This window comes from Lichenostomus cassidix, chromosome 1, assembly GCF_008360975.1.
Source record: "Lichenostomus cassidix isolate B80296 chromosome 1, HeHo_3.0, whole genome shotgun sequence".
Classification (NCBI taxonomy): Eukaryota; Metazoa; Chordata; class Aves; order Passeriformes; family Meliphagidae; genus Lichenostomus; species Lichenostomus cassidix.
The window spans coordinates 26,068,262-26,523,934 of NC_139479.1; the positions used below are offsets into that span (position 1 = coordinate 26,068,262).

At 41.5% G+C, this 455,673-nt stretch overlaps 5 protein-coding genes across 17 annotated transcripts; 2 read left to right on the forward strand and 3 right to left on the reverse strand.

Moving 5' to 3' along the window:
* Positions 1-25,317: 25,317 nt before the first annotated feature.
* On the reverse strand, positions 25,318-30,202 carry SOWAHC (sosondowah ankyrin repeat domain family member C). The gene has a single exon (XM_085053674.1). It carries the CDS (start codon positions 30,200-30,202, stop codon positions 28,691-28,693), a length of 1,512 nt encoding a protein of 503 aa, XP_084909800.1. The 3' UTR covers positions 25,318-28,690.
* Positions 30,203-30,332: 130 nt separating this feature from the next.
* On the forward strand, positions 30,333-51,792 carry SEPTIN10 (septin 10). 3 transcript variants are annotated; one of them, XM_085053698.1, is made up of 9 exons: positions 30,422-30,570; positions 34,227-34,344; positions 35,017-35,212; positions 36,647-36,833; positions 40,221-40,382; positions 41,863-41,959; positions 42,506-42,662; positions 48,874-49,447; positions 51,243-51,792. In XM_085053698.1, exons 1-8 carry the CDS (start codon positions 30,541-30,543, stop codon positions 49,040-49,042), a joined length of 1,116 nt encoding a protein of 371 aa, XP_084909824.1. In that variant the 5' UTR covers positions 30,422-30,540; the 3' UTR covers positions 49,043-49,447; positions 51,243-51,792. The 3 variants fall into 3 exon arrangements, with proteins under 3 accessions (XP_084909816.1, XP_084909832.1, XP_084909824.1); XM_085053690.1 differs by lacking the exon at positions 34,227-34,344 and having other exon boundaries at positions 30,333-30,570; XM_085053706.1 differs by lacking the exons at positions 34,227-34,344; positions 48,874-49,447 and having other exon boundaries at positions 30,333-30,570.
* An 18,686-nt stretch (positions 51,793-70,478) lies between these two features.
* On the reverse strand, positions 70,479-314,989 carry SH3RF3 (SH3 domain containing ring finger 3). 2 transcript variants are annotated; one of them, XM_085053719.1, is made up of 10 exons: positions 314,483-314,986; positions 162,318-162,593; positions 155,685-155,780; positions 132,771-133,139; positions 118,488-118,588; positions 114,274-114,444; positions 110,769-111,019; positions 106,356-106,657; positions 83,409-83,746; positions 70,479-73,738 (listed from the first exon to the last, which is right to left on the reverse strand). In XM_085053719.1, exons 1-10 carry the CDS (start codon positions 314,876-314,878, stop codon positions 73,570-73,572), a joined length of 2,469 nt encoding a protein of 822 aa, XP_084909845.1. In that variant the 5' UTR covers positions 314,879-314,986; the 3' UTR covers positions 70,479-73,569. The 2 variants fall into 2 exon arrangements, with proteins under 2 accessions (XP_084909845.1, XP_084909853.1); XM_085053727.1 differs by lacking the exon at positions 83,409-83,746 and having other exon boundaries at positions 314,483-314,989.
* A 29,862-nt stretch (positions 314,990-344,851) lies between these two features.
* On the forward strand, positions 344,852-418,209 carry EDAR (ectodysplasin A receptor). Of its 3 annotated transcripts, none has more exons than XM_085053752.1 (12): positions 344,852-345,146; positions 391,158-391,226; positions 391,897-392,019; positions 393,099-393,280; positions 397,879-397,964; positions 408,561-408,647; positions 409,768-409,896; positions 409,985-410,059; positions 410,370-410,442; positions 411,142-411,301; positions 414,253-414,313; positions 415,683-418,209. In XM_085053752.1, the coding sequence occupies exons 2-12, from the start codon at positions 391,176-391,178 to the stop codon at positions 416,000-416,002; spliced, it is 1,347 nt and encodes a 448-aa protein (XP_084909878.1). In that variant the 5' UTR covers positions 344,852-345,146; positions 391,158-391,175; the 3' UTR covers positions 416,003-418,209. The 3 variants fall into 3 exon arrangements, with proteins under 3 accessions (XP_084909878.1, XP_084909863.1, XP_084909870.1); XM_085053737.1 differs by lacking the exon at positions 344,852-345,146 and adding an exon at positions 345,268-345,390; XM_085053744.1 differs by lacking the exon at positions 344,852-345,146 and adding an exon at positions 345,268-345,390 and having other exon boundaries at positions 409,771-409,896.
* Positions 418,210-424,486: 6,277 nt separating this feature from the next.
* Positions 424,487-454,946, reverse strand: CCDC138 (coiled-coil domain containing 138). Of its 8 annotated transcripts, XR_014850315.1 has the most exons (16): positions 453,096-454,291; positions 452,699-452,759; positions 451,933-452,068; positions 451,086-451,201; positions 450,263-450,447; positions 449,080-449,238; positions 447,776-447,895; positions 446,297-446,374; positions 446,110-446,220; positions 443,795-443,959; positions 442,942-443,058; positions 442,266-442,461; positions 439,801-439,977; positions 436,532-436,602; positions 436,357-436,396; positions 425,884-426,005 (listed from the first exon to the last, which is right to left on the reverse strand). XR_014850315.1 is itself a non-coding variant. In XM_085053806.1 (15 exons), exons 1-15 carry the CDS (start codon positions 454,920-454,922, stop codon positions 425,124-425,126), a joined length of 1,962 nt encoding a protein of 653 aa, XP_084909932.1. In that variant the 5' UTR covers positions 454,923-454,946; the 3' UTR covers positions 424,487-425,123. The 8 variants fall into 8 exon arrangements, 6 of the variants coding, with proteins under 6 accessions (XP_084909932.1, XP_084909921.1, XP_084909902.1 ...); XM_085053806.1 differs by lacking the exons at positions 436,357-436,396; positions 436,532-436,602; positions 453,096-454,291 and adding exons at positions 424,487-425,295; positions 454,836-454,946 and having other exon boundaries at positions 425,867-426,005; positions 451,933-452,011; XM_085053795.1 differs by lacking the exons at positions 436,357-436,396; positions 436,532-436,602; positions 453,096-454,291 and adding exons at positions 424,487-425,295; positions 454,836-454,946 and having other exon boundaries at positions 425,867-426,005.
* Between the last annotated feature and the right edge of the window lie 727 nt (positions 454,947-455,673).

The window sequence follows — 455,673 nt, forward strand, 5'->3', positions numbered from 1 at the left end:
TCGCTGCTTTGGGGATTTACAGTACTGGGATGTGAACAAAACCTTTTTCTTGAATTCATTTCTGCACAGGCTCTGTTGAAAATAGCAGTAAAGTGGTGCTTTTTTTCTGAACATCAGATCAAGCCCGTATTCCTGGGAGGGCCCAATTCTTCCCCCATCAAACAGGTTGGTGCTTTTGTGAAATGATAGTCACAGAGAATGAAAATTTAGGTAGAATGAAATACCAGCTTACCCAGGCAGGAGACATGTGCTCCCCTGGCCACATGAATCATAGGTATTTTTGTGGATCCTGTTTTCTTCTTGTGTTTTTGCTCACACAACAAACAATGTATTTACTCATAAAGCTGACAGCTTTCTTTTACAATGCATCTCCCTGGCAGATTTTCGATAGATCTTTACACTGAATTCCAGCTATTGCAGCACAATTGGTACTAAATAGCTAGTTTTGTTGCTTTTAATGTTTTGGGGTTTGGTTTGGGTGTTTTTTTCTTTGTTCTGTTTTGTTTAGGTTGGGGGTTTTTTTGTGTTGGGATGAGCACTTGTACCTCTTCACTAATAAACAGAGGCTTCTTCCCCACTGCAGTGGTGGGCACTGGAGTCACTGGGGATTTGTCACAGCCCTTAGACAGGAGAATAGCAAGGGTCTGTAACCTCTGCAAGGTGCCTGGTTCTCTTGTAACCATCACTGTTCCACCACTGGGACAGTCAGACCAGCTCCTGCTGCAGAGGAGACAGAAACAGGTAAGGGAGCACACCTGAGCAGTGCTGTACATGAGGCTGACACTTCCTAAGGCCATAACTTAAAAATACCAAAGCAAATGGTACTTAGATACTTTGAAAATTTTATCACCACTTGCTAGTCCAATATTGTGGATACCAGGCCAAAATCTCAGTTCCCTTGGATTTTTTTTTTTTTTTTGGCATTGTTTGGCACTTCCTCAAATCAAATCCAGTAACCCAAGGCAAGCCAGGTGGGAAGGCTTAATTATCAAATTCTTTCTGGGACTGAATGCATAGAAGGGAAAGGCTTCCCAGTCTCAGCTCCTCTGTCTACCCCCAGAACAATCAAGAGAGTAGAGGAACTTCATTTGAAGACAAGGGCCTGGGAAACTCTAAATTTGACCATGTTTTCAGAAAATAAACATAAAAGTTGTTACCATGTCTCTACTGAGCATATGCAACACATATTTTTCAGACATTTGTAACCTGGAAATAGGAAAAAGCACATTTCATGCCAAACTGCAACTCTTTCCTCACTAGGATGGTGATACTGCAACCTTTACATAATTTTTTAATGTGAAAAACCCTACTTTTGTGTTATTCTGTAGTGCTTTATCTTCCACAGCTGACATGGAAAGAAACAAGGCTCCCCCTGCCCAAAGCCCTTGATTAAATCAAACTGAAGTCAGAGAATGGAAAATTTCAGACCATATGTTCAAAGTTACAAACAATTGAAACCAACTTATTTTTCTGGCCAGAACTATCAACTATATCTACAATGATTAGTTTTAGTTATGTTTCTTTAAACCATGTTCCTTTTTATCCACATGCAAATACATTTGTGATCTAGAGCTCCAAATACACTGGAAAAGGCAAAGCAAACAAACACAAAAATCCTCTTCCGGTGAAGATGAACAGAAAGAAAATACAGTTTGAGTCAGAAACAAGGGTAATGTTCACAGGAAAAATAAAAAAGAGAAGGCATATATGCATCTGCTGACAGAAATTACTTACACTCAGATGGCATGTGGGTTTGTTGCCACCCTTGGCAGAAAATTACTTTCATCCCCTATCCACAGCTCTTTGACATGACCATGCATGGCTTTATCATGGTTGCAGATGAGTTAACAGCACACAGTCTTCAAAGTTTCCTAAGGGGATAAAAAAAGGCTTGCATTTTTAATCTTTTGCGTTTTTGACATTTTTGGCATATTTGTGGCTATTGCTGCATAGCAGGTAACCTGCAGAGGAGTATGTACATTTAAATGCTTCTGTGACTACCTACTCAGCAGCTTCACCCTCAGCAGTCAGCAAACCTCAAAACCCATTTCCATTTGAGAAAATCTGCCAGGGTGAGGATGATTCCCTAATTAGCCACATCCTCTGTGTTTCACCATTAGATAACACAAGGAAATGTGTTCACAGCTTGCTGCTTCATCAAGCTGCTGTAGTGATTCATTCCACATCAACTGGCACTGGGAGAGCAGAAAAGCCCAGGCTGACAGCAGGGATGTGAAGGAGAGCACCATTCCTCTGTGACTTCATACAGTGTCTCTTCCATTGTTTTTCCACAGATGAGAGTTTGACCTGTGCTGCCCCAAGGACTTTGCTCTCCATTTACCTCCCAGAGCAGGAAGTGGTTTTGGTTGGGTCAGTTGGTTCAAAATGTTTGTTTCTCAAATGTGTGTTTCTTCTCATAGGGGGATCAGCTGGATGCTAGTGTCTCTCTGGAGCAATGAAATACTCAGTTCCCATGAAAAGTTACTCATTCTTTGTGGGATTCCCCCATTCAGCTCTGGCTGTCTGAGCTCTGGTGCATCCTCCCAGTGCAGAGCCTGGAGTCCTTCTGTGGCCAGGGAACAACAGCCACATATATGCATCTCCAGCAGGTATTTCATCTGTCTTGTTTCAGACACTCACAGCTGTACAGGAAACCTAAGCAACCATTTTTTGATCAAGCTCTTAGAATGCTGTACTTCAGAAAGATGCATGCAGCCCTCTATGTTCAGTAATAAGCATCTTTGCATTTTCTCTTGATTCCATCTGTCCCAGCACCATTCCTTGTCACACACATGTAACCTGCCTATGCTTATGACTGAATACTCAGTGTGTGTGTAAACTCCAGGTCTCTCATCAGCCTGTTAAGAAATGTGATGTGTGCAGGAATTACTGGCTGTACAGCCTGGTGCTCTGAGTTATTTCAGGGCCTCAGAATTATTTTGAAAGTATTTTATATTACATGTCTGCAACATTGTTCCTTACAACTGCAGAAAGTCATTAGCTTTTATTCCACAGAATAGGCTCTTCCAGGTGTCTTTGCTGGGCCTGTCATCTCTGCAAGCACATTCCCTAAAGAGGTGAAGCAATGCTCAAATGTATCCTGAACTCAATGACTTACTCTCCCAGGAGCTATGCCAGTCTTAAGGATTAGACTCAGTTCGTGGAGCACTGCTGGGAGTTTCCCTCAGGAAGAAAACAGTCTGTTTTTTTCAGTGAGGGTTAGACTTCATCCCAGCAAGAAATAGAGTTTATTTAGGTTTAGCCCTGGTAGCAGCACCCCAGTTAAGTTCATGTTAAAACATGGCTCTGTTCTTTGTCAGTAGTTTGTGGCCAGATGGCAAGGCCTTATGCTGACCTGCATCAAGGGAAATACTGTGCTTTGATCTCCAGTGCTGGCTAGCCCAGGCTCCTGCTAAGCTCCTCATCCCCAGCCTCTTTACCTACCACTGAGCAGGCTGACCAGCTGGGCATTTGAATTCTCAGTCCTGCTTTGTCTGTCCCCATTCACTCTGCTGGAAGGGTGTCTAAATGGTGTCTCCTCTCATGCACTGGCATTGCAGCCCAATCTCCTCCAGAAACATGCCTGAAGATGACTGATATGAGTCAAGCAAACAAAACGTTTAATGTTATTCTAAGTGCTTCGATATTAACCATGTGTACAATGTAGGGAAGGTGGGTTTTGGTTGTAATTCTTGTCCCACCAAAGAAATTCTGGGTTCTTGCTCTTACCTGCTAGACATCCTGTTTTCCTGCAGCATTTATTTTATTCATTTAGGCTCTGCTGAGGACACAGACAAGGGTGAGAAACTAAGGTGTGGCTAAAAGGAAAACATATCCTTAACATATCCTTAACACCATCAACTGTTACCTCCATCAAATGGGAAATATCTATTACTTCTCATTAAAAGTCTTCACCTTCGCTGAAAGTGGGGTTTTGCCTTTACACATGTTGGAATCTCTACCGTGTACACAGCACTTAAAAAGGAAGGGAGGTATTTTCTCATCATGTCTGGTTGGTAATATTAAGATATGGTTATATTTGTAGCTTTGAGATGTTGTGGAAGTTCCTTATCTTGCATCAGTTTCACAAGCAGGGCATTTGTTCAGTGTCAAAGTAGTCTAGCATGCCAGCCTGACTTTCAAGAAGACAATTACTATTAATTGCATCTCCCTTGGGATAGCCTTTCTTCTTTGCTTATGAATAAGATAAATCTATTAAACAATGTTCATTATCAAACTTTTCATGCTTAGGAAAGGAGGGGCCTTTTTTCTCTTTAAGGGTGTTTGTTCTATTTTCTACTTCTGAGGATTACTCATTTCCAGCACACTGGTAGGTAGCATAGCAGGGTTTAGCAACAGCTTTTCTATACCTGAGTCACAGGATGTACTATGGAAAGAATAAAACGTTATTTAGAGGGAATTACTGTCTCCAGTGTAGGGCATACACAATGTAAAAACTAGCAAAGTAAAAAAGTGGCAATGTCTCACCATTTTCTTCCCTCAGAAAATGTGGCCAAACCCACACAAATCTTTTAAGAAAACATATGAAGCCTCTAACACGTTTCATTACATCTTCTTTTTGCACTGATAATGATCTGTCTTGAAACAGTACCCCACAATTTCTGTAATCTTAATCCTGTTCTTTTAATGCAGGGCAATAAATAACCTGAGATGTAGTTCCCAGCTGCACAATTACATGGAACAGAAAACAACAGCGAGCAGGGATCAGTTTGAACCACCATTGCCTAAACACCTTTCTGGGTAAAAAGCCTGTCTCTTCTGCAAAGATTTCTGTCTTGGCCTGTTGCTAAGCCACTTGCTTGGGGAAGTGCCCACTCCTTGGCGGCTGTTGGATCAAGCAGAACTACTCAGAATGCATCATCTTCCTGCTCTTCACCCTCTCCTTGCTCTGTTCCTGTTGGCAGCAGCCCAGGCTGGCTGCCAGCTGCTCGTGCTCATACCTGGGTAACATCTCAACAGCTATTTGAAGTACAGTTGATTTGAAGCACACTTGATCACACTTTCAGGCACAAAGATAGGTTAAATTGGCATTCCACAGTCTGTCATCAGCTCCATGAAACAGTGGAAGGTGATCCAGGAAAAGGCTGCAGAATTATATTTGTAATCAATTGCCCACACAGTGGGTAAGAGTGAAGAACAACAAAAACAAGCAGTGGTGAGAGACAAACCTTTGGACTTTGGCCCTTTTCCATGGTTGTAAGTGTGAACCTCTGTGACACTGCTGTACAAATGAGTTCAAGTCCTTCTTTGACAAAAAATGTTGAGGACCACTGGAATCAACACCTCTCAGTTTCTGATTTTCTCGCATGCAAAGGGTAATTTAAACAGCATTTCAAAAAGCAGTTGTGTCTCTTCTGCACTGCAAATATGACTTCCTTTAGTAGAAAAGAATGTAATGAGCAAGCCAGGGTGGCTGAAGCCCCTGCCTGAGTAGCCTTGTTCATGAAGCACCTTGAAGAGGAGCACCAAGACTTTCCCATGTTACTGAAATAACCATCCACCACAGGCATTATTGAAGTGATCCCCTAATCCTCCTTACAACCCCTCCTTAAAATCCTTCTTTGACATTCCACCAAACCTCAGAGAAACCCACCAGCAAGCAGTGGGCCAAGAACACTCTTACAAATTTCATGACCTCACTTTGCCTCAGCACTTGGTCAGTATCTTGTCTTGTACTGCAATCAAACTGCACAAGTCTGGGGTGATGACGGTCTCCTTCTTTTTTCTGGCCCACTTAGCTGAACAGGATCTGGCTCATGATAAGGATATTGAGGAGCTAAAGCAAAAGAACTAAAAAAAAAAAAAAGCAAATAATTAAAATAATGAAGAGTTTAAAAAAGGAAGTAATAAGTGCCCATATTTAGTATGTTATACATGTTTTTAAACAGTTAGTAATGGAAAAGATCCCCACAGGAATAATAATTGTTACTATTTTTGCCTTGTGTAGATCTTTTAATTGATGACTCTCTGAGCATGCTAATTAAAGACTTTACACATATCCAAGTACAAATAATTCCCATCTGGAAGAGATGGGATGTGAGAGTGAAGCAATTTCATGCCAACAATATCCTCATCTGACATTATCACTGCAGACCTGGGGTTGAATTTCCATTTTTAATTAGCTAGCAATCTTAGTAAGACATAGATGGATTAAGTACATCCTCATCTACTGTTGGATACATGGCCCAGGATTCACCATCAGGTTGTGGATGTTTGCAATGGGCAGGTAGCAGCCAATCTGTGACCCCTGAAGTGACTCAGTTATTGGCCAGAAACACTTGTGTGCCAGTCTGCAGCAGTAAAACTGGGACTCAGTTTCAGACCTGAAGGTGGCAACTTCCTTCTCATTTTACCACTTATTATGTGTGGTAGGATAATTCCTTCCTCCCATTTCTTACTGATGGCATTAAGATTTCAGCTTTTCCTTTGTGGGATGGCAACCACCTCTTTTCTGCAGTAAACAGCAGAGGTGTTAGTATCAACCACAGACTTTTTCCTTGGAGCCAGGCAGCCACAGCCCCAGAAGACAGTCTGCTCAGTAGAAAGCAGCAAGCTTTTAAACTTTCACCACACATTGATTCATTAAAACTTCTACAGGTGGTTAAATGACTTTTCACTTTGCTCTGTGCTTGCAGGGAGGGATAAAGGCAATCACTTTCTCACCTAGCTGTCCTGTTTGACACCAGGGTGAATGATTCCCATCTGTTTCAGAGGTCAGCTACCCCTTTGCAAGACTTGCAGGGTCTGACTCTCTTCCCTATTCACAAACTAACAAATCCCCAGTATTTCTTGGAGCAGCTCTGAGTCAGGTTTGGGTGTGTGCCATGAACCTGTCACAAGGAGCCAGGCAGCCAAGTAGGCAAAAGGCACCACAGTCACATCTAGCTGTATCCTTCAGTAGCTGTTTCAGTTGTAATTCCTCTTTTGTTCAGCCTGGAGCAGATGGTCAATCAGGGCACATTTGGGCAGGTGGAAAATCTTCCAGCAGCAGCGTCTGGAGCACTGAACTCAGCTCCTTGCATATCCTCCCTCCTGCCTGGCTGTGCTGGCCCAGGGTGCTGTGTCTGCTCAGATGGCTCCAGACAGACAAGAGGGTTGGGGAAGAAAAGTGGCAGATGGCAGCTGAAGCTGGATCAATACAGGATGCCTCACCTCCATACAACAAGCACTGATAGGAGCTGGATTTTTTTCCAGCTGTGTTTTGGGTGGCTATATTTAAAAAGTGCCCCTTTGAAGAGGACTTGAAGGATTTTGATTTTACAAGTCCACAACTTTTTGCTGTTTTTCCCATCTCACCCTGCCTGTGGGCATGAAGGGACAGATCCAGACCTAAATTAAATTATCTGTAAGTGTGAAGCTCAGGTGGCAGGACCCCTGGGCCTTCTGTTGACCTGATGTAATGCTTCAGCTATGGGGAATTTTTTCAAGGGGTGATCCATCTTTGTTGCCATGTTTGCTGTGTGAACATGTCTCTGCAAGATGTGTAATAAAAGCAAGGCAGCTTTTCCTATTGCCTTCCTGAACTAACAGAAAGCTGGCAAAGCTTTCACAGCCCTTCCCAGGTGCCCTTCTTGTGACAATGCCAACATGTTTTGCAAAAAGTGAATTGGCCAAAATAGCTGCTTTCATGTAAGCTAAAATTCGTCCATATAAAGTGCTGGGGGGGATGAGTAAGAGTGGTGTGGAGGCCTGTAGGAACTGGTATATGCCTGTGCAGTGCTGTTCTCCATGCAGCTCAGGATATAATAAAGCTCTTGTGCAAGTCTGGGGGTATTTAGCAGAGGTGCTTGTTACCTGCTGCCAGCTCTCACTCTTTCTTTTTGCTTCTCCTGCTTTGACAAAGAAAAAGGGATGGATTGTGCCACCAGGATGATGCCAAGTCCTTGAATAAAGCAAGTATCAGACATTTATAATTTAATTTTACAACCTCACAATACAGAAAAGCTAAAGAAGGATGAATACATGATAGGACTTGCTAGCAGGAGAATAAAATGTGCCAGAGGTATCAGGACAGCTCTAAGACTTGGGCCTTCACTATTTACATTGATTAGGCAGTGCTGCTGAGATCCATAAGCCTGTGTGTTGCTCCACCAGAAGTGCTGGTGCCAGTAACTGTAGTCCTGCCATAGGACTGAAGTGTCCCAGTCACTCTGCCATGAGATCCCTGCTGCAAAAGAGATCTAGCTATGAAGTTTGCCAGGCTGGGGGAACTGAAACCCAAGCCAATCTGAGTCATGGAATGACAGAACAATTTAAACAGGAAAAGACCCTGGAGGTCATCGAGTCCAGCGTTAGTCCAGCGCTGCCAAGTCCACCACTAAACCTCATCCTCAAGTGCCACATCTACATGTCTTTTAAATACCCCTAGGGATGGTGACTCATCACTTCCCTGGGCAGCCTGATCCAGTGCTTGACAACCCTTCAGTGAAGAAATGTTTCCTAGTATCCAATCTAAACCTCCCCTGGCATACTTTGAGGCCATTAATTATGTTAATAGGAGATAGGGGACAATCTGTTTCTCCTGGCTTTCATCCTGATGAGTAGGACAACTTCAAGCATTTCCTATCTTTTCAATCTATTTTTATCTGGAGGAGGTTTCACAGAACCTGCAGTATCTCAAGGAGAGCAACACTCAAGTAAATGGAACTGTGTGACGTATTCCAAGCCGGAAGGGATCTTGATAAGCTTTCCTAGCTCTCTGTTTGCAGCTTCAAAAGAAGTTTTCCAGCCTAGGAGCCACGTTGTTACATGACCTAGGAGATGTGCTGGCAAAGGTCCCTGGTCCATCAGCAGGAGGCTGGGCCAGAACAACTGGACTCTACTTGCAAGTTTTGTCCTGCAGCACTATGTGGTTGGTAAATCATTATCCTCTGTGCCTTTTTTTTTGAGCTGGGGCTCCATCCCATCATCACCTGTAGATGGAAGGAGTTACAGGGAGCCCCAAGGCCTGTCTGATTGCATGGGGTGTGACCTGCTTCCTTGGAGGTAACTCTGCACTGCATCAAGTACCCTTTAAAATAAGCTCAAGGAACAGTGCTTCGGTCTGTTTTAATGTCTGCGCTAATTACTTCTGTCATTTCACAGGCATGAGGTGAAATGACAAGGATGTCCCCAGAAATTGTGGGGCATTGTCATGTCTGTAACTGAAAAGGAAGACATCTGGGCTTCTCAAGGCAGTTTTGCAGAAAAAAAGTCAGGGGTCTTCCAAAAGTTTGCTGAAATTTAAAATATTAACTAAGCCTTGGAGAAAAGTTTGAGGTGGTATTTCCCCAGCTGCAGTTTTGAGTGAAGACCAGGGAGGAGGGCAACACCCCCTCGGGACAGATTCCTTGCAGAGGGGAAGGGGCAGGGGAAGAGGACCTACTTTCATCCAAAACAGAATTGGCAGGGGGTCAGTCTGCAGCACCCAGCCCTGGTGTGTTGGTGAAGGAGCCCATGGACTCTATGGCTGAGTGAGTACTAAAGATAACACTCTTTCAAAGTACCTCTGGAAAACCTGGCAGTGTCCAAAGGACTTACTGTAGTTCTGACGGGCAATTGTGATGTTTGCCTTTTTGTCAGGGTATCAAAGTAGCTGTCAGATTCTCCACCTTATTTGCAGAAATGGAAGAGCCAGAAATAATGTGAAAAAAAAGCTGTCTCCCAGCATGTAGATCTACAGTATAGGCTCTTGCATCACCATGGAAATTAGAAATCTCTGACAGCTTAAATCTCACTGAGAAGGAAATAAAATAGTAAAATGGCAGGATGAAATCTGTTCTTCCTGGACACCTAGTGAGATAAACAGCTCTGGACCAGGGTCAGACCAAGCAACTGAAGTCCTGTCAGAGGGCTCCACTGGTAGAAAGAAATAACATTTTGAGTGGCCACAGTGCATTGAAAATTTCTATCCTGCCCCTTGGAAAAACATGCTAGTTAAACATTAATGTGGTTCCTTTGCCAGTGGCACAGGTCACAGAACACGGACAAGCACAGAAAAAATGACCAGAAATTTGTTTCTCTCACCTTTCACAGATCCAGTGTTACATCATGGTTTTGGGCTTCATAGGTCATACTTACCTTATAGTTCTGACATAGTGATTTTAAGAAATAGTATTGCTGGTGGGGCATGGGAAAAGCCTGGTTAGGCAGCACAGACTAAAGTCTGCCAAGGAAGGTGCTGCTGTGCCAGTGCCACCACTGCCTTCTTTCTCAGCCTTTCAAATATTTGCTACTGCCATGCTGTTTGGTTGGACACTGGTGCTTCTGTGACCCTTCTCTGAGCGAAGTTACTTCATTAAGATGGCAGAAAACTAAGAAAAACTGAATCTCTGCTGGGTCTGTAGCAGGGAACTAGTTCCCTTGACTAAAGGATCAGATAGCTGGCAAGGAATGATTTATATATTGGGGAAGATCAGGGATTAGGAAAGCAAGAGGCAGGTCTCCCTCCTTTGGAAACAAGGAGCTGTTGGAGCAGGTAGGTGGGTTTGTCTAATGGCCCATATTGCTCATGGTTTTCTGCCAAACCCTGGCAGCAGGGCCAGCCTTGGCCCCTGCTCCATCCTCCAGCAAGCAGGGCAGGTGAGACAGGACAGGATGCAGGAGCCACTGCAAGATGGGTTTCGCTGGGTCTCTGACTGGGGTGAAGTTATATGGCAGTCTAGGACAGCAGAGATATGAAAATATGGCCAAGGGAAAGGGAAACAGAGAAGGAGGCTTTCCCTGGCTCCGGTTGCTGTAGTCCCACATCCTGTTTTGGTTACTGCATTCTCTCCCCTGTGCTGATTTGCTCCAAAACCTTCTGGGGAAGTGAAAGAATAACCAGAACAGCACATTTGCTCCTGAAAGGCACTCAGGCTTGAGCTGTACACATGCAGCAGAAAACAGGGTGTCAGAATCTGGCATTGAACACGACAGGCTAGAGGTAATGTGGATCAGGCAAGGACACAAGGTCCCAGCCCCATGGGGTCAGGAAGTGAGTGACACAGGATTTGTGCTGTCCCTAGGCTGGCTGCAGGAGATGATGGGTGATCCAGCATAAAGCTTGAGCAGCACAGATAGATGATACTAAAGCTCCTGTAAAAAAACCCCCAACCCTGCCAGCACAACAGATTAGCTGTGAAAACTTGACTCAGCAGCAAGAGTTTGGTGTAAGTCAGCACTTTACATTGTGTGGCTGCAGTGATTTTGACCTTGGAGCCCTAATGCTGCGTTTATTGCACTGTGAAATCATGGACACAGGAGGGGCAAATGACCAAATGAGGCCAAAGCACCCTCAGGGACAGCAGCTGGTAGGACTAAGCCTGCAGAAAACTAGATCTGCTGGGTCTGGAAGTGTTCAGAGCTCCCAGCTCTATTGTAAGCACTCATCAGAGCAGATTAACAGCCTGCCAAGTTCAGTGTCTACATGAAAAGTTGGGAAGAAGGAATATGATGAATCTTATGATATCTTTCCATATCCTGATTGTATCTAATTTGGTAGCTGACCATCTGTCTACTTTTTTTTTTTTTAGCATCTTTTTAGGTCTGTGATGTGTGCTTGTTTTCAAAATCGCTTCCAGACATAAAATTCTTTCAGATAACAATCCCTTTTTAATTCTTTCACATTAGATGTTTGGGTGTAATGCATATTGGTGAAAAGGTTTTTTTACCTTTACCTTATTAATAAAATCTTCTTTTTTAAAGTGTGCCTATTCCACAATAAGAATGCTGTGCCAGTGTTTCACGTAAGTAGCCCTAGCACCTACAATATCCACACTGACATCCAAAGTTGCAGTTCTACAAACTCCTCTGCGCAAAATAAAGGTCCCTTAAACTAGCAGAGAACAGACCCAGCTCCTGGGGTATTGTGCTTGAAGTGGGTCTATAGGAAGGAACTTTATGAGAGAAAGGAACCATGTGAGGAAGATATCAGTGTTGTCTCTGATTACCAGGGTTTTTTTTCTTTTTTTAATAGCTGGAAGGACTGGAGTGTCAGACTTGCACAGTAACAAGAACTAGTAAAAGAATAGTAAAAGAATAGTAAAAATTAAATAAGCTAAACATTAAATCAACATGGAATGCCATGAATTTGAATAAACAAACAAATAAATAAACAAGTAAATAAACAAATAATATTTGTTATTATTTAAATAAACAAATAATAAACAAATAAAATTTGTCTCCTAAGGATTTCTGGATGACAAATTCCAATACTCTTTAACAGACGGTGAAAATGCTCTGAAGCCAGATCTGAAATGAATGCATTTCTAAAGATGCCTCATCTCCTCTCACGCCCTTTTACTTTCTGGCTCAGCTTCAGATAACATGTAGGAACCACAGTTTCTACAGAACTTATCACAGGCAGTATCTTCTGGCTACTGGCATTCATATTATTATTCAGATGAGGGATCTCAAATATTTCCATTTCTTTTATGAGAAGGTTAAGAATTTCTGCATAGAATTACCAGTAAGGAAAATATCTTCTCTGAAACCAGGTCCTGGCTATTCCTGTTACCTGGAAATATCATAATGAAGATAATGGATATTTTCAATCACAGGTATTTCAGAAAAAAATAAAAAGGAAAAATAATTCTGATTTGCATTAAAACAGAAACCTTTCAGAAATGTCTGGTGAAATTAAAAGGTTTGAGAAAAATAGTTTCACCATAAATGAAATACTTGGTTTGACTAAAATGCATTATTCTTTCTGCTTTGAGCATTGTCATACATATGATACATAGTAGAAGGCAAATTTCAAGGAACTAACAAGTCAGAAAGCTCAAAAGAAATTAATTTCTTTTGAAAAAAGCAGAAGTGAAACAAACAACTTTCTTAAAAAGAATTTTAGTTTTTTTTCTTAATAGAGAGTTATAGCCCAGCATCAAATCACAAAAGCTTGCAGCATTACAGAAGCTTCTCTGAGAAATAATCCCACATGTAAATTGCTTTCCAGATGGGAAGAGGAGAGAGCAGGAGGGACATTCAAATAGCCATAAGGAGACAGGAGCTGCAGGCCCTGCTGCCCATCTCCTCTGGTGAGTGTCCTGAGGGGCCCCAGTCCTGGTTTGCTGGCAGGACTCAGACAAAATTAATCTGCCTGGGACTCCCAGCCTACATTGTGCACAGATGGAGATGTCTTGAGCCAATGGAAGAAAATCAAAACCTCTTGTTCTGAAATGACTTTAATCTGGTGAGGGAGGGACCTCCATATGGATGTTAAAATAAACAGAAATTCTTACTGACAGCGTAACCCAATTAGATTTCCTGTATATATGGATTTAAGAATAGCCCCTAGAGCACTGATTTTTGTGACCCCCTTCCCTGTTTGTGCATGGCACCTGAAATGCAGCCCTGACACAGAGGAAATTCCAGAGGGAGGACCCCTCCTCTCTCCTTCTGTCTGGGTCAGCTGTTGATGCACCAGCCTCTCACCACTAAGAGCAGAGGGACTGAGTACCTTGAGTCCATGCTTTAAGTGATTCTGCTGAGGAAACATGAGTATTGCCTTGGTATTGGTAGCCCAGGTGCAGCTCCATTGCTTACCCTTCAATTTCATCCCAAATTTTCAAGCTGCTTTCTGTTTGATTCTCATTCTGTGCTTCAGCTTGCATCTCCTCTTTGATCTTCCTAAAAGTCATATTTGCTATATTTGCAAAGACATTATCAGACAGCTATTTGCTGCTGCTAATACAGAGAAGGGAAAAAACATTTCTGCCAAAAACATGAGAGACATTCCCACTCCGAAGGGCAGGATGTCTCAGCTCTAAAACCTTATCTGCACATGAACTGTACTACCTTGTAATGAGTTAACCATCTTGATGTGGAAGTGCTTTATTTCAAGGAAGAAAAATCCATCTGCAGAGGTATCTTTATACTAATCTGATGGAAGATGTGGATGTAAGGTGTATGAGGTGTAAGTGAACCTGCAAGGATAAAGCTTCATCTTCATATACAGTTCAATGGAAACTTTCCAATTGGAGTATTTTGGCAGTATATCATTATTTGACAGGGCATATTACTATAGTGTAGTGTTTGTTTGCTTGCTGCATATACTATGTACTTTGTGGCTTAAAAAAAAAAGTATTTTGGCATAGGACAAAGCAAAGACACAATAACTATAAAACACAGCACAGAAACTCTGATGGCAATCACCCCACGCAGTAGGGGGCTCGTATTCAGCTAAACCAGTCTTCTGGTACAGCAGGTTCTGGCTACTGAGACTCCATTGTCATTTGCAAGAAAGCATATTTAAATGGTTAGAATATCTTCATTCCATTTTGTTCTGATTTGGCTGATCTCCTCGTACTCATTCTTTCTGAGCACACTTAGGGGACCAAACCCTTCATTTACATATTCAGTTACACAATAATTTTTTCATCAGGTCACTCTTCTGTGAGTTGCCGTTTGCCAAGTACTGCATTTGGAAGCTTTTCCTGGTCTCAGGAGAGGCAATGCTTCACTTGTCTTAGGAAGAAGAAGACAGAAGTCCACACATGCAGGAAAAGCTGGGCTAGATGAAAAATGCATCAGCATAAGTAAGATAAAAATTTAAGGCACATAAATTGGAATTGCAACATACATCTGTGAGAATTCTGGCATTAAGGGAACCCTGGAAACCACAAAGAAAATAACTGCCATTAGCTTGGGAATGACAGTAAAACAGGTTTAAAGTAAACTACATTACGTGGTGTTTAGGATGCATCGAGGGCATGTGTAATCATTGGGATATAATTGTACAGCACATCTGAGTGTCACCAGCAGTTTGCCACTGCCAGAAGGGGCAGCCCAGCCATTCTCCACTGGATTTAGCTTTTCCCCATCTCTGTCTCTCAGACAAGAATCTGTGAGCCAATTCTCACCTGGCAGAAACTGCTCACCTCTTATTTTTGGCAGGGTTATTTTTCATACAGAAGCACAGAATCACAGAATCACCAGGTTGGAAGAGACCGTCATCATCAAGTCCAACCTATGGCCCAACACCTCAACTAAACTAAACCATGGCACTGAGTGCCACATCCAATCCCTTTTTAAACACGTCCAGGGATGGTGATTCCACCACCTCCCCGGGCAGACCATTCCAATATTTTATCACTCTTTCTGTAAAAAACCTTTTTCTAATATCCAACCCATATTTTCCTTGGCGCAACTTAAGACTGTGTCCTCTTGTTCTGTCAGTTGTTGCCCGGAAAAAGAGACCAACCCCCACCTCATTACAACCACCTTTCAAGAAGTTGTAGAGAGTGATAAGGTTGCCTCTGAGTCTCCTTTTCTCCAGGCTAAACAACCCCAGTTCCCTCAGACATTCCTCACAGGGCTTGTGTTCCAACCCCTCACCAGCCTTGTTGCCCTCCTCTGGACATGCTCAAGTGTCTCCACATCCTTCCTGAACTGAGGAGCCCAGAACTGGACACAGTACACAAGGTGCAGCCTCACCAGTGCTGAGTACAGGGGAAGAATGACTTCCCTGGTCCTGCTGGCCACACTATTTCTCATACAGGCCAGGATGCCATTGGCCTTTTTGGCCACCTGGGCACACTGCTGGCTCATGTTGAGTCGGCTGTCGACCAGTACCCCCAAGTCTCTTTCTGCCTGGGCACTCTCCAGCCACTCTGTCCCCAGCCTATAGCACTGCAGGGGGTTATTGTGGCCAAAATGCAGGACTCGGCACTTGGACAAGCAGAATAAAGCTGGTGCTTCTTTCCAGCAGACAAGCACCAGAGCCAGTGCTTGGAAGAGATCAAGGTCTCTCACCCAGTGTGAGCAGGGCTAGCAGAGGACTGGGAGCTCCTCACTCAGCAGCAAGGAGCACGTAGTTTCACAGAGCTATGTTTGCAGCACCTGGGAGCTCAGGTATTTTAACTATACTCTGGTTGTGTAATTCTAAGGAGTCTGTTCCTGGGCTATAAGAATCCATCCTTTTTTTCTGCAGGATTTATAATGCTGTGTTGTCTTTTTCTCTGTGTAGAGCTTCTGAGTTTAGATGAAAAACCAGTTTGTTTTGGGGGCATGGAGTATATACCCCCGTACACTAAGAAGCACAGGCCTTGAGTAGTTGGTAGGCATGTTCTAAATAGTGTCAGAGAAAGCTATGGATTTGGACTGAGGATTGCTCAAAGTTTGTCTTTTTTCTCCCCTCCCAGTTCCTGTGAATTTACAAGATCATTGTTCCTCATCTTGTCAACAAACCAGCCTCAAATACCCAGGCTTTGTCCCCACCAAGAAAGTCCAAAAAGATAAATAATGTGAAGACAGCTGAAATGGTTGTTCAGATGTAACCACATCAGTATGGGTTACTGGTGCATAATTCATTTTTTTTTCTGTGTAAGTGCTGCTGGTTTTGAGTTGGTTTCAGTACACAGCCTATTTCTAAGAACACTACAACACTAGTTGCAGTTCCTGCCTGTTGTGCTGCTACCCCAACTTGACAGTCACTGCTGCTAAACAGCAGCAGAACTGAAATGCTGAGGAATGTGGATGGGAAGGGATTTTCTGGAGTTCAAGCAAAGCTTGTAAGGAGGACAGCTTAAACTGTAAATGTATTTGGGAGGTCAAGATTCTGTAGAGAAGATTAATTTGAGACTTTCAGGACAGGAAAGGAGATTTAGCCACACATCTTTCATTAAATAGTATGAGGAAATCCCCATGTCCAGCTTGGAAAATTTTGATATAAATTATTTAATTGCAGAATGACAGAGTCTTCCTGTGCAGTCCTAGCTCCAGCTAGTACACCCTTTATAAGTACCAAATTTAGAGCATATAATGGTAGAAAACAAACAAAGAATAACTGTTACACATACAAGAATACTGAAAAAATTGAATACTTTCCATTGTGATTAAAAAAATAAAACCCAATCAAGTTCTTAAATTCAAGCTGGCATTTAGGGGCTACAACAATGTAGAAACCTTGGCAGGATAAGGAGCATCGTCTGAAGGTTATTGTTATTATTCTTTTTCTGGTAAAGCAGGAGCCAGTTGTGCTAGAGTTTATCCCAATAATTTTAAAGGGAGCTGTTATTCTGTTGTTCTCTTAAACTTCTGACTACTTCTGGTTTCTTTTTTTTTTTTTTTTGTCAAACCCACAAAAATTTGTTAAGGGGGACTTGGTTAGTTCAGTACAAATTTTTGTTGCTTGCTTTCTGACCATTGTTTCTTTTAAATCTTACATGAGCAGAGGTACCTTGATAGGCTTGGAGCTTCAGTTCCATTCTTTGACAATCCAAGTACAGGAGAACTGCAGTTTGATATAACACTCAGAGTGAAAACTAGGTAGGTGTTAGGTTTCTTCTTAAAGTCATCTCTTCTGTTATTCAGTGTTCCTTTTCTGGCCCCCCCATTAATGACTGCTGAATAGTTTGAAAAGAATGCTGTAGACTACCAGTCTTGTGTGCTGCTAAGTGTTATATTCCTCTGCCCCTGGAAGCTCCTCTGTGTGCACACCATTGTCTATTTGTGCAGAGAGCCTAACAGGTTACACAGCAATATGAAGTGAGGAAACAAATCTGTAGAATTCTTAGAAGAGGAAAAAGGAATAGATCTGAAAAGGGATCCAGTGAGAATTACTGCAGAATAACATTGAAAATTACTTTAATTTGGCAAGTCATACAAGATTCATCTGCCTGTCGCCCCCCCCAAAAGAACAGACTCTATACCCTCACCTGTGACCTTCCCAATACTTTTTGAGGAAATAAGTGAGAAACAAGCCCCTTTGAGAAAACAAGGAAATACCAACTTCCTTCTTAGCTTTTGGTTTTCAAATATTTCCCACTGTCTAAGTCAAAAAGTTCTTTCATAAATCTTTGTTCATCTGGTTTTGACCCTGAGGCAGAACTAAACTCCCCAAGCACCCAACTCCTCAGAGAGACCATAATTCATTTTGAAGGCAATGGCAGCTCAGCTTTCAGTTGGGTTTGCAGGCTAAAGGACCCCACCCTCCATGGTCCCATACAAGAGGCTGTGGGTGCACATATTTGGGAGTGGGAATGGGATGGAACAGGGGGAATCAATGTCTTTCACATGTAAGTCCAGTTCGGCCTGCATTGGTATAACATCAAACCACAGTATAGGATCAAGAATCGTGCATAAAGTCACCTCCAGGCGCAGGTTTGCTACTCCAGAGCTTTGCTAAAGGCCAGGGTTCCAAAACACCAAACTTTCTTCTTAACTGTTTTAGTGCTTCCTAAACAAGGAAACACTTCGTACCCCAGAGCAGCAGTTCTTAAGCTTTGAAGCATGGAGCACTCTGTGGCAGAGCTCAGAGAAGCAGCTGGTTATTCACACAATAACAGGGCTTGTACATTAATATGGCTATTTTGAAGCTAATTAACAGAACATAACAAAAGAAATAAAAGTTACATTGAGTAACTTCTTGAAGGTACTCTGTAATCTGTGGACTAACAACTGGTCTGCAATGCCTTAATTTGCTGTGACATAGTTTGTGGTATGCAAATAATGGAGAACTCTGGCTCTCCATTGAATAATTACCATAACAATTTACGTTGGCTTAAAAGTACTTATCCTCAGAATGTCCTTGTTCCCTCCTTTGACTTCAGAAAGATTAAAAAGAGTAACTGATACAATAATTTAACTTCTTGATGACCATATTAGTCTTGTAGAACCCGCTCAATCAAGATGCTGATACTGCTGCTGAAAAAATACAAGTTGTCTGACACACACCTCCACCAAATTTATTTCTGCACTTGACATAAACAAAGTGTAGCTAAGGTCAAACATGAGGAAGCTCTAGTTAATCATAGTTCTGGAGTGAAGTAGAAGCAATGGACATAAATTAGTGTAATACAGACCAATTCTCAGAAAAAAAAAACCCTGAGATTTTATTATTATCTCCCTGTGAGACTGCAATTTGCAATTTGCGCTGTAATTCCATCAGCTGTTTTTTCTGCTGCTGTGCATAATCAGATATAACATCACATGTCATTAAAGAAACAATTATTCTAACAACAGACTAATAAATGGCTTCTGTTAGATGCAGGATTTAGCCAGAAAACATAAATAGACCTTTTACATCAATACCAGTGAGGATTAACAGTGACATTTTTATGTCACCCACTCATTTGTGAATTGCCACATTGTCACTCCAAGCCACACGGTGGAGGGGAAAAAAAAAGGAGACAACCAGCAAATGCAAAGTTATCATTCGTGGGAGTGAAAAAACGGACTATTTAAAGATGTTAGTCAAAAACTCTAAAATTAGCACATATTTGAATCCCACATGAATTCCATATTTAAGATTGTAGGATTGAATATTTCATGAGAATTTGGTTGAACAGATTTTTTTTGGGGGGTGTGTACAGTACTTCCTACTTATTCACAGTCTTCCCGTGTTAACTTGTACAACTCATACAGTATTTGTGTGCCTCTTATTTCCTCAGGTTTATAATTTTTGGGATATATTTTAAGCCGTATTTCCCATTCTTTTATGTGGATTAGAAGCAGTTTAGTGGTGTCTGCAGAGAATCTACAGATGCTCTGTATGGGTAGAGAAATTCTGCTGTTCTGATGAAATGTGGGAATCTGAAGATCCTACAATAACAATTAATCTCTTTTTCTTCACAATCCACAAATTGAAAAAAAATATTATTGGGAGCAGCAGGGACAATTTGATTCCCAATTGATTGATAGTTAAAGTTATACTGCAAAATTAGAAAAAAATTCAAATGCCAATTTTTCAACAGAGGTTTTTTTTCAGCAATTATTTTCTTAGATGCACATAAAAAGCTTTCTGTAGCACTCATCATTATGGTAGCTAGCTATCCATCCCAGGATATAAATGCAAGTTGTCAGCTAAAGCCTTGCAGGTAGTCTTGCAGTCACACACTGATTTTCACATACATTCATTGACTAGGTTGGGCTTAAATTCCTTCCTAGGAATATTTTATCAGTTAAGCCTGAATGCAAGTGTGTCCTTTAAACTAGTTTCAAGGATAAAGATTTGAAGATTCAAGCTAATGATAGCCTTTTAGTGCTATTTGAAATGTCATAAATGCCAAATGCTCTAGAAGATTTTGAAATGAGTTGACTGGCTCCCAGGAAAGTCATAGTGAGGTGCTAGGGAAAAGCAGGAAAAAGTCTAGCCAAAAGCAGCATACCTTTTCTTTTTTTTATGTGTGTACATACATTTGATCTATTTTGCAGGCATGATCCCTGCCTGGCTGCCACCATTCAAGCAGGCTACAAAAATTCTAGGGACTGTGGGTGAGGAACTACATCCTTTCTTGCATTTGGACATCTGATATTATGGGATACTGACTGTGCAATGTCACGAGCAAATGTTTTCACAGCTTAATGCATTTCCTCCTCAATCAATCAATCAATCAATCAATCAATCAATTTCCACTTTTTCAGTATAATTTCCCTGTTGTTTCATTCAATCTCAAGTCAAACAAGCAGGCAAAACCTTCATGAGGCCACAAAGGACCATAAAAAAAAAAAGCCACATTGGCACCATTGGCAACAACTCCATAGCTTATGGCAACAATTCCTTTTCAAAAAGAACACTGGTGGAAAAGTAACATTCTGAGAGTAGGTAATTCTTCGTTACTGACCCCCTACTGTAACAGGTCAGAGCGATTTAAACCAGGCACCAGAAAAGGACACCTGAAGAACACTAGTGTGGAATGTGGAACACTAAAATCATTCAATGGTTACAAAGAAAGGAGCAGTTTCCCCGTACTGCTTTCTCACTGTGTGTACTGGCAGGTTTGAGATGGGTTGCTTCTTTTTTCCATTGTCTTTACAACAGGCATTCAGTTTGAAGGGTGTGTAGGAAAGTGAACTTTCAAAATGTTAGTCATCTATAAAGTTACAGCATTCTACTTTCAACAGGATGTGAGGCAAAGTTTTCCAGAACTTTGATTCAATTACAGAGGCATCAAAAGGGGCACATTTGTAAGGGGATGATGTGGGCATTCCAGTTAGCCAGAAGTCCCATTTAGCACCCATCGTAAAAGATACTACTTTTGGCATGGTTAATGGAATAATCATTGGAAAGCCTGTGAACTATGTGCAGTGTTTGTTATTCAAAGCAGACTATTCACAGTGTTGCCTTTAAGGTACACAATACTAAAATCATGGAGAAAGTGTGGTCTTTTTCTACATTTGCCCACCAACTTTAAGTTTTGCCTCTGTTATAATTAAAACGATGTATGTGGAGACCTTTATCATTAGCACAATTTTTGTTCTTTCACTACTGAAGTTTAAAATAGAAAAGGAAAGCTTAGTTTTTTCATTTAATTATTAATAGAGGTATTTTTTTATTTGAAGCATCCCCATTTTCTGAGATTTATAGATCTATTAAACAATATTTATGCAATCCAAGCTACTAAAAAATAGAGAGGAAAAAAAGGGGACATGTGTGGGATGTAGCTAGGAAAGAAGAGCATAAGTACAGAACGGATGAAGATGCACAGTACTGTGCTCCCAAGAGCTCTGCACTTTGCCAAGCACCATCAGCAGACTTTTTCATAGCAGGTCTTTGCTACCTAGTGGAAAACCAGTTGCCTTGTTTTTAGTTTTGCCTTGTTTTTCCAGTCTAGAAGAAACCACACTTCAATTCAGAATTCTCTGATTTGTTATCTGTTCTGAGCTAAATTGTAAACTTTGCAATGATGCAAAAAATAACAACTGCTATTCTGTACATCAGGTATATCAGAGAGAAAAAAGCAGTCCCTCAGTGCATACAGCAGAAGTGTCTGCTCTTGCCTGTTTGCAAACTTTGCTTCAGATAAATTTACCCCAGATCCAGGAAAAGGTTTGGGTTCTAATTTTATTTAAGCCCCAGAAATGTAAACACTGGATAAAGGCCACTACCACATTTCTCTTACATACACAAGTTCAAGAGCTGCCCAGCACTTTAATTATCCCAGAAACAAAAATTTGGCTTCAAGGAGATGAGATTACTGCTGGAACTTGAAGCAGACTTTCGAAGTTGAGAAAATTTCAAGTTAAAACACAAAAGCCTAATATTTCGTAGAATGCTGACAGCTGTCAGTGACTTACTACACAGCCCTTGAAAGACATACTGGGGATATAGTACTGCAAGCTCTTACCCATGATACAACAAACTCATTTTGCACCTCCCATGCAATGAAAAAACATCCTTAATGATGTATCTTAAGAACAATGATGTATCTTAATAGATATGATAATCTTGCAGCAACCTCTTTACAGTAGTTTCCTGTAGCCACTGTTCAGTGTTGATCCAGCTGATTTCTGTCAGTAGCTAGAGATTAAAAACAGACTGTTAATTAGCTATGTCAGCTATATGAGGTACTTTGCACCATTTAACACCAAGAGTCTTCTCAGCACTCTGATTTCACCCATAGTTCAGTTCATGTCATTTATTCACACGTGAAAGTGTAATATCTGTGTAAATGTCACAGGCAGATGAAATGTAGCATCTTTGCTTCCACCCCCATTCAAGGAAGAACTACCAGAAGCTTCAAAAGGCCTCACTTACCAGTCCTGGAGCCCACAGTGTGCAGCTGCAGATTGCAGGGTGGCTGCTGTGACACAGAGTCTGTTCCAGCCAGCCCAGCTGCTACAGAAGGGCATTTCAAGAGGCAGAAGACAAGTGTGATGTTGGTAGCTAATGGTCCTGCTGTGGGAAGCAGCTGAAGCAATAGGACTTACCTGCATTCCTTTAATTACACTGTCCCAAACTGTCAGTTATTTCCCTAAGTAAGAAACTATGCTCCAGGTAGCAAGGAAAAGAAATAGCAAATACAGAAGTCCTTATACATTCAAGTGTTACAAATACGTTTTCTGTTACTTTGATGCTTTATGTTGTGCAAGTGTATGTCCAGTGTTCAGAGACATCTTTATAGCCTGCACAGTTGATTTTGTCTTTCTATATTCAAAGTAGTAAAAGGGACAGCACCTCTTTAGTATGAAATGTCTCAAGGGATTTCTGTGCCTTAACATACATTGCAGGTATCCTTTATTTCTTTTTTAAAAGGAAAAAAAAAAAATCCCCACATGTCCAGAATAGCCAACTGCTCCACCCAACCAACCATCACTGCACCCATCGTCAAAAAGAGACATCTGTTATTTATGCCCACCCTATTATCAGTTTCCCAGGCACTCCTAAGGAATTGCAATGCGAAATTACTGGGAGAGCTCAACAGCCAGCCAGCAAAAGTGAAAGGCTTCTGGCTTCAGCAGAGAAGGACTGAGGAAATGCCCAGATACAGCCCACATGACTGAATTATTCTGGTAGTTAGTAGCATTTGAGATTAGGTTTACAAAGTCTCTTTTCATGGACAAGGATCAATGCAAGGATACATTCCACAGGCTTTCTGCTTTAGACTGACAGCAGTCCGCTTCAATTACTTACCTGCATCAATGCAGAGCCATGCATGGACATGGATCTGTTCACTTCCATCACTCTCACCAGTCCCACTGCATGTTTGCCAAATGCCTCTTAATGAAAAAAGGGCAGGTTTAAATAGATTAATGTGAGTTGCCCCCAGGAACCCAGGAGAGGGGAGAGTTTACAGCTGTCTATGCAGAAGGGTAGGTATACCTAAATACACCACAGTGGTTCATTTGGCATGGCTGATCTACCTGAAAAACACAGAATGCTTCTGCACCTTGACCTGAGTATTACCTGCTCTAAGGGCATCTCGTGCCACCAGCAGCTTCACTCCTTGTAAAAGTCTCAAAATATGGTTTCTTCAGGTTTTACCACAGGAGATGAACTGCTTAACTATTAACACAGTTTTATTAAAAGCAAACACAAAATTTGGTAGGTTGGCTCAGTTTTCCCAATAATGCGTACATGTTAGAATGTGGCAACACTAAATCTGGCTAAACTGAAAAATCATAGAAGACAATTCTGGAACAGCTGTAAAATTATGTTTCTTTATAACAAAACTAGGAATTCAAAATCCTGTTTCATTTTTTCTGTCAAACTGTTCATAGTTAACACAAACTGACAAGCTAGTCCTTCTCCTAATCTCTTCTAATAATCTCATGCTTCCTTCTTTGCACACTCAGATGAAGACATGAAAAGAATGAAAGTATGTACCTTCTTTTTTCTTCAATGCCAAGAAGGAAACAAAATGCACAACTCAACTACTTTTTTTTCTGGATGAAGTCCCTGAAGTTTAGTCTACCGCCTTCAGGTTCATATGCATTCCATGTAACTCAAGGTGTATTAAATCAAGACTGTAATCCCCTTAGCCCTCCTTTCTAGCTAATGGAAAAGTAAGTTAGCAATGCAATGCTCAAAGGCTTGATGTTGGGCTATTGTAATGTACCAGGACTGTGCTGCAACAGCTGTAGTTACACTCAACACAAGAGTTGTTTGTGCTATTGCAAACAGTACTAGCCACACTAGGAAATGTTGGTAAGAGGGCCAACTAGCATCAGACATTAATTTATGTCAGAGCTCTCTCTTAACTATTAAGCAAGTCTTATGACTTAAAGCAAGTCATCTCTCTTAACTATTACTCTGCAGGAGAAGGGATGTATGTTTAGATACAATCTTCTGAAGTACTAGTCAAGCCATTGCATGATCAGTAAGCCTCAAGTAGAGTGCTCTCCTACCAAGTTCTCCACTTCCCCCATAACCTCAGCTGCTTTCACATGCCTCTGTTCTCTCAAATTTCCATGAACACTTCCTCCTCCCTTCTTCTCTCACTTGTGTCACTGTACTACTGATCTAGGGTTGCTTGGTTTGAAGCTACATGCATCTTGATCCACCAGTACGGTAAGAGCTGAGATTTTTTCAGTTTAAGCACAAATCTGGAGGTCTGTTAGGAGCTACTGGCCACATGATGTTTACTAGTTTTAACATATCTTCTGGTAAGGCAACAGCTTCAAAGAATTTTTAGATACACCAAAATCCCACAGTCTAGCTTAGTAATGAAATGAAACTTCCCTCTACAGAAGCCACTAGCTGTAGGTAAGACACATTACAAAATACCTTAATCCTAAACCTTTTTTAATTTGGTGTTGACCTCTACACAGTGACTAAAACTAGTATTAGTCTTTCCAGAGTCAGAGATATTAAGCCGCACAGAAGTAAGGTCAGGATGCTATTTTCAGTTAAGCAATGCCACTCTCCCAGGCCCTTATTTAGACATACTTGTCTACAACAAAAATTGTTGTGTCTTCATTTACTTTGACATGAGTTATTATAAAGTAGCTGCCAAAGGAAAATGTTGCTGTCTTGCAAATAACTCTACTGTATTTTTTCCATGTCTTACTCCTTGAGTGCTAGGCAGCATCAAACATCCTGATGATTAAAAAACCCCAACACAAAACAGTAGTTTTAACAGCTGATATGCACCTAAGGATGTAGCATACAGGAGCCAATTCAAGCATAAACAATTCATGGGCTCTTTTTATTTCGTAAAACTAAAGCTTACAGATTCTCAACTCATAACCATTCAGACAGACAACCACAGAAAGTGTATTAATAAAATCCAACAGGCTTCCAGGCCTCTAAAATTTTTCAAACTTAAGGTACAAAAAAAGATACCACGTTTACATGACAGTCTTGCTGCCTTACACACCATCATAAAAAGTGAACACATTCAGTAACTTCAGGCGTACCATTAAAAAGATACCAGTAAGTGCTCCAGTTTTCTGTACCATACAACTTTATTTCAGTCACATCTTTCTAGGCAATGTATCCAAAATATTTGACTCAAGCACACCTTTAGACTGCAAATATACTGAAATAGGGCATTGAGTCTTTCCTATCTCAAAAAAAAACCCACTAAGTTTTAGCTCATGTTATAAAAAGTAACCATGTGGAATGTGACAAGTCATAATGTGAAATCAAAGTGCTTTATTCCCATAGCGCAGACAGACACAAGTGGTTATCTAACCATTCCTTAGTATACCTCAAATGCCAAAAGAGATATTTGCTCTGTTGCACCCCACCTTGCAAAGACCTTTGGGCCACTATGGTGAAATTTCATTGACTGAGAGCTAAACAGTATCAGTGGACCAATAATTTCACTTTGATACTTCAAATAATGAGTTATAAATGAGGTGTCTATTATTTTTCAAGTTCCCTTAATAATTTGCGAAGTTCTACTGTATTCTGCAACATTATATTCCAGTTAGTCCCTTAAAATCCAAGGTGTGATCTATTTGAAAGCCTCAAATTATTTCCCCAGAACCCAACAGCTGTCTAAGACTCAGTATTTTTCTGCAATTCTTTGCTATTTGCATGTGAAGAGAAAAATGCTTCATCCAAAAGCCTGCATGAAAGAATTATTAACTCTCAAAGCAGAAAACTACTTTAATAAGGTTTGGACATCAGTAGTTGCGTGGAATATGTGCTCAATTCAGATGTGGCCATACTGAAGAGTACTCACGTTTCAGGTGTTCAGTCAGAAAACCTTCTTAGAGAACTCTAAAAACCTATTTATCTTCCAGAGAGAAGGAAGTTTAAGACTTAGGCATTTAATGCTCTTTTCAGTTACAACAGAATTAGCTCTATGTTATAATGTGTATGATTAATCCCTCCATTTCAGACACCCCATTGTACAGTTTAAATGGGGAAGGCTGAGGGAAAATTTCTGGTCCCATCCCACAGACATATAGACAAAGTGCTTTGCAAGACTGATCTTATCTATCATATTTGTGGCAACCAACCCAAAATGAAGGCACATGAAATCTCTAACAATATAGCTTATAAATTGTAAACTAAAGCTGAACCTCTATAATTTCTAGTCTTTTTGCACAAAAGAAATGACCAGCACCTATGCAGAGGTTCTATTTTTTTTTTTTTAATGTAGCTTTTCTCCAGAAATAGTTGTGTCACTTGCATGCCTGTGCAGACACAGTCATTTGTTAGATTTTGACATGAAGTGAAGAAATTGGTTGTTTATCTGCATGGAAAGTCTGATACCAATGCATCAGAAGCACTTCCTTCCCATTGCTACAAGAAATGTAAGCCATCAGCAACAGCCACAGACAGCTGTTACCTCAAAAGTGCACAACTCCCAGAGCAGTTTTCCTGTGAGGTGTTCTGCAGCTTGTGGCATGCATTTAATCAGTGTCTCAAATTTGGATTTTAACATGTCAAAGCCTATCTACTTTTGGTTAGTTACAGGCCAGGCACGCACTTGCATCTTAAGGATGCCAACTCGAAACATGCTTTGACAGATGCTGCATTGAAACTGGCCAGAGCTTAACAACTAAACACAGATGAGCTGCTACACTGAGTAGCATTCAGGATCCACGGTCAGCTCAATACCTCAGCTCTTAAGGAAAGCCGAATATGGATATAAATCTGCATCCTAGATTTCACTGGAACTGCTACCTTTAAAGCAGAGAAACGAGATTCAAGGTTTCCAAAAGCTTTAGCAGATGGATAGGCTCGTCAATCAGTTTTAATAAGACTTACTAGGCTGTCAAACAACAGTTCAAAGCCGTGGCTATCGCTTCTCTAGAAATACAGGTTTAAAAGAACTCAAACACCACTGCCATCACGTAACTAGAACATGTAATTATGCAGCTTCATTCAGAATGATAAACAGGGACAGAGTTTCAGAGTTCTAGATTTTCAATGTATGTGTGAATTCACACATCTTCCTTTTTCTTTCTTCCCCTCTCTTCTGTTTTTTCTCTATTTCTGCATGAAGTCAGTTGAAGGGATTGGCACACAAGTTACTAGAGAACACAGACCTGTAGCTGTTACACTACAGGACCACATTAGAGTTTCATGAAGATTTCATGCAATGGTGTCTGTGCTCTTTAACGCTAAAAGAGAACAACTTTCACAGATAACACATACAACACGATTTTGTGATTTTAAATGCAGTGAGTTACACAAAGAACATTAACAAGAACTGACCAGACTTAATAACTGGAACTGCGCTAGGTCTGGCACTTGAGAATTCACAGTGATTAAAATAAAATTGCTTTGCCTAAGACAAAACATAGGATACCAAATATATATAAAAACTCTTTGCTTCTATTATCTTGTGTTAGTATTCCAACAGTGACAAGCAAGCTCAGTAGTACCTCAGACAGCAAAGACTTCTGCACATGGTTAACTTTATTCATTGCTTGCTGTGCAAAGGATTTTTTAAATAATATATTTATGATGTCAAATCAGGCAATTTTCAATGCATAAAGTCAACACAGGCTTAACTCTTTGATGGATTGAAGCTTGGATTCTGACAAGAAACCATTCTCTACCATCTCATTTTGTGCACCCAACTCCACACTGTGCCAGGTGGTATTGCTGTTAAAGAGAAACTTAAGGTATACTTGTATATTACTGAGGTGTTCTTCTGACATAGCAAGTTGTTTGCTAATAGTTTATAGTACCAGTTGATAATATAAGAGTAAAGCATTTGCACTTTTCTTTCCCCCACTCACTTTGCTAATCCTAGTAAATCCACTAACACAGGTTTAAGATCCCAAGCCTGCTTCCAGAGAGAAAGGAGCACAGCTTTTAAACACCCCAGCGTTTCTCAATCCACCCGCCGCCTCCCATTTCAGCACTGAGGGCTGAAGCAGCTGCTCTCCGGAGCTGTGAGCTCCCAGAGCCCTGCTGGGCTCACTGAGCACACCGAGCTGAGAGTTAAAGCAAGACACTCAGGACCCATCTGGCCGGAGTCCACGAGCGTAGATGAGCAACCACTCGTACCTGCCTCACCTTCTGTGCTACACCTTAGGGCACTTTGGTCCGTGCATCACCTCCCAGACCTCCTGCTCCCCGGCCTTATCCAAACACATTGGACTTCGGCCTGAGCTTGAAGGATGATTTCAGGGATTTCTCCTCATGCTCTTCCTCCTCCGTGTCACCACGAAAGGAGGGTGTGTTGTGGATGATCTGAGTCCTGAAGCGGATCTTATTAAGCCGAGGCTTCATCCGTCCGCTGCCAGAGGCTTTCCTGGTCATCTCCTTGCCTTTGCCTGGCACCGATGCCCCATCGGTGCCTTCAGCTTCCTCCCCACTGCCGTGATGGTGGTGGGAGAGCCGGTAGTTCATGAGATTGGACGGCAACACCTTGGAGAGCCTCCAGCGCCCGCTCCCATTGCCAGCATGCCCTTCTTCCTCCTCCTCCTCCTCCTCCAGGGCCCCCACGAGGCTCCGCATGTCCCCCGAGGTGCCCTGCTGCAGGTACTGCGCAGCCTTGCGCCCGCTGTAGTCGCGGATGTCCACGTCGGCGTCGTAGGCTCCCACCAGCAGCTTCACGACCTCGGCGTGGCCGTGCATGGCGGCGATGTGCAGCGCCGTGTGCCCGCCGCTCGTGCGGGCGTTGATGTCCACGGGCAGCCCGTGCCGCTGGGCGAAGTTGACCAGCGTGGCCAGCAGCTCCTGCCGCCCGTGCTTGGCGGCCCAGTGCAGCACTGTGAAGCCGGTGATGAAGTCCCGCTTGCAGAGCAACGCCGGCTCGCAGCTCAGCAGCCCCTCCAGGCTCTCCCACCGCCCGTCCGAGGCCGACAGCATCCAGGCGTGCTCCAGCGGGTCCAGTGCCACGGAGCCGGTGGTGCTCCCCTCCTCCTCGGCGGAGGACGAGGCCACCGAGGCGCTGTCCGAGTCGCGGCCGCGGCCCCCGCCGGGGAGGGCGCCGCGCTTCAGCTGGGGGGAGCTGCTCCGCACCGCCTCCCGCAGGCTCCGCCGGCCGCCGCCCTGCGCCGCCGCCCCGGGGGCTCCCTCCGCCGCCCCCGCCTCGTCCGCCGGCGGGGGCCGCCCCGGGCCCGCCGCTACCGCCGTCTCCTCGCCGCCGCCTCCGCCTCCGCCGCGACCGGGCGGCGGGCCCCGCCGGGAGCCCCTCCGCTGGCCTCGAGCCACCGCCGGGCTCGGCCGGGGCGGCTCGCCCCGCTGCCCCGCGGGCTGCGGGCGGCTGCCGGCATCCTCGCCTGCCGCCGGCGGCGTCTCCTCAGCGCCTGCCCGTGGGGAGGGCGGCGGGCTCGGCTGCTCCGCGCTGTTTGCCGCCGCCGGCTCCTGCTCCCCGGTGGTCAGGGGGGCGGCGGCGGGGGGCTCCGGGGCGCAGTACCGGCGGCGGAGGTGCACGTACTTGACGCCGGTGCCGGGCTCCTGGCGCACGGTGGCCACTGCGTTGACCAGCTCCTTGAAGCGGTGCCGACCGGCGGCGCGGCGGGCGGGATCCGCGGGGTTCAGCCAGTCCCGGAAATGCTCCAGCAGCTCCGCGTTGCGCGCCCGTCCGCCCCGCTCCGCCAGAAACCGCACCACCGACTCCTGCTGCAGCTCCGCCGGTTCCGCCATCGCCGCCGCTACCCCATCGCGCCGCCGCCGCTCCTCCTGCTGCTACTGCCGCTGCTGGTGACGGTGGTGGTAGTGGTGGTGCGGGCGCGGCAGAGCCGCCGCTGCCCGAGCCCCTCCTCCCGGCGGCAGCATGCCCAGCAATCACTGCCGCGGAGGCACCGCGCCGCCCTCAGGCCGGGAGGCAACCGCCAGCAGCGCCCGCCTCGGCGGCGGAGCCGCGGCCGCATCCCCTCCCCGCGCTCCTCCCCGCCGCGTGGCTCTCCCTTTCGGCGGCAGCTTCGGCCGCATCTGTCTCTCCCTGCTGTCCTCCCTCCTTCTCTGCCTCTCCTGTCGCGACTATGGCCGCTTCCGATGCCGGTCGGCCCCCGGTAAGTCCCCTGCGCGGTGCGGGGAGCGGCTGGTGAGCATCCTCTGCGCTGGGGCTGATCCTGGCTCGGCTGAGGGGACGGAGGGGCTGGGCAGCGCCGGCACCAGGAGGGCAGGAGGGCGGAGGTCACACCGTGCGAAGAGGTAGAAGTGCCACCTGTACCTCGCTGCCGTCTCTGCTGGTGACCGGTCTGCTGAGGGCTGTCTCAGGGGGTCGGGTTAGCAGGGCAGATGGAGGCTCCCTCCTCACGTCATCTAGTTCCCAGAGCTGCCAGGCTTTTAGAACATTTGTTGTTAAAAGAACTTGTTTTCAGATGTCACCCTTCTTAACGCTCCCGTGGCGTGTCGCGTGTTTCAAGTAGTAAGGTGGATCTTGGCTACTGAAGGATTACTTCTGGGTAATAGCAAAGCTCTCAGCTTTGTGTTCAGAAGACATTGAACCCATCCACACGTCAGTGCTGGAGGGTAGTTTCCCTGGAGCGTAGTTCTCCTGCCTGTTGGTAGTAGTGGAAACCTCGGGGCTCAGGAAGTCACATCTGGGGTACCCATGGGCACATCAATGCGGTGATGTCACATTTGGGCACATTAATGCGGAGATGTCCGCCCTCGGCTGAGGGCCCGGCATCCTTCCCAGCGCCTCCGCCTAGCTGCCTGGGGCTGGCGGGACCCTCACCTCCTGCCCAACCACACGCTGATTGCTGCTTTCGTCGAGGTTTGGAGGGCAGCTTTCAGTCACCTCTACAAGCCCAGGAGCGAGCTACTTTCTTGCTTGGACTGCTAGTCTGGTTCTGCAGAGGTTTATGTAGAGTGTGCATGTAGTCTGAGACCTAGCTTTTGCTTTGGAATGGTATGGTGGTGTGCAGTTTTAGTCAGAAATATGTGGCAAATTTAAAATATTAACTATTTTTTTTAGTTTCTTCCTGAAATAAAGAATAATTTAAAAATGTTGCACTGTCTGAGGCTATGATTTTTTTTTATGCAGTTTTTAATGGGCAAGACAACTTTATATAAATTAAAACATTTGATTAAATAATAGAATAGTAGAATGGTTTGGGTTGGAATGGATCTAAAAAAAACCTGTCTGGCTCCAACCCCCCTGCTCTGGGCAGGGACAGTTTTCACTAGACCAGGTTTCTCAGAGCCCCATCCAGTGTAATGAATCTGGAGAAATCCAGAAGCATTAGCTATGCTACCAACCTTTTAAAAAAAGGATTGAGGAAAGCAATGAGATGTGATTTAGATCAATTAGGTGATCAACTAGATATAGTTCTCTTGGAAATGGTAAGGATGTGGGTATCATGTGGTCAGTTTTGTGGACTTAATTTCTCTGCATGTTTGTTCAACAATAGCAGAGTGAAGTGTATGAGCTGCTGGCATTAGGAACAAACACCTGATGTCCTTGGAAAATTTCAGAAGGAAAAATGTAGGCTACTGCTTTTCTATTAAGAAAATGCTTCAGTTGCTGTCAGGTGGAACAGGTTTACACAGTGATTCTTCTGTAAGGAAGGTGGGGGTGTTGAATGAGGGCTCACTGCTTGGTAGGCAGCAACAATTTACATACTGAGACAAGGTACTTCTATTTCTTTGTTCTAGTTTGTGCAAGGTAGGGAACTAGGTGATAACCCATGGAATGCTAGCTCCCCAGTCATCAAAACGACACCATTTATACATTTTAGCAAAGAAGGGAATCTGGAGTTATTGGCTATCAGTTTAATAGTTTTCTTAATTAGTGTTCTACTTTCTATTGGTTAGTGATTCTCTTGTTTTTCATGCTGATTAGTCCACATTCTCAGTCTTTCCCTTCTTTTGGGTTGCTGGGTTTCTTGAGTTGGTGGTCCATGAGTCGGTGGTCACAATCTCCTCCTGCCAAAATTGCCTTGGAACTGGGTCAGTTGGAGCTGATTTCAGCAGAGTTGCTGAGTTGGCTTTGTTAGTTTCTTTCTTATATTGAGAGTTCTGCCAAATGTCCTTGGGGCCTGTAAATTCTGCATTCATTGTGTCCACTATCAGTAGCACATCCTTCTCCCCAAAGCTTTGTTAACCTCCCCCAGGTCTTGAGATCATTGAAGCATGTCAAGCCCTAAACCTTAACAAGGCAATTCTACTGACAAAGTAATTTATCTTTCTAACACCTGGACATCAGAAGGAAATAAATTTATTCCTGTGAGGGTTTTTTGGTTGGAGAGTTACAAATGGCAGTGCAGTGGTTTTGATAATTGCCCAGCGTGGCTGGGATTTAGGCTGATGACATGAAGGTGAAAGGCCTCCCTTCTGCAGTCATGCTGAGCCTCTTGCACTGGCTCTTGGTGTGGAGGCTGAATGGTTTGTGTTAGAGGAGCTGTCTTATATTAGTGGCAATAGAGGTGCTTTGAGGATCAGACTGAGTAGCTAGAGTTCTTAGATGGGCAGGCACTCTGTCTCAGATACACTTGTCTTTAAATGGACAGGATACTGACTGTTTTCAGTGTTTCTCAGCCTCTTTTAGTAGTAATTTTCTTTTGGTAAAATGCCTTGAGTACATGCTTTGCATGTACTTTTTTATAGCAAAAAGATGTCATATTTTCTCTTTAAATTGTTCATTTTGTATATGTGTTTTTCCCTCATGTTAATCTAAAATGGAATTATCTGATTATAGTAGTCTAAAATGAGAGTTGGTGCAGTTAGTGCAGCACAGTCTGTAGTCCCCCTATAAACACAAGGAAGTCCTGTGCAAATAAAGAAGAGGATGAGTATTTGCTGTGAGGAGTGTCCATATCCTTTGATCTGCAAGAATTCTGAGACTTGCTATGCATGCCTGTTATAAAAGGTGCCACTTCCTTGGGCTTTTAAGGGTTAAATTAAAAAGTTCCTACTGTCGACTGTGTGCATGTTCACAGGAAGCAGAAGTGGTTTCCAATTCCATGTGGATTGGAAATATAAGAGAAAGAATAGCATGGATCTGTCACCGTTTATGCTTCTGATATGTAATGTTTGTTTAGAAATACAGTTCATTTGTAGGAACCAAGATATTTCCTTTTAGTCTTATGCATTTTTAGTATGCTCACTGCCTTGATGTCATGGTTCTAGATTACCAGCTGATGTTTAAAAGGGAATGTGCACTTTTAGATATTTCTAATACAATAGATATAATGCTATCTCAGACTTCTGGTGCATATAATGAGCGCAGATAATGTATTAGTTTACATAAATAGCAATTTCAATTCCAGCTCCTCAGACTGAGTTCTGTTTGATAACATACACCTTCCTCTGAATATGTTCTCTGTTTTGAATTCTGATACTTAAATTGTTTTTAGTACTTTTTGCTAATTTCTGAGAGCAAACCAACTGTGATCTATTTCCTCCCTACAGTTTTCAGCTTACACTTTCAGTTGGACTTGTCTGCTTTATTTCATTCGTATTTCATAGGGTTGTTTGGTTGTTTTGTGTTGCTTTTTTTTTCTTTCAAAACTTGGACTTTATTTTAAGCCTGCAAATCATCCTGTAAAGTAAATTGTAATTTTTTCTTAAATCATGGAATAAAGATGATATGACAGGTCTTTTTTTTCAGACTTTGGCTTTTCTTCATTGTGTGTGAAATCATAAGGAACGAGTTCTAACTTTCTAATAGAATTAATTCATTACCATTGTTAGCTGATATTTTAAAATTATTTTTCTGTAGCAAAGTGATGGCTGTCGAACTTTGCTCTTGTCTGCGCATGTTGGGTTTGATAGTTTACCTGACCAACTGCTTAGGAAATCCATCAAGCATGGCTTCTGCTTCAATGTTCTTTGTGTTGGTGAGTAGTATCTGGCTGCTTCAAGGCTTTAGTGGTATACCCATCTAAGGAAGTGACTGAAATTTAAATCCAGATGTGGCATTAAACACTATAATTCCATCCATTCCCCTAGCTTTATTTGTATTCATTCTTTGGTTTTGTATATAGTATTTTTGTAAACAGTGTGAAGACCTGAAAACACTGAAAATGGATGCCAGTTGTTTATTCACTTATTATCAGCCTTTTGGATTCTTTTGAGTAAACTGGGCTTACACTCATAACAAAGAGCTTCAGATTCAAAAAATTCTAAAATTCCAATGTGGTTTTACTGAAGTGTTTCTATATTTACTAAATGTTTTGCTCTAGTATTTTACCCTTATTTTTAAAAATTGTTGAATCTCTGGTTTCACAGCTAGCTACTTAGCTTTTAAAAATCTATAGGAAATTAGTTCACACTTTTAAAGAAACCTAGGTGTCAGGATGCTGTTCTGCTCATTACTCATTATCTGGTAATTTACCCTTATATGTAGAATGAAAAAGATTAATGAAAATATGTTTAGTGCTCATTAAAAGAATACACAAATACATTTTGCATAGAGATATAAGGTGAGAAGTTTTTGTGTACACTTTCTGTGCCTATTATGTGTTTATTTGATGTGCAAAATGTCTTCCCCAACCCTTCTCTGACTTTAGGGGAAACTGGAATTGGGAAATCAGCCTTGATGAGCAGTTTGTTTAACACCAATTTTGAGGACTCTCCATCAACACATTTTCTGCCAACTGTACGACTTAGAGCCCAGACCTATGAAATCCAGGAAAGTAATGTTCTTTTGAAGCTGACCTTTGTAAAAACAGTGGGATTTGGTGACCAGGTGAACAAAGCAGATAGGTAAGTGCCCACTTGTCACTATGTAATGCTGAAGTTTTGGTCTTAACTGTAAGTTGATTTTTCTTTGAGCTTTGTAGTAAGTGGTTGTCTTACATGTGTTCCAGATTGATGGTTAACTGTTTTCTCTGTGTGCCAAAGTAAACATATTTTTTTCTCATACAGGAAATTATTTTATAAATCAGAGGAACTCTGCCCCTTTCTTTATGATATAATCTTTTATAAATGTATTTATATTCAGTAGTTTCTTTTGGGTGGAAAAAAGCAGGGAGGTTAATGGGAGGGTTTTTAAACAGTCAAACAGATTATAAAGTACTGCAGATTATATAGATTAGATCTACTGAGTTTTTAAGAATTTGATTATAGCATGTTGAAGACCTTAAACTGAAAGTAACATCATGTGGGTTACTGAAGGCCTATGTTTTTTGTGTCAGACAGCTAGATGTAGAGACAGCATACTGGTGTCTTTCAGAACTTTTTTTGAGTCTGCTTTTGTGAATTTAAGATTTTATAGGACTGAACTGTCTCAGCAGATTTTGTTTCTTTCACCTTAGTTGTAAAGAATTTATGCTGTATGACTACCTAAATGGCAGTACACATATAATAAATGAAGGTTAGAGAGTCATGTTAAGATTATAGTGAGAGCTATGGCTTATGATATGACTGGATAATAGCTACTGCTAGTGAATTGGGTGATGGAGATGCAAGTAGATACCAGTATAGCTATTAGAGGTTTTGATGTATGCTATAGGAGGTACCTTTTCATTCTTTTAATTTTGTGTCTAGCAAGTGCTTCTGGATTTTGCTGACATTTGATATGGTTCATAAACTTGGTGTAGCAGAAGAAATTTAAGGGTGCACTGCTTCTACATCTAGCAGAACTTTCTTTTGGAATGCACATTAGAATCTGGTTTTAAGTAGGATAAAGTATACTTAAACTGTACTTACTATAAATCAGATTTATATTCTCTAACATTTCTCATTTTCGGTTTTGTCTATTGTTTAAGAGCTCTCTCATGTACAGTACTTCAGAAGATAAAGTTAATCCTGTTTCTTGGTACTATTAGTTGCATATTCTTTCTTTTCTTGTATTGTACCTAAGAGGTTGTTCTGTCTTCCTAGGAGTTCTGCATTTGCACGACTTAATTGCATTTAAAACCATCACTTGGGAAGATCAGTTATAATAATAATTAACTGTATGTAGCTTTTTTCACTAATGGTAGCTAGGAAATGTTTTGTCAGTATTAGATGTACAGTTCATTTTTGAGTAGCTTTTCAGAAATTAGGATTAGTCTGTACATGTATTTTCTGCCTTAATTGAGCAGCCTTTTGACGTGTAAAGCAAAAAGCCACAGAACAATACAAGAGAATTCCCTTCTTAGTCTGTCTCTGTTTAGGAGTAGCTAATATCTGGTTGTTAAATTTTATTTCCTACAGCTATCAGCCAATAGTGGATTATATAGATGCACAATTTGAAGCCTATCTCGAGGAAGAACTGAAAGTTATACGTTCTTTATTTAGCTACCATGATACTCGCATCCATGTCTGCCTCTATTTCATTTCACCTACAGGCCGTTCCCTAAAAACCATAGATTTGTTAACTATGAGAAGCCTAGACAGTAAGGTAAGACTTGGAAGCAGTTCCAAGAATTTGTCTTACTTTCTAAAGCATCTTGTAGCTTTTAGGTCCACTACCACCTTTCGGTTCTATATCGATGTGTTTGGTTTTGTAATGTTTTTTTGTACTGGTATACTTTAAGTTCAGAATAAATTCCTTTTACTTGTTTATTTACAAGTCAAAAGGAGAGAGATGTCCAGCAAGGGCAGTGAAAAAAGAAGCACAATGAAGTTTAAAAAGCTAATAAAAAAGAGTAGAACCATACCAACTTTACTTCTGTTAAACTGTAAACATCTTAGTGAGATTGGATAGTGTACCTTCCATAAATGCTGTAGTATTTCTAATTAAGGTTGTTTCTAGTTTTGGGACTGCTGAAAAGTAGGCATATAAAAACCTTTGCAGCACTGTAAAGATCTTTGTTACAGATAACTGAAGAGGCATGTGCCATGAGCAGAACACCCTGCCAATGTGGCTTTTTCTAAGATAGGCTGCAGTAGTGTAACATCTTGATTTGTTTAAAGCTTTAAAATAGCAGTTTCTTCTCTAATTACTTGCATTTTCTAAATACTTAACTTTCTTCCTGTAATAGGGCTGTGTGAACTGGATGAAGCTAAATGTTTAACTTATTTTAAGAAACCTTATATTATTTGGATTTAATTTGTTGAAATGCTGAGAAATTTGGGAGCTTAAATGCATTTGCTGTGCCTTTAGCCTTTTCCTTTGTGCTTTAATAGAGCCCTGCCTTCTAAATTTTCTTCTGCATTTTCTTGTTTGTGAGAAGCACATTTGGGATTTTTGTTGTTTTGTTTGTGGATGTATTTTGCATTTTGAACTTCTCAATAGCAGAGAGCAAGCAGAGGGAAAGTATGGTGGTACGAAGGGAGGGGAGAGCAGGGTCACTTCTGTGTGCTGTGTTGTTAGTTTCTATGTTGTGGCCTCTCTTCACTGAAATTCCTTTCAAACAGTGTTTCTTTCAAAAGAAAAGAATATAGATCTTTGAGTCCCAGCATCCTTAGAAAATACTTCCATCAGGATAAACCAAAAGTAATTCTGCTTTGGGGAATTTTGGCTTCTAGCCACCTACTGCAAATACTTTTAGTTCTGCTTTGGCACAGAGAGTTTGAACCACATGTATCTCTGTTGTTTTATTTCATTTCAATGGATTCTTCTTTTTGATCTTACTATGGAAATATCCATATACATACAGAAAGAGTTATATGCTTTAACTGTAGTTTGGTTTCCATCTTGTGGTACATGTCTGTGATGCTTTTAGTACTGCATTCTCCTAGTGGCAATTAAGAACTCAGAATTTCCCAGGATGTGGGGAGTCCTGGGTGCATTCACTGAGTACAGGATTTCATAAAGAGAAGATGGTGCAGCCACATGCATCCATCAAATGTGTAAATCTATGTCAAAAGCTGTCTTCAGTTTCTTCCTAAATCCACTACAGTGTACACTGTGTGCTTTTGTTATGGTCTGCTGCTACAAAACAATACCAGATTACACAGCTCAGAGGTAGAGAGGGTTCTTGGAATAGATCAGGTTCATCCTGTGCTCTGTAGTCCTGGGAGTAAAAAACAGTATCTATGGTCAAGTTATTTTTCTTTGTTATGAATTGGATGACTAGCTAAGAATTTAGACTCTAGCATTTAGACATTGAAAAATCATGCAGTTTTGCTTAGGGATGGCATCACTACAGACCAGCCAGGTTTCATTCACAGATAAAGGGAATCTTTTCCTGTACCCTTTCTTGCTGGAAATAGTGATTATTCAACTAAGAGCTCTGCAGTTCTAATTCATTCTTGCAGAATTGCATACAGGTTATGGTTAAGTCAGTAAAGTACATGAGTGTACTTTGTGGGGATTTAGTTGGGTTTTTTCCCTTCAGAAAGAATCTTTAGAAATTTTTATATTGATTCATGGAGACACAGCTTGCTCTTGCAACCAATAATGATTTCAAATACATGTATTTCTTTTCCTTCTTTGTTGGTTATATAAAACCAGAATAAATTTTATACTTTTCTGTTTTAATACAGTAGTGGTGATTTAATGTCAGTGTTGACAGCTGTAATCACAGTTTCTGACAATTTTGCTTTTTACTGTTCTCCTCAGTAGGCTTTCTCTGCTCTTTGTTTTCTAAGAAATTCCCTCCTAATTAATGAGTTCTTGAAAAACTTTGATGTTGAAAAGAGAGTAGAGGTTAACTTAATTGAGGACTCTGTGTTCCATCCATTTTTAGATCTATATTAGAGAAAGCCTAAATTGATGTCCCTCAGATAATTTGATTGGAGGTGTGAATTACTCCTAGCTGTAACAGATTGTTTATACAATTCTAAATGAGTTCAGTCATTAAAAAATGTATTTCATAACTTTATTTGATTATAGGTATTTTACCCCATATGTGCTTAGGTTGTGTATGTTACGCAATTAAGGACTATCATCATGTAATCTTAGAAGTCATACTTCAGAGTTGTCTTGCTTCTTTTTCTTTTGGACATTTCTTTTGGACATTCAAGTAAGACAGAAGTCTTACTTGAAAAATACCCATTTTGAATCTATAGTTGATATTTAGTCATTTCCATTCAGACAGAACGGAAATTTCTGTTCATAAGAATAGAAAGTGTGTGTGGTTTTTTCCTTTTTTTTCCCTCTCCTTCCCTTTTGCATCTGTGATCAAGGAACTTTGTAAAACTCCATCTTCTGAAATCTGGAAGAATTACTTATATTGTTCTTTGAAAATATTTGGACGTTGGCATTCTTTATTTGTATTTAGTTCTGAAGGATGTGTATTTTGGGAGTGGTAATAGTATTTGTAAGAAAAAATTAGCATCTACTGTGTTCCAAGTCACTGCCATAACTATTTTAGGAAATAGGGCAGTTTAATAGACTGAATTTTGAGTTCTGAATAGGTGCAGTGGTGAGGTGAAGAAGATGTAGCTGAAAGGAATCCAAGGAAGAGGCTCAGGGGTAGGCAGGGTTTGGTAGCCAGCTTCCTTTGCTTTGTGTATTTGAACTGTCAGCTTTCATTTAACACATGAACCATGTGCCCTGCTGCTGTAAACTAAAACAATCTTTTTTTTTTTGCAGAGATATAAATACTTAATAACATTTAGTTAATAAGTTGTCATTGCTTTCTTTTGAGCACTTTGCTATATGAGACCTTCCTTGTTCTTAGAATCAGTTACTTTTAAGGGAGTGTATTAAATAATTGGTAGCTAATTTGTTAATGCTCATGAGAAAATTTTTCATTGTGAAACTTTGATATCAGTTGATGGAAAAGTTTGGACCGCGGGGAAAATTTTAAACATCTCTTTAGAAAACAATTTTATTTACAAAAGTTGTCACCTCAAAATTGAAGTCTCACACATTTCATTTAATTTATGTCATTAATAGGTGAACATTATACCAGTTATAGGCAAAGCAGACAGCATTTCTAAAACTGAGCTACTGGAGTTCAAGAAGAAAATAATGAGTGAATTAGTTAGTAATGGCATCCGGATATACCAGTTTCCTACTGATGATGAAACTATTTCTGAAATTAATACCATCACAAATGTAAGTAAATGACAAAAATATGATATTTCAGTACAAAAGCATCATTCCCTAATGCTGATAAAATGTCATTACTTTCACCATTTACTTGAAGCTTGTAAGTTTGCATGTCCCAGGTTTGTTTGTTTATTTTTCTCTCTCCTTAAAAAGCTCTGATGTGTTGGTTTTTCCTTTCCTACTTGCAAATCTTCCTGTCCTTCTGCTGTTGATATCTGTAACAGAAAAGAGGTTGTCATACATAAATGGTTTTTCTAATTTCTGGATAATTAATATATAATTACTATTATAGATGAACAGATTGACTGCTCTTTTCCTCAACATACACATTTTTACATCTGTTAAAGAAGATATTTAGGTGCCTCATGTCTGCAGTTTTCTCTGGTCTTTATCATAGCAAGTCTTCCACCTGCCTTTTTTCCTTTTATTTAGTACTTTCTTTTGAAATTAGGGCAGATTTTCTCTGGGGATGAAAAAGTCTGGTTTATTTTAACTTATAATAACTCTGTCTTATTTTCTGTTGTCCTTTTGGATCGTCCCAGGGGGAGCTGCCAGCTTTCAGCAAAGGCTATGAAGCTAGATAGCTTTGCCTTGAGCACTCTGTATTTGCTGCTCACATGCATGTTTGTGTACTGGGGTTTGAAAGTAGGATGCTGGAGCCAATGGCTCTGCAGTCCCAACCTCTGTGACCCAGCCAGGCAGTGAGAAAGTGCAGCTGTAGGTCGGTAACAGATCCTTTTGCTGTGGGGAAAGCTGGTGGTTTGTTACTTACCACTTCCATGCTCTGCTAGTGATTTATTTTCCAGGTAGTGGTGCTTATTTGGTCAGTTGCTGTGGGTCAGCATGCAGGCAGTCAGTGCCCAGCCTTTGTGCCAAGCCCACAGCAGTAACCACATCACAGGTTCCACCCTGTGATCGTCACATGAGCCTTACTGGGATAGGAGCTCCGACTGAATGTGAGTCATATGTTCTAGAGCAGTTTTCCATTCGGGGCTGACACTTCCTAGTGCAGCTCAAGATGTATTTGGCTGTCTTTGCCATTGGGGCAGACCTGCTGAATCAGGACAGCCTGCTCTTCACCAGGTTGTTGTCCCCATGTCTTACTGTGCAAAGTGCCTTTCCGGACAGTCAACCCCCAGTGTGTGCTGGGGCAGAGGCTTATTCCTCCTGATATGCAGGACTTAGCATTGCTCTCATTTCCACTTCATGAGGTGCCTGTTGGCCCATTTCTCCAGCCTGTTGAAGTTCCCCTGAGTTGGCAACTCACTCATTGGGGTCTACCAACTGCTTCTGCTTTTAATGTAGTTTGACTTTTTTATCAGTAGATGCTGCCTAGCTACTGATCTCCTAAGAGTGGTTCTGGTTTGAAACTGCCTATTGGCTTTTTCTAAAATGGTGTTTTCCTCCATAATTTATTTCTGAAGTGTTTTTCTGTTTTAACATAAAAATGCTGACAGATAAGACTTTATTGATATGACTCTTACAGGGTCATTTGCCATTTGCTGTAGTAGGCAGTATGGAAAAGGTGAAAATTGGAAACAAAATGGTGAGAGCTCGTCAGTACCCTTGGGGTGTTGTAAAAGGTAAAGGAATTCTTAAAAGTATTTTTACGAGATTTTTGCTGTTGTTGAAGCATAAAATTCACCAGTAATAGTTTCACTGATGCCAGGCTGATTCTATTTTGGATCAACAGTTTAAGGAGTTTAGCAATTAATACTAGAGGCAAGCACTAACTTGTCTTTTCATCCACACTGATGCATCCTTGGAATCAAGATATGAGTGTGTGTAGTGTTTGGGTAGGTTAGCATGGTGGCAGTGCCTCTAGCACTACCCAATTTCAAACGTTTGTAATTGTCAGTAAAGAAAAGGGTTAAAAAAAGGAGAGAAATGTGTTGTTCAGCTCAAACAGGAAATCAGGATGTGTTGAAGTATGTTCACCAGTACTTACAGTGCTTTATTACTTCCGTGCATATTTTAGAAATGGTAAGGAAGTATAAGAGGTATAAAAAATAAAAAGATCCCTTTTCCTAGAAGTATATTTAGTGAACTAAAATGTGATATTGTTTAAAATGTATTTTGACTAGTTTGCTACTTCTGCATAATAACAAAATCTTCTTTTTACTGATTAGTGGAAAATGAGAGCCACTGTGACACTATAAAGCTTCGGAGGATGCTTTGCACAAACATGGAAGACTTAAGAGAGAAGACTCGTGCATATTATGAGTTGTACAGACGCTGCAGACTGGAAAAGTTGGGTTTCAAAGATGATGAGAAAAAGCCAATGAGGTAAAGGACTTCATGTGTAGCACTTGCTTTCAGCATCCATTCACCTCACATTAACCCAATGTAGAGCAGGGTTCATACATAAAATATGTTTTCTAAGAAGGAAAGAATATATTTTTTTTTAAATTGATGGATGTAGCTGTTCATTCAGTTATCTTCACGGAGAAGTATATGGGTTTAAATGAACATTGTTTTTAAAGACATGCAAACCAGTTGTATTTGTGAAATCTTTCTCTTCTATGATAAACCTGAGGATTTTATTTTTTATCAGGTAGCATGTCTATTTTCTTCAGGTACATGTGCTTTATGGATTTCTAAATTATTTTCATTTTATATTAGCATTATGTTTTAATTTCTATCTTAAGAATGTCTCGTTCTTAATAATGGTTTGGTTGGACTCCAGGTTCAGAAGGAACTGAAGCAAAAACTTTTATAAAATAAGTGGTTACACTGTTGACTTCCTACATTAACTGCCATAATTACAAATGTCTTAGCATTTTCATGCCAAGAAATGTCTTGCTAAATGGAAGGGAGTTAAAAGATGATTCCAAAGGAAAGTTAAGCAGAGGGTTATAGACATTCAGTTGTTTCATGCAGTAAAGCTGCTTTCTGCAGGAAGCATTTAAAATTTCTATATCCGATTTGTTTAATCTTTGATTTCCACTTCTCTCGTCTCCCCCTTCCAGCTTCCTTGGTTTTTTTTATGCATGGGACTGTACTTTTAATTGGTCAGAGACCTGATGGGGAAGAGCTTATGCTTCAGGAGTTTTTCAAGCCTGGTTTAGCAAAGCATAGTTGTGATGGGAAACACTGACTTAAACCAGGCATGAAAACAGAGTAAGACTTTGCAGTAAAAACAGTATGATTTGAGCCAAAGCACATTTGCAGATTAGGTCATTTGATCTTGATGATCAAATGAATCAGTGGTCTCAGAACCAAAGGTGAAGGAGGTTTAAAACCAACTGAAATGAAACATAGAATTTTCATTTTGTTTAGGTTTAAGAACCTATGTTAACAGCTGATGACCTTGTCTAGGGAAGGCTTTTTGTTTAGAGATTTCTTCATGGCAATATTGACTCCAGTACCTTAGGCTTTTCTGAAGCTGGATTTCATGATGTACAGCCATTTCAGGATAAGAGCTAAATTATAAAAACCATCATCGATAGAAGTACTTTCTTCTACAAACACAGGAATTATCTTCGTGAAATACCTACACAGGTTGCATTTTGTTAACAGCTCAAAGTGGCAGGTTCACATCAGAATGTCCCAGTATTTTGCACTTCAGAGCTTGTTTAGAAGCTGTTTGCTTCTTGGATATACAGAGGAGCTGAGTTCCCTCTGGTGTGTAGTTTTTTGTATGGCCAGCTAGATGCCAGTTTTATTGAGGGATTTTTGGCAAGAGAGTACACTTAGTGATTTGTTTTGGTAAATCAGATCTATTGAAAATCTCATTGTTTTGGAAGGATAGGAATAGATCTTCCATAAGAATCTAGAAAAATGAACTTTTTCCCAGATTTACTGGAACAGGAAGAGAAAAGTAAGACTAGGATGGATGTGGTTGTCCCTCAGTAATGTGACATAGTGAATGAATGACACTGAGGTCTGAAAGGGAAGGTATTTGTTTTGGGAGAGACATTTTATGACACCATAAAAAAGGAAGAGAATTAAGAGGCTCTGTATGCAGTGTAACTAGCAGACTAATGCAGCCTTACCCATAAGGTGCTTCATCAAGTTACTGACAAAACAATAAAAAGTGTCACCTCAGCTATGTGGTAGAAAATGTCTTTTTATGTAGAGGAAGTTCAGTGCTTCCCCATTTGCTGAGTTGTACATTTAAATATCTTTCAGAATAGGGACTATCCAGTTGTTTTAGGAAAAAATGTGTTATTAAATTGTCATCCTTTTTGTCCTTAAAGATGTTTATAATATATACACATGGATTCTAAGAGCTGTAGTTTTAAAGTCTAATTAATATTGCATAGCACTATATGCCTGAAGATTAAAATTTCATGCTACTTATATAAATAATGATCAAAATGCATGTTGAGAAGTCATATTTTTTGCCTGTGATGTAGCTGTCTACATACTAAATTTGGTAATAATGTAAATTTAGAAAACCTTTGCTAGACTTGAATAATTGGCTTTTTGTAGCATTTGAGCACTGACACGTGAGTAGCTAACATGCCCTGCCTTTTGGCATGTTGCAAAGAAGCTGGCTGTGAAGTTCCTGTACCACTCTTTTGGATTTAGAAGGAGGACAGTGGTTTGATCATCGAAAATTGTATGCTACTGCACAGCAAAACCAGTAATTCTTGGATGTCTAGCTACCTTGTGAGATAGGTTGTGGGCAGATAGCTATAAAGGCTTTCACTCTTACGTGTGAGAAAACATGTTGGCAAGTTGTGGGTTTTTTTAATGGGAGATGTGGAAAGAGATGTTTTCAGCACTCCACAGAAAAATATATTTGCATCTTTATTACGAGGTTTAAGAAGGGAAAATAAAGGTAGTCTGAAGTGACTTGTGCACACTCTTAAAAATACCTATTTCCTAATCCTGTATTTTTGGTGAAGCTGTTTCATTGTAACTTTTAAATTTGTTTATTTGTAATTGCATTCTAAGAATGAAGTAATGAAATCAATGGATAGCAGAATATTTAGGGTGTGGTTTATACACTTTATACAGTATCTGTTGGTTATAAAATTCAGGAAGGGTATTTGTAATAATTTTTTACTACTTAAAATTGGGATTTGCATTTCTTTGTTATTAAAAAGTAAAGATAAGCTTTTGTGTGTGTGCAGATGGTCTAGTCCTGCCTTTTCGATGGTACAATTATGTCCATTAGGAACATGAATTCCTAGTTTCAGGTCATTCTCAGTGAGAGATAATTTCTGAGATGTTCTGAATGGCAGAATTTGGAATAGTTGAAAACAAATCTAGACATGAAGAGCGCTTCCAGGAAAATAAAGTTCTAAATATACACACACACCTAGTTAGCTTAGGTGTTTGTGAGGGACGAGAGGATTGTTAGTGTTTTGAAGCTGGATATTTTGTAAAGGCCATTTTTCAATTTAAGTTGTTGCCTATGGGGACTTTCTGTTTTGAAAGAAGAAAACTGATAGATCAGGGTCTCTTGAAAAAATCTGATTGATACTCAGGCCATATGCTTGCATATTTAGATTCACTGGTGTTAATCATTCTCTGCGTTAGTTGTTTTTGTCATCATAATTACAATTTGTTCTTCATCGTAATTGCAATTAAACATAATTGTAACATAAGCACCTCAGTTTCTCAATATGTGAGGAATCATATATTCCGTGCTTTATTCCTTCCTGAAACTGGGATACTCAGAGCTTGCAGTTCTTGAACTCGATTATTTTTCAGTCTATTTTGAAGATGATGACAGAAAACCAGGGAGGACCCAGTCATATGAATAAGTTTATGTGTAGAGGAAGGTTTATAGGAGTCTTGTTCTCTTTTCTAAAGAAAGAAACCTAACATTTGAAAGGCTGTTAGACTTTTTCCTTAAGAAGTCACTTGGCAGTGGAGTTCATCTGACCAGCTGCAGAGCTTTGCATTTGAGCAAAATACTTCACCTGTTTTAGAGTGAGATTGAAAGCACTGGTTTAAGATTTGGTGAACTATTTTTCTCTCCTTCCTGAATCTCCTAAAACCAAAGAGGGTTTGGGTTATTGTGTTGCTGATATACCAAATGCAGAAAAGGAAATTTTGGGTTAGTTCTGTCTTTGTGATTTCCAGAACAATCCAGTCCAGGGGGAGGGGGTATTTCATGGAATTGTAGGATGGTTGGGGTTGAAAGAGACCTCAAAGACCATCTAGTTCCAACCCATCACCATGGACAGGAACATCTTCCACTAGACCAGGTTGGTCAAAGCCCCATCCAGCCTGGCCTTGAGCATTCTGAGGCATGGGGCAGCCACCACCACACAGCAAATTTAAAAGAATTCACTTTTATTTCTCCTTTCTACATGTAATTTGATTACTTACTGAGTCCAGTGCCTTCAAAGTTATTCTTCTACAATTTCAAGACAAATTTGCTCTTACCTGATAAAGTAACCTAGTCTGGGTCTAAAGATGTCCACATAAAGAAATGAAGGTGTGATTACAGCATGTTAACCTGGTCTAGCACTTGGTCTGGCACCTTTGTTGTACCCAAAGGTGGCATGTTATCTAGCAGACCTGACACTGGGTGCAGAAGTGTGTGTATTGTGAGATTGCTAGCACTTGAAAAACCTGTGCTGTAACTTTATTGTCTAAACTTAGAGATAGTGTGAATGAATACATCTGAGTGAAAACCATGCCCCTATTTCATGTGGTAGACAAGATTTAGAATTTCAGAGTGACCTAAATTACTGCACAACTGATTAAAAGCCCCCAAAACAAGCCCAAACACAAAAAGGTAATTGTTCTGAATTTATTTTGTTGCCATGTAGTGCTCGAATAAGATAGAATAGGAGGACTGCTGTGACCTTGATATCTTACAAACATGGTCTGCATGTGCAATTTCAAGATGTTTCTTCTCTCTCTCCCGATATTTTGAATACAAATAAGAAATTGTAAGATTGGGAAACAGCCCAGTCATCATAAATTTAAATATAGAAGAGAGCTGTTTAAGCTTAATGTTGCTCTAAATAATTAACTCTTTAGATCCCTTTTCTTTTTGTAAGTTTTACCATTTATAAATGGTTTAAAAACAAACAATAACAGGACAAAACCTGCTACATAAGTGTGTATATGTATTGAACATATAAATCAAAACTAAATACTTGATATACATACCTATTTATTTTATATCAGGGTGGAAGGCATGAGTCACCTGGCAAAGAATAGTAACTTGTGTTAGCTGAGAAGGGCTGACTAGTCAGCACTCAGGAAGTGTTAGAAGAGATGAAAGGTGTAAGAGAACAGCCCCAGAAGAGAGCTAGAACATTATCCATGGTTTGATCCATTCTTAAGCCCGATGCTGTGGAAGACAGTGGACAGATGCTTTTGAGTTTCCAATAAGCATTGACACAGCTGTGATCCACCAGTTCTGCTCTCTGGAATCATGTGGCTTAGAGAAGTTTGTGGTAAATGTTTTGATGGAAGAACTTGTGTCATTAAGCAGATTTGCTTTCCAAAGACAGCATGTATGAGGTACATCTGTACAAGCTCCATTCACTTTTCCTTGAAAAGCAAAACATTGCCTGCCAGCACTGCCTGGCAGTGGTAGTACAGATGCTGAAAATGTCAAACCTCTAGTAATTTATTCACATGAATAAATGACTAGCAACTTTTAATTTGCCGTGATATGCTTTGACCTTAAAGAAGTATCTCAATTTCAAGTACCTGCTGTTTGGAGGAAAAAAGTTACCTTGTGTACTGAAAAGAGAAGGAAGGCATAGATTTAAAAGTAAAGAAATGTTTGGTTTACTTGACAACTTGTTCTGTTGCCAGATATCTGCTCAATGATGTGAACGAATTTACTCCTCCAATATAATTTCAAATATAAGTATAGTATATATGCAGTGTATTTGCTTCTGAAAGAGAAGGTTCAGGAAAAAACAAGCAGACTTGATGTTTTGGCTGTTGCATGTTGCAAAGTAACCATGTCTTTTGGATGTTGAACTACTTAGGAAATTGTAGTTATTCTATATTAATGTAATTCTGCCATATTTAAATTTTGACATTTCATAAAGAGAGTACTATGTATTTTGAAGATCCTGTCATTTGCTTTCATTTTCATAGAGGAACAACCAGTTTTTTGTTGTGTAATGCTCCAGATTAATTACTTTCTTACGGTCCTACTTTAAGACTGAGGTTTCACAGTGTGGAAATTTTGGGAGATTTTTCTGGTAATTTCAGTGTCTTAGTAGTAAGCAACTTAAAGAAGAAGCTTATGCATGCTGGAATCAGAAAGGTATAAATCAAGTCTTTAGAACATGAGTGGCCTAAAGTGCTGTGTTTACTTTGAAATGTAAATTGCCCAGGAGCTGTTAGCATAAGTAATTTTACTCAGGGTTGTTTATGTAAATAAAAAAAGAGAAAGATAAGATGCTTGCTTCTATTTAGGTTTCTTTATGAATTTTTATGTGGGAAGCTGTAGAACTTAATATTTTAGATGAGTACTAATTGTTTAAATAATTTTCTAGATTGTTGGTTTTCCACACTGAATAAAGCAGCATGCTGGAGAGTTGCTTACATTCTTGAACTTCAGTCTGCAGGAAGTCTGTGAGGCAAAGAGGCGTGAGTTCTTCCTTGAAATGGAAAGAAAAGAAGAGGAGATGAAACAACGATTTGTGCAGAGAGTGAACGAGAAAGCAGCAATGTTGGAAGAGGCAGAGCAACAGGCAAGCATGCCTGTCTATCTTGAGTTTGTTTTCTGAGATTTGGAGCAGCTAAGTTCTTAACAAAATTACTGGCTGATATTTATAATTTCCTAATATTTTGAGGACAATAATGCTTTAAATCAAAAGCCATTTGATTACACAGGTTGATTGGATGAGCAGATTGATTAGACACCAGTAAACAAGAGAGTATGTCTTATGAGGAGCAGCTGAAGGAGCTGGGGTTGTTTAGCCTGAAGTAAAGAAGGCTCAGGGAAGATTTTACTGCTCTCTACAACTACCTGAAAGGAGTTTGGGGTTCATCTCTTCTCCCAAGGGATAAGTGACTAGATGAGAGGAAATGGACCTAAAGTTGTGCCGTGGGAGGTTTAGACTGAATATTTGGAAAAACGTCTTCACTGAAAGGGTTGTCAGGCATTGGAGAACAGGCTGCCCAGGGAAGTGGTGAGTCACCATGCCTGGAGGTATTGAAAAGATGTGTAAATGAGGCATTTGGGGACACTGAGGCATTTAGTGGTGGACTTGGCAGTGCTGGTTAACGGTTGGACTTGAGGATCTTAAAGGTCTTTCCCAGAGTAAATGATTCTGTGATTCTATAAATGGCACTTTTTTGTTTGGAAGGTGGGAGCTTATGGTCTAAAGGCTTTGGTGGATAGCTGGTACATGTCTATAGAGTAGGAATTGATATGGTGAAGTAAGAGACCAATTAATATAATGGTCATGTTTTCTTGTCTTTAACAGTGTGCTGAGAAACGTTGGGTATGCCATAACAACACAGTAGGTGCTTTTAGTGCACACATTACTCTGTGGAAAAGAAGATTTTAGGAAAAAATGCCATGGGTGGTTTTTCAGAGTGGGCCATGTGTGTTTGCCTGACTTCCAAATTCAGTTATTAAATCTAAGTTCAAACCTCATGTTGAGAGGTTTGAAAAATGTGTATGTCTGCTGCTTTGTTCATTTGTTTTGGTTCTGGTTTTAAAAATCTCATCTACTCCCAGCTGCCTTAAGACTATTTGAAAATGTGGAATATTTCTTGGAGTTGAAGATTTAGTCCTGTAGCCCATGTTAAAAGATTTAGTCCCATAGCCCATGCTGCTTGTGGAGGAAAAAATGTCAGATTCAATCCTTCTCAGTATGAGACCATCCAACTGGAAGAATACTTAGCCATGTTCAAAGCAGGTTCAGCAAGGTCTCACACAGTATCTACCCTTTGATATTTTCCTTCTGTGATTCATTCCAAGTGGTTTGTGAGTTCTGCATACTGCAGAATTGTGGATATTAGTTTTCCATGTTCCTGGTGCGGGAAAGTGATCGTGCAATCACTCCTAAAGAACATTTGTCATGTACTCTTGCTGCTGACTTTGTATCTGGAAACTAAAGAAAACCAGGAAGTTTTTTTTTTTTGTATTTCAGATTTCTTTCACATCCTTCACTTAGAGGAAACTTTTGGGTGCACCTTTAAAATTTGTCAGCTCTGCTGTGTACAACAGGCTTACCATTACATTTATAGTCTTAGTTAATTCTTAATTTCTTCTTTGCAAAAGCAGGATTTGAGGAGAATTTGTGTGTGGGGAAATGGGAGATGAGGAAGGATGGCGTGAAGTACCCTTTTATTGTCACACACAATTTCACTGTAGGTTTAAACTGGTTGAAATACATCTGGAAACAAAAATGCATTAATATGTAAAAAAACCCCAAACAATCAAAGAACAATTGATTCTTTTCTACAATTCTATTGTAGAAAAGTAGTTAGCTTCTTGCAGCCCACCAGTAACTCCCCAACCAGACTTACTCTGTGTACTTATTTGTACTTAAATCTGATCACTTCCCCACTTGATTTTAGGGAGCTATATTCTGCTTGACAGATCTTGATTTAATCTGTCTGTTGATAATGGGTTCATCTCTCCAGGCATCCTTATTTTTTACACAGTAAAGATATAGTAAAACCTAGTAGGAAATCTAGTATTCACTTAGTGCCTTCCATGTTTTCCACCTGTGTGGAATAGCTTTCCACACTTTGAGTGTAATAGCCTGGATCATGAGAACAGTCTGATAAAAGTTATTATATTTCTGTATTGCTGTTTTTTAGTCTTAACAGTGTGGGGAAATAATTGCAATTTCTTATGACTATTAACACGAGATAGGTTTTACTGTTGATTTGCAGAGGGTTTTTATATTGTGATATCACCACCTTGTGTTGATAGTTGGAAATGTTATTTTTTGTGCTTTCTTTAAATAGATACTGACTAAATTTGAACATCTTATGCTAATGCGTCAAGAAGAGGAGCTAAAATTAGGGGAAGAGAAAAAACTTCTAGAAGATGCAATAGTTCAGTTTACTGAACAGAAGGCTATCACTGAATTGAATCAGTCACAAGTGTCTCTCTCTACCCCTGTTGTTAGTTTGAAGACACAAGGACTGCAAAAAGTAAGTGCTAGTCGTCAGAGGCGCAATAAAAAAATTCCTCACATTCACTTTCATAACTCGAAATTCAAAAATCTTTCAGAAAAGACAGAAACATGCTGTGTTGTGTGATAAGAAGACAGAAGTATGTAAAATACCCTCATGTGTGGATTTGCTTTTAGAGTAATTGCTGTGTGTTCTATGAGCATTGTTCTGTCTTTCTTTTCTTTTTTCCTTGAAAGAACCAAGATTTTCAGCTTGAAGTCCAATGCTTTCATGTCAGAGATGAAGGAACTATGAATGTTGGAGAAGAGAGCGAGAGGGAGAGTGAGAAGGAGGAGTTAGAGAGAGAAATTCACCCAGGGAAATCCAGGAATAGTATTTGATTGCAACACTCAGATTCTGCATGTAGGATATGTTAGTAGTTTTATGAAGTGGTCTGACTGATGTTGTCCCATATTAGATGTGTCTTCCTAGTACAGATTTTTGAGAGATTGATAAAATTGGCTGTGAAAATACACAAAGTGCAGAATATTACCCAATAAAGATTTCCCTTTCTTCCCACCCACCCCCTTCTTTCTTTCACCACTCTGAAAAGAAAAACTTGAATAAATTGTGAAAATTCAGAGATACATTCCAACGTAGTCTCCAGAACAACATGCCCAACTGATTTATATAAAAAAACCTTAAATTAAATACTCATATATTAAATTAAATTGAATTAAATATTTTTCTCCTGCAAACTCAGAAGTCAACTAGTCATTTTCTTTCTTGGTAGGTTACAAATTTACATTTGTAACAAAAATAACATTTTGTTAATTAATAACTTCCTGCAGTTGAAAACAGATTTCTTGGTTCTGAATTTATTTTCAACTGCTAGGTTATGAAGAACTTTAGAAGCTAGAGTGGTGCACATATTTTCACAGATACTATCAAGCTTTGACATTTTTTGGGGTGTATGCTAGAAGCCTAATTTTGCCAAAATTTATTGCATTTCAACTACTAGTTACCAAATTCCTTTTCCTAGATTCCTTTTTTTTCTGGATTTACATATGAAGGTGAAATTCTTGGTAACAGAAGTCATTATCTGCACTACTAAGAGTAATACTCAACTTCAGAAAATCTATAGATTTGTTTCCTCTGGTTTAGTTTTATTTCTTCAGAGTATGGTAAGTTTATATGCTTGCTGTGGTTTTTTCAGTTCCAGCTTGACGTAATACTGATGATAGAAGACACAATATTGATAATTTCTCTTGAGGAAGCAATGATTCATGGTGTGCTTTTGGAGGTATAGGAGTTTCAGTTTCTTACTAAAGTGTTTAGCAAATATCTGTTATTGCTGCATTCTGTAAAAGAATAATTTTTAAGCATGATCTGTACACAGTGTGGTGGTTACTGTCATTGTCATCACAGGCTTTCTGTTACAGCTCTGCCTTGGTACGTGTTTGCCTTACATAAGTGTGGTCAGATTGCTTTAATTTTAAATGCTTTGTGCCAAAGAAGGTGTCCCTGCCATAAGGAGTTCCATTCAGACTATGAATGGTGTATTGCAAAAATATATCCACTACACACTTCCAAAAGAGTTCTTTTCAAATGGTATTGTTTATTAGTCTGCTAAGTGTTATTTAATACAACCATTGACATATTTGAACCATTTACTGATTTTGCTGACATTTTTGTTTATAGGCTTTTATGTGCAAGCAGTGTTCTGAATTTCAGATATGGTCTTTCTAATCAAAATTTACTGACATATTTTTGCAGTGCTCTACTGTTGCAGGATAGTTTATCTGATATTACTGACTCAGTATGGAAAGTACCTGTATTTGATGTTTGTGAGTGTGGTATTCAGTTACAGCTAAAGATTTACAAAAACTATTAACTGTGAAAGCTCCAGGTTGGTTAAAAGAAATTCTAAGTGCCTTGTATATTTTCAGTAGCCACAATAACTAATGGGAAGCTGTAAGAGGTACAGTTCTCTGGAGTTGTTTTGTGTGACTGTTTAAAAATGAAATACTAACTTGACAGAAATAAAGTTTTGCTTAAGTGTCACTCTTGTTCTGCTTCCTGTCCCTCATGTGTTATTAAAAAGGAGTAAGATTTCACATTTAACTGAAAAATATAAAGGTTTTACATCTGTTTTAAATATATTAAGTTATTTGTTGATTGGAAAAAATAGGTGATTTGTGTGAACTGTACCAGATGGACAGTGTAACTTGTGATATACTTGTCATATACCACTGTACTGACCATATAGTGATGGAATATCTCAAGTTGGAAGAAAACCATAAGGAGTTGGAAGAGACCCTTAAGGCTCATTGACCCCAGCTCTCTGCTCCTTTCAGGACTACCATAAAATCTAAGCCATGACTAAGAACATTCCAGACACTCCTTGAACTCTGACACACTTGGTGTCATGACCACTGCCCTGGGGAGCTCCTCATTGACCAGCCTCACCTTATATTTTACTCCCACAGTGATGCATACTGTATAATTTTAAAGGGGTGAAATGGACCCTAAAGATCATCTAGTCCCAACACGCCTGCTATGGGCAAGGACACCTCCCACTACACCAGGCTGCTCAATGCCTCATCCAACCTGGCTTTGAGCACTGTCAGGGATGGGACATCCACAGCCTCCCTGGGCTACCATCACAGTAAAGAACTTCTTCCTAATATCTAACCTCAATTTCCCCTCTTTTAATTTGTACCCATTACTCCTTGTCCTGTCACTGCAGTTCCTGACAAAGAGTCCCTCTCTGGCTTACCTGTAGGCCAGTTCAGATACTGGAAGGTTCGCTCCACGCAGCCTTCTCTTCTCTGGAGTGAACAGCCCCGACTTTCTCAGCCTGTAGGTGCTCCAATCCTCTTATTAACTTTGTGGCCCTCCTCTGGACTTGCTCCAACAGTTCCATGTTTCCTCCAGAGCTAGATGCAGGGCTCCTGCAGTCTCTCACAGGAGCAGAGGGGCAGAATCACCTCCTTCGCCCTTCTTGTGATGCAGCCCAGGACATGGTTGGCTTTCTGAACTGTGAGCGCACATTGCCTGCTCATGTTGAGTTTTTTGTGAACCATCACCCCCAAGTCCTTCCCTGCAGGGCTGTTCTCAATCAATTCTCTGCCCAACCTGTACATAAAATACAGTTTTCCTTCAATTCTGTAGCAGTGAGAAGGAATAGATTCTGAGACATAACCCCTTCATTGACCAGGAAAGGGTCAAACTGCTAATTCAATCATCTCTAGAGACAGAACAGGTTGTAGCATAGGAAGGAGGAAAGGGTTAAGAGGGGACAGTCATTTAGCCCAAACACTCAGCTAGCACATGACTTCGTTCAAGAGAAGAAAATGGGGCAAGGCCATGCCCTGTGACTGCTCCTTCCTGAGCAAAATGTGGCTTGAGGAAAGATTATTTTTTGTTTGACTTTGTACCATTGACTGGGCCATTTGCATCTGTTGGATTATAAAGAAGGGATATGCCCTCCTTAAAGGAGTAAACAGCCAAATGAAAAGTAAATGATTTTTTTAAAGTGATTTAGAAGTGTTTTCAAGTGATCTTGAACAGAATGTAATAATAAGGAAATGATGTGTATTGTCAGCACTCAGTTATTTCTGAGTGTGCTAACCCAGCCGCTGATGTTAGTTAGCTCAAGCACAGCTCTTCATGAGTGTCACAAAACTGCATCAAAAGACAGATTTAGCTGTGTATAGTCTGACCACTTTGCTGAAGACAAAGACTGAGAATTGTTAAGTACTGTTTGACCTAGATAGCTCTGTGCCTGGCCAGTGCTAGAGGATGTGCTATGCTTTGACAGCTGGGAACCATGAATAGGGCCGTATGGTACCACAGGTCTTGGTCAGATGGGTTTCTGTGCACTTGCACGTGCTAGCCCTGCTGGACTCAGCAGCAAAACAGAACTGGTGCAGGCACCTGAGCAGGTCTTTGGAATGGGTGACAATTAAAAGGAGGTTGTTCAGCTGTAGCACAAAAAAGGTCATAGCACAAAGTGAGAGACCTGGTGGGTTTTCCTTTTTGTTTCCTTATATTCATTTAAACATTATCTGTAAGTGTGGGAAATTCCAGTTACTGTAAGTTTGCCTAAAGATGAGATACCAGGTAAGTGCACAAGTGCACATCACAGCCTGACAGTCAAATACAATTCAAAGAATTATGAGGGAGCAACTAACAATATTGTCTGAAAGTGGAGAATTAGTAGTGGTGGTAAATAAAAACATCTGTGTCTCCTTGTAGTTTATCTTAGCCATGTGCTTTTCAACTGAACACTTAGGAGAGGTTTATCCTGCATGTGAAATGGTTTCAGGGCCACTTATTAAGGTCTCTTTATTGTTATGGTACCTTCTGCAAGTGGCTGCTGCAAGATTATTTACAGCCTTTACAAATCTGAAGGCTTTGGTTTTTTGGATTCTTTTCTTAGGTTATTTTCCATATATATTATGTATATATATTCACAACTATATCTTTAAAGTTGCTTGGCCAGTAACAAGACACAGCCAGTAAGTAGTTTTATTTTAAATCTGACTGACAGGTTGGGCTCAAAGAGTTACCATAAATGGGGTTACATCAGCCAGTCACCCTAAGACTCAGTTTTAGGGTCGGTGCTCTTTAATGTTTTTATAAAGGAACAGTACATAGGAGTTGAATGTACATTGAGGAAGTTTACTGATGATACTAAATTAGGGGAGCTGTGGACTCCCTCTAAGATAGAGAGGCCTTACAGAGACATCTGAATAGAGCTCTGCAGTCCCCAGCTGATTGAAATTTAACAGGAGCAAGGGCCAGAAATTCAGAGGAAGTTCAGACTGAACATTAGGAAAAGACTTTTCACTGAGAGGATAGTTGGAACAGGCTCCCCAGGACAGTGGTTACAGCACCAAGCCTGTCAGAGTTCAAGAAGCATCTGGAATATGCTCTTAGTCATATGGTTTAGTTTTAGGTAGTCCTGCAAGGAGCACAGAGTTGGGCTCAATCCTTATGGTTGAAGCCTTTCCAACTTGAGATATTATGTGATTCTATTATTTTAACTTATGGAAACACAAGCCTGTTGTAACAGCAGCAACATAATATTTATACAGAAAGGAAAATATTCAAAAGAAAAATGAGTACTTTTTCAAGACCTTTTTGAAGGCTTCTGTAATTCCCATTCAGTGAATCACTGCAAAAAGTAATTTAGTGTAATTCATGGTTGGGTAACATACCCAACTGGATTTTAATGAAGTACTGAGGCATCTAATTCTTCTCCATGTTTTCTTTAATACACATATTTTTTAAAAATCCAGACCCCTAGCATCAAGGCAGCAAAACACCGATAGTTAAATATAGATGCTTGTAGGATTTTAAACCAGAAAAAAAGCTTCAACAGGATGTTCGCTAGGGTGCGCTCGAAGCACATGGCTTTTGATTTTGGGGAAAGGACTCTGATAGTGAGCAGCTGTGTCACTGGCCCTGAACAGCCCCTCTTGTTAAACCTGCTTTTGTCGGAGGGTTGGAGTCGGTGGGCTCCAGAGATCCCTTTCAACATAAGCAATTCTGTATTCTGTAGCTCATTTATCATGAACTTTTTTTTTTCTTCAAATATTAAGAAAATACTAACTTATTTTCTGTAGAAACAAAGGTGTAAGCACAGAAGGCACCATAGCAGGAAGTGCTGTGGGAGCTCTGAGCTGATGTGGTTGATTATGTGCTGGGACATTAAAATGCTGGAATCAGTCTTTATAGTTTGAAAACCTAAGAGTACAATTGCACCTCCTTCTGAGCCAAAATATTTTTAAACTACTTCCTAGAAATGTGTGTGAAAATAACATATTTTTCTTTTTGGGAAGTACAAGGGAGATGTGTCAGGATGGTTTCTGGGTGACCGTCCCGTGAGCTTTAGGCTTTCTGAAAAAGAGTATTATGCAGCTACACAAATGTCTTTTGGCAGCAGACAAATAATCTGCTGACAAACAAAAAGAGAGAATAATCTCTCTGGGCACTTCAGAGTATCACAGTTTATTAGTGTAATTTTCATAAACAAGAAGCCCAACAAACCAATGATTTCAAAATTCAGTTCTGGCTTCTGACAGAAATTTGCCTTTCTCTGATTTTCATGTCCAAATGTGAAGGATTTGGATATATCCATATTCATATATACAGATCCATGTTTTTTATAAGTGTACATAGATGTATCTCATGCCTAGTGGTGTCTGTGGATCTATAGACTACGCACAGTGAGTTAGCAGAGAGTGGTCCTCAGGCTGTGTGATTCCTGATAAGTTCAAGAGACTATTTTAGTGCTTAATACTTGGTCTGGATGCCTGCCTGCAGTTTCTGCATTCCTTTGTTCTGGGAGTCAGAAATCTTTACTACTCCATTAGTCTGCATACTTTTGGGGGACTGATCCTTCCCACTGAGAAGAGATGGTGAGGCAGAGCTCTCTGCAGATTTTACACCTCTGTACTCACAGAGTAGAACTGTGGACCTACTGCTTCCTCTGGAACATGTTAACTCCTTCACCCAAGGCTTAGAAGAAGCAGACTGGGAGTCATCACCCCTTTGGAGAGAGCAGAAAATAATTGGCATGTTTAGAAGGACAATGAGAAGGTGCTGGTGTTTGCATAGCTGTTTTCCATGGCTTCTGCTTTGGTTTCATTGTTACATTTGGGGAAAGCCAGAGATTGAGTTCCATTCCCACTTGTGCTGGCAGTGTGGGATGCTTGGTCTTTTTAGCTCCTGGGGAAACAATGATTGCAGTACATTTTGGCCTATCCAGCTGACAAGGTGTGCATGCAACAGGCAGATGGGACACACAGAACTCTGTCACAGCCTTTCCTCAAACGTTTGTTACCTGTGTCACATCACGGGGTGTGACAGGACCCATGACTTGCAGGCTCCAGTGAAAAATTCGTATCAAGTACCTTCTAGAAACACTGCAGGCAGTACTGATACACTGTTGCAGAAGAATGCAAAATACCGATGCTGGTTTATGGCTGTGCTCAGAGTAGATGAATGACATCCAAGCTTTGCTCCAAGGTCAAATCAATACATACCCCTAATAATTTAAAATGTACAAATGTACAATGTGAATACCTGTATGTGAGAAGTAATTCCATTGCCTGTCCTGGTGGGGTTTGAGATTGGCATGTGTATTTTTTCTCCACAGTTACAGCAGTTCTTTTTGCCTATGCTAACTTCTGAAGGGAAGAAAATCTCTTAGGCAAGTTAGAGTATCTTCTGACTGCTTCTCAATCGTCATTGTATTTATTCTCACAAAATACATTAAGAAGTTAAAAGACACTGCACTGGAAAATGGCAGATCTTTGGGAGGGCAGTTGCTTTATGTATGACTTCTTGGAGGTTCTGGTGTCATCAGATGTTTAAAAAAAATAGAAAAACCATTTTTAACAAACTCCATCCCAAACTTCTATTTCTGGGAAAGCAGCCCTTTGGCTCTGGGAGATGGTGCTTGCTTGAAATCCCTTTGTAGTCTCCTGTCTTGATCAGACCTCAGGCTCATCCCTGACCTCACTGGTCTGGCTTTGGTGGGGCTAGAAGTAGTTCAGTTTATGAATCCAGTCATTGAAAATATGATCACAGAAACTAAAGATCCCAATAACCTGAGGGCACTGCTGATACTATTCTTGGTAAGTGAAATGTAATTATGGTGAATGGCACAGCAATTGCCCCAGTAAGGGCTTGCATGTCAGTCATGTGTTTTGAATGTGCTGTACTGTGCCTGTGAGGTCAGGAGTGTTCCTTGAGAATTTTAGGGGATGATATAATGGAGTTTGTATATTGGCAGAACTTATTGGATCAATAAGTAAAACTACTGCATTGCAAGCTGTGAATTAACAATTGCTGTAAACAGTTGGCTGAGGTTGCTGCCACTTTAAGTAGGCAAATAAAGGAATTACAGCCTAATATGCTTGTTGCTAAAAGCTGTGTTTGGAAATTTGCCTGGATAGGATGTTTAAAAAAAGCCCATACAATCCTTATGTGCTTCTGAAAGATTATTTACAGCTTTAAAATTTTTATATGGTGCAGTAATACAAATGTCATATCTCAGAACATAATACCTGAAGAAATAAATACTCTGCTCTATAAAAGAAAGACAAAATCCCCATGCAGAAATTTCTGGGCCCTGCCTTGTGCAGCCTGGGAGGCTGAAGGTGAATTGGTGAGTCTGACTGGATAGGAAAAGGAAAGTATTTCCTGTTTGATATGAAATGAAGTTGACATGTACTAAATATGGCAAGCAGCCCATCCAAAACTACAGAGGAATTTACAGATGTGTGTGATTTCAAATAAATTAATTTTCTCTGACCAGCATTCAGTCTACGCGAAGACTACAAAATTATCCCTAATCTTGTAACTATGGCAATTATAAGAAAGATGCCAATTGAAGTGTCCTCTGGATGTGTGTGTCTTTCTATCATCCATTATCTGTTCACCTTCAATAGCTGGAACCCAGTTAGTGACCTACTAAAACGATTCTTCAAATAAAATGTTTTCATGTAGCTGCACAGAAAAAAAATAGACATGAGACTCAGGATTCTGTTTTTTGAAACACCAGATCCGTTTGCAGGAAAGACTGTTTTAAAAAAAAATATTACAATTCTATTAGAAAGGTAATTTCTTTGAAATGAGGAAGGAAAGGTATGTTGTGGTTGCTGTCAGTCTGGGTTTCTCTGGATCTTCTATTTGGTACATTCTGGGTTTATTTATTCTCTTTGTATTTTAAAGCCCATTTTATGGAGGCTGCCAGTGAGGGGTGCTACGTGACCATCCCAGAGAGGATGGAGCTCCTGAATCTATGTCCTGCTGCCAGCCAAAAATTGTGTTTAAGCATAAAAACAAACCCCCAAGCAAAGGAAAGCTGTGAAAGCCTCATTTTATAAAGCGAAAATTAAAGGATTGTCAGGATTTTACTCCTCCGAAGCAGCCAGAATGGAACTCCTCAAGCAGTTTGCAGTCCGTGAGAGTGGAGTGGCAGGAAGGATTGAGCAGCGTGGGATGTGAAATGCTGGCTGGCAGGGATGAGGTGTTCGGCACGAGCAGCCCGGGGGCAGAGAGGAGAGCAGCTGGGGTGGGTGTGACACGATAGTCGGGAATATCCTGACCTTCCCACGGTGGGGAGTTTGGTACAGGGTACATTCTAATGCTTAGATGTGGAAGACTCTTGAGATTTTTCTGTCTCATCTTAGTTGTCAAACACACAAGAGATTATTTTGATTTAAACCAGTTTAACAGTGTATTTTATCATCGCGCATTTTATTTTCTTTTAATTCTAGACATAACAGCATATCCTTCCTCTTTCATCTTAGCCGCTTGCTCACTAAATCTGGTGAAGGTTCTCAGCCTTAAAGCTGAAAATGTGCATTACCTAGGTTCAAAAGAATGCTTTTTGGTAATATACTCAGTGGTTTGTATCCAAAAAATTCCCTTCAAAGTGAAAACTGCGCAGCTGATGTCCCTGTCCTGGTGTGTTGACACTGGAGCTGGAAGGCACCTTGGCTCTGTCAGGCACTGTGCAGATGCTCGCTGCTTCCTGTGGTGTCTGAGCATGGATTTGGAATTAGATGAAAGTAGGAATTAAAAGTGCAGCTATTACCAGGTAAGACAACAGAAAACTCCATATTTAGAAGAAAGAACTTCCTTCTTGGATTTCTGACATGACTTCTTTTGGTGTTGGAGTGGGTGATGTCTCAGCCTCTTAAGGAGGGGCAGAAGGACAGGAGTAGTTCTGTTGCAGCAAATGTTAGAGACAGTGGAAGAAAAAAGTTCAGCAGCTGAGATTCAGCAGTGACAGCAGTAGTATTTTCTCTGTCAAAGGCAATACTTGAGTCCTGCCTCCTACAGAACCCTGAAGAGAAAGCTTTTTCTTCTTCCTTCTGAACAAAACCCAATGAAATAAAATGTGTAATTTAATTTCATTCTGCCCAAATTGCTCCTCTGGACAAAATGAAACATTTTGTTCTCTGGCATGAGAGGGTCAGTGTGGTGTCAACATCATGTGCTATGTGAAGTTTATCTTTCAAACTGCTGGAGGGTATTTGTTTTGGGCTGGTGTGTTAATGCCTTGGGCATCCTGATGATGCTCTGGGGTGAGCAGCATCTGGGCTAGGCAGCAAGGGACACTGGTCATACCGGGTGGCCTGCAGGATGGCTGAGCCTGAGCCCTGCTTGGTGGCTGGAGGTACATCCTCAGAGCCTGATGGAAGAGGTCCATCTTCACTCAGGAAGAAATGAGGGCTGTCACTACCTCTTTGCCATTCAGATAAATGCCCCAATTGCTCAGCTGGTGGTAGCAGGGAAGGGACTGATTTTCAGCAAATATTTTTTACCTTGGGACTAATTTTCAGAGAATCTGGGGATTAAACCTGAGCCTTTTAGCAAAGAGAAAAACAATCTGTGTCTTTCTCTGTTGGTTCCCATTCCAGCACCAGCTTGCTTTTTCTTTCCACGCCTCTCTGGGATTTCATTTGTAGGTCATAAGGGTCTTATCCCCTCGCCTTAGTGTCTGCAGCCTGCCAGGCAGTTGCTGGCAGCAGGGCTGATGCAGCTGTACAATCTACCCTGGAGGGATGGGACTCTTCCCTGGGAATGCTGTGCAGACACATGATTAACTGCAAGCTTCTGGTTCATGTAATGCAAATACAGGGTGGACAAGAAGTAACATTTGCCATCCTTTTGCAGAAGTTTTGAACATAAGAGCTTGCTAAGTGCTGCTTGGGAGGGTTTGCTCATTATTTATCAAATCGCCACTTTTATGCACTGCTGCACAGTTTGTTAGCTCTGCAGCACAGGACCGTGTGCCATGGCACCCAAAGGAAAGCAGCAGGAGGGACAAAGCTCTGCAGTGTTTGTGGCACCTTTCTGGGGGCACCTGGCTGGGATGAAGTTGCCTGTGGCCCCCTCAGTGTGGTTCTTAGCAAGGCAGAGGCTCTTGCCCAGGGGCAGGGAGGGATTTCTGCATCCTTCCCTGCAGACAGTGCTATCGCATGATCGACTGTGCGGAAATTAAATATGGATCTCAATGTCCTCAAAACTGCAATATGACCCCGTGCTTTTAGTGCTGTGTAATTCCCACTGAGAAAAGCTCTTCCAGGGCTCCTGTTTGCTCTCTTTCACACATGCTCATTCTTCATCTCTTACTTTGCAGGCATATATTAGCCCTTGCTTTCTGAGTGCCTCCTTCAAGAAACATCTCTGTGTTTGATTATTTTCCCCAGGTATATTGGCTTGCACCTTCTCCAGGTTGTTTTTCACTTATTCTTTGTCTGTACGGGATTTGTAAACTTTTCAGACCCCATTGTATCATTTCTCTGTACTCACTTGTGGCTCTAACACCTCCTGGCTGCATATTGGCTCCAAATGCAGCATGCTATTTCCTATAAAGACTAATGAGAAGACATCAGCTTGACATCAGCTCAGATGTGTGCCAGGACACGTGCTCCCCACTGAACTGCTCCTCTGCTGTGTGCCCTGAAGGAATGAACCAGGGACAAGTCAGCGGGTGCCTGCCTGACAGCCAAGGGTGTGAGGATGTGCCTTGTGCTCCTGCTGGTGAGCACGGCACAGCTGGCTCTGCTCCGAGTGCCTGGGTGGCCTCCAGGCTGGGCGATCTGCATGCCACTGGTGTGACATTAGCCCCGATGGAGCCCTGAGGAGTGGGGGTTCTCCAACCCTCCTGACCCAGCCTGAAACCCTGAAGCAATGGGTAGGCAGCTCTGCTGGAACTGTTGGTATCAGAGAGAGCCTTTGCTGGTGCTTGGAGATTCCAGACTAGCTGTATGACAGTGTATTTATTTAGTGGCAGGGCAGCAGCCTGGCCAGAGACACTTTCCAGGAAGCCTCAGTGTTTAAAACATTAAAGTGGAAGAAGTTGTAGTATGGAGAAAGAGGGGATGAACTTGGGATTTAAACCTCCTTCCCTGCTCTTCCCTAGCTGAGGTTACTTGGTTTGTTCAGCCTAGAGAAAAAGAGACTGAGGGGATACCTCATAGCTTCCTGCAGTTTCTTCCCAAAGGGAAACAGAGGGGCAGGCACTGATCTTTTCTGTCTGGTGACCAGTGACAGGACCTGAGGGAATGGCCTGAAATTGTGTCAGGGAAGGTTTAGGCTGTATATTAGAAAAAGGTTCTTCACCCAGAGGGTGGTTGGGCACTTGAACAGCTCCCCAGGGAAGTGGTCACAGCACCAAGATGGACAGAGTTCAAGAAGCATTTGGACAACACTTTCAGTCACATGGTGCCATTTTTGGGCTGTCTTATGCAGGGTCAGGAGGTGGATTTGATGGTCCCTATGGGTCTCTTCCCACTCAGGATATTTTATGATTCTGTGATCCACGTGAGCTCTGGGATCTCTGTTCATGTTTAGCTCTGAAACAAGTATTTCCCTGTGACCTAGTGCTAGGAGTGCTAGAAAATAACCTTTCTGGGCATAATATGAGCACCTATCAAAGACTCAATTTCTGTCATTTTGTAAGACATGGGATAAGTATGGTAATTGCTGTCTCAGGACTGGGACTCCCTTTAGGCTTGCACAAAAATTGAGTAGGTGATAAGAGCCAGGGCTGTGGGCAATTTTACATGAGTGAGTCTGTGCATACATATCCCTTGCTTCAGAGGTAAAGCACTTTGTACTGGATGCATAAAATATGATAATTCCCGAAATGGCAGATTAGAGCAGGAAGAGCACTTACTTAACATTTTTCTACCCTTGTATTTTCATGAGAGCTGGATAAAAACATTAGCAGCCAGGAGCTCTTTTGCACTTGTTGCTGGTGGATGTTCTAGTCTGCTTTGTGTCTGTACATGCCTCACAGGTCTCGTGGTCTTGGATAAGGGTTGGAGTTGCAATAGCTTTGGGGCCACAAGGGATGGAGGACAGAAATGGGCTGAATAGGAAGAAGCTGAGCCCAGAGCAGCCCCAAAAGAAAAGCATGCAAAAACATCGTGTCCTCAACCGGGGTCAGCCGTGGCAGTGGCAGAGGTTGATCTGAGCTCTCAACTCTCTCCTTGTGTTGAAAAGACTTTATAAACATTTGGGAAAAGGAAAACAGAAAGAGGAGAAGAAATAAATTTGGCATACTTAAAAAAAAATGAACTATATAGAACTAGGTTGCAAAATGTATTTGGTTAAAAACATAAGAAATACTTTAATAAATGCAAAGAAATGTTATAACTGATTAGTTTCTGAAAACCTGAGGTAAAAACTGAGTTATACTTATTAGGGTATGATGGAGATTTAAGTGAGACATGAAAGAGATGTGTTCTGACTAATATATTGGATTTGCTGTAATTTTATTAAGTCTGGGGCAGGCCTGGCACTGTGCCTTCCTTTGCTTTACGGTTGCATCCTATGATCCCTTGATTCTGTCAGCAGAGGGAAAGGAGCAGGCACCAAGAGTGGATTTTTAACTGCATATTATCACAGTTTGGCCCAAGGAAAAGTGATGGCTTAAAGGAGCTAAAATGAAACCCAAAGTCCATTTTGCTATAAAGGTCTGTGCTGCAGTCCTCTTAAAAACATCATTTTGGGGTCTTCTCAACTCATTTCTGTTGTGCTCAAGCCATTTGAAAAGCCTGTGCTGCCACACTACCCCCCCTACGATGACAGAGGGACTTAGTGAGAAAACAAAGAAAAAACTGTAATCAGCATCAAGCCGTAATGAAACTAAATTTTGCCTTAACTGCATTCAGTTCTTCTGCTGCTGCTGTCACATGCCAGAGGCTTTTGTTCCTAATTGAAAATGATAGCTCCCCGGGTGCTGGGGAGGCATGTGGCAGCCTTTTATTGCCGTGTGGATTATGTGCCCGCTATATTTCACACACTGCCTGGAGAAATGCAGCACATTTTATTGATATGAGGGACTGTCCCTCATCGTGGTTTTTTCTGTCTCTCTTGCATTCTTGGTGCAGCTCATTTCCAATTTTATTAGCATCTGGGATGTGGTAGGAAGGCTTCAGTACAAAAATTAGCAGAGGCCTCAGGAAGAAAAAATCCCCAGTGCTTGGATTACAGAGATGCACACAAGTATAATTCCGATATTTCAGTAAAGTATAACTGAGGAAAAAATTCCCCTGAATTTGTTTGACCACAAGAAGTTAAAGAAATTTTACTTGTCTTCAATAAGGTGAATTTAGTCTATCAAACCAAGGAGATTAATGGAAGTGCAAAAATGAATACAGTTTAGAAACTAAGTCAGCTTTAGAAAGCAAGATAAGGCTAATGACAAGATAAATTACTGTATAACCATCTACCAAGAGTGGTTCATGACTAATAAGGTACTGGGTGGGTGTCCCTTTCTGATCTGTGGCTGTGGGCCAGCAGCTCCCTTGTCCCACCATCACCCACTGAGTTTGCATCCTTGCATCCCACTAGGGCTGTGCTGAACAGGGGGAATGCAGTGCCAGGCATCATCAGCCACGGGCTGCAGGGCTGTGAGAGCAGCCTGCACTGCTGCAGGACCAGCCTGCACTGCTGCAGGACCAGCCTGCGCTGCTGCAGGACCAGCCTGCACTGCTGCCAGCCTCAGCAGCACTGAAAGCAGCAGGACACCAGCAGAGGGGTTCCAGAGTGCAGTTTCCTCTGCTTGCTTGCATTGTCTGTCCCCCATCTTGGCTGCTCCCAAGAGCTGCAGGTTGTCAGCCATGTCATCAAAGCCTTTGGAAAATCTCCTACTGTGTTTTCCAACAGCAGCAAGTTAAACAGGTGTTCTAAAATTGGTCGAATTTGCCAAACTGCCCATGGACTCCTGTGGTTCAGTGAGTCCCTTTCAAGGGATGCCCTGGCTGGTCCCTAAAGGTCTCTGTCACAGAGAGAATGGGTGAAACCAAAATCCCAGCAACCCCCTCCTAAATGGGGCTACAATCACTACTCACTGATTTCCCTTTTTACAAATCCAGATTATCATGGCCTTTCCTGTTGTATTCACTTGCATTCAAATGTCCTTTAATTCACAGATTTGTGTGAGTTATTTGGCTTGTCTACACCAAGTGGTCTACAGGCCCAACAATTTATACACACACAACTTGTGTCACTTTCACAGATCTATTGCTTTTTTCCTGCCTTGCAGAGATTCATGCTCATTTTTCTGTACGAGACATATTTAAATTGGAAAATAAAAATGACACATTAATACTTTCCTTCCTTTGACTCCCAGATGAGCAAAACTCTTGGAGTAGGCTCAAGCCTGTTTCCTAATTTATGGAGAAATGCAGAAGTCTAAATCAAGCTCTGAGAAGATTAGATTACAAACTTGGAGTGGAAAAACTTAAGGGAGATCAGTTCTAAGAGCTGCTGAAAGTTTCAAGCTATTGAACCCCCTGAGCTGCCATAGACACTTCTTCCCACCCAGGACAAGACTAAAAGAAACAATTTTCCTGTGGAAAATGCCACATGGTACAGATGCCAGCATGGGCACTGCTGTGGATGCCAGCCCAGGGTGCTGCTGGCATAGTGTGGTGCCCTGGTGGTACAGAGTGCTGTGCCAAGCAGGTCTGAAAGTTTTGACCTTTGCAGTAATTTTTTTTCAACCATCACAAAAGCTGATGCTCATCTAGTGTGGGGCATGCAGGTCATGGTAGTGTCTTGGGAAACAGCTGGTTGTGGTTGCATTTCACTTTTTCAGCTGTGTCCTTTAACTGTTCCTGCATAAGAGCATTGGAGATACTTGGGCAATGCTGGCATGTACAAACCTGGTAATCTAACAAGAGAAATAGGCCAGGAGTGCAGCAAATGTTTTTCTTCCTCTTCGAGGCACAGCAGTGTGTTTCATCAGAGGAGAACAAGCTGGGAGCAATAGACATAACAGGATTAAAATGATGGCTGCTCTGTCATTTTCCACGCTAACCTGGGTGCCTGAGAATTGCTGAAATATGGTTGAAATGCAGCTGCGCTGCATCTTGTTTAAAAAAGTGATTTGTTAAAAGAAAATCCATGCCAAATAACTGAATCTGCTCCATTAAAATAATATGTAAACACTGGCCCCCTGGTTTAACCATCACACATTTTGATAGCCTTTAGGAACTGAAAGGCAATCCTCTCCCCTCTCTGCATTATTATATAACCTCATCAGAAGATAAACAGCCTCCTTACCCCCAAACATTTTGCAATTTGCATTTAGATTGTTTGGTGCCAATGTTCAGGATAAGATACTTCCCAGCTCTGTCAAACAAAACCTGATTGTCATTTAGCAGAGTGGCAGTCAATTTATGTTTCCATTAACGCAGATCCCAGACAATTATCTGGGGAGGGGAGAGGGAAAAACCTTAACATATTGCCCTTCTGCCTTCAAGACTGATTTTCCGATGGGCAGCTATAGGGCAAATTTGACATACCCATGAGGGAGAGACAGAGAATGCCTTTCTGCTGTTGCTGGGGAGGAAGGTGTGGGAGCAGCTCTCAGACCCCTTGGCTGTGCAGTATCACAGATGAGAGCTGGTCCCAGGCAGTGATGTGGGGCAGAGTCACCCCCCTGTGCTAGGGATGTGTCACACTTTGACTCCTAGCCTGACTCAGTGGCAGAGCCAGGGGTCCCATTGGTTTTCTTGGGTTTGTGTCCACTCAACAGCTGGAGATGCACTGTCAGGCACTGCCCTGTTTCCAGATTCCGCTGGGCTGTGCCTGTGCCATCTCTGGGGACACTGGCTCTTAAGCACTCATTGTGGTCCTGCATGGCCAGGTGGGATGGCAGAGGACAGGCCCTCCTGGCAGTGGGATTGCCCTCTGCCCCTGCCACAGACACCCCACAGCTGCACTTCTGGGGCTGGGTGGAGGTTGCACACAGTGACATGACTGACAGCAGCTCATCCAAGCCCTTGTGTGGATGTGGAACACAAATGTAATATGCTTTCATTCTCTGACAGTGAGTTAAAGACACTTCTCCCTTCCCTCTTGTCTTAATGGCTTCATCTTTCCTCTGCCCCATTACTTAGCTGTGCTCCCCATCACTCCTGTGCTCCCCATGAGGACTCCAAGAATGACAACAACCTCTCCAGAGGCAGCTCTCCCATTGCTTACCCCTGTCTTTTGCTGGAGCACAGCACTGATGGCATTGACCAACCCAAGGTTTCCCCAGGAAAGGCATTTCCCCCACGGACACTCCCCCTTAACTAAAAAGCCAGTCAGTCCTCTCCTTTGCAGTGCCCTCTCTGAGGGGGTGGGCAGGTTACACCAGTGCTTGCTCATGGGCTTTTCTGCACACACATGTGTGCACACAGATCACAAAGCTCATAATCCCATGTGCAAGACCATTCCTGTTGCCTTTGCAAAAACACTGCAGCGCATCTTGGCTGGTGCAGAAGAGCCATTTGTGTTGGAAGCAGCTTTCAGTGACTCCCTGGTCTTTCCCTGGGGCTCCTTAGGGAGCAAACAGGAGACTCAAGTGGAAGTCTCACCTCACCTACTCAAGGAGGGCTCACCTGCAGCTGAGCTGTACTGTAAATGTGAGGGACTCACACAGGCATGTGCTGCAAGGGGACCACCCTAGTACAAGGTCTTTGGTGTCCTGGCTTGTGGCCCTTTTGCGGCACTGTGGGGCAGGTGGTGCTGCTTGGTGGCTGAAAAAAATCAAGTGGTTTTCTGAAGGGAGGGGAGACACCAGACACCCAGTGATTGGAAATACATCTGTGACCACTTGGAAAGCTATTTTTGCTACATGAAAGGCTGCGGCGCGAAGACAGGGCCTTCTCCAGACTGTATCACCTCTTGGCTTCTCTTCCAGTACAGCTCATTTATTTGGTTTGGCACCAACTAACCAAGCCACGTAGCTGCCAGGTTTACCATGTATAAGGAGCTGCTGATGTCAGGAAGAGCTTTTGGCTGCAGGAAAGCCCTGCAGATGTTGTCCAGGTGGTTCTGCTCTCCATGAGCATTTAGGAACAGTCAAACCGTGTAACAATTTTACAATGATTGTTTTTCTTTCAAAACATGGCCTGAATTTCTATCAGGCACTGGAGCAGAAGCATGGGGTGACATGAAGGCTGGGTGATGTGTGTGGTACATGCTGGCAGCAGGGGATGGAGAAATGGCAGAGGAACAGGATCTGGCAAAGTGTGGAGTGGACTGGCACTCCAGACCAGCTTAGAAGTAGCTGGCAGGCTCCTCTGTGCAGCATTTTGCACCACACTGCTTGTCAGGCAGGGCAGCCAGCAAGGCCTAGCAGAGGGAGAGGTGTTGCCTGCCCATGTTCAAATTCTAGTGGTTCCCATGTTTCAGAATTTTGACTCAGGATCCAGCTGGGGCAGAGAGACTGATGTTACCTCCCACGCAGATGACCTAGTGAGGTAGCTGTGCCTTGCTCTTCCCTACCCTGTGTGCTCCTAACTATGCAAAGAATCACCACCTGTAGGTGCCTCTTCCAGAGGCATCTCCCAGCCAAGGCAAACACATCCAGACCCACTCATGCACTCATGCTCCCCCTCCAGATGCTCTGCACTGTGCTGCCAAATGGGAATCTCAGGCCTTGTGCAAAAGCAGGCTTACACCCCTTATCTCGGTTAATGGGCATTCAGTTGCCCAGGGGACAACCTCCTCCTTCCCTCTCTCCCAGTTCCTTGGCTGTACGCTGCCTGGAGGACACAGAGACCCTGCTGATACCATGCCCAAGCCTACCCAGGGCAGGAGGACAGGGATCTTCCTCTGCCTATAAACCTGTTCAACCCTCCAGGTGACCACAGAGCACCCCTGAAGCCCATTAACAGTGTTAGAGGCTGCTCTTTTCCTTACAAATTTTCTGCTTCCACATCCCCTCCTAGCCTCTGCCACAGCCTTACCCTTGCCACCTTGCTCCTTCCTCCTGGCCTGTCCTCACTCTCCTTATCTGGACCTACATACCTCTTCTCCACAGGTAACTTTTTAACTTCTCAAGATTTTGAAGAAATCCCAGATGTGCCAAAAGAAAACCATAGATTCTGACTCCTGTTCAGGCATCTCTTACCCTTAGCAGGTCTTTATTTATGTGGGAATTACCACAGAGTTTGCAGAGGAGTCTTCCCTATTTTCTTTGTGAACCTCAGAGCCACTTACACTGCTTGTTCACCTTGTTGTCTAATAAAGAGAGAAACCTCAGTCAAGTTACCTTAATACTTATTTTATTTAAAGAATCAGAAACACAGTCATTGTAGTTCATTTGTACTCATATCTGCCAACATTTCCTAAACCACGTTAACATTCATGTATAACAAAAACATCTTCTGAGCTGTGCAAAGTTCAAAGGAATTGTTCAATTACTTGAACCCATTTCTAGAACAACAAACCTGGCATTTTACAAACTGAGGCCACCAGAAGGAATCTTTTCTTTTTCCCGCCCTGTTGCAAGAGGTGGAGATGCCCCCTCCTCCTCCTTTTCCTGGCATGACAGGTAAAAACTAGACCCACAGTATGAGTCGAACCTCTCTCAGTCCAGGACTTTCCGAGGGGCACTGGGTCATGTTTTCATATCACTGGGCTGTATTAAGTTCACCTTAATACTTGTGCTCCTGGCATGGAAGTGATTTGTCCAAGAAGATTACTCAGTAACCCAAACTGTGATGATAAGCAATAAGGAGGGCCCAGAAACAGCTGCTATCAAAATAGAACACCTCCCTCCCTCCCTCCCCCACCCCATATTTTTCCTAGCAGAAGGTATGACTAGAAGGGTTATTGACCATTTAAAAAACCATCATCCTCCCTGCAAAATATATTTTGAAGCACTGATTTAATGATATGACATCTGCATGTTTTCCTTGATCTTCTCACACACCAACTTTTGTCCTCTCAGAGTTAAGCATAAAAAGGTGGAAATCTGGAACCATTTTAGATCTGGCTAAACAGAATAGGCAGCATGCAAGCCATCATCCTGTTTCGTTTTTCTGACACTAGTAAATACATCATGGAACAGAATTTTAAGAGCATTTTAACCACTGTAAGTTGTCAGAAAAAAATCTCATCTCTGTCAGATCTAACCCAGAATTTTTATTGAAATCAATAACACATTTTGGCATTGCTGACTGCCTAACTGTGCAGTTTACTGTTTGAGGTGCAGTGACACCCGTTCTGACCTGGCCCAAATAAGTGGAACAGATATGGCTCTAATCTCAAGCAAGTCTTTCCAGAAGACATTTCTTCAGTCTCTCATTGGTTATAAAAAGGCAATTTCCTCTCGACAGTAACTAAATTTTTAGTGGCTGACTCATTACAATCTGGAATATCAACAAATGCGGCAACATCAAGTATAAAAAGAAACACCCTGAAAGTGATGCCTCCTGGTTTGAAGGTGCTATACTTGGCCATGAACTGTGTTTCTGGAATCGGTTTGTTAACATGTGACAGCAAGAAGAACTTATTTTACAGAAAACAAAGTCACAGAGCTGAACTTAAATAGGAACTCTCACTTAGATGGGTTTTGATATGTACTAGTACACACGGCTTGAATGAAAACAAAACTTACACCTTCGCTTATGAAATACTGGTAACGCAGTGATGATGTTCACCCACCGGGCCTCTTTGTTTTAATAAGATCATCTCCAGGTTACAGTGCCTCCAACACACTTTTAAACACCCACCGCATGTGGGCCTTGGTAAACAGCCAGCTGCTGTCAGAGGCAAGGTATGGACACAGCTATGAAAAGCCTTTCAACACAATTCATTCCTCAAGAGCCGATGTCTTTTTAAATACTCTCAACAATTGCATTATGATTTTTTTCTCATTCTTTTTCATACAAATAACTGGCTAAACTCACCTTACATTTATTGCACCTTTAAGTCCCTGGTAGATGGAAGCTTATATTGCCTGATACAGTTTGTATTGTAGCTTGACGACGTTAAGAAATCCAACAGTCTCCAGAACTGTACATTTCTACAGTAAGAAATCACATTTCCATAACACTAATTACTGCTGTTGCAGATCAGCTCTCGTCTCCGTCATGCAACGACAGAGGAAAACTCCATGGTCCCTGCGTGTGCTAGAACCTGCAGTGTTCTTCTTATTGCCATGAAAAAGTCAATTAAAATGACTCCTCTGGGAATTACTTCCAATTCTGGAGTCATTATCACTCTCCAGACAGAACGCTGTGCTTCCGCATGGGTCTTCAGCCACTCTAAATATGTAGGAGAGAGCAAACGTGTGTGTGTTGCGCAGGCAGCTCCCCCAGGTATATTTATCGGTGACCATGCAGCTTTTTCTCTTTTCCTCTATGAAGCAAGAACAAGCAGTCTGATCTCAATCTTCAGACACATTTCTAATTTCATATGTTGAATGCAAATCTTGTTGCAGCCTCTCTGTTTAACCAAATCTTTAACAATTAAAAAAAATAGCACCAGATGTATGAAAAAGAGGAAATGTCTGATCTAGTAGGAATATATATAAAGTAGAGCAATTCTTACAGTAAAAAGGTACGTCGTACAAAAAAGCAATGGAAAGTGATACCGAAGGACAAAAATCCATGCTGCATATATTACGGGCAGAAGACAGGCAAAAGGGATTCTGCTCAAATAACCACAGTTTAATGGTGGAACTGTACTTCCTCCAGGACCTCCCTGGCAGCAGTGCTGGGACACAGGGTGGTGTGGGACTCTGAGCACTAACACACTCACTGACAAACCTGCGCAGCATATCTTTGAGGTATATAGAAAGCATGACATTAACATTTTGGACTCCTCATTCTTACTTGCACAACGATGCACTGATCTTTAGCTGGAGTTTTATCCACCCTCCCCGCTTCTTCCCTTAATAAAAACAAAATCCCAGTTTAAGAGCTTCCTAGCACACCTCCTTGAACTCTCAAATCCATCTTGCATAGGCCAGTAATAAGAACACTGCAGCTCTGACAAATAAGTTACAGCAATATAACAGCTTTCCTCTTAATTTTTTTTAAAGATATCTTCTCTATAATTTACACAAAAGGTTAACAGCCAGAGTTTAGGTTACTACAGTCCAGATGGGCGTCCTTTCAGTCTGTGATTCCAGGTGGAAGGCACTACTTCAACATACCACTGTATGCACCGCACATGATCTCGGGAGCACAGCGGGGCACTGTGTCTCCAGAGCTGCAGACTGAAGGGCCTGGGGGAAGTCTTTGGAAATAAAAATGGCAGTGGTTATCAGTCCAGTTTCTCTTTGCTGTCTCTTCTTGTGCTATGCAGTTTCCCCTGAAAGCTCCTCAGCTGAGAGAGCGGCGGTTTGTCCTCAGAAGCTCTCGACAAAGCTCCCGGGGAAGAGGCCCGTCCTGCCATTCCTCTGCAACGTCCCTTTGTACCAGCCGTCCTCCCGCTTCTTGTGCACAAACACAATGTCACCTTCCTTCAGTTCGATCTCGGCCTCGCTCTGCGGTGGGTACGGGACCACAACGCGGTACCTGCGGAGAAAAAGGTGCAAAGACTTGGTTAGCCTGCACTGGATGGGAGCAGCTGGGCACCAGTACCAGGGATCTTGGGAAAAAAGACTTTTGGAAATATCAGTAAGTTACATTTTCGCACCCTAGTTGTATGCAATGCAGCTACATTTTCTATTAAAACTCAATAAGATGGAAATTTCTGGCCATCTTAGTTGGAAAATTGACCAGGATGTACTCTGGAGCGAGTCCATGAAAGCAGGAACATGTTATCAAATGGATGGACCACTCATGGTGTCCCTGCTCCCAGCTGTGTGCTGAGCTTGTGCCAGGACTTGGTTGCTTTATCCTAGTCCTGCATCTGTGCTGTAATGTGTCGCATTCAGTTCTGCATCTGCTCTATCCAAAATCACGGAATCACAAACTGATAGCACAGTTTGGGCTGGAAGGGACTTTAAAGGTCATCTAGTTCAACCCCTCTGCTAGGGCCAGCGACATTTTCAACTCAAGGAGGTTGGTCAGAGCCTGTGTGTCAACTGTGTAAGTCAGCTTGGTGTCATGTGCAAACTTCCTGAGGGTGCCCTCAATCCCACCATCTATGTCACTGATGATGATATTGAACAGCACTGGTCCCAGTGGGGACCTGAGGGACCCCACTTGTCACCAATATCCATTGGGACATCAAGCCATTGACCACTACCCTCTGGATAAGACCATCCAACCAATTCCTTGCCCACCAAACAGTCCACCCATGAAATCTATCCTTCTCCAATTTAGAGAGACAGATGTTGTGAGAGACCACGTCAGGGACCTCACGGAAGTCAAAATACATGACGCCCTCTCTTCCCTTGTCCACTGACGATGAAAAATGGGATTTGCAATGTTCCCACTGCCTGTGACAGCAGCAGACATTAGCTAAAACACTTCACATTTTTCTTCTTCTTATGTTTCTTGAGAATGTACTTTGGGTCCCTCAAACCTGGAAGGGAAGCTAAAATGGAGAGGTATCAAGTGACTTTCAAAGCACTCTCCAAACCAACAGGGAGCCCCAGTCCTGAACCATTCACAGGGCTCTCCGGGAACTTAGTTTTCAAGTGTCACTTTATTTCAATGAAGTAATGATGTGTCTGAGCCTGATACAGCTATTCTGCACTCAGAGCTTATCAGCAGGCGTCCTTCTGAGAGCACAGACTGGGCCATTTTATATCAACGCACTTGTGTGCAGAGCAGGGAATGTATTTCTACTGCATGGTTGTTTTTTTCCTTCAGCGCTTTTGCAGTCATCTGGCATTTGGTTAACAGTCAATAACTGTCTTGCTAATTGCAAAGTAATGAATATAGTAAGATAGTTAAAAGTTGTCAATTGATTACTTAAAGCCCATCTCCTGAGAATTAATATTTCCACAACTGCTGCCTGGCCACTGATGCCTCAGTCCTGTCTGTAACGAGGTGAGTATTTACCTAAGATAATATCCTGTCCTTGGGGACTTTAACATCCCCTGGAGGCTGTGGACCACTCCCTGAGGCCATCCTCAGTGAGACAGTACCAAAGCAAGGGGCTGTCCAGTGGCAGTCACCCATTTTCTTTGCAGACTTTGCTCAGGTAACTAGTGACTGCAGTTCTGAAACTAGGCACTCCACTTGACATGACACTGGAAATATCAGCTTTGGCTCTATATCTGGACATCTCCACAGACAAACAACACATTACTTGGAAAAGCATTAAACTGGAGCAGGGGTTCTCTTCTAATACCTGACTGTCGCTTTTTTATCTTGACACAGCAACACATTTTCCACACGATGGAAAATATACGTGTTCAAGTGCCATCAAAAATTTGCCACTCCTCTCTGTACCTTGATTAATAAATCTAGTCGTCACTTCCTTCCTCTGTGGAAAAGCAAATAACAGGGGTTGAAACGTGTGCTGCTGGCTGGCTGCAGGAAAATGGTCTATCAAGCTATCATCTGTGGAACCGCTACACTTATATTATGAAGCTTTGCCAATTACACTCATTATGCAAATGAATGCACACATTATTTCAAACACTCTGCTGCAGTGTTGATTAATTAAATTATCAGAGTGGAACAATTTCAGCTAAGATGATGCCAAGTTTCAGATCTCACTATTCTTATGCACAATCACAGCACATTGGCACTCTGCATCAGGAACTCAAGAGGCCTTGAGAAAGGAAAAAGGTTGGACCTCTACATTATCTGAGTGCTGTGGAGGTACTCACAGACCATTTTGGCAAGTCAGGAAACAGAAACTCAGGAAAAGGTGGTGCCTTGGGGCAGGGTCACTCTAAAGACCCAGCTAGGACTACCAGCACCTTGTGTCATACCAAAAGCACAGAGCCATCTTTTTAAAGCAAAACTAGGTCCTCATAGTGATGAGCTGCTAGTCCCTGAATGGTTCACATGAGGAGGCAGGTGACCACACTCGACAGGAATGTGCCCATCATCATAGAAAAGTTCTACACAGCATCTTCTTAGAGATTTAGAAAAATAAATCTCAGTCACTGCATTACAAAATAAGGTACTTTTTCCCATTCAGGAAACCCTAAATGCTATGGTTTAAATTTAATTAACTAGAGTACCTCACAAGATAGCAACGAAGAGGTTTTGATAGAACAACAAAATACTTGCTACAAAAGACCTCGCAAAATGGTCAAGAACTCCTCTGTGGGAGATGGAAAAAGATGCGATGCCTTTTCCCCCGAGAGGTTTGAAGTGGGGCCCGGCAGAGGCAGCCCGGTGGCGGCTGCAGGGGCAGCAGCTGAGCACTGCGCTGGCACCGCGCTGGCACCGCGCTGGCACAGGGAGCTGTGCCACCCCTCCACACCTCCAGGTGGCACCTCAGCCTCGCTTATCCTCTGCAATGGAATTGCAAGGACAGCTATCAGCTGTAATTTTTTGGCAGAAAAGGCCTCTTCTCCCAGACATCCTCTCTCACTCCCAAAAAGGCAGTCCGGGATACTTCTATTTTTATCTCCCCTTTTTATTTCCCCTTTCTTCCCTTCTTCAAGAAGATGCTATAAAATTGTATGTTTTCTTATAACAAACTGTCACTTGGCATTTTAGATGGATCTCAGTCTTCTCCATTTTGTCTGTGTCACATTACACTTCTAAATTATCAACTTTTAACAATGCTAATTAGCTGGGCAACAATTCTGATCACAAGTGTGGCAACCACCTCTGGCTACTATTAACAATATTTGGTATTTTCTGTGGTAAATTGTGCTCTCATATAGTTACAATTCTGCCAAATGTTTATCATTTTGACCCAAATTCTCCACAGCAGCTGTCTGTATCAGGTTGAGGGTCCAACATAAATCCCAATGGCCTCATCATTTCCAAGAATAGCAAGAGGGGTTTTGCAGCACCAGAAGGACCCATGTCAGCACTTTCTCAAACTGCTCTCATGTGCCATATCTGCAAGCAAGGACCTGTCCTGTGATCCCACTGGTCTGTCAGGGATGGTGTTCCTTCAGAAAATCACCCACTCTCAGCCAGGTTAAAACCACTCCAAAATGGCACATGCTTAGACTTGTATGAGCACTGAAAGTAAAATCTCTGCTGATTCATGCTCCAAGCTGTCCTAGCTCTGTGGGACCTCACAGGTTGCATTTCTCTTCCTTTCTTAGCACTGGGCCCCTCTTGTGTTTTTCTATAACAGGACAGACTTGATGTTGGACTTCCCCACTGCTGGCTGCTGTGGCATCCTTGGATTGGGCACTTCATCCCTGGAAGCTACTGTCCAGGAAGGACAGTGGTCTGGGAAGTGTCCTTGGTGCTCAAGCAATAATACATGAGGAGAGACTGCAAGCAGGATCAGCAAGGACCGGGGATGGGTTTTGCCTGGGCAGGGAAACTTCAGGGAGTTTGAGAATAGGGTAAAGTAAGGAAAGAGGTAGAGGAAGAGGGAGGCTGATGGGAGAAAAATTGGGAGCAGAGGAAGAAATGGGATGTGATGAAAATTGGTAGCCCTGGTGGAAGGTGTGGGCATGGCTGCTGAGGGCGCAAGCTCTGCTGAGCTGAGTCTGGGAGACCAAAAGGCCTTAGAGGGAGGGAGCCTGGAGCAGGGACATGGCATCCCAAGGAGCATGGGTAGAGGCTGGCACTGGCTGGGATGGGCACCCTGGCAGCAATTATCCCACTGAGCTGGGAATAGGTCCATCCTCTGCTGTCAGCAAAGACCATGCAATAGTCTTTGCAATAGCAAAGACAGCAAAGACCATGCAATAGCATTTCTTCTCACAGTCAGAAGAAACACCTTTCCCACCCAGCCCTCCCTTTGCTACTGCTACTGAAATCTGGAAGGTACAAATGAGACTCCTAACCTCAAACAGATGTCACATGATGGAAGTTCTGGTTTTGTTTCTTTTAAAGAAGCAAAATTATTAAAAATATCACGTGTGTAAATGCATGAAGACGTCAACAACCTTATCAGAACACAAATGTTTCACACCCATGCATCTGAGATGAAGAAACTGGCAAATAAAATTGCCCATGACTTTACTTGCAATTTAATCTTTCATTATATGATTGTATACTATTTTTTCCATAGGATGCCTTCTTCATTTAGTGTATAAGATGCTACTCTGGACGTGAGCCAAGGCTCTGACATGGGAGCCACCCCACCTTTTGCAGAGGCTGGAATATCTCTACCAAGTGACCATGACGAACTTCACTGAGTAGGGCAGATGTGGGGAAAGTGGCTTCTCTGACTCCTCCAGCTGCAAAGCCTCGTGCCACACTTTCCACAGAGAGAGACTCATCTCAAGCACACTGGCTGCGTAGGAGTCCTGTCTGGTCTAAATGACTCATACAGGCCCTCTGTCAGTGTGCAGGCAGGCATTGAACAGTACTGATCAGAACTGATCAGTAATTAAGGCTTGCACTCAGGCCTGAACACTGATAAAAAAAAAATACTGAGTATCAACTCACTGAGTTAATATGTGTATCCAGGACACTGACGGAAATGGGGAAACTTAAGAAAACAAATGTGCAATGAGGCAAATTAGGTCTGTAGGGCTAACCTCCAATCTGGTCCCATTTAGAATGTTTGAATTTGGATGCTTATTACAAACTCGTGTTTCTCAGAGTATCATGCATTAAAGACAGGTTGCAGGAATCCAGTCTTGTTGTTCCAACAGGTCTTCTATGCGTTAGTTCCAGAGGGAATGGGTAACAGGTGCCAGTGGAGCATCTAGCCCAGTCAACCATTGCTTTTTTTAGCCAGTGGAGCTCTGTTTCTTCATCCTTACATTGGCAGATTGCAGGGACCTGCAAAGCATGTCTTCACACTACAAGCCAAAACCTGCTTCTCCATAGTAGGTGTCTGAATCAGCAACCTTAGAAGACCAAGTCTCAGTTAGATCTTTTACCCTTCTGCCGGAAATACTGCAGGTTTCAATTTCGGAGATGGTTGATTGTAGTTTCCCAGTACTAAGGCAGGTATCCCTACTCACTGAAGCACTTAACCATGTGCATACATGTCACTGTTCAGCCAGGAATTACTCCATGGGTCATTTCTCTAGTATCACTTTCCAGGAATGAAAAGAACCCTTCATCTGCTTTCGTTTTTGGCAAAGAAGATACATGTGCACAGCAAAATTAAAGTCAATGGGCATTAAGCACGTGCTTGAATGCTTCCTTGAATTGGAAGCTCAATTTCTAATGTGGCAGAGATTTGTAGAAAGACCCATGGAAACATGGAGGGATCTATTTTAAACGTCAAACTTACAGCTCCCATCTTACCCTGCAGCACTGTTGTGGTTATGACCTGGTTGAAGGCTGCACAAAAACCATAGAAACACAGTACAGATATGCCAGTCGTGACAGTAAGTCTGGCCACGGCTGCTTTATCACAATGTAACATGGCAGAGTCAGTGCCAGCTACTATAAAAGAGTCAACAACGCGTGACATGTTTTACTCAGGTTCGCCTCTGGGAACAGCGCCAGGCAGCGAGGGGAACATGACTCACACACACACATGCACACTCAACTCTCCTGTTTTGCTTAATGTACAGTCATATTTTCTTGAAGGGGGTGGCAATGAAAGTATTTTGTTTTGGCGCTGCCAGGCACGCAGCACATCCCTCCTGTGAGCCGACAGCGTCGGTGGGATGTGGGCAAGGCTCTGGCCCAGTGCCTGCCTCACCACAGTGCATCCCTGTTCTGGTCCTGATCCTTGTACCAGCCAAAACTGGATGGAGCAGGAGGTGGAAAAGTGTGTGGGGCACACACAGCCTGATGGGGTATACACTAGGCAGTCAATCACTGCAACATGAAGTGACAAGGACACCACCTGGGAAATTTCTCTGCCCTGCTGCTTGGACTGCTGGATGCTTTATGGCAGAGAGCAGCTGAAGGAATGTGGTTTTATAAACTGATAGTGGGAACTACACCCAGAAGGCAGAGATAGGCTCTGACTATCCCAGCAAACCAGACAAATATGAAGGCTAAATGACAGCAGAACTACGAGCAATTTCCTTCCTAATCCATAACCAGGATTTGGAATATCAAGAAGGAGAAGATAATTGTTTTCTTCTCTCTATGTACAAACAAACAAAAAAAAAAGACTGAGAGTGTAAACATTACCTGCACCTGCAAGAGGGTGAAGCTTGCTTCACCTTTCTGTCTACCTGGCTGCAACTTGCAGAAAGGTCTGCACTGTCAGGCAGCAGAATAGGCAATTCATCCCTTAAATAGCGAGCAAGCTGTGAGCAATCAGAGCCCTTTAATGCAGCTCTTGGTGCACTGGGTTTGATCAGTAACCTGGATGTGGCGAGTGCTGGAGCTGCAAGCCAACCTCTATAGGAAAAGTAGCGGTGCTCTGCTGCCTGCATGAGCCTCATTTTGAATGCCGTAAATATTAAGGAATGTGCTACTTCTTCCAACCTTTCAGTACTCTGTTTCTATGTGCACAGATGGGCGTTGGGAGACAGAAAGCCAAGTACAGCTAAGTGTACTGAAATGCTTTGCAGCTTTTTAAAATTTCATCCAGCATCTGAATCTGTTTATCTAACCTTTTTTTCCCTCTCCTCCCTTTTCTTTCTCAGAGAATTGCTCCTACTGTGCGGATGAAATGCACCAAAATGCAAACAAGCAAAATATGGAGCTGAGTGACGTTGAATGCAAGTTGCTCCACTGCCAGATGTGAAAAGAACAAGTGGTTTGAAAGCCGTAATTTGTTTTAAAAAAAATATAATTTGGTACTTCTGAGAAATTTGATGATTTAATGAGCACAGATGGATGTGGGATGAATTTCTAGCAGACAAGTGTTTAATGTATCTGCTCAGATTATTCCAGGACTAAGCATTATCCTTCCTAGTGCATGAAGGTAATTAATATTTCCCATTATGGACATGAAAATACCCATATGATCAGTTAAGGAATGCAGATACACCAATGATATGGAAGTTAATTCATAAATCAATTAAAGAATCTTGCCTGCTGTGTATAATTATGGTTACTTCAATTATGGCTTATTTTCAGATTTTAGACTCAGGAATCAAAATACATAAAATCAGAGTAGGTTTCTTATCACCATATATTACAACTGGAAGTATTTACTCAGTTTTAGCAGTCTAAATCTATTTTCTCCTAATTCCAGCACAGATAAGAGAATGCAGGTAACCTTTTTCTCTCTGGTTCTATTCTGCCACTTAAAATAGTCATCAGTTAAATGTCTCCCTACCTGGACCACCCTGAGGGGGACTGAGAAATTTATAGGGTATGGGACTAGCCCTGGCATATTAAATAATGTGTCTGGAGTTCTCTATAGTAAAGCTTTGAGAGCAGCTTATTAACACCCAGCTCTGGAGATGTCAGGGGCTGTACTTCCCAGCTTCTCTTCATGGGTACTTTTAACTAAAGGTGCAGCAGCCCACTGATTTAGTTACACTAGTGCTAAATCTGGTTTATATTGATTTAACTTTTCTTATGGCATTAATCTGAACTGATGTAGACCAAATTAAGTGTGCCTAAATAGGGATTGGTTTTTCACTCCTTTTACTAAATTGCTTTTTCATGGATTTTAAGGGCAAGAGACTACTGCGATAGTCTGCTCTCACTGCTTTCATTACAATGCTGAAGGACTTGCCTGTATTTATTTCTGCTTCAAGTCTAATAGCTGCACCTGAACAACAGCATCTTTTAGAAAAATGCCAAATCTAGTGTAAAAATATTCACATTTCTGTCCTGACTGCAGTCTCTTACAGACTGCTACCACGCCATTCCTACTCCTGCTTTTTATCAGGTGTGCCAGAGCTTCCCCTGTCTCTCATTGCAAGTACATAGCTTTAAATCTTCCATTGTTCTTATGATGTTTCTCTGAGTTCACTCCACTTTGCCTCAGATTTGCCTCTTCTGAAATACAGCGTTACTCTGTGTTCACCTAATCAGGAGTTGAATTAGCCCTGTAACAACAGACCTGCCCTACTTCTTTATCACCCAGCTCCCACTTCAGTCCTTGCTCTGCAACTGCAAAGACTTTATGTTGACAGTGCAGGTTCAGGACCCCATTCTTGCTGGGCTACACTACATACATAAATAATAATTTTCTAGTGATTTCTGATGTAGAATTAGATTTGATGCCAGTGAATCAATTTTCAATCCACTTAGTGTCTGCTGGGTTGATTGTGTACAGTTGACTCAGCAAGAGGTTTTATGGTTACAAACCAGATGCCTTAGGAGTTTGGATTATGGCATCACTGTTACCTTCTCAACTGAATTCCAACCTGGATTCAGTGAAACACTGTATAAGGTATGGACTGTCCTGTAATATCCCTTATTATGCATCATCTGGTTCATGATCCCAACTGGATTCTGTGTCAGGTGGCTTGTCTAGTCCCTTCAGCCTCTTTCATACACTCACGCAAAATTAGATTCTTTCAAACTTCTGTGATTTTAATGTTATTTCAAAATTGTTTTAAATAACAAATCAAGAGAGTTCCCTAAGCAGCTTTTTGAAAATTCTTCAATGCTTTTGTAAAAAACATGTTTTTCTCAATCACTTTTTGAGTGGAAAGTATTTCAATAGCACTGTAGCTGCATATTTTCTATTCCTTTCCCAGTCCTCAAACTGCTGTCCTGTGGAAAACATTTACCTAAAGCCAGTGTGATTCTGCACATTGAGACCTACCACTTTTCTGTACCCTCCTAGCTCTTTTCTGGTCAGTTATCTCTCTTGACACCTGCTTTTGTATTTTGGTGTTCCTATACTTCTCTTTCTGGGTTTGCAAAGTCAGTTACTCCAAGGTACCAAGGTACAGAGCAGGCTGCTGAAATGAACTCCAGAATCACTGGTAAATCTGTCTCGGAAATGAACGTCATTTTTGGTAACAGGTCAAGTTATATCAAGTCCTTAAGTTAAAATATGGGAATCCCATTTAAAAAGTGGCATTTTCCAACAGCATTTACACCATTTGGGCTGAGAAAGCACTGCTGTCTTCCATATTTAGATCTGGGCTGGACAGGTGCTGTTCAACACTGCCTTAAACCTGCACTGTGTGCCAAATGATTTTCAATGGGCAGATGCATGTAAGCCCTTCCTAAGAGACAATTGAGCCACCTAAAGTCAATCCACAGAGCACCAAAACTGTGACAACCCTTGAGCAAGTTAAACTTTTCATTCCTCCTCCAAATACTCCCTGTGGATGCAGGCAATGCCAGGAGAAACACAGCTTACCTTTCCCGGGGCAAAGGCTTGGGCTCTGGCCGAATAGCTGCCATGGAAGAGAGGGGTGGCCTGGCAGGTGAAGGGATGGAAAAATTCAAATCCAAGGAGCCTGTTTTCCTGTGCAGAGGCTCCAGCCCCATGGCTCCTTGCATCTCACTCTCAATAGGGCATGAGCCGGCTCTGCCATGACTGGAGAGGGAGGACAGCTCAGGCCCCACTGCCCCTTGCAGAACTCCTTCAATGGCTGTCTGGGGGTCATGGGTGGGGGACACAGATGGTGGGGAACGTGACTTCTTTTTTGTTGATGCTCCTGCGAGAAGTTTCAACAGCCCGCTCTTCTTCTCCTTCTGCAAAGGAACCAAACAAAACATGGGCAGTGAGCAGACATACCAACTCCCTTTGACTTTTTTTTGGGAAAATCTCAATGTGAGTGGCAGGAAACCTCTCAAAACTGCCATAGGAGGTGGACCCAGGAAGAACCTGAGCTTTCTATAATAAAGATCCTACAAAAATCCCTTCCCATTGAAAAGGGCTTAAACTTATTGAATAGAGTAAGGACCAAACATACTGCAGAAATTATCCCCATTTTCAAATCTATCCAGGCAGTGATCATGTACCTTTTGAAAGAAAGAGTGCAGCTACAGTGGTACAGCAGAGGTACAAACTTCCCATGCAGAGAAGACAGCAAGCAGAGTGCTGCCTTCTCTCCTCAAGGAGAATCCTGTCCCTCAATAGAGAAACACCCCACAAGGAAGAAATCAGGACCCGTGCCTAAAAACCTCAGCTGGGAAGCACAATGGGCTGAGGAGAGATTTCAGATCCCAGCCCACTGCAAGAGAAGCACTGATCATTACTATAGCCTCTTTTACTACCTGATGCAGATTTACAGTAGGCAGAAAGGAGACACAAGAGTCTGGTTTTAATAGCTCTTTCCAGCACGTGCTCCCCTTCACATCCTGCATCACACAGCAATACCTATTCGTGCCTCCCTCCCAGAAGTGGGTCACTTCCCCTCATGTGTTAAGGTAAAGGTATCACCTTGATGTTTGAAGACAGACCACAAAATTCACAATTGGCAATTGCAGTGGGAGTGCATGGGAGGTTTCAAAGTTCTACATGGGTTTCTGACACAGAGAAATGAAAAGATGATAACAGCACCCTTTCAATTAATGGTGGAAAAAGAAAGTTTAGCCTGTGTTACTGAAGAAACACATGTGACCTTTTAGATTTTATATCAGTGTGAGAAATCCTGCTGCACATTTACCTCAAGCACATATAAATACCAAATACTATGTCCTTCATCTTGCAAGTTTTTGGCTAGAGGTTTGTATGTAGAAACTGGCGTTCCTCTGGTACATGCTCCACAGCGCTAGGTTGGAGTTGCAACCAGCAATGCTGTGCAGTAAATTTTCCATTTTTTAAAAATGATACAAGAAATTTTGCAAAGGTCTATTTGATTTCTTCCTCTTTTGTCAGAAGTTCAAACCATTACCCAAACTATCTTCAGAGACTCGGGGCTGTGAAGTTCAGCTGTATTTGATAATTTGTTCAATAATAGGATCCCAGGGGATAAAATCAAACACAGAAACAGCAAGACTTATGGAACAGAAATTATCTCTCTACATTCAAGCAGGAACACTTGCTGGAAATACAAGCCAGTAATTTATTTATTCTCTGTAGACAAAATGTCCCATGCAAGGCTTAAAATTATGCTCTTTTATGTTCTGAGCACTGAAGTAATTTTTCAAAACAGCTTTAAAGAATAGAAAGTCTACAGTAAAATAAATACAAGCTTTTAGAAGATGCTTGGATTTACTACAGTAAATGTACTTGGAGTATCTGGTATCTCTGCTTCCAAAGTTCTTGTTTGCACTGTTTAACTGTCACGGACTGGTAAGAAAACAGAAATACCTCAGATGTGAAGACACAGAAGAGCTAAAAGTAAGCAGCTGTCACACAGCCCACATCTCCTGATTTTTGAAGAGCAGAGTCTGAACTGGGCATCCAGATCCTGGTCTCCTGCATACCACTGGTTATGTTTTAAAAGAGTGTTTTGCATTTACAGGATGAAAGGATCCATCCCATCAAGATGCTCACCCAGGCAGAATCCATGGAAGCTAAGGGAGGCTGGCCATATGGCACCATCAGGTCAAAAAAATTAAATCAATTCCCCTGGAAACAATAGAAAAGCGACCAAATGCCCCTGATAAATATCTTCTTTCCCTGATGGGAAAGGACTGTATGGATACTGTGTCAGGTGTGCATTCTGGAATTCACCTGAAACACCAGAAAAAATGCTTCAGTTTTTCTCTCATTTGTCTAATCAAGAAATATTGTTGCTGTCATCATGATATAAAATTTTAAAGCTCCTCACAAAATTGCAAAACTCTTCTTTCCCCGTGGCACACTGAAACAATAGCTCTAATGATCCCAGCATCCTGTGTCAATATGCATTTGAAGGTGTCCAAAGGTCAGTGACAGAATACAATAGCCATTGTGGGGCTCTGGAGAAATGGCTATTGTGCAGCAGTGAGCACTTTGAGCCTCTTTAATTGGCAGCCTTGCAAATGCAAAGTAACTATGTGAACTAAAGCCCTGTATAAAGAACAATTAATATTCCTGTGTGGTAGCAGCTTTTCTAATTTTTGCTTCTAATTTAAATACCTTGGCAAGTTTTCATTAGAAAAACCTTGTGCAGCTTAGACCATTAAGGCATAGGAGCAAAAATATTTGGAAAGACGGGGATGCATATACTCACACTCATCTACACATCTACACTCATTAAAAAGTAGATGAGTCTGACAGTCAATTTTTTTTACAAGAACAGCTTCTACTCTACAGGGTTAGCCCTGGCATAAATTTCTACACTTAAACTACTAACCCTTAGATAACAGAAAGCTATAATGAAGCTGCTGATCTACCCTTTGTTCTACTTTAATAAAAGGAAAACTAAAGAATTGATTTTTAGCCCCCACTGAGCATTTTACTAAACTTTTGAAACTAAGATCTGTGGTCTTGGAAGAGAGAAGATGACTTAATTCAACTGCTAAGCCTAGTCAAAACCTGAGCAGTACTATCCTTCCAGCCGTGGCCTTGGGCAAGATATTTAGAGGTGACCTGATAGCAACCGCTTTGTGTGCATGGAGATCAGACCGTATGTCCAGCTCTTTCTCCCTTTGAGTCTGGCTCTCAGCCTTCTGGTATCACATGGCCAGATCCTCTGCAGAAGCTGCTCAGAGCGTTTCAAGCAAAAGGAGGACTGTCAGGAACTGATAATTTACTGTGATGTCCCTCATGAGAAACAGATTGGGTTTGAACTTTCTGCGATCCGCAGTTCAACCTAAACCACTTCATGCCTCCTCCCCTCTATCTGTAAAATGGGACTAAGCTGAAACTCCTCCTTGTGCTATGGGAATTTGTTAATGATTCCAGTGTTACAAAACTCTACATTTCTTTGGGAGTAACCAGCCCTTTTCCATGGCTTTAACATGTCTAAAAAAAAAAAAAAAAAAAAGGAATGGGATGTTAGTATGCAGTCCCAGTAGTGATTTATTGCAAATGTCTAAGTATTATGAATTCATTTAATATTTAGTGTAATAGCAGCCATTCTTCACAAGAAATTAATATTTATATGTCTATTCACGACAGTCCTTCAGCAGTTTCACTGTAAATCAATGAAGCATTAATGGGCATAAATGCTGTAGAGAAATCTACACTGATTGGTTACAGACTGTCGCTTTTGAAAAGAGATAAGTTTACAGGGGACATATCTGATGACTTTCAGAAATTAAGTTTTTGAATTAAAAAAAAAGATAGTTTACTTCTTTTTCCATTCACAGATGGCTGTTTTATTGTTTTCTGGGAAATCTGTAATCTACTGAAACAGCTGTGTAATTATTGAGTTTTCTTTGTCTAGTAGCTACATTTCCAATTGACTGCAAACTGTGTTTGACATCACTACCTCCTGAATCTGCCAAGGTCAGACCTTCACATCTGTGTTGATGGATGGATTCACAGTGTGGACAGCACTTCTCCCATCTCCTGGTTACTGCCCACATGTTTAACTGAATTTAAATCATCACCTTTGTGTTGCTCAGGTTTTATTCTACGATGTTCAGAGTCAAAACTTCCAAACCATTAATTTCAAAAGGAGTCAGAGAAAAGCAAAAGAACAAAATTAGCCCTCACAAATAAATTCCAGGCTGCTTCTAGTTAAGAAAAAAATGGACTGGGAACACAGACAGTATAGACAACTCAGAATTTTTTCTCTGGCAAAGCTTACAGTTGTGACTCTGTTCCTATGGTGCAGCATGAAGGAATCTCAGTGGAAATCAGTCTCTGGCAGCACAAAGATAGGATGGGCAGCACTTCTGTGACCCTGAAGCACACCCTTAGGGAAGCCAGCACTTGGACAGGTGCAAGTTCCTCTCGATATGCTACTGTGGGAATGTTGGGAAAAGTGAATATGGTCTGAGCTTAAGAACTCACGAAGGATTAGATCAAAATTAAAGTCTGAGATATGTAAATGTTGAAATATTTTGCCTCACAGTAATTGGGGATGATTTTTCCCCTCATTAATAACTCACTTGAAGATAATAACTAGCTCTTCTTTCAGCTTCAGAGATGAGATGAGCACAGAATGCAGCTACTTCATTGATGACTGAATGATAACGGAGTCCCCTGTCTGCAAAGTAATAATCATGCCATGATCTAAATACCAATTATAAGTACTGGCTATATTAATACAAATATATTTTTTTAACCACCCAAATACACAGAACATTCTGGTTTAGTTTTCTTCATCTGCAGCTCCTAATACTTAATTTTCTACCTATCCAGGTTCATTAAACAAATGAGGAAACCTTACTGCAGCTGATAGAAAAGCTGTCTCCAGTCACCGAAATGAGGTAATTTCTCATGCAACACCAGTTACATCAATAGATAAGAGAGCCAGAGGGAGAAGAAAAGGTTTCATTTAAAAATGAAGAAAAAAGAAACAAAACTGCTTAAATGCTGCCCTGAGTCCTACGAGGGCTCAAATGCCCTCACAAATCAGGAACTCATCTATCAGTCAGTACCCCCAAACCACCACTTTTATTGCTTGTTTAACTTGGTCAGTGCTTGTTTGAGTGAATTTAAGTTAGTGGCTGGAGAACAGTGCATTTTTATTCTGATTCCAATGTGGCTACTGGTGATTGATTCTTGCATTGAAACAGTAGGTCATATTTTGGATTATGTCTCTGAGGAAAAAAGCAATCTGGGTTTTCAAAATCTGTAAAATTATTTGACTTGAGAATTTTGATAATAATTTAAAAAGCCCTGCCAAAACCCCCCAAACCAATATAATCTCAAAGGGAAGCTTCAGGTCTGGAATATCTTTGGATATGTATTTATCATTTGCAATTTGCCACTATTTCTCATGAGGCACTGATGACATACTGAACAAGACAACAGCAACTACTTACTACACAGTATTTTGTGATTTTAGGTAAAGACTAGCTTAGTATCATATATTGTATGGAAATACTTGCCGAAGATTTAGTTTTTAATGGAGACAACTGCTTCTGGCCAGACATCTATTATTATAATCTCAGTATACATGTTACATGCCAAGAAACAAAAAGGATCTTAGGATCATAGTATCTTTAGGTTTTAAATTCCAGTGACAGTAACATGCATACAGATGTGCACAAAAACATTAGATTTATTTATTATTAATTTGAAGATAGATACTATTAAAAACAAGGGGGAAATAAGTAAAATATCTTGCTAGACCCGACTGGGAATTTTAAATGTTTTGAAAACAAAACTGAGAATAAGAAATTGGTGTACAGGTCCCAATACAGCAAAGCACATAGGCACTTCATCATGCGCTTTTGTTGAACTGAGGCAAATGCAAAGCTCTAGGGACTACAAACAGAGATAAAGAGGGAATCTAAAAATATATTTCAATATTCAATTTGATGGAATATTAGGTCTTTGAAACATTGGAGCAAAGTTAAAGGCTAGCTCAAAGGAAAAAAAATAAAACTGAAGAGGAAGCAGAGAGTGTCAACTATCCTTAAGCTTCCTGCAGGCTGCCAAATTCAGAAGAGGTAGAAGGTAAAAGGGACTCTAACACGGTTAATGTTGAGCGAGGGACAGATGACCTGCTACACTGATACTGTAGCAGTTTTAGTGCTATTTCTTCGTGTGAACAGCTGAAGCACAGCACAGGGAATTGAAAATTACTGCTGCCATGAAGTAACTCAAAATTGTGTACAGACAAACTGAAATGCTAGAACAACACCAAGCAGTGATGAAACCATGGTTCATATGAAGACTGTAACATTTCCACTTATTTCCAAGCAGCCACCCTCCCTAGAACTAAGGTCAGATGTATGCATTTTAGTCCATAGTCCACCTCTTCCTTTGAAGTCTGAGCAACCTCTTTAGTACACGGAAGAAAGCAACAGGTCTGATACCCTTGTGCATTTGACACTCAGCTTCCTTCTCTGCTCAATACTCCACTGGATTTTGATTACCCTACAAGTAAGAGAAGTTTGGCTCGAAGCACTGAGATCTCCCCTTCTCTGCCCCACTCTCCTGCCCACCACACTGCCTACACAGAGAGGCACAAAGTATATACTTTCGGAATGCTGGGAAAGCAGACAACTGACGGAAAATACTGACCTGCAAAATCCCTTCCTGTGCAGAGAAGGTACTTGGGAAATGGATCACTTATTTCCCACAGTACAGGAATGAGGGGGGACCTAAATGAGATTATCAGGCAAATGGTTGAAACTGAAAAATAGGAAGCACTTTTTCACACAACACATAATTAAATGGAGACTTCATGCACATAGTATTGTGGAAGCCAAAAGTTTGAAGAAGTTCAAAGGGGATTAGACAAATTAATGGAGAACAGATCTAGCAAGGGCTATTAAAATAATGGTATGAATCCAAACTCTGCTACAGTAAATCCCAACAGGTAAATGAAACAGTACTTAGAGCATACACGGGGTGACTCCACCTTGCTAAAAAGAGACCATAAAAACAGTAACATTCTCAGAATTATTGCTACGGTAAAAAAATTAGGTATTTTGGCAAGAGCTGAGAAAACAGGACAAAACCAGGAATGAGCCCTCCCCTGTGCCCTCTCAGCTTTGGGAAATCAGCTGTTCAGAGACTTCCTCAGCTGCAAGGGTCTGAGAGAGGGCAAAAGGATGCAGTGTCAGCCAAGGAAGAGACACAAAAGGTTGGGAACCGCAACCCCAGAGCACTTTCACAGCCCTGCAACTGCTATTTGGTTTCCTCAGTTCTATCTCTGCTGTGCAAAACACCATAGATCAAGGGCTGCTGCACTCACACTGCACCAAGGAGCCACAAAAGTACCAGTGATGGGGCTGGCAAGGCTCTATTCCTTCTTGGATACCAAGAAGGCTCTATTCCTTCTTGGCCGCTCCCCAGCCTGACATTGCACTGCCTTTGTACATACCAAGGGCTTCCTTACAGCTACCATGGGGGTCTCCTACATGATGCTACAGTGTGTCTTAAGACCTAACCTAATCTGAAGCCTAGAAATCTTACACCTTTTTTTTTTTAATACAAATCAAGGTGCCTAAATGATTTAGGCAACTGTGGTATACTAAGTGTACTTTCTAGAGAATATAAGCCAAACAGCTGGACAGACCATAAGCGTTCTTGTGAAACTTTAGGTTTCATTTATTCAAACTAGAAGATAATCTATCTCAGCTTGACTGACAGCACAGGATTCTGAAATGAGAAAAAGATGTACAAATAAATTAACTGCTAGACGAACTGCTTAAAATTAATGTTTCTAAATAAGATGATTTAGACTGACTGGTTAGCTTGCTGCTCCTTGTCTCTCCTAAGGAATTGAAAAAGATTAACTGGTCCTGGGAAGCGCTGGGACTAACACTCAGATTTTGCAGAAAGCCAGAGCAAGTTCACTCACTGAACACCTGAATGAAAGAGAATCAATGACAGAAGTCACAATGTGTTTCAACATACTCTAGTCTTACACGTAGTTGGCTCTGGCTCTACCCATTCACAAGGGATAGATTCCATTTCAGAAGCAAACAGTTAAAATTGCTTGGCCTTGCCTCATAATCTTGTTAAATGACAGGCAAGTGACACTTGTACTTTTATGGAAAGCAGAAACATGGGGGTAAATGGTTTGGGTTAGTGGAGGCCATCTTTTGCCTTATCCCTGATGTATCTATTCCCACTTGGTTGATATTGTTCCAGCAGCTGTGCCACCTCAGGCTGTAATTTCAGCACTTCCAACAAACTACACAGTATTGGGCTGGCCTGCACTCAGGGGGAAGATTGCTTGTGGAAAAATCAGGTATCACGGGAGGTATATTCTCTCAAAATCAATTCCCCACTGGAAGAGAAAAAAGGTATGTCTGCGGACAATGAAAAATTGCCAGGATTTGTGTGTGCCAGACACTGGAACACATTGCAGTGAAATAATTCCTTCCAAGGATTAAACAGTTCCTAAAAGATACATTTAGCTAGAGACTGGGGAGTCATCTGAGACTGACAGAACATGTCACACCTGCATGGACTGCGGCCAAGAGGTGACCAAAGCAGAAGCTCCTCTTGCCTGCATTTCTGAAAACTATCTGGGCTTTGCACTACTGCTAGGGCAGCCTAGATGAGTGAGAGACAGGAATGAGAGGGGCCCTGATGGTCCTCTGATGGTCTGACATTTTAGAAGCAGGTTCCTGACATCATCAAAGTCACAAACATGAACATTGTGCTCTCTCTGAAGGCTGACCTCCAGTTTTGGCAGCTATCAACAGTATCAAATCTGAGCATACAAAAAAAAATTTCTAGTTTATTTCATACATTAAAAATATCAGGCCTTGTCCCTACTCCCTCCTGCCATCATGACAGCATGTCTCAAACAAAGCAAGTGATACTACTAACACACTCAGGCTGATGGTTTCTTTTCTGGGAATAAGGGAAGCTTGGCCTCTCTCAGCACTCATGGGAGTGCAGGGAGTCACAGGTGCTATTTTTCCTTGGGCACTACAGGCCCCGCTGGGATGTCCCTTGCACAGGGACAGAGCTGTTGTCCTGCACACTGATGTGATCAATTATTGAAGTGCGTAAGATTTGCAGGCACAGCAGCTGAGGTTTCTTCAACCTCCTCTGTCAGCTGTGCTACAGGCATTTTCACTCCTACTATGTTTCCAAGCAATGCCCTGTGAATTACTCCTAGGATACCCTAAGGTGGCTGAAACAGCTTTCTCTCATGAAGATCAATTGATCAAGTAGACCCTTTAAAAAAATGAAAAAAGAATCCCAGAATAATTTTAAAGTATTGCAAAGAAAGTGGTTGTCCATGTCAGAGGAATGACCAAGCATGTAAATGACAATTTCTTTGATAAAGTCACCAAAGAACTGTCACTTTCCAAATGCCAAAACACTTGGGCTGTAATTACTAGTGAGCTTTGCAATGGTGAAAATCTTGTTTTCTCAAGTCTTGGCAGCACATGCCATAAGAGCATCCTCCCTTCAGCAAAAACTGAATTTCATCTTTTTTCCTAGTTTCGTCTTTTTTTGTTGCTTAAGAAAATACTGCCCCCGCCACTTTTGCTAAAAATACCCTATACTAAAGGCAGGTCTTTAGGAGTATAAAATCCCCCTTTGTTAAATTAAAGTGCAGAGCAAGAAGGATCAGCAATGAAAAACAGTGCTAACCAAAGGGAACAACTAGGGCATAAGCAGATAAGGGGAATCAATAGCACTGTGGCTTATTTTTCCTTTTGTACTAACCCGGATTTTAAAATGCTACCCTGTCCCTCCATTCTACCTTCTCTTCCTTTGTCTGTTTAGTCCTCTACTTTTTACCTGACACATGACCTGCAGGTATGACCATATAATGAAATATAATTGAGTTACACTGATTTAACTAATTACCACTTGGCACGTGTGCCATCTAAAAAATGTTAGCTCAAAAGTCAGGCTTAAAGTGGTTTGGGTAACCCAAGATGTCTGAGGATATGCTTTATACCAGAGCTGACAGTAGTGTAATATCATGATGCAGCCAGTGAGAAGCATCTCACACAGGCTGCACACAGAGCCACATCTGTAACCTCAAGTGCTCTCTGAACACAAATTTGTTGCATGTCTGGATTGTGCTATGCAATAAGGCAGTGACATCTGGTTGGTGTTTTCATTTGCAACTACTGCAGAAATAACTACCAATGACAGCACATATACAGCATATTCCTCTTCAGTCTGCCAGCTAGTTGACTGATGCAGAAGAGGCCAGTGTGACCTGAAATAAATGGTGAATCCTGCCAACCACTGGAAAGAAATGGTCAATTTTAACACACAAGGTAAAAATGCTTCTGTGAAAATGTTGGGCAAATACATCTTACATCTGAAAATGATGGGAACTATATAAAGATAAAATCACTACTGCACTGGAGCAAAAATGACAGCTCTGTCATTCCATCTCTGCGCTTGCCTACCACAGATGAAGATGAAAAACCCCTTACACAAGTCAGATAATGGTGCAAGACCACAGGGGTTGATTGACAGACTGGCAGACTTTCTTATTTTCATTTTAGCAAAACAGAGTGGGCAAACATTGACTTAGAATTGTCTCATCTTCAATTTGATCCTGGTTGATTAGAATGACTCTGCCTATAAAGATAACAGAATTAGTAGTCCATTAATTAAGCAATCACAACTTCTATTCTAGGTCCTGTACAATGATTACTTTGATGTATCTGACAATCTTCCCAGAGCAGAATAGGCAATATGATGAGTATCTTGCACAGGTTTGTTCTTTCAACTTCTTCCTGCTAGAACGGCAATGTGTGTGTTTGAGGAGCCCCTTCCAATCTCCTTCTTTTTAACTCAGCAACATTCACACAAGAATTCCAACTACAGATAACCAGACGCTACCAGTTGCTTTGCAATGTTTTCCAGTTAATGATTTCCTGTCAAACCAAGAGGACATTTCAAGTATGTGCCATCATGGCTCATCTCAGTTCCAGTGCTAGTCAATCTTTCCATTAATTACTTGCTGGGTGAGCTACTGCGTGTACTTCTAAAACCAGCAGTGGGTACTGAGCTGATCAAGTCCACAAGCAGTGTCCTGGTTTTACCTGGGACACAGTTAATTTTCTTCAAAGTAGCTTGTATGGTGCTGCATTTTGGATTTGTGACCACACAAGGGTAATAGCACCCCCTGTTTTAGTTAGCAAGCAGCACTTGCACATTGTTAAGGCCTTTTCTGCCTCTCACCCACCCCACCAATGGGCTGGGGGTGCACAAGGAGCTGGGAAGGGACACAGTTGGGACATCTGATCCTAAGTGATGAAAGGGATGTACCAGACCATATGATGTTGTACTCAGCAGTTGAAAGCTTGGGGAAGAAGTAGGAAGGGGGGCACATTTAGGGTGATGGTGTTTGTCATCCCAAGTTACCATAACTGTGATGGAGCTTGGCTGTTCTAAAGATGGCAGAACATCTGCCAGTCCATGGGAAATGGTGAGTGAACTCCTTGTTTTGCTTTGTTTGTGTGTGCAGCTTTTGCTTTACCTATTAAATGTCTTTATCCCATTCCATGAGTTTTATCACTTTTACTGATTCTCTCCCCCTTCCCACTGTGGCAGGGAGCAAGTGAGTGGCTGTGTGAGTCTAAGATGCCTGCCAGGGTTAATCCACAACAGTAGGATTAACAGGGTAAGAATTCAGAGCAATTTTCCTAAAATGGAGAAATTATCTCAAATCACCACAGTGAAGTCTGCAAAGACAGGCATGATATGCAACTGGTAGGAATGAGAAATCAAACAAAGAGATGCAAAATGAGGACTGACTGGCCAGCCAGCAGCTCTGCAAAGGGACATGGAAGTTACACTGGATCACAAACTGGGAGTGAGTCAAGATGCTGCTGTGAAAAAGACACACTTCATCTGTAAACAACTTATATGTTAGTCATGGAAAGCATTTATTCCATCCTAATTGCCACTAACAAGATCTCAGCACAGCTGCACTCAGGGACACTGTTCTTTAAGACACCAGCAAGCTGAAGACTGCCCAGAGGAGAGCTGAAAGTATAATCCGAGGCCTAGAAAACATTACTGTGAAGAAAGGCTGGGAACTGGGCTCAGTGAGGTTGAAATAAGAGAATTCTCAAGGACTAAACACATTATCAGTTCTCTAACATGTGAAGCTCTCTAACATCTTTCTCTTGCTGTCAAGAGAAAGCTGATCAGCAGTTCCATCTGGAGCAAGACATGAAGAAGTGAGACTGAATTGTAACCATATAAGATTTGTGAGGGACAATAGGGAATTTTCTGGCCCAAGGAATATGAAAGGATGGGGATGGATTGTTCAGGGAAGTTGTGGAATGGTCTTAATGGAACAATTTCAAGAAAAGTCAGCCATCTCTAGTGGGCAGTTTGCATCCACCTGACTTTCTCACAGCTGATGAAAGGAAACCCATCCCAGGCCTTGGGGCCACCATCCTTACTACCTCCCCTGTCCCACTGTCTCTGCTGGCCAGCTGTATCTCTCAGCCAGGTTCACTCTAAGTCTGCCTACCAGGAGTATCTGGCTTAGATATAAAACCTGTCCAGAAAAATTTTAAAAGTTGCAAAATCTTTTTTATGTCCTGATCAAAGCCTAGCTTATGCATTTCCCTTGCCACAGCAGACACCATTGTGTTGATAGGATCTGCCTCCCTAACCTCCTCCCTTTTCTGTCTCAAAACTAAAGATTTGAAAAATAACATGATGTTGTATGGGAGGGAATAGAGATCCCTGAGGTCATAAAAAAAGCCAGCTAGTTCCATTTTAAAATATACTAGTTCTGGACTGATCATGAATTGGGACAAAATGACTACAACACAGGAAATCTACTTTACTGCAAAATAAGTTGGCCATGGACTCACATAAAATTATTTCTTCTCTCCCTCAGGCATCTGGTGATGAAGCCCAATACCAGTCTGCTTCTAGCATGCTGAATACAGTGAGCTGGGACTGAAGGTTAGTATTACAGCTTCTGTAGTCTTAACTTATGGAAACATGTCACTGAATATGAACCAAACAAAATATATGCAAAAAAAGGCAAAGCAACAGGTTGAGTTCTGCCTTTATAATAAAGTGCTTTTTCAAAGGTTGGCTGCTTGACACACTATATTAATTGATTACAGGCAGCCTGCAGATGCAGTGTCAGAAAAGTGATTTTTGCATGGTATACTTTTTGAATTCCTGAGACTGATCTTTTCTCCAGAGGGCATAATAAGAACATTTTTTTCAGTCCTTCAGAGACGAGCACTGACTCCATGTCTTCACTTGGTCCAAAGGGAATTACTAGATGCTTGAGACATTCAGTCAAAAAAATAACAACTCAGACTGACTTTAATGTGGCTTTACCATTTGGCAAAAGAAAGGCCAAGGGCTTGTAAATCTTTATGCTGCTTCTGCAATATGAAAAATAAACAAAAGTGTACAAAATAAGATAAATATCCCTTTGCTGTAATTTGGTTATGCCCTCAAGTTACGTAACAAAAATAAAAACATGCCACAGATATTTGCTGACTGTTGTAACCTGCTATTCCTACAGTATTGATGTTTGTCAGAAACTGCAATTTCATTTAACTTACGTAATTCTTCTAGCAGAGCTTGCTGAAAAAATTCTGCATTGACTGTAGACATTTTAACCCACCTAGGAAAAATACCAGTACCCGTGTGATGAGAAAAAGAAACATGGGCACTGAAAAGTTGTTTATAGACAGTTTTCACAGGAAAGTTCAGGCTTTGTCTCCATAAAAAAACAGCATTGGCACTTGAGATTCTTGTACTCAGTGAATAATCTCTGTTGCCTCTTGGTGGTTTAAAACTCACTGGCTTGTGAATTCACAGTTGGAAAACCAATGAGGAAAACAAATGAGTCCTGAACATGTGAGATGCCAAGTTGCCACCAACTCTGACACACAGCAAGTTGTTTCATTGTTTTCAAGGCATCCAGCTTTCTACTCGGTTTTTCTGCTGGAATAGTTTAATCCTGCATGTCTTCCTTCCTGGGAGTGGTGGGGTAGTGTCAGCTCATGCCAGCTCTGTGTGTTACTGCTTCAGGCAGAAAAGCGAATCACAGGGACAGGAACAGCATTCACACTCTGGAGTTTTTAACCCATGCATGGGAATTGGGAGTTTGATGTCATGAGGGAATGAGAGCTCAAACCATGTTCTTCAGGAACAGGGCAGGAAGAGGGCAGAAGCCATGAGGGGATGCTCAGCTGCAGAGTTGTATGGTCTGGGGTGGGAATTGTCCCTGTGATCCCTCAACAGGCGGAATGTGTCAATGTCTCCCATCGATAGCACAAGAGCGCTTACATTTCACCCAACTAATCCAAGGACATACTTGCCATCCCCACCCACAGCCTGGCCCCATCCAGCCATCTGGTCCCACATGATTTCTTCTGCAGGCAGGGGAATGCCATGGGAACGCCAGTGCTGGGATGCTCACACGCAGACACACACACTCACACACACATACGCCTCCAGCCTTCTGCTTCCAGTGCTCCCTTGCATGCTCTTTCTTTTGTCAGTTCTACTTTCTTCTTCAAGCTGTGCTAAGGATTTAGCAAAAGCCCATGGGCCCTCTGTGTTATAAAATTAGGTCTCTACAGGTGCCAGGAGAATGCTGTGCCTTGGCATCCAAACAGCTTCATCTCCAGTTAGCAGATAAACTGAATTTCCTCTTGAAGTTAAAGCACTCTCCATCTTCTCTTCCCTGGGATCCGCTTCCCCTTAAGGCCACAGAATGCAGCACAGAACCACTCAAAAGAGTGTTAGAGAAATCCACTGCGGACACTTGAGAAATCCTGTGACAGCACTGTGAGGCAGATAAGCAGAGGCGGGGGGAGAGGAGAGAAAAAAGGAATAGCTTTTGGAGACTGCTTGGCAGCAAAGTCAGTGCTTGAAATATCTGTGGGGAGTTTGAAAGCATTTCCTAACATCAAAAATGTGAAGAAGAAAAAGAAATTTTGATCAATGACTTACTGCCCTTGATCTAAGCAAAAGAATCCTAGCCAGTCAGAAATAACAGAAATCTGTTTTATTGTAAAGCTTTAAGTTTTCTATGTTTTGACAGCTGGGGCTCATGCTTTTGGCTGGGTTATTTGCCAACCTTAAAATATTCATCACCGAGTTGCCAGGTTTTTGTCCTTTCAAACTGAGCTCTAACGATAAAGGAGAAGGTGCTGGAGAGATTTTAAGCATGAGTTTTCTGCCCTAAAACAGAACTTTGTGGCATGAATTCACATGACCAGCGAAAGAGGTTTCCACTCCCTGGCCAAGTTTCTGGTGAATCACTTGCTGGTCACTGAGCCAAGATTCACTTTCTGGAGCATGGGAAGCAGTGGTTCATTTGTGATGGAGACAGCCCCCTTGCCTTTGTTGAGAGGAAATGGATTAACAATATGTATTCCGTGCACAAATCTTGAGAGAACATAGCTAAAATCTTCCAGACTAAAGCATCCTTACCAAAAAAACCAATCTGGAACATGTTACACTGAAAAGTCAAAGCTGATTCTGAAACTGATCAATGATATGCTGGTGTTGGTGGCTCCAGGATCAACTCAGATGTCTTACAGAATACTGAGGAAAATTACTGTCACAGAATTTATTCTTTTTGATGCAAACCTTTAGATTACTAATCCAATGTTGCTTCCTCTTAATGCATTCTATACTTATTCTAAGAATTCAAGTCCAGCTCTTCTGGTTTTGTGCAAGTTGTTTATTGTTATGTATTGCACTGTTTCCATTTAATAACTTGGCTGTTATCATTCTATTTCATACCGGTACAATTTAGTGGGCTTTCTTAGGTGAACCTAAGTGAAATATTTTTCCCAAATGGAAAAATATTAAGTAATTTCATATCTGCTAGGAAGACTGAATTCCTCTTCCAGAAGCTCAGGGTCAGTCTTATTGACTTTGTATCTGAAAAATCTGCTTGCATCAACTCTGTCCTTAGCTTCATCTACTCGTCCCAGGTGACCACTATTTTTGTCACATCATTTTGTATCTACAAAGTCCTTGCAAGTGCTCAACACTTCACTTTTGAGACCAATCTTTCACTTTCTGGATAAGGAATTAAATTTCTTTGGGGATATGAAGTGATAACAAATCCTTTTCACTCAGGGACAAGTTAATATGAGAAGAAGTCGCAATGCAGAGACTAACACTTAGTAAGTGAAAACCGAAAGTGCATAACTGTCTAGTTCTTCAGATAGTTTCAGTTCTACCAACTAACAGCTTAATTGGACAGCTGTAATGTGAACTAAGGTCAAAGAGCATCTCAGAGTTTATGAAGCCAAATTTCTAAAGGGCCTTTGATCTAGTCTCCAACCCTACATAAAGCCAGGGCACGTGACTAAGTGCATAGGCAGGAGGCCTGCACTGAGGGATGCTGCCAGGTAGGACTGGGTGCTGGGATGCAATTTAGGAGAAGGTAGAGGAAGGTACTGACAGGAAGACGGAGTGGTGGAGAGTGAAGTCTCTCTGATCATGTCTATTCTGGCATAAAAGACAAGGGCAGGATTAAGCAAAAAAACTATATCTGCAGTCATTAACCTTTGTGGGTTTGGCTTATATCAGCTTCCTGCTATGCTCTGCGCTGCTGCAGCCTCACCTTGAGTCCTGTGTGCAGTTTTCGGCCCACAGTGTAAGAAACATATAAGGGTATTACAGAAAACCCAAAGAAGGACTACGAACATGGTGAAGAGCTCTGAGAAGTCACGTGAGGATCTTCTGAGGTAACTTATTTTGTCCTGGAGAACAAGAGGAGACCTCACAGCAGTCTGCAACTTCCTCATGAGGGGCAGTGCAAGGGCAGGCACTGATCGCTCTAGTGACCAGTGACAGGACCCAAGGCCATGGTCTGAAGCTGTATCAGGGGAGGTTTAGGCTGAATATCAGGAAAAGGTTCTCCACCCAGAGGGTGGCTGGGCACTGGAACAGGCTCCCCAGGGAAGTGGTCACAGCAACCAAGCCTGACAGAGTTCAAGAAGCATTTGGACAATGCTCCCGAGCACAGGGTATGATTCTTGGGACTCTCCTCTGCAGGTCCAGGAGTTGGACTTGATGATCCTTGTGGGTCCCTTCCAACTCAGGATGTTCTATGATTCTATGAACTAGCACTCTCCATGGACAACACAGGGGCACAGTTTGGGCCGCACCACTTACCAGGACTGTTTTTGATGAGCAGTCTGGATGTAGCCACCCTATTCTGGGCAGAGAAGAAAGCTTAGAAGCATGGATGTAAGTCATGCTGGGACATTTGCAGGGCCAGAAGACAGGCCTTGGCTTGTTCCTTTTTGCAGTGTAGTTCTCACACCAGCATCATGCCAAACATACTGTATCATTTGAGGAATGCATTTGTTTTAAGCAGGACTGATACTTGAGAAAGTGAGTGACACTGGTGAAAACAGACAGATGTTTACTGATTCAGTCTTCACATGCAAAACTGTTGGTGTGTGTTCAAAGTAGTTTTCTGAAGATGGATCTTTTCTGATCTTACCATCAGGAAACAGCGGCCTAGTGTATTTTCCCATTTGTTGTGACTTGTTAATGGAGATTCTCTATATATTCCAGGGACATAGTTCCTAAATTTAAAGCTGCAAACAGACTTGTTCTCTCATCACACTTGTAAGAAATGTTTAATTTCACATTGCCAATTTTCAAATATTTCAAATACTCTGGCTAGGTAAAACAGAAAAGAATTACTGTATCTCAGTGATGAATTAATGACTTGCTTGCTAGTGTGAGCTCTTATTTTCCTCTCTGTCAGCTCTTAGGCCAGACATTTTGGAAGAGTTTAATCAAAATCCTCATCAAAAGCCAAATGAGTGGATTTTAAAGAAAGTTTAATTACAGTGGTCAAACCACCCAGCACGATTTGCTTGATTTGATTAACATAATGAGGAGCTCATTTAATGAGAAATGCATTAATTCATTCAAACAAGTGGTTTTATCAGTGGTATTAAGCATCAACCCAGATTATGTACAGCAGAAACTATTATAGCAAAAATTGAGCAAGGTCAAAGCAGTAGTCATACCATAATTACAAGCTCTCAGCTGTAATCTACCAGTTGAACTTGAGTAGTACTCACCCTGCCTGAGAAAGCAGGGTCCCTATTTTAAAAAGCCCCCAAACCACACACTTTTGCTCCTATTCAACAGCTGAGATCTCTCCATCTCTTTCTTTCAGAAGTTCAGAAGATTTGGGAATCAGCACTTAAGTTTTTCAGTTTCAGATGGCTACACATGCGGATGTTAGTAACAAATGACGAAGTAAGAGCTCAAAGGGGCCCTGCTATGACTCCATTCCCTTAAAGGAAATGGATGTTGTCTATATGCCCTTTGTTTCTATACCTCTCCTGACCCTGTTGTCTATATGCTCTTAGTTTTTATATCTCTCCTGACCCTGTGATGTCTTAGGGATGCTCCCATCCTAACCTGGAATAAAATTACTCTGGGGAAAAATTAGTATTTTACTTCTGGGGAAAGGAACCTCCTTCTTGGAGAAAGAAGAAAAATTCACCTCAAGTGCAATGTATTTGAGAAAAATAAGAGTCTCCTTCACACCTTTCTCTCTTTAACTGCCTTTATATACATTTCACACCTTATAGTTCAACTTCCCCATTTCAGGACCCCTTCCTGTGGGCTTTGCACAGCACCCTTCACCTGCAACCCCCACTGGCACCCCTTCTCCGGTGCTCCTTGCTCTATCTCCCATCAGCTGCCAACACTCTTCCCTCTCCTATGCTGCCTTAACCAGTGTTACCTCTTCTGCCGTGCTCCCTTACCTTTACTCAGGCCACTTGTTATTCCTGCAGTGTCTGCATTACCCCTGTGGGAGCTGCCTTTCCTGCTGCTTCCTACTGTGCCGATACAGCACTGAAACTTCTTTGATTTTCAAGTGCTCTACTTCTCAGCCTGCTTGGCTGCCAGAGCACTTTCCAAGCACTGTTGCACAGTGGACTTAAGCACTGTCTATTGCTCAGTTTTTTGTCAGCTACCATCAGCAACTGGTAAAGGGGACCATACTCAAAACTGTTCACGAAGCAGACAGGAGGCTGGTCAAGGAGCTGAGAAGTGGAGCACAAGCGGGATCCTCCAGGAGTAGATGCATACTAACAAGTGAAGACTGGCAAGAAAGCAGAATTTTACCTCCTGATTAAGTCAGCAGGAATATGACAGTAAGACCCTATTATTAGGGCACCTAAATGAATATAACTACCAAGGTTCACCTGCTGCTTTGGAAGTCTGGATCAAGATCTTCAACAAGTAAGCTGAAGCAGAGAACTAAAGATGTCAAAAAATAGACTTAGGGATTTATTTGCTATATTAATAGAAAATGAGCAAGAAAATCATTCATGCTGATCTGAAAACCATAATCCTTATGATTATTTCTGCCAGTTGCCTTTAAACCAAAAGGAAATGAATAAAAATTGGAATTGGTGTCCCTTAGTTTTAGAGAAGTCTTGGGATCTGCCTATATCTGACTGCTGCACACCAACATGAACTGGTGATATTGGCATATAAACATTTGCAGTGAGGAAAGCACTGACAGTGATGACCCCACCATACACTCAGCAAGGCTGCTCCCAAGGTAAAGTCAATTCCATCTTGGAACAAGCAACGCAAACAGCACATACAGACTCACTGCAGAAGCTGCTCCTTGATGTCACCTTTAGTATCCCTGAGTGAAATCTACATGGGAAATCATGAAACATAAATTCTTAGAAGGTCATATCTTAAAATACTTTTCCCCACTATCTTTCAGCCCGGTCTTCAAGCTGACAATCAATATTGCTAAAGTTATAATCTGAAGAAAATTCCCCAAGGACCAATATATCTCACTATACCAGAGCGATAAATGCAAAAATTGCAATTTATCTCCATGGCCCTCAAAAGAACTATGAAAAACAATGGATCCTCATCACATCCATCCCTGAATGCAAACTACTTCTTCTTATGTATATGTGCCCTCTGTACCATAGTGAACTCACAGTGGCAACCCCTGCATGAAGGAAAACCATGGATAATAACAAGAAAATGTTTCCTAAACCAGTTATTCCCTGATATTTCAGCCTTCATCCTCAAGGGTATCCTACAAAAGACACTGGGAAGACTAAGCCAGGATTAAAGTTAACAATTTCATGGGACACCAGAAATTGTTGATTCTAAAAACAACGCTAATTTTATGGCACATTACAATTTACATCACATCTGACTTGCTAATCTCAGTTTCTCAGGAGATAATTACCTGTGCATTTCTTCCATCCTGTGTGCAGTAGAGCTGAAGACCTTATTACCTCTCCTCTTACTAACTTCCCCTCTGTTCCTTTCATCTCAAAATACCTGACTGATTAATATAATGAAACTGAACTCAGAAAAATTGCTTCTGATCTTTGCTTATCTGGCAGCTTGCTAGCTGTGTCCCTCCTTCTGTTTTTTGCTCCTTGATCTTGCCTGATTTTTTTCCTATTACGCATACTGGTAACAGATACTGCCTTTCTCCATAGATATTCATTCTGAGTGTTATGACACTTCCCTGTTTACCAAAAAACCTGCCCAACAAACCTCCACTTTGAAAATATCAAGCATGCTTCCAGATAGGGTTCCAGCTCCAACTCACAGATGCCTTTCTGAATAGTTATATGGCTTTCAGCCTGGCATTATCCAAGTTCTTAACTGCTTCAAATAAATATTAGGGCTTAGCAAAGAATAAAAACACAACTTATCTGGCCAAACATCACTCACTATTTCTAAAAGCAAAGGAAACATTGCTAATTCAGATCTTTCTAAAATGAATGTGAAAGATAACATGGACAAGAATCAGGAATATGTTGTTCAACTGGGGCAGTTATTTATTACCCAATCCAATCAGAAATTAAAAATTTTATTATTACTTCTCTCTCATACTTTCCAGATAGTGAATTGGTCTTTAGCAATGCCCATTGCAATGATATCTATTATTTGCTTCTCCCCTTCATCCATGGAGTTAAAAAACCTCTTAACTTTCCTTCTCTGCGTCCAAATTCACTAACTTTAAGCTGTAACAGCTTGGGAAAGGTTAAACAGTATCTTAGGACTGCACTCAATATAATTTTGCCTAGGGACTTTCAGTGTGCAGTACCATATGAATTAAAATATATGGACCTATCACTTAATGCATTTTAGGAAGTATTAAATAAGGCAGTACACAAAGTTCTGAGGTAATGTGCAGATCTACCACCTCCTTGCCAAATGCTATTCCCTTCCCTAGACTTACAGAAGTAGCAAGTATTGTTCTGTTTCCACTGCATGCAGTTCTTGATGTACACCCGGGAGCTGTTCCTTGTAAGCAAGTGCCTGAATGTCACATTGTCCTAGGTTGCAATACAGATGTATTTAGTATTCTATTACCACAAGCTGTGGGGCATTAGCTGTTATCTCCTGCTATGACTCACCCCTGATAACAGTCAATGGGCCATCAAGAAACCATTGCATGACTCATGGAATTATCTCATCCTATTGTGAGATGCTCCACCCAGGAGGGAGGAGCCAAGCATTCCCACCTGGATATAACCTAGCTTTTTAATGGCATGAGTAGTTCCTGTCTACTGGATTCCCAGGGGACAAGAGCTACCACTGGACCTTCAGGTGGAGACCAGACCTTCCACAGTATCACTGCTTCAACCTAACTACTTCACTTGGACTGCTACCACCACCCTGACTAACAGGGTGTCAGGTTGTGTCTGACTTTGTCAGTGTTTTTCCTTGTATTATCGCACTTATTTTTAATTTTCCTGTTAAATTATAATCCTGACTTGCGATCTCACACTGGTTTGTTTTCCAACTAGCGCACACATCCAGGGCAGAATTTCTACACCCATCTTCTTTCACCAAAATGCATTCAGAGAAGATTCAAAACAGGATTAAGGAAAGGGTTTTAAAGCTTGTATCCCTCATTTTGTGAAACTAGGGGTTATCTGTGACCCTGATGACACATGAGACCTGCCACCTCAGTACTACCATGTACAAAGAAACTGTTTACTCTGTATGTGTCTGTCACCATGGAAACGCTCAGGGAACACATGCAAGGGATTTTTTTCAGGTTCAAAGGAAAAGCAGGCGCCCACATTTCTTCCTCCTACTCAGATACAAACCAGGATCTTGCTCTGCTAGCCAGTACAGAGATAGTCTTCAACACTGATACATGGGAACTGCTGACACAATGTAAACATTTGGTAAAAGCAAAATATTTGCCAAGAACCTAAAAGGCTGGGTGCTTAAAGCAGCTCTCCACGCTGGCTTTCCTTAGCAAGGTATACCAGGGAACATGTACCCAGCTATCGGTCCCACCGCTGGCTCCTAAGAGACTGGCCCTACAGTGCATGAACCTACATCTCAACGAGCAGCGTCCAATTCCCTTCTTTCTCTTTTGGCTGTGCCACTGCAATGAAAGTTTCATGAAGAAATGGAGGTGTTTCTGGAAGAGCAAAACAGCTCCTACCACACACCAGCCGATGTTTTACTGTGCCCGAGGCAGCTGCTGCGTGGCTGGTGCCACCATCAGCCTCTTTGACAAAGGAAGGCAGATGGATTCTAACTTGGCCATCCAGTTCTGACAACCAAGAGCCCACTACAACATCTCTCTGCACCACTGCAAATTTGCAGATCTCAGTGCCGATCATTGGAAGAAACACACAAATTCGGCCCACTCAACTGTGTTTCCCATCCGTGAGCAGGTAATGCGAGAGCAGTTCTGAGGATGGTGGTGGGGAAAGGATGAGGTGAGGAAATACTGTGAGATGAGGATGCCCCAGCTGTCTGGCAATGGAAACTGGTTTCCGCAGGGTGCCTCCTCAGCAGCCCTGTGGGGGAGAGATGCGGCAGGAGCACAGGGCATGGCAGAGGCACGGCGGCCCTTACCTTCTCGTTCTTCCTCTCCTCGGGCTTGCCGGCGGGCCCGGGCGTGGCGGGCCCCAGAGGCCCAGGGCCCACATCCCCGTTGAGGTGCGCGGCGCTGACGTTGGGCGGGGTGATGGCGGCGGCGGCAGAGGTGAGCGGGATGAGGGGTCTGGCCCCCGGGACAGGAGGCTGGTGGCCGTGCTGCGGGGACACGGCGGGGTGAGGCCGAATGGCTGCAGCGGGCAGGTGGGAGGGCGAGCTGGGCGTCCGCAGGGGCGACACGGTGGCCGTGGGTCGCTCCGGGGCCGGCACTGCAGGGTGCACTGAGGGAAGAGGACAGAACACGGGTAAATTCCTCTCACACTGTCCCAATGGGCCCTTCAGTGGCCATAGCTCAGTTGGTCAGAGCAAAGTGCCAATAACACCAAGGTTGTGAGCTTGATCGCCTTAGGGACCATTCACTTAAAGTGCTGGCATCGATGGTCCTTCCCTTCAAACTCAGAGTGTTCTGTGATTCTGTGAAGGTGCCATGCCCTTATGGAGACATAAGCTCTGAACTTTAGCCCAGGATGTCTCACCCTGCAAGTGTTTCCAGCTAATTCCCCTCCAGGCTGCAAAAGGCCTGTCCAAAGTCACCAAAATTGGCTTGTTCCCCCAGTGATGCCACTGGGGAATGGCATTCACTATCCCTGCCCATGCCTGGAAGTAAATAACTAGCCCTGCTGTCTTTTTTAAATACATTATCTCATTCCAGCTGAATTGTTTCCCGCACCCCCAGGCCCCCCTCCTAATGTGATAGGTTTTGGAGCAATGCAACATGGAATCTAAGGGGTTAGCCCAGATGATCCATGCCGACCCTGCAGACAGCAATTACAAAGGGAGGTCTCTTGTTTCAGCCCTAACAAAATGATCAACATCACATCACTGTGCTGCACAGGATAAATTAAGCAGAAATCCACCGGAGGATTTCTGAGCTCAGCCTCCTCTCTGCCAGAAAAGTCCCTAAGGGACTATGCAGTGCCTTTTAGTCTGGCTGCTCCTGCTAAGCAAACCCTGCCTGCAAGCAGTGGGAACCAGGAATTAAAGCTCATCCATTTAACAGTGACTGTGACACACTGACGAGGTCGGCTCTCCAGGGATTCCAGAGCCGGTTGCATGCTTCAGGTTGCAAAAAATGTGATAAAGCTCTGGGTTCCATTTGCCCAGTGATGTTGTCTATGACTTCCAGCTTGGTTGATTGCTTAGGTGTAACCTAAATGCAGCTCCATGTCAAGTATGTACAGCCTAGAAGCTGAGTCCATACTCAGACATTCCCTCACCTAAATGATTCAATAACAGGACTGGCTGGAAAGTGCCCATTTCATAAATGATTTCAAGGTTTCATAATCTTGTTCAGTTCTGTTTCAGTGTAAAATATGAACCTCTGAACATTTTTCTGAGCACAACATGCTCATTCACTCCTCAACAGCCTGTTTTGGCCAGGTTGTTCACCTGGGATGTGAAAACATGGAATGTGATCATTGCACTGTCCTCTTATGTGGAGAACAGCTCTGGAAAGTCATCAATTCCCTTAGCAACATGAGCCAGTATAGCTTCATGGTTGGTCTGGTTGAACTACATCCATTCCTGACAAAAAACATTGAGTCCAGCAAATCAGCTTTTCTTTGACCAAGATGAATTTTACTGAAAAATTTCTGAAGCAGTTTGATCTGTGATTTTTGTACAAATTCACCTGAAGGACAAACTTCTATGCAGCTGGAGTTCACTCAATCTATAACTAAACAACAATGCTAGAACAACTCAAACCACTGGCTCCTATTCCTGTGGTTATCAGTGGCACCCATTAACAGGGACTGAAATGGTAGAGTGCCATTAATCATACTCACTAGGCCACCTGAGCATTTCTCCCAGGAGGGAATTTCATCTCCCAGCCTTATGCCCTGGTGTGATACAGAACATGATAGGCCAGTCATCATCAGATTAGCACCTCGAACGTTTTTATGATTCTCCCTCATGGTAGCTCCTTGTGAAACACTTTTTTACTAGTGTTGTTTAGAGCAAATTAGCTAAACTACCTTAAGCCAGTCTGTAACTTGATAAGACTTCACCATGTAGCATGAGGAAGGCCCTAAAAGTTGTTATTACGGACACCTTGAAGACTATTTTTACTATTAGTTATCATCTTCCCCTCCCAGGACTACCAAGAACATGCAGTGAAAATGCAATTCACTTCCAGAAAGCCAGGCACTAGTTATCTTGAAGTGATTCCCTCTTGATTTTCCCATTTGGAACCTGTGTGATAAGCAACCATTGCTATAAAAAATCTAATTTTCTGGGATGGTTAAGCTTGCAGGTCTAGGTTTTGAACTACTCTTTGTAGGGAGCAATGGCTTTCCTAAATTTAGAGGAAAAGCATACTTACAGAATTTCACTGCATGTACCTGGATGCAGAACCCCGATTTGATAATCATATTAGATACATGACCTCTTTCATGTAGGACTTGATGTCTCCAGACACAAAGGAAACATAAAACACAAGAAAGAGTAAAATAAATGGCCTGAGAAAAATCAACTCTGAGTAGAGCTCTCACATTTTATTTTGTAGTTTCATCTGCTTACTGTTACAATGTATGCCTTTGCTCTGGGATCTCTGGATCTGGACTGTGCTGCATCAAACATGCTATTAATTAGCAATGCTCACTGAAGGCTATTTTTGTTCTACACCACTCATATTTCATTTTGGGTGTATTCCTACATTAGTGGCCTTGTAGAAAATTGATTTGTTACTCATGTATATTGCAAGCCAACAGAAACGTGACTTGAATTCTGTGCCAGCTTGGCTCTCTTCGAAAGCTTTACCAAAAGTCAGTGCATTGACCTGTCCTGCAGGGGCTCTGGTCCACAGGATACTGGTGAGGACAGTCATTATAGAGACAATTGCTGATAATCATGAAAATTTCCTTTATTTATCCTGGCAAAGATTTATTTAATTAAAACAACAATCTCATGAACCTTCTGGAAGGGTTGGAAACTCCCTGCTTAGGAGGTTTTGGAACAGCTCCGTGGTCCCTGGATCACCGTGCCTGCCAATGCCTTGGCACTTTAGAGATGTCAGAGTGATCTGGAGGAGCAGTCTTAAATCAGGGAAGCTGCTAGAGGTGCAGCACAGCAGCACTGTGGAATGAAGGCGTGGGGCATGCCAGGTCTGTGGGGCAAAGCAATATGTCACCTCAGTTTTAGGGGAGTCCCCTGCCTGTTGACATGAGCACAGGAGGGACCAGAAGCACTGGAACACTTCCTGAGAGCTTCACCCAAAAGGGGACATTTTTGCCTTTGCACTGTGGAGCAGGAGACCTTTTGGAAGGGTGTGACTTGAGGGGAAAGCAGCACTTTTTGAAGTGGACAAAAAGAACATAAATGGATTATTCCCCAGTGTGACATGGATACTGTGTAAAGCCCTGCACTGTTTGTTGAGCAGAGAAGTCTCCACTGTTTGAGACTGAGATTCACAAGTGTTTGATTACGTTTTCTTCCCTTTGGTCTGGACTGTGTAGGAAGTGAGATTAGATGGTCATAATGGTGGCTTCTGGCTTCAAAAGGTATGAATTCGTGGCTTGCTCTGCAGGGTATTTCTCATTTGTGTTTGCTCTGTTTGTATCTAAGACCTCAGTTTTCAGCAGTCACACTCCGTACTGATCTGCCTTTGTAAATACAATGGCTCACATCCCCATAAAATATCAGAAACAAAATGTTTTAAATTTTGCTATAAAATTCCACCACAGGATTTACTTTTACTTTATTCAACATCAGAAGCTATTTAACATCAGGGAAAGGCGAATAAATTGTACTGCAGAAAATTGTGCTGTACATCAGAAAGGGAGCCTAGAAAGAACAGAGGCCCCCTGGTGCAAGAAGCTCTTATTCTCACTTCAAAAAGGTGGCAGCATTTTTCAGATCTTTTGCTTTATCACTAACACGGGGTCCCGTTCTGCCTAATAAATACCTTTCATCCCTGAAGCCCAGTGAAATGCTTCTTAATTTCAAGGCATGTGTTACTTGTTCTGTAATATGGGCAGTATTTTTTTGTCAGCAAGCCAACCGGACTCAGAACTGTTAATCTCCTCAGTATACAAAGTGCTTGCTTTCACTCAGATAAATTGTATAAATATTTGTAAACACTACAATCTATTTCAGCTGTAGCAGCAGAACAATCTGATAAACACAACGTGGTTCCCAGGGATCAATAGAAACCCATAAATATTACAAGCAAAGAAAACATACTTCATCACCAACGGACAAACTCCACATTGACCCGGCTGTGACTAAAGCGAGAAAGAAAGCTGTAGGGACGGGCCCATTCGAGAGGGTGGCACTCGAGGGGTGTCACATCCATGCCGCCAATGCAGGGCGGGAGGCAGCAGGGTGAGCACTTACCCATCTGCATGGCCCCGCGGGGCTGGCTGGCTGGCTGCTGCGCCGAGTACCGCAGGCAGTTATTCAGCTGCGGAGAGGCTGCCTGCAGCTGGGGATGCGTCTGAGGAGCAGTGATGGGAACGACTGGCCTGACAGCCGTGCTGGCATTGCTGTGACCAGCCACAATGGGGTGGATGGCTCCTGGGGCTACTTTTGTTGTTGGAGCTCCTCCAGCTCCGCTGTTCCTGGACTGCCCAGCTCCCACTGGCACCCTGCATGGAGACAAGTGCACGGTGTAAGCATGCTGCAGAGACCCCAATACCCAACCACAGTGCTGGTAGGTTCCCCTAGTTACTTAGGGGGTTCAACATGATACCCTGTCAGTTGTTAAAGTAAACTGAGGTATTGATATATGTTTATGTTTATAGGACCCAGTTACAAGCATGCTGGGGCATATTTTCACCCCTTTATCCTACAGGAAGAAGAGCAGGGTAAAAATAGAAAAGATAATTTTTCTCATCACTTTTTTATTACACTACATTTCTGTCTGAATAGTTTCTAGTAAAATCACAAATCTTAATTCAGAGGAAATGAGTATCTCCCAAATGTCATTTTGTGTGCCAGAGGCTATTTCATGTGGAGTGATAATTAAAACAGACTCAGAGATCTTTTCTTTGGACCAAACCTGCATATAGCCCTACAGGGAGAAACAAAGATGGATAACACCAAATCTGTGTGTGGCTATTGAAGAGAACTGAGAAGCAGCAGGCTTGACTGGCCTTGGCTTGGCTGAACACTCACCCTATTGATGTAACCAGCCCTAGCTTAGACTTGCTAAGGTAACGCAACAGGGGAAGGAAAGCAGTTGACCTGAATGAAAAAGAAATCCAAACAGTCATTGACGCCTCTCTCACTTCTCACTTTAACTGCATGCATAATTTGTATTTCACTTAAATGGCCAAGTCGACCTCAGAGGGAAGGGACAAAGCCCTTTCTCCTACGCATTGAGTTTTGACAAAAGCATGTCTTGATCCTCTTACCACTGAGCTAAAAACTCTCTGACCAGGACAGAAGGACACTGAGGAGGACAGAAGGAAACCAATGCACAAACTCAGCTGTTGCTCAGCAGCTCTTTCTCTGAGTTTCTCACTCAAGTTCCTAAATACTTTTCTTCCCCAGCTGTAGATGCCATGAAACAGATGGATCATTTTGTGCTGTTGTTCTCTTCTCCTGGGTTGCTTCTTGTGCCAAGGTCCTCTTCCAGGGAAGGACAGCACAGGGGATATGAGGCAGAACAAAGTAAGGTGGAGGAAATGGAAATGAGACAGTGCAAGGGTTTATCAAGAGAGGAGAGAATCACAGAAAAAGTGTAAGAGTCAGCTATGGGGTGTGGGACTGGGACAACCTCTGGGTCCCCAAGACTGTTGTGTGGGAACAGAGAGAGGAGAAGAGCAGAAAGGAGTATGCTAAACAGTCTGGTCTGATTCAGAGGGCACGAGTGACAGAAGAAATAACCCTAAGAAAGGAGTGGAAAGCCGAAAGAGTGAAATTCTGATGGAAGAAGAACAAAGCACAGGCTGGAAGATGTGGTCCAAAGTGCAAAAGATAGCTATCCCTTCTGCCCAATCCTCCCTTCACAGGAGGAAAGACAACACTGTGCTGTCATTGACTTGACTCATCTTATGGTGCAAGGTTTGACTGGATTGCATTTTGCTAAATGAATCTGATTTTTTCTTTTCTTCAATTTTTTTGATAAGCCTCCAGGTTGGGAAAAGCTGGGAATTCCACCAGATGGAAATCTTGACTGTCTGTCATCTGCTGTGAAGAGCTGGCAGGCTGGCAAGAAGGTTCAGCTGGAGCTGGCTTGGCCATCTGCACTAGATTGAGTTTGCCAGAAAAGCACATCTAACAGTCCACTGAGAGCTGTGTTCAGGCAAACATGCACACCAACAAGTACAGAAACTATCTGTGACTCCAACAGAGATGTATAGATGTTGGGTATGGCAGATCTTCTCTGCTGCCCTGTTCCTGTCTGTCCATCTGAAGGGTTTTGTTCTTTTTCCATCATGCTCCACTCACACACGTGTTATGGCAACTTATAAATCTAGTTCACTGGTACTAAAGTCACTTCTTTTCTTTTTGTAGGGAGTGGCAGAAGACCGTATATGAATCTAATCCTCTGCTTTGTTGTCAAAGGGGAACAAAGTATGTTGAAAGTAGTGCAAATAGGACATTTTGTTGCTATCAGATTTTTCTTGCTATTCTCACTGAGGGTGATTTGTACAGGAACTTAATTAGCACACAGGATCATAAGTATAGTCATAAAGCTGCTTTCAGGTTTTGTGCAAAGCACTTCTGCCCTTTAGCACTCCTCTGTCTTGTTCTAGTTGTGACATGCTGCATTTAATAAAGTCTTGCTGATTCAGATAAGCAATGTTTCAGCACAAACTTCCTTACTAATTAAGAGCTGAAGAGGCAAGGAGTGAAGGCAGCCAAGGGGCTCTCTAAAATGAGGTAAATACATTTAGGTTGATGAACAGTGAAGAACCAATGAATTCATATTTGGGGTTCTTTTACTGAAATGCAATATTAGGAGTGTCAGCCAGCTTAGTTATCGCCTTTTGATCTGTTCTTAACTTTTGGTCTTACTCAGAACACATACCACAGACTTGACGTAAACTGCAGATGGAACAAACCTGGATCAATTTTTCAAGATCAACAGTGTCTGAGTTGTGAGGTGCCCATCTCTGGAGAGGAGTCAAAGATAGTGGAAACAGTGTGCATGTGGGAGGAGAGACTGAGAGCACATGAGAAGGAGTAAGTTCAGTTTGCAAATCCACGGTTGCTCTAAAGGAGATACGGGCATACATATGCCAGCATTCACCTGCAAGGAACACGTGGGGCAAACAGTCTGGGACAGATTAACTTTATTCTCAGCTTTCAGACTATTTCAGAGTGGGCTCTAGATCAGAAACAACCTTTGATTTGGTGTTGTCTAATACCAAATTCTGACAAATGGCATTCCTCCACAAAAAGAACAGGCTTTCCTTTTCTCATCTTCTGCAACTGAGGCGGGAGTAGGTAAAATCAGACAATTTACTTAACTCTCCTACCACTTTGGAATTTTAACAGTTCAAACATTAGTCCAGATACAAACCATTCCAGATCTTTGTTTTAAGAAGAACAAAATTGACATGAGGAGCTTCTGAAAAGTGAGACACAAGCATTCCTTATTTTGTTACATGTCCAGTAATTTTAAACAACAAACTCATTAGCCAACAGATTCTTTACAATAGTTAAAACCTGAGCTTATCAGTGATTATAAATGCCATCATCTAATGCAACTAGTGTAATCTCCTGAGGACATGGATAACTCCAGTGCTACAACCAGCAAGTCTCATTACTGAAGCCCGCAGTGCCACCAGAGAATTTCTGGAAGGGGCAATGTGATTTGAAAGCAGAGCTACATTGTTTTTAGCACCCTCCAGAATCCCTCTCAGCCCCAGTACAGGCCAGTGGTCCTCACCTTGAAACAGGTGTCACGTAGTTGCCTGGGAAGACACCGGACATCCCGCTCCTCAGAGAGGTGCCCTTGAACCAGCCGTCCTGGCACTTCTCAATGACGCGGTACATCTCCCCTTTGCGGAGCTCCAGCTCATCGTTCTTCTGAGGCTTGTAGGCATACAGGGCTAGGTAGCTGTGAGGAGAAGTCACACAGGGAGAAAGCACACAGATGGCATCAACCACCACTTGTCCTGCTCCAACTCCAGCCCCTCAGCGCAGAAAACAAGCAGAAGCACTGTTCAGAAGTTGTAGTTAAACAGGGACATCATTGCAGGCTGCTTCACAAACAAGGAAGGGCAGAGACTGGTTTCTAAGACAATAAGGGAATAACTAATCAGAGTAAAAGGTAGTATAGAAGTTGAAAGTTGATGAGACATTCTTCTCACTCAGGGCACAACCAAAGCAAAACACTGCCACAAAGCAGCACCCAAGTGAAGGACTTAGCAATTACAGAGACAGCCAGAGTAAAAGGAACTCAAGTAAGAGGGCTCTGCAAATCTTAGCATTTGGAAGAAGTATACATTCATATACTTCAGGGTGGGATCCACCTCTGTTGTGGTGTTGAAGAAGAAACTTTTCTTACGAGTAGGCTATTTCAAAAGCTTTTCTTGCAGCTTTCTTGATGCTGTATGTGCTGGCCAGGTATAGAAACAACACACCAAATGTTCTGATCTGGTATGGTAATTCTTGTACTATGTTGGTAAAACAAAAAGTGAGAAAGGACCACATTTTGCAGGGCTTTTTTTACTTAAGTAAGGGAAGTAGTAGAATTTGGTTTTGGACGTCTTGCTTGCAAGTATTCTAATAAATCTTTAATACAGGATCCAATATGTAGAATTTTTATTTATTTAATTATAGCTTTTATTTATTCCCTTTGTTTAGAATCTTTCTATGTATCTCTCTTTTGTTCTTCTGTTACTACTTCAGGGATGTGTCTAGTGTTGTGAAATGACTACAGCTTAAAATCCCTACAGATACTCTCTCTGTTTAGAGAGCTCTTTGTTGAAAATTAAGAATGATTGCTTGCACTTTGGGAAATAATGGAAAGTCGGGATAGAATAGCAAGAGTGCACACACAGAACAACACTCTCTTTGTAAATACCAGGGTTTTTTTTGTACTGTAGCTTTTCTACAGATGCAAAAAGGGATTTCTGGTAATTCTTGATTAAGGTTGTGCCTTCTTGAGTTTTTTTATTTACTTGTGATTTACAGGCAGCGAAGCTAGAGAAATGAGAAAACAGAGAAAGTGCATTTACACTACAAAGTGCGGCAGAATGCTCTTAGGCTCAGGGGTGGGTGAGAAGAGGCTTGCTGTCCACCTTATAGCAGTGAACCAGAGAAAAAATCAAAACTATAGCAGTTGTGATTGTAGATTTTCAGCCAATAAAAATGATACATGACTTTTTACTTCTGCTCTCCAGGAAATATAATTGAGGAATAAATTCTGTTATTTTTCTTGATTCTACTCCTTTATTGTACCAGTAGATTTCCTTATTATTGTTCTGAAGGTAGTAAATAAACGGCAGTAATGAGCAGAATATGAAATATTTGGTAACAGCTCCTTGGGGAATGCTTAGGCTGATGTGCCTGGCTCTGTTTACCACGTGCATGGGGTACAAAGACCTAATCAGAAACTGTATTTTGTTAGTCAGGAGATGGGAAAAACATCCTTTGTTTAGCCTATATAATCAGGTGGTCTTGAGCAGGTCTGTAGCAGTTCACCTGATGGAAAACATGAGGCTACATAGGATCTGAAGAACATTAAAATGCACCACCCTGACAAGAAGAAAGGTTGCATGCTTCAGTGCTAATCCTTAACACTGTGCTCTGCACGGACATAACAGAAAGTGCCAGACTGCACTCACTCGAGGGAGCAGAAAGTGTGGCTTTGACCATCCCTTTTGAAATTGCTGTTTACACAGGGCTCAGATTCAGAAGCTATGGGTAAAGCAGGTGGTCAGGGATAGAGCATTTTAGATAGACTCACTTAGCCTTTTTACCTGAGGGGCTACATGTAATTATGTAATTTACAGGTGGAGATGCTGGAAGAAGGTGGAAGGAAAATTACCCTAAGTGGATCATAGGCTGTTGTGCCTTGCAGCTATCTTCACCTATTCCTACAAGTTTCTTTCCCTTCTCTTCTCTCCTACTAGCTTGACCCAGCAAATTCCCCCAAATCAGCCACCAGTAAGTCTGAATATACAATATCACAATGAGTATAAACATCCTCCAGACAGAGTATCAAAATCCTTGCAGAGACTAAAACAAGGTGTACAACAGCCCAGAAAGGATACCATACCAAAGCAGACCTATCTCTGTAGGGCTAAAGTGATGAAAGCTTGTGTGTGACAACCATCTAGGGTGACCCTGGGACAACAGAAGTGATCAACACTTTCTTTGTGGACTGGGTCCCACCATATATGTGAGGCAGTGAGGATGCCCATCCCTGGGGGTCTTCTCTTTAGTTGCAAAGAGGCATGGGGTTCTCCAAACCCAGCCTGCATCCACAGGGGCAGGATGTCTCCAAGCCCACCCTGTGGGCAGGCATAAACTCAGTTTCTGGCTGAGAGGGGGCTGTGGGAGAGCTGAGGAGATGCTTGTGCTCATCCATGGCTGAAAACAATTTGATTGCAGACAGCTTCCCTCCCCAGAAATTGTTTCTGGGTTTTTCCTCTGGCAGGAAATCAGGTCTAGTGGTCCCATTTGCTGAGGATGATTTTGCCTTAAGCCAAAGTCTTTGGATTTGGACACATTTCACATTTCTCTAGATTTTAGGTGTGAAACTTCACCAGCTAACTCTGTACAGCCTAGAAGAAAGTGTTAAAACAACAATCTGAAATCTTGCAAAATGTAGTATCAAATTATTCTGGGCTATGTGAAACAGTGAAGCTAAGGGTTAGGGAGTGGGACCTAGAAGAACACAAAATGTTTATCAGAAGTGCCCTAAAAAAAGGTCTAAGTGAGAAGGTAGCTTATGTTCTTGGCCTTGGGTAGCTGCCTGTGACTCTGCTTATAACGCAGAAGCCCCAGGGCTCTGTCTAGAGTTGCACCTCCCCACTACTGCTACAGCTTTCAAATAATGCATCCTCTTTGACTGGAACTTGGCTCACAAATGCAAAATGACAGACTGGATTACAAGGCTGCTTCACAAGGGAGATGACAGGAGAAGCATGGGAGGGAGAAGGGGAGGCTTGCTGAGGCATGGAGTCAGGGGCATTGCCAGAGAGCTGGAAAATGTCCTGATTCAGCAACTAGGTACTGCAGATTATGCCAGTTATTGCTTTCTAGTCAGGGAAAAGCTTGAAATAAACATGTGCCTCACTATGTGCCACACAGGCTGCGCAAGGTGACCACAGGGTGATGATGAGACCTCTCTGTTGGGCATTCAGTGATCTGTGGCATTCCTCAGGTATAAAGATCTCAAATTTATTTGCTTCTGTTCCAGCCCCACCTATTGTTCTTAAAGAAGATCTTCTCTGTTATTTTTAGGATTTTATTTGTGAATTCAGACCTTGTTTTAGCCATATCATAAACCCCAAAAACATGGATGTGCGTGTGTGTGTGTGCGTGTGTGTGTGTGTGTGTGTGTGTGTGTGTAGTTGTCCTGCTTTTACCAGATATATGCGTTGAGAGGAAAGGGTTCAGTAGTTTAACTAGACAGGTATCAGATAAACCAACCAGGCTAGGAGAGACTTGCTATAATGAAGTCTGCTCCTTTTGTTCTGTAAACCTTCTATTAATCTACGCACTATTCAGCAAGACCATGTGCCCCAGATGTGAAGTTCATTTATTTGTTCATTTGTTCATTCATTGTTATGGCACTTCTGGTTAATGATGAATATATCAGGGGTATGACTGCATGGGACTCCACCTTTATAAGAACTTTAAATGAAGGAAGATTTTCTTTAGCTCAGATGTATTCAGTTTGCTTTACAGTGATCCATACAGCTACAATAAATAAAGTCTAAAAGGATTCACACAGAAAGGGAGAAGTCTTGCCCTTCTCTAACAATTTTTCAATTTCCGCAGGGGTTGCCTCTTGTTTGAAATTGCAATCTCTCTTTTCTCAGAATGCAGCTGAGCTGAGACTTGGGCATTCAGATTTCAAGTAGACACACTTACATACACACACAATTGGATACAAAGAGTACACAGCGACTGAGATGAGCTGCTTACATATTGAGGGGGAGCTGGACCTTCGGTGGTGTTCCCTGATCTCCAATTATTGCACTTGTCCTGGGACCAGCCACTGTGGCTGTTCCAATCAAAGAGGAATCCTGAAAATACACAAAGAAGAACACACAAAGTTTTAGATGAAGGCCATCATTTCCTAAATTGCTGTGGGGTGAAAGCACAGAGGAAAAAATCACATATTTTAAAAATTCCTAGATATACTAATTTCATGATATTGCATTAAAAAAGACATATTCTAGCCTTACACATTCTAAAACTTACACATTCTAAAACTATTTCTGACACAAAGGATTAGTAGAATTTCCATGTACCTGTCAGAGAAATTTTAGTTGTATGTTGTATGCACATCTTAAAAGTTTTGGAATATAAAACTACTTGACTGCTTTGTAAAGTCAGCTCAGCATGTACATCTCTGAAATAGTACCTTCTCTGATAAAAGTAACCTTTTCCCCTCAAAAACTTGTTTTTAAGTTGGTACTTTTGGTTAATGGTTATGGATCTCTGGAGAAGAAGATACTATTCAATTTCCAAAAAGCAGTCTCATTTCTAAATACTCTTTTTATCATCAGAAATATTCTTCTCCTTCAAAAAGCAATGACTACCCAACCCTAAACTTTCTCTGAATGGAGAAAGTATTTCATTCCACTTTTACCCCAGAAAATAAATCTCCACTCTCATATAGACAGCTGGACAGATCTTCTCCAGCTATTAATGTGAAAGGCAATTCTAAATGTAATCATTCATTTCTCAAAGCTCAATGCTCAGCCAAATTATGTAGGGCAAACTCTTTGAGTTGTCTCACCAAAGTCCTCATTCATCTATGTCAAAAATGAATCCTGATTGGAAACTTCTCCTGAACTAATTCCAAGGCCTGTAGCAACAGATCTTCACTGTAGATAGGGCAGAGCCGGGCTGATGGGACTTGTAGTGGTTTACTTGAGCAAAAAACTTCTTTAGTAAGTGCAACCATATGCTGTATGCATGTCCATATGCAGAATGGCTATACTAAGTAGAAACCAAGTTTACACACAAATTGCAGGTTCAGGCAGAGTGTGTTACACACAGCAGAGATTCTGAGCAGTTCACAGCCCTCCACTACAGCTTTTCTGTTTCAAAATTCTATCTAACACATAGTAAATATTGATTTTTGGAACACAAACATAGGGACAGTTTTTGCACTTAAAAATGACACTGAATTAAACCAAGACACAGAGTTAAGCCAAGACACACACTGCTACTTAATTACTGGATTTCAAGGTTACCTCATTCCAAAAAAGCCACATAATTATTAGTGTTCTGTCTTGACAGTGCTTTGCTGAGCAATATTGCTTTTCTGTGTATGAACACAGCATCATTAGAAAATCGTGCAGCAAAACATGGAGACACTGCACTGTGATTCCATAGCTTTTGGCAAAAAGCAGCAAGATGTCTCATCTCTCATCAACATCTACACTCAATCATGAAGTTGTATTGACAAGTACATCTCATTTTTCTCATTATTTTCTCTAACTTTCTGGCTGCTTCCTCAAATAAAGAAGGATCCAGGCAGCTCTTGGTCCTATGTGTAAAAAGCAAGCATTCTTTCCAGCTCTGTGACTAAAGCTTTATTAATGCTGCCTGTCATGTCAGTGAGCTAGTATCAACTTACAGAAAAAACACACACACTCACTAAAAAATTTAGGGATAGCTGGAGAATGATCCCTCATTTGTTATGTTGAGCTGGCTAATGGGGTTTTAGGGATTGCAGAAGATGTTGGGCTGAGACACCTGGCAGCTGCTTCATCCAAGAGGAGAGAAATCAACCAGTTCAAACTTCATGTTGTGCTACCATTGTGTGCCTGCTCTGAGCTAGAGAAACTGTCTCTAAGAAAACAGAAAATGCATCAGTCCCCACCTTTCCTTGCTAGGAAAAAAAAAATTATTTTACTTCATGGACAAAACAGACCTGAATGAACAGCCTCAGGGTGCAACTGTACAGGCAGAGAAGATCACAGCAGGAAAGGACAGGACAGAACATAATGGAATAGAGTAGAATAGAATATTTATGTTGGAAGTGACCTGCAACAAGTATCTAGTCTAACTTCCTGACCACTTCAAGGCTGACCAAAAGTTAAAACATTTTAAGGGCATTGTCCAAATGCGTCTTAAACACTGACACATTTGGGGCACAAACCACGTATCTAGGAAGCCCGTTCCAGGGTTTGACCACCTTCTCAGTAAAGAAATGGTTCCTAATGTCCAGTCTGAATGTCCTGTGGGAGCTTTGAACTATTCCCCTGCATCCTGTCAGTAGGACATGAGTGAGAAGAGCTCTGCACCTACCTCTCCACTTCCCCTTCTCAGGAAGCTGTAGAGATATGCCTCTCATCCTGCTTTTCTTCAAGCTACACAAACCCAGAGTCCTTAGCTGTTCTTCACAGGACATTCCTTCCAGCCCTGTCCTCTTCTGGATGTGTTCAAGGACCTTCACATCCTCCTTACCTGGTGGGGCCAGAACTGCACAGAGTGCTCCATGTGAGGCCACACTGAATACAGTGGGACAATTTTGAGTGACTGGTGATGTTCTGTTTGAAGCACCCCAAGGACAGGGTTTGCCCTCTGGGCTGCCAGAGCTCTCTGCTGACTCACACTGAGCCTGCTGTCCACCAGCACCCCCAGATCCCTTTCTGCAGAGCTGCTGTTCAGCCACTCCTCTTCCAGTTTATTCTTGTGCCCAGCATTACTGAATCCTAGGTGGATCAGAATCCAACATTTTGACTTGTTACATTTCCTCACATTAATCATTGTCCAATGCTTCAGTGTATCTACATCCCTCTGCAGGGCACCTTGTCCCTCAAAAGAGTCAACAGCGCCTCCCAGTTTGGTATCATCAGCAAACCTGCTAGTGGAGCATTCAACTCCTGCAGCCTGATCATTGATATATATGTATATATGTATATAAATATATGACAGAACTGGCCCTTAAACTAAACCCCAAAGAATGCCACTGGTGACCTGTCAGCAGTCAGCTGTAGCTCCATTCACTACAATCTTTTGAGATCTGGCCTTTGGCCAGTTCTTCACCCAGTGCATCATGAATCCACTCATCCCATGGCTGGGGAACTTGTCCAGAAAGATGCTGAGATACAGTATCAAAAGCTTACTAAAATCTGTATCCACTGCATTCTCTTCATCCTCTAGGCAGGTGACCCTGTTATAGAAAGATATCAAATCAGTTGAATGGGACTTCTCTTTTATGAACGCATATTGACTGCTCCTTATGCATCATACTTTAAAAGTCTTTCAGTAATACCCAGTATAATCATGTTCATAACTTTTCTAGAAACTGAGGTTAGATTAACAGGTCTGTAGTTCCCTGGGTCTTCCCTCATGCCTCTTTTTGTAGTAGAGAGTAACACTGTCAAGTTTCCAGTCAGCAGGACCTTCCTAAACTTCCAAGACCTTTGAAAGATGACTGAGAGGGGTCCTACCAGAACATTCACTGGCTCCTTCAGAACTCTTGGATGAATCACATGAGGCCCCATGGACTTGTGAACATTCAGCTGATACAGCTGGTGCCTTACAATTCCAGTGTCCACAAATAGAAAGTCACTCTTCCCACACTTGTGGTCCTCCAACTCAGGGGAGTGGGAAGCTGAAGGTCTATTAAAGACTGAGACAAAATTTGCATAGAATGCATCTGCCTTTTCTTCATTCCTGTCAGTCAGATGACCACCTTCACCAAGTATCAGTCCAATATTTTCTTTAGACCTCATCTGAAAAAAAAACCCCCTTTTTATTTGAAACAACACTGTCCAGTTTCAACTCTAATTGAGCTTTGGCGTTTCATGTCTTCTCCCTGTGTAAATGAACCACAGGTCTGTATTCAGATCCCTGAGAAGACTAACCTAGCTTCCAGAGGTCATACAGTTTCTTTCTCCTCCTGACCTACACAAGGAGCTCCCTGTTTAGCCAAGCTTTTCTTCTGCTCTGCTAGCTTGACTTAAACAGGGTGAAGTTGTCTGTTCCTGTGCTTCTGAAAGGTGAATCTTCGAGACTGACCAGCACATGTGGACTCTTAAGTCCTTAAAAGTGGATTCCCAGGGCACTCTGCCAAATAACTCCCTGAATAGCACAAAGTTTGCTCTTATGAAGTCCAGGGTAGCAACTCTGCCATCCTTTTTTGTCTTTACAGTAAATATCTTAAACTCAGCCATTTCATGAACACTGTCACCAAGACAACAACCTGTGGTCACATCCCTCATGAGTCCTTTATTCACAAATAGCAAGTCCAGGAGGACATCTTTCCTAGCTGGCTCACTAAGCATGAATGATAAGCAGTATTCTCCTATAAACATGAAGAATTTCCAAGAGTCATCACAGAAGTATGATATTTCCTGTTCATGCCTGGGAAGTTGAAATCTCCCGTAAGGACAAGGGCTGCTCATCCAGAGAGTTCTCCTGATTGCCTATAGATTATTCTATAATCCCGGCTGGGCAATCAGTACTAAACAGCCTGTACAACATCTCCTTTGTTTTCCATTCCCCTAGTCTTCACCCAGAGGCTCTTCATCACATCACCACTAACTACGAGGGCTGTGCAATCAAACCACTCCCTTACTTACAGCGCCATACCTTCCCCTCACCTGCCCTGCCTGCTCCTCCTGTAGCCTGTAGCTTTTGGTGCCAGCACTCCAATCACGGGATTCATTCCACTAGTAGCAACGATATCCAGCTCTGAGAGCTGACCAGTACTTCATCTTTTTTCCTAAGACACATGCTACCCCTTCCTCAAGCTCCCATGATCCTCCCTCTGCACACTGCAGCAGTCTGCAGAGGTGCAGCTACCCCAGCCTGGAGTGGCCACTGCAGGCACCCTGGGCTGAGCCTGACTGACTCTGCAGAGAGATGAGCTCAAGCCCAGAGAGCAGAGCAGCTGTCAAAGCATCATCTGTTTGCCTGTTTGCACTGACAATGGGGCCTTCTGGGTCTTCTATATTACTGAAAGCATGATCTCAAGTGCTTTCCATTATGCTTGTACTAACATAGAGTCCAAGGGATTAGGAAATCATGTAACTGCCATTCAGTGTTGCTAGATGACAGTGTTGCTTTCTTCCCTTGAATAATCCCAAAGATATCACCACACTTCTGTATATATCTATCTACCTGACATTCAGTTTCTTGCCTACATCTGGTTACTTCAATATTACTGCATTTGGTGCCAGCCTGGCACCTACAAACCATTCATTTTTGCCACTTTGCACAGCCTAGTATCCTGTGCATCCAAACTCTAAATCAGTGCCTGCTTCCTGATTGTGCTCTGGTTTTTCTTTAGCCGCTCTCCCCACAGGCTTTGACATGACTGTGTCCTTTCCAGTCTGTCTATGACCCTGCTTTTCATCATCAGGTTTTACTCCACAGCACCTGCTGTCCTTCCACACATTAAATTCAGCACCTCTGCTCACATCTTGGCATTTACTGTCACACAAGTATTCTGCTCTGTAGCTTCATGTGTCTCTGTGCTCCTTGCTGAATTCTCTCAGTGGCTGTTTGATTGCTACTATGCATCTGAATGTTCATCAGCTTTGCATTTAAAATACAGTTCCTGACACAGTTGAGGTGAAGGCTTTTTAAGCAGCCTCTTTCAAGGTCCTGTTGTCTCTTGTATGTATCACTAATTAGCTCATATTTTAAAATACAATATTGCTAGATTATTTTGCAAGTTAGTATTTGCAATAAGATTTTTGTGAAAGAATAACCTCTGATTTCTTTATACTTTTGATTACCTGTGTTGAAAGTTTACCTTTCTACTCTTCATTCGCACAGTTTTATGTGCATCTCTCCAGCTACTGGTAATACCAATAATCCTCCTGGAGAACACAGCAGGCCTTTCTCCATCACAGCTGGTAGCAGGACTTAGTTCTCTTTCCTTCTTTATTTAGCTCTGGAGCCAGATTGTACTTTTGCTATTGTGATCTAAGGAACAAGGTACTAAACATGTTCTCCTTTCCTCGTCATCTGCTCAGGGGAATAGGAATCCAAGACAATGCTCTGATTTTTTTTGTTCTCTGATTTGATACTTTTTGGGAAGTCTGTATGCCACATCCTTGCTTTCTGATGGCATGTCCCTACATGATCTGTCTTCCTGTGGCACCAGACACACAAATAGAGCCATGCACAGACATGACACAGGGAGGGCTCAAACACTGCAGCGTTTGTGCCTTAATCCTTCTTCCATCTCTGCTACTCAGCATTATTAAAGCCTTAAAGGTAGGAAATGTCTCTGACAGCCAGGATTTTAAGGGGCACGTAGGCACATACTGATAAAAACAGGCACCTTGCAGAGTTTTCTCAGGGAGGCATTAAGTACTTCACTGCCTGATTCCCACAGATTTTATTGCAATTTAGGTAATAGGAGTCACTTCTGAAAATACCATTGGTGCTCCTCTCTATCCTTTTGAGCCTCTAATGCCTTTAAACATTTGGTCATTGAATTTCCAGACATGACCTGCTGGGTAATCACATGTGGCACACCTCCTGATTAGGAGGCCATCTACTCTAATGGTGGCATGTAGTTTTCTGAACCAGATGCTGCCAACCCTGATCCCAATTACTTAGGCCACTGAACAGCCAAATCTGACTTCTTCATGCTCCCACTTCAATCTGGCATCCTCCAAGCATCACTTACCACTGTTTCAGCTCAACAGCAACAGCTCTTCCTCTGGATACTACAGACCCAATGCCAGCCAGCAGGGAAAAGCGGCTGCACAAAGGGGGGCTGAAAGCCACCTCCGGATCCTTCTGTGCTAATTTCTGCTTCTTTGTGACCACTGGTAGCACAGCAACACCACCTGTACTGTGGAAGGCTAAACCTTGAGTAGAGCTCCCAGGCTATACACACAGGCACAACGGTGCTGCATGACAGGTATTTCACTCCCAGCTCATGCTGTGCCCTGTTTTTATCACCAGCTGCTCTGGCGTAGTAGGTGATTATGTACCCACGGTCGGGAGAGTAATATAAAAGGACTCTTTGCTCTTTTTTTCTGTAAACACAACAGCATCCTTATGACCACTGAAACACAACTCCCCCCCAAAATATTACTGACAAGCCCAGAGAGACCAGGAAATTAAAGGTAATAACTACTCATCTGGGCTGAAACATCTCAAATTCATTCCCTTTCTCTTTTCCCGTCCATACGTCTATGAAAGCATAAGAATTACTAGTTTGGACTTCCAGCATAAATTATATTTTTCTTTCCCTTGCAGATTTACTTTAGATTTTCACCAGTACTTTAAGGCCACATTTGTGGTTTAACTTGAAAAGACATGGTGCCTGTAGGGATTAGTGAAGTGCCTTGCAAAAGCAAGGGACTCAGTCTTTGAGCGGAACAGAAGTCAAAAAGACAGCGATAAAACTAGGAACAGAGCACAGTGATATTGCAGGTTGCAGTAGCCTTCACTGAAAAATAATTGTTGCTATCAGATGCATGTTTTTATCATCTAGAAAATCACCAACCAGAATTCTCAGTTATGACTTCAAAGAAAATCCAGAACTGTCTCACCACAGGGCACTTATCACATTCATTAATTCTCACGAAAAATTCTTTTGATGTCTTGAATGCATATTTACAGCTTGCTTTAAATTTCTCTTTAATATTACTTTAAAATAAGAGAAAAACACCCACTCAACTCCCATAAATTGACATACCATCCTCTGGAAATATTATAAAAACAGGCTAATGGTCTTTGAGGTTCCTGTGACTCGTTTCTCTAATTTGCTGACTCCATAAAACAATGACTGTGGCAATCACTCTGGACCTTAATGGTCCTAGAAATAATGTATTAGCACTTAATGCGTGGTTGTGCCACCAAGTATTGATGGAAAGTGTTACATGCAAGATCAAGTAGCCTCATCAAATGCTAATTATCAAAGTGGGGGTTAGAATGGACTTACCAGTTCTAGAGGAAGAATTTTTATTCCATAACGGTGTGTGTGGAAAACAAATAAATGAGGAGGATAACAGCTGCAGCTGCATAAATAGCTGCATAAATACCCAGTTCCTTCCTGCAAAAACTGGAGCTAAATTTATATGATCTGCTGAGGGGTTCTTACAACCTCTAAGTATCTGTGGCTGTGGATGAAGGTGAGGCAGAGGTACAGTATTATGCCAGTTTATTCTAGCACCACATTGGCCCTGATTATGTTTGGCTTGTAATAGACCAGAAACTCTAGACCATGTCATCTCTCAGTAGCTCATACAGCTATGCAGAGAGCTGGAGAAGTCAAATAAATTAATTTCCTGAGCTTTCATTTCCACTGTCCTGCAATCTAATGATGCCTGAAAGTTGGAAGTAAAAAACTCCCAAATATTTTTGTCATTTTCTTCCAAAGATTAATCTGACATTACCATCCATAAAAGCACTGATTATTCTGGCTTGCAGCTTCTCAGTTCCCCCCAAATGAGGACTAATTAAGCATCCTGTGGATGAGCATCATGAGAATTATATTTTATTCAGCCTTGTTTCTCTCAGACTAACCCCTTCAGCACTGAACACCAGGTGCTCCCCATCACAAGGTTTTAAATAGGTTTATAGTGAATAGTTTCTTGCCATTCTGGGATCAAAGAACCTGAAAAATCAAATGCAGAGACACAGGAATGCTTCAAGTGAAAGCTTGGCCTGTAAAAGATGTTAATTTAATCCCACACTCATAACTGTCTTTTTGATAACTGTTTAACAAACTCATCAGGATCCTGTACAATGGCTCCTGTAGGAAGTCCCTCTCCAGAGAGAAAATAGTGGTAAACAGATAAACAAAACCTCCAAGCAAACAAAAAGAGGAAAATCCACACTTTAGCAATTTCTGCCCAAATGTCATATATGTACACAAAGCATGTGCTGGATGAACAGGATTTTGTGGTACAGTGTAAATACCAAGATTGTCTCACTTGCTTTTGAGACTTCCAAACCAGTAGTTGACAGGCAGGTACTGCAAAGCCTCAGGATTAGCTGTGTGTAAAAATTATTTCAATGGCAAAGTGTTTTCGGGTTGCTACCCTGAGGAGCATCTGGGAAGAAAAAAATTGTTTTTCTTTTACAGGCAATGGGATTTCATGCACAGTTGAAAAACCCTTCTAAAGCACAGCTTTCTCTTCCTAGATCCTGTGAAAAATAGGTTTTGTGGCTCTTGAAAAATCTTTCAAAATGTATTTGTGATTAGGGATATTATAGGATAAAGACAAGACACTGTCTCTAACCTGGTAGTTCCCTAAAGACAATTTTGCTTTGACCTGGATTCCTGGTAGCTTATGTAATCAGTCCATAGACTGAGTCAAATAATGTGTCTCATTTGAAACAGTTTTGAAAAATAATGTAATATAACCCAATATGAACAGAATATATTCAGAGACCTATTGATATCCAAAAAAAAAAAAAAGCTACTTGCATTCCTGCATAAAACTTCCTGTTTAAAAGAAGTTAACTCCTTCCCACCTACAATTCCCCCCACCCCCCCAAGATAAAGCTTTTTAGAATAGGCACTGTATGGAACCAATTATAAATAACTGATAATAGAATTGGAAATGTACAAAGACGATTAATAGTTTAGTTTAGACCTTAGCAAAGGCTCTCATGCATTTTTCATGACATATTTTTATCTAAGTGATAGAAAGAAAGGTTGGACCAACATTTCTTTTCTTTTGCCATTTTGACTGGTGCAGCCTCCTGAAATAGCTGCCCTTGGTTTCACCTGTCTCACTCTCAAGTCCAGTTGTCATTCACAGCCAGCAACAGAGCAGGCTGGATAGAATTTGGACTCCAGGCAGCAGCTGAAAAATACCTGAATTTGACTTATTTTCTCAGAGCCTGTTGTGCACTTGAAAATTCAAGGTTCATTTTTAGTCTCTGGATTTTAGGTATAATCTGTATGCCTCTCATGGTCAGCACATTTAGGTTATCAGCCAAGGCTCAACCAGAGTTCTGCTATTACATTTTCTCAGCTAAAATTCAGCACTTCTAAATAACTGATAAGGACACACTTCCAAATGATTTATATAGCAAGACATTTCAAGGAACATTTTTCATTTCAAATACTGTCACTCTTTGGGATTGGGAGCGTGCAAGACATTGTTCTCAGCTTTTCCTGAACATGTGTCCTCTGGTTAGGAGCTTGTACTAATACTTGCAGATACAGATTGACTTCTTGTGCATGGTGATGAGTTGCTCAAAACACATACAGAAGTTCCTTCTGTGGAGAGGATCCTTTCTTCCTCACTCAGCTGTTACCCTGGTGTGCACAAAGCCGTACTTCATTATTCATGAGACCCTTTTTCTGTTAAAATCCAGGGGATTTTGAGCAGTACTGACCTATGACCTTTTCAACTAGCAGGGACGAATAATTCATAAGGTGTGAAAATGGAAGCAAGACAAGCCATCTGAGGCCTAGGCGTGATTACTTTCCAGGGGGACCTTCCCCACTCCCCAAGGAGTCTCAGTTACAAACTGCTCCTCTGCACCCAACAACCTAATTCAGCTTCAGCTCCATCATAGGCCTGCAATCTACTACTTACATCTTCAATAAAAATCCATTTTGCCAGTATGATACGACATTCTGCATGATGGACAGACACTATTACCTTTCAGATGGAGATCTTAAATTTAATGAGTGATGCTCAGCATGCAGCAAAAAGCATACAAGCAAATTTAGTTGCAGGCAAAATTTGGATTCCAGTATTGACTCTTCTAAAGAAATTAAATGCTTTATATCCTGGTTGTTGTGGAATTCCAGTCACTATTTTATGCAGCTGAGGTGACTTGAAGTTAATTCTTCTACCTTCCAAGCATCCCTAAGTTTGCAGTCAATGAAGATGCTTTTTAAGACTATCATTCATTTCAAAATACATCTTCGCTTTTGCAAAACAGCTGAGTTGGTTCTGCGTAAAGAACAATGAACACATTATGGAAGGCCAGTAGTCTTTGATTATTAAATTAATGATATGCAGAACTGCTTTCAAAACATGTGATTTCATAGTCTGGTCTGCATGTCAGTGCACAATATGTAGAAATCTGTGCCCTCCTGGAGGCTTATAATAGTTTAACGACTCATAAAAACAAAAAACATGTCAGCTCAGTGTAGAAGTCTGGTTTCAATTCACAAGAATTGACAAAAACCACAAGAATAAAGTATTACGCATTAAATAACTTCTAAGGGGTGGCATATATGCTACATTTACTGAAACATGTAAAATTTGCACCTAAATTTTAAGTTCCTGCAGTAACTTAGGCAGTAAGCCCTAGATGTCTCTGTTTCTTCTCAAGTCAGCAGAGAGAAAGCAGGTGCTTGAGATGTAGGTGCCTCAGGTCTACAAGGAAAACGGATGCCTGTTTTGAGGAGATTGTTTCGCTGGGCACCAGCTGGCTGCCTTGAGGTAGGGGACTGGATTTGTTTCAAGAACTCCTGTAATTGAATTCTGCTTGTTCAAAGGACAGGCTATGAGAAAACTGTGTTGAACTTTTTCAAAATTTAGAATTCCCCTGCAAGCTAAATACTAATACTGATACGTTCCAGGCAAACTCATACTACTAAACTGAACAAAATTCTTTATTTCTCTTTATGAAGAGTTCTCTTAAACAAACAATGAAAAAGTGCCTGGAAATTTCAAGGACAGGATATAAGGGACAGGACAGGACAAGGACAGGACAATAAACCAAATTTACATTATCATTAAAAAAAAGAGGTATAAATTTGCTAGATACTGAAATGTACATTTGTTATTTCCCCTATAAGAAATAAGCTTTGGCTGATTTTGCTGTTGCAACTTAGCAAGAGCCTGAGATGGTTACAGAGAGAACCACTCAAGGGCTGTGACAATGACATGCAGGGCAGAGAGGTTCCTCTTCAAGCAAGGAAAGAAAAGGTGAGACATCTTCCTGCAGCAGAGCTCACTGGTGAGTTTGGCAGCTACATGCACAACCTCCCTACCAACTTGCCCATGCTCTCACCAATGCCCCTGAGCACTTCTGAAGCAGCAGTAGAATCAGTTTGCAGATTTGTCAGGATGTCAAACCCTGAACAAGACATACAGAGCATTTACCTTAGAAATGCCAAATGCATTTTAGAGCAAAAAGATCTGAAGACAAGCTTCTCACTGCCTTGAATGCCTTGATGTAAGAGCTCATGGGACCCATTGTTTATGCTACTCTGGCTGGCGTTCAGCCATGTGAATAAAAGAAAAGTGCTGAACTGATTTTCTGTCTAAGGCTGAAGCATCATTAATTGCTTCAGAGCCATGTCAGGTCTTAGGAGATGGCAGAGAAGGGACTGAATTTCTGACATTTTTAATTAAAATGTAACCCCTATTATGGGATTAATAGTTATATAAATATAGCTGCATAATTTTAATGTACATTTGGTAAGAGGCAAATTCTGTATTTTTGTAGACCTAACTAAGAAGTTGTAAAAGCAGTTGAATTCATGTTGATAGCTCTTGTGATTTTATCACTAATCTTACAAGGTGAAGTATTTTTCTGAAGGCTGGGCTGCTCCTACAGTTAAGAGAACACTGAAAACTTCAGCCTCACTTTTTCCCCCCTACATTCATTGCAAAGTTTTCAAAGGAAAATGTTTAAATCCATCAAATTAGAAAGCAAGGTTCCCAAAAGCAGAGATATGTATTCATACATGTAAATGCCACACTTGGGGTGACAGGGTGCAATGACACCTTTTGACAGGGAAAAGCCTCTCTTTGCTAAGGCTGATCTGAGTCACCAACACTCTTCTTCCCCTGCCTGGATTTTGGCCAAGACAGTTTTGGCCAGCAGTGATAGAGGCATGTACTCAGCTGCCTTGTCTGCAAACTGGCTCTATGCCCTGAGGCAAAACCACTCCCCAAACCTGCTCCTACCATGGGCTTCATTATACCCCAGCCTTAGCTGAGCTTTTGACCAAGACACCAATTACATGTCTTCCCATCTGCTACAAAGGATCCAATCAATCTTCCTGTGGGCTGGATTTCAATAATCATAACTTGTTACTGGGAACATCAGGCCCTTCCTGTCCTCTACCCCTTGTGTGCAAATGACACAATGGTTTGGGAAATGAGTGGGGTTTCACATACAAATTGTTCTGATAAAACAGGGGAGAATAGTCAAGCCACTTTTTGTTTCATGGTCTAATTTTTGTGGTTTCCTAGCTCAGAATGAGTCTTCACATGACTAACAAAAAAGGGGTGTGCATTGTGTTTCACTTGACTAGCACAGGACAAGAAAAGCCACTGTCTGTCACGTCTCTGTAAAGTCCGAATGTGTCACTCAGTGCCAAAAACCTGGGTGTCATTTACTTAACAAGTTTGGGACCCTCCCTCATGTGTAGTGCTTGCGCTGCTTCACAGATGTCCCAGTACATCTTGGCAGCCATGCTGCTTTGTGTGGGGGCCATCTCCATATCTTCACCCTCCTGCTGGGGGCTGAAAGGGGGGAAGACCTTACACCACAGAAACACTTCCTGGAAAAGGCATGTGGAAGAAAATGAGTGCTATTACAGTTGGACTGAGCTGCCTCTCTGGCTGCTACATGTGGATGGGCAGTGGAAGGAGGTGAGCAGCTGAGGCAGGAGCAAAGGGTTTCAGTGCACCCCTGGTGAGCCTGGTTTCTGTTTCTGCCGGGCCACCAGAAGCAGCCTCTTGGAAGCTCCTTTTGGGATCTGGGGGGATATCTGGGAGGATGCTCTTCTGCATCCTCATTTGAGATAGGGGAGGCCAGGGTGGGTTGCACTGTCAGCATGTGTGATGGTTTAAAAACTCCTTGGGTTTTTCTGAACAGCAGCTACTTGCTGGGTACACCACTTGTCAAAGTACAGCACGTTTGCTTATCCTCTGGTGATCTGTACAGAAATAATTATTCCAAAAATCTTTTTTTATCCCCAGTGTGTGAATTTCATACTGACATTGCTACCCTGCAGGGTAACAGATACATTCAGAGTAATGGGATCACCCAAAATTACTCCTTTCTACAACAGAAACTGGTGCAACATTTGCATTACTTCTAACAAATTGTAGGATTACTTTTTGTTTTTAAAAGTGTTGCGATATTGTGAATCAAATTTGGCCTTATCATCTGGCTTCTCATGCCTGCCCACTGATTAATGTAAGGATGGGAATGGCAGATGCTGAGGACTGTCGCACCAGGACGACAGCACCGTGTGACCGCTTTGTGCGAGGGTGAGCCATTTTGGAAGAGGTGACACAAGGGTGTGCCACCTGCGGGCGACTCACCTCCACCCCTCCTTACCTGGGCTGGGGCGCTGGAGGAGAGGTGGGTCAGGTCTCCGATCCTGGCAGCTGCCCGTGGGTCGCTGGAGCTGATGAGGACGGGGGCGCTGATCTCCATGGAGTGCCGGTTGCTGGCAGCCTGGGAGGACTTGTGTGTCATGCTGAGGGCGGTGAAGGAGTGGCGCTTCTTGGCGTTCTTCTTGCCTTCCACCTGCCGCTGGGCCGCTCCGGCCACCCCTGCGCCGGCCAGCGTGGAGCACGGTGCCAGGCCCACCGCCGCTGCTGCCGCCACCGCCACCGTCTCTGTCGCCAGCGGCATGTCGCAGCCAGAGGCAGCGGCCGAGCATGTCTTGTCCATCTCCATGAGCTGCTTGGCAGATTCATTCAGCTGTGTGGGGAGGAAAAGGGAAAGATAAAAAAGGAGTTGTAGAGAGTGATAAGATTCCCTCCACTGGAGAAAAGGAGGCTTGGGGGGACCTTATCTCTCTCTTCAGCCACCGGAAAGGAGGCTGTAGCCAGGTGGGGCTTGGCCTCTTCTCACAGGTAGCAGCTGACAGGACATGGCCTCATGTTGTACCAGGGGAGTGTTAGATAGGATACTAGGAAAAATTTCTTCACTGAAAGGGTTGTCAAGCACTGGAACAGGATGCCCAGGAAAGTGGTGGAATCACTGTCCCTGCAGGTATTTCAAAGACTTAAAAGACATGGGACTTCAAGGCCATGGTTTGGTGGTGGGCTTGGCGGTGCTGAATTAACAGTTGGATTGGATGGCCTTAGAGATCTTTTCCAACCTAAATAATTCTACAGTTCTATGAATTTGTTTAATTTTATGAGGCTAGGTGAATTATTTCCATCCACTTGTTAATGCTGGGAAGATCAAAAGAGGCAGAGTAAGCATCAAGAAGAGTTAGGCTAGACCCAAGCACCATAAATTGGTCCCCATCAAGCTACAACATTTAAAAAGACAGCATTCCCCAAAACAGCTTGTCCCAGGCTGCTGAGTCAGAGCCTGGGGAAGGAGGCAGGAGCTCCTTCAGCAATGTTTTGCTATTCCCGACATTTGCCACACATGGTTTTGATCCAAGGGTACAGCATCCAAATCCTTCCAGTTTCATCTCCCTGCCTCCCACCTAACACAGGTTATCCAAATGCAGATGCAAACTGAAGGCATCTTTCCCAGCTGTGTCACCTAAACTTTGGAAAAGCTTGATGGCCACTGGAAGACTTGCTCGGGGTCCATCTTGAAAAAGTGGTCTCATCAGTTCTTTTGAAGGGTTTAAAACTTGACCTACAGCCTATGAACACCTCACTAGGAGGCTCAGGCCAGCTTTCAGCCCACTGTTCCTCATTCAATCCACACTCACAGATAACCTCATGTCTATGCAGGCCAGAGGCATGCTGGGTGGCACAACCCTGTCACTGAAGCCTCTTTCCTCTCAGCCTTCACAACTCATCCAGGAAAGCTACACCTTACATGGCTGGAGAGTTTTTAGGTGCACAGGGATGCTACAGTCACTAATGATACATGAAGTGCACTCTGAAGTCAGCAGTGCTTTCTGCACAGCACTCATTGCCAATACATCTTCCCTCGAGGGATGTTCACAGCTGATGGAAAATGCTGCATTTTGCCAACAGACCTTTATATTAAACCAGGATGCACAGCAATATGTTTGTATTTAATGAATAAAAACAACATATGAAAAAGGGAGCCACAGCTAATGCACATGTCCTTTTTCATTTGCTGCTATTCTGAGACCCACATAAACCAGAGGTGTATGCAATACTATTCTGGACTAAAACTAGGCTATTTTTTTCTATAACCACTTTTATGAATTATGGCAGCATCCAAGGAACAGTTAAGGACAAGGTCTTCCAAGGCTCTAAGTAAAAAAAAAACAAACAATAGTTGCTGCTCCAGGACAAGCCAATTTAGAAACCTAACACAAGTGGAAATAGAAGGGAAAAAGAGAGGGAAGGGAAAGATAACAACAGAAAGGTGCAGTTAAACAAATGTGTGATTGTGTAGTTTTTATAAGTCCCAACCACTGTCACCATGCTGTAAATAAAAGAATAGATATTGCTAGCCTTAAGCCAGTCCTCCTAAGCTTGAAAGCACTTCTGACTCCATGAGGACTCATTCTGTGTAACAGGCAAAAATCACACTAACACCCATAAAGTAAACATCAGCTTTCAGGATCCTTCCTTCTGTGACAGCTTCCACCAAGTCAACCAAGAGCCTCCAATTAATGATGCTCGACTACTTTCAGAGCTGCTGGGAGTCCTGCAACCATTCAATTAGCAAGTCATTTTCCCAGCTGCACTCTCCAACTTGAGACCATGCTTGCAGCCAGCACAGTGCACTGCACCTGCCAATTTTTGCCGATAACAGCTGATCCTATTTCAGATTCTTCAGAAATGTCCATTATTTCCCACTTCATCATGCTCTAAATTGGTACAACCTAATATTTGCCAGCAGGCTCCAAGTTGCAAGGAAACCAGATGACTCCCCTCCCTTAAGTAGGTGTTACAGCTCCTCTTACCCCATTGATAAATATAGTCTAGCTGAATTACTTGAAATATTAAGGAGAAAAGGATAAAGCTATCAAATATGTATGACTCTTTTACAGCAGAGGGTGAGGAAATTTTTGCTAATCAACAGCAAGAAGAAAAAGACTATATTTAAACTCTTTGAGATAAGAAGAAATCAAGAGAAAAAAAAGAGTTTAGAATTTCTGATTTTACAACATGTTCCATGTGGACAATGAAGTGCTCCAGCTCTTGATATCAAGCTCTGAATCTCTTGTAAGAATTAGATTGTAAATCCCACTGTCTGGAATCCAATTTTACACTGAAGCTGTTCTTTTTAAAAGAACAAAATCCCTTACTTTTTTGTTCAAAGCAGCACCTAGTTAAAATATCAATAAGAGAGCAAGCATCTAAACATGAAGTGATAAAAAATAACCCTGTATTGATATAAACAAAAGTAAATCTCAACATCAGTAAAAGATTAAAGACAGAAAGAAAACTCCTCCCTGAACAGTCAAGCTAATGAACTTTTGAGAATGTCAGAGGCTTCTTGAAATACTGGGAAAAAATTATTTTGGCCTGCCAAGATAAAAAATGCTTTATGGCCTTATGACTTTATTTTTGTAGAGAACTGTTTTTAAACAGTTTTGCCCACAGATGCTGGAAAGTACTTCCCAAATAGGCTATGAATACCAGAGAAAAGTCTGCTTACTACTTTGTAAAAGCAAACAGTTCTGCCTCTTCACAAAAAAACTTTTAGAAACCCTTTTTTAAACATAAACATGATTGCAAATTTCTTATTTTAAACTTTGAATATGTAAACAAGCATTGCTTTCTGGTGTCTGTCATCTGATCTTCAGGCAGACTTGCTTCCAGATGAGAAGCTTAATGGAAAGTTCTGACCCACAGTCAGTGTCAGGAATTTGACATTTCTGGATGTCTGTAACTTTTATGACAATCTCTACTACCAGAACTCAACTTTCTTGCTCAGTTTTGATCCCTTTTCTAGAAAGAACCTATATTTGAAATTCTGGTCCTGCTAAGCCCCAAGTGACTTGAGACTGAAGCGAGACTGATTTTACCCCAAATCCATTCTTTATAAAGGGGATGTCCTAGAAAACTCGACATAGGTTTTAGAGGGATAAGGCTTGGATCTGAATGCCAAACCAGTCAAATGTTCCCAGCAGCCCTGCAATCCTGTCTAGAAATGCAAAATCTTGCAATGGCAAGTCTTATATTATCTGAGGGACTTACAATGCAAGACATGTGATGAGATGGTGCAGTACAACTGTTCACAGGGTCTCAGTGACTACTAGCTGTGAGATAAGGATGTACCAGCCTCAGTTCATGGAGCTACTGTGCCTGTTTCTCAGGAGGACCTTCCCCAGCTGTGAGGAATCGTACTGGAGACAGCTCCAGCTCATCTGGTTTTGGGAGTGAAGAAGGGTGCGAGTGGAATACCTCTGTGCACAGAGCTTTGTTCACCTCCAAAAAACATTTTCTGACAATGGGAGAAGTAATCAAGTGCTGCTCATTAAAAATTTGGTGGCCTTGATCAGGAAGCTATACTCCCCACCCTGCCACAATACAAGCTGTCATGACTTTAGCATCCAGGCAGAGTCCATGCGATATGAACTAAGGGAGAGGTTTTTTTCTTCTTCTGGCTTTTAAATATGACTATTTTAGATACTGTACTTGACACTTTACCACAGAGGTGACAAATATTAAGCTACACCATTGAGGACTTTTTCACTGCAAAAATTATTTTTTATTAGTCTGTAGATAAACCTAACTTTTTTCTGAAGAATGTATTATGGTGACTTTCAGTCTCTGTTGCATGTGCTTGCACACACACTTGCGCACACACATACACACACACTTCTAACTTCTAATACATGTAGGTTTAAAAAGGAGCACCTGTAAAGGGTTTCAACATATTTCTCTTTTAAGGATGAGTGGATACAGGAGAGAAACTGTCATCTGCACTGATTATCCCCATGTGGGACCAAATATGTTCTTTATATCCCGATGTGACTTAATGAACTAGTTTCAATGGGCAATATTATGCACCTACTTACATACCACAGATGGATGAAGAGTAAGGAAAATCTACTTCTTCTTGTCCAGTGTGGGTGATTATTAACTCTAGGTTTAGTTCAAATAGCAAATTATTACTTTGGAATACATTGTTGTTATTATTATGGAACAAGAGAGAAGCATGGGAAATTTAGGTCAGACTTAAATAATTAATCTTTACTACATCTCCCTTGACAAACATGCCAGTGCATTTACTAATCCATTTTAGTGGCAAAATTATTCTATCCCAGTTTAGAGTTCCAAGGGACACTTTGATACACCGTGGTCACAACAGCAGCTCCTGGGTTGTGGCATTTCACTGACAGTGCTGTAAGATGGAGGACAATTCTGCTATTGAATACTCTTACTTTCTAGTCATTTAGGTATGGGTAAGGGATTAATTTCTGGCTGACATCTGCCCTACCAAAGAGAGGACCTCATTGTGTGGCTTACAAATATATTTCAGCACATACTTGATACTGTGCAGACCAAAGTGTTACTAATATGTGACTAAAATGCCATTCTTTTCTAAATGAGAAAGGATTGCTTAAATTCTCATTTTCACACATGTGCTTCAGAATTTTGATAAACTGGAGGCAATTTGGACCAGATTGTGCAGTTTATTAAGACTTTCATTTGCTATGAAATCTTTTTTTTTCTGTCTTTATGGAAACTATTAGCTGAAGAATGGTGCTGTTCAAATAGAGGTATAAGGTCAGAAGATGTACGGAAGAAATACACATATAAGATTCAAACCAGTTTTAAAAGCAAAAAGTTACAAATTTCCACAAATCTATATATACCTAATACAAAAGAACAAATTGGAAAGAAAAAATATAATTCTTAAGTTTTTGGGAAGGAACCACTGAGCAGAGCAGAAATTAAAATTAAAAGTATTAATAAAACATCTTCACAATGTCCCCATGAAAGACTGAAAATATTTTCACCTAGGGACTGCTGATTTTTATACGTTATGGTTCATAAATATTGAGAAGATCACACGCATCCCTATTTTATGCCTTGAGGAGACTTTGGCAACTTGCAATTCCATATCTGATTTTGTGATTAAAATAAACTGTCTGAATTTATTACTGCATTTTCACATCAGTGTAGGTACTTTCAGGAAATACTAAATTCGTATGCCCTCATTAAACTAGTTTGCTAGTATTATAATTTATGTTCTGAAGCACAGTGAGGTTATTAAGTAACTAAGGGCATAACTATACACGATTCTTCCGTCTCTACCAGGTTCCTGAGAGGACTGCATCTGTAAAAGCATTTTCAGACCCAAAAAATAGTTTTTCAGAAAGCTAAAACAGTTTTTCCTTTCTATTATCCCTACTGGCAAATGCAGGATACAATTTTCTTCTACTGTAGCCAAGTAACAAAACAGCCTTTGACTCAAATGGACATTAGGAGGAAGTACATAATACTTTACCTAATACTTTACATGTTCTTCGCTAGGTTAGTACAGAGAACACAGAGGAATTCCAAGAGCTTACTAATGGGATATTAGCAGAAGAATTTATGCCAAAGGCTCTTTGACCAAGTCATACTGAATGCATCTATAATTTTAATCTTTTATATGTTTTGTTAATTCAGATTTAAAAGTGTTTAGAGAAAGCCTCCAAAGTTCTCCATGGGCAGTTTAAATTCATTTGGCAGAACCTACAAAATCCTACCTCAATTATTCATTTAGGCACCATCTTATAAAGAGTAATTAGTAAGGCACAGTTTAAGAGAAAATATTATAGCTAAACCAAAACATTATTTAATGGTTTTGTGTTAATTTCTAACAATCCACTATTGCCTTTTCTAATTTATTGCCAGGGAGAAACAAGCAAATGTGGAACAGATTTTCTGCAAGTGGTTTATCCATCATGGAAGATAGATTTCTGAAACCCACTCTGTGATTGAGAGCAGAGTTATTCCATGCACCCAGAAAATATAAGAAGCACAGTACATGTGCTTGCTTGAACAGATTCAAATGAAATGATAGCTGCAGAAATCTCAAACTTCAAGCATTCTGTTCCTCCACTCACAGGCTGAGGCATTCATCTCATTCTCTTTTCCTAAAGCCTGCTAAATATGTCAGCATGTTCTCAAGGAATGAAGTCCCTAAGACCCTCCAGCAGATAGCCTTCCTAATCAGGGTCATACACATACACAACAATGTATAGTCTGGAAAAAGCAAGCCAATAATTTTTGTCTACAACATGGCTCTTTGAAAGGCAGCAGTACTTAGCAATCTGTTTGCCTGTCCTACAAGATCTTTCTCATTTAGCAGCAATGTCACTTCTAACGCACTGAGGGGCTAAAGGAATGTAGCATATTAGAACAGCATGTGCTTGGACGAGCGTGTCATCATGATCTTGCAGAATGAAAATAAATGATGCGTGCAGCAGAAGTAAACACTAAGCCCTGGGTGGTGAACAGGGAATTTTTTTCTTTCCCCTTTTTTCCAAATACTTTTAAGATGGAAAATGGTTTGCAGTGGTGGAGAACAAGTTTGGTGTATCCCAGAGAAATGTGCAGTCTGCTGTAAAGTCTGTTCAGGAGCTAAGCACAGCAAGAAACCTTATGGAAACTAATGTCTAAAGAACTGAGAAGAAAGAAAATAAAACTAAATGCAATATCATTAAAAATAGATGAACTCACCAAAAGGAAGTATGCTTTCTAGATCCCCCTCCACTTCCTGAAACAATGCTAGCTATTTAGCCTTCAGCTCCGAGTAGGAGGACTGTCTTGCTCTGATCTGTCATCTCAGAATCTCTGATCTGCTGTGTGTCTTCAATGTGCCTAAGGATTTCCTTCTTCTTTCTATCTGTCCCCTATGGACTCCCTTTCTCATAATGAGGCGCTCATGACTGCACCAAAGCTCCTTTGAAAGCAAGAAATGTAACCAAATACAGCTTTACTCAACATCAGAAAGAGTGGGAGAATACAGCCTATTTTTACTTATAAATTATTCAGAAAGCTAAATAAAAAGTGCAGTCATGAATTCATGGGCTTGATCCTAATTCCTTTGAAGTCAGTGGCAAAACTCCAGCTGCCTTCAACGGTGGAAGGACTGGTGCCCATCTGGCACCAATTTCAGTACCAGAAGAGTCCCTGATGAAGCTTGAGTAGATTTTACTGACAAACTATTTTTTCATCAAAAAAAGAAACTCATTGGAACTTAAGTACCTCTCAGGAACTTGCTTGTTTTGACAAGACGTCCATCAGGAAATTGTTTCTCAGACGATGTTTCTCAGCTAAGACAAGAAATTACCAAAGCCACAGTGATTTAGGAGTTCAACAGGATACTTGGACTCCTGGCTGAAAGCCCCTGTGTGGGGGAACAGCCATGAGAGACCTGAAAAACACTGACACTTTCTGAATAGCAAGCCACCAGCTTTCTGGCTATGCTAAGTATCCTTCACTCCTGTTCTTGCAAAATGGAAAACCTTTGTGACTCTCGCCCTGAGTCCAGGTGCCCACCTGCACCATGAGGGAAGAGGACGGTGCTGGCAGCAGAGTAAGCAGCCTTATGCTGGGCAGCAACCTCGGCAGGGGACCTGGATGGATCAGGAGGCTTTCTGAAGCAGTTCAGACAATGTCCTCATGCCTCACCAAAACCTGGCAGCTGTATGAGCCCTGTATTGTTGCAGCCAGTTACTGCAAGGAAGGGAAGCCCTCTGAAGCAGCTTTGTGCAGAATCTAGAAACCCTTTCACTTGTGAAAATGTGCACTGTGAGCCAGCATGTACCTAAAACTTCAGCATGGGCTAGGAAAGACTGTTTAGATCCTGGAGCAGGGCTGTGTGGATCACAAGTAAACTCTAAGCAGTATCTTTAAAAAGAGCCAAGTCTTGTGTTTTCAAAGTTTTCAGGCAACTCCTTCCTTCCTCCCTCCCTCCCTCCCTCCCTCCCTCCCTCCCTCCTTCCCTCCTTCCCTCCTTCCCTCCCTCCCTCCCGTTTCACAAGGCTACTGGTGCTATGGCTTATTTAGGTGACCAAAAATACCCGCAAAATTATGAATTAACTGAAAACTGACAAGTTAAATACCACCAAATGAGCGCAGAGGATGTCTTCTGAGTTCATGCATACATCAAGCCTGGGAGTCTTAAAGCAAATGACTTCCAAATTATGGTGTGTGACCCCAGGTAATTATAAATGGGACTGTGATGGGACTGTGAACCAGGAACATCATGCTCATGTTGTTGCAGAGACCCTTCTCTTCTTGATAGTGCACTGTGCACACATGCTACCAGATATGAGATTGTGCCCTTTTGCTTATTCTCTCTGATTTGTTCCTGGAAATACAGTTCTTGAAAATGCTGGGTTTGTAATGTTCAGGGTTGTGTGAAAGAAGCAACAATGCCATGCCTTTTTTAAGGAAAACACTTCCAGCTTAATGTGACAAAAGATAAGGATGAAAGAAACAACACATATATTTGTGGAAGTCCTCCATAAATTTGATTTAAAAAGTGTTCTGGTGGGTAATGAGAAAAAGACCTACATGCACCTCACACCATCAATGTTACCTGCAGAAAGCACTAAGTTGGATAAATCTTTGAAGCTCTTGGAAGCTCTTGGAATTGCAACACAAGGAGCATGTGGGAAAGCCCAAGTAATTTTTCAAGTACTGCAAAGCTTTGCCTACACTGAGCAAGCAAGGAGTCTTTGTTGCAGTGATTTACAACTTTGTGTAGAAAAAGAAATCTTGTGCAATCGGGGAAAATTAAGTTTTATGTGCTGCAACTGAAGATTACCTGTGGGGAATTGCATACAAATAAATGCACTGTACTCTCTCTCTCTGATAAAGCAGAAATGAAGAATGAAAGCAAATGCCAAGAAAATGTTTTGGTTCAATTGCTTGTAAAAGGAACTAAGGTATACACAATTCAAGCAGACATTAGCACTAAAGGATTGTGATAAACAGCCTTTGCCCTGTGTGTACTATATTTAGAGACATTTTTTACTACATGGTGTTCTGGCTTCTGCTTCCCAAATACAAGACAGAAAAGGACTGCTGGATGTGGTACAGGGCATTTGCAGTAGTGTGACGTACCATGGGGCTATGCAGTTAGATTGTGTGTGCATGGAGCTCCTGCTACAGCTGGCTATAAAGCAGCTGGTTGTGGTGGCGAGTTCCTGCACCAGCTCCAGGGTCACACTGCGTGTTTCACTGGAAGCAGCCAACACTAATGGATGTCAGCCATCTGTCACAAAACTGCTGTGTCTTTGGAGACATGCATCCAGCCTTTGGGTTTACTATTTGCCAGTTGGGGTGAAAATGTGAGTCAGGACATAGTGTGCTGCTGTTTCACCCAACCATTGCATGACTCCCTAGAGGGACAGTTCTGAGATGTTTCTCTGAAATGGGAGATGAACTATGTGTGTTTGAAACGGGCTGCAGCACCAGGATACATGAATCATCTGTGTGACAAGGAAGACTGGTCTTCTTACCTATGCACACAGATGAAAAAAAGGAATTGTGCTGAGAGAGACATGAGTTGCATCTGAGTTTGTGTCTCATAATTGCCCTATCCTGTGGTTATTACAGTGCAAACTCTGTTTGGAATTTCCTGCACATTTAAAATATCTTCTTCCTGCATAGATGTGCTGATGCCTGGTACAGCAGCATGGCTCTTTTTTCTCAGTGAGAGCATTAATTTGCATCCTTTTTTACTCTATGCAGTGACCAGTTATTTTAAAACAATTTTTACATAACCTTGTCTTACCTTGGAGACCTCTATACTTGCGTCATACTGTTAAAAGGCGGACAACGGATTGGGATGGCATTATGGGGCAGGGGCTGGGGCACAGGGCATATTGCACACTGCACAACAGGCACATCTCAGATTTTTTGAAAGCCTGACCATAACTGAAAGCCGGTCTGTAAGATACGAAAATATGTTTTCTGTGCTATATGTTGATGCAGTTGGGTTCACAACCCTCTCCCTTCACCTTGCAGAAGAAAAATCTGACAAGGATGAATTGTGATGAATTCCCTCAACTCTGCAAATTCTTGACTGAAAATGGCAGCATTCAGCCTCACACTCATAGCCTGACTCACTGCCCCTCACCTCAAAGAACAATTTATAGACCTCTTCGGAGCATCTGAGATGTTAAAATATGATTGGGGGCAAGGCTGAGGTCAGAGTCAGAGGTCTCTTCATTGACTTCCCAACAGCTGCAGTCAAAGGTACATTGAACTCTCTGGCCATCAAACTGGAAAATGTTATTTTTTCAACTTTTTGGGTTTAATTTCTGGTTTAGGGTAAAGGATGAGTACTCAGTGCAGTGGAATCATGCAGTGAAGCAGCTAGTGCCCTTGCCTCTTGTACACTCATCTAAAGCTGGATCAATGTTCTGGTTTCTGCCCAAACCTGCTCTGCCACAGGTGTCACTGTTAGATAAGAGGTGTTCCATTTCTTCAGCACCAGTGAGCTTGGAGCAGATCTTTTCGGATGCTCAGGCACATGTGTCACATTACTGCAATAAAGTATGATGACTGCCAGCATTAGTCACTTTTATGACATCCATATGCAAATGATGTTTATGTTAGTATGCTACAACTGGAAGGAATTTGGAAAACCACTGCTCTAGGCTATGCTGTTTGAGCTCTGAGATGGCAAAATGAATGGGCTAGCAAAAAATCCGCACAGTAGGAAATCTTTCTGAAAGTGCAGAACACTGGGGCTTTTTTTCCCTGTTTGTGGAATTACTCAAGCTCAAATATTTTCCTAACACATTCCTTTCTGAAAATGGACTGCCCTGCATTGCACCTACATTCCGTAGGCAGAAAGACAAGCTGTCCAGAGGAAACTGCAAATGGTGACCACACCATGTGATGCAGTCACACAGAGACATTTGTTAATACTTTTATTATTTTTGCCATTAAATGGTGAAAAGCTCCCACCACACATCAGAATTCCATTGTGAGAAGCATTATGTAAATATAGAGCAACAAGATAGCTCTTGGCCCAAAGAAAGTACAATTAAGTATGAGGACAAGAGACAATGTGTAGTTATAGACAAAATATACAAAACTAGTCTTATCAGCAAGATGGAGAGAGGATTTTGCACACCATACATCTTCTGTAGCCATCACAGACAAGAATAATTTTAGAGAGGAATCTGGAGGGGCAATGCTGGTGCAGATGTTTGAAGCATTCATCACAACAGTGAAGAACAGAGCACTATGGAAGAAAATTAGGATTTAAAAAACTGGCAAAGTGATTGGCATAGCTGGCATTCAGTAGTAAACAGACAATAGGCAGAGAGAGTAATGAGTAATCAAAGGCTTGCAAGTAAGGGCAAGTTGTATGGGCTCTAGTGTACAGAAAAATGCTCCAGAGAAAAGAAAGAAGCAGCAGCAGATGACCACATCAGACTGTCATGAATGAGGCATGTCTGCATTTGCTAAGGATGCAAAAAGAATGTAGCCATAATCAGGGTATGACTTGATGAGAGTTTGAGCTCTGTGAATGCTCAGCAATCAGGTTGGACAAAGGCTGGTAGAATTGCCAGCCACATGGATGAATGGAACCAAGCATGAGGATGTGATTCCCATTGGCAATGTCTTATTACTTGTCATGAAAGTACACTGATCCCTCTTTAACCAGTGACCAAACAGAAAGGAACACACTGAACTGTGTACTGTGTACTGAACTGAAAACTCAGGTATATGCTTAGTGGGAGTTTCTCTGTGCAAAGGAAGACCTATGGGTCACTGGAGTGCTGTGGAGCTGCCTTTGCTTTGACCTTAAATTCACCCCTCAGGAGTGCTTTTGTGCCCTCAAGGACCCCCATATGACAAAACCTTGTCCTTGAGACAGGGTGTGACCCTAAGCAGTAACTGGACAGGGTTAAACCGTGACAACCTCCCAGAGGCTGTAGGGTAGAGAAGCTCAATTCCAGTACCAAGAACTCCCAGACCTTGTCAGGACTGGAAGATTGCCAGGAATTCAGTATCAATCATCTCTATAGCTCTTCTTCCAACTCCACAGTTCATATATTGAGGGATAGTAAAACCATGCATCCACCAAATCAATATAACCACACACTTCCTGAGCGATGCACCTATGGAAGCAAAAGGCTTTGGCTGGGAACAGGCAAGTCTAAGCACTAGACTGGAGCAAGGGGAGAAGATGCTGAGGACATTATTTCTCAAAGGTAGGAGTCGCAGTCTTTCCTTCTGGGCTAGGAAAAGAAAAGGAAAAAGACACAAGAGGAAGTCATGCCTTTAAATTCCTTACTTTGTTGTTGAGGCTGAAGTGGATCAGAGAAAAGGGATCAAGGATATGACCATCAGGGAGTGCTCTCCCTCCTTCTGCAGGGTTGCTTTCTTCTTGGGAAACAGAGCTGCCTCTTCCCTCAGTGTCATCCCTTTAGACATGTGGTAAGAGGAGAATATCTCCAGTATGAGTCTATCACTGTCTGAATGGTCTGGCACCTCTCCTGCTTTGTCCCAGCGTTTCCAGAAAAAAATCTGTTATGGAAAAATTCTATTATAGAAAGCTCTCTCATGAAATTTCCTGTCAATTTGATTCAATTGTGTCTAAACAGATCGGAAGACTTCAAAGTCAGATTTAGAGCAGGACACTCCCTCCAGCCTCACTTAAGCAAAAACTAATATTATTAACCTGGTTTATGAAGTATCTAGTATGCTTTGTCATATAATTATAACTTAATAAAATAATTAGATTATCTGAGGGACAACCAGGAGGTAGAAGAGGTTGCTTGCACCAAGTTCCACATTCCTCACCTCACCATTTTGGTGTATGGCTTAGAGCACAGAGCAATGACAGTAATCTCTGCAGGATATCTGTGAGTGGGGGTTGCTGCCCCTCACAGCCATGTTTTTCTGCAGTGTGAGATGCCACATGACCTCCTTTCCCATCTTCTTTCTTTCTGCCCTACATCAGCATGGATGTTCATGTGACTATGCAGTAAATGGGATGATAAAACAGATATGTCTGGAAACTAAAACAACTCCACAACTTAAATGAATAGCTTTCAACAGGGTGACTTCCCTGATTTATCCCAGCATGCAGATATATCTGGTAGTCCTGGAACATGGAAGGCAGAAGGAAAGAATTTTCACACATGAGGTAAAAGCAGGACAATCCCTTTGGCAGCAGACCTTGCTTTTGTCAGATTAAAATAATGCCAGTATTACATTCAAAAATGGTGCAGCAGGAGATAAAATAAACAATGGCTGGTCTACTTTGTGAAGGAATAAAGTAAGCAAAACCAATGCAATTTCTTCTACAGGATAGACAAAACACAAAGAGGTCAGCGTTCAAGAGTCCTGTGTGTTCTAGAGAAAATCTGGAAAAGATAGAGATTCCAAAATTAATTCCAACATCTTCCCCTGTTTCTGATTTTTGTTTTTAATTTACAGATTCTTCCTCTAGTCTTTTGAATTTGGTTTTCTCAATGTTCAACTCTAACACCCAACAAAATGTTAGAGGATTTCAGATTTAAACATCTGGTTTTGGCACAGCTAATGACATTTTTAGGCTAAAAATCAACTTCATCTGTTATTTTTATTATTTGAAGCATGTATTCAGCATACACACACACACTCCCAGATCTCTTTGTGCCCAGAATAAAAACAATTTGACCATTCCAGGACCTGCAACACTAAGAAGTAGAGAAAGAGGTAAAAACAATTCATCACTATGTCCTATTAGGAAACTATTATTCTTGAAACTACTCTTCTTTAAAAGTTCAAAAGGTCAAGGTCAGACACATTTATGAATATTTACCATGGTAGAATAATCATAAAGTCACTGAATGATTTGGGTTGGAAAGGACTTTGAAGATCTCAGTCCCCCTGCCATAGGAGAGGTTTTCCAGCCCTCTGATCAACTTTGTGGCCCTTCTCTGGGCTTGTTCTGACAGGTTCACACCTTCCTTATGTTGGGGTCCCCAGAGAGGCATGCAGCACTGCAGGTGAGGTCTCATGAGAGCAGAGAAGAGAGGGGCAATCACCTTCCTCGCTCCATTGGCCCTGCTGCTTTGGATGCAGCCCATGATGCAGCTGGATTTCTGGGCTGCAATAGTGCACTGCCGAGTCATGTTGAGCTTCTCACCCACCAGCACCTGCAAGACTTTCTTTTCAGGGCTGCTCTCAATCCATTCTCCACACAATCTGTACTTGTGCTTGGGATTGCCCTGACCCAGGTGCAGGACCTTGGCACTTGGCCATGTTGAACTTCATGAGGTTTGCATGGGCCCACCTCTCAGGCCTCTGAATGCCATCTCTTCCCTCCAGCATGTTGACCATACCACAAAGCTTGGTGTCACCAGCAATCTTGCTGAGGGTGCACTTGATCCCACTGTCCGTGCCACTGACAAAGGTGTTAAACAGCAGCTGTCCCAATACTGACCCCTAAGGAATGCCACTCGTCACTGCTCTCACTTGGACATCAAGATGTTGACTGCCACTCTTTGAATGTGACCGTCCAGATGATTCCTTATCCACTGAGTGGTTCATCTGTCAAATCCAAGTCCCTTCATAATACCTATGCAACATGCTATCTTCTGAAAACAGAGTTAAGAGGGGGCTTTAACAGGCACTCCCTGGCAAATCACTTTTGGTGTCACTCTCATCAACTGTCCCTCCTGTCCCTCTGATGGAGGACATCTTACCTCCCACTGGCACAGCAAAAGATAACATGTGATTCCACCTCTTCCAGGTCCTTTCACAGTCTGGGATTTTAATATTGGACCCATTTTTCTTTGTCACCCCCAGCATAACTGCCGTGGCAGACATAGGGAAACATTTTGCTTTTCACTCATGGGGCTGTGGCCACCAGCAAAGGGGCAGAGAAAGCAGCCAGTTTGCCAGGGGCATCTCCCAAAACCCTCCTACTGACCCTCCATGTCTATATGTGGATTGAAGATCACTATTCAGAGTTTTAAGGCACCAGGAAAGCTCCCCAAGAAGGAAGCTAATTAAGATGTGCAACATGCACCAACAAGTACACTAGGAAACAAAATGAAGAATGCCTGTGTGAGAAATAATGAAATCCTCTAGGATTTTATTTTAATTAACTGCTAGACAGTGTATCTGTTGACATATAGCTTCTTAATATACATTCATGCATTAGCTCTAGATAAGTGAGACTGAAACATACATTCTTTTCAATAGGAAAAATATCCACGGAACAATCTTTTAGAAGCTGTCAGAGGTGATCAATGGCTGGAACAGACAAACGATCTCTTCAGTACCTTCTCCAGAGAGCATGGACTACTGATGATATGCTCTAGACCCCACTCAGAGCCTTGGGGCAGTGGGTATGCTCAGCGGGGAATACTAACTTGTAGTGGTTGAAAACCTGAACCATTGCTGGAGTTTGTCACTGCAGTGGTTGTGTGCTATGAGGCTTCTGAGCACTCCTGGGAAGTCCAACACATTTGTTGCACAGGCAGAAGCTATCTGTAAGAAATGTGCCATCTATTTGCTTGGTTCTTCCAAGATCATCACTAGTCTGTGTGTTCTGTAACACATTGGAACCCTGCAACCGTAACAGAAGAACATAAACTTCGAGGCAACACTCAGTGTAGAAATAACAGAAATGAGACAGAGCTGCACCCAGGACCAGAAAACATATATTCAAGCACAAGCACAGTTCAGGGGACCTGGAGATGAAGGGAAGGGCTGATGTGCTGGTAGCACAGGGAAGTAGCAGCAGATGCAAAATACACTACGCCAGACCCCAGTCAATTTGCACCAGGCAGGATGACAAACAGGATTTTGCAGGCAAAGTGCTGGAAGTACTTCAGTTGATTGTGGCTAGAGACCAAAGTCTTATTATCAGATCAAGAGCAAAAGTCAGTCAATCTTACTGAGACACCTAGGTACCTAGTTTTTGACATCTAGGAAGCAGCACTTCAAAAATGCCCTGTACAGATATAAAACTGATACATGTGACTTTTCAAGAACAGGAAATGGGCTTATTTGTGAAGGTTGTGTGCTTAGGTTGGTTGCGCTGGAAACCTTTTTTGCTATAAATTGCTCCAGAGAGTTATTTTTACAAAATACAGTCTAGGAAATTCAGATGTTATTCATAATTAGGAGGGGTGGGTGGGAAAGATATTTCTGGATATGACAGCTGGCAAATTTCTGGTTTAACAGTCCCTGAAATAATAAGAGGTGATAACAACTTGGATCTGGTTTTGATGAATAGAAATATTGGTCATAACATACATATCCGAATAATTTGATTATGAGTTCATTCAAGTGAAAGCAGGTGAGAGTAACATCAAGAGAAGACCTGCAACTAAAACTGTCGTTCTCAAAAGGCAAATTTTCACAACCTACAGCTATGTCTAAATTTACATGCTGGCTCTCACCATGGCTCACAAAGATCTCATAATTGTCTGGGCTGGAGGATGACTCAAACATGACAGTACTCCTACCTATCTCTGTATGCAGCTTCCCCTCAGTGGCACCCACCTGAGATGAACTTCAGTGTAAATGTGGTGTTCCCTGACAAAGAAAGCAGAAAGCAGCCCTGCTTTGACTTGTTCAGACACAGCCTGAGAGGAGCGAGTGACTCAAAAAGGTCTACAGAGCAGAGTTGCTCAGCTAGTCCAGGGAAAACCTGACATTTAAGTCAAAAGGTGACAGTGCAGCTCAGTTTTGTATCCTGAAGATAGAGGAAAGTGTTAGTGAATCTGTATAACGATCACCTTATGAAGTGTGCCAGAAATCAACAGAGAACTTAAAAGAAATCAGTCAAATTTTAAAAAATCAACTTTTCTGCCCAAAGTCATGCTAATTTACATTTTACATAGGAAATTAAATCAAAGAGCAAAAGGTTCTGTATTTATAGAAGCAAAAGGGAACATAAGAAATCAAGCTGTTATGCAGAGAAGATGGGCCACAGATTAAAAATAACGCGTGTATATAAAAACAATATATACATAATGGGCAAATATATATTTATATATTGTAATATGTTGTATATTTAATCTTCTTCTCACCTCTGACTTCTAATACTTAGTTTTCCTGACTAACATCATCTTTATTTGAACTTCCATAGATAATTTTACTTTTTATGCATATAACTACTTAAATCGATAAGTTTTATTCACGGATTGATGTGAAAGTAGTAGGTGGATAGGTTCTTACTTAGGTCCCTCTTGCAGCCTACAACACAAATTCTGCATGTTTTAGTTTGAATATGAAACATGAGAACTGTATTTTGTACTCCATTCACACAGAAATCTGATACCAAGAAGTATCTTGGAATATCCTACAATATTCTATTGCAGGATTAAAACAAATGGGACCAGCTTTTTAGAAGCTACGAAGGTGCAGGAATGAAATTCTTAAAACAAAATATATACAAAACTTGAAAATGCATATCAATAAAGCTTTTCAACAGAAATTGGCTGAACACCTCTTAGAGATTACATTATTGTCAGCTTTACAAGGTTCTTATTCCATTTTTATCTGACATACAAAAGGAGAGAGAACAGAAAAAAATCAATTGTGATGTTAATGGGTATAATTCTTAACTCATTAGTGTTACACCTACTTATTACTGTGATGAATTTGCTCCTCTGAGATTTAGTGTAGATGATTTTTGTAAAATCATCTACACTAGTTTCCATCTACCCACCTTTCAAAAGCTTTCATTTTTATTCACATAAAATGACACTAGCAAGGCTAAAATGAACGATTTTGACAGTCCTTAAAAACAGAGAATGCATGCTCTTTTTGAAAAGGGCACCAAACGACCGTTACTATTTAATGACCATCTAAGGCTTCAGCTTTTTTGGAAGGCTTTCATAAAATATGCTCTGAAAGATTCAGAGTGTGCTGCCACCAAGACCACACAAACATAAATGACAGGTCAGACATCAAGGTTGAATTCATTATGAGTCCCATAGGGACCCATCTGTCCTCCAGCTGAAGGGAGAAGCCAAACAGACTGAGGAGAGAGAAAACATACTCTAGAAGTGGACAGGGCAACAATTTTTTGTTAAAAATGGTCAAAATAGATATGAGAGCTAGAAATACACACATGCACACATCTGAGTTTTCAAGAATATAACAGTGATGACTGCCCCTGGCAACACCAGCATCGTGGGCAATGGCTGATGGGAATCTGCATATAGAGAAAAAACGGACAAAATCCGCTATTCAGACTGAAAGTGTAAACCACCAGTGCATTCATCTGCAGCTAAACAAAAGTTACCCTCAGCCAAGTACACAGTTATACAGCAAAGGACCTTCTTCTGCTGGGAAGATGGGTCTCTGTGGCACTACTCAGCAACCACAGCTGGGATCCTGGTAAATGTGCTCAGCTTCCCCTGTATGGGTTAAACTGATCCTGTGGGACAGCACAAAATTGTTAAATGTGATGTTTTGCTCTACAAAGATAATTCTGGAATGAAAAATCATTGTTTTCTTTAAGAAATGCATTTGGCTTTGGATTTTATTTTCACTTCTGGCTGAACTCTTTAAACACTGACTTGCAAGAACTCTTTTCCCTAGGGAGTCTTTTGGACCTACGCTGCAGGGCACTGAAACCATCAGCTCTGCCCATTCTCCTCCTCCCTCTTTCTCCTAGACCTCCTTTCTACTTTTTTCTTTCTTTTTTGACTGTGAAGAACAGGAGAAGATCCCCATTACCCTGCTCCACTGCTCTGTAAAAAGAATTTTAAAACTCCTAATATTACTTAATCACAGCTTTCAGTGCTCCTGCTGCCATAAAACATTATAACAATGGGTTGGCACTTCATCAATTGTAATTTGCTGATATTACAGTCACAGTAGTGCTCAACATAATTGCCTTGCTCTACCACTGACTCATAAGGCTTCTTGATCTTGGTCAATATTTCTTTCCTCTGGGTGATACAGGCAGAAATTTTGCTCTAACAGCTAAGATTTTTGAATTTCCAGTTCCTGCCCATCTGAGCAGGATGAGTTCCTCCAAATACTTGGCACACCATTGCCCTCAAATTTCACTCCCAGACACTTAAATCTATTAGGACATGCTTTATCCATCATTGTTCTCAATTTTACCCATAGCAGCAGAACACAACTTTCAAACAGAGATAATAACAGCAGTTATTAAAAATGAAGGAGCTTGCTTGAAGACAGTAAAATATATTCTGTCAGGGCTTTGAATTCCTTGCATCAAAACTCCTCCCAGCAAGAATATCACTTCAAACCATACAGATTATTAATAAGACGTTTATTTCAGGACAGAAGGCACCTTGAGGATCAATTTGATTATGTTGTGGGTTTTTTCTGTAGACAAATTAACACATAAATTATCAGCCCCAGTGACTTCTACTGAAGATGAAGGACAGCAACAAAGTAAGAAAAAACAATTGTCCAAACTCTCCGTGACAGAACATATTGTTTGTGACGCATGCTGTAAAAGTGATCATTGTGAGCTGTGAATATTTGTTCCTTATCCAATTGTAGCTTCTCTGAGGTTGGGACAGAGATGACACTACAGAGGCAGGAAAAAGCCTCTGTGCAGACATGCAAGCACCCTTGCTAAACACTTGTAAGGAATAAAGAATAAGATCCATGCCATGTTACACTCATATGGCTGCACAGACAAGCAAACATAATGCTGAAATAGAGACTTTCTAAAACACTGCAGGGACAAGGTATATTTTGATGTCTGCTAGTTTTTTGTGGTTCTGCTTTCTGCCACCATGGTCTGGCTCTAAAAGTTGTCTTCCCAGGCTTCCTTTACAGAAGTGGTGATCCTGGTGAGGAATTTTCTAACCACCTCTCCTCACCACTTATTGCAAAAGCTTTGTAAGCACCTGCAAAAGCCCTTTGTGCAAGCACTTATGTGAAGGGTATGGCAGCACATTGCCAGGACAAAGTGTTACCAAAGGGGCTGCAACAAGGATTATATCCACTGTTTGTAGCCCTGGCATGCTAAACCCTGAGATCCCCAAAGTGAGGCTTGTTTTCTAATGCTCTGGCTTGCATAGCAAGGGTAAGAGCTCTTGTCTGGGCCGTGGGAGCAACTGGGGACATCAGAGCCTGCCAAGCTGGAATTCACTCTATCCAGAGTGCAAGGCTTAGGATGCCATGTGAAATCCCACACACTTCAGCCAATCGACTCACACAAGTGGAAGGCTACTGTGAGAATTAAGCTTTGCTTATTCTACACATTTTTGCCAAGATTTTGAAAACCACTTAATGGACTTGGACAGACTTGAGGAGTGTTTTTAGATTCAAGTACTACTTGTTTAATGGATTTATTTTATAAACATCAGCATTGAGATTTTAAAAACTTCTTTGGGATTTGACCTGCTGATTCCTTTTAATTTTTAATGCAAAGTAACATCTGAAGCTGGCAACAGCAAGATAATTGTATAACTCGGACACTTGCATAAGCTCATCTTATATTCAGAACAAGGCCTCCATCCACCATGTGGATGAAGTAGGTGGCTGATATTGTAGTCTGGAGGATCACTTCCTTTTGGCTTTACAAAACACTGCACAATTATTATGTCCATGGCACCCAAGTATCTCATTTGAATGGGCCTTTCAAGTCTCCAGATTTCAAATTTATACAGGGAAAATATATGCATGTATACACACAAATAGACACAAAAGTACATATAGTTGTATTTGTTTTACTTACTGTGTGTGTCTGGTACAAATGTACATGCACTCAGACATTCCTATATGTGTTCTTGTCCCTTGGTGCTGGCTACCTGGCTGTTTGCATCTCTTTAGAATATGCCAGCATTGCTGTTCTGACTCTGCACAGTGCTACCTCCTGCTCTTCCACAGCCACCCAGGATGTACTAGTGCTTGGAGACCTTCAGCAAGACATTGCACATGTTCCCTACAGGCTGTTCTTCTGAGGTTATGAGTCCTTCACCCTGCATGAGCAGTAACTAGGGAGAACAGAGACCTAGGAGTGGGAGAAGGATCAGGATGCTGCACAGTGCATAGGCAGTGCCAGCCTACAGATGAAATTAGAGCTGGGGAAAGGTGGTGAGGTGCAATGATGGCTGGCTGTGCAGAGGTCCCCAGTTTGCTCTTTCTGAAGCAAAATTCAGGACAGTAACTTGCTCTTCCCCAAGACAAGAAAAAGAAGGGGAGAAGGATGAAATCTGGGAGAAACCCAGCTTTCTCATTTAATCACAACAAACTGAAAATGCCTTACACATTCAGAATAGAAGAAAACTAGTCATTAACTTATGCGAGGCAGCTGGTTTCCCAATAACGGCTCCTACACATTCTGGTTTTAATATTATTGTTCTTGTCAACTGTGGGAATGCAATGTATATTAATGATGGTTTATTCCAAATTGGTCATTGTCGGAGTTAATAATTAGGTAGTCAGGCACTAATTATCTCTATTTTGTCTCCAATCACTAACTAAGAAATCTGGAGAAGTAATTTCAGAGGCACGCACCAGAGCCACACACAGTAGAGCAGGCTCTGCTGTAGGCACAAGAGATGCTTCACTACAGAGCAGCACAGAAAACATCTGGGAGCAGAGTCAGGGTGATGCTGCTCTGAGTACTGGGTGCAGAGTGGCAGCACCTCAGAAAAATACACAGTCATGTGGTGCCCATCTGGTTTTTGCACCCCTGGTTCACCTGTGAAGGAGGAAAGCTCCTCAAAGCACTACCTGGCACCTGGACAACAGAGCTGCACCAGCAGGGCCACCACAGGCCACCAGTGCTGGCTGCAGCCCTGCTCCCAAGCAGCTTCTGGCTGGAAGGACACCACCAGCAGGACAGGCAGCAGTGGGAAGAGGTCGTACCATAGGTGTGCTCAGGGGAAGTGAAGTCTCAGCATTTACTCTGAAAAAAGACACCTGTGGAAATTACCACAGGCAAGAGCTCAGGACAAGTACAGGTCTGGCACACATGGAATGAGAGCCCTTGGGCACATGAATGGAGGTGTCTGAGGCCCTGCTGGGGCAGGGGACACCCACACCAGCCCTCAGCAGGTCTGTGCATTCAGACCACAGCTGAACCTGCACTGCTGCTCTCCACCAGCCCAGAACTCCTATCTCTCCTCAGATGTGTGCAAGGTATCCCAACTGCAGTCATCCTCCCCTGTCTTCCCTATGCATTGTAGAGATTACATCAAAGGGGAAGCCTTTAGAAGTAGTTCATGGAACATATTTTGCTGACCACTTCAAATTAAATTGGGTGTACCCCACAGTGCCTTAGCAGACACCAACCAAAAAATTCCCTTTTCAGTAATTCTGTTTTAAGTTATCCTTCTCATATAAGAATATTTGAGGTTATCCTGCCTTTGTAGGCACAAAACCACTACAAGATGTCAAGACCAGCATCCACCACCATGTGTTATAAACTTACCTCAACATAGAGGATAGGGAAAATGCCAATCTTGTCACCCAGCATTCCTTCTGCCCAGTTGTCATCCACCCTCCTGATGACCGTCAAAATTTCATCCTAAAATCAGAGATATAAAAAATACACAATCAGATATTTTCAGTAGAAAGATGCCAGTTTTTAGTTACCCACATGACAGCGTAGAGAGTGAGTACTCAGAGGAGGTCTCAAGCCAGGTAAAAGTGTTTCCTGAATCTTGGTCTAGCAGCATCCCTGGCCCAGCATCTTATCCCAGGCATTCCATTCAATGTGCACTGAAACACCCTGCAGACTGGTGCAGCTCATGCTGGCAGTCAGCAGATCCAAGGGTCTGGGCACAGCAGGTGGGAATAGGTAACTCCTGACTTCAATACAGGGAGAGAAGAATGTCTGACCCAAGAGGTCACCTCTAAATCATAGGTGAAAACTCCTTAGCATGAAGTTGCCTCCGTGTGTTGTGATGCTTGTCTGCTCCAGAAAACAATTCAAAGGGAAGCACAGGTAGTCCTGGAAACACTTCCAACAAAGAGCATAAGAAATAGTAAAAGGTGCTCAGCAACAAGCCTACATTGCTGACACACTGAATGTCAGTTTTTCTTTAAAAAAAAAAAATTATAAGGTAAAATTGCAAAGCAGATAAAAAGCCAAGGATAACATAGTAAAAAACAAATTGCATTCACCTGTTGGATCAGCTTCAGTTTAGATACAAGTTCATTTCCTAAAACCAATGGTATTTTAATATTATATTTAGCCTAGGGGACCTTACAAAACTTTTAGCAGATGATGAACTTTTTAATGGTTATAAAACAAGAGATAAAGCAAAGTGCAAATCAGATTCATAGTGCTCAAATTTTCTCTTGGTATAGTTCAAACCTAGAACGTACAAGTCATTAGAAAAGCTCTAGTGACTAGAACAAAACCCTGCATTTTCCTAATTTGAGCTACTCAGTTTGTCAATGGATTTTTGCTACCATCCCTGTCTTCTGGGGTCATCATACTAAACCCAGTCTTGAGCCAGCACTGCTTGCTACAGCAGCTGTAGAAGGCAGCCCTCTCCATGGGGCTCTGCCTGGATGCTCACATCTCCTACGAGAAAAGAAAGGAGTGGGCTGAGAGAAGCTAGGAAGTCAGCTTTGTTCCCTCATGGCATCCAATCTTCCTCTGCCCCTGTGCAGAAATTTACAAAAAAGAAGGAAGTCTCTTCCTCCAGAAAGCTGAGACAGGGTTCCCTGCTGATCTCACTTTATTTCCACTATTCACTCTGTGAAAATAAGAGTCTACCATAATCTGGTCTACCATGCTCCATGTAACAAGATACTGATGTCAAATGGCCAGGCAAGGGCAGCTGGTTTTTTGCAGATGCTTCTCACATAGAAAAAAACCCTCACAAATTCCTGATCCAGGATGCTCAGACCATGGATTTGCATTGATAGAAAAATGACCAGAACAGAGATGTGATGTGATGTACTTTGTAGTTTTAGAACATGTGCATTTTGAACACGTGCACTCTGAAATAGCTTAAATGTTTCCTTTGAATTATTCATCTGAATGATCCATTAGGGGAAAGCTCATGGAAAAGGCTACAAACTGAGTCCTTCGGCTATTTATTACAGCTGGAAGGACGCAAAAAGAATTTGTGCATTTAATTTCCTGAAGAAACAGATAGCATTCCCTTCCAAAGCCCTGTCTGCACAGACCATTTTTGATCTGTTTAAAGAACTGACAGTAATGCATCTCTGCAAAAGCTCCCACATGCTCTTACAAAAGACCGATTAGCATAAATTTAGAATCTAGGTAAAGGGGGTAAACGAGGAAAAGAAACGGCTGCATCACTTCAGGAACCTGCTATGAGAGCTCCTACTTTCTATATTTGCTCGCTATTTCCTTAAAAGAGCTTTTTAAAAATGCAACATGTGATGGGTCTACACTTTTACTGTATGTTTACATGCACATATATAATGTTACATGTGTGTAAGTGCATACGCATGGGTATGAACAGAATCACAGATTGTTCAGGTTACAAAGGACCTCTGAGATCATATGCAACCCCATCCCTGGAGCAGGCTGCCAGGTGTCTACCTGGCAGGAAAAGTTTGTCCTGTATTGACTTTGCGCAAGAATGGGGTGGGGAATGGCTGACCTTGGAAGATCCCTTTCAACTTTACCTTCTATAGATGTACAAATTCTGGAAGCATTTCCATACACTGAAATTAGTTCAGCTTAGCCAAGTCTGGCTGCTGAATATGGTCATATATGAGAAAAGCATCCTGAGATATGCTGACATTCAAAATTAGTATCTTTGTGGGAGAGCAAAGTGCAAATTCTTGAGAATTCCATTACATAATTAGTTTTCAGAAGGGTGTTGAAAATCTCCAGGAATTACAGCAAATCCCAAAAAATCTTTTGAAATTTTTTATTACTAGAAAGTTTCTTTGAATTTGCAGCCAACGACATCATTCTATACAGTGAGCTGGTGAAAGGTTCAGCATGAGCTATTTTAGAACCTTATATTAGTTGGATAGCCATATTACTTATAAATTCCTAGAAAGATTCCCAAAAGGATCATGAATAGTAAAACGCCACAGATCTTCTGGCATACCACTTCAACTTTCTGAACTTCACTATTTCACATTGACTAAATTGATTTCCAGGCAGCATAAAGGAATCCAAGCCTCAAATCTCATTTCAAAAGCCAATGGTATCCACTGTACTTTGGACAAAGATATGTCATACTCTTTTTATGCCTGTTGCTGGAGCCTTTAATTATTTGCTCTCTCCTACTTGCTCGCATTTCTCTCTATTCATCAGGGCTGGATCAGTCTTGTGACAGGCATGTGGGACCTGCAGTTCCAGTTTATAATCATTATCAGAAACGAAGTCAAAGATAAATCACTTAAAAAGCAATCTGATTGACAGGGAAATGAATTCTTTTGCTGAGAAAACAGCACAAAATTGTGTCCAATAACAGTCATGATTCACAGCCTGATTTTTATTCCAGTCATTAATGGCCATTAACGAAGCAATACAGAGCAGCTGTGCCTGCTATTCTGCAGAGATAACTACTCCATCTAGAGCACTGGGGAGATCTCAGTGATGGCAGGATGGCACCACGTGGTGCTTGGTGAGTCCAGTGACAGTGCCTGCCAGCTGGCACAAGAATCCCTGTCACAGCTACTGCCGGCATGGTCCCTCTGTGAACAGAAAATGCTGCTGGAACTGAGTGCTCAGGGGCAGCTCCACAGCCAGGAACCAGCATTGGATGTGATGTTCTAAGATTGGCATGGATCTCGTTAGACACCACTGTGGGCTGGGAATGAAAGTGTTGGAAAATGAAGGAAACAGTTGATGTTATTAAAAATGTGATGAGCAATGAAGCATGGCGAACAGTTGATGCTATCTTGACAGGTTTGAGACTCATCTCCCAGACTCAGCCTCCTGATGGCCATGTGCACATGCATGCAAAGGGTGGTTGAACACCAAAACAAACCTGTGGGCTGAAACTAGACTCAGTGTAAGGTTGGAGTAACTAACAGACAACCATGCAATTACCTCAGATTTGCACTGCTGTACCAGACAGCAGAATCCTCTTGCACGTGGCTTACACCAGAGTTCATAGCCCAGAGGAGGGAATGAACTCTTAAAGAGAGACAGCAGGAGCCCAGGCCCACACTGTGGTACCACATTAGGAGATATTAGAAAGCTGTGACAATAAACATATCCCAAGGGCACACGATTAGGCTCTGTACGCCACAACACTGTTGCAACCACACTAGGGAACACCAGGAGTAAAACTTCTGAAGCTACTGGAGTTAAACTGGCGTAAAGTTGACTCAAGGCTGGAACCAGTTGTTACGGAGGAAAAAAACTGCCTGGTTTGGCTGATCACTGCCAAACACTGAGGGAAAACATATTAAGTAGTAAATCTGGGATGTCCTGTCACCTTACAGCCAGTGCAGAGGAGAGAACAGAGGCAAGACCCTGTGCCTGTATGAATGGTTTATTTGGGAAGAGGAGTTGAGGGAGCAGTCCAAATGGTGTAAAAGAATGACAGATAGGAGCTTTATTTGTTGCACTGGATACTCAAGACAGATTTTTCTCTCCCCCTCCTGGTTTTATTCCTACACATACAAAATTATTACATTTGATCTATCTTTGGCCTTTTATCTTGAAAGTGGTGTGTCTACAGGAGATGAAAATGGGTAAATGGCAGAAGCACTCTGCAGCTCATGAAGATCTGTGTAAAGTAGACTTCATTTCCTTGCAATACACCTCTGGAACAACTGAACACTTTACATGGCAAAACAAATTAGTAAGAGGAAACACCAAATATCCTTCCTTTGTTTTCTTTTACTGTACCAATAAATATTCTGCAAAGTAACCAGGGGGATGGGAAAAAGCAAAGCCCAGCAAAAGAACAACAGAACATAATTATACAGAAGATCCCTGTGTTTGAGTTTTCTTCTTTAGCTTCTCTTTACAGGAAAACTCTTCTTTATTATATGTTTATAAGTAAAATCCAGTTTTGTAAGTGTCTGGTAACCTTAAATGGGTTGCAGGACACACATAGGTTATATTAGTTTGTATAAAAAGTATGCCAATGTAACCCTCCACCAGAGGAAGGAACAAATAGTGTAAATGAAACTGAGATCAGGTCCAGCATCTTCAGATGCAAACTGAGACATTCAAATGATGCATATTGCTCGAAGTGACAAATCACATCTATAGCACTGCAGTGCTCAGGGCTCTGTGCAGAGGAACTGACTGCATCAGCAGATGATCTATAATCTGGGCTAAACAGGAACCTTCATCAGCACAGGTGACAGCTAAAATTAGCATTGAGAAAACTGATGAAAACATGATGGTAAGGTCCCAAGATGAAAAATAGATTATTCACTGTCAGGGAGAACAATAGGCAGGACATAAAAACAGTTACAAGGTGACAGTGTGTGTAGTGGAAGGAGCTAAAGACGAAAATAGCAGTAGAAGAGAAACCAACCCCCTTGGGGAAAACACAGTCAGCAGGGATAAAAGGATGCACACAGTAACATGAGGGGTGAAAACAAAGAAAATTGAGAGATTGAGAGTAGGGCTATACAGCAGGAAGAAATGCTCCATGTGAGAATGACATTGGACAGCCGAGAAAATGAGAACTATCACTATACAAAGGCAGTTATTGTAAAGGAGGTTTTCTAAGGTATGGCACCAAATATATCAAATACAAAAGTGTCTAGGAAAGGAACTGCTCTAACAAAAAACACCACAACTGCCTACCATACCTATTACATTTCTTAGACTGAGCAAGCAAGGAATACATTAAGCAGACAAGGGAGATTGCATCTCAGAGAAGTCACCAGCCTACCTCTGGGCAGGCAGCGCAAAAAACAACACACCAGAAAATACATATTTACTGATAAGGTCTCAGAGGTAACTTCTGGCTAACTTTCTGTTAGTGCATGGCTTTTACTCCTCACTAAGCAGCCCACTTTCTCGCAGAGATTCACAGCTCCAGGGAGGCTAGCTAGTCGCAGGGTTTGCAGTGTTTGCAATCAAACACTTCACTTGCTATGAAACAAAAGTGCTTACAAATCCTTTGTTAAATAAATATGAGAAAGTATACAGTCTAGGAAATTGCATTCTGCTGAGAAACACTGCATGAGTGAAAAAGATGTTACATTCGGTGAGAAAATTATATGCTGCAAATAATTCATTCAGCTATAATAAGTAGCTTCAAAAGAGGAGGTCAGTAAAATCCTGGTGAAGGATATTTTTATCATCTATTTCATATTCATTTTCAGCATAACTGTTATTACTTTATGCGATACTATAACAGCCGCAGACAGCTGAAATAAAACAGAAAATGACAATGAACAGGTTCTCCACGGCATTCACTGCCATAAATTAACAATAGAGGATATGCTTTATTTTACTGTGGGTTTCTTGATATCCATGAAACCCATCTAAGGTCAACACAAATTGCTAGGGAGGGGAGGGGGAGGCAAAAAGCAGGTGGGGAGGTGGGGGTGAAAGGGAAAACGTGACATTTTAAACCCAAAGGAAATTACAGTATCTCAGTTTTCTCTCATTCCAACGGGATTTTATTAAACATTTTGGTTTAAAAAAAACAAAGACTGTTTTTTAAATGTCTGCTTTTTACTGTCTTGATGTTCTTAAAATCGGAAAAACTGTAATATATTATGATGATAGTGTATTTCAATTGCTAATTGGTATACAGTATGATGCAATATACATTTTGAAGCTGAATGTAATTTTAAAACACTGGAACATCTGATTCAATAAGGAACATTAAAAGACACATTTCCATTAGATTTTTTTCTGAAATTTGAGTCATTCTTGGGGAACATTTCAATGCAGATGAAATGCATGCTTTTTAGACAGAGAAAAGCCAGTTCTACTTGTTGAGCTGTACTAGCTCTATACCAGCCTTGCTATTCATGGCACAAGCATCTCACAGAGGGCAGAGATGGCCAGGAAAATCAGGAAGGTCCCACCAGTCCCAGCAGCCCTGTGCTCCTGACTCAGCTGCCAGCACCACATGAGCCCCATCACTCCCTACAGAAGCAGCTTTCCAAACGCTTCCTTAAAAACCTACTGCCCTACCTTGGTGAAGGTCAGGCAATCCTTGTCTTGATCTTTATCCTTTATTTCAAAGTCGTAAAGTGCTTTGCCCTGAGGTGGAGCTTGTGGGAGGGGCTTGATACACTGGATGTAGCTGGCAGGGAAGAAGCCGTGGTTCCCGTTGAGCTCGCCATGGTACCAATTCTCGTCCACCTTGCGCCGCAGGATGATGATGTCCCCCTTGTTAAACTTGAGGTCACCGGGCTCTTTCCCCTCGTATGTGTAGAGGGCTTTGCCATAGGGAAGCTGAGAAACACTCTGCAGAAACAAAATAAACATCTTTAAGCAAACTCCAGCCAGCACCAATATCTTTTTTAGAGTAATTTTTTAGCTAGAAGCAAACTGATCAGCCATGACCAAATTACCCCAATGACTGCAGCTGACTGCCACACAATGCTGTACGCTGGACATCAGGAAAATTGGGATGTACATGATGGTAAGCCTGAGAAAGCAGGTGTGTTACATCAGAGTAGGCACTGTCCATCTCATGCAGCTCAGCTGAAACCTGCAGTACCTCTTACACCACCAAGCAGCATCAATTAATTTGCAAAATATCCTACATAAGCGGAATTATGTTTAAACAAGTAAACCTGGACATGTGTAAAGGTAAAATATCAGACATTTTGACCTCCAGGGTTGCTTTGGTTTCTGAAGCTCAGAAGGGAGACAAAACAAAACAAGCTTGAAGATTCACGCAGTTGTAAAAGCTGGCAATTTGATAATTTTTCATTGTGTTTGTCTGAGCAACTTCAAACATTTTTAAGTTTGAAGCTTTTTGTTTAGCTTTTGATTCTGTAACCAAATACTCTTATTTATTTCCAAATCCCCAAGTCTCATCCTACTCACTGAGGGCTACTGTAAACAGTTATAATATTCTTTGTTGCTCATGAATTAATGTCCTTGTGGAAAAGTGGAATAGGCAGAATGCTTCAAATCTTTCTTTTAGAAATAAAAAGAGCTCTGTGGCTTTCACTCTCATTAAAATAATTAAACAAACTACTAAAAAATCATGGCCCATGAGGAAAAAAAAAGCCTCTAAAGTTCATATTTTGGTATGACAGAAAAGAGAAACCTATTTGATGGAAGCCATTTGAGTGTGAAGAATTCTTCCCAGAGTTCATTTTATCCCAGTGGAAGGTAGATTATCTCATTCAGATTATCTCACCCAGGCTGCTGACTCCATGGACAAGGTTTTGGTAGAAGTACTGGTTTATGCAGCCCTTGCCCTCCCTGTCTACTTGCTCTTCTTCTTGCTGAATCCCACAGAGCAGAAGGTAAAGGTGTTGGACAAAACTTCCTTCTGCTTTGGTCCTATAACAGTTCTTTAACCCATCCTGGCGTAGAAAAGGTGTGTCGCTGTATTATCCTATACATTTTTTCATATTATTGAGTTTGAACTAATAGTCAGCCTGCAAATGTGTAGCAGCACATAACACATGGGATGTTAGAGGGGTCCTGTAAAGTCAACCTTCCATGAGAGTCGGTTTTTTTTTCAGAGTTGTATTTACAAAAATGACACAATTTGCATTGCATACATGTGACTATAAGTAGTCTGTTCCCTGCTGTGCATCATGGTTGTCAATGGGGTGTCATATAGGGACAATGAAAAAGTAAAGCTATAGTTAATAAAACACCCTGGTATTCCCTCACGTGTTTCTTATGCCTGTACTTCTGGATGACATTCCTGTGCCTAAAATAACACTCAGATGCTTTCCCCAGGGGGAAGGTGGAGTGGCCCAACAGAAACACTGCATTTCCAGAAAATGAGATGCTGGGATGACTTTTCACAGTGTTTGTTAAAAGCCAGAAGCTGAGGCATTTTTCAGTACCAACGGGTGCATTAAATGGACCTGCTCTGGTGGGGTGGTTTTTTATGCTCTTACACCTGCATCTTTGGGCAGGAGGAGGAGGAGCACAGCCTGCTGCCTGCACTGCCTGCTGGTGCCTCTGCCTGCTCCTGGGCACCAGATGGTCACTGCAGCATGCAGACACCACACCGATCAAAGAGTAACTTTCTTGAGTGCACCTTCACACACAGGCGTTAAGTGACTCATTTTTATGAGGAAAGGCTTTAGTAGCTGTGCAGGCCTTGGAAAGCTGTGAGACAGATTTTTTGCCTACAGCCCACAGTGAAGGAGACAAGCAAACAGGCACAGCTCTTCAGAGTGCTATCCATGTTGTCTGGAGGGAGATTTAATTTCACTCAGAGGTGTCCCCAGTTCTAAATTTTCTCATTAGCAATTTACAGTTCCCATTTTTGCTCTGTATTCTGTGGGATTTTGTTGTATCTGAATGGAGCTACCCAGTTAAAGACCAGTTATTTTGGAAGCACCTTCAAACATAACTAAAAAAAGCATAAAATCAACAGCCAGCTAACAAAGCATCAAACAGTCTCTGCCAAATCAGTGGCAGCATCCTACTGATATTTTTCTCTCTGCCAGGATGGTTATTTCCCTTGACAGCAAAGCTTTGCCCCCCTACCTAGCATTTTAAAGATTAAGCATACAATAGTATCAAACTCCTTAGGTAAGGCATAGATTGCATTACTCACTTGAAACCAGAAAAAAGCCCCACATTAAGCTGAAAGACTACAGAGCCTTGCAGTAATTTAGAAATAAAAGATTCATTACTTTAATTCATGCTGGGAGAAGACAATTTATCAAAGTAAGAGTAAGACTTCTGCCAGGTGCACACTGCTGATCCAGACACATGCCTGGCAAACACGCTCTGTATCACTTACCCTACACAGGGCCTTACTATTCCCAAGATCTTTGCAGCTATTCAAGGTCAGATCACTTTCTCTACTTTTTAGCCACTTTCTCTTTCCAAGCCTCATTTTACTGTGTAAAAAGGCAACAGCCCCCAGTGCTACAGAAAAACAAAGTGGATTTTACTCCATTGCACTCTTCACCGATGAAATTCTAATGAAACACATGCTGGGTTTTTATTGATAATTAATTGATCTGGCTGGAAGATGATTCAGGTCCCTGTTTTAAACTTCACCTGATGCAAATGAAGTTAACAAAAACAAAGAAACTGCCAGACATAAATAAATTTTCATTTGAAATCTGCACTGTTTTATTTGGAGCCCTTAATATGGGAATTTGCAGTTTGGGTGCTTGTGTTCCTCTTCTCTTTCATGGGCTTATCTGTGGACCATGTAATCTAGGAACTGTCCTGCACAGAGATCTGTGCAACTGCCGGTGGGAAGGGCTTCCAAAACAAACTGTTCCAATTATCAGCTACAGCTTTTCTAATCCTGAATCACAGCTTTTCAACTAAAGACTGTAGAGGCACTTTTTAAGGTGAACGTGTTATTTAGTGGAAAAGATACCCTTCTATTGAAAAAATTGCTGTAATTGAGACATTTCCCAGCCTTTCTGTAAGGCTCTTGATTTTGCATTTACTGTGGCCCAGGCACAAGCATTTGCTGTGGCCCAGGCACCAGTGTCCTCTAATCCTTTGCAAATAAAGCTACTCATCCTGCTCTAAAGCTTCAAGTGTCTGCTCAAATTGACCAAAGCAAGAAATTTAACAACACAATTACAAAAAAAACCCACAAAAAACAACAAACCCAAAAAAGGCCCAAAAAAACCCCACAACCAACCAACCAAATCCAAACACCCAAAATAAACTCTTGAAGCTTCTTTGATGATATATTCTTGCCAAAAGGTCTAGCTTTCAGTGGACTTTTCACGGTTAGATTATATTAATGGTCCCTAAGAAGCATACTTTTAGAAGTTTCCCATTATTATTCCTACTTTTGGTTAATTCATAAGTGAGAAGCAAATCAGATTCAGAAAGTTCCCCTGCACTACATCTGAAAGGAGGGAGCATTAAGTATCTTTCAGAAATAGAATAAAAACAATCACTGCTGCTGTTCACTAGTTGTAATGTCACCACTCATGAACAGTTATGTTGTTCTTAGAAATCTTCCCCTGATCCTGGTTATCTTCCTTGTTGGCAAACTTTTCTGGCCTATCCACACCCCTCTTCTTCACTTGACTTTCCCAATTCAAAGAAAAAGCAGTTGGCCAGGACTGATACCTGAATGACATGCAAACTCCCCAAGCCTTGCTGGTGAGCATGTCCTTCCCATTTTATGTTCAAAATCTCAGCTCATGCCCTGTCCTATTTCCCCTCAGGCCTTTGTTCCATGCAACAGCATTTCAGCCAGAAATCATCATTTTCAGAATGCCCAGGTGGTCCTTCCTACAAAATCTTCTAATCTGAAACAGGCTATAAAGTATCATCTACAAGATCAGACTAAAGCAAAGCAGAGGCAGGCAACAGTTTAGGCTTGGCAGAGACCACCACCCCACTGCCTTCCTCCAAGTCAGCTCTTGACCAGTGCTTCACTGTGAGGAGCCTCTCGCATCACACCCCTCCCCAGCTGCTGTGAAATCTGGTCAGGCATAATGCAGGTGGCTGCAGAATTAAACAGCCTTGACATCTGACTGCATCAAGTAGTTGATTTGCCCTGCTGGTTTATTGTGAGACTAACTGGCATTTGGCTATGATGTGTATTAAATTTCAAAACTCTGTGTGGGTGTGTATAGAAATAAAAAAATGTAAAAAAGGAAGAAAGGAAGGGATGAAGTCACAGTCAATGGCAACAGCGAGTTTCTTTTTCCTGCCACTAAATCCATGCTGGCACGATGCTGAATGCTGCCAAAGGTTTCTTTTCTATTCCAGCAATCAATACTGACGTAAAAGCCTGAAGCATTAATATGCTGAAAATCCCCCTTGCAGAAGGCTCAATGATATGTTGGCAACTCAATCATTCTGCATTTGTGTTTCAGCAATGTCAAATGGCAGCAGTTAAGCAGAAACCTGCTGGCAAATTGACAAACAACAGCCATGAAGCAATTAACTGGCAAAGCTGGAGCATTCTTCATTATGTATCCTGAAGAACAAAAGGAATGGGAAAAAACCCAAACATTCTTGCTTCCAATAAATTCTCCCAGTAGAAAGCTTAGTAGAATGTGAGCTGCACAGATAGAGTAAGTCTTAAGTTTTCAAAAGTTACAGAAAATAAACACTTTCCCAATATGCTCAAAAGCAACACAAGCTCCAACATGGGTCAAAGCCTGCCAATTTCTGGGTGCAGGACTTGATGGAGGAGGTCACTACCTTAAAAAAAGGTCTAATGCTTGCCCAAAGTATCACGTGGGTGCCTATAAAACAAGAAATCAAAAATAAACTTGGGCACAGCTTCCAGCTACTAAACCCAGACAGAAATGCTATATTCCAACCCTTATCTCAAACCAAGTTTCTTGAGGCTCCAACTACAACTCCTTTCCACAACAGCAGAGCAGAAGATTGTTTTTCTGTAGTGTGAAAGCCATGTTAATGCTGAAGGGTAATTTCTCTTGCTCGACCTCTTGTCTTGTGCAGGTCAAGCTGTGCAAAGAATGGAAACCTCAACCTCTTTGCTGCAAGGGCTTCCCTTGCACATGGGGATCCCCCACAAGAGGCAGGTGTGATGCTGCCTGCCCCATGGGCAGTGTCACCTGATCCCTGTTTCAGGGGGATGCAAGAGTCAACAAATTGGAGAAATGCAAAAGGTGGAGGAATATTTAACTCCTCCTTCCCTCTGCTCCATGGGTCTTGATCATAGTCAGAGCTAGAGGTGAAGCAGGAATGGATGAAGCCAAACAACCTCAGAACAGGCTGCTGGAACAGCCTGGTAAGAACACTCCTAGGGACAATAATTTTCTTTTCTTCCTGTACGTAACTCACTTTAGCAAAACACATTGACATGTTGCTTGTTGCAGTTCTTCAAAATTCTCCAATATCTGTCTCCATATACCCCATCCTCCAAATGTATTTCTGAAGATTCTGTTCCTCTGCATGAATGTATATACATATATCTCTTTCATCAAGCATTATCAAGTGTAAATGTCCAAAGTAAATTAAAAATCAATAAAGAAGAAAAGACACAGAAAGGAAAAAATAAGGAAAAGTAATTAAGAACATGCACATCTCAGTTAAACACAAGCTATTACTATAGAGCATAAATAATAATTAAAATTCATACTGCTAGTTTTTTGCTCCATTTTTTTGAAGCATCACACATTACTCTGGATCTCCCAGTCTACACAAGCAAAGATTCTGTGGTGGTGGTTTGGACTGAATTTACATTTTCCAACTGGTGGGAAATTCCCCACAAGCAGGCTGGGTGACACTTCAGCATATGGTTTCCTGACATCCATAAGAGCTCTGCAGAAATCCCAGCAGCTGTGCTGGAGAGGACAGGGCTTGCGTGATGGAGCATCCATCAGCAGGACTGCTGAGGAGGAGATGGGCTACTCCCTATTACTACCCTATTACCCTGACCTTGGCATCCAAAACACCCATTCAAATCAGCTGAGAGCAATTTAAATCACAAGCATGAAATGCCTGCTGGGATCCCTTTGGACAGAAAAGTGGAAGGCAGTCTGGCACAACAAACCACTCCATTGTGGTGGCAATGACAGCCATGTCTGCTGGACTTGGCAGGGGCAGCAGGGACTGTGTGCTGCCCACTCCCTCCTTGCCATCCTGCCTGCTGCAGTCCCTCTTAGTTTGACATCTTTCCAGAGCAACACCTTTCACTTACATTCAAACACGTCACTTAGTCAGCCCTAGGAAGCAGGAGAGAGCACTTGTACATACAGTAAGCAGGAAGGAAGAAGGGGTTGAGGCAAACATTAACCAGTGCACTTAAAACAAAAAATCTATCCTGCCACCAGATCTGTGACCTGCAGAGTTTTTAGTGGCTTTTGTCCTCAAAAGGAACTTTCAGGGTGACAGATCATAAATCATCATCATATCTCACAGCAAAAACTCTCAAAAGTGCTTTGTCTTCTGTAAGGTGGTTTGTCTTATGTACAGCCATTCAGAAGCACAGGTCACCTGTCCAACACATCTCAACAGTGACACTGCAGCATTTGCTTCCACAGAAAACTAATAGCAGGAAAATTAGTCAAGGAGAATCTGATTTTGCACAAAGAAGCAAAGACAAAAACCAGTTATGTGCTATTAGTCAGCTCTGCGTGACAGATCAGTAAAAGCCTGAAAAATCACACTTCGCACGTACAACCTTTTTGAAATCAACTTTGAGAATAAAAGTAGTTAAGATGACAGTAGAAGCAGCACCACGGAGAATGAAAACAATGTAATCGCTTACATACTCTGGAAAGTGGCATGTTTATTGATAGTGCCATATAGGTATTAATTAATCACAGTAACAATAAAACTTCTTAACTAAAGCTTTGCTGTTTTGTTTGACTAAATGGTTAACAAATAGTTAAGCTCTAATCCTGGCTGATGATGCTGCGGATGGGCTGCAGTCCTTCTGACACCTAAAGACACAAGCAGACAACATGCACTTGAGCTGCACATGCCTCCCACCAGGAGTGGAAGGTAAAATGCTTTTCCACAACTAAAAGGTCTAGGGAACATCTCTACACATTTGCCAGAGGTGGCCTTTGTACATGGAGAGGAAGTGTCCAAACAGATTAGGAGCCTATCTGCCATTTCCAGAAATGACTTCTGCAATTAGCATGAAGGTACCAGGGGAATCGCTCAACAGATGGAGCACGAAGGCAGGCAGGTCCTGCATCATTCTAGCACATCGACATTGCTCTCCATGAACGGGGAACAGTGGAGCTCACTGCCCCAGAACAGTACAGGATGGTGTTCATCTTCTTCAGCAAAGGGCCAGTGGAGCACAAACTGGTCTTCCAAGAGAACAGCGTCTGCTGAGGTTATTTTCTAGTTTATCTGGCAAACAGGCACAACTTGCAATTCACCTTAGGAGGTCCATTTTTGTACACAGCAAGATTAAAGAATGTTTCAAAGTTTCCCTTAGCAAATGCAGTTGATGTGAGCAGCACAACTGAGAAAACACCAGCAGGCTTTCCACTGCACAGCTTGTCACATAGGTCTGTCTGGGGTTCTCTGCTTTACCAATATCAGAGCTGAATTTTACAGTCCAACATCATTTCTATTAGAAAGATTCACAGCTTGAATGCAAGAGTGCATCAGATCCCATAATCACAGCTAATAGCTTCATGTTCTCTGCAAATCTCACATTGCTTCAGCCCCTCACTCACTATCTATCAATATTTACACATTCAAATATCTCTTTTTCTTAGTAACCTGCTATTTAAGTGAAGTATTTTCAAAGCACATGTTCTCCTGTTAAACAAAACATGATAGTCAGGGTCAGGTTGGTTTTCTAGCAGTGAATTCAGAGCTGTTGCTGCCCAGAGAATCAGTGGGTAACACCAGCCAGCTGTTTAACTGTGTCAGTGCTAAGTTCCTCATGTTCTGTAAAACCTGAATGCTTCCAAACTCTCTGCTCTTTAATAAGTGGTACTGTTAACACACTGCTGGCATTGTAGGTCAATTTCTGGTTTCAGTTGAATCACTTTAATTCCATTAATCTTGATGAAGCAGTGTGGTTGTATATAAAGTTCCTACCAGGTATAAAGCTTTATCTTACAAGTAATCTCTCAAAGTTGAATGTCTGGCAGCCTCTACCAAGAATACTTAGTCTTGTCTTGTGCTGGCCGTAGCCTTTACAAAACCTAGGCATGTTCTAAGAATGTCCTTCCCCTTTCAGAGAGAAAACATTCACTGAATCCTAAGGACCAAGTCTGACCCTTATAATCCTGTGTGGGGATCTCAGTGTAAGGATAGAAAGGATAGGCTGCTGTGCAGACACTTGAGAGCAGAAGCTGGTCTACAAAACATCCCAACCAATAGCTGAGACAGCTTCTAACCCAAGTATGCAGTGTGGCTTCCTGAGAAACCATCAGACAAAATATGCCTCAGCTGACTGCCTCACAAGGGCAAAAGCCACCAAACACTTCCTGAGCCAGGGCTTCAGGAACTGGTGGTGGGTTAACACAGAAAAACCACGAATAACAGAAAAAAACATTTCCAGTGCAACTACACTAGGCAAACTGACAGACATGTGCTATTTGAACAGTTCAAGGAGGAAAGACAGCACTGTTGGCTACACTTAGCCTGCCAGAGCCACCAACAGAGACATCCTACAAATCAAATAGGACCTCCCTTGAGGTTGCAGAGAAACACAAAAAAAACCCCTTATATGCAAGGCACTACAACAGTTATATATTTAAGGTTGCCTTGTGTTCTCAATTCAAAGTGTGTCTTAAAACCTTTAAATAAACATGAAATCTCTCATTGATTACTCCCCAGATGACACTACTTTGGTCAGAACCATGACCCAGTTTTCCCAGCCACCTGACAGAACCAGTCCTTGCTGGCTTTTTAATAAAAAAATGAGTTAAAAGTCAGTTCCCCGTGCAATTTTGAAAGCCTTAAGTTTTTTTAGTTTCTTCACCCCCCAATGGCAGCATTTAGAGCTCTGGAATTTTCCACAATTCCTTATGCTGTAATTCACAGCAAGAAAAAAAATAATATTTGGGGGAAAATATGAAAAGTATTGCATAAAAGCTCATAACATGAATCTCTGCTGGAACTGCTTCATTTGATCTTTCCTGGTGGAAGCTGACAAAGCACGGGATGGCTTACATTTTCCAGCAGTGCCTTTTTAACACAGCTATCCAGCCCAATACCTCTGGTTTACTTTGCAGCCTTTCCACATCTTTCTTTTTGGCTCCTTGCCTTGTGACTCAAGCTTTTCCTTAGCAGAAACCCTCTCCCACCTCTGCCCCAGAAAGGACTTTATGGCCCAGTCCTGATCCAACTTACCTGAGCTGGGTTTTCTCCTGAAAGAGACCAGGCAGGTCACAGCTCTGAGGTCCTACTCCCAGACACTGCTTTTTTGGGATTTTTCCATTGCAATTTTTTCTCTCTCAGGTGGACCACAGAGCAGGGAGAGGGGTAAGGAAGGGCCTGGAGATGAAGCTGCCCCAAAAATGGAGTGGGCAGCTGTATTTACCATCTGGCAAAGCTCCCAGAGCTCAACAGAGGGAGCCCCACTCCGGCGAATCTTGCCGGGATTGCTACCAGTAGAGAAGAGACTTTTTTTTTTTTTTTTTAGCATAAATGAACACCAGGAAAATCCTTCTCCTCTCTTTCTCCCTCCTTTCACACAAACGTTAACTTAAAGGTTACACAAAGCTTCTCCCATCATTTCAGTCACTGAGAATCAAGAATATTGGTGCCTGAAACAACACAAGCCACTTTGGCAGCCTCAGCTCACAGGCTGCAGCACCCAAAGAAAACAATCTAGAAAAATTTAAAAATGAAGGATTTTTTAGAATTAATCTTTCTGAGATGACATAGGTGGGGATCATTGCTCCATACTGACACCTGCATTTACTGAGGAGCTGAGGAGTCTCTGAGGCTGTCAGAGTATTGCAGGGTCTGAAGGGTGAAACAGTGATGGTTTTACAGGGGAGTGAGTAGGGCCACTGAAGGATTTCCAAGTAGTATGGGAGAGGCAGTATAAGACAAAACACCATGAAGACCCTCTGATACGGGAATGGGATGGAAAGCTGCCCACCCAAACTGAAATGGGTAAATGGGTGAAGGATGAGAAGGCAGCCTTGATTTTTATTTCTGATGAAGGGGAGGATCTGTAATTCCTATTTAACCAACCTATCCCTATTTAATTCCTATTTAACCAAAACTTCTGCAAAAACTAGCATTTGATTAATTTACACTGCTTTTAGTTTATGCTTTATGATAAATATATGAAGTGCCTAGGAAGCACCTGCTTCTGTTGTGTCTTCTTCACGGTATGTGACCACAGAGCAGATTCTTGTGCTATAAACTGAAAATATATCCTCTGCTTTCCACTTGTCCAAAGTTTTCATAAGACAGCTTTAAAAAATGTGCTCTAAGAGAACTTTTTGAGGTGGTATTCACAGTTCCATAAATACTGTATTACCTGAACTGTGCCTTCCCTGAACTGACAGGGCGTTTGATAAATGCACCGTGAACTGCATACACAGTGGAGCTAAAGAACATGTTCCCTCGGTAGCTCAGTTGTAAACTTCAATAGGTGGATAAATTCCCATGTCACTAGAGAATATTTACAACTGAACCTTATTTATCAGCAGCGTGCCCTTACCAACAGCCCACACAAATCCTGTTATACAAAAACGGCTGTGGCTCTTTTCTCATAGTTACATGAAAATCACAGAGGTTTCTTTTGCACCAGGACAGGCTTTATAGCCAGTGAGATGAAACTGCATTAGGAGATGCTAATGTTGAAATATTCTTGGCTCAAAATGTCAGCGCGAGAGGAGTTAGCTCATCCACATCTGCACTGTGTGAGCAGCCTCCTTGTTCCTTTGCTGTTGGAGAATTTCTCAAGTGAGAGCCCATCAGGGTCTCCAGGCTCACATCGTCTGAAGAAACACACAAGACAACCTACTTGTCAGGAATTTAGAGAGATTATTTCCCCTCTGTTTGCTGCGATTAGCAGTATGAAAATATCTGCTATCCATTAAAAATGAAAAATCAGTGCTTTTTAAATCACAGCATTTCAGCTCTGTTTATCAGAAGTATCCCCGTGGTTGTTATTTTCCCTCAAGGAGGACCTTATTTTTGAGAACCCCTGCCTGCTCTTTGCTGGGACTGCAGGCTGCCTGACATCCCACACCCTGCCTCTGCTTTGTTCTCCCATCCAGGTCCCTGCCCCGAAATGATTCATTAGCTGCAATTTACTGACACGCGTGTTCTCGTAAAGATGATTAGGAACTGCTTTCAGGAACTCCATCCCGCTGACAGGACAGGCTGGCACCTTCCACATGTCAGCCAGCTGACTGCCAGGAGGGCTTTAATCAGCCCTGCCTTTGACGTGTGCTGGGCACCCAGGACAGGGCTGCCCCACTGTGCTCAAGAGGTCAAAGAGCATCTCGCACTCCAGTGCCGCCAGTCCTCATCCCCTCCGTGCTGGGAAAGGCTCCTGCACTGCTGTGCCAGGCTCCCATTAGGAGCAGCTCAGCTTCTCCCCTGGATGGAGCAAACCTTAGTGCACTTTGACGTTGGGAAGCAACAGTAGTCGGAGCAGACAAGGAAAACATCAAGGAAGATACAAGGCTTCGTAATGCAAATCGTGCTTTTATATCATTCTCCCGAATCCCTTTTGGGGGGAGGCAAGTTGATTATGTACAGAATATGGGTCAGATTTGTGCCTTAAGGATCTTTCAGTGCTTTGGCTGCTTGCTGACATCGTACGGGGCTCCTTTGTGCCTTTTCAGGTTAATGCTTTCAAAGTGCTGTCCCTGGGCATCATCATCATCATCAATTTCATAATATCACTAAAAAAATTAATTTCCTGCACCCACTCCCAGGAGTTTCTCTCATGCTGAACTTAATTGATGCCTCCTCCTGCACTCTGAGAAATGATTAAAATGAACGCTGCACATGTTAGGAAGCACCTTGGATTTCAAACTCTGCATGGTTTCTAATTAAAGAGACACACACAGGATGCTTGTGCTACATTTCACTCCTCTCTAAGGCTATTATTATTACATACATTTCAGCAGTAGTCAAAAGAGTCTCCTCTACCTCACATAATAGGATCCTGATTTAGACTGGATAATCACCAGTCGTTGATCTGGGTGAAAAATGTCTTTAGGAAAGGGGAAAAAAAGGCTTGAGCTGTAACTAGCCCTCTGGCAGAGAGGTTGATATTAATGACTGAAGTGTTTGAATTTCTGGCAAACCTGGAGTACGTAGTACCCAATGTTAAGCACTGGCGCTAATGAAGTACAATAAATAAAAAAGAAAAAGCCCCATCATAGAAAACCCCCATCATGATCAGGGGTGCCTGATGCTCAGAGATTTTGGAGGAAAAGGCACAAATACATTAGTGTCAGCACTACTCCCACACTTCCCTACCCACCATCTCTGTCCCAGCTTTCTGGTCTCTGTCTGTCTTGGTGATAAATACTTCATTCCTGGACAAAACTGACTTCAGGTACAATTTTTGAGCTGTTTGTCAGCTTTACCTGCCTCAGGAAATCTCAGGACCCAAGTGGCCAGGGGGAAACAACCAGCACTGAAATCTTGCCCCAGTTAGTTAGACATTTGCTTCATCAGCACCTGCATTTGGCATCAAATGCAGAGCTGTACAACAAAGCTAATACCCCTGCTTTTCTGTGAGAAAATATGGGGCTGTAAAACTCAGAGGGGAAAATATTTCACATAGATGTGTTATTAATACAAAGTCAGCTCATAAACCCTATCTTGCCAAGCTGTGCAGTCATTTTGAAAACTGCAGCTACACCTTGCGAGATGCAATGACCTTACTGTTTTCCAAGGCCAACTTCTGACTTTGCTTACATGAATGTAAATAAATCAAGAGCTCTCCCACTGACCATAATGACAGCATTCCTGATTGTCACTGTTGTGGCAGCACACTTGAATTCTGTGGCAAATGACACCAGGGAAAATGCTATGATAGCAATCCTATACTGCATTGCGTGCATCTTTTACCACCAAGTAATATTTAAAATATGGGATCCATTTGATTTTCCAATGTCTTGTAAAATGCTACAGGCTATAAATAATTCAAACCAATAATGACAGGATGTCTGGGCATTTCTTTTCCAGGTTTAAGAAGGTAACTGTCTAACTTGGTGAAATAAACTGCTTCAACTGAAATAGTTTTCTCTGCTGATAAAGAAATGGTTTTCAATTAGATACACTGCATATTAGCAATAGAAAAAGACTTAACAACAAAGCAAAATAGTGCTGGTGTATACATTTTTATTACTTACTCATCTCTGTATGGTTTCAGATCCCTTCAGAATAGAATTGAACTCCTGTGCCTTGGGTTAATGCTATAATCACCAGCACATCGTACAAAACAGGCTTCTTCCCTGTCCACATTATAAAACTGAAAAGTATTTTGCTTTTCAAAGACAGATTTTAGACACAATTTCAGGAATGGATTATGGTATATCTCATGAAATGAAGAAGAAACTTTGGCCCCTGAGAGGTAGAAGTAAGGCATACAACCCTCAACACTTCCCCAGCAGCTAAATCAGCACGCTAGCTTCACCTCCCTCCTCATTCATCAGGCTAACACCTCAGGCTGCCAGCCTGCTCTAACTCTTCTTACTGGGATTAGGTCCTTGTTTCAGGACAGTGACTCTGGTATGGAAGTGAGACATCTGCAAAACACAGGTGAAGTATGGAGTTCAGTGTTGCTTGGAAAAAATAGAAACATACCCTGAAAAACACTACGTCTTGTATTTCCCTGACATCAAAACCAATTCAGCTTTGTTTCTCTGCTCATCATAATCATAATTATTCCATCATACTACCTTCAAAAAGCCTTTCATAGTTATGTGTGTCATGTAACCTCAGCACATCTGAAGACTAAAGGTCTGCAAGTGCATTTTGTGAAACAGCAGCGAGTGCTCTCTGGTCAATTGGTCTCTGAGCTGCTGGAGAAAGCTGCAACTCCCTTGACTCTCAGCAATGGGACCTAGAAGAAAGACTTTGATAAAGAAGTGGCCAAGGGTGTGATTTTATGATATGTGAGCCCATCTTCAGGCAATCTTTGCTGGTTAATGTGTCTGTGGCTTTGGCTCCCTGAGCTGCCTCCTCAGGCTGGGAGATGAGGATCATGTGCTGCATGAGGAAGGCAATTCACACCTAATGGGACGGCTCAGAAGGGAACAAGAACCTCCTTTTAGAGCAGCAGCCCCGAAATGGGCTCCATAGGCTCCTCCCTACCCTAAACACACAGTTTCAATATGATAGTAAGTGATAGCTCCAAGTCTGAGAAAGCACATTGGATCTTTCACTTGAGCAGATGGGAATTACTGTGCTGTATTTCAATAGAAGGGAATTTAATTTCCATATCATGCCAGTGCATTCTTTTCACCACCTCATCCCCCTGTCTGCCAGAATCTCCACTAAGGAATTGTCCATATCCTCGTTTAAATGCTTCTATGGATTTAGAAGTTGAAAGATTATGTCTGTGCTCAGAAATTATGCATAAGTCCATTACAGCACAACAATAACTCAGCTGTAATTGCCTAGCAGTGCAGGCTGGAACAAAGCAAGTATGTGCAAATCCAGAATCTGAGTGAGTATGAGGAAAGTCAAGAAATAATGGACAGAGAGAGCTGGAGACCGCTGGACTCCCACATGGCCTCTGAGTCTAGTCCTCTGCAATCAACAAGAAATGTTGCAATACATACATTTCTCAGGTTCTCAGCCATTTTTTTCTACATGCCCTGTCGCTGTTGAGCTGCTAGTAGAGAAAAAGACCCGAGTTCTCAGTGTGACAAGAAAGAAGAAATTTATTATTTTGATTTCAATATATATAGACTTTTCAGAGGTCGCCCAGATTGGTCAGCCAGAAACCTCCCCCTAGGCCTGATTGGCCAGGCCTGAACTGTCCAAATCTCGAGACACTGTTTCAAAACATCCAAACTTTATCTTTGTTTATAAAACACAGAAGGGTGTTCTCACGAGAAAGACCTGTGCTAGCCACAGCGCCCTACTTCACCAGAGGCAACTAAGCACCTTCCAAATCCCTCACAGAGCAAGAATGACCAAAAGCTGCAACTTTCACATGGTAAATGTAGACAGCAGGAGAGAGCAGAAGCAATGCCGATGTCCTGCTCCCGATGATGAAGAGAACTCAGCAAAGTTTGGTTAGAGGGCTGGCTCGTCATGTGAGATGATAAGTAACAAAAAAAAAATTGCAAAATCTATCACCAAGGTACCTTGGAAGCTGAGTGGAAGAGAAAGCTTCTTTCTGACCACAAAAGTAAAAAATTACATAGGCCTGAGCAGACACTTGTTACGTAAGTCTCTGTGCTCCAGTGCCCCCTGACCTGAGTCCTGGCTCCAGATATGGCCAATGCCCAAACCCTTGCAAGAATGCCAACCCCAATTAAGCTTTTTCACGCAACTTGCAAAAGTCCTGCAGCATGAGATGAAGGCAATGTCAGCATGATGCAGTGTGACAGGAGCTGTAAAATCCCTTTGGGCATATCGGTGTAGCAAATACCTAGTGATTCATACTTCGAGAGCACTAAACATGCCATTACCCCTGCGAGAACCTGATAACTGTAAAAATCCCCAGACATACAGAAGGACTGCTCAGCCAGTGAGATCCTGTAGCTACTAGATCAATGTCTTCTCACACAGGTAGGAAATGAGAAATTATGTGTTCAATAGTTGAAAACTGCTAATTTCTCCGTAGGAAAAAAAAAGGGGGGAAAAATCAAACCCAGTTCCAAAACATTGTACTGAGAAGCTGTCATCCCCTCAGTTTGGTCTCCATTATAACAGTTGTTGGCTATTTTAGCAGAAAACATTGTACGAAACTTTGCAAACTTGCTGTCACACAAGGTTATTTCAGTAGAAGTTGAAAAGTGCTGATGACAGTGGAAAGATCCTGCAGACTGAACTCTAGAAAACAATTCATCTGCGCTAATGATGTCCAGCAGAAGTGACTGAAAACACCGCTTAAGGGACATCACACCCATTTTACCTTTGAGTAGATACTGCATGAAAGGACAACAGAAGCTTAAGGTGTTCCCTGCCATGTTTGCCAGTATTGACCTTGTTCAGGCAAATTTTCAATCTGCATCTCCTCTGAACTTCCATCATTATGAGTGCACACACACCCTCAGTGTCTGATGTGCATACATTATCTACATGAATTAAACAAATTTGCATTTGTACGCTGAGCAGCTGGTCTGAAATTTACTCCAGAATAAAATTTTTTTTTAAAGTCCAAAAAACCATATATGCAGCTGGGATTGCTTATGAGTGAAAAAATGTGGTATCTTTATAGCCAACAGCATATGTATTCAGTACGCAGATCTACAAATATTGGATTCACTGCCAAAAATCATTGTTAAGCAAACTGGCTGACTCTCTGCATTTTCCTGATGAACCAGAAGGAACTCACTGAAGAGAGGTAGAGTACTTGCAAAAATTTTAGATGATGGATTTATGGTGTGCACAATGCAATGCCATCCAGCTAGTCCCAGAGGAGCTGATAATGTCCTTGTGGCACTGCACGTTTCTGACTGGGATGTGCACTTGGATCCTGAGGAAATGTCAGCACCATTGCAATGAGCCCTGACAGTGTGGCCATATTGCTGCAAACTAACCAGTCTGGAGCAAGATCGGGGGCTTCTGCACATAGCTGAGAGTTGTACATCCACCTAACAGCATCCACAAGTGACACCTTCTTTTCAAACGGATTTGGTGGCCTCTTGAGGTGTAGAAGATGATACATGAAACAACCTCTTCCTATGCAACACTAAACCAGAACAGTTGTATTGCTTAGTTTGCAAAATTAAAGTAAATAATTAAAAAAAAAAATCAGTCTTCATTTATGTCTCTCTTCAGACCATTAAAAAATGCTAAATTCCCCACGACTTATTTCAGATAATGGAATCTACATAATGAGAATAATTTTTAATAGACCTTCTCTGTGTTTCTACCATGGGCATATTTTTACCCACTGCGTGGAGTTGACTTTGCACATATTCATTCTGCTATTTTAGCAGTAGGAGACTAGGTTAACACACCAGTCATTCACTCCTGGAGATCTGGATTCAGTTCCTGGCCTACATGACAAGTGATAATGAGTTTGGTTATTGAATCTCCAGGGGATATTTGTTCGCATTACTAAGCAACCGCATAATTTGGCAAGATGTGTTAAGTATGTGCTAAGGATAAGACCAGGGGCCAACTGCTCAAATGACTGACACAATGCAGCCTCCTGCACATCACTGCACCAAACCCCTCCTTTGTGCAGTTCTGCTGGAGGTCAGGAGAGCCGTGCAGGGTTTTCAGCCTGTTCATTTTACTGTCTGTACAGACACAGCTCTGTGCACAGCCACACAGGTACAATCTGAACCTGCAGATACACAAAGAAACACGACCTATGTCCCTGCTATCAAACTCTGCACATAATTCAAGGTTACTTTAAATAGCTATGCACACTTTTCCAGCACTTGCTGTACCCAAGAAATAATAAAATACAATTAAAGCTGGAAAAAAAAGGATGTAAAAATAATTACATAATAGTAATTTTGTCTGCCTATTGACATGGAATTCTTCAGGGTTTGCATAGCTAGGGATTTCTCTGCAAACACAATGCTTACAAAGGTTCATTTAAATCAAATGAGAACTGAAACTTTTACATTCACAAAACCCCATTATAAAAGCATGTTGGCTACTGCAGGTACCAGTAACACTGCTATGTCACACTGGCTAAGAATTTCAGTCTTGAATTTCTTTGCAATGGGCAGATTTGGCAAAAGTAGTCACTTATCCTAAGGCTACTTCCTGATCTTCTTTTGACCCTAGTGTAGCTGGCTGTGCCTCAGATTCAACAGGAGGTGTGTGCAAGCTTTTATGGATGTCCTCTAGACTGGTGGCACAACCACCTGGAGAGAAGACTGGGTCTTTCATGGATGATACCTGTGGGTGGGTGTATAATTGCTATGATGTTTTTAACAAGTCTGGTAATCTTCTTTCCCTGGGCCTCTATCTAACATGTCTGTGAGCTCTGAACACAAGGTCCATCCCAGGATTTGGGAACAGAAAAGCAGACCTTGCCTTGCCTCTGCATTAGAATAGCACATGTGTGGGTGCTGTGTACCCAGAGCCCAAGCAGGCAGAATTGTCTGTGTGCTCCTGCATTTACAGATCTTGGAAACTTTGGGGCCAAACACTGAGGGGCATCAGGAGGTTTAGCTACTTAAGGACCAAAGGTGGTGTTCATTATTTTCTGCACTGTGGTATCTACATCATTTAGGTAAGGAATAGAAAGCATTCTGGATCCTTTCCTTGATGTCCTGCAGTAGAAATAAACCTGATTCATGGACCACAGCCATCTGCTACAGATTAAGGTTCAAAAGGGGTTAACACTTCCAGAAAATAGGAGATCCAGATGTCACATCATCACCCAGTTGTATGACAAAAGTCAGAATTCATTGATAGCTTTTGCAGGAATTAAAGTTCAGCACATGGCAGGTTTAATCTTGTAAAAGAGAAAAAAAACCCCACAACAGAAATAAGTCTGCTGCCATTCCAACAGGAACAACTCTCATAGTGGGGGTGGCTGGTAGCTGAGTAAATCTGGAACGGCTGCAAATCAGGAAATTACTTGTCAGCCAATTCCAAGTCTTTTTTTGGCACACAAGCCTCTTGGGGGGGAATAGTGGCAGGAATGAGGTATTTCTGTGTGATCATTTGGGAATTTCATGAATAAAAAGATAAAGTTCACTTGCTGTGAATCACAGAAGACCAGAAAACTCTCCCTGTCACAAGCAAGAAAGTGTATGAATAAAACTTCATTGAAGAAGCCATGGCAGAGCGTGATGTTACTCATAAACAAACGCCAGTCAGCTTATGCTCACCATGCATGGGGAACACACAGCCAACAATTAAAGAGCTCCCATTTACACTGGAAATAATGCAATGGCACTGGTCCAGCTTTCATTGAAGGTCTGGACAGTGACCCATCTGAGCCATCATGGAGGGTGGGTGTGAGAATGATGTTTTATCTCATGCTGCTGAGGACATGGGGCTCTCCCCATGCCACCCCCACCTTCTGGCAGTGCCTCTGAAACATGAGCAGCCACCACCACACCAGCAGGAACCTCAGCACTGTGGGTGAGAGAGATGGTTACAGCCTACTTGATTTGCCAGCCCAGCCCATCCAAGGAAACATTGAGTTGTGTCAGAAATGACAGATAAAACATTTGCTTTGATTTAGAGCGCCTGCCTTCTATTTAGGGGCTGCCAGCGACTCCCAAAGTGCGAACAAGCAGCAAAAAGAGGAAGGCATCTAATCTAGTGCTTGAATTTATTTTATATTTATTTTTCTCTCTTCTCTCATAACACTCCACCTTCCCCAAATTTCCTCTAAATCAAGTTCTGCTCCAGTCTGATGCAGTTCTTCATAGTTGTATAAACCTGTCTGCTCAAATGTTCCACCTGCAGAAAAGCTGTGCCAGCTTTAACTTCATCAAACCAGCCATAAATCCCATACGTGCCAGAAAATGCTGCTGAAATGCCAAAACAAGCCACATTTTCCAGGTCTCCTGCTGGGAAAATGAAGCGCCTTTAACCCCAAATGAAGGATTGTAAAAATCAAGGAAAACTACAATTGCTTTTTGCTAATTGGAAGACCATTAATATAAACACCACTTCCCTCATGCATAAAGCACTCCTTCCTCCTGACAGATTTTAAGGATCTTCATTTATTAGAGCATTAAGGTGCATTCATCTCCTGCTAAAAAGCTCCAAATGATAATGATGGGAGAAATGTGAATATTCATCTGAGATGGGGGGGCTGTGAGGCCACATGGGCCAGGATCTTCTCCTGGGCTCTGGGAGTAAGTCATCACAGAAAGGATCCTTCAGCTGTGCCAGAGCCTCAGGCAAGCATCCCCAGAAAAAGCACATTGGTCACTACAGTGTTGACCACAGACACTTGACCAAGAACAGAGCTGGCAACTGTTTCCAAAAATAACAGTGCCCTGAAATTCCCAGGTAGATGTGCCTCGTGATTCACTGACAGTACTGTTAATCAAGGTTAAGGCATTGCTGAAAAAGCAGCTCAGAGGAAATACATGTCAAGAGGCACTTTACTTTTGGCACATCAGATATTGAGAAATGCAGGAATGTGTTAACAAAGGGCCTCTTGACTCAAAAATCTGTCTCTGTGTCATGTGAAACATGAGCCGTGGCAAATTCAGATAATTGTGGTCTGATTTTATTTATGGCATGATTTGGTGTAATGCTGGTGGTGTCACTAGAGCTGGGGCAACTAATGCCAGCAGAGAAAGTGGCCCTATATGTTGAATATACCATGCCTGGACATCCCTGACTCCTGGAAGCTGCTGAGACAGCATCTGCTGCAGGTCAGCTTTCAGCTGGAGGGATTAAGCAGCTCAGGAGCTCGGTAACAGGATATGGGCACTTCCATCCCCACTCCTGGCTGCAGCTCAGCCCAGGTTTACACTGATCTTTGTGAATGAATGGCTGTGCCAAGAGGGGGACCCAGCCAATGTGCTCTCCTTGTGCTCCCAGCAGATGGGCTTCTGCACTGTGGAAGTAAAGCCCAGCACAGCTTGGTTATCTGACCAGGGAGAAACTGCTGGGAATGCAGTTAAATGGCCTCATCTATCCCTCAGAAAGAGGCCAAGGCAGACTGGTGGGACAGGCATGGGGTTCTTCTAACTAGGCAAGGTTGTAGAGATTATTTCTGAGTATTATTAGTTCAGCGTATTCCATCCAAATGAAAGCTGGCATTTTCAAGCAATTCCTGAGAAACAGAAATCTTCAGAAATATTTTATTCTGACAGTAAAGTAAAATTAATTTTGTTCAAACAACAGCTTAGTTCTCCTAAGCTCCAGATTTCCAAGTTAAAAACCTGTTTATACTGTCTCTGAATGTCAAAATCAACCTGGGTAATCCAACAGAAAAAGCAATCTCCTAACTTTCCCTCCAAAATCAAGAAAAATTTAGCAGGAAAACATACCAAACATTAGGGCTCAGCAGACTGCTTTGGGTGCAGGTTGCCTCACTGCATCAGTAGTGCCAGCTTCATGGTCCCAGGCTCCCCCTGTGCCCACTGAGAGCCAAGGACCAGCCATGTCCCCATGACTCCTCTTCCCTCTGGGGCTTCCACAGATGCTGAAGAGTGTCTGTAGCCCTGCTGCTGCTGCCCCCACGATCCTGATTTTGCTGGGAGAGGGAGGAACAGCTCCCTGTCACCCTGTGCAGGCTCCCGGGGAGGGCAGCTGGAGCCTCCCAGGGCAGCTGGCAGAGACCCTCTGCAGCTGCAGAAGCAGGACTTGCCCCAGCAGGGTGAGGTAATGACACAGTTGTGGTCTGTTGAGTTGTGTAGCTGGAACAGGAATTTCTCTGGAATCGCTTGCTGCTTATAAATGTAAAAAAGTAGTGTGCTCACACAATGCTGAGACTGAGGGCTTGAGCAGTGGGACAGATAATATAATACTCCTTCTGTGGCAGTGTCATTAAATAGAACTTTGCGTGGAAGCCAAAGCACAGCACTACAAATCTCTCTCCCTGGCAAAATCCTCACTGCCTGCATTTTTCTGTATTGCTCATTACCACCAGGAAAATGATTTATTTTGAAATAGGAGGGAGAGGACACTTGGCACCATGGCTTTGAAGAGTTCCAGTCTTCTGTTCTGCAAAAAGTATTCCAGCAAAAATACCATTAAGGAAAAAGAGAAAGGACTGCACATTGAAAGGAAGAAAAAGAAAATATTTTGTACAGTGTGAATTCCTAGATGACTCACATCCTTTCCCCCCTTCCTCAACATACATCCTTGCAGTATTGTGACATCTTCTGCAAAGAATCTTTCCTTGAAGGGGAAGTTCTCCGAGGAAGGTCAGCACAATGTGTTTATGCAAAATGAAAGCTCCCACCACCCTGGTGTTAATAGTGCTAATGGGAATGACTGGTAAAACCAGGCAGCAAATAACAATAGTCTATCACATGGATAAAGGATGGAGGCACTCAATGAGATGGCAAATGTTAACATAAATTCTGAGTACATGACACATATGACATCTGCAGAGGGGAGGGCATGAGACAGCTGCATACTCTGTGTTTGAGAAATGAGAAACTCTAATTAATTAAGCTGTAGTGACCCCTCGGCATGGCAGAAAATATCTGCCTTCTTGCAATGTCTTGTCTCTATTTTAATGCAGTTCCCTGGGGGGATGTTAAGCACATGGGGCACCTATCAGTTCCCCAGTCTCTTTTGAAAAAGGTTCAAAAGAAGTATAAGTCTTTGGCTGGCCCAACATAACAATGATTTTTTCCTCCTGAAAAAATAAATGCATAATGATATTAAAACTCCCCTCTGCATTTATTTTTAAATTATTGCGAATTCCTCCAGAATGAGAGGAAATGGCTTTAAGTTGTGCCAGAGGAGGTTTAGATTAGATATTAGGAAAGATTTCTTCACTGAAAGGATGGTCAAATATTGGAATTGGTTGCTCAAGGAAACACCACACCTGGACATGTTCAAAAGCATGTGGATGTGGCACTGGGGGAATATGGTTTAGTGGTGAACATGGTGGTACTATGATAATAGTTGGATTGATGATATTAGAGGTCTTTTCCAACCTGAATGATTCTGTGATTCTGTAACCATCTATTCTGAAGCCAAAAGTGCCTTTGACACCAAACTCCCTAAAAATGTAGCAACTCAGGGTAACCTGCTCCAGATTTCTGATGGCTACCAAATTATTCCCGATCTCCACAGTTACAGCTTCACCTTCCCTCTTTTTTAAATGTCCAAGGAAGCCAAGTCTGGAAGATGATTTGAAAATGCATTGGAGATGCTGAAGATGAGGAAGTTTTTGTTCTCATTCTCCACGATGTGGTTGCCAATGCTCAGTTATGCAGGAGGTCTTTGCTGCTTCTTGAACTACCTGACCAACTCCTCATCTCAGCTGGAGAACTTTGCCGACCCCTCCCAGTCAGCATGTCTACCATCATTAGCTGCACACGTTTCCACTGAGTTTTCCCCACTGTTACCTGTGTGATGGGCAGTTGTCACTTTGCTGCTACCCCTTCCCTGGCTAAGCAGCCCTGGGAGGCAGCTGAGTTGGGCAAGCTGGAAAGCAGGGCCATGCTGACTGATTTGTCAGGAATCAATCACCAGCTGCACAGTTCACCTCATATTCAAACGATGCCATCATTTGATCATGAGCATGTAGGACTGCCAGTTACATCGCATTGACAACCCCTTGCCAGCTCAGTACAAGGGAAAATACCAGTGCTGACAATATGACAGCTTTCACTGAGGCACCTGTGGGAACGGGACAATGTGACAGGGAACAGGCTATTAGAGCATGCCGTGTCACAGCCCCAGAAAATCCCAGTGCAGAGCAGTTTGACTATTACAAACTCGTTATGTACTTGTCTTCTTCCGTTAGATCTTGTCTGATCTCATTAAGCTAACAACCTAACCAACGGCAATAAACCCCTCCCTCAGCAAACACTGTAGATCTAATTGGCATTAAGAGGAGATACCTGCTGGCCCCTCCGTGTGTCAGAAAGGTGCTGTCCCCCAGCACTGGCTCCCTGTGGCAGCCAGCACTGCCCATACCTGCTGCCTTCGAGGCCAGGCAGCTCCCACCTCCTCCAGGAGCAAAGCCAGTGGGAGACGCCCTTGTGCAAACAGCAGCTCTTCCACAGGGCTGGGAAAGGGAGTTTAGGTACAATTTTCCTACGCCCTGCTAATACTGAATGCTAATAAGGTTCTCCAGAAGCAGACCATTGCATGCCCTGTGAGACTCTGACTGGAGGACTGGCACTGTCAAAGATGCTTCCACAACTGGGAGAGCACTGGCCCTCTTGTACAGAGTTTTTACATTCTTTAAATATTGCACAAAATTACATTTCCACATCCAAGTATGATAAAAATTGGCAATACACAGCAGATTTACTCACTTGGATTTATTCTTGTACCAGCAGCAATGAAAATCTGCCTCCTTGGTTTACTCCACGTAGCTCCATTTGTGGAATTATTCATTAGCACTTCATTTATAAATCAGAGCTTAGAAAAATTATTGGCAGTATCTCCCTCTTTCAAATTCCAAACTTTAATAAAAATAGATTTCCTTTTCAGACTTCTCTGTATACAGTATCTAGCAATAATTTTTAATAATGTTTGCAAAATTCGGTCCTAAATCTTTACCACTGTGTTTTGTTTATGCCACAGGTGTGCCCTTGAACACAAGTTTTATTTAAAAGGGAAGATGCCCAGAGGACAAGTCCTTTTAGTCCCTCATCCTTTCCCTAAATTGTCGCCCCAAGGAAGAAGGACTATTTTGCTTCATTTTTATAACTGGTTAGACACCAACTTTCTGACTTGCTTCAAAAAATGTGCTGCTCTTGGCTCCTTGAGGCACAGCCACAGGACTGGACCAGCTGCTGCCAGGGCTGGTGCTGAAGAGCTAGTTGGGGTTGGTGAAGCCTCCCTGGCCCTCCCTGCCAGCTCCCAGCCCACCCAGCCATGGGGTTAAGGCACCATTTGACACCTCAAGGAAGGGCAATCAGTGGCTGAGATGATGTGATTTGACCACATGCCAAGCCTCCATGCCTCCTTATTCACTTAGAAACAGATTAGCACAGTGTGCGTTTTGCTCAGAAACATCTGAAAAGATTAAGGAATGAGGAGATTGATAGTGCAAACTATGAATGCTACCCTCCTCCCAGCTGGTGCCAAGTCTCATAAATCCATCAGGAGTCTTCAGGTTTTCAACTTTCTTAAAAGACTCAGCTCTTGGAAGCTAGTGGAGCCTTCTGGTCCTGCTCTGGTAAAGAGGAAAATCCATTGGAAGCCTTGACACAGGCATGTCCATTGGCCATTTCTTCTCCACAGGGACAGGCAAAAGCCAGTGGCAAATTCTCCCTTAACAAAATCTGGTGTTGTAAATGGATTTTTTTAAATACAAATGTATTTTTACAAATCAGGAATGTTTTAACTCACATCTTCAGGGATAGGAGTAGGTAAAATTTGTCTACATAAAACTTTAGTGGTGAAACCCCACCAGATAATTCTTCTATAAAACTTTAGTGGTGAAACGCTACCAGATGATTTTCCTATCTAAAAAGAAGAAGGCAAATTTTGCTGAAAAACAAATTATCTCGCAGTGCTTGCATTAATTGTAAAAATTTATTTGGTTAACAGAAATAGTTAAAAACCCCAGCTACTCATCTTAGGCTCTAATCAAGAAAATACAATCGCCTGGGAGATAAATATTGCTGTTTACTATTTATAAGTGTTAATAAGGCTCATCCCATGAAGTAAACAATTTTCATTTCCAGTCCAAGAGATTTTCTTTGCAGAAAGAAAAAAAGCACCATCTGATTTTCAAAACACACCAAAACCAGTCAGAATTAGAGAGGCCAGTATTTACTTATAGAATTTCCTTTTCATGTGGTAATCCCCATCATTTCTCACCCTATATGGCATTCCTGCATATTTCAATTTACATGGCACATTTGCTCCAACGATTTATTAAATTAAATGGCAAAAGAGAAGGATGGGGAAGAGAGCCCTTATGTGGGAAGAGAGGTTTAGAATAGATCCAAAAGAAAGCACATTGTGAGACAGATATTAATCATAACTGGGGCACTTCTGTAATCTGTTTTTTAAGTAATATGAATTTAAAATTTAGACTTTTTTCCTCTTTGATCTAACTAGCCTGTGGAGATGGGTTTTTTGGGTTTTGGGGCTTTTTTTTGTTTTGTATGTTTGTTTGTTTTTGTTTATTTGGGGGTGTGTGTTTTTTGGTTTTTTTGTGTTTTTTTTTAAAGAACACCTAAAGTACAACAGCAATGAGAAAAAATGTGGTGTATATAATGAGCACTTGATACCAGGACTTCAGCACTTCACAGAGGGAACACTGAGGGCAAGGTCTGTGGTTTACAGATCAACACCCCCTATCAGTGGTGCTTTTCAGGAAGCCTCATCGTGCTGTAAAAATGGTCTAAAATTATCAGGTTTGGCTCTGCATTTCCTTGAAAGTAAAACAAGATTTTGTACCAAGCAAAGAAATGTTACCCAACTTCTGCTTCCACATACTAAGTGCCCTGTTTTACTATTCATCTGTGGTTGTCTTACCACCAGGAAGGTGGAAAGGAAAAATGTAAAAATTCAAGAATGTCTCTGTAGATGGGATGGATTCATGTACCTATTACATTACAGACTCTGTTGTCTGCTGTCATAACAAATGGGTATGGCAGCAAGAAACCTGAGAAGCCCTGCAGACCCCAGAGAGGATCACCCTGTGCACACAATATGATCGGGCTATTGTTTAAGACCTGTTTTAGGGGATGAAAATATTTCCCTGTCAACGCTGTGAAGGTAAAACCAGCTCAAATTATCTGCTGTGTAAGCACCATTCACATGAATGAAATATGCCCAGGGACTATGAATCTTGTGGCAGACCTTTCCTAGCTGTATTATCCATAGCACACCCTACACTTTCAGACAGGAAACACATTTCTTTACTCCTTTATGTTTGTTTGCCTGCCTTGGTCTTCTCATTTCTACTTCACATTGCTCATGCCTGTGAGGCAGCTGGCTCGGTTGGGATGATGAAACTAACCATTTCAGAGCCACATACCCTTGCTCTGAAATGAGAGCAGTTTGCCTGTACCACTCACAAGAAATTCAAGAGTGAAGGCTCACCCATGAACATGGTCACAGCCCTTTCTGGGAAGCACTGAGGACAGGCATTGTCAGTCTTTGGCTGGAATTGTCCATGGCAAGGGCTCTCTGGAGAGTCCACCTGAGGGGATGTGCTGATGCCCAGCCAGAGCCTTGTGAGATGCCACATGTGACACAGAGAGGCTTAGGTGCTTTTTAACAACACTGGAAACAGTGTTGGGTTTCTGCAGTCACCACTACCTCCTAAACACAAGACAGCAGCAGTGACAAAAAGGAAGAGCTATGAGATACAAGCAGGAACAATTTAAGAACTTGATTTGTGTACAGAGTGGAGAACATCATTAAACCAAATTAACCACTTTAGAATCCCCAAATTATATACAACTGTCTGAAAAATACTTGAGGTAACTACAGCAAACAATACCCTCACAATTTAGAATTTACAGAATTTTAAAATTCCAGTTTGTCCAGACTTTTCCCTTTTCTAAAATTAATTTTAATATTTAAGCTGATGTATTGAAAGCACTTATAAAGCAGCCACCAGTAAGTACTTTTAACTGCTACTACTCTATGAAGATTTGCTGGCTTACCTTTGCCATTGCTGCATGCAAATTCAAAGAGTAGGGTCATCCCAAAGAGGACAACAGGCTGACTTCTGCTTTGGCTGCAGCAGGTGCTCCCCAGTCCTGCCAGTGCTGCACTGCCATAGGCACAGCACATCCCACGAGCAGCACCAAGAACAAAATCACAAATGCACAGAGGCAGCAGAAAAAATACAAATAGCTGAACAAAGGAGAACTCTGCAGACAAACAAAAGAAACTCAAGTCCTTGTTCCTTTCCTAGAAATATTGTTTGTACCAGTCTGAGATGATAGTAGAGACATTTTCCCAGGGAATAAAATTATCTTGTTTTTCTAAAGATAACAGTACAAGCCTAAAACAAAAAGGGTATGGAGTTATTGTATCCATTCCAAGAATTTAATCTACTGAATACACTTGTGCACAAAACCAACACACCAATATGAAATCATCTTCTCTTTATCCATCTGACTCGTTCTTATGAATCATATCAAAAGAATATCAAATGCTTTTCAGATTCAAAATCTGAAGATTTTCAAGATATCTCAAAGCTTTTGAATGGTTCAGAACCACATGACATACTAAACCAAGCATACTTCCTTTTATTCCAGTTAACCATCAAATTCCAAACTCTCCTGGCAGATCCTATGTTGAGGATCTTTGCCCTCTTAAGTCTCATTCTTGCTAATCATCTGCTGAAAGCTGAATAAATATGCTTTCAGGGCAGCCAATGTGCTTTGAGGGCTTTGGCTGTCTCTTGATATGAAGGATCCAAATTTTCCTCGTTCCTGGTTCTTTTGGTTTTTGTTGTAGTTTTGAGAAAGATTATGTTAATTCTTTGACAGCAATCCAAGCTTTCTTTTTTACTTCAGTAATTATTTCCACATTTTTGAATGCTTCCAGCTTTGGAAATATTTCCAGGATTGCTCCTGGTGGCCACTTCCCCCATCACATAAAAGGTGGTAAGCATGCCACATTTGTTTTTCAGTAACTGGCAGGCATATAGCTAGATGTGGAATAAAATTACTCCAAAGCCAGCCTTGGCTCTGTTTCAGTTTCAAAGTTACTTCTTACTTCCACACAGCATTAATTTGGGGATACAGCAAACACTTACATTTGTCCTAATTTTGAAATCTGACTCAAGAGTTTTAAGTGTTGTTTTCACTCACACTGCAGCAGATCTCTCCAATTTAAGGAAACATTTACTACATATTTTCAACCAATTTGAGGTTTAAAATCTCCTTAGGGTGGCGACCTTCACAATGATCCATTTCCATCACAGCTGAATTTAAAATACTTCTTTGAGAGTTCACTCTACTTAGCTTCCCTGCTGAATGAGACTTGGTTTAGAAAGCCAGTCTTTTGGACAGGATTTCCAACATAAGTTTTGAGCCATATCACAAAAGTTAGAGAGAGGTAGGGAAAATCAAAGCAGTAAATAGACCTTCAGAATGCTGGGTCACCCTGGCAAAGAGAAGTAGCTGGTGACGTGCTCATCACAGAAGGGTTGACTTGGCTGTCCTCATTCATGGAAACAGGCCAAGGCATTTGAAGGGAGCTTTCCTGAGAAAGTGAGGTGAAGCTCAGTGTGAGGGTGACAAGAATTAGCTCATCAGTTGGTCAAAAACACCAATCTCTCCTGCTCAGTCCTCTCCTAAAAGCTGTGCCTTAACCCATGCAAACACATTGGGGTTTATTGCATTTCCACTTGGAAGTCTGAAAGACAGGGTGATCTAGGGCTCTGTGATGCTTTAATTGGTTCACTTGGGAGCCACCCAGATTTGAATTCCTGATTTATGTTAATCACAGGCTGAAAATTCTCTTTCTGCCAGAGAAGTCCTTCTTATTCCGCCCTCACTTAACGTCATAGCAGGGAAACATACATGAATGTAATTAACATTTATGTTCTTAACTTGACTTGGACAGGTAAAAAATAGTCTCTGTCAGCTAGTGTAAAATTTACCACTGCTATTTTTATTTTAAGAAGAATTAAATAGCTCAGGCTTTTGAAAAGTAGCAGACAAGGGCTATGCACCCATCACTTCTACTTTGTAGTCTCAAATGCTACATGTATATATTTGGGTGATTTTAAAAAAAAAATCAACATGAGAAACCAAAGGGTTTTTCAAAATGCAGATCAACTTCCCCATTCCTGCCTTTATAATTCCCTGACTCTTAAAGAAGTTGGAAGGAACTAATTTTCATCCTGTGGAAAAGAAAGACTGAGCCAACTCCACTGCATGCTCCAAAAGTTCAGGGATGCTTGGAAGAGAAAGTGTCTGCCTAGATCAGCACATGGCTTGAAGGCACAGCAGTGGATTGTCGGAGTGGAAGAGCTACTGCTGAGGACCTAAGGACCATGCTGGAGGAGCTCTGTGATCTTTACCTCACACAAGTCTCCACTCTGCAGCCACGCACTAGATGTCCATTACCAGCTGGGTGCATGTGTGCATGTGTGCTGGACTGCATCTTCCCACTCAGTTTCCTCTGAAAAGTACCAAATTTGTGTGCCTCAAGACCACCCCATGACAGAGCTAAAGCACAATCAAGCAGGATGCTTGGATGAAACACTTCAAACACACACTCCTAGTCCAAACAATAATCACACCCATGGAGACAAATGTCCAGTGACTAGACAAAGCAGATGAGTGGCTCCAGGGTCAGCTGGGCTCACCTCACACCAAGTTCAGCATTTTCCCCACCACCACTCATTCTGCCACCCCAACACCCCTTGTAACACATGCAGCAGTTCCTCTCTTTCCTCACCATTTAGGCTGCCCTGTGAAATGCTGTAATCACCCTGATGCAGTAAGATGTAGAAATGGGTGGGAGCAGAAGAACCACAAGACTGACTCATATGACTCATTGACAAATGGAGATGAGGAACCTGGTCCTCTTTTGGAGAGCCATGGAGATTTGGACACTTTAGGGGAAGCCCCAAGCTAACCTATTTTTTCCTGGAGGAAAAGTGGGAGGCAGAGCCATTGCAAGATGTGGAGGACAGCAATTCCTGAAGCAGCTCCTGCCCAGGCAACAGGAGTAGCCCTGCAATAAACTCTGTTCAGACCAGACTTCACATCTTTCTCCCATGTGCTTCCTTATCTCCAGCATAATAGCTGCATATATAGCCTCCAGCATAATACCCTCTCTGCCCCAAGATCCTGAATAAATGAAGGAATGAGTGAACAAATGAATGAACAAATGCACAACCCTCTAACTTGCTTATCCTTCAGCTGCTTGAGACCACTGCATTCTCCTATCAACTGCAGTCCACTCAAAACAGTGCTTTTTTATCAGCCCTTCCTCCTCCTGTCCAGTTTCTCTCCCAAAAGACTGCTCCAGTTAATTTAGAACTATGCCTTCCAGTTTTGCCAATATTATGTTTTGGGTTTATCTGTGTCTTTTATATAACCTATGTTTATCTGCCTCTTGTGTCCCAAGGAACTAAAACAGGACACCTGAGCATTAAAAATTCAGCAGCTGTTTTTTAAAAACCTCCTGTTTTGTGCATCATTCATTCCAAGATGCTGAAGACCAGTTTTCCCTTAATAAGGTTTCAGGAACCTGGAGAACCTGGATAGGACAGATGAAGTAGAATTGCTTCATTTCTAATAAACCAGGCATAGTGCAAAGTGCTCTGAGAGTATTTCATTCAGCACTTATTTATTGTTCATAATTCACCTCCTTCTGACAGAGAAGGGCATGATAGAGCTAATTTAATATTTCCATGGTCAGATTCCATTCATATTTGAGTGAAATATCAGTAAATAAAACTGAAGCACCATTTATTAGGCTTCTGAAATTGTCACAGGTTAGGTTATCAAACACCAGGAGCCGACAGCATGAAAATTAACTCACTATCCTGCTCAGCAGACAGTGCCCAAAGAATCACTCAATCTGGGTGACCAATACTTTTGAGAAGCCCTAAGTTCTTCAAAAAATATGGCCCAAATGAAAACTCCAGCTGAGATAAATGAGGAGTGCGTCAATATGGATATTTATGCCACATTTTTTAATGGAGCTGAGCAAATCTGTTTGGTTGGGGTGGAGAGGGAGGAAGGTGTATTTGATCTATAGGAACCATGGAATGGATTTGTGCCAGATTGCTCCAGGTCACAAAAGATTAAATCCTTCTCATCCCCCCAAGGAAAATGTTCCACCTCAGGACTTAGCAACTGAAACAGAGTTGGGTTTTTTTCCTCCTCAGAAACTTATCTATTTCAATCAGCATCTAATGACTGGCCATTGCCAAGTCCTGGTTCTGCTGGGAGAAGCCTGGAGATGCCAAGAACATTGGCTTGGATTGGTGCTTGCAAGTCTTGCACTCCTGGCTTTCAGCAAGTTCCCTTGGATTTATTGAGATCCAGAAATTTAACTAAATAAGGATGTTACAGAAAAGTTAGGAAGAATAAAGACTCCTTCACCCACTGTTAGATTCAAGGTTGATCTGAACTAATGTTGAGTTTCAGAAATATTGAAAGAAATATTTACTTCTCTTTTCCTCCAATACATACATTTCTTACCTTACTGCAAGGTAAAAAAGGGAAAATTTAGAAATTGCATGAAAGAAAGTTTGATCTCACAGTATTTCCAGCTGCCTTTGGCAGCTTTAAGAATATTGTGTAGGTTGCTGAACGACTAGATGTACATCCAGCCTGACCCTTTCAAGTGCACACATCTTAAGTTCAAAGTGAGCCAGAGTTTAATAAAGTGATTTACTTAAATTGCCCATATTTTGAATTCTCAAGGGCCAAACGCCCCATTTAATTTGAATGCCACCAAGGAATAGCTACTAAGAGAAATCTACTAAGGCTGAAAGCAAGGACTTACATAACCCAAGAATGATTACATCAACATTTTCTACTTATAACTCACTACAAAATAAAAAGAATTTGTAGGCGAGGAAATTAATATAAAGAAATGTAAGAAAGATAGAAAATATTAGAACTAGTCAACTGGGTGTTTTAGTTAAACTTATGCTTCTGGGCTCTGATTTATTCTACTGGATGTGCCACTTGTTGGACTGTCATATCCCACCCACAATCAGTGCTATTTGCCAAATCAAGTCATGCAAAGACCAGGCAGGGAAGGATCACTCACTGCAATACAGTACATCTATCAAAAGGATTATTTTCATGGACTTGGTCTCTAATCAAGCAGCAAATCATTCTCCAGTTTTGCTATCAAGGACCATTACTTTTAGGAAGTGCTTAATCTGAAAAAAAAATGCATTTATTTGAACCTACAGGGCATCTGGTAAGATATACTGAAGACAGAGGAAATGAAATATGTGCCACAGAATTTACCCTCCCGGCAACATTTTATGAATAGCTTATTTGTGGAGAGAGCAGTGAGTTGCTAGCAAGACAGGAGTTTTAGCTTTCTATTTGTCTCATTTGTTGAGGTATTGCAAAGGTCACTCCTGCGCTTCAATTACCTGAGTGCCGCTTTTGATGGGGGAATTTTCAGATTATATCCAAGGTGCCTCAAATATTTACAAAAGGCTTCAGGGTACATGTGCCTTTTTAATTTAAGTGTCCAGATAAAATTACTATTACATCTGCATGTTAAAGCATTTTCCCATCAAAGTCAGGGTGAATCCTGTAAAGCATCAACGTTGCACCATCCAAACACAACTGATCTCCTGCAGGTAAAACTGTCCCTGCTGTGCCACCTGATTGTGCTGCCTAGGCCATTTACTGCATCCCTGTGGCTTGCCAAGCATCACTTGGGAAATCCCAGGGGACTGTATACACATAGGGGAACAAGCAGCAATAGCAAAGTTGACTACCAAAACAAGTTTGTCATTCTTTCACACAACACAGACATTGCAGACCTAATATTTGAAACAAATCCACAGTGAAGAGAGTGGGATATGGAAGCCTCTATCAGCTTTCCTAAATCAGCAGTGATGGTGGCACAGGGCTTGCACCATCTGAAGAATTACTGTTCTTGTCTTCTGTGAGTTTTGCTCTCAAGGACAGATTTTCTCAGGCCAAGATGCCCCCACCCCTGCATCACAGGTCAATTTCCTGATGCCTTCTATAATAGGAAAAAAGGATGAATAGACATAACAGGCCTGGCAAAACTTCATGCTGGGACCTTTGAATTCTGGATGTCATTCACCATAAGACTTTGCTTCAGGAATGATCATACTGAAATTCATGGGGAACAATTATTTTTTGAGCAAGGGAAAAATGAGACAAAAACAAACACTGAATAGATATAAGCAACATAGTGCCTTCTTTTACAGATCTTCTCTTCCTTATCTCTGCAGATTTCTTCCAGATATTTAGGGGAAATATTTTACTAAAAATTGTTCTTAACTGCTTTCACAAAGGAAGAAACCTAGCTGTTGCTTAATGAATCCCACTAGTAGTCATTTTTTGTTATTCATAATGCACAGACCGTACAGAATTACTTTGTAATGGCCATTCAAAATGTGATCGAGATAATGAAACACATGTTAGATCAATGTGTCTTAGTGCATCCCCTCTGCTGCCACCTGCTCACTCTGCCTGCATGTGTCTGCTAATTCCTGACAGCACAAGGAAATGCCTCTACTAAGCCACCATCAGGTGAACACATACGTCCAGAAATGCCCAAAGGTTTTGGATCTAGCTCTAAGTACAGATAATCAGCAAAGTGTATTTTTTCTTTCTCACATATTTGTTTCAATTACAGCTTACTGAATCCCCTCTGCAGCCATAAAGAGGGCTCAAGCACACACGAGTGCTGCTCGGGAGGTAATTCAGGATGCTGTCTGGAGTATTTGTCCTTTTTAATCATCTGCCACACATTGCTCTTTCAGGATGTTGTCACTCAGAGACTGAAGAACAAAAAGGAACATTAAAGTGAAAGGGTGTCTGTTTGAATGTGGCAATTCCCTGCATAAAAATGAGTCCCATTAACAGGAATGCCCAACCTATCTCCAGGCAATATTTCAAATCCTTGTCTGCCTGTAGCCTCAGAGGAATTTAATTTCTTTATATTATTCAAATTATACACTAGAGGAAGAAATTATGAGGTATTGGTCATTTAAAATGCTTTCTTTAAAATATATAATTAAAAGAGCTAGCAGCCCTACTAACAGCAATTTCATCATGGCACTCTAAAATCGCCTGAATTTATGGCATTTACAAACTGTCATTTTCTGCTACAGCCTTTAGTCAGTAAACCACGATTTAAACAGTTGCCCTCACAGTCTCATTCACTAATACCTGAGCATGTAAAAACAGCAGGTGAAATGTAGTGGACCAAAACAGGCAAAAAAGAGTCCTAAAAGAAGATACACACTCACACGCTCCTTAGTTCAAAACAAACTGTGCTCAATGTTTTCTCTCTTCCTAAAGTAGTTCACTGCATGGTTACTATCTGGTTTGGAAAGTCCTGGGGGACTGAATATTTGGGCCAGACTTTTATCTCAGTTCCCCGACTGTAAATCTAAAGAAGCTTGCTGATCTCAAAGGTATTATTCCACTTTATGGGTTAGGAGAAGTTCTGCTAGTGCACATTTAAAACACCCTTTCTAAATTCAGCCGTTGTTCAAACAAGTGAGCTGAAAATTAACTGTGTTGTTAGGAACTGTCACAAAAAGAGTAGGACCACAATTGATAATGTCCTGTTGAAGACAAGCTGACAGAATTGGGTTGTTCAGCTTGGAGAAAAGAAGGATCCACAGACACCTTATAACACCTTCCAGTACGTACAAGGGGCGTCCAGGAAATCTGGAGAGGAACTTCTCACAAGGGCATGTACTGACAGGACAAGGAAAAAATGGCTTTAAACTGAAAGTGGGTAGGTTTAGATTAGATATTAAGAAGGAATTCTTTGCTGTGAGGATGGTGAGGCACTGGAATAGGCTGATCAGAGAAGCTGTGGATGCCCCAACCCTTCAGTGTTCGAGGCCAGGTTGGATGGGACTCTGAGCAACATGGTCTGGTGCAAGTGTCCCTGCCCATGGCAGGGGAGTTGGAACTAGACGGTCTTTAAAGTCTCTTCCAACTCAAACCATTGTGTCATTCTGTGATTCTATGCCTAATAGCTACATATTTGCTGTACCAGTACATTCATTTTATTTTCCTCTGTAGGAAGTGCCTATTTCTAAAGTCTTGTGCAAATCACCTCTGAAATCCAGGGCATGTTCAGCAATGTATTAACCATGCACCATTACAAAACCTGAATGACATTAATGCTAACATTTAAAATTTCTTTCTTCTCAAAACAGCAGGGAAAAATGTGTCCTGAAATGGTATATAATAACTATGTAAGAACTTGATTCAAAAAGATTTTAAAAGGAAGAAAACCCACCACAACCAAGGAGCTAATACCTTTTAGGCTTGGTTATATATATGTGCATAAAAATACCTTCTTCTCTGAAAGTGAGGCTATGGAGAAATTCCAGCAAGTGCGTGTACCATTTTAGGGTCAAATATGCATTTTGTAATTTTATTTGTGGCATATTTAAGCAAAAGGCTATGTTTGGGAGGAAACTGGGCATCACTTCCAGAATGAAAAGAGACAGACGGTTATATCACTCCACAGCAGACCATGCCTTTAAAAATCAGATGCCCCAAGTTCACATCTTCCCTGTCTCTGGATAGCTTTGAGCACACAGGAGGTGGATGCTATTTATTTATTTGCTTATGTACTGGAACAGTTCCACTTTCTATAAAGCACATGCTCACTGAAGCAGGAATCCACATTGCTCCTTTCCCAGCTCTACCACTGGCAGAATGAAGACTCTTTTTTCTGCTCTGGTGAGTATATTTAGTACTTCATAACAAAACACCTTCAGGACTAATGGCTGAGAGCAACCATGCTGATACTCAAGGCATAGTTCTAGTGGGGGTGTGAACTTGCCTTGAATTGAGCAGAACAAGCACACAGACATCTTCCTGTTCCTGCTGTCATGGACTTCTCTGCTGGGTTGGCAAACAGTGCTTGAGTCCCATAAAGCACCCACTCTCAGGAAGAAATATCCAAACATGAACTATTCCCCAATATTTGCCCAACCCAACTGGTTTTGGGTTTTTTTATTCAGTTTTTAGCCTGGTTTTCTAAGATTATGTGATGCTACAAATTGCCTGCTTCTCCAGCTGCCCTAGGGACTTGGAGCCTGCTGGGCACTTGCAGCCAAACCTGAGGCAGCAGAGTAGATTTCCAAGGTAACATGATGGCCATGCAGAGGAGATGGTGGTGAATCCACAGCAGCAAGGAGTGCTGGAAGGAGGAAGGAAAAGAGAGCAACAGCCTTTCCGAGTTCTCGCACAGTAGAAAAGCTTCAGTTGAACCATGTATTTCTAAACAACAGAGCATCCTCATGGGGGAACATCTTTGGCTGGGGAGCCTACTAAGGGATGCACACACATTGCAGCTGCAGCTTAATTCAGTTAAAAGTCAATCAAGCAAGAGACAGGCATCCATTGGAAAGCAGGCATTGTTAGTTTGGCTGCTCACAGAGCTATTTGCTTATTAGCTGAGACAGCACCTCTCTCCATGATACGCTGAGGGAAAAATTAATGCAGCTTGAACAAGAATATGGGGGCACCTAGGTTTGGTAGGAAAGCATAACCTGAGAAGCAAATGCAATCAGTAGAACACTACAAATTTAGTCTGTCTTTTCCACAATTAAAACTGAAATGAAATGAAATGATAGTGGAAAGAGTTGACTTTCCAAAAATTGAACTAATCTAGTTCACTGTGCCAGAAACATATAAGGCATCTGCACCTTCCTTTTCAATGCAAAAATACATTTTGTCTGTTCTGCAGGATTCTAAATGCCATCTGATTTCTGAAACAAACACTATTTAAAGTTTAAATTAATGTCTCAGTGTTTAAGTTATGGGGTTTTATCTGCCAATGCTCTGTAGTACAATGTTAAAGGCCTCTTTAGGAATTCTTAAAAATAAAAATAAAACATTTTCTGTTCTGCTTCTAATACTGATGCATAGGCAATTGCAGGAGCTATGTGAAGTGAACTGGATTTTAGTTGCTTACTTTATAGATGTATGTTGACTTATGTTTAAAACACCTTCTTTTACCCGAGGGAAATCTATACTGCAGCAGCTCATTTTCTCTAACCTTTCTCTGGTCTAAGGTTCACAGACAGAACATACTTCTATTTGTGTCTGTTAATGAAGTTAACTTCAGTCCTTTATGTTTTCAAACTTCTTAGCAGAAGCAAAGACCTCTAAAATTTTTCAAAGAATAGGGATCTCATCCTTTCAGATTAAAAATTGATAGAGCACTCTCTGCACAAGTATGCATGCAGGAAGGTATTTTAAAAAGGTAAAATCTACCCCCAAAATCAATGGGGGAGACCACTTGAAACATTAGAAAAAGAAATTAGCACAACTCTGAGAAACATGGGAGATCTGTTTGCAGAAATGAATCACAACTTCATTAAAGTTTGAAAGCATCAACAAATGTTATGAGGCAACCTAAATGTCCACAGCAATACTTTCTGTGTAGGTAATACAATGTTCCCTGATAACTGTGTTACTCAGAGCAACCATAAGCAATCCTCTTTTCTTTCCCCAGCTTTGTTCTCTAACAGTGCAGCAAAAGCTCACGATAAAACAATGTTGTTTTCCCTGGAGCATGCTGTATGCCTAGCACTCTCTCCTCCTCCGACTCTCCAAAGCTTCTAATTTAGAAATTGCAGAGGTTTAGCCTGAGAAACTCAGCTATACATTGTTGAGGGAAATCTCCTTTCCTCTTGGCAAAATATGACTTGCATATTTGCACGCACATTGCTCAGTCTGAACTTCTCATACTTCAGGAATTTGAAATCATCAAGACCAAGCTGCACTTCGGGTTGTGACAGAAAAGCTCCTGCACGAGTTCATTTTAGCTGAGACCGTAGTTTTCACATTACTAAGCTTAGTACCCCTGAAAATTAAAAAAAAAAAAAAAAAGCCTAAATGATAGAAACATTTTGGGAGGTAAAAAAACTGAAAGCAAGTTTAAATTTAAAAAAAAGCCTTTTTTGTTCCTAGCACTACAAACCACAGCTGATCGAGCTGGAATAACTCTGAGGGAAGGTCCCCCATTCCTCTCACAGTTATGAATGAGTAAGTCTCAAGTACTGCCTTGGGCTCTACTTGGATGGAGCACCAAAAGGGTAAATGTTTATTTAAGTCTATGTCAAACACTTTGAATTTTTTCAGTATACAAAGCTGAGCTAGAATGTCATGAGTCAGTGAATACTGGGACATTATGGTATTTCCTCCTCTGCTGTAAAGGTATTTCATCTTAGAAACATAGGTTTGGTTCTGATTAAATTTGGGCACAAATTCAGGCCAGTGCTTTTTTTATGAATATGGATAATTCCCTTCCCTGAAGTTAATTCCTGAACCTTTAAAAAAACACGTTCCATTCAACCAGGTTGCTCAGAGCCCAATCCAGCCTGGACTTGAACACTTGCCGGGATGTGGCATTCACAGCTTCTCTGGGCACCCTGTTCTAGTGCCTCATCACCCTCACAGTAAAGAATTTCTTCCTAATGTCTATTCTAAACCTGCTTTCTTTCAGTTTAGAGCCATAACCCCTTGTCCTGTCACTACATGCCCTTGTGAGAAGTCCCTCTCGAGCTTTCCTGTAGGCTCCCTTCAGGTACAGGAAGGTGCTGCAAGATCTCCTTGGCGCCTTCTACAGTCTGAACACCCTCAACTCTCCCAACCTGTCCTGACAGGAGAAGTGTTCCATCCCTCTGATCTCCTTTGTGGCTCTCCTCTGGGCTCACGTCAAGAGGTCCATGTCCACGTCCTTCTGTCAGGGCTCCCTGAGCTGGATGCAGAACTCCAGGTGTGGTCTCCTGAGAGTGGAGGTGAGGGGGAGAATCACCAATCACCCCCCTCAACCTGTAACCCCATAGTGGTCACACTATGTCTCACTGATGTGGCCAGCACAGTCTCCTGCCTCCTCATCTGCTCTACCTCTTCTTTAACCCTTGCTTCCTCTGTACCCATCTTAGTACTAAATGGGAGGTGATGCTTTAGGTGAGTGTTCCAGATGAGTGCACTGGCTCAGCTGTGCCATGTAACCACAACCCAAAAGTGAGTAGCAAAGCCAGTCTGGTGTCAGCACAGTGAGAAGTCCAGCTGGAGGAGGGTGGCACTCTTAGGTGATAGCCCTTCGTGCTGATGGTGCTGCAAAGCCCTGTGTCGTTCCTAGGAGCAGGTCAAGACTGCTCCTGAGCACCAGGAGATCCAGGAGAAAGGTGATGCACAGAAAGAGGAACACCAATTTTACTGTCTTCTTCCCATGAGGAAACCTGCCAGCCTGGACAACATGACCAAGCAGAGAGCCATATGATAGAGGGAAAGGAATGAACAGTCAGTGTGAGCAAGACCTCCAGCAGAGGTAAATAAAAGTCTGTCAGTCACCTAAAACATCAATTGAAATACCAGATACCTGCTCAAAAAGCCCTGAAGGATGACCAGAGGCAGATGACCACAAAGAGGGTAAGGCTAGGACAATCCTGGACATCATAACTTTCTATTCATCCTCCCCATTGGGTCCCTTTTGTTTATTTCATAGGACAGAGGCTGATTGTGTCCACTCTCCAGATCCCTCAGAAGCTACATTGATTCAGTGTCAAGCAGGACTGGTAGTGCTGAGCTCCCAGTGTGTTTGCAGTGATGGCAATGAAACACTCCAGCAGAAATTAATACTGAGGGCGGGGAGTGGGGGACAAGAGAGAATGATTGTTTCTAAGAGGTTCTTTTCTCAATCTACAAAGGCAAGAGGAGAGTGGTGTGCCATCTGTGTCGGCTCAGAGGGCACTTGTTGGGTATGACCTCTCAACGATATTAAACCAACTCAGTATTTTTAGTTTTCACATTTCCACTTTTTACAATGGTTCAGAAAATCCCCCGCAGCCTTATGAAAGTTTTTTTGCTGCAATGCCATTTAACAGCTATTCAATGAGCTTTCTATGAGCCATGATGACATTGACGCAAATAATAATACTGCCATTTGCCAGTCAGAATAATTATCTTTTTGCCCTTGGTAAGTCCACAGCAAGATCATCAATGTATTCAAAGATGAATTTTAGAGGCAAAAATGCCATACCCCAAGCTTTGCATGCAGAAGTGCCAGTCACTTTTACAGTGCCACCATCTGTTTTGCTATGTACAGGCATTACAGCTTCCAGAAGCCCAGTAAAGCACTAAACCATTAAACTTCCATATAGCTTTGGACCATCTGCTTCTTCATCCCAAAGGTTTCCTTACCTACCTACATACCTACCTACCTACCTACCTTCCTTCTATATTATTTACCCTAGCTAAAGATCAGAAGAAAAAAAAAAAGGCCTCCTAAATAAGGGACTGTGCACCTTCCAGCACGTACTGGTTCAATGGTACAGTTACAACAGCCTAAAAAATTATCTTGGACAAACTGTGTTTAAATTCCATGTTTTCACAACTACACATAAGGGTAATGTAACACGTGATGCTTCCAGGAATGCATGCAAAGGCTCAAAACAGCATTATAATGGATTCCCAGGGAATTTATCAACAAAGACTTTTTCCCTTATTCATTCCTTTAGCAATGATCTATCTTAAAGGATAGCATAAGAATGCGTGCAGCCCATGGCATCTAGAGAGAAACCGGATCTTTGTTTGTATACTTTCTAATGTAATTTAGATCCCTAGAGATAAATATCTTATGGATTATCCCTTTTTATGCCTGAGTTCACTGCACTTTCCCACTGAGAAAATATTCTGTCAATCAACGTGGGTCCTGCTTCCTCTTTGTCGGATGCCAGTTTTCCTCCACAGTGCCAAATCCAGAACTGACAACTTACAGCAGGCAGAACAGATGGAAACACAACTGCCCTGAGCTTTGGAGATGCTGCAAACTACTTTTTAACAAATACCAAAAAATTATGAATGGTTTATAAGGAGCCTCATTTAAAAGGTGAAGCAGTCACCATGGCATCTTCCAACCATACAATCTATGCCTGCAGTTCAGATGGTACCTTCAGGGGCAGCTCAGTTGAACTTAAATATAACAGGAGAGCTGGTTATGGGCACCCTGCCCAGTGCCCAGAAGTGCCACACACAAAAAACTCACAGGATCTTGGGACTGTGTCTGCATGTCAGTCATGGAGCCTCCCCCTGGCTGCAGCACCAGCACCACCACTGCCCTGTCCCACTTTCTGCTTACAGAAGAACCTTTTGGAGTCCCCTGCTATATTCTCACAACAGTTTGGCTGGAGGGGCAGCAGCCCTGAGGAGACATGGTTAGACAATGCCTAACTCAAGAATAAGCCAGTTTTGCTCCAGCAGACATCAGCCTTGTAACAGCTGACCCAAATATTGACTCTGTGCATGCACTGGTTTAGTTTTCAAGCTTTGAATATTGTATACATAAGTTGGTATGACATGCATTTTTATTTCTGGTACTTGTTTATTAATGTCATCTTAGCCTCCTGAAACCACAGAGTTTCCCCACTTATAAACTGTGTAAATGTCAGATTTATATTTGAAGAACCTGCAAATAAGAATCATTTGCTACCAACACACAAATCAAACAGTTGGGAGGGGGAAAACAGAGAAATAAAAATCATATTAACTACATTCCTGAGAACAAAAAACAGGCAAGCAATGGTATAAATGAGATGATAGCAAGAAAAGATCTCACTGCTCTTTGGGAAGTAAGGTCTTCTGTGTACCATCTGAAAAATATTCATATAAATACTGTCTGTGTAAATCAGACTAGAGAAAATGGTGCCTCTCTCTGGGCAGCCAGTGCATTAAGAAATAGATAGGACTTTATGGTAAAATTTGAAAGCTGCTTCAAATGGATTCTGTTAAATTTTTCATCAGTATGGCACAGAGGTAATTAAAACTGGTGAGAGTTCTTATATATGCTTATTGGCTTCCAGCTTCCCAATACCTTTTTGCTTTATATTGCTAGGCCATTTCTTCTGCTGGAGATGATATATCAAGTCCTTTAAAAAAGAAAGGCTTAAAAAGGCAATTCAATCCCCCAGATAAGTTGTTTAACACATGCTTTGCTTAATTGGTTGGAAAACCCTAGTAATTTCTTGACTTAGACAATATAACTTCTCTAATGTCTGTACTGTTTATTATAGAGTGAGACAGAAGAAGGGATAGGAGTCACTGCAGAACATGCTGCCTTTGGGGCAGTGCTGGCAGCAGGAGCTCACTCTGCTGACCCACAACCTCACTCTGCTGACCCATGACCATCACTGCCCCCTGCACTGCCATTTGCTGCCCCTCCAGGTCGTGCAGTGCTGCCAAGCCACACTGGCAACCCAAGAGATCCAACTTGAAAACAGCCATCTCAAAGTACACCATGACAGTGGCAGGTGCAGAGGATGAGCCATCCTTTTGCACAGCAGCTCCCTCCGGGGGATGGTCCTCAGGCTGAGCAGAGGACCAGGACTGGGATGCTGGTGCCAGCTGGCAGACCTGGTGCACCTGGCCAGGTTCATGCCTGCCAAAAGCCCCACCTATGTCTGTGCTGCTACTAAAGGAGATGTCCCCACCTTCCTGATGGACCCTCTTTTTTCTCTCCAGCCTTGTCTCTTTCATACACACACATATGGAGAATATTCTGAGTTGGAAGGGACCCACAAGGATCATCAAGTCCAGCTCTTCAGTGAATGGTCCATATGGGGACCCAAGTGTAATCAGTCCCTTCAAGAATTTAGGTGGGCTGAAAACATAACCCTTTTTCTCCTGTCAGTTTTGTTTTGTTGCAATGAGTAACCTGATTGTCACAAGGATGTCTGTCATGAGTGCAAGTGCCTCACAGGGATGTGATAACCCAGTTATCAGGTGCTTATTCTAAGTAGCATGAGCAAATAAATGCAAAGCATTACTCACTACTGCAAACATGAAACTGCTTCCTCTAGACACATCAGAACAGGAAAAGTGTTTCCATCTGCAAATGTGTTGGCTAACTTGTTTTAACTAATATGATTTTAAGCCTGACTTACCATTTTATGTGGACAAGCCACAGGCTTTCCTAGTGGCCTAGCCACAAACAGCCTACATGTTTTTAAATAAAGCTTGCCCTCACTTGTGTTCTACACTCCTAGAGTGCTCCTGATTGACACTGATTAACTGATGGCTTGAGCATATAAACCCAGTGGTCATGGTGGGAGGGAGTGCACAGGACTCACTGGTATGCAGCTATCCTCAGACCCAGTTTTGCTGGTGGCCCAGGCTGCAGAGCTGCAGAGTGTAGCCACTGCAGACATCCTCACACCACAGGGGAAGAACACCCTGCAGTCTCAACAGAGGCTAAAAGCAATACATTTAGCTCAAATGCCATCTTCCAAATGGCATAGAAATCCAATATGGGCCTAATCCTGTGCGCCCACAGAATGGTCCCTAGTGGGAAGTCCCCAAATGCTTTGTGGATTCTACACCATATGTCTCACAGAGAGGAGAGGCATAATTATGTGGAGACCATGACAGAAATTTTCAAACCTCTGGAATTAGACATGTGGGAAACAGGAAAATGTGTGCCTCTTTCCTGTTTCTCAGTTTTTCAGTGTGTCCTGTCTTCCTGCTTTGACCCCCTCATGCAGTATCACTTCTAGAGGGGACACAACAGGAGCTGAATTACTGGAAACTGTGTTCATATCCCCTGCATTGAGCATGGCCTCCTAAATTCTTCAGTTCAAGCTGCTGCAGCATTGTACCACAGTCTTCACTTAGAGGCAGATCTCTCCACAACTCTTGCAAATTTCTCTTTTTTTCCCCAAGAGAATAAAAGACATCATTTCAAAATGTCAGCTGTTGAACAAAGGCAAAATTTTATTTTATTTTTGACATATATTGTTTTCTAGGCAAGATAAAAATTGGTGAGTTTTTCCTTTACCATATCACCTTTCAGAATCTATTTCATCAGCCCCTGGATTTCCTCCAACCCTCTGGGGCATCCTAATGTACCCCCTGACATTTAGGCACACGTTGCCTTTGGCTTTGAGGGACAAGATTTGGGCACTAGGACTAAGCCTTGGACACTTTTGCTGCACCAGCCCCTCTGAGTGACATCCAAAACTTCTTGTAAGGCTGCCACCTGAGAATCAATACTCTGGGGTCACTTAAGGAGGCATCCCCAAAGCCAGGGAAGCAGGGGACATCTGCCACAGGGCTGAGACCTCGAGTTGCTGCATTTTTTGCACTGTTGCAGCAGGCAACATGTCTCTGGTAGTGTGAAAAAAAGGTAAAAAAAGGCTAAAACTCAGGGTTCTGCACTCGGTGATAGGCAGCTCCTCACAGGGAATATGCATCAGGCAGTACATCCCTATGTAGGAGACCTCAGCCCTGTTTCCCCACTGTCAGCGGGAAATCCATACCTAATTTCAGCAGAATGAGGGCTGAGTCTGTTACCTTGGGCAGGCTGCAGACACAAAGGTCTGTCACCTAAGAGTAAGGAAACATGCCTTTTGATCTCCAGAATTTAAGCAGGTTTGCTTTTCCACAACAGACAAATGTTGCCTGACAAACCTAGTAATGAAACCTTCATAAATTCTAACATGTTCTTCTGTAAAGCACAGCTCTGAGAGGCTGCAGAGAGAGGCTAAATGAGCTCCAGTCCCCATTCACACTGCATGATAACATTCTCTCTGAATAAAAAATGTCTTTATCACCCTTCTCCTCCATTACAATGAAACCCTGAGACCCACTACTCTAGCTGATTATGGGTTCGCATTTCTAAGGGAAAGAGAGAAAGAGAAGAGAAAGAGAAAAAAAGAAAAAGAAAAAAAGAAAAGAAAAAGAAAAAGAGAAAAAGAAAAAGAAAAAGAAAAAGAAAAAGAAAAAGAAAAAGAAAAAGAAAAAGAAAAAGAAAAAGAAAAAGAAAAAGAAAAAGAGAAAAAGAAAAAGAGAAAAAGAAAAAGAAAAAGAAAAAGAGAAAAAGAAAAAGAAACTTTGAAGACTATCAGCTACATGTGCTTTAATTCCAAAGAAAGCATTTGTATGCCTGTCTTCCAGAGATGTGATATGGAACCCAGAGACTGTTTAATACACCCACTAACAGTTTATTTTAGCCACCTTCACATAAGACTCAATTTGCACTCACTAGCAAGGTGTGAGATGGGAAATTTTCATCCACATTTGAGAGATCTCATCAGTCTCCAGGAGGACCAAGAGGCATGCCAAGTCCAGAAGACTTTGCTCCATGTATCTGCTTTCCATGCTTTGCCACTCCTCCCCCCAGCTCAGACCCTATCCATCAGTGGAGTTTTGTGCCTTGCTTTTTTCTTGCTCCAGTTATGGGATGAGTGAATTCCTACTCCATTTTGATGCCACTTGTAAAGTCCAAGAACAATATGCATTGAGATTTGTAGCTACTTTCTATATTGTGCTCATTTTTAATACTGTAAAGCCAGAATTCCCAGAGTATTAAAGCAGCCAGAATTGAAAACAAAATGACCAAAGTCATGGCTGCAGTGCAATTTATCAGAAACCACAGAAGCACATGCTTTGTACTGAGGTTTACTCCTCATTACACAGAATGATGTGGCAGACACATACAAAGGGACTCATTCAAACTGTCCCCAAAAGCAAGTAGGATTACACTGATGAAGAACATGTTAGATTTGGCACAGACACTCTTCTTGTGTAATCATTTTAGCAAAGAGAAAAGGTGCTCCAATTACTTTAATACTATCTCGCACTCTCTATAGATTCTACTTCTTTAATTGCATTAGGTATTAAATCTGCCCTCCAACCATAACCTCAAATTTCCACATAATTAAGTACTCCACCTATGCTATGAACAAATAATCTTTCCTCTTTCTGTGTACGACTACACATGTACAAACAAAACCAACATGCTTTATGTTAACAGTGCCTCTTCTCCTCCTCCTCAAAATATGCTTTGCTATTTATAAATTTTGTATGTGTGTATGTTGTCCCAATCATTCTCTGAAAATTCTTCACAAAAAAAGTTGAAGCCTATCAGCAAAAAGAAATGTGAGAAAGCTCCCCAAGAAAAAAACAACAGCAACAAGGGCATTCTGCATCACTCTTCCTATCACTTAGAGTCCCTTTCATGTTTTCTGTGACATTGAACACAGTGCCATCCCTCTGAACTGGAGCCCAGAGATAGTTCAAAGGTTAGGACATCCCATTTAACTCCCACACAAAGGCTTCAACATAAAACCCTACCCTGATTATTTATAGCATAAATCAAGACACTGTCCAAAAAGAGTTAGGCACCCAAGCCTGCCTCAGCCAGCCTTATCAATAGGTTGTTGTTTTGCCTTATGCCAGGTTTATATTTGCTGCAATAATCATGCAAATTGGCGGCAAGTCATGCATATATATTAGCAATTTATGTGCTCAGTGTTAACCCAGCCCCTTTGGTGAAACTGGGGTAGAAGCACTCTAACAAAGCAGGACCAAACCAAAGAACATTCATGGTGAAACTGCAGATAAAGCTGTATAGGAATACTCTTAGAAGCAGATTTTAAAAATATTCAGTTATGAGTAGATGGATTAAGTTTTATGCCACACATGCCATCATTTCAACTATTTATCTCAGCCATTTTTGTAATTTAAGTCTTTTACAATGAGTTAAGATATCTTGCTCTACATTTTAACAGCAAATCTATATTTTTATGAAAAAAGATACATATTTGTCATTTTTATTAGTGTCTGTAACAGACCTACTCAGGTTTTAAAATATTGGAGAGAAGAAGCCAGTGTTGTCAAAGGGCTGGCTGGACAACATGATGCAATGCTTAAGCTGTGCATAGTTTTTAACTGTATGCCATTTATTGAAATAAAATGAAGACTCATCATCACATAAATATTTCATGAATTCGTATCAAATTTGCTGAATTGTTAGCTTCAGACAAAAGAAATCAGTGAAAAATGGAAAGGCTTCATTTTGACATTTTGAAAATGAAAGGTTTTGATTTTCTCATTTGAAGTTACTTCCATATACAATTTTCCCTTATTTCTTAGAATATTTGAATTTGTTTGAAACCAAAATAAAATCTTTCATTCCACGTCAAACAAAATGTTTCGCTCAACCCAAAGCATTTTGGAGTCTGTGGGGTACAGTGGTTATTAGCTCTCAATTCACTGAAAATGTCATCTAATTCACTCTCACTCTGACATGAAACCATCCTTTTTTCCTCAGAGGCACTGGGAAACAGAAATGCCTGTTGTTCTCCATCCTCTGCTCAGTGGCCATTTTTCATCTTCAGCATCTGATATTCTACAAAATGTTTTCAATATGTAATTCCTTAATAAAGGAAGGTGTACTCAGCACTTCAAATACTTTTTTAGTGATAAGTAAAAAAACCCAGTGTAATAGCAGAAATACCCAGAAGCTAATTAACTATGTTTTCTTCCAATTTAGAAAAGCTTCCTTAGAAACCCCTACTGTAAGGCCTAGGAACTCAGCCTTTATGTGTTAATTCATGAATGACAATGGGATTCAATGAGCTCTTAAAATCACCCAACATCACAGTTGTAGCAGCTGTGGTATCATCACACAAGGTGACCTTTCAGCATAATGCAGACTCTGAAGACCAGACATATCTCATCCACCCTGAAAAGTAGGCATCTGGCTTTTCTGGCAATGTAGGAGTTTCCTCTCCAGGCAATGGAGAGAAATAGGCCATTCAATTAAACATTTCATCATATGCTGGGAGAGGGGTCTCAGTCAAGGAGGAGAACACACTTCTGGAAGTTCTACCACTTAGCAAGTAGCTATAGGGAGTGTTTACCCACTGCATTCCAGGGCACATGGCTAGTTTTAAAATGAGTCTGGCCCTGGCAACCAGCACAGACCAAACACTCTCTTAGCCCTTAACTGGGAAACACTGGCCACATCTGCAGTGCCCTTTGCCAGCTCTGGGCATCATCCTCAAGTCCCCATGGAGAAGCAGCTCCCATTCCATGGCCAAGTAAGCATCATTGTGGAAATGCTGATTTATTATAGCTCCTCACCCCTGTCTCCATCATGGACACCAGAAGAACTCAGACAAAGAAAAATGCATTTATTTCTGTGCACAGTAGCAGTTCCCAGATGAAGCTCAGCAGAAGGAGCAGTTATCACAATCTCTGTGCTTCACCTCCAGTTTACTACCTGATGAGCAGATGTTCATGCAGCTATTACTTGGTTTTCTTAGTCACTTTTCACAGAGAATTTAAAGGCTGTGCAATGAACTCTGCCAGTCCTTGCAACAGAGATTGCCTGCTCTGCAACCTCCACATTCACTGTATGTTCCTGCTGATGATCCACCTTTCCTTCCCTCCCAAAACCTGAGCAAGAAATCTCAATAAACCTCCTGGCCATGACTGTCTTCATGTAGAAGCAGAGCAGAAGCAACCAGAGAGAGGATACTTGTGTTTGCCTGCAAGCACACCTTTCCCAAAGGTGCTGGCCACTGCTGATGTGTGTGGGGGCAAACCTGCCTGCCTGCTGCCCTGCCTGTATGCACCTTGCACCCTTCTGACAGTCCTCATGGGTACCCCATGCTTGTGTGTGGCAGCCCACCTGAGTGTCTGCTGATGGTTAGAATCCCTTCCATTCCATCATCCAGCCAGGGGACAAGAAACACCACCAGGGCCATCTGGAACCAGGCAAGGAGGTGCCATATTCCCAGATACTGGCATGTTCTCCACTGTCTGCCCAAGGACAGTTTTCTTAATAAATGATTATGGCTGAGATTTTTTTCCCCTGTTGGCTTATCTCTAGACATTCCAGTGATTTAAACCTTGGCACAAGGCAGAATAGTATCATCCAGCTTGACTGCAGTACACGTTAGTAAAAAAAAAAAAAGCATATATTACCTAGTGCTTTCTCACTGAGAGTGTGTCTGGGCACAATTCCATTTATTAAAAGAAATACAGAGAAAATTGTTTTTCTAGAGCCAAAGATGAGTAACAAATATGTTCTTCTGTAAATAAAAATCATCCTAATACGTCACTTAGAGAAGAATTTTAGTCTGTGGAAAAATCAAATAAAAAGACCATTACCGTTAAGTAAAATACATTTTGCTGTTTTTCTCTTATTTTCAGTACTATTATTGTGGACCATTTGTGTCTAATTGTTATTTCTTCTATGTTTTTACTTTAACACAAAGTATAGTCAGAATTCTACGTAGTATTGCATTGGATCTGGTGATCTGCAAGGAAATTGTGTTGTCACCCAACCACTACAAGGACTTCTCTGTAAGTTGAAGCAAGAAAAATAACTGAAATGAAGGCATTGGGAATGATCTCGTCTAAGGGCTATCTTCTACTAGTAAAGATATATTCCACGGTATATTCTAGAAGTTTTTTATGATGTTTGAATTTCCTTTTAGGACAGTGCACAAAAATGCAGGGGTTTATTTTATTGAACAGACATGCAATTTGCTGAGAAAAGTCAAATCATTCTATGTGCTGCACTTTACATACATTATGAATAGTGTGCCAGAAATCAGAATTCTGCAGAAATCAGAATCATCTCTTTTGGGACTAATTGTCAGGAAGCAGAATTCCAATGATTATTACAGAAACTATTCTCCTTACTTGGGTGTCTAAGAATCACATCTAAAATGCTAGTTTCCAATTTAGTCTGAATCCCTCTTTTGTCTGCTGATGTTATGGGTGATTTACCAGTTTTTAGATACACTTGCCAGATAATTAATGCACTGGCAGAGCTTTAGTGCCTTTCTCAAGCTCTGTTAATTTTCCACCTGTTTGTATCCCAGGCATAAAATCACCTTTTAGTGGAGTTCACAATCTAATATGAAAGAATAAAAATAAAAAAAACCCAGAAGATTTATCATTTCTGTCTATCTGGAAATACATGGGCATAAAATTAGCAGGAGCACAAGCAGCGTCATTCTGATTTATCAATCGATAGGTAAGGCTTGTTTTATTTCAGATCACAGATATTATTAGCTCTGTGTTCATTTTCTCTGCAGATGCTGTACATGCTGCAAAGGAATGGATGTGCCAGTCCAGCCTCCTCAGAGTCACCCACAGCTGCCACACTGACATTTCACTACTGCCCTCATTACTATCACCACATGAAGTACAAATGAGAGCGCTCCATGTGAAACTCCATCAGTTTCTGAGATCTTGAGACTCATCAAGACAATACGCATTTTGAAGGGAAATAAAATGTTTTGAAAATGCATAAAAAGACAACCCATATGGAGGGAAATTGCTGAAATAACATGTCAATATGGGAAATAATCTTCCAGACCACCCGTTTGTACAATATGGAAGTTACTCATTCACTGGTAAGATATACTTGATTGTGAAGCCATAAAAAGTAGCAATCCTTTTCATAATTACTTTAGCAATACATATGTAAATGGCACTACAATTGACTCTTGCTCAGAAAATCCTGCTGTGTATTGGCAGAACATGGATTTCTGTGAGAAATGACTACAAAAAGAAGAGGGCAAAATAACAGAAAAGGAAGCCAAGTTAAGGGAAAATCCCCAACAATTTAAGCTACATGTAGTTATAATGTGGGGTTTAAGGTTAATGAGAACTACCTGAAATAACCACTTTACTAATTGCCTCCTCTATATGTAATAAGCAGTAGCTATGGGTAAAGACTAATATAAATTAATTTTTAAAAGCTGTCACTGAACAACAGAGCTTCAGAATGTGTTGTAATTGCACACTAATACCTCCAAACAAGAGCACCAAAAAAAACCCAGATTGGAAGACTTTACAACAAATCTTACCATGATGGTGTCTTGACTCAAGAATTCACGAGTCAACTCAAGATCCAAAGGGTGGGGTTAGCAAAAGCACAAGTCCTGGTGGCAAGCTTGCGATATCCTTCTGGAATAAGGCTCTGCTGGGAACAGACAGGCTTAGAAGAGAAAGCCACAAGGTCTTGGTGGCTGCAAAGCCGTAGCAGACAGAAGGAGGAGCTGGGGAGCCAAGGTCGGCCCTTCATGGTCTGCTGCAGGATATGAAAAGACCGAGCAGAAGACCAATTTTCTTCTCACAAAAGAATTCTTCTGACGTGGAAGCCCCGGGAGGGACACAAACTATAAACATTCCTAATTGTTAATTTACCTCAGCTGTTAACAGTTTTTTATTTTTGTCCTGACATTATTTAATATGAAACACAACAAAGGCAGCTGAGTTTTTTGTGTCACCTTCACAACCAGGAGAGAGAATTTCTCTCTGTGCTATGGTATGAATAGCTCTGTGGTGAAGTACAAATGATTACTAGAAAGTTGAAGAAATCTATCACTGAAAAGGAGTTGTTGCCAGTAGTTTTCATCTATGTTACCACTATTACACCTCCCTAAGTGTTTTGAACACCAAAGCATTGGTACTGATCAGGTTATGCAATATATTATATTCACTGGTGAAACAGCTGTGCCTATGAAAACCCAATGGGAGAAAAGGAAGACAAAACCTGAGCGCTTCTGATAATGCCATCTCAGAGTTTTATGTCATCTTATTCTTCACATAACTTCTCAGTATAATCTGGTCCTTTAGGTACTCTAATGTGGCCAAGTGTACATCTCCCATACCTGGAGCAAAGCCCTTTTCCACCTCCACTCGTGTAACTCAGCCAAGGTAAGGCTGTCACAGGCTGTGCTTCTCCAGTCTGGTCCTCACCCACAGCATATCCACTTCCCACTGCTCTTACAATGCATAAGGGACCCTTCAAGAAGATACAAACTAAGTGTAAGAAGTGAGCATGGAGTCTGGAAGACAGTCCTTTCCTAAATGTCTTGCAATCCAGTAACTATGACCTCCTACACCATCTAAAATATCATTAATATCCTAAAAAGCTACCCATATATGGAGATAAGTCCTCTGTTTGCTACCTTAATTTACATAGTTACTTTGAATTAGGAGGCATTCCAAATTAATGGGCCAGTTTAGTAGGTCATAGTAATTGCTTTTTAAGTCTGCCCTAACCTGGAAGATACATTATGTCCTCTTTCATCACCACTGATGGAAAGTACTTTACCATCATCACCTGCTTCATACACATAGCCTTGCTTTTTTCCAGAAAAAATACAGAACATTAATGTTTATTGATGAACTCTCTTTTCTGCATCATTAACAATTTTGCCATCTCCATCAAGTAATGCCTTATACTGTTGCTAGGATATATTTTTTTCTAACATACTTAAATAATCTTTACTGTCCCCAGCTCTTCTAACCATTGATTTTTCCCTGATGTCTTTAGCTTCCCTCATCAATTTTCTACACTTTGTAACTTCTAACTTATATTGATTACCATCTCCTAAGCTTTTTTTTTATTTAGCTATAATATTGCTTCTTCATTTCTAATTACTGCCTTCTTCATAACCCTGAAACAGAATAGGCTTTTAGACATACAATGTTCCACTCTGTATGAGAATCTATAACTGCTCATCCAATAAAAACCCCTTTAAAAACTCTTTGCATTTTTATAGCATAAGATTTTCTCAGTTTATTTTACTACTAGTTTTCCTCAGCTTTGTGTATTGACCCCTCTGAGGAGCAAAGCAGATATATTATTTTTTCTTTAATGCCAGGCACCTGTATGCCCATATTGAATGCAATCAGGCTCTGATAACAGGGTCCTCATCAGCCACTCAGTAAAACTTTATTCATTATAAGAAAATTTTAGAAAGCAGTTGCTTCCTGTGGTAAGATATTCTCATCCATCTTTTATTCAAACTTTAATAACGTGTTAGCATTGTCTTCCTAAGGCAGCATGTCTCCCACTGTGATGCCCTACATCCCTGTCATTCTTCCTTCCACCCATCACAGAGAGCACCTTACAGATTTTACTCTCTCTTTTAATGTGGTGAGCGATCTGAGGACATCCACACCACACTCTTCACTGAGGCTCTGCTGATTAATATTGACCCACATGCTTTCAAGATCCCAATGTTATCCATATTCATACAGCAGGCAGCACTGGCTTTATGCAGACTGTACTGTAGATTCTCCCCACTCTCTCTCCACCCTTCTTGCCCTCTCTGTCTTTCATAAGCACGATAGAAACCAATGACCTTAATATTTCAGTGTTAGAAACCAACCTATTAGTTTTTAGAAATGGCATTTGTACCATAATTGTATCTTTTCTTCAGGGATAATGTTTCATTCCTACAGCTTGTCTGAAGTATTAATGCATTTTCTAAGCACTAAGATTATCTCTTTATCTGACATTCTGTATCACATTGACTCATTTTGTTTTGCAAAAAAACCCTACGTTTGAACTCTTTACTGCTCTCTCTTTTGTTTTACGTCTCCTTTGATGAATTATCTAGCTCCTTTTCCTTGCACTTTGTATGTACAGGACTCTATGATCTGGGTGGGAAGTAATGCATAATTTTCCATAGAACCTTAACTTCCAGTCTCACCTCAGAAGGGCAGTCATCTCTCCACACCCTGGGTCTCCTAACTTCTGTATTTTTTCTTTCATTCACTTGAAATGATATCTAAGAAAATCAAACTGGCTTTTTTCCCTCTCCTTGCCCAAAGTCTCCTATAATTTATGTAATTCTACATTTACCCAAATAATTTCCTCTATTGTTGTTAACCATTGGTGGAAACTTGCCAATCTTACAGTTTCATTTAATTTCTTTATGCTAGGGAGACAGCTGACAGATTTCTTGCTGAATTCTCTATTCATTCCCCTAAACATAGCATTGCCTGTGTTACTTGAATTCTAGGATGACTGCAGAACCTCGTAGCAGCAGCTCAAATCCCCAATTCCACAAACTATAACCCCTCAAGTATCTCTGCAGTGCCTCTCTCTTCTGCTCTACAAGAGGAAGTTTCTCCTGCAGTGTTTTTCCAGTGGGTATCTGAAAAAGGATTGGTATTTCTATCAGGCTACATGTCTTCAGGTTTGCTTCCATCATCTCATCATTTTTCTTAAATGCTTATTTTTTTCCTTTTTTTTTCCCTTTTCACACATTCCTCCCTCAACAACATCTGGTTGTCCAAGCCTGTTTCTTTCAAATACTGTGTATTGTCAGGATCCAGGCTTGTAAAATCATGTAGGATCTCCTTCACTCTGATTATTAGCTTGCACTCATATACTGGAAATCTCATTTTTTTATCAAGAAAAGTCAGTCCAAAGTAGCTCCAAACTCTGGGTCTGGCCAGAAAGCCACTGGACCCCTCACTGCACAAACATTCAGATGTTTTCAAGAGACTCAAAAGAACCTTGCCTTGCCAGTCACATAGAGAACAAGGAACCCTGTCCAATAGAGACAACTCAACAAAAAACAGGAAAAAGGCACAAATGCAAATGCTTTGGCAAAACAACAGAAAGACCATTTCACCTCTTCACTCAGAAAGCAGCCTGCAATTCCTGCCTTGCCCAGGTATAACCTTGGCATAGCCACTGCCACATCTCTGTCTATATTTTAGGTAGTATTTAACCATTCTCATTTTATAAACTGTATCACCCTGTGAGACCACAACTAGTTCCTTTAGGACTGCTGGAGTATAAATGATACTTCATTTAGGTTATTATCTGAAGATTTATACAGATTAGCAGAAATATGTCATTGTAATCTATGTCTGGATTCTCAAATCCAGCAGTCAAAAGGGAAAAGGACACAAGGGATCTAGCTATGGTTATGCATATGGGCTTAGAATCATCCCTCCTGACTTCAGAAACCTACTTGAGGCAGCCAAATTGGAAGCAGAGTCACCTTTGCCTCCGTATTTAGGCAGTGAAGAATGATAGATGGATTGAGTTTCTCTTGAAAAGAGACTGATATCAAACTGCCTTCCAGAAACTGATTATTTTTCTCCCCTCACTGTATGTAGGGGGCCTCTGTGCCAAGAGTTAGGTAGGCTCATCCCTCACAGAGGTCAGCAGGTAGCAAAACCCAGAGAAAACTGACAATATTTGCCTTCTTTGAACTACAGTATTTTCCCAAAATAGACTGGTCAGAGTCCTCCTGAAGAGCTATTTCAGTTTTGAATTTTTCTAACACGCAGCTCTTGTGGTCCTGTTCAGACACAACCAGTGATTTGTTGCGTTAATAACACCTCAGTACTAAGGTAACCTAAGAATACAAAATGTTGAAGATGTGTGGTGTTCCAGTCTTAATGTGCTTTTCCTGAGGAGCTCTGCAATGAGGCCAGTTGTTAAGTGTCATTATGACATACTCCTGGGCTTTCACTTTGACTCCTTTTCACATCTTGTTGAGTTTTTCAGTGTCTGAAAAGGTCATTTTGATATGAGGAGGTCATATGTTAAAAACCTGAAAGCAAGGTCTCTTGCTAATGGTGAACTGAAAGCAATTGTTCGGCAGTTCATCACATAAATTGCTCTGTATTATGGAGGGGATCACAAAAGGAAAAAATGTACTTTGTCCTCTAAGGAGATGATGTAAAGATTATGTCCAAGAGACATTGTTCAGCCACCAAGAGCTGGAATGGGGATTAGAATAAGTGGGTGGAGAGAGAAAAGGCCACTGTCATCAGTGACCAGCCACAAGAACACTGGCAGGTGAGAAGAGGTAAGAAGGAAGCCTGGGAAGTTGGAAACAACAACCAGAAGAGATACGAATATTGCTAAAAGCAAGTATAGACACAGGCGAGTCTACAAAACTAACAACTGCAAGGCTAACATCAGACTTTTTTTACACAGTCAAGTTAGAACATCTAAATTTAACACAGATTTTCATAACTTTCATTTAAAATTTGTGCTAATTCCTTTTTGGAAATGCATATTTTGTTTTAAGGATCATTTATTCCATTTAAGATAGAGCAAAGTGCTCAGCAGCTTTTATGAGGGAAAGAAACCTTAATTAAAACTGATGAAGGAGACCTCCCACAGCCTGCTCTAGCACTTGAGGCACTCTGTCTTAAAGACATACTGAAAGCAAACAGATGCAATTGTTTTTTTATCTTTCTGATCTGTCAGGAAAAGGTTTTCTTGAAACGCCTTGGTGTTGAAAACAACATATAAGATTGGTTGCCTTGGTGGATTGCAGGAAAGAAGAGCTTTGGTTATTACAAATAAGGAATTGTGTGGATACACAAAGTTGTGCTTCAAGTCCTTTTCTCCCCAAACTGAAACAAACAGGACCTGGAGAAACAATCCACAGAAATTTCCTCCCTGTATGCATGGAGCCAACATACCATCAGGATGCAGGAGTCTTTCCAGGAGCAATACTCCTTTGGGACTCAGTGAGGGTGTGACAATGTTATTTACAAGCTCTGAATCAGACCATCACACTCCTGCAATAGGTTTGGCTCAACTAGCAGGACTCATCCCACCAAAATAGGCTGCACTACTCAAGGGAGCAGCAACACAGGTGGGACCTAAAAGACTGGGATCTGAACCAGGTATTACTATTTGAAGATAAAAATATTTATGGTACTTAACTATAGAGTAGTCCTTCTTCAGCACTCATATATCAAGAATCATAAAGGATACAATTACACATATGCCTAGCAACATGCTATACAAATATTGGCCAGCAAGGCTGGAGGGAAAAATAAAAGGGTTAAATAAAAAGATAATCTGGGCTTCAAGAGCTCAGAGATATGGTTGGAGCCTAAAAAGAAACTATGAAAAAGTTGCACCATAATTTAGAGGAAGAGCACAGTTCCTTTTGTTTGTTTTTACTGTGATCATAGGCAAAATAGAAATGCTAGCAGCATTAGGGGAGAGGAACCAGCATTTTTGGGAAGCATTTGTGTTCTCTTTTATTTCTAGTTTTCCACCTCAATTTTATCTGCTAACATTGCAGACTCAGGCTTGCAGGAAGGTTAGGATGCAGAGAGACCAGATATTTTAATATATGTGAACCTGACTTGGTAAAGGCACGTTTCCCATTGTCCAGTCAAGTAGTGCCACTGACAGCAGAACCACTTGTGAAAGCAATGGGAAGCACTGAGAAGCTTTTCTGGGACCAGCAACTTGATGAGCAAAATCTCAGTCAGTTCATGACCTCTGACATTGGGCGTGTACTGTATTCTTCTCTTAATTAGCATCTCAGTAGAGTACAAATGCCTCTAAATGATGGGATGAATTATTTTCATCCGCATGGCTATTGATACTGTGCACAAATTGTAAAATATATTAATGCTCTGTGCAGCTGAAGATGATGTCAGACCTTCTGAAATATATACTAAACCTCTGGATCACAATTCAAAGCATATGTTCTGCCTGGTCTGCTGAGGACAGAACGGTACAAAACTAGGATGCCTTTAATGAATAAAACACTAGTCACTGATACCATGCGCATTATACATACTTTCCACTTCACCGGCAAAGCAGTCAGAGCTTTCACTGCCTGGAGCCATCCTACATTGGACCGTGACTGCCTCACATCTGAGAACATAAGCACATTGAGCAGTGAGCTCTTTGAACGGGAAACGTTGAAATGAAACCAAACGTGCTGCCCAAAATGTTCCTGGCACCTCTGCCTCTGAGTCAGCAGCAAACCCACACCTCAGACTGTTCCTGGGTCACCGTGCAGCCCTGCCCAGAGGACCAAACCACATGTTGACCACTGCCTCTGCTCAAAAGAGCTGCCACTCAGCTTCTGGTTCTTGGACAGATTTCAGTGCAAGCAGTCAGACCCTGCCTACTACCTCTATTTCTACAGCAGTTTCAACAGAGTATTGTAACTTCATTATTTTTCTGCCCTAAACTCTCATTTTATATCTCTCCACACTGCTAAAATAACTACCGTAATCCATGCCAAAAGCATATTCCAGCAATACTCAAAACCAAATTAAGGCTTTATCCTAAGCTTGCATTCAGCAGGGCAAATTTAAAGCACCTCAGCACTAACTGAACAAAAAGAGCCCTAGCACCAGAATCCTACGTGGTTTGAACCTGGCAAAGAGTGTGCCTTTGTTAATCCAGAAATGCTGAGGAAATTCAAACTGGAAATACATGAGAAACTCGCCCCAATCCTGTCAACTATAAGAAAGTAATGCTTCATCAATACTCACATTGATTTAACCATATTTATTCCAAGCTGGTTTTAGAACAAATTTAATGCAATCTCGAAGCAGCACATTTTTGTGCAATGTCATCAGGGAGAGTGGTGGATAGTGTTTGGGTTTTTCTTCAGGATCCAGCTACACCAAAACAAAAGGCTCCCCCAGGAAAATAGGAATGATATTGGAAAGACCCATGATGACCTAGATAAATCATTATCTTAACCTGGCATTCAAGTCTCTCAGCTCCCATCATGCATGCTATCAAGTCCCTTCTGAGGGTGAGTCTCTCTACAAGTCCAATACATGGGTGAATTTAGTGGGTATTTGTCTGACTGCATGGGCCAGGAGGAGCAGGGGTACACTAACAGTGGGGCTCTAGGGACAGCCCACACCCTACCAGTGGGTTCCCCTCTCCCCAGAACCTCTGTGCAAGGTGCACCTCACCAGCAGATCACAGCTCCAACCAGTCAGCAACAGCTGGACACCACAGGAGAGGATGGGAGCTGTAAAATGTCCATTTTCTGTGGAGTCTGACTATCCCTAGTCCATTCACAAATAGTGCACAAGCTGTGTGCTGGATTTAGTATAAATTCACTGAGCTTTTCTCAATTCCACCCACTCCTATTCCAAACTGAGAAACACCACAAACAACTTTTGTATAAAAGTAAGTTGGTTAGGTTTGCTTTTCTGCTATTTTTGTCTAAGAGGTCTTGAAGTTTATTCCCATTTTATACTGATCGATATAATAGTCACTCATGCATCCCCCCTGCCCCAGACCTGGTGGTGAATGTATAAAAAGACAGAATGTGAGTGGTTCAGCTGTCATTTGCATCTGTGCAAATCAGGCCTAACTTCATTAATTAAATGTAATTGCACCAATCACAACAAAAGTTTGAACACCTTATTTCAAATACTTTTGACAGACTACAGTTAGTGCAATGAGATTAAAACTCATGGAAATTTCAACTGTTATGGAAAAAAGAGAGCATGTTGATTTCCTGTTTTCAGTTAAACATTTCTCTTTCTCATCACACCTCTCCAGCAGAGCAAATATTTTTTAATTAGGCCTAGTAACCAGTGTTTCCTAAGAGATCTATGATGAAGAATATTTCCAAAGCATTCAGCTTTCCATTTCCTGATTCTGGCATTTCATTCACTTTAGTGTAAACTTATCCAGTCAAGAAAGGCCCTCATTTTTTTCCAGAGTCCTCATAATCCAGGTCCTTTTGCCTAGACATAATGCATCCTACTTAACTTAATTTCTAAGGTAGATCTTCTACAAATTCAAAGCAGATTGCTTTTTCCTTTCCTGTTCTCCAGACTGTTCTTAGTGACCCATATGAGTCTCAATACATCCAGAAAAAAAACTGCCTTTTGCTTTTTGGCTTTGGGAAGTGGGAATTATTTCTGAAGAAATTTATAAATATTTGCTCTGAATGCCTGAACAAATGAGTTATTTCCTGCGACTTGCCTCTTGATACCTTAAATCTGTTAACATTTTGGCATCAGATCCTCTGTTCCCTCAGTGTCTCAGATCACAGCATGAATGGATGGCTCATGAAAAAAGGACAAAGTAATCTCTGGAAACACTGAGAACCAAGAAAAAATAATTAAATAAAAATAGAAAGGAAAACAGCTTAGGCTCATCTGGAAGTAAAGACTGGACTGAACAAACATTAGCAGGTTTTGGTGGCTCTGTTATTCTGGTGCTTTTACTGTTGCTCCTCCTACATCTCCAAAGGGCAGATTTAGAAAGGCTTCATGTCAGGTCCCTCATGGCTCTCAGGCTGCTGCTTGGGATTTAAGGGAGACTCTCTGCAGAGAGCTCATAACACACCCGGGAGGAGAACAAAGAATTTCGTGCATTTACAGCCACCTCTCCACCCTCCAGCCAGGGTTTTGCTCCAGCTACACTCACTTCTCTCTGGAGGGAAGTAGGGCCAGCCAGTGCCTGTTAGCCCACGCTTCTCCTAGTTTGACAGGAAAAATATTTTTATCAGACACTGAAAATTTGCTGTAGGTGCATTTACTGCTCTCAAAAACTGGGGTTGGAGGATGCTACCCAGTTGTGGGCGTGGGGAGCAAGTTGAAAGCATTATTCTCTAACGTCAGGACAGGATTCCCCTTCAAAAACAGATCCACAGTTTCCAGTAATTCAAGGAAAACTCCAATTGTGAATTATGGGGTCTGGACATCCCTTAGATAACAGGATCACATGCAAATCCTAATTCCTGCCTGCTCTGTCCTGAAACAAACCAACTGCCCAGAACAAGATCAGTTATGGAGGGGGAATATATCTACATCAGCTAGTTTTAGTCTTTCCCAAAATGACTACACTCCAGAAGCACTAACAAAGAAGCAGATGTAAGATTTTCTATGACTTATCTCCAAGGCAATTATTTATAAATCTCCTTGATTCATTATGTGCCAAGCCTAAATTAATCCCCTAGTTTAACAACAGAAATGTATATGTAGGCTTGCACATTGCAACCAATAGTGCATGCTAGGCGTTTTGCTTTATAGATTATATTTGATAGCATGAAGCAATTTTGTCCCTTTTGAATATTTTAGGCAGAAAAATAATTTTCTCAAAGAAAAAAGTCTTGGCTAAGGCTTGGGGTAGGATCTTATATCTAGGTCCTCCTGGAGGCTTCTGAAGGGTCAGGAAAAGCTGGTATTCTATTTAGTTGAGAACTGTACAGAGAAAGCACACACCCAGCTGCTCACTTGCACACACACACATAGAGTATTGTAGAAAACTTCAAAATATGGTCTTCATCCCCTCCTTCCCATAATAAAATAAAATTTAATTTAATGGCATGAATCCCTACAGGCTAACATTCCCCAGGCTTAGCTATTTTGCTTATCCAAAAGACATGTGACTCCTGGTGGTCAGAGGCTGTGCAGACCAGGAAGGATGGGGCAGCTGGCAAGCTATGGTGTAGTTCTGTCTCTGCTGTAGTCTCTGCTGCATCAGCTACAGATTTGAAGGGGCAATGCTACTTATACAGTGTCAGAAGCATTGCAAAGCTCATGTTTGGAGGCTGATTTTAACTTTTTTTCACTCCTCTCCTCCACCCAAACACCAATTGTTGTTGGTTTTTAATGAAAGTCAGCAAAGTAAAGGATTTTAATTAAGGCTGTCAGTCAAAAATAATGGAAGAACTAGAAGGCCTGACACTGCTTCTTTTCTGTATGCTGAGTAAAGCTATGATAGGGGGTATGTTTCAGCAGGGGTGAGGAAGGAAGGACCAGGGCCAGAATAATTAGCAACCAGGCCTTATCTAGGACAAATATTACAAGAGAATAAAGCCATTAAAATATGCTGCTTATTTGCTGATGCTAGGGCAGATGCGGCTTCTTTTCATGAGAATTAAAATATAATCAAGGTATTAGAAACTGTGTTTGGCGTTGTTACAGTGTCTGGCGGAAACTCCTCTTTCACCAAGCACAGGAAAGTTAAACTCGAAACAGGAAATTTAAATAAATGCCCACAGTGATGCACAGGATGGTGCTGGCTGTGGGCAGGAGCCTGACCAACTGAGCAAGGCCAGCCTTGCACACAACCCATGTGTCTGCACAGAGGCTGTCACCCTGGCACTGAGCCCCTTGGGGCAGCAGGGACTTCCCTTCTGGGTTCCCCAGGCTCACATTTCCAAATTTAGTTCTAGAGCAGCCCATTGCAGTGGAGTAGATAGTTGAAAGTAAGCAAGGCAGATCCATACCTGTTCCCCCAGGGACACCCACTGAAGATGGGGAGAGGGAGCTGCTGGCTCAGAATGGGGTGGCAGTCCCAGCGATAGGACTGTCCCCAAGTGCAAGGATCCTAAAGCAGAGGGGCATATGTGTGCACAAAATGGAGAGGAAGCTTCCTCATGCCTCTTCTGCTCCTCATCACATTAATTTGCATAGAATCACAGAATCATTGGATTGGGAAAAGACCTTTCAGATTATCAAGTCCAACCATTTACCTGTCACTGCCAAGTCCAACACAAAACCATGTCCTCACGTCCACACATCTTTTGAATACCTCACATATGGTGACCACCACTTCTCTGTGCCAGTGCCTGTGCAAATGCTTGACAAGCCTTTCAGTGAATGAATTTTTCCTAGTATCCAATCTAAACCTCCTCCGGTGCCACTTGAGGCCATTTCCTCTTGTTCTATGTCCTGTCACTTGAGAGGAGACTGACACCTACCTGGCTGCACCCTCCTTTAAGATGGTTGTAAGAGAGTCATAATGTCTCCCCTGAGCCTTCTTTTTTTCAGGCTAAGCAACCTCATCAGACCTGTGCTCCAGACCCTTCCCCAGCTCTGTTGCCCTTCTCTGGACATGCTCCAGCTCCTCAATGTCTTTCTTGCAGTGAGGGGCCCAAAACTGAACACAAGATTTGAGGCATGGCTTAACCAGTTCTGAGTACAGGGGACAATCCCTGCCCTGGTCCTGCTGGCCACACTATTGCTGATACAGGCCAGGCTGCCATTGGTTTCTTGGCCACCTGGGCACACCCTGGCCCATGTTCAGCTGCTGTCACCTGTACCCCCAGCTCGTTTCCCACCACTCTGCCCCAGCCTGTAGCAATGCATGGGGTTGTTGTGGTCCAGAGGCAGGACCCAGCATTTTGCGTTGGTGAACCTCATGCAATTGACTTTGTCTCATCAATCCAGCTTGTCCAGAGCCCTCTGCAGAGCCATCCTGCCCTCCAGCAGATCAACACTCCTGCCAGCTTGGTGTCATCTGACTGAGAGTAGGCTTGATCCCCTAATCCAGATCACTGATAAAGATATTAATCCAGACTGGCCCCAATACTGAGCTCTGTGGAACTCCACTAGTGACTGGCCACCAGCTGGATGCAACTCCATTCACCTCTGCTCTCTGGGCCTGCCTATCCAGCTAGTTTTTACCCAGTGAACAATGTACCTGTCCAACCCATGCTCCACTCTCTAGAGCTGAATGCTTTTTCCTGTCCCTCATTTCATTTTTTTCAAGACGAAGTGGTGTCTGGTCCTATTGACTGCTTTGACATTAATTTCCTATATGGTGTAGGAGGATAACATCTATAAAAAGCTATACATCCATCTGTCTGTCTGTCTATCTATCTATCTGTCCATCCATCCATCCATCCATCCATTCATCCATCTCTCACAAATGAAGAAATAACTCAGCCTTAAATGAGATGCAACTCCTGATTAAATTGCCACATTAGTTATATTTGACATGCTATAACCTTGAATACTAAAAAACTGGGAAAAAAAATAAAGCTTTATGAAAATAGGAAGGATTATATTTATGTACCAGACAGAGTAAGGCTTCAATCATTTTGGTTGAGATGCTCAATTTTACTCCTTCAGTTGCTTTGTCAAAGGGCTACAAGTCCAACTCTCTTTTTACTTCCAGTGTTCTGGGACTCATTATTTGCCATTCATGGTGTTATTAATTCTGGCTGCCTGAACATTTTCATTATCAGAGGAAAAGGAGGTAACCAAAGATAACTTGGCGGGCATTATTCCTGTTTAGGTGCTCCCCTGAGATTTCCTTTTGACTGCAATGTATTTCATTAATTCAGAGGACATTCTGGCATGGATGTCTAATTAGATCTGCTTAATGGATTTCATGTCACAGAGGCATGTAAATCTTGCCACGAAAGACAAGGTTTGTATTGAGAGATAATATCTTTTATTAGAATCCCAGATAGAATTGAAAGGAATGGACACAATTTTCACTTTTTCTAAAAAAATGTTTTGCTATAGACTTTCTTTCCTTTCTTACCTCTTCATACAGTCAGAGCTGCAAAGACCTGACCAAGGCAGTTTCTGCATGGCTTTTGTATTTTAACAATCATTTGTTTTTCAATAACCTTTTGCCACATCTGTATTTTTCTTATTTCTTCCAGAGATTTAGTCTTTTGACATTCATCTGTTTTACAGCTCACTGCATCTTATGTGCTATGAATGTTTATATTCAATTTTACTTATTCAGAGGATGGTATCCCAGGTGGGACTTCCTTCCAGGTTTCTATACCCAAACTTCAGCCACTCCCAGAGATTACAAAATGCTACTGGAGACATTATGTTTTTTGTGTTACTGCCCACTTGATTCAAGTCAAGTGCATATTCATCAGTTGCATACATTTGCCAGTTTGAATACCCAAGACTACCCGTAAAATATTCATTCAATGACCACAAAATCTTTAGTAGAGCCCTGCAATCTTTATGGGGAGAGGAGTTGCTGTGTCTGAGTTGGTGGCTCACCTGTTCTTTTGATAGCAGTGTAGAAAGTGCACACAATGGCCATTTTCATCTTTCAACTTAAGCTTAACTTTTTCATGCTGGAGGCATTTAAAGTAACTAACAAAGCATATTCTGCCTAATATATTAAACACTGCAGAAGAATATGTACCTAATTTATGGTGGCTTTTTATGCCTGATATTGGTATATCCTGCAAATCACGCAAAATAGACTACTAAAAACTAGTTTGGTATTATATTCCTTGAGGTCTTAACATACAGTTCAACAGGAACTTCGTATCTGTTTTGGCAGGTACTACAAAAATTCTGGCTTGATCTTGCAAGATTTCTCATAAACTTCCAATCCCTTTTTCCATGTTGCTAAAGACATGGTTTGAATTATATCCCATGACAAAGTGCATGGGTTTATTCTTTCTGACACCAATGCTGTATCATAACCCCTAACTTCAAAACAACCTGTATGTATGTTTGTAAGTCATAAAAATTGTCACTTCTGTATGCAAAAAGCACAGCACTATTTTATATCCTTGGGAAAAAAATGGGCCTTCTGTTGTGAAAAAAATCTCTTTGCTGTAGAAACTAGAAATTAATTATCTCACGCATAGTTTTGGTTTGCAATGAATGGCAGGGGTCATATATCAACTCCTACCCCATCAAAATATAGCTTTATATTTTAATGCATATTCAGTTATATGTCAAAACTGGTTTTTAAAAGCCTCAGCTTTAGGATATCTCAAAGCTGATTTTCAAAGGTTGGGCTATAAGAAACCTCTAAAGATCAGACCATTTAAGATATTTGTAATTTGGCACCTGACAACAGAAGCTGTAGAACTGTTTTTCGTATGAACAAATTAATTTCACTTTTGATTAGTCAATGCTTATTAAAACATAAAATTAGGCACATCTCATATCTAATACAGTTGTACCTTAAAATAATATTGCCTATTTTCCAAAATTACATCCTTCCCCAAGTAGAAACAAGGAAATAAACTTCCCTAGTACACATCAGCTTATGCCCTTTGCAATAGTGGTAATAGCTATTTAAAATATGTCTTCACAGTCTTCTTCATAGAGCTAAGTGAGAGTGGGATTTGAAATACAGAAGCTCCACCAAGCAGGTTTCTGAAAAGCAAGTGCTTGCTGATACAGCAAGATCTTTAAATTGGGTAACCTGGAAACTGGTTACCACACTTATCCATTATCTCCAGACACAAAGCCCATAAAGGGTTCAACTCCAGCCTGCATCAGTAACACAAAAGCCATTAGCATGGGTAATGGCTGCTCAGTGGCCTTCAGGAAATGATGGCGTGGTCACAGTTCAGTTCACTCAGGACAGGTGACCACATCCCAGAAACCACCAAGTGCTGCACAGGCAGGAAGCCCCAGCTTCCCCACCCTCCCCAGAAGCCCCTTCCTCCTGAGCACATTTGGGCTGCTCCTGGCAATGGGAGAGACAGACATTTCCCACCATCAATTAGCTGCTTCTCTCAAACAAGAAGCTCACTTTTAGGAAGGAGGAAGAAAAAAAGTCTGGAGCCTCATGATAAGCCTGGGGGATTAATAAAGGCAGTTTGGTTTACAGGATAAAGCAAAGGCTTTATCACCTGCAGTTCAATCTATCAACTTAAAAATACATGAAATCACAAGACTAGCTTCAACACCACATGAAACAAAAAGCTAAAATAAAGACTATTTGGGGAAGTAATTCTAAAAGATAAAGAAAGAAGGATACTCAAGACAAGGTCATACTAGACATTTCTCCTACCATGCAAAGCCTAAAGTACTGAATATAGTGTTGTAACACAGGGCATAATAGCTGCCTAGAGATTTTCTTTAAGAACAGAGATAAGGAGAGGGACAGGTCCAGGAGAGAATCTCAGATTCACAGAAGTGGAGGGAGTTATAAGCTTTCAAATTATGTTCTATTTGCCTGCTGCTTTGGCCACTTTAATTTTTTCCTGAAACTTAAAACCTCCTTCTAAGCTGCTGGTTTCTTCAAGGTGCAATTTATCACAGTCCTATTTCATTTGGAAATGCACTAAAGCATCAAGGCAAAATGGGAAGATGAACTCCATTTAATCCCTCTGTTGCACTGCACTAAGAGTAAGCAGGGAGGTGTAAGTTTATGAGGAAGGCAGAAGAAGAAATAGGAATGGAGTAATCTTATTGCAACTGGGTTTGGAGATCCCTAAAAAGGCAATAATAAGCTTCCAGAGCTCAGCTGTTTGTCAGTAGAGCAGAAAAGCACTTTCAGCCTCCACTTGACATCATTTGGCATCTCCTTAACTAGCGGGGCTAAGAACACACTGCTATTTTACATGGCTATGAAGTACATGCCACAAGAGATTTTAGCTGCAGCGAGGGCCAAGTACAGACATCAAAGGCTGGCATTTGGATGCAAAGAAGTGAGAAACACACTTTATTTCTCATAATGAGAAATGCGACTTACGTTTTATCAAACCCCAACTTCTAATAGGAGTTACATAACAAAAAGCTCTGCTCCTCTCTGCTGACTGCCAAATAGCTATCAAATATTAAAGAGATGAGCACGGGCTCTGAAAGGGGGCTGCATGATCACAGAGCAGCAGCCTCAATGTGCACGTGTGCATCCATGTGCCTCTGTGTACGTGAGCAAGAGACTCTTCACTGCAGGGTGCCTCCTGAAGGTCAGTAAATAAACTCATAAACCTCTCGCTGCACTACATTCCCACCATTCCCAGTTGCCCCAGGAATAAGAAGCCCTAAGGAGGAAGGAAAAGAACTGGGTCGAGTGCTGTTTGCAAGCACTCTGCTGCTGAAGTTAATGAGCTGTCAGGGATGGGCTGTTGATCACAGAATCAAAGAATGATTTGGGTTGGAAGGGACCTCAAAGACCATCTAGTTCCAGTGCTATGGGCAGGGACATCTGCCACCAGCCCAGGTAGCTCAAAGCCACATCCAATCCAGCCTTCAACACTTCCAGGGATGGGGCATCCACAACTTTGCTGAGCAACCTGTTCCAGTGCCTCACAAACCTCACAGTAAAGAATTTCTTCCTAATATCCAATATAAATCTACCCTCTTTCAGTTTAAAGCCATTCCTATCACTACCAGTCCTTGCAAAAAGTCTCTCTTCAGCTATTCTGCAGGCCCTCTTTTAGTACTAGAAGGCCTCAATAAGGTCTCCCTGGAATCTTCTCCAGGCTGAACAAGCTCAGGTCTCTCAGCCTGTCCTCATGGGAGAGATGTTGCATCCCTCTGATCATCTTCATGGCCCTCCTCTGGACTTGCTCCCGAAGGAGTCCAAGCCCCTAAGTCCCACAAACAACATGGACTGTTAGAGATAGCAGTGGTACCAACCCCTCCAATAGTGACAACTTTTTGAGATCCAGTGATGGAATAACACAAAAAACATCATGTAGGTTTTTTGGAAAGGACGAAGTGAAAAGGAGGCTGCCTCTTGGATTCCCGATACTTGGAGTTGTAGGCACAATATTAGGATTGTACCTAGAAGAACCAAATCAAGCATTGGGAAGAAGGTAAAAAATGTGGGGAAAACTCTGTTGGGCATTTTCAATACTAACCCTCGGTTTAAATGTACTTTCTTGTAGTGCTGAGTATGCAGGGAGGTAAGCCCTCCTGACAGTGGATGAGGCTTTTCAAGTGGATCAAAGACCTGGAAGGCAAAGAGGAGTGGGATGTCTCCACTGGCTTCCAGGTGCTTTTCTAATAAGATTGAGTATAATTTGATTCCTTTTGTACTCTCTGCTGACATAGCCATTTTCACAGAGGGAATAAAAACAACTTCAGGACTTGTGGCAAGCAAGACAGAACTGCTGACTGCTTGATTCCAAGCAGTTCACCAATCTGTAAAGCCTAGTCAAAAAGCACGGTGGACAGGTATATAAAGAAATGCGCTGCAATCAACTGTACTTTTGAATTTTTGATCCAGAAAAAATAATTAATAAAGGGGGTGGGGGAAGGGAAGAGGGGAAGTGAAGCTGAAGAGTAGGAAAAATGTTACTCTGATCCAGCTAGTGTAAAAAAATATAGAGGGTCCCAATCAATGAAAATTAAATTCAAATGTGAACTTGAACAATGTCACTGTCAGGTAAGTTGAGATCTGAGTGTGAAACATGTTGCTACAGGCTTTATTTATAAGGCACTTATCCCAGATTCAGGATATTTACGTCTCAGGTTATTGTTCTCTCGGTGGAATTAAGAAAAGCAGAGAGAACTTATCACAAAAATTACATTTAAATTGTACCTGCTTTGACAAAAGATAGACATGTATTGAATAACCCAGGATGTGGTGCATGTTTTATAGCGGTTGATAATATTATTGTGGAAGAACCTTATTTTTTTAATGTACTCTGATGTGTCCTGTGTATGGAAGCCTTTGCAACAAGCAAGTTTGCTACTGAATTTCTAAAACTTTGCCTAGTAGAAAGATTTTCCATTACAAACAAAAGAAAGAAAGAAATTAATCTGTCAGTGGTTAATATCACCAACGATTTAGTGGGAAGCACTTAATGAACAAGAAAAAGAAAGTAGTCCCATATTCACATTCTAAAGATAACTAAAAATTAGAGAAATATTTTTCTAAAAGAGAAATACATAAGCAAGTGAGAAAAAATACGCTCGTGTGTCCTACTTTGGAAGGTAATTAATGAAAAAACCAAAACCCAGCTAACTGAAGACAGCAATGCTTCTGGTAACAGATGAAATTATCCCATGAGAGTTTCCCCAATATGCTTAGCAATGTCTTCCACAGGTCTTTGCCATCCATTAAAGTTTTAACTGCCCATTTTTGCCTTATTGCCTAAAACCAAAGAGCAGGCATTGAAAATTATCCATCCTGTGGTCTGCCTTTGAGGCAGCCAGGTCCCAAAACACAGCGTCCTTCCCTAAAAATGAGTTTCTTCCCATTTTTTATTTTTGCCACACCCATACAATATGATCTACCAAGAGGTACCTCAACCCACGCTGCTGGAACAAGGAAACCCAGCCCCACAGAGGACATGAAGGAGCATGGCCCAGGACCAAGACTGTGCTAGACATGATGGCTCCTACTTCCACAGCCTCCTCCTCAGAGATCCACACCTCACCCCAGACTATGCCCAGCACCCACTCAAGCAAACTAGACAGGTCCTGCAGCAACACGTTCATTTATAAACTCACCTCTTCAGTGTGTTAGTTAAACTTACATTAAACTGCAAAGACATAAGCTCAAGGATTAATGCCATGTAAACAATGACAAGCCTTTCACAGCAAATGAAAGCCCACCAACCTACAGCTAAATTTAAATTGGCAGTGCCTGCCATGAATAAATGCACTCTAATGCTAACTGCTGGCATCACAGCTACACTCACTCAGTTTTATGATTCAGCCAATGCTAGTCCTTTCATGAAACAGTTCAGTATACTAAAGCCTTTCTGTTTCTCCCCCACCAAAAAATCATCTGTGCCTTTGGGATTTCTTTGGATTCGTTTTCAGTCTGAATATGTCATGCTACGAATGGGGTATTAAAGGACAGACTGGTGACAGACTGAACTCTCCCTTTTAGGTTTATGGTCAACAGGCACCAGTAAAAAGAGTACAAAGGAAAGTGTTTTTTTTAACTGCCACTTAAAAGCTCCAGATATTCCCTAAAGCTCAGGTACTAGACTTAAATGAGCCAAATAAAAAGAAAACTCAAATGATAACAGTGTGCTGATTGACAGCAGGCAACTTCACATCAGGCAATATACCGGGATCCTGATTTCTGCAAAGGTCTGCAGAGGATTCCTAGATTGCTTTGCCCTTCTTGTGTTTGAGGGTGCCCTGCTCAACACAAAAAGGTACTATTGCTGTGGTTTCTCATGCCTCCCTGGAATATGATCAAAGACTGAACGAGTAATTTTTGTAGTCCCACACAGTCGCAGTCTGAATATCAACTTTTCTTTCAAGCACTACTATTTAGATTTGATTGTTTTCAACAGTGCATTAAAAGCCAGCTGGAGCAGGAAAGAAGGATAGTGCTAAGGATATACATATTTTTTACTCCAGACACATTAAACCCACAGCGCTATTATGCTTTGCACTTCAGAGACATTAAGTAAACCTTTGATGAACATCTATCTTAAAAACTGTCAGTTACGCTTCATTTGTACTGTCCCTCTTTAGTTCCATGTGGTAAGGTATGTCTTTACTGTAATAATGATACAAAAAATTAACAGACTCCCTAATTACTCAGCATGGCTGCAGGGCAGAGAGCACAGGTCAGGCTGCAGCTCTGGCCATCACCATTCAATTGCTCTCCTGCTATCCGTGCTCTGCCTCCAGCTGTGCCCATTCCTTCCCTCTCTTTTTCATTTTATTTTTCCCTAGAACATGTAATTTTTTTTCTAACTCATTGCTTCTCCTTTACCCACACACAGCTATTGTATGAGCTTGGGCTGATACGGGTTTAATTAACCATACTTGTATAATGTAGCAATACAATTTCGATGTGACTGCTATGTTAGGAATAGTGGACTAATATAATGGTCTACTGAAGCGCAGCATTGTCCGTTAAATTGAAGGTGCAGCATCTTCTAAAACACAGTGAGCAAAGCCACCCACATGCTTCATGTACTACTAAAACACCCTTATTCAATTTCACCATCAAATAGACTTCTGAAAAGAAAAACTGTGTCTTGTAAAACCATAAGGTGGCCTGAAACTAAATGCATATCAGTTTATGATGAAAAAATGCCCTCCTGTCACCAGCTGGAAACATTATCCACTCAGCACTGAAAAGGTATTGGGAGAAAGGACTGCAGCAAGGAAATCGATGTCAAGAGCTCGGCGTGAGAAATTTCGCAGCTCATGTACATGGTCACCTATTGCTTGATGATTCTAGGCACTTTCTCATTTTGGTTTTTTTTCATGATCTCTAATGTATGGTGTACACACACACACACACACACACACACACACACACACGAAAAATCACTGCAGATGTCTCAACTACTCCGTGCTGATCAACACATTTCAAAACATTTCTCTGTCCAAGGACACAGGTAACATTTTTGCTGCCATAGCCAAGAGAAAAGTCACACCACTAAAGCTGCATGCGTAGATGAAGTCAGGACAACAAGGGAGAGATTATGTTTAGGCAAATTTTGTTTACACATAGTTAGGGATGTTTAAAATCTCCTGGGATCTGAGTGCTGGAGCCAACTCAGAAACAAATGCTCCCACCCTTGCCTGCAGTAAGATCAGCAGAGTGCTGTTGGGAAAACTCTGTGTCTTTAGGAAAACAGGCAGCATTTACCTTTCCCCCATCCTGTTTTAAGGCAAAACTGAGGGGTTTGGTGTTTTGCACAACAACTCAGTAGTCAGAGTGTTAAATCAGAAGAGGAACAGCCAGGTATAGTTGCCTGCTCCTGTAATTCAGCCCAGGCATTTGAGTATCAGTCTCTCAGGTCTGAGGGAAGGCTCTTACACATAATCTCCTGCCAGCAATTCTCCAAACTGGTTCTTACCAAACTGTTCGGTGTTCTATAAAACGTGATATTGGCTGTGCTGAAGTGAGTCCAGCATTACAATGTGGAGACAGGACCCACACAGGACCCAGGGAGATCAAGGCTCGTGGTTCAGGCCAGGAGAATACAATACTAGGAAAGATGTGGAAGAGCTGCAGCAGGAGACATCTGAAGAGGAACAGCATGTTGATCATGGGGAGTGGGGGAGAAAGTATAAATCAACACACATCTCCTGATTCTGATAATCCTATATCATCTGCCAATCCCTTTAGCCATTTTCCCATAGCAGCCAAAGAAGCTGTCTCCTCTAACCATGCTGTTACATCAGTGGCAGGTCTCAGGACCCACCTGTCTGCATCACCCAGCAATTGTCATTACAGGCAGGCATGTGGTACCCTGTCACACAAACCAGTGCTGATGGGGATCTTCAGGACTCTAGACCACACTCGAGAGTTTTGATATCTAGCAGTGCAGTCTGGGATGCCAATTGAAGGAGATCTAAAGAGACGGATTAAGGAATGAAGACCTTAAAAAGAGGGTGAAAGTCAGGTCTTTCTAATCTCATCCATCAGATTATGGCATATTGTTTCTACCTTCCAACAGGTCTGGACATTGTTGCCTTTCTCCATGAATTCTCCCTTAGCACCATTTCTGTGACTCTCTCTCCATTTGCAGTAAGATGTTTCAGTGACTGGCAGTACTTTTCCAGCTAAAGGATTTCAGATTGGGAAAATCAAAGAGTTTGCTGGCCATTCTAGACATGGCCAGGGTGTACAGCAGGGCCTCCCAGTACTCACCTTCTGTTTCATTCAGGAACAGAAAATGCCAGTCTGACTGCAAGGCAATGCTAAAGAAAAGTTTGATGCAAGACTGGGCGCTGGGAGAAAAATGTTCTGCTTTCCCCTTGCTGATCTGTGAAATGGTAATGATAGGATATATAACTTTAAGTCATTTGGTCAGATGGTTGCATGGATTACAGAATATCCCAGAAAGCACCTGGTTGGCATGGGTCCAGGTGCTCTGACACAGATCACAAAGCGCTTTGTGAAGTGCTTAACAAGGAGCAAGGCTGAGGTGCAGCTGGCTGACACTCACCTTTCGAACATCAAGGAAACCATAAATGCCCTTTGATTTTGTATCCAAAATATTTAAATTCAGGGATGTCTGGGCTTGTTGCTGTTGTTTCATGGTCTGTCAGCAGGTGTAACACAGACTCCTGTATACTGTAGTCTGTGACCAAGAGCCCACACTGGCAAGGCTGCCTAGCGGCACATCCTTTGTGAGGATGGTGCTTCTTCCAGTGCAAGGGGGACATACAGCATCATGCAGGAAGACAAGACACTAGTGATGACACTGGTCAACCAAAAAGCACTTAATAATGCCTAAGAGCCATCTAAATCCAGCCTGCTGCAGTTTCATAAAGATCAACATTCAAAGGCAAAACCACTCCAATCACAGGACTCCCCACGTTGCAGATGAACCTCTAATTAGTTTCATTAGGGCAGCCAGCAGCCAGAATGGGACTTGCCAAGCCACAAACCCTGTAGTTGGCAGCACAGCTTTATCTGTTTAGGAAATAGGCACCTTTGTTCTGAGATGCTGCCAGAATGTAACGGAAGAACAAAATCCAGTGTTGAAGTGCCTCTGGACTGCTGTAATTCAAAAACTGTTCCTGCAACCAGTTTCCTTTTTTTTTTTTTTTTTTCTCCAGCACAGGTGCTGGGAAGGTTTTAGAAGGACATAAGCAAAGCCTTTTGTCAGCCTTATGCTCTTCTGATTTGAGGTTTCATTTGTCATGCTCTGTTCCTCTATTCTACTTCTCCACAAGCTATTACATAGTAGCCTTTATTGTCGATAGGAGGCTGGACCACGACTAGGGTTGAGTAAGTACAGAGTGGATTAATTCTGCTCCAGCAAATGAAGTTTGCCTGGATTTACAGTGATGAAGGAGAAGAGAATCTTGCCTGTTTCTGCACTTCCACTGAGGGAATTAGATAGGGAAGCATGACCATTATGTGCCTGAGGAAAAAATATATGTTAGCACCCCATTCAGAAATAGTCATCATCTTTGCAATATGGCTCAATAAAAGAGTAATTTGAGGAACATAAGACACTTCATTTTGTCTTTCGTGGACAATAAGATGCAGTTTTCACTTTCTAATTTATGGGTTTGTTTCAAGGTATTCAGTGTTAGCTCTACAGCCCAGTTAAACATGATTTGTACTATTCTGGGAGCCCAGAAAGTAGACAACTGAGAATTCTTTTCACACCAGGAAATTCTCATTTGGCATGGAACCAAAACGGCCAGCTGTACACAGTGTATGGGACCTGTCAGGGACACTGCTGAGCAAAAAAAGCATGATAAGACTGTAAATTGCAACAACCAAGTTGTTGTTTTTAACGTTCCTGGCTCCATCTCAAGTATCTTTGGGTGTTGCACTGGCCAGTGCTGGTGATGTCTAGTACAGCTGCCTTGAAAGGGAGTATGATCAAGGAGGCAAGAGCAGCCTATGATTTGATGTGATAAATTAAATGTGACATATGCTCTCTGCAGCGGTGGGTGGGAAGGTGGGTGTAGAATGCACCGTTCTCCCACACCAACAACCTTTTCCCCCAGATGCAGTCAGCAGTGGGGCCAAGCTGCCTTAGTGCCAGGAGAGCTTCCAACAGCAGCTTTGGCAGTGTAGCTATGCCCTCCCCAGGAGCTCTGGCTGGCAAAGCCCTGCCAGCCACAAATTGTACCTTATCATGGCTCAGCTCAACACAGTTATGCTGGCACAAAGTCCCTGGGGCCAAGCCTTGTTAGGGAATTGTGCTTTTAGACTGTACATATCCAGTGCTTAAAAGCATTAAAACTTGTGAATTGACTAGACGTTGTGGACTGAGAGCTACAAAATACACCTCACTACATGGCTATCAGCTGGTACTTAAAAGAAGTCCTGTCCTGAAAAGAAGTGAAATCCTGCACATTGTGGCAAAGAGTTGTGCCCCTCTTGGGAAATACAGCCCTGCCAGGAATACAGCTCATCAAGGGGCTGGGAATGTGAAGAGCTCAAACTACCACTGCTGTGCAGCATTGAGGACAGCTTTGGAGCAACAGGCTCCAATTTTCAATTTTTTCTCTCTTCATCTTCTTGTGAAAGCAGATGTTTTCCTCATAAACATTTCATCCAAAATTCAGGTGTTTCATAGAAGTTGCTCTGAAGGCAATTTTTTAGCCTTTTTCATTAAGTGCACACATTCACCTTGAAATACAAGACATTAAAGTGATACCCAACTGTCAAAAGAACTAGCCTCATTAGCTCAGCAATTTTGACCAGACGTTGATAGAAAAAACCTAAATTAATTCAACCTGTCACACATTCACTCGAACCTTTCCAATACCTGAACATGCAGATGTCAAATGTCCTCTGTTCCTTGCACTCTCCTGCTTCCCTCTTTGCAGAGGGCAGAACTTATGTACATTTGCTTTGCTGTCATTCAGAACTGCCTGACTATACTTTTAGATAAAATCAGGCCAGGGAGTGAGGCCAAGTGCTGGCTCCTGATGGCTCAGCCCCCTTTGCTGCCTGCTGTTTTGGCCTCCTCAAGACAGTCTCTGGACACAGTCTGTGTTGCTCCATCCCGTAAGGCTGGCATGATGAAGACTACCCCACATTTGCCTGTGTCTTCCTTACGCCATCCCCCCTCTACCATTATATCAGCACATCACCGTGGTGTTCTCACGTGGGAGCTGCAAGTGCTTTCCTCCCAAGGTACTGAACACAGGTCCTCCATTTCATGTTATCAAAGCACCACGCTGATGCTTGCAGAAACCTGGAACTAAAAGGATGCACAATAAATGATAACTGTGTCTCAGGACTAACAGAGACTGTATGGGACTCACAGAAGATTTAGGGCTGAGGGCAATATGTTGTGGGTGTGGCTCCTAGAGGACCCCTCAGGTCTGAGGGATGGGGACAGAGGGAGCAAGCAGTGTCTAAAAAGGAGGTGTTGGCTCACGCAGGTGGTGCCACTGGTGCGCAAAGATGAGCATGCCCAAGCCACTGACCCAGCACTGCCTTGTCTGGCTTCACACTTGCAGAATCCTGCATGTCTGGCAGTATTTATGTGAATGGAGATGGCTCTCCTGTGAGCAGAGAGGTTGCAGTCCAGGTACACACCTTGACTTGTACGTAAATCCTTCTGAAAACCTACCCCTTAGTACACATACTTGCTTTTCCAAGCATGGCTTTGTAAACATATTAAAGAGTATCTTACTATAAGAAACAACATGTGAAAGCAGCATGAAGTATCAAGAAAAAATAATTACATGTTCTAAAACTTTTATCAGCTTTAATTCAAAAGGGTTCTGTGGATAATGATGTGCTTTCAACAAAAATAATAACATCATATACAAATAACATTCTGAGAAACAAGATTGCATTAAGTAATTGAGGAAGAACTGCTTAACAGGAAATGTATAGTTAGACTGCCATCTCCTAATCTTATTTTCAAAACAACCTTCTTTTCAACAAACACGTTGAATCTTGATCTTTTGTTGTTGTTAGTATTGTCTGCTATTCCCATAGCAATAGAAAACAATTGCAAGCAGTGCATGTGTGTGTTAAAAATAACCAACTACTTCAGCAACTTATTATTGTTTTTGAAATGTCTCCATTAATGTCCATTAAGATTTCAACAGGCTCAAACAGTTTGACATGGTCGAGAAATGTTCTTAAAATTAAGTTTCTCATTGATCTCCAATTCAATTTTAAAAACCTCTATATTAATGAGTGACAGCTTAAAAGACTATTTAATACTCATATTTCTGTGGGTTTTGTGCATGACTGAGGAATAGAGGAGACAACAAAGAATCAATATTTTTCTCTTTGAAGCTAAAAAAAATCTGCATTAGATAATCTTAACATTTTGTCGGACTAGGAGATTCAACTATTCAAAATGAATAGTTCATCTAAAGGGCTGAAAAAATTCAGTTTTTAAAATGTAGATATTTTCAAGTTATTACTTTCTTAAAGCATTTGATAGGAGAGGATTAAGAAACTTCAATCAAATTAATGCACTATTTGAAAAACCTATTATGGTAAATAAGCTTCAGTATGGACACTGGGACACACATGACTTTTTAAAGACTTGCAATAAACTTATCATATTTACAGCACATCCAACTTCATGCTTTTTTAGTGTGACCTCAGTTTTCATAAAGTGTGAAAATGGACCTCCAACATGAAATCTCTTTGGCATTTCAGCTGCAATGTTACTGCTGAATACAGAATGTAAATTTCTTCTCCACTTTCATTCTCCTAATGAAGTCCTTATAGCTTATTATTAATAACCATTTGAACTAGTGTTTTTAAATACGCATAAATACCAGAATGTATTACTGATTTTTTTTGTACACCATGCAGAGGCCAATTGAATTAATCTGCTGAAACTCACATTCAAAATGCCTTTGCAGAGGAGGAGCTGCACACAGACAGTGCCTGAAGAACACACTTCCATCAGCCCTTACAGTCCTATGAAAGAAGTTAAATCAAATAGCATGAGAAGAAGAAAAGTGAAGGTCCATAGCAGTACTTCTGGGAACCAAGTGCCAAACTCTTTTTGGGGATGAGACTAGGAGCTGTGGATGTTTGTGCTTAAGAAGAGGCAGCAAGGAGGGAAGGATCTGGGCTCCTGTGGCATAACTCAAAGCCATGGGAACTTCACCGACTTCAGAGGGCTGCAAACCAGCTCCTCATGAGGAAGCAGGGAGGACTGGCAGGGCAGTGTTAAAAGAAAGGCAATCTGTTATTATGAAAGGCAATTGTCACTGAAAAAGGGCCACATTCAGCAGGCAGAGCTGCACTAAGGCATCACATGAAGCACACTGTGCTGTCCTCTCCCTTCTGGCAAAAAAAAGCATGCACCAAAGTGGGTTTCAAGCACAAAGTCCCCCCAGAAAATAGTTTTAATTGTGTGCATTCAGATAAGCAATTATACTAAAGGCTATTATGCCAGTTACCCAAAAACAATATAAATAGTCATCTCACTGACAGATAAAACACACGGTGCCAAACTCCTTATAACAACGGGACAGGCTATTAATCCCATTCAGTTTTGATGATATAATGCTATGGAATATATTTCTGCCCACATTACTGACAATTAATGCAGCTTGCATGCTGAGAGGAAAAGCTTTGTGTTCAAGGGGAGTAAAATTTCCATGTAAATGTGGGACAAAGGTACCAAATGGATGGCAAGCCTGAAAAGGAAAGATTTACTACTCAATGTGCATTTTGCCAAAGAGAATTTTTTTTAAAATAGTAGTAATAGCAGAGAAATGTCCTGCCTGTTAACTAATTGGATTTGTGCAATTCAAGCACACTAATTTATACTGAAACGGCTTGCTTGCCTTCCCTCTTTTCAGCCTGGCAGATGGACTAGGCAAAAATGTGAAATTCACGCAGTCATTGCTACTCATAGCCCACTTAATTCACAGGCCTTTGTCAAAACTTCTTTAGTTGAGATTAGAAGAGAGGGTACCATATCTATCATAACCATCTGGACTGAAATCTGCCAATCTGGACTGATTGGACAGAAGCCTAAACTGTACTAAAGAGCAAAACCCTGTTTGGGCTCAGTGGAAGGAATTCAAGCACAATGGAGAGGAGGTGCTCCAGGAGCTGAGCACACTGAGCCCTGATCTCCACTCCTCAGCTCCTCTGCTGCTCACGCCACTAGAGACAGGTCAGTGAAAAATGCTAATCAAGGGGTTAGCATTTTATAGCTGTCTCTTTTTCTTTTTTCTTCCTTTTTTGACAACTGTCAGTATTTATACAAAGTGGGAAGCAACTAAGAACATAGCCTGCATGCCTTACTTTGAAAAATGAGAAATCGATTAGGTGATGCGCTGTCAAAGCATAACACTTTTGGCTAAAAAAGCTCCTTCTAATGAAAACACAGTGCTGGCTGCTGAGCACAGTTAGTGTATTGACTATGTATTTAGGATTCATCAAAGCTCCAAAGTGCTCAAACTGCCTCTGGCACAGGATAGAGGAGCCAGTCAGAAGAGATAAAGGGCAGGAGATCAGTCTGGGTTGGCCGCTGGGTAGGTTTAGCTCTGATTTCATCTGCTGATGACCAGGAGTCTCCATGGATCCCCCAGACTCCTCATGAAAACGAGCAGCAACCCTTCAGAGGGTATTTGTTCACATCTGTAATTGCAAAAAGCAGCTAAGGCTTTTTTAATCTACCCTACTTCCTGATGGCTATCCCCAGCTTTGTAACCTCCAAAGTGAATTACCATGGCAATCTCAACATGCCACAAAGCTGTCAAAACATTAACTTTTGGGGTTTGTTGTTGTTTTTTTTAAAAGTGTTCTACCTGCAGCCACGTACTGGGAAAGGCAATAGGGCTTATCTCATTTCTCAGTGAAGGAAATGCCTGCAGATGTGACAGGTCCAGGTTTGTCTCAGTGCCACCCTTCACTGTCAAGCCAAGTACCAAGGTCTTTGGCTGTGTAAGAGCCAGGCTTTGAGAAGTGAGCAGCATGGGGATGACAAAGAGTAGGAGTGAGTATTACCTCTTTGACAGTTGCATTTATAAAAATCCACTCTACCAGTAAATAGATTTTATTTTAAAACATGAGTTACACTGCACACATGTCTAATATCCATGCTTGTGAAAATTTGGGCAGTATATCTTATCAGATATTCAGGGCCAAATCTGTAGGTGGCTCCATTGACTTGAATAAATCAACTTCAGTTTCTGAAGATCCTAAGTCTGATTTTGATATATTTTATTTTAAATAGAGTTGACTGAGAACAGAATGAGTCTATTAAACTAAGATGTTTTTCTTCACAGAACAGAAGTGCTAATTGCTTATTTTATGAACTGGGGCATTTAGTTTATGTTCATCTGACTGGATTCCACTCTCAAGCTTATTTTAAAGGCACTGTTGTATGGATGCCTTTAATATAAGTTTGGATTGCAGTAGACTAGAATTTCGCTTTTGCACCAAGTCTTTGATTCTATGGGTTTCAAACAAAGGGAAGGAAATTCTGTATGTAAACAATACCTTTCCCCCCCAAAATACTTTGCAATAGTTATTTTTTTAACATCACCAAGACAGCGATGATAAATCAGAGGACAGAACGCCTGGAGGTACACATAATACTGATAGTATTATAAGAAACAGAAACATCTCCATAATATTTGCATGTAAATAATGAATTTACATTATTTATACTAGCTAAACTGCTTATGAACTTTGTATATATTTTCATTTTATCTATAAATGAGATTTATTTCCAGAGGGACTACAGATTGCATGTAAACACAAAGCTAAGAAGTAACTCCCCATGTTAAGTACTCAGAATAGAAAACACATTAAAAATATTTTTACTGGTGTAACATCTGGAACTCCAGAGGAGGCATTGAGTTCCTCTTAGTTACAGAATCTGAGCAAGAAGCAAGATTAAAAAATGGCAAGTAAAGCAGGAGGCAAATGGACAGAGATGAGGATAATGATATGTGAGACAAGGTAACCATATAGAATTGCAGTCCCTGGAGCCAGAAGTGACCACCTGTCCAGAAACAGAAGCCAGCAGTAATAATTTGAAGGTCTCACTCCTATAAAGGACTTACAAAGTAACAAGATGCTATCTTTGCTACCTTTCACAGGGGTTTTTTTTCACCCAAATAATAGAGACGGTATAGATGGAAAGGGCTGGCTATTTATGGGCAAAGCAGACAAGCAGTTATTAACAGCAGCACGAAGATAAGGTTAGACTTGGATGATACAATGTGCTGATAAAGCTGGGAGAGATGTTTCCTATTCAGAGTGTTTTAAAGCCCTTGGCCACTGCTGCAACACAAACCAGTTAATTAGGGTTAGGACATGTACCAATTTACTGAGAAATGAAGTTTCAAGGTGCCTTATGTAAAATGACAAAAAACCCACCCAAGTTTTCACAGCACTGTTTCCAGAATGCTTTGATGTTCAGATACATTTATAAAAACAAAGATAGCAAAGATACCGATTCCAGAAATGCCACAGGAAAAGGCCAGAGAAGGAAATGCACTTCCTGTACAAGAGCTGGGTCTCTCATCAGCAATGACCAATTTCGTGCCCTTGAGCAGGACTTGGTCAGGACCTTCCATTCCCCAGAAGGAGACCCAATGGCCAGGCAGCACCAGCCTGGGCAGGGAGCAGACCTCAGCCTCCTCCATCTGCTGAGCCTGCTGCACATCACCGAAGCACAGGAAATGGGTGACTACACCACCACCACCCTTGCAGCATCCTTTCACAGTAATAATGTGGTTGTGCGCTACAGACCCCAAATAATCTTTGAGGAAATAGAGAAGTCTGTGGGCACAGGGAAGTGCATTACCTCCAGTCCCCAGAGCAGTACAGCTCTCGGGTCTGGGTGATGCTGCAGCCCCCATGCAACAGTGGTGGCTGTTTGGCAGCAGCTGGTGAGCCAAGGACCACAATCTCCCTGAACACCTCTCTACATCCGCCTCTGCTGCAGAGAGCTCGCTTTCCCCCTCATTTAATGAATATTTAAGTAAGCTGTGCGAAGTGGGAACGCCATTGGCAAAGCAAAAAGGGTATTCTGGGATCAGCCGCTCCCATTCACGTTTTTAGGAACTGTTCCTGGAAATGGGTTCAAGTTCCCCCAGGCAGTAAAGGGAATTGAGCCTCTCACGTCTCGGGTTAGTGGTATAATTATCTTCAACTGAGTAAAAAGGCAATGGGTTCACCCTTCCTCTTTGGTTTTCTAACCCAGGCTTTTATCTCATTTGCTTTTATTTCAGAGCTTGAAGATTAAATGTGGCACAGAGAAAGAGAAAACACTGGAACATGATGCATGGGGTTTTTTCTTTCTTTTGGGGCAAAAAAAGAATTGCTTTGTCTTGATTTAAACCATTTTTTCCACAATTGATTGCTCTTTGTCAGAGAACTAAAGAATGAATCAATGTGCTATTAATCACAGTTTCGGATTTTATATCAAGCTCTCCTTGCATTTTTTTTTCTACTAAACAAGCAATGCACGCACACAAAGCTTTTAGTACATTAACAAATAAATGTCACATAAAATAATTAGGTTCTATTAAAAGCACAAGTTAACAAATGCTAAATATCTTCTTTTTAATGACAGTGTTTTTAAAGGAGAAATCATATATCCATATATCTATATAGCCGCAGACCACAGTTCAAGTGGTGTTTATGGATATTTCACTTATTTTGGGGAAAAAACAAAGAGTTTTAGTCCTTAAGTTGGTTTTGAAAATCTTTTAAGTTAAAGCACAAAGGGAAAAGAACCCCTACAGAAAGGAATACCTGCTTTTCCTTGGGCACCTTTCTCTCTTGCAAATTAGTATTTAGCAGATGTCATTAAAGAGAGTCAATATGGCCTTATCTGTCCTAGCAAGACCTGGCAAACTTCACGAGCAGAAAGTTGAAAGCACTGCTTCTAATTTGTCTTTGTACTCCAGTCACGTTGCTCGTCTTGGCGAGTTACACCAGACTATTAAAATAAAGTAGCAAATAGGAAAGAGGAGGTAAAAAAAAAAGGACGAGGAGAAGAAGAGAGCAGAGGACAGGGCCAGATGCAGCAGCCACCTGACAGGCTGTGAGGAAAGTGGCTGCACAGCCCCACAATCACCTGCAAAAGTAAAATCACCCTTCTCTCCCCAGGAAATCTTTCCCTGTGGAAAACGGGACTAAAACAACTGGCAGACAGAAAAATTGGCAACTGACAACATTTTTACCATCCAGTTTTCCAAACACTGTAATGATGTGGTGGTGGTTAAATGTGTTACAAATGAGAAGCTCTCTGGTGTAGTTGACCCAGATTACCAGTCTCCATTCTCACTGGTGTGAAGATGAAGCAGTGATTATACTGGGAGAGCAACTGCAGGGAAAAGGTTTCTACAGATAGAGCCTGGGACAGCTGGGAAGGAGCAAGGTGCTCAGCACATGGATGAAGTTTGACCACACACATATTAGTCCAAAATCTCCAGGTCTCACTACCTCTCCCACCTTATTACCTCTCCCATCATTAATATGTGAATGAAAGATGTTTATCAAGGTGTAATATAGATGTTCCTACCTAACTCCTTCACGCTGGGGGCTGACAACAGCATGCAAAAACATTGGCAAGAAAACACTTTTGCCTTGATTAGTAATAACCATCTCGGTTTATTCTCACCAGTGCTCCAAAACTTGTAAGTGCACCAAACTTCCCATCTTGTTAATTACATCCATCATAGGAAAATGAAACTATAAGTCACAGGTCAGGCTATTGTCTCTCTTCCTATAAAAGAACTGCTCCCATACAGCTGATGGCTGGAAGAACACAGGATGAACAGCATGAACCAGACTACTTTGCACTGTGTGCATTTCAGCATTATTTCCCACAAAAACAGGGCTGTGATGTCTTCAAAATCACTATACAAACATGTCTGGGAATTTCTTACTTTTTAAAACAGTGGTAATTTCATAGAGTGGTCATGATTTGTGTGGGACACAAATCAGAGACTCATTCAATCATTAAGGTTGGAACAAACCCCTAAAGATCTATGAAGGCCAGCCATTAACCTAACACTGCCAAGTCCAGCAGTAAACCATGTCCCTAGTGCCACTGGTGCCATCTACATGCTTTTTGAACACTTCCAAGGACAGTGATTCCATCACTTCCCTGGGCAACCAGGTCCAATGCCTGATCGCCCCTGCACAACAGCTCTGTAAAAACAGCTCTGCATTCTGCAGAGGCGTAAATTTTGAACAGATATGCCCACATCAGACAGTAAATCACTGGCAAAAATTCTTGATCTTTCTGTACTAGCAGTTTACCATAAAGGCAAGGTACTGATGCTGTAGTGCATTTCCACAAGTTCAAAGATTTTCTGCAAACTCTTTTCATACATGCCCTGTTCAACATCCTAAACTTAAACTGTTTAGGTGACAGAGGAACTCCATCAGGAGACTCGGTGAGATATCTTGAAAGAGGCTTTTTTTTTTTGTTATTATACAATGCTAGCATTTAACTCCATGTTGTCATGGAAATCCTCTCTTCCCTAAGATGTTTAAAGTAAACAACCATCTCTCTGTCTTTCTTCAGTTTTCATGAATGACAGCTTAACTACCACAGCTACCACTTATACACAGGTGGTTTGGGCAGTTTAAGAGGTATTTCTCATATTTTTTCACTTAAGTCTGGAATAGAGGTCAAGGCATTCCTCTCTAATCGCTGACCTTTCTTCCCCTCAATTTCTTTTCTCTGCCAGCTGCTAGAGAAGAAAACACAGTGCTATCCATTCGTTGATATCCATAGATGAAAAGGTATCTGTTTGAAATATCCCACCTTTTAAAACCATGTGAAAGTCTGTATTTAAAAAACACCCAGGTGGTACTTTATATACTGCTTCTTCTGGTGAAGGGGAGGTGAGGAAAAGACGAATCATCCCTGCATAAATGAGTAATAGCAGCTTCTTCCTTCATCAAGAATGGTATTAACAACATTGCTGTATTTGCAGAAAACATGAAAAACACTGAACTCACCATGTTACTGTGTGGGAGCAACTATCCTTAACACAAAAAACATCTTCTCTTCGGAGTGTCCACTAAGACAGACAGCAATGCAAATGACACTGCAAGTCATCTCTTCTTTGGGCACACCTTTGTCAGTAATGTCCACGACAAAATAAGTTGAAATTCTGCCTTAATGGACTAAATACATTATTTTAAGGGAATCATATTTTTTCTGTGCTCTTAACATTTTTAAAATGAGATATGCTTAGGAGAATCTTATATTGACACAATTCTACCTAGTGTTCTCCTTATTTTAGAATGAGAGCAAAAAATCTAGAAACTGGTGTCACCATCCCTCTTTTGTAGTAGCAAAGAAGAAACTGGACAAGTAAACTAGTCATCACTGTATGCTCAGATAAATTCTCTCCCACTTTCCTGTGCATTACCACCACACTGAAAACCAAGGGTGTCCCTAAGGTACCACATAATGCTTCCAGCAAGCATCAGCAGGGAGGATGCTTCTGCAGGGAGAAAGGCTTTTCAACAGGGCATGAAGCCACGTGCACAGCAAAACAAAACTGTAAAGCTCAGCAGGGAAAGATGTGAAGCTGGCAGAAATACTTCTGTACTGCTGAAATGAGTGCTGCTCCCACTCATACCAGAGCCACATTTGTCACATCACAGGTCTCTTCCCTGTGTTTCAGGGTTGCATTAAGAACTGAGAGACAGCACAATTTGCACAGAGACTGAGTCTCAGCAGCACTGGCTGTAGGAAAATGCTAGTACCTCACTGTCACTTACCTTCATCAATTCTGGCACAAGCCAGGCTGCCCAAACACATCCTCCCCAACCCCCTGCCTTAAGCAGAAGCTTCAAAGGAAACTCACTCATTATGAGCACATAGGACCCAAAAAATTAGCTTTGAGGTAGTTTTGCACTGCCAAGTGACCTTCCCATTTCCCTTCTCTCTGAAAACTAAATCAGTATTCATGTCCCCGACTGGTGGAGTGTTTTGCTACTGTAAGTTTAACAAAAATGTACAACTATTTAATTGCTTCGGTATTCAGATTCTTTACTGACACCTGAATTTCAGCCATCTGAGACTCTCTGCTAAACATCACTGACTGCCACTCTCAGTGTACTCATGACTGCACAGTCCATTTCCCAAAACAGTCCAAGTAAACTTGGGGAGGGAAGGGGGGCTGCCATTTCAATGCATCCACAGCTTTCTTTGTGAAAGTCCTCTGTTCTTCAGATGCCAGGAACCCAAGCTTGGAACACTTCAAATATAAAACTGTTCTTTTTGCTGTGTTTTACTGTCAATCTAAGTCACAGTGCATACCATTCAATAACCAAACACCCTTACAGCCTGCAGCAATGTCCTTGATTCATTTTGGCCCAGGGTGTTACTCCTTCAGGTGGAAATACATGGCATTGGACTGAATAAAGCACAGAAATTTCAACTGTACAAATATTTGCCATGGAAAAAATATACAAAAAATTATCTGTAATGCAAGCTGTCTGATGACAGGAGAGGTCCATTCTCTCCAGCTCCCCTGTGCTTGGTCACAGACTTGGATAAGAAAGGTAAAAGCAAGGGTAATGAAGCACTTTCCTCTGCTGCTGAGTCCCACATTTATCCTATCTGTGGCTAATTTTCACTTTTGCTTGATCAGGAAAACAATGCCTACTCCATCCATGGGGAACATCAGGAAAGTACTTCCAGATCAATGGATGGAAAGTGCCACACCAACGCACTTTGTTAGCCTTTAAAACAGAAAATATCTTTGGTAATCATAAAACTAGCAAAGAAATGGAAATAATAAATGTCTCAATCAATCAAATAAAATAGTCTGGAGCAGTATCAAATCCAGAGTTATCATCACCACATAAATTTTGGTCTCATTCAAGGTTTAATACAGCATAAACAAGGTTACAAAAATAAAAATGGTAGGGAATGGAATGGCATCCTCAATTGTTTATGAATTATAACACGAACCAAAAAAAAGAAGAACAGAAAAAACAAGTGTGTTGGAAAATAACTGTTGAGTTTGCTATACATCAAACCCAATTTTACTTTTGGGTTCTCAGAATGGAGCATTTCAATTTTTACACTCTAAAACAAACCATACGAGAGCTTTAAATGATCCAGATGGGACGCCTTTTGTTAAAGCTTTTGAAATCAGCACTATAGTTCTGTTTCATGGATGGATGTTGGTTGGTGTGTTATTGCAATCAGTAATGCTAAAATAGTCTGTCAAGCTCTCAAGTAGAAAGATGACAGAAAAGAGAACTAAGGGGAACGAACACACACAAACACCCTTTTAAAACCCACAGTGTGTCATGACTTTTTTTTTTTTTTGAGGACATGAATCAAGAAATAAAGAAAAGGCAGACACTCAGGAATGGCCCGGCTGGTAAATCACAGCTCATCATTCCACACACCCTTGAATTTATGGATGAAAGCCTGTGAGAAACAATAAATTGTATTTCCTATATATAATAAACTGCAGGCTAGACTCCAGATCCTAAGAATTTTGTAAAACAAATGAAACATTACTTTCTAAACACAGCAGTCCAAGCTATACACTTAATGAAAACATGATAGCATAACTAATTAACTCTAACCAACATGGTTTTACAGGAAACAGGTCTTGTCAAGCAAACCTACTGCTGTTTTCTGACAGAACAATGGGCAGAAGGTATCTACAGTCCCAGGACAGCATGCAGACACATGCACAACTATCAACCCTGACTGTTTTTAAAAGCACTTACATAGAATCAATGCAGCCGATGCCAAATCGATTAAAAAGTAGCTGACAGGGAGTTCACACACATGAGTGAAACCCCTCTAATCATAAATGGGCTTCATCATCTGAGAGAAGCTTTTTTAATGGAGCCTACAGGGATCTGGTTACAAAACTGCTTTGTGTCTTCATGAATGATCTGAAAGAAAATACCAATCAATTTTTGGTAACAGCTGGAGAAGAGTCAAAATTAGAGAGAGTGGGATAAACACAATTGAGCATGTGTCAGTATTTAAGTCATCCTGAGCTGCCTGGCAAGGAGGGTCCTTCTGAACTACAGTAAACCCCTGCAGCCCTATGAAAAACCACAGGTGTACTAGCAAAGATTAAGGAATAAAGGACGAGGATCTAAGGCAGAAGTCCTTGGGTGAGTACTGTGCCCTGTCCCAACAGCTGCCCATCCATCAGGGAAAACACTGACAGATTAGAGCAGGATAGGATACAGGAAAATGACACAAAAGTTATCTGAGATTGAGGAAATGAAACTATACCAAAAGACTTTCTTATTTGACCAAGAGAGCTCAGAGGTGACTCATTAACAACATTTAGGTTGTTACAGAGGAAAGAGGTTTCCAGTCATAAAGTGTGCTTTAACCTAGGGGCAAAAGACAGAAATATCTAAAGGCAAGTCTAGATTCAGACTAAATGGCTGTATTTAACATATCAAGACTTTTTCTGAGGTAAAAGAATTTCTCGTTTGCTTTGCTGTTTTCAACAAAAATGGGGGGCTGCACCAATACAGGGGGCACATATCTGTTAGACGTGAAAACAACTGACATTAAAATTAAAAGTAAGCCAAACCCCTTTCTACAGGCACACAAAGTTCTTCGAGGCTTCACCAAAAAGATGATGCTGACTGAACCACCCTGCTGAAAGATCGATTTCCTAAGAAAAAGCAAGCACCATATAAAGAGGCCTTGAAGGGGTACAGCAGAGATAAACAAGGCATGCAGGGGGACGTGACCCAGCCCTCGGCTGCTGCTCCTGCAAAACTTCATCTGCTGTAACACAGAACTTTCAGGTGGATGAAGTGCTTATTATCTTTTTGAGCAGTAACACTTGTGTTGTAATCACAGTTTGCTAAGGATACGAGACAGGCAAAATTGGTAGAGAGATGAAATAATTTTTATTAGTACATTTGGGAAAAAAGCACACACTTTTGGGAACACACCACCCCCTTTTACAGGTGCAAGGTAAGCTGTGGAGCAGAACAGGATGAAAACCAGAGGAACAATGATGAAAAAGGAGGTGGTGGTGGTGAAAAAGAGATGGATGCTGGGGAATGGTCCTCACTGGCCTTGGTACAGCTTCCTCTGCCCCACACTGGCCCTGCAACCCCAGCACTCCCTGCCCCACTGCATCCCGAGGGCAGCACCAGGGCTGCAAGGCTCCCGCAACGTCTGCACTGTGCAGCTCTTTAATAAGTAACTGCACTTAATTCATTAACTCTCCAAGATTAGCAGAAGACACATGCCACAGCCAAGACCAACAGAGCCAAATAAATTCAGAGTTTTCAGGCCAAGTCACAGAGTTATACCAAGCCAACAGAATTTTTTAAAATGAGGAAAACATTCACTAAGTACTTTTCATTCTTCAGACTTTTGCAAAACCCTCTGTAGAATTTGTTTTAAACAAGGTTTCTCCCAGAGCAAGCGCCAACAGAAAACATGATGAAGACTTTTTATTTTAATGACATTATTTTTAGTTGCATAAAAAAGTGGATTCTCTGCAAAAAGTCAAATTCATCTATGAATAAAAGCAGCAAAGAGCTGCCAGACCTAGTGAAAAACTGCCAGGGTAGATGTGGGTGGGAAGGAGATTCTTCATGAAAGTCCTCTGATACCAACTGCCCTGGTCTGAAGGATCAGCCCTGCCTGCACGGGGAACAGCATGTACCCAAAAATGGCACTCCACTGAGCACTTGGAACCTCTTTACATCCATTAACATTATGGTCACTGCAAGAGTGTCCTGTTATACTGCAATGCCAAACAAATGCAGTCTTGTGTTAATGATTTCATGCTCGCTTAACTTCGCTGCCAGGCACCAGGCAGGTCAGGAGCCCTCTGCATTCCCATGCATGCACTTCACATTAACAAACTGCTGGCCAAGGAAATCATAAGTTGGAGAGTTTCTGTGAAGCCAGCCTGGCCTTAACATATGTTTGTGCACAAAACTGTGAGGGGATACCACACTCAGACTGTAGGAGGACTTGCAAAGAGATGCCATCCATTAGAAGCAACGGGAGATGACCAGCACTGTCCCTTCTCCTGCGGGACCCCTTTCACTCCAGCCCTGCCCACCAAGTTACCACACAAGCTCATCCTAGTTTCCTGCCCCACCAGCAACAACATAAATCCATCCCCAGTTCAGTGGGTACTGGGATCTCAGAGAGCCCTCCACTGTCCCCCACTGCCCTGGGGTGATCATTCACCAGTGCTGGGGCTGGCAAGCAGTCAAAACTGAAGAGTGCTCTGGGGCAGACCCCACATCTCAGAGCTTTGAGTCCAGCACACGCACCAGGCACAGCACCTGTGCTCATCACATACCTGCTCCTGAAACAAAACACCCTGCACGTTTAACAGGAATAAAAATAGCAACATAATCCCAAGAATTCAATTTTATAGCTGTTCATTAAGAAACTGCCCCAAAGTCTGTGCTTTGCAAGTGATAAATGTATTATTTACCTAGAGAAATCTTATTACTATTACATATCCAATATATATTAACATAAGCTTTGTATGAAATTTCTATGAATGCATTCCTCCACCTGAGCTAAGACGTTAAGTTGCCAATAGTTTCTTCAAATAAAAAGCCAGATGTATGAAGGCTGACAGCAAGCTCATCTTTTAAATACTCAAAGAGTCCCCTGGGAATTATAAAACTCAAGAACTATGGTGCATTATTTCACAAAAAATGTAAGAAAAAGGTAGAATTTCTTATAAAAGGTGACACACAGTAAAGTGTAATTCACACAGTGTAAGAACATAAAACCATGAATAATAACCTAGTATTAAGTACATATAAAGTTATTATTAGGGAAAATAGCAGATTTTCTTTTTATCATGGATTTGGAAAATTCTAAAAGGAATTTGAAAAGTGACAGGACTTTATTCAGAGAAGTTTCTCCCAAGTGCAGCTCCTTTTAAAAGCCTTGAGAGTAAGAATTTATCTATACCTTCCACGACTCAAACCGCTAAAAATTAGTGAAAACTAGGGAAGAAGGTGATCATGGCAATCCTTGGTGAGGTGGGCTAGGACAGCACCAGCCTTCTGTGGGTGGTTGCAACTTCTGTGCCTTGGCCACCCCAGTCCTTGGTGCAACATCCTGGTGACAAACCCACCTCCTGAGGTAGTTCTGTCTAACATGCTGAGACGAGGAGCACAAAGCCCCAAAGTGTAAACCAGTGCTGTTGCTGGAGAGGATGCTTTGGCCTTTTTCACCACCTGCAGCTGCTCTTTCCTCTCCTGTCTGCTCCTGCCAGTGTGAATATTTGGATGCTGTGCAGTGAGCTGGATCAGGGAACTAACCCATCTGAAAATTAACCCAAGATGAAGTATAATTAATTTCCCTTTGGTTTTGCTCCCTCATGCAGCTGGGCAAGCCCCAGCAGTGGCTGGAGAGGGAAAGGAGAGGGAGAAGCAGCACCGAGAGCAATACATGGGGTAAGATGATCTGGACCCCCTGCCTAGCAGCAGTCTGGCAGGACAAGCATAAAAATGTTTAAGCCAGAGGCAAAACAAGCTTCAGGTCTATGCCTCTAAATCCTTAGACAGAAATAAATTGGATGGGAAGTTTATATTTTACGTCACTGCCCCAAATTCAATGGAAGCAAATTTCTGAGAGGTGGCAGGAGAAGGGAGGCTGGTGGTGAGTGGATCTAGACCGGCCATCTCTATGGATCCAAATAAATCCTGCTGGAGCAGAGGATACAGCACCACACCACTACAGCACTTGGGGGGGCCAGTGGCATGTGTCAACACTCAGGGGGACCCCAGAAGTTCAGGTGTTGTTTGATCCCAAATGCTCAACGCACACCTGCTCCACCTGGCTTGGGTGATGCTGCATTCATTGCAAGACAACCCATCCTGTAAGAAGGACTGTCAAAACCATAATGCTGCCACTGGATGGAAGGATCCCAGCATACTGCAGAGAAAGCTTTTTCCTTCTCTCTCCTTTGCTTTTCAGTCACTTTCCATCACACACTTTTTCCAGCCATATCCCTTGTGTGACAGCATGATGTTTTGGTTTGTCAGCTTTTAGATGCCCAAGTATATTGACACTTTGGCAACAAGCCACTCCTGACAAACATGACTTCCCTGCTGAAATTACAAGTCTGCACTCTGTGCCATTTATGGCTTTCATATGACTCTGAGAGCAAACTTTACAGCAAACCTTGGAAATCAAATCCTTCCATTCACTAGTTTTTAGGACTATTATCCCATCTATCCATTTCTTTCTTTTCTTGCTCAAAACTATTATTCCTTGCTTCTTAAAACCACTGCATAAAAACTCTCCAATGTTTGTAACCTATTATCCATAAAGAAAGGGTAGTGATAAAACATGGATACATTTGGGATAGAATTAAAGAGAAGTGGATTTTCATAGCCAGCTTCCATTTGGCAGAGAATCCAGCTGCCTTTGTGTCTGCCATTGAGATATGCAAGTTGCTGTCAGGTGTGTAGAGTGATGAGGATTACAGTATTGGAGTGGAGGCTCATTTATAAACATCCTAATTAGTACCACGAAGGTGGCAAATGCAGCACTTCTGACAATGTGAGTACTAGGTCACAAAAGTCAGAAAGCTGCTACTTTAGAGCCCATAATTAATAACATTGCTTATGATGGCCAAACCAGTGAAGTAGAAAAACGACTAAATTTTTTCACTGGATCACTGAATGCTTGCCAGAAAGAAGGCACTAAAATCCAGGCAGTTAAGTTTTCTAATTCACAGCCATGAAGTTTGACCCTAGTTCATAAACCAATACAATATAAAATACCAGCATTATATCAAATAGGCTTTTCCATATTCAAAAAACCCTTTCACTAACAGAAGTATTTCCCCAAAACTTACTAACTGCTTTTGCCTCTTTCCACAGTAATTTGGACTCACTCTAATGAGAGAAAGTTGTGATTCAATCCAGAAAACTCTTTGTCTTAAGAACTGGCCAAAAACTGGCGAGTACCTACATTAATTCAGAAACATTTTCTAATAACTCTAGCTTGCAAAGAAGCCTTTTGTGTATTTGTGTCTCCTACAGGAGCAGCAGAAGGGAAGAAATGAAAGAGCTGAACTCTGGAGGGTCAAATTTTATATGAGGTAGTAAACAATCTCTTTGTTTGTAGACCATAAAACTGCACAAAAGTCAGTCTTCGTGAGTATTTTTGAGCTGAGTAGTTTACATAAAATTGAAAAATCCTTCACATGAACATCAAAACACAAAATAAGATTATGTTTTCAGTTGATAATGGACCTACAAAGCAAGAAAATCACTCCTCTTTAATCTCTCAGTTCAGTCTACAATATAATACAGATAAAGAATGGTAAGACTGTATGCAGAGGCTGCTATGCAAATAGGGAGCCAAAATCTCATCTGAACCCAAGGTGAAACTCACAGAACTGAGAATATTTTCTACTTTCAGCTACAACTAGCTGTTCTAACTTCACACTGACGACTGTGAAAAATGTGACCTATATTTTCTAAGAGAAATTTCTGCTGTTAATAAAACATGTTTTTTTTAGATTTCATTCACTCTCTATGAGCAGCTTAATAAGTTTTGAGATAAAAATACTACAGAGGACCCCCCCCACCCATATCAATGAACAGCCCTCAGGGAACACCAGAGCATTAACCTGCCCGATAACTGCCTTAACCTTTCCCCGAAGGACATTTTCTCTGAAACTGTGAAAATCTGCCAACGTGTGTCTTCCACCATATCACCCCATGCCCTTCTGTTGTGAAAGGGCAGTAATTACTGTAAAACAACAGTTTAAGGCAGAGACAGCAGCACTGATGATTTAATCGGGGAATTTCCTCATAGGCTCTCCAAGTAGGAAGGACATATAAACACTGCTATCCAGAGTCTTTTCAAAGTCAGGAATAACAAATATTAATTATCTTCCGTGGACTACCTTCACGGCTGTGTCTGTAAACTGACATTCAGGAACCGTGAGGATTAATTACAAGTAATGAAGCGCACTTCTGCATCGCACAGTTAAACACAACTCCCTGCAAATGAGTTTGACCTTTCCAGCAGCACACGCTCTGGAATTCCTTACTCAGAAGGGGATTACCTGCAGCCAGCATCTTCACATGAGGACAAGGATCACGTCTGACACAGGCTAGGAATCTGGCTTTATATTCAGGCATCAAAAAAAAAAAATAGATATTTGACAGGAGGCCATCTTTTAGTAGATGACACCATGTGAGCCACTGACAACTTAACGGGCTTCCTGCAGAAAATGCTTGGTAACACTTATGCAGACCTGTGCATACATGTGAAAGGTGTATCTGCACTGACACACAGCTCACGACAGACAGGGGCCTGGGCTGTGAAGCTTGAAGCTACCCCAACATCAGAATGCAACAAGATTAAGATCGCTGAGAGACTGAACTGAAGAGTGGATATATTATTGACAAACTATTCAGTCCTAGTTGCACACTGAGAAACATTCCCATACACTCACTGATGCCATTAAACAAGTAACAGGATGAAATTTTATCATGCATTACATGGTGGTATTTTGGAAAAGAAGCAAGATCATAGGATTATACAGCAATGTTTTGTAAAATGAACATGAAAAATTGTATCTAATGTAATTATTAGTTTCGAGAGGCATGACTTTTGTAAGTCAGTCACGTTAAAACACACCTTCTGCATTTTTGCTTGAATCTGAGATGCTGCAGCCTGGAATTTATGGACACACAGAATATGAAAGAAAGTGCTCATCAGAAGATCTCATTGGCCTCAAACATATCATTTTGTGTCACCATTTGAAAAAAAAAATCATAGTGTTATGTAAGTGGTATGAAACCAGAAAAAATGTAATGCTCTAAAGTTTGTCCACAGACATGCTGATTCAGTAAGTCATGTCTTAAAAGTCACATTTGACATCAGAATTTAATGACCCTGATAAACTTGATCCTCACAAGGATCAAGAGAGAGTCACTTCCTTGCCCTGGAGAAAGTGGACTGCCTCCTCCTTAAATGTGTTCACTTCTAAGGCTCAGAACTGCCTGGTTGCTGATGAGTATTTGCAGGTCAGTTTGCATTTTCGTAGACTTAAGTTGCTGCCTTAAGTCATCGCTCCCAGCAGAGAAGAAACAGTTTTAAATGCCACAAAATTGACAATCTCCACTCTAGCAGAGGAAAGCCACTAAATCTGACATCACTTCTCATCACCTACCCTTTATAGGTCAGACGTGTCCAACTGCATGTTAAGATTAAAAGTGGCTTGCTACTAATCTTAGCACGGACATTAGTGCTGCTCTAATACACTGTCTGTGCAGCAGGGTGGGAGATGAAATAATCAGCTATCTGCCTGGCCTCTAACCTTGGCTTGGAAGTGCGTGGCGGTGCGAGCAGCATTAAAAACATGTTTAATGATCTCTGCCATGTGAGTCAAGTTTAGTAATAACTGCAACAAAAAATACAAGCAGTCTGACTTTGAGATCCTTCAGAAGATGCTGACAACAACTTCAACTTATGCCATTCTCAGTCAAATAAATACTGTTTAGACAGTACCTCTTGAAACTGGCATGCCTCCCACTTTGTCTTGCAGCTGCTAGCATGACTTGGAATTCAATGCTCACAGCAGCTTTAAAATTTTTTAATGAATAATTACACCAGCCAGTTTTCCATATCACTTTAACTTCATCAGTATTATCACCTTTGGAGATATTCATGTAGAGATCCCACTGGAGCATTTCAACAAAGGCCAAGGGTAACATATTTGGATCTATAAATTTAACATGGAACTGTTTCCGGTGATTTCCCTAAGGAGCTGTTCCCTCAGTGCATTAAAAAAAAAAAAAAAAAAGAAAACATAGCTCCATCACAAATAAAGAAGCAAGATGAAATCGTCTTTTTCCTTCTGTGCATCTAAACGAACGCAGATGTCTGCAAATTATTAAGATTTCTTGGAAAATCAGTGACCATAACAAAAACCTTCTGCACCCCTTGATGAGCAAAAAGGCTGTCACCGAGTTGTGAAGCAAATTTATAGAGCAGAAATACTTGTCGACTTCATTTGGGGAAAAAGGTCTGAGGTGTAAGAAAAGCCTGAAGATAATGATTTACATCATATGGAACCTCTCAGTCCCGTTCTCTTTTAATTACCTTCATCACTACAGAGACAATGGGCTTTTTGTTTCATTCTTTCAACTTCTTGGACCGAGTACTGATGCCTTATTAAGCACAGTACTGCAAGTAACAGTGAAGGGATAACTAGCCTTATTAAGAATTATTTCATCATTTCTCTGCTCAAAGCATCAAATCTGAACTATCCTGCCAAGACGCCTGCTGATAACAAACATGGGAAGACCCTGACAGTGATATAAATAAAAGGTCTGATGTACCACCACCATCCCAAACAACCATGGCAGAGCCGCGGGCCGCTCCTTGCTGCTGCTGCTGGAAGGGGAAATGCTGCTGGAAGTCAGCTGAAGGTCGGCTGCTGCTGCTGCTGCTGCTGCTTCTTAGAATGCAGAGCTAGTTTAAGCACAGATGTGATTAGAAAAACCTGCACAGATGGTTTTTGCCAGTGACTCTTCAATAAGTTTATATTTATATTCACTTAAGCTTGGTGTAAAACAGCAACATTATCGTTAAAATTAATGAATTCATGCTTTGGTTTCCTGTAATACTTATTTTGCTGTTGGCTGACTTACCAACCTCTGTATGGTCTGTTAGACAACAGAAGGCAAATTTTCACTATCCAGAGTATTCTCAGTTATCTAAAATCCTTCACTAAATAGGAATGTTTATTACCATGAAGGAGCTGTGGCTAGAATAAAACAAACACAGATTTCCTGGGAGAAAGATGGCCAAAGTTTGAAGTGCAAGTACAGACACAATCCTAATAAGGTTATGTTTGGTTCAAACCAGTGACTCTAGCCTACACATGAACAAAACAGCTGAATCCCATGCCTGATGCCAATGCAGGCCTGGCAATATAAATAATGTAGATATTCAGCTTTAGGTAACACAGTACAGCATGGAAACTGTGACTAGCTCCCGCCTGAAGTCATTCAGCTAAAGAAAAAGGTTCATTTTCTAAAGAGAAGCACACTGAAGGGATCAGAATAAGCCATGGTGCCATTTGTTTTCCACTTCCCAGAACTGCCAGGTGACAAAGAAATCAGTGCCGTCTTATGGGATTTTTCCTGGTCCCCAGGCCTGGCTGGCTGGGAACACCACCTTACACCCAGCAGCACTGCTGTAGGCTACTGGGGAGATCTCAGCCTGAAATGCCTCACAAACCTCTTTCCCCTCCTCTATTAAATCACTAACAGTTCACCAGCAGGGCCATGGCAATGTTCACCACTCCAAACAACACCAGCCACAATACACAGCCCTGCAGCTGCCCCTTTCCCTAACCACTCACCCTCTCCCACTCTTATATTTGGACTATAACCATGCCTGAACATGTAACCTTTATGTAGCTAGGTTACCTAGGGATTTTTCCTTCAATATTTCTTGAATATTTTATTCCTTGAGCACCGTTCACAGTAATTGAATAATCCAATAATTCTCAGCAGTGACATACAGCCTAGTCTCTTTCTAATTTGAGCATGATGATGCCTCGTAAATGAACTGGGGCAAGCCAAAAAGTAAAGGCGTTTCAGGCAGTAATGAAATCTAAAATGCTCGCCTGCATCTATTTATTAGTGTCACCGCAGAGCAAAAAAGCAATAGAGCATCAAAATGAAACGCTGCATCTGCGGCTCGCCTATCGCCTATCGCTTACACGCACACAGCGTTAATTAAAGGCTGTAGTACAGGTTTCTCTTTATTGAGCCTTTCTGCATTATTTCATGTATAACCCAGACTAAGATGCTCTGATAAAAGCTCAGTAGAAAAATGTCCGAGCAGCCTGCCAAGAACCACACAGACTTGGCCTGTGGACAAAACACAAATCCACAACTGTGGAAAGGAAAACAAAAACGAGGACAGAAAGCCAACTGCTCTTTCATTTCGTGATATGGAAAATAGAAGCATGTTTTTCAGCAGCTGATTGCTTACATGAAATGTTTAAAACTTGCAGCACAACCGGTTGTTGTTCAAAACCAGAACCACGTTGGAGATCACTGGGATCCTGACTGTGGTCATCACTTGAGCAGAGAAAGGGGCTACAGAGACCTCCAAAGTCCCCCCCAGTATAAATGTTATCTTTTGGGTGCAAAACACTTCCCAGGAGTAAAGTCTCTGAGAGATTGACACAGACTTCTGCTACACCTGTTTGAGTTTCTATTACAAAAGCACAGGAAGTTATTTTGACACTGAGCCAGATTTTTTAGAAAAATGCATGTGAAGTACCTCTCTGCACAGCAAACTACCATATCTCTGTACCTCAGGGTTAGCCATTTGTTAACAATTTTTTCTCTGATAACATACAGGTCAAACAGCTGTTTCCTCAGCCTAACACAGTGTCCCTCCTCTAGTTTGCACATCCTGAAGAATTTTTATGGTCCTTTACAGCACACCACTGCAACAGCACAGTGTTTTCCAGGAATTCATGTACATTTACTTATAGCTAGATCTATAGAAGAAAATTTCATGTTGATCAGCTGACAGTACAATACATGCTAAGCAACAGAATGTCTCAATTTTGACATTGGTATGATTTGAGAAATGCTATTTCAGCTGAGAAAGAAAAGTCAGAATACATGCAGAAAGAATGATATCATGAGCCCTTCCCTCAACAACAAAGAGCTGCAAGAGTGGAATTAGACTGATGGATTTAGGTACTATGCTTGTAGTACATTTGTGTTTCCAGGTAGACATGTTACCCAGCCTTCTCCTGAAAGGGAGAACACCTTAGGAGGAAAAGAAACCAAAACAGCTAATTAGAGCTTTACTGTTGTCTTCTTTTCTGGCTGAACCTTCCCTGCCCAAACAAACACGCAAACCAAACCAAACTAAAACAGACAAACAAATAAACAAAAAAAACCAACCCCAAAGCCCCCCAAAAACAAACAAAAAATAAAAAAGATAATTTCCATTCTATTCAAGTCCTTCATTTGAACAAAAAAACTTATTCAGTTTACCTTTTTTTTTATACTTTTACCTTTCTGTATCATTTAGTTTATATTAATGTAAACAGCTTTGAAAACACTGAACCAATTCTGCAGCTCTGTATTACCTTGAGATGCAGCTTTTGATAAATAATGAACCAAATGAATTTGCTTTAGCTTGATATCTAAATTGGTGGATAGTCATTGCAAAAATGACCCATTTGGAAAATCCCCCAGAGCAGAAAGGCTAGCTGCCCTCTTTCCTGGCACTTGTTTCTCCTGTCTCCTGAAAGGCACTTTTTCACCAACCCTCTTCTCTCGGCTCTGTTGTTGCTGTGTCTTCCCCGAGAACACAGCAGCCTCAGGAGCTCTAATTCCATCTGTTCACAGATGTTCAACTTCTTCTGTATCCTAATTGAAGGTATATAATCCATCACATAACAGGGATGAAAAATAATTACACCATACCTTACTGCATTCAGGGTTCATGCACTTAATATCGTGATGACCCACGAGGCATTTATCCTATCGTTGAAGTTCATTAAAACACACCAACTAAAGAGGCAATGAATAGCAAAAAGGGCTGACAATTTGAAATTAAATGACAGTAATTAAGTAACTTTCCTATGCCTTATCATGGTAACACCTGACACTGCCTACCAAGAGCCAGAAAGCTCATGCAAGGAGCCACAAGAAAATTTGACCTTTTGTCATTCACTGCTTAAAAAACCCCCCCAAAACCCCACCAAAAAAAACCCATGAAAAAGTAATTCTGTCATGTGAAGACAGCCGAGATGAATTACACAGCTGTTCAGATAATTAGTAGGTACTTTACTGGTAGATCATCTTCTGTTCCTGAAGTGGAATTACAAAGGTGGCAGGAAACTGCTTAGTCTCCAAAGCCCTTGGAAATGGGTCAAATAGGAGGACAGAAACAATTTTGAAAATCACCGCCAGCCCATAAAGTGTCACTGGCCCATGGTAAATACAATAACAAGCATTAAGGCATGTGTCCTGAAATTCACTTACCCAGAGTCAAAAGTTCAGGAGAAGGACCAACCAGAGCACAGGTTTTCTTCACAACTGTACAATGCACAAGGGCTGGAGTACTGAGTGTCTCAACTTTAACAAAAACTTTGAAGCAGAACCTCAAATTTAATGACCCTGTTTAATGGCAAAAATGTACATGAATTGTCAGTGCCATTCCTGTTCAAAAGACATACTGCCCAAAAGACAAGGTTCACTCTTCCCTTCTTGTAATCAACAGGATTTAAAAAATACAGAGAACATCTTACAGCCAGAAGAGACCACCAGTTTCTTCACTGATGCTTGATGTAAAGGTTGTGCCTGTCATGCTGAACATGTTCCCCACCATGTGACAAACACAGGTCTGCTGACATGTACCCTCCAGAGACCCAGGAGAGAGAAAGGATTTTGCAACATTTAAATGCAAAATCACAAGACTAATTCTTCCATCTCTCTGTCTCTTTTCTTTCATATTATTTCTCTTATATGAATTGCCACTATGTTTTCTAAATCCCATCCCACTTTTCCATATTCCAACTAAAATTAGGATTCTTCTTTTTTTGCACACTTTTGTACCATTACTGGTATATTTATGATCACCCTATTTAGCACCTTGTTTCAGAATTAGAATGTGTGGTCTGCTTTCAGAATACCTCTGTGTCTTATGCCAAAATGTGCCTGATATCAAACTTTGCTGGAATCCCAGTCTCCTCTCTTACAGCCTGCATGCTGCCATTTCTATTCACCATTTCTGCTGTTTTAGCAAATTTCCTACCCATGTAATAATGGCCATGCATCTCTGATGCAAATATCTTTTCATGCAAGATTTCAGGAAACATGATGTCAAATGTCCAGCCACTTAACAAGCTGAATATGTGTTATTTGTAAAGGGCCATTCAGTAGTAAAATGAAAAAGAACCTCCAGCCATATAACTATATATACAAAGTGACAGTCATCTTTATTGCAACAGCTGCTGAGGCAACACAGGATTTCCTTGACTTAAAATAATTGAAGTGATTCCATCAGGTGGAAAACAATTTCTGAAAAAGCTCTGTATTTTGCTCTGTTTCATTGCATTAACCCTAAAAAGGTGAAGCAAACCAGAATTTTTTTTCTTTTTAATTGCTTTGACTGCTGTAAATAAAAACCTGGCCCATTCCTCCTGGCCACACAGACATTTCATTCACCAAAATTCTCCATTCCCATCCAAACAGCATCAGGGCTATGGCATGCCTTAAGAAAACAGACCTTCAGCAGAATTCTGCCATCACTCTCTGAGCCTTGCCAGGCTCAGAAAAACCTGGGGAGCTGCAGAGCCCAGCCACCCCAAACCTACTGCTCACAAATCACCCTGAGGCTCTGCCAGCACCTCTGCCTCTGTGAGAGAAAAATCAGCACAGCTAAACTATCTTAAATACAGCACTCCAGGTAATTTACCAAAATGCAATCTACAGGCTGCTAGCTGCTTGTAAACTCAGTTTCCTCTTCATTTCCAGCTATTAAAAAGAAGAGAAAAAACAACAAACAAAAACCCCCCCAAAACAAACAAACAAAAACAAAAACAACAAAAAACCCCAAGCCAAAACGGAAAAAAAAAAAAAACCAAGAAAAACACCCAAAACCAACAACAACAACAACAAACCCAACACTTTTTTTCCAGGACATCTCTCAGGGCAGCCCCAACTATTACCATGAAATCAGAAGAAGTAACACCTGAAATTGTCACTTGGCACTCCTGGTGATGTCCTGTGATCAAACACAGAGTCTCATACTCCACGGCATGCTCCTTCCCTGGCTGATCCCAAGCCAGCCAGAGCACATACAGGTTTGTAAACAGCAAATCTCAAAGCCTTGCTGGAAAAGACACAGTGATCTAGTGCAGCTTAGGTTCACCTTGCAAGGACTTCTTCCAAATATATTCCGAGGAAGGGGAAATAAACTTGCATTAGTTCATGCTACTGTATTTTATCCCTGGGCTGGTCATATTACCCACCCACTCCAGAACCAGGAAGTCTGTTAGATCAGTGTCTTTGCCTGTTTCCATCCTCAGACTATCTTCATTGCTCATTCAAGGCTCAAGGCTCGTGAGTGCTTCAGAGAATCCTTTAAGCACAGTACTGCTTTTGTCTGCCTAGAATGACCGTGGTGCATATTTTGCATTTTATTTGCTTTCTGATAATAACTACAAAAGGGAAAAAAACCTAAACTGTTTGTGAGCCTGCAAAGACACAGGGATCTCCCCTCTGTGTGGTCACAGATCAATATTTGTTAACGTTTACTAGTGGTGTAATCTCTCTCACAGAAAGATGATACAGTCACACCAACAACTCTAAGACACATGGTGAAAACATGTTAAATTAGGAAAACAATGAATTCCAGGTGGAGAAAAATTCAATACATTAAAAGTTACCCATTGGCTTTTTTATCCTAGAATGGTTTGGGTGGGAAGGGACCTTGAACATCATCTAGTTCCATACCACCTTTTATACCTATTGGCTTGCTATGACTCTCACAATTTTGTAGTTCCTTGGCCACCCAAAGAAAACTGAGGAAATGTTTCAGAAACTATTTTTACAGAATCATTTATTATCCTTTTTAACTTGCGGTTTTAAACTGCATATGCATGGATAAACCTGCTTCCTCTGACTTGACTTAAAAATGCATTTTAAGCATCTCACAATTCAAAGTAATTGCATGGTTCTATCAATTCCTATGTGGTGACTCAGAGTTTACTGAGCTTCCAAGCAATGACAGGACACAGTGGAATGAGAAAAGGGCTAAGAAGGATAAGGACAGGCTGGGGCTTGGAGAGCCTTCCACACAAGAAGACACAGAACAGACTCAGCCTGGGCAGCACGAGTATTCACAGTTTCTTACTGCACAAAAACTGTTCAGTGAAAAATTATCAGTCAGCAGGCTTGAAATAAATCAGAGGATTATCTTTTCACTGAAAGCATAATTATAACTGAATCTGAATGCTATTGGATGTGGTAATAGCCAAAACTGTACGTGAAAAGGAAAAAGAAAAGCGAGAAAATAAAAGGTTTCTCAGAGAGTTTCAGAAAGAAATCCATTGCTGACCTCCAAAGTACACACGACACCCAGCTTAGGAAACTCCCAAACTGCAGGCTGCCAGCAGCAGGCAGAATATACCACTGAGAAAGTGGTATATAAAGTGATGCTTTAAAAACATCCTCCATTTTAAACTCATTCCCTGAGCACCCCACACAGGTCACCGTTAGAAACAAGCTACTCAGTGGAACTGGTTTCTATAGGAAGAGCCCTCCTGGTTTTGCATTACACTCAAAACCTGAACTGCTCTCAAGGCAATAGTGCCAGAAGAAAAGCAGCAGCAGTGCCTGGTGTATACATGTATAACACATTTGCATTTTAAAAGCAGTATGTTTGCCACAGCTGAAATATTCTTACTTCCCTCAAGTAATTCAGCATTGCCTTTGCGAAAAAGTGGCAGGCAAAGAAGTGGAAGAAAAAAAAATACAAACAGACTTAACATATGGGTATCTTGGTAAGGTCTAGGTGGCAGAGCCTTCCTCCCTGCCTAGGTGGCAGAGCCTTCCTCCCTGCCTTCTCTTGACAATGCAGAATCAGTCTTGTTCAGGATGTTGGCCAGACTTTGTACTCCCCCAGCTCCTGCATCAAGCATCTCATGGGCTGCATGAAGGCAACAGCCTTTGGGTACTAAGAGGGATCCACCTCAATCCCACTCCTCCCCCAGAAACACCAGCTGTTCCTTCCCTCCAACCCCCTGTCTGACCAGTCAGTTCAGGTACCCTCCAGGATGGATAACATTTCCACTGAGAAAAACATCTTTTGCTTTCTTATTTGCAAAATACAGCGTGGGGGAAGAGCTACACCTGCTTCCCTCCAGACTTGGAAGAAGCCTGCCCAGATCATCCTGCTTAAGGGCAGCTCTGTGGGTGCTACTGGCACCTTTAGTTATGATAAAGTGCCAATCCTGAGCAGGGAAACACCGACTTTGTTCCTGCCAGGGAGCGCGTAGGTGTCAGTGCCAAATCCACAAGTTAATTAAAAACTGTATTTTCTATGGGAAAACAACACGGCCAGCATAATAGAGCTATAATTATAGCCAGGTTTCCACTGGCAACTTGTTAATTGATTCTTATTCTGTTTCTTAAAGGAGAGCAGGGCTGCTGTCACGCCCTCTTTCCTTCCCGCTGCTGTAATTTCTCCGGCAATATTCCCCGCAAAATGTCAATACATTTGTGTCTCTGCTCTAAAAGGGGCTCAGCATAGTGTTCCATGACATAGTGTCCTGAAAAGAAGTTGCTCTGCTGCATGGCAAATCAGTACATGTGTAATTACCTACATAATTTTATAGAGAGCATCAAAAATGAAAATATGATAAGTCTCATCTCTCCTCAGCCCTGCTCCGTTGTCATGGCAACCGGACACTTTCTCTTTCCCCCCCATCCTTTCTCCCAAGGGACAAAGAAAACCACTGGAGACTTCACAAATCAGCATACATTAAGCACAAATAGTTTGCCAAATGCATTTGTTCACTGACATCTCTTAGTTCAGTAATTGTGTGCATTGTGCTCACTAAAAGTGAGCTGCCGCAAACTCGGCTGCCTGCTTTCTGCCCAGCACCATCCCTGCAAAACAACCTCCCTATCCTCTCCTCCACCTCTGCTTCCCTACACATGCTCAGGCAAACTCCGACAAGCCAAGCCGGGGTTTTTTGTTCCATTTAGCCATTACTTTCCTGTTTACATGTGCATGGATGAATGGTGGTGAGCTCAGTTTGACTCCACCTGTGCTGCTGAGCCCTAAAATTCTCTGGCGAGCAACAGGTTGAAGTAAATAGCTATGTCCTGTAGGCAGCCTTTCACACGTGGCACACCACAGGGAAGAGAAACAAGGTGTGGGGTTTGTGATCCAGGTAAGTGGACACTTTCACAGCAGTGCTGCTTGTCTTGCAAGCATCACCTCAGCTGCAGGAAGTTTGTGGACTGGGTCTGGCACAAGTCCTTCCTGGGGAGAGCTGCCTGGTGCTGCCTCCATCCCGCCATCAGTGGTTTAGTTCTTTGCCAAACTTAAACTGAAAGGGTTTCATTGGCCCTGCCAGGTGTTTGGCTTACACCAGGGGAGCACTTTGCTTTGGTTTTGTTGGATGGGCTTGTTAAAATCATTCTTCTATTCCTGAAAACAAGGCTAGGGAAAATATATTTTTTGTGGGTACTAAACCCGAGTTCTTTGTAATTTTTCTTTGTTTCAGAGTTGAAAACCAGAGGGGACAGGCATATGTGTTTGTATGAGTAACATGTACCTCTTTCTGTTCCTGTGAACTTTCCACCAAGTTTGAATACTCAAATCCCTCCAAGCCCCACCATCCACATGGGATGAAGACCATCACCCATACTGGTGGAAGCTAACACCTCCACCACATCTGTGACACTGGAATGAAACCCGGGGAAAGGGGTCCCACCAACCCACTTCACACACCCCTCTCAAAGCTAGGTGCTCCCTGGCCTCGTGCTGCAGACAGCCACGGAGCTGCTGGTCACAAGCATGGAAAACAAGAGCCTGGTCCCACAGGCAGCGCGTGGGCAACGACCAGCCGCCCGTGAAAATGCCCTCCTCTGAATGAATGAGGCTTCTCAGTGTTTTCAATACAAATGAAGACAAAATGCTGCAAAGGCGATGATGACCTCCTGTGCCAGCTGTCAGGAGGCAATGTGGGACGTGACATCGAGGATAAAGACTTGCTGGCACCCTGCACACCCTGCACCAGCAATGTCCACTTGCGCCAGCAGTCACCAGGCATTGTTTTCGCAGATGTACCAGGCGCTCTCCCATTTTGGGTCATAATGAGCTGCAGATGTGACAGGCATTTCAGATTCTGAATCTGCAGCAATGAGACACTCCACATAGATGCTTCTGCCTCATTTTTACTTGCTAATTTTTAATAATGACAATTTAACTTCATTGTGCGTGTCATGCACTGTAACGGCCAATTCAGAAATCATCCTAAAGGGGTCTGATTGCTTAAGAAATCTTGCAAATAGCTCTCCAATGTTTTTTTATAAAGTGTGTATTCCAAAAATTCAGAATTTCAGATTTTCAGAATATCACTTTGATAGCTCTCTAGAGGGAAGTAATAAATAATTAGGAAGCACCATACTTCGGAGATACAGAGCCAATGCTTCAATTAGAGGCATCCCCATCTCACTTTTAAAGGACTTCAAAATCAGCATGAAAAAAGGCTGATGTTATACAGAATATATTTACACACATCAAAGAGTAAGTCACAAGTGAAAGCTTAATTAAACTGAAATTCGGGTTGATCAATTAATTCATGCATTTCAGAAGGGAAAACACCTTATATAACTCCAAGAAACTATGATAAATGTTGGAAAGGCTAGACTTTCCACAATGAGGTAAAAATCAAATCCATTCAAAGTTTCCTCAAACCTTCAAGCTTTTCCTGTAACCCTTTCAACGTGATGGTGCAATTAGCTCCAATTTTCTGGTTGCTTTTGACACAGAGCTAAAGCCACAGACATGATCCAGTGGTACAAGCTCCTGCTGTGCTTAAGGGTATAGTGAATGCTATATTAGAAACAACCTGAAGTTTCCAACAGAGTTACAACTCCTCCTTATCAAACTCCAGAGCTGACTCTAAAAGCTGCTTTCCAGCACTGTTTATTTAACATTAACCATGGCAATGTTAAATGTCTCCTCATTTCAGGGAGGGGCTGCAATAATATAAGCTTTGCAGATGCATGCAATACACAGAGCAAGATTCTTGCAAGTTATGTCTGGATATCACTGCCTCTCAGCACTCACAAAGACAGATTATTTTCCAAAGCATGTGTTGAAATGCTGCAGAAGAACACTTTTCGGTTTACAAAACCAAGAAGTTAAATTAAACTACACTGACTTCTATCTTCTATCTTCTGCTCTAACTGCAACTCAATTTTACCTGGTTTTACCCACTTGTTTACTAGCTAAAGTAAACCCCGAGTAAAGGTTTGCAGTAACATACTCCACTTGAAAAAGATAACAGATCTTTAACAGATATGCACATCATAGTCACAAAGAGAACACCTATACACTTATTTTGGTTGCATTCTAATACTTCACATATTCATGCCTTAAACACTTACGTATCAACTGAATGCAAGTTAGACAAGTGTACGGAAATGGCTTTTGCTCACTAGGAATACCTGGGGGCAAGATTTATGGATTTTAAAAAAATGTGAATCTGTACTTCATATTAAAAAATTCACAAATGTTCCTGAAAAATAGCTTTTTTAACTTAAGTACTTTTTCCCATTCTACATTATTTGCCTACTTGTTACAGAAAATAATTAATTTTATATTATGAAAGGTTACAGTGTGTGAGGTTTCATATCAATTAGTTAATTTTGGTCTCTTTAGAAAGAGAGAAGGGTAAACACTGAGAAAACACACTCAATGCAGAAAATGAGTTTTGACTTCAGATTTGGAAGCACAAGCATTCCTCCGTAACTCAGATCATCGCAGCAGGTTTCCAGGAATAAGTAAAACAAACCCAAACCAAAGCAGGAGGGGGAGTAAAGCCTAAAATCTAGGTCAGAGGAAGAAACCAGAGAAATACAAAGCACTGCTTTTCATGAGTCTCACAAGTGATTGTGTGAAGGTCTCATCTCCTGCCACACTCGTGCAAATGTGACACTAATTGTGGGGAGGAGCGACAGGAATGTTCCACAAAGGGGCTCAAGTGGCATCTTTGGTGAAGCACAGGAAATCACATTGGGGTAATAACATAACTGACTACAGTAAAGAAAGGTCACCTCCGGGAGAATTCACTCAGCACAGCCTGCAAAAAACTTAATTTTCTCAATATAAAGAAGGACCAAAGAGCAAAAGAGAATCCTGAGCAATACTGCACTTGAGGTAAAGCCTACAAATATAGAAAGTGTTTACTGCATTTTTTCATAAACAGACCAGACATACAAGTGGTTCTTACACCCCAAATTTTTATGATCCTCTATTTGCAATCTTCATTCTGCTGCTCAGCCACCTGGTTTTACATTTACAGATGGCTTTGAGATCACAGTTTGTTATCTTATTCAAACATAATTAACAAACACATTTCATCTTCTTGCATCAACAGGGATCTGACTCTTCATGCTAGAAAAACAAAAATGGAAAACTTCAGCAGATGTAGTCAGTTATTGCTTTCTGTCATCCTCTTAGAGACATCTTTAATACCTCCTTCTATTCTCACTGTCTTTGGAATAAGCCCTTTCCTATTGTACCAGGGATACAACTCCTACTTGAAGTCACTATAATTTTTCTTGTCTTTGAATAGAAAAGCAAATTAACTGATGAATGCATCTGTTATTTCCTTATCTTTTGTGTTCAATTAACCACTACCATTCTGAGTGACAAAAACTGTCTCTTACCATCTGCCCACTAGAAATCTGCTTTAAGGGTGTTTATAATTTATCAGTCCCCTTTTTTTTCTTTTTCCTTTTTTTTTTTTTTAATTCTTAAGGTAGTGGATTTGCATTCCTTCTGGCTTTTGCTTTTCTGTTAGCTCTGCCATGAAGCTCACAGCACTTTATGTGAAGCAAATAAGAAAGAAAATTTTTGGACGTTGTACCTTCCCATGGCATTGCAACCATACCAAACCAGGGCAAGAATAAATTTAAGAGCTGCATAGGAATGCACAAATAACTGGCATTCCATCAGAAATTTTATTTCTAGTATCTTGCAATCTCTTAATCCTCAAAGCCTTACTTGGGCAACTGTAAAGAAGGCAGAGAGGCCAGCTGGCTGTGTTGGCCCCAGGAGCACTTGCCCACCTAGTGCAGGGGTGTTCTCCATGCTGCCGGGAAGCAGCCGACAGGGATAATTCATGTCAGGCATCCAACAGGCATTTCTAGCCATTCCCCTTCCCAAAGCAGGTGTAAATGCAGGCTGAGAGTGACACTGGGTGGTGATGCCACATGTTAATGGACTGGGCTGACTCTGCTTGCCACTCACACCCTCAGGGTTCCCCTCTCGCCCAATGTGCTCACATGTGCTGTCACAGGTCTCAAGCTGGGAGCTGTACTGAGCCCTGGGGTGAGAGCAGCCCCGGGGTGAGAGCAGCCCCACTCTTCCCCTGAAAAACTAGCTGGGGTTTGGCTCTGAGGCTCGAGGCTGGGACTGGTGTGGCACTGGTCATCTCTAGTTCGTATCAGATGCTTCCAGCTGGTAACTGAGTTATCCTAAACTCTTCTGATGAGAAACATTTCCTTACCCCTTCTGTGAGTACAAAAGCAAATTAACTGATGAAAACATCTGCTCTTTCCTGCTCATGTATGTTTAACTATTTACAATCTATTCCCCCTTTTTCTGGCTAAATTTAGAGTGTGGTCAGTCATGAGAGCCTTGATCATCCCCAGCACTTATTTTTTGCTCTGTCTGGCTCAGTTCCTCCTGAACCAGTGCCTCAGCACTGTCCTGGGAATAACTCACTCTGGGGAGTGCTGCCCCAAAACATGGAGAAGACAACAGGTATGACTGTCTGTGCTCCATACAGCTTTGTAATGTTATTCCAATGGGTTTTGTATGCTCAGTTTGGGTCTTACAACCTTGTGCCATGCCCTGGGTCATGCAACATGCATCTTCAGCTTCATGAAATAAAACCATCCCTCCAACAGAAAAGAAAAATCTCCAAATAGAAAAGAAAAACATAAACCCCACCATGCTTATAGCTCAGGCCTACTAGAACACCACATGGGGCCCCAAGGAGATTCACGGTTAAGTTCTATGTGTGCTGGAGGCACCAAGTGATTTGGCTTCAGGGCTAAAGGATAGTCTCTGGCTTTCTTCTGTGTTAGTCCAGTGGGTCTTGGAGATAAAAGACTCCTTCCTTTAGTCTGCCAATGTGACAGAAATTTAGTATTTCAAAGCACATTGTCTAGCTAGCAACTCCTAGCATCCTTTTTCGTACTTCTTGGAAAGCGTTGCTCCTTGCTGCTTATCAGGAGTCGTGCAACAACTCCAGACTGTACTGCCTTTCTTATCTGACCTCTTCTAGTACTTCTTTGTCACTAACACTGAACTTTTAACAATACCAACCCTTACAAAGCAATTGTAAAATCCTTTTCTCTGCGGAGAATGCATTGGTTAGCACAGCAGGCCAACTTTCAGGTTTTGTGAATGCCTGACAGTGCCTCCGAGGGTTCACTAGGTATGAAAGTGGGAATAAAAACCCTAAACAACTATTCTCTTAATATACTCCATTACTCACAAAGATTTTGAAGATGAAAACATCTGCATCCCTTTCCTTTTTACACATTACTATGAGAATGCATTTGGCACTCGTATCAAAACTGGACACAGCTTTTTAAGCCTGACTTCATACACTCCTAGAACTGTCACCACATAATCCAGTGACAACACGTCTCCATTCTTCCGTCCTTCCAAGTGCAAAGTGGATAGCCCTAAGTCCACAACTCTGAGGGAAGAATTACAGTTGGTAAAAGAGCTCGGTAGCCCTGAATGAGAATGAGAAGTTTGTGTCAGAACAGTGAGGAACCATTAATAACTGAAGCTTTATTACTTCCTTGAATGATGTCTTCACTAGCCTCTGCAGGATTTTTATTCAAATTATGCAGAAAAACAGTTCTTCATTATTTCTACAGAAAATAAACCTCCTTTAATTTTTATTCTCAGTTATTTTCTTTAATTGGTACCAGAATAATTAAAAGCCTTTAATGTCCATGATTTGTCTGTATTCTTTGTTTTCAAATAAGCTTTTCTTATCTGTGAAGAGACTTTGTAATCTATTTTCTCAAACTGCAAGAGATTTACAATAGCTAGGGATTACAGTAATGTTGGGTTGTTCCTAATTTCTTTTTTACAATCTCAGTGTCTTTTGCAGAATCCTTAAATCTTGTCCTTCTGCAGATGAAAATTATCAACTATTATTTTTATTATTATTTTTCCTCTTTAATTTGTCCCATGTATCCTGATTTTTTTCATTCCTTTTACAAAAATCTATAGAAGGATAAAGTATATGGAGGAGACATAACTATATAATGCATTCCAGAGAAGATTTATCTATAATTTAGTAAGTTGATTTCAAAATCATAGCACTTGTATCAGTTTTGTTTCCATCTCATATAGCAGTCCCCTTCAAAATATTACTTCCTTCTTGCAAGTGAAAGCTGTTACCATGGTATTCCCATTATTCCTAACACAGACACTGGGGGAAAATTTGTTAAGCTTCTTAGAAATTTCCTTATTTCTAATGCAAAGGTTTGCTGGGGTAGTTGCAACAGAACTTGTACCTGTTTTGCAGGCTGAGGACAAAGGGAGACTGATCAGTGGCTGGCAGCAGTGGTTGGAGAGACTCCTGCACTCAGTACTGGTCCCATCTGTTCCCCTGAATTTCGATCATGTTTGGGCAAACACCACAAAAATTTCAGTGCGGTGTGGCATGAAAAAAGCTTTCCCATATCATGTCTACTTGCATATGAATTTTAAATACTCCTATTACTCAAAAATGGAAACTTTTGAGTGAGAACAGCTACATTTTTTGACTCCTTGTTGTGCTGTGGCCTGGCTGAAACCACTGTGGAAAAGCATGGAGAAGCATCTGCAGAAAGAATGACATTAGGGAAAGATGATGGTCTTCTATGCATGTGATTAATGGATATGATCACATCCAGAGAGAGTGATCCCACTCCCTGAGAAAGGCAGCAGTACCCAGGGACAGAGCTTGAGAGGCTGATGGGTTTGTTTCCAACTTTGAATGCTGCAGCAGCAGTAGGGCTACAATAAGATAGAGGAAAAAAGGCTGCAAAATGCTGGATGACATGGTCAGATGCAGCTCCCAACTGCCCAGCCTGCCTCCAGGGAGAGAAGGGTGCTTCTCAGCCAGAACTTCTCCTGAGGGCACCTTTTGTTATGGAACCTCTCAAGCCATTTCCTCTTGAGCACCTGGATAACCACCACCTAGAGAGGCCTATCCAGGTTTTCTGGGGACTCTCAGTGTCTCCTGGAGAAACTGGATGCTCCCTTTGTATAAGCATGCTGGCTGAAAACACGAGCTCTGGTCCAGCTACTGCCTTAGGGTTTCTTTAACCCTTCCCCAGGGCCCCCAAATGACACCTGCCCCATATGTCCACACCAACAGGGAGCAGTTGTGGCAACAGCAGCACCACAACATCAGGATGTGCTGCCATCAGATGTCCCACTGAGACCATAACCTTGCAGGTTCCCCAGCCAGGGACCAAGGATGGGTACCTTCCAGTTACAGAAATTTATCTGGGGGGTTGACTTTGCTTCAGTTTAAACTCGTATTGATTCAAGTGGAAGTTTGGAATGGCATTTTCAAAATAAGAATTTAACTTGATCTTGTTTTAAAAATGCCAAAAGGAAATGTTTCAAACAAATGCAAAATTATTACTTTTGTTTTATATTTAGCCAATATGATTCTGCAAGTAGATTCAGATGCCTTAAGACTGTACTTCTGGAGAATAACAAGTCTGTAGGACAGCAAATTTTTGCAGAGCTCTAACCTAGATTTGGGTTTGTGCAGCTCTGTCCTTGCTGCAGACTTAACTTGAACTATCTTCACTTCTACTCCCCTCTCAAACTGAGCTGCCACTTTAGCAAGTGGCAGAGTGCAAGCATCAGGATTAGTGAGTGGGATGATTTTGTTAGCAGTGCAAACATACTACAAGTGCTAACAAGTGAAGTTTTTGGATGAAGGGTTTATTTGTCAAACACGCAGTTCCAGAATCATTAGAAGCATTCACAAGTTCCACTTGAATTTAAAAAATAATCTGGTAAACATTTGATATGTGTTACATTGCAAAATATTTTAGAGAACTCCAACTGCTCTGTTTCACCACTTTCTTAAAAAATAAAAACCCAAAGGCTTCTCATCTTTCATTTTCATACACCCTTCACAAGTGACACTTAGCTCTTGCCAAATGTCTCAAAATATCATTTTGCATCAATATTGACAACATCACCATCCACTGCCTCTTCCATTGGACAACTAGAAAAGTCTCACAGTCAGAGACAGTTATCTGGTGTCGGCTATGGGATACAAGCATGACCTCTTGCCTAATGGGTGGCATCCCTGGTGTCATAGCCCTCCCCGTGGTGACAACGAATCAGTGGCTGTTGCCATCATGCCTGTTTCTCTCTTCCGGACATGGAGTGTAACTGAGCAGCCCCAGCACTTCTGGGGGTAGAAAAAAATAGATATATCTGGCAGAGCTCCACCATGAGCCATTTACTCACTAGCTAGTGAAGCAGTTTTGTCTTTTGGCTCTCCCCAGTCTAACTCAACTACGAAGGCCATAGCAGCAGATGAGAGACATGTGTGACAATGAACTGTGAGTGGTAATTTTGAAGCCTGGAAATACTTCTGTGTCAGAGAAAGCTGGCTGGGCTTCTGGCCTCTGCTAAGGCAGCAAGGGGAGAAAACCCCAAGGGATGGCTGATCTGATGCTGCTGGTCCCCAGCAGCCTCCTGGAGCTGCGACAGGCTACAGTACCATTCACCACAGAGACACGGTGGACAACGAGCTGTGAATTCCTCTGCAATGTCTCTTGTAAGTCATATTTCAGTGAATCACCATTGCAATCCCCTTCTGTATTACATATTCAACATATACTCCAAAATAATGCTAAAAATAACTGATTGAGTTCCAACAAGCAGATGGCTCCTAAGATCTTTCTCTGTTTTTCTGCACCCCATAAAACTTAGGCTTTTTCTTCAATATGTATACACTGTGATACTAAGACTTTAGATGTATTGAAAATACAGCAGTTAAAAAGCTGATGTAATTAAATATACCTTCTGAAGAAAAGCTCTAAGTAATTGAAACTAGGCCAGAGCTGTTACTCCAACATCAATGTCCCGGCTCTGCCCAGAAATTAAACAAGTGAGTAAAACTAAAACTTCTTTTGGGCTCCTTCTGCATAGTAAGTAGTCAGATGGATAAACCTTTGGGGGATACAGCTGCCTGGATGCTGTTTCTCATCCTCCCAAATCCAGTTCCTGCATGGGAGGCTCACAGTAATGTCTACTTTTCGTCTGCTGCATTTACCAGGAAAGTCAGCAAGGCTTATCCTGGACCTGGGCTCAGGGCAGGAGTCAAGAGCTGCAGGGAAAGGTGATGGCTCAGCACAGGCAGGAGGGAGCCAGACCCCATGTGTACAGCTGCCAGCAGCAGCAGCCTTGGGGGCTGACTGTACCCAGGCCATGCTTATCTCTTTTCTCAAAGGAAGCCAGCTGGGTCAGTCAGGCAGCTCGGAAGAACAGTACATATGGAGCAGCCACTATATGTCCAGAGACAGAATCCAGAAGCAGTCTAGGGAGATAAGCTATGAGACAGTGCAGGCTCACCCATTGGCTCCTTGGACCTAATAAACTGTGTATTTCGTGTGGGGAAAAATAACCAACCCTCCAGCTTATTTATATATGAACCTGTGCCTCCAAGAAGAGCTTTTTGACCGTCTTTAACCAGTATTGTGAAATCCCTGAGAACAACCTTATTTTTTCAGATTGGGTTGTATATTTGCTTTCTGAGTTTCTAAACATTTCCCAAGGGAAAAAGGGGGCAAATTCCCATCTTCAGTGGGATCCTGAATGAATGCCTGGCAGCCCATTGCCTGGCTAAATGGTCAGGACACCAAACTGCTGCTTGCCCACACAGCTCCACGTCCAGGCTCTCACACAGGTCTCTCTCACCATCAGGAAAGAAGCATAAAGTTCCTTGAAATCAATGGAAGACTGTTTATAAAACCAACTGTGTGATACTGCCCTTCGTCTTTGCTTCAGCATCAAGGACATCAAGGCCCTTAAGCCATGTACAAGGCAAGCATGCCTGCCCCCAGCCCCTTGCAGGCTGAGAAACTAATGGTGAATTCAGATATATCATCCTAAGTGACAATTACTTGACCTCAAAGTTGCAGCAACTCCAGAGGCATCATGACTGGCTCTACTGTTCTTTAATATGTCATTCAGAGAAGGTCAGCAGGCTCCTGCAAGAGACATTCGAAGGACTTGCTGAAGCAGATTGCCAGCTCAAGAGAAGATTAAATTATGATTCCTTGGACTCCAGTTTTATCTTATGGTGGGTGATTTGTGTGCAGGGCACAAAAGAAAGGAACAGACATCTCAACATTTCTCAAAAGCCTTTAGTTTTCAAGGGACCTACAACAGACATCATAACTGTTTGCAATACGAGAGCAGCAGGTACAAAGATGGTGTCTCGCCCTTGCTAGATAGTTTTGTTACACCCTGTTGATGTATTAATGTCACTGAAAAATCAGCTCTAAATCAGAAATGTAAGTCTTTTAGGGTAACCAGTAACCAAACACTGTTAAAGACTGGCTGAGTTTGGAAATTAGAAGTCCTACGCTCATAAAAAATTCAAGAACTTCACTCCGAAAATGGAGGTAAAAAAAGCAGGGAGATGCCCTTTCCCAGCATCCAAATCTTCAAACTCACTCCAGAGTGCCTTAAGAAAACAAACTATTTGTTTTGTGTGGCAGCATTAAAACCCACAACCACTCTGTGCTGGTTTTTGGCTGGGATAGAGTTAACTTTTGATTTATGCTGGAAGTGCTGTTGATAATTCAGGGATGTTTTAGCTATTGATGAGCAGGGTTTATGAAGAGTCAAGACGTGTTCTGCTTCTCACCCCACCAGTGAGGGGGCTGGGGGTGCAAAAGGAGTTGGGAGGAGACACAGCCAGGACAGCCGACCCCAAGTGACCAGAGCGATATTCCAGACCATATAAAGCTGGGGGAAGAAGGACAAAGGATGACGTGGGGGGGGCGGGGGGGGCGGGGGGGGCTGCTTTTAAAAAAATTTTTCTTAGGCATTTTAGCAGCCTGGAAACCTAAACCTGCAACCCACCCAGGTACTGGGAATGACAGGGCAAGGGTGGGTATCTGGGGTAGAGGGTTATGTCAGTGTGCAGTATTGGCCACCACTCTGACTCCAGTGTCCCTGTAAGCACCACCACCCAGCAGACACAGCTGCTGGGGGGAACTGGAGTGGCCATCAGCTCCAGACCCACACTGACTGCCCTGCTTACTTTCCTTGGACATTTTGCAATCTGCTTTCATGACTTTTAAGCATCATAATTAGTTTCTTAATTCATGTATGGTGGTGGTAGAACCTTTAGGATCCTATCCCCTTCCACAGTCATCTCTTCTTTCAGGCTTAAACAGCTTCTTTTAGGTAAGTGTAAGTTCCTATCTCCCTCTTTCCACACACACAGTACATCTGTAAATGTGAGGCTGAGAGCTATGTGAGCTCAGATAAGGTGTTTCAAGAAGTGCAATGACAGAAGAGGAATCAGGAATTTCATTTAATGAGGGATGCTATGTAGTTTGATGCAGAAGAAATAGGGCCTGACATTTTTCTCTGATTTCTGTGCACGTTTATGTGTGGCTGTGGGTATAAACCCCATTTTTTAATCATTTGTGTTGTACAACACACCAGTCTAGGCTGGTCAAAGTACAACATTGGTGACTATGCAGTCAAGAAAAATAGGAATTTTGAATTGCATTTAACAAAACAGAAATTCTGAGTAACTTCCATAAAGGTTGAAAATAACTTTATACAGCTGCTATTGTGTTAAGATGGAAATTATTAAACATCTTTTCCTTTCGTTATGCAGGCTTCCTCAAAAAGCTATTATCAGCTTTTTTTACCAGGAACATAAAGGGCCTATTTCAGAAAACAGCAAATTAAAATTATCATCAAAGTGTTCAGACATAGGCAGGCGGATGTGATTTTCACACTCATGCCTGTTTCTGAGAGAGGACAAGCCTTTTTTGCACACTTTGGGTAACATGAAGAATCATGAGAAAATTCCTGATACTTTCAAAGAACAAGGTGATAGCTATAAAGCATTTGTACTGAATAGCGGAGCTGGAATCTGAAGTACATGACAGAAGCAAAACCCATTGACTTATATGGTCCTTTATAATAAGGGATTTGCTATTTCACACATTATATATATGTGAGGTTCAAATGTATGTGAGAAGCATAGTCAAGGCACTGAAACCCCCCAGGGCAGAAAGACGAAAAGTGCCTTATGAGGTCTGAATCACTCTTTTATATAGTTCTGCTCCTTTTCATGCCCCTGGGCTCACTCTGGCTGGGGAGCCATCCTTACCTCCAAGGCAGTGCTGAGGGGGAACCTGCCAAGACAATGGGCAGGGAAGGTCCCTCACTTGCCCAGTACAATCTGCTTCAAGCCAGACACCCTGCTACTTCTGACACAAATGTATCTTAAAAAAGTGATGCAATTTTCTGTACTTGGACACAAAAACCAAAATGAAAAATGCAGCCTAAGAGTCAATCTGTATATTGGCTAGTTTGATTAAAACATCGAAGGGGAAAGCTATTTCAGAAACACAAAACCTTATTATAAAGCAATGATGAAAACATATTTACTACATCTGATTAAACAAAAGAAAGCAGGTTTCTTGGATAGTACACAAGATCCTTGTTTACTTTGGTTTATTAATAAATCGTGATAATTGCGTTCCATTGTTTTGCTAGTAGGAACTTAGCATCAATATTCTATTTGTTTCCATTAAAATAGTGATTTATAGGCTCTTACACTAAAACCATTACAGAAAGATCAATTTATCAGTAAACTTTAATGGACAAATAAACTGGAGACAACATGTTCAGTTCAAATCAGATTTACCCTATTATTGGGTTTCAGGCTAAGGACACAGAGAATTGAACCTTTGTATATTAAACAATAATGTAAGCAAATGTAGTTTGCAGCTTTGTTTGTTGGCTGGATTTCCAAAAGCAACCATAGCCTTCTTCACTGTTAACCCTTTGTTTTGTGTTCAATTTGAAGCAGAAATACAGGAATATGATGTGACAGAGCTATTTTTATGTCATTTCCATCTCACCCACAGGGAAAGGAACCCAGCATTCTGTGATGAGTTAACAAAAACGTTTTCTTGAAGTTTGACCACGCCGAGAGATCTGCCCAAGCATCCCTGAGGCTGCAGGCAGGACAGCAGGCAGGGCAGCTCATGCCTAGAAACTGGCTCCAGAGTGGGCATTACCATTTTGTGAATGCAAGTCAAAGCAAGTGCTGTCCTCCCTGGGATGGACTCTGGGAAGGATGCTGGGACAACAGGATGTCCAGCCCCAGGTGAGTTGTCCCAGTCTCCCTCATATGGAAAAGGAGAGTGACCCAGGTTACTGCTGTATTGGCCTCACAGAAAGGCTATCAGACACTCAGTTCATTCAATGGATAGGAACGGGAATTTCCTCTCAAATCCTCTGTGATGTAAAGTGGTGCTCAGTGTGTCAGAAGCCACCAGAGACCAACCACACAGCAAATCTGGTGTGCAGTGAGCAAACTTGGCCCCTGGCAGCAAGTGCAGCTATGCAGCTCCTGTGCACTGTGCTCCTCATGCTCTAGCAAGAACCAGGGTTAACTGCAGGAAAGATCTGTATATGCTTATGCAAATCTGTACACACTATGCTTTTGAATGCATCTATTTTCCTTTTTCCTAAATGTCTTTAAGGGCAAACAGCAGGGACTATCGAATTCTTGGCTTGCCTTTTTATTATTTTTCAAGACATGACAGATATATTTGCAGCAAACTAATTTACTAATTTTGTCTGAGAGATTATTACATGTCCTTTATGGAATAACTACTGAAAAACTGCACCATAAATACACAGGTACAGTATCTGGTTAGATGAGAAGCTTTGGTTCTTACTGAAAGGACTTTGTGTTTTCCCATATGCTAATACACGATCAGTGTGTTAGCAATAATGACACATCACTGGGGCAGCTCACCAAGTATTTTGTCACATAAAGTAAGCACATGTGAAAAGCATTTAAATGGTTATAGCCATGCAATGTCTATTTGTGCATCAAAATTATTAATTATTAAACAATGCATTACTAAGACCAATGTTTGTAAAAACTCACCCTCAACTGCGATGGAGTTCAAGCAATTTACTCTTTTACTGCTTATTTCTAACTGGTCTAAATAGGGCACTGGCAATAATGAACCAATTTCAGTCCAAAGCAATTGAGACATCTGCCGTGGCCCTGGGGCTAGGAGCTCGCATCCTGCCCAGAATGTGTTCCATACTGACAAAGTTGTACATCCAAATGAACACTCCCTCAGGCAAGGCATATTGCTGCTCACCACAGCAGACTGCTGACAGGCACCATGGCTAAGCAAAATCTGGACAACTACAGAAATTATTTTTTAAACTAAATCGGCAAAAAAAAAAAAAAGAGAAAGAAAAAGAAAGAAGAAAACAGAGTGAGCAATTTGCTATTAGCACACTTAAAGGAAAGGTGTGGAGAAGAAACTTAACTGCAATGTAGGCTGTTATGGCTATTTTAGATATGAACTCTTACATGCGTAGAGGAAAAATCTCTCCTAAAGAGAGCGAGAAAGATTTAGATGATAGCTGGTCTGTGTTCTACCATAAATTCAAAATCATGGCTATGTCTTTGGTATTTTGTGTACCTGATCCACACATGCACAACTGCTTGGCCATGCATTGCACATGTCAGATTTACCATGTGGGTCAGGAGCAATTCACTCTGCAGATGCAGGGAGCATGATGTGTCTGGAGCCTCTCAGACTGGCAGCCAATGCCCAGCAGCTGTTGGCTCTGGGCTGCTGGATTTCCAGCTTTCCAGTCAGAGCTTGCTGGGCATCCAAAAATGTGGCAAATAACAAAAAAAAACAAACATAAAACCAACCAAACAAAACCCAAACCAAACCAACCAAACAAAAAAAACCCCAAACAAACAACAACAACAAAAAAAAGACACAGTAGTGATTAATGTGTAAAGCAATAGTCTATCAAGAGTACAAGAAGCAGTAGAGCTGGCAGACATGTGCCTCTTGCCTACACCTTTTTACTAGGCAGGTGCAATTGAACCAAAAACTGTGAAATGAAAAATGCCAAAAAGCAAGAAAGAAGAAACTGGTCAAATTCTATTAACATGAGCACAAATTAAATGCCTAGCTGCTGTACATGCCTTTGAAAATCTCTGACCTAAATTGAGAGAGAAATATCCTTTGCAGAACACACAGAATGCCAAATACAGATTTTGGATTCATCTATGAAAATAAAACAGATTATGTTACTATCAGAGAGAGTACAGTGAAGCATCAGCCCTCCCTTAAACCCAGTTACATACATACATACATAAATAAATCCCTGACCTGCCAAATTTCCTTAGCCAATGTAAACTATTTTTAAAGATATTTCTATTACATGAATAAACATCACTTCCTATATTTTTGTCAACTGAGTGTAAGGATTTAAAGAAGACAAATCAAGTTTATTTTAGATTCCCTGAGGAAAAACAAACCCATCTGTCCTCACTCCTTCCCCGCCGTTTTACAGTGTTCACTATTAGTTATTTCTGTAAAACACCTACATTTATCCCTATCTGCAGGAGGAACATTTATCTTACAAATATTCCTGTCAAATGGTTCTAAAGTGCTAGCAGATAGAACAAAAAAAGTTGGTCCCCACAGAAATGAGATATATAACATAGCAAAGGAGCTAAGGTGAGCTCTAACCTGGTGAGTCTAAAGCTGATACTGTGACATCTCTCACACAGGGTGACATGGGAACAGACAGAAGAAGTTGCAAAACAAGTATAATGGGCAAAAGTGTGATGCCTGCCTTACTACGTAATGTTGGGCTTGTTATCATAATGGTGCTTCTTTAACAGCTTTCTGGTTGAAGACATCACATTTGCTTGCTCTTTTCCTCCTCACAGGTAGCATATGTGAAAGGTGTAGGCTGGCACTACCTGTAACAGAGGTGCAGTCCCTAGCACAGAAAGATTCGTCTTTATTGTCATCAGCACACCACAAGATCAGAGCCCATGTTCCTTTTTGGAAGAAAATGCTCCTGTAAATTTGAAGAAATCTTAAAATAGTGCATTATCAAATCACAAAGACTTAAGCCAGCAGAACTGATGGAAAGCCATGTTTACTGACTTTCAAAATACACCTGTAGGGGATGATGCCCTGCGGAGTTCCATGGCAGTGAGACTTCAGCATTCTACAACTGTCATGCAGGACAGTAGGAATACATGTACACATGGAAGTGTTTCCAAGCTCCTTGCTATTTAAGCAGGGACTCAACCCAATATTTACAAATGATCCTGTATCACCAACTTCTATTGACAAAATAATGTAATACACCATCATAACAATGGCTTTACACAGTTATTTCCAGGACAGCTGCAGTTTACAACACCATTTCTGTTGTGCTTTTGCTTTCTGTGTTGGGACCTCAGTTTCACTCCCCCTCATCTCCACTGGCAGTGCTGCTGTTCCCATCCACGCTGAGCTGTGAGCATGGCGTATTGCCATCATGGTGAGAAAGTTAGGACTGCAGTAACTGAGATGGAAATTTTATTTCTCAAAAGCTGCTTACTGCATGTCTCACCTCTGCATCATGCATGCCTCCGAGGCATGTCTCTCTTAACACACATTTTCACGTCAGTGGATTTGGTGAGTATCTCAAGACAGTTTTGTTTAATGTAGCTCTGAGCTGTGTTGTTTCATTAGTCTCAATGGCAACATCTCAACTTACCTGGCCTGCAGGTTTATGTTTCTCTGCAGTGGCAGTTTGAACGCAATTTAGCTTGTGCTCCAGATAATCACAAATCCCGTCTGTCTTTGCATTAAGAAAGACAAAGATCCTTCAGGGGAGGATCCTGTGCTGTTCTGCCTGCTGAAACTGAGTCTTGTGGTACCTATTTAAGATAGATGAAACACGAGGAGACAGCTGGAGCAGGCAAAGAGCCTCACACTATGCCCACACCACCACTATGTTCCCACCAGTGCCCTCCCATGGAGCAGTGATATAGATGAGAGACAAGGCTGGCACTGGGCCCCCTTCCACGGCTGCTCACACACAGCAGTGCAGACACCACTGCAGACCTCAAGCTGTTCCCCATGTCTTTCTGGTAAATAAACTGTCTGGTCAAGGCAGCTTCAGCATGACATAGCTGAGAGGTTGTCAATGGAGATCCCTACCAGAGTGGTGTGAATGTGCTGGCACAGTGTGCGCTGGGAAGAGAAACCCCCAGCACACAAGTCAAGGGCAGTGAAGAGAGAGAAGAAAAGCACCCTATCCTGTAAGGGATATCGAAACATAAAGACTATGAAGGAAAAGCTGAGGCTTTCTAAATAGCCTGAAGGAGACCAAGCTGTTTGCACGAACTGTTCTCATTACTTCTAACAGCCTGCCTCCAAGAGATGTTGGACAAATGAGGTATGTTTAGATTCTGCTTCTGCAATTTTTTTTTTTAATTCTATCTGAAGACAAAGGATTTCAATAAGGTTTGACTGTATCATAAATTTCATTATAAGTACTCCTTCTGTTATAATGCCTACTTGTAGTTGGAAGAGATAAGTTTCACTGAAGTTGAATGAACATTTGCTTTCTATTTAGCTTTATTTTAAAATCGCAGTAGTCTTTGTAAAACCAATCCCAAGCACAAAGATATAAATGGTTTACTCTTTTTTTTCTTTTATTTGCTTTGATTTATTTAAAAACAAAAACATTCTCACCATAAGCAAACACAAACAGCTTGCCTCAAATTTGAATTAAGTCCTATTTAAAGCACACCACAAGACTAATTTCCAGTCCTGGCAGCACAGTGATACTGATAACCACATTATGCTACAGAGCCCAACTGTGGCTTCCAGAGAAAACAAAACAGATGAGGAAAAATGCATCTACTTCAAAACAGAAGTATTCCCATTATTCCTCAGGCTTATTTAACAAAGATCACAGTACATGTGTTAGTGAATGTCCACATTGTTGGCACTAACATTATCCTCTCTATAGGAATGCCGTCTTTATTTCTCAAAAGATGAATGCTACAACAATTCACCTTACACTAAAAATGCCTTCTCCACCAAACACACAAAAATGATATCAAATTTCATTTGCTGTATTTCTTTCTTCCATAGTTCTTGCAGCCCGCAAGACCACAGGACAATTTTATCTAACCCTTGGAATATTTTCCACCATCATGTAACATTATAAGGTAATGAATAACCTTTGAGTAAACTTCTACAATTTATTCCAGTCTGCAGTGCACAAAAGACTGGCCAGCCTGTTCCATAAGTCAGCAATGCAAGTTTCCAGGACCAAAAATAACACTTTGTAAACATTTGCTCCTACTAATAGAGCAATAACTTAGACACTCCATTTCCAGTCTGTAATTGCTGAAGTGGTTTGAATGTACTGTTCATTAAGGATCTTACTGCTTCAAGTTTCAACAAGGTGGTTTGAACTGGAAGGTACCTCGATGTACCCTTGCAAGGCTTGAGGTCCCCAGCAGCAGCAGACCAAATGGTCAACAAAATAAAAGTAACAGCTGAGTTACCTTCACATATGGTAGCACAGTGGTTACAATTCCCAATGACAATATGAAAAAACCCCTCCTGCACCTTTGACCTGGAGTTAAAACCATGGCTTCATTGACCTTGATCATAAAATGAGTAGTCACACAGAAGTGTTCAAGGCTGGGCTGGGTAAGCCTTTGAGAAACCTGGTCCAATGGAAGGTGTCCCTGACAACCATGGCAGGGAAGTTGGAACTAGATGATCTTTAAGGACCCTCCCAAGGACCCCAACAAACCATTCTGTGATTCTATGACTTCTCCACTGATACAACTCTTCCATGTTTAAAACATTTCTGGTGAAACTACTGACATCTCATATATGCTTTTTTTGTTGAAAATGCACCTCAGGATTAGCAAAGGCCATGACACAAAACAAACACCATGGTCCATACCATGGATTGCTGGAGAACAGAAAACAAAACCCATGTCTTCTAACACTGCAAAGTAATCCAAAGTAGTGGTATCTAGTACATGGCTCAAGCGCTGTTGTCACTGCCCAGGCAGGAGGGAAGAGATTGTTGAATCTCTGTTGAATGGAATTATTAAGATTGGGAAAGACCTTTAAGGTCATCAAGTCTCAACTGTCAGCCTGGCCCCACCATGATGTTCACTATTAATCCATGTCCTCAGGTGCCATATCTACACATTTTTTGGACACTTTCAGGAAGTGACTCCAACACTTCCCTGGTTACAATGCTTGGCAACCCCTTCTGTGAAGAAGTTTTTCCTAATATCTAATATAAATCTTCCCTGGCACAACTTGAGGTTGTTTCCTCTTGTCCTGTCACTGGTTACCTGGGAGAAGAGATCAACCTACACCTCACTACAGCCTCCTTTCAGGCAGTTGTAGACTGATAAGGTCTCCCCTGAACCTCCTTTTCTCCAGCTGCCAGCTGGAGAATGCCAGCTGCCTCACCTGCTCCTCAACAGACTTGTGCTCCAGACCCTTCACCAGCTCCACTGCCCTTCTCTGGACAATGTCCAGCACCTCAATGTCTTTCTTGCAGTGAAGGGCCCTAAACTGAACCTGGTATCTGAGGTGTGGCCTCATCAGTGCAGAGTACAGGGGAATAATCACTTCTGCTGTCTTGCTGGCCACACTACATCTGACACAAGCCAGGATGCCACTGGCCTTCTTGGGGACATGGCAATTTGGTGCCAAGGAACTAAGAGCCAGGTCCTAGGGACCTGAAGACCTTTTCCTGCATGTCTCTAATCATGGCACATCTACTCCCACCATTAGAGGTTGTGGGAATGATGGACCCAAGCAGAGGTATGCTGCGGTCAGATCACACCCCAAAGGCTGTGGCACCCCAGTACTGAACAGTGCACCCTTCTGTCATGACACACATGGAAACCTCATGTTTCTGACCACAGCCTGCAAGTGTGCTGAGCACTGAGCTCCCCTGTACAGCTGAACACACCATGTTCCTTGAGTGTTAGCAACACTATGTGTTTTCCCCAAGTGACAAAAGGATTTAGTTCCAGATAACTGCAGCATACCCACAAGTCCCCAAAGAGTAGTGTTCCCATCATTAAACTGCTGAGCATTTACAGTAGACAGTAAAAAAATGCTGTTGATCTTTAAAGCTCTCATTCAAGCTCCACCACTTCCCAGATTCATAGGTACCAGAAATTAAAAGCTGTGTTAAAGTATCAGAGAAAATGAAGAGGGCTAGAGAACAAGCTGGAAAACAACTGTAGGACTTGGCAGTATTCAGTACACTTCCACTTCTCAAATCCTTTGTAAGACTGTAGGAACTCAATAGTATGTCATGGCTGGAAGAATATAATCTCATCTTGCACACCTTAGAATTAGCATTTGAAAAATCATGTTTTCTATCTACTGATGTAATCCTGTTGATGTATCCATGTAAAACACCTTATCCCTTAATCCCTGGCACACCTGAAGCATGTGCTGTGTTTGTACAAGAGCGATTCCATTAGCCTTACCCAAAGTGTCATCAGTTTGCTGCAAAACTCTGGCTGCTGAAGTGCACTGTGCACTGCAAACAGAACAGGCAGGCCTGCTCCCTCGAGACTGCATGAACAGCCGCCTGCATATTTTCAACAATATATCTGACTTCACACCTGAATTTGTAACTATTCCCAGGGAATCCAAGGCAGCCTGTAGAAAATAAACATGGCAAAAGAGTGAAGTTCTGAAGGCCTTACTGCTTCCTAAAAGCATCCTATGACAGGTTTCTGGAAAGCACTGGTTGCATAAATAAAAGGAAAAAAACCATCATCCCCATGTCTGCTGTTTTCCTGCGTTTTAAGCCAATTTCTGAACAACAAATTTACCTAGGGAAAAAACCCACACCACTAAAAAACCCAAATAAACAAATAAAAACAAAGAAAACAAACAAAAAGCAAAAAACCCCAAACACTATTGCAGGAAAAGCTAATTTAGAATCCCACTTTTTTTAGTCTTCCCTGTACTTCACTTCTCAAAGAGACCAATCTACAAGTAGTCAGACCATAGAAAAGTGTTATATGGAAAGGTGCAAGCATGAAGGAATCTTCAATCTCCTTTTGATAAGAAATTAAAGTAACATTAACTTCACAGCCAGAGAAACTGAGGAGAGGTCACATGAGTGACCTGGCAGAGCTGGAAAACAGCTCAACCTATACACTGCACTACAGCTGGTTGTTGTTACTAGTAATATTTTTTTGCAAATAGCCTTCTAACAGCGGACTTTGCAGGTAAAATCAGGAACCTGACTTTCAGGAGCTCATGGTCTAAGTTGTGTGAAAAAATGGTATGTGTGCTGTGAACACTGGAAAGCTGGTGAGCAGAGCCCTCAGCACAGCCAGCAAAGGACACACCATGTTCTGGCTCTGAAGAACCATCACTAGGTGCATTTCTTAATCATTCAAATGGGCCAATTTTAACCTTTTTCTCAGAAATACACTTCACATGAAGTGTTCTTCATTTTCTTTGGGTTTCTTTTGCAAGAGCCCAAATGAGGCAGCTAAAGCCAACTTTTGGAGACAGAAGACAACAAAATTTTGAGTGAAGATGAATCTCCCTTACATCCAAAGGCATTCAGAGAAAACAGAAGGTATTGGAGGAGCTCTAATTAATAAACCTTCAGGTAGGCTTCTCAAAGCTGAAGTAAGGCTATTGATCTCTTATTTTTCCCAGTCTAATCAGAAGTTATGGAAGGGTAACAACAGAAAGTAGTTGCACCAGGCAGCTTTGGGGTCTCTTCTCGCTCCTCCCTTCCCGCTGGACAACCTGCTCAATTCCTGCATTAAATTCTGTCTCTGTTTGAAGCTTTAGGCATTCACTTTCAATTCACATCCTGAAGTGGGGAGAAGCAAACAGAGATGGCTGGAGTCCCAGGAACAGGTATGGCCACAGCCCCATGTGATGGACAGCATGGTCCCACCCTGCATCCTGACCCAGCCACCGAGATCATCCATCCCTAAGCAATGATGAGAGACAGCCATTTGCCACACAACTTCCTATGTTTTCTTTTGCCTGTTGGGTGCACAGAAAACCTACATGTGAAATATGAAAGTAACTTCATAAAAGCACTGCTAATAAAACCCAAGGGATTATTCAAGTCCAATGACCTCTCTGGATTTATAAGGTGAAATTTAGTATAGAAGCTCACTGAAAGTTTCTGTAAACACCACAGACAGATCAGTGTCAGCATATTTTCTTTAACTTTTGTTAAGCTAACTGAAGCACTCTTATCAAATACCTGCATACATAAAGAATGAAACTCTGCTATTAAAAACTGCTGTTGTCAAGACACATGTATTTAGAAATAAAATTATTCAGACAGTGTTTCTTTTGGACCCTCAAGCTATTAAGACCGTGTACAGTATTAGTTAAACATATAAATAAAAAAATTTGTTAAGAGACTTTCACCTTCATTTAATACTACAGATCTCGGGTCCACTATGAGCCTAATTAAAAGTGCCTAACACAAAATACTGGAGGGGTTTATGTAGCATTTTTAAAATGCTTCAAAAGAGTTGATTACTGATTAAGTCAAATGGAAATTTGTAAAGAAATGGTTCGTAACGTACCATTTACAATGGAGTTCCATGGTTTGCAGCCATTCTGTGAATGGGAACTATATGAAAAATAAGAATGCATTTCTTTTCTAAACATTAATATAATGAACATCAACTTTCTAGTGCTCACCATATTCACCATTCTTCCTCTATTACTGATTTAAGAGCACATTTGGAACTGAATTAAACCCAGAGCTTTTATACAAATTAATTTGAAACCCAAGAATGGAACTGGCTTTTGCTATCCATTAGCATGTTTCTGTTACACATGAAAAATACTCTCCAATATCCATTAAGGAACCTGAGAATTTATTCTCTGTGCAGGGACTGAAATGTAGCACACCTATAACTGTGGACAACTGGAAGCCCATTAGCAGTTACTGTAATCGTCCATGAGATCAGCTGTGGGGAGATCACAAGAGAGCAGGGAGAAAAGCCACAAAAAGGAGAAAAATATAATCATTTGTAAAATATTCCCTTTTATGTCATACTATGCCCACTAAATAATTAATTACAAATACATCAGTGGCTGTTAAAAGGAAAGAAAAAGGGGGTGGAAATCAATGAAAAGCTCACAAATGTAGCTAACAGAAAAAGTACAAGAAGCGCTGGTGTTCCAAACCGCCCAGGTTAAATGCTGAAGAAAGCAATGCCAGCAGCAATCGCCTGCAGGCATCCCGTGCGTGATTAGCGACTTGATGCCACAGAAACGGCTCTGCTGAAGAAACCCTCTGACCTGAGGATCTTGACACCAGGAGCCAAATGCAAACCGTGTAATCACCCGTTCCAGATGGCTCTGCAAGCATAAAGCCACACTGCTTGTGCCCAGTTTTCCACAGCAAAAGCACCACAGAGGTCAGGAGGAGTCTGTATTAATTACTCCCCATCGTCAGCATCACCTAAAATTCCTATTCATTTTTGGATTCTATCTGCAAATAAAAATTTCCATTAAAATGCCTCAGAGGAAACACATTCCCATGAGTTAAAGATGTGAATCACAGATAAATACCCTGCCTGTTACCATGATTTTATGTGAATACAAAATGAGGTTTTCAAAAACTACTGCACATAAAGCATGAATGTCTTTATTCAGGGAGTAAAATCATTGCTGTAGAAGAGTCTCTTTCCTTTATCCCCTCCCCGGCTATAGCAGAGACAGACAATACATGTTTTTGAGAATTTACATTGCCACAGATTCATTTCTTTCACATTACAGGCGAGACAGCTGATAACTTGCTACCTGAAAGGCAACAGTATGGGTAGAAAACCACCCAAAAAAGGGAAATGGCTCAGACAAGAGAGTTCACAGTGGTTAACCTCCTGGAACACATTAGCTACACCAACTCCCAGTTGCCCAGACTAAACAACCCTGCAAACCTCTTGATTTTATTCACTAACAGGAAATGATTCAGATACAGTTCTGTAAAGGGAGTCAACAAGAAGAGGTAAATTACGCACACTCACTGTACTACATTTTACTGTGAAACAATCGAGTATAAAAATTATTCAGCTCTGATGTCATTTTTTCTTCCTTCCTTCTTTTTAGTGTTTTTCCCCTTGGTTGACACATGTAAAATGTAACGTGATGATTTTACTGTAAAACTTCAATACACATAATTTTTTAAAACACACACATCCCACAGACTCCTGACCGAGTAATGTGTCGCCAGGTGTGAGAGAAACTGGGATATGTTACAGAGAATGGTGCCTGCAGATAAATAATAATGAAAACTAAAGTGCTGTCAGGTCTAGGGTGGCAAACAGATAGACTTTCTTTTGCCTTTAAAGCTTCCTTTTCATAAGAGAGATTTACATACCAGCATAAATGTTAAACACTCATCACTGAACAAGTACATAGAAGGATCACAATCTTTTCTGGCTCCACAACTCATCCCAACTGCTCTGTGAAGCACAGCTATGCTCACAAAATTAAAAACCCTTTATTCCTTGTCAAACTACCTAGTGCCAACAGCAGCAGAGCACCCCATTTAGCTGAAAACAACATCAGCCTCCCTCCTCCTAAATGTATCTGTACAAATGAAACAGCCAGACTCCAGGCTGAACTTTCATAGTTAGTCAGAGAATTCATATCTTCTAGAAAATTTTAAACTATATTGTCTATATTTAACTATATGCACATATATACTTAAAACCACATAAAGCAGGCAGTATTTGGGATAAACCACCAGCATTCCTTCACATTGTGCTGGTCAGACAACACCTAGTATGTTGCCTACTTCATTACCAGACACCTGGAGCACTGCTGTGATCAAGGACAAATTAAAGATCTGGTCCATCACCATTCAGGCTCTAATTAAGAGCTGCAACCAAGTGCTTACATCCCATGCAGCCAGGCAGGACCCATGCTCAGGATCACTCTTTTTCTGACTTCTGACTCTTCATGCCAGCAAAGACCTACCTAAAATGAGGTGGGGGGGGCGTGTGGAGGTGCAGGAGGAAGTGTCTGGTTGAGCAACTTGACCTCATACAGAATTCCAATGGCTGCAAATGGGTAAGAAAGCAGCAATTCATCTAGTCACATGCTGAGGTTTGCTGGGAATCAGCTGCTCTTCAATGTCATGGGAGGAGGCACCTCACAAAATGACAGCTTGTGACAATTTTAAAATATGGGTTTTGCAGTGTCCAGATCACCACAGCCAGAGTGCTGGTGCTAGGAGGGCACAGCTCAGCACACCCTGGCACTAAAACCCCTCACATGTTGGGCTGACATACTCTGTTCCCATGATCACATCAAATGGAGTACTAGCTGGGAGAGATCTTTTCCTGGGTATCTGGATATATTGTACCGGATTTTTCCATGCTGTCCTAGGGATCTATAAACACTAGCAAGGCTCATCCTGCTCCTACTGTTTTCTTTGAATTTTGATCTTAAATTTAATAAAAGATGCGGGTAAGTGACTTGTAGCGTCTGCTGAATCAGGCCATAAGGAGGCAGGTGGTGTGTGGATCTTTCCAGAATGACTTTTTTGCTGCAGCTGTCTCCCACAAGAGAAGGCTGAAGGTAATGACCACCTGGTTCCATTCACATACATAGTGTTGGCAAGGCTCTACTGCCTTACCCCACTTTTAGGAGGGTCATGTGAATTAGTAGGAAGCACCAAAAGTGGTCATGGTCCTGCTGGGTCACAGTGTGTCACCCATGAGGCAGGAGTGGTCTGTAAGACCATCTAAAGCACCATGCGCACCAAGATACTTGCTGGCAAGACAACAGCAACCATTAGGTAGAATTAGTAAACACCGGACGTCCTGCAAGTAAATTTCCAAGTAAGTCATCTGGTTAAAGCAAGGCTTTAGTTTGGGATCTTTTCCTAAAAATTACCATGAACTAGCTTGAAATACCATACAAGATAGCCAAAAGAGGCTTGGTATGACTACAGATAAATGTGTCTGTGAATATGGGCACCTGCAGTGATCAACACAACTGGGCAGACAGGGAAGAAGCACTGCAGGGTTACATATAGCTAAGCCAGGGTCAGGGTCAGAGATACACCTGCTATCTCTACACTAGGTTAGCAGCCTGCAGAAAGGCAAGGGCCAGGCCAGCAGTGGTTCAACCAAATGCTGCCATGTCCCAACAGCCAGTGTGCAGTGCGGGCTGCTAATGCAGAGAGGTTGTTTCCTGCGTGCACAGGAGATGAGAAACAAAATTCAGTGAAAGGCGCTCCCCAGAGATGGGGGAATTAGGATGACACTGCAATTTTTTGGTACACTCTTCCTCCCTTTCCAGCACTGTTGGGGAAGATGAAATAGGAAAGCCTCATAAATATGATTACCTGGCAAAGGATGCTGGGAATATGGAGACTGAAATGAAGACAAGCTTTGAGTTACCCCAGTTACTGAACAACTAGAAAACAATGGTACAGCTGACTGGAGGTGATCACCTCTCTTGATGGAACAATACCCTCTGCCTGCAGACAAGTCCAAGGGTCAGAGCAGACCCTGCCAACTTGGCAGAGGGTCCAAAAAGCAGTTTTTAGGGTTTAAAATATAGCGCTGTATGGTAATGCGATGATTCTTATAGGTTGTATGTAAATGTTGTAGGATTTGTACCTTGTTCTAGATTGGTTAATGAGAATTAGAATATTCAACACAGAAGATGATTTATTGTATTGTAAACGGCAGCTCGTGCTCTTGGTATCGACACCTCTCTCTCTCTCTCTCTCTCTCTCGCTTCTCTGACCTGCTTTGGGCTCTGTCTGGCAGCCCCTGGCAGGTCTCCTACACCCACGCCCTTTCACAATAAACCCCATGCCCTAAGACCTGACTTCAGAGATCTCTCGTGTCTGTCCCAACCGTCCAAAACCGACAGACCTTCTAATCCTACAGGACTCAATCTTACACAGCACCCCTGTGTGACCAGCACAGTGAGGGGCTGGGAGCAGGATGCACACCAAGCTGGTGGCAGTCTTGAGTGTGCAGAAATGACTGATGACTGCCCCGTGGAGGGTTACTGCTGGGCCACACTTAAATGAGTTATGTCATTAAAACTGCACCACCTTTCAGTCCCATAAGGTGCATCTTGCACATCCAGAACACAGTCCTTCTGTTCATCCTCCTCCACCTGTTGCCAGCTGTAAAAGTTTAGTGTTCCTATTTCTAACACAATCCTCATGTAAGCACAGGCAGTAAAAAACAAAGTACTAAAACCAGTTCTTCTATTTTTACGTTTGTTTCAGACTGGAATTTGCACAACTTGCTAACCATATGGTTTACAGGGCTCACCAGTCCTGCAGGGCTCACAGGACTCATCAAACCTAAAACTGAAGAGTATACTTGCTTCTGAATTCTGCAATACTTATGTTGTCCTATAAATCACTGTCTTCACTCCCTAACTCCTCATCAGGAGCCAGGATTTTTTCACACCTGCAGTGCTTACGACTTTAAGACACATCTACACCAATCTTTATTGTGGGATGGCAAGGAAGGCATGGGTGAAAGAAGATGCATGGGTGAAAGAAGATGCATGGGTGAATGAACAGCTTTGACATTTTTTTCCTGTAAACACAGCAATCCAGTCATTTTGCTAGATGGTAGGGGAAATCACCTTGTTGATATTTAAGAGAAACCTTTATACCTTCCAACCAGAACTGTCACTTCATATCTCTATTTCTTATGAATATTTCAGGAAGTAGGCCATATATAATTAAAGATGCCTATGACACTTGCAATGCTCATTGTCCCTGCAAGAGCTGACAAAGAGTAGCAACCCCAAAACTACATTTTATAGTCCTGCTTTTCCCTAGCTCCTTCAGCTCCTCTCTTATGAATCAGTCCAGTGGAAGACTTCAGCTGTTTTCTTAAAAAATTCCTGATAGGAGGACATAAGTCACCACCTCGCCTTGCGCTAAATACATACAGACAGGTACAGCCTGAACAGGGTTCAGTAGCTACTCAGAGGAAATTATCTCTAACCTCAAGTCAGCCCTTTACTTCTGCAGAGGACACATCAGAAACATGTTTAATTGAGAACACTCTACTAGAGTTAACCACAGGCAAAACTGTTGTAACAGAGATTAACGCAAGTATGCATTTAAAGCCTTTGTTGAACTAGGGCTTTAAGTGAATACCTCACTTGTGAATGGGGAATTATTATCAGAATACCTGCATCTCTAACAGGCTACCGGGAACCCCTTTCAAAATTGGTTCTGAAATACTCTTGTTTTCATCATCCTATTATCAACTCTAGTTGGGAAGCAATGGAATTAATTTAGAGAAATGTTTCAGAAAAACAGATGGGTTGCATGTCACGTCTGGGCTCCTTCAAGACCTGTTTCCTTCCTGTATTTTCAGAAAACTCACCAATTCCAAAGGGAACAGTTATGAACCCCATATGCTCTGAATACATAAACCACCTATATTCTAGTCCTAAAGCTGTTTGGCAAGCCCTTCCGTTTCTTTGGAAAATTAGGTTGTAAGACTTGGTGACCTCTTTGTTTATAATATTCATTCATTCAGTACTACTGACAAAGTGACTGCTTGCTTTGATGGCTTGTGATGAGCCTTGCCAAGTTAAACAAAGGACTCCCTGCTATTAATCTGCTCTGATGATTTCTCTCTTATTTGGCTGAACCTGTTTGTCAAACAACTATAATAGCTGTAATAGTTCAGATTAACTCACAGTAGCCACAAAGCAAAGACAAGCTATAAATTTTCAGGACAGGTGACAATTTCCAAAGTCTGAAGGAAAGAACGACTCTTACAGTGAAGTGGTTGAAGTGGTTGCACTTTCCAGCTCTGCTTCCAATTGCTGATAGCACAGTTATGAACACGAAAACACATACCCAATTAAGAAACTAGCCAAAAGCATCCTTTAAAGATTAACAAAGACGGATCCTAAGAATGCAAGAACAACAAGTTTATAATTTTAAGGACTGCTTATTTCTGAATTGACTGTCTTCACTGGCATGACCTGCCACAGTCTCTGTTGCATTCATGTGCTGTTCAGTACCTCTGCTGATGTTCCTTGCCAACCAGCGGCAGGGGAGCAGGGGGGTTGGACTAGATGCCCTCCAGAGGTCCCTGCCAACCTCAAACACTCCATGATTCTGTGATCTACCAGCAATGTGCAGGACACACTCTTCATATTCAGACCCAAATTATTCTACATAGCCTGTGAGGCATGTCAGCCCTGTTTCAGTATTTCTTTACAGGTACCTGTTAAGGACCCTTTGGGCTGTTTGCATCCTACCAGGTGTGCATATTCCTCAATGCACCCAGGAGCCCTGGTCCCCTGGCCCACAACCTGGGATAAAAACCCAGGGCATGTTGCCCCCCCTTATAGTCCTTCATACAAATGCACCTGGCAAGACGTATCAAATAATCTTATTTATTCTGAACTCACTCAGAAGGCTTTAGTCCCTTACATAAGTTCATAGTAGAATACAATTTGAGAAATTTTACTAAAATTAATTGCAGCTTAGCAGAAGTATGTGTAGATGTTACAGTCTATGTATGCCCAAATCAGGTTTACTCACTTCAGTTTGAAATGAGACAATTGAAATATGATTCACTAGAAAGAAATGAGCCAGGGCCTTTCCACTGGCAAATAGCAGAAAAACAGATTGATCACAAACACACAAGAGAAAGATGTGTGTGCCTTGTACAGAAGGAGCAATAGAGTGTTCCTACTACATACAGATGAATCTGTTTTGTCTTAGCGGACCATTTTCTATCAGTAACATTTGCTACTTTTAAGGTACAAATAGCAACGTTTATATTGGAACAAAATAACAAAGATTTACTGAGGCAGTGAGTTGAAGTGAGACCAAAGTTCCCTTCTTAATAGACGTCAGTCTATTGCTATCAAGCTTCAAGAGAAAATACAACTCCTGAACCAAAACATTTATATTCTTCTTTATTTGCTTTTCCTGTTGTTACAGGAGCTACTTTGCCAGACGGTGGTTAGCGGATGAGCAGTTTCCAATGATGTGGCTCCTCTGACCTGTATTGCTGATGTACATTATATTTAAGGGCTATTGGTTCAGCAAATAACATCTGGGTGTCAAATCCTAACCCTTTCAGAAGGACAGGTGACAACCCCATCAAGAGCACCACCAAAGGAAACCTGAGACAGCTGTAGCAGCAGAGATTTATTCCCTTCTGACTTTTCTGGGACGATTTCAACAGGAGAGGGCGGTGCAGGCACAAGTGAACGTCTCCCATTGAAAGATTACGGCATCTTGATCATAGGTTTCAAAGAGAGAAGCTCCCTTGGTGTTCCTTCTGGGCTCTCTGGAGGGCTATTGTACTCCATGGCTGGAGTTCACTCTGGACAAATACTGATTTACAGCACTTGTATTTTTACTAGAACTGCCCTATAAACAGCAACATCTGTTAAGAAGAAAGAAACAGACTTATTTTTAAGAGTTTATAATTTTCCATTCAAATTCATAGCAGTTTTCAGAAGAATTTGTAGGAACCTACAAGAAATAGACAGCTTTGACACAAACTTATCTTGCTTTTCCACCCCCCCTACCCCCACCCCAGTTTTTTCATCAATTTTTTAACACTGGCAACAATCTCCTATACCATGGCTAAATTAAATGTACCAAATGATTGATATTTTGTAAACTATATTGAACATATCCTATTTTCTCATGGCATAGGTATCTAAGAGCATCAGTTTCCCAGTGTCCAGATGTATGGACAAACAGTAGGAGAACTTCCCATCTGTTGCAGCAGGCTCCAAAACTGAGGATCACATTTCAAATTCTCAAACCTTCCTCAGAAAAACAGCTGTTTCTATTTCAAGCCTTTCAGGAGGTCTGGGACAGAAATAGTTAAAAATAAAATTATATTAAGGTCAGCAGAGGCAGCATCGTGATTTCCATGTTTTCCATCTTCTCCAGATATGGAATGATTTCTTCTAACAATACAGAACAAAATGCTATTTAGCAAGAGAAGTAAATTGAAGCTGTGTTTCATCTTTTTCCTTTGCCAACACAATGGCACTGTCAGCAATATAACCTTGAATGTGTTCATTTTCACACATTAACCCTTTGAGCCCTGTAAATTTAAGCAGTCAAAAAGACTTTCTCCTCTCATAGAGGAGAAAGTGCATTTTAAACTTCTGAAACAATAGAGAACAGAAATTTCAATTAAAGTTCTCCTTGTACACATGCACATATAACCCTCCCTTTAGCAAAGAAAAACCCTTTTAAAATTAAAGTTATCATGCTGAAATAATTAACATAACTCCTGGGGAAAATGCATAATCTTTGCATACCAAATGCCAAAATGTCTAAATTAACTATGTTTAATAAATATTACATTTCTCTTTTGAGTATATACACTCAGTTAATCATGCATTGATGGGCAGAAATATCTTTAAAGCTTTAGGTATTGCAACTTAAGCATTTTATATTCGACTGGTGTCCTGGTCTTTGCAGGTCCCTGAAGGTCTCAAATCTTCTCTCCTCAGGATGTGAGCCAGCAGGAATAACTTAGAAAAGATCAGGAACCTCAGATCAACAGTGCTTTTGCACAGCTGCTGATCTGGATGTCACCCTGCTGCTGTGGGGTGAGTGGCTGAGCACCCCCATGTGCAGCACTGCGGGGCTGACAGGGCTGCTCCATGGCTCGGGGATACCAACTGCTCTTCTCTTTCGGGGCAGGGCTGGCAGCTTTTGTGGGTGTTTCTCTGTTCATGCTTCATGAGTCCCACTGAACTAATTTTTTGGTACTTTTTTTGTCCCCAGAGCTTGGCAAGAGGCTGATTCCTTATTTCAGGGTATCAGTACTTTGGTGTGCAGAGTGAATTTACATGAGGAAATATTGGAAGTGCTAGACCCTATCTCTGTACTTGTGAGGCACACCTTTTCAAGTCTGTCTGTAATGCTCACTTAAAATCAAATTTCAGTCTCTCTGAATACCCAAAAGGATAGAGCAAAAATTTAACATCATTATTTGTTTTGTGTGCTTAGCAACATTTAAATGTCACTCAAAAAACTCCCCAACCTTGACTGCAAAGTTACATGGGTGCATGACTGTGCACAGGTGAAGGGAAGACCCAAATGTAAGAGCAACAAAATTTCATTCAGTCTCCTGTACTTATCACTGCTTTTCCACCCTGGAATTGACTACATCCAACCCTCAGTTTACAACAGCCATAACCAAAACCAGAGGATGATTCAGCCCAGTTAAGGGATGTGTTGATCCATAACATCTACCCGTTCTTAAACTCTGCTCCCAAAGGTGTACTTACATGGCAGCTGCAATGGTCCTCAGTCATAACTGTAGCCCTCTAAAAGGTTGTTTACATTGAGAGACCAGTCTTGGCCTAGCCTATGTAATCTTTAGAGTAATAAGAATAAAAGCAAGTTATGAGCATGGTTGTACCATTCAGCAGCTAAGTACATAGCAGCTGTACTTAAAAGTAGCCACTATCAGCCAGTGAAAGCAAATTAATTATTTAGATATATTTATCGGATTTATAGGTCAACTGAAGCTAAAGCTAGTTAATTGAAATCCTGATAACAGATTGAAGCCTGTGCTAGATCCTATACTGCGAAATGCAAAGTCTTTATAAAATAAAGCCATTAGGAAGGATGATAATCCCTGTGGCCTTAAATATGAATAAGGTGCAATCTAAATAATAAAAGGCAAAAATCCAATTTTCATGCAGTGAACTTTCAAATACTCTGCTGTTTCCATTAAATTACCTTTTATTCAACATATTGTAATGGCACTGAGGGCACATCAGGCTTCCTTGTAATACAGTTATTGTTCAGCATAAAGACTGGTTTTTAACTTGAAACAGAAAAGTGAAATATTTTATTTGGCTTCTCTCATATGTCAAACGACATGAAAATTTGGAACAAAAGCTTCACAGATGCAACAGAAGAGAAAATGAAGGAAAAATAAACACATGCAAACAAAAAGGGCCCAGAATGCGAAGACAAAAGAAAGAAACAGGGTACATAATAGTAGTTTTTCAGTTAATTTTACACCAATTTAATACTAGGAAATAGAACAGGAAAACAATTTCAGCAACTAAAGTAACTAAACTTGGCTATAAGCCAAGTAGCACAGAGCAAAGGAGGTGGAACTGGTGTGAAATGTCTGTCACGCTCCTTCTAAACATGAGGATGACGACAAGAGCTTGAGTGCACCAAGTGCCACAAGAGCACAGTGCTCAAGTCTGGAGGCGTGTGATCACTCCCTGGCTCTGCCGTGCTGGTAGTGGGTCCCCTTGGTCATGCTTTAACTTCTCATCCACAAAGGAAGCACTGATATTTACTGTTTTCTATGACGGATCTGTGGAGCTCAGAAACATTAACTAAAGATTCCTTTATTTATTGAAGAACTGGAAACTGTAACATAAGGTCAAGAATTCACTATTGTTGTTCAGAAACAGAACACCCGCTGCAAAATTTAAACAATCCATTAAAGATGAGACTATACTTGTTATGAATGTTAAATGATTTTTCCACTATAAACCTTTCTGCAAATCAAAAGAATTCCTCCAGCAAAGCCATGATGGAATAAAGATAACAGAATGACTCCATTTTTATTCAATTCTGTATTCAATTTGGAAGCATTATACCCAAAGAAACCTTTCAGCAAGAAAATACAATTTTCCTTGTAGCATCTTCATACTGCATCAAGATGTTTAAAGAATCAACAGCAGAGATGTGAACTACTGTAATCTCATGCAACACATACACATGCATTTTACAGTATTTACTTTTCACTGTCTGCAGCTGTGTATGCCATGTCCTATTTTCTTTGCGCATTCTCTGGTCATAGAGTCACAGAATCACAGAATGGTTTGGGATGGAAGGGATCTTAAAGATCATCTCATTCCAATGTCCCTACCACTGGCAGGGACACCTTCTACTGACCAGATTGCTTCAGGCCCCATCCAACCTGACCTTGAACTGTTCCAGGGGTGGGACATCCACAACTTCTCAGGGAAACCTTTTCAGTGCCTTGTCAGCCCTCACAGCAAAGAATTTGCTCCTTGTATTTAAATCTACCCTCTTCCACTTTAAAGCAGTTTACCCCTTGTCCTGTAACTACAGGCCCTGATGAAAAAAATTTCTATACATCTTTCTTATAAGCCTCTTTTAAGTACTGAAGGGCTGTAATAAGGTCTCCCTGGAGCCTTCTCTTCTCCAGGCTGACAGACCCAAAGTCTCTGAGCCTGTCTTTATAGGAGAGGTGCACCAGCCTTCCTCTGGATCCATTCTAACAGGTCCACATCTGTGTCGTACTGGGCACCCCAGAGCTGGACACAGTGCTCAAGGTGGAGCCTCCCAAGAGAAGGCCAGAAGTAGAAGGCCTCCCTCAACCTGCTGGCCATGCTGCTTTGGATTCAGGCCAGCACACGGTTGAATTTCCAGGCTGCAAGCACACATTGTCAGCTCATGCCTATCTTTCCATGCACCAGTATCCCAAAATCCTTCTCGGCAAAGTGGGTCTCAGTCCATTTGTAACTCAGTCTGTAGTGATTGTGGTGTTTGCCAGAGGTGTAGACCCTTGTAGCTGGCCTGGCCAAACTTCATGAGATTCACATGGACCCACTCCTTAAACCTGTCATGGTTCCTCTGGATGGCATCCCTTCCCTCAGGCATATCAACAGCACCACTTGACACGAATCATCAGCAACTTTGCTGAGGGTGCACTCAATCCCACTGTCTTTGTGATTCATAAAGATACTGAACAGTACTGGTCCCAATAAAGAACCCTAAGGAACACTACATGGTGTCCACATCTCCACTTGGACATTAGCCATTCATTTGGTCCATCTCTGCTCCAGTGCTGCCCACATGTAAAATGGATTGGGAATGTCAGGAGTTGCTCAGAAACAGCTCTGCTCCACAGGCCGCCTGCTGCCCCACACGGAGAGGATCCTGGGACAAAGGAGTGATCGCAACGGGGCAGAGACAATGTCAAGGGGAGATGGCAATGGGGACACTGACCTGCTGCTGCCCAGGCAGCTGTAAGTGGCTAGGGGCACTGGCAGCACGGGACACCACAGGGGCACAGAGTGGGCTATTCCTGAGCTATCACCTTCCATCAAGCCTGAGTAAAAACACAATGCATCCTCCCACACTCCAAAGGGAGTAAACCCCTCCATGGCCTGAGTCCATGGGGAACATGGTGTCGAGGACACAGCCTCCATGTGAGACCTTTATTCCTAGCAAAATTGTTTCCTTTTGCTTCTTGCATGTGCAAAGAAAGTGAATACACGAAATAAGGAAAAAGCAAATCTATTCGTGGCATGCAGAGCAGAAAATAGTAACACCTGACAGACCTATGGTGAAGTAATACAGCAACTCCATCTGTGCAAACCATTATCTTGAATAATATTTTCACCAGGTCAAAAGCTATTTGAATTATGTTTCTCAAGCTTTTCTTCCTAGGAAGGAGACTATTGCCTTCCAGCAACACTCTCAAAAATGGTTCTACTGAGGTGCTACGATATTGCTACTTACTATAGTAGTGATTTCTCACACCTCCCACCAAACAGAGTCAGAGTCCTAAAGAGATCTGCCAAGTAGCAGATTACTCACATTCTTTCATTAATTACTGAAAAAAGCCACAAACACCAGAAGAGTGTTTATTTGAAGCTCACTCAGACAAAGCTACTAAATAGCTACTAAACAGCTAGGATACTGAACATTACAAGGACCAGGATATCCTCATACTATTACTTTCTTGGGTCTGCAGCTACATGACATCAAAAATGAAATGTTGCTACAGAGGCATCTTTTAATGCTCTTTTAAACTCTCCAGGGGAGGGGGGAAAAAACAACAACAACAAAAAAAAACCTGAAGTAACCTTTACTGTTTTACCTGAGATTCATTCTGGCTTTATCTGCTCGCTGCCAATTGCTCTCTCATTTTCTGCCCAGCCCTGTGCTGCCTTTCAGTCTGACTCTACATGGTACAGTCATCCTGTCATTAGCTACTGCCAAGCATCCCCCTCTCCCAGTGTCCCTGACCACCAGCATCACCAGTGACTCATGAAGCATTTAATCATCCACGTGGAGGGAGCTCATATTCTGGGTCCTTCTCTGAGCTCATCACACAGAAAAAAAAGTGACAATGCTCATCCTGAAAGCTGGGTTCTGCAATATAGGCTAGAAAGGATGTGCTAATTTGGGAGATTAATTCAACAAGCAGGGGTGAAGGCACAGGCACACTGAAAAGTGAGGATTCATGTGGAGAGGGAAAGAGGATAGGAGAACCAGAGCCCAGCCCCTGGATGAGCTGTTCATGTCCACACCTGACTGCTGGATGTCTTCAAATAGTGATGAAGCACTGCATGAAGGGCACAATGACACAGATCCTTTCCTGGCTCTTCTGTTACCACTACCAACAAAACACTTTGCTTCTGGCATTCCTATTTTTTGTAACTTTTTAAAGGTGGGTGAAACAGTTGGAAGAGAAGATGCGTTAAACAGCATGACTAACTCCCCCGAGTCCCCAGACAATCACAGTGATTCAAGGCACCAAACCTATTTCCTGCTCTCATTCATGGGGGTAGAGAGTGCTTGTCTCTCAGCTCTACACACTGCAAAAGGCAGAAAATTCAATGCTATGTTTTGTTGATTTGGGTTTTTTTTAACACAACAGGCAAAAACAATCCTTAGCAACGGAAATTTCAACAGTACAAAATTTGTATGAAATGAACATCAAAACTGGAGAAACGGGAAAGCAAATGTGGCTCTTGAACCCCTTGTGGCTTTGAACACCCCTATACTTCTTGTACAGAGACATGACAGAGGGAGGAACCAACCTTCCCTTTAGCTACTTGCTTCCTGGGTTCAGAGGCCAGAGATGAGGGGCAGATGGCCCTTCAACCCTGGCCATTGAATCCTTGTTCATTAAAAAGCACAAAATAACCACTCCCTGGCAGAACATTATTATTACAGATGCTGAAACCTACACAGCCCCATCTTTAAAACACACTGAATTATTTTTGACAGCAGTGACCACCATGGAAGTTTACACTCAGATAAAAGTGAGACTGACTGTGTTTATCAAAAGAACAGATAATACTCTAACTGGGAAAAAAAATAATTTTCCCTTCTGCAATACAGATCAAAGGTACCATGCTTTCCTTTTACAATAGAAATTACTAATTGTTAAAAAGGTGTGATTGGTTCAGATTTTACATTGCTGCATGACTGTAAAATATAAATAATCAGATGTTTTCCACTAAGATCTAACACCATAATTACCTACACAGCAGAAGAGAATAAGCAAAAAAATTTCATCTCATGGTTGTCAACTATTATTTTACTGTATTTTATGACGTGTGTGTATGACTCTATTCTCCCAGGGGAGGTTTATGATTTGTTTTAGAAAGAGTGTATGCAAAAGAATGAGGCGCTCCACACAAAAAGTCTTGGCTGAAATGCAAGATGCTCTGGACTGAGCACAAAGATGTCCTCGCCTGCCTCTTCCACAGCACTGCACCCTCCCCACACAGAGCTGGCCAAGGAGCAGCAGCCCCGGCACTGATGCATCGTGCGCACTCAACATGCTGCAGATCACTCTTCTGCCAGGAAAGTCATTGCTATTTCTGTGTCTCATCTCATGACATTTTAGCATGAAATCACAGGGAGGCTCAGCAGAGAGCATCAGTAGAGCCTGTCACGACAACATCTCAGCATCCTCAAGGAACAGGCACCTTGCAGCACTCTAGGACCCATTCCCCTGCCTTCTCTCCAGCCAGCCCTGTGCTGGACATCTCTTCTCCCTCACACGACAAGCACAGATCTGCATTTTTGGGGTGCAAGAGGAGGTTGCATGTGTGCACTCCTATGAGCCCACAAAGACACATGCCTTGCAACAGGGGTTCCCCATGGGCACACATCCAGAGATGCGGCAGCACCAGCCACTGCACCGTGACACAACATACACCCATGTCTGACAAAAATGCACCGTTTACTGGATATGGACAGCATACTAGATATTGCATATGGACAGCAGAATGCAGGGAACAGGCCCTTCTGACACAAAAACATACATTCAGGGATACATATGTATATATAGTATACATACCTATATTTGCGTGTATTGTATTTACAGATAACTAAATGTTAGTTGAAGTCAATCAATACCCAATCAAAATAAAATCTTCCTTCTTCTTCCTTCTAATTCCTTCTACTTCACTGCATTAAAATAATTACAGATTCATAAATTATTGCTGTTATTGGAAATGAAAACATATTAATTTGTTTATAAGGATGACAATATTGTAAACCTGGTACAAGCTGAAATAAAAGCATTTCAAAACACATATGAAGGCAGCCAGTAGAGAGGCAGCCTGCTGTTTCAAAATTAATTTAGAAATTAAAAAGTAAATTCATAAAATCATGTATTTTTATAGTAAGTCACAGAGGAGTTTTTTATTGGAATTGGCCTGAAAATAATCCACAAACAAACATGCTCAATAATATTTACTGAAACGATCACTTAGGAAAGTAAATACAACAGTGCCAGTGTTTGGCTGACTTGGCTGTCACAGAGAAGGCAATCAGGAGGCATAATATCAAACACAGCAGTGTCCCCTTCATTTGGTTATGACTGTAATATCTTAACCCAAATCCATGCACTACTGCACAGTCAACATTTTTTATCTCTCTTTCCCTCTACTCATCTTGTACCTAACCCCACTCTAATGATACATCAACTGCAGCAATTAATGAACCTTTGTCCAGAAGGGGAAAGACTATAACAGCTTAATGAGACTGTAATACATATTAAAATCAATATTATTCAGAATATGTGTCTATTCTAGTCCTCCCTCTGAAAATAACTGAGACTGTAGGAGAAATGATCATTAGCATTTTGATAACAATCTTGCCAGCCTTCTGTTAAAATGCTTTCTCTTTAAAGTAAAACTGGGATTTGTTATCTTATACAAGCAGACCACTCTAAAATTAGCAATGGCAAATTCATATTGGTTTGGATCAGATTTTAAAAAAAACTTGGGAAAAAAATTAATGCTAACTTGCCTGAATAATCAGACTCCTGTGCTTGTTGCTGTAGCAGTGGAAAGACACTCTAAGCATTGACTAAGAAGCAACCTCCTCTCATAAATACTATTTTTGTTCACAGAAAGGCACTCCTTAACCATATACAGCATTAGTTTCACTTGTCTGATAAATCATATTCCTGCTGACAGCCAACATGAGGGACAAATTCCTCCCTACCACAAATCCTTAAGGTATCTTCAAAAAAAAAAAAAAAGAGACTGAGTGCTGCAAAGCAGGAAAGGGTTTTGCACCTTTGTCCCACTGCCACTGCAAGCTGACAAAAATTCTTCAGCATTCCTGAGTCAAATTATATTTTGCAAACACCATGGTGAAAGAAAACAGTTCCATCTCTCCCTTTTTTTAATTAGCAAATCCCACAGCTTTCCATCTCCTGGCACCCAGTGCTGTGAGCCAGATAGCTAAGCCCTCCCGTTTCCAAAACAGGACAAGATGGAGACCTGCTGCAGAAACAGCTTTAAAGCATTCACGAGGATGTGTGTCCCTCAGAAACCCCTGCCCTCGGTCAACCACATGCAAACAGACCAGTCGCACCAAAAATCCCAACCACTCCGACAGGACAAGAAGCCAAACTTCAGCAGAGGCCAAGCCATGCTTGGAAAGTAACAGAAACCAGTTATAAGACAAACCCAAGCAAGGTTTTCACTATTTAACCCCTCAAGAGCTGGCCTGAAGATGTGGAAGACTGAGCCCAGTGGCAGATGCCAAGTCCTTCCACTGACTGCCTGAAGAGCTCCACCAGCTCCTTTGGGCAGATACTCAGCTACCTATCACCTGAGTTAACAGGTGACTCCAGCTAAGAGCGACCACTGAGCAGCAAGTTCTGTGGAACCAATGTAAATTATGCTCAAAAGACTGGGCAGAAAGTGCTCTTGATTCCAGATGTTTTACATTTCTCTCTCTGCTTTTGAAAACAAAATGTCTTTTTAATACCAAAAGTAATATTCCCTCCTTCTGTTCTTCCCCTGACCTAAGAGCCATCTCATGTACATGTATCATTAAATTAATGTTTGTTCTTTCTAACGGAATAAAAACGTTCAAATTACACGCAAAGACAATTAAATTAAATTATTATGCACATGTTCTGGGTTTTTTTTTAAAGCTATTCAAACAATTTTAAAGGTTTTTCAGCAATCCGCCAGCAACATAAGCAAAACTTCCCACAAAGAGGAGGTAACAAGTTTAACATTACTGCTGAGGAAGACAGTAACGGAGCCAAGTGTGTAAAACTAGCACATCAGCAGCCCCCCCGCCACCCCGTACAGTCAGGAAAAGGCATGGCTCAAGCTGTCAGAGGAATCCAAACTGGCAAAAGAAAGAGGATATGAGGCTGGCATATGGGGAGAACCTGTTCCCAGGCCCATCTGCATGATGCACTAGAAAGAAATTTTTCTCATTCTTTAATTATCCCTTTTCTTTTCTTTTGCATAATGGTCAGACCAGTAACTTTCAAGCCAAAGTACCAGGCTGCTTCACGCAAGAGGCTTCTGTCACTAGGAGCAGTTTGGTTTGGTGCAAGACTAGGGATAAATAGGTAGCTTTCAGCTGGCACTGTATTTCCTCGTCATTCCCTCCCCAGCTGCAGAAGCACAGCTGCTGTGGGAGCTGGGCAACACCAAGGTCATGCAACTTTCTCAAATCCCATAGTTTGTCTTTGTCCAGGCCCTCATGTCCAGGCCCTATTAGAACTAATCTTGGGTTCTTCCCATGACAGCTTATGGCAGATTGGGAAAACCTGTTGCAAAATATTAGATTTTAACAAGACTTCATTGAAAACGCTTGCAAAAATTCAGCTTGGTATGTGATGAGTGAATGCTGGAAAGCTGAAACCGTGTGCATCTCCACAGTCTAGGTCTGTAAAAGATACAAAGTCCCTGAACACTGAATGAATCCAGTGCTCTAGAAGTCATCAATTACAATGCTGCAATGCTTAAAGACATTAATCAGAATGAAATATTAGTTATAATGCCTTCTGAAGCTTAAGGGAAGGCTTCTAAGAAAGAATGATCTACAACTTCAAAAGAAAGTGGCATCCCACAGTTAAAGATATTTCAGGTGGGTCACTGAAGTGCAAGAGGGAACTATGTTTTTTATCTGAAATTTAAGCAGTGTTTCTTAACAGAAACAGCATGAAATACTGAACAGAATAGTGAAATTAGAGGGGATAGTATAAATACAACAGTGCAAAACTCAAGAAGTACACAGACAGTCTTTTCAAGTTGAAATTGTAATGGGATTATTAAATTAAAATTATGAGACGGCACACAAAAATAAGTACAGTATAATAATATACCAACTCAGAGAAAGAAATCCTCCATGACATAAATAAAATACTGTTGTAGCACTTTATGTGGCAGCTTATTGATCGTATGGACATGGCTTTTTCTAGAAAGAGCATGCCTAGCCTGCCCCTGACCTGCAAGTACAGGCACTCGGCATTAACAGCCAGTGCCTGCAGCCTGTCTGACCTGCTGGGCACCCAGCCAGAACCAGGAGTCTGCCTGAACATGAACTGATAAGATTAGAAACAAGGAATACAGTGTACAGTTACAGTCCATATGCAGGGAACATCGCTGCATCCCGGCACTGATGCTCCCCGCAAACAAAGTGCAGCATCTCTGCCAACCCCTACAAATGACAGAAAACAACCGTGGTAGCTTCAGTGTATACAGTCAGCATTTTCCAATATTCCCAAATCCCAGCCCCTCTAGTAATAACTCTCTGTTTGTAGGATAGCTTCCTTTGGGAGACTGAGAAGCACGTGAGTGTGGGCTAGTGCTACTGGTGCAGGTTTTCACCTGGGAAATGTGAAGCTCAGGAAGGTCACGCAGCTCACTAGACATCAATGACCACATTCTGTGTGTGCCTTGAAACCACAGCAGAGCTTTAGGGCAGCTGAGCAAAAATTGCCAGGGTTGAAACAAGATCTTTAGGGCTGAGTCGAGCAAGTCTATCCATCTGTCTTTGAGTAACCAGCTACTGAACGTGGAACGCTGTCATATGCTAAACGTTACCAGCGTTCATCATGAATCATTCAGAAGGATGACGTGCAGGGATTAAACTTAGCATTCACATTTGACATCAAGGAGTCCTGCAGAGGCATCTCACACTGACAGAAACTAATAGGGAGGGTTTGTGGCTAGAGTCACAAAGCCCTCTCCACTGTCCCACAACTTTTTTAGGTGTGACTGAGCCACTGCTGGCCATCCCAATTCAGAAGAAAAAGTCCACTGTCAGCACTGGCACCCTTTGGTCACATCAGGTCCACCACACATTTTTCTCAGTTTTGCAAGTAAAATAACATCATAGTAAAAATCACAACTAAAAATACTCAGTTTCTGGAAAACATAATGGACATGAAGATCACACCTGCAAATGGCACATTTTCAAGAAAGTGTAAGAGCTCAGTGAATGATGAATTTTTCTGACACAGCCCCTCAGCAGTCCCCTCTCCTATGCTCACTCATTTCTGTGAGGACAGCTTCAATTGCTGAGGTTTTAAATACTCCCAGCTATATCTTTCACAATACCCTTTAGCATGGTAGTTAATCTCCTGTGTCAAAACACATTTTTAGCCATCTGCCAGACAAAAAGAAAATCCTCAAGATCAGAGCCTTTGACACGTGGAACATCACTCCTTTTTGTACGGCTTTATGACAAAGTTCAAGTGCTGATCAGCGAAACTACAGCATCAGAAGCAAATAAATCAAAGAGAATGAACAAAAGTAAGGTAAGTCCCTGGGTTTATGTACATGGCACACTGCTGAACAGCACTCCAGTCTGTGCAAGTCTGACCGTTAAAAAGGCAAGCTGAAGAGTATCCTCTGCCCAAGACAAAGCGTGCCACCTGCACAATCCTCTGCTGCTGTAATACATATAAATTTATGTAAATGCCAGACTCTATCCGCTTCCTCTTGTGTAACCCAGGATGGGATCTTCACCTGATAGAGAACGTGTCCAAATAGGAAAGAAAGAGGGGAGCAGAAAAATACTGTGAGGTCTACTCTTTTAATCCACTGTACCCAGTCTAGGATGAGGCAGAACTCTTTAAAAGGTGACTGAATGTCTCTTTTGGATAATTTCTACAAACAGAGTGAGAAAAGATCATTTGGCAAATTCACGTTGCTCCCTCTGCTAGCAAAACTCGCCTGAAGCCAAGGGCTAGCAAATGGCAGCCTTCCTCCTGAAAGGGTGAGATAGCTCTGCAGAGCTGATCCACATGAGATGCATCCCGTGCAACACAGGAGTACAGCCCATCCGTCACTTCACTCAGGCACGCTGACACATCATTTTCCTTATGTGCACATCTTACTCTCCACCATTACCTACAATCCCATCTGGTACTGCACCACATCCCTATCCATCACTTCGGCCATGTTCTCTCTTCTGGGAAAAAGGAGAGACATGCTTTGTTTTTCTAGGTTGTTTCTTTTTCATGCAAATGTTGTTCTCAGTTTGTATTACGAGCAAGCAAGCAATAAGCCTCACACCTGGAGTGGAAGACGCCTGGTTTGAGAGGAAATTACTAAAGACTTGCATGCACTTAGCTGGCTATTAGATCTTAAGAACTCCTGAAAAAAATTTTAAGTGATAAACGGCAATAATTGTTTTAAAAAAACCCAAATCCCATACTCAGTAAAGAAGGCAGATTTACCATAATGCCTCAACAATCTAAGGGAGCCATTTACTTTGACAGAACCTGAATTCCCCGAGCAATTCAACAGTGGTAATGGAAACAGAGGAGCCAATAAATTATAACCTTGTGAGTAATGCTCCTACCATTATAAACCACTCTTAGCCTCCTGTCTATTCCCTGGGGAGGGCACACAGTTGTTAGATTTCCTATCCTTCATTCTTCCAGTGTGCTCTTTCAGCAGTTGGACCCTTTTATGATGTTTAATACCATACTCTGCATTTACCTAGCTTGCTTACATGGGAACATCTCAAAATGCAATATCATTTACAACAAGACTATTGGTTTTCTACAGGCTGAAACAGAGGCATTCTGTCACTAACTGGCTTATGAAAGGTCAAACAGCATTACATATTGATAGAATCCCAAATATTTGTTCAAGCATATATTAGTAGGTTAGGTACACGCCACTTCCAGATCTCTCATCCTGAAGATGTGTACCATGTGTGCCAAAACATCTGCAGCATTTCAGGAGTGTCTCTGAAGAATGGTCTTTGACAACTTTAGAAACAGCACCAGTGCTGGTTTAGCCCCGGCTCAACCCCTCTTACACTGGCTTTCAGCACCCTGTACAAACCAAGTTTGCAACAAACTATGGGAAAACAAAGACCAGAGATCTGATAAAGGAACACAAACCCCACAGAGTTTTGCCCAAGTGATAAACAACATGTGTTGGTTTTAGAAAATAACATCTCTGCAAAGATTTCTCCGAAGTATAAGGTGCAGAAGCAAAATAAAGGCATGATGCCAAAACAGAGGCTGACCCTGCTCTGTCTTCTAAGGTTAATTAAAACTCTCACAGAAACAAATCCCTGGTGTGATTCTAACATATCAGTCCAAGGATCTGGGCAAGATTGAAGTCTGATAGAAGTGACCTTGGCTCTCTGCCATTACACTTCACAATTAGCAGTTTTGTTCCTAACCAAAAAGCCCATAATGGTATGTCCTATTTTATATACTGCATTATCTAAAATGAAAGGTAATAATTAGTAAAATAGTGTAATTTGCATGTAAGCCCCAGGCAGCAAATCTACAGCAATTTCTGAAATATACATATTTATATATATATATATATCTCACAAAGAATCACTTCCGCTCTCTTCAAGGCAGCTGAGCTGCCAAAGACCAACACAAGAGAGAAAGGGATGTAGTTCTGCTTTTCCATATCAGCCTCAAAAAGCTTGATTCTAGCCTGGATTGTACCATCTATTGTTTAGTACAGAGAGAGGTTCTGCACTCTTGTCTCCAGGACTACTCAGCAATCAGCTGTATCAGCAGCTCCAAGGAGGATTATTCTCCCCTGCTGCTTTTTTTAAAAGCAGATTAGTTCAGACTTTCTTTCACTGTAATGAACCTTGTAAGGATCAAGCACATTGCATTGATTTCCAGAACAAAATTGTGCCATCAGTCAAAAGGCCAAGCAAACAGTTTCACAGACCCACTCTGTCCCAGCAGACCCACTCTGTCCCAGCAGACCCAATCTGTCCCAGCAGACCCACTGCCCCAGAATCACCCATTAACCCCAGCAAAGGGAAAAGAATTACAGTTGTTAACCATAACAGCCAAAATGTGATTCGCAGGTCGTGTAACTTTGCTTTCTGTCAAATTCAGATGGGTAACAACCCTCACAGAAACAGACAACAGAACTGCCAATGCGCACCCAAGTGCTATTCAATCAAAGCCAGAAAATGATAGAATGCAATGTGTTTTTATTTACTACATGATATTTGCAATAATGGCTAGGAAAGTGACTGTTTAAAAGCCTGACAATTTATGGTAAAATAATGAAAATTCAACTTCCATAAAAATTTGCAAGTAACTTTCCCCATCAAGCATTTCCTTACATGTGCACCCCACTGTAACATGCAAGCTTGATTAGGACTTAAAGATTTGATAACCAGAGATTGTCTTCTTGTTGCATGGTCACAAAAGCCTGCTGAGGGTGCAAGATTGTGCCCCTCCAACACAAATGCTGCAGGTGTAACAAGCACACCCTGCCTACCACAAGAGAAGGCTGTCTGGACTTCAAACCAGGCCATGGGATATTGTACTTTACCTAATAAATCCAAACTTCCCTTTCTGTAATGCTGGAACTCAAGAAGACAGCAGTTGGCTGCTGTGACAAAGCTACAGTACTAAGCTTAGTTGAAAAACAAGGAAAAAAAGCCAAGGGCAGAATCCTGTAGCCTTTCTTCTTTAAATTGGACAAGTCATTATTAAATACCTGAAGCTCACTGAAGACTACAGCTCAGTAAAAAACTATCTACCCTTCCAAAAATACTGCCAAGCATATTTCACTTTTGACTCCAAAACTGAATTTTATGGAACAACGTACGGCATTTGCCATCATTTCCTGTAGGCAAAACTTCAAAACACCAGTGCAGGTCTATTCATTTTTCTCAGAAAAAAATAAATTAATTAATTAATTGAAACATTTACTATAACAATACAACTTCACAAGGAATCGCTACACTGACCTTTTCAAATCATAAACCTGTACACTAAACTACAGCTCAAGTGGATTTCATGAAAGATCAAAGACAATTAAACACATCGAGTATATATATGACATTAAAAGTGAGATGAAGTTCGGAGTGTTAAGAGTGTCTCCATTTCAATGTCTCCTGAAGAGGTCCAATAGTAAATGTTATCAGATCGAATGAAAGAGCAATACAGAAAACTGAGAGGAACTGATCTTGTCCCCTCTGAGCCAATGAAACCCTTGTCATGGACTTTAAAGGGCACAAGATTGGGCACTCCATTGAAGAGTTAAATAAATAAATGCACACGCTGCAGTACTCGCCTTCGATAAATCACACACCTTATACATAAAAATGAAATTACGTTCCCTTGGGGGAGGAAGCTTCAGCTTCAAACCCCGCTCCGTTCCGGCTGTCAGGAGGGCTCTGTGCGGTTGTAACCGCACGGGCAGCGACCGGGGAGCGGAGCGGGAAATTCCGGGGTTCGAGGAACACGCCGGGCTCGGGACCGGCCGAGCTTTCCCAGAGGCTTCCCCCGAAGGCAGCGGGAAGGTGGGAGCCCGCTCCTGCCCGCACCTGACAGGCACCTGGCGCAGCCCGACACGCCGGATAAAAGCGCTTTCGAGGCACTTTGTGGTTCATAACTCCACGTCCGGCTCTGCTGCACCGGGGGCGGCCCCACATCAGCTGCCCCACAGGCGGTATAAGCCCCCCCAAAGGGGGGTGTCCCGGGGCGGTCCCGGCCGCTCCCGCCGCTCGCGGCCGCCCAGAGTACTTTGAGGACATCCCCGGGCGAGCCTCCCATCGTCAGATCGTGGGGGGCGACCGCGACAGCCGGCCACAAGTGCGGAACAGGCGCACGCCGGTGTCCGCGGCAGACACCCTCCGCCTGCCGCGGGACGTCCCGTGGCAAACGGGGGCCGCCCGGCGCTCCGCGGGGACGCGCTCGCCCGCCCGCGCTCCCCGGCCCGCCCGCCCCCGGCCCGGCACCCACCTTTCCCAGCAGGGCGCTGCGGCTGGCGGCCGCCAGCTCCCGCAGGCTGGCAGCGGCCGAGGCGGCGGCGGCGGCGACGGCGCTGGGGGCGGCGGCGGGCTGGGGGTACGTGGGGGCCGCGGCGCTGGGGCTGCCGCTGGCGCCCCCGGCGGCGCGGGGCCGCTGCCGGATGCCGTCCAGGAGGCGGACGAGAAGGATGTTGGCGGGCAGCTCGTCCACGCCGCAGCCCACCAGGATGCGGCACTCGGGGCAGCGAAGCTCGTGGCGGGAGCTGACGATGCTCTCCAGACAGCGGCGGCAGAAGGTGTGCTGGCACGGCAGCACCTTAGCCGTGGTGTCCAGACGCTCCAGGCACACGGAGCACTCCAGCAGATCCAGCAGCGACGACTCGTCCATCGCCGCCGCCGCCGCCGGCTCCCGCTCCGCCGGCGTTCCGCCGCCGCTCCGCCGCCCCCTCGCCTCCGCCTCCGCCCCCGCCCCGCCGCCGCCGCCTCCGCCTCCCCTCCGCGGGGCAGCGCAGGGCCCCGACGCCCCTAGGGCCGCCGCGGCCGGCGGCGGCGAGGGAGGGGCGGCGGCGGGGCGGCGGGGGCCATCGGGGCGGCGGGGCTGCCCCCGGCGGCGGGGGGCGGCGACCTCGGGAGCTGCCTGGGCGACGCTGCCCTGCGCCGTGCGGCGCGGCAGCGATGCCAGCGGCGGGGAGAGCGGCGCTTCGGGAGGAGGGCACCTGTCTGCCCGCGCCTCCTCCCGCCGCCCGGCGCGGCTCGGCAGCTGCGGCGGGGCCCGGCGAGGCGCCCGCCGCGCCTCCGCGCGGGGCGGGGAGCGACGGGGAGCCCCGGGGGGGCGCCCGCAGCACGCCGGCCGCCCCGCAGGCGGTCCCCGCCCGCCTCGCCGCCGCTCCGTGGCTCCCTGTAACCCGACCCAGCAGGGCTCGCCGCCTGCTCGCCGCCGCCACCGCTACTCCCTCCTCCTTCTGCCGGCGGAGGCTCCCGGGCAGGCGGAGGAGATCCTTCGGGGAAGCCAGGGGCACCCAGGCGGTGGCGGAGGGGAGCCCCTGCGGGCCGGGCGCCCCGCGGAGAGCGGTGTCGGTGGTGGCGGCCGGGCGGGCAGGGTCGGCGGGCCCGGCATCCCGCGGGAGCAGCGCTCACCCCGCGGGCCGGCAGCGGGGCTCAGGCCATCCCTGGCGGCGCGGCGCCCCCTGGCGGCTCGGCTGCAGGGGCCGCGGGCCTCACAGCCCCTCATCGCCGGTGCCTCAGGGCGTCCTCAAATAATTGTATTTTAATTGTTACTGCGTCCTACCCACCCCCTGCGGGGTCGAAAAGGTGAAAAGAAGAGCGAGGGTTGCTGCTCCTCTCCCTGGCGGGTGTCCTGTGCCCCAGCCCGTTGCCCGCCTGGGTGCAGTCCTGTCCGGATCGGTACCCGCGTCCTGGAGGCTGCGGCAGGATGTGCCCGGGCCCTGTGCGAGCTGCTGCTCAGGCCCTGCTGTACGGGGAGACACCCTGGCATTTTGGAGTTACACATCCCTCGTGTATATTAACCACACGACATTCAGAAATATGACATGCTGCCCCTTGCACATGTAGACTATGCACAGAGCTTCTCCTAAGAGAAGCTGCCTTAGAAGCCCTATTCTTCATGTAAATACTTCATTTGACAAGTCTCTTTTTTGCTAACTTTCAACTATTAATACAATTTAGGACCCTGCTTAAGCCAGAAATTACAATGGAAATACGTTGTAGTTTTGCCAGAGATTCTTTATTTGTGGTCCAACCCCTAACCCACTCTTTCTCCAATACCTGTGCCTGTGCTGTAACAGAGCACTTTTGGAATTGAGGTTTGCAATCCAAGCACTTGCAGAAGCCCTCCTATCCCTCTCTTAAGTGACACTTTTAAAATTGGCTTTTTGAGAGAGCCATGTCACAACGACTGCACAAAATCTTTCTGTCAGCTTCATGACTCTACAGTTAACTTTCAATGCATACAGAAAGTTAAACCTGTTGTGATAAGGGTAATCTAGACACTGTGTAGTAAAATCTACTAAATTCCTGTGTGCGAAAAGTCATGAATCTGTTGCTGCTCTTTTGGTACTCTAGAAGAGAAGGAGTAAGTGTAAAGCCTAAGAAAAGCTCCTGATGCAGAGCTCAAATAATTACTTGTTGCTAAATAATGTCCAGTAATCTAACCTATGCCCTTGCAGATAGAAATACCAAACACAACAGTTTTAAACTATAGAATAAATTGCTGACACACTTAAAATGAGAATCTGCTGTAATCCACCCGGAAAGCACCCTCTTAAACAGGAACTGGTTGCCATCACAGAGGAGCAGAAGCAAAGCTACAGCAGATCCCTGCAAGGAAGAGGAGGTGACGGAACCCTCCAACCACCCCAGAGGATCGCAAACGAAGGAAGGAATTGCTGAACGACACTGAGGGAGGATGGAGGAAATGGGGAACCAGAGAAGGAGAGGGAAAAGGGGACATGAGATGAAAAAGAGGTGAGGAAAAAGGAAGGGAGGCAAAGATTAAGAGTGAAAGGTTTATACAGAAAAAGGACTAGAGACAATAAAAGCACACTTTTATGAAAGGAGGAAGAGTCTTGCAAGTTGGGCTCCAAGTAGAAAAAACATCTGCTGACTCTTTGATGTCAAGAGAAGCATTTTCACACTTAAAAGTGTTAGTGTGTGTTTGTGCACCTCCCTGTACCTGGGCCTAAATGAGAGTTAGGCCAGGCCAGGCTTGAAGGAAATGAAAGAAAAAAAATCATCACACAAACTATTTTTTTTGCCAAAGAGATCATGAGAAATATTACATTCGCTATTAGGAAATCAAATACTCAGAGTATTAAGTTTGGAAATAGAAAAAAGATGAAACTCTCAGAAGCCTGAGATAAAACACATGGGAAAGGGTGGAAAAAGATAAAGAAGACATAACAGGTTTTGGTTTACTTTAAACAAATGTGGATTTTATTAATTTCCCTGTCTCAGCTGCCAAAACATCTAGCTGCAGATTATAAGTGTGAAGTGATTATTTGTGAACTAATTAAGTAATGTGATTAACACGGTTCTCAAGCAGAGGTGCTGCTTTACACACAGGGATGCAGCGGCACATTTTGCCACACATTCCTTGGTGAATATGTTTGACAAGGCAGTTGATAAGCAACTTCTGTTTCAGGCTGTGGAAGTAGCTTCATTCCCATGGTGGATGTAAAGAGTGAAGAGCACCTGGAGACAAGAAGAGATTCAAAAAAGCAAAATACCGTTGCAGGAGAGATGTTGAAGCATTCCAAGACTTCTTTTGTTGTTGTCCCTAAATTACAACAATGTACTAGGTATTACTTAGTGTCTCAATTAAAAATAAAAAAGGTTGTTCTGCTTTCCTGGTTCTTTTCCCTGCATGATCTATCTTGCTATTCAGATCAGGAGAGGCTGACAGATTTTACTGTCTGTAGCTGTATCTGTGTTGGTTTTGAAGGCATTTTCTGGGAATGGTACATGGACATTGCACCTTCAGCATTGCCTTCATGTATTTGCATGCTGCTCTTCAAAATGCCCAACTCTTTTGCAGTCTTCTACCAAATGGGATTTGATTATACAGAAATCATTCTGAATTCTAGCTTGAATGCTTGCTCTGCATTTAAGAGTCTACAGCACAATAACTATTCAGTTTGCATAGTGAGGGAACACTTGTCTGCTGAATAACGAGTTGCTCTTATTTGTATGGTTCTTCCCAAACCTGGAAAGCATTGTAAGAATGATAGGCATTATTATTTTAGAATGATTCAATGTAATTAAACTTGTGGTGGAATGCACAGCAGTTAATTTTTACTACTGTGTTTTCTCTATGTGTTTAAATCATTCAGTAATACTTTCATCACTTCATTTACATTTAGATTCAAAAAATTAAGGCATTCTTGGATTTCTGAAGTGAGTTATATTAATACTAAGCAGAGGGAAGGAGGGAGACTTGTCAGCTGTGTCTTTTCTTCCTTTTATTCAACCTAAAATATCCAGTGTATCTAACAAAAAATAACAGACTTCAGACCATAGTAGTACTTTGGCAAAATAGACAGGTTTGATGATGGGATCTTCTCTCTGCTTCTTTGACTGGAGATGAGATTTTTGATCAAGATCAGCTGATCTTTCTGTCCATCCATCCATCCATCCACATACACATCCCTGTGCACTGTAGAAACCTATCAATAAACTCCACAAAGAGTGTTTTCTTATGCATGGAGAGGGTAACCTAGCAAAAACCAGATTGTACAGAACTGGTGGCTGAAAATGCTTATACAGGACCACTACAGGTCCAGCTACAGCAGGACCACTGCCCTAAAGTACAAAGTACATTGGCTGTACAATACCTGTCCTGGTAATGTGTGTGACAGCCTGCCCTTGCATCAGGGTCTGGAGAGTGTAGCTGAGATTCCCCCGTGTCAAACAGTCATAGAAAATCCAGTCTTTGGACTCTGGATTATTTTCAATGCCAACTTAAAAGAATGGTTAAGGAGGTTAATGTTAAATCTCTGTACATTAGGAAAATTACTGCATTATAGTGTAGTTTTGTTTCAATGAGTTTATGAATTAAAATGGCATGTCCTCTGAGAACACCTGCTGTCCATTGCCAGTCTCAGTATGACAGCCTATCAAATCATTGCAGTTTTCAGACAAGTTTTATCACCTTCCTGGTAGTTTGAGGTGTTGTGGTTTTTTTTAAGATATGGGCAGAGGCATTGTCTGTTGTGTAGCTCTTAAAACACAAAAAGTGCCCTTAAAAAAGGGCACTGCCCTTCCAATGTGATTGTAGATCCTTCCTTGGGCATGGCTTTCAAGATACATCTTGGGCTTTTATAAAATGTAAACTTCACCTTTTTCAGCAACTTTTTTTAGGGCCTCAAGCATTTATGAGGCTACCTTCTTTGCAGTGCATTCATTGACATGAATGCTGCAAGGAGCTTTTAATCTTTGTGGAAATTAGCTTGATGGCCTCAAAGGCTGAAGAGGAATATTATCCTAATCCTGAGGAACTTTTTCAGGTCATGAATATAGCGAACTATAGTTCCTTGCCTGCTCTAGGAGTCAGTTAAGAGTTCTGTAAGATGATAAAAACCCACATTCCATTTCTTTTATCTTTGTCAATCATGATTAAATTTTCTTCCCTTAGCAAAACAGATTTTTTCTTAAAAATTGAGAGGAAGATACTTCAGTTAGTGATTAATTAGTTTACTCCACTTTTCAAAACACTATTTCCAGTTGGTTGATTTCTTCCCACTAAATCACATGTAAAATTAACAGCAACTTTGAGGATTTCTGACAAAGCCTCTGTATTTGGCTTGCATGGCCAGGTTTTGGTAGTAGGGGGGCTGCAGGGGGGCTACAGGGGTGGCTCCTGTGAGAGGCTGCCAGAAGCCTCCCCTGTGTCTTATGAAGTCAACACCAGTGGGCTCCAAAAGAGACCCACTGCTGGCCAAGGCAAAGGTGGCAGAGCTTTTGGGATAATGTTTAAGAAGGGGGAGTGGGAGACCCTGGGCAACTGCAGCTGGAGAGGAGTGAGTGTATATGAGAGGAACAGTCCTGCAGACACCAAGACTAGTGGAGAAGGAAGGGGAGGAGGTGCTTCAAGTGCTGGAACTGAGATTCCCCTGGAGCCCCTGGAGAAGACCATGGAGAGACAGGCTGGACTCCTGCAGCCCATGTTGGTCCATGGTGGAGAAATTACCACTTTCAGATAGAAGATATCCCTGGAGGAATCCACGTCAGAGCAGGGGGATGCCTGAAGGAGGCTGTGATCCCATGGAAAGCCCACGCTGGAGCAGGCTCCCGGCAGGTCCTGTGGACATGTGGAAAGATGAACCCCTGCTGGAGTAGGATTGCTGGCTGGATTTGTGACCCCACAGGAGACCCATGCTGGAACAGCCTGTTCTGAAGGACTGAACCCTGTGGAAGAGACCACATGGGAGCAGGGAAGAGTGTGAGGAGTCATCCCCCTGAGGAGGAAGGAGTGGCTGAGACAATGTGTGATGAACTGGCCTCAGCCCCCATTCCCTGTCCCTCTGCATCACTGGGAGGGGAGAGGGGAAGGTGTTTTTAAGATTTGATTTTATTTTTCATTATCTTATTCTGACTTGATTGGTAAGAAATGTAATTAATTTCCTCAAGTCAGGTCTGTTTTGTCCGTGATGGTGAATGGTGAGTGATCTCTTCCTGTCCTTAACTCATGCAACTTTCGTTGTATTTTCTCCCCGCTGTCCAGCTGAGGAGGGGAGTGACAGAGTGGCTTTGGTGTGAACCCATCACAGTCCCTGCTTGTGGCACTTCCTTATAGAGGCAGCACAGCTGCAAGGAGGGCATTCCTCAGCTGGCAAAGCTGCACGGCTGCACTCAGGCCACCCCACTAGCAGAGGCCCAGGTATAACATTGTGGTTATTCCTGTTATGATTTACTTGTCACAACTGTGAGAGGATAAACTATTTCATCACTGTCCTGCCACTAATGAGATGCCTGCCCAGTTGCTTTAGAGAAATCCATTGCAGGGAATAAGAAGGAATTGCTGTGGTTAACCAATACATTTCAAACTGCTAGTTTTTTAGCAGTTTAAAATTAGCTATTTAATCTTGTGTTGCAGTTGCTTTAAAAGGCCAAGTTGCCAGTGAACTTACATTTGACATCTGACTTTCTTGGATTTGTGTGCCCTCACAGGGACTGGGCTGTGTTCAGCTGGGGATGGTAAGTCAAATACTTAGGTAGTCAAATATGACTCCATAAATATTTCATCAATATTACTCCATTTGCAGGAGCCAGCCAAGAAAGCTGATTTGCCTGGAGCCAAGGTTTTTTCTGGAGGCCCATCCACCTATCTGCCCTGTACTGTGTAAGCAAAGCAGTTGTGTTTGTATCCTCAGGTAGCTGGTTCTCATCTCTGCAAATGAAAACCCCTGGTCTCCCTTCCCCAGCAGTAACTGAACCACTGTGTTGTCATTGTTTTCCTCAAACTTTAACCAGCACAGCCAGACAGCAGAAACTGCTGCTTCACCATCAGCTAATCAATGCATGATCACATTAATAAACCGTCTGTAGTTAACACATGAAACAGTACTGTGCACTGTAAAATTCTTTCTTTCTCTATCATGCTTTTGACTTAATAATTTTATTTCTTTTAAAGGAGAATTAACTTTTCTTGCATGTGATTTAGGAATAACTTTGACTTTTATTTGTAAAAGTTTAGAAGAAGAAGGATTAATTACCATATGTGAGAGAGGACACGTGTTCTTTCAATCAGCATTGACTTCTTTACATCGAAGAGGGAAAACAGCAACCAACAATGCTGCCAAAATTAATGTTTAATGGAGCACAGGGTTGTAATTTTCTCTATAGTGAGGCGTGCCATCTCTAGGGATGAAATTGGTACCATCTCCACAGACAGGCATGTACTTAGAAACATAAAGATGTAGTATACAGAGAAGTCTTCACAGTTTCAAGCTACAGACAATACAAGCACGGAATAACTCAATAGAGTTTATTAATATTCAAACAAGCAGCTGTCAACACTTCATTCCAGAACACATTGAAGCTCCTTACATAGTTTTCACTACTGTAATAGTTGGGTTCATTGGCAGTAGATTGGAAAACAGGCAAGACTAATGAACCCTCCCTATTTTTCCTAGTCTAGCATTTAATCCATCTTAAAGTAAAAAACATTTACGACATATGCAATACCACGCTCAGAAGAGGCTTCAGGTTTAAAAGAGATGTTTCAATTTTGTTTCTTAGCAACATACATCCAGTAACAGTGAAACACTATACAAACTGTAATATGTTTGTGTTGTTTTAATCTATAATGTAGTACTTTGCCAGTGCCAAGGAAGTACGCTGCTACAGGATCTTTTCAATGTCACTTATAATTAGACATACGCATTTTTGTTTTCCCACACTGGATTACCTGCTGCAGAATATATTTCTTAAGATACTATAATGTACTCATGAATAATAAATATAGAGGTAAGTTCTGCTCTAATAAGGGCACGCTTGTCAGGATTATACCGTGGTCTGTTACATAGGGAGACATCTTTTGATGTCTCATTCATAGGAAGCATTTGGACACCTTGTGAGGACTTGATTTCTAGAATGAGTATCAGCCAGCCTCCAGTATAGGGCTAAAAGGATTTGTACAGCACTTATTTCTTGGAAGGACAGTAAGCATGGCTTCATATTTTCTTCTCCACACTCCAATATTTGATTTGATGTGACCAAAACCAGTTTTGTGGTGTCTTGACTTTAATGTCACATCAAGGAAGATAAGGAATCAGCCAGGTTTCCAAAGGCACATAGAGTAATATGTCCTACAGAGGAGATCTCAAAATTTCACTCACTGCAGCTATAGCTCTTCCCCTCTGTCATTTAGCAGAACTACTTACCTAGTGCCCACAAAGAGAAATAAAAAAGATGGTATTTAGCTTCTTCCTATGCTTTTTGTCCTTCTCCTGTATATATTTATCTTTAAAAGTCATACTCATTTCTCTAGAAAAGCTGTAGTATTTGCATTCTCTAAGTGCCTGATGGTAACAGTTTAGGCACATCATCACTGCATTGGCAATAGGCGAATATTGAAAAGGTGGGAAAGAAAAAATTCATCATAAAAAGAAGTGCTGTTATCTTATTTAATGCACTGGGCAAGATTTTTTTTAAAAATAGCATAAATGGTATCCTTCAGCTTGGATATACCTGGCTCAAGAAATGTAGCAATGTTTCCAGTTTACTCCAGGATTCACCTTCCCAGGGAACCTTGTGCCCCAATCCTCTTGATGCTGATCTTATACATCATGCTCCATCATTAGCACTTCTACAGATAAACTCATATTTTCTAGCTGTGTGGATTGAAAAAAATCAGTCTGAAATATGCAGAGAAAACTGATCTGGTGGGAGGCCTGTAAGTATCTAGCACCATAGATACAACCTACAAATTATTAACATTGAAGGTAGCTAAGTAAAACAATACCACACAGGAACACCAGGTGGAACTACGAGGAGAGGAAAGAAGGAAAAAAGAAAGAAAAGAATTCTCTTTATAGTTTGCTGAGTCTTCTGAAGAAACACTTTTTCTGAATGCAGTCTAGGTAGAAAAATTGTTATTTACTTATATTTCACTAATTTTCAGCTTCTCTGGATGCATACAAAATTGAACAGGCTGACTAGATCTCTAAATCAAAGCAGAAAAGATTCTACTCAGAAATAATGAATAACTCAGCCTGATATGGTAACCCAGCTTGACACATCCATTTGCATGCAAAATTTGGTGGCAAGACATAATCTCTCCTCATACACCACTCTAATTACCTGCTTTGTATTTTTAATCAGAAAAGCTGAACACTTAGTAGTTTTTGCTAGGGAAAACTGCAAGTTGGGGTCCCTGCCTGCTTTTGTAAATGAGGTTATAAAACTCAACAATCTCCATCAAAATAGCAGAGGAAATGAATCACATTGTGAAAGGGCACAGTCTCTCTTGAGGAAATAGTAAATTCAACTGACTTGAGCCATCTCAGCAACGTGGAAGAAGGAGGGGTTTTTTCCTTTAGTAGAGACCAGTGCGATGCAGGTCCCTGTGGATCAATACCTATCCCCTAATATGCACTTAAGCCATTAATAGGAAATCGTCTTCAGCAGTAGGGAAATGCTGCCTACACATTTTGCAGAAGGCAAGGAGCCAAAGATGATCCCAAATTCAGTTTTGGTGCAGCCTCCGCTTCTTGCCTCACAAATAGCTGCCAGAGGAGGTGCTTTGTTGTGGCAGCTCCAAGTCACCTCTGGCCTCAGTAAATAGGAGGGATGCACATCTGCCTCTGTATAGAGAAAATGTGTTAGGAATTATTTCAGATGTTGTATCTTTAGCTTTTGCTTCTGCAGGAAACACAGTTGTAGATCCTGATATTTGTAACATTCAATAAAACAGGCAGTAAAATTTTCCACTGCTGTTCATGTGCCCTGTGCCTATTTTTATAACTTTAAATTAGTTTTGATATCCATTTAGATATCATTGTTAAGCTTCCAGTTACTCCCCAAATTGAAATATTGCAATTTTCTACCATTAAACAATCCAGGACACATTTGAAGGGTTTGGGGTTTTATTTGTCAGTGCATTATGCTCCCAAAGGCACTAATAGCAAAATCTTAAAAATACTATTTCTTTTTCATCAGACACATTTACTGGAGAAATTGTGTAGAAAATGCATTGCCTGTAAAATAGTAAGGTCTTCTTACTATTTTATTACTATTACTATAGTAAGACCATCGAGGTCTTCTGTGTGAGTATCCCTCTGCAAATCAGCTTGCACTCTTCACAGCCCTCTCTGGGATTTAATTCCTCATGAGTATTACAATCCAAGTGTTTATTTGCGAGACCACTTATGGAAAGTAAACACAAAAGGTCGTGAATATAATCAAAGCATATTTTCTTTCATTTGCAGAAATGCATATTATTTACCCAGCTTCCTATTTATGAAAAAAAAAAAAAAAACAACAAAAAACCACGAAACCCAACCCCCAAAAAACAACAAAAAACCAACAAAAAAACCCAACAAAAACAAACAAACAAAAGAAAAAAAGCCAAAAATGAAGTATTTCTTTCTCCTTTGCTAATTTTCCTCTCTTTATTTCCCAGCTGAGAAACCAAATTATAATAGCCTGTAACTGGAAGGCCAGCTCATATTGTCTTAGCCCTTCTGTAATAATTCACCCTTGTGCAAAAATCATTAATGTGGCCCAGCAGAATAGCATTTATACCTCTTTTGCAGAGCATAAATTATATAGTTCAGGGTATTGCACATTAGGTGTTTCACCCCATAATTTAAAACTGAACATAATCAATAAAACTAGAGACTCTACAGTGTTGCACTTCCAGACCATATTTGCATGATGTCAGTGCTACTGTGTATTGTAGAAATCTGCACACAGAAGAAGTGCTGATGCAAATAAATTTGAGAGATCATTTTTTTTCCCCAGACAAAACGTATCATAAACTGTTTTCTCAAAAATATTTGTCTGGGAACTCACCTATGCTGGGGTAATAATGCAGGAGATGATAGAGGTTTTTATAACCAAACACTAGTTTACAATGGGCATGTAAGTAACAGCAACTAATAAGTATTAACAGAAAATAATACACTTTGGCAAAAGTCAGGTTGGTATTAAGAAGCAATATTAACTATCACATGCTTTTTTAGGAAGTCACACAATAAAAAGGTGGAAACACAATGTAATATGACCTCTGTGACAACGGGGCCAAGACTGATTTAATCCCTTCATGCTGCCTGTCTGTGCAAATGGATCACCATGCCCTGTAATATTAATATCATGGGCCAAACTACTATAATTATTTCTGACAAAATGAGATGGGAAAAAATAGAAAGCTTTACTGCTTCTTGCTTTGCTTTTAACATGCTAACAAATATTAATATGCCAAAATTCAGAGCTTGAAGTATAAAGGTGTCCTATCAGCTCTCTAATAGACAGAAGGATAGTTTTTTATCAGACTGTGGCTTTTGAAGATGTGTATATTAAGATGCTGATGATCTCCAGGCCTGTGAGAGAAAATGAAGAGGCTTGGATGAGGATTTGAGCAACCTGGTCCAGTGAGAGGCATCCCAGCACATGGCAGTGGGGTTGGAACCAGATAGTCTTTAATGTCCCTTCCAAACCAAACCATTCTGTGATTCTCTGATTCTGTGAACTGCATCCTTCACCACTGCAGAGTCTGGAGGCAGGAGGCAGTAGCTAAAACTGATCTCAGAACCTACTGGCACAAACCTTTAGAAGTACGTATGAAAAGGAGACATTTCAAGCATGCAGCTATTCCAGCCTTGTTTTTGCTCACACAGAAATCAGTATACATCTCTGAAATATTGACTGGGCCCATCAGCAAGGCATTTTTCCCATAACAGGCACCTGAACAGGAATTCTCAGGTGTGTAGTGGTGTTGAATAACAGCATGGACTGACACTGCCACCAATGCATCCTAAGTGTCTGAAGTAGAAAACTCTGTTGTTAGTTCCTGTCCCATTTGGCAGACTGACTTTGAAAAAGATGTCTAAACAGCTGAATTTCTTCCTGGCAAAGGCAGAACAAGGTCTAGTGCCCCCAGGGAGGACTTTCTATACAAGTGGGGTTCAATTTGTGTCCTTCTATTACCTATTTTAATTTCAGATGCCTAGCAGCTTCAGATTTGAAGGAAGCATTGGTGTCTACTTTCCCAGAAACATAGATTTGTGTTGTTAGATTGGTTTTTTTTAACTGTCTTTTGTGGCAATATGTAATGGATAAAACATATTAAGAGGAATTGGAAGCCAAGAAAAATCAAAGAGAGCTAAGGCCTGCAGCAGTTCAATCTACTTTGGCTAAATCAACAGCTTAAGCAGCACGGTCTAATGCTCCTTTGGAAGCATATCCCTGCCAAAGATGCTATGGACACCTCTGTAACCAGTTCCCACAACAGTGGGAAAGAGGGATGTTTTCCAACATGTACAACAACAACTTGAATAAATGCCTGGCTGTGGAGGAGGTGGTCCATCATTCAGCATGTTTATGTATCCCTGTGAGCAGCTCGTACATGCAGAAGCGGCAGCCTGGCTCTGGAAGAGGCTTCTCCCACAACACACAAACACACACACACACACATACACACACAGAGCTGTCAGTTATTTCTCCACACCCTCCTAAATACACTTAACCCTTCAGAGGACTTGCAGGCCCCATCTCTCACTGCTTTCTAGTCTAAGACTCCAAGCATGTGCTCCAAAAATCACTCAGCCTGGCTGTCCCATGGTGGTGTCTGCTCCATGGGCACCAACCCACAGACTGCTCGGTAGAAATCAGCCACAGAGAGGTTTGGTGCACATCAGCTCCTCCTCAGTAGTGCTACAGAGTCTTGGGAAGAAGTTGGTGAGCAAATGACTGAGAGAAAAGCATATTTTCAGTGCTTATTTCTATGCTTTCATGGTACCTAATGAAGTGGCACATAAAGATAATAATGCAGTAGACCTTCATTAAAAAGCATTATATATTCACCTCACTATTTTTTTCCTAATCAGAATCAAGTGCATTCTGCTTTATAAAACAACTAAGACTTTCACAGGCTTGTAAGAGCTGTCTGTTGCTTACTGAAAGTAACACCAGTCAGGTTTTGGAGTAAATCATCCTGTACAAAATGAGAAGTGAGTTATTTTAAAACCTTGCATAAAAAGGAACCACCATCACAGGAAGAGACAATCAGCTTTATTATTTGACTCCTCAAAGCTAAATTTGCCACATTTTTAAATGGCAGACAAAAGGAGAGGAGCATCTGCCAGGGAGGAGAAGAGCACCACTCAACCCAGGTGAGACCTCTTTCCACAGCCCCAAAAAAGTGGCAAGGGCATGGTTAGAGATACCACTTTGTCAAAAGCAATTTTGTATTATAATGCAAGTCTCAGTGCAAAGAGTGTGCCAGAACTCAGAGGCACCATATCCCAGGAAAACACAGGATGCAGCCTCCAGCACGAAAACCAGCAGGTGACAGAGCTGGGATGTCTTAGGTGTGTTACATAAACCTGAAGTTCAGGGGTCTGGTTGCTGTCAGGGGAATTAGGTACATTTGTCAGCACACCACAGGGCTAAATACAGGCAGGGTTATATGGCTGCTGGCAATCTCCCATATGGTGAGGAATAAGCTCCCGGGGAGGATAAAAGTTTCCTTTATGAACAGGTTAGACAAATATATGCCAGGAACAACATGAGTACAGATCATCCTGCCTCAGGCATAGTGATGGACTAAATCACTTCCCAAGGCCTAGTCTGGTCTTGTTTTCTGTGTTAATACCCAGCTAAGTAATGAAATGGCAGAATTTGGAAAGTTTGTAATATCCACAGGGCTCTGGAGAATACTAGGATAAGAGATGGAGGTTTTTGAAAGGAATATCTCCCAGAGAAATACTAAGGAAGCAAGAGTGGGTTTGTAGTAACAGAAATGGAGGCAAATAGAGGGAAGAGAACAGAACAATGTTCTGCCATTGCACTGTACTGAAGAGTCCTGTTTATCACATAGGTAAGTGGGCAGGATGGTCTGCTCTAGATGGGAGGAGCTGATTTGTAGTCAGACTGTAGAGTTCCCCACAGCAGGACAGGTAATATGCAACTATTGGATGAAAACCAAGAATTTTGGAAAGAAATCACCACAGATCCACATCTGAGGGGCAGACCCACACATGCATGCTGCAAAAGTTGTGGGAGGAACTGAAAGATGTAAAATTATCTTTGGGTTGCCATCACCAGAAAGTTGTTGGAAATTGCCCTTTCTCAATTCCCCAACCTGCAACACTGGTTTGCAAAGGGAAATTGAGCCTACAGGCTGGATATACCCCAAATCAAGGGGTGTCAGAGCCAGAGCCAGCAGGGTCTGAGCAGGGCTGCACTTGCGGACAAACTGGGTGGGATGGGTGACTTCTGAGCCAGCTGGGCACCTCCAGGAATTCTCAGAGTATGGGTCCTGCCAGGGTCTCACAGGGACATCCCATAGCTGATTGGCACCTTCATAGCTGAAAGTGATTTGAAGGACAACTAATGAACTGTAATTTCTATCCTACGAAGTCAGGTAACTACAGAAGGTCTTAGAAGGTTTCTAGCTGTGTTATATCATCATTTAAGATTCATCAATGTGTTTTGTCATGTTGCATAAAAATACAACTGTGCTTTGATGGAGAAATAAGGCTTTTTTTAAGGAAGAGAGAAATGAAGTAATTACAGTTGATGGAGACAGAGCTCTCTTTTCTGCTTTCAAAAGGTGTGGGGGGAAAGCCGTTTCATAACACTAGCAAATGCTATTTCCTTTGGGCAGCACTGTGTCAGGGGAGCTAAATTCCAGAAGTATCTTCTCTGGGAAAAAGTGTCCTTTCTGATATATTATATGGTGCTGGTGAAAATCATGAGGCTGAAGACAGGCATTTTCCCTTGAGTAGCAACGCAGCAGCATTGAGACAGGAGTGACATCTTTTAAAAACTCTCAGAAAAAAAAACATGGAAATTGTGCAGCTGAAAACTGGTTAAGGCCCCAAGCATTTGGGAAATGAACACAGATTGTGTCTCAAGATCAGCTTCCTTACAATGCCAGCAGACTTCATGTCAGTAGTGTCTGCTTTCTAAGGTAGCTGAAGAGCACCGTACAAAGAAATTTGTGGGAGAGGGTATTGAATTATTGGGAATCCAGTACCCTGACTCGACATTAGTTCTTGATCTACACTCCTGACTCCAAGACTGTTTTCATCTGCTCTTCTCTAACATTTGTCCAGGTGGAGGTGGAGAAGAACAGGGCTGGATGGGATTTAGAGGGTCACTGAATCCAGTCCTCATTGACTGCAACAGAGGCTTCAATAAAAGTGCCATTTCTTGTGCCATGAAAAGATTAATGATGATACCTTTAATACAGCAGAGAAAAAATTAAGAGAAATTGAGAACGTTTTGATCACCAAAATATAAAAAAGATACTAAAGCTGTTGGAGAGCATCCAAAGGAGGACAATAAAGATGGTGAAGGAGCTTGTTGGGAAGCCTTATGAGGAGTGACTGAGGTCACTTGGTCGGTTCAGCCTGGAGAAGAGGAGACTGAGGGGAGACCTCACTGCAGTCTGCAACTTCCTCATGCAGGGAAGAGGAGGGGCAGACACTGGTCTCTTCTCTGTGGTGACAGTGACAGGACCTGAGGGAATGGCCTGAAGTTTTGTCAGGGAAGGTTTGGTTTGGATATTAGAAAAGGGTTTTTCACCCCAGACAAGTGGTCTCAGCATCAGCATGACAGAATTCAAAGGGCATTTGGACAATGTTCTCGGGCACAGGGTGTGATTCTTGGAGATGGTGCTATGCTGAGCCAAGTGTGGGACTCTATGATGCTCATGGCTCCCTTCCAATTCAGCATATTCTGTGATTCTATGATTTCTAATTTGTGTAGTCACAGGATATCCCATGGATGCTTCAGGGTAGATCACAGCTTGTATTGTGAATGAGGGACACACTCTATTCCTCCCTGTCAAACCATCCAGTAGGATAAAACCCTTCTGACTGCAGATCACAAACTGCCTTAACTCTCAGTATGTGAACTGGACAGACTATGTCTATCTTAACAAGTAACAAACTCAGGAAATATGTATTTGTAGAGCAAAACCACTGATGTTGGTGCCGATGTTGGAAACCTGTGGTTGACACAGCACAATTTAGGAGTGATTACCACTAGTCTGATCCCCAGGACCACATTGGGGCATGTTAGGTCTGCAGCTGAGACCCATCTGTTTTCATCTCCTCCAGGGAACCCCATTCACACACCTGGTGGCTTTGCTGTGACACAGTCCACACTGCAGTGAGTGGGGACCCCCAAGTCCACCACTTCAAAACTACATTTTTTGGTCTGGGTTAAAATGCTGATGTAGATGTACCTGCTAATGTCTCACCTGAGGGTGTTACACATCAAGAACACCTGTCTGTGCCCTCTCTCCCACCCCCTCAGACAAAAGTGTGTGTAGAAAACAGCTGGTAAGGATTTAGGCATTTAGATTATAGAAAGGAGCTCCTCCTCATGCCTTACAGGTGATCAGGGGACACTCAGAAGGGAATGATATTAGGTGAAGTGATGGTGCAGAGAAGTAGCAAAAAAGCATCAGCTCCTCTTCAGGTATCAGTGTATCACAGACCTGTCTCCAGTAATTCTCCCTTTCTTTTTGCAGCTCTTGCTGTGAGAAGTGGCTAGGAGGGACGTGGAGCTCTTTGATGAAGAACAAACCTGAGAGCTCAGAGTAGTTCAAAAAAGCTCTCAATGCTCGTAATAGCTGAGCCTTGACAAGCCCCTCTCCTTTCAGACTCAGAGGACACCATCATATGCCAGACTTCAGGGTAATGAGCTTGTGCAGGTCTCCTTCATTTTATTCTGAGAGAAGAGAAATAAGCCGCACATCTTTCAGAGATGCTCTTTAGACTGAGGTAACCCACACCTCTGTACATCTGGCTTTTAGACAGGAAAAAAGAAAATCCTGTCACACTTGATATGCCAAACAGTAGGAAATAATTAAATGTTTCTTCTCCTCTTAAATAGGAGACAGTGCTTAGATTATTCCTTATATATAAAAATATATCTTCCAGTGGGATTAAGCAGCATCTACAAGTGCAAACACAGAGTACACTGCTAGTGAAAAGAGTCCCTGAGTTTGCATGAGAGACCTGTGTTTGCCAGGAGACTTCAGACTTTCACATGTTCAAGGAACTTACATCTAAGAAAGAAAAAGGACACCATTTTTGTCCCCAAAACTCAAAAGGAACATACATGTGCAAGTTTTAGTGCTGTTTTACATCCAGTACTAGAAACCTTGCTTTATCCACTCACTTAGTCTGCATCCATTTATCACCACAACTGACTGAAATGATCCTAATGATAAATGCCTTGTTACACAAAAAGCGATTGAGACAGAATTAGTGACATTAAGATTTTTTCATAATTTAAATTCTAATAAGTCTTCTTTCCTCTAAAGTTATTTCTTTCAGTAATCCATTCTGACTTTAGTATCTCCTGAAGTAGAATTAGTGACATTAATACATTTTTTACTATTCAAATTATGGTCTACCTTTATCCCATAGCTGGGTATTTCATTTAGTAAAGGAGACTAAATTAACATCCATAGAAGGAGATTATTTAATTTAACAAGAAATCTTTCCGTGGTTGGATGAGGTAATAAAAAGGCTTAATTGTTGAAAGCTATTGATAAAGTTTAAAAAAATCGAGATTAAAGTTATGCCTTTTATGAGAATCTGGAGGTTTCTCTACTTTTCTGTTTAAAAGCCTTCCACCCTCCTTTTTGTACATACTTGCTGTTCTAAAAATCCTGGACTTCATCAAGAAAAGAACAATCACAACATCATCTGAAGAATGTAGAAGTTGTACATCTAATTTCCTATTTTATCATTTACAGGCTCATACATGGCAAATTAATAAACACATTGACCTCTTTCTGAAAAAACTAATGGTTACATAAGACTTGGATCTACTATCTACTACTTTCTATGGGAGACAATGAGGATTTATTGAAAAGAGCTAATTACACCTTGCTATCTGTAATGAATGCGTTTCCAGCGAAGAGCAGGAATTGCGAGGTAAAAAAATCTAATCACAGAAGGAACAATCTTCTGAGTGGCAGCTGTTCTGTATGGCTGCTGCTGTGCAGGCAGAGCTCTCTGGAGAGAGGGACAGATCCAGCAAATTCTTACTGAGGCTACCTTTAGCACATTATATCGCAATCTATCTCTCCATATCTGATATATAATGCTGGCTTCACAAGAAATGTAATGAGACTTGTAATGTACTTCATCGCCTTTTAATAAATCCTTGCTTGGGAGAAAATCATTAGGAAAGGCAAAATCATTATTATGAGTAGTTTACATAGGCTAGACCTGAAATGCAGTAGTCTAGGTAATGCAAATATTTATTAAAATAATATCAACCTAAAACATTAACCTGGAGAAAATGTACTTTCAGGGCCTAATCCTAGAATTATTTTTCATCCTGCATGGAATTTGCTGAAGTAAAGCTATTAATGATTTTTAGGTAGTATTTTAGTCAAGCATTACAAAACCAACCTAAATACTGTTAAAGAATACAACTTGTTTGTTTCCACTAAAATTCAACAAATGACACTGAGCCCATTTCTCTCTCAAAAGAGATGCTGAGAAAGGATCATGAGCAAGTACCAAAGCTGTGGTACAGGCCAAAATCCTGCACTCCAGCATGGCCCAGGAGCATGGTGCATCCCAGGCAGTCTGTGTGTGCATCCAATGAACTTTGCAATAGCACATATTCCCTCCTTGGGGCCATAGAGATGGGTAGTTGGGCCACCAAGCTGGTTGGCACTTTATTACTGAAGGGTATAAGACAATGCTGTTGCCTTCTCCCAGAATACCTCTTTTCTTTATTTCATTTGGTTAATGAGCAATGGCCTGAATTGTGAGTATGAAAGCTAGAGCATTATTCAGCTTTCCCATCACCCAGGGCACTGGATTTGGCAGAGCAGTTTCAGCCGATCTCCATACCTATGGAACGAGTTTTCACAAAAAGTAATCCATGAAACAAGAAAAACACACTACTGTACCACAGTACTATGGTGTGTTCTGGTTAAAAGAAAAAGCTGAAAGGCCATTGGAACTGCCCTAAAGAGTGGGGGAAGAAGCTGCATTTGAGCACCAGCCACACTTCACCTTCCCATATCACCTTTCGAGCATGAAAGTGTCTTGACAACAGCAGGGGAACCAAAATCAAAAGCCAGACTACTGAAGCCCATTATCTAACACATTAACTTCTCTTGATTTGTCTTGGATAAAAGGCCAAGAAAATGAATATAGATTACAGTGCTATAATTGTTCCTTACTTGTAATAGAACAGTGAAATGAACTGGTTTAGAAATAGTTATTTAATTTGATTTCTAGTTTGAAGATTGATTATGCAGCCTTCATCAATGATTTATTTATTTATTTGAAGTTCTTTATCAGTCATTTTAGCGCCAGAGGCAAAGCCAGTCCTCCTGTGGGCAAACTCCAATGTAAGACTCACTGAAGTATTTATGGAATGAGGTATTTGCTTCATTTCTGAAACATGTAGAAATTTGCTTTTCACAGTGGAAAACCAGCAGGTACTCCAAGTGCCTGATATCATTAAATGTACTGAACATTTATTGAAGTCATACAGATTGGCATAGTGTATATGGTTATAGTTACAATAACTACATCTGTAGCATACTTACAGATATCACACTGTTTAAGATGAGAATGAAGTCAAAACACAGCTTCTTTAAAAATTGTTTGTGGTTATAATGACACACTATGTCCATTTTTGGCCTGTATTTACAGCTTTTGCTATAAACTTGCCATGCCCTTTCTGGTTTTCTTTGCCAGTTACTCTTTCCCACTCTAGTCTAGACATAACCATGCTTTGCTCAGCTACAAAAATAGCTCTTCTTCTCAGAAATAGGATCTTGTCCTTCAAACACAAAGGCTTCTGTATTTTTCATTTTAACAACAAAAAAGGGAAGAGGAGATCTGAGCAAAAGTAGCCTACAGAAGATCAGAGGTGCCCAAAAGAGTGCAAAACTGGAATTGTTTTAAATAAAGAAATAATGTCCTCCCCCCAAACATTGTTATTGTAGTTCTGTATCAAGTGGAAAATTTACAGAAAGTGACAGATTTTAGTATTGTCATTTGTCTTGAAGAAGTTCCAGAAGAAAGGAAAAATCAGAAAGGCAGCAAGAGGAGGACTCTAGTTTCACTTCAGAATGGTTGCAAATTAATTCAACCAGATCCAGTTTTAAAGGTTTTATTACACAGTTCTGCCAACTTCATGAGACAGGAGAGCTAAGGGAGCAGACTAACTTGCAGTCAGACAGCTCCTAAGCATGTATGGGAATTCACGAGGCTGCTGGATATTAATTTGACATGAACAGGTACAAAATAGACTCTGGAACAACTGCACTAGGGCACAACAGTGCAAGTAAAGGTCCAATATTCCACTGTATTAACCAACTGTGCTCCTTATGTTTTATTCTATATAGATCTGTTTTGCTCTATACCAGAAGTAAGCGGATTTTAGTGGAGAGTCTTGAAAGTAAATAGTGTGTGCACTGCTGGGAAATGCCAAAGCACTGGCAGTGGCACTGTCCCTTGAGGATTTCATGCAGAGGGAAGGAGGGATAGCTTGTGCCTTCAAAAGATTTCACTGCACAGGAGATGGGTAATGAGTAACACACATTTGCTCTGGTTAAAGAATCCTACCGAGGCAATTTCTTCCTACCATAAAAAGCCATTTTATAAATACACTTAGACTGTTTTTCTTAAATGTGGAGAGGTAAGGAGAAATCCAGCATAGCTAGGGACAAAAGAGAAGATGGGACCTCCCGTCACCGTCGAGAGAAAGCTATCTAACTTGATGTCCCAGCAGAAGAAAAGCCATGTACTCATTGTTGCATGTGCTCTCACTCATTGTTACTGAAAGCCATTTTTAGTTGGGAGAGAGAAAATGGTTTGGCTGCACCTTTTGGAGTGGACATTGGTCAGCTGCGTTCTTGAAGCTGGCGTTCTAAAAAGCATATTGGTACTCTTTCTTGATCTTTCTGTGTCTATACTTATTAACAAAATATGTGAACAAAAATGCTGAGATGGAGAGAGAGGGAGCTGCAACAGCCATTTGCAGAACACCACCAGATTCAAGCATCCCTATGACCTTTCTGAAAGTCAGCAGAGATGTGCCAAAACTGAGGGTGTATTGCAGGCTGTCCCAAAAGCTCTGATATGTTCCAAGTGCAGTAGATATGCCTAAAGTTAACTCACAGAGATGCACCTGGGCTAACCCATGCCAGGAGAGGGTTGCCCTGTGGAAGTCACATCTGTCCTCCTGCCAGCCCACCCCACCCAGCTGGCATTGCACAGGGAGGATGACCACCTGTGATCCCTCACAGGAAAGAGCTACATAAGGCACAGTGGAGTCCAGCTGGGGGCAGGCAATTGGATAATATAGAGCAGCACTAGGGCTTGAATGCTGAAATTAAGGGTGTGCTGGTGCCAGTCTTTTGCCTGCCATACGTAAAATAGTAGAAAATTTCCTGAGCCCATCTTGCACAAAATGCAGTCACTATTTGTAGTCCAGTGGGAAAATGTTAGCATAAGCAAAGGGCTCTAGGCCAAGGAAGACTGATAACACTTTCTCTAGTCTCCCCACCTTCATAATTAAAAGGAGGAATGAAAAAAGGATTTAGATTGTATTGAAAGAAAAGGCACCAGGGAGCAGATTCAATTTTTGAGTCATCACAGAAATTCTCTAAAATTCAATTACAGTGATGTAGATCTGACATAGGATGTATCATTATAGTACCCTAGAGAAGGTCAATAAAGCATATTGTAAGGTTTCCACAAGATTTCATCAGGACTGTAATATAGATAAGTCTCATTGTTTCACATGTTTTGCAGCTGCTCTAACTTAATTTTCAGGGGTGCCATCATATAATTATCAAAGATGATTAGGTTTTATGCCCCCAGATCTTCAGGTTAAGTCTGCAGGGAAAGAGTTCAAACTTATTATATAAAAGTGAAGATGTAATTAGGCTCTGTAGAGTGAATAAATAAATCACACCAAGCAAGAAAGGGCAACATATCTACCAACAGACCAGCATATTTACCGATGAAATTAATGTCATATGATGAAAAACCAATTTAAAGTACTGGAAATTAGCAGGTATTTCACAGAACCTTGACTTTTTGCCACTCACCAGTAAAACATCTGCATTTCTTTAGATATTAAATCTGTCCACACTGACTAATGTTTTCATCTTTACAAATACAGATGGGTCACAGTGACATAAAATTGTATGTGTGGCCCAGATTGTGCCTCCAGCACTCACCATGGAATAGCAAGTCTACAAAATGTATCTATTTTTAAATTTACCACAAGTTCACAAGGAAAGAATGAGACTGATTGTGGGTTTGTCTTGTCTAACAATAGGTGACTTACTGCCATCTGACATGCCCTTAATATCTGGGGCTTCTGAGTGGGCCTGGCAGGAACTACACAAGACCTTTGAGAGGTCTGCTCCTCCATGAAACAGCAGCTGAAGGCAGGGGGGCATGGCAGGGTCTGAAATTACTCTAGACTCATTATGTTTTAGTAATTTTTTTTCCTGAGGGCTTATTGAGCTGCACAGTTTGATCCAGTGCCTGCCAAAGGACCCAGGTGTTTTGGTCACTGGGAGAAGTCCCAAGAGAGTTTTAATGTGTGGATCAGGGACTTAATGCAGGACTGTCTATTTATCAGTCGATACCTTTGGTGTGGTAAGGGAATAAATTAAGCCTTGCTGACTGTGGTAATCTCACCTTGAAAAAATGTGGTGGAAATAGTGGTCAAGAGGTGACAAGAGCAGGTAGGAATTTGCAGAGGCTAAAAAGATTGACCCATCAGTGATCAGAGAGAAACATGAGTGATGCTAGCTGTCCTTTCTGCTTGTTTGAAGATAAGATCCTAGCTGATGTCAGTGAAGAGCATGCACTGAAAACTAAGGAAAATACCTTGTGTTTGGAAATTTCATGCCATAATAACAAACTATTTAAGCCATGTCTACAGCATCAAGTATCTTCCACTTGTCAGGCAGGAAAAGTCTCCTCACAGCTCCAGGTGGCTATAGTTGCGTGTCAAAATCTTACCACACAGAAGCTGATTTAGCGTCAGAGTGTAGGGTCTGCCCTTTTTCCGTGCCCTTTTGACTGCCTGGCACAGCCCCGAGCTGTCAGGGCACCTTCACAGCTACACAGCCTGACCCAGGCCCTTGGCAGCCCCGATAGCTGGTCCACATCAGTCTTGTTTTCACCAAATTCACTTCCTTGGACAATCCTCTGATGTTTCATGAATTTCCTTGGAGGAGCTGTGTGTGCTGCATTTGTGATGTGAGGCAAGAGGAGGATATTTAGAGCTTCTGGGGGAAATTCAGGCAGCCTTATGGAAAATGCAGCTTTTGTAATGAAGAGTAGATTTCTTTGTGGATTTAACAGGAATACAGCTGGTGCTGTTTGGATGAGGCATTTCTGAGAAAATGACTAATTAATCATTGCTACTTGTATCCAGACTGTTTACATTTCAGCTTGTTGTACTACAGTATAACTCTGATAAAGTAGAGATGTTAAGGGCAGTTCAGACTGTTCACAATATAAACTAGGACTTCTGGGGCTTTTTCATGTCTTGTAACATCTCTCTTGCTTCTGGTAATATGTAGATAAAACCTACACAGCAAATCCCATTCTGCTGTGAACTCTTCCCTGATGCTGGGCCAGCATTACAGTTCCCAGTGCCACCTCAGTTCTCCCCCTTTTGGCACTGTCTGCAGTCATTATCTGAATGACTTATTCCATTGCACTGTTCAGCTGAGCCCTCTGCACCACTTCCCAAGCTCATGCACCTCCCTAGTCTCCCCCACCTCTCACCAAAGTGAGTACCTGCTTCCCATGTTTTGCCCCCCTATCTCCTCCACTACAATCTTGTTCAGTTTTCTTCTTGCTTCACATCTTCCATTCCCAGTCTTACTCTCCAACTCCCAGTCCCAGTTTTTCTCTTCCTCCTGGGACTCCCATGTTTCTTCACAAGGTTTTTCTCTTATCTGCTTGGCATGCCCAACCCTTGCCCACTCTGAATTCAAATCATCCCTTTTCTAGGCTTCCCAAGCACTGGCAAAGTTGTTGAAATTGCTGAGTGTGGTCTTCCAGTGCTGGAACACTCTTATTCTTATTACCAACCTGGAGAACAGGATTTGAAGTGAATTGCCCTGGAGGGGATGGAAATGCCTACTTTAGTCTAAAGAAAGCGGGCAAAAAAATGTGAAAGACCAAAAAACCCAAGACTTATGAAGGTTCCTAAGATTTTTAGAAAATTAACAGACTGGGAATGATTTGTAACAGTATTTAAAGAAGGAGCAATATTCCTAATATTCCTAATATTCCTAATATTCCTAGGAATCAAGAACCTCAAAATATGCCAGTCAATAACTAAGCCTAACAGCACTTCTGCAAGGCTGAGCACTTCACAGGCTCCATCAAACTGGCAGATTACAAGCTGCAGAGGTAGATGCAGAAGCCAAATTTCACATTTTGCAGGGTACTCGAAAAGAATAGCTCAGAAATATTATGCTACCGTATTTAGTATTTTTATTCATTTGAAAGAGCATAAAAAACTGCCTGTGGTGTTTACCTGGGTATTCTTTTGCATGCTCCCTTAGTGTGAACATAACATATAGATACGTTTAAATTAAATTATGTATTTGTGCATGCAAATCATGTTTTTTACACGTAGGCAGAAGCCTCTTCAGATGTTGTATGTGCAATTTAAGAAGCAGCTTTGAACATTTGGCCCTGTATTTGCCTGAAGGAAAGAAATTCAGTACATTAAGATTACATTCTTCTGTGCCCAACCTTAGCAGTTCATTGAGCATGTTGGGTCACTGACTCTGTAAGCATTTAAATTAACTTTTTTTAACAATTACAGTAATTAAGTCTCTCCTAAATTACAAATTAAGATCATCTGGATGCATTATAGAAGCAAGAGTGGTATTAGCGGGGGGAGGGGAAAAAAGTTTACAAAGTCTTCAATTATTTGTAATTTTACAGACAAGTTTATGTTTTTGCAGACTAGGCTGTGTTGTTGCTGTGGGTGTGTAGGGTGAGGCATCTCTGTAGCACATCCTGGCCACTGCTCCTGCTGCTCTCTCTGCACTTTGCATAGTCTCTTTGGCTGTCTGAAAATCTCTGTTAGGTACACCAAAGCACTGCTGTGAGTTTCCTGTAGCAAATATCTTCAATGTGAATATACCTTCAAAGGCAATTTAAGTAATTTGGCTCCCATATCTTTCTCTGAGGGCACAAGATCTTGAAACAACCATTCAAGCTGCCAGCACTCAGATGCTTTCCACTCTTGTTGAGCAGTAGCTGCTTCAGCAGTGGCTCACTGACTTCATGGACACTCTTTGCATGCCCACAGATGTTAATGAGGAGCCTTGCCTGGAGCAATCAATGCCCTGGGCCAGAGAACACACAGGAAAATGCATTGGTTTGAAACAAAATCTTTGGCTGCTGCCAACACTTCGATCCATTTTTCTGTCTTCTCCCTTTGCTTTAAAGAAAAAACTAAAAAGATGAAAGCCTTTAACGAGCAAGCAGTGAAAATGCTTGGTAGAGGTCTTGGTGTAAGCCCCCAGTTTAATTCAGGCCTGATGTACAGGGGAGTACTTTGAATACTGGGCTGTTAGCTGTGCTGAAAAGGGAAAAAACACACATGCCTCTCACACACCTACATACGCCTTCCATCCTGAGGGTATTTTCCCAGGAATTAGAATTTTTAAATAATCTTGGAAAAAGCTTAGAATTTCTTTTGGGAAAGGATCCCGAGCAGTTCAGTTGATACATTGTAGGAACTAAGGGCAAGGCAGACAAGATGTGTTCTGGTCTGGGAGGTGATGAACTGCTTCAGGGCAAACAGAACTGGGATTCTACCTCTGAGAAAGCACATGGCCTTACAGCTCACCTCTAAAATGGAAACAAGAAGGATATTTGGAGAAGAGATGATATAGATGGTGGTGTCACCCATGTGTCCTGACTACCTGCTAACCTTGAGTCACCTGCACTTGGATGGAAGTATTACTGCAAAGCTGAGTTTGATCTATTTAACCAGCTGACAGTTTCAATTTATTAGGTATTTTGGAGTTTAGTAATACACCACAGTCATATATTGCAGGTGATACAATACCATATTAAAATATTAATCAAATGTGCAAGCCATCCACATTCATGAAGGGAAGTGAACTGCCAAGGGAAGAAGTTGTAAACAAAATGGAAATTCATTGCACTATGTTTGAAAAATGTGCTACTGGCATGTATTTGAAAAGCATCCTGAATACTTCCTCTCAATACAAGCTTCCTGGATTAAAGATGTATTACACATATTAAGAGTAATAAAGGTGTAATTGACTCTTAGGGATGTGAATTTAAATTCTGTTGTCACTCTGGAGAAAGAGCTGACTGGTGGTGAATGGGATGGGTTATTCTACTAGACCTAGAAATTTGTTTTGGTCAGACTCATGACCTAAGCCTTTTTGATTTTTTCCACCACATAAGTGACAAATTGTGACATCACTGTGGTTAGCTCTACCCATAATTTTATGGTCCAAATTTCAATTAGATTTTGGTTTGAACCAATGGCTAAAATCACCACCAATTTAGAAACCTCATTTTAAAAGGTGTTTATAAACAACTCAATACCATTCATGCCCTGTTATACTTTTTTATTAAATTGAAGTCAGGTGATGATCATGTATTTTATATAAAAAAACCTATGATGATCAAAATTACAACAAATGCTTAAAACACTGCTCTAGTTACCCTTTCTAAGTGATAGCTCCAAGTCAGAATACTCCAGGGTTTTACACAATGTTTACACACAACAAGAGAAAAACAGACTACAAGCTGAAAGCCTCCAGTTCTATCCTAAAAGCATGGTGTTTACAGGCTCAGGACATGCTTGAAGTATCTACAAATAATTCTTGCAAGTTAATTCACTTTTTAGGTGGCTAAATGGCTTTAGTATCCTGTAGATACATGAAGAGTAATAACTGCTAACTAAAGAATTCCCTCACATGCATACCTGTGACTCTAACAGTGAAATACATGCTCTAATATGCTGGTGACTACAGGTGTGTGCTTCTAATTCTGTGATTTTGTATTTTAGGAAATAAATATAAGCTCTGGGAAAGGGGCTCTTTATCAGGCACACCTCCAGAAGTGTTGCCTTTTCATTCCTAGGAAGTTCTACTCAATTGTTTCATTTTCCCTTCTTGGATCATCTTTCTCAGCCCTTAGATTTGCAATAAAATGAACATCACTACTTCTGAGAGACAACAAAGGTCTTTAGACAGCTCAACTTTAGTTATAAACCAGACAACTTTCCACCACAAAAGGAGAAAGGATCTCCAAGGACTATAATCCTCTCTCTTTCTCCTTGTGTCACCATCTCTGGATGCCAGTGTTCTGTGCCACAGCAGGGCAGGGGAATACCAGCCCCAGCAGAAAAGAGAGACAACACAAAATGCAAAAGGGAGAGTCCCATCAGCCTTACTTAGCTGATGACAGCAGCAAGAACACACACCAGGCAAACCCCCTGTCTGTTTTAGACATGTGGTATAGGCACTTTTCATGTCATTCTACCTCTCCCATGGCGTGAGGGAAGACACAGGCGCTTTGGACAAACCTAAGAAATGTTGCAATGACATACTCTGCCCTTGGACTACATCTGGTATGACCAAAGGTAGGGTGGAAGGATGATTATGTGACAGCAGATATTCATGTGCCATAGAACACTCCATTCTGATAGAAAAGGTAAGCAGTAAGAAGCTCACAAGTCCAGATGGCTGAGTTCATAGGTTACCCATCATGACTCACTACTCCTTTCCTTTCTTGTGGCTGCATACACTTATTTTGTCACTGATGCCTGCATTTCCCCTCAGTCCAGCTGGTTGCTCAGGGCAGGAATTTCACATGTCAGAGTGGGTGAATAGACATATAGATGTCATGGGGGCTGAAAGGGGTAGTTAATCCTTTCAGCCTGTTACCTGATGCCAGGCATCAAAGTGGCAGCTAAAAAATCCACTGTCATTTTGGTGGTTCTTTGACAGAGGTAACTATTCTTTCATATTTACTTTTCCACTGGGGCTGGGTCAGCAAAATATGAGCTCCTCTTTTTCACACAGCATCTCTGCAGTGCAGCTTCTCAATGTCAGCCCTGGTAGAATGCGGACTTCAAGACCAAACCATGAGGAGTTCACCAAGAGGCAGGACTTTGGGCCCTGTGATTTTGCAGTGTGATTTTACCCTAGGCATGGCCTAGCTGCCCTGAAGACTTGGAGAAACAGAAGAATGAAAATTAACCTAATTTGGGCCAAAGTTTAACATAAAATTCTCCAGTGCCTCTCAGATCCATGATGATAAACCATCCTCAGACAAACATCTTTCTCCAGAAGAACTGGAACTACTGAATCCTGATTTCCTACAGATTTGTGTTCTGTGAGTTGACTGACTTGTGTGGTCTAAAAAGATATATGCTTTTTGGGTGGCTGGAGAATGTGTGAGGTCTCTCTCTGCATGGATTTGTTGCTTTCTCATAAGGTGTCTTCACACTGTGCTTTCTCCAAATCTGGGCAATAAATTGGGGATGACTGTCTTTAGCCAGCTGCTTATTGTTAGAGGCTTCTGAAAATATGTCTTTATTGGCCATTAGATTCAAATGCTATTAGGAGGGAACACAAATATTGCATGAGCCTTTCTTCCACAGGCAATGGGGATAAACCACCATTGTTGTCATGCTCTCTGCTCCACACTTTCTTCTGTTTTTCATGCTCCTGCTGCGTTTGTCTCTTCTCAGGAATGGATGAACCCTGTGGGCTATAGGGAAGTACCACTTTCTTGCTTTAATCTATCATTTCCAGTGAGCCTTCCCTGCTATTGCCACCTTCATCCTTGTCTCTCTTATCCTTTGTTTCAGAAAGGAACTAGGTACAGGAACAATTCACTTGCTGCTAAGAGAAGCAGCCCCTATGGAAGGCCAGCCAGGCTTAGCCATGTTTTTTTTCTGTGTTGTAGTGATACCAGCTATAATCTTTTCTTCTCTGCAAGTTAGAAGGAAGCAACTTGCTGTGTAGCCCAGGGTCAGCTTTTGACAGCTGGAACCATTGTATTGAATGTGTTTCTTAATTAAAAAATGCCCAATTATATTTTAATGTTGATTCATACCATTGAGTTTGGTACGTATTAGACATGAACCAAAGCCTCCCTGATTTCAATGCATGCCTTTGCCCAGTGGGATGGTGACTGTCAGGTCAGCTGTGGAGTTACAAGAACAACACACACCAGAATACACACTTAAGAATCTTGTATCCAACAAGGCTGAAAGGTCTCCTTTGAGAAATATTTTCCACTGATCAAGCACTGTCAGTTTTTCATACTATATATTGGATGCTCAAAAAAAAAAGGAGGTGTAGTGTTGATATGCTTCTCCTTTATGACCTCTGCTCTAACTGCTCTAAAACCATTTGCAGGTGTGCTGGGTATTTTGCATTTCATTTATTTCCATTTCAGCGATAAAAAAATGCTATCTGAGTAGGTTATTTCACATTTTCTGATTTTAAGGAACCCTGTCTTTGCAGAAATACTGACAATCCGCTTGTACAGAGCTAGCTGACAACCAGAATTTGCAACCTTTAGAAAGCACAAGAGTATAAGAATATTTCAATTTTGCTTGATAAGAAAAGAATCAGTAGTTCAGAAAGGCAGCTATGACATTTTTAGTTTGAAAAATATCTAAGATATTCTTTGGAATTTTCTAGAAGCAGCAGGGAGCTGTGTCTGCTCCTGGGGACCCCAGTGACTCTTGATGTCTCCCACGCTGTCCCGCCCTGGTAAGTGTCCTATGGGAAGTCCAGGGAGTCCTCAAAACTGTAATTAAAGAGTAGCAGACTAAGGCGGGCTTCAGAGGAGCCACCCCAAATTATCTGAAAATGAGCTGTTTCTGCAGAATAGTTTGATTTTGCCATACCAACATTCGCTAAATTGAACCAGTTCCGTCATCAAACTTCCCCCTAATTTCTTCTACTCCCAGGATCTCCCCAGAAGCACTCCCCTGGTGTGGCTCCCCTTCTCGCAGCCAAAGCAGATAAAACCTCCTGCTCAGCAGCAAAGCCCGAGCTCGGCGGTAGCGGCATGGATGCGGGACTCCTCCTCATCCTGCGGGGCTCCTCTAGGTGGGGCAGGCGAGTTTTCAGAGAGAGCGGAGCCCGCTCCGGAGCCCGCGGCTCTGCCCAGCTTCCCAGCGGAGAGCCACGGCAAGGAGACAGAAGTAGCGAGGGCGAGGAGAAGTTGCGAGGGGAGCGCGGGGCAGTGGGCTGAGGGCGTCTGGGCTCACCGGGACCCAGCTGGGGACATTCATGACAAGCTCTGCGGGCGGAGGAGACGCGCGCTGGCACCTGTGAGAGCCCGAGCGAGCGGGACCCGTGCCCGTGCCGCCGCAGCAGCCCTGCCCGGCGTGGGAGCCCCAGAGCCCGTCCGGACAAGGTAGGCTCCCGTCTGGGCAAGGTGGGCTCCCGTCTGGGCAAGGTGGGCTCCCGTCTCTCCCTGGGCAAGGTGGGCTCCCGTCTCTCCCTGGGCAAGGTGGGCTCCCGTCGAGCAGGTCGCCTGCCTCTCCCCAGAGCCAGCGTGCCTCTGGAACAGGATCCACTCTGCCGTGGGGATGTCACTGAGGGCTGTGGCTGGAAGTCATGCTGGGTTTAGGCTTCGTTTGAAAGAGATCTGCCATCCAGTGGGTTTCTCTGCTCCTGGCATAGGATTAAAGAACTGCTTTTCCCTGTGAATGCTAGAAAGTAGCTACGGTTCCTGGTAGTAACTTTGGTTAGAAGTTAAAGTTTCCTCTCGTAGAATGTGTTGTAGACTTTTTTATTGTTAGAAGTACTGATGTTCTGACTGGTTCCTAAACTCTAGAGGATCCAACAGGTTTTTTATTTCAGTATAAGTATCTGTTTCTTCAGAGGATAATGGAACTGCTCTTTCGGGTTTTGTTGTTAACTTTGCAAACTAATTTGTCTGTACTTTTTACTTTGTTACTATCCTTTTGAAATCCCAACCACCGCTGTAAAATATCACAGCGTTGGTAGTGTTGTGGCTGACTGCATACACATGTGAATACATGTTCCTAGCGTGCTGATTTTTATTTTCCCTGCTTCCACAGTCTCTCTGTCAAAGGGTACTGTGAGACTGAGGTCCAAAGAGGAAAGCAGGCTGCTGCCCACCCTGAGATGTACCTGGGCAGAGTGGCATTGCACGCCTGCTCCAAGCACGGGACTCTGTAGCCATATGGGGTGCCAAATTAGCTTTGAAATGCCCAGCTATGCCTGGGGGAGCAGAGAGCTCAGCCGGACTGCAGAACCTGCTCCAACAGTGAAGTGGCCTGTGTGAACCTTGCACAACTTACCAATGAAAGATTGTTATTGGTACTGAGCTGGGTGGTTTTAGCTGCTGCTGCCGTGGCTACAGCACTGATACTGTGTATTAGGAAACGTGCAGCCAGACACTGGTATGCCTAAGAGAAAAAGTGTTGTCATTTTTGCAAGAAGTGGAGCTTTACATATTGTATGAAGGGGCCATGGGTGGCACTTTGGATCTTTTCCCCATGGTGAGATCCTCATCAACAGTACAACAGTGCCAAGGAGCTTAGTGACCACCACCTCCTTGGGGTACCACCCCAAACCTCTCCACATGCCTCAAGGTACAAGGAGTTTTCACACCAAAGGCTGCTGTACATTCAAGCAGACAAGGCTGATAGCCGCTGCTGCCACTCCTCCACAGCAGAGGTGGGAGTTGATGTTGCATACTGCAGCTTCAAATGATGTCTTGAAATATTTTGGGCAAGTGGTGGAAATCTCTCACAGCTCTGTGAGAAAAATCGTGAGAGATCACAAATTCTAGAAGGAAATTATTGTGACTGTGCAAAGCAGGGTCAAACCCCATGGCTATTATCAGGATTATTCAGTTCTTTGTTCTTCTCTCTCAAAAATATCTAAATTATGCAAAGCAAAAAGGAAGAATGTTTGGGTATCCTCTATTGAAGAGTAATACTGATAAGAAATTAATTGTGAAATTAAAAAAGACAAGAACTGTCAAATAAAGGAAGTACACTCAGTAGCAGCAAGTCTGGCTCCACACCACTCAGTGAGAACAATTCCACCTTCAGGTAAGCTCCTGTGAACCCATTTTCACTGGAGATGATTGACAATGGTGAAACTGCTACCAGAGTTTATCCCAGCTCTTTTGGTTGGTAGGGCACAGCTTAGTTGTGTTCTGTTTGTAATAATGTAGTCTGACCACAAGAAAGAGCTCAGATGAGAATGTGCCCAGAAAAAGCCAGCAGGCTTTTTTTTTTTTTTTTTTAAGTACATAGATAGCTTTTGCAGAAAACCACTGGCATAAATAGGCTGATTTTTTCTCTATTGCAGCTAGATGGAAAACATGTGATGTTTTAATTTTTCACATAGGATCATGGGATGGTCATTTTCAAGGCAACATATTGAATTGTATGCCATGGAAATCCTCTCACTGAAAATGTTGAACTGAATGCAGTTTTACCATAGCGTTGTTAAGAATTCCTCTGAAAATGACTTTACATTAAACATTTCAACTTTATTTGTAAAGGTGACATTTCTTGAAGGACTGGAATATTTTAACATAGTCTAAAATTTCTAACTGAACCCATATAGCTGTGCTAGATAAATGGTCCAAGTCTCAGTTTTCGAGAAATAGCAGCATAAGCTTTTGAAGATTAGATTAATATTAAGATAATGGTTTTCTCATGTTGTCATCAGTGGAGGAATTCCCCTCTAATATCCTCAACAGAGCTGTTTCCTTTAACCATGCTAGGATGGAACTGGGTCTCAGATCATATCTATGCTGCTTCTCTTTTCAGGTAAAAGGTAGATAAATTGCAATGTGAGCTGCTGCCTATAGCAGAATAATCAGAGAAGTGCCAGCATGGCCCCACCCTACATGAGTCATTGGTGAGAAGCTGAGTGCAGATCATCAGCCTTTACACTCACTCATTTCTCCCTCTGGTTATTCTGAGAATAGGCTTTTACTGCCTTCTGGTGCCTTCCTGGCCCTCAAGACCCAGTATATATTTTATGATGCAATAGAAGGTAGCAGGTACCCCTTTTTCCCCAACACGTCCTGATGCAGCAGCTCTTGTTGGGGAAAGCCCTACTTTCCTAATATGTTGAAATATTGGCCAGTGGGTCAACAGGTCAGGGAGGTATTTGCAAAAACAGACACTTTCTTTCCATGTATATTCCAAGAAGGTAAGTCCCTGTAAAGAATTAGATATTACTGAACAAGGATTAATTGTGACATGTAAAACTGTCCGCCTAGGCAAGTATAATTGACCTGTGCCAATGGTCACTGTATGGACAAAACGTTTGACTATACGTTTCCCAGAAAACTAAGAACCTTCATACAGCGGAAGACTAGAACATACAAACATTATTTGGAGGCCAAGTAACTTGCTGTTCCTTTGTTTGATTTATCACTCATCCAATTCTGTTACAAATGGATGAGATTCTGGGCCCATGCAGTCAATGGCAGAACTCCCACAAGGGTGGTGTGCCCAGCTCTTGCTGGCTCTTTGGCAACATTCAGTGATCAAACACTGTTTTCTGAACCATATTAACTTTGCACGCATTTCTTCTGACTTGACGTAGATCAGCTTTTTCAGTTTCTTCCCACTGGGGAAATCAGAACAAAAGTAGAGAGGAAGTTATTTTCAAATTCAGAAGGAGTCCATTAGAAACAAAAGAATAAAAGATAAACAAAGACTACTTAAAAAGCATTATCTGCTATTGTCTTACGGAGAAGTTAAAGCTTTGCCAGTGGATTTTCAAATCTCTGCGGAGATGGAGTCAGGGCCACATCCTCCTGGTCTGACGCTAGTGAGTGCTAGTTTTGAAATGTCAGAAGTGTCATTCTGTGAAGTTAAGCCACAATGCTTCAACTGAATCACCCACCATGAATCTAGCAACAGGTTTTACATTGCTGTATTACCATAATGTCTGACCATCTGCAGTGCAAAATCAATAGCTAAGTCCCTGGTGGATTTCATAGAGTTTCTGGCATTTATTTTTTTCAGACTCTGTTCTGCAGAGCTGAGTTTTTTGATTTTTTTTTTTTTTTTAATTTGGTGCCTTAAATTCTTCCTGTTTCCTTTTTGGGAGGAGTTGGCTGGTAAGAGTTTATGTGGCAAAGGGGACTGCGAGAGCTGTGTCAGTTTTTTAGCAGAAAGACTTTTTGAGGAGGTTGATGTTGTCGCGTTCACTTTCCCACAAGGAACCTCTCCAGCAGTTGGTGGTATCTCAGCTGACGCTTGCCTCACTTGTTGTGCATAGGAAGCCAGGAGGGTCTCAATAACCCTACTATCAAGGGGCCTGCTCTAATAATAAAAAAGTGCAGAACATGCTGTGTTTTGAGAATGTTACTTTGATACAGTCAGTGGGTATTGGTGAACTGGGGAGAAAAAGCTGAAGAGTTTATAAGACTTAGTTTGACTATACTTGCAGCATCCTGAAATGGTGATGGAACTGGGACTCTTTTGATCTTAAAGGCTAAGATTAACCCAGTTGCTTACCCTTCAGCATCCAGCTCTTCTCAACCAATCTTCAATGAGATATTTTCTTCCCTTCTGGAGCCTGGCATAGAAAGATACATGAGTTCCAGTTTCTTGCTGTCTTTGTCTCTGCTGTGCAAGTGCTGATGAGTGCACATCCCCTGCAGATCATGTTATTGACCCTCTGGATCTTTGGGCTTTACAGCCAGGAAGGATATGGTGCTGCAAAACTTAGCTGCATTCAAGTCCATGCCAGCTCTCTGGTAAGAAGGAACCCTGGAAAGATTCACTCTTTTCCCCACCTCCCCTGGAGGCTGTGTTGTATATGAAGTCTAGGCTTTATCCTCTGTACAGCAGTGTAACAGGCTGGGACCAAAGCAGAAACATATGGCCAAATAACAAGAGAGCTTTAATTCTGACAGTGCATCCATCTCTTTCTTTGGATATATCACAAACAAAAACTACTGAAGTGACAGTTAAGCAGCATACAATTATTTGCAGATTGTCAGAATTTTACATTTCATTTGAAGCAAGAGCCGTTTTAATAGTTCAGGATTAGATATTTGTAATTATCCAGGCGAGAAGGATGCATTCCTGTGACGTGCTCCTTTTTTTTTTTTTTTTTTTTTTTTGCAACTGTATACACACTCCACTGCTTGGGAGAAGGACCAGGGAGGGAAAGAGGTCTGTACAGTAATAGCTGGTAAATTGAGTCTTTCTAGAACTTGGCTTCTGTCACTGAAAAGAAGAAGACTAAAAGACCCTGTGCATCAAATCACACATCTTGGAAGAGAAACACTGGGACTACAAAAATATGAGGAACAGATGATATCAAAGGCTAAAATAGGCAGAGTCTGTTAAAATACCTGGTGCTGGTTTATAGCCTGCTCTAGTTAGGAGCTATGAAACAGACGGCATCCTCAAACATAGGACTTAGATTTGCCTCTCATAACAAAGCAAAACTTGAAACTACCATCCTTAAGTGACATTTCTCTTCCTAATGGAGTCAACAAAAAACGAAAAGGCTGGGGACATATTCTCTTTTTGTCACTTGGGATTTTGCCATTTCTTCTCTCCGTGGGTAGCTGGTGACAATGTGTCCCCCAAGTTAGACGCATTTCTATTCACAAAAATAGGAAAGAATGATCTGTGGGCTGCCACCCATCCAGTGGCCCGTGACAGGGGGGCAAGCAAAGCAGCAGCACCTTCAACTGGCCACCCCCTTTCTTTCTGAGTGTTTACCACCTGCACAGCAGGCATGGCTCAATGGCTTGTGGCTCACCTCCAAGCCAGGGAGTTTATGGGCTGGTGGAGCCGCATAAGCTGAGGCTGGCGTGAAGTCTGGCGGTCTGAAGCTGGTTTCATGAAGCATCCCGTTTTACCAGCTGCAGGAGGGTAATAATTTCCAAGAGAGGGACAGAGCACACAGCTGAGGGCAGTAACTATCTCAGCTGTCACCATTTATTCCATCACCCAGTCTGAGTGTCAACACCCTCCAAGAGAGACAAAAGTAAAACCGAGTATCCAGGCATTGTGGGGCACAGATTTATTTCATTAAATTCAAATACTTCCCCGTGATGACTCTTGTTTCTTTAAATTTTCCATACAGAAAAAGCATGTGCTAATATATTGCCAGTTGGAGGGGTATATTTTTCTGTGCATGTGTAGAACTAGTTGATTTCTTTGGGATATAAAATACAAAGGAAAAAGCCATTATTCTTGTCTTGCTCTCAATTTTCAAAAATTGCCAGTTCTCATAAGCAGACCAAAACAGATAACAGATGGCACTGGCTAACAACAAGGAAACCTAGATGCAAATATTGTATGGTATATGAAGAATGTCTCTGATGTGGCAGGGTTATGTTTTCTAGCATGGTTTCTAACCAGTTGTGAGAAAAATACAGCACCAACACTTTGTGGTATTTAATTGGATGTGAAAGGTGCAAATAATCCAGCTGGTGACCAAATGATAAAATTGGTAATAAATAAATAAAAAAAACCCTGATAAAATGAATATACAGAAGCTCAGTATACTTCACAGTAAGATCAACAGGAGACTCTCCAGTCATGTCAGCAGAAATCCAACCTGCCTCTCCATTTCTGATTTTCACCCGAGATGCCCATATACACAGGCTACACTACAAAAGAGAAATAAAGGGTGCTTATCTGTGAATGCTTTACTGGCCCGAGTGATCAGTCAGTGGTTTTCAGAGACATCAAAGTCAGGCACCCCACAGAGTCTCTCAGAGAAAGCAGCAGGTCAGCCCCACAGGTGCCCTGCATCCCTGCTCCCCCAAACCTGGCTATCTTCACTATGAACCAGGAGCCACAGCTGGGCTGAACTACAAGAGTTCATCCAGTGCAATGCAGGTCTCCCAGTGCTTGCAAAAGGTTGTTTCTAATTTAGCTTTGGTGGAAGTCAGACTAAACAAACAAGTGGGTATCTCTGCTGCACATATCTGTGCATGGGGAAATACCAGGAGCAACTTTGAGGAGGCAGTGAGTGGTGCCCTTGGGGATACAGCACACGAGAGAGGCACGTCCACATGTAGATGAGACATCTGGTTGCAGTTTGATGAGTGTACATATTTTCCACTCACTCCTGCCCACAATGCCACCTTTACCTCTGCTTTTAAACTGCAGCCTCCAGAGCAGGGAAAGGCAGCACAGGTTACATGAAACTAAAATCCCACCAACTTCTCTTTCCAACCAAGCGCGAAACTCTTCTTGTAGCAAATGAGTATTGGATCCATACTGTAGAATGAATAGTAGGGGGCTGAGCAGCTGGAAAGTTGAGGTCTAATGTCTTGGTTGGGTGAGATTACAATTAAATGCCTTTTTCCTGCAGAAATGGGTGCTTTCCAAATCTCCAGTGTAATACAGAACACTTGCTTCTTGTGCTGCAGAGCTCTAAGATATCAGACCTTCTATGTATGACAGCAGACAGACAAATGCACTCAAAATGACAGAGCAATTTCTCATATTTACTCTCTTTACCTGTGCCCCCAGTGCCTGTAGTGCCAGATCCACAGCAGTGAGTACAGTCTTACCTTGTTGGTAGAAGGATGTGGTTAAATGCTCCCTGATTTGTTTTTTTTTCTACTAGAAAATGAGTATGTTGATGTGCTGCCAGTCAAATACTGACAGAAATTTGAGAGAGCTTGGAAGTTCACTTGTTCATTGATGATCCACTCTTAAGTTGTATGCCTTATTAAGTTACTTTGCTGGTAAAATACCTTTTTCCTATCCCTTCATCCATATAACACTGAATCTATGCCTATAGAGAGCATCAGAGCATCAAGAGTTTTCTTCATCATATGTATAAAATTTAATTTTTCTCAGAAGTGCTTCTTAATACTCTTTTTGCGTTCAAGTAAAGCTGTCATTGAGTTCACTGAGGTTTGCCCACACAAGGGTGAAAGGCTCTGTCTCCTTGAGAATACAAAAGGCATTTTCTAGTAATTTGTCTGCTAAGGTGACATTTCCTTATTATAGCACTGAAAACAGGAACTTCACTGTCTTCTAACAGAAATGACTTTACATATTTTATGAAACTGAGCCAAAGGCACTGCTCTTGTCAGCTGGAGTTGGTGGCTGTTTGGTTCATCTGGACATGAGAATTATCTACTTCCCCTTCCTCTTTTTTTGTTTTTGTTAATGAAGGCTTTATGCCTGACTAAAATACATAGCTGTATTTTTCCCTTCAGGTCATGTTATCGGAAGCTTTGAGTTGGGGGTGGGAGTAAAAAAGTTCACTTACTAAGTAAGATTAAAGAAATTAAAGGCTAAGGCTCATATTTAATTTTCCCTTGTAGATGTAATTTTTCATGCAGTGACAGCATCAGAACCTTTTCAAGTTTTATAGCTATTTCACATTTGGCAGAAACAACAGGAAACCATCTGTAGCAAAGCAGGATTGTTGTAAGCATAATATTCAGTAATGAAAAAAAAAGATTAAAAGAAAACACTGTTATCTTTATGTGATAGCTTTGAAGGTGCAAAGAGCAGGATGCTTGCATTTGCTACTAACTTCATAAAAATTTTCTAGATGAGTCAACTATGGAAAAAAAATTATTTCAGCAGAAGGAATAAATCCAATAAGAAATTTGACTTTTGGTTTCTTGTTGAGATTTCCATGATGACTGTAAAGATGCTTGTGGTGACTAGGCTGTATATGCCTGTTTTCTGTAAATCATAACTCAAAGTGGTGGACTATATAAGCACACACACAACTTCAAATAGACACATTGTCCCACAAAAGGCTAGTAAGCTGCTCGTGTTCTTAAGCTTTAACTCTGTGCCTGAAAGCCTTTGCTAGACCAGGGAAATAAAAATAAACTGTGGAGATTTAGATGGCTTGTATTGTCCTCTGTTCACATATGATTAGATGTGTTTGTTCTTGCATTGTTGTGTTTTCTGTGCTGGAGACTTCCAGACTGAAAGTGTACACTCATCACTTGCAGGTGAAAAATACTTTTTGCTGAAGCTTAATTGTTAATTGGGGTGTGACATCCCAAGGCTGCAGTTTCAGGAGTGCTCATGGTAGCCACTGAATACCTCTGAAGACCATGGTCAGTCCTGTAAAGTTGTTACATTGCAAATATCCTTGTGAGAATGTCTGTTTAAGAAAGGGAAAGAACCAATTTTTCAGGTGTGTTCTGAAATTTAGCCTGGGCTAAACATGTCTGTAATTTCTTTGTCACTGACAGTGTTTCACATTTTAATCATCAGACCTAGTTTTAAGATAGCATTTCACTGTGCAAAAGTCAAAATGTGTCAGGGAACTGCAATATCTTCTTGTTACTAATGTCTTAAATTATAGCTAGACACCCTGTTTTTCCAGTTTTCAAGGCAAGTTATGAAGGCTTTTTTTTTTTTTTTAGTGCTGAGCTGATGAGACATTAAAGGTTTCTTTTTCAAATAGTTTGGCTGTTGGGTTGCTCCTTTCACTCACACCTGCCCCTTGACTTAGAAATCTCCGCCTCTTCTGCATCAAACACTGAATTTACATAGGCACAAAGAACGTGTGGAAGGCCAACAGCTCGCACCGTCATTAAGATGGGAATGCAAGAAGAACAAAGCAGCACAATGGTAAGAGAAATCTAACAATACTCTGCCTTTCTGCGAGTCTGACTAACCAGGGCTTTCCCACAGGAGGGAACGGTGCTGAGGACACCGCAGGATTAGCAGATGCGTGTAGGGCTGCTGGCAGTGACTAAGCCTGCAACAGCGAGTGAGTCGAAGTTCTAGACATGAGTCAGGTTTTGAACTTGTTGTGGTTTGTAGCGGCTCAAAAGGCTTTGTACGGCATCACTGTAAGAGTCTGCGACTGCGAAGTGATGGGCTTACAGCTGGGAGAGCCACTGGCTGCTTTGGAAGGGAGTGCTTGCTTTCAACAAAACTTTGTAGTTGAGCTCAACATCCACAGCACAGCCTTGGCATTGTTTTAATGCCTTTACCAAAGTGTTCTGGCTTATTAATGCAGTAAGATCTTGCTAATTAGACAAGCCTCCCTGGAGAAATTTAGAGATGCTCATAAAGAGCATCATAAAGTTATTAAAATATATGTGACAAAAATAAGACAAAAGCAGTGGAGTGATACATGCATTTAGCAGCTAAAGTAAGAAATTCTTTCCCTTTGTGCATGGCTTTTTTTCTGGAATTCTAAAACACAGAAGCAAAGAAAATGAGAGGAAAGCGTGATGTCTGGATTTGTTTTGTTTCTTCAGAACTTTCTGTACATGCCTTTTAAAACAAATATAGCATAAAGACTTGAGTGGAAAGACTTGAGATGCTCCCTCAGTCCTGATGTCGTGGGTGGTTTTGCTATTTATTTGAACAATTTTAACAATCTGGTGTTGTATTTTTATCTGCTGTTGCCTATGCCTGTGACGGAGATGGACTAAAACTTACAGAAAAGGTGTAATTGCTGCACCGGCTGTCCAAACTGTATTGGCTTAATCAAAATGAGTGAAAGACATCTGCTTTTCCCCTTGCAAAGCCAAGTGCAAAGATAGTGCTAACAGCTCAAGTCTTCCAGAAATACATGCAGAAGTAAAGCTGCTGTCTGGGGTATTTTCCCTACTGTTACTAATTCTAGATGGATTAATTTAACAAGGGTGCCCAAAGACCTTTGCTTCACTTCACAGGCATGTCTGCTTTTGCAGAACAGATGCAAACTCGTAAACAATTCTGCTTAACTCTGCAATATTTTTCATCTGGAGTTTTCACCCTTTTTTGTATATATATATATATGTTGCTTTCCTTAGAGGAACAATTAGTGCTGGGTGTGTTAAAAGTGTGCAGAATAACAGTCACTCTCTGAGCCTTTGATTTGGGAGCACTCTGAGCTGAGAAGCAGATACTTCCTATTAGATCATCTTCAAGGACTTAATCCCAAGGAGGAACTTGGGATGCCTAGCAAACAAGTCACTTCACATGCTAAGTCTAAAACTTAGATACTAAGAAATCTTGCTTGCCTCCTCTTCACCGCAGAGGTACCTACATACCTTAACACCCACGTTTGCATCCAGTGAGTTCCTTGCATGCCTGAACGTGTGCTTCTGGACACGCTTTACCTGGCTTGGCCTGTGCTGGATGAACAGATCCACATGCCACATGCTAAGTCCTCCCTCTGAGAATGGTCACACTGTTCCATGCTCAGGGAGCTCATCTAGGAGATCTGGGCTCAATGTGTTTCTCAACCTGGGGAGACTTTAGCTGTTTCACTCACAGCAGTGTTCCCAGCCCCAGCTTTTGCATTCCAAAAGAGGTGTCTGTCTGTCCATCCCTCTTGTGTGTTAACTGTTATATTTTCTTTGGCATAGGTGACAATTTGGAGAGCAAAAGAAAAATAATACTGCCACATGGTGGCTAGGGTGTTCTTACACACTTGCCAAAGTGTATGGAGATCTAGGTTCTGGGTAATATTCAATATAAGATATTTAAATTTAGCTCAGAGTAAGAACTGCAGCCCAGTTTCCAAACCCTGTCCCAGGTGGTGACCCAGTCACTAGATTTGGGAGTCATGCGTCTGAGTGAAAAAGAGACAAAACTGAGTCTGAGTGAAAAAGAGACAAAAACTGTCTCATGCAAAGCAGAAGAGCTGCAAGAGGAGGGAGCTGGACAATCCTGAGAGAGCCTGTGCAGCCACGCTGCCTGGCCAGAGGCCATGAACAGCTCCCTCTCCATGGAGCCCACCCAGACTGCCCCAAGCCACTTAGAGGGAAGATTTCCAAAATTGTGTTCAGACAGAGGAGGATGCTGGAAGGTGGAGATGTTTGACCTTGTGTTGTCCCATAGATGATGGGATTATTAAATGCAAAGATGTGAGGCAGTGGTAGGAGGTGTTCCATAGGGCTGGATTTTGGGGGGAGTCTGGAGGACTGTATGGCAAAGCCTTGTCAGGTTTCTAAGCCTGGCCAGGGTCATGGCCAAGGCATTTTGAAGATCTCTGTTTCAAGGTGTCTCTTCCCAGACTCTGGCTGTAGCAAGGATGCTGCCACTGTCTGTGCCTGCCGTGGAGGGCTGAGTCCATAGAGTCAACTGGTCCTGTTGTTAATCTGGCCTGATCCCCAGTGAAGCAGGAAACTTTCCTAGAAACAGACATTAGTCCAGGCTAGTTAAAGTAAAAAATGGCTAAGAGGCAAGCAGCTCCAGGAACAATAGCACGGATGAAGGATGATTTCTGATGGATCTGTGTCTTGTGGCCCATAGCTAGCTCCAGCTGAAGCTCTTCCTGCTGGGATGTTTGCAAAGACCTTGCTGCCATGTGCATTTGTCTGTGGCTCACAGGGCACCCTTGTCACATGCTGTAGTGCACCATGAAACCTCTGGGGTCTCCTGGGGAAAGGGGCTGGGGGTGCACAATTAAGCTGTGGAAGTGTGTGGGAAATTGCATTGTGGCCACACAAGCACCATTTGCTTTGGAGTCCACTTCAAAATTGGGAAAATACACCCAGTTTAAAAAAACCAAAACCACAAAGTAGCCCTCCTGCAAATATCCAATAACCCCATGGCTTTGGCACTCTCTTGAGATGCAGGTGTTGGAAATTCAGCTCCCTGTTCCAAATTAAACAGAGGGAGTATTTGATGTTGTCCCGTTTTACTCGAAGTGTGTCATACACCTGCTGTAATAAATTGATCTGTGGAAACCATATACTCCTCTGAAATGTGCTAGCCATACCTATAAGCAAACCTTTAATCCTTACTAAAGGTGTAGCAATACCTTTTAATTGGTTAAAGAGCAATTATTCGGAGGGCAAGCAGAGAGCACAGCAGCGATTCAGGAGAAAGATGTTGCAGGGCAAACTTCAGTGAAGGGGTAACAGGTAGTATGAATGTGGTAATAGGTGGTATGAAGGAATGTGGTCATCTTAGGTTTGTATTTCCAGGTTTTGAGTGGCTTTGAAGTTTAAATGCTCTACAGTAACTACAACATTTTCTGAACACTGACCATTTGTATTGTAAACTAATTGTTTTTTGGTTGGGAAACTGTTAACTAAGCTAATACACCTTTCTGTTAGGAAGCACACTGACTTCAGCTGTTGATGCCCCTTTGGGAGTGGGAACAGCACAATTTGATCTCTACATGTTTTAAAGAGTGAAGTTACTCTCTTTTGGAGAAGTTTGCTTTATTGGGCACATAAATCAGGGAGAACCATTTTGTAGCTCTGTATACAGCTTTGACTTCTTCCTACAAGAAGAATACATGTGTGAGAGATAAACAGGACCTCAGGGATTCAGGTGAGGAGCTTTATATATGTAACAGTCTGGGCAAGAAAAATGTACAGAACTGATTCCTTGCAGACAGGCAAACTTAGTCATTGTTTCCTCAAGGCTTTAAACTTACGTCATCATGAGGTGCTAAGAGATGGGGCGGTCTCATGGCTTTTCTTTTTTACCTTTTTTTTTTTAAACAGATTTGTATATCCAGTATGTCATGACATGACAACAAAGATGAAAGGGTTTTAATTGACATATAATGTATGTGGGTTTGGGTCACTTTTAATCACATGTGAATAGTGCAGAAGAAAAATAACAAACACAGCTTATTAGTAACAAAGAAAAATGCTACCCTTTCTGCTGCACACTTGTGGGCTGAGATTTGACATAATTAAGCTCAATATAAAAATAACTCATCTGTCAATACCATCATTTATCATGAAAGGATGAGCTCTCTGTAATGCATGGTTTGAATTAACTGTCGCTCGCTGTCAAAGTGACTGAGATGCTGTGTACACATTTGGCACTTATGTGCATGCAGGAGTTTTTGTAGCTGTCTTCTTTGGAGACAGAGCCAAGGGAGCCAAAGAAAACAGACTCTGAAAGCAACCTGAGCACACATGTGAACACAAGCACTTGCTATGCACCGAAAGCTTTGTCCTTTGAACAAGTTTCCTGTTTGCCTTTTTTGGAGAAGAATTAGCTTTCGTTGTACGCCGTTTTAAAGCTCTTCACTTTAACGTGCCCTCAGGTCCCTGCAAGGTGACACTTTAGACAAGCTGTAAAAGAAATGTAGTTTCTCAGCTGCTGTTGTGCACTTGATAGTTTTATCTTCCAGAAATTATGTTTCTATAACCCTTTATTTATTTCAAGCAAATGGTCATGGAAATAAGTAATTTTCTATTACAGGCTTTTGCTATAGAATACATTGCTACCACTACGATTTTTGTACTGCTTACAACAGGGCAACACATTTAGTCAGACTAAGACATCTTCTAAGAGCTGCCCCAGACCAGGGCCTGGGGGGACACCGAGGGATCCTGAATCAGGCAGTCTGTCCTCAACTCCTGGAGAGAAAGAGGTGTGCCAGGAGGCAGGAAGGGGATCTTCTCACAGCCCTCTCGAGCCATAAACGTGCCTGTTGCTGTATTTCAATTTGCAAGATGATCTTGACATTGACCACCCCTTTGCAGGCAGAGGCTGATGACACAGGGTGTCACATTGCCCTGGTGGCAATGGGCCCCAAGCAGGTGAGAGTGAGTTGCCCAGGATTTCTGTCCACGTGGGATTATTCTGGTGCAAAGGCAGCATGTGGCCATCTTCTTTCCATGGGCAAGTTGAATGGCTGTGGAGAACAGGTGCACAAAGGGAGCAGGTAGAACAGAGGGTCAGGATTGCAGTGAACATGAGGGCTGTAGGAAAGGATGCTCGAATCCTGTTTGGGCTCCCAGGTGTAGGAAGAGCAGCAGGGCCATGAGCAGTGGCTGTGGGAACAGCACAGGGTGTGGGCAGGGGGAAGGGGCATCTGCTGCTTTCCAATGAGGCTCTGCTCGAGCTGGAGTGTGTGAGGAATGGCAGCCAGAGGAGTCACACAGCATTCAAAAGGAGTCAGTGGCACCATAGAGCATTTGCAGTGAGGAAGAAACTGAGTTAATAGGAGGCAAAGGACTGAATGGGTACAAAACCAGTAAATGACTGGAGGACAGGGAGAATGATGTCATCTCTCTGGGGTTGGAGAAGGAATTGCTGGTGAATCCAGGGCATTTGCTGTCTGATTAATTGCTGGTGCTCACATTCTTGAATAACATAATGAGCACCAAACTTCGAAGTTCCATTTTCAGAACAGTAAAATTATTTGATCAGAAACACAAAGGAGGAAGAACATACAAACAAAATTTCACAGGTTGCAGAAAAACTATCTTGAGCCTAAAACGTCTGTGAATTTACCATGTAGCCCTGCATATATATGTACATGTAACTTATAAATAAGTATTCACATTTTGCATTAGCTCAGAAGTAATTTTAAAAGTTCCAATGATTACCAGTATACAGAGAAGTTCCCTGGAGCCTTCTTAGCATGTTATGGCAGTAACAGCTGTTCAACACCAGCAAAAATGCACAGTGTGTACAACTACTGAATACATTTATACTCTGGCCAAGTAGTTAATCACAAATAATTATGTGAACAATCTCAGTTAATGCACAAGCTTGTTATCCACATTCATATTTTCATCTTCTGATGGTCTATTATCACTGTTCATTGCAATTTGTTTTGGGAGATGCTGAAGATCCTTTTGGGAAAGGAAGAACTCAATGATTCTATGTGGTTGTGGACTTTGCAGTGCTGGGTTAATAGTTGGACTTGATGATCTTAAAGCTCTTTTTCAACCTAAACGGTTCTACGATACTATGCTTAGGCCAGAAGGCCCTGATAGTGCCTATAACTGCTTCTTGAAAGTTCTGTTATTTTAGGCAGGCAGGCAGCAATGAAGCAGCTGCTTAGAGCCACGTATTTCTGTTTCCCACTCCTGTGGCTTCTTGTGATAGCAGTCTGAACTGGCCTTGCTTATTCTTGGTTTTTGGGAGGTTTTGTGTGCTTTCTGTTTTTTTGTTTTGTTTTGCTTTGCTTTGTCTTGTTTTGGTTTTTTTGTTTTTTGGGTTTTTTTCGCAAAGCTGTGCACAGTTTATTGCATTTGACTTGAGGTTCAAGCAGCATTCTATAGCGCTGTCAAGAACTGAAATGTCAGGATGAAATACTGAATGCTATTTCCTCAGATGCTTGGCGTCACAAATTATGGAGCCTCCAGGCTAAGTGTCCACAACATATTCCCGTGATTGCTGTGGCAGAGCCATGCTCCATTTTTCAATACGTTGGTCACGGGATGATGAAACTGATTTCTCTGAGAATCTTTTGCTGGCACCAGATAGAAGACATCATCCCACAAAGCAAAAAACAAAACAAAACTACAAAACAGCCCACAGAAAAAAAAATTTGAAATTATAAATGGGAAGTTTTTCAGTTGCAAAAAATGGAACAGGATACCTGTGGCCAAGCTGAGATTGATGCTACAGCTTCACATGCAGTTGTGTCAGTTCAGTGCTAGTGTGGATGTTTCTCGTCCCACCCAAGTGGGCAAATGTTGGATGTGTTGTTCAAGCTCTCTTCCCACCCTCCCTTTTGCCCTATTTTAAATCTGCTGCAAAATTAACCTGCTTTATTCAGATATGTAACGGCATGAGGCTTATGTGCTAGCTAGGACATGCAAGTACCTGGAGTCCTAGAAATGTTCATAATTTGCATTCTTAATGAAACATAATTTAAAATCCTAAATATAGAAAGTGCTCTATAACTGAAATGGAATAAACCAGCTCCTTTTTCTCAGATCTCAAACATCCCTGTCAGCCCAGATGTTTTTGAAGAAGCCCTATAAAGCTCTGAGTCTGAGCTGCTTGACAAAGGACAATCAGAAAACCAAATAGAGATCTTTCTGGTGGGTTAAATCCTGATGGGTGCTGCCCAAGAGCAGGTCAAATCTGGATGCTAGAACAGGCCTTAGGGACCTTAGTTTTTTTGCTAATCCCATGTTGCTGTCTGGGCTCAGGAACCTAGAAAGGCATTATGAGATGCTTCAGAAGAGCAGGTTTTCCTCACTTCAAAGTTTTACATTAACCACCTATGCTGTCATTTTTTCTGCCTTACTTCTCTATCAGTGTAATTTCAGAATATCTCCTCAGAACCATTTTTGAATGCCCTGGATTAATGGAGCATTATTCCAAATGCCATGGTGATTCTTCACCCTGGGAAATGCTCCTCAGATGGTTCTGCACCACGAATTGCATCCTTACACCCCAACTTTCATTGGGCCTTTGAGCAACAGTTTGATACAGGCAATAAGTATCTCTGCCGATTGCTAGGTGTTATTCTCTCTTTATGACCAACATTTTCTGCCTGCATCACTTCAAAGCCTTCAATAATTAGCTCAACTCCTGCTAATGCTAGAGTTTCAGCAGCCTGAGCTCTAGGACGTTCAGCTGTGTTTCTCTACGTCCTGACACTGTCTTGAGCACACTCCCCTGTCTCTCCTATTGTTTGCTTCACGTATCTCAATGTTCTATGGCTTTGCCTCCCATCAGAGAGATTCAGTGTAAAATTAAGTCCTTACTACCAAGGGTTTTCGTCCAGAGGAATTTAAGAAGCTGAGTGAGAGTGCCAACCACAGCTTACTTAGGGACAGGATCCTAAAATGAGGAAATCAGGCTTGCCTCAGAAAATATGGGAATGACACGAACTGATGGCACAGTCCTTCTCATCATCTCCCATCAAGTCAAAAGGCTCCTTTCAGTCCTTCACCAGCAGCCAGAGAGGTAACCGCTTCCCTGGCAGTGGGGGTGGCTTAAGGATCCTCCCTGATGCCTGGTTCCACAGCCTGGCTGCCAGAGGCAAGGAGAGGCTGGGCCAAAACACAGGTGCCCACACAGGCAGCCAGACCCATTTCATCCTTGCACCCCACGCCGCAGGCTGGCGGCTGTCGCTGGCTTCTTCCCTGGGCGCACCCTTGCACACTCCTGCTTGCCCGTCTCTCTTTTCCTCCACCCACTACCTGCATCAGAGGTTTGATCCCCCCTCCCCGTACGCCCCCCCCCCCCTTTTTTTTTTCACCTCAAAGTGATAGCAATTCCTGGTGCATTTATCTTAGATGATGTGGTCGTTGTAAGATGAAGTACCTGCAGCAGCCAGTCTGCGGTTGATTTGAATGCAGGCGAGTCTCAACAATGAGCTTAAAGAAGGGTGTCAGGTATAAATCTTGTCTTCAAACAGCCAGGGTGCATTCCAGACTTCAGAGACACCTCTTTGTGTGGAAGGGTGGTTGGGTTTTTTTGCCTTCTTTTTCTTTTTCTTGGACCTGGAATAGGATGAAAGTGGCGGGGTGTGTGCGTTCGTTTAGGCTGATAATGAGAGTGGGGCTCACGGGCATGGTAATTTGGCAGCCTCTTCACTTCCTGTAACAGTTTTTAAAAAAAAAAAATCAGTCAAGGGCTGCTTAAAGACAAACATTTTTTGTTTAACTACTGGTGGCTCATTTTCTGAACACCCATGCAATTAATCTTATTTGTGTTAAAGAGGCAGGCTGCTTTTTGTAAGGTTTTCTGAGCTATAATTAATGAAGATCAAAAATGTTACAGAGACATAATATTTAACTTTTCATAGGTGCAACTGCACAACATCTGCAGCAATTAGAGAAGCAAAAGAAAAAGACATTGTGTTGGGGTTTTTTCCCTTCAAAGTGTCTTTGTTAAGCCTCTTCAGTGTTCTAGCTGGGAACGTAATTTTTGGTGAGGAAACTAATCGATACTAAAACCACAGCTTTTTTTAAAATTGCATTTATTGTTAAACACATGGTTCAAAAATATTATCAGCTATGTTGGACTTGTGAGAACTGAGCCCATGAAGTTAAGCGTAGAGCTACCTGTCCTGCACCTTGAAGGATCAAGAGTGTTTACTGCTCTTGTAGTAGTTTTCAAGCAAATGCGCGAGTGTGTTGAAACTTCAAAAGCATCACAGCAGTTTCATGACTTTACGCGTAAAAAATCCTGGATGTTTTGCCACTAGGAATTCTGTAACACAGATTATCTTTTAGCTGTGCTGCTTAAAACATAATTAGTTTGTAATAAGTAGTAGCTTATTTATCTCTGGATGATTAAATGAAGAACTCTGGAATGCATCACTTGAAGACATATGACAAGAAACATGCATAGTTCTACCTTGGCACTAGCTGCCTCCCACTCTACCAACCTTTCAGCAGCTCTAGCAAAAAGAAAATCTGATTTTCACTGGCTTGAAATCAAAATGTGGATGGCTCCAAGTGTGTCACTTGGATTAACAAGGCAAAGGCAAGCTTTGCCTTTACAACAGATACAAAACTTCCTCATGCCAGGAATCGCCTGTTTCATATGCATGTGGCATTTTGCTAGCACTTTGTTAGATTTAAAAAAAAAAAAAAGCCGCAGCTACATCATTCCTATTAGTATCTGAACTCTTCTGGCATTGCTAAAGCAAAATCATCTCTGTCATCTGTGTGATCTGCAATAGGTCTGATCTCAAACATTGTTTGAAGAACAAGCTATCCTGGTGTGATCCCAAAACCAAGAGAGGCACCATCTGATGTGTATTAAACTACAATAAGAATGAAAGAAGAATTAATCTTTGTCCTTTCCTTGTGGATGCAAGTGTCACATGAAAGGTGACACATGAAGAAGTTAGAGCCCATGGATTTCCACCACGCCATAGCGGTACCATGGAAAGTGCTATGTGATGACAAGTCCCTCCATCTCCAGTAACAAAAAATTGTGCATCTAGAAACCTGGAGGCAACTATGAGCAAGGGATCAGGGCAGTACTGAGCACCCTGCTGCTGTGTCCCAGCAGCCTTCACCCCAGCTACTCCTTCCCAAAGAGGAGCAGCCTGGTGCCCTTGTGTCTGGGGGTCGTTGTGTTCAACCCCATGCTTGATGTCTGAAGATGGATAGGTTTGGTTTGAAGAAATGTTTGCAAAATTGAATCATGGAAAGTTGCACATGCAGATTACATCACATTTATTTCTGTTTACTTTGTGACTCATAACTTTCTGAATTATATGCAAGCAAAAAAGGCTAAGAAACTCTTGTATTTAAATGTAAAGTTCTCTGTCATATACAAGAGACATCTGGTCTCCAAAACTAACCCCTCTCAAGGTCAAAGTTCAGGCAGAGCCAGTGGTTTGAACGAGAGTGCTGGGCTGTGTACAGAGGATGACTGTAGCAGAGTGGCTTGGAGGTACCAGGAGAATTAACAGCAACATGCTGCTTCAGTCCCAGCAAAACCAGGCACAAGAAAATGTCTACAGTTTCAGCTTTTTTTACTTAATTACAAAACTGTTATACATTAAAAAAAAAATGCACACTTCCAGGACCAAAATCTGTATGTTCTTTGAATGATATCCAGGTTTTTACGTTTTAACTGAGGTGAACCCCTCCCACAGTCCCCCTGGTTACTCATCTTTCCAAGCACTCTTTCATCTCTTATCTTTCAGACTGTAAGATCTCTGAGAAAGAGACAGTCTTTATTTGTGTACTGTACAGTACCCGCATATTTAGCACTAAGCTCAAATGTTTACCTACACTGTAAAATAGTTGCCAAACAGTGTGGTTTAAGAGCGTGTCAAGGGTATTAATTTCTAACAATTAAGAAGGGAGTGAGAAACAGTGTGAACAAACTGTAGTTTCTGTTCAAAACAAAGTGATAGAACATGGAACTCCCTGAAGTTTTCAATGAGAGAGCCCCAAATGCAGTGTTGGTCAGTACACAGCTGAGGTTGTCTGTGCAATGACATTTCTGTGCCTTAGCTTCTTTCTGCCTCATGCTACTTGCACGATAATCACAGCCATCATCATGAAAAAGTTTTGATAATGATGTTCTCTGGAGGAGCTGGAGAGCTCTGGGATACTACAGTCTCTGTACTCTTAACAGACTCTGTTTGCTCAGGGAAATGAGGTGTTTTGGGGTTTTTCCTTGCCTCTTCAGCCTGTCCCCTTTTATCCAATGGATCTACTGTGTGAGGCCCCAGATTTTTGATCCTGCCCTCAAAATGCAGGCTTGCTTCAAAGTCAGAGGAGCAGTGCCTTTGATGACTTTTATTTATATAACCATATAGCCCCTGCACATATATGTTCAATTTATAGGTAAAAACACAGCTGGTTTAACTCTGTATGGCACTTTTTCACATGATGTGATTCTTTTTTCTGGTGACCTGCAAGAGTATGAAGTAAGTCAGAAAAATAGTATTTTCCCCCTCAGTTCATGCATAAATAAATAATTAAGTGGGCACCAGCCACTGAAAGTTTATATCTGTTCTCTTCCCCTGACTACCATCATAACCTGAAATCAGAAAATCACTCTGCATCTTGCTTTTATGTGGTCTCAAAGATGAGATCTTTTAGTGTTGATTTTTTTCTGCCTGTGATTTTAAATGAGTAAAAGATCCTCTGAAGAGCTGCATTCGTTTGCCTGCCTATGTGTGGCTATTGCCATTTAGGCTGTGCTATGTAAGATGAGCTTGGCAGGTCTGATATAAGACCTTGAGGGGATTTGCTGCCTTTTGCAGTGGCACACTGGGGTCAGGCAGAGCCCACAGGACATCTCAGGTGCCACCACCCACCTGTATGAGGGCAGCTGTGTTGAGCCATTTTTGAGTCCAGCAACAAGAAGAATTGCTTAGTTAACAGCTCCAGAAAGCTCCTGATCCACTCCCTGATCTTCAAACAACTTCCTTTTCCCCAAGAACATCATACGTTTCTTCTTCCTTGCCCTCATGGGTGTTCCCAGCTATCCAAGTAAATACAGTTTTACATTTGCCACTGCATATAGTGAATTCCTACCCTGAATGTAAATACAATTGCTTTGCAACACCCTAGTAGGGTTTCAAAATTATGTAGGTACTTTATTATCACAAATATGAACTGACTGTTAACTCCTAACAAACTTCTATGAAAATCACAGAACAGAGCATAAAAAATTGGCTGCAGGATAAGATCAAAGTAGAGGTTTCTTGAGTTTGAGCTCCAATAACATTGAATGTCCAAAAAGTGAGATCACTCAATTTTTTTTAAATTTTGAATTTCCTATGCCTTGTGCAAATTGCCCTCATGTTTCCAAAGATGCCTGGAACAAGATCAGGCCTTGACATTACTGAACGTGTGATTTGAGGTATACTTCAACATATAAAATTGCTAGATAAAGAAATTACACCTATCTAGTAACATAAACTGCTTTTTTCAAGCCTGACCTATTGCAGTGTCTAGAGATTTACACTAGCACTTTGTCCAAACCTCCAACTTAGTGATATCATGGAAAAGAAGGTCATCTGGAATTTCAGAAAAACTGTACCTCTTCTTCAACTCAAAATTCACTTCTCTCTAGACCCATTTCTTTATTGAAGACACCTGACAAAGTGAACTTAAAGTGTGTCTACATCTGAGGCAGGTCACAGATTTGTTTCCTAAAGTGGTAGTAGCCTGGTGACAATCAATTTACAACATTGCTTGTGAGGAGTAATCACATTTAAAAGTCTAGCAGAGAACTACCCCTCCTGCATTCCTTCATGTCCTTGATCCTAGATTTTTGGTACTTTATGCCCATAAATTTTATGCTCACAACTTTGTGCCCATTACACTGAATCCATGGAAAGCAAAATTTGAGTGTGTGATGGCATTGATCTGCAGTAATGGAGTGCTTGTAGAATACACTGTTTGCTTTACCTTGCACACAGTGCTAGAAGGTATAACACGAGATCTGCCTTGAAACAGAATTCCTGGTGCTGCTGAGCCTTGGACAGCTTGTCTTCTGGGCAATCACCATCAGAAGTCAGAGTGGAGCTTTCCACTCGGAATTCAACTCTTCTTCTAAATATAAGTTTGGGCCAGTTGGTAGTTCAGAGGAAGCTCTGTGAGGGATGAAAGTCTAGCAGATCTAGGACTGTCTGTATGTTGCTCTCAGTGCCTTAAATGTGTCAGGATGAGGACTGGTCTTCTCAGCCCAGTGTCCACCACCAGAGTTCTCCAGGCCACTTTTGCAGAGGGGTTTGCATTAATGTTAATAAAGGTTACACACAGAAAGGAGTCTTTTCAGCCAGTCTTTTGTTCACATACACACATTCAAACCCTGCTAACACTGTTTCTAAGCAACTTAAACAATTTACAAATTCAGTTCTAATTCAGAAAGAGTTTTAGACATGAAGACTGGGAAACGGCTTTGGAAAATACAAAACACTTCAAATGTAAGATTTGCTAAGTGAAACAGTTTACATGTTTATACTACTTGATAAAATTGCTTATTTATTTTAAGGAGAGCAAAAATCTTACCCAAAACTGTAGGGAAACAACACTGGCCAGGTCTTCTTTGTCCAAAGGCTGAGGAAAGGAGTGCTTGGCTCAGGGGCTTCTCATCCTTCCTAACTGGAAAGCTGCTATCTTTGCTCACCCCAAAGCAAAAAGAAGGCAAGAGAGCAGCTCAAATCCTACCACCATGGCTTTAGGACCTAGACTGTACCAATCCCTGTACAGTGTTCAGTACACTGTACAGTGTTCATAGTGTGAGACACAGGGAGACCAGACCCCTGAGAGCACTGAAGTGCCCACAGGGTGTCCCTGCTGAAAAGCCCAGCAAAGGTGCACCAGGGAAGGTCTCCCACCCCCTGAGCTGCCTGTGCTGGGAAGGAGGGTGAACTCCAGAGTGTTCCCTACCTGCTCTCTGGCATTTCTGTGTAGGGTGCTTGGGGGGAAAATATGGGCTTCCTCAGGATCACTGCTCAGTGCCATAATGGATGGCTAATTATAGGTCTTGCAGTGAAAGACGCAGCCCCACAGAGATCCTAAGCTCCTAGACTTTAAGTAGAGACATTATTTCTGGGATATTATTCCCACAGGCCAAAATACAATTACAGTGTTGGTTTACATTTCCTTGGAAAAAAAAAGTTAAATGAGCAAAGTGTACAGTTTTAAATTAATCCTCTTATCAAAGACTCACTTAGACACAGTTTCTTCCTCCTTGTAATGTCAGTGATATCTGGGCAAGTCTGTGGTTTGAATCTTTGCACAGCACAGGGTAAAGGGCCTAAGCAGGTACAGAGTGGCAGGCTTGGCCCTTCAAGGGTGGGAACTTTCTTTGAAATCATAAGGAAACCTGATCCTGGATAGCAAACGGACAAAGAAAGAAACCCTTTTTTATGCAGTTCTCCTCCAAAACAGCCAAGAGAAATTAATGTTGTTCCCTCTATGCATAGGAGAACAAGTTCTCAAAGCAAGTCAGGGGTTTACTTCATTCATATTGGGAGCCTAGAAATATGGTTAGTTGCACCTGGTCACTCTAAGATGAGATATTGGAGTACAACTCTGCATGCATCCTAATAATTGCCAAGAAAAATGTTCCCACAAGTTTTCTATAGCTGACCTCTCCCCAAAAGATAAACCATATGAGGAGAAGATTGGGAAAAATGAGCTCTGATTTTCAAGTAGGTGAGAAACCATTTTGCCCTCTCTAAAGTGCCACTTTCTTGAGCAAAGTGACAGAAAGATGGATGTAGTTTGAAAGTCTGGAGCTGTCATGGAAGTGGCCTTTGCTACGGAGCACATGCTTCTGACTTGAAAATAAAAATGGGCAGAGTTTGACAGAATTAGGAGTGTCTTGCCTGTGTCTTGGGAAGAGGCAGTGGAAGAGAGAAAGAGCTTACCTATCAGAACTGAGGATGTGCATGTCTGCCTGGGATAAATTCATTGTCAGGGCACTGTTTCGAGAGTCAGTGAAGTGCAGAAACCCAAAGTTTATACATGTCCAACATTTTGTGCTGTACTACTGAGAAAGCATGCAGTGGGATGGTGAAAAGTCATTAAAAATAAGGAAGATAACAGATAGGCCATATTTTTCAGTCTTATTCATACAATTACTTCAATCCCAAAATACACAAAAGGATTTTACAAAAGGATATACAAATTGTATGTAATGGCTTGTTCACAGCAGCATACCACTGACTTTGTGACACACACAGTAGAAAACATAGGACTGTGTTGTTCTCAGCAATACTTTCCATTTCCGTTTAGAGTGTGTGTGTTTGGAGCATGTGACCAGAGGGGTAATGTTCTAGGTTTAACAAAAATGAGCTCTGGAGTGTGCTTCATAGAGGTGGCTCAGAGATTTTATCCAGGAAGAGCAGTGGGGCTCTGATTGCATGGCCACTCTGCAGAGAGTGGGGTAGTCCTTTTTGGCCTACACTCCCGAGGCTCAAGCTTGACAACATTCCCTTTCCCAAGCTCAAACACGGTTTAAATGGGATGCCTGTTTTCTGATCCTAAACAGCACCGCCAGCAGTTTGATACTTCAAAGACCATGCTAGGCTGCTGGCTGGGTGCCAGTCCTCTGAAGGGAGGGTGCCCACATCACTTGGCACAGCAGCTGGTGTTTCTCTTTTTCTCATCTTCAGTCACCAGTGCCAAACCTGACCCTTTGGTGAAGCCCAGGATCTCACCTAAGGCTGTGCCCACTGACCACAGGCCACACTTACAATAGCCTTTGCAAATATGAGTAATTGTCTCTGAGACGTACAGCAGCCTGGGGAGTAGCTCAATCTCTCGCAGAGAAAATATGTTCCCTGAGATGCAGGTATATGGGAACAAACAAGAGAGGAGGTGGGCACTTTAATTACAAACCCAGATAGTCTGTAGCAGAAGTATCCCAACCTCCTCTGAACACATTTAAGGGATGAAAGTGAGTGATTCATGTGTAAAAGAGGCACCAGTCATCACTGAATATCCCAGTCTAGAGTAAGCTGAGTATTGTTTTTAAAGCCTGTTGCTTTCCCAAGATGTCAATTTGCATGACAGGATGCTCGCTGTACTGCCCGAATAGTCTGTCAAATCTATCACAGTGACAAGGAAATACTGTGCTCTCCTCCTTTCCTCTGAAATTCCTTGAATACCTGATGCCAGCAGTTCAGCTGATAATGCAAAGAGGGATGAAAGCAGACGGCCTTGTTTAGAAGAAGTGACTTTTCAAATGGGCTTTGACAGGCTCCCTTCATCTTTCTGTAACATGGATTTCAATGCAAGCAACAGACTACAAGAAACCCTTTGGTGCAGCAAAGGCTACAGCACTTCTCGTATTTTCGGTAATTGTGAGCTGTTACTTGATTGTTAATGTACTAGTGATTATTCCATTACTTGGAATAGATAGAGTGTTTTATTTCAGTCTCGGAGCTCAGATTAGGCTATTTTCAAGATACTTTTCAAGTTTCTGATCAAGCTGCTAAGTACAGGTTTATGTTGGGGTAGTTCTCTGGGGCTTACAGTGGTATTGTTTTGATAGGGAAATTATATGACTACTTCCTTTGAGCTCAGTGAACTCCCACCAGTTTCATCTACATGATCCTCTTTTATTAACTCTGTCAACTGCCATACAGAATGCGCTCTTTGTGTCTCATGGCTCAAATCCAGATGCCGCCAGCATCACTGAGAACTTCAGTGCAGACTTCAGGGGGGTTTCACCTGCACAGCTGTGCCTGATGCTTCACCTCAGGGAGGAAGCAGTCTCGTTCATCCGCAACTGCCAGGTTGTACTTTTGAAGCAGGGTTGTTCAGACAACCCACGTCCTCTCAAGTGTCTCAGCCCCTCCTAGTCTAGGGATTGTGGTCTCTATCCCTCACAGGTCTGGAATCAGACACTTCAGTATACTCCCTACCCCACCAGATGGAAGTGTGCCATCATACAGGGAAAATGGGACTGCTCACAGAGACGCAGCCATGTCCCTCTGTGCCTTCGAGTAAACACGGCTGGAGATAATAGGTTTTAAATCTCTAATGCATGAGAAAAATCTCTAAAGGACACAGGTAAAAGCCTACCTAGCAAACAAGGCTGGGCTGACTGTGCCTGTTTTACTTAAGGCAGAAAAGCACCATGCAAGGTGAGACCAAGAAGCTACTGCACACACTCCATGTAGTTTGCACAGCAGAAGAAATATATCCATGGGGCAACAACGACCTCAGCACAGAGCCTGAGGTATGCCTTGGGTTTTGCCTCTCCTGGCTTAGTCCCAAAATACATTAAAATAGCCTGGAAGCTGCTTTGACTTGTATCCAGCTGTAAGGGCTCCAGTGGACCATGGAGGCACACAAGGCAGAGTGTAGTAATGGTTACAGGTTTTCTAAGTTATCTGAAGCATCAGTGGCAACTTGTCAGACTGATCCATAGGAAGATAACTAAAGTCTACTCAGCTGCACATGAGCTCACCCTCTTAAGACAGGTCCAAGGCTTTAGAGAAATAAACATGTTTATATAAGAGAGAAAATGTTTCCCATATTTGCTGCTTCCAAACCGATCTACAGCAGTCAGTCTATCATGGTAATTATCCTTCTGTGTTTCAGCCCCTCCCTTTAAAGCAAGCTCCTACTATGCAACACAATGAACAAATTCTGCTAGTCTACTCACCTGTATAGGTCATGCTCCAGCCTCCATTACTTGCAGTGCACCTCCAGGATGGTCTCCCTTCCCGGCAGGATAACCTTAAGTAATGTGAGGCCAAGAACAAGAGCAGCATTACACAATGGCTGCTGTATTTGAGCCACCTAAGAATATGCATCAGAGGTCTGCCTGGCTCTCCTATGGGTTGGAAAGGTAGCATTAGTCCTTTCTCACAGTGCAGAGCAGTTTCTCACATACCTACAGGAAGAACATGTCTTTCCCTATTAGACTCCCCTTTCCCAGCTGCAGTACAGTCAGTGAGTTTTGTACAGATACATGTCAGATAGAAGTGCTGCCACCCTTAAGCATAGGATGTCAGCAGCAACTATGTGAAGCACAAGAGAACAATTACATGTGTGGCCCTCAGTACTTTCTTAGCTGCACAGTGAGGTGAGTCTGAGGCTGTTCCAGATTTCTTCATGCTGGATGTTAAATTAATTAAGTGATCAGATTGAGACTGCTCTAGCAGCCACCTTCAGAAGAAGCCTTGGAGGTTTAATATACTTTAACCTCAGGGGTTTAGTTCATATTACCAGTTCAGGTCCTCTCCCAGAATCCCCACCCATGTTTACAAGCCTTTAGTGTTATTTTGGCTTCTTGCTCGTGCATTCATCATAATCTGTGAAAATCAGAGTTGACACAATGACAAAAGTTGTCACGTTGAATACATTGTTTACTTGGCTTGAACAGTTATTTTTATGGTCTCTCCAGAGAAAGTTTCTTGCTCAAATTTGCCAGAGATACTCAACAAGTTTAACTAGAAACTTGGCATTTCCTTTTCCAAAAATTCTTGGAATTATATTTTCCAGCAATGGACTAATTGACAACATCTTGCTGCACAGAGGCACACATCCTCCTGCGTTAGATTTCCTCAACCTATTTACCTTCTGAGTTAACGGAGGTGGTCAGCTGTTGGGCACAGCATCGACCAGCCAGTAGATGGCTAACCTAGCAGGCACTCTGATCAATCCCCCAAATTCAATTTGGTGTAAATGAGGGATAAAAATCCTGCCAACTCATGACAAGAGTGATTCTTCATGCCCAGACTAAGATTCCTCCAGTGTTCTGCACTGTATCTTTTACATACTGAATCTCTCACCATTTTAATTTTCCCCAAGGCTTTCATGCCGTTCTAAGGGAAACAACTGCTCATTTTCAAACCAGTGGGACGAGACAGCGTGTTTGACAGGAAAGGCCTAAAATTTATGTTTCACTTGCTTCATGCTTAGACTTGAATTTACCAAAACAGCTTCTCCAAGAGGTAATAGTTCCTTGTTATTTATATCCACTGAACACCACAGTCACCTGTGTGATCCAGGACTGTCTGTGTCTGGGTTATTTGCATATTGATACGTGCAGACATTTTAACCTGGAGGAAGGGTAGAATAATTTAATTTTATTTGGGACCACTAAGGAATAACCACTTTGCTGAAATTTTTAGCTTAGAAATACTGTCTCCCACAAATTTGGGCTAGGTAAGTTCACCAGCACCATAAATTATTTTATGACATATGCCTTTGAACTCCAGAAACCGTGGATCCATTTGCAAGAGCTCTGCAGCAATCACTATTAGATGCCTATAAGGCTGCAAAAGAATGCTTCTGGGTATAGCAAATTTGTTAAAATTAGTGTGACTTGCAATCTACGGTGCAGTGAAGGTAGAAGGATGTGAGGAGACATGGTAATCCAGCAGCAGCAGCAGCCATGATTTCAGGGTGGTCAAGATATCTTGCCACAAAAAAGGAGCTGAGTTCTGCATCCTAGAAACATGTTTATTAAAATTAAGTTTAATTTAAGGTGGGATTACTACCAACATGGGTCCCAGCTCTACAGAAGACAAAAGAAATGGCTAGAAAGGGTTAATGTCTGGCTGTGCCACCAGCCACTGGGTAGGAAAGCTGTTTATAAAAGTTTCTCATTCTACAAAGTCTCATCTATTCTGTTTCCAAATTGTATAGGATTTTAGGCTTTAAGGAGTAAACTATGTATTTCTGCTTCTGGCTCTTCAAAGGTGTTTGATTTACCATGCTCAGCTCTAAGACAGTGGGTTCACTGCATGTCCTGCCTTGCCTCCTGTCTCCTCCTGGTGCCTGGACACCAAGCTCTGTGCAGGCAGCAGCACCAGCTCCTCTCAAGCCCACATGGAGCCCAGGAGCACCCAGCATTAGTCCTTTTTGGGCTGGTTATCTTGCTAAACCACACGTGTCCTATCTGTGCCACCCTTCTCCACGCCACTGCTGTAAGTGCCTGTCCATCATAGATCACAGATCAGGTGTGCAGGCATCACTTTGCTGTGCATAAGGTTTTTTCCAACTTGCCCTGCAGAAGCAACACACACATGCTTTTAGCATAAAACGTAAAATCAAAAATATAAAATGAAATAAAAATAAATCAAAATATATCAAGTTGATTCGGGAGGTAGCTCTCACAATCTGGCCTGTTCAGGAGGGAGGTTACTACATTAACTGACTCTAGACAGCACCTCAAAGTGCTCCAGAAAGTACTGAAGAAGGCACTACCAGTATGACCTGAGATGACCAAAATGTGTGTGTGAGCAGATTCAGGCAAAGAGAAGGCTTCCTCCATTCCTCCAGCTGGCTTCGATGTACACACAAGCTTTCTATTCAGCATGAACTAAAAACAGTGTGGTCCCATCCCAACTGCTGGGACTGAGAATAGCTGGTAGATAAGACAGAGTCTTCCCCCTTCCTGCACTTTTTCAAAGTACAGTTAGCCCTGGCTTTCTCATGTGATAGTGTAAGTAGACTTTTGACCTGTTTGACTCTTTCAAAGATGATACTTGACTCCAGCAGGTGCTTTTCTGGGTGCAAAGTCAAGCAAGCAGAAATATACTGCATAGCACTCCAGTATATTTTCAATGCAATGTCTTTTTAGGAGACTGAAAAAAGAAAAGTTAGAGAGCTAAAAGCATGTATTTTCATCATCCGGCTTTTTTGTCCTTGGGGCTTGATTTTACTGCAGCCTGTAAGATGGGGTTCCTTAAAACTTCACCGCCTGCATGGAAATTTCCCTCTCTGATTGCCCTAAATTTGGTTTTGTAGGGGCCACATAATGTTAATGATGGAAAAATCTTAGGGTTTCTATGAAAGCAAAGCTTCCCATATTTCTTCTAACTTGTTGATCTTTAAAGTAGAGGGGTGCTGGCTCTGTAGGAGCAGTCACTGCTTTATAGCTGACAAAGCTTCTGAGAAGCTCAGTGTGTCTCCATGTGAAAGCCATCCTTCAGTCTTCCACACAGAAAAAAATGCAGCCAACACTAAGCCATTGTAGATGTACTCCAAAAAGACAAGACATAAGCTTCACTATAGCATCTCCTAGGCTCTACACGTTACATATCAGTCTGCTTTGCTTTTATGCTCAGGACAGCAGTTAAATGCAATTAGTGGCCACATTTGTCTCAGGTCACTTAAGGAGTTAACCGAATTTTAACATAGTTGATCAAAGAGCATTTAAATATCTGCAATGGGTATTTGGAGACATCGATAGTTTTGTGTTGTTTTGTTAAAATAGATGTTACCTATTAAGGCATCCTCCAGTAATTTGAGCTCAGAGTTGGCCACCAAGTGACATAGGAGACATTTGGAGAAGTTGATGGACAAAGGGGAGCAATCTCCCGGCTCTGTTTAAAGCAGAACTCTTCTTGCCAGCCCTCCCAAATGGATTCTCTCCTGACCACGCCAGTGTGTTTGCCCGTAATACATTCAGTCCTCAAAAAAGAGACACTAGAATTTGAGGATGAAAGCAGATTTTTGTAGTGGAAATATTGCAAAGATGTTCTGCCAGAAAAATCTTTTTCAGCAACTCGAGCATCCAACTCAAAATAGCAGCTCATGATGTTGGAGTCACTGCTTTCATCCAGCATCAGAGTGAAAAGATGTGAGCTGGCATGGCTCAGCAGTCTGCAGGAGGTACGATGACAGCTTTCTGAGGGTGCAGATTGCTTTTGTTCTCCAGATGAAAACTCTTACCATAGCAGTCTCAACATCTCCTTCACCAGCCTGGCAAAGCAAGGGGCATGAAGAATGGGAACATGTTGCTATGGCATCACTGGCAGAACAGCAAATTTGGTAGAGTTTACTCCAGCAGAATGAAAAACCCAGGACAGTTGTTAGGCACAACTGGAATGTATTTGCTGGGGCATAAATAGCAACACTGCAAAACTGCTATATGTCTTACAAATGCAAGACATTTTTTCTCATTTTGGTAGTAATGCCAAATAGCTTATGGGGAAAGAAGAAGAGCAAGTCAGAAAACTCAGCAGCTTCAAACATGTATCAGCTTAATAGAGATGAGATTTTGTAGTTTCTCATAGAACTCTAGCTGAATGCAGGACCTTTATTCTCTCACAACCTCTTTCAGGGATGTGTGAAAAATATCTTATAAACTCTTTAATGCAATGCCCTATCCAGGGTGGCCAAGGCTTTCATAAAATTACTCTGTTCAGCTTTAGACATTCGTCTCAAGAAAGATGATGTCACGGTGGAGAAAATCCAGGTAGAAGCACAAGCAGCCAGTGCTCTAGAAATCGTGGCTTAATGGTGCGAGGATGAATCAGGACTGTTTTGCATAAAATACGGCCAAGTTGAGGTCACAAATACCTAGGAGACTATTGCAGAGCAGAAAGAAATAATTATTCATGTCCGTGGTAGGTAAGAAAAACAGCAGCAGCTCCAAGTGAATGTGTAGATGAGACATGCAGAGAAGCTGCCTAACAGCAGGAATGGCAAAGCCCTGGCATAAAGAGATGAGGGAAAACTGTGTAGTCTCTGTCACTGGAGATTCCCAAGATGCAGTTAGATAAAAGTTTGCTGGTGTAGCAGAGAATGATTCTCTTAGTGTGAATCAGAAGGGTACTTCTCTGAGTGTGAATCAGAAGATAACTTCTTGTGGTCCCATCTGGTCCTGGTGTTTTTTGACAAGTGAATAATTTGATAACTGTTGGCTATATAATAAGCATTTATCACAGAATCACCTTTTTTTTTTTTTTTTCCCCGTGACAGGATGTCCTTTAGTGTACTGATACAATTAATTATTAAAGGTCTTTATAATTCTCTGTAAAATCTGATGGCTCTATAGTCTGGTCTTTTTGGTGTGTCTTGGGGGTACATACACTTTTAAAGAAAGTACAGCTGAAAAGATACAAGAATCTTGTTTTAATAAGGTTAATTTAATGTAGCTCTGAGATTTGTTTCAGTATAAGCTTTATTCTATTATTTTTACTTCATAATCAAAATCACTGAAAAACTGGGAGATGAAGCATAGGAAAAACATCCATTTTGGCCTTGCAAAAGGAATTTTGATGTTAAAATACTTGGCCACAAATGTCGCACACATAGACACAAACTACAAAGCTGTCAGATCTGATAGAAATGAAATACAGGGAGAATTAATTTCTTCCATGTTTAGTAATAAACTTCATGAAGGCCAAAAGATGGAGATGCAATATCCAAACCAGTAAGCATCTATGGTCCAAGTTTTCCAGTAAAGATCCATGTGAAATGAAGAAGTGCTTGCAATATCATCTGAACTGCAGGCAGCTGTAATCCACAGAGAGCCTTCAGCCTCTCATTGCTGCAATTACAGTGAGTTCTCAAGTGCCAGGACAGTAAAAAAAGCACTTAAATTTACAGCTGTAAGCTATTCTTCTTCTTTCTTATAATCCTGATAAATATGAATTATCCATTAATTGCCAAAATTATTTTTAATCTTCTTAGAATTATTTTAGCTAGTTTCAGGCAGCTCTGCTTTCTGCCTTGCACTGCTCTGCTATCCACAAGCTGAGTGGAATGACATACCTCCAACCAGACATGTAGCATTTCTCCTCTGCCTGGAACCCATTGCTCTGCTTCCCAACAGCCCTTCTCTCCCATCCAGAGCCCAGCACATCCAGCTCCGCCCCTCATCCTGCCACAGCTCTGTGGGTCCTAGTCAGGCCATTTCTCTAAGTGCCTCCTCAGCCACCTCCTCTCTTCCCTGTGAAGTCCAAATGTGTTCCACCAACCTGTGGTGAGGTAAACCTGCATTCTTGGCCGCAAGGCTCTCAGACAAAGCCATTCATGGCATGTCCAGCCCTGAAAAAAAAACAAAGCAAAGCAAAGTCAAGCAAAGCAAAGCAAAACAAAGGAAAGCAAAACAAAACAAAACTCACAAAGCCCAGTGAGAATCTCCTCCTCCACAAGCTCCAAAATCCAGGGACTGATGAGTAAGCACAAACTTCCAGCAAGTTCTGCCTCTTCCTAGCCTAGAGGGATCCTAAATAGCTCTAACACTTCTGCCCAGCTCCACTCCAAAACCTGTTCAAATATACCTAAAGGGGAACAAGAACAGTGTCTGGGATTAGGGCAAGTCATCAGACACAGGTGTAGTCCTGGTTCAGGTATCAGAATCTTTAAGGTTGGAAAATACCTCTAAGACCACTGAGTCCAGCCATTAATCCAGCACTGGCAAGTCCGCCACTAAATCATGTCCCCAGCTGCCACATCCACATGTTTTTTTAACGCTTCAAGGGATGGTGACTTCTCTGGGCAGCCTGTTCCAATGCTTGACCATCCTTTCAGTGAATAAATTTTTCATACTATACAATCTAAACTTCCCTGGGTGCAACTTGAGGCCATTTGCTCTTCTATCTCTTATCACTTGGGAGAAGAGCAGACCCCCAACTGGCTACAGCCTCCTTTCATATGGTTGTAGAGAGTGATAATGTCCCTTCTGAGATTCCTCTTCTGCAGGCTAAACACCTGGAGCAACACTGCAAGCTCCCTCAGCTGCTCCTCACCAGCCTTGCACTCCAGATCCTTTACCAGCTTCATTGCCCTTCTTTGGATCCATTTCAGCACCTCAATGTGTGTTTTGTAGTGAGGGGTGAATAAGTCATTTACATTTCTCTACAGTCTGAAACAAGGCACAGAGAAGAGCCCATCTCTTCTCAGCTGTGCAGGTGCAAAACCATTATGAGGGCCCCAGTTAAGGCCCCAGTGAGAGGGGGACTGAGTTACAGAAAGCACATGTCTCTCCCAGGGACATGTCCTGGGCAGTCCCAGTCTGCCTGCCAGCTCAGGCTCCTCTGAGCTAACCGGTTCCTCCATGTGCACTGCTCAGGGCGAGGACTTCTCTCAGAAAAGCAGGACCTGCCCAAGTACCTTCTCTCCTGCCATGTAGCTCCTGTGTTTCACCCATAGTAGCTGCTCTGTGTGTATGTATCTCTCAATTTCCAGCTCCTAGGTTCAAGCCAGAACCCCTACATGTCTTCCTTCAGGGTGGTGTGTAACTAAGTTTTGTCTTACTGAGTAATTCTTGACTCTAATTCTTGTCACCATCCCCAAGCACTTGGCCCAGTGCAGCAGAGCTCTGCTGGGGAGGTGTGAGCATGCCTCTCTGTGCTGCCATGGGGCAGACATCCCAGCTTTCTGTCAAAATGTCTTCTCTCATGCCTGCAAGTAAGAACTTGAGCCTCATCACAAGCATGGTTTAAGGCTCATCCTCTTCCCTCTCCCTCTGCTCAGCCCACGATGGCTCCAGTTCTGCCTCCTGAAGCCTCAGCAATCCATGCCATTCCCTCATACTGTGATTGCTTCCAAGCCTGGAGGACCTGTGTGCTGCGATTGCCTCCAGCCCTGGAGGGCCCATTTCTTTTTCCAGAGTCATGTAGCTCAGTCTCCACCAGGCTGGCCATGGAGCTGCCAGCAGGCAGGACTGCTCCAAAGGGCAACTGCAGCCTGTGCTTGGCTCTGCTGCTTTCCAATTTTGTCACATTTTCCATTCCTGTTTCCACCCCCGCTGCCCTCTCTCCGGCACAGGCTCCTGGTCTGGACAGCAGCACTCCATGCCTAGACTTTTGCCCTGGTTTCTGCTTCTGCCCAGCTTCATCCCTCCTCCCCAGCTGCCCTGCGGTCTTCATTTCTCTTCTAACCAGAGAGCAGGGAGCCCTGTCCCACCCAAACCCTGGCATATAGGTGTGGCAGCACCTTGCGGGGTTTAACTCTTCGGCACAGCTCAGAATAATTAAGGGGCCAGATGGATTCCTCCCACAATTTGGCGGCCCCAGGAGAGCTGGGATGTGCATACATTACCCCTGCAATTCTGAACACGGCGTTCTGACACCACACAGATCCTGTTTTCATGCCATTCCAAGCAGCCTTTGACGGATACAGGTTTGCAGCAAGCAGACAGGACCTTTGCCATGTCGAAATGCCTCCAAGGAGCAACCACCCATGTTGGCAGGCTATTAGGTTTCTATAGAATTTTGACAAGCCTCCAGATGAACATCAAACCATCTCAAATCTCCTGAGGGGCTAAGAATTAAAAAAAAAAAAAATCCCACACCAAACTGATTTCACATGTCAGGATTCCCTGCAGCTTTGTAGCTAATTTAGAATCTGTTGATCCTGGTGCCAATAAATGGTTTAAACTATCTCTGTATTCAGACTTGGTTTCATCCTCAGGTTATCATCGCTTGTTTAGCTAGCAAGTAAGTAATCTAATAGTACATATAGGAGAGATATTCGTGCATATTTGTTCCAGTAAGCAGAATGTCTCATGGCAGCTAAACATTTCTCTGGAAGTCTTGCTTTCTCAGAAGCAGGTGAGCGCACTGTTAATATATGTGCTAATGCACTGCCCCCCAGTGGAGTCAGAATCCAGTTCAGGAGCTCGAGCTTTGCCAACCTTCACTTGTAAAGTGTGTAGAGAAACACTCATGGGACATGCATTAAATCAAAACATTAAATTAACCATTGGTTGGGCAATAGTAAATCTATTCAAATGTAGTTTATGGGGAGGATGATTCACATCCGATTTTAAATTTGCAGTACAAATAGTGCTGTCCCAGAATATCTCCTTTCTCAGCAAGTACTGCAGTTAGAGGGAGCAGAAGGTCTTCAGCTGTTTGTGGGTGGTGCTTCACATTTCCAAGATTGTAAGAGGAGCTATAGGAAGTTCTCATTTTTAAAGAATAGCCAAGTCTAAAATGTCTTAAAGCTGATGAGGTATTACACATAACTATTAAAGCAGCTGTAAGAACCTGTGTGTATTCACTACAACATCCCTCATCATCTGGTAGGGAAATGTGTCACTTTCTGGTTGGTAACAGAAAATATAATATTTATTTGATCATAATGGATATTTCTGGAGATAACTTTAAATACTCTCACTGGCTCCTTGTCTTCCAGACATCTTAGGACTGTCATTGTTTCGCATAGGCCCCTTTCCTATCATCATTTAGTTTTCCCTACAGCAAACCAGAATAGTATAAAACCTGAAGTTTGGTTCACAGTTACAGTCAGACTCATGGAATGCCCAAAGACTCTTTTATCAAAAAGCAGATTTAGATTACTATAAATTTTAAAATATACAATAAACATCTAGATGGTAGAAATCAAGGCCATAAGATTATGACATTCACCATTGTGTCAATTATTCTTTGGTATCATGATCTTTTCCACAGTGCTCTGCCATATTTCCATCACATCACCTCTGTATCAGGACAGAGTAGTGCTTCTGAAACCACATCTCCATGTTTTCTTGTGCCTGTGTCCCTGGAATGGGATGAGGCAGCAGATGTGCTTATGAGTGATAAAAATATCTTTTCTGCTCAGCAGCTTAGTCGTGTTGTAGCACCATAAAAGGCATCTGAATCAGCTAAATGACCAATTAATAGGGTGTGGAGAAGACATATAAGCTGATGTGAAATACAGAACATTTGAAGAGAACATGTGGGCAAGACTTAGCAGTACTCAAGCCAGGGGCAGTCATGAACCCTCCCCAGGTGAGTGGGGAAGGGAGTCATGAACACCCTTGTAGTGCATGTGGCCAAAGCATCACCTGGCACAGCACTAGCAGCAGGAATACAGCTTCTTCCTGCAGATATTTTTCTGAACACCACACAGGCTTGCCTTCCAGGTCATTAGTTTGCTAGCCTGAATGCCCCACTTCGCCTGTGCTTTCTGGAGTGCTTGCTGTCCGGTCAGCAGGTGGCAAAGCTTGGCCTTCAGATATTGCAGGGTGGTCTGCAGCATGTGCAATGGTTTCCAGTTTGCGCAGCTACCTGCAGAGAGCAGCCCCTGGACACCACTGGCCCCTTCTTTCAAGGTGTGCTCGTAGCCTGTTCCCTCTCCTGCAGCCTATTCCCTCTCCTGTAAAATCACAGAAGAAATAGAGACATTGCACAAATTAGATGTGCAATATGTCCTTGGTAGGTAGTACTTGGCTCCTAAGCTCTTATTGACAGGAAGATTTAATTCCTAATACAGCAGGTACCATGGACTGCTTGGACTTTGATAAAACATTTTACACTCATGCATAAGGAACATGAGATAGGTCCTACAGGTCACATCAAAAGAGCAATTATTGAATTGAAGACTCCTGCCTGGTCTCTCAAAACCAGTCTTATTTAAGCGAGTGTATTGGGCTGCAAGTTGCAATAACAAGTGGTTGAGCATGCCATGCTGGAAAGCAGTTGTTGTTCCCAGACAGGCAGGGTGCAATCACAAGGCTGCTGCTTCCTAGGAAGGAAGTCAAATTGTTACTTTCACAAGCTGACACCTTGTGTGGCAAGGTGGTGGTGTCTCAAAGTTTTCCTGAGTTGTGTGATGATTGTGGTGGGAGAACAGGCATGGAGAGACAGGTGATGTATTAGACCAGCTGATAGACCTAAAACAGATAAACAGCTCAAGCTTAGTTCCTTCATCAGGTCCAGAAAGCAGCAGCAAAATCCATGCTAACTGCAAGGCAGAAGCAAGAATTCTTGGATCAATCTTGCTATGCTAATAAATCCCTCCACATGAGAGAAAATGGTGGTTAACACCTGTGGAGCATGGGGGGGGGTTGTTACCTGGGAGCAAAGTGACAGGCAGTAAGCTCTTGTAGAGAGGAAAAAATAGGAGGAGGGGAGGGGAAAACAAAAAAAAGTCATTAGCACCTGTGTTTTATTTTTAAATACATTATTACATTTCTGGTATTTTGTAATTAACCCAAGTTAATTGTGAGTTGTTGGTTTGCATTTTTCAGCCCAGAGGATAACCAGTTTTTAAAGCTAGCTTGCTACCTTGAATGGCTCAGCTTGACATAGCCTACTAATGGGTTTATCAGATAAGGTACCGCTAAGCTTAATGCACTCCTTAATTAGGAATGTAAACACCTTCATTAAAAAAAGAAGTGAGGGCCTCAGAGAAATTATGAAGAGATTTTATGATTATTGACTCGAAAGAGAAAGTATTCCAACAGCGAGAGCCATTTCTCCCTCCTTCTCTAGGCATGGAGGCAGCAGTACTTTGTAATTGCAATCCTACCCAGCATGTTGACTGTAGAAATTCCACTGCACTAGGACATTACCTGAGATTTGGGACATCCCAGCTGAACAGAGGTGTGAGGGACAGGCAGCCTCTCTGAAGGCATGTGTGTATAAATAGAAGTGTTTGTGCACACACGTGTGCCTGTAAACACACAATTCCTACAGACGTGTCCGTGTGATGGGCTGGAACTTCAGCTCTTCCTAGCCAAGGTGGTGGTTGTTCCTTCTCCTGCCTGTACATGTGGTGCTTGGCATAAGTAGCAGCCTCAGCAGGCCGTAGCTCGCAAGTACCCACAGAGATGGGGAATTTGGTTGCTTAGGCGTGTTCCTCTGCCCACCACCAGGACCAGGAGCTACGTTTTGGCCTCTATGCCCCATCGCCTCACTGAGACCCCAGGGCAGCCATGGCCATGAGGCGGATGGGGCACACTGCTCCCATGGACTGTGCCTCAACCCCCTGCTTGGGGCAGCAGGCCAGCAAGCCCTGGCTGGTGCTGCAGGCCCTGTGCCCTGCCCTGCAGTGCCTCTCCCCCGGGGCACCCGGCACGGCGCCGGCTCGCTGTGTGGCCCCCGTTCCCAGGGGAGAGCTTCCCCGCCCTCTGCTCCCTCTGCCTGCTCTCCCCAACAATGGTGGCCCCGGCAGCTTGGGATGGAGTTTTGAATTTAAATGCAGCCAGCCTTTAGTTTACAAAAATAATAAGTCCCCTTCAAACACAGTTATGTAAAAAGTAGAATAATAAAAAAGTTAATGTTTGTTGGCAGTGTACATATCCCTTTGTCTGTAAGACAGAGGCCTGTTGACAAACAAGAGGCTTTTCTGGGACTCTAACATCAAGTACCAAAGTATACATGGCCATGACCCAATACTGCCTGCATTACCTCTGCCAAACAGTGAAACTGCTGCACTGTTGTTTAATACACTTGTACAAGAAAGGAGAATTCGTGGCCAGGACTCTCCTGATGACATCCTGCCCCATGCAGGGACCTGCTCTGCGCCACCTTCAGAGGCACCACCATGCTCTGCTGCATCTCCCTCCCACTGCACCCCAGCTGCTATTCACTGTGCCTGTCACACGCAGTAATTCAGATGTTTTCATGTAAATCCTGGAAAAAACAGAACTGTGTTGACCTCCATAACAATATTTGGCTTTTAGTTAAGAAATGCAAATGTGCTGTAGAGCTAAGAACAGACATTATTTGTTGAATGGTCACCATGGGACTTCTATTTACAATTTCAATAAATTCTGTCAATGGTCACTGCAGAATTTCACCTCAGTTCCTTCCTGCAAAGTATTTCTAAATTTCAGCCATTGTTGTATTTAAATAGTAATACAACAATAATACAATAATCAGCCATTATTATATTTAAAGACTGACAGTGTCTGCCCTGTGCTGAAAATCATCTGCTTCCCAAATACTGTGATCTTTGAAGGTAATCAGCAGCTCCCAGGAACAGACCCTGAGACATGGAAGTAAAGTGAAAGCTCAAATGTTTATTGGTCTTAATGAAAGACAAGACTCAGGCTGTTCTTACAATGTTACCTGTCGTATAGAACAGTAAAGCATAGTAAAAAGCAAAAGATGTTAGAAAAGCATCATTTCTTTGGTTGTTTGTATTTTCCTAATAAGCTTTTAATTTTCTGCTCCAAATGGAAAGCAATACTTGTCTCAGTCGAGCTTCTGAATTCTGTATCAGCAGTTTTACCTTTCCCCTGGAAGCAAAATTCCAAACACAAGTTTCCTGTCCCTCATGTAGGCGTACATGGGGAAACTTCTTAGGAAATGGTGATGGAGAAAGCACCGAGCTGAGGTGGCACCGGGACAGTCTGTCAGACAGTGAACGACTGTGTTGCTGCTCATTATTTCTCACCTTAGAAGTATTAAGCTGGGGAGCCTAACATGTTCACTTGCAATTTTTCATGGTGATGTAAGATCTATCCTCCCACTACTTCCATGGAAAACTCAGCTGCCCTCTGGCAGCTGTGAGCTGGCAGCAGGGTGAGCTCACCTGGGTGGTGGAGCAGGAGCTCTGCTGGGGAGGATGGGGTGCAGCCCTAATGTGCCCCCAGCACCACCAGCTTTGCCAGTGCTTCATAAAAGAAAAGCCCAAGCCCTCTGAAAACAAATGCATGAGCAAGGAAACCAGAAGGAATAATATGAGCATTGTGGCACTTTCTGGCACTTAGGAGGAGTTGAAAATAATTGGAAAGTGTTCATGGAAGTCACCTTAGAAAAACAAGCAGAAGTAGAAAGCAAGCGTATACCACGGAGGAGAATCCTTCTGGGGACTGTCCAAAGAATTCAAGAACTTTTCTCCATTATATATATATATATCAGAAATATAAGGTTTCTGGTTTGGTTTTTTTTTTTCCCTTAATTATGTATCAGGACACATCACAGATTTATTTATTTACAGCAAAAAACTAATAAGAAAGAAAAAGAGCCTATGTAACTTAGATCAGGACAGCCTTTTGACTGAGGGAGATGCAAATCCCTGCTCACATTTTTGCCCTAATATTTTCTTGTTTGTATAAAGCATCACCAACAGCAGTAGCCTCTATGGCAGGAGGTCACAACTGCATTTTCCCTTCAGTATCACTTCCCCAAAAAAACATCAGGCTTCCTAGCATGAACATCACTGAAGTGGATGTGTTGTGATGGCAGGTTGTGAGATCAATGAATTCCCGTTTTAATGCCCAAAAAATCTATCCTGTGCTCACTCCCCTCTCACCTCCCTGAGTAGCTTGGGGCAGCAGGGAGAGGGGTTGTCTGGGATCCCTGAAAGAGCTTTGGGGCAGGAATGGAGATCACAGTGGTCCTCCAGCAGTCCCAGCCTGGCAGGATTAGGTTTTGGAGGGATGCTGGTGGCAGGTAAAACTAAAGTCAGCCTCAGGCAGAGGCTGAATCAGGACCATGCCAATAGCAAGGGGGCTGTGGTGCAGCTGGCTCAGTACCAGGCAATAGTGTGTGCACTATGAGAGATCTCAGCGTCCTCACAGACTCTGTACCTTGTTACTCCTCCCTTTCTGCAGAAATGTGTGTCAGCCGTGCAAAAGTGCATTGAAAAAAGCCTTTCCTTCTTTCCTGCTTTTGCTTTGTTCCTGCCTGGTAGCCTCTTTTTCCCCTGAAGACCTTTTCATAAAGCTGACGGGCCGCCTACCTGAGAGCTGACACATGTCTTTATGTAAGATAAAAAAATCAGGTTCCAATGCCAGCTTCCAGATGTAGTTTCCAAATAAGCAAGTCTGTAAGAGATGGATGGCTCTTCATTAGGCTTGATTGTCCCCAGGTCTCAACACACAGTGCCCCCATTAACAAATTAAAGAATCTTTTGTCTTCTCTTGTCAATGCTGTTCCCAGTGGAAAAAGTCTTGTTTCTGTGCCGGATCAATCAATTATTTTTCTGACAGAGTTGCCAGATCACAGAGCAATTAAAGTTTTATGTGTAGCTTAGGCTGTCCTCACTGCCTTTTGATGTTTCAGGTAAAAAGGAAGAATGGAGTTGTATAATTTTAGCACTTTTTACATCTCTCTGAAGAAATTCTTAAGGTATTTGCAAGGTCAAAGTGATAAAGAAACAGTGGGAAACTGTAGCTGGTGTTGTTCTACAAATGTAATAATGTTCCATACAATATTTTTTCACAACAATGCAAACTGTAATTAAGACTACAAAATGGTTTTCTTCCATCATCTCTGTGTTTCCACTTACTTTTAATTCGCTGAGTTTATTCTGTCCCTGAGCATGCAGTGCCATCATTATCATTCAGTGATGGGCTTCCCTCCTGGAAGCAAAACTCAGATTGCATCTTTTTTCATAAGTCTGGAGCCAGACTGAACTCTGCTGCTGAACTCTGCAGCCTGTGAGGCCCTGCAGTGAGGATTATATGCTTATCTCAATTAAGAAGGATTTAGCACCATTGGGAGCATACAGAGATTATCTACTGAGCTGATGCAAAAAACTGTGATAATCTGTGGAAAAGGTGGTTGGTGAGGTTCCTCCCATAAACCCTGGGAACTCAGGGCAAGCGCTGGGTTTGCTGATGGCCCCTGTGAAGTACATGCAACTTGCCCACCTTTATTTATAGGAAAGCCTTTGTCTTGCCTTCTGCTGTTGTTAGTTGGGCTCTTGGATGTGGATTGATGCTTGATAGCAATTTGCCAGCTACTTACGGATTACATTCCTAGCCACAGACCTGATAACCAAACTGCTGCTTAGGAAACCCCAGAAAAGAAATCCATATACATCTATCAGAACTGGCGAAGATATTTGAGGTGGTGGTTGTGCCCTTCCCTCTCACAGGGTTAAGTTTTCTGTCCCTGAAGTATATCTATGTCAATGATTAAACTAAAGAAATACAGAGATACCAAAAAGCCCCCATCTCTCTACATAAGAAACATTTCTGTACTTCAATGCATGTGTTTGTTTTCCTCCTTTTCTCAACTGTATTTTAAAATACAAAAAAGTCTATGATAGAAATTTTTTTTTCCACTGTATTACTTACTGAAGCCAGAGAATTAGAAGAACATATATGGTCATCCATTGAAAGCTGTGAGCTTTAGCTTAGTTTTCCAGCTGTGGTAACCTCACTGTTTGCACATTTAATATATTTACTCTGATTACTATCATAGACAAAAACATGGCAGTGCTACCTAATAATCTAAGTAAATTATCAAACTCAAAGGTTAACTACTATGAACGATGCTTTTTCTTGTTTGGACAGCATGAACCAGGCATTTTCTACCTGGTGATTTATTTATTTAATAACTTATTCACATATTTATTTGTATCTGCCAGTTCTTTATAGGAAACCACAAGGACTGTATGGAAGGATTTTTGGTCTGAGAGGAGAAATATTTGAGTAGTAGGGTCCCAGTCATCTCTTTTCCTGTTCCCCAAATTTCTGCCTTGCAGTCTACACAAAAGTAGCTGAGACAAGGAGTCTCTATAATTTCTTGCTGTGGTTGCCACTGGGAAAATAGTCTTCCTTTTCCTGTCATCTTATATGTTTGTTCTTACCAGCTATTAACGAATATGCCCAAAAGACAAATATAGCTGTAATTAGCAACCCCCGCTAGTCATGACGAGACTTGCTGTGTGTTGCACACCTGATCCGCAAAGACACAGGTCTATGTTTCACACCTCCTCTCTGGAGACACCCACATGTCCCAAACAAAAACACAAATCAGGATCTCTGGAGGGCTTGGCAGACAGGCTGCCGGAGATCCCAAATTCCTTAGGAGCGATACCACAGTCCCAGCAAAAAAATACACCTCCGGTTCCTTCCGGTTCACTGCTTCATGCCATCCCACAGGACACAGTCCTTTGCTTCAGCCAAAGAGGAAAAATTCATTAAGAACTAATTTCTTTTAATGGTTAGACGCCATACTATCTGGCCACTCTTTTTCCTGCTTTTTGGCACAAGATGGCTGGTTTGTCCATGTCTTCATAGGTGTCAGCTAGAGACAAAAGTGACCTTGGCACTGGAAGATCCCATTTTGTGTGGATGGGATTAATGAGTGATGGAGAGTGTGGTGCAGATATAATTTACCATGCCTGAACACTGACAGCAAGCCCAAGAGCAGCCTGGCATATCGTGGTAGATACCTTCAGCAGAGTTACCTGTGGCCCTATCGCCACAAAACTCCTTCATCTCCCTCCCCCCACTCCCGTGTTCGCTCCTGTGTTATAAATTTAAAGAAACTGTTTGGAGTTTTAATTCCAAAGGAGGGAAAAACCCCAAACAAACAAACAAACAAACAGAAATAATACAGCCAATTAATGGCAGCGTACTTGAATAGGAGGATGAATACCAAAATTTAACATTTTTGATATAGCAACTGGGGGGGGAAGTCTCCCCTGGAGTTCTAATCTAGCCATGTTTAGTACTTTGAAATGCCTTTTTCCAGTTATAAAAACTAGTTCCCATATGCTTGACATATTGCTGCATATAATGATGGAATGCAGGGGAAAAAAAGTATGTTTACATACAAAACATACCCCACATGCATATTTATATTAAGAGAGAGAAAAATATTTTATTTATGTATGTATAGCTTGACACTTTCAACATTTTATGTAAATAAATGCCAAATGAAGAAGATTGTATTGTACATTAGTGGGCTACAGTTCTTCATTTCCATTTTTTAAATCTGGCTATGATTGCATACAAGTGCCTCAAACAGCAAACATCTGGGCGGCTTGAATGCAACTGAAGCATGTTTTTGCTGTAAGATATACTATTACTGTAAAGTTACAGATTCAAGATTTACTGGTGAAGTTTTTGATTATGAGCAGCCTCAGACCGGTTTTATAATAAATGTGATAGTTTGGCAGTATCAGTGGGGACACAGCCTTAATAATATTAATATCTAAGGTCTAACAAACTCTTTTATAATTAGGGTACAGTTTAACAGACATGTGCATTAAGACTATATCCTTAGAACTTTTCCAGGCAACTGCACTGCCATAGACAAAGTCTTTATCCAGCTTCATGTTTGACACTTTGTACAATGGAATTACTATTTTCCATCTCTTACCTCCCAATTTAGGGCAATTTATCTCTGATTCTCTTGTGTTTCTAGGTTTCAAAGTGCAATTTCCTGCACAAACAAATATACTCATAATTCAGGTTGTCCACCCACCCACCCAGTTACCTGTCTCAGCTAGCCCAATTGCTGGAAGCAACATATAAAGCAAGTTCATAGCTTGATGCTGGCGTGATATGATCTTTGCTTAATCTACTTAGTGTTTAAAAATGTAAATGTTAGCAGCTATCTCAAATAGTAGAGCACTGCTCTCGTGTAAGTTGTATGCTTGAATGTGGCACAAAGCAGTAATTGTACTCCTCTGGGAGGCTAAAAGTCTCACAGTGTCTGAGACATGGAAAATTGAAAGAGTAGTTTACATCTGCTAGGACGTAAGTGTTGCAACTGCATCTCAAACATTTCAATTTGAAGCTCTAAAATCCCTGAGGCATATTATGAGCTGTAACAATATAATTAAATATGTTGTATCATGCTAAAAATACCAATTTGTGCCTCATTTTCCTGTCTCTTTTTTCACTTTAGAAGAATATGTAAAATTATCTCTTATTTACAATTAATCATCTTAAGTAACTAAATAAATTAGCATGAGTATTTGAAACATTGGTTTCAGCCTTTCTTTTTCCCAACTGTTTTAATAGCTTTTCAGATGTAAGGTTTGGCTCCTTTCTTTGGTTTAACTTCTGAAGTCTTGTTTGGTTAACAAGAACAAAAAGCAGCTGATGCTTCCTAAAGAGGGGAAAGCAGCTCTGGGCTTTTCTCAGTGCATCCATCAGAGCCACCAAGAAAAGTGCAGCCCTGGTGTTCTGACTGCCCATGCTGCTTGCCATTGGTTCCCTCCCTGGCTCTGCTTTGGCTGCTCCATACGGATCTCTCCCAGACAAACCTGATGGAGTCTGGTCAAGCACTAAGTGGTGTGGACACAAGCCAGGCTACTGATCCCCAGCCCTCCTTCATTTGGTGGTCAAGACACAGCCCTCAGTTCCTCCGTGGGAGGATTTCTCAGCAAGCCAAAAGTGCCAGAATTCAGACTTGGTTTCTCATCTTTCACTGATTTTTGTAAATATGGCGAGACTGGATTCCCTCCTGTCATCATTTTCTCAAAGAGAGGAAGGATGTGCAGTAAGGGTGTGTGATATCTGCATGTGTGCAGCACTGCACGTGCACATCTCCCCATTTGTTTAGACCTCTGGGCATCACTCCCATGTAACCTTTGTTCTGCTTATGAGCCCTTCTGTTCTTATTTTGGCAACACACACAAATATTTACTCATGTTCATAAACAATCACCAATTCTGTCTTTTCAGGTAAAATATCAAGAGAGCATGGCTCACCTGGGTGAATGTAAATGGACTCACGTGTTCCCTTTCCTGGTGGTAGGTATATATGTGTGTACATGTCTCTCTAGTGTGCAAAGATAACAGGGTTCTGCTTGGGTTATTCACAACCATCTGTGAATTATGGCAGAGCCACACATGACCTAGGGACTAATCCTCAATGCAGTGATTGGTTTTCATTCCGTAAAACACCTGAGAATGTGCTGAATAAATTGTGGCTGCTGGGGAGGAGGGGGAAGGAGAAGGACCCAGGATGGCACAGAGAGAGAAGGTGCTGGAAAAGCAGATTAGCCTGGCTGTCACAGAAAGCACACCCCTATTGTGGTTGAGGCCCGGGGCAGTGCATTATCTCAGGTTGCTGTAGTTGTCCCTTGCAGTCACATTTATGAAGGCTCATTACAGCTGGGAGTGGTGAGGGTGTGAACTTGGGCATCTGCTGTGTGGGAGAGCATGTGAGCTATGGCCTTCAGTGTTTTAAGGAGTGGCTGTGCCAAGCGTGGATGTCAGTCTCTGGGAAACACTTGGAATGATCAGGTTGCTGAAACCTGCGCCTGCTTCCATTCCAAACAGTGTCACCAATTCTGCTCCTGCGCTTTAGGGGTATTTCACACTGCTGTTGAGCCACAGCAGCAGGGCAGGGAGAGGGGCTGAGGCATGGACGATGAAGGCAGTGGAAGTGACAGTGCTCTGGTATGCTCTCTGGTGACAGGTCTCCCTGGTGTACTCTGCCAGTGCCGAATACTCCAACTGCGGTGAGAATGAGTACTACAACCAGACCACTGGCATGTGCCACGACTGCCCCAAGTGCGAGCCGGGTGAAGAACCTTACATGGTAATTTCAGCTTCTTCTGATGGTGGGGGGGCACATATCAAGCACCAAATGCAAAAAACAAATGCTTTGTTACATGGCAGTAATGCACAGGTAGGAGAGGAAATGGGGAAGGCTATGGATGCCTAAGCAGGAGCACTCACACCTCCAAGTGTGCCGTGGGAGGAAGGCATTGTGCATGCATGCTAGCAATCCACATCCCAGGAGCAGCCTGTCAAAAGGCATACTGTAAAAGTTGAAAGGGAAAAGTTCCATACACAATCTCGGCCAGTTTATTCTCATCTCAGTTGTTATTTAGAATCTGGTGATGACATTCCAGCACAGAGTGATAAATTGGTCAGTCTTGCCCCCCACACCGACAAGTTAATTTTGCTCTCCCGCTAAGATATTTTGGCACTAGAAGGACTTGGATGTTTCTGCAACATTTTAAATTATGGTTCCTAAGTAACCATTTGATTTACAGCAGATAATTGTTGCTTATTAAAAAACTAAATTACTGAAATCCTGTTTGCTTTTAATGGGATAAACATCCTATTGCAAACATTTCACACAGTTGGTAGTCCTGAATAAGTATGTTTGAATAATAACCAGTTGGGTTTAGTTTTACTTAATCTAAATGTAATGTTCAGCTGGGACATGTGAGTTCAGAGGTTACAAAATTTCATCCAAACATTGCTTTTTGGGCTGTTCCCTCTGGGCTCTCCGAGCATGAAAACTGCTGATAGCCCTGCTGCAGCTATGTTTCTCCTGTAGGAGTCTTCACTACTCTTCCATTTTCAGTTCCCTTTCTATCTAAGCAACAGCTGAAACTCCCTTCCATAATTTGGACTATGATAGAAGTAGTATGAGGGGCCACTTACAAGGAGTATGATGCTCCAGTTCCCCTTCTCTGTCTCCAGCACACAGCTTGGTGCATCCTGATATCCCTGCATGGCCTTTCTAGGACAGACACTAACAGCCCCAGTGACAGACTCCTCTCCCTTTGTGCTGCAGAACCAGTGGGCTAAGCTGTGAAAATTCTCTTTTGCTAGAAGCTGGTGTGCAGCACAAGGCTGCTTTTCAGTGACTGTGTGTTGTTGCAGACATGTGGATATGGCACCAAAGATGAGGACTATGGCTGCATCCCCTGCCCTTCTGAGAAGTTTTCCAAAGGAGGTTACCAGATATGCAGACGGCACAAGGACTGCGAGGGGTTTTTTCGAGCCACAGTCATGACACCTGGTGATCAGGAGAATGATGCAGAGTGTGGTCCTTGTCTCCCAGGGTAAGGACTTATCCTCAAACCTTTGCTCTGCCCAAAGCACTGGGAAATACTTTTCTAATGTCAAAATCTCTGACAGCCTCTCTTCATGTCAAAGCTGACTGTAGGTACAGTACTGGTAAATTATGCTTTTTCATCGCTGCTAAAATAATACTTTTAAATGTTTCAAAAGCATTGGTGAGTTTAATGAAACAAAGAATCATACAATAGTTAGGCTTGGAAGGGACCCTAAAGAAGATGTTTTTAATCTTACTGAAGTCTCACTGAAGAAATAGCTGTTTGGAGCAACTAGAAAACATCTCTTACTAGAAATGGAACAGGAAAAAGCACAGATGTTCAGTGTCATTTTAGATGCTCGAAGAAATCCAGCTTGGCCTCCAGCTGTAGCTTTAGAGAGCCACCTTCTAAGTCCTGCATCCTCCAAATGAGCTGCATGAAAGTGCCTTGAATACCCTGTAGGGTCTATGCTGGCACTACAGCATGTTTAGGAACATAAAATACCTCCTCTCCAGATGTGAACAGCTGGCACATTTGTCTGTAGTTGACAGCATTAGCTAACATAGCTGTTCAGTGAAATTTACCAAGGCATTTCTAGTCTCTTGGGTCCTTTCTACACAACAGAAAGGAGTCTAAGGAGCTGTTAGTGTGGTGTGTGTAGTGTTGTTCAGAGTTAAAACAGGTTTCAGGGCTGGCTGAAGGCGCTTAAAATACACGCTGGTTATCAAGTCCATCCTTGTAATGGTCTCTTATGCTCAGTATAATTCGGATAGTAATGGTGAGAAAGAAATTGCTACATTGGATATGTGTATCCTTGACAATGTTACATCTGAAAGTCTGCAAACCCAGGGATATATATGCAATCTCAACATATTTTTGTAGGATGAGTAAATACTCCAAAATACAACCTCACCTTACATATCTTTTCAGTTTCTGCCATTGTGTCTCTTTGGTTTAGAGAGTAATTTCTGCTGACATTTGGCTTTTGTGCAGTTTGCAGATATTGTATAATCCACACTCCCTATAGCACAGGAAGCCCTGTTAAAAAGGCCCTGCAAGCTTCCAGGTTTATTTTATCAGTGAGTCTGTGTGAAATTTTCACAGTTTACAAATAAAATGAAGGACTTGTCTAGCTGCCAGCCAAACAGACTGATGATGTGATTTGAAAAACCTCCCTCTTGACTTCTCCTCATACATCATAAAGAGCAAGAAACTTAAATAGTGGCCATAGTTGCTGTTTTGCAATTTTTGTCAGGACTAATGAGGTCACCCAGGTGGGAGCAGGGTGCTGGCTGAAAATAATCAGCTTGCACAGCTGGTGCTTGGGGAGAAATCTCAAAACATCGTGTTTGCACAGGTGTAGCCTGTAGCAGAAACTGGTCTGCCGGAATCTGGCTGAGTGCCGCTCCGCCTGCAACGCTCAGGTCCTGGGATTGTTTGGCAAAGCCAGCAGTTAAGGAGAAACACCCTCTCAGCCCAAGCCTGAATAGATGGAATTCTCAAGATAAACTAAATATGAGCTAAAACAAGCTCTGAAACTGCCCTGACTCCTCATGCTACTTGGAGTCCTCAGAGTTTGCTCCTGTGTGCTGGCAGGGGAAATGCAGAGCATGTGTGTCAGAGCAGAGAGCTGGAGAGTCGCTGATTGTCCTTATTGCCCCCAGTGCTGCAGCAGGCACCAGGGCGAGTGGCAGGGCAGTAAACCTCAGAGAGCCCCTGAGTCGATGTGAGGGATGAAAACAAGGTTTTCATTTTCAAGGACTGCTTCCATAACACACTGCAGGCCTTCCCAAGGTAACGGCTGACATGCTGCTGTCTGCACTTAAGGACATCTCATCCCTTTGCTATTTTTCAGCAGCTCAGTAAAGCAGCCTGAGGAAAAGATGAGCATATGGCACATTCTGTATGAAAGTTTTCAGACAAAATACCACTGAACTGGCAGCCTTTTTCAGTGGCTACAAGTGCCATCCTCTATACCTTAAAAGAAGTGCTTGATAATTATGTATTTTTCCTTCTATTTTCTTTTTTCACTATTACTGATGACCAGTTTTAGGGAAGAAGACCTCTGGTACAAGAGGAGAGGTCATCTTTGTGTTCCCTCCCATATAAAATAAAAATAACACAGTCACGCTCACAAGCAGGATGCAAGACAGGGAAGATTTTAAAGGCTTAGTTCCAAAGTTGTAATCCTGGAAACCAAAGTCCAGTTGCCAGTGAGCCCTAGAGGTACATTGACTGAACCTCCTGAGATACTGCAGGCTTTGTCCTCTGCTTCCCCCTAGAAGCTCTTCCATCATGCCAAGCAGGACAGGTTAAGAATGTGGAAATTAGGTGTGACTCAGACTATTTCCCTCAATGGGGTGATCCATTAGGTGTTCCTGGAGTGTGACTTGAGATCACAGCCAACTACAAGCAGCAATGGCTGGTCAGAGCAAGGGTCCCTCTAGCCTAGTTGTCTGTCTTCATTCAGTAGGGGCCACAAGGAGTAAGAACAGGTCAAGTATAAATAATACATATCCCTCATGCTGTCCCAGCACCTATTTTCAGCTTGGGGTAAGTCCCCAGTCCTGATACAAGACAGAATTGCAATGGGTTCGTTTCCTTTTTAAATGCAGTCAGAAATGCCTCTGCTACTGACACTTCCCCATTTCATGTGTTTGTCCATGGCTACAGCAAATACAGGATCAGTTCTCTTCTCTGTGAGGTTTTAAGAGAAGGAGTGAATGTGCCTTTCTTTTCTGCATGAAAAGGTTTAGCCAGTGAATTGCTAATGAAATTAAGTCCCACCCCTGCTGTTCTGGATAAAGCAGCAGATGCCTCCACCAAGGATGCTCATCACCTCCTTGCTGTCTCTCTGCAGACTGTCCCCTGCTGAGAATAGCTCCTTCCCCTATCCACCTCCTGCCCCAGTCCCAGGTTCCCTGTTCTGGTGGGAGGGCAAACCTAAACCCGGGTCCATGTCCCTTAGTCTGGCGTGACACCACCAAGGTTAGCCCAAGATAAGGCACTATGGTGTTAAGCAGGAAAACAAGTCCATTTTTCAGTCTAGCCTTTATTCTTGGATTTTGCCTATAGCCCTTCCAAACCTGAGCCCTGCAGGAGCCAAGGAAAGAAAAATAAATTTTACAGTGGAAGAGTAACACTGTGAAAATTCATTTTTTTATTACTGGGTCACTTCTCCATAGTTGATGATATAAAGCTATCACAAATTTCCAACATTACCTTTAATATCTGGTCTTTCCTAAACCAACACATCGATTAGACTCTGCATCCTAACTGTCCTCTATTTTTCTTCATTCATTTATCTGTATCTTTGGCCTTCCAATCTTTTGTTTTGTGGTTTGGCAGTCTTTTCCTGTGTATTTATTAACTGCTTTACAAGCTTAAATTATGTAGGCCCTCAGAAGAGAAGAAAGATGAAGTTTTGCTCCTGAGAGAGTGATAGAGTGGCAGATGGGGCACAAGAAATATTTGAAGGAAGAAGTGAGGGTGAATCTTTTAAATACAGTAAGAGAGAAATAAGGAACCATGTGCAGTTCCCCTGCTCTCTGTGTCTCCTCCAGTCCCTGTCTCCCCCTTGCATCTCTGTGTACTCCATTTCCTGGGCCTATATCCTTTATTTGTCATTCATTAATACACCAACTGACTTTGATGGACTGTTTCAGCAATGATTTCCTAACAATGCATACATTTTCCAGAAAAAAAAACCCATACTGCACATGCACAGACAGGTACATAAGAGCAGAAAACAGATTCCCATGAACAGTTGCATGAAATGTTTGTAGTGTTGAGTTCCTGTCTACACTAAATGGATTATGAATTTATTCATATCTTCATTAAAATATGTAGTGATTTACAAGTGATTTGTAAAGACATATCCGTAACATCAACAGTATGATGTTACATCAACATATGTATGATTCCGATGTAATTACTCATTAGGGTGCATGTGGATCCAACTCTGGAGTAGCCAATTACCTTATTTCAACACTAACTTTATTAGCAGCCCAGAAGTTCAAATTACGAAAACCTTTCCTTCACACTGTAATTGCATTATCAAGGAGTTGTTTATAAACAATACAGCAAGGAAGTAAAAAAACCAAACCAAACCTGTAAAACCTAATCTGCCTTGCCCTGTAAGGGTGATGTTGTCCTGTATTTTTTATTATGATCTGGCTCAGATTTGGTTCTAAGATTACAGAGATTATTTTTATGATGTCTGTGAATAAAATTAGCTATCCATATCCAATTGGTGGTCTTGCTTGAAAGACTACTGCTTCAAAAACCAGCATTCTGAAAAACCTTATTTCAGGGCATGCTGTAAACTGCAGCTTGAACTCAACAGGGAGACTAATGTTGTTTTAGGCAATGCTACCACTTCTTGTCATGTCTAGATGTTTGATTAATTACCTTTTAGCAGGAAAGGAAGAAGAGAAACACAGTCTCTATTCAGGCAATTTGAAAAAAATGATCTTTGCCTCAAATTGCTTATAAAAGTTTTTTTTTAAGTGATTTTATCTCCATATAATTGGTTGCTGCTGAACCATGTTCAGTCGTATCATATTAATTTGCACTGTTTTGCCTCATCTTGCCCTTCATTGCAGTTACTACATGCTGGAAAACAGACCTCGGAACATCTATGGGATGGTTTGCTACTCGTGCTTGCTGGCGCCTCCCAACACCAAGGAATGTAAGTGTTCCGACGTTTCTGTGTATTTCATCTGGTTTTGACTTAAAATCATCTGGAATCTCAATGTGAAATCTTTCAGCAATGATAATTATGTTCAAACAATAGACCCAGCTCCAGTTAAGCAATTTCTGCTTCCAACTAGCCTTGCCAACAAAGGGAGGGAATGCTTATCATTTGAGGAAAGATCAAAATCTTTGATTTTAGGATCTATTATAGCTCATTTGTTCTCCGGTTGTCATTTGTTAAGACATCCCATCCAGGACTTCTTAGGGTTACTTGACCAGTAGGCCCAGGAAATTCCATGACTGTGTATTTTTTTTTTAATTTAGTTTCAGTTCACCTGTGAAGAAAACATGGGACAATTTGTAGATGGATTAAAAGTGCGTCAAACCTTTTCTCTCCTTTGGCTTCAAAGTGATTCAAGGATTGGCATTGGTGTGTGGTGGTCAGCCCTGAAAAGAGAATTAATTCTGTAGATTTCATTGACAACAGAGTCTGTAGTTTGTTAATTGAAGAAATAATGTATGAGTGTGTATGTGACACTGTGGAGGCACCTGTTCCTGTGCTGACCATGTACATGCAATGGCTTATCCATCCTCATGCCACAGGGAGGAAGGACAGCTCACACCAGCACTGGACTGCAGAGGCAACCCCCCAGAAAACTGCTTTCTCCTTTAGGGGGCAAAGAAAGTGAGAAAAAGAAAAGGAAAAACGAGCTTCTCTCTAAGTGACCAAATTCCTTTAACACCTCCTCAGAAAATCTGGAGAAGATCAGGACAAAAAGCTTTAAAACAAAACAAAAAACCCCTAAACAAGCACAAAAGTGAGCAGTTCCCCAGCAAAACCTGATGCATCTAAAACCAATCCTGTCCATGTTCTTTTCTTTTAGAAGCCTTTGTCATGAAAAAGAATTGCGATGTTTTGTCTGCTTGATTTGAAAGCAGGGGTTGAAAGTCCCAGAGCATTTATTTGTGTACATAAATAGTAATTGCTTTGTTCAGATGCTGGTGAACTGTGAAAGATTGGTGCTCTGGGAGTCACTTCAAAGGAGGATAGGGCATGAACAGCTACCACCTTTCCTGCAGTGCACGAGCTCACAGGAGCCAAGGGCTAATCACCACCCCACAGAGCTCCTGGTGAGCAGTAACAATCCAGAAGGAGGCATCTCCCCAAGCTGCCTGCATGCCCAGGGACTGATCTGCTGCACAGCTGCTCATCCCACTTGGCTGCAGAAACCCACCCAGCCCTGAGACAGTGGGACTGGGTGAGGGCAGCATGAGCGTGGCTTTGGTGAGATAACATCTGTATTAGGAGGTGGGTAAGGCTGCTAGGGAGGATCCAAACGAGAGATGTGGGAAGAAGGTGGAAAGGCAAGCGAAAACTCAAGGGTAGGGATGTTGTGGTTTAACCCCAGCTGACAGTCCAGCCCCAGGCAGCCACTCACTCACTCCCCCTCACACTGGGATGGGAAAGAGAACCAGAAGGGTAAAAGTGAGATAACTCATGGTTTGAGATAAAGACACATCAGCGCCACAGAACAAGGAACCCATCCTCCACTTCCCACGGGCAGGCAGGTATCCAGCCATCCACAGGAGAGCTGGGCTATATCACATATAATGGTGACTTAGGAACACAGACATCATCACTCTGAACATGCTCCACTTCGTCCTTCTTCCCCCAGCTTTATATGCTTTATATCCCACCATACAGGGTGGGATACCCCTCTGGTCAGTTGGGGTCAGCTGTCCTGGCTGTGTCCCCTCCCCAGTCCCCTCACTGATGGGCTGGGGTTAGAGGCACAAAAGGTGCTGTATAAGCCCTGCTCAGGAATAATGAAAGTATCCCTGAATTATCAACACCTTTTTGGTCACAAATCCAAACCTTAACTCCATACTAGCTGCTGTTAATAAAATTAACTCTACCCCAGCCACACCCAGCACAGAGTCATGGTGGGAGATGAGGGGATATGGTAAGAGGATGCAGATGCACCTGGCTGCCCCATTGGTGGGAATAGAACCATGCATGCTGCTAACCTATAGCTGGAAATTAATCCCTTCCTCAGCTCTGATGCTCTGTCTCAAACACATGCTGAAATGGGTTTTTAGTAGTATCAGACAAGTTGTAATTTACTGATTTGGGAAGAAACTAGCAGAAGATCTTATGGCTATTACTCAACTGAAAAAAATAAATCTTTGTCCTTTTATAGGATACTTGGCAGATACAATATGTAATGTGCCTCTCTAAGGAAAGGAGGACCAGCCCAACTGATAACTACATGCAATTTTTAGCTTGATAAACACAAGAATAAATACATATTATCTTTGTGAGGTATTTAGGCAGGTGCCTAAACCAAGAAATTGACTGGGTGCTAACATAAAAGAAAACATTAGTCCTAGAAAGACTAAATATTTCCATTTTAATCAAGTCCATGAAACCAACTGTTTGATTACAAATGTTCAAAAAGAAAGGAAGTGTCTTAAAATCCAAATCCCTCAAACCACTGAGCTCAGGTAATTTGGTTTATGATGTCTAAACCTCTTGACCCCATTTGGAATGGCAGTGCCCAATCCATAGGCATTAATTTGTACACCAGATGGAAAATTGGCCTTGCTGCAGGAACCCCTTGAAAGGCTCCCTGTTGCTATGGAAGGCAGTGCAAAATCTGGTATTAGCAGATGACCTTTCTTACATGTTTCACTGACATCAGATGACACCAGTCACAGCAAAGAGGTGACATGTCAGTGTTGCACAACTTTGGAATTTTTTGAGGTTTCCAAATTCCAAACTCATCTAAGTTCTGTGCTCCAAGCACATGACGTTAACTCAAGGATGCCATTTCTGTCACATGAAAGATAATACCAGATTTTTGGTAGGAATTGTTCCTTTGTACAGAACAACCTCTGTTTATTAACTGGCTGTCAGGATGGAGGACCCAGTATGAAAACTCCAAATGGCACCACGAATCTTCTGTTCCTTTGCTGAGACTTCAGAATAGCAAGGAACAGCATTCAGGAGCCTAAACCCCACACTAAAGGGTTGTCTCTCCCTCAGAGCTCCTATTCTTCAAACTCTCCTGCGTGCAGCACAGCACTGGAGAAAGGTGATCCAGCAGGTCACAAGGAAATGAGAATAGCAAATTACTTAAAAATAGGAAGCTCGGAGTGACAGGCCCTGAGTTTACACTTCTAGACAGAAAAATGAGGGCAGATAAATCCTGTTTCAGGCCTTCATTAGGGCTGAGGCAAGATTGGAGAACAGTGGTGCTCTCCTTAGCTGGAAACATTCCTTGCTGGGGAAGTGCCTGGACTATGTGTTACAGATGGCCAAGTCCAGGGGTGTGTGCCCCTGCATGGAAACTGGCTCAGGGAATTTGCCTGATGACACATTTTATCTGGCAGAAAAGTATTTGGGTTTGATCAAAGGGTAAGGAAATATCTTTCAGCTCATATGCAGTCAATAAAACTTGAAATGGCTAAGGACACAAGATGAACACCCTATGCCCCAGCATCTGGAAATATGAGTGTAGAAATGACTGGAAGTGAGAAAGAAATTCCTTGATGGGCCTGTGTCACCTTGTTGGTTTTTTGGGGGTTTTTAGCCACTCAAAGGACTTGAGACATAAACAGCACAAAATAGCATGGAAAAGAGGAGGAGGAAAGGGAGAAGCTTCACAGAGGCCAGAGGTTTAATTGAGGCAAACATGTGATCAGGTTTGGTGTTGAAAATCTCACTGGACTGAAGGATGGGAGCCACAGCTCTGCAGCCTGAGAAGAATAACAGGCTTCAATGGCAGCTTGTGGGCAGTGGGGGACAAAGGGCTGTGCATACACGAGCACAGGAATGGGTGTTGTGTAGCAGGAAAGCTTTTTTTAACAGTGAAAAGGGTAAATATCATCATAAAGACTACAGTTTTCCCTATCTTTTGCAACACCTATGTAAGATTTCTGGCCTCTCAGCATGCAGCTCCCTCGAGTTTCCTGTGCAGGAGCTCCAGTGCTGAGCACAGAGAAGCACAGTGCAAAACACCTAAGGGGTGAGAGCTTCAGCTGTGCTTGAGGCAGATCCTGAGCCATCAGTGCCTCTTGCTGACACTAAATGGGGATGTGATACCTCTGTGATAAATAACAGCACTGCTAAAAGGAGGGGAGGCAGGTTTCCCATTTAAATCAAAGCTTAAAGGTAATGAACACCAAACCACTCTAAGATGTGGCTTCCCATAGTTAATGGTGCTGGATTTTCTGTCAACACCTCTGGAATTGGAGTCACCTCAGGCCTCTGACTATTTTGTTGGTTTGTTTTCCTTTTATCCAATGCAAAAGTAAAAGACAGAAGATTTAGCCATACATGGAGTTTCTCTGGCAAAAAGATACAGTTACTGCTGGAAGAGATTTTGTCTTTTAGCAGCTGAAACTCTCAATTAGTTTATGTATATTGACTCTCTCTTTCTTTTCAAATTTGGATATTTGCCACTCCAGTTCAAGAGTGTTAGAGAAAAACAAAATCAAACCCTGCTACAAAACCTGTAGGAACATTTACTTTGAAGTTGGATTTACACAATTACATCAAATGTGCAAATCCTTTTCCACTCACAGATTATTGATCTAGAGAACTTCAGCAATTGATTAAGGGTTTTCTTTTTAATCTACTGTATATATTCATAAGTGTGTATGGGCATAAGATACTTCGTGTTATTTTATTTCACCTTTTTTTTTCTTGTTTTTATATAAGAAAACAGATAAAATAACCAACCTATGTAAGTTTTTAAGTCTCAAACCTACCAATGATATCTTGGGAAAATTTAAAAAAAAAAAATCAATAAAGGAAAACTATGGTCAAGCTATTTTTTAAATACCAGAGAACAAATGACATCTAGAAATAGAAAAGAACATTTTTATTTTTGTATCATTAGAACTTCAAAAAGAACTAAACAGATGAGCTGGAACAACAATTGATGGCTTTGTGTGATGAGCTGTAATCAGGGGGTCACATCCATACCCATGTACCAAAGACCAGAACTCAGCCTGCTTAATTGAAGGGCTTAACACAAACAAGCCTAATGCCAAAACCACTGTATTAGTTAGCATGATTCTTTCAGAGACTTTTATTTTAACTCTTCATTCTTTGTAATATCACTAATTTCCATTCCTTGCCAGTTTTGTCCTTTTGTAGTACAATCAAGCTCAGGACATTTTTTCCTCTGTTTCAAATTAAGCCTACAAATGAACAGGCTTGTTATCTGGAATGAACAAACTGGTTTTTCTTTTTTTTGAGTTGTTTGATCTCTGAACACCCCTCTCCTCTTCACATATGTAGTGGGAGAAAGGTTGAAGGCCATGCTTTATTATTCACTGGTCCTATAGCCTGATTCTCCTCCCCTAAGGATTTGTCCATATTAGGAAAGGAACATAGCCTTAGGATAATATTGGCCAGCCTCAGCCATCCGCCTTCAAGGGGAGGGATCTGAGAAGAAAATGTGGGCTTTGGTGTCTTCAGCTGCTGGGAAAGCTGAGCTCAGGTATCCCTGAGGAGAATATGTGGTCCCGGTGCAATTCTTCCCAATAAAACCACTCCAATGACTTTGATGTTTTCACTGGGGTTGGAGCTGCAGCTCCCACAGAGAGCACCACCTGCCCGTGGGAGACGTTGCAGGTCTCTGCAGGATTGCTCTGACCAGGCTCAGGAGCTGAAAAACCTGCAGAGCTGCAGCCTTATAGCATCCATTCCAGCAGGCTGGCCACCAGGACACTGAGGAAATGGGAGATCAGCTCCAGGCGAGTCTGTTCTCTTCCTTACAGTGCTCTGAAGTCATGATAGCATAATAGCAGTTATTGCCTTCATGTTGCACAGAGAAAGGCGTGATAACACTGAATTCCTGGACAGAGGCTTAGAGTGTGTGTCTGACTTCCCAGTGCTGTGCAGTAACTACAGCTCCCAGAGAGTCCCAAACAAAACTTCAACAGATGCAAATAAATTGTCAGACTAAGGCCACCTGGCCTATAATCGCCTTCACTTCCCTGCCCAGGCAAAATAAAAGGAGAGAGAAATAAAATAATTATGGACATTACAGAGAGCACAGCAACAAAAAAAAATTTTTTTCATGTGATGTGGCTACTTACAGAGAGATTGGCCAGATTGAAAACAAAACTCTGGAGAAACTTTCCTATCATCATTTTTAGAAGTTTAATTCTCAGGAATTAATTTACTTCATGTTCTTCCTGGTGTAATAACTACCTACAGTAACTGAAGTATCTACCTGTGGCTCCAGAAAATATCAGAGTAATTGATAGTATTCTGTAAAATAAAGGTCAGTCAGGCCATCCTCCATTGCCTAGGATATGTTTTGTTATCAGTGATTTGCAGTATTTTCAGACTGGGTTTATGTTTGGCTACTGAAGTCATATGTTGGCACCTCAGAAAGCAGGTTGGCTTTGACAGCTGCTTTAGCTTCCATGACTTTCCAAGAGCACAGGCATTCCATGTGAAATGTTGTTTCCTTGAGTGTGAATACAACCTTTCATGTAAGTACCTGAATACAGATTTACATTATTTAAAAGATCTGACCTCTGCTTTCTACATATCTAGGTCTTTATTTATGACTAGGTTTAGCTAAAACCCAGTTTTAACTTTGTCAGCCACAAACTGTCTACTTTTATTGAATTTCAACTCAGTATAATTTATTTTTCGTCTCATATTTCAGGCTGATAGTTACTTACTTGTGTGTGTGCTTTATCGTACTTCAGCCCACAAAAGAGTCTTGGTGATGCAGCTCATATGTGCCATTCATAGCTGGATTATGGCTGGGAGAGGAAGGATGCAAGCTGCACTCAAGATCAAGAAATAGATACACATATAGGCAACAATTTTTTAAAATTCATCTTATTTTACGATCACTCCAATTGTCTGTTGTATACACACTTTGGGGATTTTTATAACATGTTATTAAGTATTAAATAGGATAAAAAAGAAAAAAATCTGTTGCTAGTTGTGAGCAGAAGTCCTTTACATGGACCAGTAAGCTGATACCCACAGCAACACGTCAGGGGCACATATGGTCTCTTACTGCACCAGATTTTATTCACTCACAAACACTTGCAAGGGGGCATGGTGGTAAAACCTCCTTTCCCTGTGCCCTGCCCCTCCTCCTCTCACAGATCTGGTCCTTTTGTTTGTCACTTCTCATTGTAAGTTCTGTCTCAAAATACAAGAACAACTGTAATAGTCTGTTATGTGGAGGAGAAACAACAACAAAGAAGGTATTTTATTGCCCAACATTTGTTTCCTGAAATGACAAAAGGCAGCTGCATGGTAATTTAAGTTAAAACTATCTTTTGAGTTAAAATCGCCAAACATTCAAATGTGAATACAATTCAATTGTTCTTTTAAACAAGTAAGGAGGGTTTTTTAAATTGAAACTGTATTTAGACTTCAAGAAAGTTACAATTAAATCACAATTTTTTTGAATAAAACATTTATAATACAAAAGTTGACCAACCATCTGTGATAAACTTCTTCCCTAATGTCTTTATCACATTCCTGCAGTATTACATACAGGTGTTTAGGAATATAAACCACTCTTTTGCACAGCTACATTACAGCCATTGGTCTGTTTTTTAAAAAGTAGAGTTGTTTCCATATGTTGTGCTGTTACACCTTAGGATGTCTCTGTCTGAGCTATATTTAAGTCTTTATAGATTATGTGTCATCTATAGTGGAAGCAGAATTAATAAAGTGATTGGGATGCAAAACTGGATGTGCACAGAACAGCTAACATTACAGTCGTGGTGTGGTGCTGACTGGGAATAAGCAGCAGCTATGAGTTGTTTCTTTTTGCTCATACAAAAGTGATATAAACAGAGTTTCCACAGAAGCTGGCGTTTTGGTTCCTCTTGTAGTGCAGGTGCACGAATCAGCACTTTCTTCTAAGCCGCATCTAAAGAAAAATCTTGGCTCGTAATGGACATGCCAAATTATTAAATTTGCCAGTAGACTTAAAATATGTGTAAAGACTAACTCCCACCCAGGCATGTGTTCAAGGCCACCACATTCTAGCACTTGGTTTTGCCACGGCAGCACTACAGAACAGATGAGGTGGCTCTGTTCCCATGCAAAGGACATTCTGCACGTGGGCTCTGGGGCTGCAGGCTCTCACTGGTGTGCACAGGAGAGGGGTGGCTGTATGTCCACATCTGTGCATGGCATGGGCAAGGTGCCAGGGCTGGTGTGGGGCAGAGCTGGGTGAAGTGTGATGATGATGCTGAATGAAGAGTGGTGACCTTCCTCTTTACCCTTCCTGTGCTACTTGCTGCTGCCTGACTTCCCACTTTGAAAGGCTCTACTTCCTTTCACAGACAGGTGAAAAACACGAGGTTAACAATACCAAGCTACTGAAAGATTATTAGGCAGAAAAACTTCAATGACTTTGTGCTTCAAGTGAAGGAAAAGAGAGGCGCGTTTGCTAAAACTCACTTGTGGAGGAGATGAGCTGAAACTTGTTAGCTAAAGCCAGGCAGACAAGGCAGCATGGCTTGCCTGTGTTCACTGAGAGGCAGTGAAAGAGCAGCTCCTGTTGACTTGTTGCAGCTTGCAAGGACTGTGCAGAATTACAATTGGCTGTAATTGGATTTGCCAGGGGGGTTGCAAGAATAGGCATAAGCCTGGTGGCTGTGCGTGAACATGAAGGGAAGCATGAGGCTACAGCACTGGCCATTTACTACATTTCCTCTGTTGTCCAGCCATGATGAGTAAACACAGAGGTCATGACCAAGGATGATTCACTTCAGTTTTGTGAAGAATTGCTGAAAATTTTACAAATTACCTGTCTTTAATGTCCACTACATGCAGATGACATCTTCATTTACTGATCCCTAGATAGTCTACTACTGCACTGCAGTTTCTGGAGCTCATGACTAATTCTTCTTAGAAGAGAATCTGCCACAAAGAAAGGACCAGAGGCAAGATTTATGTAATCTAGCCTTCATTTGCAAAATATGCAAAGCATCTGAATTAATAAATTAGTATATTTAAAACTTTATGAAAACCCTTATTCAGTCTGAAAAAATACCAATTATAATGACTTAATCCATTTCCTTCCAACAAATGATGTTTGAAAGAAGTTTTATAATTGTTAAAGAAAATTTCTTTTGAAGACACCTGAAACTCGTACTTTGTGGCCTCTTGAAGTGTACATTTCTCACTCACAACACGCAGATATGTTTTATTTTAGGTAATACTTCTTTTTCTTTATTAAAAAAATCTTCATTTGAAGAATGTGTATATTGCTTTGTTCTTAACCACAGAACATTTCTCAGACCATTCCAGACCACTTGATTTCCTGTCAGGTTTACCTGGTGATTTGATTTCTTTGAATATTTACTTGGTTGAAAGAATGGCACGGTGAGCTCTCATCTATCCTAGCTGCCAAACCAGCTTGTGGAGCCATGTGCTGTGCACACCTTACCAGATGACTGGGACAGTGTTTTGCCTTTAGGTCTGCTGAATTTAATTATCACTGGACTTTTTCCACAGACAGCTAATACAAAGTAGGAGGAATTTCATACCACCCCCCTGCCCCCAAAGACAGAAAATGGTTTTCAGTGTCTGTTGAGAGTAACTGTTTGCGTTACCTGCTTACCAATGGCATTAAAGTTCATTTGAGAATGAAGATAATGTTTATTCCCAACCCTACTATTTTTGTTTTGTTTTGGAATACTATCCTATATAAAAGTATTCCCATCAACAGCTTTATTCCAAATAATATGTAGTATTGTTTGCTATTGTCAAAATATGTTAACTTACAACTTGGTTTAATGCTTTGAATACTTGGTGTGTGACACCAAATGAAAAAATAACTTTTAACCTCAACTGTAGAATTTAGACAGGGAAACCCCTATTGGACAATCTCACCCCTCTGACAGCATGAAGTTTTCCTATAACTTCCTAATTTACTGTCGCAGTGGATTTCCCTTCTCCTCAGAATATAGATTTGGACTGACAGGAAATCATAAGAATCATAACTGCCAAGTTACACTGCAGGAAATTCTACTACTCCCTTTTATACAGTACAGCTCCATCAACACGATTACTTGTCACCTTCCCTAGGTTTTCCTATGGGGTCAAAAGGGTTTGCAGACCACCATAGCTTGATGCTGATAACAAAGGATGCTTGTGAGAAATCCCGGTTTGATGAATCTACCCGCTGAGTTTCAGAGTCAAATACTGGAGTGGGGGTTGTAAACTGTTATAAACTGAGTCATCAGCTGCATCCTGGAAATCTTTCTGCTACCTGGGACAGATCCATAACATGGGAATCTGTGTATAACAGTTAGATTTTTCTTCTGAGTTCATATCTGTTCAAGAGTTTGACTTCCACTCCCTCTGGACAATATGCAAAAATGTGGTCTGCAGCCCAACTTTCAGCTTCCCACTAACACAAATTTGGATTAGAAACATTTCAAGAAGCGAGTAGTTCATGGGTCCTTTGCTAATAAATCGGAATGCAACCAAGTCAAGTAAAAACTCTCTTTCCTTGAGCCAACCTATTCCTTTGACTGGATTAAGTAACCATAGAATTTTATGGTATTTCTGTTTATATTGCAGGTGCAGGGGCTAACTCTGGCATTTCAGCCATTTTCCCAAGTACCTCTGGGACAAGCACTTTCTCGCCTTACCAGCATGCTCACAAAGGTAAGAATGCACTCACAGGGTTAATTTAGCAGCTCTTTGTTTTGAAAAGGGCATCAACAAAGTGCAGCCAAACTGAAAATATCTGTTGCAGTTTGCATTTTCACTATTTCCAGATTTCTAAAACTGCTATTAGAAATAATTGAGAATTCATTTTTGTTTCTCAGTTAATCAACACTGCTGTTCCAGTCAGCTGAAAGTAAAACAGATTTGAACTGTTCTCTGTGATGCCAGCAATAAATTTAGCTCATTATTTGTAGCTATACAGAAATAGCACTCTGCCTCAGCAAAGCTTAGCTTAGAATGCTGAAAATAATTTCATGAACAAATATGGTCAGTTTCTTATTGAACTAACATAAACAGTTCTCCAGTCCTCAGGTTCACATACTAAAATATGTGAACCTGAGAAGACAAAACAGGAAAGGTGCAGTTAATGAAGTACTGGCAATGCTGATCTTCTTAGTATTGTCTGAAAACATGACTCTGAGAATCATGTTTTCAGAAAAGTAAAGGTTTTCACGCATTTTAGCATATCTGTAATTTTCTGCATCCTTTCATGGATTTTCATTTCTAGCCTTTCACATCCAAGTTTTATTTCTGAATATCTTTTCACATAGCTTATTTTAAATTCACCTTCTAGCCATGTTGCTTTTTAAGTGTCTGTTAGAAAAACATCCATTCTTCTTCATGTGTATTGTCCTTTCAGCTTAGAGCTTTTGAGGCAGCCACAGTTATCAACAGTCCTTTTAGCTCTTATTCCCTTTGTATATTTACCTTTTTTTTGTCTTTTCAACACTGATTCCCAGAATGCAGTGCTACAAAAGCTTCTATGCTTGCTTATGTGTAGCTTCCCATATTAAAATACATTTCCCTACATCTTTGTATCTGATGGATCATACCATCAAATATTTTTAATGAATACTACTAACTGGTTCATGCATAAATATCAAAATTTTGAAAAACTGTTAATTGGTTTGAGGTGCAACACTGTTTTTCAATGCTTACAAGTAACCAAGACTCAGATCACTAAAGGATTACACAAACTATGTGCAGAGCAGACAGCAAACTGTAAACTATTCTCTGATCCTAAGAGTTGCTCCTTTATTTACTTTTTTTATTCCAGCAGATCTTTCAGGGCAAGGACATCTGGCTACAGCTCTTATAATTGCCATGTCTACCATCTTCATAATGGCTATTGCCATTGTCCTCATCATCATGTTTTACATTGTGAAAACAAAACCTTCTGCTCAAGGTAATTGTTCAGCAGGAGAAATTTTAGTTGCAAATACTATTTTTAGAAAGCTTCTGAGAATAATTAGTGTTATATTTGTATATTCTAGCCTGTTGCAAGAGCCACTCAGTAAAAAATGTTGAAGCTCAAGCTAACACACAAGAAGAGAAGAAAGAAGTGCAAGGTACAAGTTGTTATAGTTTTGCTTTTTCTATCCAAGACAACATTGGGCTTAAATACTCTTAATACATTTTTCTTAATTACAATTTCTTCTTTGGAGTGTATAAAACCCACATCAATTTACTAAAGAGTCATCTATAATAGCCTTTTGTACTTCTAGAATGTCACTTAATCCTCTGATAGCAATTAAAAAGATAGCAGAAAGATTTATTTTGGCAGTAAGGCTGTCAGCAGAACTAGCTCCTGACACAAAGCACTGGTTTGGAAACTTATGGCAAATTGAAATTTAAACTTCTCTAATTGTTTTTCTACAGATAATGTTGTGATATTCTCTGAGAAAGAAGAGTTTGAAAAACTTACAGCAACTCCAGCTAAGGCTGTCAAAAGGTGGGTGAAAGATAAATACATTGAGAGGTTCACTGAAATGGGGGAGGCACATGGTCATCATTCATCCTGGTACAGTGGAGCACATGAACAAATTTGTTGGAGATGCTGGCAAGTTGCTGCAGCAGGGCAAAACCCAGATGCCTTAGCAGGCTTTTCCCTCTCTGGTTTCTAAGAGATAATAACAGACATCATGAAGAGAAACCTGAGTCCTCCCCATTCCCTCTGTGACCATTCCATCAGCTCTTAAGGCTCTATCTCCTTTTTGAGAGGTTCATTCCTGGGATCTGATGGCCTTAGTGAGGTTCCCCTTCCGTTCTAGGCAGGCAGAGTGAAAATAGCTGCTACAGGCCTTAAGGAAATCCCTTGTCTGTAGCATCCTCTGGATGGGATGGTGTGATAGTTTTCCCCATCTTTTCTCTGCCAAACCTGCCTGGGTAACACAGTCAAGGTGGGCTAAACACTGTCCTCAGCTGGAAAATGCCTCTCTAAAAGGATTCCTGGTAGCTGCATGTGGCTGTGTGGGCATTGCACGTACACCCTGGGCTGGTGAAGGCTGTTACATTCACAGGATTTTGGAGGAAAGGCATTTTAAAAAATGGAAGACACTTTGATTCAATTACTCTCTGATAGCGAAAAGGAGATGACTGGAGTCAGCCCATGAGAGGCTTCACTAAGATAAGCATATCCTTCATTTTACAGTGAAAATGATGCATCTTCTGAGAATGAACGACTTCTAAGCCGGAGTATGGATAGTGATGAAGAAGCTGCAGTCGACAAGCAAGGGACTCCAGAGAGATGCTTGTTATCTTTAGTGCATTTGGCCAGAGATAAATCTTCTACAAGCAATAAATCAACTGGGGTAAGGCTACCTTGAGATTTAAAAACTGAAATAATTTTTCTACTTCTTACTGAAAAAAATATACAAGCTAACCCCCCCACCCCCCAAAATACATTGTAGTGTAGACCAGATTGATTTACAAGAGCTTCTCCAGACAATCTTCTTATAGAATCTCCTTTGCATAATGAAATATATGTACATGTATAGTGTTCAGGGAAGAAAATCAAATTTTCTACAGCATTAATTTCTTCGTTTATTTGAGTATTATATTTTATAGTCTAAAGAAAGAAAAACCCCTAACAACAGCAATCTCCTGTTATAGCTAATGCTAAGACAGTAAAATAATGTAGCACCATGGCTGAATTCAGCGGACAGCAGAGCATCTGAGCACCTTGACCCAGCTGTATTGGTATTTCCATGGCACAGACTTCTCAGTAATATCCGGTGTTGTGCTTGGTTTTCATGTGGAATTTTTAAAAACACACACATGCTTTGGACGTCATTCCTGTGCTCTGAAGGACACTGTAATCCACTGTTTTGCTGTGGAAGGCCTTTGCTTCTTCCTGCTGAGAATGTACTGTTCAGGGCTTTTTATCTCACTTGGAGTATTTTAAGGCACAGTTAAGGTCACACTTCACCCACACAACCTTTTAGTTTGTGTTAACATAAAACTATCCTTAAAAAGATGGTGTCTGCTCAATTTTTTTTAGTATTTCAAATTTATTTTTAAATGGCAATAGCTGGGTCAAAATTGCATCATTAATATTAAACATTAGATATTGTTTAAGAAAAAAATAGGTTTGAAAATGCATTTTTTCATGTTTGCATGTTTTAAATTGTTGGGATGGATCAGCTCAAATTTTCTAAAACAGCTCATTTTTTCAGCTGAGATCAAATACACAAAGTATCAACACAAGCTAAATGGTTTTCTAGTTGTGGACATTTATGAACATTTATGACCACAATGCTCACATTTTAAAGTTCAGGTTTTTGAGGTCTCTCTAAATATCCCACATTACAATACTTCTGTAAGCACGGGCTTGAAATAGGATAATACACCTTGGGTAGTCATGATATCAGAATATTTAATAAGAAGCACCTTACCTTCTAAAGAGCATATATCATAGATACGTTCTACAGAGTCATTTAGATAGCTCATAAGTGCACCTAAGGCATGAACTATTTCTTCCACACCTATTCTAACACACATCCTCATGGACTAAAGGCTGCTGACAAGGCTGACAGACTTTCCCATGAAAGTGCAGATTGCATCAAGATTCTCCACTCCACACCTAAGATGTCACAGTTAAGCCAGTTGCCAGAAGCAAGAAAAGCAGTAATTTTCTTCAGATTGGGAATTAAGTAGCATTACTAGCACAAAGTAGCTAGAAAATACTAGCTACTAGCTAGAAAAGAGAAAATACACTAGAAAAGAGTATTCAGAGCAGTTGGACAAGGATAAAGAAAATGAGAGGCTTGTTATTAACCAAGTCTGCTTCTTCCTAGTTATAACAAAACCCATCTGCAATGAGCTGCCACACAGAGGATCATTAGGCTAAACACTGTCTGTTTGCTTTTAGCATAAAGTTTAAAAATCGCCCATCTTCTTGCTCTGGTGAAAAGAGCATCTTGCATAATTATTCACAAGCATGGAATTATTCAACCTGCCTCTTTGCCCTAAAGGGGAGGGGAGAATGAAAATAAGGATCCAACAATTTTCTTAGGAGAAGTTTTAATAAACCCCATTAAAAGAAAATTTCCTGTTTTCAAGGTTCTAAAACATATAATCCAAGCCTACAACAGCAAAATGACCAACTAAGCACACACAAATTACATGAAGAAGATGTGAACAACAATCAGTGTCTGCAAGGCATTACCCTGCAATACAGTGCACTTGCACTGCACCTGCCAGACACGCTTCAGGTGGAGCAGCCACTTGGAGCTCTCCAGCTGCAAGTCCATTAATCCAAGTCAGTGATGTGGCTTGCCCTTCACAGTGGCAAATAAACACAGTCCTTCACAGATAAACATTTGCCCTTCACAGCCCAAATAAAATTAGGAAAATCTTTCCACAAAGCAAAATACTGAAAGCAGAGCTTTTATTCTAGCCTTATTTGCGGTGAAAAGTGACAATTTGGTGGAGATAATGGTGGAGTCCTTTCAGAAAGACAGCTTTTCAGAAAGCTCAGTCCTAATGAGAGCTGGCATAGGGAAGAAAATTTCAGTACCTGAGAGCTCATGACATTTTGACATTTGTTTTCACTCCACATTGAATCCAAAACCAACCCTTGAGAATATTTTGCTAAATGGAACTATATAAAAATGTCCATTTTTAGCTTGGAAAATGTCAGGTTTTCAGTTCTGTTTCTTGTCAAAAATAGTTACAGCCCCCTGAACCTCCAGTTTTTCCTCTCCAAAGCTTCACTGATTTATTTTTTTTAATCTATCTGCAAAATATTTCAGTTAATTAGTAATGCATGAAGCAGGTCTATGTCAAGTGACAGAAAGGAAGATCCCCTCATCCCCTCCTCTACAGTCCTCTTCGATTACTGGAAGGCAATTTCAGTCTGAATTTAATTCCCTGTATCCAGTCCTGACCTGGTTTACCTGGACATCCCTACATTAATTGTCTGCATACATGATAATGGATTTATCCTCATTCTCAGGAGTTTGTCTCGGTCTGAAAGAGAAATAAAATATACAAACACTTGGAGCAGAAAAGCGCTTGCTCTCAAAAAAAGTCTAGAAGTTGGAAAGAAAGATCTTTAGCAGTGGCAAGGGAAATCAGAAATTTGTTTATGCTTCATGGAATAACTGGTGTGTCATTTTCTTTGAGTCTTCCAAAGGGACCCTTGAAGACACTGTGTGATAACCCCATGAAATGGAGATATCCCACAGACTTTCCACTGCTGTCTGCTAATTGTTTACTTGTGTAACTGAAAAATTAATGAAATAAAACTCTTCTCATTTAGATTCAAAGTCGAAGGAAAAAGATACTTGACGTGTATGCTAACGTATGCGATGTTGCAGAAGGTGAGTGTACAATTTGCACCTACAGTAACCAGCATGAAATTCTATCACAAGCACTTGCTATAAAATAAGAAAGGCCTCTAGCTATCTACAGAAAATAGTCCCAGTCCAGAGAAGATGCTCTGTGGGCAGATTTGTATTCACGTGCCAGGAACCCCATGGTGCTCTGACCTCAGAGCTGTCCAGGCTGGGCTGGGGCTGGAGTTATGACTTCCTTCTGGGTATGTGCTTGGAGTTCCTTCCTGTGGAGAGCAAGAAGAGTTGTGACAGGCTGTGCTGGGACACGCAGACAGACCAAGATGCAAAGAAGCACTTTTGCATTCTCCATCTAGAGGAAACCAGTTGGACTTATTTATTTAGATAACAGATAAAAAGTTTTTCCAAATTTGAAAGTGTGAGTTGGGGAGGGTCAGGATTGAGGCTAAGACACAAGTCTCAACCTACTCCTCTTCTCTAAATTCTGTCCCACATCTCACAACCAATTGTGGAGTTTCTAGGCTGTGTTTTAACCCTGTTTAGCACTTGACTACCTGAACTGTTTAAGCAGAAAAGGCATGAATTAAGTTCCCTGAAGAACAGGAGACCTGACTGCATTTACCTCCCCGCACACACACAATTTGTGTTCACATGTATGAGTATCCTGTAATTCAGGGAGCTCTGTCTTCCATCAAATTACTGCTGTTGAGTAAGAAGCAGGAAAACCACAGAAGCAAAAGACTGGTTTGGGTAAAAAGCTGTAGCTGATTTTATCTCCTCTGTTTTCTGACCATGAATACATAGAAAATATGTCCAGGAGAAAAGAGCCTTTTCCCCACAGGATGAATATTAAATCCTCCCTAGAGATTCATGGTAGTAATGACAGTATAGCACTTGTGGAGACGTTTATGCTGGCATCTGGCATCATTGCTTCACCGCACTTCTCGCTCTCCTACAAGGGCAACTTTCAATTACAGACGTGTTTCAGCAGCTGCTGGTGACAGTCTCAGGGAAGGGTCAAAGCTGTCTCTGGAGCTCAAACACTGAGCCTGACGTGCAGAGGTGTATTAATGGGGCTGCTCACTAGGGACACAGTTGCAATATACTTTTTTTAACAGCTAGTAAATTGTTGAAGTAAGGGCAGAGCTATGGGAATTCACATAACCCATCTAGTACTTCTTTTCTAGGCAACTTTTTACCCTAATTATGGTATTCTGCTGTCATTATGAAGAATTAATTTGGTAATACAGAGTAATAACTTTGGGGCTAGACATACCAGTCATGAACTATCAAAGATTGTAGCTGTGTTCATTGCTAGCAGTGTGATCTGTTGTACTTTAATAAATGCCAAGACTTGTGCCCAGACCCACCTGACAATCCACCTCTCCCTTTGCAGGTCTGAGCCCTACAGAGCTGCCATTTGACTGCCTGGAGAAAACCAGCCGAATGCTCAGCTCGACGTACAACACAGAGAAAGCCATAGTGAAAACGTGGCGTCACCTGGCCGAGAGCTTTGGGCTGAAGAGGGATGAGATCGGTGGGATGACAGATGGCATGCAGCTGTTTGACCGCATCAGCACGGCAGGTTACAGCATCCCAGAACTGCTCACCAAGCTGGTGCAAATCGAGCGATTGGATGCTGTTGAATCCTTGTGCGCAGATATTCTGGAGTGGGCACAAGCAATGCCGGCTCCTGAACCAGCAGGGACATCCTGACATGCCTGCCTGCAGCCTGCACTTCCACATCAGCCCAAAGAAGTGGGACTCCAGTAAGCACAGCATCAAAGACTTTGGACTAAAGACCATTGATGCTCCTTCTACATAATTGCTCACGATAACCAATTGGAAGCTCTTGTCTTTGACTTCTGAAAGTGAAGTTACACATCTACCAAAACATGAGCAGAAATCTCCCGAGAAGCTTGGCATGAAACATGTCATTAAACAAAATGATCATGTTAAACAGTTACTGATAATAAGTGGACACACAACCATCCATTTTGCAATCTGTGTATGAGTAGCAGGGCAAATAACCCTGCTGATACCCTTCCTGCCTGGCGTTCAAGAAAGGCATTGATTTGCTCTCTGAAAATATTCCTGTCTCTTAGGGCTTCATTTAATGGTTCAATGGTTGAACAGTTACAGTCAGAAGCAGTACCACAGCTACAGTATCAATTAATACACATTAGGCACATCCATCTCTATCTGCTCCAAGCAGTTTAATTTTCTATACTTATTATGGGTTTGTTGAATCTAGAAGTATGTGCATAGGTGTGTATACACTGTCCTCAGATTAGCTAACTATGCTACAGGAAAAAAGAGTCAACAGAAGATTGAAGTGCTTCAAAACAATCTACATGATGCACATAAATGCATTCTTGGTCCATACTGACATTTCAGAAATTATGAATTCATACTTCTGACTTGCCGAGGACAAGCTGGTTGGCAAGTGGGCAGTGAAAGTGAGCAATCACTCCTTGCAACTTGAGAGCAAGATCTTCTCTTCTTTACCATTAAGAAGAACACAAAACCAAAACCAGATTGTCCATTACCATTAAAAATACACTTTTCCTACAGTGACATCTATATATCAAATTATATTTCAACCAGAGGAATTTCAGACAACAGTGGTGCACGTGACACAAAGAGCAAAGAGTAGATTTCTTTACAGACACTTGAAACACAGAGGAAAAAGTGGTTTTTAATGCTTTACTCTTGTAAGCCTAGACCATGAGCACAGAATCCACCAGTGACATCAAACTCATCTAGAAGGTAAATCATTATTGTAAGTTTGTGAAGTACAAAATTGACTTAAATTTGTTTTTCTTTTAACTAATGTCGGATTTTAACAGTTAAAATTTCTCTAAAATTCATTCAGACCACAAGTCAGTATTGATTACCAAACCTATTTGCCTAATTTATAGCTAAAATAGTGATGGCAGATTTCACCAAGTGCAACCACAAAATTAAGAGATATGTCAATTACAAATGCATGAGTGAAGAAAATGCTATTAAAAATATTAACTATTACCCAGAATTAGACAACCAGTATTCCATCACTTAGTAAGTAGATCTTATCTATCATAGTATCATAATTGTGCAAAACATTTAGCATCACCCTTTAACATCTATAAGTAGTATCTTTTCAGCACTTGATTTGTATATCAGGAAAGTACGTACTGCATCACAAAACCTATTGCTCTTTTTTTTCCACCCTTTCTTTCACATCATATAACACTCTTCATTAATCTGCCTATGCCAAATTTGATGAGATTTTAACTCTTCTTTCAATTATGCAGCAAGCTGCATTTATCTAAAATTTAACCCGCTGATTGATGTTGAATTTGGGAGTTATATTCTTACTGTCTTGAAATCAATGACAAATTTATACAGATTTAACAGGCTTCAATAAGATTTCTAGAACTGCTTACAGCTCAGCAATCTTCAACATGATTTTTAAGACCATGAATTTGCAGTTTTTTACTATTGCTACTAGAATTTCAAAGAAAGGGAAAGAAAGAGAAAAAAAGAAAGCATCAAGATTCTATTTTTCTTGTGCCAGTGTGTAACTACAGTGTTATTCAGTGAACTGCCTCCTATGTTTTATGTGCCATGTAAAACTACACATCACTTATTTGTTAAAAAGAGGATAAAGAAGATACAGGAATCTTCTTTTTTATGTATTGGGCCATGAAAAGTTAGGGTTTTGAAACTGATGGTGCCAATGCAAACACAGACTATTTAACATTATTTTATTTAGTATACAGTATTTTTATTGTTACACAAAAGGTGTACAGGATTGAAAAAAGAATCCTGTAGGTCTTGCCAAAGCTTACTTTCTAATAACTTTGTTTAATGCTGTATATATAACTTATTATATTGTAAAGTATGAACATAAAATATGCTAATAAAAGAGGTCAAACACAGTTGTATTAGCCATTTCTTTGATTAAATAGCATATTGCCTTATAAATCTGTAATTAAATGGGTTAGCCAAGGGCTGGTAGGCACATTCCTGTGGTATGGGAGTGTCTTGGTAACATATATGGAGCAATCTTTCCCTTCCTGTGAGATACTGCTTCTGTGCATCACTTAGGAAATTTGAAGCAGAAACCATTTTGTCAAGAGAATTTGTGTGACGATGTCCCCGAAAAGCAGCCGAAGCCCTAATGCCACACGGCAAACAGCTGCGCGGGACGCGGGAGCCAGGCAAGGTGCGGGAGCCAGGTCTGGGGAGCGTGCAGTGGCGGCGTGGAGCTCGGGGGACAGAAATCTGGCGGGAACCATGGTGGGGCGAAGAAACATACGGAAACAGTTTCTGTTCTTCCAGGGAGGTTTATTAGGATCTTCGGGTGGGGTTCCAGGGGAGGAGAAGGGGGAAGGAGAGCAGGGGAAAGGCGGAGGGGCTGAAAGCCCAGAAACTGTGACCCCCCAGCACACGCTGGCTGAGGTTTATAAGGGAAGGGAAAAGGGGAGGGAGTTGCTCTGAAGAGCCAACCCAGGAATGTCTGAGGGGAGAAAGGCAGGGGTACACACAAATAGACTTCTGACAAGGCAGAGTGCATAATTCAAAAGAACCAATAACATACAGAGAACAAGAACAAAGGAAAAACCTCTGAAACTCTGCAGAGACACACTGCTACACATTTGTATGCAGTATTTCACCTCGTAAGTATGGTGAAAATGCCGAGCCCCTTGCACTTTCTCACAGAAACTGTAGGTTTTCATCTGTGTACTGAGAACTGGTGCAGACTGTGAGACTGGTGAGTAATATCACAGTAAAGATACTCTCATTAACATGTCTTCATTCTGCATTGCTAAATTAGCAGTACTACACAACATTACCAGAAATCTTAACTGGCAGCTTTCCCTTCGTGACAGGATAACTGTTCATGCATTCTTAGGCTGCATAGGTGGGACCACCAGAAGAGCTGATAGCTTCTGTAAAAATAACAAAGCACCAAGTTGGATTTCCCCCGGACCAAACTACTTACTACTGTGTAAGACTTTCCCCACCTAATCCCAGCTTCCTAGCCTGCCCAATATTGTCCCAGTTTTTTCCTTGGAGAAACTTGCATTTGCAGACTTTCTCTGATTTCAGGATGCAGTCAGGGACTGCCCCCTACATAGTGTTTAGTATCTGAAGGTCCTGGACTGATGACATAAATAAATAGAAGAGAGGTAAGGTCAGCTGAAAAGAGTAGGTCTCAGCTTTGTATCTAAATGTTGCAGTATAAAATGACAACAGCTGAATGACTTCATATTCTATAATTTGGGATAATTAATAATATTCACATTATTCCTGAACAAAGAATGATGTGCATAAGTATCCCGCAGTATTCCTTGGAGGGTGAGCTGAAAAGGCATGCCAGTTCCATTTCTCTGTGTCAAACTCTAAGGCTCATACAGCTCAGAAGTCCTCCTTTGTTTCAAGGATGGTGTACTTAAGAGAAAAATTCTTACCCTTGCAGATTAAAATCATGACCCAGAGGTACAACAATTCCTGTATGCAGAAGTCATTCTGCAAGCAACCTCTATACTTGTCTTGATAATGAAAAGAAAATGGAGCCCATGCCCTCATTATATATGGGATAGGCTTCCTAGTGCACATTTCACTAAATATATTAATACAAGCAGGGAAAGATGAACTGTCTCAGGCTATATCTAGTTCTAGACACATAATATTGCATATATATTCTATCCCCACATCCAAATAAGCTCTTTTGATTATTTATTGTGATGATTTATAATGCATAGCACCTGTTACCTCAGGCATTAATTTATCACTATCAACTACTCTTCAAGGACAGAAAAACGTTGATTCCTCTTTGCCACTGTTCTGTGAAACTAGACTGTCTGAATACTTAAGGAAGAATGGCAAGAAGCCTTTGCATGCATTGCTGCAGAAAGCATCAGAGATTAGCTGTTACACAGGTCACACACAGGCATCTCATTTGTCCATCTGCTTTAATTAAAAAAGTGATTTTTTTTTAATAGTTGAGGCTCCTATAAAAGCAAGCTTGTATTAGGATTCAAGCTAGTATAGCAAGACAATTCAGGAATTATTTTCCAATTTAATCCACCACATAGAAGTAAACAAAATCAGGAGGAGGTAGTGCTGAAGACTGATTAGTAGAAAGACAACTGAATCAGGAAGGAAACAGAGTTCAGCATCTGCTTCTGAAATTCTGAAATTCAGCCTTCGCATGCAAGACTGCAGTGAAAAAAAAAATCATCCTCGCACTTCCTCACACTTCAGAGTGGGGAGGAGGACAAATCAAGCAGACATCAAACTGCTGCTTTGTGGGAAGGATCATGAGCAGAGAAATTATGTTTAATTGCATTTCTTATATAAATAACTCTTGAATCCACACACTAGAATACTGCTGCTTCTGAATCAAAAAACCAGTCTGGCAACACTAGTTCTCTCCAACCTTCTTCAAAGGCCTACTACTTTTCCAAAAACCTGATGTGTGGGTGGGATATTATGCTTCTGCTTGAAACTCTACCATATGATACTTTTTTTCCCCTGAGGCTGGATAGATTATTTTTATGTATTTTTCTCCATAATTAACTGCACTAATGATGCCATTTTATAGAGTTGAAGAGGATCTTAAACTTATTAGTAGGGATGTTACCCTATGCTGATCTTTCAACAATTGTTAGCAGTATGCTGGCCACTGAATTTGCAGCCCTAGCTTGGGTACATCTACCATTAAGCTGCAGTGATCAGAGAGAAGTTTTATATTCAGGGAGATATTCCTTGGGTCCAGTCTAAATATGCTTGAGTAATGGGCACAGAGAGAACTGGTTTTTGGAAAAAAAAAAATATATATGGCTTCTCAGATCACTTTTTCCCAGTTAATTCTCTCAGTGTGACTTTAGAGATCATAATGTTTTGCGCCTTACATCTTGTCAAATTTTAACTCAGGACCACCCAAAAAAAAGTAGCTACAAGCAAGCAAACAAAAAATGATTTTGTTCAAAGTTACCTCTTCTAGTAGTGATAACGTAGTCATAAATACACAAGACACTTGCTTTCAAACTTATGTAAAAGAAGTCTAATGAACAATGATGTTCTGAACTGTGGTCAGAAGATGGCATTCAAGGGTTTCAGCAGCCCAAACCACAAGATGGATAGTGGTGGTTTTGACACAGCACACTCCAAGAGTCAGTGTAACACATAGAGGTGCCTTTGCCCATCACAGTGTTCTTCAGGAAGGTGTCAAAGGCAAAGGATCTCAACACTGTACAGCACTATTACTTTAACAATAATTTCTGTGAGTTTTAAAAACATGTGAGCATTACATCATTCAGAGGAACACAAGGGTGCACTGCTTTGCCACTGCAGTTCCTCTAACCACTTGGAAAGTGGAAGATTACCAAACTGTTTCATAGATAAAAATTTCCAACTTTCTGTATTACATTTAAATACATTATCCTGAAGATAAATGCCTTTTTTTTCAGATCATCAATCTCCAAAGCCATATAAGTTTTAGGTGAAAAATTCAGTATATAATTAAAGCACCCAGTGAAACAGCTCTGAATTATAAGCTCTACTTACAGCTCCTTTTAAATATGGTCTGCTAAGTTAAATCATATATTTTAGACATTGAGGCTGATCATGAATAGAAGTTCTTCAAAATATGTTGCCTTCAGGATACTTTCACCTTCCAGGTAAATTTATCTGCCACAAGAAATCTTTCCCCATAATATATATTAAATTCGGCTATATAACTTTAGAAAGAGATGCAAGCCAGTCATGCTCAGAACTGGAAGATAACTGTGAAATCCCACTTTCAGACCTTTTATCAGCAAGTAGAAGTCAAAAATACCAAAAAACAGAGCACAGCTGTGCAGGTTGGGTAATGTTAGCCTACTTTATTTAGCCCTGCCAAGCTTCTGCAAATACAACAGTCCCCTGCCCAGGGAACAATCTTTCTTACGTATTTGCTAAATCTGTGCTTTGTAGATGAAGTCTGAAAAACTGCCTCATTCATTCATCAATAGAAAACCTTTGATATACAGCAAGGGTGATTACAATTCTACAGTAGATGGATTTGTAAGGGAAAAAAAAAGAGAAATTATTTTTCTTCATGTTTGGTAGTATTTTCTGGTATGAAAACTGTCTCACCATGAAAAGGTGCAATATTCTTGATGACTTTCTCAACAAGAGGACTCTCACAGCTGTTCAAAAAACCAGCAAGACAAAACTGTGTGTTAAATCTTTATCTTTCCTAAAGGTAATAGGTTGCAACTACAAGCAATTATCTTTGTTTCATGCCAGTGGTAGTTGATCACTTCTGGAGACCTACACAAGCAAGACGTGGCAGATTGTAGCCACTTTGAAGCTCTGTGTCCGGACTGATCAGTTTCCAGAAAGTGTGGGAGTCCCTGCCTTGCTTTTAAGGGCAAGTACTCATCATGTCTCTCGCTTCCCCTCAAATTCTCTCTCAAAAAAATAGTTGAAAAATTATATTCTCTGTATGACTATTAATTCACCTCTTGACAGATGTGTCTGGCATATTTAAAATATGGCAAGAAACCAGATAAACAGAGATCACAGACACAAAGTTTCCTTGGGGAATAGGGAGCTGTGGGAAATAGCTAGAGGTACAGTTAACTTTTTAAAATGTCTCTTGTTGACAGTTTTCTTGAAGAAAGGTAAAGTAGAAGAAATCTGTACTCATAGTATCTAAATGCCACAAAAGCAGAAAAAAACCGCAGAAAAATCCAGAAAATTCTAGATTCCATCTGCAAAGGAAAGGCAATACAAAGAGATGTCCAAAGTGTGGCCAACTTTACAGAAATCTATAATTTCCAAAAGCCAAAACAAATCCACAAATGACAGCAGGGAATGCAACTGGCTTCCTCTATTCCCCTTCCCCACAGAGACTGCCAAGGTCACTCAGAGGAATGATAACAGGATGGGCATGTTTGAGCAAAGCCATGACACCTCTCACTAGACCAGGTTGTTCAATGCCCCATCTAACCATGAAAAATTTGCATAAGATCAAAATCATTAGTCTCATCCTTAGGTCATCAATATAATGCATTAATATTTAACAGATTAAAAAAAACCTTTTACTTTGCATTTTAACAGAAACCTAACATTTAAATAATAAACAGTTGAAACTAGCTGTGATTCAACTTTCTACACTGTAAACAATACTGCATATAAACCACAAGGGATCAATATTAAAAGCTACACCATACTCTATGTGTCTCTTTTTACCACATTACCTTTGCCATTATTAGATGACCACATTGTGTTAAATTTGGATCAGAAGGAAGATTAGTAGATTAACAAACTGCATCAACAAAGGCTGAAAACTAAGAGCACAATCAACATTCTTGTGGAGATAAGAAAGCTAACAACTTTCTACAGGTTTTTTTGGTTGTTAATTTTGTAGGTTTTTTAAAAATTGTAGTAGATGGAGAACCACATGAGGACTGGGAACATTCTTCCTAAATAAGAGGATTTTGTCTCCAGCCAAAGGTATATGCAAGCTTTTGCACTGCTGGTAAATTTGACAGAAGACCAAAACAAATGATGAAGAAATACTTATTTCAAAATGTAATCATCAGCAAATGATCGTCATCAAATCAATCGTCAGCAAATGCTTTTATCTGTGGATTAGTGTTATTTAAAAATTACCTAAAATTGGTTTCCTGCCCAAAGAGTGCACAGTGCTTGCTCTCTCTTCTGCACACATGTGGTGCCAAATCTGGTGTAGACTCCTTTCACAGAAGAGCTTGTCAGAAATGTTAAGTCAAACAGCTAGAGAAATATTTGCAGTTAGAATTTAATTTCAAAGATCAGTTCAAAGACTTCTGGTAATAAAATAAACAAATAAGTATGAAAATGAGAAAAGTGAGAAATAAAACTCTATGAAGTTTTATACCGATGTCAGTGTTAGTCAAAGACTGAAATACAGCAGATTTTTAAGCTTTAACTGCACTTTCAATTTTACAAATATAGATTTTCAGCAATTACAGTACAAATCAGCAATGGAAGGCTAATTTTAATTTTTAGAAGTATTCTATTTCCAATTTGTAAGAACTTCTAAATACTGAACTGTGGCAGACAAAAAATATATTCATACTCAGAGATGTGGGTACTATGAAGATGATATTGCAAATTAATACAAAACAGCAGAAGCAATAAAGTACAATAATTTTATGTTAGGGATTACTACTGCCAGACATTTTAAGAAATGTTTTTATTTACATTTGCAGAGATATTACCATCCAAAGTTGCACTATACAAAGCATGACAAAATACTAAATGTTTCTTAAATAAAGGAAAAAAATCAAACACTAAGAAATTCTGAAATCAAAACAACAAAATTTCTAATACATCCAGTTATGTTAAATCAAAATTTGGTTTTAATCATTAAAATGGTAAGATTATCAAAAGATAATCTGATAAGATACCTGTCTGCTACTTATCAACCATAAAATAAATTAATAAATTTATAAAACTCTCTGAAGAGTCAAAAGTAACTAAGATTCATACCTGTAAGGAAAGGTTGGTATTTCTGATCTGCTTACTCTAAGGATTCAATTTCTTAGATTGCATGAGTCATGCATAACAGCAGCATTATTTCACTTCTTTAAAAAGTATTAAAGAAAGCCATCTAGCATATTACAAACTTTTTCATTTTCCTTTTTATGAATGAGTGAAGTATCAATGAGAATCCACACAATACACAGCAAAATACACAGTACTGAGGTGCTGCTTAATGTATTTATACAAATCAGTAAAAAAATCCAAATTTCAAGCAACATAGGCAGTCGGTATAAATTATACAGAACAGTAATTAGATTGAAAGATAGTGCTAGTGACTTGTATTTAGACTGGAGTCAACAGAGCTACTCCTCAACAATCCCAAATTCAGCAGAATTGAATTGAGATTTATACAGAGGAAGGTGTGATCTGGATTTAGAGTTCTATGCAGTTCTTGGATCATTTGGTGAAGAGCAAACAATTCAAACATCTTCTTATTGCTTCTGCAAAAGATTTTGAAAAAAAATTCAATTAAAAATTGAGAGGTTTCATAAAAACACTAAAGATGCTACAGAAAATATTTTTAATGAAGAAAAATGTGCATTATTTTGAGGATTTCATAGAATTCTTCTATGTTTCATATATGTTTCTAAGCATAAGGTTATCAATGCATGGTGAAAAAATTTGGCAAAAATTACCACAAATTATCATTTTTTTAAGTGATACATACACGCAATGTAATGAAAGCTCAAGAAAGGTTGTTAACAGGGTTTTTCACTCGTGAAATGGGATTTCAGAGACAATAAATAAATTTTAAAAATTAGGATTTATGAGCCAATTTTACTTAGACTAATAAATGCTAGTTTAAATGCTCTGTAAATTGAACTAGATTTATGCACTAATTGAGAGTTACATCTTAAACCTCTATGACAGAAACAGTTAAAATTTTAACATTAGAAGTCCAGTATATGGTGGAGGGAATAAACAGCAAAACAGATGATAAGGAAAAAGATAAAGGTCACCAAGTTTACTGATCTAATAATAGCTAATAGAATAATGGTGATAAAGGATTACTTTATTCTGGAAAGTTTGTGCAGTATAACACAGAGCTTTTCCAAAACTGGAACATCTAGTTTAGAACTTCGAAGCAATACAGAGCAGGTCTGGAAGAAGGATTCATTACTGCAGGCTTCCAGGAAAGGCTGTAAGGAACCTGGAAGAGAAAATAGTTTCAAAACTTTATCACAGAGTTCAGTGCAGGGAAAAGTATAACATCTAATGGTATCTTTAGAAGGCCTTAAATGCTTCATGTGCAATAATTAGAACAACCATATAATTCAGTTTCTATTAAACAGGAGATGCAAAACTCAGGTAAAACTACAAAGTGAAAAAATGCAGGTTCCTAAGAATTCTGACACTACTGATCCTTGGATTAAAACAGGGTCTATTCTCTTGAGACCAAAGGAAAACAGGAAACAGAACCATTTTAAATTAAATTCTTACATTGAAAATATTTATTCAATGCTCATTTATCATGGCTCTTTCTTTTAGATCATGGGAGGGGAACATTAAGCTGTGCAAAAAGACTGAGAAAGAAATATCTTAAGCTGCTGCAAATCACATGGACAGGGATAGCACATGTAAGAGATCGTGTGAGACCTGAGAGTCTTTCATTATCAACCTGCTGTCCCTGTACTCTGTTTCAAAAGAGGAAACATAATAATTAAGAGGTAAAAGTAAGATCTGTACAACAATTAAATACAAACAACCCCCCCCTTAAAATAGTAGACGAGTTTTTATGTCACACTGAAAAACATTTCCCTCTACCCTCCTTCCCAAAATCTAATAACTTCAAAATAAAGTTAAACCTGTTCCCTGGTTATCTTCTTCTTGGTTCTGATATTACAGATTAATTTATAGCAAAGAAAAGAAGTAACAATTTGTTTTTTCTTAAAATTAACGGACTTTCATATACCACAGGGCATTTGCATTATCAGAATACACATGCAAGGAAAATATTTTAATTGCATAATGTTAAAATATTAATGTGTTCCACTTAATAAGAAACTGCAATATGCAAATTACAGCATAAACCAATAAACAAGACATTAAGGAAAATTCATATGCTGAATACTGTAATCTATAAACAGGATGTGAAGATGTTTTTATCAGTACAAAGAGGGCTGGATGTATGTTTTGGTCAAAATTTTCCCTTTCCGTATTCAAGGGCATACAACTTAGCAAATGTAACAAGCAGCCTTGGAGTGAATTCAAGGTTTTGATTTATTTCAGAGGGTTTGCTGATAAAAAATCCAAAGAAATGCCACAGAAAACTGTTTGAAATAGGGCTTAAAAAGTAATCAACTTGGCATTTGAAGTCAGACTGAGAGCCTAAATAACTAATTTTCTGAGCTGGGCATTTATAACGAATATGCAGTAAAGACCCAGTTACTTCTATTCCAACAAATGACCAAGTGCCACCTCCCCAATACAGGGGGAACTCATGAGACTTGTGGGCCTTTGTTGGTTTCTACCCTCAAAAGAAGAGACTGAGAAACAGCAAATGCCTTTAGCACAGATCAGAGAAACTATGGCTACAAGTAATTTTTCCTCTTTTCAGCAGAAGTGCTTTGGCAAATTTATTTAAAATGCTGGATTCAACATTGTGGAATCCACAGCATACGTAATGGAATGTGTTGATAGAAATCATACAGATGCAGGATAATAGCAGAATTTGGTAGCAAGAGGCCAACCTTGCAGCAATAAAAAGCAACAATTGATGTACTATAAAGTTTGGAAAAGGCAGGCAGATGTTTTGTGGTTTGCATAACTTAAGTAACTTCTGTTCTTTACCCAAAGCAGAGCAAAGCAATAATTATTCAAAGAGATATGCCTTATCAAGGCAATAAATAATTATAAATTAATCTGCTTTTCTGTTTACATCTACTTTCATATTTCTTGTATTCTTTTTACCATGTTCAATACGCCTATGGTTTTATGCATATTGTCCTCTCAGTTTTAGTACTACTTCCAGTTACAATTTGCTGTCTCTAAATTGTAACAGTAATAAATATAAAACCAGAATGAAAGTAGAAAAGCAAGTAGTAATCAGTGAAAAAAAAAGGTAAGTAAAGATACTATTTCTCATTTTATTTTAGCTTATGGTCTTCAAGGCATACAACTTTTAATATTTTTTTCAGTATTTCTGTACTTTTGCAGCAGAAGGCATTATTTTTCAGAAATTGTCATATAAAAAAACCTCAGGGCTATCTGTCAATTACAGCAAACAGAAAATCCTTAGATGAGTTCACCACAGGTGCTACATTTAGTGATACATGACTGACATACACTCAAGACTCAGTGCTCTTTATTGAGCCACTGCTCTCTGTGACAGAACTCTGGGGTTATTAAGTACATACAGCAGAGTCTTAAACCTGGAAAAACAATTAACTAAAATTTCACTTCTGGTATGATGCTGTAATGCTCTAGTGAGTCTAACTTACTAAAATCCATGGGAAGAGGTGACAAAACTATGAACAGACACAGCAAATATGCAAAGCCCAGTGAACACAATCAGCCATCTTAAGAATACTTATTGATCAAATATTTCTATCACTAAAAAGAGTTTGAAGTAAAATATCTATACAATAGCAGGAAGAGATAACTTCTCTAAAGCAAAAAAAAAATCTAAGACTACAAATTATGTAGTCTGTAACTTCACAGTAATTCTATAAAACTACAACATTCCCATAGATGACTGCCTATTCCCAAGAAACAGAAACGGTCAGTTCTATTAACCTGCACTGCACCACTGATGAAGTCTATTTTAACAACAAAAACCTGAGACAGTATCTCTTACTTACCAAAGCTGCTTATCAGAAAGGGAAGAAAAGAATAAATAAATATGTGAGAACACTGACATTCAAGAAGCAAACTGGGAAGAAATTTCATCTTTTTACTGCGCGTTAACACAACAAATGGCTTTTAAAAACTCATTTAACATGACTTCTAACTCAGCTGACCTCTGATTCATGAGAGATCTGAAGGTAACAAAGACTGCTTGGATAAATAGGACAATCCTACAATTTATTCCTATAAATATCCTTAAATAGCCTCAAAATGCTTTTAATTCCTTTTCTTCAGGGTAAACAAATACCATTATTTAGTTGACCTGAATATTTCTTTGCTGCCCTGCTCTTACTGGTTCCTTAAACATATTAAGCATATTATCTATATATACACTGTAAGGATGTTCTGACTTTGAAGTTCACAAATTAACGTAAAAGACAACATTACTTCTAAGACAGAGGATTTTTCCTAATAAACAAAAAAGCTAAAGTGGCAATAATTTCTATAAGTTTGCAAACTTAATCACGTGAAAGCCAACTGATAAAAGCCCACATTTAAATGGACTTTCTGTACACAGCTTATATATTCAATTCAGATAAGCTTTTGAAGATTATATTCTAAGTAATCAGAAAATGAACAAAAACATATAATTTAAATGCATCTCTAGCAGATTAACTAAAAGAATGTAAGTTTCACATTTTTAAATATTTTGGTGGTTTAGATTCTGTATAGATTTTGCTTTAACTATTTTAGAAAAACTTAATTGGAATTCATCCTGACAGGACTTCTTCACAATTTAATATAATCCGCAAAAGCCTCCATGGTATCCTTAAAAAAAATTGAGCATGCTGTAGTTGCATTAACTTAGCTTGATTGGTAGACTGCAACAGACAAGAAGCAATTCATCACTGTTGACAGAATTCATCTGAAATTTACCCTCAAAATAATCAGTCACAGAATAAAATCCCATTTACAGTTATACAGAAAACTCTGTTTCATACCTAAAACTATGTCACTTCAGGAAACAAAAATGACAACCCTAAGTTCACATTTAAACAAACTAATGACTACAGTTTTTTCTCATTTCCTAACTGTGTGAGGATCTGCTGGGAGAAAGGAGAACACATGATAGCAATGCCAGTGAATGATGCAGCAGTGTCTACTAGTGTGGAAAAGTTACCGAACACAAAAGTTAACTGTACATCTCAGCAGAAACACTTCAAAGGAAACAGCAATATCACTTGCTTATAACCAGCTGTCTATAAGAGTCACCTACAAGATTTGAACCATTTGCTGAATTTAACATTTTCCCCTGTAATCAGCAGCCAGGACTGCTCAGTGTCAGTGGTTAGAGCACAGTGTAGGTGCCTACAAGGGTGATACTGAGTTAACAGAGCCCAAGGGCAATTTCAGCTGGTCACCCACTATGTGTTGACCTCAGTATGATCTGAATTGCTTTTCAGTTTCCTACGATGTGCAAGACATTCTAACAGACATGGACAGGATTTATAGAAGACCAGTATCATTCTCATATGGCAACTGGAGATTACATCTAGAAAAAAAATTGGGGTAGCTCTGTATTTTATAGGGTCTTTTGACTGTCTAGAGCTTGATGAAGGTGATTACATGGTTGAGTGTTTGGGGCTAAGAATCAGGGGAAAGGCCAAGGCAGATATCCTGGTGGGAGTCTGTTATAGGCCACCCAACCAGGATGAAGAGGCAGATGAACTAGTCTATAAAAATCGGAGAGATGTCTCATTCCTAATTGTTCTCATGGGGGACATCAACTTACCTGATGCCTGCTGGAAATATGACAGAGTAGAGAGGAGACAGTCCAGGAGATTCCTGGAATGTGTAGAAGAGACCTACCTGACACAGATTGTAAGGGAGCCAGTCAGGGAAGGTTCCCCAATGGATCTGCTGTTTGTGAACAGAGAAGGACTTGTGGGTGATCTGATGGGTGGAGGCTGTCTTGTCCACAGAGATCACAAAATGATGAGTATTTTTTTTCTTGGAGAAGTAAGAAGAATGGGGCCAGCAGAACTAACTGGGACTTCCAGAGGGGCAGACTTTAGCCTGTTTAGGAGACTTGCTGAGAAAATCCCTTGGGAGGCAGTCCTGAAGGGCAAAGGAGTCCAGGAAGGCTGGACATTCTTCAAGAAAGAAATCCTAAAGGCACAGAAGCAGGCTGTCCCCATATGCCAAAAGACGAGCTGGCAGGGAAGCAGACTGGCCTGGCTGAACAAAGAGGTTTGGCTGGCACTTGGGAAAAAAAGAAGAGTTGATGGCCTTTGGAAGAAGTGGCAGGCAACTCAGGAAGACTGCAAGGATGCTGAGAAGTTATGCAGGGAGAAAATCAGAAGGGCCAAAGCCAAAGTAGAACTCAGTCTGGCTATTGGTGTAATAGACCATAAAAATGTTTCTGTGGATACATTAATAACAAAAGGAGGGCTAAGGAGTATCTCCACGCTGTACTGGATGTGACGTGGAAACATAGTGACAAGGGATGAGAAGACTATTTAATGCCTTCATTGCCTCAGAAATGAACTTGTTTTAAACACTGATTTTTGTAATTGTGCTTATCTGGTGTATTAATTAATGACTATGGCATAAACATAGGCATATTCTAGTGAAATTCCATACTGGAACTGCACACTTAGAATGCAACAGGTATAAAATACATGGAAACCAGAATTATCTTACTTGCTAGAATAGCAGAAGCATAAAATTGATGTACTAAGAAACAACATACATTTTTCCTGGAAAATCACTAATTAGAAACATCAAAGGATGAAAGCTTTTGCTGTGCTGATTGAACTCAGTATGTCTTTGAGCAATCAACATGGTCTTACCATTAAAGACTGATTCTAATGAGGCCTGACAGAGAGAAGAAAAACATTTTACAAATAACCTAGATAGCCTTTTAAATTGAAGTTGTACACTACTACGGGTTACTTTGTCCAAGAAGCCAGAAAAGGCCCAATGAAATACCAGAATTACAGATGGAATCACAGCTCTCTCTGTGCACACCTAAAGGAGCTTTGTTCCAAACACAGTGACAAACTCTAAGAAAGCCTTAACACAAATAAACATAACTTGGCATCATCTGTAATTCTGTAACATCAGATTGCAAGTGAGCAGATAAATAAAGTCTGAGCTCTGACAATGCATGGATGTTATTCAAACTATACAATTTGTACTATTCACTTCCAAGAAAAGCCCTTCTTTATGAAATTATTTCAATTAGGACATTGCTTTAAAAGAAGTTGGCTAAAAGATACAGTAGTTCTGATATTCAAATACAAAATAAAATGTGTATAAAAATATTTTTCCTACTTAAATCATAGTTTGTTTTAAATTAAACCATTTTATGGAAAACTATAAAACTGTAAACTGTTTATAAAAAATATACAAGCTTAGTAAATAAGAGCAAACAAGATCTTACTTGAATAAACTTCAGTGTTCTAAATATTTCATAACTTAAATTGACTTGAACGGGGATGTGTATATCCAAATACTGATATAAACAACTCTTTTTAACATCAAATACTTTAAAGTTAGCATTCATATCTACCTTCAAAATGGAATGCTACTTAAGAACTACAGTATTTCCCTAAATGAACAGTGAAGCTTTACTTCCAAAATGGCTACTTGGCTCTACATAACTTTATATTTAATATTTAATTAATTTATTACTTAATATTTCTTCCTTTGGAGTGGATTAGTAGACTGGGAAAATTCATAGCTAAGCACAACATGACTATTACTAGAAGAAAGAGAAAATAATGACACAGATGTTATTTGTATTAGAGAGGGGTACTTCATTCTAAATTAATTTCAAAGTATTGAAACTAAACTAGAAATTAATTAATAAAAATGTGTGAAAAGTTTTGGTGTACTTGCTTGCTTGCAGTACATACAGGTTGGTCCTAACATTATCTAGGCTGCATTTAACAGAGTTAGAGACACTTATCTGTGGTTAAAATATTAAACTAAAACATCTATTAATCCAACATAATTATTCACTGTTTTCAGAAGAATGAATAAAAATTACAAAGGTAAGACAGGATAATAGAGGAAGGATTTCCTTTTAAATGGTTTGTATTTCAGTGTTCATGCCACATAAGCTGTAAATCATTTCTATCACTATAGCTTCAAAACACAAGTCCTCAGGACAATTTCACATCTTTTCACAGAGGTGAGGGGAAATCCTACCTTAGTATAGTATTCACAAACTTGACATTTTTATCCTTTCAGTATTGCAGAACAAACTCACTTGAAAAATTGCAATCCTGCAGTTATCAGTAAAGGTAATATGACAGAAAAATGTTGTATTTAATATGCTTAAACATATGGGGATTTTTTACTCCATGTCTTCACTGCTTGTCATCTGTAAAGTCTCAAAATGCTACGATTCAAGAGGAAACATAAAGGGGCAGGTTTGAGTTTCCTTGGCAGATTCTGACCACTGACTTAGAAGTACCCACAGAACAGGGCATGTTGTAGAATTCCTAGTATCAGTTATGGAAGCATTCCAGCAAAAAGGAAAAGAGGGAGTGTCCTATAGACAGTCAATGTAAGAAGACTTCAGTTTACATGCAAATAAGCACAGCTTTTTACTATGGAGACAATCCTTTTATCTTCACTGGCTTCATTAACTTCCTTATGAGATGAGTACATCTGGACACAGACTTGGATATCCATGACTATAATATTTTCTTAAAAAAAAATTAAAATTAAAAGTAGGATTTTGTGAATGTGTAGATACAGCTCACTTTTGCAGTTACTGAAAATCTTCAGTGATGTCAATTTGGCTAAAAAAATCACACTTAAGCTTTACCAGAATGTGCTGTAACTTACAGTAAACATCAGAGTATCATTTTGAGATTATTTTTTTAATGTGCTCTCATTTTGATTTGTGAATAAGTACAGACAAATATAAAATATACTCTCTGCAAAACAGAAATAAGTTTGAAGTCAAAGTACATTTAAGTTTATTTAAAGCAAAGGCCAGTGTTTTATAATGTCCAGTGAGCAGGTAAGTTTTGATTTCATTGAATGAACTTCAAGTTGACAAAGGAGAGCCTACTAAGCTACATGACAGAAGTCAGATATCACTGAGGAGGAATTTAAGATGTATAATGTCTTGGTATAAAAGTACAAAAGGTGAAACTGAGGCAGGGAGCTCTGTGCTAACAGCAGATTTCAAATCAAGCATGAACCAGACTGCAGTTAACAATGGTATTTTTGATAAGTGACTATAAACTCACTACATCCTTTGAAACCCTTTTAACTGATTCACAAGTTTAAAAAAACACAGTAAGCTACGTGAGAAGTGAGAAGACAGGAAGAACACTGTTGAACAAGATTGCATATGACAAGTATTCAACTGCAAGGTGATTTAATACCAATAATGTGATGTTCTTCAACACCCACAGAACAAATTTTCTTGATGAGGTCATGCTACTTATTACTAGATTGTTTCCAGAAAATGTTTCAAGTCTGGCATCCAGGAATTCTCTTGAACAGTGTGTTGCAACTACTGTCCTAGAAACAAGATCGGCTGAGAAAATAAATTTGTAGTCTTAGGGAGGGAGCTTGGGGTATAAAGATGCTCTGGAAGCCACTGGTTCATACTATAATGATCTGGATGATTAGAAGTAACAATTAATTTAATCATTAAATGTTAATTTTAATAGTAATTCTAATGGGAAATGGTAAGAGCTTTGTTAAGCAATGAATACATTACATGCCATTTGACTAAACTGAAACATCAGCATGTAGCAGTTAATATATTTTGCTCTCAAGATTTCAAAGGCAGTCAGAGCACACTGCATTTGTAGAAATTTATCACCAAGCACATTCAGCATTTAACAAGATACTAAACCTACTCTCTATGACAATGCTATCAGAGAAGATTTTGGTTTTAGATCTCCCTTCAGAAGGGTTCATTGCTTAGAGATGTGACTGAAAACCAAACACCATGGCCTGGTAGCCTGCTTTCCATAACTAGAGCAAGGAAACCTTCAAAAGCCGTGGTACTGAAATATTTCTTCCCTGTCAAAGGAGTGGGAATAGATGTCTTAACCTTTTACTCAATGAGAAGCAAGAAAGAGGTCTTTATAGATCACCCATTAGATTCAAAGACCAAAAAAAGGATCAAGCTGAATGTCATGACACTCATCTGGAGCCTCAGATTCAAGGAAAAGAGCACCATGACTAAAGACACTGCAGGACTTGCTCCCTTGATTCTGCTTTTATCAGTCAGTCTCTGCAGTAAGGGAAAGATGTGTATCCTCCAGAAAACAAACATGGATTGAAATACAGGTAATGGGTATGGAGAACAAAAAAGAAATTGAAAAGGATGTAACTGAACTGACACTGCTCCCATCTGACCATGAAACAAGACAGGAACCAATGAGATAGCTTCAGTAAAAACATAGCTATACCAATTTATACACCATTATGTACACTTTTAAACAAAAATATTAGCAGAATGTAATAAGAGAAAAGAAACAAAATATCTCTGTGGAGTTGGTTTTCTACTGTCAGGTTCACAACAAGCTGCTAACTCTCACAACTGGAATTTAGAAATAACCTATTACTTTCCCTGAAAAAAACTGACTAAACCAAGTAGACTTCAATTTAGGCCACTGAGCTCATCCAAAGAAAAATAATTTCTCCATCACATAAACAACATGAAATACAACATAAATTATTTAGAATTATATAGTTTATCCAAAGAATTACCTACAACTTCATTTCAGTTACTTATTAAGTTTCTAGCATAGTTTAAACTAAGCAATTTGCTAACAGAATGCAAGTGGATAGGTAAGGACCCACTCAGCTGCAAAATTTTATTCCTCAAATCAAGGCTGGAATGGATACTCACTGAAAACACAGAGGAGGTCCAAATTGTCAATGAGCAAATGGTTTCGTTAGCCTTTGAACTAAGGAGGTATTGATCTTGAAACAGAGTATTTTTTATGGCCTGAATTCGTGATAGTTACATTCATCAGCCACAGTCTTAAGGGCATGGATGTGCCCAAACATTCAAAAACATGTACAGGCACACTGCATACCAGTCAGCATGTTACACAGAGATTCTGGCTATCAGCTGCCTCTCACCATATAGATTTTACTTCTTCCTATCGCGCTATAAAGGACTTTTTACAAATTGACAACTTATTTTATTAAACTTAGCCTTGCCTTCACAGAAGCAAATTATAAGAGTCAACACACATTTAGAGAATAACAGAGAAGAAGATCTTGTTGAAACCCTGGTTTACTGCCCTTTTTTATCTTTTTTTTGTTTTTAAACTAGACTATTTTGAATGATCCTTATTGTTTAATTTTTCCCAAATAGTAGCTATGAGATGCTGACTAGTGCAAGGAAAGCCCTAGAATGAATCATGGCATCTCTCAATTGCCAAAAAGATGATGCTGCAGTCCTATTACCAAAAAAATTCTTGTTAAATGTTATTCACAGCCTACCAGGAGAAAAAAGAAAGAAAAAAAAAAGTATGAAACATTTAACAAACTATTTGGCTTTCTAGCCACAGTTTCTGAAAGGAATTGAAGAATCTCAACTTTATGCATTTTTCTTCAGGTTTTGATATGCCTCAAAAGCCATCCTCTGGATCACCTTGTGCACCCTGTGATCTAGCAAGCTTTCTCAGACAAGTAAATTACTCTAGAGTTAATTATTCCTTCACCTCTGTCTGCTGGTCCTTCTCTTCCTTACGTAAGAAAGATCTAAGAGAAGAAAGCAACAATTAGAATAGTAGAAGATATTGTGTATGAATGCACATTCTGAGCTGGCCAGGACTGCTGAACATATAATAATGAAGTCATATGTGGACAGAGAAAAAAACTACTGAGAAATGTTACCTTTCAGAGCTCCATCATTTCCCATTGAAATGGTGGTGTCAGGACTCTCACAGACTACTGGCGTGAAACTCCTGAAGAGAGATGGAGTGCATAAAAGGCTGTGTGCCAGTAAGATCCACAGCAGTAAGATTATTAATTTTAATTTGCCATTAAGGTCTTGTACGTAAGATAGAAAAATGTTGATACTAATGCCTCAACTGTTGCATTTGACATCATGTTTTCAGTAAGTGAAGCACTGTCAATGCTGGGTGAACTTGCAATGGAAACCTGGATTCTGAACCCACTGTACCAGACATACTATGAAGCCAAAAGCAATCATACTGATCCAAAACCTCAGAACGTGCATACCAATCCCAAATCTGCTTAAGCAGTATTGCAGCTTCTCGTTCTAATTTCTATCAAGAGAAATATCTGTCCTAGGCTAGTAGGTACCTCCAGAGAGACCTCCACAAATTAGAGCTGGGCAATCACCAAGCATGTTAAGTTTAACTATGTCAAGTGCCAGATTGTGCATTTCGGATGGGGCAGCCATGGATGTACTGACAGACTAGGGAACAAGAGGCTGGAGAGCAGTGCCATGGAAAGGGACCTGGAGGTCCTGGTTGATGGCAAGTTGAACATGAGTCAGCAGTGCCCTGGCAGCCAGGAGGGCCAACCCTGTCCTGGGGAGCATCAGGCACAGTATTGCCCACTGGGCAAGGGAGGGGATTGTCCTGATCTGCTCTGCACTGGGGCAGCCTCACCTCGAGTGCTGAGAGCAGTTTTGGGTGACACTATAAAAAAGGCATAAAGTTATTGGAGAGCATCTAAAGCAGAGCCACAAGGTGCAGGGTCTGGGGAGGAAGCCTTATGAGGAATGGCTAAGGTCACTTGGTCTGTTCAGCCTGACAAAGAGGAGACTGAGGGCAGACCTCATCACAGTCTTCAGTATGGTGATCAGGAGGAGGAGGGGCAGACACTGATCCCTTCACCCTCATGAGCAGTGACAGAACTAGAGGGAATGGCATGAAGCAGGGTCAGGGGATATCCATGAAAAAAATGACTGAACACTGGAATAGGGTCCCCAGGGAAGTGGTCACAGCAGCAAGCCTGTCTGAATTCAATAAGCATTTGGACAATGCTCTCAGGCACAGGGGTGTTCTGTGCAGGGCCAGGAGCTGGACCTAATGATCCTGATGGGTCACTTCCAACTCAGCATATTCTTTGATTCCTCATATGCATCATAAGTAATTACCCTTAATATATGAGGAAAACGTAGACTTCATTTCTGGAACGTGAGAAAAATAATTTCTTACAGGGGAGAGAACCTATATAAGGACCTCAGATAGGCCTGGACTGCACGGAAACATTAGCATTCATTGCTTATTATAAAAAAAGGTAAATGCAGTTACAGGGAGTAGTACTACAACATAGGAGTTACTTCACATCTGATTCACATTTTTCAGATGGGACAACCGAAATCTGAATCTGTAAAAATACTTTAAAAAAACCCCAAACTTAAAATAAGTTATAGAAAATAACATGCTGGGAAAAAATGCACTGGCCTTTTTTTCCTCAATTTCTAGTCACTTCATCTCTAAAAATACTATTTTTGAACAAAAGTATTGCAGCACTCCTAGAGAGCCAGACAATTACTGCAATGAGTTGAGAGAATGCCTAAGATGGTATATATTACAGAAAAAAAAAGTCTAGACTTTGCCTCCTGTTGATTGGGTGCTGTCTTTTTGGGGAATATGACTCCATATTTTAGTATACGGCCACTACCTATGACTTCATATTTGAGGCTGCACATGAATACAGCTTTAAAACTGAGCATGAATTTCCATTTTACTCTAACAAAGAGAATCCTCTGAATAGTCACTGCTGCCTTCTATAGTTTGTCTTTTAATGACTTGCTAATAGGAAACTTCCAAAGGAATGAAAACACAATTTCCCATCAGCAGTACTATTTTTCATTGCTAACAATTTCTTGCAAAAGACTACGTATTGGAAAAGAGCAGAGCATGCCTAATTAGTGTATTGGCAATTTATTCTATCAAAAAGGAAGGTTCTACATAAGGCTTTATATACAGTTGCCAAAAAATAATTTTCAATCAGATGTCAATTTAATTAAACAGTACTCTTCCTTCCCTGATTTCACATATATACAGCTTCTCTGAGAAGCAAGAAAGCAGAATTTGAGCCTCACAATATATCTTCATTATTCTTCAAAGTGCAGGCACCTAGTGTATCAGAATGACTACTGCTAGGTAACAGAAGATGTAGTGTTACAGCCATTACCCAAAGAAACACCAGACACTGTCCATCTTGCTTAGGTTGTGAATTCAATTAATTCTTTCCCAATTACTTCCCCATTCACAGTTATGACTACTAGGAAGAATACTTTAGTGTAAGACTGCACTAATTACCTGGTCAGAAAAACAATATGCAAGGAAGAATAGAACTTAAATATTTTTGCACTTAGGTTGCTACAAAATTGCTTTTTACTCAATGCTACACCATCGATGCCAAGTCAAACATGCTTTCTATTTAGCTAGTACAATGCACAGTAACGAAATACTACCGAAACAATACACAATTCTGTTCTTAAAGGCAGTGATTTTATCTTAAAAAAAAAACATTCACAAGGTTTATTCAATGTGGCATTGGAATGCGTAACTACCCTCACGTTCATTCAGATGGTTATCAATTGATCCTTACCTGTATCACCTGCAAAAATGCTGTGACAAATAAGATTATTAACACTTTTCTAGGGCCAAAGCACAGTAAAATTCTGCAAAATGTAACTATCTCTTCCAGAAATACCATTCTCAAAGACTAGAAACTGAAAAACGATTGTGGATAAGCTGTTCATTCAAACTAGGAAAAGAATGAAAATAAAACCTATTTTTTATCTCCACCTTCTGGCAGTTTTTTGTAATTTGGCTTCCCTGGCACAGTCTGCCTTCAAAGAAAAATATCAGCAAGGTAATAGAGCGGAATAAACCAAAAAGCCAACCCAAAAATAGCTACAAAAAAATTCACAGCAAGAAATAAGAAAGTAACCAGGACAAAATATAAAATATAGTAGCTGGGGAGGAGAAAACACAAGATGACTCAGAAAAAGACAGACAATTCAGAAATGTATTTTATGTTTCTAGTGAATGTATATGATACAAAGAATTGCTAATAGTACATTAGATTATTTATACAGGTTTTACACTGTATTTATGCTTTCCTCACCTGTTTTCATCTTTTTTTAAAATTTTTTTTAAAATACCCAAATTTACCAGATTCCATGGTCATCTGAAGTAATCCATCAAGAGCACTAGAAAGCAGACCTCTACTGGATACTTTTAGGTGACATAATACGACTGGCACACATTGGTATTCCAAAAATAAAGCCTTCCCTTCATCTGTCTTCAAGTCTACGCGAAGGGAATCAAATGCCTGAGCCAGGTAATCCACTGAAAGATATCAGAATACAAGCAATAGAAGTTCTATAACCATTGTTTTATTAAGCAACATGAACAACTATCTGACAGTTACCACTGAAGATATACACTTAAAAGTTAAATGGCTGAAAATATTAAATTTATTGTCTTTTACTTCTGCCTGGTTTTATTCCTTAAAAAAATATTGTGAGTGGAGAAAAAAACTGTCTACAATTAATATGTTTAAGAAAAATATACTTACAAATGTAAAGTCTTGCAAATATTTTGTTAAAAAGAAAAGAAAATACAGACTTGCATAGTTTGAGACAATGCTGGTTTCAACATCTGAGAAATCTCTATTAAGGGAGTTAATGGCTGATTTGTCTGAGTGAGAGCAATTACTTTTCATGAGAGCAGCTACTTCCATTCCTTCTATAAAAAGCTGTAGCTTCAGCACAAACATTTTATATTCTCATCCATTGTGAGAAATTATACGAAGGATGTAGATAAAGCAAACTAATCTATTTTCTTAATTTCCTGATGTCAAATCTTCCTCAGTATCTTGGAATTGCATTGATCATCTGGAGCACAGAAAATTAAGTAGAAGGAAACAATTTATCCTGCTGCATAATTTTAACTATGGTGCCATCTGCTGGATACTGACATTTTGAAGGAAAGAGGACATATGTTCAAACCAAATCTGCTACTTTATCACCAGATCATTAGTGCCATGTGGCCAGAGTGATCAAAATTCATACATGGAGATATCTGACATATGTTTAACAACAGATCATATTTTCTGTGTTACAGAAGCCAGCAGTAAAAAGCAACCATGAGAAGCTAAACTGATTGATTCTAATAAAAGTGTTCATCTTCTTAGGGTAAATCAGTCTCTGCAATGACTAGTTTTTGTATTGTAATTCTTCTTGCATTGTTTTTATCAAACATTCCTATAATGTGAGTCTCAATTTGAGACTAATTATCATGCTTCACCAAAATAAGTAGACTGAAATAGTTCCTGCCAACAGCTGGAACACTGTGTTAGCTCATGAATGATGTCAGGATGGTCCTCCACCACGTGTTAATCCTATGTTTACTGTAAATACTCGCAATCTAAATACTGCACAGATCGTTAAGCATAAAATCATACTAATCTGCTTAAAGATCTAATCCAGAAGCATGACTTCCATGAAGAAGAACTCCATTCATTACTGCTGCATTTAAAATCTTTGGCATTCCTGTTTAGTGTCAATCAGGGTGCCACAGATTGTGGCAATTTTGTGATGTGGATCTCTGCTGTCTAAGAAACGGCCCAAAATTTAACATATTTCATGCAAGAGACTAAAAAAAATCAGATGCCAAAGCAGGCATCTGATTTTGACATTCTGGCATGGTTTTTCAGGAGTACCTTGAAAATTAACACCTCTGTAACCTGGATAAATCATTTTGTGTTACTAACAGAATAAACATGTTATTTGTAAAGATATTTTAAAATACAAACCATTCTGAGAAAAAAAGGTAGCAAAAAACAGAACCATGGAATAATTTAGGTTGGAATCTAGTCCAGCCTTCCTTTCAAAAGCAGGACCATCTCTGAGGTTAGGTTATATTGCTCAGTTGTAACCCCACTAAAAAATTAGTTGCTATCAAAATGATCCGTGCTTTTAAAATGTCTTTGAAAAGGGAAAAAAAAAAGTGGCTAGTATCACAAACAGTTGGAAAAGGGTTCTAGAGATGTTTGTTCTTATGCTATCTTTATAAAACTTACTCTTGCAGAAAATCCCAGTCATGCAGACCCATAGTACTGCTAAATTGTTGCAGGTAAATTGCAATCACATCTTACATCTGCTCTTAATCGTATAGAATTGTTTTCCTGCCTGACTTCCATAAAAAGGATCGGCAACACCTCGTTCGCTGTTTTCTTTGAAGAGAGATAAAACTTCCTAACTGAAAGCAGCAGTTAACAAATCAGTTGAGAGAAGAGGTATTCTGTTCTTTGAGTTATATTTTCCACACTTTTTCTCACACTGAGCAGTCACAATCTGATTCGTGTAATCTTGCAAAGTCTACTTTGAAACCTTTACCTTCTCCCTCCTCTTCAGAAATGTTGACTTGTCTGACAAGTCATCATATTAAAAGAACACATAAATTCTAACATAAAATAATAGCAAGATTCATACTTGTATATTTTGTTTCACAATACCCAAGTAAAACCACTTTTCACTAATAAAGCATAACAGACTCTGCAGTATTATTAAATGCTTTCTAACCAGGCACATGAATGAAATAAATAAATTAATATTAAAAAAATTTTGACTTACCTTGTGTCACTGTTTTAAGCACAATTAAAGTTGACAGAAACCTCACAGGCATACAGGAACTCCTAAAGAAAGCTGCTGACTTTGACTTACTCTCTGTAGACTGTTCAGAAGAACTGTGTGGGTTTCCCTTACTCATTATGCCTTTGAAAATATCTTCGCCAAGTCTCCTCATGGTTGATCTCAATGTTGCCTGCTGCTTCAAACAGTGCATATGGTTAGTGTAAGCATTATAACATACATATGTTCCCCATGCAATTAAATATTAAGTAGCAAATGGTGTGACCATGTATCAGAATATAATGAGTATAGGAGATACTGCTTTGTGTGCCAAAAGCAGTCGAACAACATTACCACAGTGCCTTATCAACACACATTCAGCAAGAGACTGACTAGTGAGGGTATATCACAATAGAGATCAGATACTTAGGAGAACTACATTTAGATACACAACACAAAATTTAAATTTAACTTGAAAAATAATTTGTTTTTCATTTGCCACCACCCTGTGGTAAACACTATGAATTTATGCGTCACAAAGACAGCAGTTTCTTTTCTATATGCTACCTGGAAAAAAAATCCATTTTTCGTATGTGTTTAAAATACAAAATCCATTAAAACCTTCTTTGAATTGCTAAAAAAAAAAAAAATCATACTGCATGAGGACTTCTTGTTTTACCTGTATATCAGTGTCTAACTGTCTTATAGACCAGTAAATAAATTTAATCACAGGCATGTGCAGTTTAGGATTCACATATGGCATCCACTGGAGCTGTTCAGTAGCTATAGGCAAAAGCTGCAAAAATATATAAAAATATAATTACACACAGTATATGAACTATTCTATAAGCTAACTGTAAGTGAAAAACAAACAAACAAATCTCCTAACTTTTTCTTGGAGGTTTAACTGATTACATATACAAATACTCTCTGGGCAGATTCAGTACAGGTAACAGAATTATGTGTATACACAGGTTTTAAATTTTACATGTGGGAGCAGAGATACATGTGAGCTCAATCTCAGTAAATCCAATCACAGTGGCTATAAATCTTTTATATAATCAATAAATACAACAAAGTGAATTTTCTGAACACATAACTCATTTCCAAATCTTGGTATAACGAGAAAGAAAACAACAGAAGTGTTGAAAGTACAGCATAGCATTACCTTTTATCAGTCATATATTGAGACTTTAAATAGGCATAAAAACATTTTAAATTTGACATGTTCATCTCCTCAAAACAAAGCATCACACATAAAACACAAGACACTATTGCCTGACAGAAGTCACTTGAAATAAAATGCCGAAACTCTCATGTTGAGACTGGACACACCACTTTTTATTAAAAATTATCTGTATGCCTTACAAATGAGAAATTATCTATTATATCTCACTGCTAGAATGAATACTGACTTACTAACAATTATTTTGTTTTAATTACATGCTAAACTGTTATACTCTCAGAATCATTTAAAATACCAAGAAATCTGAAAACACATTAACACAAGCAAACAACCCAAACTCCTTTACCTTCATACACCTTTCCAGAGTACAGGGGTTTTTTGAGCTCTGGGTAACCCTAAGTTTATGACTGTCCTCTTTTTCTTCTTGTGTTTTCATTTTGCTAAGATGCTGGTCTGAGATCCAATCCATAAGACAGGTCAAGAGTTCATAAACTTGTGAATTCAGTGGTAGCTGTAATGTATCCACAACATCAGATATTTCAGCTTTCAATTTAATGCTTTTTCTAAGCTAAAATGGTAATATACTGAAATGCACGAGAGTACACTAGCTATTAAATATTATGCATAATATAAAGGCTGACAACTTCATGCCTGATAAAATCTGAGAGGTGAGTTACTGTAGCGTGAGCCTGTGGAAAACATATTCAAGGAGACAGTGATCTTGAACCAGCCTTGTGTGCTCCGCTGGGCCTTGTACCTAGGGTTTGAGAAGCCTGTATAGTATTAATATAACTGTAACTTACAATACCTCTGGGAAAGGCAAACTGTATGTGGATCAAAGTTGGGAAGGTGGCAATCCTGTCTGGGAGACCACTGTACGTCACGGAGTCAGAGATCCACAGCACAGTTTATCCTGTGCTTGGCTGCAGGATCAATTCAGGCAGCTCCCACTTGGTACTGCTGATCCTGCCTGACCTTGGCCTTATCTAACAGGGCAACAAGTTCTTCTTGTGCGAACAGCCTTCACAAACAGAATTGTTTTCTTGCAGGAAAATTATGGCTGAAAAGGAGGAGCTTCTCTCAATGGACAGGCCCTGCTGAGCATGCCCTGGGAAAAGTCCACCTGGCCTCCATCTGATGGTGCACAAACACAAGTTTCTCAGCATCTAAAGGGACACAAGATTTACTCACAATCTATATTCCTCACTTTACTCTGTCTTATTAAAATAGCCATTTAATTAAGCAATTTGTTGTCAGGCCTTTCTTATAAAGATCCAGAAGGAACCCTGAAGTATTTTTCTCTCTCTCTCTCACACTGCACTCCCCACTGCAGAACAGACACTATTTGTGATGGTTTCTGGGTGTGAAAAACAGATGCATTATTTATCTTGTACATGGACAAATGGTAGTAAAACACCTTGGGAAAAAAATTCCTGTAGAGAATCACTATGCTTTATAACTGAACAAATTAATTACAAGAGAAAGCAAGTCTTTCATGTCATTCACACGGGGAAATTGTTTCAACACACTAGACACGTTTAGCTTTATTTCACACACTTTGCTTTATTTACAGACACACTAGTGTTTCAACACACTAGACACACTTTGCTTTATTTCATGCAATCTAGTGTTGTTATACTTTAACTGAGAAACTAGTATTGTTTAAAAAAAAGAACAAAGATTTCATGAAATTATTATTCTGGCTCTACTACACAGAAATGAAATACTCTATGAAAGAAATCCAGAGATTCCTGAAGACAGGCAACATGAACAATTCTCTAAAGACCTCAAAAGTTTTCTTCTACTTTCAGATAACTGTTTTCCTCTTCACTCAGAACTGTAACTACTGGTACTATTAGTATTTCACGTGCAACCAAAGTATGCAAAAACCTATATAAAGAGAATTTGTAGGCTATATAGAGAAAGCACAGTTTTAAAACATCCATTGTAGATAAGTTAGATAAGATGGTGTGAATATCTCTCTCACTTCAAAGTTTACCTCTAGCTGGGGAAAAAAAGCATAACCAGCTGGGTTATGGTAATACCATAAATGGAACTACACAGAGACAAAGAATTTCATTAAGTGATGTAAGAAGATTTTTTTAGGGAAAAACAGGTGATTGCTTTGGAACTGTGAATGAACACTGTGTTTAATCTCTTTCCTTCACTAAAGATTATTTCTCAAAAAAATAATAGTAGTAAATTACTTTTGGTTTAGAAGATTAAGATTCTTTATTATATACTACTGAATGATTATTTTTTACCTGGTGTTATGAATTCATAAGGACAGTGCTGTACTGTATCAGTAACCAGGATGAATTTAAGATTTGCTCTGACACAGCAAAAGAAACCTGTTACAGTGGACGCAGGTTATAATTCTAACTGGCAGATGAAAGATGACACGACAGGAGGAGGAAAACATGGTATATAAATAAAAATATACACATTTACACACATTAAATCCAAGACATATTTTTAGCAACAAACTTAATTCTGTGTTAACTGTGGGTTTCTCCCAATGTAATCTGTTTCTTTTCTTTGTGTAACTCATAAAATAAAAGAAGAAGCTATATTTTGCAATTTCTAGCTGATGGACAGAGAATATTATGCTGTCTAGTGTCTTTCAAATGAAAAGATTCAAGACTTCTGCTTAGTTCTTACCTTAACAGTTTTTGATGTTGCCACCACTTTTTCCTGTTTCACAGGTTTTCTTTGTTTCATCACTTGACATAAATCATTAGACTTCCGTATCATTGAAAATTCATGCTTCCTCTGCAACAAAATACAACAATGAATTACATTTCACTGGTTACCTATAAAAGCAGGTGTATGTACAAACAAACCTTACTTGTAGATTTTCTAAACGAGCTTGTACTTTTCGTGCTTGACCTTCCAACTTCTTGTTCAACTCAGTTACATCACTTAACTGAAAGAAGCAGAAAATATGAAAGTACCTGTAAATTCACAATTCATTTCTTGACTTAATTATCACACTGAAGTAACTTGATATGGTTGTTGAGCATCTAACTTACTTAAGTTCTTTCTTCTTAGCATTAAAAGTGGTAGAAACAAAACTATCATCCACCTCGCTCAACAAATCACAGGATCATACACTGGTTGAGGTTTGAGAGCACCTCTGGAAGACATCTGATCCAGTCCCCCAGCTCAAGCTGGGCCACCAAGAACTGGCTGCCCATGACTGTCTCCAAACAGCTTTTGAACAGCTCCAAGCTGTGAGACTAACAACTCTGGGCAACCTGTTCAGCATAAACAAGACAGCAGCAATAGCTCTTTGTTGACAAGCAGCCCAACATTTCAGAGTACAGGGGAAGAGTAAGCACTACAATGCCACTCCAGATATACAGGCACTTCACATTTGATTACTTTTCAGGAAGAAGTGACACAAAAATGAACACAAATTTCAAGAATGGTACAATAGTCTCGTTAATGGGGAAGGTGGTTACTGACCATACTAGAAACACAGTTTGCTCAATGAGGAAAGATCAGGAAAATTGTAACCTCCATTTAAATAAAAGAAACATGCTCTATCCATACAGCAAAAAACAGCATGGCCATCACAGAAGCCCTCAGTTTGCACAGAAATGCAAAGGTTTTATAGTAAGGAGAAATAACAAGACAGATGGGCTGCATCAGAACCATCACCATCCTAGGAGTTAGGTCTGACCTTCTCTAAGGGAAAGAATAAGGCTCTATGGTTTTTTACTGTACTCAGATTATCAGAACTATAATTAGTTCAATGAATAAACAATGCCCAAATAGTTTAGATAACAATTTGTGTATCACCATTTTAGGTCAGACTTAACAGTCAAGTGAGACGAACTCCTACTCTATGGATTACTATGAAACATTGTTTCAGTCTAAGAATTGAGAAAATACTGCCTTGGTTAAAATTTGCAAAAGTAAATGAAAATTCTAAGCAAAAATCAAGTTAGAAATACACATTCTACTTTTTATTTTATAGAATAAGCACAGCAATTTGGCACAGCAAATCAGCAGAGAGTGGATTTGATTATGTCATAAAACACTTTCTCTCTATCCACTCTCAATGGATTTACCCTTCCCAACAATTAGCTGTTACCAGTGAGTCAATGGAATAAATCCAGCTTCTTTTTTATACTGTCAAAGATCAGAAAGGCTAAATTTCAAGTACTAGAAACAGGTGAGAAAAGTACTTTCAGTCACTCATACAATTCTTGTCTTATAGAAAAAAAAGATCAGCAATTTTGCAAACTAAAGCTGCTCAAACATTTTAAATTGTTGACTGTATCTTGTAGAATTATTTATAACAGGAAATAATTAATTTTACCTGTTTTCTTAAAGAGTCATTAATTTCCTTCAAGCTGTCAAATGATGACTTCAGCCTCCTATTTTCTTTAGTTATTTCTCTCAAGGCTTCTGTCAGCTGCTTAACTTCTGCCTCATGTTGCTATAGAAATATCAAATTTGAAAACATTACCTAAAAGAGAGTATTCTAGAAACAATAGGTTCCATTTAAGTGTTAAAAGAATCAGACAAACTTTCAAATATCAAGTTCTTCATGTCCAAATTTGCATGTTCAGTCAGTAGTGACAAAAACAAGATCTGTACTGCATATGAAGAAGGATCAATACAGAAACTTAGAGCAACATGCACAGCCTACAGCTCCTATTTCTGCCCTATTCTACCCAAACCAAATATATGTGTGTATATATATATATATGTATTTTTTTCAAACAATTCAGATGTGGATTGTGTTTGTGAACTAAAAAAAATCAATGACAAAGGTTTTACTTACAACTTCACTCTTCCAAATACTTACCAAAAAATGCGATTGTGTTTTGAGGTTTCAACTCGTGTTTTTGGCTTTGCTTATTCTAAATCACACAGAGTGAGAAACTAAACCTATGCCTTGTAGACTAGGGCTCTGGTTTACAACACAAGCATATGATTTGTTAAATACAACCTTACATATCCACTGCTACTTATCTCTTATCCATGAAATTTGTTTTATATTTAATCTTCTCTGGACCTCAGATTTAAGTATCTCAGATTTGATAAAATCGCAAGGTTTTATTTTACTGGAAATATTCCAGCTTTCATTTCTCCCCTTCCATGAATGCACTCTTCTTTACTCATTCACCTACTCTTTCTTCCCACAATCCCAAAGTTAGGCTGATCTTCTCAACTTTTTGAGTCTTTCTTTGCTAGTACTCTCTGCAATAGGTGTTATGTCATAGGATGCTAACATGTCTTAAAGCTTTCCCAAGGAAATCCACTGCAACTACAGCTAATGCAAAGGTACTCACTTAACGTACACACAGTTACAGATAGACCACAATCTTTTCTTCAATATTGGTCACATAGTTCACTATTTTAGAAACAAGTTACCTCTTTTTTCTAACTTGTACCAGTAAAATGCACTACACATCAGACAAGTAAATGCACCATTCTGAAACAGAAGTCATACAAAAACCATAGCAATATTGTTCAGTATTTTTACATAAATATTTGGGGATTTCAAACACTTCAAAGAAATAAGAAGTATTTCCAGCAAATGTGATGGCTTATGATAACTACAAACTAGTTGAATGGCATGTAGAACAATATCTATCATTAAAAATATTATTTTACCTCTTTTATAACTCCAATTTTTGTGTGAACTTCTTCCTCAACACCTCTTATTTTAGCCAAAGCTGCTTCATGTCTAAAAAGCAATGCTTCTCGTTCTGTTAGACAACGCTCTTGTTCCTGGAGTCGCAGCGCATACTCGTGCTGTGCTGAACTTTCTTTCTGTACCAAGAAAAAAACTTTTAAGTTTTTTTTAACTACTTTAAAAACTCATGTGAAGTTTTCCCAAATTAGGCTGAATTTAAAATTTTACCCCTGAGATATGCTTAGCAATTTATGAAATTATAGTTACATAATACCTTAGTAATACAAAGTATCCTGACAGCCATCACTGTTCAGTTTCCTCCCACATTAACCCAAATGACTTTGATGTCCATCAGGATGGCTCAGCCTCCCAAAATACAAAATATAACTCTACATAGTTGCTCAAGTATAAACCTAGACAGTTAAACTTCGGCTTTTGCTTCCAGAATGTTTGGATAATGGTATTAAATGTAAGACATAACATAGTCTGATGTGACTGTCTGTACTGCACACTAGATTAATGATACTGTTTCTTCAATTAGTGAGAAGCATCCCTGAAAAAGTGATGAGGGAAAAAGAGATACAAAATTATTTTTATCTCATATGTTGCAAAAGACAGTCATGGCAGGGAATCCAACAGAAGCTTGGGAACTATTACAGAGTAAAACCATATAGGAGGTTCTTCTCTTAGTAGCCTAACCCTGCTGGAGATGAACTGGTGGGATGAATAGAGGGATTTTGGTGGAAGCCATGAAAGCAAGCAGTTTGGAATGCCTAGAGTCAAGAGAACAGTTTCAGATGCTCTGAAGAGAAGCAATGGTTGTGGGTGCTTCCCTCCATGCCCACAGTGTGTCACAAGAGTCTTGGATGTAGAAACAGTGTTTAAACTCCCTGACGCTCAATCTGCCCACCTACCCATGTACCACATCTACCTACAATTCAAGTCAATGCATCATTACTGAATCTGAATTAATCTAGGGGAAGAGGCAGATGAAAACAAGAGGTTTAGTATATAATCACTGTGATTAGTACAAAGTAATAGTAATAAGCAATAGCTTTAATATATAACTACGTTTCACTCTAAGTAATTTCAGATCTCTTTATCAAAAGTGAGAATCTTCATAGCATTATTCAAAAATTTTAAGGTGATTACAGTTCCTACCTGGAGCTTCTCATGTATGACAAATAATTCATCATAAATTTGACTGATGTGAGGTGGTATTAAACCTTGTCTATTGCATGCCTGAGCACGAGGTCCACGCACAATTTTCTTTAACAAACCATTGTTACTAATTTGTTCCCTGTTTTCTTGAGTATTTGCAGCCAAATGAGATGGTAAGGTGTGGTCTGTGGACAGGGAAAAAAATGCATTTTATATTAAAAAAAATCAGTCCCAGCTAAATACTGGTATGACTGTTGTATAAAATCAGCAAAAATGTCTTCCAGGAATTCAGAGTTACAAGTATAGAGCAAGATGTATCAAAATGTGAAAGTAATCTAAAGAATTACATCGATTTGATCAAAGTTCTTGTTCTGTGATTTATTTGAACTGATCAGGAATCAACAGAATTTTATAACTAAAACTATGCCCTCCACTGCAATATAGAAATCCCAGAGATATCTGTATAGAATTTATCAGCACAGACTGAACCATGTCACCAAAATCACCTATTATTTTTGTAAAGGCTTCAGGCAAGTGATTTGCTGTGAACAGACCTTAGGGTGACACCTAAGTAAACAGAACAAGACTTAAGAAACTACTGGACACCATGTCAGAAAATAATGTTAGTATTGCTTCAGGTATGTCTAAACATCCTAAAATAATTCTAAAGAAAGTACATGAAAAGTTAAATCCCCACATTAAAATACATTTTAGGTGGTTAGTGTACTTCTGAATTAAACAGAAATAAATTTACTAGAAAGTTTTAAAATTTGTATGTTATACATCACAAAGAGTTTTAAGAATGTATAAAGTTAAATATTACCTGTTCTCATGTAAATAGCTGTATTTTGAATTGCATCAGTTTCAGAGCAATTAATGGACTTTTCTTCTACTTCTAAACCACTTGAATCACAAAAAGAATCTTGCTCATCATGAACACTAAAAGTACAAAAGAGCATAAACTTTACATGACTCAGTTCCATTCTGACATGATACACAACAAAGCACTGAAAAAAGTCTGTATAAAAAGGCAAACACTGTTCAACGTAAGATTTTGATATTTCACTGATAACAAATAGGAAAATTAAATCATTTGGAGGAAAGGCATTATTACTCACAAGACTTTAACCACAGCAGTTACATGTTGCTGACTAAAAAGTCATTACAATAAGTAGGCTTTTCATGCTCTAAGTACATGGAAGCAACAGGTAAAAGCAACACTCTTCTGTCACCACAGACCACCAAATTCCTGGAGAACTAAAAACACAAACCCCCTTTTTAAATTATATTTTTCCTGTTTGGTGTAAAATAGACCTTTAAAGAAATTTCTTGGCTTTTAGAACTGATTTATCTCTAAATAAATCTGTTTATCAGCCTGGGCTATTTGCTTTCCTCCTAGTTCATTTTTTATCACCTAGTTCAGTTTATGTCATCCCTGTATCCCCTTAACAATTCCAATACACAGATTAGATTAGAAAGTGAAACAATATTCCTCATCAAAATCAGCATCCTCATTATCTCATAAGCTGGCCACAAACAAGTCTTTACTTAATAAGAAAACAAGAACCTTAAAACAACTTTTGCACAGTTCAAATGCATTGTTTATTCATGGTTTTATCTGGATTATGAGAGAAAATAAATAATAAAGGAGAACTGAAAACACCACCTACCAATCCCAGTCTTTCAAACTTTTTTGGAAATCACTAGATCTGATGGTGTTCTTTCTTCCAGTTTCAGTAACCTCTGACTCTAAAGAGCAATTTGATAAAGAAATAGTTGCATTTTCCAGTGAGCTGTCAGTGTCACCTGTAATCCATAAAGTTAAAACAATTTTATTTTTCACTTGAGAAGGTGACATTAAGAAATCAACAAGGACTTATTAGAAGTGCTTGCCATGTAGTCATATAGGTTTAAGAACCAAAACCACCACTGATGCAGCCTGACAAATTACAAACTTAATTGTAACACCTTAAACCATAGTAAAAATTATTTAGCTTTCGCACCAGATTTGTCTTTCTGAAATTTTAGAGCTTGTCTGCATATAGAAATTTTTCTGTAACTGAAGTCTGATAAATACATTGTTCTAGTCTGCTGTCCTCATGCACCAGCTTCTGAAAGAGCCCAAATACATTCTAAATTTTAAACATTTAAGTATCTTTAAATTAAAGCCAAATATATGTATTAAGCCAAATATATGCAACTAATTCAAGAAGGAGATAAACAGAAACAGGATGTGAAACGTTCGAAAATATCTTTTGCTTTCTTTATTTGAATGTCAACATTCCCAGGCTGGCTCCCAGGGATCAACCCCCAGTCAAGAATATCTACCTATTTAAAATGAGAAGATACAAAACTACTTTAAATAAATATAGGAATGATACAGCTTTAGTATGTTTCCCCTGCAAAAGATATCAAAGCACCAGTGCTTGGCATTACCTTTGTAAAACAGGGAGCTTCTACTTTTATATTTGGTATGCAATGCTCCTGAGAGGCAATCCTACAACAAAGCACAAAACCACTGCAATCCAGTCAGAATTTTCAGTAAGAAAGTATGTTAAAACTTACTGGTTTAACATTTACGACACCCTGAGACAGAATTCTTACTACAGACTACTGGCTTTGAAAAGGGAAGTGTTATTTTTTTAAATACATAAATGTGAATGGTCCTCACATGCATATAAAGAGGCAAATATATTCTCTACAGTCTAATCACAAAATATTCATAGTGTTATATGTCAGAATATTTGAGAAAGTATAAAGCACTATGAAGATCGCAACATAAAACAAAAGCATGGAAGCAGAAATAGGTAATAAGGGAAACAGTGCCATCTACCTTCATATCTAGGCTTTTTATGCCAAAGTTTCCTGCTGTACTTTTTCTTAGTAATTTGTAACTACATAGTAAAAAAGTGAGTAACAGAAGTTTTAGGCTATAAGCAAAATCAATTAAATGTGCATTACAAAATATCAGACTCAAGGCAGCTCTCATGATCTTACTCGTTTCATTGCATCTTTCTGCTATGCTCAAAACCAAGTGAGCAACTGCTGTATTTTCCTGCACTTGACAGACCACTTTTTAGTGAAATAACAAAGCACACAAACACATGTAACATCTTCTTTCTTGCAAGTATTAAAGTCTCAGTGGCATTTTCTTAAAAATAAGTTTTAAAGATTATTTTTCCTTAAAGTTCTGTAATTCAAAGCAGAGTATTTCCCGAGAAAAAATCCCCACAGAATCCAGACCACCACCAAATGCTATTCAAGTTGCGAATCTGTCTGCAGGAACTAAGGGTGCATACAGCCTGATTTTAGCAGCTAAAATACTTAATCTTCACATCACATTTGGGATGGTTCCTAGATCCTAGGATGGCAAGCCACTTTTCCCAAGGAAAAAAAGGCTGGATTTTGTATTCATTTGATGACTCCCTATCCAACAATGTATCTAACTCAAACCGAGCTTTCAATCCCTCCCAATCTTTGGTTGCTCATGGAGATTTTTCCAACATATGACTTCCCTTGCAGCATGAGTTTGAGTACTTAAGGTCTGTTATTCCCTAGACACACTGGAAGCATTTGAGCCAGGGAATACATTTGCGTGAAAACAACTGAAAAAATTGTTTCACTGAAAGGCAAACCAAATTCAGGTAAAAAGAAAGGCGCCTGGCCAGCAAGTGATCCTTCTACTAAGTATCAATGGCTTTCCAAACATCAGCATGAGGGAGGGGTCTTTGCTTCTGGATTTTTAGGCAGATCGCTTTCCCAATCCACTGAGCAGACCCATAAATATTTGTCAGCACAAGTAATAGAAAGAAAAGAAGCATAATACAGTTCCTTCATTCATCTGAGTGCAAAGAACCTGACCTCCTCTGGTGTAAAATAACACTGCTGTACCTCAGCAAGGGAACGATACCCATGGTAATTTACTGTCTGGTCACTGCAGCAGTCTAAGAAGGAACCATGGGTTTGATTCTTCACTGACTAGATATGGAACAGCTTCCTGCTCTCTAACAACACAGCTCATCACTAGGCTCTACTAGTAAAAATCACAAACACTCCTGACACATTCTAAGTAAGGCTGTAAATTACTATGGCAAAAATTATACGAAAGAGATTAGTTATCCTATTATATATATTTCATATAAGTTTAGTATAATCCTAGGAGGATTCGTATATTTTCTCACTCAACTAGCAGGCACCAGGTCTTAGGCACAAACTACGTCCTGATCTGAATCTCGGTACTGTGCAGAATCTGCAATTGCAGTTTCCAGGGAAATTTCCTGCTCAGACAAGGATCAGTCTTCAGCACCCCTACTGCAAGGCAATCAGAGCACTAGGACCAGGGTAGGTCAAGAAAGAGCAGGTGACCTCCTCCAATCTGTTTAAACCCCACTTTAGTCTCGCACTGCCCCCTACGCAACAGCACGGCACTCACGACGAGCCCCGAGGGAGGGGAAAAGCCCCCCTCCCTCCACCTCCTCCAAACACCTCAGGGAGGCGGCGGGGAGGAAACAGCTCTTCTGTGCCTCCTCATCCTCTTCCCTCCCGCAGTCCGCCCGGCCCGGCCCCGTCTCACCGCGGGCAGCCCCCGCGGGCAGCGCGGCTGCAGCCCCTGCGCGGAGCGGCTGTGCCTGAGGCCGGGCCCGGCTCCAGCTCCGGCCATGGCGGCACCGCCGCGCTCGAAACGACCGCCGCGGCCCGCGCACGCGCGCTCGCTGCACAGGGAGGCGCCGCACTGGGCTGGCGGGGCAAAACAAGTCACCGCCGCCGCCTCAGCAACAACCAGCAGCACTACCACCGCCGCCTCAGCAACAACCAGCAGCACTACCACCGCCGCCTCAACAACCACCACCGCCGCCGCTCCTCTCCGTACCCAACACAGCGCGGATTGAGAGCACTGTGTCCAACCTAGGACCGAACACCACCCTGTCAACTGGGCCACTCAGTGCCAGCTCCTTCTAAACACCTCCAGCGCCGGTGATTCCAATAGCGCCCTGAGCAGCCCGTTCCAATGCCCAGTCACCCTGCGAAGAAATTCCCTCTACTGTCCAACCGAAACCTTCCTTAAGTCTATATCCTCTCGTCCTGTCGCTGGTTGCCTGGTAGAACAGGCCGAACCTCCCTGCTCCAGCCTCCTTTGGGGTGGTTGCAAAGAACAGTAAGGTCACCCCTGGACACATACTACTGCCATCCTTTAAAAACAAATAAACCCCCAAATCAACCTAAAGCTAAGCTAAATCTGTGATAATGCCAGCAAAGAGCTGTAGACTATCAATTTAAACAAACCTCACATACTCACTCGTGAGAGGCAAAGCTGTGAAAGGTAAAAGCACCCTGGCATACACAAGCTCGAGCCTGCAGTGAGGTCAAAGACAACAAACACTGAGTAGGGTCAGAGGGTTATACTTACAGCA

What these genes read in the sequence shown, in the direction of transcription:
- SOWAHC (XM_085053674.1), bottom strand. Translation starts at nt 30,202, where the DNA reads ATGGCGGAACCGGCGGAGCTGCAGCAGGAGTCGGTGGTGCGGTTTCTG.
- SEPTIN10 (XM_085053690.1), top strand. Translation starts at nt 30,333, where the DNA reads ATGCCCAGCAATCACTGCCGCGGAGGCACCGCGCCGCCCTCAGGCCGG. An exon ending in CAGGTGAACAAAGCAGATAG is followed by an intron (nt 35,213 to 36,646) that starts GTAAGTGCCCAC and finishes TATTTCCTACAG; the next exon opens with CTATCAGCCAATAGTGGATT. An exon ending in GATGAGAAAAAGCCAATGAG is followed by an intron (nt 42,663 to 48,873) that starts GTAAAGGACTTC and finishes CTTGAACTTCAG; the next exon opens with TCTGCAGGAAGTCTGTGAGG.
- SH3RF3 (XM_085053719.1), bottom strand. Translation starts at nt 314,878, where the DNA reads ATGGACGAGTCGTCGCTGCTGGATCTGCTGGAGTGCTCCGTGTGCCTG. An exon ending in ATTGCCTGACCTTCACCAAG is followed by an intron (nt 155,781 to 162,317) that starts GTAGGGCAGTAG and finishes CTCTGATTTTAG; the next exon opens with GATGAAATTTTGACGGTCAT. An exon ending in TACGTGACACCTGTTTCAAG is followed by an intron (nt 111,020 to 114,273) that starts GTGAGGACCACT and finishes GTCTCCATGCAG; the next exon opens with GGTGCCAGTGGGAGCTGGGC.
- EDAR (XM_085053737.1), top strand. Translation starts at nt 345,322, where the DNA reads ATGTCACTGAGGGCTGTGGCTGGAAGTCATGCTGGGTTTAGGCTTCGT. An exon ending in GCCTCCCAACACCAAGGAAT is followed by an intron (nt 397,965 to 408,560) that starts GTAAGTGTTCCG and finishes TTTATATTGCAG; the next exon opens with GTGCAGGGGCTAACTCTGGC. An exon ending in CGTATGCGATGTTGCAGAAG is followed by an intron (nt 414,314 to 415,682) that starts GTGAGTGTACAA and finishes CTCCCTTTGCAG; the next exon opens with GTCTGAGCCCTACAGAGCTG.
- CCDC138 (XM_085053764.1), bottom strand. Translation starts at nt 453,251, where the DNA reads ATGAGAGCTGCCTTGAGTCTGATATTTTGTAATGCACATTTAATTGAT. An exon ending in TCAGATGACCATGGAATCTG is followed by an intron (nt 426,006 to 439,800) that starts GTAAATTTGGGT and finishes TTTCTCTTCCAG; the next exon opens with GTTCCTTACAGCCTTTCCTG. An exon ending in CACAAACTTTCCAGAATAAA is followed by an intron (nt 425,296 to 425,866) that starts GTAATCCTTTAT and finishes AATCTTTTGCAG; the next exon opens with AAGCAATAAGAAGATGTTTG.